General features: G+C 41.5%; 21 protein-coding genes, 1 long non-coding RNA gene and 9 other non-coding genes across 43 annotated transcripts in view; 12 read left to right on the top strand and 19 right to left on the bottom strand.

The window, feature by feature from the left end:
- The window catches only part of LOC142371203 (G protein-activated inward rectifier potassium channel 1-like), a 16,375-nt gene extending 11,848 nt beyond the window's left edge, over nt 1-4,527 (top strand). The window contains exon 3 of the mRNA XM_075453816.1: nt 3,863-4,527. Coding sequence (XP_075309931.1) covers nt 3,863-4,527 — 665 coding nt within the window. The remainder of the gene's footprint in view (nt 1-3,862) is intronic.
- A 114,264-nt stretch (nt 4,528-118,791) lies between these two features.
- tmem98 (transmembrane protein 98) lies at nt 118,792-127,237 on the top strand. The gene is made up of 7 exons (XM_075453715.1): nt 118,792-118,944; nt 122,137-122,376; nt 123,695-123,826; nt 123,917-123,950; nt 124,163-124,278; nt 124,364-124,423; nt 126,847-127,237. Exons 2-7 carry the CDS (start codon nt 122,246-122,248, stop codon nt 127,046-127,048), a joined length of 675 nt encoding a protein of 224 aa, XP_075309830.1. The 5' UTR covers nt 118,792-118,944; nt 122,137-122,245; the 3' UTR covers nt 127,049-127,237.
- A 1,718-nt stretch (nt 127,238-128,955) lies between these two features.
- On the bottom strand, nt 128,956-159,844 carry svilc (supervillin c). Its single transcript, XM_075453584.1, has 33 exons — nt 159,752-159,844; nt 156,293-156,813; nt 151,198-151,353; nt 150,903-151,076; nt 150,400-150,434; nt 149,411-149,472; nt 147,990-148,135; nt 145,390-145,609; nt 143,623-144,188; nt 142,673-142,796; nt 142,179-142,226; nt 142,011-142,073; nt 141,472-141,546; nt 141,296-141,395; nt 141,136-141,219; nt 140,821-141,016; nt 138,477-138,643; nt 137,741-137,863; nt 137,509-137,645; nt 136,720-136,867; nt 136,447-136,589; nt 135,799-135,974; nt 134,220-134,364; nt 133,651-133,954; nt 133,414-133,565; nt 132,092-132,194; nt 131,804-132,011; nt 131,584-131,717; nt 131,345-131,500; nt 130,813-130,956; nt 130,601-130,713; nt 129,393-129,548; nt 128,956-129,202 (listed from the first exon to the last, which is right to left on the bottom strand). Exons 2-33 carry the CDS (start codon nt 156,559-156,561, stop codon nt 129,113-129,115), a joined length of 4,917 nt encoding a protein of 1,638 aa, XP_075309699.1. The 5' UTR covers nt 156,562-156,813; nt 159,752-159,844; the 3' UTR covers nt 128,956-129,112.
- Nucleotides 159,845-161,888: 2,044 nt separating this feature from the next.
- Nucleotides 161,889-170,396, bottom strand: cdk21 (cyclin-dependent kinase 21). The gene is made up of 7 exons (XM_075454032.1): nt 170,167-170,396; nt 168,037-168,169; nt 167,795-167,962; nt 167,558-167,667; nt 166,201-166,251; nt 165,967-166,099; nt 161,889-162,341 (listed from the first exon to the last, which is right to left on the bottom strand). The coding sequence occupies exons 1-7, from the start codon at nt 170,394-170,396 to the stop codon at nt 162,264-162,266; spliced, it is 903 nt and encodes a 300-aa protein (XP_075310147.1). The 3' UTR covers nt 161,889-162,263.
- Nucleotides 170,397-171,069: 673 nt separating this feature from the next.
- On the bottom strand, nt 171,070-180,489 carry retsat.2 (retinol saturase, tandem duplicate 2). Its single transcript, XM_075454031.1, has 11 exons — nt 180,265-180,489; nt 179,475-179,657; nt 179,028-179,269; nt 176,030-176,231; nt 175,746-175,943; nt 175,546-175,665; nt 174,280-174,418; nt 174,077-174,186; nt 173,811-173,980; nt 171,573-171,732; nt 171,070-171,481 (listed from the first exon to the last, which is right to left on the bottom strand). The coding sequence occupies exons 1-11, from the start codon at nt 180,422-180,424 to the stop codon at nt 171,333-171,335; spliced, it is 1,833 nt and encodes a 610-aa protein (XP_075310146.1). The 5' UTR covers nt 180,425-180,489; the 3' UTR covers nt 171,070-171,332.
- Nucleotides 180,490-181,289: 800 nt separating this feature from the next.
- Nucleotides 181,290-189,080, bottom strand: LOC142372045 (glycylpeptide N-tetradecanoyltransferase 1-like). Its single transcript, XM_075454819.1, has 12 exons — nt 188,947-189,080; nt 186,903-187,011; nt 186,520-186,664; nt 186,289-186,407; nt 185,805-185,896; nt 185,541-185,657; nt 185,236-185,406; nt 184,640-184,748; nt 184,372-184,542; nt 184,124-184,288; nt 183,894-184,031; nt 181,290-182,889 (listed from the first exon to the last, which is right to left on the bottom strand). Exons 1-12 carry the CDS (start codon nt 189,048-189,050, stop codon nt 182,869-182,871), a joined length of 1,461 nt encoding a protein of 486 aa, XP_075310934.1. The 5' UTR covers nt 189,051-189,080; the 3' UTR covers nt 181,290-182,868.
- A 1,114-nt stretch (nt 189,081-190,194) lies between these two features.
- Nucleotides 190,195-216,550, bottom strand: LOC142372044 (1-phosphatidylinositol 4,5-bisphosphate phosphodiesterase delta-3-A-like). 2 transcript variants are annotated; one of them, XM_075454817.1, is made up of 15 exons: nt 216,253-216,550; nt 206,953-207,120; nt 201,275-201,502; nt 200,164-200,294; nt 198,745-198,970; nt 197,772-197,973; nt 197,531-197,675; nt 196,273-196,425; nt 196,026-196,178; nt 195,797-195,947; nt 195,532-195,648; nt 195,108-195,286; nt 191,946-192,081; nt 191,527-191,676; nt 190,195-191,431 (listed from the first exon to the last, which is right to left on the bottom strand). In XM_075454817.1, exons 1-15 carry the CDS (start codon nt 216,341-216,343, stop codon nt 191,289-191,291), a joined length of 2,373 nt encoding a protein of 790 aa, XP_075310932.1. In that variant the 5' UTR covers nt 216,344-216,550; the 3' UTR covers nt 190,195-191,288. The 2 variants fall into 2 exon arrangements, with proteins under 2 accessions (XP_075310932.1, XP_075310933.1); XM_075454818.1 differs by lacking the exons at nt 206,953-207,120; nt 216,253-216,550 and adding an exon at nt 206,655-206,823.
- Nucleotides 216,551-219,992: 3,442 nt separating this feature from the next.
- hexim1 (HEXIM P-TEFb complex subunit 1) lies at nt 219,993-221,667 on the top strand. The gene has a single exon (XM_075453474.1). It carries the CDS (start codon nt 220,346-220,348, stop codon nt 221,423-221,425), a length of 1,080 nt encoding a protein of 359 aa, XP_075309589.1. The 5' UTR covers nt 219,993-220,345; the 3' UTR covers nt 221,426-221,667.
- A 2,019-nt stretch (nt 221,668-223,686) lies between these two features.
- arhgap23a (Rho GTPase activating protein 23a) lies at nt 223,687-304,699 on the bottom strand. 9 transcript variants are annotated; one of them, XM_075453471.1, is made up of 24 exons: nt 304,312-304,699; nt 254,537-254,740; nt 251,292-251,316; nt 250,134-250,226; nt 248,939-249,017; nt 247,646-247,700; nt 244,667-246,290; nt 240,237-240,392; nt 238,962-239,070; nt 238,815-238,854; nt 237,206-237,343; nt 236,823-237,116; nt 236,196-236,257; nt 235,735-235,853; nt 235,081-235,196; nt 234,658-234,810; nt 233,227-233,305; nt 233,069-233,142; nt 232,523-232,612; nt 232,298-232,423; nt 232,163-232,204; nt 229,664-229,757; nt 226,410-226,441; nt 223,687-226,308 (listed from the first exon to the last, which is right to left on the bottom strand). In XM_075453471.1, the coding sequence occupies exons 1-24, from the start codon at nt 304,318-304,320 to the stop codon at nt 224,893-224,895; spliced, it is 5,229 nt and encodes a 1,742-aa protein (XP_075309586.1). In that variant the 5' UTR covers nt 304,321-304,699; the 3' UTR covers nt 223,687-224,892. The 9 variants fall into 9 exon arrangements, with proteins under 9 accessions (XP_075309586.1, XP_075309583.1, XP_075309584.1 ...); XM_075453468.1 differs by lacking the exon at nt 304,312-304,699 and adding an exon at nt 287,567-287,907; XM_075453469.1 differs by lacking the exon at nt 304,312-304,699 and adding an exon at nt 263,713-263,779.
- Nucleotides 304,700-310,697: 5,998 nt separating this feature from the next.
- Nucleotides 310,698-311,857, bottom strand: LOC142371403 (uncharacterized). Its single transcript, XR_012768025.1, has 2 exons — nt 311,608-311,857; nt 310,698-311,413 (listed from the first exon to the last, which is right to left on the bottom strand). It is a non-coding gene; the product is annotated as an uncharacterized LOC142371403 (long non-coding RNA).
- A 1,747-nt stretch (nt 311,858-313,604) lies between these two features.
- LOC142372084 (LIM and SH3 domain protein 1-like) lies at nt 313,605-342,105 on the bottom strand. The gene is made up of 7 exons (XM_075454871.1): nt 341,795-342,105; nt 331,691-331,785; nt 326,282-326,366; nt 321,703-321,810; nt 318,912-318,990; nt 317,283-317,380; nt 313,605-316,669 (listed from the first exon to the last, which is right to left on the bottom strand). Exons 1-7 carry the CDS (start codon nt 341,861-341,863, stop codon nt 316,496-316,498), a joined length of 708 nt encoding a protein of 235 aa, XP_075310986.1. The 5' UTR covers nt 341,864-342,105; the 3' UTR covers nt 313,605-316,495.
- Nucleotides 342,106-342,675: 570 nt separating this feature from the next.
- Nucleotides 342,676-359,547, bottom strand: LOC142371199 (plexin domain-containing protein 1-like). The gene is made up of 14 exons (XM_075453813.1): nt 359,345-359,547; nt 352,474-352,628; nt 352,064-352,207; nt 346,409-346,478; nt 346,184-346,306; nt 345,977-346,095; nt 345,771-345,870; nt 345,594-345,689; nt 345,394-345,475; nt 345,253-345,313; nt 344,374-344,485; nt 344,242-344,277; nt 344,001-344,158; nt 342,676-343,578 (listed from the first exon to the last, which is right to left on the bottom strand). The coding sequence occupies exons 1-14, from the start codon at nt 359,421-359,423 to the stop codon at nt 343,465-343,467; spliced, it is 1,449 nt and encodes a 482-aa protein (XP_075309928.1). The 5' UTR covers nt 359,424-359,547; the 3' UTR covers nt 342,676-343,464.
- Nucleotides 347,508-347,579, top strand: trnac-gca (transfer RNA cysteine (anticodon GCA)). The gene has a single exon. It is a non-coding gene; the product is annotated as a tRNA-Cys (tRNA).
- Nucleotides 348,046-348,117, bottom strand: trnac-gca (transfer RNA cysteine (anticodon GCA)). The gene has a single exon. It is a non-coding gene; the product is annotated as a tRNA-Cys (tRNA).
- On the top strand, nt 348,256-348,327 carry trnac-gca (transfer RNA cysteine (anticodon GCA)). The gene has a single exon. It is a non-coding gene; the product is annotated as a tRNA-Cys (tRNA).
- Nucleotides 349,188-349,259, bottom strand: trnac-gca (transfer RNA cysteine (anticodon GCA)). Its single transcript has one exon. It is a non-coding gene; the product is annotated as a tRNA-Cys (tRNA).
- Nucleotides 349,398-349,469, top strand: trnac-gca (transfer RNA cysteine (anticodon GCA)). The gene has a single exon. It is a non-coding gene; the product is annotated as a tRNA-Cys (tRNA).
- trnac-gca (transfer RNA cysteine (anticodon GCA)) lies at nt 349,763-349,834 on the bottom strand. Its single transcript has one exon. It is a non-coding gene; the product is annotated as a tRNA-Cys (tRNA).
- Nucleotides 349,973-350,044, top strand: trnac-gca (transfer RNA cysteine (anticodon GCA)). Its single transcript has one exon. It is a non-coding gene; the product is annotated as a tRNA-Cys (tRNA).
- Nucleotides 350,714-350,785, bottom strand: trnac-gca (transfer RNA cysteine (anticodon GCA)). Its single transcript has one exon. It is a non-coding gene; the product is annotated as a tRNA-Cys (tRNA).
- A 3,614-nt stretch (nt 359,548-363,161) lies between the features above and the next one.
- trnac-gca (transfer RNA cysteine (anticodon GCA)) lies at nt 363,162-363,233 on the top strand. Its single transcript has one exon. It is a non-coding gene; the product is annotated as a tRNA-Cys (tRNA).
- A 255-nt stretch (nt 363,234-363,488) lies between these two features.
- arl5c (ADP-ribosylation factor-like 5C) lies at nt 363,489-367,544 on the bottom strand. The gene is made up of 6 exons (XM_075454361.1): nt 367,399-367,544; nt 366,551-366,611; nt 366,309-366,456; nt 365,208-365,291; nt 364,366-364,517; nt 363,489-364,257 (listed from the first exon to the last, which is right to left on the bottom strand). Exons 1-6 carry the CDS (start codon nt 367,442-367,444, stop codon nt 364,209-364,211), a joined length of 540 nt encoding a protein of 179 aa, XP_075310476.1. The 5' UTR covers nt 367,445-367,544; the 3' UTR covers nt 363,489-364,208.
- A 3,164-nt stretch (nt 367,545-370,708) lies between these two features.
- LOC142371650 (protein NATD1-like) lies at nt 370,709-371,771 on the top strand. Its single transcript, XM_075454360.1, has 3 exons — nt 370,709-370,904; nt 371,393-371,505; nt 371,596-371,771. Exons 1-3 carry the CDS (start codon nt 370,751-370,753, stop codon nt 371,710-371,712), a joined length of 384 nt encoding a protein of 127 aa, XP_075310475.1. The 5' UTR covers nt 370,709-370,750; the 3' UTR covers nt 371,713-371,771.
- Nucleotides 371,772-374,388: 2,617 nt separating this feature from the next.
- On the bottom strand, nt 374,389-384,502 carry LOC142371875 (germ cell-specific gene 1-like protein). Its single transcript, XM_075454616.1, has 5 exons — nt 384,199-384,502; nt 381,171-381,218; nt 376,995-377,147; nt 374,860-374,971; nt 374,389-374,692 (listed from the first exon to the last, which is right to left on the bottom strand). Exons 1-5 carry the CDS (start codon nt 384,500-384,502, stop codon nt 374,389-374,391), a joined length of 921 nt encoding a protein of 306 aa, XP_075310731.1.
- Nucleotides 384,503-391,198: 6,696 nt separating this feature from the next.
- Nucleotides 391,199-392,315, top strand: rcvrna (recoverin a). Its single transcript, XM_075454038.1, has 3 exons — nt 391,199-391,579; nt 391,989-392,100; nt 392,197-392,315. Exons 1-3 carry the CDS (start codon nt 391,199-391,201, stop codon nt 392,313-392,315), a joined length of 612 nt encoding a protein of 203 aa, XP_075310153.1.
- A 3,917-nt stretch (nt 392,316-396,232) lies between these two features.
- Nucleotides 396,233-429,983, bottom strand: gas7a (growth arrest-specific 7a). 2 transcript variants are annotated; one of them, XM_075453958.1, is made up of 12 exons: nt 429,743-429,983; nt 424,710-424,795; nt 421,670-421,732; nt 417,079-417,168; nt 413,456-413,571; nt 409,012-409,086; nt 408,063-408,141; nt 404,380-404,511; nt 402,566-402,689; nt 401,016-401,095; nt 400,739-400,837; nt 396,233-397,983 (listed from the first exon to the last, which is right to left on the bottom strand). In XM_075453958.1, the coding sequence occupies exons 1-12, from the start codon at nt 429,966-429,968 to the stop codon at nt 397,870-397,872; spliced, it is 1,284 nt and encodes a 427-aa protein (XP_075310073.1). In that variant the 5' UTR covers nt 429,969-429,983; the 3' UTR covers nt 396,233-397,869. The 2 variants fall into 2 exon arrangements, with proteins under 2 accessions (XP_075310073.1, XP_075310074.1); XM_075453959.1 differs by lacking the exons at nt 424,710-424,795; nt 429,743-429,983 and having other exon boundaries at nt 421,670-422,275.
- Nucleotides 429,984-452,488: 22,505 nt separating this feature from the next.
- LOC142371874 (myosin heavy chain, fast skeletal muscle-like) lies at nt 452,489-478,871 on the bottom strand. The gene is made up of 38 exons (XM_075454615.1): nt 478,668-478,871; nt 477,694-477,837; nt 476,260-476,416; nt 475,506-475,533; nt 475,280-475,391; nt 475,121-475,213; nt 474,973-475,036; nt 474,792-474,890; nt 474,610-474,713; nt 473,397-473,535; nt 473,202-473,320; nt 471,524-471,673; nt 470,268-470,438; nt 469,880-470,186; nt 469,691-469,782; nt 469,095-469,182; nt 468,889-469,006; nt 467,477-467,600; nt 466,237-466,373; nt 465,893-466,148; nt 465,573-465,815; nt 463,039-463,215; nt 462,824-462,969; nt 462,655-462,745; nt 462,190-462,579; nt 461,301-461,427; nt 461,101-461,219; nt 460,831-461,027; nt 459,621-459,804; nt 459,371-459,536; nt 459,159-459,283; nt 458,758-459,066; nt 456,055-456,258; nt 455,843-455,968; nt 455,579-455,749; nt 452,943-453,047; nt 452,769-452,864; nt 452,489-452,695 (listed from the first exon to the last, which is right to left on the bottom strand). Exons 1-38 carry the CDS (start codon nt 478,869-478,871, stop codon nt 452,489-452,491), a joined length of 5,889 nt encoding a protein of 1,962 aa, XP_075310730.1.
- A 20,365-nt stretch (nt 478,872-499,236) lies between these two features.
- On the bottom strand, nt 499,237-504,790 carry sco1 (synthesis of cytochrome C oxidase 1). The gene is made up of 7 exons (XM_075453742.1): nt 504,466-504,790; nt 504,024-504,140; nt 502,265-502,355; nt 501,965-502,162; nt 501,771-501,863; nt 500,069-500,184; nt 499,237-499,981 (listed from the first exon to the last, which is right to left on the bottom strand). The coding sequence occupies exons 1-7, from the start codon at nt 504,616-504,618 to the stop codon at nt 499,853-499,855; spliced, it is 897 nt and encodes a 298-aa protein (XP_075309857.1). The 5' UTR covers nt 504,619-504,790; the 3' UTR covers nt 499,237-499,852.
- Nucleotides 504,791-504,916: 126 nt separating this feature from the next.
- tmem220 (transmembrane protein 220) lies at nt 504,917-507,330 on the bottom strand. Its single transcript, XM_075454083.1, has 6 exons — nt 507,045-507,330; nt 506,934-506,963; nt 506,780-506,840; nt 506,405-506,528; nt 505,392-505,451; nt 504,917-505,288 (listed from the first exon to the last, which is right to left on the bottom strand). The coding sequence occupies exons 1-6, from the start codon at nt 507,150-507,152 to the stop codon at nt 505,156-505,158; spliced, it is 516 nt and encodes a 171-aa protein (XP_075310198.1). The 5' UTR covers nt 507,153-507,330; the 3' UTR covers nt 504,917-505,155.
- A 2,315-nt stretch (nt 507,331-509,645) lies between these two features.
- map2k4a (mitogen-activated protein kinase kinase 4a) lies at nt 509,646-527,637 on the top strand. Of its 3 annotated transcripts, XM_075454550.1 has the most exons (13): nt 509,646-510,106; nt 510,741-510,776; nt 513,090-513,122; nt 516,296-516,398; nt 516,495-516,669; nt 517,432-517,551; nt 517,637-517,756; nt 517,842-517,893; nt 517,983-518,110; nt 523,355-523,432; nt 526,541-526,689; nt 526,814-526,859; nt 526,942-527,637. In XM_075454550.1, exons 1-13 carry the CDS (start codon nt 509,953-509,955, stop codon nt 527,053-527,055), a joined length of 1,308 nt encoding a protein of 435 aa, XP_075310665.1. In that variant the 5' UTR covers nt 509,646-509,952; the 3' UTR covers nt 527,056-527,637. The 3 variants fall into 3 exon arrangements, with proteins under 3 accessions (XP_075310665.1, XP_075310667.1, XP_075310666.1); XM_075454552.1 differs by lacking the exon at nt 513,090-513,122 and having other exon boundaries at nt 516,308-516,398; XM_075454551.1 differs by lacking the exon at nt 513,090-513,122.
- Nucleotides 527,638-529,322: 1,685 nt separating this feature from the next.
- Nucleotides 529,323-543,820, top strand: elac2 (elaC ribonuclease Z 2). Its single transcript, XM_075454549.1, has 24 exons — nt 529,323-529,824; nt 531,445-531,495; nt 531,582-531,652; nt 532,591-532,655; nt 532,740-532,797; nt 532,881-532,949; nt 533,035-533,148; nt 533,253-533,308; nt 533,411-533,469; nt 534,368-534,440; nt 534,517-534,629; nt 534,714-534,812; nt 534,896-535,034; nt 536,016-536,101; nt 536,206-536,327; nt 536,422-536,518; nt 537,967-538,105; nt 538,196-538,234; nt 538,967-539,076; nt 539,614-539,713; nt 539,806-539,926; nt 540,364-540,442; nt 541,944-542,088; nt 542,805-543,820. Exons 1-24 carry the CDS (start codon nt 529,442-529,444, stop codon nt 543,036-543,038), a joined length of 2,622 nt encoding a protein of 873 aa, XP_075310664.1. The 5' UTR covers nt 529,323-529,441; the 3' UTR covers nt 543,039-543,820.
- The last annotated feature ends 32,896 nt before the right edge of the window (nt 543,821-576,716 follow it).

Raw genomic sequence — 576,716 nt, 5'->3', positions numbered from 1 at the left:
ATGCATGTCACCGTGATGAATGAGCTGAGGTTTTAGTCGAAGTTCTGCTGCATTTTCTTCATGACAGCTTCGAGCAGAGGTTAATGTGCAGCCCAGTAACTACAGACAGCCCTGCTGGAGAACCCTCGGCAGCAACACTGCTCTGCCTGTTGCATGTTTAACGGAATGATTCTTCCCTGAAGTCAAATGCAAACAAATCCATCTCCTTTCTTTGTTGTCAGCAACGCCTCTTATCCATTCTCCATAACTCATACGTTGCCACTGTTTCAGGAGAAAGCAAAGAGCTTAATGGGCTCAGAGCAGGAGGGATGGATCTGCGGGGAAGCAGAGAGGCAGGCAGCTCAGCCTGTGCTCTGCTTGTTATACGATTAATCTCGGTGCAACTAGAAGTTTGAGGAGCAGAGGAGGGAACATCCTGTCAGCCTTACACTAACATACTACATATTTACCCCATCGCTACACTGACACAGCAGTGCAGCTCATTCATTCATCCTCCACTAATCTCAATCAGACTAAAAGGATTACCACACAGAGGTTCCAAAACTATTCAACTGTAGCTCAAGTCCTAAAGATATCTGCTGTAAACTAAACAGAATTTAAAGCTTTTAAGATATAAAAACTGACAATGAAATCCTTTGCAGGGTTATTTTTCTTATCAGTTCAGTCCTGACTCAACGAGACAAACTGAAATCAGAAACTCGCTTGATTCCAGTCTGATTCATAACCAGAATCTGTGTGAAACATACCCAGGGTGCCTATTCCTAAAACAAACACAAACAGAGAGACATCAACAAGAACACATGGAGATGCACACATAATATGGGTGCAGTAAGAGATTATGGGGATTATAGGGAATGGCCTTTAACTTAATTTGGCAACTCCGGCTTTCTTCTTCATCTCTGTAGGTGTGTCTGTAAAAATGAGCCGATTAATAGATCATTTCACTCATTTTATCCAATTTTTTAGTAAGGGGGGAAAATACAGAAGAATTAGCACAGAAAAAAAGCAGAAGAAGCTCTCTGACAAAAAAATTGAAACGTTTAAATCTGATATGCTTTTATTACCATTCAGTGTTCTCATAATGACTGCTGTTCATCTCTGATTTAATGGATGCACTGAATAACTCTGTCCTGTTAAGATAAATAGAAATCCCTGTTTATTTTAGGTAAAATGAAAGTAAAATTAGTTTTACTTGTTGATTATTCTCTATGATAAGTACCATTTTTTTAATCAGATGCTGGTCAAACCAAACTATCAAGACATTACACTCCATTCAATTAATTAATTCTCTGGAGTGGATTGATTGCATAACAGCCAGGTGGAGCCAATCAAATGCACGTGATTTTAAGGCCACTACAGTGAGAAATATTATTATATACAAGTGGAAAACATTCAAAACAGTCACCAATTTTCCCAGGAATGAACGTCCCAGCAAGTTCGCCCCAAGGTCAGAAAGTAATGCTCAGAGAGACTGAAAAAAATCAAAAGACTCTGCAGGCATCAGTTTGTGACTTCTGGGACTATATTCTTTAGGCAGATGAGACCAAAGTGGAGATGTTTGGTCATAATGCACAGCAGCACGTTTGCAGAAAACCAAACACAGCATATCAGCGTAAACACCTCATACCAACTGTCAAGCACGGTGGTGGAGGGCTGATGGTCTGGGCTTATTTTGCTGGACATCCTGCAGTCGCTAAGTACATCGTGAACTCTTCTGTATACCAAAGGATTCGAGACTCCAATGTGAGGCCATCTGTCTGGCAGCTGGAGCTCGGCTGAAATTGATTCATGCAACAGAACAAAACAAAACAGCAAATCTACAACAGAGTGTCTGAAAATCAGAAGAATTGAGATGTTGCAATGGTTTACTCAAATTCCAGGCCTTAACCTGGACCTTGAGATCAGGGAATGGTGGTGGTTAGCACCATCGCCTCACAGTGAGAGGGTTGCTGGTTCCAATTCCGGCTGGGGCCTTTCTGTGTGGATGTATTTCTCCCATGAATGCATCTCCATCCGTCTTGTGGCCCTGTGATGGACTGGCGACCTGTCCAGGGTGTACCCTGCCCCTAACCCAATTACAGCTGGGATAGGCCCCAGCTTCCCCTGAGTCGGATAAGAAGGTCTGTTACAGTTTGTTGCCAACAGAGCCTTCAAATTTGGGCCCCTCTCTGAGTGTTTTACTGCAGTTAGACTGAGATCCACAAATTAACACATCCACTTCTCCGCACAAACCATACGGTCTTAATCATTTTTGTTTTTCTTGTAAACTACCACTTTATTCATTTAGCATGGCCTTGTTATGACCAAATACTTTATTGAAAATGATTTATTAGTATTGGAAGTATCATATTCTTTCCTGGATATTAGCATTGAGTTTGAAATTCTAGTTTCGTGACAGCCCAATTGATTGATGTTCACATCTAAAAGGCTGCAGCCCCAAAATGTCTTGGACACACAGAATTAAAGAGAAACCACTTAACAGACTTTACAATGCCCACTCTCTCCTAATGGAGTGTAATACATGATTCAAAGGAATTTTCTGTGAGTCAATTGACACACCTCAAAAGGGTCCAGCTTCATGATAATCCATTGACTCTCTAACCCATTAATAACGCTTTGTAGTCCATTCCAAGAACTCCAAGGACTGAAAAAGAAGGATGACAGGATGCTTGATGAGATAATGCCTTCATCTTCGTATACCATTCAGAACAGACCTCAGACCACTTACTTTTTAAAGTTGTGACATCATAGTCCCATCTATAAATTAGTGTCACTACTATGCAGATGACAAACATCTCTCTATAAATGAGCCCTTTTTTTCATTCTCAGTTAATTACAGTGGTCTGACTCAGGAAGGCGTTTACCTGAAAAGGCAGATTGTTATAATGAACTCAGTAAACTGTGCCAGTGCAGACAACAGCAAGTCTTTTCTAGGGACATCCTGTTGCTTTCTGTCAGTAGTTTGTTTTGCTGAGGGCTTTTATTTTTCACAGGACGCAGTGAACATTAACCAGATGTATATGATGCCTGAAATTTCTGCCAGGCTATAAACCCACAAGCCTCTACTTCACTTATTCCTGTTAGTTTCTGCATCCACAGTCAGAAATACAGACATTTTCCTGGTTGAAGAAGAGGAGAGAGCTGGAAAATTATCCTGCACTCACGGCTGTAATTAACGGGAAGCCTTTAGGCTAAACGGGGGTAAAAATTACCTTTGAGTTGCTGTTGGACTGTTGAAGGTTTTCGCTCGATGAAGATGATTAGTGAGCTTGGAATAGCATTGGGCTATGACATAACACTGCACATATCCCTCGGAGGCATGCAATCAGACTCCTACTTTTTAGGAAACAGTGGCGTTTTGCAGAGAAACTCTGAGCCACTGGTTCAGCAAAAATATGGACAAAGAGCTTATCGATCATGAAGGACATTGTAAGAACTTACAGATTTTAAGAAAATTATTTTACAAGAGTGGATATCAAGTGGAACAAATGTGCTCAAGATGCTCGCGTCCCTTTAAATCATGTGAGTTTCTTTTTCTGTTACAGTAGATTAGACATCCCGAAAGTCGGAAGACTTAAAGCTGTGATAATAGGTCAGAGAAGCTTTGTGGTTTCGCAAATTAACCAGGAAATGCTTTCAAGAAGTGTTCAAATTTCCAGTTGGTGACTAAATTGAACTAGATGATCACTCAGCAAGTAGGATGAAGCTCCCCTCGAAAGTAATAAAGGAGAGAGGAAGAAGATAATAGAAGGGAATGCTGCTTGCCCTCTCTCATTCCTTCTTATCAGCCAATAATTGTTCACTTTGAATCCTATTTTGTGGCGGTTCCTAAGATATTTACTCAGCTGTCATTCTCTTTTAGGCATGACATGCCAGGCACGGACGTCATACACCGAGGATGAGGTTTTATGGGGCCATCGTTTCCTGCCTGTGATGTCCCTGGAAGAAGGCTTTTTCAGGGTAGACTACTCTCAGTTTCACAGCACATTTGAAGTTCCGACACCACCGTACAGCGTCAAAGAGCATGAAGAGAAGAATTCATTGCCCTCCCCTTTATCCACTCCCACCCCCACACTGACTGAGAGCCACGGTGCTCGGCGTGACCGCGTGTTTTCTGTGGATTGCATCAACACTTCAGAGGAAAGGCGCCGTCAGGGAGGGGCCGGAGGTCGACTGCCGAGCAAGCTGCAGAGAATGAGTTCATCCGGAAAGGAGGACCTACAGAGGAAGGTGCTCATGCTCAGCTCTCAGCACTCGGAGAAGGCCTGCAGCACGGGGGACCTCCCTCTGAAGCTGCAGCGCCTCAGCTCCTCACCCAGCCCAGGGGCGCAGACTCGGCTGCAACTCAAGTCCCTTAAGGTGGGCTTTGAGCCCATGACCCAGTCCACCGGAGACCTGTACCAACACAGCCCGCCGCCCTCACTGACGCCCGCCCCACTCCCAATGCACAGCCCTCTCCTCTCAGCTGGAGGGAGGCCGGAGGACAATCTACCAGCAAAGCTACGGAAAATGAACGCTGACCGCTGAAACCGCTGAAACCGCTGAAACCGAGAAACCGGGAGCACAAAAACAAAAAACACTACCACAGACACACAAGAGGAGCCACACATGGATGCAGATTCAGAGATGTATTTCACCTATTACCTTAGGAGGCTTTGACAGAAAACATTATGGCTTACTGAGAAATTTATAGATTTTTTTTTTCTTTTCTTGACACGCAACCTTTCCTGGAATTACTGTGATTTTATGTTTCATGGCAGATGCATTCATGCAGGCTTTGTTACACACAAAACACACACTTAATGCTTACTGCAAACTTGATCATTTCTGCAAGACTTTTGCATGTGTACACACTAAATCCATTGTTTAATGTATGCACCTCCATACTTAATAGTTACTCTTAGTTTTGATCAAATATGAATTATATCAAGATTATATTAAATGAAGTTTGAGCTTTCTCTTGTGTTCTGATCGTTGTCACACATTTGCAGGATTATTAAAAGTCTGAGTGAGGATGAGGGGCACAAAACAACATTTGCTGGTCGCCATGTTGACAAATGCATATGCATTTAAAGACTTTTGCCTTTAATGGACAGCACAGCAGAGAGAGAGACTGAGGAATGACATGCAGGAAAGATCATAACACTATAAAATTCTTGAAAGAGCTAATCTACACTGTACAAACAGCCGACTGACGAAACCAATGAAACCAACAAGCAGATGCTGGGGTTTGAATCTGACATTATTTAGCTCAAAGATGCCAGTCATGCACAAATTAAGAGTACAGAGTTGGGGGAAAAACGTCAATCGAGGAGCCACAACGATTTCCACTGCTAATGAAACAGTCTGGTGGTAACGTGTGCAAAACACATGCACTTAATCCATGTATTAACATGCTTCTGGGTGACATTCAGACTCATTTTACAGATGTATATTTATCAAAGGAGTCATGAGTGTTGGCGCTATACATTTACGACCTGGAGGATGTGTAATATCTCTACTGTGATGATGAGCTCACCCTCTATATGTCTGGTATAACAAAAAGGTTTTAAGCTGTCAGCGGAAACACTGCTGCACAAAAACATGCCGTTTCACTTGTCAGACTTACTTCAGCACTTTGTAATTATGAGAAACAAAAGCCAGAAACAGGCGGTCTGAAACATCCCACCTGACATCTCATCCCTGATTAAAGAACCCTGAAGTGGAAAAATGTGACTGATCATTTCGCAAAGAGGATGTCAGTAAAGTTTGAAGATGTTTCTTCATGTGTGAGAATTGTGTGGCGGGGAGCAGGGCTCAGCTTGAGAAAAAAGAGTTTGAGGACCCCTGTTTTTTGGTGAATAAAGTCAGAAATATTGGCACAACAATCTGATTCTAAATTGACCTTTTTTGATCTTTGCTTCTGTGTTGGCTCCGTGATGGACTGGCAGTCTGTCCAGCTGGAAAGCTCCAACCCACGACCCTGAGCAGGATAAAGTGGGTACAAAAACAGGATGGATGTGCAGACTTTACCCCACTGACAGGCAACTGTGAATTAAAACTGACAAAACTAAATACAAACAAATAACACAATAATGAATTAAATAAATCAATAAACACACAAATGCAATTTGCATAAAGATAGAACTTATTATCTTGTAGTAATAACTACACCGGCAAACAACTTTTTATGTTGGCTAGTTGTTTATTTCAGAAATAATCTATTTCCTTATTTAATCATGTCTGGATCTCCCAAAATTCTTATTTTTACATTTATTTATCTATTCTTAAACGTATTGAGCTATTTTCTTATTTTATTCTTTAAAAAAAAAAAAATTTAAATCCTTTCCACAACAAACACAACTACTAATGATAGTACTACTACTACTACTAATAATAATAATGTACTGTTTACATATTTAGGAGTTTCTAGATTTATTTATTTATTTATGTATCTATTTATTTATTCCTGAATTTCTTAACCTTTAGTTCTGCATAACTATGCCTGTTGATAAGGTGCTTATCTTTTTAAATAAGGTAGCTTTACTAACACTCCACTCCTCTGTGCTATATTATATATTTTATATATATATATATATATATATATATATATCTGTGCTAAAGTGTTGTGGTCTTTAATTTATCAGTTAATTTATAGATTCTTGGTTTCCTGAGATTCTGGCTCCCTATATTCAACAGTTTTTGCAGGAAGAATCCCATAACTGCTGCTCAGTGCATATGCAACAGGTAATGAGATATACTGCTACTGTGAGAGAAAGATGAAATATGAACAATGTGCTTGGCAGCAGTCTTCCTTTTATTCTGGGACAGCTCATTCTGTACGAACGGTGAAAGAAAGGGATTTACAGGGTAGAGCAATCTCCTGTTCCCAATAAGAGTTGTAATGTCTTCCAACAATGTGAAACTGATCTGAGCAGCAAACAGCCACAGCGAGACCAAATCCGGGCACAAAACGTGCGCAGAGTATAGATGTAACTACATAACACTCCCACAGCACTTACAGGGTCAGCGTTTCTCAAGTACCAACAGGACCTAAGCTTTAATTTTACTACTACAGCAGCACAAAGACAGGAAAATCAATGGAAGGGGGAAGATATCCTCTGCTTCTCCAGCACACAGGCAGACGCCCCCCACCACCTTCATCAATCCACAGCTTCACCCACTCATTTTACACAGAGCCTAAACCGCCTCCTACACTCGACTCCTGCAATTTAGCTGCATACAGACAACTGTGTTTCAACTGTGTTTCAACTGTGTTTCAACTGTGTTTCAACTGCCTACTGACTACCAACACGGTTTGTCAACCTGCTCTTGCCAAATTACTCTAAAATGAATGGAAATAGAACCATTATAAGATAGAGCATCTCATAAAAGACACGAACGATTTATAATGAAACCGAGGATGATGCTTGAGGGGAAAGTCTTCAGAGAGAGCAACACAGAAGTCAGTTATAGCTTTCATCACATCTACTAATGAGGCAGAGGAGATGGAATAAAGAGGTTTAACGTATGAAACAGACAAGTGAGCAGACTCGTACTGTATTCACCCATTCACTGGCCATTTAAATTCAACCAGCCGTTGTGCACGCTTAACCGAAACACTGACACAACCCGGGTTTTCCTGTTTTATGTGTCCAGTTTTTATCCCACGTTAGTAAAGAATCATACAAGTTTGCATGTTGCAAAAACTGATGAAGAGAAAGTTATAATAACGGTTTCTCAATTGAGGAATTCTTTTTGTTTCCTTGCTCAAACTGCACTGGAAAAAAACAGTCTTACCAAGTATATTTGTCTCATTTCTAGTCAAAATATCTCATTACACTTAATATCAGACACAACTGCCTAACAAGTACCATTTCAGCCAGATATAGGGACTTGTTGGAAGACAATACATCTGGAATATCTTGTTAAATGAAAAAGTCTTGAAAACAAATTGTTTTGAGTCGGATTTCATATGAAACAAGCTTTTTTTGACATTTGAAGAGGTTTTTAAGCTAATTTCAAGATCACTTTTATCTCAAAAGTCCTAAATATCACATCTTATTTCAAGAAATCTTGACAAGCCGATTTTCACTAGTTCCATTCGCAGATTTTTTTTGCTTATTTCGAGCAAAAAGTCTTGTATCTGTTGATTTTCTCTTACTTATTTTTGGAGGGGCATTTTTTCCAGTGTGCAGAGTTGTTATCACCAACATTTATCTGGGTTAGCTTAACACAAAATCTTGAAACAGTATCAGAGAGCCAGGAAAGGTCATAAAGGAAACAGTCCAGGAGGAATAATAACTATGTCTAAGAAGTTTGATTTTAGACCGTAGATATCACTTCATCGTAGGCACGCGGACCCGTAAAGTTGGAGTGAAGCTTTGATAAATATGCACTTGAGTTTATCACATCACAGAAAAATGTTAGCCACCCAGCAAAACGTGAATTATCAAAACAAACGCCAAATTAGGTTTCTAAATCATGAGGAATGAGCCTCAACTATCCATCACTGTGGCTCTGCACAAAACAAATCCACTCAGTGTACACTGACCCCAAAAGTTTCCCTGAATAGGTCTGCAGCCCTCTAACATACGCAGTGCAAATTTTAAGTAGGCCAAAATTTATCCTGCATTTTCTGTCCAAGGAAGATGCATATGAGGCAGAACAGCTACCAGTAAATTGTCATCTTTATTTCTTCCACCACCTACGATAGAGAGCTCCAATTGGCTCAATGTTTTTCTTGCAAATGGTCAAACAACCATCAGCAGATAAATGTCTGTAGATGAACATTTGTGTGCAGCAATTAATAGGTTTGTTTGGTATTAAATAACCAGCCTACATTCCTGACCACAGTTTCAGTGAAAAAAATCCAGAAAAAAAGCTACAAAATAAGCAGCAAATGCATTGAAAACATGCCAAAAATAAGTGTAAATGACAACATGTACAAAAGTAAAGCGTCACAAAAAGACATCCAGCTGGGAAAAGAAGGATTTAAAGTTCCAGAATAAGTATTTGACATTAAAACATGACATTATATATATACCGTATGGGGCTTTTTCCCAACATTTCCCATCTGAATGCTATAAAACCGTAGCCCCAGCTCGCTGTGAAAGGCTGTTTTCCTGCGGCCACTCAACACGCTGCCTGTCTCAGCAACAGTTCACAGTTTGACACCTGTGCTGGTAAACTTCCCCTCCTCTGCCTGTCCAAACCAACGACAGCGTGGCACTACTTTCGTCCGCTTCAGAGTCAGAAGCTGTCAGACGTGTTTTTGGGAGGGTGTGAGCCCGGCACTGATGTCTCTGCACGTTAAAAATATCTGGTCCATGAATCCTTAATAACAAGACAGAGGCGCTGAGAGGCTCATTAGGAGCCCATCACACTGTCCTAAAACTCAAATCTACCTCCATCATGTTAAAGTCTACTTCAAAATGATGAGGTGGAATAAGGTCTAAAAGACAAAGAACGTCAATCTTACAACTGTGAAAGAAAAAAGTAAATTAGCTCCCCATTCTCTGTCGTCAGATTAATTCTGGGATGTCTTGCTGAATAAATTATATTCCACATTGAAACATTTATTTGTGCTGTGTTGTACTGACTGTGAGTTTACGCTCATTAAGCCACTTGTGGTGTCTAAAAGGGAAATGCACTTGACTGAATTACCCAACTAAAACACACAGACACACTTATGGAGATGCATAAACGCAGCAAATACAGCGGGCATCCATCAGAATCACCACGGCAACGTGGGATCCTATTCGCCCTGCAGCAGTTGGGGCTAACCATACAGCTGATGCGTGTGTGTAAGAGTGTTTTTTTTTCCCTTTTTGTTTTGTTTACTGAGATCATCATGAGGAAAGTCAAATACAGCATTTAAAGTACAAGCATGTGTCTGGCTCACTTATTATTTAGTTATTATCTTTTGGGGGTTTAATTTGGGGAATGGCAAAGGCCATTGTTCTTTGTTTGTTTGCTTGGTTGGAGCAATGAACCTAAAGAAACCTAATTTTTTTGCCTGGACAATGGACTCATTTTACCTGCGTAAATTCACTCCCTAGGTGTCTCAGTGGCCGTTTGATTTAATTTAGTTTATTATGGTTTTGACATTTTTTAGTTTTGATTATTGACACAAGATGACGAACAGCCATTACAAATATATTCCTCCTCTTCCAGGTAGAGTAACTGTGGGGCATTTTAACTTCAACTTCTTTCAATAGAAACAAGAACTGATGACAAGCTTTGAAAATAATGAATGACCGACACATTGATTAGTCCATGCACGTCTTTGCACAATACTTACCCGTGGGCCGTGTGTGGGGATGTGTAAATACTGGGTCTTTGAAGCATGGGACCACCCACTCTCTGCTCTGCCAAACCAGGCTAAAGATCGCAGGATTAATCAATATATCCGACTCGTGACATGCGACACAATCCTACGCTCGAAAGCTGGGGTACAGTCAGGAGAAATTGGAAGATTGGTGCTCATCTCCATCAAGGACAGAACTTCCTAGAGTGTCCTTATGCTCCCTCGGACGAAATCAATACCTTTTAAGCTTTATTCGTTACTGCAGCCCACACAGATACAAACTCCAAGACATTGAGGGCAACAGGATGCTTTTTTTTGTGCCTCTGCTGTGCTTTAAACAGTCTGTGGAAGACTCTCATCTCCAGTTGGCCAACAGCCTTTAATATATGATATTCCTGCTCAGGGGCTGTGCTGCTTGTTGTTTCGGTGCTTCTGTTTTACATGATTAAAATTTACATTAGTCAATGTAGCTCATATTGATAATACGTGCACTTTATTATGAAGATCAACAGATCTTATACTTCATACTGGTTCATTTGCATCCAACCCGTCTGTATATCAGGAGCAGCTCACAGTTTAACACAGTTTAAAAGATTAAATGCACACTCGAATGCTGCTAAGAGCTGAATGAAAAATATTAGGTCATCATTTTTAATTCCTTAAATTATAATTACATTGTTTACAATATTCATTTCTGTTTAATTGCTCTTACTTGTTATGCTATAAATAAACTACATACATTATATAGTTATTCCATGTAGTAAACAATTAATTATGATTTAATTGGTTATCACCCTCTCTAATAACAATTTGATACTTAAATACACTTTTCTTAATTACAATGCACTGACCCAAACACAATTTGTTTATACTGAATAATGTTGTGTTTCTGGAATTAGGACTTGGCTGGTTAAAATATTGGCTTCTTTATTGCTTCTGAATCTGGTGGTTTGTGATTTTAACATTTAGATCACCTCATACAGAGGCAGAAAAACGGTTGGTTAAGCTTTCTCTTGCTGTGTAGTAATAAAAACAGTGAAAAGATTACTTAATTCCCAAAGCACATTAAGTTAGAGAGTGTATTTTAAGCAAAATTATTTTTTAATTTCTGTCTTTTACGGTTTCAATGAAAACAGCCCGAAAGCAAAAGTTTGTTCAGACGTGGCGCAATGAGGGAACACTTTCTCCAGCAGCTGAGAGTCTGTCATTCAATGTTTCTCACTGATGTTTCCTGCACAAGGCTTCAAGTTCTGTGAGAGTCTCAGTCCGTCAGTTAAAGCAATGCTTGTTCTGAGATCTGTTGACAGATTTGTGATTACAATCAGGTCCGTGGACTGTGTGGGTTCAGAGCAGCAGCTGTGTGTGTTTGGGATCATTATCCTACTGTAGAGGCCATTATTTTTACATCTTCAATCTATTTACTTATTCTAAGTGTCTGAAAACACATGTTTTGTGTGGATAAGTCATTTATATTTTCAGAGTGCTGGGTAGAAACTACTGACAGGAGACAGTTCGGACAAGGATTGAGGAGTTTCCACATTTCTATTCACCAATCCATCATCATCATCCACCCGTCCGGGTTCTGGTCGTATAGCATCACTTCCAGTAGAGAAACCCGACATCCCTCTTCCCAAAGTCATCCTTCAGCTCCTCCTGGAGGATTCTGGACCGTTTCCAGGCCAGATGGGATGTATAATCCACATTGAACCTGTTCTGGGTCTGCCGCATTGCCTCCACCCGGTTGGAAGTGCCTGACAAACCTCTAAAGATAAAAACTCGTCCCTGATCTGACCAGAGCAACTCTAAGCTTTCTGGTTGAGAACCGCGGTGTCAAATTTGGAGCCTGGCTGCTTCAAACCGCTCCAGTGTGGGCTGAAGGTGGTGGGTTGAAGAGGCTAAGAGAACTACATCATCTGCAAAAAAACAGAGATGCAACCGTTTCCCTACTACTCTTTGAGATCCTGTCCATGAACACCACAAACAGGATCTGTTGGATTCTTACATGCGCCATTAACAAACTGGACTCTCTCTAACCTCATACTCCTGCAGGACCCGCAGAGAATGCCTCACAGGATACAGTCGTAAACCTTCTCCAAGTCCACGAAACCCAGGTAGACTCAGAAGCTCCACAAGGGTGAGGATCTGGACCGCTGTTTCGAAACAGACTTGGGCGAAAACCCCGCTGCTCCTCTCGAATATGAGGTTTGGTAACTGGTCAAAGCCTCCTTTTGATGCCATTTATAAATGTCTATAGACATTGGCTATGAACAAGCTCAAATCAGGTCTTACTCTAACCCTAACAAGCTGACAGAATTATGAGATTTTGGTAATCTTTGATAGATAAGAAATGGAATAAAGATCATATTAAGCCTCAAACACAATCCTTAAACCTAATTAACCATACTTATTAAGAACTGAGAAAAAGATAAAATTGTGTAAGGTAAATATGTCTTATCTTTATGGATATATTAAAGGTTTCTACTTTGTACGATTTCCATATATCATATATGTGAGCGTATGACAGCATGTCGGGGATTTGGATTCCAAAGCAAATGTTGGAGCCGTGAAGTTCAGGTCTTTAGCATCATAAAACAATCATAAAACCACAATTACGCAGAATGCAAAAATGAAACTAGACGGCACTGTTAACGACTCACTCACAAACACATGGGACTAAATGAGTAATGATGAGACGCTTGACAACAAACTGTGTGTGTGAGAGAGACTCGGTGCCTTTGGCCACACATTTTAATGTCCATCCATTTGTCAAAGCATAAAACGACGCACACACACACACACACACACACACACACACACACACACACACACACACACACACACACACTTCCTGCCAGGAGTGAATCCATGCGCTGCTACACCATCATTACTCTACCCTGAACTCATAAATGAAAACCTAGAGTTTCAAACCTGTAAACATGAATAATGGCTTTCCTTCATGCACCATTTATATATTTACCCCCTTTTTTCTCCTCATCTTTTTTATTTCTTCCAGGTAGCTGTTTTACGGCTGTGTTCTCCCGGCTACATTGTGCCTGTTAAGCATTTTCTCCTCCCAGGAAAAATCACTTGTCTGACGCCACGTCTTCTGTGAAATTGTTCTTGTCACATGCGGGCGCGCACTTTCACGAAATATGATCGCACGAGTTCAAACGCGCACACATTTTGACATCAGAGGCTGGACTGCAATGAGATCGAACACCACCACCACCCCCCCCCTCCCACCCGCCTGCATTTGTTTCACACTTTCCAATCTCTCACATCACAGCTTTCAGCTGGAATGAGGGAAGTTTCTTAGAGATGTTATTTGAAATCCATCTGCCGACACTGGAAAGCCTTACTTTTTAATCACGCTCCTTTGGGGGTTTTTAATCATTCTCTTACCACAATGAGTCTGCGTGTGTGTGTGTGTGTGTGTGTGTGTTAAAGAGAAGCGTGACAGTGATGTGGGCAGTGAGTGAAAGCCAAGAGAATAAAAAGAGACCCCATCATTACATGTTGCCGATCTGTCGCTCCATTAGAAAGAACAAAATGACCCTTATCACCCCGTCCTCTCCGCAGACATAATTGGGTTTTCAGCAGAAAATTTCTTCAGACTTAAATTGCATTTGTTCTGTCTCCTTGCAGAGCTGCCCCGCTTAACCCACCCCTGCAGCACGCAGTCCTCGAGGGCTCCGTACGGAAAATAATAACCCCTGTAGTCACACACTAATGGTCATTGCTGCAATATGCTGCGTAGAGAATTATAACATTAATTCTGTGGTGATGGGTGTCGTCGAGTTATGGACGAGGCCAATTTCTCGGGATGCGAGGGGAATGAGGTTGGAAAATTATTAAGAAAGTACTGAATGACCCAGTGGTCATTTGGATTGTCTGATTGCTTCTTGTCCTCTGGCAAAACTTGACATGTAGGTGTGGTTGATAACGATAATTTACGATAATAGAAGGATTATTTACACAAATGTAACTGTAACTGTGAGCATGGCTCATTAAAGTCTCTGACAAAATGAGCTGCTGGCCTCACTGATGCGTTACGCCATGTGTGTGTTTGTAATTTTCTTAATGGGATTCTAAAATAAAATGGCCGAGTAGGAATAATTGTTCTGAGCTACCTGACAGAACAGTGGTTATCTCTATTTCCCAAAATGCACATGACTGTTGCAGTGACTTATATTAATGTTTTAGGAGCTGCTTCTGCAGTGTTTAATATTTAACAAGTTTAACACAAAAGAGTCGTTGGATAAACCTGACGCCAGGACCAAAAGCATGCATATCTCTGCCCTCTCTGCTGGGAAGTTCTATTTCCTTTGTAGTTTGTATGCACTGGAGCGCTGATTGACACCACGTGTTGCTGCTTGATCAGCATCCTATGGCTAAAACAAGTAATGTAAGTTGTTTGTCTTTACCCTTCAGTATGACTGACAACACCATCCTCTGAAGTAACGCCCCTACTAGCCAAAGAATGTAAAAACAACTTATATGAGTGCTTCCACATCATTCTATGAAGGAGGAGAGTGGACAGAGTAACCAATAAAAGTTTCATCAATAACACGACAACAAACACTTTTATCACTTCATGGTTAGATTTAGGCATTTACTTTACTTGGTTAGTTTTAGAAAACTATCGTGGTTAAGGCCAAAATACATATTTTTGCAGCAGGGGCACCATTTTGCTGATCGCCATGGTTACGTGTAAACAAAACCTCTTAAACGACAAATGTTATCACTCTCTGGTTGGTGCTAGAAAATAATACAACTCTATAAGGGTTAAAAATCAAAGGTAATCAATGACAGAAAAAACATATATTTAGGTTTTTACGACTTGTGAACAACTGTTTGTAACTTAAACATTTCCCTGGACGGTAAAGTTTGGGGGTTTATTGAGCATATGTGTGACAGAATAACAACAATGGATGTTGAATCGTCTACAAAGTGCTAGAAAAAGCTCCCGAGTGTGCGAAGCTCTCAGTGAAGTCCCCATTTCAATGAGCCTCTGCCCCCTCGAGCCGTTTCAGCTGTAAGCTCCCACAATGATTTCAGAGATGGGACCGGCCTTCACAGAATTGCAGTGTTTTACACCCAGAAAAAGAGAGCAGGTTGACAGCAGCTACTCCTGAGAGCGCTTTTTCATCACTGCAGTGTAGCAGCGGGACAAAATGACTGAATCTTATCTTCTGAGTTTGGTATACTTCAGTCTGACTGGAGTCTTTATTCCCCCGAGAGGTCATTATCGTAGTTTTTAGTCACATTCGCACCCTTTTATTATTGCTACTGTAACATCAAATACAGCAGGTGAGGTTAGAATGTGTGAAGAAAACAAAAGCGTATTATATTTTTTTCCTGTGTGAAGCACAGTGATTGAACAAATTGTGCCACTGAGGACGACGGAGAGGCAAATAAATGACCATTTTGCAGCATTTCCTGGTTAGTAAATCAGTCATGACCACAAGAGAACATTGTAATCTCTGTGGACACAAATCACCATCATTTGTTGTCAGGATATATGGTCAACAAGGTGTTTAAAGAAGATAAAGGCCGACTCTTAATTTGCTGATAAACCACTGGTGCTCGATGCCTCACTCGCATTCTCCGGGTTCTCTAATCATCAGAGCAGAGCCTTCTTTCTCATTTGGCTCCTGATGTCGTGACGTATGGAGGTGATTTGAGATCGCCCTGCATGATGTTTACTCCCGTCCCTCTGTCTGCTTGCCTTTGATATGTAAAACCTGTCCCCTGCCTGCTCGACCCGCCGAACACCGGCTGCACAGCTTGCTCCTAATCTCCATTGCACTGCGTCTGTTTAAAAAGCGGACAAACACAAAAGAAGAACGCACACTCGGGCGGGAACATCTGCCTCTCTGTCAGCCTGCCAATTCGCATGTTAAAGAAGTCCCTGCTGACATTTTCAAACATTTTACACCCGCAGGTTGATTAAATCGCAACAGCAGCTCCAAGATGCGATCTGCGGGATCACAACCAAAGCTCCTCGGCTTGGTAAACGCGTGATTCAATGAGATGTGACGCTCAAGAGTGATTGTGTTGTTCTACATGCAGCACAACCAAAGGCCTCAGCATGCCTCAAATTAAGTGCTTGCCAGATAGTGAACAGTGTCTGAAACCACCTTTCAAACTGTGGGATCGGGGTAGCCCGGTCGTTTAAGCTGGGACTGCACAACACTGTGTGCCACTATCCTCATTTGTTTGATTCACTGCTCCAAGCTGCTAATGAACCTGAATTTGCTGTCCAATCAACAAATGCCACATAGCCTTTCATTAGATCTCCAGTGACACTATGGACAAATTTATGGCAGCCTGCTGTGCAGATAGCTGGTCAAAATCAGAGCAACATTAACCTGCAAAGTACAGTGACAGCAGGAGTGCAGTAATAACAGAAGACATAATGACAAACCCTGTAAGTACCCACCAGGTTAACGTACTCTTTCCATGAAATGGGGAGCTGTCACTATATTCGGTGAACCTGCAGCTGTACAACCACCGTTTCATATTCAGGCGGCACAGACTGTTTCATTCACTGCGGCTGATAATTGGAGTTGAGAGCTTCTACGGTTTCTGCAGGTGCAAAACAGTCCTCCGGTGAGAAACAAGCATTTTCTGAGTTAGAACAGTGTGAATGAATGTCAAGGAGCAGCAACAACATATGTGACTAAACAGATCTGCTAGAGTGGATTGGGTATGTTGACTTGGAGCTGCATTTTTTGAGTGTAAAATGCACAGTTCTGAAGTGTGATGCAGCAAGGAGGACACAAGCAAAAACATCTCTTTATCCCACCTCCTTACCCCTCAAAATGGCTTCAATAATCAAATAAAATACGTTGTTACTGCCTTTGACCAAACGACACACTAGATTTCTGATCTAAAGCCCTTATCTGATGTATATTTGGCATTATTGTGGTCATTAACTTGTGTCTCCTTGTCTCAACAGGTATCCTGTGAATGGTGTTAAAGTGTTTGTTGTCCCCTCTTTTCTGTCTTCTCAAACCCCAGCTGGTGGAGGCGGATGGCCACCCTTCCTGAGTCTGGTTCTGCCAGAGGTTTCTTCCTGTTAAAAGGGAGTCGTTTCTCTCCACATTTCTCTTCTCAGGTACGCTCAGGACGGGAGATTGGACTGAAGACAAGTTTCAGTGCAATCTGTTGGTTTCTTTAGCTGGGAAATTGTTTTTGAATTGGCTCTGTGTGAATGAATTGGATTATTTTTTAAATTAATCAATTGGATTTGATTGTATTATTATTACAATGAATTGAACTCCAAATGGCTTGAATTGGACTGTATTACTGAAGTGCCTTGAGATGACAGTTGTTGTAATTTGGTGCAATATAAATAAAACTGAATTGAATTGAATTATCTGTGTGATATTTTCTTGCTACAGCAACTTATTACGGAATAATTTGAGCAGAAACAAAAACTAACAGTGGTTACCTTTAGAGAACTGCGGTAACAGTTTAAAAGCAATATGGAACTTTATTTATACAAAAGCCACCTTTGGATTTGTATTACACTTCCAGGAAGTGAATCTGTCTGACAGGGAATCTGTCTTTTCTAAAGCAGGTCAAAGCAAAAGGACCAACAAGAGTAAAATCTCAAACAAAAGCATCCAAGAACTGGCAGGACAAAGCTGAGCAGGCAGAGAGCTTTGCTAAGCTGTGCAAAGCACAGACACAAAGTGCACACAGAACCAAGCTGAAATCATTTATATATTTCAATATTCAAGGGTGGCTCCAAAGAACTTATGACTCACTGGACAATAGATTGACACATTCGACTAAAAAAGCCCTCTGCCCCTGAACGCTGCTTTTAAAGATAACTCAAATAACTCAAAGTGTTTTCAGCTGTTAGTGCTAACTTGATGTTTTGTGAACAACGACTCAACCAATACTTTTAAGGGCCACTGTGTGCTAATTGTTTCCCACAAATACATTTTTGTTAACACCAGATGTGTCACTTGCTTGTATTAGAATAATTTAGAACCCATTTGATGTCATTAAGCTGCATCATGATCCAAAATATGCTATATTTCTGCAGTTCATATCACAACGTATTTTAGAGGCTCTTGTTTGTAGTGAATCTTACGGTTCTAAGAACAGTTATTCTTAACTAGTTGAAGCATTCGTTTTATTTTCCCTGAAATTAAAGGAACTAAAACAACAATGCAAAGGCTAAAATTAACAGCGCCACACTCGCTAAGGGCAATTAGACCCCATGATGTGGCAATTGGAAAGACTCAAGCAGGCAAGAGAAAACAATCATGATGCATTCAATTATTTTTCCTTATTGAAAACTGACAAAAGTCTCAAACAATAATAACATATAACCTGAGTTTTGCCAAGTTTCTTGGAAAAAAAGCCAATAAATAAAGGTGGAAAGAGGTGGATGCTGACAATACGACAAAGAAAATGTCCACAGAGTTCGGCAGATGCAGTTCTCCAGGTTTGATCTGCTGAGAAGAATAAATACATGCTAGTAACTAATTTAGTAAATTACCAGTTAGATGACGACTGCTGAGGTTATTTAATGGTATGGTTTTTTTAAAAAAGAACTAGCAAAGAGAAAGAAAACTTGGAGGCTAGAATTTGTATTTGTGAGAACAGTTTTTAGCATGGAGTCAACATAAGATTACAACTAAATTCTAATCTTTAAACAGGAAATATTTGCCGAGCTGCTTTCTAATAAGCTGAGTAGTTAACTGAAACAAACCCTCCTCATGCAGCTTACATCTGTGACAGCATGAATACTGTGAGGATGGAACCAAACTGCTACAGTTTTACTTCAGATAAAGACGCATTAAAATAGAAAACATACGTGTTCCGAAACATTTTTTGACAAAAATACCAGATACCAGCGGGTAGTTTATGGAGTCGACACAAAGTCAACTTCCCTGTGCATGCGTGTTTATTGCAATGATTTAACAGACCCTTTTATTCCACATTATTTACGAATGAGGCGAGCAAAGGTCGGTGATTAATCCGAACAGTTCAAACATCTTTGGGGAGGGATCATAACGACTGAACCATACAGAGTTCAACTCTGGTCAGCAGGAGGAAAACACGATCGTTAAATACATGCTTGCACTTAATAAATGTGTTCATGCATTCATTAGTCGGCCACATATTATGGGATGTGTGCACAAAAATGAGTTATCTGTGATTTGTGTTTGAAATTGTGTGTCGGTGAGAGCTGCTGCAGAGACCCCAGTTCAGGTTTGTTTGTTTGTTTGTTTATAAGTTTACTGAAGTGGGTCAACACAGGTTAAGGAGCATCAGTACAAAACTGCATGATGTTAATATGCCGGATTATAGCAAGAAGGCTAATTTACATTCACAGTCCCAAAGAAAGTACGAAGAAATAAGAAAACAATGTGAGACACCAGAAAAATACGGATAAAACAAGTTCCTACAAATAAACAGAAAACAGAAAGAAAAACAGAAAGAAAAGCAAAGAAACAGTTGAGATCACAAACTTGAGGTTCCCCCAGCCAGTGTTCGGGATGAGCTATGTGTGGCACCTGAAGCCCCCCCCCCCCCTCCGGAGACGGCTCTTACACCACCAGCAGGCCCTCTGTTTTATAAATATGTCTAAAGGAGGAGGAGAAAGACCCCACAAAACTGTATAAAGAAAGAAAGCATCGTTTAAAATGAATAAAAGTCTCAAAACTAAGAATGTGGCAGGACAGGTTGCTTGTTTTGTTTTTTTGGTATTCAATAAGAGACGCTGTTATATGAGCCAGACTTGGTTCAATGCTGTTGGAAGAATGAACGATGCTTTTTGGACACTATTAACCAGAACTCATCAGAATACAGTCGATTTATCGGGTAAATCATTGATGTAAAGTGTGAGTACAGGCCCGTAGGCAGGGGGGGTTCGGACGAAGCCCCCCACAGTCTCGAGAAGTCCAATCGCGGCAGGTGATGAGTTAACATCTAGGTTGATATTGTAAACTATTTGCAGGATGTAGTCGGAAAATAGGAAACGTTAAGCTTAGCATATCTAACGAAAATAGAACCCCTGAAGAAGTTGTATTAATGTTTTCACATGTGTGGTCTACCTGCTCATTATACACTGTTTCTCCAAAATCATTTTGATCGATGAAATACTGTGTTCATTGGTGTTTTCATTCAAACATATTGTGCAACTTTTAATGTGTGTAGCCTATTGTACATCATAAGTCAATTTCCCTCCACTATTTAAGCTTGGGCTCTGACTACATCTTAAAATGTCTCTTGGCATATTTAATACCCCGTGAAGTCTATGCTACGGTATTGAGTGAATATCATCTTGTTAGTATGGCTAAGGACACACGCACAGTCAAATACATATGTGATGAGTTAAACATGAAAATAGCTTAGTGGGTAGGCCTGTGAGAGCCCAAAGACCTTACGGTGTAGGCCCGTAGGCAGGGGGTGTTCTACAAAGTCTAAAAAGATGCATGTGGAGGCATTACAAAAATGTATATATTGAATTTGTATTCTTCATCGAAAATGTATACATTCTTTGAATACAATACTGCCTGAAACAGTTATCTACAGTCTCTGTTTCTTACTTTGAAATCCTCTTAAAAACGCAGGAAATGCCAAAATCCTGTCTACGGTTCTGGAGTAAGAGGAATAGAACCCTTGTTATAAACACATCCACATTGTTTTCTGTTGGATTAAATATGAATGTTGTCATTTTTGACGGACAAACCTCTCCCTCCGCCTCAGAACTTGAATTTAAAGTCCTGGCTTTCTTTCCTCCACAGGGCACCAGCTCTCCCACAGCTTCCAGAGACTGAAACAGCTGTTCTGATTCAGCGTCTGAAGATGTTTGGGTGTTGAAGGGTTTTTCACTGCAGGAGACATGATGCACGATCTAAAGATTACAACCACTTCAGTGTTGATGCAGAGTCTTCAGAGTTGCACTTCTGAATGAGAAGCATCCCTTCTTGCTCTGCCTTTAGTCCAGCGATGGGAGGCAGAAACCTGCCAAGCGTTTGAATCCAAGCCGCGGAGCTTCAGTTCAAACCACAGACATGACGGACAGAAAGCAGAGAGGGGGACACTGACTGAAGAGCTGAACCACTTTCTCTCTCTGTGCTGCACTCTTCTGATAAACATGCTGCATGTTTGACACTTCAGACAATATGTGTCAGCAGCCTGTCAGTAGAACCTGTTGGATAGCTTGGTGACTCACAGTGATGTCAAATAGTCTGATTAGCATCCCCTGCTGTGTGACTTCCTGCCAAAAACATCATTTGTATTGTATTGAAATAGGAAATGCAGCTCAAATAGCTTCCATTGTTCTCTCTTTTTTATCTTCTTTCAACTCTGCTTTGATCTCAGCAGCATGTCTGACACTGTATAAGTGTGGGAACAGTAAGCAGGTCCCTGAAGGGAGCTTTGCCTTCTTATCAGCAGCAGCATTATATACGAGTTGTCATCATGTACTCGGTCAATTTTCTGATCTTGTCTTCTTTCAGCACACGCTACCTTCGCTATGTTCAAAGGATTCACACAAACGTGCATTTAATTTCAGCAGTTTCTGCCATCATTTAGCCAACTTGGCTCTGTTATTGTTGGACCTCATTGGGTTTCCTTTTCTAATAAGAGATTATCTTAAAGTGAAAGCAAAGGAAATCAGTGGTTGGAGAGTTTGTGCACCAGTCGTCCACCCTAAACCACCTCATGGCTTGTCTGCTGGAACACAAATGAAGATTAGCTTCAACTCCAGATGCAATTTTCTTGACTGAGTTTGATTCCAAATGGTCTCCCCTTCCCTCCCATCAGGGCACAGTGGGCTGCCCGGCCTTCACATGTTCTCTGGTGTCTGGATCCGAGTCCCTGTTCCAGACAAGATAACCATTTTCTTTCAAATCAAATGCTGGTTCCAAGACCATTAAAAGTCATTGAAAAACGTAAACGAAATTAATTGCAATTTAATCACAATCGTACAAAAATGGAATCAATTAAAAAAACTTTTCCAAATGAACTTTTATTAATTTTTTTAATGCAAAATCACTGAACACCTTCAGAAGTTGGGATTATGGGTCGTAAGCTGTGTCAGGATGTTGGCTGCAGCTCAGGAGTGTGTCCAGACAAAGGTGATTAAGTGACTCATAATCAGCCATTAAGTATTCAGATGGGCCCAGCTTTCAGAATGAGTATGACCTAAATGTTTTTCACCATGTCCAGTATCTCAGAAGTGGAAATAAAGAACTGGTTGACACACAGTTAAAATATTGTCTGTGTCCTTACTCCCTGCAGAAGTGGTAACAAGGCATAGGTGAGGAGCTACAGGTTAGACACATTAAGATCAGGAGGCATGCTTTCTGGGAATAATTCAATGCCTGTGATAACACTCCGATGGATCGGGTTTGCTGGAATCTTCCCGTTGATCTTTTTGGTCTCGGTAGACCCTCTAAGGAGCATTTAGCTTGAAACATTACAGCTCCTGAGATCAACTGAGGATACGAACGCTAGGATCCAGTCCAGATAAGGATCAGGGCCGAGAGTGGAAGAGGAGTTTGGAAATCCAGGAGGAACTCAGAGGAGTTTCTCTACTTGTTCTTCTCAGTGTGGTGGAGCTCATGCAATGGGCCGGTGATACAACATGCTGCACGTTTGCTGTCAGACTTTAGATATGACCACACAGACATGTTTGGCAGAGTAGATTTGTGTTCTACTGTGGGTCTGTGATCAGTATATTCATCATCTCATATTCATTTCCTCCGTAGACTTCAGTGTGCCAAGCATACAAAGCAGTTAAATTAAATGATGTTCAGGACATTTTCTATTCGATTATCAGGACGAATGTGGCAGGTCACCCTGTCATGTTGAGGTAACCCGCTCAAGATGCTTCCAAGTATAAACATTGGCTAAGATTTAAATCAATTCCAATGTTCCTACTGCACCGACACAGCTGGGATTGGTCATCTGATAAATAACGATAAAGGCATGTAGGGGCGTTTACAGCAGATTCAGACCGTGAGTCATGTCCTTGGGTAAAAGAAGCTTTTACTGAGGACATGCTGACGTCCAGCCTCAGTCTGGCCTCTACCTCCCTGTCCACAGGAAGCTAAACAGATTTCCCAGAAAGCTAACAAGTTTGTGATAAAAGCAGTCATAAATGGGATCTCTCCCAGCTGGACACAGATTATCAGACAGATACCTCACACACAAATAAACTCTGCATGTTGGAACCTGCTGTTAAACATGCCCACTTACCACCTGCTGGACATTTTGTTAACCAGTTCTCTCTTTTGTTAGCGTTAGTAAGTAAGCAATACGTTTAGAAGTTCAAACAAACAACCAAAACAATGTGGAATTATTTCACTCACACCATTACAACCTTCAATTTGATCTCCTTTGAATACATCATCTTCAAAGATTTCTATAAAATATGAAAGCCAGTGCTTCCATCATTCAGGCTGTTTTTTTTTGTGTTAGAATATGTCATGATTATCATATTAAGATGATAATGAATGTCCATTTTCCTGGGTTACAGACTGCCCGAGCTTCCGCTTCATATTTCACAAATCTGGATACAAAGCAGAAACTACAACAAGGACATAAAAGACTGATTATGTATTGGATTTAAACTAAATACTAAATATCGGATTTGTACAAATTAAAAGGGAAAAAACATTCCGACTCTTTTCCCGAGAACACGCCCAGAAGTTAGTAATTTTCCATAAAAATAAAAATATTTCACGGCTTTATACATTTGACTTGTCCACGCAGCCATGTTTGTGGATGGAGGGAGGAAACCGGCTCCAAAGCTTCTCTCTAACAGACACACAGCTCATCCGTGTTACACGCATCAGCAGCAATGATAAGTTATTATTTGCCAGTACAGCAACAATGAAGCAAAGTCTGGACAAAACATCTATGAGGCATGCTGTTCGTATGGAATAAACATATTGAGTTAAGTTATTGGACTGACATTAGTGTCACGTCCAATGCGTTGCACGCAGTGTCGTTTCTGAGTCAGATTGACTTAAACTTATACATGTAAGTTCTAATCTTTGTTAAAGATTAATCCATAAGGCTTTTTAACAGTGACTGCTGAGTTCTTCTCAAATTAATTGATTGATTTTTAATTTTAATTTTAATGTTATTTATTTAGTCATTTATTATTATTATTATTATTAGTTAGTAGTAGTATTTTTTATTATAAATTGGTATTATTATTGTTGTTGTTAAGATACAATCATTGTAAATATTAATAATTTTTTGAGCTACTTGACTAATTTGAATTTCCCCCACTGGGGGATGAATAAAGTACTTTTCTATTCTATTTCTTTTCTATTCTATGTAGTGGATGGCAGCCCTAAATTTAATTCTATTATTATTTCAGCCTCTTCTGCAGACTGATTAGTTGGTTGCTGCCTTTAAAATGCTGCACACAGACCCGATGCAGGTCACCAGTACCTCACAACCTTTGCATTTGCTTTAGCTCATACACGGTCTGCACGACCGTTTTGTGTCTGCAGGAACAGATCTCTGCATGCTGATTCCACATGTATCCTCATCCCTGATCCAGGAGAGCCGTCTCAAAGGTCTGAACGCTCTCTCTCTTTCTCTTTTTCTTTTTCAAACGAACGCACTACAGTTCAAAGTCTGAACGAAGCAAGAGTGACAGTCGGCCATTTACTGTCTCGATAAAGGTAGATAACAACCCACGCAGTGTCAATTGTCCTCACTCATGCTATCATAATGACTGCGAGACAGTCTCGCATCAACTCTCTGGTCTTTCAGTCACACGAGACGCACCTTCACGCACACACACAGATTCACACTCCCAGTGTTTCATAAGAATATATATATGACATAAAAACTGCATTTTTCCAAGTCCCACTGGAGGAAGTTGTCACGCCCACATGACATTTCCACATGTGTTTAGTTCTATGTTTTATTTAGTTTCCAGGTTTCCTCATTGTTTTTGCGAGATCCTACCCGTCAACATCCCTCATGCCATGCCACAACCCCACGTCTAAGTTAAATGTTTTTTACATGTTATGTCAAGTCTTTTGATTTGTTTTGTATTTATTCCACAGTTTAGTTTAGGTTTGTCATCCAGCATCCAGCTTTTTGTTTGAACTTTTGTTTTTGTGAAATAAACCCTGTTGGCTTTCTACATCTCTGAGTCCGCATCCGTGTCCTACCTCCCCCCCAAACCTGACAGAAGTGTCACACTTGCTCCCAAAATGCAACTAAGTGGGGGCAGTCTTAAGCTTTTAGAGCGATAAAACGATGTTAAGTTAATTTTGTGCCAGCTGCTGGTGAGGGGAGAAGCTGTCTGCTCGTCTGCAGGCGCTGTGTGAAGATGTCGGCCAACTTGACAAGGCTCTGATGGCGTCATTGGTGTGAATATCACTGCAAATGATTATCTAATTAGATATAAATGTGTGAAATATGAATTCTCAAATGAAGCATAAAAGAAAACATTTCACAGCCTCAATAAGATCAAATGTTGTGTAACATGTAAATAAAAACAGGATGAAAAGATTTTCCACTCTCAGAAACTAATATTTCATTCACAGCAGAACACAGAAAACATATGAAATGCTGAGAGTGAGACACCTCGGTATGATAGAAGCTGCCCGAGATCTTATCTGACTGGATCAGTCATTCCAAGTGTCAAAAACTTGCTTTTTTAGCCTTTTTTCTTTACTACCAAGTCATCTGACGAACAGCAGCTTCATATTTACCGAACATGAGAGCAGCAGATGTAAAATCTGCTTTGCAAGGGAATTAATCCAATTTGTTCTCAAATTGCTGAGCTATTCTATTAACACAGATGCTGCAGAATTCATGAGGCATATAATAAGAAATATTTGCAAATTAATCAAAAAGGACAAAGTTTTTGAAAATGGGCTTGAAGGCAATCAAGGTTTCATGACGAAAATACAAAGGTTCCCTTTTGGTATTCATGATTGTACGTCTCTGGGATGAATAAGAAACGCCGTTGCTGCACAAAACACTTTAAAAAACAACTGATTAAATCTTCATGGTGCTCCAAGCACAACAAGCAAGGACAAATAAAGAAATGAGGAGGAGTGACTGCAAAGTCGTTTTCATTTTCCCACCAATTTGCTTCACAACAACATGAAAGAAATTTGTTTTCTTTCATTGGAAACATGATGGTTGGGGTCCAGCCTCGCTGATGCTTCTGGTTATTTTCGGATTTCTTTCTTGGGAAGAAAACATTTGCCGTCTGACATGCAGATGGTTCTCCAGATGACAAGTTTCTCTCTGCCAGACACGGCCAACATTCACCAGCGGGGAGACGAATACGCAATTATTTAAGCGCACGCTTGCGTGCACACACACCTGTCCTGATATGTGATGAGACACTGGAAGAGTGTCTTGAAGATGTCTGCTGCACGGTCAGACAAAGCAGCGTGTGCTGATGAAGCTGATTTTCTTCATCCCAAGTGTTCCTGTCAAGATAATGGAAACAGCTCAGAGAGAGATGCGACAGAGCATGCAGTGAAAGTGTAATTGAGATCTTGTAACTTTGTAATAGCCTGCCAGAAGATATGTCAACCAGACCCATGCGTTCATTCAAACCCCTTAAAACATATATTATATATAAAACATATAAAATATTTGACAGAAATGAAACAGTTGCATGGATTCCAGCATCCTCTGCTTTAAGTTTGTTGTTTTCCTTTCATCGGTGATGTCTCCTGATTACTTTCTTCATTAGATAATTAACTTTAATTGTATTCTTTCTGTGATGTAAACTGTTCCAACACAAGTTGACACGAGGGCTGCGCCACCATTTAGTGATCATCTGGTAAATGGAAACATTTTGGAGATGTGAAGTCCTGATGGGCTAATAAGCTTCTCTGTGGGAAGCTTGGAAGCAGTCAGAACAGATTTATGTATATTCCTGTTAATCTTTGGCTCTGGTAACATGACAGGCCCTAATTCTTGATAAGTAATTAATAATAAATGAGCGTGACAGCAGTCAGCTGACGTGTTGGTGCTTTTTGTGAGAACTTTAGAGACGCCTGAATGAGAGATAAAAACAAAGCTATTCAGTGGGATATTTAGGCGTACGAGGCACCTTTGTTTTGTTAAAAAAGTCACCTCAGTTTGAAACTATAAGTAAAGTTTCAGTGCTGTGAAAACCAAACTTTTTAAGATTAGAATGGCCATGACTCAAGGTGTATCAGGGTCTGAGTGACGGTACAATTCAATGCAATAAAGAAAGAAATAACAACCAACAACAAAAGCCATTTTTCAGGAACTGAAGTGAGTCATACTTAGTATGAATTTTAGTTTCCTCTGGAAGGAAATGACACAAACCAGTGGGAAAAAAGACATTTCTAGATTAGTGATATCGCTTCTCAGTAATGAAGAGGAAATGTCTTTACCTGTAATTAACCAACCCTCTTTGACAACAGTCTCCACACTGCCAGATGTTTTTGTTTTTTCCAAACATCATCCAAGTCTCAGCACTAAGGTTATCCTGATCAATCTGAGCTAATCTGGTTACGTCCTCCCAAAAATTGCTTTCTCATGTTCATCTGACTGGATAATGATGCACAAACACACATTGCACTATGTTAACCCCCGTCTGCTTAGGGAGCCTGTTTGTATTTGGTATATGTGGCATTTTTAGCTCTTTTCTTCCTTAAAGTAAAGGTCTGAAATGTAAAGGATATGAAAATACCAAGTAATAAAGATGTTATTCTTCTGTCCAACATGCCTAAATACAGTTAGAGCCTAATTAGCTTATTGTTTTTGGCCACTTGGTGCAGGGAAGCAAGCTTACAACACAAAACAAACTCATCCAAGGCTAAACCATAGAACGGAAACAACCAAAAGTAAAGTTTAATTTGTTGAGCATCATAAAGAAAAAGAATAGAACTTGATAATCCTGGACTAGACCTTCAATAGAGAAACCTGCAGGAGCACAGGGAAATAAGTTTACAAAATGCAGCACAAAATAATAAAACAAGGCTTCAAAGAAGTGTGCAAAACATAAAAATATGCAAAAATATTTTGTATACAAATATAAAAGCAGAATGTATGGGTATAGAAATAAGAAAAACTAGGACATAAAAAGGACAAACACATGTTGCAAGGACTAAAAAAACACTCAGTGAGTGTTCCAGCAGCTGGTTTCACAGACCATCAGCTACAGGGTGGAAGGACCTGAGATATCTCTCCTTCCTACATTTGGGACGCAGCAGCTCGTCTCTGAAAGAGCTTTCCAGTGCATTAGAACCTGGAGTCATTTAGCATTTCCAGGGGGCAGGTTTGCAGGAACATTAACGTGTCTTTGTGTTTCAGCAGACCTGATGAATGTGAGTCTTCTCCTGAGTTGTGTGCGGCTCGTTACTGTTGGTGCACCAATGTGTCCGAGCTTTTCACTGATATGATAATAATGGTGGAGTTTGTACACATCCAGTTCCATTTCTCTGTCTGTAAAAAGGGAATTATAAGTATGACTCTTTGTTAGCTGGGCTCACATCAGATCACATCTGCTCACTTCTTAATATTGTCGGACATTTTGCACTGATGCATTCTGACAGAGGAGAGCGTAATCAGAAAGGTTTGTCAGAATGCCACACATCCCATCTCTTCCCCTTCGTACACTGGAGATTTTACCTTTTTGGAAGGAACTTTGATTTGACATTAATGATAATAATGTGGTATAATCAATGCACTCAGATGAAAAGAGAAGCGGTATAAGACCTTGGAGGATACTCTGAGTGGGTGTTTGTGTGGGGTCCAAGGGTCTCGACATCATGGACAGGAAACTATGCTTTTGCTCTTCCGTCTCTAGGAGGCACCACTGTGAATATGTCAGTCTCATTAGTGAATAAAGAGCCTCTTTTGATTTCCTCTGCTGTGATTGATGTAGGTAAATGTACAGGAGTCCCATTTCTTTCTATGTGGTAGGGAATAAAGACGAGAAACAGACCAACTTTGTCTCTCTGGCTTTGAGTTCATTTACTCACTGTACACACCAGCACTGAGCCTGATTAAAGGAAACAAACTATTATTCTATCACTTCTTTTCAGGGGATTTAATTTGGCAGGATCCCTCCTTCGGGAACGGAAGCTAAACGCAGCATTTGAGTCGTCGAGAAGGTGTCTTGCCTGCAAACCAGATCAGGCTTCCAAATGATTTTGACAGGTCTGTGTGGAGAGAAGCAAAACCACAGGTCTTCTGCATTTAGCCCTGTCAAACACAGTCAGAACACCGTGCACAGACACTTCCCCCCGGTGCTGACTGCATCAACCATCACTTGTTTTTATCACCCGAGCTGCCTGGACACTGTAAATACTAATTTGGATGGTTTGCTGTCACCAGTTTTTTCCTTAGAGAACATTCAAATATCATCCAGCATGAGTCACAGCAGGTTGTGTAGATTAAAGTGTTGTGCTTTGTTAACTAGAGAATTGGACACATCACTCTGAGCTGGAATGAAAAATAATGAATCGTGTATTAACTGTCTAAGCCACGAAACATTCGTGACCTAAACTTTCATTAAAGTTTGACAGATACAAATGAGCGTGTATCAGGTACTGAGGCACCCAAGTGGGACGTAAGGCAGGTAAAAGCTTCTTTTATTAAACGAAGCCACACACAGGTTATTCAGTTTTTAGCATACTTCACATTTGGCTGCAAACAAAGGAGATGATTGTAGATTTCAGGAGAAACAAGGTCAGATCAAACCCTGTTTCCATCATGGGAGAAGAAGTGGAGGTGGTTGAGGAATATAAATACCTTGGTGTTCATGTGGACAACAGACTGGACTGGAGACACAACAGTGAAGCAATCTACAAGAAAGGACAGAGCAGACTGTACTTCTTGAGGAAGCTAAGGTCCTTCAAGGTTTGCAACAAGATGTTGCAGATCTTCTACCAGTCTGTTGTTGAGAGCGTCATTTCCTCTTGTGTCATCTGTTGGGGCAGCAGCATCAGAACCAGGGACCTAAAAAGACTCAACAACCTGATAAGGAAGGCTGGTTCTGTTCTGGGGACGACTGTGGAACCTCTGGAGACAATAATGCAAAGAAGGATTTTGCATAAAATCAAGAGAATTATGGACAACCCTGAACATCCTCTCCATGAGACTGTTATCAGAAAACAGAGTCTCTTCAGTCAAAGGCTTCTTCAGTTTGGATGCAAAACGGACCGCTACAGGAAATCTTTCCTGTCCACAGCCATCAGCATCTATAATAACTCTTTGATTTAATTGAGCTACATCAACATTTAATTTCCCTCTGGGATAAATAAAGTATTTTTGAATTGAATTGAATTGAATTGAAAAGTATCTTTTCATGTCATTTTTTTTGGCCAAACCTGTCGATTTGTCAGTCCTCGGGGGTGTTTGCATTGGTCTCCTCTGCAACATTTATACAGGAATAAAAAAGAAGCCAGAGAAGTTCTGGATATCATGCATCTCATTTGTCAAATAACTAAAAGCACGTAAGAAATGTAGAGATCTGTGAAGCTACAGGAGGTTGGAACGTTGTGGCTGATTGGTGTACAGCAGAAAGCAAAGCAGGACTAAATCCACCTTCATTTCTTTCACACTTAGACATATGAGAGAGCTTTGTGCCCTCAGTGTGAAGACTGAGTGATAGAATACACTGCTCATCCTCTTCCAAGCATGTATGAAAAACCACAGTGAAAATGAAACTTTCATAGGAAGAAGCAGGCGCTGACACAGAGAAACTGTTCGAAAGGAAAGGTAAGTCTGTAGCTTTTAGAGGATCAAATGGGTGGGCCCCAAAGTCTGTAATCAGAGTTTATTAGATGCCATTTTTCATACATCTTAAAGTGCACAATGATTGTAGCTGAAAATTAAAGGTATGAAGCTTTCTATGAAGATTAAAGCAGCTAGAATCACTTATTTTTAGCATCTATGAATCTGATTTATAAACTACGATGTGCGCAATTGATTAATCAATGGAAAATGTCTGCACAAATCTGGAGCTCTGCGGACTTTAAAGCTACTTTCCGGGCTTTGTTTTGGCCTTACAACATGTGGATAAACTTTACTTTAATCACTCTGATGGTTCAGATTAAGTTTCTGCAACTATTATGAGGGGAAACCTCGTTTAAAGGCAATATAAAAGGGTTGATTACGCAGTCTACTTAGCTACAAGTGGCCATTAAAAAGTTCCTGTACACTCTTGTTATCTAAAAATGTAAAAATGTCCTTTGCAGATGGCATAAATAGTTTGGCATACAGCTGATGCACTCACGGGCTGAGGTTTTACAACTAAAGGCTACTTGAGTCGAACTAAACACCATGAAAGATAACAATGCAGAGCCCGCATGCTGGCTATGAAAGTTAGGAGGCAAAATTGTCACAGAAAGATTTCTACAAAGTATAATTCATATGAGGTGAAAATGCACGCTTAAAGCACTGGTTTGTCACCCATTTTGTGACAAATAAAGGTGTGCTATTGTAAAGTTATCATTACTGGCATCGCTGTACAACACGTTTTACATGTAAGGTTGTTTGCACCTTGAAAAAGTTGAAAACTTTAGACTTTTAAAGAAAATCAGGCACCTCTGATCTTTATGCAGTTCATTTACAGTTTAGAGTACCAGGACCTTATCAACAATAATCAGAAACTATTCTATTTTGCATACAAAAATAAAAGGAATCAGCAGACAGTGGTCTGCCTTCTAATTGAGCATGCAGATGCTATCTTTTAGATTCCTTACAACATATTCCTAACGAGCCCGAGCACTAAACTCTATTGGAAGTATCTGCTCCAGGGACTTTGAGATAGTTCAGAGCAGCTGGGGATAACTGTTAGATTTGCACAGGTTCTTTCTCCTGTGTGTCATGATAGTCTGTAGAGAGAGGAAGATCTCTGGGAAAAGAGGTGCACAAGCAGTATATTTTTAAAACTTTTTCATATTTTTTCTTAAGTTTAAACATCTCTGGTGGAAATTGATACCAGGTCAAAAATCATGTCAACTGGGACAGTAACGTGATGGAAAGGGTGTGTTATATTTAATTTACAAATAGAATTTAGATTTTGTTGAAAGGAAGCTCTCAGGACCAAACTTTACCCTAATATAACATCCACTCTGGGGTTTGGTCACAGACTAGAATCGTGAATCTCAAGATCATCAGGTGTAAATAAATAAAACCCCACATCTATCCATCGTCCCTCCCTGGAGGGTTTACTTCACTCGTGTGTTCACATCATCTTTTTAAATATCACCAAACTTCACTTGAGTAAGAACTGACCGATCCTGGCGTGTAATGTGGGTCAGTGGGGGGCAGTGATGGGCCTGATGTGATCAGTGTGTGTTTCCAGGAGAAACTTTCACCAGATCCTGAACTGGAGCAAAGCAACTGGGAAGCCTTACATACACCTAAAGTTAGCCAGCGTCTGTGGGCCGTCCATCATTCAGAAGAACCCCAGGGCTCTGTCCCAAATACTGAAAAGGCATTTCACTCCAAACTTATATTTCAAGTAGCTGTGACATAGAGCCACATGGATGTTGTTCGGTTGAGAAGTGGCAAAGTAAACAACAGTCTGACGAAAGAGTGAGGAGTTTAACATTTTTAAATCTGCAATGCAGCCTTTGCTGAAACATTATGACATCTTTGAGGTTTCAGTTGTTTTAGATGGCAAAAATGATGTCACACAACTCCACTCCTAAAAACCCCTCAAAATCATTTACTTTTACTTGATTTTGATATCTATTTGAAGACATTTCAGGACTTCCTCTGCAGCTGCTGAATACGCATGCATTTCAGCATGTCGAGTCTCTGTGACTATTTGTTGCTGTTTTTTTGTGGTCAGCTGAAAAGAGTGAAGCAGTAACTCATCAGTTGCTCACTGTAGGCTAAATGACCTATTTTGATGTTTCTGTATTGATTTAAAGGTGAACTTGCTGCCTCTTGTCAAGAAGTCAGGAGTAAATGTTGCAACTCCTGAACATATCTGGAAAATTTTCAGGGCTCCAGTGGCCTACAGCTGGAATTATCAGAGAATCTTAGCTTAGCTTAGCTTAGCTTATCAGAGAAGTTAGCTTAGCTTAGTTTATCAGAGAAGTTAGCTTAGTTTAGCTTAGCTTATCAGAGAAGTTTAGCTTAGCTTAGCTTAGCTTATCAGAGAAGTTTAGCTTAGCTTAGTTTAGCTCATCAGAGAAGTTAGCTTAGCTTAGCTTAGATTATCAGAGAAGCTTCGCTACTCATAAAGAGCAGCAGCTCCATTTAGATTCAGGAAAGCTACAGAAATATGAATACAGACCAAGGGAGAACAGGATGTTCTCATATATATCACACCTGATATTTTCCTACAAGGTGGGAGCTGAGCTACACTGAGCTATGTGATCTGTGCCATTTGTTGGCAACATTATATAACAATTATAAACCCAAATTTAATCAAACACGGTGTTTGAATTTGTAAAGACTGTTACAAACCGCACTGGTAAAGAATGAACTGACTGGGCGCTCTTGTTCATTCATTTCAACTTATATGAATATTACAACACAAAACTGTGTCAAAATATGTTCAGATTAAACACAGTTATGTGTAAAAACTCCATTTTTAATAATCCTGCTGAACCCCAGTGATGAAGTGGGACATTAGAGTGTATCTTGAGCAATGACTCTTCACCGATCAGCGCCTTATGTGCCACAAGCTTGACACAGATCCTAGTTTCCTTCATAAAAGTGATTAGTGCTGCATATACAGTCACATCCAGCTGTATGTCAATGGCTCACAATGTTATAAAGAATTGGTGGAAATATTGATGTCACACTCCTTCCAGGACTGCACTCATACCTGCTATTAGCAAGCTGGGATTTCACGAGCATCTACAAATTACTTCTGGAATAACTTTGAATGCACAAATGAGGACACGAAACAGCCGGCAGGTTGGGTTGGTTGGTTACCATGGTGACTGGCTCAGAGTTTAAGCTACCCCAGGCTTCGCCTCAGGTCAGGCCTGACAGTTTCTAAAAATCTGCTTCCTGGAACAGACCGTGGCCATCTACACCACGTTGTAATTCAGCTCTTTAATAGGACAGACATGGAGCTTTAACTCGCTGTTAAAAGCCTAAACATTTAGGGAAACATTTGTAATCAACTGTCCTCGTACCTTGTTGCCTTCTTCTGCTGATAGGAAAGTTGTTTTGATGATGTCATATTAAAAGATATTCCTACTCATCAGTCGTCTCTGTCTTTAATTTAATATTTATGCTGGAAAATGGTCGGAGCTCTGAATCAGTGAGTTGCTTAACACACAAATACAAATACACCCACATTTGCATGTTCATCACACACAACACTGTATGCCATGGATTCCATGCACATCTTTTTGAATTATGCCTGAAAAGCAACCACAGACAAAAAGCAGCAAAACAGGCAGGGATATTAATAAGTCCACCACATCTGCCTCTATCAGTCATTTCCTGTCTGTGAGACAGGCACTAATGTACAGTTAATGTAGCCAGTTACCCTTGATGTGTCTGTGTAGGAGTCAGTGATGTCCTGTCCTTTTCTTACCGTCAGACTCACAGGCCTCCAGACAACCTGGAACAAACTGTTCTAGTCTGCTATTGACTGCCACAGACCGCCACAGACAGGTGTGACCTTACAGCTAATAATAACAGGAAAGACTTCAACCTTTTAAACTCTGCTGCCTGCGAGTGAGCGAGGAGGGATATGGTGGTAAGACGACAGGACAAATATCACTGCAAACTGGTTACAAAACAATTGCTGGGTGTTTAGTTGATAGGTAATTCTAATCTATTGATCCACCACTGTAAAACCTGTCTCTAAGACAGCTGAGAAGCTGTGAAAAATATGAATTATAGAATCCAGTGATTTGGAAATAATCATAACCCAATATTTACCCTTAAAGATGACATATCTTTTTTTTTTTAAAAGGAAAAACATATTATTTTGAATTCGACACATTTTCCAAAATGTTGAGACAGGTTTGCTTTGAATGATTTCAGATTTTAAATGGTTCAGAGCTCCTGTTGTGTTGTTCATTTCAGCACCAAATCTCCAGAGAGCCAGGCTTTTTTTTCAGCCAGTTTCTCCAAACCCTGTACCTATCACTTCACAGATAAGCGAGCTACAAATGCACTAATGCACCGTCATTGATACTGTTTTTTTTAACCGAAGCTAAGTGAGATCTGATTTTTTTTGTTCACACTTTCTTGCTGTTTGGGATTTTCTCCTGCTTCCCTGCCGCTCACTTCTTTCCCACGCTGTCAAGCCTTCATCATTAATGATGACATCATGGCTCTGGTCCAGTGGTCTTCATGCTTCCTTACTCAAATAGAAGTGAAATTTCCGAGGTCCGAGTCGTTTTAGATGCTGTGATTCACTCTTCTGTGGCTGGTGCAGATCTGAGAGCTGAATATGAAAGTATCCCTCTAAATGAGCACGGCCCAGATAAATGAACTTCTGTCAGAACCACTCTAGTCAAAACGAGACGAGAAACAGAGATAAATTTCAGAAGCTTATTCTGAATGCATACAATTTGTGTTTGGCGGTATGGCTCTGTTCGGAGGAAGTTCCCGACTTTTCCATGAGCTCCATGGAAGCCAAGACAGGGAACAGCAGCATCCTCAGGTGGAGTGCCTTCCATTTGCTGTAAAGGCAACATACCCCCCAAACAGACCATACCGGAACGCAGACCAGCCAATTGGATTAGTTGGAACCAGGGTATCCTACCCCCCAATGAATTATTAGCTACCAAACATGTGTCACCATTATGATTAGTAGTAGTAGTATTACAAAAATAATTATTAAACCGCGGCTAAGCTTGACGTTAAAAGGTGGAACTGCCGTAGGCCTACATTAACACAGACTGAAATGTGATGCAAGATCCAAGCAAAGCAGAGCAACATCCAAGCAAAGCAGAGCAACATCCGATCCAAGAACAGCAAAACGAGATCCAAGCAAAGCAGAGCAAGATCCAAGCAAAGCAGAACAGGATCCAAGCAAGCAGAACAGGATCCAAGCAAAGCAGAATCCAAGCTCAACAGAACAGACCCAGTAAAGCAGAACAGAATCCAAGCAAGCAGAGCAAGATCCAAGCAAGGCAGAGCAAGATCCAAGCAAAGCAGAGCAACATCCAAGCAAAGCAGAGCAACATCCAAGCAGAGCAAGATCCAAGCCAAGCAGAGCAACATCCAAGCAAAGCAACATCCAAGCAGAGCAACATCCAAGCAGAGCAACATCCAAGCAAAGCAACATCCAAGCAGAGCAACATCCAAGCAAAGCAGAGCAACATCCAAGCAAAGCAGAGCAACATCCAAGCAAAGCAGACAAGATCCAAGCAAAGCAGAGCAAGATCCAAGCAAAGCAGAGCAACATCCAAGCAAAGCAGAACAGTTCAGTGGAATCTCCTTTTTTCCAATATCGGCCAGTGCTTACTTTGAGAGCAACTTTAACACACGTCACCTGACCCACCTAGGAAGTTAAAGTCACCGTGAGCTTGCAATATTTTTTTGCTATCCACACAATTAAACAGCCACAAAGCATAACACAAATGACCTCTGTCATTGCTGTTCATGCCATCAATTCGGGAGCGGTTTTAATGATTTGATTTCATTCCAAATTCATTTTCGGTCTTAATCAGCATATTTTATGCAAAAAGTTAAGCCCTAACAGTGGCCCTTGTGGGCACAAGCTGCACGATGTCTTTTTTTTTTTTAAAGACCCGAGCCACCTAAAAATGTATTCCACTGTTTAAAAATTTACAATTTTTAAGAGCTCATTTACCAGTTGAATGATATATTCAAAGGTAGTTCAGTCAGCCAAGTATACTTAGGCTCCATTGTTTTACGATAGCCTAAGCTAATCAAGCCTCTTACTAAAAAATGCAGCTAATTAAGTGAAAGTTTCACTGTAGGTCTCTGGAGGTTGTTATACAACGAAGTGCATTTCTATATCAACAGGGTAGCATCCTGACGTTCTCTCTTTCAGGATCAAAACCTTCATGTTCAATTCAAATGTTGGATCAGACAGCATCACCATTCCCCGAGGTTCATCCTTGGACTCTTACGAACCTCATTGATTTTTTTATTTTTTTTTATTTTTTTTTGTACAGTACAAGCTAAAGAGATCCTGTGTGTGTGTGTGTGTGTGTGGAAGCGGGGGTATTGCCTTGCTCTATAAGCGCTCTTAAGGTCCCACGACATTATTTCAATCAACTGAGGTCTGGACTGATTGGAACTTGCACCATCATGCCATTCATTTTCAACCCTTTTGCTGCAGATTTATCATTGTGCTTTGCACATTTGTCCTCTTGCATGTCCCAGTTTTAGCCAGCTTTCGCTGTCTGACAAGCAGAACAGGATCCAAGCAGCAGAACAGGATCCAAGCAAGCAGAACAGGATCCAAGCAAGCAGAACAGGATCCAAGCAAGCAGAACAGGATCCAAGCAAGCAGAACAGGATCCAAGCAAAGCAGAATCCAGCTCAACAGAACAGACCCAAGTAAAGCAGAACAGAATCCAAGTAAAGCAGCACAAGATCTAAGCAGAGCAGGATCCAGGAACAGAACAGACCCTAGAACAGCAGAACAAGATCCAAGCAAAGCAGCAGTGTTTATCTACACAGATCAGCTCTTTTATTCAGGGCCTATCAAAAACGATGAGCCAAATTAATACAAGCAGAACATACCTGAGCAATAATATCACAGTGGATCTACATGATGAGATTAATTTGATTAGCTATAGTTGGGTTATGCTATCTATTTGAGCAAGGGCAATAACCATCCCCGGACACACGGCGGCGAATGACCGAACCACGGGCACAAAGCACTCCACACCCCGGCACGACAGGTGGCGCCGCACCCATCAGACTGTAATGCATACATACCAATCAGCAGCGTGTAGCACTTGTTGGGGAAGTGAGGAAGTGAAGCATCACCGCGAGGACCCAAACGGACCAATTAGGAGGATGGCTTGTAATCCAAATGCGCCGGCATAAGACCCGCGCCACGCAGCTACAGTCACACAAAATCATGTGAAATCGGTGTAAAATAAGCCGCGAGTCTAACCGCGGCAGCCCTGCCACATTATTGGAGCCCGGCCGCGGCCTCGTCCTCGACTCTGCCCGCGGCGCGCTGTGGACAGCCCGCCCGGTGTCGCGTCTTGGCTCAGCTGGACTTAGGAAGGTTGAGTGTCCTCCACGGCGTCCCTCTCAGCCGAATCTTCCGAGTCCTCCGGCAGACTCTCCGACTCCGCCGGCAGGCGGGGATCCATGCCGGACGACAGGGTAAGCAGCAGCAAATACTAGCATCAGCGTGTATGCTGATCGGAGCTACGTCTTGCAAGCAGAAAGCAAAAAGAGCAGTGACAGCAAACCAAGTTTAAATGAAGCGCCCCAAATGCCAGCATCCAATTGCGAGCAGCAGCTGATTACCCATAGCGCAGTTGGTTTGTGGACAGCCATAAGGGTTGAGTCGGCGTCAGCCAATAGGCAAAGGGCGCGTTGACTACGTGGTCTGCCAGAACTATCGCAGGTTGCTCCATCGATGCTCTGATCACACTTGTTTTTAAGACTTTAAAGTTCTCGTAATTTGTAGAGGGGAAACTCAGGTGTTAATGTACCGTCTGAGGGTCCAAAGTTTACGACCATTCCAAAATGTGTCCCTTGCATACACCATTTATCCTGATTATTTGAATCATTAGATTATAATATGTGCCACAGAAGGTAATCGAAATTATTTTTTTAGTTATTCATTTTATATTCAAACTGAAAACATGAATTGAATTACTCTCAAGTCATTCAAGTCATCGTGTCTCAAGTCAAGTCAAGTGCCGAGGCTTTAACTTCCAAGTCCGAGTCGAGTCTCGAGTCTTTTCTTTTTTGTCAAGTTAAGTCACAAGTCATCAAAACAGCAACTCGAATCGACTTGAGTCCAAGTCCCAGTGACTCGAGTCCCCATCTCTGACATTTAGTCTTAAATCCAGCATGTAGCCAATCTCAGCCCACATCTAAATAAATCCACTTAGTGATCAGCATGTTCCTTTCTGTGTGTTCAAATGTAAGTAAGTAAGTAATCTTTATTTGTACAGCGCTTTTCACAGACCAGGGTCACAAAGCGCTTTACAGTTACAACAGAAACACACAGTTAAGAAGTACATAAAAGTATATGTTTAAAAGGCAACTCAGTGACAATCATGGCAGCCCTAAGACAATTAAGAAAAAACCTGAACAAATAAATAGGTCTTAAGTTGCCTTTTGAAGGCGTCAACAGACTCCATCGAGCGCAGAGAGAGCGGAAGATTGTTCCAAAGCCCGGGAGCAACAGCCTGGAAGGATCGGTCTCCTCTGGTCCGGAAACGAGTCAGAAGATTCTGATCCACAGACCTCAGATCCCGAGCTGGGGTGTAAGACTGGATCAGATCTCTGATGTAGGGTGGAGCCTGATTGTCAGGGTTGTGTGTAGAAGGGGAGGACACGGATGCGGACTTATAAAGAAAAGGGTGATTTATTAACAAAAAACAAAGTACAAACAAAAGGCGCGGCTAAGCCGGATTCAGAACACGTGACTGTGGAAAAACAAAAACACTTGGCAGGGCATAGAATAAATAGGTACTTAACTTGGACGAAAACTTGGCGTGGAAACATGGCGTGGAAACAAACATCAACCTCAACAACAACAAAGATCCGGCAAACTGAAAGGGGAGGCAGGAAACTAAATAGGGATTGAGTGATTAAGTGAGTGGGTGCAGCTGGTGCGGAATGAACAGGTGAGGGGAATGAACTAATGGCCTGAGTGAGGGAAGTGAAGGGAAAACTAAACATGGACTGAAAAGAAACATAACCTAAACATGAAAACTAAAAACATGAGTCTCTGGGCGTGACAGAGCCCCCCCCTCAAGGGGTGGATCCCAGACATCCCAAAAAAGTCCAAGGGTGGGAGGGAGGGGCTCGAAGCCGGTCGGGGAACCAGAAACGGGCGTGGTACCGGCTTCGGGCAGCAGGAGGCAGTGGTCTGGCGGACGCCCAGACCGCAGACGGCGTAGCCGGAGCAGGCGGTGGTCTGGCGGACACCCAGACCGCAGACGGCGTAGCCGGAACAGGCGGTGGTCTGGCGGACACCCAGACCGCAGACGGCGTAGCCGGAACAGGCGGTGGTCTGGCGGACGCCCAGACCGCAGACGGCGTAGCCGGAACAGGCGGTGGTCTGGCGGACGCCCAGACCGCAGACGGCGTAGCCGGAACAGGCGGTGGTCTGGCGGACGCCCAGACTTCCGTCGGCGTGGCGGCAGGAGACGGCGGTGATCCGGCGGACGCCCGGACCCCCGATGACGTGGCAGCAGGAAGCGGTGGTCTGGCGGGCGGCCAGACATCCCGTGGCGTGGCAGCAGGAAGCGGTGGTCTGGCGGGCGGCCAGACATCCCGTGGCGTGGCAGAAGGAAGCGGTGGTCTGGCGGGCGGCCAGACATCCCGTGGCGTGGCAGCAGGAAGCGGTGGTCTGGCGGGCGGCCAGACATCCCGTGGCGTGGCAGCAGGAGGCGAAGACCGTCCCCCGGTCGGACGGACCTCCGACGGGGGGGGAGCCCCCCCTTTAAGGGATGGATCCCAGACATCCCCAAAGTCTGGGGGTGGGAGGGAGGGGCTCGAACCGGTGAGTCCATGTCGGGCTCTGCCGCCTTATGGTCAGGCCCGGAGGCCTCTTGGTCGTGGTCAGGCCCTGTGGCCTCTTGGTCAGGCCCTGTGGCCTCTTGGTCGTGGTCAGGCCCTAAAGCCTCTTGGTCAGGCCCTGTGGCCTCGTGGTCAGGCCCTGTGGCCTCGTGGTCAGGCCCTGTGGCCTCGTGGTCATGGTCAGGCCCTAAAGCCTCGTGGTCAGGCCCTAAAGCCCCTTGGTCAGGCCCTAAAGCCTCGTGGTCAGGCCCTGTGGCCTCTTGGTCATGGTCAGGCCCTGCGGCCTCTTGGTCAGGCCCTGCGGCCTCTTGGTCAGGCCCTGCGGCCTCGTGGTCAGGCCCTGCGGCCTCTTGGTCAGGCCCTGCGGCCTCGTGGTCAGGCCCTGCGGCCTCGTGGTCAGGCCCTGCGGCCTCGTGGTCAGGCCCTGCGGCCTCGTGGTCAGGCTCTGCGGCCTCGTGGTCAGGCCCTGTGGCCTCGTGGTCGTGGTCAGGCTCTAAAGCCTCTTGGTCAGGCTCTAAAGCCTCGTGGTCAGGCTCTAAAGCCTCGTGGTCAGGCTCTAAAGCCTCGTGGTCAGGCCCTGTGGCCTCTTGGTCTTGGTCAGGCTCTAAAGCCTCGTGGTCAGGCTCTAAAGCCTCGTGGTCAGGCTCTAAAGCCTCGTGGTCAGGCCCTATGGCCTCGTGGTCAGGCCCTATGGCCTCTTGGTCGAGTTCGGAGTCAGGCCCGGAGGCCTCTATAGCTGGGGCCAGCTCTGGAACGGCTGGGGCCAGCTCTGGAACGGCTGGGGCCAGCTCTGGAACGGCTGGGGCCAGCTCTGGAACGGCTGGGGCCAGCTCTGGAACGGCTGGGGCCAGCTCTGGAACGGCTGGGGCCAGCTCTGGAACGGCTGGGGCCAGCTCTGGAACGGCTGGGGCCAGCTCTGGAACGGCTGGGGCCCGCTCTGGAACGGCTGGGGCCAGCTCTGGGACGGCTGGGGCCAGCTCTGGGACGGCTGGGGCCAGCTCTGGGACGGCTGGGGCCAGCTCTGGGACGGCTGGGGCCAGCTCTGGGACGGCTGGGGCCAGCTCTGGGACGGCTGGGGCCGGGGCCAGCTCTGGGACGGCTGGGGCCAGCTCTGGAACGGCTGGGGCCAGCTCTGGAACGGCTGGGGCCAGCTCTGGAACGGCTGGGGCCAGCTCTGGAACGGCTGGGGCCAGCTCTGGGACGGCTGGGGCCAGCTCTGGGACGGCTGGGGCCGGGGCCAGCTCTGGGACGGCTGGGGCCGGGGCCAGCTCTGGGACGGCTGGGGCCGGGGCCAGCTCTGGGACGGCTGGGGCCGGGGCCAGCTCTGGGACGGCTGGGGCCGGGGCCAGCTCTGGGACGGCTGGGGCCGGGGCCAGCTCTGGGACGGCTGGGACCAGCTCTGGAACGGCTGGGGCTGGGGCCTGGGATGCTGGAGTGGTGAGGGAGGGTGTGTACAGCGCGGCTACCTTCTGTGGCTCCATGCCAAAGATATCCAGCATAGCAGCGCGCTGTACACCCCTCACCTCTGCCCAGATGTGCGTCACTCCTGACATGTGCCTGAGAACCTGCTTTCGTACAAAAAAGTCAATTAGTTCATTGGCAGAGTTCAGTTTCTCCCAGGAGGTGCAGCTCGATGAGAGGCAACAGAAGTCCCCAGCCAGCTCCCAGAAGGTTGTGTAGTCCGCCGCGTCCATTTCTGGCCGGATCTTTCTGTCAGGGTTGTGTGTAGAAGGGGAGGACACGGATGCGGACTTATAAAGAAAAGGGTGATTTATTAACAAAAAACAAAGTACAAACAAAAGGCGCGGCTAAGCCGGATTCAGAACACGTGACTGTGGAAAAACAAAAACACTTGGCAGGGCATAGAATAAATAGGTACTTAACTTGGACGAAAACTTGGCGTGGAAACATGGCGTGGAAACAAACATCAACCTCAACAACAACAAAGATCCGGCAAACTGAAAGGGGAGGCAGGAAACTAAATAGGGATTGAGTGATTAAGTGAGTGGGTGCAGCTGGTGCGGAATGAACAGGTGAGGGGAATGAACTAATGGCCTGAGTGAGGGAAGTGAAGGGAAAACTAAACATGGACTGAAAAGAAACATAACCTAAACATGAAAACTAAAAACATGAGTCTCTGGGCGTGACACTGATCATGCAATGCTCTGAAAGTTAACACCAACATTTAAAAATGTATCCTAGAGGAAACTGGCAGCCAATGAAGAGCTTTAAGAATAGGGGTTAAGTGAGTCCTCCTATTAAAGCGGGTCAGAATTCTGGAGGCGAGACAGCTCCTTCTTGTTCAGACATGAAAACAAACTATTACAATAGTCTAAACGTGAAGACACGAATGCATGAATGATCAGCTCCAAATCATTTTGTGACACCATTTTCCTGAGTTTGGAGATTTTCCTCAGTTGAAAAAAGCAGTTTTTAGTCAGCTGTTTGAAGTGTTGCACTAATGACATGTCTTTGTCAAACACAACACCCAGGTTTCTGAGGCTCGGTTTAACAGACTGGCCCAAGTCACCCAAGTACTGGTTAATCCCTGGAATGGAGTCATCAGGGGCAATAACCAGTGTTTCTGTTTTGTCCACATTTAGCTGCAAGGTGTTGTCATTTAGCCATTGTTTTATCTCCACCAAACAATGAACTAAGGAATTTAGCCTCTGGAGCTCAGTTGGCTTGAAAGAGCAGTAAAGCTCGATATCATGAGCAAATATGTGGTACGAGACATGATTTTTCCCAAAGGGATCAAATACAGCAAAAATAATACAGGACCCAAGACAGCACCTTGAGGGACTCCACACAACAGATCTGCTGACTCAGACCTTATTTGGTTAGCTGTGACACTAAAACTACGCCCAGAAAGGTATGACGAGAACCAATGTAGAACTGAACCTGACAGACCTACTTCACCCCTCAGTCTTCTCAGCAGGATTTGGTGGTCAATGGTGTCAAAGGCTGAGGACAGATCTAAAAGAACTAGAACAGTGCATTTTCCCGAATCAGCAGACATCAGAATGTCACTGGACACTTTCAGCAAGGCCGTCTCCGTAGAGTGATATTTGCGGAAACCAGACTGAAACGTCTCTTGGATGTTACTTTGATCCAGGAATAATGACAGTTTTTCAGAGACCACCTTCTCTAGGATCTTGGACAAGAGTGGTAGCTTTGAAATAGGCCTGAAATTACTGAGGACAGTCGGGTCTAAGCCTGTCTTTTTAAGTAAGGGCTCCACTATGGCATGCTTAAATGTATTGGGAAACACACCTGTAGAAAGAGAGAGGTTAACCATTTTGGTAACCCAGGGGCCAATTACATCAAACACTTTCACATCAACACATCTGTTAGTTGTAGCTTTTCAGGGCAGCAGACTCCTCCAACAGAAAGATGAGCCCTCCAACAATCTAATCGAGCTTCTGGAAGATGCGTTTGAAGAAGTCAGAGCCATGCTTCCCCCAAAGCCACAGGAGCCAATGGGGCCAGTTAGTAGTCTGGCAAAATCCACTGTACAGCAGAAAGTTTTCTCCCACACTCCACAGCATAGAGCAGTTAGATATATTTAGGTCAGCAAGCAGTGCATGTATACTGGGACAAGGACGGTGACCTAATCAAATTACAAGGTCAAATGAACCGTAGCTCAACTCAACATTGAATGTGACCATATCAAGTGATTAAAGAGGTATTTAGAAGCTTAACTAAGGATAAAACACCACACAGGTACTCTTTCATAAGTAAAAGTCCTACATTTGATATTCTACTAAAGGAGTACATCCTACATTTATTGACATTTTTATTGAAAAATGGATGAAAATGAGCGTTAAGGCGGATTCACAGCCTGTCTCCAGAAGCGTCTGCTGGACGGCAGCCAGAGGAATCAGCATAATCATATGGTGGGTATGTTTGTCCACCCTTAACCTCTCTTACAACTGGTATCTTAGCGCCTGCTGCATCCCCACAGAGGAATCGGCTGTCAACACTCCCACCAGTGACAGCTTGTAATATGTGCGAGGGCTCTTCAAAGCAATCTGTGTCTCTCCCCCGACACCGTCAACAGCCACCAAATAACACAACCAACGTCAGAGGTATGTGAAAATTTCCCTATCCTTCACCTCTGACCAGAGCCCTTCTGCTCTGCCCTGCAACCAAGCTGATAAGGCCAATAACGTTCACCCTCATCAGTCTTTAACAACGAAATATTCCATTTGCCGCACGCCAATTTTGTCCAAACAGCAGTTTAAAAGATGGTTAAGTGCGCTCAGACATCCTCTGTCTACCCTTCACATGTATATTGGCTTATCTTTTAACTTGTACACTTGTATTATTCAATAAAAGTCAATAGATAAGACACGTGAAACAACATAGTTATTCAAAGAGACCTGCAAATAAACGCAGTATAAATAGAAATACTCCAAAGCTTTTTCTGTGCTCTACTAATACGAAACCCAGTTCACATTAACTCTAATGGACATTTCGAGATAGGGAACTAATAAAGACGCCTCTTGTGATCTATATTGAAATAACCTCTTCCCTTTAGTCTTATGTAAAAACCTTCCTTACTGTTTGACATATTGACATACTGAAAGTGGTCTTTCCTCGTGAAATGAATAATAATTAAATAGGATATCCTCAATGGCAAATATATATATATATATATATATATATATATATTTAGATGAATGTTCTGTAAGTGGATGTCTGTGTGAGCAGGTTTTTCATCCACGATAGTTTAAGGAGGTGTGTTGTGGGTGCACTTAAAGTTCCTCCCGGACAGCAGACCCGTGAAATACTCATCAGGGTGTCGGGACTTCACACATTTGTGAAGAGGCAAACACAATGTCGGAGGGGGGGGTGATAGTGAGAGGGATGAGCAACTACAATGTGCTGCCACAGGAACAAGAGCTTTGTGACAGTCCTCGTCCTCCATGGACAGAGTACAGGCTGCTTTGCCGCATCTGGGCACAAATACACACCCCAATTAGAAGCAAAAGGTCAGCTTTGCACATTGTAGTCTGTCAGCATTGCCCCGGTGACTGCTGCTCGTGATATTACAAGCGTGCCAACTTGCCCAAAGGTGTCCACTCAGGCCAGTGTTCCCTCAGGCTCAAAGGGTTTCTTCAGAGGTATGGCCTGGTTTAAATTCAAGTGAACTTTGCAGGCCGTCTGAGCTAGATGCAGGGCAGCTGTGGCAATGACGTTGCTTAGTTTTAAGGACGATAAAGGTCCTAAAATGCCATCAACCCTGGAAGGGTTTTGCAAAAAAAAAAAGACAATCTGACTCAAACTCATGAAATGAAACTGCTTTCATTGCCTTGTTTTCAGAAACCAAAAAAGCTATTTTCTGCTATATTACATGTGTAAGAATGAGCAACAGAAATATCAAATTCAGGATTCACAGACATTTGTTTATCAAAATGTCAAAGAATGTATTTCTGATGTTCAGCGACAGTGAATTTAAAAGTTCAATTCCAATTAAGTGCAATATAACTGGTTAAAAAAAACAGTTTTCATGCACTGCTCACTTTAGAAATTTAGCGTTTAGCAAGAAAATATCCAGTGAGCGGCATTTGTGTGGACAAAAATGCCTTGTTGATGTGAGAGGTCAGAGGAGAAAGGGCAGCCTGCAAGGAACGAACAACACGTGGAACCTTGAAGAAGATGGGCTCCTGTTAGCTAACAACAAGAAACTGAGAATACAATTTACACAGGCTCACCAGAACTGGACAATAGAAGTTTGGAAAAACGCTGCCAGTCGCAGTCGAATTAGTGGTTGAACGTGACAGAAATTAAATTTCCGCTAGTTCTGCTACCGGGTTAACAAACACGGGCTGTCAAAATGAACACAAGTTAACTGAAATTTGCTCATATCATCTCAAACTGATTTCTTGAACAATGAGTTCCCTGGACTCCAATGGCCTCAACAGTCACCAGATCTCAACCCAACAGAGCAGCTTTGGGATGTGGTGGAACGGGAGATTGACATTGTTATAAATTGACTTTATTCTTAGACTTTATGTATTCATATTCTGTAGTTCACTAAATAATCTATGTTCCTAGTTTGTACTTTTACACTCTGCTCAAACAAACTCAATGTATGTCCAAGACTTTAAGATGACGTAGCTGCCCTTCTCCAGGGGAACTGTTTCAGTTTGCATTCGCACATGAGTCGGGACCTTGATGGGGACTGATGCGACGCAGCCGTCTGCGACAGCAACGTGTTACTTTAGCGCCACATTCAACAACAAAACAGAACAAAACAAAACCCGGTAAAAGTAAGGACAAAAGAAAAAAACACCACCAAAAAGCTAACATGGAGAGCGGGGAGGCCACCGTGTTCATGGTCTGCATGATGGTGATATTAATCATGGACGATCACATCGGGCGTCTAACATGGAGGCTGGAAGAGCTCACAGAGAGAGTCAGGAGACGCAGGATGGAGCGCAGGCCATACTTCTTGGTTTCATGAAGGAAGGAGAGCAGAGCGCCGCAGACAAAGGAGACCACGTGGAGGTTTAACTTATTAAACACGCGCAGGTTGTGTCCGTGTCGTATGAGGAAACATTTCAGCCTGACAACATGACAAGGGGCGGAGCTACCAACCATCAAACACCTCCATCAGATGTGTTCCTATGGAAACCAGAACAGACCCAGCTGAGGAGAAGGAGCTGAAATGGTTATAGGAACTGAGGGCCGTGGTCCCGAGTTCCTGGATGTCAGAATGCGGGGAAAAAAAACATCCCCGTTCCTGAAAAGGTTCTAGGAACTGCCAAAGGTTCCTACAGTGCAGCGATACTCACTATTTTTTTCACAAGAGCCACATTGGCAGAGCAAAATCAAGGGAAGAGCCACTTTTACGACAACATGCTAAAGTCCCCTTTTGCAAATATGCATTTCTACATATAAAACATCCCACAAAAAAGAAACAACTCAGCCAATACATTTTTAATTCAGACCACATTTACCTTAATACTGGGATGAGCGGAAGCTGGCGTGCATGTCCTTGACTTTCTTCATGTTGTATTTGTAGTTTGTTGTTGTAATCATAGTGAGACATTCAGGATGAGCATGGTTTTTGTGCTGATTTTTGCCTTTTTTTAATTAAAAAACGATCCATTGTGCCTGCATCTCGCGCTGGCTAAAGGAGGCAAGTGTGACGGTGGTTTAAGCGGGCTGCGTTGCCAGGTTTAACAGTTCCCCCTTTAGGAAACACCATTAAGCCTTAATTAATACTTAATAAAAATACTTAATACTACAAAAATGCAAACTTAATAAAAAATACTTAATACTGTGCAGTATTCGCTGTATGTTATTTGAAAAAAATTATTGTTATTGTTACCATATTGTCATCAGCTACTATGCGAGTGCGAGCCGCCAATTAAAGCTTGAGGAGCCGCATAATGAGTATCTCTGCTACAGTGGGAATGTGCAGCCGACAAATCTGCAGCAACTGCGTGATGCTGTCATGTCAAAATGGAGCAAAATCTCTGAGGAATGTTTTAAGGCATTATTATGGTAAAAAGGATCCAACCAACTGGAGTACAAAATGATGTTATGGCTACATTGCATGTTTATACACTGACCTGGACCACAGTTATAGACTATGAATGACAAACCAACTTCAGGAAAAGTTAGTTGCATAATTTGGAATAATCTGTGAGGTAATAAATGTATTTTACACATCTTAAAAGACGGTATTTGTGGAAAAACCTTTACTTTAATTGAAACCTGATCTTTATCCAAACTCTCCCTTAAAAATAACGAGTTAGAACCAAACTGGTCCACATCTTTATCTTTAACCCCCCCCCCACACACACACACACACACAAGAAAAAAGCTATTTCATTCCTCTTTGGAAGATCCTCAACTCTTAGAGAGCATTATCTGTTCATAGTAAAGTAATACATTTATATTCGATTCTCATGTGTGAACTGACCTCTGACAGACACTAGATTAGCATACAAACCACCTGCTATAGAGGATTCCATTAAAAATAAGATGATTTCCAACCCACTCTTCTTACTCTTTCCCTGCATCCATATTTCATGCCTCCTAACGACGGTCAAGCCACCTTCCACATGCAGAGATAAAGAAACAGAGGGGGGGGGGGGGGGGGGGGGGGTTATATTGCCTCCTGGCTCACTAACATAGCTCCGTGGCGTGCCATCGTCCAGAAAGCCACGAGCAGCAGGAAAGAATGTGGGGCACAAAATCAATTTTCTTTGTTGCCCGACCAGGACCGGCTGCTCCCTTCAACCCAATAAAATTTAATCCTGCCAAGCCATGACTCTTCAATTAAAGAAGAGTGTATTACTATATATGACTTCAGTCTAGCCTCTTCAGGAGGAGATTAGCCACGGAAATGACTTCTTGACAATAACAGAAATATTACTGAGTATGAGAGAGGAGATGAATGAGGACATTTTTGGCCTTTCATCTGGTGCCAGCGGGCTTTTCTTCTTGTCAGAGACAGACTGTGGAAGTTGTTTCAAATGAATTTTTAGTGACTTAACGTCATAAACAGCAATAGTAGGTTGTCTCTCTCTGACAGCTGGGTGGATTTTAAATCAGTCTGCAACAATGCAACCGCATAAGTTTTTAGTTAAACAGCCACACGCAGTGTTGGCGCTTTAACAAAGAAACCAAACGGCAAGAAGCTGAAACCAGTTAATCCTGCGTAAAGCGTCTGCTTCTTAGAATAATAACGCCTATTTCAAGTGAGACTATACACACTGCTGCTTCTGGTGGGATGGCTGCAGAGATGAAAAATTAAACCAGTTGAGGAGAGGGAAAGGTGAGAATGAGAACTCGACAGCCGCGTTGAGTAAGTCCCCTCTGAATTCTGCTGAAGCCATAGATGTCTTTGTTCGACCTCCGACCCCTCCCACAGAGACTTTAACATGTCACAGAGCTCTGCTGGATGATGGGTGGAAGATGACATCTCCCAAATGTGTTTGCTGTCACACAACTCCATGACTTTCTGATAGAGAGTAGACAGAAATTACAGGGGGAAATATGTACAGGGGCACGAGAAGGAGAGTGTATAAATTCGAGGAACTAGCCATTTTGTCACAGGAGGGCTTATTCACAGAGACAAAATGCAGCTTCATATTTGCTTCAGATGAGGTGATCTGCTCACAAATAACAAGGATTACAAATCCATCAGTGTGGGAATAAACACGGCTTAGTTTCAAATGTATGTGCACCTCATGAATGAAAATTGGATAAGGTGGAAGGCAGCAAGCTCCTTTAACAAGACAATATGCTGCAGGCTGATCGTGTATCTGCAAGGTTCGGACTGTTGTAACAAGCCCCCAGCGGGACCCAAAGGACCAGAATGTTCTGGTAAAAGGTCAAATGTTCAAGCACTGATGAAGCTGAAACAAATGGGATCCCATGTTGAAATGGTATGTTAAAGTTGTACTGCTCAAACAAGCAGTTTTAGTTTCTATATATATAATTTTCCCTCTTTATCGTGATAACTGTAAATCATTTATAACTCATCCATTAGTGCTATTCTAGGACTTAATGTTACATATTAATACAGGTGTGACTACCTTAAGTAGCAGGTCAAGTATCCATCCAGTGGATGTTAATAGTGCCCTCGGCTTGCCTCCTTTGATCCGACCTTTTACAAAGAAATCTCAGAGAAATGAACACAAATTCCACAATGACAGCCGACTGTTCGCAGTATACAAGCAGTGCAGATCTTATGCATTTTTGTCCGAATCCCATGTGTAGCAGTGTCATTTGCAGCACATTCTGACACCTCTGTTCTTCATTACAGGTGGACCAGCAATTAGATAATTGTTGAATACAATCCAACTGTTCCACAACTTTTGTCATAAATCAGGGTGACTGGTCAGAGAGTACCAGCATTTGTGGGTTACTTTAACATCATCTGTAACAACTGTGATATAAACAGAAGTTGTCTGTGTGCTAATGTGGTTTGAAATTGATCAAACTAATGTTAGAAATAAAATATTTCCCTGTTTGTGGCTTAAACAAGCTCAGCATTTCCCGTGATATTGTGCATTCACGGACGTGAGGACCTCTGAGGCGCAGAGTGAATGAGTAATCCACTTCTTGACCTTACACACCTCCCGCTGTTTGAACAGCCCCACCTCAGAGCCTCTGGTAAATGTTGGCATTAGCATTTTGGCATTTCCACTGTTTGTGCTTTTTGCATGTATGCGATTCGTCTTGTGCAGCAGCTCAATTTTCATTAATATAGTACCATGAGAGGCTTTTTTTCCCCCCATGAAAACGAGGAACTGTGTCCTGAACAGAAGGAGGAAGCAGAAGGACAGAAATCTTAGAAGTCAAGAACATCCTCAGTGGATATTCTCAACATGCTGTCTGCCCTTTTCGGGGGGTCAAAACCTCACTTTTCACTGATCTCATTACAGTCAGTGGCATTTCATTAGCCAGGATCTATCATAAAGCACCATTATCTCTCCATCTGATAGTCTGCTCTTCACAGCCTCCCAGGCCTGCTATAAATGATCGCTAATATAATCCTGAAGCTCAGAGTCAAAAGTGACTGGAGGGGAGGAAAAGAAGGGTGATGGAGGAGAAGAAGACAAAAAAAGAGACTGTGAAAGCTACAAAATTGAAACCAAGAGAGAGAAAAGTTGAGCGTCCTTATGCAGGAGTCGGACTATTGTTAATTCTTAACTGTTATAAAAGGATCCTGAAGGACTAACTAAAATCAGGATGCTGTTTCTACATGACTTTGCAGGCCAACCTTTGTTTGCCTTTATTGTCTTGCATTGAATTGTGATAGAAGTGAGACTGGACTGAAACTCACACCCACTTTCACGCATCCTAAACTAAAAGGACATTGAGCTAATGAGGCGTCCTCTGCAGCCTGAGCCGCCTCCCCAGGGAGGGCTCCATGTCAGGCGTGCGGGAGATGTTTGAGCTCCTTACCCCTCTGGAACAGTGGAAGCTATGTGAACAGTCAAGCCACCAGCATTAATTGACTCAAATATTATCAACTGAGCCACATGATTATATTATAGGCCTTAATTAAGAGTGGGAAAGAGACCAGGGCCTCCTGCTGTGATATTTGGAATAATGGAGAGGCCTGATGCACGCGTGTCATAGCTGTACGTTTTCTGCTCACTGGACACTTTCTGCTGGTCATTTTGCAGAAAAGATGGACTTGAATTGAGACTTATTTTGGGTCAGTTTGTGTGAAATCCTGCCAATGACAATGTTGCTGGGGCGCTGTGTGCGCTGAAGAGGCTCTCAGCTGCAGCCTGCCATCCCAGTGACAGTCAATCTGTGAAAGCCTTTGAAGTGTAAAACAGCAGAGAACCACGATGATGTGGAACATTGTCTAAACGTTTCTGTTGACGTGGTCTGTGCAGAGTGTCGCCAATTAAATACTGACTAAAGAGAGAAAAAGCCTCCAGAACACGGATGTTGTTGATGAAAACTATACAGAACATTCAGCTGCAGCCACGGGAAATGATAAAAACAGGGCAGAACATTCAAAGCTTGATTGGCATCGTTTGCTGCATCTGTTAATTTCATATTTATGTACAAACGTGTGGTCAGACAATCCAGGAAGGAAGGAAGGAAGGAAGGAAGGATGGATAGATAGATAGATAGATAGATAGATAGATAGATAGATAGATAGATAGATAGATAGATAGATAGATAGATAGATAGATAGATAGATAGATAGATAGATAGATAGATAGATAGATAGATAGATAGATAGATAGATAGATAGATAGATAGATAGATAGATAGATAGATAGATAGATAGATAGATAGATAGATAGATAGATAGATAGATAGATAGATAGATAGATAGAACTGTAAGTTTGTAAATCTTCAGCAATATCTTTAGCAAAACCTTAGTCAACCAAATTTCAAATGCAGAATTAGATTACTGATCGGTTTATGGTTTATCTTTACACCACCAACTTCAAGACAAATACTGGTCATATACTAAAACTGCATGAATATTTGATGGAAATTAGTAGTTGGGTCATCATTCACTAGTAAAGCAAATCTGGAGCAATCAGGTCAGATGTGTCGAGGTGTTTCCATGCCCCTGAAGACGCATACAAGTCTTCTTCAAAACAGGCAAAAACCACCTCAGGCAAGCTGGCCATTTTTTTTTCTTTTTTTTAGTTTTTCTTGTTCAATAATCTATATCAGTTGGGTTTCTGGGTCAGGGTTAGAAAAAGTAACACAGTGTCTTTTGGCGTTGTCGGCAGGGAAATAAAAGTATTCTTATTGCCAAGTCCAACTCCAGTGTGAGTCGTTTTTTATCACTTAGTTTCATCATTTTCTTTCAGATAAATTTTCTTACAATGTTTATTTGAAATTAGGGACCAAGACTAGTTAGTAAGGGTTTGGAAAGGAACTGAAAAGTGGCTGAAAGTCCAGCATTTTTCATGTTAATCCAGTAAATACAGGGGTGGTACAAAAGGGTTGTGACGGAGCAGTTCTGTGTGTTAGGATCCAAAATGGATGTGAGGATGTGAGGTTTTCATTGGCTGTGCTTTGATTTTACACACTTTTCACACGTCCCTCCATGTGTAGTGATCAACAATTAATTTTTCTTAATGGAACCCTGACTAATATGATTTGTGTGGCTTTTTAGATTAACATTGCCATGGCTTATAATCAAAATGTCTTTCTTTTCATAGTAGGGCAGAAAATTCTTTCACTCTTGGTCTGCTTTGGTTATCTACCCTGCAATGCATCATGGGTAGTAGTAACATTAAATGTCTTGAAGCTGGAACGGCCCGCGTCTCTGAACGCTGGAGTGTCTTTTCAATTTGAATCCAAGTTGCAGCATGAGTGCTGGGGACGAGACTGAAAACATTAAATGAAATGTAATACATCAGGGAGGCGGTAACTTAGGAGCAAAGACATTTTGATATAGAATAACATAGAATATATCATGTGTTTTTTAAATAGTGTATTTTAGTAGAAGAGGGTAATTAGAACACATTAAGGTCTCAAAGTCTTATGAGTCGGGTAAAAGATATGTTTAAAATATAGTCATCATTAAGGAATGTGACACTTTTATCTGATACCACGATATGAAAATAAAGAGAACAAAGACCTGGGATGTGTGCACCTCGCTGAGAAAGTCCAATAACCAAAATATTAGCCTTTGAAATGACAGTAAATGAAATCTGGGAATGACAGAGTAATATGAAGAGGCTCATTGCACATCTCTGTGTTTAATAGAATCAAAAATGAGCACTTAATTGTATTTTAGAGGCAGTGTGCGGATACCCATAATTCCCATTATCCCAGAGCCCAATAAAACCCAACAGATAACCATCTGCATGGCAGTTGTTTCACGATCAAACACACACATACTAGTGGCATCATTTCGTGTTTAATTGGAAACCTGGATACTAATTCCTCTGTGATATTAGCTTCATTTCACAAAGAGAAGACAGTGATTCAGAGTTGGCTCGTGTGAATAAGCCTTTCTAACTTCTATCCTAATCTCTGTGGGGTTTTAAAAAAATAAAAATAAAAAAAAAACCTTTCCCAGGTAACAGGGAACAATTTTTAACCGTTTAATCAAGGGTTGAATTTCACAGATGGGCAAAAACGTTTGAAATATCCAAGAGTTTAATGAAATGCACTCACAGTAATTACTTTGGCTTTCGGTTGGTTGTCTTTAATACTTTCTTTAATAGTTAAACAAATACAGCCTGCATAGAGGACACGTTTCCTTGAGCAGAGGATTCGTTTGGCTGGAAAACTCTTTAGAGTCCTGTTGGCTAAGAATTGGAAACTGAGACAAATCTATCTGAGTCATCATGAAGATTAAATAGAGTGTTGCTTTGTTATTCATCTAATCTTAGTCTAGATACGCTTTGTGAGTTATAGTTGATAGGATGGTTGTGTTCTTCAGAGTTTTATCAGTGTGCTAATAAAAAAAAAAGGGCAACAGTGACAAGAAATGCTGTTTAAAAAAAGCATTTTTCTCTGATATTCATTATTCTTTTGTGCCTTAAAGCTCTATTGTTGTCAAAACGCGTTTCTTCATTATGAACACATGCATTTCGCTACCTCAAGAAAACCAAATATGCATCAGTCTACCTCTGAAAGTAGCCCCAAAAAAGGCTATTTTCTCCTATTAGAGTAAAGTTTGTGAAAAACCACAGTGCTCAGCTGTCATTGGAAACTACTGAGCCTTTTTAAAGCCCTTCTCATTTCCAAGGAGTCAAACGTGGCTATTTTGTCAAATAATTTGGGATATGCACAGTGATGAGCCAGCCTCAGCAGCATCACAGCCATTCTGGATTGTTTACTCAGAAGCAACAGCTTCACTCGAAAGGAGAGTCAATGGGAGATGGTACAAAGCCACAGGACCTCCAAACATTGGAAAATTAACGCTTTGGACACATTTAGGCATCACAGCTTCTTTATTAAGTTTGGGAAGATTAAATTTTTGGCTTTATAATGCTACGTTTTTAACTTTTAATCCAGTTTGTAACGTGGAAAAACAGTTCTAATGTGTTTATTAACTACCGCTGAAGACATCCCTCTGTGTTGATTTGTGATGCCTTAAAGGGACAATTTAAAAAGAAAAACAAATAAAAAGAAAGCTGAGGTGCATAATTCTGCTCTTTGAGCATATATAGGAATCCTCCAGGTCATCTCATTGCTACAGAGATATTTTATGAATCCCTGCTTGTTCTTCATAGAGTCTATTAAATAAAAAACATTTTCCACTTCTTTCATTTGCTTTGGCTTGCCTCTACATAAACATACAACATGATCAGCGTCTTTAGACGATACATTTTTTATCCGGAAAACTGAGATCAGGGAGAAAATCCACCCTGTTCCCAAAATCCCAAACTAAATCAGACATTTGAAACACTTTCTTTTCTGTTGAGACGGAGGAGACGCTTTGTAATATTTAGTCTTTTTTTGTGGGATTTAACAGCAGAAAGAAATGCAGAAGTCTGTATTGCAGAGAAACAACATTTAAAATGATTCCTCTTGATGACATATTTCCAGTTTATTTGTTGAGATCTGGGGATGCAGCCAACACTGCAGCTATTGCTTCCAATTAATTTGGTTTACAAAATACAGATGAAGAGTGAGTAGCCATGTGATCGTCTGAATGCAGCCTGGCCAGCCAAACACTTGTCTGTTTGTGTCTAATAAACTGTGTTTCACAGTTATTAAAGCTGTAGAAATAAATAAATGACCGACACCTGCTATAACAACAGCTCCGACACGAACACTTAAAGCAGCCTCGATTTAAAGCTCTGCAGCTCTCTGGCAGCAAATAAAATGTTAATAAACCATTAGGAAACAGTTTTAAAGATGATGTTAAAAGCTAGAAATCTGTAATGATGTCCACATATGCAGAGAGAAAACTACAATGCGCAGAGTCAAATGTGGTGGCAAAATGGGGAAGACCTTGCTGCTGCTGTCAGTCTCTCGTTCCACGGTGGGCTTCAAAGGGACACGATGCAATTCTACGCACTAATAACACCGAACAAAAACACCTCCGAGACTTTATTCTCCTCAGCCGAGGCCAGATCCCTGCACTCGTCTGAGCCAGGTTCCATTCCGCCTCGTTGCTCGTCTCCAGTCTCACATTCAGCCCACCCTCGCCACAGCACTCAAGTCATCCCTGATTGCCAATTAGGGACTCCCGACGCTTCCTTGCCTCCAGCAAGAGCAGAGGGAAGATGACAGACGTAATGTGGTGATTAGGTGTCATCCTTGGACGTGCAGTTTCAGGTGCAGGCAGGCCTGCTGTGCGTCTGACCTCATCACTGCCACATTAGCATCCGCAGCTAAGGAGAGCTCAATCACAGGTGAAACTAATGATGGAAAAGACTCTCCCCACCGGGAGATTATGATTAGCTGAGGGCCTGGGAGGTGCTGTACTTATTGGGGCCGTAATGAATAAAACATAAACTGCCAACTGATGGTAATTGGAGATCAGCCGCGGCTATTCAGAGACAACAGGGGAAGCCGGACAGCCTCTCCCATTCTCTGGCGAAATTGCTACATCTTCAATGTTAAATTGACGATAAAATAGTTATTCACAAAACACAAGACATGCCCAATACTGCATTTACTTTCATAACTACAACATGTTGTCCTGTAGCTTAATGAAGTGATTTGTTCTGAAGTCGCCTCCGTTCACTGAGGAAATCATGTTATGAAGCCGCCACTAACAGCCAGGCTTACGAGCCGGGCTGCCCGGCTTCAGGAGGGGGCGGGAGAGTCAAGTTTTTTTCTACAACTCTGGGTCATCATTGGCTAAATCGACAAAAACTCACCACTTCCGAGGCTGCCCGGCGTCTCTGGGGGTAGATTAGACGTGGGCGTGTCAATATGAGGGGCTGTGTCGTGATGATTGGAGTTAGTGTTTGTCCATCAGATCTTGTGGCAGCAGAATTTTTAAGCGGGGAGAAGCACGCTGGAACTTCAGTCCCAAAGCGGATACGAAAGAGACTGGTTGTCTGTGAAAGTGCTGTAATACTTTTAGTTGTTTCTTTCCAGAATTCATGCTGCCCATTCACAAATGTTACTTTTTTTAAGAATACTTACCACCACCATCAAACTCTAAGTACTCATTATGACAGGGAAAAATGCTCCACAGATTCTGATCCAGCCACAGATCCAGCCATTTACAGGCCTTAGATTCCATCATACTTGATTTTGGCCTTGCTGTGTGAATTTTCAAAGTCTATACCTTCTTTCTGTGTATTTGCTGGGCATACTTATCATACTAGACACAGCTATGTTATAACTAATTCTTTTTAACTTTGCTATCTTCTGCTTTGGGATGGCACGAGCCACTACAACCCTGAAAGCGTAATATGGGCTTCCCCTGTTTTAAAAGTCAGCAGCCGCCACTGTTGGAGATCCAGTTTTACAAAAAACACAAGAAAATGGGACGCGGAAAGACAGACGAGTGCACAGGCTCGTACATTGTGACAATAAATACATCTTTGCCAATCAAACATGCTGTAAAGCCTGTTCAGTTGTTCACAATAAAGTGGGAATTTGAGACACGTGAGATTTCTGATATGAGCTGTCGAGAACAATGAAATCATAAGCTGTCAGAAGTAAGAAGACCTCAGAGCTTCTAAATGCTGAAACCCACCACAAGTTTTCATTTATTTATGATTTATTTGATTAGGACATTAATCAACATATCAGCAAAAGCATCAATGTAAATATGCCGGCGTTAGCACAGATGCTAAATTTAATCCGTTGTCCTAAGGCAGGCATCATAGAAAACATACAGACAATACACCATGACAAATGGATATAACATGTAGAAATCTTACATACAACACAAAATGGAAAAAGGGAGGGGTTACCCATGAGAGCAGGTGTGGGTGTTTTCAACCACTGTTTAAGGGTCTTTTTAAAGGTGGTCTAATTGTCACAGTTTCTAACATGAGTTGGCAGTTTGCTCCAATGTGTTTCTGTCGTCATTAGTTAATTCCCTCCTTTGGATTAATCTGAAAATAACTTATTTTAAAGAGATCATTCTTCACATATATGCATTTTTATCCACTCTTTAGCTCCACCCACAAGTGCAATTATGGTCACAAATATGATGCTGTGAAGTAATTATTTACAAGCACGGCCAGTTCGACACACGACTCGTGATGAGACTGATCCTAAAAGTTGGCTCGCTGCAGCTGTCAGACACCAGACATGGGAAATGTAAACATATGGAAATTTCGATAACCAGTGAAATAGTCTGAGCTTAGTGTGCAATGCATGCCAGGGTGAGCTCTCGGGCTATTTACAAGTATGCTCTTTCATGCTGTAATAACACACCACAGGAGTTAATAAGAGTAAATTGTGTCCAAAATAGATTTTCATGGTTGCTCAGAGCTGTCCATAGAATCAGAATAAGGCGAATGAAGTGGAGGAGAGAGGGTATTTGGTGTTTTGAGCACAGAATATTGCAGATATTTCATTAAGAGCTCAGCAAATTGCATCAACTTGTGAAAAATGTCTGCTTTAGTATGACATGAAAGCAGCAACAAAGCAGTTATTTTACAGTACATATTATATAACATTATCTATTCTGACTGTTCCTGTTTTATGTTAAAAACGATAACTTTTGATTAAAAAGAAAAACCTCTGAGGTGGGGCCAGGGGTCGCCATGGCGACCCTCCATAGTGAAGTACATAGAGAACATACTCCTATTTTATCATTTAATCAATCAGACTTTGTTCAGTTTGCTCCAACCCACTTCCAGGACAGGCGGCAAATTAAAAACAAACAAACCAATACAGAAATTGAGTAAACACTATAATACTTACAGTGCCTCTCATAAATCTTATAGATTTGGTACACAGGGCAGATAAATGCATTGCAAAACTGTTCGAGTCTAAAATCCTAAAAGGGTACTAACAGACCATAAATAAAAAGAACATGCATTTCATCTGCATTAGACATCAAATAAACAGTTAAACCACAAAAGAAAACAAATAGAATAAAAATAAATATGTGAAGAAAACAGAGAGAAATCTGACTAAAGATACTAAAACTGGTTTAAATTTCAACTTAATAACTGAGCTAACAAATGAATTATTAAACTGTTTACCGTTTCTTTGTGGTTTTAATGTGGATTTCACTTTTATCAGCAGTCCGGAAAGCTTAAGGTCCCTTTACACAGTAGGACTCTGAGAAAAGAGATTTACTAGGAAAACAGAGCAGAACAAAGTATTAAAATGTTTTGTTTAGGGTTAAAATAACTAGACAGGAATATTTATTTATGCATAATCCAGCAGATTAAAGACAAAGCTACTACATTATAAACCGTAAATCTAATTTATTATTATTATTGGTTTATTGGTGTTGTTTTCAGTGACATGTGGGGGGTGTACATATTACTGCCAATATAAAAGGCTAATTGAGATGGAATTAAACACAATGTTTGTTAAATTGCATAATTCAACATTAATGAAAATATGGTCGCGACCTCTACTTTGCATTTCTACATAATGATCCACCTAAATCCTTCATACTGGAACCTGCAAAGGGAGAGCAGCTCTAAATAACAGAAACGTTTACAACTGTTGACAAAATAATGTCATGTCCCTGTATACCATTGTCATATTTCCCTCTTTTACAACATGATATATTCTGCCACTGCATTATAGAATTATATCCAGCATATTCTATGCTCATCTTTCACCTCTGGCAGCAGCAGGAACTATATTCAGTGCCATGTAAGAGCACAGCAGCAGTGATTCATGCAGAACGATCCACTCTGGGGTTGTGTAATTTATCACCGGACGTGTTGGTGGGCAGACCAGAAGAGGTCCCTCTGATATATGGAGGCAAGAGGAAATGACATAATGAAGATTAGAGATATACGAAGAAGTAAAGAAGCCACTTGGTGTCCTTGACCATGAGGAAGGAGGGATCTGCACTGCACTCAGTGGCGACTCATCTTCTGCATATTAATGGGAAATGTGAGCTACGGGCTACGACTACAGGATACAACCCCATGAAATGCACAGTTATGGTCTCTGATGCTTCACCAGTGGAATCGCTTGACCTCATTTGGGTTGTATGGCTTTGCACAGACACACAGACACACAAACACACAGAGCAAAGGCTACTGCTCTGTCATATGGAGCTTGGCAATACACTGTGGAGAAGGGGAGTGCATCCCCGAGGACTCAGAAGCACAACTCTTTAGGCAATGAGCGTAGATTGCAATATATTTAGCCACTGCACCGAGTCTAACCCAAGTTATCAAGCAAAGCTTCCACAGACTCTCTGTTTATCCATCTGCCGAGCTCACAAACACTGCAGTTTATCCCCCGACAATCACAGCATCCATCCCCTCGCTTTTACGCCACACACCTACATGCATCATTGCACACAACATATAAGCACACACACTCAAGATAAGAAGGCGTACAGACAGCAGAGACTCAGCTGAGTTACACAGATAATACATTCAAGCAGGAGGGGGAGAGAAAGATGCCTAATTTCCCCCCTTTTCCACTCATCCACAGGGCTGCTGTTGGTGCCAGGCCAGGCAAGTCCTTCCAGGTATGTAACGCTGGATGCAAAAGTTCAAAGGAAACGGCTTCTAGAGGAAAAATGAAAGTAGTTTGCATAGATGGAAGAAACATTTATAAAAGCTTCTGCAGACTTCTGCATTAATAATTATGACTGCAGAGCACACAATCTAAACTAGGATATTACAGCTTGTTCTATACACTGGAAAAAATGCCCCTCCAAAAACAAGTAAGAAAAACAACAAATACAAGACGTTTTTGCTTGAAATAAGCAAAAAAAAAAAATCTGCCAATGGAACTAGTGGAAATCGGCTTGTCAAGATTTCTTGAAATAAGATGTGATATTTAGGACTTTTGAGATAAAAATTATCTTGAAATTAGCTTAAAAACCTCTTCAAATGTAAAAAAAAGCTTGTTTCATATGAAATGCGACTCAAAACAATTTGTTTTCAAGACTTTTTCATTTAACAAGATATTCCAGATGTATTGTCTTCAAACAAGTCCCTATATCTGTCTGAAATAGTACTTGTTAGGCAGTTGTGTCTTATATTAAGTGTAATGAGATATTTTGACTAGAAATGAGACAAATATATTTGGTAAGACATTGATTTTTTTCCCAGTGTACTAGATTTTATCGTACATTATGTTGGAATAAAACATAACTATAGGATAGTTTTTCCCTTTTATCTTTTTAATCTAATTTCTGTTTACTGTTTAAGTAGTATTCAAGAACAAGAAACAACTGACACACAGTTAAATCCGCAATTACATTTCTGGCCACCATTTCTACGGTGGCCCTGAAGTGCAAATCACAACGGCAAAAGAGAAAACACAACGAAATAACGCTGATTGGACTGGTGGTGGTCCGTGCTTTAAACCGGAAAGACTATGGTTTACATGTTTTCAAAATATAAGTGCTGCTAGTGACAACGTACACACTGCTATTAAAGAATATTTTGATGTAAATATCCCGTCTTACATGCTGCTTTATCTCTTGATGTTAACAAAAAGATCTCAAAGGATTGACAAGATGTTATTAAACTTTATATGGAAGAACAAAAACCACTATATTAAAAAATCTGTAATAATAAACTCATATGATAATGGTGGTCTTAACTTTTTAGACTTTTACACTTTGAATAATACTTTAAAAATAGATTGGCTTAAAAAATTCATCATGAACCCATCTTCAATTTGGAACTTCATACCAATATTGTTCCATATGTAGTATCTATGTGGGGGGAAATCATTTTTGTAGATCAATGACCAAGAAAGAAGCATCTGTTTATGAAAGAAGGATGGTTTTTAGGAGATTTTGATATCATTATAATTACAAAATAAAAATAAATTTAGGCCTCCTAATTTAGAGAAAATAACATTTGGTATGAAGTTCCAAATTGAAGATGGGTTCTTTTTTGCCGTTGTGATTTGCACTTCAGGGCCACCGTACATTTCTGATCAAGAAAAAGTTCCTTTGGAACCTAAACTCTTGGTTTAAAGCCCCAGCTTGATGAGCACACATCAACAAAGCTCCAACAGCGAGCTGAAAAATTAGCCGAGCAAGCTGCGAGGAGCTGCCGGCTCAGACGATAATCCTCCTCAGTTTCATGAACACTGCTTTGTTTCCATGTTGTCATTGTTCTCATGTGATTATTGGTAAGATCATGAATAGCAAACAAATTGTTTTTATTGTTTACGATAATGAACAGCCATTTGCAAACTTTTGGTCATTTTAGAACAGGAATGCAGCATTATTACAGGTCACAGGGACTTCTGATTCGTGGCTAAAACTGAATAAAATGAGGATAAAAACAAATGCAATGAGAATCACACAGAGTATAAACAAACTACCGGAATGGTGAACCATATTTGCGTTGATTGTGGCCACTGCAACAAAGGATTATGAGTGTTTTTCATCTAGATTAAATGGTTTGTGAGATAAGTTTGAACTCCTGACAGGCCTGTTTGATCATCTCATGTTTCTCCCTTTGCTGGATAATACATTTTTTGTGTACAATGTTTTCATGTCTGGCTGAAACAAAGGCCCATAAAATTAAAAACCTAATTTATAATGAACCAGAATTATCCATTATTGTAAGCCTCTGCAGTCACACTGTGTTGACGCCAACAGAAACGGTGGATCAGAGTGAGTGATCGGCCTGTCGGGCGCAGATAGAGAAACAAAGAGGCTGCAGCAATACACTCGACATGTAGAGATACAGTAAATGTGGAGCAGAGATGAAAAGTGACGTTGGGACTGAAATTGAAAAGGATGGAGGGGGGCAGCAGGGGAGAAGGGGGCTGTGAAAAGTGAGCACAAATTAAAGGTGTGGATACAGAAAGAAAGTGAGAATGAATCTGGAGCAGACAGAGGAAATCAGATCTGCTGAATGGGCCGGCGGATGTGTGGACAGGCTCTGGACACATGATTAGCAGATGTCCCCGTGCAGACCTGGCCCCACTATGACATGTTATCTGAATGAGGCAATTAAAAAGGGAGGAGGTCATCTGTGGAATCACTCTGCTCCATTTAAACTCCTGCTGCAGGTGCAGGGAGGAGAGTTTAGTGAGGAATTTACATCACGACCACATAGACCTCTCATCTCTGCTTGTTATCTTCATGAGTAAAAATCATGGTCGTAGGTGGTGGGTTTGTCAGCTGAAGCTACTTTATGTTGATCAGTGACAGCTGCACTAAAACATAAGTCAGTCTCTGATAAGCCACAGAACATAATCCAGAGAGATTGATATCAGAGCTCAAAACACTTTTATTCTTCCGCCATCTTTCAGATAATAATTAACTGTAACTCAGCGAATGATCTTACTGTTGGGGAGTCCAAAATCCCAATTACATTTAAATATAATCCATTATCTGAGCTCATTAGGCTTGTGGTTGTGCACGTTGGTTAAAAAAAAAAACTTTTTTTGGGTGATTCACTCAAAAAAAGCTATTTTTATTGCTTTTTTCTTTCATCAAGCCGAAGAAACATCAGAGACACATTTATATTTACTCTGCTGTTCATCTTATTTTGAAGTATGGAGCTACAGAACGTCACCACCTGGAATTGTAGCTTTGCCAACATGATAAAATGTATTTTTAAATGTTATTTGAAACAATACCGGAGTATGACAGTGTTATCGTTAAGAAACGTTCACTTAAATGACCAGTTTACACAGAAATAAACTGTACAGTAGAATAAACATGATAAAGCACCACTTTTCTTAGAAAATGTTACCTGTAAGGTCAGGTGTACATGCAGGAAAAAGTTAAGCAGATCCTGTGATTGTATCATAAATAGGGTTGGGCGAGTTAACTCGTTATTTAACGCCGATAAATATTCTATCGCGCCTTAACGCAGGTTTTTTTTTTAAATTTAATTTTTCAAATATTTTTGGGGGCTTTTGTGCCTTTAGGATAGTTCAGAGAGACAGGAAGCAGGGGGCAGAGAGAGGTGGAACAACACGCAGCACAGGGCCGTCCGATGCGGGACTCGAACCGGGGCCAGCTGCAGCGAGGACTATAGCCTCTGTACATGGGGCGGCTGCTCAACCCACCACGCCACAAACCACTCGTTTTATCATTTATTTTATGATCTGTTGCTCACAGGCTTTTATTTTGTAAAAGTCTGTTGCTGTCTGCTGCGGAACAGGAAAAGAAAGTAATCGGCGGATCCACCAAACATGGAGAAGGGTACGGAACTTTTACTCGGCCATTTTCATTTTAAAGTTCTTCCAGACGGCGGAGTCCACAGAACCAAAGTCATCTGTAAACACTGCCAAGTTGAATTGTCTTCTCAGCGTAGTAGTTCCAGTCTAAAATATCACTTAAAGGCAAAACACACAACTGATAGCAGCAAGTCATTCAAGGAAACAGACAGTGGAGCGAGGCTTCTACATAAAAACTACAGAAAGATGCTGATGTTAAAAGTGTGTTTGCACAACAAATGTTATGGCACTTTCATTCATATGGCAGCACATTTAGAATAAAACTAAATGCTAAAAGCTTGCCAACTACTTTTGGATTAATTTTTGGATTTTGCGTACATTTATTAGATTAAAACATTTTAATCGTGGCCCAGCCCTAATCATAAATATTAGTCCAATTGAAGAAAAAGTGAAATTGCTAAATATACAGCTTACCTCACTCTTAAGTTTTCTGACAAATGCCACTGTTATTGTATATCAATCATGAAATAAAAGGAATTTAAAAGATTCCATCGATCATGTAAAAAGTAAGGCAAAATAAAACAGTATCAACAGAAGAACTCCACATAGCATCAATAGATATTCTTACTTAGGGGCTTGACTGGAGCACTCTGTTGTAGAGGGTGCTGCCAGACCTCCACCCCATGAACCGGTAAGGTTAAAAGTGGTGTAATTTTCTCCTCCGTTAATGCAACAGGAAGTCAGTTCTCTTCTGTGCGATACGTAGATTATAAATCTAATGCGGACACTGATGAATCAACCCTAAATGTCTCGGATGGAAAGTGCAGAATGCATAATAAGTAGCTTTCTGCAGGAGTAGTGGAGTCGAGCTCAGACTAAGAACAGGAAGCAGTCACCAGTAGTTGGGAAACATCTGTTCTGTTACTCTATTGGCTCTGTAGGCTGGAAACTAAGTAGTCATTTTGCTGCCATCCAGCAGGACTTACAGGTGATTTATTTCAGTAGAATGCATGTTTGTAGTGTACAGCACATTTTGGGGGTTGGACTCAGCATTAAGTAGCATAAGAGCATATTTTTTTCATTCAATACATTTTTACTGGGTCAGAATTATTGTGTGAGCCATGCTGTGTTCCTATCCTGAACCATCTCCTTTTTAATATACAACCTTAACCGAGGAGCAACACAATGAAGAATCCTGGTTAAAGATAGAAATGTACTCAGTTAAAGACCGATAAATATACTAATCTGTCAAGCATAATATCTATAATGACGGGGTTATTTTGATAAATATCAGCTGCAAATTTATTAAAATAAAGAGTGAATGAAGAAGGTCACATCTCTGTGACGTGAGAAAAAAAATCTTACTGACTGTTTGGTGCAGAGACAATAACCTGCTCCTGAACACATCCAAGACAAAGCAGCTAATCATGGACTTCAGCAGAAATAAAAAGGACATTCAGCCCATTCTCATTGGTGGGGCCTGTGTGGAAAGGGTCAGTGTCTTCTGCTTCCTGGGAGTCCAAACTCACCTGGGACAAGTACACCACATTGTTTTTTATATAGTCCGTTTACAAAATGTTTATCTGTCTGCACTGAACGGCCTGCACTTTGCTTTTCGTTCTACTTGTTGCAATGACAGGAAATCTGAATGAAATCTGGTGTCTGGAAGCGCCGGAAATCAGAAAAAAGGTGTCGCAAAGCATTAGATACGAACATCCATTGTACAATATGTGGTATTTGTAAAGCTTCACTGTTCCGTTTCATGATATTTGCACAACATCTGAGTTTTAATGCTTCAAAAACCAATAAAAAGTTGAAATCAGTGATAAATTATTTGAGGCAAAATTTGAAACGTCATCTTCCTTAACAGCTGAGCTACAAACCAATAGTCTTCTGTCACCTTAGTTTCTGTAAAGAGAATCAAAGCAAATACTGCTCTATAGTTGCTACTTCACTGTGTTCATACCACATTTAGTATTGCACCTTGTGTGTTTTTGAGTTGACGCCTATATGATAATGTTTGGTACACTGGAAAAAATGCCCCTCCAAAAATAAGTTAAAAAAAAACAACAAATACAAGACGTTTTTGCTTGAAATAAGCAAAATAAATCTGCCAATGGAACTAGTGAAAATCAGCTTGTCAAGATTTCTTGAAATAAGATGTGATATTTAGGACTTTTGAGATAAAAGTGATCTTGAAATTAGCTTAAAAACCTCTTCAAATGTCAAAAAAAGCTTGTTTCATATGAAATCCGACTCAAAACAATTTGTTTTCAAGACTTTTTCACTTAACAAGATATTCCAGATGTATTGTCTTCCAACAAGTCCCTATATCTGGCTGAAATAGTACTTGTTAGGCAGTTGTGTCTTATATTAAGTGTAATGAGATATTTTGACTAGAAATGAGACAAATATACTTGGTAAGACTTTGATTTTTTCCAGTGTAAAGTGTGTTAGAGCAGCAAAACCTGTAATAATAAAGGGCAGCGGGTCCCCAAGACTTGGATTGGCAGCACAGATAAAATATGAAGATCATTACTTTTACCTAAATTACAAGCAGCAATCTTAATAAAATTGACTTGTACACTGGAAACTCTGGCTATACTCAAGCTGAAATCACAACATTCACCAGGTTCCAACTCAGACAACAGATGAGCCTGCTTCTTACTTTCAGGATGGAAATCAAGCAAAGTTTTCCAGCTGGACTGAACTTCTGCCTTGTAAAAAATGCTGAAAAAATAAGGAAAAATACCCACAATAATGACCGATGAGGGGGGTGACGAAGATGTATATCCCTAAAGCCAATAGAGGTCATGAGAGGGGCAGCATAAACATGCTCAAACACTGCCGAAGATGGTGCTGATCGAAAGGGTGAGCGGCTGAGCAGAATGCATAATGCCATGAACTCGAGCAGGCTACTTGATGATTCCACACGAGCTCTGCCATGATTTAATAAGACTTTATGGATGACAGCGGCTTCCTCGTGTAGTGAACACCAGTAATTATTATACCAGCGCTGAAGCAGTGAGGAAGGGAAATACAAGGGGAAGGGTTATTTACACTTGGACTGTGAAAGCTATTAAAGCGTTTCTGTAGACCGACGTGCACGTGTAAACACACACACACACACGCAACTTGAAATTTACATACGATGAAGCCTCATTTTGAAATATTTGCATTTGGGTGATGTAACTTTTTATTCTACTGGCATAAGGAGACAGGAAGAGAAAAAATGTGTCATTTTGAAAGCAGGATTGATGGTTCATATTTAATCACTGTTACACTGTTGCCTGCTTTCATGTAGACTTCACCGGTTGACATGGGAATATGGCTCTACTAATTGAATTGCTGCAATAGATCTTTATCAGGGAAGAGCCTGAGCACAAGGACAGCAGGTCTGTACATCTGCAGACCTGACATCTGATTGGAGCATTAACAATTACAAAGCAATGGACTACACTTACACTGTCGGCTGGTTCAGGCAATAAAAAATAAAAAAAATTGTTGCTGATAAGAAATAGCAATGCTGTTGCGGGTCTTTAAGCTCTTGTGATTTATTCTACATACATTTGCAATTTAACTGTGACAATCAGGGTTTGAGGGTTTTTTCAGGCCCTTCACAATCAAGATGAAGTGCCTTTTGAGAAAAAACATCAGTTAAGGGTTTGTAGGATACTTCAGGGGAATATACTTTGCATATAAATGTTATTTAACACACCGAACCATTCTGTGTCTATTCAACAAACCGAGAGGAAATGTTACAGACACGTTCAGAGAGAAATTTGAGATCTGCCTTTTAGTTTTTACAAATATTTCTTTTTAGCCGTTTGATTATCAGAAAATTTAGTTTCATTTACAGCAGGTTAGCATCAACATCTTTTTGTGTGGTCATGTGATCTGCATTGTGGTTGAGAACATAATTTATCTGCTATTGTTTGGTCGAAAGTGTTTTAGTTGCACATTATGGTAACGATAATCAGTAGAATGTACTATACAGGGTGTGCGCCTACGTCACCGCTCCATCCAGATAACAGACAGGGTCCCTTCAGTGGCAAAAACACCCAACATGGCTGCCGCTGCTGGCAGTGGGAGTACAACAAGTGAAAGCCATCTTAAAGGGATAGTTCGCCTCTTTTGACATGAAGCTGTATGACATCCCATATTAACAATATCATTTATGAACATCTTCTTACCCCCTGCTGCGTCCTGTGAGCCGAGTTCCAGCCTCGTTTTGGTGTTGATGAAGGTAGTTCGGCTAGTTTGCTAGGGTCCCGAAAATAAAGCGTTTTGCTTCTCAAAACAATATGCGTTCAAAAGAGTAATACATTTGCATCACAAAATCGTCCCTCCAGAAAAAGTCAGACCTCACAATCGCTTGGCGCTATTTTTGCCTCCCTTCATATCAATGCGTACAGCCACCTAGCGATAGCCGCACCTGTTACGTTGTTTGCTGCTCGGTCTGCACGATCTACACAGCAGGCAGTGATACGAAGGTAGAGAGAAATAGCACCAAGCGATTGTGAGGTCTGACTTTTTCTGTAGGGACCATTTTGTGATGCAAATGTATTACACTTTTCAACGCATATTGTTTTGAGAAGCAAGACGCTTTATTTTCAGGACCCTAGCCAACTAGCCGGACTACCTTCGTCAACGGCAAAACGAGGCTGGAACTCGGCTCACAGGACGCAGCAGGGGGTAAGAAAATGTTCAGAAATTATATTGCTAATATGGGATGTCATACAGCTTCATGTCAAAAGAGGCGAACTATCCCTTTAAATAAAGGTTGTTGGTTTCTGCAGGGATATTTGTACATCAACATCAGGCCATAAGTCTGATATTCATACGTCCCTCTCTTGTATTCTCACAAAGCAAAGCCTGAAAAACTGATTAAGATTATTTTAATGTCATCTCATTTGACCATTTTGACAAGGTTGTCACTGGAGCAGTGGGCAGCCAATCACAGCACCCAGGGTACCTCAGCCATGGCAAGGCGGTGAACTGACACTGACAGTTGGTAGCAGTCCACCAATCTTTTTTGAGCAGTGAGAGTGGGAATCGAACCACCAACCTTCCAATTATTGGATGACCCACTCTAACCACTGAGCCACGGCCACCCTTGACTGGATGTACTACAGGCTGGTTGTACTTCTCTGCAAAATTGAGGTTACAAAAACCCCCAGTCATTGTTCTGGTTGTTAAACGGACATGTTCATACAAATAGTTTTTATTTCATCCAAACTTCTGTACTGAAAACTGTAAGTATGGATTAGATTACAGCGTAGAATCCACGATACAGCTCATGTTAAGATTACTTCTATTGGGGTTCCTAATGCGCTTTGTCCTGTTTACCCCCTTGATTTATAACATTTGACTTGTAAAGGATTAATCAGGATTAAAAAGTCAGATCAGGATTGTGGTAAAACCATCCTTCAGAATGACAATTATAAACTTAATTTGATATTAAATCACTTTTCTGTTGTTTTCCTTTTCTTTTTTAATTGAAATATTGAATCTAAAACATTTACACAGATTATAAAAGGGGGATGCTAAATAGGCTAAAAATCAGAACGTACCAGATACAAAGTGTATTTGTTGTAAAATCCACTTTTCCAAGTCTGGATTCTAGTTTTTCCTGTGAAAAGAAAACTCAGATTTCCTTCTGAATCTTTTGGTACGCTCAACTGCATTTTAGTCATTTTCCATTTTCTCTCTTCCTGTGTGTCTTTGGTCTTTGTGCAGCTTCGTCTTTTTGCCACTCAGTGGGGCATAACGGGTAAAAGTCACAAACACTTCCCTTCCCAGTACTTTGAGCAGCCAATTATTTCACTTATTTTTTTGGTAAAGCTCGAAATGAAATGGCAAAGAAAAGAAAATGCTGATATTTTGAAACCGTATATTTGATTGATAAACTAGCAAATATACGCTTTTTTTTTAATCTAAAAAATGTTACACGAAGTGATAAACATTCAGTTGAAGGCATCACATTTAAGATCTTATAACCATCTGCCTTTATTAGATCTTACACATGCATCCAAACCTGTAATTGTTGTAAGGTCATCAAGTCTGGGAAATGTAACTCGAGAATTCCTCTGAATTCTCTTCAATTTTCTCGGTAAAGTGGAAGAATATCTTCCTGCCATAGATGTATTTCACTCCCGGCTGCTGATAAAAGGGGAGGCGCTGCAGTTGGAAAACCATTACTCTGCTTTTATCACCAAAGTCTTCACTCACTGCAGCCTCAGCCCTCTCTGAAAACAGCCTTTGTTATCTATCCATCTCTGGCTAGATTCAAAATTGCCTGAGCGATCCATCTTACGTTGGGGCGTAAATAGGATTCACCCTGCAGCTCCAGTGAGACAAAGGAAAAGCTCTCAAATGCAGGTTGCAAAGCGCCCGCTGTGTTAACTACAGGTACGTTGATGAGACGTCCAGGCAGCGCCGTGACAGGCAGTCATGATTCTCCAAAACCTGCAAATTACAACTTTTTGAATACAAACATCTGAAATGTGAGATGTATTAACTGAGGAAATGATGTTCCTGGCAATGGAGGGCTCCATATGTTCTGCATTTGTTTACTCAGTCATTACAGGCCTCTCCACCCTGTGTGACTGCACTGTTGTCTTAGCAGGATTTAGCGCTGGCACACACACACACACACACACACACACACACACACACACACCTCTCTTCTGTTTCATCTCCATCGTCACGGGAGCAGCAGCCACAGGGGAGAGTCGGTCCACAGGAAATTAGGAGTGTGACAAGATAAGACCCAGCGTTCATCTGATATTGTTCCCTGGCAACCAGTAAGAGCAGCAGAGAGCGACAAAGAAAAAAAACAGAACAATGTGTATTAAAAGGTAGGGGATGATGTGCACATAATAACAGGGTGTCGCATCAGCTTTGCCATGTTAGATTCAGCTTTAGATAGGAAGCAGTAAGAAAAAAAAAAAAGGGACTCAGCACTTCCTTTCCTCTAACTCATATTAAAGTAAGGTTATCTTCTGGTTGCCTCTGGTTTGGTGAGTTGATATTTCACTATCAGACAAAACACAGCCAGGAAGATGTGTGACTACAGGCCTATCTCACAGTGTGCTTTATGGGTTTCCACATCACCATGTGCTGATAAAGTGTTATTGAAGCAGCTGTACCAGCCAAGAGAGTCCCAACAAAACTCATAAAAACATCTCCGGTAACAAAAAAACCCCTAAATTCTAACCTCGTCCCAGATAATGAAAGTGTCAAACTTGTAAAAATGAAGGAAGCTGAAATGAATCGAGTTCTCACACAGAGTTTGATGTGATCAGGACCCAGGTTACGCAATATTTTATAACTCTGGGTTACAGCTCCACAGCTCCGAGCACCAGTTTGAAATAGTAACATATCGCAGCAATGTTATCACCTTTTTGCAGCTGTGAATAGTGCTAGGAATAAAGAATGCCACATTCAAAGATTGTGTTACACTTACAAATTATGTGAGAACCAGAACTGATAGAGTATAGAAAGGAGAATGTCAAGACTTTTGCTGCATCACTGCTGTCCAACCAGCGATCAGCTGATACTGGAAATGACAGATACTTATGGAGGTTTTTCTGTGCCATCAGTTTGAATACGGATTTCTAATATTGAATTTTTACAGCCTCAAAATCAATTTGAAAAACCAACAGTGTAAAAAAAAAGCAATTTCTAAAAAAAAATTCAGTGGAAAAAAATTCAATGGAACAATAACCAGACTCAACATCCGGGTAAACAGGGAGAAGCAATCGATCCCTGTCTCAATTCATCCAACGGCAGCCAATCAAGTTACACTCCATTGGAGCGTAACTCCATCAGTGAGTGAGTTTACTTTATTTGCCATTTGTGTTAGTAAAATTGAGTAATAGATAATATTAATATCTATTGAGCTGATCTGTCCAATGGAGCGTAACTTGATTGGCTGTTGTAAGATGAATTGAGACAGGGATCGATTGCTTCTCCCTGTTTACCCGGATGTTGAGTCTTTTTGTTGTTCTTTTTCCACTGAATTGTTAGATGTTGAATTTTTTTACACTGATTTTTATTTTTAGAAATTGATTTTTTTTTTTACACTGTTGGTTTTTCAAATTCAAAGTCTGATTTTGATGCTGTAAAAATTCAATACTGTATTAGAAATTCGTATTCAAACTCTGATGGCACAGAAAAACTTCCATAGATGCTGTGTTAGCTACTGCCTCCACTGGTGTTAGGTCCAGCAACACTTGTGTATTCCTTCCCATCTCTTCTCACACTACCTCTGCACACAAAGCAGCATCAGTCCAGACTGGTCTCACTGTGATGGTGATGCAAAGTGCCTGCTATCAGAGCAGGGATCCTCTCCTAACACCTCCAACACCCCAACATACCCAACCTGCTCCGACTTGCACCTCTGTACTTGTTCTACTAATTGTTGGGTAGGTTCATAATGATTCAACCAGGGTTTCTTACGGCACTGAAGCCTAAGTGTTTGTTTTCTCATTTGTAAATCACTTTGGATAAAAGCCTCTGCTAAACAGCTGAATGGAAATGTCACACACTTGGTCAGGAGCCAACACTGATGGAGCGGAACTGAGGGGGATATTTTTGATTCAACCCGTTTCCACTCTCTCCCGTTGAAAACATCCGTGCAGCAAAATGTCAAAAATGTTAATTATGTGTTGCAGAAGTGGTGGGAGGTAAACAAACATCCACAGTTTAGCTTTGATGACTTTCTGATTCTCCGAACCGAGCGCTTCGACCACTGTCTGCTGCAGGTAAGATATCAACAACCCAAAAGTACTTCACATGAGCCCATTTCAGGACAAAAAGGACAATAAACACTTTTAACATCTAACCAACATCAACCTGAGCCAAGACATGTGAAATTTAACAAAGCGGGACAGTAATAGAGACCAGGTTGTCAGTGAAAACAGCAACAAGTCTCTTGCTTAATAACCTGGTGTCTATCTTCCTCCAATTTTACCTTTATGTGGTTCATGTCACTTTCTGATAAACCAACCCAACTGAATGACAATATTCTGTCACCATTCACTATTTGAATAGTCTGTGGGTCACTTTGCACCGCAGAGGGAAAACTGGGAATATACAGCTGTGGTATACAGATGTAACCTACAGCTCTACAACAGATCCACATGAGATCCTTTGGAATGAGATTGTATTGATTACATTGCACTAAGATTAATGACACAGTAAATACAGACACTTATATCTAAATACATACAGTTAAATTACTTGATGATTTTATTCAGGGAAAGATGCAGTTAAAGGTCGGCATGCTTATGTATTTCAAGTTCACCAACAGCTGGTTTGATCAATAAAATGCAAACACCAGGTGACTTGTCAGTCCCCCCCCCAATTGGCTACTAGTTCCCATGCGAGTTAGTCGTCGACGTAGTGGGTTTGAATGAGGAAATTACCTTCGCTCCCCTATCAATTCCCACCGCTGGCTAAACAGTGTCCAGATCAGTAGCTGTCCACGGAATAATAGGAGTGCCACAAAGCAACAATTAATTAGTAAAAGAAGAAGAAAACAAATGAGAAAAACATCTACAAAACCAGATTAATCAAAGCAGAAATATATAGAGACAAATAACATGAGTAAAGAGTGCTTTGGTCAATGGGTTTGGATGCTGATCATTTCTTTCTGCCATCTAATTACCCTTACCCTTATTAATAACCCGAAACCCGCTCATTCAACTGTCCGTGCAAATAATACTGCATCCAATTTCCCCGTGGATTGTTCACCGGAGGCAGAAGCAGGAAAATGTCTTCTTTTTATGATTCGGCTGCTCACATAAACACCGGCCTTTGATCACGGTCTGGCTCAGAAAGACATTTCATCACAAAGACTGAGCCCATGCCCTGGGCATGCACCCCGTGCCTCTCCAGCACTATTCACAGCCTGAATAAAACCTCAATTACACACAAACAGCAAAACAAATTGTGTTTAATATTGCTTTTTATTACTCAGACTTACGCTGACGGGGAATTCACCAAACAGTACTGTCAGTGTACACACAGAATGTAGTCATCTGTTCAGGCACAATCACTGTTTGGGGGAACGAACAAACAAAGACTTCACCAGATATTTGAGGCACAATGGCATCGTGTTTTGTTGACTAATGTAGGTTAAGTTGCACAGTGAGCATCATGTGGGTCAAACAAACCCAACTAGGAACTCATTTGTAATAGTATGAATGGCTGTGAGCTTCAACACAAGTATTAGACGCATTTGGTGGTATTTAAAGGTTTAAGTTTCATAGAATTTAGATGCAGCATCTGGACAGATGTGTGCATTCTTTTCATAACTGTACAATCTATAGCTCCTTTGGGGTTTGCAAGGAAAAACCGTCTTTGAGTTTGAGTAGAAGCTGTTAATGATAATCCGTCTCTCCCCCGTCTCTGTATTTATATATCTTTTAGCTTGTATGTATTTTTTTTAAATATTTTTTCTTTTTTTTTACCTCCTACTCATATATATATATATATATATATATATATATATATATATATATATATATATATATATATATATATATATATATATTATATTATATTATATATTAATATTTTACTTCATGTTTATTGCTGTTTTGCACCAGGGATAAGAGGGAAACACTATTTCAATTCTGTGTATGTCCTGCACATATGGCAGCAATGACAATAAAGTTGACTTGACTTGACTTGAAAGTGCCTTTAAGAGTGGTTGTTGTGAACATCTATTGTACGCACACTTTGGCCTTTTTAAAGCGGCCATACAAAATGGAACAAACCTTTTAAATGTTATCAGTTGTAGATTTCTACTATGAATCTGCAAAGCACCAACAGACAGCCAACATTTTATGCATAAACTGCCTTCAGGAACCGACCCTCAAGACTTTCAAGGTGGGGCTGTGCAGATATGTGCAGCATGTGCTGTGAAGAACTGATGAAATGAGAAGCTTACAAACTATAAAAGGATCTTAGCGCAAGTTTGGTGGAGGAGACGGTAGAAGCAAGGCCAAGTGAGGAGTCAAGGCTCTCTGTCAGCCAAGCAAGCCATGGGATCCCAGAGTTGGTCGAGATGCTAGCTGGCTTCGGTTAAATTGGCGGAGGAGAGCCTAGAAGCTACTTAAAGTTACCGGGATCTCCAGGAGGCGCGAAAGCCGAGAGCAGGGATGTGCAAAGTCGGTCCTGGAGGGCCGCTGTCCTGCAGGTTTTAGATGTTTCCCTGGATCTCTTGAAAAGATTTTTAAGTTCTGCACCAGCCTGCTGATGATGCAGTGATCTGAATCAGGTGTGTTGAAGCAGGGAAACATCTAAAACCTGCAGGACAGCGGCCCTCCAGGACCAGATGTGGACACCCCTGGCCCAGAGCTAGCTGAGCAAACTCTACGAAGTGCTTGACCAGGAACTTGTGTGAATGAGAGGACCTCCAGAGTCATGATCTTTCCAAGATAGCTAAGCCAGCTCTCTGTCAAACAAGCAGCTCCCAGCCAAGGGACACCCATGATTCTGGAGATTTTGTCTCAAGAATTTTGAGCCAGCTCCACTAACTCCCAAGTTCCCAACTAAGACAAAATACCTGCAAATTGAATGTTCCAACAGTCCAATAAAAAGCAGCCAGTTAGACTTGGATCAACTGGCCAGGTCGGCTGGAATGTAGGGACTGTATTTGTTGAAACCGCAGCATATACTCTGAGGCTGACACAGAAATCTATCAACCTGATCACCTGCATCATTACTGTGGAGGTCAGATGTCATCTCCGCAGCCTTTCTGCAGTCGTTAGACATAATGCTCTCTCACACCTCGTCCATTGATCAACTGCTTCTCCTTTGGATAAGTAAGAGTAGCTGGAGAGCGGAGGACATTCTCTGGATGTATGAGACAGACCTTAGGTAACACAGATTTGGACATGTGCTGAAATAGAACCACAGTGCATGATGGAACTTTCTTTCCTGCACAGCTCCTCTGGCCGCTGAAAGCAACCTGGAGGCCAGTGCAGAAATAATGTGTCAGCCAAGCTGTGGCTGAGCGTTGCATCAGTGCCTGTGTTCTGCAGAAGCAGCTCAGAGGCAACCGAACCCAGACCACCAGCATGTGTAAAAACACTGTGCCAGGTTTCATTTTTAATTTCAGCGCAACAGGAGGCCAACTGGCTGAAAAGCAGACAGATAAATTGCTCTGACGGGTGATTTTTCTACTCGGTGGTTGTGTTAGAGAACGTGAACATTCGTGTACAAACTTGGACTGACATAAATGAGTATTTCTGGATCAGAAGCACAGCTCTACATTCGCAGATTTGGAGAAAACGGGGTGTCACAATACAACAATGAGCATGGATGCCTTGCAACTGTTGAATTAAATGGATATTGCAGCTTCGTATTCTCTTCAGTGTCTCTTTTTCATCTCCTGACCTTTTCACAAAACCCTTAGAAATGTTTTTGACAATTAAATTGATCAGTGGTGAAGTCACAGCAAGAGAGCCTCTAAGTGGAAGAGAGGCAAGCATCACAGATGCACTTAGCAAAAAGGACAGGAACTACTTCAAATAGATCACCGACACACTCAAAACAAAAGCACTGACCTTCAGCTCTCTCGGACAACAAAGCCTCGCAGCTATAACCAATAAATAAAATAGTCAAATTACAAGAGTTTGAGATATGAGACATGCACTTTTCTTTGTTTTTTTCTATTCAAACAGGATCAGAAATACATTTCTGAGAGATTTATTTTCAAATCTTAAGAAAAACCTTCCAAAGATGGTAATTATGTTCTGTGTCAAATGATACGATAGCATAAACAAGAGTAAATACATCAAGAATTTAATGTAAGTTTTGTTCTTATTCTTTTACATTTAAATTTGTTGATATATATGGTTTAATTTATTAATTATTTAGTTATATTTGACTAATTAAGTTGCATGTAGCGACTCAAACTGCATATCTTTTTTTAGCCAACTGAGTAGTTCCCACCTGCCCAAAATGACGTTGTTTACATAAAATGTACCAGCGGCACCCAATAGATGGTCTTATTTATGGACAACTGCAGAAGCATGGTGGCAAAAAACATGGCCAGAGAGAGAAAACTGCCATAAATGCTACTCTATCAAGCTTTATCGTGTCTAAATGGTGTTTTTAAACGCGAGAAGTAATTTTATACCCATTTGAAACAAGCATCTGGTGCCATGGATCCCCATTTCTGCCTCCGAGTGACAGAAACATGGATTTTACAGCCTTTAATAATCTTAGAAACCAGTCAAGTTTAAGGGGATTTAACGGAGCTAGAGACTGGTGAAAAAAAAAGGTTAAATATTATAAGGACTTTAAGTCTTTCGCTTGCAGTAACATCCCACTCTGCCTACAGCTTAGTGAAAACTATCCATCTTATGCAAGGTACAAAAAAAATAATGTTGATATGGAGATATGCACTGTTTTATCTGCTTGGAGAAAGCTTCTGGTCTATATATAAAGTCCCTTATTCTCCAATAAAAGTGCCATTATGTTGCAAGGTCAGAGAAAAAAAACACAAGCAAACTAGGCTACAGAGTAAAATGATGGTTTGTTTGGTGGCTTTAAATAGAGCGTAGATGGTTACGTCTGATTTCCTGTCAGAGAGGGCTGTTAAACAGGAAGATTAAGTGGTGAAAACACTCTGAATACAGCATACAGTTAACTGAGCTGAACCAAAGATATACGATGGTGAGATAGAGGCTGCTACAGATTCCAACGCTACATTATTTAACCACAGCTTTGTTCTGTATGCACAGAAAAAACAAGGTTAGGACACAAACATACGTTTGTATATTCGTAACTGAGCGATTGGTGTTTGCATGGGTCATTCAAATCTCTGACTATGAATCAAAAAGACATTTCTGTATGTAAGTTTGAACATGTAAGTCAACTATGAGATGATAATCTGTACAGTGCTATAACTAAGCTATGACCCAAGTCCTCCCTCTGTGATTGGGTGGCGATTATCCGAATCTGAGCATTCAGGTAAACCCGTAAAAGGGGTATTTTAAGAGGTTATGGGCATAAAGAAAGTGCTAAATAGACTTTAAAACTGTTAGCCATGAACAAGTTTAAAGCAAGTGTGATCTGGACATGATGATGATGGTCCCAGGATGCCCTCAGACTCGGTTTCTTACACCAAATATCTCACATTCAGCAGGGTGTCAGGACCACCGCTGGGAGCTGCCACTCCAGCAACATCACATTAAAAGCTACATGTCACTCCAGATCATGAATTAGATCTTCTTCTCCACATGAGTCACCATGCCTCTCCCTCCCTCTACCATCCTTTGAGTGTTAGAATATTCAAGTTGATGTTTTAGCCAATCGTCTGTGCTGAATCAGCGTATCTGTCAGCTACAGGCCTCTGAAACTCGTGATGCTCATTCTGATTTCACAGCGGGAGACGATTACTTCAGACCTGTCGTCACGCCGACATCCCCCACTTCACAGCAACTTCAGATAAATGAGTAAGAACGACAATATTCCTCTTAAAGAGCTAGAACAGAAGTCTAAAGCAGCTTTAAATGTAACTCCTACGCTGTATGTAATATTTAAACAACATGCTGACAGGTGTATCATTTAAGAAAACACAATGTCTTCATTAGATTGATGGTTTTCAACTGAACCCCATCTTCCCTCTAAAAGTGAAATATTGCCTGTGACAAAGGCCAAAGCATGATCGACCCACCACCGTGCTTAACAGTTTGTGAGGTGGTCTTTTTATGCTGTAAATACTGTCTTGGCTTCTATTTGTCACTGAAATACAAACGGCTTTTTTAGATTTTCCATTTGCAAACCTGTGACTAAACATTTTGGGATCTTTTGATAAACACTTTTTTGCTGGACAACCTTCAGAAATTACTTTGAATAAGGCATGCATTCCCCGTGGTATCGCTTCAATAAGCACAGGCAATGTCACAACATTATTTTTCCAGCATATCCCAAAGATTCAAATCAATAAGGGACAATAATGTCTCACACTCCCTGAACTCTTACAGTTTGAAGCCTGATGAGTTCTGGCTTTGTCATCTTGGAATATCCTCAAGGCGAAATGGAAGAAAAAACATGTTCATTCATTCAGTATTTTTTAGCTTGTCAGCCGACTTCATTTTTTTCGGTTACGCAACCTCAACCTGCAGCTGAAGAAACCCCAGATCAAGAATCGCTGTGCTGCCCCCACAGGTTTCTATAGTGGGTACTAGACCGGATGAGTGCAGCACTTCATCCACCCTCCTTCCTGTCCTGATGCCCCCAGGATGAATATGGACCACGTGACCTTTTTCCACCTATCCAGAGTCCAATCTTAGTGCTCTCAAGCAAATTGAAGCCTCACTGATAAGTGCTTTTCTTCAGACTACACAGCTGTTGAGTCCCAGTACCTTGAGCTTTCTGATCACCACAGTCCTTCCTGGTTTTAATAATGCGATGAACATCTAAAAACACTTCTACTTTCTAATAGCTTCGCCTTTCTTTGTGACACTATCCTAATCTTCAAAGGTCTACACAGCCACTTAAATGAGCCTGTAGAAATTTGTTAGATTGGTTAGACAAGATTAAAGGAGTCAAAGTGTTCGTAAAGCTATTCAATTTGCATGATTTGAACAAGCCATGACCCTAAAAAGTTAATCAAGGTAAAAATTATTCGAGAGCTCAAATCTGTTTGGATGTTCCTTATTTTTTCCCTACTTTCACAAAAGAAAATATCATTTCATCTCATCAGTTTATGGCTTTTTGGACTTCAGTTCATCTTCTACTAGCTAAAACATTCACAATTAGTGACACTTTTGCTTCTCCTTCACATCCTGCTTGTTCCCTCCACAGGTCACGTGTTACACGTATTCATTTGACCTCTGACCTCAAGATTAATATGGGGAAGTCAGTGATTTTAGCATGTCCACAGGCCGTCAGGCAGGCAGTCAGACAGGCTGCCAACTCCCATCAGCCGCTGTTCATGTCTGATTCAGCTACTGGATGCAGAACCAGAGGGGCTATAAAGATATGAAGGTGGAGGAGGACAAGCTGGATGTTAGGTAACATGTCAGGCTGTCCCTACGTCAGTCGGCCTGAGTTTCCCTGGGTTCACACTGCTCATCAGGCAGCAGGCAAAGCCGACAGGAAGTCAAAGACCAGCAACGAGATTTAGAGGAAGCATTCAATCATCTCCCCGTAGGACCCCGCTGACTTTTACACATCAAAGCTGCTAATTCGCAGCCTGATTCAGCACCGTGATCATCTTAATACTTTTTGAGGCTCCCCTCTCTTTCCCTCCGACATCTGAGGTCCCGTGAGTCACCCTGCAGCCCGCGAGATTAACCGCAAAAGGTCAAGAATTTACACTAAATTTATGGTTCACCTTTTTTTTTTTTTGTCTTTGTGAGAACTCAGAGGTTTGCAATGGGGAACTCAAATAGCTTCTCTTTCATCTACGATAAAGTGAATTCCTGCCTGTCAGGTTGTTACTGACCACAGAACACACTCCACCAGGTAGAGTGTGCCTCACGGGGATGAGAATGTGGATGACACTTACATGTGGTAGTTTCAAAAACCCATCAAAGCCAAAGCTTCTAAATCCAAATGATAGTGACAGCTACATGACTGCCAAATAGGTTCTTTTGCTTCTTTCTGCACCCTCCAAACGTCTTGTTCGTTTCCTGTGCATCTACCCTCCATTCTTTGGAAATTCGGGTTAAACTTCCTTTGATATGGAGCTTCTTTTGGTTTTCAGAGGCAACCAGCTGCAAGTAGGTAATTTTATACCATGCATGCACTCCATAGAATATCATTTGGACACTTGAAAGATATCGCCATGGTCCAGGGTAAAAGGGATAGTTCGCCTCTTTTGACATGAAGCTGTATGACATCCCATAGTAGCAATATAATTTATGAACATTTTCTTACCCCCTGCCGGACTACCTTCGTCAACGCCAAAACGAAGCCGGAACTCTGCTCACAGGACACAGCAGGGGGTAAGTCAAATTTAATAAATGATATTGCTAATATGGGATGTCATACAGCTTCATGTCAAAAGAGGTGAACTAACCCTTTAAGTAATCCTGGAGATTTACTTTTTTTGATTTGTTTTAACTCATTTAATTGATTGAGAAGATCCCCCACCTGTAATAAAATTAAACAAAATTTGTATTTAGGCCTTACCAGGGGATTAGGGATTAAAGTCTTACCAGTTTGTACATTTTTTACATTTTATTTCTCATAAAACATACATTTAAAAACATCCAAATTGTGTAGTCAGACTCATTTTGGTATAGGGAAACCAATTTTCCCAAATGGGCTCTTCATCCTCACCCATGGCGGAAGTACCATCACACACAAAACAAGCCTTCAGCGCCAATAGTAACACATTCATTGCACACCTATTGTAAGATAAATTATGCATTTAACAAAAAGCCATCTATCGGATACTGCTCCAGCCTGAAGTTTTCTTTATACACGTCTTTCAGGGAGTATAAATGAAACACTGCATTTATCAGGACCATTTCTGCATCACAAATTACATGAACATTAACTGAATGAAAGCATTTCCTGATAACTGAAAACATATCCATCCTACCAGGGGGGCTATATGGCAATATGTGTGCAATTGCTTAGATTACATTAGGAAAACCGGACATGACTGCAAATTGCATTTTTATGTGCAGTGTGTGGAAATCTGATGCAGTGTCAGGCTAATAATGTCGTCCCACACGATGGGCATGACACAGCTCAAAAGTTGACTGACATTTCAGAACATTCTGCCCACTCCCTGCTGCAATGAACCCAATCGTAGTTAATACCTGCAGGGCGACTGAAATTGCGTCGTTTCTCTGGGTCTGGTGTTCGAAAGGCGAACCCAGTCACTCACACAGGTCATGGTACTCCAGATGCCAGAAAAATCCCAATGGTTTCTAAACTGCATAAGAAAACACACCTGAACAGGAGTCAGGGTTTCCAACACTATTTTAATACATGGGTTTGATGCCATTAGGATGAATTTTTGATTGTCCGCTTACATATTTTAAGTTTTTACAATCCAAAGCAGTGGAATATACGACTACTTCGATTCAGCCCTCCGGCCATCTCTCTCTCTCACACATACTTTACGTCAGGCCTTCCCTGATTAATGCAAAATAAAGCAGATCAAAACACAGTCACAGTAGGAACAACCAGTACAAGAAAACCTCTCGCCTACGCATTATCAGTAAAGATGGAGATTTGAATGAGACGCATGACTGCTTAACCACAGAATGAACATGACAGTTGACAGGCATTCTGTTCCAATGTCACTAAAAATGAATTAGAGTACTTTGTGAGACATTGTAATGTACTGCCAGCACGCTCTGGTTCCATTAGAAAAAACGCAAGCACATTTCAGAGAAAAAAAGCTACAAAAGACACAAAAATGATCATACTAAGGATAAAGTTTGGTGTTATTTTGCGCTGTCATTTCCCTATATCAAAATCAAATCAAATTTTTTTGTATAGCACATTTCATTACAAAACAATTCAATGTGCTTCACATAAAATAAAAGCATTGCAGCAGAGAGTGTAAGAAGCATTAAAAATACATAAAAGAATATGAAGAGAAACAAATAAAATAATTCAAATGAATTTAAAAACAAGAAACAGTCCAGATAAATTAAAAGGTATCGTGCAGATTTCATGCATAGACACATGAGAAAAGAAATGTTTTTAACCTGGATTTAAAAATGTCTAAATTTGGTGAAAATATCAGGCTTACATTGACAACATTCAGTGAAATAACGGAACAAACTTTGATTCTATAAATAAGATGTTCTTTGTCTGGTTCAAACTGAAGCATGGCTCAGTTTGTCTCTCGGGTGACAATGTAGAGTAAGGACTTTTGGACGAATCAACGGTATTTAATAGTAAACCATATTTACATAACAGGAAAAGATTTATCAGCCCAAAACAGTTTTTTTTCTTTTTTAAATGAATATGTTAGTCCAGCCAGAATCATAACGAAACTAAGCTTCTCAAAACTGGACCAGCACACTGATAATGTACTCTGGGATGGAATCAGTCTGCATGTATTCCTTCAACAAGATTTAAATGGATCTCGGTGCTCTGCACATGCTCCGAAGTTCCATCTTTTTGTACATTTTTGTAAAGTGTTCTGATTTCCGAAGACTATGTGTGTAAAGACAACATCTGTGCAGTGAATTCAGCTAAACTTTACACAAATGATGATCTTCTACAGGGAAAGCTAGAAGCAGCAGCGTCTCAAACACGGTCATTAGTGTTCAGGCGTGGGACAAACTTGAGTCAGTGACTTGATTCAGGTGCAGTGCGAGTGTACCGGGACAAGAGCAGTGGTCCAATTAAAAAGCTAAGCTGAGCTGGAACCATAGCTTTATGTAATCGTGTTCAGAGTTCAACTCTCAGTCTTAAATTCCTTCCCTGTCTGCTGCTGTACAGTTTTTGCGTTATGAGGAGCAATAAGATGGCGTTTGGACAGCCCAATGCAGCCAGAAAACCTCCCTGCCTCCACTCTGAGAGGAGATGAGATGCCTCTGTTGCCACGTAACACTCACCCTCGGTGGATGTGGTCTCACTGATCTGCGCTCCCTCACCCCTGCTGGTTTGATTATTGAAACCCTGAGGATTAGTTCTGTGGCAGCAGTGGAAAATTCACACTCAGCTGGGAGTTCAAACAACAAAAGTGTCACAAAGAAGTCCTAAAATCTGTCTGAATGAGGAGTCTGTGCCACTGTGTGTTTGTCTTTATTTGTCGCTGCAAATGTTTCTGATCACTCGGCTCAGTGTGACTCACCACCTGAGGTACCCAGGATATGATTACGGTCCTCTCTAAACATGACGTCAAGTGTCAAACTAGATCAGACGTTTCCCCAGCTCTCTTTATATGGAGCATTATCCAGGTTTCTCAAAATGAAATTCTGAGCAGAAGAGAAAACTCATCTTGCGACACCTATAAAAGCTTATTCCTCTGCTGCTACTTAGCCACATGAAAGAGTTTCTAATATGGACTTCGAGATTTAGACACTCAGCACTATACAGCTGGGGCTCAAACACTATTTGCATAAATATTACAGAAGGTGCACATGTTTCATCTGCAGGTTTTAAATTGAACAATACTTCAGAGGAAACAAAAGAACTTCAAGGATGTTTACAATTCCACAGACAGTTGAGCAACACAGTGCTTTATGCAAGATGTCTGCACAGAGCCCAGCTTTGACCTGCTGGAATCTGAAATACAGCAAAGCAGAAGCAGAGGGTAAACATGCACACAGGAAGATATTCAAGCGCCCTGAAAGGAATAATGTAAGGTTTTGTATTTGAATGAAAAACGTGATTCTTTTTATTGCTAAAAAGTAGATCTTTGTAACAGCTTTCACACGTGTTCTGGAGTCCTGAAATGTGCTCGAGATGATCTGAAACATCAGCAAGTCAGATGCTGTGTGAACGTGTCAGCAAATATATTTTGGAGAATTTGCAGCCACTGTGTGTGCTGGTAAGTTTGTCCATTCTGCTGACCTGTGTTCTGCTTTCTGCTCACTCCCAGAGTCACACATGAGGTACTCATTTCAACAAGCCTAACCTTATTCTCTGTAAACAGCATCTGCATCACTTTAGAAATATGATCAAAATGATTCTCCTGTTTGGAAGCAGTCATGTAAACTATAATTTAAATTGTATTTTTGGTATGCAGCCTTTACAGACTCAACATATACTACAGTCATATACAACACTGTGCACAAATCTCAATCCAAACCTCATTTCAGCCTATTTTGCTTCCAAAGACGTTCCAGACGTTTTCTTCATCCAACTGGCTGCCTTTTCACAAATATTCAGTGGAGACCTCGTCCCTGATCATTTTCAGTGGAATGTCTGTTTGTTAAGCCAGCTAACACTGACCTACAAATTGGCAAGCATAAAAAGGAAACCAAATTCAAGGATGAATCTGTGTTGTGTCCACAGAAAAACAGACGACTTAGTAAAGAGGCTATTTAAACAGTATCGTCCTCAGGCACTTTGTTACAAGCAGCTTGTCACAAAGAGACTAAAAATGTTCTTGTTGCTTTTGCTGCATCTATGAAAAATGCCAGGCTATAGTTTGAGAGGAATAGAATTATTTTTTGTATCATCAAGGTGATGGCCAGGTTTTACTAAACAAACAAGGAATTTGACTCCGGTACAACATCACTCGGAAAGTACAACACTCAACAATAACATAAAAGAATAGAAATTAGAAATGCAGCACAGTAAGAGTGGAATTGAGTATGGGTGGTAAATAGGGATGTGTACGAGAATAATAAATACAGTATGTACATTTGCAATAAATAGACACTATGGGTGGGAATGCTATTCCTGGGTGTTCAACTGAGTGACTGCTTGGGGGAAGAAGCTTTGTGTCGTCTGTGCAGTGTGTCCTTAAAACATTTGAGGAAACTGGACAAGTGGAGGACAAAAGAAGAAGTGTCAGGCCTAAAGAACTATCTACAGCAGATGAACAGGATCTGAAAGTGATGTCCTTAAGAAAGAGGAAAAAGTCCAGCAAAGACCTGACACAGGAGCTGAGAGCCAAGATATGGGCTGAAAATCAGTGGCAGCAGGTCTGATGGAGGGATGAATCCTCCCCAGAGCCCGGAGCTCAACATTACTGAAGCAGTGTGGGATCATGTTGGCAGAGAACGGAACAAAAGGCAGCCCACATCCAAAGAAGAGCTTTGGGATGTCCTTCAAGAAGCCTGGAGAACTATTCCTGAAGACTCCTTAAAGAAAGGACAGAAAGCTCGTCTGCTCCTCATCTTCTTTGTCTGATTGTCTTTGAGTCTTGTTGACCATAAAAAGCGTTTTACACCACAAGTAGCATTCACCCATTCACAAGCACACAGCCTTATAGCATTTCTTGGTCTATACCATCTTAGTGTATGCTTACACACAAAATAAACAAAATGCATATAAACAAACTCTATTCAAACTTAAAGGAATAGCTTGTGTTTTTTTTGAGGTGGAGTTGTATCAGGTGGGACTCACAGTTCTGCCAGTTGAATCCCAAAACAACAAGAAAGAGATCATAGCAATGAGTCACTACAGAAACCTGTATGGTGTCCCATAAAGTCACATCTTTATTGGAACAACCTGGAAAAGGAAAAACACGTACCATCATGGAAATCTTTGCAGAAGTAATATCCAGCAGGAAGAGTCTGAGGCAGAACGACACGGATGTTGTTCACTTAGGAAAAAGGTGACAAACTCCTGAAATGTTTGAGGTTTGAGTTGTTTTAGATGGTGAAATGAGCACTTTAAGCGATTAAATACTGCTACTGTACTACTTCCATAATTGCTCCTGTTTATTGCACATACTTTACCCTTATTATACTTCTATATCCTACATTGCATATATGTCTGTTGTATCTGTGTTTTCATTCTAATTTGTATTCTTTTTGTATATACTTCATTACATGTTGCTATATGTTGAAATGGAAATGCAGTGTGTTGCATTTTATTTAAGCCTGCTCATCATCTTTGTGTGTTTATATTTATCTTCTGTTGTGGCCCAAAGAGCTGAGCAGCAAATAAGAGATTTTATTTGAAGGTAATGACTGCAAATTGATTATGCGTGATGAATAATCACACAGGGCAACAATAAACTGTCTTAAACAGAAAGATTCTCATGTGAATGTCGTGGTAACTCGGTTTTTAATGGACTAAATGAAGCTCACAGAGAAAACAAAGATTGCATGTAAGAATACATCATGCACTATAGGCTATGTGCTGTAGCGTTACCGGATGAAATATAAGGATTTACCAGAAGTTCTCACTATAAACCTTATTTAACCTTGAATGTAGGTGCACCACCTTCAAAGAACCTTTCCAGTTTACTGACTCCGTGTGGATCCAACTATTCAATAGTTCAATAGCGGGTTAGTCACTTTTCCATTATTTCTTCATCATACTTTTAGTTACAATCATGGAAATAGTCTTTAAATGCACCTCGTGATTCCGCTGAGAACCTGAAATAACTTGTACAAAGATATCAAACACATTTAATACAGTTTTAAGATTCGGCTGAAAGTGAATCTAAAGTCATTTCCAGTTCTATTTAGGCATCTGGTTCTCCTATCTGGGGGGAATGAGGGTAAAATGTCAACTTGATTTATTGGTCCAGATAAAATAGGGAATGGGTTAGTCTCCCATTTCTCCAAAAAGGTTTCTTTGTTTGTTCAGTTTAAGTTTAAGTTTAAGTCAATGCATCCCTCAAGTTTATGGCAAATGTGTGTTGCTAAATCCACTCCCAAAAGCTTTCATAGACCGAAGGTGGTTGTAAATTGGGCGATTTCAGTCCCTTTTCTTTGTGTAGACTTCCACATCTGGTCTTTACCCAGAAAGACATCCCCCACAGGAATTTTTGTATCTTCAAAAGGTTTAAGGTATATTAATTCCACACTGGAGCTTGCTACAGTGCTCATGGGCTTACGTGTTACCACGGTTACCAATGATTTGCATTTACATTGCTTACACATATCATTTATAAGATTCATTCCTATGCAGTTCAGTAACTGCAGAAGAATTTATAGAATTCATAACAAATAGTGTTTCACACCACGAGCTGTCTACTGAAATATGACAGAGTTTAGAGTCAAATGGACCGTTGGGCGTTCCAACAGAAAAACTTAGCAGGTGAGACGACACCAGCAGATCATTGGCTGACCTAAATGCACCAGAGAGAGCTTTGGACCATCGTCTGACCCGAGCATAGCGACAGTCTGTACTGGGATTATCCGTGCACAGCATGATGGAACCAGAAAAGGTCAGCGATTCTGATTTCTCACACTTCTTTGCCAAAGCACCAGCCACTGATGAGCCTGGACATATTACTCTGAGTCATGAGGTCAGCAATTTCATGCTGTTTCTCATCTATAGTTGCATCTTCCACAATTGCTCTCATTTGCATTTTTATACCCGCTTTCTCCACTACAGAGTTGTGGGGGCACTGGAGCCCAGCTGCCATTGGTTGATGGACAGAACACCAGACCATAGCAGGGTGCATTCACTGGAAAAAATGCCACTCCAAAAATAAGTAAAAAAAACAACAAATACGAAATGTTTTTCCTTGAAATGAGCAAAGAAAAATCTGCCAATGGAACTAGTGAAAATCGGCTTGTCAAGATTTCTTGAAATAAGATGTGATATTTAGGACTTTTGAGATAAAAGTGATCTTGAGATTAGTATAAAAACCTCTTCAAATGAAAAAAGAAAAAAAAAAAAAAAGCTTGTTTAATATGATATGTGAGTCAAAACAATTTGTTTTTTAAGACTTTTTCATTTAACAAGATATTCAAGATGTATTGTCGTCAAACAAGTCCCTATATCTGGCTGAAATGGTACTTATTAGGCAATTGTGTCTTATATCAAGTGTAATGAGATACTCAATGAGACAAATATACTAGGTAAGATTTAGATTTTTTCCAGTGTAGAAAGTAAATGAAAAGAATAAAACGGATATTTGAATGTGGTTCAAAAGACAGATAAAGTTTCCCTGTAAGAAATCCTCTTGGCAAGAAAGTGCACTCAGGCCTCTACTTTCTTTAAAACTACCATTCTCTCTGGAGCTCTGTGCTATTGCTGTCCAACGGAGCTCTTCTGTGTTGAGACGGGCAGCACAGAAAGCCAGACATCAATACTTGATCTGGATCCAAGGCAGCCTGCAGCCTGCAGCCTCCCAGCTCCGCCAGCTGGTGAGGACAGCTTCACAGTGGAGTAGGAGCGGAGACGCTACGAAAAGACCAGAACAGACACTGCTCACAGGTTGTGGTCTTGAAAGGCAATCTGCAGTGCACAGCCTGCCTGAGGAGGCATCAGAAAGGCATGAAAAAGGACTCATCTTAAAATATCTAAAACACAAAAACAATAAAAATGCTGCCTGTCGAGCAGCTGAGGAATGTGTGCTTTGAAAGAAGGGATTGTTTGTTTGTCGAGTCCCATGGGGTCCTAAATGTGTTAAGTCTCCCGTGAGATATCGAGACACTAAAGCATCTGCCACAAAAACTTCCTTTTCTCTATCCAGCCACAGAGCAAAGCTGCAATTCATGTGTGAGGAAGCATTCAGAGAGGTGGCACTGTGACATCCCAGACAGCTTTGTCCTGAGGCAGCAGCCAGATGAAACAATGATTAAGGCTTCTGTTCCCATGCTAATAATACCATTTAAACTTCATAATGACCAGATTTCATCATCATCTATTGATAATGAGAGATAATTACCACTCAAAGCAGATGGATGCAATGCAGACGGAGAATGTTTACTGGAAAAATTGTGGTAGGAATTCATTAGAATTCAGAAAGCCAAGTTCAATATGCACCCTGAACAACAAACAGCCTCAAACTGAAACTGTTTAGTGGAGGAAAACACATTAAGATCCTTCAGCTGAGGGGAAAAAAAAGAATCAATACAACAGTGGGGGATTTTATTACTATATTATTGAGGTTCGGTGGCAGCAAAATGTGCTTTAAAAAGTACTGGAAATAAGTCCACATGAGAAATAACTGTTAATAATAAGTTATTATATTCTATTGGATTACCATTGACACATTATTAGCATCCGAGTGGCTCTAATAGTGTGCCTGGAACCTTAATTCAAGCTCAGCTACATCTTCCACTCCTCTTTTTTCTCCTACTTTAGAAAACTTGCAATCACAGTCCAATCAAAGTAAAAATAAGCCCCACAGAGGTAAAGGTAAATTATACATTAAGGATCCACAGTAGACTATTTAGGTAGAATGTGCCCATTCAGAGTCATGCACTACTGAATTCTAAGGATTGATTGATTACACCTTGTAAAGAAGTATATACTCTTAAATTAAGTGAAAATTATATAATTGGCTCCCAAAATATAGTGGAATAGACACGCCTTCAATGACATGACTACCCCCTTTAGTCTATTTGTTTTGAGAATGGGAATTAAAAGCCTCATCTTCAACAACAGTGCATCAATGCTTCGTGAAAAAAATGTGCTGCAGGATGTGCATGTGCATCACATTTAGAGTCTACATACTGCTTTCTATGTGTCCACTTTGGAAAGGCAGCGTACAACCAGAAATGGTGTTAAATGCATCTTTGTTGACTCGTCCAAAATGCATCCATAGTGTCTAAATCCATGATTTTAATTGTAAGATGGCAACATATCCTCAGATTGTTTTTGGCCTAAATGTAAACCTAACCATGTACATTCATTCTAACCTGAACTATGTATTATTAATGTCCAATAATAATCACTGTGGCTGAAACAGCAGCACTAAAGTAATGATTCACAAGTGGTAGGTGATTAAACACAAACCTAAATTAGAGCCTTCCATCATAACCTCTGACCTCACACTTGTAAGCGTGTGCAGCCTAATAATCCCTGGAAACATGGGAGAGGACATTATCTCAGAGGAACTCATCAAGACAGATGTGCTGACACATCTAAACTTAAGCTGTGAAATGCAGCCACTGTTTGAGTTCAGTTCCAACATATTCTCTTTCTGGACACTTTAGTCTTTCCACTGCAAGTGTTTGGCATTGATAAGTAGCTACACCAATTTAATCAGTCGTATTATTTTTTATTCGTCTCTCTCACGGATGCACCGTGAAAAAAAAACCTGCAATTTTAGTCAACAATATACTCCCTTTTCATTGTTCCATATTGTCATTTTATGCAGCCTTGATCAGTCATTTTAGTGATTTAGAAATTAGATTTAAAGATTTGAATTACTGTCATCCAAATTGAAGATGGACCTTTTCAAATGTAACATGCCAACCCAAAGTTAATTTCATTTTTAGAACCCAGCAATATTTGAACATTTATTTACACTTAAATTGGGTGTTAGTCACTTTTTTTTAGAAATACATTGTGGTTATCTTCTCAAGATGATCTTGCATCTTAATGTATTTCACTTCTGAACATTGTGATTGTAAAATGTGTTAACTCCAAAAGATTGGTGGTTGCAGTTGATTATTGAATGTTTGGGTTCAAAGGACAAATATCTGTTATCTGAACGAACACAACAAAAATGCTTACTTTGTTAAAAATGGCACTAATGTTGTCAAGTTCTTCTTCAAAGTAATAAAGTTGTAATCAAGCTGAAAATGCTGAGAAGCCTAAGTGCATTTTATTTTTGTATGGAACTTAAATTGATTAGACGAGGAAGATAATGTTTTTTTGTCCTCCTACATATATTTGTGCAAATGTTTGGCTGTATATTGGTAAAAAAATATTAACAATAGGTTTATAATAAAACCATATATAATTGAGTACATTTTTTGACACTGGATTAGTTACAGATTAATATTGTTTAGAGTTAAATTCAATTAACAGTCAGTGTTACATAGATTTTACACTTAAGAATAAAAAATGTAGGAGATGATTAAGAATAACACTTAAAAAGTAGCCATATTCAAATAACACTGTGAGTGTTGTTTATCTCACAGGGTAAAAAATATATTAACAATTTGTGAGTGTTAAATAAATTTTACTCTATAACTCAATTTAACTCTAATCAGTGTAAAATCAATACTGAAAACTTAACACTGAGAGCAGTGTAACTTTAACACTGTACAGGGTGGGACCCATTTTACTGTGTATAGTTCAGAGAGACTGGAGAAAAAAAATGGTTAAATAAGCAACCGCAAGTCCAAGAAATTAGACAGCTCACCAGTGCCAAAATTATTAAGCGGCTTTACAGAAAAACAAGATCAAAATCACAATATGCGAACCTGGCAACTGCATCAAGGTCAAGAATAAACTCGATCTCAAACAGAGCTTGTTCACAGCATATGTTGCCGTGGTTTGAACAGCATCGCTAAATAATGCGCAGAGACTCATGTGGCATCTTATTTGTGTCTGTGCTGAAAATATGTCGACACTGAGCCGTGTATACAGGCTTGTATTCCCTGGCTGTGGGAGCCTGGCTCAGACTCTTGGAAGAAAAATAATCTGATAATTGCTGTGAAAACTGAAACATAAAGCTGACGCTCATTTGTGCTGCCAGCTCAGTGTTTTTTGTTTTTTTTTCATGGATTTGCAAACATCATCCCGACCAACAGTAGCACCATCCCGCTAGAGAGTCATTTGCACTGCAGCTGGACGAGATGAATGTTTCATTGATCCGGGTTTGAGGAGTCAACACAGAAAATATCAGCAGTAGTTGTTGGTGAGGATTCAGCCGATTGTAATGTTTATACTCAGGCCAACAAAGCTGTCCACGAGTTCTCACATGCCCACGTCTAATTAGTCCCACAGTGTGGGGAGAATCTCTCCCTCATAAATAGCACTCTAATTTACACAAACTGACAGGCTGATCATAGCAAAGATGTGTTTGTGCAGCGACCAACCAAAGGCAAAATTAAAGAAATCTGTAAGGAACACAGCGGGCAGGCTGCAGATAAGAATGTCAGCGTAGCTATGAGGCACGATAACCTTTAAACACTTCCAGAGCCCTGGGGTACACAGCAAAGACAAAGGATTAACATTTATCCCCAAAACTCCACAACGCCTCGTTAACCTGGGGTGTATTCGTTTTTTTATCTACATGTGTTTCACTAACCTGGTGCAGGCTTATAACAGAGTCCCGTAAGGGAATTTGTTGGGGGTGCTGCAGGAGTTTGGGGCACCAGAGTCCCCGAGTAACCAGAGCAAGAGCTGCGTCTGCACTCTGGGTTCAAAATCAAACTCATTTATGGTGCGTGTTGGACTCCGCCAGGGTTGCCTCTTTGTCCCGTTTGTGTTCATGGACGGGAGCTGGAGCCGGAGGCACCAAGAGGAGGGCATCTGGTTTGGAAGCCTTTTGCAGATGAGCCACACCATGACCTTCAGCGCACACTGGAGCGGCTCTTAGGAACCGAGAGTCATGGCTGATTGGGGTGTTCCCTCCGGATTTGAGATGGGTCCTTGCCTCAAGTGGAGGAGTTTAAAGGGATAGTTTGCCTCTTTAGACATGAAGCTGTATGACATCCCATACTAGCAATATCATTTATGAACATTTTCTTACTCCCTGGTGCATCCTGTGAGCCGAGTTCCAGCCTCGTTTTGGCGTTGACGAAAGTATTCCGGCTAGTTTGCTATGGTCCCGAAAATAAAGCGTCTTGCTTCTCAAAACAATATGCGTTCAAAAGAGTAATACTATCCCTAGGGAACTATCCCTCGGGATGTTATTTCTGGGTGATGGCCGGAGCATGAAATGGGCAGATGGATTGAGGCTATGTGAGCTGTAATGAGGGTGCTGCTCCGGTGGTAAACGGGAAACAAAGCCGAAAGGCAAAGCTTCGATTTACTCCGTTCCTACCCTCACGTGTGACCATTAGATTTGGGTCGTGACCAAAAACACAAGATTGTGGATACAAGCAGCTGAAATGAGTTCCCTTTGGAGGGAGTTTACTAAGGGTGGCTGGGCTCAGTCCCAGAGACGGGAGCTTCCGATGCCGATGCCCCTTTGCATCAGAGTGAGTCAGCTGAGGTAGTTCTGGTTAGGAAGCCTCCTGGTCGTCTCCCTTTGGAGGTTTTTCAGCCACGTCCAACTGGGAGGAGGCCCCGGGGCACACCCAGAACTTGCTGGAAGGATAATATATCCCTTTAGGCCTGAGAACACCTTTGATTCCACAGGAGGAATTCCACGGAGTGTCACTGGGGAGAGGGATGACCGGTTTTCCCTCCTGGACCTGTTGCCTAGGCGACAGATAAGTGGAAGATGATGGACAAAAGGACAGATGGACAGTCCTCATCTTCCCACCTTTGGATTTGGCCTTGTAAGTATTTTGCAACAAAACCAAAAGTTATCACTACTTACCCTACGGCATGCATATGCGTTTGGTTTGATTTACTCTACTTTTGAGAAACCGAGCTCTGAGATTTCTGAATAGTCTGAAAGAAGATAGTGTAGTGTGATAGTACTGTGATAATTTATAACCTGTATGAACTAAAATATCAGTTTAAATTAAAAGGTCAGTATGCCGTCCAGTTGCTCAATATAATCTGAATAACGCCCGATCAGTCACATTAATTTACATTAAAAAGTACTGAATTGTAGCAATAATGCATTTTAAAAGTATCTGACTCCATTTTGTTTACCTTTTGACATTTCCAATAAACTAAAACTAGACCAAATGTTTAACATCAATGCATGACAATTTTTATTCTCAACCTTTATCAACAAAGCATGAAAAATAGCTTCCTCTACCAGATGAAATATTCCACACTGGAGAAAGTTTACGAGCAAAAGGTTCGGGCTTTGCCAAATCTGAACTGTTACATGGCGTGATATGAATCAAAGTTTAAATAGGACACGATGGTCTGCTTCATTCCAACGAACTGCTCCCTGAATGAGAAGTTGCTGGAGTATATGATTGCTCTTTCCTTTCTGTTTGCCTCCATTGTATTACAGCGGCAGCAGTAATCATCTCAAATAAAACCCAAACTATATCTGCATAGCCACAGTAGAAGCCACAAACATCGAGATCTTTTTCATTCTTCTCACATGTTTTGTGCATATTTAGTTGAAATTAGGGCTGGGCAATGATTAAAATGTTTAATCTAATTAATCACATGATTTCCCTGATTAATCACGATTAATCGCATTTGTACGCAGAATCCAAAAATGAATTCAAAAGTAGTGTATAGCTTTTAGCATTTAGTTTTATTTTAAATGTGCTGCCATATGAATGAAAGTGCCATAACATTTGTTGTGCAAACACACTTTTAACATCAGCATCTTTCTGTAGTTTTTATGTAGAAGCCTCGCTCCACTGTCTGTTTCCTTGAATGACTTGCTGCTATCAGTTGTGTGTTTTGCCTTTAAGTGATATTTTAGACTGGAACTACTACGCTGAGAAGACAATTCAACTTGGCAGTGTTTACAGATGACTTTGGTTCTGTCGACTCCGCCGTCTGGAAGAACTTTAAAATGAAAATGGCCGAGTAAAAGTTCCGTACCCTTCTCCATGTTTGGTGGATCCGCCGATTACTTTCTTTTCCTGTTCCACAGCAGACAGCAACAGACTTTTACAAAATAAAAGCCTAAAAAAAAGTTTTAAGAAATAAATTAATTTAATTAAAAAATAAATAAATAAAACCTGTGTTAATGCGCAATAAAATATTTATCGGCGTTAAATAATTAACGAGTTAACGCGATAATAACGAGTTAACTCGCCCAGCCCTGGTTAAAATATAATCAATGGGTTCATTTTTGATCTCTTAGTTTAGAAACTGCCCTCAACACACTCTGTGATGGGAGACTTTAAAAAAAAAACCTCTCCACATCCCATGAGCTTCTGGGCTCAGCTTGGAAGAGCAACACGCTGTCAGACTGCCAGTCCCCCGAGAAGCATCTTCCTCTCTGGGGCCATTTATTTCTGGGTGCACATTTATACGTTTGTAGGTGTTCACGGCAAGAAAAAACACGTTTAACTGACAGCGAGTTGTGCAGGTGCTGTGATTTACAGCCCTTTACTGAGCAATATGCTCTTCAATAAGAAAGTAAAAACTACAGGGGTATTACCACACATCTGCTGAAACAGTCAGAATCAGTGAATCCAGTCAAACTGACACACAGACAGAGCTGCTCTATGCTTCACTGCACACTGTGCACCTGAGTCTCTGGCCTTTGCCTCCATGCAGAGACGGATCTTACAAGGAAAAGCTGCAGAAAAATCCCACTGCTCATCCTTCTTAGGGGCCAAAAGCAGGTGTCGTCTACCTTTAATTACCCCTCTAACACTGCCCACCTTTGGACAACACACAGTGAGCTCAAACAGGACTTCTCTGCTTTCCTGCAGGCTTCCCCTGAGCTGTGCATTAAAATCAGATGCAGACTCAATCAGAGACCTAACTGACGATCCGAGGAGATCAAAAGGACGGGCGAGGAGCAGAGATGATTCAAATTGAAGGAACTACACGTCAGTGTGTGGCTAAACTATTTCCCCAGTTCTGACATCTGATTTGACTTCTGCTCTGTATCTTCAGGTGTGTGTCACAAACACTTAGCTCTCACAAACACAAGCACTCAGTCGGAGGGCTGCAACGTCCGAGCAGAATGCGGAACAGAGGACGAGCCTGGGGGCGGTTGTGAGGTCTGCATGCTTTTCTCTTCCCGTTTACGCGGCGTCTCACTCATTCCTGTGGTGAGAATGACAAGTAGCTGAGCTCCCGGCAGAAATAAGCGTTACATTATTAAGTATGTGCCGACGTATTTTGTCCAGATAAATAGAAATAATTCGAAAAGGGGGCCGGCTGCTGGTGTATCTCTTGTACGTGAATCAGAAGAAAAAAAGTGGAAAAATCATTGTGAAAAAAAAATCATTTTGTGTGCTTCAATATGTGTTTGCTCCCTTAATCCATTCAGCCACCCCGACACCTGCAGGGAATGCATAATAAAGAGAGCGTGTGTGACGGGTGAACTGGTTATATTACCCTCAGTCAGTCACTCGTCTTATGAATGGCAGCATTTCATCGACAATTCAAACGAAGCATTTCAGTATCTTGCTGACGCCATCAAAACACCTGCAAATGCCAGATAGGTATTCCTACGAGGCATCATGTATGGATGCAATTCCTCTTTGCTCGTTGTTAGAGCAAAAATCAACCAATGTGTGTGTGTTCTCCTGCAGGAGGGGATCGGTGTTTGTTCAAAGGTCATTTTCAACATTTCAAATGTCAGCCTGATTTTGTAATTACTTAAATCCTAAAAGTTCAAACATTTTAAAAAGTAGTACTTTTAATTACTCTTCTGTGGAGGTTTCAGCCACTTGTAGGTGCAGCAAGCACCAACTCAGGAAAAAAAGCTTTTAGGAGCAGGTGCTTTGTTGTCTTTTCCATGTGTTTGTGGGTTTCTGTTTTACTTGTCTTTTGTATATTCTGCAGTCGAGGTCTTTTTGGAGTTGTGTATTGCTGATATAAGCCCATATTTGAAGCCAGTTTTATCAAAAATGACAGGTTTTTACATATTGCATTGGGTTATTATAACCACAACGCGACCTTATGACAAATCGTAAAAAATACAAACATTTGTCAACTGAAAAATACAAAACAAATTCACAATTTAGGCAAAGTTTTTGCATTTTCCTTCCTCTAAATCTTCTCTAAATCTATCGTTTCCCATTTAGCTACTGATGCTTCCATTCCTGTCATGACAAAGTGTCAACAGCTCCCACTCTTTACGAGAAAATACCTTGAAAGGGAATAGGAGGGGTTCGTGGGTGGTGTTAAACCCTCTTGTCCTTCAGATTGCTGGTTTAAATCCTATCTTTTTTATAATCTTTTCCACTTTTCTAGTTTCTCTACAAATATTAAAGGCAACAGTTAAGTGCTATACTTTGTTGTCAGGGTTACATTTGATTTGCATGTTCGGTTTAAAGGGTAAATGGACTGTACATAATAATGCTTTTCTACTTGACCACTCAAAGCGCTTTTAAACTACATGCTACACTTACTCATATAGCAGGTCTTAGTCTAAATGTTACAGGCTACACAGGCTTTTTTCTCCATCACACACACTGATGGATGAATCAGACACAACACAGGGTTCAGTGTCAAACCGCCATCCTTCCAATTAGCAGACGACAGCTCTTCCTTCTGAGGTACAGTCACCGTTTATATTCTGAAAAGTTTTTGGCGATAGTTAGAAGACTAAACTCAGTTTCTGCCCCGTGACACAAACACTAAACAACCAACGTTGTCATCTCACATTCTTTAGGCCTGAAATGTGACACTATCGTGCATTATACATATGCTTTTTACAATTTCTGGTTAAGTACGGCTGACATTTGACATAAGACTGTTGACAAACATTCATGAATACATTAAACCCATCCTATCGCAGGATGAAGTCAAAGCACATGCGTAATCCATCATAAATCTTGGATGCAACATGACATGTTTATTATTTTAGCCCCGCTAAAAAGAATTTGCTGCCGACAGAAAACTAGAGCCACATGAATATATAAAAGATTTTAATAGTAATTACCATAACACACTGGGAGTTTTTATTTCTGCATCTGTGCAAACGTCTCCCACCACACACAGAAGTAGACGTAAATTACAGCTGACGTGTGTGCGGCGCCGATAATTGACGTGAGGAAGTGTGTGAGTGTAAACGACATCAGGTGGGATTAAGCTTCACGTAGGTGAGCGTCAGGATTAGCGAGCTCTCTCAGACGATTTGTTGCACGTCACCAACAGTTGCCTTCAATGTCGGTCTTAAACTCCCTGAAAAATAATCGTATTTGTTTGCTTCTATTAATATTAATTTTGCTGGTTTTTATTTCCCCACAGACCGTTTACACCGAAGCGAGCAGCATGCACATTCCCATTTTAGCAAACAGATTCACTGGATAGATGCCATACGGCTACCTAATTTAGAGCGTTTTATTGGGGAGCTCGCAGGAATAAGAATACTTGATGCGTATGCAGAGCCACGCTGTTCTAGAACAAGATCAGATTCAGTTTAGGATCATCTGCTCATTATTTGCAAAACAACCCCAGCCAAGGCCCCAGATGTGGAGAACAGGCAAGGACATCAGTTAGAGTCAAGCTGAGGATGCAAGAAAAACATTCTGCAGATCACATCATGTAACCCTGATTCTTCCAGTTGGATTATTCATGACATATTATTCTTTCAACACCTAACTAATGTTTAACTCTTCAGCAATAAAGAAAGCTTCAGGGGGGGGTGAAAGGACAGCGGCCTTAGCTTTCACATCCAATAAAACAATTAGTGTCTCACGGAGGTTATTTTGGCAAATGCATTCTAAATGTGATGATGTTTTAGGGTTATAGTGAATTTTGTCCCTTAAAAGAGTGCAGAAGGGCAACAACGGCACAATAATCTGTGTTTTCAAACACCTTTTATACCTTGAATTATTTCTCTAGTCACATAAAATTTCATTTTATGTGCCTTCCTCTCAGATAAGTACATAACAAATATAAAGCTTCTGAAAAATCCTAACGATGCTGGGAAGTCTGGTCATAAACCACAGATTTGTTATTCCACCAAGTAAGAAACTTTAATATGAACCGTTTATCAAATTCATGGAGATGCTCCCTCTGAAGTCCAACGTCTGCTCTGAGGGGAAATTATCAAACACTCTGTGACCCCCTGCAGCAGATGTGGGTGTGTGCTGATAACACTTCTTAATTAGAAGAAATTGCAGTAATTTCAAACAGGATTTTACAGAGTTCAAGACCTGCACATCTGATTGGAAGTTAGCCAGAGCAAAGGAGTGGTGCAGGAAACAGCGAGCACTCAAAGGGGAGGACGGTAAGGAGAAGGGAGTCTTAGTTACCTCGGTTAAGAGAGCAGCACAAACAAAGGCACCCTCTCCATCTCTTAACTTTAACCTTTAAAGGGATAGTTCGACTCTTTTGACATGAAGCTGTATGACATCCCATATTAGCAATATCATTTATTAAATTCGACTTACCCCCTGCTGCATCCTGTGAGCCGAGTTCCAGCCTCGTTTTGGCGTTGACGAAAGTAGTCCGGCTACTTGGCTGGGGTTTAAAAAATAAAGCGTTTTGCTTCTCAAAACAATATGCGTTCAAAAGAGTAATACATTTGCATCACAAAATCGTTCTCCAGGAAAAAGTCAGACCTCACAATCGCTTGGCCCTATTTTCTCTCCCTTCGTATCACTGCCTGCTGTGTAGACCGAAGTGCAGACTGAGCAGCAAACACCGTAACAGGCGCGGCTGTCGGCAGCAGGCAGTGATACGAAGGGAGAGAAAATAGGGCCAAGCGATTGTGAGGTCTGACTTTTCCTGGAGAACAATTTTGTGATGCAAATGTATAACTCTGTTGAACGCATATTGTTTTGAGAAGCAAAACGCTTTATTTTTGTGGCCCCAGCCAACTAGCCGGACTACCTTCGTCAACACCAAAACGAGGCTGGAACTCGGCTCACAGGATGCAGCAGGGGGTAAGAAAATGTTCATAAATGATGTTGCTAATATGGGATGTCATACAGCTTCATGTCTAAAGAGGTGAACTATCCCTTTAACCTCTGTGGGTTACAGATCGGGCCTTTTGGCCACACAGAATCTACAGCGACGGCATCTAAAACCTGGACTACGCAAATTCTTAAAACTAGAATTAAAGATAAGCTGTCAGCGCATTTTGTGCGGCTGCTTTTCTCATCTCAGCTTCTTGGCTTTTTGTATTCCATACTGTCTCTTGTCACACTTGGATTGCACAGATTCCACTAAGCACAGCGTGTAACAAATTGGTTTGCAGGCAGAAAAGCCTCTCTGGTTTGAACTTCTCCAATTACAGAAACCTGCTACTTTTGTGTGTGGAGGGAAATTAGTCTATCATAGAAGAAACATTGCAGCATATTGTCATCATTGCATTTATTAACAATGAAAATGCATAATTTATAGTATCTAGTATATAAACAGCATTGATCTAAATGCTCTTTGTGATCAGCCTGCTTGGAAATTCAATGCACAGTCGCACCATTAGAGTTCAGACGCAGTTAACTCTCAGGTTTGTAAAAGCCTCAGGCAGAGTGCTCCCTTTTACATCCACAGATCCATATCACACTCTTTATTTTTAAAAAAAAGAGTTATTTTTTAATAGTGACATGTTTGCTCTACTATTAATGTAGGTAATTCAGCTAACTTCAGTATTCTGAGCCACGGAGCCCTGCAGCAGGCTCATTAAGCCCCGACTTTCACACCAGCCTCATCCAACAGAGAGATTAATAAAGGGCTCCGACACACCAAGAAACCCAACTTGACCCTCAGTTGCATCAGAGATTATATTAAATGTTTTCCCTTGTGGAGCAACCCTGAACATAATTAAACAGGTGTCGGACAACCAATCATATATCTGTGCCCTGATAATATGCGAGTGGGGAATTAGATATTTTTAAAAAGAGCGGATATCAAAGAAATGATTTCCCTACATGCTCCTGGAACATATTCCCAGTATCCCCGAACCACAGTCATTTATTATCTTTCCACACTTGTAACATTCAAATTTAGAACAGCAGTTATGTAACCCTGTGATGCTCCATCTGTTCACCTATTCATGCATACACCTTAAAAGGTAATGGAGAGAAGCTTCCTGTTATTAAAGAAACAAGCGGAGGAAAAGGAGGAGCCAGACATTTAAATTCTCTGCCTCTCCTCCTTTTGATCAGCTTTTCTTCCCTCACCACTTGGTCACGCTTCACTTCAGACATCTGCTGCCAGTCTCCAGAACAGATGCGACTTATCAGGGCACAACTTATCCACCTCTGTCCTCTTCCCCTGAGCTGTGCATTAAAATCAGATGTTGATGCAGACTCAGAGACATAACTGACGATCCGAGGAGATCAGAAGGATGGGCGAGGAGCAGAGATGATTCAAATTGAAGGAACTACTCATCAACAATTGCTAAAAATACATCTCAAAGTATCCAGATTTTGCTTTCACTTGTCTGTCAGTAACAACAGCACATGAGTAGATGGCAAGTGGCTTTATTCCCCTCCAAACTCAACTTTCAATCTTAATTCAATTCAATCGATGCCCTTGAGCAAGGCACCGTACACCCGTGCTCCCCAGGCGCTGTGATTGGCTGCCCACCGCTCCCATGTGTATGGCATCTGTCTCCATGAGTGTTCAACAGGTGCCAACCTGGATGGGTTAAATGCGGAGGAGTAGTTTTGTGCTTCTACATGACAATAAAGTCTTGATCTTAAAAACAACAAACTACAAAGGAGCTCTTAAAACATTTTTTTTTAACAAATTAAAAAAGGAATTATTGAATTTAAGTTAATTTTCTTTTGAATATAAAGCAGAACCAAACACAAGTCTAGAAATGATGTCTTGTTCAGTAAATTCAGCGACTGAACAGATAATCCTCCCATTTGTCTGGAGTTTTAACCCGGACTAAGAGATCTGAACACATCACAGCAGCTTTAAAATCTTTACTCTGGCTTCCAGTCAGTCACAGAATAGATTTTAAAAGCCTGCTGATGGTTTACAATCTGTGATCTGTTCAGAGAATATAAAGCCAGCAGAGCTCTTAGATCCAAGGACTCAGGTCAGCTGGTCCAGTCCAGAGTCCAGACTAAACATGGAGAAGCAGCATTTAGCTGTTATGCTGCAAACAAGTGGAACAAACTGCCAGTGGAGATTAAACTTTCCCCAAATGGAGACATTTTTAAATCCAGGTTAAAAACATTTCTTTTCTCATGTGTCTATGTATGAAATCTGCACGATATCTTTGAATTTATCTAGACTGTTGCTTGTTTTTAAATTAATTTGTTTCTCTTAATATTCTTTCATGTATTTGTAATGCTTTTATTTTATGTAAAGCACTTTAAATTGTTTGTACCTGAAATGTGCTATATAAATAAATTTGACTTTGTCAATATCACTATGATCAAACTGAATATTTTTGTTGGAAAAAGATTCCTCTTCTATACTTACGAAAACATTTCATTTCAAACCACAAATTCGATTAATAAAAAAAATAAAAATCAATGAATGGCAGCCGTGATCAGCAGTTAGACTTGAAATGAACCGAATACACACTGCCTGTCGCCCTCCTTCCCACCTCATGTTGCACCAAACACTGGTTCTAAGAAAGTTTGTACTATTTAAAGCATAACACGTCCGACACGTGGGAATGAAGATGTGAAAGGTTCTGTTTGTTGTCCATGCAATATTTCCTTAAGGGAGTTAGTAAATACAAGTACACAGTTGGATTTATAGAGAATGAACGCATCACATTTTGACTCAATCTCTAACATTTCATGCAGTATGACAGTTAAAGATGCAGCTTGAGTTTGCAGCAGATTATGAGTCTGTTAGTAATGGACTGTAATCACGTGACTGACTCACATTTAAAAAGTTAAAAACGTGTCGATGGCCAAAATTTAAGTGTAAAGACATTTATACATTTCTTATCATCCACCAGTTCTGATGCAACAAGACATGGGTGTAGGGTTAATCCAAGCCTGCAGAGGTAAATGCATCTCATTATGAATTAGCACACTCATTACCATAAAGTTACATTGGGAATCCATTCGAGATGTCATTTTCAGACCTGCACTGGTGTGAGGCAACTCTGCCACAAAGCCTGACACTCCTGTGTAACATGGAGGCTCATTTTCCCCGAGGATGCCAGCCTTTCCTCTGAGAGCACAATATGCACAATCCTATTTGCAAAAGAGAGAAGTAATTACAGTGCAATGTTCTCACCCAAGCCTCTTGTGTAACCAGTTGAAGCTCGGAGGTGCTATTTTATTCAACTGAGTCACAGAGCTGAAAGCTCGAGTGCGATGATGTAAGCCAGTGGCAGCTTCTCAAATACTGTAACCCCCCCCCCCAGCATGGTCATGACCTGAACACGCACACGTGCTACAGCATAGTATATCACAACAATAACAAACATAACCACGTATTCTTCATGGCGTAACTATGGAAAATGATGATCAGAGTGTGGGCTCAGCTGTGTGTGTCTGAACTCTTCACCACTTCATCGTGGGAGTGGGCGAGGAGCAGAGGTGGTGCAAGCTCAGGCAGTGGTAAGTTCTTATTTCCCTGCATCTAAAAGCCGGCAGCCCGGTGGTGTTTTATGTCCTGGTAGTCGAGGCTTTCCCTCTGCTCCACTGGTGAAAACAACCTGACCCAGAATCCGCTGCGGGGGAGCTGCGAGCGCAGACTGCGGGGATCACCTTCTGTTCAGCCTCTGCTTTCATGTGAAAGCGAGCGAGTTGTGGGCTTTTGTCTGAGAGGGAGTAGGGTTTCGATTGAATACTCGCAAAAAATTACAGCTACATTGGGCTGGCAGTCTCCTTCCCATTTTACTTCTGACCATTTCATTCCTATATGTGCCCTCTGGTATTCATTTCTCTTTTCCTGACAGCCAATTCTGCCCTCCATCATTCACACTCCTCTCCTCCCCTCAAGAGCTCAGTCCTGCTGATCTGTTGTTCACATTAAGTACTCACTGGACCATCCTCCAAGTATATCTAACAACAATCCATAATTGCCACATCCTAATGTCCCTGCTTATCAATTGTCCACAGCTTGTGATGCTCCTTGGGTGATTAACGCTTCATTTACTGTCAGTCCGCAGTGGCTGCTCCAGACACGTGGAAACACACTGATTCGGGTAAATCCTGAGTTGTAGAGCAACTTACTGCTCTCATGAGAGCTGCACAGTCAGAAAAGATGCTGCTGATCAACGCACACCCCCCTCACACCTCAGAGACCACATCAGAAACGTTTCAGGGTCAGAGATGAAGCCTCAGACATGAGGAAACAAATATAGAAACTGTGATCTGCCATTTTTTCCAGATTATATAACAACTTTTAACACAGTTCAATCATCTAAATTTACAAAGATGAACAAATAATTAAACGGGGTAAACATGTTACAGCATTTTCTCTTAACAGTTGCTTTCATTAAACTAATTTACTTCAAGTTCACCTCTGGGGTCTCGCTGTGGCTCGACATCGCTAATTAGATATGTGAAGAGTAATCTCACCATTACCCGTCAAGACAGAGCACCGGTGTGTCTTAGGATTTGCCGGAGCAGAAAACTCATCCCTGCAGAGAAACTGCAGGTAGAAATTCATTGTTCCTTACAACACTGTTGCTCTACAAGAAAAACATGAAGATTAGGGTTTAAGTGCACAACAAGACAATGAAAAGAGAAAGTGCAGCGTAAATAATTCCAAATGTTGGCGCCTGAAACATCTGGAAGGACGCAGGCTGAAAAAGTGGCTTTTAGTCACAAGCTAGAATCAGTCAGAAACGTTTTTCCAACAGCAAACGTCTGACAAATAATTTACATTTCGTCTTAAACAATGTGTGGTTAGTCATTTTCATGTGAATATATTTAAAATAAAAATTATTTATAGATAGATATATATATATATATATATATATATATATATATATATAGCGAACTCTAAAAATGCTGTGGCAGCAGAACTGCAACAATCACATGCCTCACCAGGTAATCCATAAGAACCTCAAACAGAATAAAAGTGCAGGAGAATGTGCATCATCTCCTGTCCCCTCGTGGGACCGTCCTCTGGTCCAGCGTGACCCGTTTGGCCCTGGGTGGTCGCGCCAGGCCTCTTTTCTTGCCGTTTCCCGAACGATCCGGGTTCTGTAAACACAGACCAATGTGTTCTACAGGAGTGTTTGCCACCCTGCAGCTCCCCCGTGCCTCATAATGAATTTTTAAAGACAGCATCAATCAAACTGCAGTCCAGATCGATAGACCACAGAGTGGGGTTTCATCAGCACAGCAGAGGGAGGTGTTTTTGGTACAAACATCGCATCCGTGAGGTTATCTTGCTAAGCACAGTTTTACTTCCACCAGGCTTTGCAGGTAGGAGAGCAATCCAGGCACATCTGTCCGGTGACAAAATGTATGAGGTGGCAGCCGACCCTCCACACAGGACTGTTGGACCCAAAATGACTGATGAGGACATCCGACAACCACTCAATAAGGGCTTCACCACAGCTGTGGACAGTCACATCAAAACGGTGAGCTCGCTGAACACCAATCATCAGAAACACAGCTGACTGGAGCCGTCCACCAGTGACATTTTACATCAATCCACCATCTGTTTGTCCCAGAAAGTGACACGAGTGCCTGCTGTGAACTGAGACATTTTCATACCATGAGTTGCAGTTTTCGCTACACACACACAGAGGCAGAACTAATCTTAAAGGAGTGATCAGTGAACAATAATAATGGTCTATTCATTGTATTTATTATTGAAATGAAATCCTAAAATGTCAGCAAGCTTTAGCTGCTTCACATGCATTATCGAACATGGACTTTAAATGCCACACCAGGCAAACTCACTATGGGGGGGTCAGGCGATAAACCAAAATCTACATTCAGGTATTTCTAGTGTAGTGTATAAGGGATGGTCGCCTTCAAACGGCCTTTGTGTAGATGGTAAAGGAAGAACATGGTCGAACACAGAAGTATTTTATTGCCAACCTAGTCTGTGTCAGAATTACAGAATGATGCATCAAATCTGGAGAGATCCTTTAAGCCTGAAAGTCTGTGTCATCTCTCCCTACTGAGGGTGCTTCTCTCCTTATGTAGGGTAAACCTTCCTCTATTTGGTGACACTGGGAGGGTTTGCTAGTCAGGCTAAAAGATATATGTGTATGTTTATATCCCAGATGTGGCTGGACATTCCAGATATTTATGTTTACCATTATTCATTTCCCGTCTGGACACACTGAACCTGATGCACTTCTGAACCTCGGGTTCAGAGGTCCGACTTGGCTAAATGATGATATATAATATACTGATATTTCAGAAAAAAAAAAATAGGCTAAACATTCAGTTTTAATTCAATGCCACATCTATGATGTCAAAAGCAGTTAGAAGCACAGCAGTGCAAAAAACTAATTCTTAAAAAAAAGAATAAGTTTGAAAATATACAGCTGCACAATGGTGAAATAAATCAATAATTACCCTGTTGCAATTTGTAATCCAAGTGGTCTGACAGCCCAACTACATTACTGTAATAATAATAAATAAAAATATCAAATCAAATTTATTTGTATAGCACATTTCATGTACAAACAATTCAAAGTGCTTTACATAAAATAAAAGGATTGTAGCAGGGAGTGGAAGAAGCATTAAAAATACATAAAAGAATATAAAGAGAAACAAATAAAATCATTTAAATGAATTTAAAAACAAGCAACAGTCAAGATAAGTTAAAAGATACCGTGCAGATTTCATGCATAGACACATGAGAAGAGAAATGTATTGTCACTAACAACTAGTGACAATCAACAGTAAAGGGATTTCATGTAGATTTGTTTAGAGATCTGTAATATGGACACCATGGAAAATGTTCTCCCTCCCTGGGGCCAACCCTACTCAGACTAGTGGAACTGTGGACTCTCCACTTAAGTTTGACTGGAGCACTGAACTGTCACCCAGAATGTACACCAAAGACAGCAATCATTGACCACACCCACCAACCAAAAAGCAAAATGGAACCACCAGCAGAAAACTATTTTATGTCTATCGTAAAATCAGAGCAATAAGACTTGATGAAACAGAAACCAGGAAAATAACATGAAAAAACTTTAACAAAATATAATTAAATCCACCAATCAGGAGCCAAACCACGCCCACTATCCACCGCAAATCATTACACCGAGCACCAAATGTGTTAGAAGCAGCACAGAAGGGCTAAACGACTGTCAGCCCACCCACTTCCCACCAAAATTACATCCATATACACAAGATACCTTTAATTGACAAATCTTTGATAAGCATTTAACACATAATGAAAACCAATTAATAAGAGTAATTATCTTTCAACTACTGTTCTATATAATTCTACCAGTTTTTGACCATATTTATGGGTAATTTAATTGTTTTTACATGTGGTGACATCCTTCATTAAACTACAAAAAAGCCAAGATAAAAAAAAATAAGATCCATGTAAACGTTAAGGTATAAACAGCATTTCTCATACTGCATCATCCACCACTATCTGGAGATTTCCTCTAATGGTAGGGTATCATGTTCATGCTAACTCTCTATGTTGTGTTAATCCAATCTAAATTAATCCATCTGTGTCTGAGGACCAGGCCACTGAAGCTTTCTATAGTTTCACAGCAGATCTATCAATTTACCTGGCACAAAGATAAAGGATTGGCAGCTTTCTCACATCTTCTCTCTTTGGCTTTTAGGAGGCAAGAAATTGCTTAAAGATTGGGAGCACAATCTAAGGAAGGAGTAATTTCTCAGCTGCATGGGTCAGTGATAAGAAACCGTAGGTGGGGTAATCCATTACATCAAATTTGACCCAATTAAATTGGATTAGAAGTGCTGAGAGGAATACAAAACAGAGGCTGTATCGTTAGCAGTAGATGGACCAAGAAATACAGTTAGAAACCAAAAGGGAAATGAAAAAATTGAGAATATTAATCTGTGTCAGTTTTAAAAAAAAGGTAAATTACACTGTAATAAAGAAAGATCAGAGAAACTATTTCAGGAGCCGTGCCCACAATTTACAGAGGTAACTCACTAATCGGTAAAAACAGGGGACAGATGTCTTATCTGATTGTTGATATTACAAACACATCTGCCTCCAAGCGAAAGTCTTCATCAGTCAGAAGGTATATGGGTGGAGCACATGTGCGGGTCAAGAGCCAGAGGCTGTGTGTGATGCTGATCAAAGGTGCATTTCTGGGGCGCCTTCTCTGCCTTTGAAAGTACAATAAAAAGTACGTCTTGACAAATCTCGACAGCCTTGCCTGTGGCTGGGAGACACTATGTTCCAACGTGATAATGTTAAAGGGAAGCAATGGTGAGAATCCTACGCAGCCGAGGAACGACTGTTAATTCGAGGAAACCTGCTCTGACAAGTGAGCTGCACAGATATGAAGAGAAATTTCTTCTGGTTCTGTGGAGTCACAGCAGGCTTAGTCTCAGATGGGTGGACGGATCATGAGGCTTGGATACGCGCTGAGGGAAATCCGAACGGGGCGACACACATTATCGGTTAACAACGTGAGAAATTACTGGTTTAATTCCAGAGATACCGCGAGCCAGATCAGAGCCGAGCACAGGTTCTGTTTGGAACCCAATACGTCAAATGTGCACGAGAAAAATGGTTTTTGAATGATTTTTCTGCAGATAATAAGTGGACATGGAGATTAGTATATTAGGGCTGGGCGAGTTAACTCGTTATTATCGCGTTAACTATTAACTATTTAACGCCGATAAATATTTTATCGCGCATTAACGCAGGTTTTATTTTATTTATTTATTTTTGGGGGCTTTTGTGCCTTTAATGGATAGGAAGGTTCAGAGAGACAGGAAGCAGGGGGCAGAGAGAGGTGGAACAACATGCAGCACAGGGCCGTCCGATGCTGGACTCGAACCAGGGCCAGCTGCAGCGAGGACTATAGCCTCTGTACATGGGGCGCCTGCTCAACCCACTATGCCACAGACCACCCCTGTTTTATCATTTATTTGCTCACAGGCTTTTATTTTGTAAAAGTCTGTTGCTGTCTGCTGCGGAACTGGAAAACAAAGTAATCGGCGGATCCACCAAAGCTGGAGAAGGGTACGGAACTTTTACTCGGCCATTTTCATTTTAAAGTTCTTCCAGACGGCGGAGTCGACAGAACCAAAGTCATCTGTAAACACTGCCAAGTTGAATTGTCTTCTCAGCGTAGTAGTTCCAGTCTAAAATATCACTTAAAGGCAAAACACACAACTGATAGCAGCAAGTCATTCAAGGAAACAGACAGTGGAGCGAGGCTTCTACATAAAAACTACAGAAAGATGCTGATGTTAAAAGTGTGTTTGCACAACAAATGTTATGGCACTTTCATTCATATGGCAGCACATTTAGAATAAAACTAAATGCTACACTACTTTTGAATTCATGTGATTAATTAGATTAAACATTTTAATCGTTGCCCAGCCCTAGTTTATACTCAAAGATATATTTTGTTGAGACCATTTGCCTAAAAAGAGGAAAACATCAAAAACAGCAGCTGTCATACCAATTGTCAAATAAATCTGAAGGAAACTGATGGAACCACAGCTAGTGTTGGACACAGTGACAGACTGACTATGAACACTGGAATATACATATAAACATACAGCATCTACGTTACTGAGAAACTATCCACATTCAGAGTGGCTGAGAGCTTCGTGGGCGGGGTGGTTTACAGTTGGGTAGGTGTTAAAAAGTAATTTGCTCTTAATCTGCTCAGCATCTACACGTTTCACTTTCTATGTTCCACTGGGATTGCATTGCATCGGGTGGATGCTACCACCTGAAGCGGCACCCCCTCAGCCCCAATTTTCTAAGGGTGGTTGATACCAAACAGTCTCGCTTCACGAGTTCTTCTTCATTCTCATTCACAATGGAGTGATTAACAGCCTTTTGAAAGGGAGAAAACTGATGGTATCGTGCAAAGGGGCTCAGATATAAAAGGTGTTGGAGGGTGAGACAGCATCACCTGAAAGAAAGAGATGTTTTCCAAGAGGACAAAAGATTCACAGGAGGTAAAGAAAAAGATGACGATGAACCTGAAATCAGTTATGGGGACAAGCTTAACCCTAATCCCTGATAGGGGACATTTTTGTCCACTTGGGGTGTACTTTCTCCTCTAATTTCACACTGGAAATAGTGATACTCATCATATTTGGTTCAGTTGTGCATTTTTGACTATTTTTTCAAACGCACATCATATTTATATCATATATCAATTTTTCATTGTGTAGAACAAAAAAAAAAATAAAAAACTATGGGAACCATTTCTGTAATCTGCCACTGCAGAAAAAAAAAAAAAAAAAAAAAACTGTAAAAACTGATGTTGTTGGTCATCAATGACATATCCCAGACCTAATAATCCCCCATAGAATATTTCACTTTGCACTGCATACATTGAAAATATAGCAGTTATTGTCTGTTTTTTAACAGAAATTGGTGTTTACCTCATATACACTAGTGTTTAAGGGGTTAATTTTTTTCAAATAATACAAAACTTGGTGGTTATGATCAGAACTGAAATGGAAGAAAGATTTATGAGAAAAAAAGAGTGGAAAAAAATATGAACATATGGTATTTTGGGGATCATTTTAGAAGGGGACAGAAATGTCCCTTTTCAGAAATAATTTTTTTTTTTTTTAAATCAGGCATAACAAAAAAATTTAAAATCCCTAAAAATCAATGTTGTTGCTGATCATTGACATATCCCAGACCATAATTATCCCCGCTCAACAATTCCACTTTGCATTCTATATATTGAAAATAATAGCAGTTTTTTTTTTTTTTTTTTACAGAAATTGGCGTTTACATCATATAAACCAGTATTTAAAGGGTTAAAAATGTTTAAATAATTGAAAACTTGGTAGTTATGATCAGAACTGAAGTGGAATAAAAGATCTACGGAAAAAAAAAAGCGGAAAAGAATATTAACATATGATGTTTTTAGGTCGTTTTAAAAGGGGACAAAAATTCCCCTTTTCAGAAATTAAGTTGCATTTTAAATCAGGTATGAGGGTTAAACAAAAAAAAAAAAACACAAATATTTGTTAAAAAAGCAAGGTGAACATATGGATTCTACATGAAATCCTCCGATGTTTACATTGTGGATTCAAAAGGACAGCAGAGGGCTGTAATGTTAATTAGAAGAAGTCTTCACTGTGCAGTGTTATTAAAAGCTAGATAATAGATTCAAGCCCTTTAATCAATAACTCACTGGCTCTGGAGAGCTTCTTGTTAATGTGTGCTGAAAAGGAAATCCACTGACAAACAGACAATAACACACAAAGCTGCATAATGCCACAGCCTTTCTTTGTGGACCTCATTTAAACTTCAGTAACTTCTGATAAGAACGGACCTGATGTTTAATCTATCCAGTTTCCTCCAAATCAGTGGGAAAAATCTCAGGCTCAGTCCCACTGTGGCCCTGAAATGGTCTTATCAGAAATATCGGAGCTAATTAAAAGCATTCTGTGATCAGTCCTCAAGCCAAACTGATATTATACTTCATGAAATTAAAAACAGCAGCAGAAGGCTTCACTAAATAATGCTTTCAGCGCTTGAGCATTATTTTTCAGCCGATGCAGGCAGCGATTAACAAAAAGATATGAAGTCTGAAAAGCTTTTTGAGTGCTCTCCATTATAACCGAGGAACAAGACGGATCTGAAAAGGGAGACCAATGCAAAGACTTCTGGGCATGCTTGTGCTTGAAACGAGCAACAAAGCTATCAGTGCACTTCGTACATTTTACAAGACAAGTGTCCAACTAATTATGGCACAAAAAGATATCAAAAGGAGACATTTCCAGGAATCTTTTTAAGTTCATTTAAATGTGAAAGAAGCCAATAGAATGAGCTCAAAAAAGGGAAAAAGTTGCTTATGGAACAAAGCAAATCGTGACTCATTTCAGCCTCCTTGTAGATCCTTTCATTAAAGGGATAGTTCGCCTCTTTTGACATGAAGCTGTATGACATCCCATATTAGCAATATTATTTACAAACATTTTCTTACCCCCAGCTGCGTCCTGTGAGCCGAGTTCCAGCCTCGTTTTGGTGTTGACGAAGGTAGTCCGGCTAGTTGGCTGGGGCTTAAGAAATAAAGCATTTTGCTTCTCAAAACAATATGCGTTCAAAAGAGTAATACATTTTTAAACCCCAGCCAACTAGCCGGACTACCTTCTTCAACACCAAAACGAGGCTGGAACTCTGCTCACAGGACGCAGCAGGGGGTAAGAAAATGTTCATAAATGATGTTGCTAATATGGGATGTCATACAGCTTCATGTCAAAAGAGGCGAACTATCCCTTTAAGGACGCCACCGTCTACAACCTGCTCAACTCCAAATGGCAGAAACAGTTAACAGCTAGTAGATACAGTGAATAATCACAGTAACTCAGACATCTGTACTGCCAACTGAACTATGCAAATAATCTTCTCATGCTCGGATGTTGTAGGAGCGCACACCAGCCGGTAATCCACAGCAAAAACCAACAAAAGCAACATTTGCCCTCTTTCCCCGTTTGCATGCCAAGAAAAGGATTTCAGCATCAAAGAGACAAAGACGAGCAAAATAAAGAGGCAGAGCTGCTGCATTCTTTGATTCTCAAGGACATTTCTGCATCCTATCCTCCCCCGAGTCTCGCGCCCTTTATCCGAGTCCACCCCATCCAGTCCCATTGTCCTCAGTCAGAGCTTCCCACAATTCCAACCGCTTAGAAAACAGAAAGCCATATTAGCCAGTGGAGCTTGCAGGGCTGTGAGCTCCCCAGGGTAAAGCTGGGAACATTTAGAAAAAAAGTTAAGAGACTTTAATGCAGCTCTCTACTGGAAATTGGTTTTTTTAAGGAGTTCAAAAGCCAGAGCGCCGAGGAGCAGCTTCGGATTTATGAAGCAAGGTCGTTAAAAGCATTTCAGTCACACTTTGAAGTGGAAATATTCTGTATACCCAGAAACTGTATTCAGTGGGTGATCTGTTAATCCATTTAGGAATCATGCCAGTGATTCAGCAACCCATGAACTCACATTTAAGAGCCCCAAATATATCACAATAGAAAACATTGCTGCTGCCTGTTTTGTTTCCACGTGAACAAACTGCTCAGGTAAGAGGAGAGTAGCTGAGTGAACTGTATCTGAGAAATGAGACGGAGAGAAAGATTGATTCAACCACCTTCAGCAAATTCTCCGTCACCGACACTCGGACCATAAACTCTGGAACTGACCAACACAGACACAACAGCAGGTAGACACCCCTGCAAGGTTTAAGGTGCCAATCTGAACCCCGAGGCCAAAAAGAAAGAAAAAAAACCTAATAAAAAGATGGAAGCTCAACAACAAATCACAGACCGACATAGTGATCAATTTAGCTGAAGGAGAGTCAGATGTACAGCAACACAAAATGAAAATGTGGAGCTTGCGGCGTTGCATGATGGTTTCATCTTGTGAGGACGACCCCGTGTTGGAGAAAGGAAAACAAGAAAAGACTCTTATCAGAGCAAAGTGAAGTGCAATGCGAGGTACGGACAAGATACACCGCGTACATCCATGAGTCTGATGCACAACCTCCACTCACATCAAAGCCACAGTAAACCACAAAGTGGTCACACTCTGTGTGAGTTAGAAACAAATCCCCCGGAGCTCATGAACAGTCTTCCACTGGTGTTGTGCCAGTTTCAGATCCCTGCAGAATCCGGCCTCCTCCTTTGGCTCAATGATGCGCTTTTTATAGTCAACAGTAGGTGTCGTCTGTCTCATTACAGATAAATATACGTCTTATAATCTTTTACCTTGTTTGCAGTTAGAAGAAATGCTTGAAGGAGACACCGATTGATAGATGATATCTGATTGGATACATCTTTAACCCCTCGATATTTTTGTTTCTCTGTTTTTTTGGTGAAGTCAGTAACCAGCCTGCCTAAATTAATTAGCTCTGTATCATGGACGCGTCATTAAAGCATGAGCAGATCTGACAATGAGGGTTTTTGTTAATTTCCTAAGAGGTCTCCTTAGTCAAGGGACGATGCTTTTAAATGTGGTGATCACTGATCTCAGGTTTCAAGCGTAAGTTGCCTTCGTATTACATCCATCAGTAAGAGGTAAACCAGTTTCATGACACTGAAAACCCAGGGGTGAACCTGGCCGCTAACCCCGCTCCACAGCACACGCCCCCTGGTCACTGTGACGGTGTCTCAAAACCAAATGCACTAAATGCATTGTTCACCGATCTAAAGGCTCCGCCCTGATAGGTCTTCAGATTGTGTTTTGGCCCCATTAATAATTTAAAGGGATAGTTCGCCTCTTTTGAAATGAAGCTGTATGACATCCCATATTAGCAACATCATTTATGAACATTTTCTTACCCCCAGCCGAGTTCCAGCCTCGTTTTGGCATTGACGAAGGTAGTCCGGCTAGTTGGCTGGGGTTTAAAAAATAAAGCGTCTTGCTTCTCAAAACAATATGCGTTCAAAAGAGTAATACATTTGCATCACAAAATCGTTCTCCAGGAAAAAGTCAGAGATCACAATCGCTTGGCCCTATTTTCTCTCCCTTTGTATCACTGCGTGCTGCCGCCTGCCGACAGCCGCGCCCGTTACGGTGTTTGCTGCTCGGTCTGCACTTCGGTCTGCACGGTCTACACAGCAGGCAGTGATATGAAGGGAGAGAAAATAGTGCCAAGCGATTGTGAGGTCTGACTTTTTCCTGAACAACGATTTTGTGATGCAAATGTATTACTCTGTTGAACGCATATTGTTTTGAGAAGCAAAACGCTTTATTTCTTAAACTCCAGCCAACTAGCCGGACTACCTTTGTCAACGCCAAAACGAGGCTGGAACTCGGCTCACAGGACGCAGCAGGGGGTAAGTCAAATTTAATAAATGATATTGCTAATATGGGGTGTCATACAGCTTCATGTCAAAAGAGGCGAACTATCCCTTTAACATGTTAGTTGAGTTTGCAGCATGTTCTTGGAGAACGGGGGTTGTGTTTGAGTGAAAGCGTCACTCTAATGAAGCGAGGCTTTAACTCGTGAGAGAAGATGTAAAGCGAGACTTGATTAAATAGATTTAATATATTGCCGTTTATGAAGGCATCGGGTTTAATTAGAGTGAAATATGAAAGAAGACAGCAAGACGTTGCCAGAATCGATTGATTTTCTGTTTAAACAACCACACCTGTCAGAGAGGCTGAGGAAAACATATTTGTATAGCTGGCCACTCTGTCAACACCAACCGTCAGACACAAAGACCGTTGTCAAGCTGTGATGGTGAAAAATGTTCCCCACCGTTTCTGATTAGGAGACGTCAAGAAATAAATGAAACACCCGAGTGGTGCTCTTGATCCACAGCCTCTCAAAGGGCCACCCTCCGTCATCCATTAGAGGGAGAAAGACACTCTTCCCAACATCTACACAATGAGTAGCACTCCCTCCCGTTAGCAGCGGACACGGAGCTGCAGGTGTCATGAAAGGCCGCGGGGACTGGGTTCAACACAGTGAAGGTAAAGAAATGCACAACCTTCACATTAGCCTCAAATCCACCGGGGAAAATGCAAGGAAAAAAAAACACAGGTGGAGATTTTCTTATGATAAAGTCCATTAATTCTGATTGAGTGAGTACAAAAACCTGCTGATAGCTCAGTAACAGCTGCTTCTTTACAGGAGCAGCATATGTCCACTTAATTGTGAATCATTTAAATTCTGAAAATTCTCCTGCTTTGCTCTCATTTTGTAAATAAATGTTAACCTGTGCCATTTTTTAAGCTGTACAGGCAAATGGAGAATCACAAAAGAAACTACAGAGATGCAGATGTTGGAGCGAACCATTAAGCTGATAACCTACCGTCTGACAAAGTGGAATATGACTGAATATCCACGTTTATGTGAGCTACTGAGCTTCAAATGCAGCTCACTTTGGTGCTCCTGACTATGAACTGAAAAGATATTTCAGAGAATCCATACTTTCAGTTCAAAATAAATCTACCTCAGCTGAGAGCCTGGACAGTTGGCTCTTGCCAGTCAGTAATACATGCTCTTGCTAGAAGAAACTTCAAAGACCTACACTTCTACCAGAATGCTGCACAGACACATCTGATGATGCAGCGCCGGGATCGACGTATTGCTCACACATAGACCGGCTTGTGCAGGCTCTGAGCTGCGGTACGCTGCTTTAGTGCTGGATTCAGCTGCTGGAGCTGCGCATGCAGGCCAGCAACAGAAAAGAAGCAGCACTAAAAGGTGTTGCAACTTTTCCATGACAGTGTTTGCGGTGCTAAAAGGTGATGGTACCTCTCCTTGTGCCATCCAGTCAACTCGTCCAGAGGTTTCTGATGAGTCGCAGCCCTAAGCACCTCCCACAAGCGTGGACCAAACGCTCTGCACACGGGAAAATAATGTTAGAAGACTGACAGGACATTAAATCTGGTTTGTGAACGTACCACAACTGAGACGGTTTCATCTCTTGGAAAGTTTTAACCTGTAAAATACTTGTTATGGGGTTGAATATTTCACATTGTAGGATAAATATATGTATGAATACTTCTTATAGAAGTATTCACGGTGTTTTTTTTTGACAATATTTCATAATTTTTTACTAAAATATCAAGTATCAGGTATTTTATTTACCTTGCAAACGTCCTGAACGGGAGGGACTGACTTCCCCGTTTCTGTTTCCACCTTCTGACATTCAACTTCTCAACATTAAGTTGTCAGAATCTCTGTGAAAGGGATAGTTTGAACATTTAACGTATTTTATGACAGCTTAGTTAACTGTATAAGCGAATGAGACACAAACTTAATATTCATTCAGATTAAAATGCTGAAGAACTGAATCATTTCAATGGGAACTTCAACCACATACCCTGTAGAGAACAGTCTGTTGAAGCCGTGAAAACAAATTGCTCTGACAATAAGCTGAAATAGCTTTTGAACGCAGGTTCCACATTTTAAATTAAATCTGGTTCCCCAGCTGCAGACGTGTTGCAGCTCATGTTTGTTTGCCTGCACGACTGAATGGAAAGGAGCCAGTGTTAATCAGTACTATTAGTTTCACCTGCGTCTATCCAAGTTGAAATATAACGAGGAGAACATTTAATACGAACAATGTTTTTATGTAAATGCTTGGAAGAGCAAGTATACGTATGGTTTGGCCAATAAAAAATAGAAATAAATGTGTGAATAAGTGAGCTGATTGACAGGGAAAATGATTAACTAAACAGCGATGTGCACAGCTGTGGTAGGATCAAATAAAAGTACTGTTTATATATATTTATACGCTCTGCCTCTGTAAAAATACTCAAGAGCTTTTAAACACTACAGAAATTCAGAATGTATCTAGAAATCAATTCAAATGAATTCATAAGGATGGATGCAAATGTTCTAATTAGGCATCATTTAATGTTGCAGGTGGCACAGACTGTCTGATTATAAGCACTGCTGCTGAACTGGATGGTAGCTTAATCTATAATATTACATCATTAATAGCTGGTCATAACAAGCATGTATAATTGAGGTTTCTTGCCTTCAAACTGTACAGAAACGGACGTATAAAGTGGCAAATAAAGCATCAGTTAACATGTAACACAAAACCTTACTCTTTACTGAGTCTTTATGACATAATGTACGACTCTACTATCAAACACACCTTTTTTAAGTTTTCCCAACAGCAATATTTGCTTCTGGAACATAAAAAACTCGGTGCAGGTAGTAACAGGCAGTTATGATTTATATGCTTGTTGTCTGTCTTATTTAATTTAAAGCAATAATAAAACCCAATACTGTTTGTATATGTGAATAATCTGCCAAGTAAAACATAATTTAAGTGAAAGAAGAAAGAATAATAAGTATTTAAGAACTGTACTTGCTCCTTCTTGTCAGATTTTGGCGAATTTAGATCCGGTTTGGGAGCCTGGTTTTGTTCCAGACTTTGTTAAAACTTTACTTTCCCCTCAGAAACTGAGAAGAAGTTTGACCCTCTTCCTTCCTCGCACATGCACAGTTGGAGTACGCCACCTAGTGATCACCGTACACTACTGTGGCTGAGCGAGAACGCGCTTTACGCACAACGAGGTGCGTGCCAGTGTCTATGCACTCGCGAGAGTCCTGGGAAAGTTTTTGAAAAAAAAAAAAACTGTGACCATCAGTCACCGCACATAGACAGCTCAGGTCAGCCCTGAGCCCTGCACGCAGCCGTTTAATGGGCTGCTTCTGTGCGCGTTCACGCCGCAGGTCTGGAGATGTCGGTGCCGTCTCCGCGCTCCTGGTGGCGGAGAGAAAACCGCTCTGTGTCCCTACAGGAGTCGACAAAAAGGACAAAAATGTTTAGGTAAGTCTCCGGAAAAGAACGTTTCTTCGCTTGATTCAAGGCAAATTTTGTCGTTTAGAAGTTTATTTACTGAGCTCGCAAAGTTTAAATAGTAGATGTGTGTGTTTCTGTGTGCGTGTGTGTGTGTTTTCATTGTTCAGTTGCTCAGAAGAAAAAAGACAATCAGAAAATGGAGAAAAATAATTAAAAGTTAGTTGAACATTAGTGAATACAAAAGAAGCTCTCCTAATCTGAAAGAACTTGTAGGTGGCTACTGTTGTAGATTTACATCTAAATGATGTTGGGATTATTATTATTATTATTATGTCATTTATAGGCTAATTGCACCCGTTACTGATTCCATTTAGCTTTTAAATAGAACCAACCAACACCAGCTAAGCTGATGCTGTCAGTATTTATGGGATTTATTAGGAGCTATTTACATTCAGAGAACTGATGCCATGTTATATGTAGCAATGAGGGGGTACTTTTTTGGTGAAAGATGCACCAATAACACTGTAGTTTGGAAATATTCCATCTTCTGTACAAGTCCCGAATACACTTACAAGTATATTTAAGGTTGTGACAAAGATTTAGTATAAAAATTGTAATGTAGCAGTTATGGAGGAGCACTTCACAAAATACTCTGTTGATGTATGTCCTCTTAGCAGTAAGCTCAGAAGGAGTCAGAAAAGCTCTCAGGCAGGAGAAAGCTCTGTATGATACGCCGAGCGTAACACAAATTAATCAGATTAAGGAATTACAACATTCCATGGCAGGATCTCACATATTCATCTGGGCAAAAATGCAGCTTTACCCTGTTGTAATGTGGGAAATGTAGCCGCACAGTGGTAAAACGTTCTTGTAAAACCTTCTTAAACTGTATCACTGCTTTTTAAGTGTCATGCCTGATTGCAGATTAATTAAACTCTGTGCAGAGAGCTGTCTGCAGTGACAGCTTCAGTCCTGACAGTTTGCACTCACACACACAGGGACCAGGAGAAGCATGGTGGGTTAATGAGTGCTGGGCGGAGGGCAGGTATACCGCGCACTGCGAGAGAGAAGATAAATGTCACTTAATTAAAGTGCTGATCATCCAAAAACACTTCAACATTAAGGCGAGGTCACAGTTTGTTTTGGTCTCTGTTGAGGCTGCGACTCAAAGAGAGTCGAAACATCATTAATCAACACAGTATTTTAAGCTGTTGACTTCATGACCCGTTAATAAAGTTGAAAGACTGTGTTCAAAACCGCATACTTCTCCTACTACTCCTACTACTCATACTTCTCCTACTACTCATACTAACTTTAACTTTTTTTAAGTTCCCGGATGCATACTAGATTCTCTGAAATGTTGGGTATGCATCATGAGGTTACTACTCATACTCAAACTACCCAAGATGCAACGTAACGTGACGTCGCCGATCGTCATTTCCTGTCAAAATGGTAGTTTCAAATAGCTACCATAGATATGCTAGCTACAACGAGAGTAGGTTCACTTCCTGTTTTCAAAACAAAAGCACCAATTTTATCGTAATGGCTTTCCCTGTGATAAAAGGCAACGGGTATTTTATTTTGTGAAAATAACCGGAAGTGCGTTGCTCACTACGGCTAGCTTTAGGTGCCGTTTACACATACCCGGGTATTTTGAAAAACGAAGACCTTTCCCTTCGTTTGTGCCTTTCGTTTATACACAAACGGAGTTTTTTCCTCCGAAAACGAAGCTAAAAAAAAACTCCGGCAAAAGTGGAGATTTTTTAAAAACTCCGTTTAGGGTTTGTGTGTAAACTGGTTGAAAGAGACGAAAACGGAGTTTTCAGATTGGAATGCGGAGTTGTCGTCATAGTACAGAGACCCGCCCCTATCCGTCATGTTGGCAGGATGCTAGCGTGAGACCACCATTCTCTCCGTCCATTGTTTATCTAGCAAGCATGGAGGTACTAGCAGCATTTCTGTTGTTGAGAGCTATACTCGCTTGTGTGATTTTGAAAATTACAGTCATACAATGTATTGAACAACAAAGACATTTTTCACGGCTTTAGCAGTTTTATAGTCCAGCGCAACGTGTAAAAGTAGCTCAGTCTCGCTATCAGTCCACACACATGAGCCTGGCGCAATATTTTCTTCTTGAAAAGGATCCGGAAGTTCTTCCTGTCAGCGGTTCTCTATTAGGCTTCTGATTGACTTGTGTGGAATTCTCATTGTTCTAACACTGCCAATGTCAGGCTTGGCGTAATTTAACAGCTCCTGATAGCGTATTTCTCCGGATCAATGTAAACGTGGTTTTTTTTAAAAACGGGGCTGTGTGCACCTATTTTTTTTTTGCAAACGAAGGTTAGAAAATATGCGTTTTTCAAAATACCCGGGTATGTGTAAACGGCGCCTTAGTAGCGCCGAATTTGTCGGAACAAAATTGTAAATAGCCGGTATTTTGGCAGGTTTTCGACACGTTGGGGATCTAAACGACTACTTTCTCGCCTGAAAATGTTTCAAATGTTGCTAAAGTTTACAGAGTTTAGAGCTTAAGAGAAATCAGCTTCAGGCTGGCTGATTTTGGCTCGGGCAGGATCGAAATGCATTGTGGGTAAACGCTCTGCATACTGTCTGATCGATGAGTGTGCAGTATGTAGTATATAGTATGTAGTATATAGTATGTAGTATGCAGTATGTAGTATGCAGTATGTAGTATGCAGTATGTAGTATGCAGTATGTAGTATGTAGTATGCAGTATGCAGTATGTAGTATGCAGTATGCAGTATGTAGTATGTAGTATGCAGTATGTAGTATATAGTATGCAGTATGCAGTATGTAGTATGTAGTATGCAGTATGTAGTATGTAGTATGTAGTATGCAGTATGTAGTATGTAGTATGCAGTATGCAGTATGCAGTATGTAGTATGCAGTATGTAGTATGTAGTATGTAGTATGCAGTATGTAGTATGTAGTATGTAGTATGCAGTATGTAGTATGTAGTATGCAATATGTAGTATACAGCCTTACTCTAACATTTGTTGCTTTCTCAGTTTAGCAACAATCTGTACGGTACAGGAGCTCATGTGTGCATTATAGGTGAGCCATATTTACAAATGTAAGCATTGCCAATAATTCTCTTCTCTTTCTTTGGTTTAAAGGTGCATTTTTCTTAAAGAAAAATGATGTCACTCTTCTCTGGTTGCAGCCAACCAGACTGAAAAATGTTTCTCTCCTCAACAGATGAGCGGCCATCTGTAATTCGAGCTCGGACAATCAGCCGACACTGATTGGACTTTTTTTTCCTCTTGACGAGTTGCTGCCGTCAGCCGCTGCAGGAGTCAGAGTCACCATGGAGACGGTGGTGATAATGGCTATTGGGGTGTTGGCCACCATTTTTCTGGCCTCCTTCGTTGCCCTGGTGGTGGTGTGCAGACACCGCTACTGCCACCCGCATGACCTGCTGCACCACTTCGACTCCAAGTCAGTGAATCGGAACAAAGCCTCTAAATCTGTTCAAGACTGCTGTAATTTCATTTACCCGCATACTTCAGAATCGCAATGTTTTAGCTGCAATTTGGGTTTAAGAAGGTTAAATCTGTGGCGTCTCGGGACAAAACTGTGATGCATAAACTGGAGTTACACCAAGAAGCTTCTGGGTTCAAACCTGCTGGTTGGCTTCCGCGTGGAGCTTGTTCTTCCTGCCACAGTCTGAACACATGCATATTAAGTTGATTGGTGATGCTAAATTAACTGTAGATGTGAGTGTTTGTTCCTCTGCATTGAACTAGCACGTTGTTCAGGGCTCAAGGCTGAGATCAGCTCTTGAAATTGCTCATTTGGCATTTTTAGATGCCTTATCGATCCTCCATTTTAATTTCCCTTTGGAGTTTTCACTGCATTTTTAAATGATATATTCACAACTTGGAGAGTTAGCATTTGATATACAAAAAAATAGCAGAAAATATCCGTTGTGAAATGGATTAAACAATTTGGCAACAATTCAGGGATGGGTGCAATTAAGATGGATAGTTTCTCTAGATATTACCAAGAATGTAACTAGAGGTAACCAAAGAATTTAGCAAATAAAGTCACATTGATCTCATGTTTTGGCACTTAGTTCGGTCCTAACACCTAGTGTTATAAGCAGTGACATGTCAGAGAGACCCCAAGATGAATCTGTAGTTTAGAATTGTCACTTAACTTTTGTTGCTCGACTTCATCCAGTAAATATCATTATGAAATTCAACTTCGACACAGAAAATACTTTGAGAGAGAACACCTACCTTGTGTATTTTGAGGGAATTAGTCCGTTTTTTTTTTTAAGTGTGAGAAAGGCCACCTCAGGGGGGCTCAAAACCGTTTCAGCCAAGGTTCAGGGATGGTTCTGGGGGGATTTTGTTCTGATATGTGGTTATCTTGGCTCACTTGCTGAGCGAATGTGGGATTGAACATCATCACGATCCTATAAGCTGGAGTATGATGTATTTTTCCTCAACTTTATCTGAACAGAGCCTTGCCATCTTTTCAAAACACCTGAACAAGTATTCTCTCTCCTCAGAAGTGAAGTTTATGGACCAGTTGTGTCTCCTGTGAACTGTCGTAACTGAGAAAAAACCTTCTCATTCTCACTAACAGCTTCATACTTTAAAGCCAAACTTAACAATCTCGGATAAGCCTCGTTGCTTATAATTTACACTGCAGCAATATAATTTCCCTGTGTTTTTATAACAAATCCAGCCTAAATACAGAGGTAGTCTTCATTCAGCCATCCTTTCTCTGCCTCCTCCTTTCTGCACAGGCCCACAGTAGATCTGATCGGAGCCATGGAGACTCAGAGTGAGCAGTCAGAGCTGGAGCTGGATGACGTGGTCATCACTAACCCTCACATTGAAGCCATCCTGGAGAACGAGGACTGGATTGAGGATGCCTCGTATGGCTAATACTTGTCATTTTTTTAATAAGATTTAGATGTTTTATCTGGCAGTTCTTCTAGTTCTAACTTTGAATTTGTCATTAACAGTGGTTTGGTTTCTCACTGCATCGCTATCCTGAAGGTAAAAGTACTCACGGCTTTAGTCAAGTTTGAATTTGTGTTTGAAAAAAAATACAAAAATTGGCTGAACCAGCGTCAGCAATTTCTTTGTATGATGATTTCTATCGTTAAGCAGCTGGTGTTCATAAGGAAACAATCACATGGCATTTGAATTGTTGTTGCTTTGTCATTGCCTGTAAATTACTAGATACTAACAACCACTTCTGCATGTAGATCTGCCACACCTTGACTGAAAAGCTGGTTGCCCTGACGATGGGCTCTGGAGCAAAAGTCAAGGCACCGGCCAGCTTGAGTGACATTATCACGGTGGCCAAACGCATCAGCCCGAGGTTAAAAAAAAAACCAAAACATAAATATTTATACAACTCATCACATCATCATCACATCTCTAACTGATCGGCTTCCGTCTCACAGGGTGGATGACGTGGTGAGATCGATGTACCCCCCTCTGGATCCAATCCTCCTGGACGCCAGGTAATCTCACCTGACTTTGGTAGCTCAATGCAAAGACTTTCAATTCCATGGATGGATTAGGTGTTAAAAGCTGCTGGAAAACAGTAACCATATGACTTGATCTATCCATCATTTTTTGGGAGGTGTACTGATGATAGAGAGTGGACAAGAAATGCTCAGGTGTCACAGTAAAAATTAAGCTTTTAAGGAAGACTGGGCAACGATTAAAATTTTTAAGCTAATTAATCACATGATTTCCCTGATTAATCACGATTAATCGCATTTGTACGCAGAATCCAAAAATGAATCCAAAAGTAGTGTATAGCTTTTAGCATTTAGTTTTATTTTAAATGTGCTGCCATATGAATGAAAGTGCCATAACATTTGTTGTGCAAACACACTTTTAACATCAGCATCTTTCTGTAGTTTTTATGTAGAAGCCTCGCTCCACTGTCTGTTTCTTTGAATGACTTGCTGCTATCAGTTGTGTGTTTTGCCTTTAAGTGATATTTTAGACTGGAACTACTACGCTGAGAAGACAATTCAACTTGGCTGTAAACGCAGGAGTTTTTAAAAAAAATTATTTTGAAATACGTGCTTTTATGTTGAAACAAGTAAAACCGGAAGTAGCGCCGGTTAGCTCCGTGAGCTTCACCAGAGAGTCTCTATTATGAGGAGAGGGAAAACTGGCGGCTATTTCCGGGTGGTACTGCACTCTAGGGGCGCCAACGAAGCAGTGCAGAGCACGCCGAACTCTATGGTGGTACTATGAAATCCACCTTAGATCCAGCCATTGCTTTGGATATAATTTTTTATATTTTTTCATTTTAATTTTCCTAAAGGCAGGATAAATTATCCTTTCAAACGGCACTTGGTTTGATTTTTTAGACTCACTAGATTTGTTTAAAATACACATTTATTGTCAGTATTGCATCCCGAGTGACGTCACGCATGTGGCATCACTTTACGGCATGGTCAGTCCTAGCGCTGAGCTAGCAGAGAGGGGTTAGCTCAAATAGTTACAGATTTCAGCACAGCCCTTTTACATACTCTCTGACTAGCCTCTGGTTTAGCTTTGGTTGTTGTTAGCGGCACCAGGTAGCACTCTGGCACAGTGGACGAGTGCCGTAAAGCAGCCGGTCGTAATCAGCCGTGCGTTCTTCAGATTCCGTTAGCTAGATGCTAGCGGATACTGACTCGCAAATGCCAGACCTGTAAGAAAACAGAAAGCTATAACTCCCAGGTTATTGTACTTTCGATATAAATCCACATCCCTCTGACAGAAATCACAGTATTATTTTCAGGTTTCAGCCGCTAGCGGGGACATTTTTTGAGTTATTAGCGCCAGCCCTATGGCCAATGGTCATTCTGCACTCGCTCGCCAGCGCCCCCAGAGAAAATCAACTGAACTGCAGCCAAATTTTTTATAATGGGGCGAATAGGAAGTGGAACGGCTGTCTGTAAAAGGGCTGTGGCTTCACACAGAGACCGAGGAGCACCTGTAGTGGTGATGTTACCTGCTAGTTTATTTTTATTTTAATACTCCATGCTTCGTGGTGTTTGCTGTAACTGTGAGAATGTGATGCATTCAACAGACTTTAACAATAAATAAAACCTGCGTTAATGCGCAATAAAAATCTTAAAAATATATCGGCGTTAAATAATTAACAAGTTAACGCGATAATAACGAGTTAACTCGCGCAGCCCTACTTTTAAGACAATTTTAGTCATAAATTGGTGATTAATTTAAAGTAAATGCAGACTGACTGAGTTTATGCCTAACTTGTAATTTTTTTAAATAGGGGCTTTTTGTCCAGCATGCAAGTTAAGTTAAAGTTAAAGGTAGGGTAGGAGATCCTGGATTTTGAGTCCAGCGAAGCTGCATTTTGAAAATACACAGGTAAAAAGTCCCAACCCTTTTCTTCACTTTCCCCCGAAGCCACGCCTCTAGAGTACATGAACGCGCACGAGCACGAAGGTGCACGAGCGCTGTTCTGACAGCAAGCATCGATCGTTGCTGTATTTAGTATTTAGTATATGCTAACTATACGTTTAATAATGCTAGGTGCTAGCCAAGCTGGCTCTAGTTTAGCTTCCTGCCAAGCTTCTGGACGCGTAATTCGTTCACGGAGCAGGGTACGTGCACAGGGGGAAGGAGGGGGAGGGAGGAGCAGATTGCAGTTTGATAGACGGCATCAGTATCCAATCATCGTTAACGGTCCGTTCAGTATGATTGGATAGTGTTTTTCCTAGATTGTACGTTCTAGAGGCCACTAAAACTTTTCATATTTGTGTCAAAACTTTTAATTAATTGGTTGCAATGGGGGTGTGAAGAGTATTTCAAGCAATATGTAAAAAAAATGCTCCAGAAAAAGAACCCCTACCCCACCTTTAACTTAAGTTTAAGTTAAGTTAAACTCATTTTCTGTCTTTCTCCTCCTCAGGGCCACTGCTTTGCTTCTTTCAGTCAGCCATCTGGTGCTGGTCACCCGCAACGCCTGTCACATGTCCGGCAGCATGGACTGGATCGACCAGTCGCTCCACGCAGCAGAAGATCACATGGTGGTTTTACGTGAGGCAGCGCTCGCCTCAGAACCAGAACGAAGCATACATGGACCTGACGCTCAGAGAGAACAGGCCATCTAAAGCAAACACACAGGAGCAGCAGGACAGACTTCTGTACTCAGTTTATATAAGCAGGCAGATTTTCTGTTGAAAATGCAATCTTCTCAAACTCATAATGCAGACAAGAGTAATAAGAACATGTCTGATCAGTGAACAGCTTGTAGTGATAGATGTGGGAACTTGGCACTGTCCCCTCATTTTCACATAAAAAAGACAAAGTCATATTTGCACCAACGAGTGCAGAAGATATTTGTAAAATAGATGTCTCATATCACATTGTTTACAAGTATTTTTTTGTATGTAGGTCTACTGATATTTTGAAAGCAAAAAGTGTTTGGGAACTTTTCCTAACCCAACAGTGGGCTTAAATCCAGTCAAACCAGCATTACAGTCACATGGAGGCTTTAGTCAGCTAATCCATTCTGAGGAAAATAACATCCATTAGCCAGTGAACCAGAAGGAGCTCCAACTCAGTGGACCAATGCAAGACTAGCCGGACTTGTTTACAATCTGTGTGGTTGCTATGATAATAATGGAAAATACAAGATTGAAAGGAAACATACCAAGTTCTTTTAATCGCATTGGTGTCCCATTTGTTCCAGTTTTGGAAAATAAATTGTCTCTTCATCTTGAAAGTTTTAAGCCATCCTTGCAACATGTTTTAGAGATGGCATTGTTAGTCTTAGAGTTCACCACTTTCACTGAACACTCAGTTAATGGGGTGACACAAAATGCTGAGCAGATATTCACGCTTCCCAGAAGATATAGTCTCAAATACGTTAATAACCCTTTTGACTCTTACTCTACCACCCCTGTGAAGTTCAGTTGGTGTATCAACATCTTGGGAATGCCAGGAAATTTGATTTTTTTTTTTTTAAACTTTGTTAGTAAATTAACTTTTTATTTACTAAGTCAAATTTTTAGTATTTATGCATTATACCTAAACTTTTGAAAAGCAAATTGAACACCCATAAGCATCAGCTGCACTTCATATTTAGTGCTAAAAACCAAACGTTATGCTAAATATTAGCATGCTAACTGCGAAATATTACCATGCTAATGTTAGCATGCTAATTCTAGCACTTGTTTTTCCTGTAAAATTTCCAAAAGTCAGTACTGGAACCAAACAGAAAATTTTGTTGTCAATTAAGGAAATACCTTTACATTATAGCTAAATTGTACAGTGTTGCATAGATTTTTTTTTCTTCTATTAAGCTTTGACAATTTGTTCCGAGTATGTCTGTGTATTGCTTTGTTATGATGATGTTTTGAACAGAGTTGATTGAGGTGAAACAGAAATGGCGTGTTGTTTTGGAGCCAGAGGGATGTTATTGGAGCATGTCTACCTGTTCATCCATGCATAGCTAATAGTGAATCCCCAAAGAGCCCTAATAAGGCAGTACCCTTAAACACTGAACACACTGGCCAAGGCAACAGTACACAAGGCACAAAGCTTTGTACAAACAAGCCTGACACACAAATTAACATGTGTACGTAGTATGACAAGCGATTGTAAAATACACAATCATACATTTAGGTGACAATCGTGAAGTAGGGCGAAAAAAAAGCAGTTCTTTTTAATCTTAGTTTATCCAAACTAAGCAAAAACTACGAATCTGAGCATGCACATGTGTTGTCATGGAAAGTTGTCAATCATGGAGGAATCATTTAGCCTTTGTTTTTAGTTGTTTTACATTGTTTATTAGGACCGATCTTCTTTGTAAGCACTCCTTTGTTTTCTCATTCCTATCCAGCGGTTTGTTAATGATGTCTCTCTTTTATTCCCTCTTTAATCTTATCTTTTATTGACTTGTACAGACACAATAATGTCTCATAGGAAAACTGTTTTTTTGTTTTTTTTTTGCTTTTCCCCGTATGGTTTCTACAGAGAAATCCATTTCCAATAAAAAGTTCATACACACTCATACTAATTTGACATAAATAAAAGTGTTTTTTTTCTCTTTTTATTACGTTGTGAGCAGTCCTTTGTGCAACAACATGGCGCAAATATACCTGCGTAATTCTCCTTTTACAGCAAAGGAGGAATCCCAGATACTGGAGTATCACTCAACCTTTACTTGAGCTCTAACAAAACAGTCCTTTGCTTTTCTTCAGATCAACTTGCTTCCAGGTTGGGAGGGAGGCATATTCATCTCTCTTCATTTCCAAAATAGTCTGAAACAGAATTGCAGTGATTTATTAGTAGAAATCAGTTTATGAAAAGAAAACGTTAATCCTGAAGCTCTAACTAAACTTCCTGAAAGCTTTTAATTAGTTTTAATTAGTACGTTCTGGAGAACACTGCAGCCTGCTGGTTGAAATATGTCTCTACACTGCTGCTGCTGCTCCTCCTCCATCAGTTTACCTGGAAATCCTGGTCAGAAAGGTAGACCTCCAGGTGTTGGGGGTCCACTCCTTCGGGTAAAGGACTCCGCAGCAGCTCCTCAAGAGGGTATTGGGTCTTCATGAGCTGGGCCAGGGCGTCCTGCACCAAGGTCAGCTTCACTTGCCCTTGATCACCCTGACGCACATCAAATATGCAGTGAAAGGTGAATATGACACGGTAATTCTCTTTTAACTGGACTTCCCAAAAAGAGCATTAAACATTTGCAGCTCATCCAGAACGCTGCTGCTGGAGTTTTAACCCAGACTAAGAGATCTGAACACATCGCAGCAGCTTTAAAATCTTTACTCTGGCTTCCAGTCAGTCACAGAATAGATTTTAAAAGCCTGCTGATGGTTTACATCTGTGATATGTTCAGAGAATATAAGCCCAGCAGAGCTCTCAGATCCAAGGACTCAGGTCAGCTGGTCCAGTCCAGAGTCCAGACTAAACATGGAGAAGCAGCATTTAGCTGTTATGCTGCAAAAAAGTGGAACAAACTGCCAGTGGAGATTAAACTTTCACCAAATGGAGACATTTTTAAATCCAGGTTAAAAACATTTCTGTTCTCATGTGTCTATGCATGAAATCTGCACGATATCTTTGAATTTATCTAGACTGTTGCTTGTTTTTAAATTCATTTAAATTATTCTATTTGTTTCTCTTTATACTCTTTTATGTATTTTTAATGCTTCTTACACTCCCCGCTGCTTTTATTTTATGTAAAGCACTTTGAAATGTGCTATACAAATAAATTTGATTTGATTTATTTAATATTGATCTGTCAAAGTATAAGATTTGATCTATGCAGCCAGGAAGCAGTAAATATCCACAATAATTAAGGCTGTTATTAAGTGAGATCCTGGTGTCGTTTCCTCATGAATGCTTTGTTTTCATCCTGTTCACAACCTTTTGAAGTAGGGCCAAATTCCATGGCATAGCGAAAAAGAATCATTGCAGGTTTTATTGGCTGATTTTTAAGAGTGTTTTTTACTTCTGTGATGCTCGGATAAAAATAAAAGACCAGAACATGTTGAGGAATATTTAGTCAAACCGTTTGAAGCGGTGAGTCACACAACTCGCTCGGTGCTCTTCGGAGATGTGCAGCAACCCTCACACACGTGTGCTACACAGTAACTAGCCTCCGTTCTGGATGGAAAGCCTGATGATGTAACTCCGTGTGTTTGTACCTGTGTGTGAGGTCCGAGGCTCCTCTCCCAGCGGGGGAAGACATTCGTGAAGGTGAGAGGTTCTGACCCCTCAAAAATGAGGTAGGCCAGCGGGGGCCTCCTCGGGTTTAGCTCTGGGACGCAGAGTGGGAAAAGCACATTTATTAGCTCAACAAATTGCTGTTAATGGCCTTGTCTTTTTAGGCACAACCCCGTGAACGTTTTCCTCTGACCTTTGCAGTACTGCAGCGCTGTCTGCATGGCACATTTCCTCTCATTATACCAGAGGCTCCAGGCTGAAGCAGAGCTTTCTGTCTGCTCAGGCTGACCTCGCTGCCACAGGTAGACCTCCAGTCGGTTGTCAAGTAGAAACAAGGCTGATGATAAAATGGCAGAAATTTGGACAATTAGCTGGAGTCACATTCAGTTAAGTTAGATTAATGTTTGAGTTTTAGCAGCGAGAAGAAAAAAAGATTAAGTAAAGAAAAATGCAGACTTTAGATAAGTAAGTTCTGATTTTAGCTGTATTATGTCCATGATAACGGAGCATGAAAATGTGCTAAACTACCAATTTTAAGATGAATAATTCAAGTTGCAAGCTCCGTATCAATCCAATTTTTGTTTTGTCAGAAATTATTAAGCTCAAAAGCAGAAACACACTTTAATTCTTTCTATTTTATTTAAATATAAGCCATACAAGTTATGTAAACTGGATTTGAAATGAAAAAAAATAATAATAATTCTCCATTTCCTGTGCGTTTTCACCTGGTTGTGGTGCTGAGTACAGGCTCTCCTGGGCGAAAGGCATTGCCATCACGACATCTGGCACGCGCATCCGACTCTGGAGCTCCTTGGCCTGAAATCTTCCGGAGGAGGCACTCAGATGGAAGAGCCGAGGTGTGAAGTTATACTTTCCTGGATCTACCAGAAGACAAAAGTTTACCCTCTTACTGTGGTTTGAGCTCAGTTGAGAAAGAAACCCAAAGTGTTGTGTCATGTTGCACCTTGCAGCATGCAGTCATAGGCCTTTCTGTCCATCTGTCCCAGTGCTGACCAGAAGTCTGCAGGCTCTGAGCCTTCCTCCACTAAATGCACCTTCAAGGGACTACTTTTACTGAGACCCAGCTCTGGTGGACACCTGACACACATATAAACATATAAATGGAAAGCTAAGCACTTAAGCTGCGCTGCATCAGAAGAACATTCGGAAAACGTGTTTCTTACATTTGACTCAGACGCTCCACTGCCCTCTTGCTGACTTCTCTGGTGCTGCTGTGAGCTTTGCAACCAGTCCAGAGATACAGCTCCCTCTGCTGACTGTTCAGCAGGACAACAGAGCCCCGCGACCTCAGGCCTGCGCAGCAGCAATCGACCTCTAAGAGCAAACCTTCCTCTGGGAGCTCCCCCCGCACACAGAACAGACGCCACCCTGCTGCAAGAAACACAGGCGAGTCAGTTTAGATGGGGAAATGTGGAAATTGGAGGTCTCACTTAAAACAGATTTTACTGCACCTGCATTGGTGGAAGCTTCCTCTCGCTTTCCCTTATGGATAACCAGGCCGCCCTGGAAAAGCTGCAGGAAACAGGGGGGTTCCTTTCCCTGAGGAACAACCACCTACACAAACAACACAAGAAATACGACCCTAAACAACAGTTATGGAAACGCTGCTCGTTTAAAAATGTACCATTCAGACAGAGTCCTGGAGCTACGATAGGCCCTTTGCACAGTTAAATATCCCAGATCTATTTAGCTGTAAGCAACCTTTTACTGCACTGAACACACTTTCTGCACATTCAGTGCTATAAAATGTTCCAATGAACATTTTTTCCAATGAAAAACTATATTTTCTTGCACTTCTCTTTATGTATAGCGATGGTATGTAAGTTCTGTACAATATGAAGTTACACTAAACTTTAATGTTTCACAAGAAAGCACCAAAGTGAAAATTTTTCCACATTTACTGCTCATTCAGACCTTCACTGGCATTACTGTATGCTGCAGCTGTGCATGAGTAGACAATAAACGTACCTGTGACTAGGGCTGGGCGAGTTAACTCATTATTATCGCGTTAACTCGTTAATTACTTAACGTCGCTAAATATTTTATCGCGCATTAACGCAGATTTTTTTTCTTTTTTTTTTTTTTAATTAAAAAAAAAATGGGGGGGGGGGGCTTTTGTGCCTTTAATGGATAAGAAAGTTCAGAGAGACAGGAAGCAGGGGGCAGAGAGAGGGGGAACGACATGCAGCACAGGGCTGTAGCCTACAGCCTCTTGTACATGGGGCGCCACGGACCACCCCTGTTTTATTATTCATTTTATTATTGTAAAAGTCTGTTGCTCACAGGCTTTTATTTTGTAAAAGTCTGTTGCTGTCTGCTGTGGAACAGGAAAAGAAAGTAATCGGCGAATCCACCAAACATGGAGAAGGGTACGGAACTTTTACTCGGCCATTTTCATTTTAAAGTTCTTCCAGACGGCGGAGTCGACAGAACCAAAGTCATCTGTAAACACTGCCAAGTTGAATTGTCTTCTCAGCGTAGTAGTTCCAGTCTAAAATATCACTTAAAGGCAAAACACACAACTGATAGCAGCAAGTCATTCAAGGAAACAGACAGTGGAGCGAGGCTTCTACATAAAAACTACAGAAAGATGCTGATGTTAAAAGTGTGTTTGCACAACAAATGTTATGGCACTTTCATTCATATGGCAGCACATTTAAAATAAAACTAAATGCTAAAAGCTATACACTACTTTTGGATTCATTTTTGGGAATCATTTAGGGAAATCATGTGATTAATTAGATTAAACATTTTAATCGTTGCCCAGCCCTACCTGTGACTCTTCATGGTTGTTCATCCCGATGGACAGGAAAGACGCCGTGTCCCGTCCACTGGCGCTGGACTGTCGGCCTCGCCACAAGAAGAAGGCAGTGTTTTCCTTCGATCCTGGAGTCCTCCCATCCTCATCCGGGCTGATTATATCATCTACAACAGGCAGATCAGATTACAAAGCCAGTATTGACAGTTCCTACTTCATGGAATGTGAAACACGATGATGACGCTCACTGACCGACAGCGTTGATGCTGTAGGTCCAGCGGACGACGTAGGAGTCTCCTTCATGAAGCTGCCCGGTGCTCTCCACTGGGACTTCACTGTCATCAAAGTCCTGAACGTGCCATGTGTCCACGGCAACGGTGTTCAGCTCCATCTGATGCCCCGCCTCCAGGGTGATGACGCCGCGACCTCTCTGGACGTCGACCCCTGCCAGCACAGTGCTGACACCGCTGTCCCCTTCCATCAGCTCACCCAGCACGAGAGCTTTGGCATCGCAGGGATTCAGGAGGTCTAATGATGGAGACTCAGGCGGGGTCGACTATGAGGAGAGACAACAGACAGAACTACAACTGATCTGATCTGTTATCAGCAATATGTTGTATTCTGGATTATTCTAATATTTCAAGGCAGTCAAGTTTGGAGAAATGTCTGGTTTTGTCCCCGAATCATGTTTGAGATGGACAGACTTTCCCACAGTCTGTTGCTTTCCCCAGCGGTGAAATAACTGTGAAGGTGGCCGGTCTAGATCTGTGAATAATGTGTTTGCAGCATGGCACTCTGAACCACCCAACTGTGAGATTAACCTTTGTTTCATCCCTCAATGGAGCGTCTTCATCTGCGCCGCCACCTCCGCACGTCCAGCCCTGAAACTTCTCCCTGAACAGAGACGTCTCGCTGTGCTCAGACACCACGGCGAGCAGAGCCCAGCTGGGACGGCCTTCTCCCCTCCTGAGGACAACATTGTGACACCATATATTAGTGTGAACATAATCGTAGACTGTAAACTGAATCATTTTAACCCTAAAACAACATATCAAATGTGTAAAAGCGAGACATCTTCTTTATTTTGCCTCTCTGTTACATAACCTCTCTTTTTATTGCCACTCTGCCAGTGTTTGGAGCTCAGCTAGAGATGAATGTTGACCAATCCTCGCCTGATACAGGACTTCAGCTGTTCAACGGATCAGGATCTTTGAACTTAAATGTGTGGATGCAGCAACAAATTGTGTTCTCAGAGATAATTCTAAGCCTATAGTGGTTTCTATTGCAAAATTGTGTCTTTTTATAATGCAGTGCTGCCAGAGAGATTAGTCAGCATGAACACGTTTTCTGTTTTTATTAAGCTTTCTATGATGCAATCCCCAAATGTCACACTGAGAAAAGTATTTCTACATAGTCTTTCGCTCCTCAGACATACTCTGCCTCTTTAGGGAGCTTTTTTTATTCCAAGTCATGTTACTGACCCGTTGCCCTTTAACAGAATTAGTTGTGAAATGCTCCACCAGCTGTTTATTACACTAAAAGTTCCAGTTGTTTGCTGCGTGATCCTATTCTTAGTTTTGTGCCGTCTTGGCAGCAAATACATAGCGAACACTGGAAAAAATGCCCCTCCAAAAATAAGTAAAAAAAACAACAAATACAAGACGTTTTTGCTTGAAATAAGCAAAGAAATCTGCCAATGGAACTAGTGAAAATCGGCTTGTCAAGATTTCTTGAAATAAGATGTGATATTTAGGACTTTTGAGTTAAAAGTGATCTTGAAATTAGCTTAAAAACCTCTTAAAATTTTTTTTAAAAAAGCTTGTTTCATATGATATGTGACTCAAAACAATTTGTTTTCAAGACTTTTTCACTTAACAAGATATTCAAGATGTATTGTATTAAAACAAGTCCCTATATCTGGCTGAAATGGTACTTGTTAGGCAGTTGTGTCTTATATTAAGTGTAATGAGATACACAATGAGACAAATATACTTGGTAAGATTTAGATTTTTTCCAGTGAATTCATCTTTTTATTTTATTTTTTTAAACATTCCCTTGCGGTTTTCGTCCACTTGTTTTGTTTTTTTAACAACTGTCTTTTGCCAGCTGTTGTGTGTCAGTAGGCAGACAGCTGGCAGCATGCAGGGATTTCACAGCATGAGAAAACACTGCTATCTGCTGCAAACTGTGAAATAACAGAACATTTTATCCCTACAGTATCAGTCCGAGGCTGCAGTGGATTTTAGAGTGATTTCATTTCACATTCAGGGGCATAACACAACTGTGTTCGGTGAGGAAAAACAGACACCGACTTATATTATGAAGAATTTAGTGTTATTTTTCAGTGTTAAGTCTGCGCTAATACTTTTACTTATTTCATTGCCTGCAGTGTGGACGCACAGCTGAATGCTGGGGTTACGCTGAGTGGGATCCAGTGGGTTGACTCGACAGTTGCTGTAGTCATACGGTCCGACCCACACTTGGTGAGTAAGCTGCAGAGCAACATTCCTCCTCCTGAGGGAAACATCCTGACCATGCCACAGATACACCTCGCTGCCGAAATCAAACACCAGGGCCTGGAAACAAAAACACGAGACACCAGCAGCCCCAGTGAGTTATTAACCTTGTAGCACCCACAGTTGCAGATATGCAACAAGCTTTTTATTTATTTACATTATATTTTTATTTACATGATTACATTATTTGATTTTTTAAATTTACATACATTATTTACATTCATGTGTAATATTTTTTTACATTACATTTTATGTGCCGACAGTTGTCACAGCAATCATTTTCTTGGGTCAGTGAATTACACTCTGCTTTGCGGTGGTCTGTTCTAAAATGATCAAAAATAGCCCAAATCCAAAAAAATTCCAAAAATATTGGTTTATTTCCACCCAAAAAGATGCAAGAAGAGCCAAAATGATTTTTTCAATGATTATTCATATGCTTGGGTGCTACAAGATTAAACCCCTCCTGAAGTTTGAATCATCCCAAGTTTGAGAAGCAGCGCACGGAACAGAAATGAGAATCTGAGACCCTGACCTCTGTGGAGCCCAACAGGGAGCTGCTGGGGATGGAAGCCCAGGCCTCATGAGGCACCAGCCTGTTGTCCACCAGCCTGTACACACAGTTGGACTCCACCACTCCCTGCTCAAAGAGCTCATCCTCCTCTGGTGCACCAGCTCCTGAGGGGAGAAACAATCAAACAATGGTTTTAATGGTTTGTACATCACATATTAACCGTGTCTGTTGCAGTACACATAATTGTATGATTAGCTTATAATTGATGCGTATAAACTGTATACACATTTGGACCTCTGTACTGTGTTCTTCCCCCCAGGAGACTCCAGAAGTCTGCAGCCACACTGCCGTCAGAGTTCAGGCCCTCCTCCAGGTGGACAACCTGCGAGGCCAGACAGCCAAGATCCCCCCTTCTCTGGATGATGGAGGCCAGCTCTGAAGCCTGAAGAACAAAATGTTGTAATCCCACTCTCAAAGGGGCACATGGTAAATATGTGCTTTACCAACATGATTCCACACTGCTTCAATAATGTTGAGGCTCCATCAGACCTGTTGCCACTGATTTTCAGCCCACTTCGTGTGCCATTTGGCATGCACTGGAAAAAATCAAAGTCTTACCAAGTATATTGGTCTCATTTCTAGTCCAAATATCTCATTACACTTAATATAAGACACAACTGCCTAACAAGTACTATTTCAGCCAGATATAGGGACTTGTTTGAAGACAATACATCTGGAATATCTTGTTAAATGAAAAAGTCTTGAAAACAAATTGTTTTGAGTCACATATCATATGAAACAAGATTTTTTTCCATTTGAAGAGGTAAAAGTCCTCTCAAAAGTCCTAAATATCACATCTTATTTCAAGAAATCTTGACAAGCTGATTTTCACTAGTTCCATTGGCAGATTTTTTTTGCTTATTTCAAGCAAAAACGTCTTGTATTTGTTGTTTTTTTTACTTATTTTTGGAGGGGCATTTTTTCCAATGTGTATACACTCAAGTCCTGCAATTCTACGGCGACATAAGTTTATCATGAACATAGAAAGAAGATCACAGCACGTTTTTTTGTCTTCATTGATACCTTGGCTCTCTCCTGCTCGTTGGCAAACTCTCCATTCCACACAATGCAATGCTCCGGAGCGACCAGCAGGAAGCAGTCTCCACTGTTCAGAGACGGTGCCGAGGGCTCGACCAGCCGGACCTGGACATCCCGCCTACCTGTCATCATAACAGACACTTGTTAAAAATAATAAATAAATCACCGGAGCACTCACTGATCATCCCACACAGAGAGGAACAAAATGCTCCCTGACCTTTGATGTGAACGAGCATCAAGCTGCTGAAGGGAGGGGAAGAGTTGGCCGTCTCAGCGTGCGAGGAGCAGATGAAGTCAGATGAGACCGGATGGGAATCTGCTTCAGAAGGGTTCATACACTCTGCAGAGAGTCAGGAATACACATGATGTAGATGATCATCTGTTTACTCCCCTTGTCCTACGGGTAAAAAATGACTCGCCCTACCAAAGCCCCAAAATAAAGCAACTTAATTGAATTTTAAATCCAAAATCTATTTTGCATTTCGAAACTACCTGTTATTTATCTATTCAACTCAATTCAATACATTTTTTATCATGTATTTTTTGTTACACAATACAAAAAGACAATCACCAGTTTACAGGATTACACTTTTTTTTTATTACCACAAACCAACTGTCAGTTGGACCAACAGTTTTCTTGTTTTCTTTTACATAATAAAGATTTATTATTGATATTATATAAATGTGAAGTAATTACTTCTGAATTAATTATATTGAAAGGTAAAAGGGTCAAAAATGACCCATAAGACAATCTTTGTACCCTAGTGGTGTACAGCACACATGGAAACATAAACAAAAATAAAATATGACTTTTTCTAATGTCCCTTTAGGAAAAATCATAAAATTTCAAGTTGGAAAAAGATAGTTTAAGGTATTTTTTCTACAGCTAAACATGGTAGTGGCTCACTTTTGACCCGCAAGACAACAGGAGGGTTAAAAGAAAGTCCACTCACTTTTCTCTGCTTGCTGCCTCTCCTCAGTAGCCGTGTTGACTCTTTCCCCCATGTAGTCCTGCCTGATGTCTTCTCTGGCCGCCAGAGCCCTCAGAGGGTTCCTTGAGCCCTGAGTCCGCCGGGACGGACGCACCGCTCGCCTGTGCTCCGCGACTGCCGAGGTCAGTCTGCACACAGACACGGCATGAACATATACAGACAATCCAGAGATCCCACCTTCTTTTATCCGTGAGGATCCTCTGAAGTGTGCTGACATTTCGAAAAGTCAGTCAAGTTCAGTCTTATTGTTCAAATTAAGAAAATCTGCAGTCCAAGAGTCTGATAACCAAAGATTTAAGACATATGCATCATTCAAACCTTTAAAACCTTGCGTTGCAACAACGTTTTCAACACATTTCTTTAGAAAATATTGATTAACACGAGGGCAAAATTGGCAATTGATATAAGTTTGAAGGCGAAACCTCTTAAATGGGTTTTATTTCTGGTTTCTTCAGAGGCAGAGGAGGTTGATAGATTAAAACGAGGCCTACGGTCTTAAAGGATTCATGAAAAGGATCTTTTAAGCATCTCTGAAGATAGTTAGTAGTTAGGAAAATGGTGTGTTTTACTACAATTTAGTATTTGCCCAAAAACTCAAGAAGAATTCATAAAATGTGATAATTTGTTTTAAACCACTCAATGATTGATACAACTATTTTAAATTATTCGGTCATATGGGAGAAAACTAGCAGTCGTGATGGTATTTCTCAATATTTCCACAATTCTTATAAACAATCTATTGCTCACTGGGCAGCAGCTATTAGCTTCAGTTTGATTTAAAGAAGTTAAAAAATGCTCCAAGTTGACAGTTAAATCCTGTTTTTTGATGATAGAAAGAGTAATAATATGCAATAACAGAATATATAACCAGTATTCCTATAGCACAGGTAAGAATAAAACCACAACTCATACAAAATTAAGTGTCATAATTATCACATCACGTCAAATAAATCCAATGATGTATTAATCAATCAACAGTAAAGAAAAAAAACAAAGCAATTATAAACATATAGGATCCCCAAATTCTCTGCTTCAAATTGAACTCATTTGTGATCCTGAACCATGTTTTAATGGAGAAACATCAGAAATGATTTAACACACTGGAGCATTTATAGCATTAGCTCAAACATCACTCTGTCAACATGTGCATGCAGATGTGAAAGACAAATATATTGGCTCAAAGGCTGAATCTCAGCTTTCTGTTACGATTAAAAAAAGTTATAAATTGGGGAATATGTTACTTGAAATAAGCAAAATCATCTGCCAACAGAACAACAAAGTCAAATTGTCTTGCCTCAGTTACCTTGAAACTAGAGAACAGGCTTAAAACAAGTACATTTGTCCAGTTACTACGAACATATCTAAGAATAATTTGCAGTTTTGTTCTGTTTAAGGACCAAAGTGCTGATGTAAGTGAAATGCTCTCTCGGATAAAAACATCCCGGGAAGAAGAAATATCTTGTCAGATAAAAAATAATCATACGTTGGCTTGATTTAAGATATTTCTTCTAGGGCTGGGCAACGATTAACATTTTTAATCTAATTAATCAAATGATTTCCCTGATTAATCACGATTAATCGCATTTGTACGCAAAATCCAAAAATGAATTCAAAAGTAGTGTATAGCTTTTAGCATTTAGTTTTATTTTAAACGTGCTGCCATATGAATGAAAGTGCCATAACATTTGTTGTGCAAACACACTTTTAACATCAGCATCTTTCTGTAGTTTTTATGTAGAAGCCTCGCTCCACTGTCTGTTTCCTGTTGTGTGTTTTGCCTTTAAGTGATATTTTAGACTGGAACTACTACGGTGAGAAGACAATTCAACTTGGCTGTAAATGCAGGTTTTTTTTTAAAATTTATTTTGGAATACGTGCTTTTATGTTGAAAAAAGTAAAACAGGAAGTAGCGCCAGTTAGCTCAGTGAGCTTCACACAGAGACCGAGGAGCACCTGTATCAGTGATGTCCAACTCTAAAATGAAAATGGCCGAGTATAGGTTCCGTACCCTTCTCCATGTTTGGTGGATCCGCAGCAGAAAGCAACAGACTTTTACAATAATAAAACCTGCGTTAATGCGCGATAAAATATTTATTGGTGTTAAATGATTAACGCGATAATAACGAGTTAACGCGCCCAGCCCTAATTTCTCCAAAATTAGATTTCAGTTTTTTGCATCAATTGTAGTGAAATGCACCTTTGTGGCACCTCTTGTAGTTTTGGTTTTACCTAATTCTCTGACACAACAACACATGCTGCTGCCTTTTTCTTCCACCTGCATCCTAATCGTGTAATCTTTACTCACATGGGTGCGTTGCTCTGGCAGAGGACGGCCAGGTCCTGCTCACCCTCTGAGGCAGAAACGCCGCCGCAGGGTGTGGGGACGCAAGCAGGAGGACACTGACCACCACAAAAAGCTCCATCTACCGTGTTGGATGCATCAGCAGGCGTCTCCTCCTCGACCTCCTGTGAAGGCTCAGTGAGCGATGCGCTCTGTGGGGCTACAGTGGAGACACACTTATGAATAATTACACAAATATATATATATATATATATATATATATATATATATTCATCTTCTAAACTCGGCCCTGTATTTATTGGCTTAAGCTGCTCTTACCTTCATACAAGCATGTCGGAGCTTCAGTAACGTGGGTCTTCTCACAAGACGTATCAATGCTGTCTGACTCGGGAAATCCGAGACCTGGAGGTTGCAAACACAGAAAGATAAACATAAATCCAGCAGACTGAAGAGTGAAAACCAGAGGGGCCAAACTCACCTCTCTTGGCACCGAGTTCATCCTCCTGCTCTTTGCTTTCCTGCTGTGTTTTCCCCTCTTCACCTTTGTCCTCCTGAAGCTCGTGTTCTGCTCCTTTAGCCTGCACAGTGCAACAAATTGACCCATAAGGACACAGATGATCTCCTATAAGCAATGAAAAAGCAGGCCTGTATCACCTTCTGTCTCCACTGAGGCTGAGTCGGGTTCTTTGTGGGGGAGAAGACCTCTTGAGCCTCAAATGACAGGTTAGTCTGAGGAAGAAGTGGAAACAAAACACACGGATAATGACAGGGGGCTTCTGTAATGTAGGGCGGGAGACTCATTTGGAGATGTGCACGATCAAAGGAAAACAAAGAACGAGGCATCAAACAAACATGTCAAGTACAAGAGGTTCAAATTTGACCAAACAAAAGTCTGGAAATTACAAGTTCAACAGAACTTTGAGCGTGAAACGAAACACCTGTAACATCTCACATACAGAAGCACAGCTTTGATGCAAAAAATAACTCCTTAGGTGACAGAGATTGCTCATAGCACGAGTGAAACTTCACACATCAGCTGCAAAAAAATAAAAAAATAAATAAAAAAATCACATCCACCTGTTTGTGTGGGATGACAACGACAAAAACAAAAGAAAACTTCTCACTGCATTCAAAACACTCCAAAAGAAAAAGAAGCAGCGATTAACCTGCCATGCAGCGGCTCACACAATTACCTGATTGAAACACATGATATATTGGGGCGTATTGATAGAATAGACAGAGGCAAAGACAGGCTCCTGGGAGAGAAGAGACATGAGGAGGCTAAAGCTGTTTAAAAGTAGTCTACATTTTCATGATGGGGATCAAGGAGGATCAGTGGACTTTGAATCATTAGAGCTTACCCAGCAGTGAGGGCCGACTCTCTCCAGATTAGGGTTTTGGGATCCTTCCTACAAAAAAATAACATGAGGGCAGAATAAAATTAAAATCACAAAAACATCAAATGAGGCACAAAGTAACAGGATAGATAAACGGTCCAATGTTTAACCACCAAATAATCAGTCTGTTTACTGTCTACAGCAACTATGGTAGTCTGAATATATTATCAAGAGATTTAGCACATAGCAAAGCTAAGAAGGCTACTGTTAAGAGATGCCGGATCAGGTTTCAATGGCATGACAAACAGCCAAATCCAACCACCATATAAATCTAAATCTGGCAGGAAGGATGAACCCACTAACCTCCAACACCACAAGGAGAATGTGTGCTAGTGGTCTGTAATCCTTTAACCATTTTAAACAGAAACATTAGCTTGAATCTCCAGTTGTTTTTCCTGCTTGCTCGATGGCATTAAACGGGAGGTAGGAGGTAAAAGGCATCAGTTTCTGCTTCTTACTTTACGTCTGCTTGTGTTGGTGGTCTCCTGCAGTTCAGGTGTGCAGTCTGCAGGGACGACCTGAACATCCTCTGCGGCGGTGTTCTCTTCCTCCACCTTCATCTCACGCTCTTGCTCTTCTTGCCTTTTTGACAGATACATCACAATATGAACCATAAATAAATAAATTACGGCAAAAATCGTTTTTTTAAACAGTGATGATGGGTAATATTTGTATGGTCGACCTCTATAAAGCGAATATTCTTTCTATAATAATAGAAAATAATAACAGGGTGCTTGCTCTTTTTCCAAATTAAAATTCCAGACTTTTTTTAAAACTGATACTTTTCTTCCCCAAGACCTTAACTTTATGTACTTGTAACTTGTGTGCCTACTGCCTACTTCATTGGGTGAGATTGTACCAACTGTGTTTATTAGAAATGTTCATTTTTATAGGCTAGTATTCAATGAACAAATGTATTATTCATAGTAAATTATGCTTTTACTGATGAAAATGTTTCAAAACATGAAAATCACAAGGACATGAATTTCACATCAAACAAGTGTCACAAAAACTATCTATAAAAAAAAATGAATGGATGGATGAATGTATGTAGAAATCAGTCTCTTCACTCACATCTCATCCCATTAGGCTAATACAGTACGTGACCAGTTAGTAAAATTATAGTTTTATAGCCTACCTTCCTATTTCTCATTTCACAATGCCTTTGAGCATACTGTAAAATTCTACCATACATTTATTTTCCATACTTTATTAAGACTTTCACACAAAATTCAAGACTTTTCAAGGTCTGGAAAACAGTGCTTCAAAATTCCATACTTATTAAGACTTTCAAGACTTGCGCAAGCACCCTGAATAATAATATTCTTCTATACATTTCCAGACTATCGTAATCAGAGCAGAAGATACAGTCCATATCAGCACATCGAGCTTTTTTTACTGGACTCACAGGACTCTCGCAGCCGTGTCCAAACAGTTTCCCACAGAGGAAAAGTCCTGCTCCTGTGGGGAGGCTTGGCAGGGCCTCTCCTCCTGAGGAGCGTCCTGCTCTGATAAGGCTCTTATTGGTACGCAGGCATTATTTTCCCTCCTGTTTCGAGACCTCTGCCTCCAGGGAGCCGCAGTCACCGAGCCTCCCTCCGCACCCGAAGCCTCGCATCTCCGTCTCCGCGGTGCTGCAGAGACGTCCTGCCTCTCGGTGACGTCCACCCCGTGCATCTCTGCTTCTTCGCTGCTTCCACCGTTCTGTTCATGACCGAGCGGGGCGTCCATCAGGCCGCCCTCCGTTCTGCTCCACCCCGAGCCTGCAGAGCGGCTCTTCTTCAGGATTCCTTTCAAACTCGACTCAGAGCTGTAACCCTGCAGGTCGTGCTCTGTGGACCCTGGTCCAGCGTCGGGTTTTGGTTGTGAGAGACGCACCTCACTGGGCTTCAGGTTGACGGACGAGGTCTGCTGTCTGTCGGACAGACGACGAGACAAACTGAAGGCGGGGAGCTGAACGGGACCTTTTTGAAGCTAAAGAAAGACAAGAACGTGACAAACATTTCAAAAGCAAAGCAGCTTCTTTTTTTCCATTTGTCTCATTGATTATGGAGCATGTGAGCATTTTACTTTCTTTCCACTACTTAGTAGAACCTTTTCCATTATGGTTGGTGACCTTTCCTCTTCCAGTGCTACTCTCTCCTGTGGAGTCCCTCAAGGATCTATTCTTGGCCCTATCCTCTTCTCATTGTACATGCTAGCACAACCAATTATAGCCTTTTTTTCCACTGTTATGCAGACGATTTACAAATTTATCTACCATTGAAGTCAAATAGTAACAGAGCACAATGTTCTTTGTTTAATTGCATTGCTGCTATTAAGCAGTGGTTGACCAAAAATCTTCTTCATTTAAATGATGACAAAACTGAATGCATTGTCTTCAAAGCTTAGTTCAACCGTCAGAAATCTGGGAGTGACCTTTGACCTTTGATCTGAGGTTGGACAAACAAATTAATCAGGACTAGTTTTTTCCAGCTGCGTCTCTTGGCCAAAGTTAAAATGTTTTTAAGTCGTCATGACCTTGAGAAAGCCATCCACGTCCTAATAAGTTCAAGGTCAGACTATTGCAATGCGCTTTATGTTGGCATCTCCCAGTCTTCTCTCAGCCGCCTTCAGCTGGTGCAGAACGCTGCTGCCCGTCTTTTAACCAACACCAACAGACGTGTGCACATCACTCCTGTTCTTAACTCCCTCCATTGGCTTCCTGTCCTTTATAGAACTGATTTTAAACTTTTAATGTTGGTTTTTTTAAGCTCTTAACGGCCTCGCCCCATCGTATTCATCTGAGCTTTTAACAGTCCTGGTAGAGCTCTGAGGTCAACAGATCAGTTTCTGCTGGAAGTGCCCAGGTCAGAATACAAACCCTGGGGCCTTTTCCCAAAGCTGCCCCCAGGCTCTGGAATAAGCCCCCCGTCCAGCTGCGTCTTATTTCTGACCTGGGCCTAAAAACCTACTTATTTAGGATGGCTTTTGATATGATAATGATGACACTTTTATCTTAATCGATTTTGTTGTATTTTGTTGCTTTCACTGTTTCTTTTATTGTTTTTACTTCTTCTTCTCTTTATTCATTACCGGCTGTAAAGCACTTTGGTACACCGTAAGGATTGTCTGTAAAGGGCTGTATAAATAAAGTATATTTACATTTACATTAACTTAGTATTTTCCAACTCACCAGACTGACCTCCTCCACAGTGATGGGCTGCGTGCGATATCGAGCCCCCTTCTGCCTTCGTCTCTCCGGGGGCCCATCGGTCAGGCTGGGCCCCTGCTTCGTGGGCAGGGACAGGTTGTTGAAGAGGGCCAGCTTCTCACTCATGCTCATCTTGCAGCTTTCATCGCTGTCTTCGACTGATTCAGTCTGCACAGAATGGTCCTCCGCTGGTGTGGGAACGCTGCAGGAAACAAAAAACAGACAAACATGCACATTAGTCTAATATTTCTGATGTTTCTTAAGCCTCTGTGTCACTGATCTGTTTTGGGAGTCTGCCTGAAAAAGACAATGAGTCACATCGCTGCTCTGGGCGCCATGTTCCTTCAATGCCATGAACCCATTTCACACTGTAGTTTATTTTTAATCCAACACACTCCATCCTGCAGCTGGTAATACAACTGTAGAGCACCAAATGTTCATCTGAAAATAGTCTCCACTGAATGTACAATTTAATTCTGTCCGAGTGCTTTAAATCAGACCAGGAGCTACTACCGAGGTTTACTTTCCAACCGCTTAGAAGCATTTGCATTATCATGCAAACGTGTTGGCTTACCTCATTTCTTTATATATTGACAAGAAAACAGGAAATGTGCAAAAAAATAACGGAAATACACTGTGTAAGGCAAAAAAAACAAGAAGTTTGGACCATTCTAACAAGCTTGAGAGTGAATATCTGGTCTGAGGCCTGAACCCTCTCAGACGAGCTTTCTGTCCTTTCTTTAAGGAGTCTTCAGGAATAGTTCTCCAGGCTTCTTGAAGGACATCCCAAAGCTCTTCTTTGGATGTGGGCTGCCTTTTGTTCCGTGTTAAGAACGGCTTCTTGACAGCCACCCTTCCATGGAGCCCATTTCTGATGAGGCTTGGGCCAACAGCAGATGGATCAGCTGAAGGTCCAGATGCATCTCTCAGCTCCTGTGTCAGGTCTTTGCTGGATGTTTTCCTCTTTAAGGACATCACTTTCAGATCCTGTTCATCTGCTGGAGATAGTTCTTTAGGCCTGACACTTCTTCTTCTGTCCTCCACTTGTCCAGTTTCCTCAAATGTTTTAAGGACACGCTGCACACCATGCTGAGATATGCCAAGTTTTCAGCTAACAGCTCTTTGGGAATCACCTTGTTGCTGCAGAAATCCTGTTTTCTGTCTGTCACACTGTGTTATCTTTGCTGTTTTTCACAGTTGCAGCTAAAGAAATGGGAACAAATGATGTGTCTTTGTGACAGGCTGCTGGGAACAAAGTGCCTGAAGATCCAATTTAAAATGGCTTCTTTGCCAAATTGTCTGATGTGTGTGGACTCAACACTGGTGCATTCCTTGAGTTAGGAGTCTTTTTTATGCTTGAATGATTCAAAGGTCCGTGTTAACTGGCTTCACAAACAAAAACTACACGCTCCTGTGAAAATGATCATGTAACATGACCGGGCTGAAAACGACTGCATGTCAAACGTGGCCCAAATCAGAGCCGATTTCTTTTTTTAAATGCGACCTCGGTCCATGCAGTCAAATCAGTCAAATTCATGCGACTTCCTTGTTAGGTGGAATTCGTCCTCTCTGAATGAACATGTAAATATATCAAAATGTGCAGAAGTGCACCGGTAACTCTGTTCTAGGTGTTCCCCACTACCTGCTTTTAAGCTGACATCTGCTCATCTGAGAGTACAATGTAATAAAAAAGGATGCAATAATGAAACTATTCAACAGATGTTAAAGCTTAAATTAGGTTTTGTTTTGTCAAATGTCTTCTCAAGTTTTGTGTCCTGACTTTTAGCCAGACAGAACTTATAAGAGAGGGCCGCCATATTCAAGGCATTTTTTTTTTTTTTTTTTTTTGTTTTGTTTTTTTACTTCGGCTCTCCTCAAAGTCCATTCATGCCTTTTCCAACTTGGCAATAAAAGATCAAGCTGTCCAAACAGTCTCATGTGCATCATCCAGGAATATGTTATCAGTCAGAATATGGAACCTTCCCCATGACGGGTTGTTAATTTTGAATACTAATCTGAACGTGTTGGTTTAGTTTATATGATACAGACACATATTAGTAGTTTGCTGTACATAAGACTGTTCCACATCCAATCACATCCCTGTGAAAGTGATAACACAATGCTACTTAAAGGGATAGTTCGCCTCTTTTGACATTAATCTGTATGACATCCCATATTAGTAATATCATTTATGAACATTTTCATACGGTCTACACAGCAGGCAGTGATACGAAGGGAGAGAAAATAGGGCCAAGCGATTGTGAGGTCTGACTTTTTCCTGGAGAACGATTTTGTGATGCAAATGTATTACTCTTTTGAACGCATATTGTTTATAGAAGCAAAACGCTTTATTTTTGTAGCCCCAGCCAACTAGCTGGACTACCTTCATCAACTCCAAAACGAGGCTGGAACTCTGCTCACAGGACGCAGCAGGGGGTAAGTCAAATTTAATAAATGATATTTCTTATATGGGATGTCATACAGCTTCATGTCAAAAGAGGCAAACTATCCCTTTAAGCTCAGTCATAAACATAGTCTTTAGTATAGATGTGCTTTGGTTTGAATAATGCATCTGTCCCCACCTGACTGCCACCATCTCTTCACAGGTGATTGGCTGAGTAAGAAAGCGATGGTCGTTGCCACGGCGCGTCCTGCGTTCATGACACACGCTGGCTGAACGAGGCTTCAGGAGGGCCGAGGCCTCGGGGGCAGCCGTCTTCTCCAGCTCCTACAGATGAGGCAGGGAGTTAATATCAACACCTCAGATGTTGCAGGGCACACACTCAGCTGCAGGTGGACCCCAGCATTCAGCTGACAGCCTCCACCTGCTGAATAAGTAAAGAGGAGGCCACAGAAAATGGCAGTGGAACTCCCCTCCTGATGTTTGCTATTATTTCTGTATGAACAGACGGTGGGAGGGAGGAGAAGTGGTTCGGGTGGCCGGGAATAAAGCAGCAAGCTGTAAGGTGGAGCATCTTGGCTTCTTGCTACACGACAGCTCCACAGGTCACAGTGTAACCAGAGACCTGCCGGCTTTGGTTACCTCCCTGGCCGCCGCCGCCGGGCAGCAGGCTAATTATAACACAGCTGCTGGCTGTTAATGGCACTCCAGAATCTGGCACATTTTCACCCGATGCTTCGGGACTAAAAGCGTTCAGAAGCTGAAATGTTTCATCCTCTTTAAATGCTTCCTCGTAAAGGAAAGCTTATCCATGTTTCTGATCTTATTAATACTTCACTAGGAGGAAAACTTAAACTTAGTCATATTCAAATGGTCTATTAAGACCCATTACCACTGTATTAATATTTCCTCTCAGATGAAAGTCTTTTAAAGATTTGTTATCATTCATTATATCAACCGTTCTGTTATTAGCTATATTTTTAAATGCCTCCTCTTAGAGGAAAGTTTATCCATGTTTGTTAGCTTTTGTTAGTTTACTCAAATTACCTGTTATAGTTATACCAATCCTACTATTAGCTCAATTTACCTGATTGATGTTCTGTATCTGTGTTTGATTTTTTTATGTTTTTATTTCTGTATTTCTGTGTTGTAAAGCACTTTGGATCGCCTTGTTGCTGAAAAGTGCTATATAAATAAATTTCCCTTCACTTCACTTCACTTCTGTGGGAGACAGAAGCATCAGGACTGTTCTCACTGTGCATTTGCCAAACTAAATCTTTTAATATCAGACACATTCAGGAACCAAACTGTGAGTCCGAGTCCAAACGGCACCTGTTTGACCGTCCATTTTCCCTCCACGTGATCAGGTTGAGTTCTGCGCGATCAGCGCTGACTCACCATGAATCTGCGACTGTAAGGTGAGGCTGAGCTGACAGAGCTCTGACAGACAGAGCTTTCTCTGCAGCTGCTCAATATCCTTCCTAAAACCTTATCGCCAACCCATATCAGTGATGCATAATGACTGTGGTGGTTAGACGAGTTTCTGTCGACATCCTGAGAAAATAAGACCCTGTTTAAGTGCAGAGACTCAGAAAGACTCACTTTGAACAAAGACATCTTGGCTGCCACGCTCATTTCGGCTCTGTCGTCTGTTTTCACATCCGCTGCGAGGGAAAAGATGTGAAATGTTAAGTCGTGTGAAAACACTTAAAGGGAACCTTGTGATTTAATTTGCAACAAAGACAGGTGCCGCGGGTGAGGAAACCATTTTTAAACCGATGCTAAATACCAACCCAGACGCAGCCTCTGGTTGTTGTAGGGGCACAAAGTTTAGTTATTTCTATTTCCTGCAGCTTAATGCTCAGACTGCGTACAAACCCTAAGAAGTTAAATGGTTTAGGATCTCGTTAATATCAATACAAATATTTGTACTCGAATCTTTTACTTCTTCTGATTTGCACTGTATTGTACTTCATGTGATACTAAAAAGGGAACTTTCGCACAAGAAGGCTTACAAGAAGGCTTACAAGAAAGCTTACATTTACATTATTGAGTCCTTTTTCCACCACAGACTGCTGCGGAGACTCATTTCAATTATTTAATGGCTTGAAAATAACACTCACAGATGATCAAAATGGAATAAAAGCTACTTGCAGCCTGTTAAACGGTGGCGTACTCAGTGTAAATCTCTGTAGAGACTTTATGGTGTGGTGGGGTCACAGTAGAGTGGGACTGACTTAGTATCACGCCTGTGTGGTTTATGAGACATAAATCTGTCATCACTGATTGTGAGCCTGAAATAAAATGTTTATTCCTTGAGCTGCTGAATAAATATACGGAGACAACTGCAAACCGGAACACACACTGTTTGTTTTGGAAGTTAAGAACACATTACATTTATATTTTTTGCTCTTTATGCTCCTTCTCTCACCCTTTACACCCTGTTTGATATGAGATCTCACATTTCCCTGTTTCAGTCATTCTCACTGTGACGATATTCGGTGACATTTTCCCTTTCTGTGCATTAATGTAACAGCATTAACCCACAGTAGCAGCGCATAATGTTAAAGACACGCAGGAGAAAGCTTTACCTTTCTTGTTCTCCTCTTCCTCTGCATCCAAAAGCCTGGAAGATTTTTTTTAAAAAGGCAGAAGATTATGTTATCAGGTGAAATATCAACAGGGAGCCGACATAAACTTTAATCTTCGGCTTGAGATGCTGCTTCAGTTTGCAGCTGAGACAATCAGGATACTGTGTCAAATTTGCATTCTCTATAAACCGCCACTGTGAGAGGTCACGATGGATGATAAACGCATGCAAACCACACCACTCTTTTTTTTTTTTATATATATGTAAAGCTGCTGCACGTGCCACACCTGAGACAAAGGGTTACAGTTTGCTCTGATGGGAGTGTGAAACATGAGGCACAAACTACCATCAGTGTGAAGTTAGGTAGGAAAAAACACCACGAAATGAAAGTGTTATTCAGCACCAGGCGGTTGTTGACTGTCGTCTCCAACTCAGTGATGCATAAAGTCAGAAACACTGCAAAACAAACCACTGCAAACGGCATTTTGTTTGGTTTTAACCGACCCGCTGCTCTCCTCCATCTCATTGGCTGTGATTGGTTGCGTCCTGAAGCGTTCGCTGGTCTTGCGACCACCGCTTGACCCGCCAGAGAGGTAGCGGCGGGTGCGCCGCCGACCCCCTTCAGAGCCCGGCTTCACAGCCAGGTCCAGAGAGGACGTGGCCCGCCCGGCGTCGGCGCTGTTGGCGTCCACAAACACAGAGCAGGAAGGAGGGGAAAGAGGAGAAGGTGCTGAGACGAAGGGAAATATTCTCAGAAAGAAACACAGGCTGGATCACACGCTCATGCAGATGACCCTACGCTCTCTCGGGCTGTGCTCCACCCTCCGTCTGCTGCAAAAGGGCGCTTCTCAGCTGGCCTACTGACACCCGAGTGTGGAGCTGTGGGGCGTCGAGTCCGAGAGGAACAGGGTGCCCCTCCCCACTCGGTGTGCTGGCAGAGTCCTGGCAACCCTGCCTGGAGGGGGTGGGAATGAGTGGAAGCAGGTGAAGATGCAGGAGAGTAGCATATGGGGGAAAGGGAACTCTCAGAAACAAAGAACTAGCTTAAAACTTTCCACCGAATGCTGCAGAGAACTATGCAACTCCACTGATGAAAGGTGAAATGGATTAGTCGATCTGAGTTAAGGTGCTGCCAGACTTCTCTCTTAAGGTTCACACCAAGACAGCAAGATGCAAGAGAAGAATCAGCCCCTGCTGGGATCCACTGACTCAGACCTCTCAGTTTTATTTAGCAACAAAGGCCACAGAGCAACTGGTGAAGTCAAGGATCTGGCGCTGCTGAGAAGTTGCCAGTGAGGAGAGGAGTTAGAATGGTGATGGTAAAACCTGCCTGGTTAGATTTAAACTGCAACCTATTAAGGTTATATCAACCTATTAAGACCTGGCCCAACATGTGAGCATATGTGAACTAGTTTAGAGGATAACTCAAGTTTTTTTTTTTAACTCAATTAGCTATAAAACAAAAACATGCACATAATAATGCCTATAAATTAATACCAATACATGGACTAAAATTAGGCTAAAATCAAGCTCCAAACACTACTTAAAATCTTACATCAACTAAATACAGGCACAAATATAATAAACAAATAAATATGGAACAAGTGCTAATAGAAGGCTTTTACCACGGAAGCTAATTCCTGAAACTAAAGGAAATAAAACCGTTTTCATGGCTCAGAAGATCCCATCAACATGTCTGTTCTGCCGTCATCTGAGTGGCGATTATTATTATGATGCTTCCCTGTTGCCAAAATACTAACAATCCATTCGTCTATTTAAAGTCGATACCAGCAACGTGTACCGATGTCAAGGTGAAAAAGCTGGAAGCGTGTGACAAGTGTCATCGGGGGTTATGTAGCTGGAATGAGCTTTTATTGGTGTTTGGACAAATTCGGCCCAAAGCACCTGCTCCCCGGGCAAGAAGATACACAGACGTGGGTTTTTTTTCACCCTCACAGGGTTCCATCTATGCTGGTCAGCTATTATTATTGGCTTTGGTTTGACGAAGTGTGTACGTTAATAAAGAGCCCGTCTTACCCTCAATCACAGGTTCCTTCATTTCATCTTAACAGGCGTGTCACTGTAGCTTTACATACTTTTAATGTTGACCAACCCCATTATTTTTCCCAGACTGTACACTGACCCAGCACGTCTTCTATCTGGTTAAAGCGCCTCTCGAAGGGCAGACAAGTTCTCCAGTTAAAACTACTGAAAAGGTCATCATTTGGTACGCAATGGTTTGACTCTAAATATGACTCATTAGCCGCATTTCCACAGAGGAAATGTCATTCTCAAGGGTTTCCTTTAACAGGCCACAACCAAGCAAATCAGAGACACACCCTTGGCATCCATGTGGCATTCATGATGTTCACTACTGGTTCCCACAGTACATCAGCGGGACTTCACTCACATCCATAATTAGGTGTGGTGTGATCTTGGTTTAATGATCTGAATGAGACATAAATCTCTTCTTTCACCACGCATGTAGAGGAACGTCAGGACTTTTATCTGTTTCATTAGACGCCTGTGTGTGTTCAAACATGTACAGAATATTACTCAAGTGAGCCAACCAATAACAGGGTAACTATGTTACTACATCTGGTACATCTGGCTGGAAAAAAATCAAAGTCTTACCAAGTATATTTGTCTCATTTCTAGTCAAAATATCTCATTACACTTAATATCAGACACAACTGCCTAACAAGTTCTATTTCAGCCAGATATAGGGACTTGTACTGATGACAATACATCTTGAATATCTGGTTAAATGAAAAAGTCTTGAAAACAAATTGTTTTGAGTCACATATCATATGAAACAAGCTTTTTTTGTACATTTGAAGAGGTTTTTAAGCTAATTTCAACATCACTTTTATCTAAAAAGTCCTAAATATCACATCTTATTTCAAGAAATCTTGACAAGCCGATTTTCACTAGTTCCATTGGCAGATTTTTTTGCTTATTTCAAGCAAAAACGTCTTTTATTTGTTGTTTTTTTACTTATTTTTGGAGGGGCATTTTTTCCAGTGTGGCTGGTGTGCAGCAGAGCTGGATTTAATCCTTTGGTGGTCATACATCTTTGGAGAGTAGATAAGGGGTTATCTTTAAACGTCTTGGAAGTAAAGTCTCCAAACCAAGTTAAGAGGGACCTTTTCGGTTGTTGTTTGCTGGGGATATCCTTATATGGAAGGAGAGAGGGGAGGTGTATGGCGCGATTATGTGCAGGGCTTTCAATCATGGGACACGAGTCCGACACACAAAATTAGTCTATTTTTTTACTCGATTGATCTGTTAACCAACCATCACTTCATAGTTGGGTTTACACAACAAAATGAGTCAAATTACATCGATATAAAAGACACTTTTATCTTAATTCTTACACTTTTGGGGGAAGATGGATGGATCTTTTGACATGTAGAGGGGACCACGCTCCTCATTTGCTACAGATACTTCTTGGTCAGGGACAGAAAAAGATGTATTTCCTGATCATCTTAATGAGCACTATTTTTCTGGTTAAACAACAGCAAAACATTTGAGTTTAGGCAATAAGATCTCTTGCTTAGGTTAGAAATCTAAACTACTTGGATAGGATTAACAGACATCATGGTTAGGACTAAAATACATAGTTTCTACCATGTGTGGTGTCTTTAACGTAGTCACAGGCTGTTATTTCTTACATGATCAAAATGACCGCTGGCAGAGACCAGAGAAGCAGAGCTTTTAGTCATTCAAGAGAAAAACAATGAATAAAACTCCCATTTTCCTGCTGTTTATCAGTTTTTATAACAGAAGTCGCGTCTGTGAACACGGCCTAATCACGCAATTCACAATGGCATTAATTGGTCCTGCTGGGCACAGCATGTATACATCCTGTTTGCATGCGTGTTCATAAATACTGGTTAGCATTTGGAAACACCAGGGTCAAACATGCATTGAGGAGATGTAATGACGTGGCTCTGTGGGGGCCTCTTTCTGTAGGAAACCAAGCCAGTTCTTAGCTAAAACCAGAGATACAGCATGGCCTCTATGGAATATTTTCTACATCCAGGAGAAGATGCTCGGGAACATTCAGAAGGGTGTAAGCCCATAGCTCAGCACCCTCAGCAACTGTCTGTGCCACATGTACAAAAGTAAAGCCGCGCGCTCACAATACGGCGAGACTGGTTTCCTAAATGACATTTTTAGAAAGTTCAACAGTTTTCGGAGAAGCCAGAGAGTAACAGGTTGTCAATTCTGTCAGATCAAGCCTCAGAAATCCTGTTTGGGTCAGGCTCTATTAAATGTAAATGTACTTTATTTATACAGCCCTTTACAGACGATCCTTACAGTGTACCAAAGTGCTTTACAGAAGGTAATAAATAAAGAGAAGAATAAGTAAAAACAAATAAAAACAATAAAAGAACAGTGAAAGCAATTAAATACAACATAATCGATTAAGATAAAAGTGTCATCATACTACTGGGTATTAAACCTTTAAAAGCAATCCTAAATAAGTAGGTTTTTAGCCCAGATGTGAAGAGGCCCAGGTCAGAAATAAGAGGCAGCTGGACGGGGGGCTTATTCCAGAGCCTGGGGGCAGCTTTGGGAAAAGGCTCGCTCACCCCAGGGTTTGTATTCTGACCTGGGCACTTCCAGCAGAAACTGATCTGTTGACCTCAGAGCTCTACCAGGACTGTTAAAAGCTCAGATAAATACGATGGGGCGAGGCCGTTAAGAGCTTTAAAAACCAACATTAAAAGTTTAAAATCAGTTCTATAAAGGACAGGAAGCCGATGGAGGGAGTTAAGAACAGGAGTGATGTGCACACGTCTGTTGGTGTTGGTTAAAAGACGGGCAGCAGCGTTCTGCACCAGCTGAAGGCGGCTGAGAGAAGACTGGGAGACGCCCACATAAAGAGCATTGTAATAGTCTACCTTGAACTTATTAGGGCATGGATGGCTTTCTCAAGGTCGTGACGACTTAAAAACGTTTTAACTTTGGCCAGGAGACGCAGCTGGAGAAAACTAGTGCTGATTAATTTATTTGTCCGACCTCAGATCAAAGGTCAAAGGTCACTCCCAGATTTCTGACGGTTGAACTAAGCTTTGAAGACAAGGGTTGTGTTCGAAACAGCCTACTACATACTCATCGATCAGACAGTATACAGATCATTTACCCACAATGCATTTCGCTCCTGCCCAAGCCGAAATCAGCCGGCCTGAAACTGATTTCACTTAAGCTCTAGACTCTGTAAACTTTAGCAACATTTGAAACATTTTCAGGTGAGAAAGTAGTCGTTTAGATCCCCAACGTGTTGAAAACCTGACAAAATACCGGCTGTTTACAATTTTGTTCCCACGAATTCGGCGCTACTAAAGCTAGCCGCAGTGAGCAACGCACTTCCGGTTATTTTCACAAAATAAAATACCCGTTGCCTTTTATCATAGGGAAAGCCATTACGATACAATTGGTGCTTTTGTTTTGAAAACAGGAAGTGAACCTACCCTCGTTGTAGCTAGCTTGAAACTGCCGTTTTGACAGGAAATGACGATCGGCGACGTCACGTTACGTTGCATCTTGGGTAGTTTGAGTATGAGTAGTAACCTCATGATGCATACCCAACATTTCGGAGAATCTAGTATGCATCCGGGAACTTAAAAAAAAGTTAAAATTAGTTTGAGTAGTATGAGTAGTAGGAGAAGTATGCGGTTTCGAACACAGCCAAGGTGCCAAAGCCAGCCGTCACAGTATATTATTAAGTTGTAACTACTCTCTGTGGGACTGATTTCAACAACAAACCACCAAAGGTTATTGATGAGGCTTAACTCGTTCAGGTGTGTTACCTCAGAAATCCGTGAATGTTCTTGAATCAAACCCAATTGAGTTGTGGCTGGCCACTGTTTACAGACATTACTCACCTTTTCAGGTGGTTGGGCTCCGGCTCCACTCCGTTTGTGACCTCCTGTGCTCTGCCGTTCACTCTTTCACCGAGGCCCTCCGAGTTAAACACCCCTCCACGGGCCTGAGGCGCTGGCTCCTGTGTCTCTTTCCCGTCCCGCCGCACCCACTTGGAGGGAAGCTCGTCAACGCTGGCAAAGCGTTCAGCCAGTTCTCGCCTCCTCTCAGCCTTGTAGCGGGCGATCCGCTCGGCTCTGGGCTCCAGGACCGGGTTCTCCACGGCGTCCATGTCCCTCAGAAGAACTTAGACACTTATCTGCGCCTGGAACTGTTGCAGCGCGTGAAGGAAGAAAAATCAGACACGTGGGTGTTCGGCCTCCCCTTTTAAGCTACGGCAAAACATGGGTGCCAGATTTTCTTGGAGTACAATTCAGGTTCCATCAGAACGAGAGACTTCTTGCTTTGTTTTGCTCATAGATTCCACTCATCGGGGGGGGGGTTCGGAAACCAGGTCTGTTCCTCGGTGAGTGAGAAGGTTTTCCTGAAAGATATTAAGAAACAGAGTAAAACTGAGAAATCCAGAGAACTGACTGCTTAAAAATGTTTAAGCCGAGAAGAGACACGACAGAGGCTGTTGATCACTAAACGTCCATCAGCTGCGAGTTTTTGAGTGGCAGTTAAGGTTGCCATGGCGATGGCACCTGCAACTTTCCAGATGACCCAAATTTAGTCCAAAACTCTTGATATTGAGAGAGAAACTGTTACTTCTGTTGTGGAGAAAAGGAGTCGAATCCGCGTCGGTCAGCCTTTCATTGGGGAAGTTTATTTGAACAGTCATCACAGCAACGTGCTTACAGAATGTTCACAAATCTCCAACGACCTCATTTTGCAATCTGACTTTATACTGTCTTAAATCATAACAAGCGTGCGTAACCAGGCCCCAATCTTCCTTGGCGGCGCCTCGCTCTCGCCATCATCATAAACAAGCTCATTCTAACCTCCAACAATATTCATATGAACCGAACAACAAAGCACACGATGTAATTAGGCCATGTCATGACATTTCTCTCCCACACTTCCAGTGACATATTTTTTCCACTGTGAACACCAGAGGGCTTTCCTGCACACGTCGACGTGACGTCTGTGTTTATGGCGTAAAGAAATGTGAAAATTACAGCTGGTTTTCACTGAGAGTCTGACTCTTGATTATGCCAATGAGGCAGTTCTGTCATTTGGTGGCTTATGCTTAAAAAAAAGCACAAGTCTGTTGCCTTCAATATTCATTTTGATGGGGGAAAAAAAGTGAGAACTTGTAGCAAAAGCATTCTTTATGGAGGCCTACCTCCTTTCCTGGTTCTCAGGCCGATGTAAGATGACCTGCACCAGTCTGGGGTGCCAGGCAGGACTCTCCCCTTGCACTGAAACTCAACACCACAGGCCTCAGTGGCACACAGCCTGCAGACCTGTTGAAATTTTCCACAAAACTGCAAGTTGCTTAAGCTAAATGATTCCCTGTATTCTACTTCAACTGTTATCCAACAGCCTGCATCGTCCATTTCACTGCTGTAAAGTCAGCACAGAGCAAGTTATCTGGGAAAATTTAATTTGCTACGGTTTCAAATCTGTTTAAACAAACATGTGATGACCTGTTTGAAATATCATGTTCCCAGGCAACACAGACACACTTTACAAACAAGACTTTTTTAATGCCTGTCGCTTGGTGCATGGTTGCCAACAACACTATGAAAACCTGAAGCTATAAACCATTTATAAATAGGGCTAATGCGGCACGATTTGCATTCAACAACTGGCAACTGACCATCGTTGCAAATGAGAGGCGATGCGGCTCATGAATATGTCCAAACATAAATGTGAGTTTGAATATGTGTCTGTGTGTTTTCCAAACTGTGGGTGTCAGCATTCCTGCTGCAGGAAGCACAATGGAGCCGGAACAAAGAGGCGCGAGCCACAGACTTAGTGCACCAGATGGGTTTGCTGCAGAGCTGAATGAAAGTGTTGGCAGCAAAGTCCACAAAGTGAAAGATGCAACTTCTACGTTTATTTGAGCAGTTTCACCGCCACTCTCAGCCGGTACAGTGCATGAATGCAGCTGGGCAAAGATCTTAAAAGTCTGCTGACTCGGACCCGTGAGAAAACAATCAGATTATCCAGATAATTCACGCCACAGAGGCGCACAATTAGCCAAGCTGTGGATGCAGCGATCCTGCAGTGAGACGACCAGCTCAAGGAGTCCCACGTGCACGTGTCCTTTAAACAAAACCCAGGAGAGCTCACCTGTGTGCACAAACCCAGGAGGAGCCAAACAGCCACCGACACCACCCATTTATGTTTTTGTTGGCACACTTTTGGACACAGCAAAAGTCATGTGACAAGCTGGAGGATTGATGATTGGAGGGGGAGAACGCCATTGAGGCTCAGCAGGGATCATGGGCTTCTAATCCAGCAGCACTAGTTAACACAAATTTAAAATACAGCCAATAGATGATTGCAGAGGACCGACTCTCTTCCTCCTGCCAGGGGCCTTTACAGTGCAATGTCCACAAGGTTAAACAAATGGCTACTGAAATGAGTAAATAGATTAGAATCATTTAACTACATTAGACACCTGTGTTTATGAAACAGTCATTAGTTTCTCACTAAACTGACTTTGAAACAAGAGCAGAAATGTCAAAATTAAGCAAAAACATGACCTAACTGTCCACCAGTAGCAGAGTAAACCAGATTAAAAGGTGGGACAGGAATAAGCCTCCAACTAATTACAGCTACCCCGCTGAGCTACCTGCACAAAAACCCGCCCATGGATCTCCAATTCAAGGAGGAATACTGCGCACCGCAAAGAGAGCCCATCATAATAAATCATCAATGTGAATGGGTTCACGGGTCCTGTTGCATTGTCCAGCTGTCAGATTAACGGTGAAGCCTTTAATTTCTGTCTACACCACAGGCATGTGGTGGGAAAGCTGACAGGAAGAGCAGATTTCTCATGCACCCGCCGTAATCCACTCATCAGCTTCCAGTACGATGGAGTCTGTTAACAGTAGACAGGTCTGCTTTCACACTGCGCATATCTCACAAACTACATCAAGCACATCAAACCTGGAAGACCGATGAGATGCTGGGATATTTCCAATTATTCCGTAGTTTCACTCGGTTATGAATTATTCAAACTAATTTTCAGTTTAAAAAAAAAACAGCAAACAGGCAAAACATGTTATGTTTCACATATATAATAAGCTTTAGTAATAATAAAGAAGATAATCTACAGGCTCACTGTGCCGCTCAGTGCGCAACGCGACCTTTAGCAGGTCAGACCAACAGGTGAGGGATTTTAACAGGTAACTTCAGGCGGAAAAGTCGAATTCGCTCCGAGCCGACGTCTGCCTCCGACTAAATGCGCGTTGTTTGGTGGAATAAATGCAGAATGAACAGCTACATGCGTGTTTGAATCATGTACTTACACGCACAGCGCGTCGTGTGCCTTCCTCTGCCGGCGGTCCCTCCCCACTGATCCTTCCCCGCCGTGAGTCGCTCCAAATGTAGTCACAGCCGCAGCTGTGCGCGGCTCTCCGTATTAAGGGGGTGAGAGTATAAATAGACGCTCAAACCGAGGGACGCCCCTTGTACCCTGCAGGAGTGTGTCAGCTTCTCCCATCAAGCTGTTTTTTTTTTTGCTCGGTTGTTGCATTTGTGAGGCTATGACTCTACTTCAGGATTACTTCTTGCCATCTTTATCCTCAAACACAGAGTTTTCTCGTTATGGACGTCAGCCAAAGCCTCAGCTGATGGGGAAGTGCCAAAACTTTGAAGGCTCATAACCAAAAAGGCTGGAGTGTTGTGCAGAAAAAGCAAAAGTTAAGGAATTTAAACTCCAAAAATGTTGAGACGCTGCGTAAAATATTAAGTAAGAGCAGAATGTAATTATTTGCAAACGTCATAAACTAATATTTTATTCACAATTGAACATGGAAAACATGTCAAATGTTGAGCTCATCTGGAACTTGATGGCTGCAAATTATGGAAAAGGGCAACAAAAGGCTGGAAAAGTGAGTGGTACAAAAAACAAACAAGTGCAGGAGCATGTTGCCTCTAATTAGGCTCATTAGCATCGGATCAGTAACATGATTAAGTACAAAAAGAGCACCTAAGAGAGGCAGAGCCTCGGAGAAGTAAAGTTGAATCTACAAATTATGGAGCAATTTCAGAATAATGTTCCCCAGCAATAAAATTGGGAAGACTTCAAGTATGCCATCATCTGGAGACATCTCTGCATGCAAGAGACACGTCCAAAAGTTGATATTGGAAGCCGATGATCTTCAGGCGCCTCAGGCTGCTCTGCATTAAAAAACAAACGTGATTGTGACATGGAAATCACTGCATGGGCTCAGGAACACTTCCAGAAATCATCGTCTCTGAACACGGCTCACCGTGCCATCCAAGGTCAAAGCTCTGTCACGGAAAGAAGAAGCCACGTGTGAACATGATCCAGAAACACTGCCGTCCTCTCTGAACCAAAGCTCATTTAAAATGGACAAACTGGGAAACTGTTCTGTGGTCAGATGATTAACCAAGAGTCCATCAATGCTTAAAGGTATTCACAGTTTTTCTTCCTTTTATGTGTTCTATTGCAAATCAAATATTAGTTTATGAGGTTTACAAATCATTGCATTCTGCTCTTATTTACATTTTACTCAGCATCTCAACATTTTTGGAACCAGGGTTGGAGTTTAAACTCTTTTAAACTTATCTGCATTGCACAGCATTGAAGGATGCAGTTTTCTGGGTATGTAATAAAGCCCACATGCATTTTCTTACATAATTATTTGCAGTTATTATGTCTGTGTCTGAGTCGCCTTTTAATTTAGAGTGAACTGAACCTTTAAAACAGGACAAACAGGAGCGTTCCAGAATCCAGCGTTAAGAATCAAACCTGCGAATATCTGGGGACCTGCGGGGGCTAAAGACTCATCCTGATGAGCCCAAGCTGTGCACTACTGTGCACGGTATAAGAACTATTAAAGGTTTAAGGCCAGAACCTGAACTGTTTTTCTCAACTTTTTATAGGAAAATGGCAAAAGTAGCAGAGACATAACAATTAAAACATGTATTTTAATGTAAATAAACAGAATTAAGTGCAAAAGTAAACTAAAATACTTTGAATTTTTCTTTTATTCTGTTTTTTTTTTCTATATTTAATCTATTTGCCTCTATTTCTAATAATGCCTGTAGTGTAAAAGCGGTCACTCCTGCCCTTCCACTTTAAACGGGAAGATTTGGACCCACGATAAACGTGTTCATTCCTCACATTAACAGAGCAGCCGCCCTGCTCCATGGCAGAAATGTACCCACAGCGCCCCCTTCCTTCACACTGTGAAGCTGCAAATTCACGACACAATTAACAATTCAACACACTGATGTGAAAGACATTTATGGAAATGATCTGGTATGAACAGCATAACTCAGGTAGAAAAATATCATGTGCAATCTGTTAATACAAACATAAATACAGGTGTAATCCGGACGGACGACACCATAAATATCTTCAAAAATAAAATAAAACACATCAAATAAAATAGTGTTGCACTTCCTCTGATGCCAAGAATAAAAAAAATCTCAAGGAAAACAAAAACAATACAACTATAATCAACTTAAATTAGCTCAAAACAGCATCCTTTTCTCTTACAATGACTCTCAACAACAAGGTAATTCTACATTTAGTGTGAAACTGAAACAACACACTGTGCAAACCAGATGTACAAATAAAACAAAATGTTTCTGAAAGATTTTGTGCCGTAAGTTTCAAGCTTTAGCTTCTTCCAGATGCTCCAAACCTCTCTCCTGACCACAGTCTCTCATGATGCCGGTGAAATCCAGCCAGGCTCAGAGGGTAGAAGAGTGGATCTTACGGCTCGACACCAGTTGCTTGCAGAATCTTTTTTTCCCCTCCTTCCTTTCCTCGTTCAACCCAAATCTTCAGTGCTTCGCAAAGAAAGGATGAGCCAAGGCTTTGGCAGCTGAGATGCGACCGCTCGGGCTGAATAGCAAACATTGCTGCAGGTAAGGAGACGTCACACTTTATCAACAGCTTGAAGAAAATTACCGGGGTCAGAGTGCTGCTGCTGTGACTCCTTTGGTCTTAAACTGATCTCAGTTAGTCAGAAACTCTCATCTACTTTCCCCTTAATTTACCTGATGAGGCAAACCAGCATTTAAACAGCAAACAGGTCTGCATGACAGCAGTGTTAGTTTGCCATGAAATCTGGTTTAAAACTAGCAACATTTCCATCAGCCTCGGGCCTAAATGAACACGGTTTGCATGGTGAACACGTTCACTATGGCAACATCAGCTAAACTGATTCAACACAGAGCTCAAAAACACCCTCACAGGACAGCTAACAGGGCTGTGGACTCTTTATGTTACTCCATGAACATGTAGAATGTAGATTTATTCACTCATTATTTATAATAAAGTGACACCAATCAGCCACAATAAAACCAGCTGCCTACAAGTGTGCAGGGAAAACAGCTCCAGCTCAACAAGACATGAGCCGCATTCGGACAGAGCAGTTCTGAGAACGCAGTTCTGAGAACGGTCCATCTGGAATTACGTTCTAATACCTGTCCTTCCCCAGGGGAACTGTTTCAGTTTGCATTCGCACATGAGTCGGGACCCTGATGTGACACAACCGTCTGCGACAGCGACGTGTTACTTTCGCGCCACATTCAACAACAAAACAAAACAAAACAAAACCCGTGAAAAGTAAGGAGAGAAGAAAAAAACACCACCAAAAAACTAACATGGAGGCCACCGTGTTCATGGTCTGCATGATGGTGATATTAAAGGGATAGTTCTTTTGACATAAAGCTGTATGACATCCCATATTAACAACATCATTTATGAACATTTTCTTACCCCCTGCTGCGTCCTGTGAGCAGAGTTTGTGAGTTTTGTGATGCAAATGTATTACTCTTTTGAACGCATATTGTTCTGAAAAGCAAAACGCTTTATTTTTTTAAACCCCAGCCAACTAGCCGGACTACCTTCATCAACACCAAAACGAGGCTGGAACTCGGCTCACAGGACGCAGCAGGGGGTAAGAAGATGTTCAGAAATGATATTGCTAATATGGGATGTCATACAGCTTCATGTCAAAAGAGGCGAACTATCCCTTTAATCATGGACGATCACATCGGGCGTCTAACATCGAGGCTGGAAGAGCTCACAGAGAGAGTCAGGAGACGAAGGATGGAGCGCAGGCCGTACTTCTTGGTTTCATGAAGGAAGGAGAGCAGAGCGCCGCAGACAAAGGAGACCACGTGGAGGTTTAACTTATTAAACACGCGCAGGTTGTGTCCGTGTCGTATGAGGAAACATTTCAGCCGTTATTCTACCGTTTGTGTTGAGCAGATCAGGAACACGAAGAAGAGGAAATCTGACAAGGGGCGGAGCTACCAACCACCAAACACCCAGGCTGTGTTCAAAACCACATACTACATACTGATCGATCAGACAGTATGCAGAGCGTTTACCCACAATGCATTTCGCTCCTGCCCGAGCCGAAATCAGCCGGCCTGAAGCTGATTTCGCTTAAGCTCTAAACTCTGTAAACTTTAGCAACATTTGAAACATTTTCAGGAGAGAAAGTAGTCGTTTAGATCCCCAACGTGTTGAAAATCTGAGACAATACCGGCTGTTTACAATTTTGTTCGACGAATTCGGCGCTAATAAAGCTAGCCGCAGTGAGCAACGCACTTCCGGTTATTTTCACAAAATAAAATACCCGTTGCCTTTTATTATAGGGAAAGCCATTACCATACAATTGGTGCTTTTGTTTTGAAAACAGGAAGTGAACCTACCCTCGTTGTAGCTAGCTTGAAACTGCCGTTTTGACAGGAAATGACGTTCGGCGACGTCACGTTACGTTGCATCTTGGGTAGTTTGAGTATGAGTACTAACCTCATGATGCATACCCAACATTTCGGAGAATCTAGTATGCATCCGGGAACTTAAAAAAAGTTAAAGTTTATGAGTAGTAGGAGTAGTAGGAGTAGTAGGAGAAGTATGCGGTTTCGAACACAGCCCCAGCCTCGGAGAAGGAGCTAAAATGGTTCCTTTATAAAACGGCCCCGTTCCTGAAAAGGTTATAGGAACTGCCAAAGGTTCCTACAGTGGGAATGCGCCTATAAACCCTACAAGACTTCTGAGGTTGCAACATGTTATCATCTGCAGGGGGGGGGCTCCACAGATGATCCACTAGACAACAACTTGAACACAACCATGCACACCTGGCCATGCATGTCATCACTTCCCTCCTGATGTCTCCTCCAACAGCGTGTTTGAATCGCTCTAGATTCTCCTGATTTTTTCCACATCGGAGCAAAGATCCCAAACTGTCCTCTTCCTGTCATCCGTCTACGCTTATGAAAAGAAGTTTTTTCCACGTTTTCCATGTAAAACACCAAACGAATTCTGCAAAAGTGGTTTCAAATGTTGTTTATAAGCTTGAAAACAGCCTTCGTGAGTGTCACTCTATGCAGCATATTAGGCAGGATGGATTAGCACCAACTGGTGGTACGAAACATTAAAGGCGAGATAATGGTCACGAGCAACTTGTGATGTATACACAGCGCCCTAAACATCAATACTGGAGATGCACTGAACTGAGGAGACGGGCAGGCTTCGGCTTCACCTCCAATGACACAGCTCAGCTTTGCCTTGGCTACTTGCGTCTCAAAGCAGCACTGTGGAAAAGGGATGAATGACATTTGTCCATCCCTTATCTTTTCTGATCGGTGTAAACACTGCGAGTGCTGTGTCGGAGATCCTCACACACAATCTGTCAGTCACTTAAGTCCTTAAGCTCGTCCATTTTATCTGCTGTAAGCACATTAACTGATCACTTGCTGACTAATTTGTGTCCCACCTCCGAGCAGGTGCCATTAATCAGTGTTATCATCTCAACTATCGGGGGGGTTTTACATCGTGGCTGACTGGTGTACTTTAGTTGAGCAGAAACTTATCTTCTTCCTGGCTGAACTGTTGAACTATTGAGTGTGTAGTTTGGTGATTAAGAATAATTGGAAATAAGAATCTTTGCAACAGGACATGTATGGAAGTTTTTCCTGTGCCATCAGTTTGAATACGAATTTCTAATATTGAATTTTTACAGCATCAAAATCAGACTTTATATTTTAAAAATCAATTTCTACAAACAAAAATCAGTGGAAAAAAATTCAACTTCAAAAAATTCAATGGAGTGTAAGTTGATTGGCTGCCATTGGATTAATTGAGACGGGGATCGATTGCTTCTCCCTGTTTACCCGGATGTTGAGTCTGGTTCTTTTTCCATTGAAGTTTTTGAAGTTAAATTTTTTTCCTCTGAATTTTTTAATGTTGAATTTTTTTCCACTGAATTTTTAGAAGTTAAATTTTTTTCCTCTGAATTTTTTTAAGTTATTTTTTTTTCCACTGAATTTTTAGAAGTTGAATTTTTTTCCTCTGAATTGTTTTAAGTTGATGTTTTTAGAAATTGATTTTTTTTTTTACACTGTTGGTTTTTCAAATTCAAAGTCTGATTTTGATGCTGTAAAAAATTCAATATTAGAAATTCGTATTCAAACTGATGGCACATAAAAACTTCCATAGACATGGAATTAAATTCAAAGATGAGCTCACAGACAGCAGGTCCTTCTCGTCTGGGTCCAGGTTGGGCAGCAGTTCGGTGCAGGAGCCTCTGGGTCCCCAGCTCTCCGAGTATGAGATCGGGCTGTCCTGAGGCCAGTCCTCCTCGGGGGGCAAACCGATCACCCTGACAAAGAGAATCAACACCACCATCCCTGCCTGATTTTAAGGCTCCATGGGGAAAAAAAGGGAATCACAAACTTTTACAGAAAGAACAAAGACACTCACTCGAAGATTTTCTGCAGCTGCTGCACCTCTGAGTATCCCTTAAACAACGGCCTGCAAAACGAAAAAGAAGAATCTAGAAAAGTCTGCTTTAAATCTAGTTTTAAAATCCATCTTTTGTGATCTTATTAGGGCTGGGCGCGTTAACTCGTTATTATCGCGTTAACTTATTAATTATTTAACGCGGATAAATATTTTATCGCGCATTAAAGCAGGTTTTATTATTGTAAAAGTCTGTTGCTTTCTGCTGCGGATCCACCAAACACGGGGAAGGGTACGGAACTTTTACTCGGCCATTTTCAATTTAAAGTTGGACATCGCTAGCCTAGAAATCTAGACGCCCCTAGTGACCGCAAATTGAATTTGCTCCCGGGCTAGTCTAGTCACTTGTGGTCGTTTTGCGAGGCTGAAAATCGAAATTTAATCGGGCCAATCAAATCGTGAGGAGTGGGGTCGGAGGCCGTGCTACCTAGTGACGACAGAGGTGCGACGTTTCAGTGTGTAGTTCCAGAGAGAGGTAAACAAGGGCTGCGCCCAGCGAACAGTCTTTCGATTTGGCTTTGGCAGCGACTCCAGAAGATTTAAATATAGAGTTTTCTTTGCGAGACGAACAGAGAACTGCACTTAAGTTTTTCTTGAAAAAAAGGACGTTTTCGGAGTTTTGCTCACCGGGAACGATAAAAGTTTAATTTACCAACTTGCTCTGTTGGTGGGACGACGCTCTGATTGGTTGTTGCGCCATCCTATTGCGTGGCGTTGAGTGCAGAGGCAACTTAACAGACAACCGTTTATCCCGCCCACACTGCTATCCAGCGTCACTAGACCCCTGCACAGCTTTTTGCTGTACGGGTCTGGCTTGCTAGGCTAGGACATCACCGTTACAGGTGCTCCTCGGTCTCTGTGTGAAGCTCACGGAGCTAACCGGCGCTACTTCCTGTTTTACTTGTTTCAACATAAAAGCACGTCTTTCAAAATAAAATTTAAAAAAAACTCCTGCATTTACAGCCAAGTTGAATTGTCTTCTCAGCGTAGTAGTTCCAGTCTAAAATATCACTTAAAGGCAAAACACACAACTGATAGCAGCAAGTCATTCAAGGAAACAGACAGTGGAGCGAGGCTTCTACATAAAAACTACAGAAAGATGCTGATGTTAAAAGTGTGTTTGCACAACAAATGTTATGGCACTTTCATTCATATGGCAGCACATTTAAAATACAACTAAATGCTAAAAGCTATACGCTACTTTTGAATTGATTTTTGGATTCTGCGTACAAATGCGATTAATCACGATTAATCAGGGAAATCATGTGATTAATTAGATTTTAATCGTTGCCCAGCCCTAGTTCTTTTATTTCCTCACCTCAAGAGGAAGAGCTCGGCAAAGATGCAGCCAGCGCTCCACATGTCCACAGAGGACATGTAAACAGAGTTCAGAAGCACCTCAGGAGCCCGATACCACAGCGTCACCACCTGAGCAGAGTCAGGGAGCGAATATGAGCCGCGAAACCTCTCAAAAGATGAGACAAAAAGAACGTTTCATGCCTCAGGATCTGATAAGATACCACACAGGATAACAGCGGTAACATTTAACACTTACACCCGGAGTAAGGGCAATGTTGAAGGCGTGCATCCGTGCCAGTCCAAAGTCTGCGATCTTGATTTCCCCGCGGCTGCTAACCAGGACGTTGTCGGGCTTTAAGTCGCGGTGCAGCACCAGGTTGGTGTGTAAGAAGTCCAGCCCTCGCAGCAGCTGCAGCATCACATCCTGGAAGCGGCACGGCAGCAATTACCACCGTGTCTGCCACGATATTAACGCGCAAACAGATGATGGGTTCACACCTTAATGCTGTCGTGGCTCAGTCCAGGAGCAGGAACCTTTGAGAGGTAAGTGGACAGGTCCTGGTCGATGTATTCCAACACCAGAGTGAGGTCCAGGGTGGAGCCGACTGGTACAGCAGAGGCATCCAGAAGCCTGCGGAGCATACAGGTCACATAAATGTGAAAGTCCGTAAACCCTTCTGCAGAAATATCAGCTAAAACTAAACAAGGCAAACCAAATCAATCAATTAAGAAAACATTTACTGCTTGAAAGATGATCAAATATGATGTATAAGCATGATAAAACAGGAACTTTGGTCTCCTTTAACCATTCTTCTGCAGAGCGACACATACCTTTAGGTTTGTTTTCTTGTTGCATGACCATTTTTTCCCTTTAGATGCAATTCACAGACAGATGTTCAGACGTGTTTCTTTAGAACTTCGTCGTATCACTCAGAGCCGATTCTTCCAACAGTGACAAGACTTCTCTTCCAAGCTCAGATGCAACAAACCAGAACACTAACGCCGCCATTTTTCCGAGAGAATCAAGTTCTCAGGGAAACAAACGACCAAATACACGGTCTTTGCCTCATTTGCTTTTTTTCTACTTTTAAGATTTTTATATTTACGCAGAAATAAAGACAAATCTAAAGGGTTTACACACCGTAAAGCACCTTTAAATGCTCTGTAAGATCGCTCCATCGTGCTGCCTTTCTGTGAACATGCACTGAGTCACTTAATATCAAACCTTTATCACAGCAGATGAGGATTCCTTTCAAATAAAACATGCCATATTCAAGCATGATCAAAAGTACACGTTTTTCTAAAAAAAATCATCTGGTCTTTACCATGTCCTGCAATGAAGTAAATAAAGCCTCAAATAGAGAACACACGACTGATTATATCTTGTTATTATGCATTTAACCAACATAACCTCATTATTCATCAGTTTGTAGGACCACATTTAGCAGTAATAAGCAGAAGTAATTGTTATTTTTTTATGGCATTATCGGTCTCAAGTCCACATTTCTTTACAACATTTCTTCTGCTCATTGAGATTTGTAGCTTTTTGTTTATATACAGCTCTCTTAAGGTCCTTAAGATTCTTTTCTTTTTCAGACTAGAATAGAAGGTGCCCAGGTCCTGTGGTTGCAGAATAAGCCCAGATCATCAACCCTCCACCACCGTGCAACCCTTCCAAACAAGCCATACTTGTTCAGTCTTGTTCTATCTGTGCTGTCATGAATTTTAACGTTTAACATGCTAACTGAAGCCTGTGGAGTCTGAGATGTAGCTCTTGGGTTTTTGATCTTGGGGGTGAACTTGCTGGGACGTCCACTCATTATTAATCTTTCACTCAGTAGAATGATGGACTCCAAATAGGTTGGAAATGTCCTTATAACCCTTCCCAGATTGATGGGCACACTGGAAAAAATCTAAATCTTACCAAGTATATTTGTCTCATTGAGTATCTCATTACACTTAATATAAGACACAGCTGCCTAACAAGTATATTTCAGACAGATATAGGGACTTGTTTTAATACAATATCTTGTTAGGTGAAAAAGACTTGAAAACATCTTGTTTTGAGTCATATTTCACATGAAACAAGCTTTTTTTTTTCATTTGAAGAGGTTTTTAAGCTAATTTCAAGATCACTTTTAACTCAAAAGTCCTAAATATCAAATATTATTTCAAGAAATCTTGACAAGCCGATTTTCATTAGTTCCATTGGCAGATTTTGTTGCTTATTTCAAGCAGAAACGTCTTGTATTTGTTGTTTTTTTTAAAGTTATTTTTGGAGGGGCAGGTTTTCCAGTGCAGCAACAATTGCTTCCCTTTATTGTGCTAACACACACCTGAATGCTCCAGACCAGCAAACGGACAAAACTTCTGCTTTTATTGAGGTCTCTGGTAAATAAATTACACTGTATACTATGTCACGCGTTGCTGTTCATCTGAAGTTTGATTTACCCAACTTAAAACTCAGTAAAAACCAGATAATATAATTTCTGGATAAGTAAAACCTTACTTTCGAACACTACTTCAAACCTAATTTCATACAATAATTCCAAACAATATAAATGAGAATGTATCCCTATTAGAGCTCATTTTTTACGTGTTATTTGGATAAATCAGCCATAAACATACTTGACAATGTTGGGATGGTTGAAGTAGCCCATTTTGCGCAGCAGCGCCACCTCTCGGATCATGAAGGGAGGGATTCCCATCTCCGGCGCGTCCCAGCGAAAGTTGAATTTCTTCACCGCCAGGAGGCGCTGTTCCTCCCCCACCTGCCTGGCTTTGTACACCTTACCGAAGGAGCCCTCTCCGACCTCCGCCAGCAGCTCGTAACGCAACTTTTTGGTGAACGCGTTCATCTTCCTCCAATTAAGCACAAATTAACCAAAAAATTAACATCAAAAGAAAAAAAATGTCCACTTCACGACAACAACCGTTAAGATGTGCTGCGTTTAACTTGCTTTAGCTAAGCTCAGTTAGCTAGCTACCGAGGCTCTCTAAATAAACTGGTTTTAGCAGGTTAACCAGCAGGTAGTTAATTCTCTGTCTGCGTGAAGCAAAGAAACAGCTGCAGTGGCGTTGTTTTGCAGCAGCTAAGTGTTTTACTTTCTTTTTTGTTGACATAATATGCTGTTTTTAAAGTTTACCTTAAAGACTGCTCGGCGCACATTCGCCAACGTCCCCCAGCGGCCGGAAAATGGCTTTGCATAACTGTCGCCAGAATCAAAAAATTATGAGAAAAAAAAAAAAAAATCGAAAAATCACACCCCTTATGTACGCCAACTAATCAGAAAGCTTAAAAAATCTACTTTTTTTTGTGTGTGTGTGTGAGCCCACTCGTGTTTCCTGGACATTTACAGTCCAGTAAAACAAATTAGAGAAAAAAACAATATTATAGCTAAACAATAACAGATGGTTTACAAGCATTTACCAGAAAATAAATATATAAAAGGTTTGTTCACCGTTTTCCTAAAGACACAAAGGCTATAAATTATTTTTAGTTTAAAAAAAACAAACAGGAGACTTTAGAGATAAAGTTAAAACCGGTTTATTGTTTGCAACCAAATGACATAATTAGGCACAAAGTGAAGTATAAAATATCAAACACAGCAGACATGAATTAACTCGAACACGTTTGTGCCACGTTATGTTAGTTTGAATGAGTGCAGCTGGACAAGCACAAGCTCAGCCATTAACCAGACATAGGTCAATACGTCTCGTGTTACTGACAGTTTAGCCAAACTAACGCAGTCCAACGTAAATTAGTGCTGACGTGTGGTAGCATGTGTCCCCGATTACTCGTCTTTCAGCTTGTTGGTGACTAATTTGGTTCTCTTTGCCAGGGCGACGGCGTCCAGGTGGAGGTTGCGGTTGAGAATGACCGAGCCGCAGGAGAGCGCTCCGGCGAGGGCGCCGGCGAAGCCGCACAAAAACACATCCTGGCCTGCGAAACAGAAGACAAACAGAAGACACCGTGTGAGATGAGCGCAGAGGACTGACGCTCCCTAGTTTAATGCACGGACAAATGGACGCACCTGTCAGGTAGAGGTTCTTCAGCGGAGTCTGAGGTCTTATCGTGGCGCTGAGTTCAGGGCTGAAGCGGGCGATGCCATGATCCGCTCCGTAGATCTCACCTTTGGGGGCTCCTATATAGTGAGTGTTAGTGATGGGGGTTCCAGCATCGATGTATTCGACCTACACAAACAGAACAAACAGGCACTGTGAATATTTTTTATACGATAGCTATGATGGCTTTGATTTCAATTCAGTAAATAATTAAAAAATATATAATTTCCCACAAATAAAAGGTGAAAAACTGATGAAAACATGTCTTAAAGACATAAAGACCTGGATGACTGCTTCAAAGTTCAGACAAAACTGAAGTCGTTGTCTTTGGACCTGAGCGCTCTAGGGAGAAATTGTCGAGCTATATAGTTACTCTAGAGCAGGGATGGGCAACTGGCGGCCCGGGGGCCGCACACGGCCCTCGTCCTCATTCAGTACGGCCCGCAAATATATCAATAATAATTTAATAATTAAAAAAAAAACATTTAATTATACTGTTGACTGATAGAGAGACCGCTATACGCAAACAATAGCGGGGCCCGGGCCACTTTACGCAACAGCGAATAGGAAAGTCAAGAGCCATGGCCACTAGCAGTGGCAAAAAGAGAAAACTTGACGGAGAAAATCGCATTTTTCAGCCAAAATGGGAAGACGAGTACCTCTTCAGTTTTGTTCTTTGTTATGAAGGAGTTCAAATTCCTTTTTGCACTCTTTTTTAAGCAAATGTTTTGTCTTTGTTGCTTATTAAGGACGTGTTAAAATGCATTTATATGCAGAAAATAGTTGTATGTTGGTGCAATAAACATACAGATATAAATTCATATAAAATGTGTTCTTATTGAGAATCATTTGTAGCGTCTTTCATATCCAATTGTTCGAAGTGCGTGGTCATGTGGCCCTCCAATAAAAAAATGTTGGCCCTCTTTATCATGGAAGTTGCCCATCCCCGAGCTATATAGTTACTCTAGATGGCATTTCCTTGGCTTCTAGTTCTACAGTGAGGAACCTTGGAGTTATTTTTGACCAGAATTTATCATTTGACTCGCATATAAAACAGGTTTCTTTCTTTCATCTTTTCTTTTTCCCCTGTTTAATTTCTCAAATGATATTATGTACATGTGACATTATTGTGGTCATTAACTGGTGTTTCCCTGTTTGAACAGATATCCTTTGAATGGTGTTACAGTGTTTTTTTCCCTCTTTTCTGTCCTCTCAAACCCCAGCTGGTGGAGGCGGATGGCCACCCTTCCTGGTTCTGGTTCTGCCAGAGGTTTCTTCCTGTTCAAAGGGAGTCGTTCCTCTCCACAGTCGCCTCAGGCACGCTCAGGACGGGAGACTTTTCAGTCCCCTTTACCAGAATTTTTTGTCTTATATCTTTTAGAAAGCCGTCTGCTTTTTGGAGATTCTCTTCAAACAGTTCCAAGGTTTTAAAATGCTTTTTCAAAAGGGCATCATATCCTAATTACCACTGCTATGGGCTGCAGATTGAAATGGGAAATGGGAACATTTGGAGGGGATTACTGGTAAAGATGGGCTACAATAACAACGAGTTATAGACAAAATAACACCAATAAGAACCTGATTAAAACTAATTATAACACACAAAGCATCCTTAACTGGAAATAATGCAAAACTGGCCCAATAGACGTCCCACTCACTGATTTTCTCGTCCCGTTTATGCTTGGGTGGCTGATTGTTACATTTCACAACAGCAGAAGCTACATTTCAGTCGTTATGAAGGATGAAAAGTCTCATCTCTCGTTCCTCAGGATTTCCACCCACGTCTAATTTTATCCTCTGTTGCTCCTGACAACACAACATCGCCTTCTGTTGGCTGTAATTTTCTCCGGTCTGATATCTCACTGATCATCCTCACGTATTATGGTCTGATTTAAAGGTTAAATCTTGCAATCTTGCACCTCACGTGAAGAGCCATCTTTTAAATAAAGTGAAATTTACAAGCTATTCGTGCAGATAATTTTTGGTTGTTTAAATTAGGATGTTCTTGCATAAGGTCCAGTACAAAATGCCATTAAGGATTTAAAAAAAAAAAAAAAGGGGGGGGTTTAAGGCCACTGGAGCAGGATCTGTTTTTAGACACGAGGGAAGCTTGAAAAGTAAGAAAGGTGCCAAACTCTACGCCTAACAGTGATACTATCCACAGCTTATGAGGAGTGAGAAGAAAAGCAGAGATCCAAAGAGTTCACCTTGTCTCTGTTGATCTTCGGGAACACGTCCATAACCACCTCCAGAGCAGTATCAATGAACGCTTGTTTCAGATCTTTGTAGTCGGGCCCTCTGTTGGTCACTTTGCCGTCCTTCCAATCATCGAACCATTCATAGTTGGCAAAGCTGACCAGACTTAAAGTGGACTTTCCTGGGGTGAGAAACACGGAAAGAGACGTTTGGAAAGGGGGTGAAAAAGATTATCTTGTAAAAATATCAGATAAAGTCTTATCTGTCGTGTCTGTACCGGGTGATCTCTTCTCCCAGGTGGAATCTTTAGCCGACGGGGAGGCGACAAACAGCAGAGGTATTTTTTTAGCAGACTCCTCCCTCTCTCCATTAAGGTACGTCTCCACCCTTTAAAAAGGAAAACAGGCGCTTCTGTAGAACTGCAACCGACCAAACAAACTAAACTGAATTATGAGGGAATTTAAACAAAAAGCAACATACAGTTCATCGTAATTGTTCTCGGAAAAGATCCAGTAGTTGTCTGCTTTCAGGCCCAGCTCCTCCTTGGTTCCATTCAGACCCACGAAGACGCTCAAACCGCCCTCACCGTGCTTCATCATACCGATCTGCTCCTGGATGGCTGCAAGGCAGGAGAGTCACAGCCCACTTTATTTTTATTTAACCTTTCTTTAACCAGGAAATGGTCCCATTGAGTTACAATAACTCTTCTGCCAGGGAGTCCTGGCCAAGAAGGCGGCTTAAAAAAGTTACATTACAATAAAACACAAGAGACACGACAAAACCACTACTACATCACATCTAAACAGAAGTAAACATATTAAAAACTGAGTATACACAGACACTAAAAAAAACAACAAAAACAGCGAACAAGGAATGAAATTAAAAACAATTGCAGTGGTCAGTTAATGATAATTTTAAAAGGTCTTTAAAAGAATTTATGGATGGAAGAACTTCAAGATTTAGAGTAGCTTGAAGTTCATTCCAAGCTTTTGGTGCATATGATGAAAAGGCTGTTTTCCCAAGTTGAGTTCTTGTAAGTGGAATATGTAAAAGTATTTTTTCTGATGACCTCGTCCTGTAAACACTATTTTGAAAAGAAAACAAATTAAAAATGTATAAAGGTAGTTTACCCATTAGGGCTTTAGCAATGGATTTTTCTTCGGATGGAGAGAGAAGACCATTGTACAGTTTCATAAAGAGTGCAGTGGTGAGACCTGGCTGTAGCACCTGCGAAGAAACGTAAGGCTGAGTGGTACAACACATCCAGTTTTTTAAGAAAGAATAACCTGGAGTGCATATACAGTACTTTAAAACTAATGCGAGAGTGTGGAGTCACCGTTGCATTAGCGCTGCTCTACGGTTAACCCATCAATAAGTAAAACAAATATTCACAACTTCCAGTGGCAACCCCTAAACTGGGGTAATTTGGCACTTTTCTGCCATTTTATGATGATTATTTGAGTTGATTTTTTTTCACCATCTTCAAATCTAGGCTATAAACCTTCTTATTTAGGATTTCTTTTAATACCCAGTAGTATGATGATACTTTTATCTTATTTTATCTTGTTGTATTTTATTGTTTTTATTTGTTTGTTATTTTATTTGTCTTCTCTTTATTTGTTACCTGCTGTAAAGCACTTTGGTACATCGTAAGGATTGTCTGTAAAGGGCTGTGTAAATAAAATACATTTACATAATGGGACATTTTCAAGCCAAAACTGCCAAATGAAACTAATCCTGTCTGACCTGGCATGGCCTGGAGCTCTTTGGGCAGCAGCTTCTCGTAGGTGTTGAAGATGCCAGCATTAGAGATGACCATAGGAGCGTGGACAAGTATTTCCTCCTGACCCTTCAACACGCTGACACCTGCAACCAGACATCCAAATCCCGTGAGTTCATCTCTGTGGGCGCTACCTGCTGCGATAAACTGAGGAAATCTCTCCCACCATAAGCTTCCTTGGCATCGTTGAACAAGATCCGCTTGACTGGGGCTCGAACCAGAACGGCACCGCCTGCCTTCTCAATGATGGGGATCATATTGTAGGCTATTTCAGTGGCGCCACCTTTAGGGTACCAGGCGCCGTTCAGGTAGTGAGTGACCAGCAAACTGTGCATGGAGAAGCTGGAATCTTTTGGCATGTTTCCTGCAGATGGAGACAGAAAACGGTGAGCAGCATGCTGGAGAAGAAATCAGATTCCACCGTCGGAGCGGAGCTGCAGCGCATCCTACCGTAAGTGCCGAAGATGTAGGTGAAGACGGCTCTGAGATCCTTGTTCTCCGTCAGCTCGTTGACCACGTCTGTCAGGCTGCGGGGGGCCATTTCGAAGAAGAACGACAGGCGTTTGACCAGGCCGGTGTAGATCAGGAACTTGGCCACGGGGGCTGGGCAGAGCTTCAGCAAAGCGAGGAGCCAGATACCGCGGCCGGCTTTCTGAAGACAAAACACACAGACGGCGGTCGCATGAGAACGGCAGTTCTGTTCGCGATCCCACTTCGTTTCGCACAGAAAACACCGTTGTTCTGCTTTCAGATGCGTTTCTGGCCAAATATTCTCAAATCAGTAATGAAAACAAGCTCTATTCACAATCATTAAGTTGGTACTCTTAACTATTAACCTAATACAGGGTGTATACAGGTATAAACAAGTTAAACTTAAGACTTTTTAAGACCTTTTAATACCACTTCTAAATGAAATTTAAGACCAAACGTACGATGGAAATACCAAGTAAACACACTGACAGTATGGTAAAATGACAAATGACGGTTGAGTTTAAGAACATCGGCTAAATGTGTGTCATGCGAAAAGATCACAAAAATGTCATCACTGTCCTAAATTAAATTTATTACAATATTTTCAGAACATTTAAGTCCCATGAACAAATGCTTATAAAATCAAGTAAATATATTTTTTTTAAAAAATACTGTTCCTTTAGAGCAAAAAGAAAAATACACAAATATTTAAGACCCATTCAATCTGAATTTAAGACAATTTACGACTTTTTAAGGACCCGCGGCCACCCTGTAATAATCGGGTTAGAAATCTCGGGGTAATATTGGACTCAGACCTGAACTTTAACAGCCACATTAAATCAGTAACATCAGCAGCTTTTTACCATCTAAAAAACATCACCAGAATCAAAGGAATAGTGTCTAAAGCAGACTTAGAAAGACTGATCCATGCGTTTGTCTCCAGCAGGTTAGACTACTGTAACGGCCTGCTCACTGGGCTCTAAACGGGCTGTAAGACAGCTGCAGTACATCCAGAACGCTGCTGCTCGAGTCCTGACTAGAACCAGGAAATACGACCGTATTAGTCCAGTGCTCAGGTCTCTGCACTGGCTTCCTGTCGCTCAGAGAATAGACTTTAAAACAGCTCTGCTCGGGTACAAGTCTTCATGGTGACATGTTAGAGCCATATGAACCAACTCGGGCTCTGAGAACCTCAGGGAGGGGTCTCCTGCTGGTGCCCAGAGTCAGGACTAAACAAGGTGAGGCTGCGTTTCAGTTTTATGCCCCTAAAATCTGGAACAGCCTTCCAGAAGATGTGAGACAGGCCTCAACTCTGACAATGTTTAAATCCAGTCTGAAAACAGTTCTATTTAGCTGTGCATATGACACCTGAAAGTGTTTTACCTGCACTCTTCTTCATTTTTTATGTTTATATTTTATTGCCTTCTTGTGATTTTATGTAGCTGTAAAGCACTTTGAACTGCCTTGTGTACACATTGTGCACTACAAATAAAATTGCCTTGCCTATGTGGACGGTGGTTTTCTGTTTCATCGTATATCTGATTCAAGTTAACTCAAATAATTGAACACCTGCTGCAGTGGTGTGTGGGACACCACGGGTACAGTCGAATAGCTCAAACCACATTCACACGCTATAATCTTTTACTTGACCTTGTTGCAATGCATCAAGAGGTTTAGAAAAGTTGGAAAGAGACATTTATGAGCACTGCAGTAAGAATTCGATCACACTTACACTGTGGCTTGGTAGCAGTGAATTCAAACAGCTGTTATCACAGCTGCTGCTTAGATACTTCCAGATATTTCACTCAGGTAGGAACTTACCTACGTAAAAACAACCATGTGCCTTTTACTAATGAGACAGGAATGAAAAGCTGCAAGGGTAAAAATCTTCTACCTGCTCAAAAGTTTTGCATTTTATGTTTAAAGCATGCTTTTACGTGATTACTGAAGTTAAAAAATGCTAATATGACTAGATCATTGTTGCGATATTTGAATACCGTTTAGGTTAAAGCACATTGCATCTTCCACAGGGATAATCAACTAATAAGATTGTAAAAAAGGACTAACTAACTAACTTCATGTAAATATATTTGACAATAAACAAGGTAAAACAGCAGTGACTTTATAGATAGATAGATAGATAGATAGATAGATAGATAGATAGATAGATAGATAGATAGATAGATAGATAGATAGATAGATAGATAAGTACTTTATTCATCCCAATTTGGGAAATTATTGGGTTGCAGCAGCAGCATCGTATATTTAACAAGCAAATAGAATGAATAAATAGAATAGAATTAGAATAGAAATAGAATGAAAATAGAGAATAAACATTAGCTATATACAAATCTACTGTATGAAGAGTAGTAGGGTAAATAATAATAATAATAATGAACATCAGTAAACTAAATAAGATAAAATAAATAAAATAAAAACAGATTTGTACATTTAACAATAAAGGAAAAAAATTAATTTAACTGAGCAGACTGAACCAATAAGAAATATAGGGTATATGGATAATTTACATCATATTGTACTATGATGATATTTGTGCAAATGTTATTAGTGCAAAATGAGCAGTTGTGCAAATTGTCATTGTTATTGTTTTTAGGAGAGACTTCAAGCCTATTGAGCTTGAAGTTCATGTCTGCCGCTGTGAGCTAATAAAAGAAATAACATCTTGAAAAACAATGCAATGAAGTGACGCCGTAAAGACAGAGAAAGTGGAATATCTGTGGAATACACACTGTGCAGGGGTTAAATTGTGTAATGCTGCAGCTAATGAGAGTCCAAGACAGTTCTTTTTTGACCTTTGATTTTGATTTGACAACATCAACTGATGTCTGGATAACGAAGTCTCTCTGTGCTAAAGTGCAGCTTCTAAACGCAGAGTTCACAGGAAGAAAAAGGCATTTACATCTGATATAAGTTTCTGCACCGAGGCTGCACATGCAACGCAAACACGTGGCCCTACCTTGACCAGCCTCAGGTACTCGTCGATGGCCGCCTCCTCTCCAGGGAAACACTTCTTCAGCTCCTCGGGGAAACGAGTCCTGCCGCTGTAGATGGGGTAGCGGCGGCGGTTTTCCGGAGGTCCCAGCACTACCCAGTCAAACGGGTTGTCCAGGGGCTCCCACTGCAGCTGTCCATTGGTCAGCTGGTCCAGCATGCAACGGAACGGCTTGTGGTCCAACAGATCCCCAATGTAGTGGATTCCTATGGTTTACAAGAGTCAGCCAAGACCAAGACTTCCATGTTTAAAGGCCATGTTTGGACTTGATGCGAAAGTAACCCCCCATTTTATTACACTACCACCCGGACAGGACTAAAGTGCAGAAAATTAGACTCTCAGCCTGACTGAGATTTACACGAAACACTTAATTTTAAGACAGGTTTGACGTGAGGAAGCCATTCATCTCACCAACATCAAACTCGAAGCCCTTCTCGGTGAACGTGTGGCAGCATCCTCCGGCCCGATCGTGCTGCTCCAGAACCAGGACTTTCTTTCCAGTTTTAGCCAACAGCACAGCAACCCCCAGCCCTCCGATACCGCTGCCTATGACGATTGCATCCAGGTTCTCTGGAACCTTACTGGCTAGGAAACCTACAGTAAAGACGTGGAAAAAACACAGCTGTAGTAAAAAAAAAATTTAAAAAAACAGAGGATTCCAAGAGCAAACCAACATATTTTTACTTATCAATTAACGATTTAATCGATTAACTTTCCACAGTGGGTCATTAGTGTTTGCGCCACAGATAAAAGTGTGATTTCTTTGCTCTGTTTCATGTCAGATTTGAAGATCATCTTTGGGTTTCTGAGATCTGTAAGTTTGTTATCATGGAAAACAAGAATACACCAAATTCCAACATCACAAATTTGATATCATGTCATTCTAAATCAAGATTTTATTCTAAATAATAAAAAAAGGCTTATTTTTGTACTTATTCAACTAACAAAAACAATAAACTTGACAGTCAAAATGTATATAGTTGCAAAATCCCTGAGAAACCGGTCAATCTCGTCCATCACCGTCCTGAAACGCTCAGTCCTCTAAACATTATGGCTTCAACTTCACTTTTAACTGCTGTTTTAAACAAAGCTGCAAAACCTGTACCACCAGTACTCGGTTTATTAAGAGTTGCACGAATTTATTTCCAGTTAAAGTCCAGTTAAACTGCAAAAATACAACAACTTTGATGATGAAACTCACCTTGCTTCAGCACTTTATTTTTCTCCTTCTTGTCGTGAATCATCGTTTTCAGCGGTTCACGAGTGTCCTTTTCAAAAGGATTAGGCCCGGAGCTGAAGAAGACATACTTCACTATAAATGCAACTAACGCTGCACAAATAATCGACGCAATGACCAACATGGTGTCACTTTCTCCACTCAGCGTGAAGTTGACGACCCAGTCCACCTCAGGTTCACTTCCTGATTAGGTCAAATCCAAACCCGCCCACATAACGGCCAGTTGATAAAACTGACCAATCAGAGACTTTGTGTAAATAGCGTCATGCTGTTTTGACCAATTAGCGTCGGGGTTAATGTGGCAGCAACGTCCCGTCAAAAAAACCAGAGAAGAAATCTCAGCTGTTTCACAACTAGAGTTGACCTCTGTGTCTTCTACAAACAATAGATCAAAACAGTATTTGCGCATATGAATACACACTACCTTATATATCAATAAAAACTAAATTACAAAATATTTCAAAGCAAATTTTAAGCATTTGTTCTAATATCTTGTTTGGGGTATTAATCAAATGAGTTTCCAATTTCTTAACCAGTGGTATTCCATATGTACACATAAAGTTTAAAACAAATGTCCAATATTAAACAAGTCACATTTCATTGTTTACTTTTAAGTGCCGAAGTATTTAAACTTTGATTCCATGTAAAGCACAGGTTCATTTTGATCTATGTAGTTCAGATTTAATGTTATCAGAGCAGTATTCTGCGTGTTTGTGCTGTATTTATTTAGTATTTTTCTGCTTTTAAACCATGCTGCTGAAGGGGAAAAATGTGGGAAATTAATGCATTTTTTGCTCGTCAGGTGATCCGCAGAAAAACAAGTGGAATAATTGTAACATTCAGGCAAATAGATACACTTGAGGACAAGTTTAGCTATAAAAACTTGCATTCCCACACCCCCAAAAAGCTTTCTGTAACTACTTTGGAGCCGGTTGTCCTTCAGTTAAGATTTTCCTTTCTATTTTTGACAAAGCATGTGCAAAAAAAACTTCACAGCAACTTCTAGATTTTATTTCTTGCTCAAAAAAAAAAAAAAAAAAAAAAGTTCACCTGCATCTTCACATTCATTTCCTGCATCATAATACCGCTAGATCCATGTTATTTTCTTCTTTTTTTTAAAAACATTGGTTGCAAACTGAACCATTTTACATAAGAAACACTTTAATTGGGGGCTTTTCCCCAGTCATCATCATCCACTCTGCACATATTGCAAGTCCAGACAGCTGCTCCTCGTGGGCCCAACTCCAACATCCACCATGAAACCTCTCCCACTTCGTCTGACAGAGCCTGCATCATCCAGAGGCTGAGTGATAAAATCCCTAAATAATGCAGATACAAGCTGCGATGTTAGCTTAAAAACTCTTCAGCAAAGAACTCAGCGTGATTCTGGGTGTGCATGCAAGCTAGTTGCTTTATAATGTGATTATTTGCATTTTATTAAATAAATACATTGTTTTTTTCTTATTTGTAGTCTGCACGATGAGCTCAGAAAGGCTCCAAAAGTCCCCTGAGGCACTTTGGATTTTTGATTTTGCTCCAAGCCCCTCCCCCCGCAGAGTTTTCTGAAAGACATGTCAGAGTCAGTGGGATCACAAAGGGTGGACGTTGCAACCGGGCGCAGTTAAATCACGAGGCGTCGCTGCAAATCTCATCCCCGCTGATAAAGGTGCGGAACAAACGCCGTCAGAATACCTTCGGCCTCTCCGTAGCAAGTCCAACCAGATCGATAATGATTGATTTTTGTCTCCAACTGAGCTGATCCATTATCAGTCTGTGATTCAGGGTTTCTTTTGTTAGTGCAGTTAGGTGGGCTCCTGAAAGTTAATAGGGATGAGGGGAGCTGCAGAGGATCAACGCCAAGCTGCTGAAACACCTCCAGGACAGCTGGATCAGAGGGTGATTGGGAGGGGGGGGGGGGGAGAAAAAACAAAACAAAACAAAAAAAGACAAGCATAACAAGAAACTCTTAACAGAAGCCCTTATCTTATGTCCACTTTTGGTATTTATTACCTCATTTCTTTGAGCCTCATCTCACTTTAAAATATTTTTAGCTCATTTTGATTTTTTTTTTTTTTTCTCCTCTAAAACTTAAGAATGACAAGTTTTATTTTAATTGCAAAAAGCACTTCCAACATTAATGAATAAAATAAACAGTAGGTTCTAGTCTGCGCGTGTTAGGGCAGAAACCGCAGTTACGTCCGACATTATTTACACGTGCTGTAGATGTTCTAGATATGCCGACAGTGAGCATTTTGGTGACCGGGAATCTGTGCAAACCGCTCGCGTGTGTGTACGCGTGTTTGGTACAGTCGAGACAGCTTTCAGATGAAATGCGTTTTGTTTGGGATGGTAACTTCAATGGCTTAAGGTCCGTGTGATCGAGGGAGGGGGAGGAGCCGAGGGCTCCCCCCCCGCCTCCCTGCCTGGCAGCGGTAGTGCAGGTCAAAGTTCAAAAGGTCAGAAAGTAAAAATGGGCGGTGCGTTTCCTCTCCAACGGCAGGAAGCCGTCGGTCCACGCTGCGGTCTCCTGGCCAGTTGGTGACACGTGCTTATGGCGTAAAAGGGATGTCACTGCAGCACCAACCCGACCTGAGGAAGAAGCAGTGGAGCCGTTAGGTACCAGAATTGGAGAACAATATGACTCACGGTGCATGCAAACGTTCGTTTTCTGATCATAAAGAAGGCTTCATCACAACACACAGAAAATTAAAACCAACCACGACCAGAAACATTCAGCATCTGGAAAACCAATCGAACTCATTTCAGTCTGACGAGTCACACAATTTAAAATACAGACGTGGCAATAAGAGTGTCTCCTCCACTTTTGTTTACTGCAGGCCAAACGCTGCATCGCATTATGCTGGAAGAATGTCGGTTCTTTTACCCGCTGGTTAAATAACTTAACATCGAGTTTGGCTCTTGAGAAACTGACCTATATTGTTAGAAAGAGGGCTTCTGAATTTTATGATATTTGGAGGATATTTCTGGAACTGTTGAGGGAGGGAGAATGAGATAATAAAAATGATTTAATTTGTTGTTGGGAGTGCAAGCTGTAACCTACATTTTGAATACTTTTTTTTAAATTTATTATTATTTTTATCTATATATGTGTTTAATTACTTATTTATTTTTATTATTTCATATTCATTGCACAGTAATTTGCTGACTATTACTGCGGTTTATTGTATCTTTTTTAATCATTTATTTTATTATTTTCTTTACTGCCATATGTTTTGGATGTTGTTATATTAACATGAAATACCAACAAATACATGTTTTTTTTTTTTTTTTTAAAAAGTGTGTCATTTTCATGGTTACCAAGGTTACAAACACTGGCAACTTTCTGAAGAGTTCTCAGATTCTCGATTTAAAGCACTTGGGGCGGCGTGCTCCACCCCAACCCACTCAAATAAATCCTTCTCCTGGCAGCATAAATCAGACATAAGATCTTTAAATAGCTAATAAATGACCATCTCGGACAGGAAAGAGTGAATATTTCAGGCTTTTTTAACTGCTATCCGAAGCCCTCTATGAAGAAAGCAATTCCTGAAAATAACCCGAGGTTATAGGAGCACATAAAGAGGCAATCCCACCTTTTCCGACCCCATACTGGGACACTTCCAATTGTACAGATAATACTGTAGATTCCCATCACCAATGCCGAACTTCAGTTTCTCCAAGAAATTCTTGTTTTCCATAAGATCCAGTGCATTAAAGACATCAAATCCTTTCTGTATAGGGACATAAGAAAAGAAAAACATCAGTTTCATGGGTTTGAACACTTCAGAGAGAGCACACGTGTTTAAAAAGGTGGAGAACGTACAGATTTGGCCAGGATGAGGGCATCAGACATCAGGTCGAGCAGGGGGGTGGTGGTGTGCACGTTATAGAAGGAGTATGCTGCTTTCAGGCTGCGGTGCACAGGGTGATTCATAATGGTAGAGGGCAGCGTATAGAAACTGAGGAAGTCTGTCACTTTACCATCATTCTGTGAGAACAACATTTAAAGCATAAATACCGGGATCGTTTTAACAAAGTCTGTGCTGACAGTTTCCGTGGCTTCAGCTTTACCTCCACCAGATAAGTGTCGATAATGTTCTCCTGGGGCAACAACCAGTGCTCCACCTCCTCCGGGTTCATGACAGGCACCAGGTTGAACTGACTCAGGTACTCGTGGAGAAGGCGATGCACCACCGGCACATCTTTCTTGGTCATTACTCGCAGACCGGGAGTCTTTGGAGCCTGAAGAAGAGAAGACGGAAAGGAGGCGGTTAATGACACGATGAAAGACGACGTCATGCTGTGAAGCGACCGCAAATTTGTGTCCGTTTCCACCGACCTCAGGCAAGCGGTACAACTTCATGGTGCGCTGCATAGTCATGTTCCTGCTCAAGTGGGAGAACTTCACTTCGATTAGTTTCCGTGGGTTCAAAGAGCGATGCCAGTACCTGCGAAAGCGAAACATAATAAAATGAACGCAAGGCTTGGAACACAAATCAAATTTATTTGTGTAGCATATTTCATGTACAAAACAATTCAAAGTGTTTCACATAAAGTAAAAGCATTGAGATAAACAAATAAAATCATTTAAATGAATTTAAAAACAAGTAACAGTCCAGATAAGTTCAAAGATAGCGTGCAGATTTCATGCATAGACACATGAGAACAGAAATGTTTTTAACCTGGATTTAAAAATGTCTACATTTAGTGAAAGTTTAATCTCCACTGGCAGTTTGTTCCACTTGTTTGCAGCATAACAGCTAAATGCTGCTTCTCCATGTTTAGTCTGGACTCTGGACTGGACCAGCTGACCTGAGTCCTTGGATCTAAGAGCTCTGCCAAGTTTATATTCTCTGAACATGTCACAGATGTATTTTGGGCCTAAACCGTTCTGGGACAAGAAAAAGAGAAAGAGCGTCTCTTTGTTGGACAAACCTGCATGTGCCCACAGGCTTGGGCAGCACCACACCGGCCGTGTACACGGCCTGGAAGATGCCCTGAAGGTTGACCCGTCTGGTGATCTCCCTGATCAGAACCGGAGCCACTCGCTTGGCGCGAAGCTTTTTGTGGACGCAGAGGAAATTGATCTCAACCATTTTCTTGTCTCTAAAAACGCAAAATGAACAATGAAAAGACTTTGTTTGCATTTCCACATTGTGCATTTTTAAAATAAAACCAAAGACTGAGATAATTCCAGATATTTAGATGCTTATGAACTCGACGCTTCTGTGTAAACTTACATGTCGTAGATGCGGATGTTGGCTGGGATGGCGCTGATGAACCCCACCAGCTTCTGGTTGGAGTTGACCCTCACTCCGCAGTGCCACTGAGGCAACCAGCCAGGAGGCCGCAGGGCCCTGGAGAAGAAAAGAGTCAGTCAAATGCAACAGACCGATACTTTACATCAAAACGAATGCTTTTACAGAGACTTTACAACACTGATCCTTGAAATTAAACATCATCTCATGGTATAAAACTGAATTCTTAAAGATCTGTAGAATTACCAGAGCAGGAACTCCGGAGAATAGTCAAATCTGAACATGTTGTCATCGTCTTCCACATAGTTTTCATTGAGAAGAGTGTAAAGCTCCTTGAGCTGGTTTATTTTGGTTTAAAAAGGGGGGGAAGAAAAAAGTATGAGAGACAAAATCATGACCTGAAAAAGTCATAAACCCACAAGATGTAAAATGATTTAAGCATCAACATAGACAGTAATCTGCATTTCATATCCAGTCTATTCTGCATCACTGCATGCAAATTATTCTTCAGCTACTACTTTAAATACTTTGACACATCAACAGACATGCCAATAAAATGTTAATTTCATGAAACGTTTCAGAATAAGAGGAGATCAAAGCATTTCCTCCGTTCTAATTGTTACAAAACAATCACAACCAATAGGATGGCAACAAAAGTCTCCTTTAGATTGGCACAATGACCTTGCTACTGATTTATTTCTTGAAAACCTGCCGCCAGTATGATTCTTACCACGGCAGAGTCCCCCAGGTCGAGGGTGTCCCAGCTGAAGCCCTGCGGGAGGCTGTAGGGCTCCTCTCGAATCTGGTCTTTGTCAGGTTCAATCGAGCCATGCGATGTCACCGTCTCCCCTTCAGTAAACAAAAGCATATGTCAAGAAGCGCATATCTGCTGTGCACGGCACTGGTCTGTGGAGTCTAAGTTTCAGAGAAGAAGAACTGATAGCCACGACATGCGTCACACCTAGCTTGGGCACAGGCTGCGTGTCCCAGAACTGGTAACTCCTCCGACTCGCCTCCTCCATGGTTTTGGCAGGACCTTGGCCAACAGAAAACAGTTCAATTGCCTTTTGGATCTCCTGTAGCTTATCAGCTGGCAACGAATTCACCTGTGTGAGAAGTTGTAACGAATTAAAGACAACAGCAAACAACACAGTCCACATCAAATGAGCTCCATCTGAGGGTCAACAAACAGATGATGCTTTTCAATCCACTCTGCAGTAATTCAATCAACTGTTCCCTTGGTAAATTAAATGAAAACTGCACTGATTTTTACCATCTTTTGCTTTCATTTTCTGACCTTTCGTGTTAAAATTTGTTCAGAATCAGAATTGAATTAATTCATGCCTTGGCAAGCGGGTCCTGAGCTGGTTCTGTGGCACCAGTTGTTTTCTTCTTCTTCTTCTGCTTCTTTTTCTTCTTCTTGGCGCCAGTGTCGTCACCCAGACCGTGGTCGCTGGAACGAGACAGAATTAGATTTTCAAACTAACATCCCAGCTCGTTATACAATTTCCTTCGGTGTGTTGACAGGATTTTATTTTAGAAACAAAACCACCGTGATCGAATTAGAAGATTACAAGTGTTTCCGCTTGTAAATTTTAAAGGAGGAAAATACATAAAAGGAAAACTTTCTAAGCTTGTGATTTGCCCACAGTCTTATCATTTAAGCACCGTGCACATGAATCCTTGATACTAGACGGACTGCAACAGCTGTTCATTTAAAAGGGACAGTGCCTCCTGTGGCTCTTGAGCAGGTGAGGAAACAACCAAACTTGTTCCTCAACTAAATGCAAACCAATGAAGTCTCAAAAACAAAAACTGGTAGAACAGATAAAATGCAGTGTGCTAGGAACACAAGATCTTTGTCTTCGTCTACAGAGTACGTATAGAGTTTGCCAGTATCGGGTGCAAAGGCACACAGGACTGAACGGATTCAAAGCTTGTCATAGACTCTCTGTTTGACAAACCTTTTTTTTTTTTTTTTAAGAAGTCCAAACCCTAGAAGCCACACGCCTCCTCCCATATATCTTGAGAATGACAGCATACTTACAGAGGATAATCTCATTAGTGTCCGAGAGGGGAGAGAGGCCAAGCACTGCGCTGCATGTGCAACCCCATTGCCGATGGGGATTCACATGACCTCTGGAAGAAGAGCATGTGGCATATATGCTTGTGTACATATGCATGTACAAGAGGTCAGTGAGTGACTGGGACAATGGACAACAAAACATTCAATAGCTTGTTCTCCAGGCTTCCACGTCAACGAGTAGAGCAGCTAACAGTCAGATCCACTCTTTGTTCCTGTGTTGGGTGAAGGGGCATTGCATGTGCTGCTAGGGAAAAGAGTGATTTGCTTCACAGCATTTAACAGGGTCATCACATTCCCCTAACAATGGTAGTGCCATTACATCCAACACATTTATAGAAAATAGCCATTTTCACCAATTCCAGCCTCAACGAACCTCTGAAATTCATGAGTTTAAAATAGGAGGATCGTCTCTGGCAACTCGCTTTTACAAATCTATGAAATATAAAAAAGGGTTTACAAGTGGAAAGACAGACTGAAGATGGGGACCACAGCCTTACAGTAGCCCTCTCTTTCCTCGCTGTGAGGATAGGCCCCAATATTAGCACGCTTGAGTTTCCTTTCATGTGAGGCAAATGCCAAGCAAAGCAGGATTTCCATCAAAGCCTATTTTCAGTAAGACCCCCTCAGAGCTAGGCTGCTTCTGGATCTTACTTATTTCTGTGATTAGAGGGGGGAGCGAAAAGCTCCCAACACCCTTTGATCGACAAGGACAAAAGAGGGTAACATAATTTGCAATATGCATGTGAAACAGCATGCTTTTTTAGCTTCTTTCACTTTTGATTTGGCACCGTATCCACACTCGGACAAAAGGGGTTTGACAGCTAAGTTAGCATGGAAGCTAACTCGCTAAATGTCAGCTGGAGTTGATCAGCTAAATACAGTCAGTAACGGAATGCTGATGGGTTTTATCAATCTGCCAACCTCACACAAACGTAGTTTATTTCTTTAAGTTCTACGAGTGGCAGAAAATGATGTTTTTTGATACACGGCTCGCTTTTAAAGCCCACTTAGATTTTTCCTTCTATCCCCCAGCTACGCCTTGCTAAGATAGCTTTAGGATTCGATCCTAAATCCCGCCTACGTGACGAAACGGGACTCAGTCTCAGCCAATCAGAGCAAAGAACTGGAGAGCAGACACCGTTCTCAGCCAATAGGAGGGAACCAAGTGGGCTGGCCAACCACCAACGATAGCTGTCCGTCTTCAAGTCCTCGTCCTCGGCTTCGGTTAGCATTTACTTTGGTAAACCGGGAGGCAGTGTGGCTCATTTTACGAGTCTGCACGAGTGAATACTGCCTTCTTACCCATCGTCAAAGTGGTGATCTTCATTTTCACAGTCGCTACAGTGTCCGTGGTCCTCTACATCTTCTTTCTCCGGCAACGGTGCTGTCTCATTCTCATCCGCCATCTTCAACCAGGAAGTGAGGAGCCACCGCGTGCCCTCGACGCCTTTAAACCTGCCCCGATGCTATTGGCTCAGAGATGGAAGGGTCTTTGCTGGCGTCTTTTGTGACCGTGTCAAAATATTTACAATAAACAAAAATGCATAAAGAAGTCATTTAGAAGTCATTTAGAAGCTTTTGTTCTTTTATTTCCCACGAACCCGAAATACGTTGATTATCTGGTAGATTTAATATGTTTTCCCACAACGCACACATGCACGCACACGAACGGACATTAGAGCCATGTGATCTGCATTTAGCCACAAAGCAAATTGAAATAATGACGTGACTGACCAGAAGCATGTGAGAGCTTTAAAATCTTGTAAGTTAGTGTGCAGAATAAACGTGAACTACACTGACAATGGCTGCGGATGAGGACGGATAAGGAGCACGAGGTCAGGGTCTGTCTAACAGCCATTTCATGGATTACTGAAGAAACATATGGAAGTATCCGCATGGATGAGCTGTCTGAAAGACTCAACGCAATGAGGCATAAAGTAACCCCCTCAAAATATAAAAGATATGACCACTACAAAAACCCAAATGACCACAAAGACTGCAGGTAGTGGACTACACTTGCACCTTATGATTTAACAACATGTATTTGAAACGTTTTCTCCAAAAGTGCGGATAAAAGCGGAAAGATGGTGACCTATTTTTAAAGATTACATCCCATATCAATGGGTGATGGAAATCTTGGAACATAAACACTTATTTTGAGTATTTTTAACACTTCTGATGACTAATTAATATCCATTCTAGTGAGTAACCCATCTTTCAGGCATTTATTAATGGAGTACTTATTTTAAAATCCAAGATTATTCCATCAATCAAATTTCTGAGATATGCAATGAGATGTGCAAAATTTGTAAAAGTCCAAAATGTGATGAATAGGTTAGCTATTCACAAACTTCCCAACTATTATTTTCAGGGTTCAGCTTGTTCAGAGGTTAAATACCTTTTAAATTCAAACCAAACATGAATGTTTGGCTTATACTAATCTGTGTGTGAGATATATCTCCACTGTCTCTCTTAGAATCAAATGGAAAACAACCAGAAAGAGGAAAACAGAACAAGAGACAAGAGAAAAAAGAAAGTCTTAAACGGTGATGTTATCAATACTTTATAAAAGCCGCATTTATTCTTGTGCACATAAGGCTAAGCTCACATTCAGACTACATGGGTTAAAACCGTAGCACAGCAAAGTCTTAGTTCATTCACCACATTAGGACCCACTGAAAACCCCCGTCACTATATAAACCGTAATTACAGCAAACTGAGCATTCCTGCCATTACTGGGACATTTTAGTATCAGTGAAGTGCTTGTTGTTGCCTGCAGTAATTGCTGATTGTGTAAGACAGCTGCTGTTAGTGTTTAAGCACAATTTTCCGAGTGAGTGGGCAAAAATTGGGAACAAAACATAAAACGAGGTTGTCAGTAGATACGAGGAAAAGGGGTCTACATGCAAAGTTAAACTAAATTTGACACGGTGCGTTATTTGAACACAGGTGAAATGATGCGGGGGGAAATATGGCTTAAATACAAATTATCTGCATATAAATACTATCTATATATATATTAAGTGCATTTGTAAGTTGAAGAAACGTACAATTTACTGTCTTGTGCCAAAGTAGCAGATGTATAAGTTAGGACTGACTGAATAAACTCCTTGATGACACATAATCATCTGTATGACACCAGTGATAAAATGATAATCACAAAAACAATGACATATATCCAATTTACCAGCTGGTTTTGCTGGTTTTTCGTAGCACCTATGTTAGTTAAAGTCAGTGTTATTTTTTTTTTTGTTAAACTACCCTCATGTTTTAAGTTAAAAGGCAAGTAGTTAAATATAAAAAAATGTTTAAGTATTTCTCAAATCGATAATACAACACGGTGAAAAATGCATTTTCCTCCTTATATGGGGGTTTCTAAGAGTTAAAACAAAACCTTTTACAGTCTATCTTTATAAGTGTGTTTCGTGAGCCTCCATCTCCAGTTCCCAGAGCTCTCAGCAGACACTCCACAGCGCTCCTCTTCATCTCTGATAAACACCATCTTCTTTCTGCCGTTGGGAAATGGCGGAGTAGAAATCGGACCACTTGAGGTTTGGACTCGTAAGAGCAGCAACAGCCAGCAGTCTCTTCACATTCAGAGCTTCTTCTTAAAAAAGCCGTTTGTTGTCTGGTTCAGACCCATTTCACGCCTTGCGTTTGGAGACGACCATACGCTCTGACACGCTTTTGACGGGGATTCCTTTGCGGCTCACTTTTAAGTGGATGAAGAGCGTAGCCGGGGACAGACTGGAACCATCCGCCTTCAGCAGGTGAACGTGTCGATAACCTGAGAGGAAACAGGGAATCACGCATTACAAACAACACGCCAAAAGGGTTGATTTGACACATGACTGCCTGGTGGGCAGAATTCTTCCCGGTCACCTGTGCGGAGGCTGGTGAAGGGCAAAGTGAACTGCCCCACAAAGTCATTTTTGGCAGTGTGGTCGTGGTCCTCCACTACAAAGCGCACCAGGGCCAGTTCAGGGACCTGCAGCTGGAAGCTCAGCGTGCAGTCCCACCGTGGGTTGAAACCTGTAGAGGGCGCACAAGAGCTATAAATACATCATCCAAACTGTGTTGAATGGTTAAAGCACCTATAAAGACACGTCTGTCTTGATATTATTCGTCTCCTCCCATCTTTACGTCTTTGTGAGATTAAAAAAAATCTTTAAATCATGATGTTATTTTGGAGCAGTGACTGTATCAAACATGAATCTGTTTCACTGTCATGCAGCTAATGATACAGGGTTCATGCTTTATTGATGTCATTTCATTTTGAAATAATGAAATCTCTGCGTTACCGTTGTTGTCGATGCGCTGGGTTTTGTCTCTGGCATTATCTATAGCCACTCCATGAATTTCCACCCACACTTGTGGATCCACAATGGAGCTCGCTTTATCTGTGTTGATTTTCGGCAGCTGCTGTGCAGATATGATCTAAAAAAAAAAGGGAAAAAAAGGCAAAATAAATCAGTTTGTGCTTAAAAAGTCTGAACAGAAATGCAACAAAATCAAACTGGAGCCCGAAAAAAAGCCCACAATTTCAAAAAGCTCCAACCTTGGCTTCACAACCCGGCAGCATGAAACCTCTCTTATCCGTTCAGGAATTAGCAAAGAGAGATATCTCCTTGTGTGTACACTCATGAGAAAAAGAAAGTACACCCTCTTTCAGTTCTGAGGTTTTGGTATAGGGATGTACTATAGAAACAAAAAAGCATCCGGTCCTTCCCAGGTCTTGAAATGAGGTAAATATAACCTTTTCTGTTTCACGTTATCAGTCTCTCACATCTTTGTGGAGGAATTATGACCCACTCTTCTTTTACAGCGCTGCTTCAGCTCATTGAGGTTTGCAGCATCGGTTTATGCACAGCTCTCTCAAGGTCCCACCGCAGCATTTCAGTCTGGACTTTGACCCAGCCGTTGCAACACCTCGATTCTTTTCTTTTTCACACATTCTGTCGTAGATCTGCTGCTGTGTTTGGATCACTGTCCTCTTATATCACCCAGTTTCAGCCGAGCTGATATGCTGTGTTTGGTTTCCTCCAAACGTGCTGCTGTGCATTATGAGCAAACATCTCCACTTTGGTCTGGTCTGTCCAAAGGACATTGTTCCAGAAGTCTTGTGGTTTGTTCAGATGCAGCTTTGCAAACCTATGCTGTGCTGCCATGTTATTTTTAGAGAGAAGAGGCTTTCTCCTGCAGCCATACTTGTTCAGTCTGTTTCTAACTGTGCTGTCATGAACTTTAACCTTTAACATGCTAACTGAGGCCTGCAGAGTCTGAGATGTAGCTCTTGGGTTTCTGACCTTGGGGTGACCTTGCTAGGACGTCCACTCCTGGGAAGATTGACAGCTGTCCTGAATGTTTTCCACCTGTGAATAATCTTTCTCTCTGTAGAACGATGGACTCCAGATAGTTTGGAAATGGCCTCATAACCCTTCCCAGGTCGATGGGCAGCAAAAGCTGCTTCTCAAAAGCTGCTTCTCCTTGGCATCGTGTTAACACACACCTGAATGCTGCAGAACTTCTGCTTTTATAGAGCTGCTCACACTGACTGATGATAAAATAATCAAGCAAGTACCCGGCTGCTACTTACTTACTTTATTTAGGATTGCTTTTAATACCCAGTAGTATGATGACACTTTTATCTTATTTTATCTTATTCGATTTTGTTGTATTTTATTGCTTTCACTGTTTCTTTATTGTTTTTATTTGTTTTTACTTATTCCTCTTTTTATTTATTACCCACTGTAAAGCACTTTGGTACACCGTAAGGATTCTTTGTAAAGGGCTGTATAAATAAAATACATTTACAGTCTTAATTCCCGTGGAAGCAGTGAGGATGGACTGCATTTTGGCTTAGTTTCTGTCTGGTGAATAACAACACTGTCATGGGACTATGTTTTTAGGTCATGTTTGGTTTTAGATCACGTTTTAGTCATGTCTTAGTTTAGTTCTTAGTTTTCCCATGTTTTAGTTTACCTGCAATTAGTTTCATTCACGACACCTGCACTCATTCTCATCAGCTGCACTCATCAGTTCCCCACAGTACTTAAGTTCCCTGTTTGCTTTCAGTTTTTGTGAGATCCTTGCACCATACATATGCACCGTACATATGCACCATACATATGCACCATACATATGCACCATACATATGCACCATACATATGCACCATACATATGCACCATACATATGCACCGTACATATGCACCGTACATATGCACCATACATATGCACCATACATATGCACCATACATATGCACCATACATATGCACCATACATATGCACCATACATATGCACCATCACGCCACGTCACGCCACGTCAAGTCTTTCAAAGTTATGTATTTATCCATGCCATGCTAAGTTGTTTTTGTTCCTAGTCTTGTTAATGTTTCATTTGATTCCACAGTTTAAGTTTCTTTGTTATCCGGCTCAGCCGCGCCTTTTGTTTGTTACTTTGTTTTTGTAAAATAAATCTAGTTTGCTTTTTGAATTTCCGCATCTCTGTCCTTCTCACCCACCAATACTGACAAACACATTGTAATATGTCATGTTGTTCTTCATCTGAGATTGTTTTTACCTAATTTTAAAGGATAACTGCGGTATTTTCAACATTAAGCCTCTTTTATGAGTCGTCTGCAATGTTTTAGAACCCCCCTCACCGCTTTTTTGATGTTTACTGCTGTCTCCGGTATTTGCCTAATTTTGATTCTTCTCAACCTGCTTCAGAACGGCAAGTCATGCGCATGTCCAGAAAGGTCCGTAAAAGCACCATAAACGTCCGTTTTCAAAATAATCAACTCACCGGAGTGGTTACTGGTGTGCACTGGTAATCCATATCAAATTTCGTGGCGAAAAGTTGCTTCTGTCGTGTTTTATTTGGCAGCTCGTTCATGCTCCAACTATTTTCTTAGCAGTGGCGGAGTAATATCAATGAACATCCAGTACAAAATGTCAAATAAAACACGACAGAAGCAACTTTTCGCAACGAAATTTGATATGGATTACCAGTGCACACCAGTAACCACTCCGGTGAGTTGATTATTTTGAAAACGGACGTTTATGGTGCTTTTACGGACCTTTTTGGACATGCACATGACTTGCCGTTCTGAAGCAGGTTGAGAAGAATCAAAATTAGGCAAATACCGGAGACAGCAGTAAACATCAAAAAAGCGGTGAGGGGGGGTTCTAAAACATTGCAGACGACTCATAAAAGAGGCTTAATGTTGAAAATACCGCAGTTCCCCTTTAAGACCTGGTAAGGACCAGATAACATCTTCAAATTGAAATAGGTTGTATTACATAACTGTCCATCACACACATTACTATAATAATAACAAAATAGATAAACAGCACCTAAGTATGGCAATAAGTAAAAAAAAAAGAGGGAAACACAGAGAGCGTTCTTCCTGGAAATCAATAGACTTGCAGTATTGGAGTTATTGAAGGTCAAAGCTCACTCGAATAGTCAGCTGGGTGGGGGTGTGACCAGGGCCTCCACCCGTGTTCTCCGGATTAAAGCTGGATGTAGAGCTGCACAAGAAGCTGGGTTTGAGGATGTATCCGCAGCGGCCGTTTGGGAGAAAGCGGCCCTGGTTGAGGTCCATCTGCTCCCCAGGTGTCTGGAAGTTCAGAGCCACTGAACAGCAACGAGAGCAAAGTCAGAACCACGGCCAAGTCAGCACACGCCCACACACAACCGTTCCCCACAGAACTCAGACATCACATGCAGTGAGTCAGTAACAGAAACATCAGGAGGAATCTGCAGAAGTGAGAGGCAGTTCTTTTTTTTTTTGTGCTTACTAACCACTTTTCTTTTCTCACAAACAGGCATAATTTGCTACAATCTGAGCAGCATCCTAACGTCTAGTGTGGAGTACCAACCCATCTGGCAGCCGCCGTTCCACATTTCCTGAGGATCATAGTTGGATGATTGCAGGCGCTGGCCAGAGGGGTAGATCCGGCTCAGCTGCCTGCTGTTGTGTCTCACAAAAAGCTTCCCTGCAAATGAAAAGAGAGAAAACAGCAGGCGATGATACACTGGAGGCTGATGACACATTCAAGTTGCAACATCAAGTTGCATAAAAGCCTTGAATTCTGAAATCTATGGGTTCCTTTTGTATAGATGCAGTTATTTCCTTTGTTGTACCGGAGTCTTTGATAAGCCTGAGAGCGTCACTTTCAGAGAAGGAAGACATCTCATTTGGTAATATTTTCGACAGGTTTTCGAACCCTCGGAAGGGGACACTCCTGCAGTACACCACCAGCTCCGACAGCTCGGGACTCAGCTTGGAGCACACCTGGGACAGGAAACATTCAACAAAATGAAATGCTTGCACTAACTGCATCTCAGACTGAACCAGTCTCTCTGTTTTTACCTTTGCGGGATCCTTTTTGGGCGTGTTCTTGTTGCTGCTCGCCGTTTCATCCTCAGAGCTGGAAGAGAAGCTGGCAAAGCTTCCGTTCTTGCTCAGCTCAGCCAGGTGAGGAGTGTGCTTCTTCCCCTTTACCAGAATACGCCCCTTAAGCTCCTGCAAGGGAGTTCATTGGAACAAATGACCTCATTAGCAAACCCAGAGGACTTTAAAAGAGGGCCCAGCTGTTTGTGTGTGAGTGTGCGGGCACCTCAGGAGAAGGCAGCTCTTTCAGTGGAAGGTCACTCAGAGGCTTGGTGAGCAATTTCCTGCCCAGAATGGTGCGGAGGTGTTTGGCCATGACAGCCTGCTGCTCCACCGAACAGTGGTTCTCCAAGGACAGGATCAGAGGGTACGGGGACGCCTGCAGGGAAAGTCACAGGGAAACTCTTAAAGGGATAGTTCGCCTCTTTTGACATGAAGCTCTATGACATCCCATATTAGCAACATCATTTATGAACATCTTCTTACCCCCTGCTGCGTCCTGTGAGCAGAGTTCCAGCCTCGTTTTGGCGTTGACGAAGGTAGTGCGGCTAGTTGGCTGGGGCTTAAAAAATAAAGCGTCTTGCTTCTCAAAACAATATGCGTTCAAAAGAGTAATACATTTGCATCACAAAATTGTTCTCCAAGAAAAAGTCAGACCTCACAATCGCTTGGCCCTATTTTCTCTCCCTTTGTATCACTGCCTGCTGCCGCCTGCCGACAGCCGCACCTGTTACGGTGTTTGCTGCTCGGTCTGCACTTCGGTCTGCACAGCAGGCAGTGATACGAAAGGAGAGAAAATGGGGCAATGGGGTTGCACATGCAGCGCAGTGCTTGGCCTCTCTCCCCTCTTGGACACTAATGAGATTATCCTCTGTACGTATGCTGTCATTCTCAAGATATATGGGAGGAGGCGTGAGGTCTGACTTTTTCCTGGAGAACGATTTTGTGATGCAAATGTATTACTCTTTTGAACGCATATTGTTTTGAGAAGCAAGACGCTTTATTTTTTAAACCCCAGCCAACTAGCCGGACTACCTTCATCAACGCCAAAACGAGGCTGGAACTCTGCTCACAGGACGCAGCAGGGGGTAAGAAGATGTTCAGAAATGATATTGCTAATATGGGATGTCACACAGCTTCATGTCAAAAGAGGCAAACTATCCCTTTAAGCTGGGTAATCCTTAAGTGTGTCGACCAAGATGCAAAGCATGCGATTACAGGAAGTGCAATACACTGAAATATGTTAAATTGAGTTTTTAGGTTGTTTAGAGGCCAAGGTAGCTGAAAATCTGTATTTTATGGCGCCCGTTTTGAAATTCCAAAATGGCCGCCATACAGGTGTCTGTTGCAAGTGGCAACATTGGTTTTTTGGAATCCCCAAGATCTGCAGATTCCCACAAAAGTACATTTTTGTACACAGTGAACCTGATTGAAAGCTGGAGGTCAGTGAGAAGGAACTGTTAGGGGAAGGCAGCGTCTCGTACTTTGAAGGCATACTGGGCGATGGTTTCGATGACCTCCTTGAAGGGAATTTTGGAGGTTAGGGTGTGGCCGTGGTAGATGACAGGTTCACCTTTATCTCCATCCCAGCAGTCCAGCTCCACGCAGCGACAGCCCTGATTCAGAGCCCTGACGGTGACACACACAGGAAAATCTTGTAGGGCGTTTTCAGTGCGCTTTGTGGTTTAAGATGAGCTGCTCGGTGACGTTCCTCGGTCTGCGTACCTGATGTACGGCTCAGTGCTGCTGGCGCTGGTCACCTGGTCTTTGGTGAGGTAAGTGTTGTGGGACGAGGAGATTAAGTAGTGCGCCAAAGGGCGACTCATGTCCTGGTAGACTCTGGCATGGTCAGGGTTGAGGATATCATTTTCCCGAGACAGCATGTACATGGTGAAACCGTTCTGAGTCATAAATAGGTTCCTCTGAGCTGCAATAAACGTTCCATCAAACTGTTATCTATCATTGTTATGGTGTTCCTGCATCAAATTTCACATCAGTCGTCAAACCTCTATTTTAAAATCCAGCGTCCATTTTAAGGAAACTGTTTCCCGGCTTGTTTTCATGCTTTTAATACAGTATCTTATCTTTTGTTTTTTATTATTCACAGTGAGGAGAGATAATAAAATGAGCCCTGGAGTTAAAGTGGGGCAAACATGTTTACTGTGATAGACTAAATCACTGCTTTATCATCAGGTACACTGGAAAAAATCAAAGTCTTACCAAGTATATTTGTCTCATTTCTAGTCAAAATATCTCATTACACTTAATATAAGACACAACTGCCTAACAAGTACTATTTCAGCCAGATATAGGGACTTGTTGGAAGACAATACATCTGGAATATCTTGTTAAATGAAAAAGTCTTGAAAACAAATTCTTTTGAGTCACATATCATATGAAACAAGCTTTTTTTTACATTTGAAGAGGTTTTTAAGCTAATTTCAAGATCACTTTTATCTCAAAAGTCCTAAATATCACATTTTATTTCAAGAAATCTTGACAAGCCGATTTTCACTAGTTCCATTGGCAGATTTTTTTGCTTATTTCAAGCAAAAACGTCTTTTATTTGTTGTTTTTTTTTAACTTATTTTTGGAGGGGCATTTTTTCCAGTGTAACAGCCCATTCACATCGTGTTTATATGAAAATACAACAGATTCTCCTCTTCTGTCCTTTAATGACTGCTTATAGGGGACTTACCCCAGTCGTTGAGCTCATACGTGAGTATCAGAGTCTGAGCGTGGTTCAGGGAGGCGTCTTCTCCCTGATCTCCCAGGAAGTCGCGCAGCTCCGCAGTGGAGAGCACACAACCATTGCTCGAATAGTGTCTGAAGACAGCATCCAGCTCAGGCCGCCGCAGCAGCTCCCTGCAGAACTCCTCGGTCTCCGTGTGATCTAGGCGGCCATCACCAGATCTGTCACACCGCTGGAATTCAAGGGAGGGGCACGAGTCAATAAAGATACGCAAACAAACACACGCAGCCGGGGAAATAGCCAAATATTAAACGCAGTATGGATTTGTTTTGGGAGTGCTTTAAATTCCCCCCGGGGAAAACATTTTCATGGTAAGTCAACACAGCTGTGCACACTTTAAAAACATAGCTCTGTGAGGAGGGTCGGGGTTGGAAACTGCAAGTGGAGGAACTGTAAACCAACTCGTCGGCTATGACAGATTTGTGGGACATAGCAGGCAGTGATCCCCCTCAATAAGATCTTGTCAAGGAATTTTTTTTATTACAAATAAGGTACGAGAAGTTACATTTAAATTGCTCCACAGATGTTACCCAGTCAAGACTCTTCTTGTAAAATACAAGATCAATATTGACACATACTGTTCCTTTAATGTAGGTAATGTAGATGAAACAATAATTCATCATTTATTTTGGGATTGCACCTATTCTCATGACTTTTGGATTGACCTAAATATATTTTGTAAACAACAAAATTGACTTCTATTACAAACTGAACATCCAGCACGTTTTATTTGGTCTGACACAAAATGAGGAAAGAAATCCAGGAAAATTTTATATCATCAACCTTCTTTTAATATTTGCTAAATTACATATTCATTGCACTAAATTTACACACCAGCATCCAAACCTCATATACCTCGAGCTCTTTTATTTTACTTATTTCTTTTATTTTTATTATTATTTATTTATTTTTCATTATTATTAATTTTTTCTTTTACTTATTTTGTTTATGGATTTCAAATTTAAAATGGTGAAATATCTTTTATTTTTGTAACTACCTTTTGTCCTATTGTGATGGAATATTTTCCTGTGTATATGTTACGTTCAATTATGCAATAAAAATAAATAAATAAATCAAATAAAAAAAATCCCCCTCAATAAAGAAACAAATGCCTCTTCGTGTGTTGTGGGGAAGATGAGGGGGGGTGAAGAAGGAGAGGGGAGCTGGTGGTTGGCTTGCTGCTGGGTCTGTAATTGAACACAGGCTCAGGACTTCATGGTGTCAGGGGAAAGTAATACCACACTAACTAGACATAACCAACTTGACACTTCTGTGTTTGCACTGCCCTGCTTTTTATTACACTCCTGCAGAAATCAGGTATTCTTAATAATAAGGACATAAATCCAGGTTTCACGTGACCCTGACCTTGAATAAAGAGCGGGCGTACTGCTCACTCAGGTCAATGTTGATCATCTGCAGAAGCTGTTTGACCTCGTCGTAGCTCATCTTGCCGTCCTGGTTCTGATCCGCTCGCCTCAGGTAGCCACGAATCCAATTGTGGGGAGTTAAGAGAAAAACCATGGCTGAAATATAGAGTCAGACAGCGAGGCAGCATTTGATTCCAAGCATTATCACCGAGTTACGCTTCCTGGTGTGGATCTATCATGTAGCGTTGTTTTTTTACTGGCTTTCAAACGGCTTGTAACTGACTATTTGCCTCAGATGAGGAAGGTTTCCTTCTTTTTTCCCCCTTTTCTGCCTATCTAAGAGATTTCTGTAGCCTGTAATGTTAAAGTTGTTGTTCACAAGTGCAGGAAATAGTTTTTGGTGACTATAATCACTTCTCCACTTTCCATACTGCAAAGTTATCCCCATACACTGGAAAAAAATCTAAATCTTACCAAGTATATTTGTCTCATTGAGTATCTCATTACACTCGATATAAGACACAATTGCCTAACAAGTACCATTTCAGCCAGATATAGGGACTTGTTTTAATACAATACATCTGGAATATCTTGTTAAGTGAAAAAGTCTTGAAAACATCTTGTTTTGAGTCACATATCACATGAAAAAAGCTTTTTTTTTTCATTTGAAGAGGTTTTTAAGCTAATTTCGAGATCACTTTTATCTCAAAAGTCCTAAATATCACATCTTATTTCAAGAAATCTCGACAAGCCGATTTTCACTATTTCTATTGGCAGATTTTTTTGGCTTATTTCAAGCAAAAATGTCTTTTATTTGTTGTTTTTTTACTTATTTTTGGAGGGGCATTTTTTCCAGTGTTAGAGGGAAAATGGGAAGGGATGGACATGTATCTGATACATTCATCTGATACTTCTGCCTATGAGGGATTGCAATTAACAGTGATAGTTGGACTATATTTAGACGTTGCTTTTTTATGTAATCTTACTGCTCACCTAAGCTATGTTCCAGACGTGGGACGGCACATGTGACAGCGGAGCCAGTCACCATAGCAATGCTACCTCAGCTACACTATATTTGTTCTAGCACACTGGAAATTCATCAGGATATTGGTCCAGTTTTTCCTTCTGCGTCATGTTGGCCACGCGCTCCTTCAAGAAGCGGAGCCCTCGCACCCAGCGCTGGCATTCCTCTGGACTGGGGGACAGCAGGTCCAGGCTCTTCCTGGCCCCTCTGAAGACCACCGTGAAACAGCGGTTATCGGGCACCGACCCGGACAGTCGCCTCAGTGCCTCCGACTGGCAGCCCTCCCGCACACACTCCACCTCTGTCACTGCGACTGGAGGAGAAAGGGAAGGAGAGCTCAGCTTGTGTGCTTCAGGGGGAGATCATAACAACAGCTAAAGGTCAGGCCTGAGGTGTTTTCAGGGAATCATAAATAAACCATAAATACCACAGGGACGCAGCAAAGAGATTGTAAAATGTTACAAACTGAGACCTTGGCATGCTTCTGAACGGGATCATTTTAACACACACACAAATAACACACGAGTCACAGCCAGTTGATGATGCCAGTTTCTCAATCTGTCAGCTTCTCAAGTGGTTTTCTGTAAAGTCTATCGTCTCCCCGAACTTTAAATCTTACAAAAGAATCTAAAGGCTATCTATATGTGATTTACGTCAGTCAAGAGATGGAACATTGTCCAACAATAATACAACATCAATAAAAATACATTCCTGGGAACAAGCGGCATGTTTCAGCTCAAAAAGTCCACCTGGTTCTTCTGTGATGTTGGTAACCCACACAGCACCCCTTCTCCGCCCTGCTGGGGCCGAACTGGATGTGGCACGCTGTAAAAACCATCGATCCAGCCACAAGCCCAGCTGTCTCTTTCTATCGGTCCTTGTAACCTTTGAGAAATCTGGGTTCAGGTATTATTTGGCCCAATCTCGATGCTCCAACCTGCAAATCTTTTTCAGTTGTGGTCGCGTTTCAGTCTGCGTTACCGTAGCCACGTCTGGATATGTTGCAGCTATGAACTATGGTGGCGCTGGATGATGATGCGTTCTTCGTAGCTTCAGGTAGAATCGCTCTTACTTTTGCAGTAATCTCTTCTTCCCCACACAATGTCAGATATCGCTTTATACATGGTCTATAAAGCAGGGCTCTAGAGTGCGACCAATTTGGTGGCACATGCGACCTAGTTTCTCAATGGTGCAACTAAAAAAAGTCTGAGGTCGCACAGGTGCAACCACCCGAAAAAAAAAAAAAAAAGAGTCTACGTGTATGGAAGTTTTTCTGTGCCATCAGAGTTTGAATACGAATTTCTAATATTGAATTTTTACAGCATCAAAATCAGACTTTCAATTTGAAAAATTGCTCCCGCTCTCTTCAAGTCTGCAGCTGTCAGTCCCTTCTTGAAAAAACCTGGTTCAGACCCCAACGATTTCAATAACGTCCGCCCCATTTCTCACCTTCCTTTCATCTCCAAAATCCTGGAAAAAAATGTTGCTTCCCAACTTCATTCCCATCTCACCAATTACAGCCTTCATGAACAATTCCAGTCTGGTTTCCGTCCATGCCACAGCACAGAAACAGCCCTTATCAAGATCACCAACGACCTCCTCATGGCAGCTGACTCCGGTTTCATCTCCATTCTCATCCTCCTCGATCTAAGTGCAGCCTTTGACACCATTTCTCACCCCATCCTCCTCAATAGACTCTCCTCCTTAGGCATCACCAGCACCCCCCTGCACTGGTTTCACTCCTACCTCACAGGCCGCACTCAGTTCATACAGCTCAAGTCCTTCTCCTCTCAGCCCTCCCCTGTCACTTCAGGTGTTCCCCAGGGCTCCGTTCTGGGGCCCTTCCTCTTTATCATCTACCTCCTCCCACTTGGCAATATTTTTCGAAAATCTGTTATACATTTCCACTGCTTCGCGGATGACACCCAGCTCTATCTGTCCAGTAAACCTGGCGCCAGTCTCCCTCCCTCCTCCCTCACCCACTGCCTCTCTGAGATTAAATCCTGGTTCACCGCAAACTTCCTTAAACTCAACAGTGATAAAACGGAACTCCTTTTTATTATTGCAACTCACTCCTTTTCGCTGTCCCTCACAAATCCCTTCATAAGCTTCAACTGGTTCAAAACTCTGCAGCCCGCGTCATCACCAGTACCCCCTCCTTTCACCATATCACCCCCGTCCTCCAGCAGCTTCACTGGCTCCCGGTCAAATTCAGAATTACTTTCAAAACCCTACTTTACACATTCAAGGCCATCCACAACCTCGCCCCCCCATATCTGTCTGATCTCCTCTCCATTGTCATCCCATCTCGCTCCCTCAGGTCATCCTCCCTCCACCTCTCTGTGCCCTCTGGAACTGACTCCCACAAGACATCCGCAACATTGACTCTTTACCCCTCTTCAAATCAAAACTCAAAACCCATCTGTTTCAAGCTGCATTCTCCCTCTAGCCTCTTTTTTAACTTGTGTTATTTTATTTATTGTGTTTTTAATGTGTTGTAAAGTGTCCTTGAGCGTTGAGAAAGGCGTTTTTTAAAATTAAATGTGTTATTATTATTATTATTAAGTTAAGTTCAGTAAGTTTTTAGAATTGTGCTTCAAATATAGAACTTTATTTTGACCAGATAGCTAGTTATCTGTTAATCGTTTACAAGTCAATATTGCCTATATGGACAGCGATTTAAAAAATAGATAAATAAAAAAAGTGAACCTGTAAAACTGCGGTGTTAAATGCAATGCGTTTGAAAAAAGTTGGGCGCACCAGTGCAACCAGTGCAAAAAGTTAGTCTAGAGCCCTGTAAAGCTCTGAATGGTCCAGGACCAGAACACATCAGGGACCTCCTGACCCAGGATGAACCTTCCAGACCCCTCAGGTCATCTGGATCCGGTCTTCTATCAGTTCCCAGAGTCAGAACCAGACATGGAGAAGCTGCATTCAGCTTCTATGCTCCACATGTCTGGAACAAACTCCCAGAAAGCCTCAGATCAGCTGAAACACTCAGTGTGTTTAAGACACACCTATTTTCAGCTGCATTTGAATAAAGCTCCAAATCTGAAGCTTGAGTTTCAAAACTTAATCTGATTTTATCTGATTTTATCTATTGTTCTTATTTCTTTCTTTTTTGTTTAAAATTTAAATCATGCTTTTTATTTCTACTGTTTTAATGTATCTGTAAAGCACTTTGAATCGCCTTGTTGTTGAATTGTGCTGCACAGATAAACTTGCCTTGCCTTGCCTATACCTTGGTAGTTTAACCTTTTTTTCAAGAGCATCACATCCATCTGAAACAGCTGAAACACTTTTCATGGCCTATTTATACGAGGTAATGAAGCGTGCACATTAATATGAAGCGATAATCACTTTCGGTTCCACCCTCCCTCTCTTAACCTGAAAATGCTGCATGTCTAGGTTCAGATTTACAGCTGCAAATGACCTTTAAACCTCATGTTTGCAGAACTCTGGTGAAACAGACTAAGGAGCTTCCAGCTGTTTCTAAGACAACACGTTCATTCAGCACAGGAGCTCCTCTATATCTGCAGCAAGAAGCCTACAGTGTGATGATCACTCAGCTGTGTCTGTCCTGACAATAGCCTCATTCTCTCGCTGGAGGCCATAAAAGCCTCTGCTCTCCACCTCTTCTAAATGACTCCGCATTCCTCCTTTGTGGTTATCCCGGAGACGTGGCAAAAGTGACATACATGTGTGTGTGCATGCGTGGAGTGGAAAATAAGTTTTAGGTGGCGCATTGTATGCCAAGTGCTTTTGAGCGTAAGAGACAACGTTGCACAACTGCAGGCACCAGATCAAGCTGGATCTGGAGAGGCGCCTGGAGTTCGGAAAAGAGGAATCGAGCCAAGCCTTCATCCTGAGCTCACAGACACTCACAGATCTGGTCCTCTGCAGCTCGCTGGTGGGGCACTATCGGTATCTGTCCTCTGAGGTGATTAGCACACAGCTTGTTGTCATCGTCATAGGGAGAGTTACAACCCGGGCCGCTCAACCATCTATTTCTGGCTGAAACCTGCCCATCTCCCGGCTCTGTAAGTCTAGCAGACGGTTAACATCAAACCGAATTCCGGCATCAGCGTAAAAAACAGAGCAGAGGTGGGAGAGCCAAAGGTCAGAGAAAAGATGGTAAAACACAGCGGGAGACATTGTTCTCAACCACGTCAGCTGACACTTTTCCACCTGGAGCTGCAGTACACTGGAAAAAAATGCCCCTCCCAAAAAATAAGTAAAAAAACAGCAAATACAAGACGTTTTTGCTTGAAATAAGCAAAAAAAATCTGCCAATGGAACTAGTGAAAATCGGCTTGTCAAGATTTCTTGAAATAAGATGTGATATTTGGGACTTTTGAGTTAAAAGTGATCTTGAAATTAGCTTAAAAACCTCTTCAAATGAAAAAAAAAGCTTGTTTCATGTGAAATACGACTCAAAACAAGATGTTTTCAAGATTTTTTCACTTAACAAGATATTCCAGATGTATTGTATTAAAACAAGTCCCTATATCTGGCTGAAATGGTACTTGTTAGGCAATTGTGTCTTGTATCGAGTGTAATGAGATACTCAATGAGACAAATATACTTGGTAAAATTTAGATTTTTTTTCCAGTGTACTGCACATTTTATTCTGAAGAGAAATATTTTCTTTAGAAAACAATCGTATTTAAAGTCTTTGTCTTCCAATTTCATTCACAGTGCCGAGCGTTTGTGTTGGTGTAATTTAGGCCATCACTTCCTCTGAGATGCTGTGATAGGACAGCCAGCGAGTGAGCTCTAACAAGATGTGCCCTACATACTGTACTGACATCCTCACATTGGTTCCCCGAATAACCCCATCAAAGACTTTGGTACCCTCCTTCTGCATGCTGCAACTCTTTCCCCACATACTGAGAGTAGATATGCATTTATAACTTAATTATCGATCTAAAAGATGATGCTCTAAATACTAAGGCTGACTGAGATTTGACAGGCAGGTGTGGAAGCTGTGCTGGTTTCCAACAACCTTTGGTTTTGGTCTCAGTTACCTGCTGTTACGCAGCCAATTAAACCCACTTCTGTCTCACGAGTGCATTGTTTACCTTTTTTCTTAGCTGGAAAGCAGCTGGAAAACGGAACAAAAGACGGATTCTTCAACCTCTACTTCTGAAAAAGTCACGCGCTTCCTCTGAGGAGCCTCCCTTCAAAATGCTTGATAATTATTTCAAGGGAAAGTTTTCCACCTGACCTCAAGCCAAACAATCGCGGAGGCAGTTTCAAGTAGTTTTTAAATTTGTTTTGAATCTGGCAGAATACGATAAGAGCATGCATTTATTCAGCCACGGTGCAGAGCCCACGATTAGCTTTGGAGCTAAAGGAGAAACAAGCGAGCCCTCCAATGAGGCAAAGAGGAGGGTTAGGGCCTGATAGGAAGCCAAGATAAAACAGCTCAACAACATACAAACTCATTGAGCGCGGTGACTCACGTCTCAGCTTGTACTGGGCCGGAGGAAAGCTGGTACACCACTTCCTTGGATCTAAGTTTCTTTTGCTTTTCTGTTTATCTGAAATCAGTTGAGTTTTCCTTCCCTTTCGCTCCAGGAGAGGACTTCCCATTTCGGAGCACGTTCAGTCTTAGAGCTTTCCCCTTATTTGCAATAGCTTCCTTTTCCTCTTTGCTCATTGTCTGTTTTGTTTTCAACATCAAATCCTTCCTTTTGATGATTACTTCTTGGAAACCAGCCCCCCCCCACACACACAAACACACACACTTTGAGCACTTACATGTCTGCTGGGATTTGGCTTTGCGGGAGCTCTTGGTGGACTCGCACCACACGGTCAGCCCGTCCTCCAGCAGCCGCATGTTTCGGTTCTTCTGCCACCTGGAAGAGCGAACTTTCACCATGCTGGAGCCCTGCATCATCACACGGATGTCCTCATTGTCCAGAAGCCCTTGAGAAGGCACACGAGCAATGTGTTTAGGCCATTTCTGCAGTTTTCTCTCCATAAATATAATCTGTTTTCCCAAAAAGTAATTTGTGAGTTTAGTGATTCAAGTGACACTTCACCAAACTTTATAATCACTTTTGCAATGACTAACCCTGATTCAGCCACAGTAAAAACCCTCAAGCAGAACTTGCTTTTGACGGGTTGACCTCATAAATACAGTCCCAACCTCTCTGCTTACACTCTAAACTGCAGGTTGTGTTCTCTAAACAAACCTTGGAGGAAATTACCAACGCTTCAGACCAATCTGTGGAGGGAACTGAGTCTTGAAAAGTGGCTGTATGCTTTAACAAAGTCAATCTTTGCTCAAGTCTAGACATTATAATAATGAAAAATGCACAGGTTTAAAAGAAAAAGAGGAGAGAAATCTATTGTTGCAATAAAACTCAGTCGCCATCATTTGTAGGTTTATTTCTCAGGGTTAGAAAGTGGTCGTTTCTTTCACAATCGTCCTCCAAACGCTTTTTATTCAACAAGGAACAACAAGGCCACTGGTTTGGGAAATAAATTATGTCAAAATAAGGTCTAAAAGAAAGAAAAATCAATCAAAATGACGCCACAGAGCACATTTTCCCTTTTGAATATTGGTTGGATGAGCAGTATTGACTAATAACAAAAAGTAATGTCAAAATCAATACCAGTATGTCTGGTCCAAAGATTAGGATGAGTTCAGACAGCTGGTCCATGCTGGATCCAGTATTTACACAGCAGTTTCTCAGATGTCATTCCAAAGGTTCAAATATGGCAAATCCACAGCAATCCAATACTGTGGAGAGGACATTTGTATATGGCTGAAATTGTGCAAATTTTTTAATGAAAAGGCTCTTTTTCAGATTGGTTCATATAATACTAAATTTTGGTGCAAGTTTTAAAAAGTTCAGTCAAGAATCTGCATCTTGCAAGTGGCTCCAAAACATCTTTAAAAAAAAAATGCAACAAATGCTGTAAAGAAGCAGTGTTAATGGACGTTCAGCCGCGCTTCAGTGCTTCTTTTAGGATAAAGAGCGAGCTCTCACAGAGATTTCAAAGAAGAGGCCCAAACAGGCTCTCACTCCCCAAATTACTCTGCAGGGTTTAGTCTCTTCTGCTCACCTGCTCACAGATTTGTCCAGACACAGTTGGCGCTACTTTTTTCCCTTTTTTCCCTTCCCTCACATCACAGTCTTCATACTGTCAGTGCCAAACGGATAATAGAGTTCCTCGCGGGGCCCCCGAAGCTACAGCACACAGACACTGCTCTCATCTCCCCTCCCTGCATCCATTGGGTTTCGCCCCATCGAGGCCGAACACAAAGAAATCCCCCTACCAGACCTCCATCCATAACAAGCCTGTTTTTCCAAGCTGTGGCCACATGCAAGGCATTCCCACAAGAAGCACAAGGGCCCGATTAGCTGCAGGTCATTGACCACGCTAAGCTGCCCAAACAGCCTTAACTGGCTCTGACTCAACTCCCTGCTTCAACTTTTTGCACTGACTAGGTATCGCTAAACATGTTCATTTATTTTCTGCCTTCTTCATCTGAAAATCTACCCATAGCTGCACAAGTGAATACACAAGTCTGCAAGTTTGGGCATGCACGCACATCAACAACAAGCTTTACTCACACTGAGGCGCGCTTATGTTTGCGTCTTAAAGTTTTCAGGCCACAGAGCGAAATGGTGTTTTCTTTTCATTGCCTCCAGCAGAAAATCTGGTTGACAGCCACCTCATCAGCTGGTTAAATTCCTGAAAGCTGGCTGGTTAGCAACCACGCTGTTCTGCTGTGTTTTAATGAAAACATTTGCCTGAGTCCTCTGCCCAGTTCTACATGCACACTCCCAACATCCTGCAGTATTTTCCCCAATAAAACATGTAAAGCAAACCTGCTAAACTCGTTCCTCGGATCAGCTAGCTTCACGCGCCCCCAAAGCTTAAAGTGCATGAGGGGTGGAGGTGAAATGAAATGATAAAAATGGGAGGTAATCAAAATGTATGCCAGCAGAGAAAGGGAGTGATAAATAATGAAGTGATTTAATTAAAGCAGGTTTCGATTAAAGACGTAACAGTTTAAAAAAAACACATCCATATGACTTTCCCTGTGTCACTTTGATGCACTGCTTCAATGGTAACAAATGCATAGAAAATTATAAAAAGAAGGGTCAAAAAAAGCAATATAACAAACTCACATGTAAACGAGATATACACAGATGTAATCAAGTTAAGGTGAGACACTACAGGTGAATAGGGTAATATTTTAAAATAATAGATATCACCATGAAACTTCTGTGTATGTTTAATTATGCAAATTACAGAGCGATTTCAGGATATCTGCTTTCATTTCCTAGGAAATCAAAATATACTGTCCATAGCCTAAAAAACATAGATTTTCGCCATATTTTTTTATTATAATGTCACATAAATCAGGCCAGGAATGATTTATCAACAAATCCTTCAGTAAATATCTTCGGAATACTGTTAAGTGGATAACTGGAAAGTTTGGTGTTAGTAGGTGCTCCATAGGCTGAGATATTGATACTGGAAAAATACAAAAAACTGATTTCGGGAAAACGGCATTTAAAGATTTAAATAGGGGAATTCAATACATTTGTATTAGAAACAGTTGCTCAAAAACAGAATAAATCACTGTTTTTGCCTGCCGTGTCTCGCCTTAAAGGAGTACTGTCCCTTTAAGATATCTGATCCATTGTAAAAACATAATGATGGTGCTAAAGATAAAAAGGGACCAAAGTTATTATGATTCATCCTCTGGGGAACACGAATGTCTTAACAACTCGTGCAACACTTCATAAAATACCTCAGCTTGTACTAAAGTGGCGAGCAGACTGACAGCCTGACATTTAATCGGTATAATTATGCTGCTGTTCTAGCTAAAAAAACTGCTGGCTACATAACTAAAAGCTCCATGCGTGAACAACAGGTTAAAAACCCAACAAGAGAAAAGTACCTGTGCAGGATCAGCACTTAAACGAATCCCCTGAGGTACAGCAGTGGTGATAAGGATTAAAAAAAAAACTATCAGCTGGTTAGATTGTGTGCATGAGTAGCTCTCACTCATGACCACATGACCGCCTGGGACATGGTTCACATTTCTCTCAGCATAACAACTGTCACAAGAGCGAGCTCGCATGGATTCTACACGTCCTTAAATAAAGACAGTTTAGGGTGTTGAGGATTTGAACCCAGTGCTGGCCCAACTCAAGTTTCTCACTTTTGTCCTGCAGCTGTTCAAGGGAAAAGGTTCAGGTGGAAAGTAGGGATGCTGAGTCCAGGGCTGCAGTACTCGAGTCCGGTCTCGGACTCGAGACCGGTTTTTTATTGTCTCGGACTCGCTGGTGTTTGACTTGGACTTGTCTCGGTCTCGGCCACTGCTCTTGCCAAATATGGTTCTTGGTCTCGACCGAGTCCAGGCGTCTTTATTTATTTCTCATTAGCGCACATCTAAATAACAAAATGATACAATATTGTTTTTCCAGGGAAGGCATAAACCAACCATAGGAGTACACTGGTAATACTGGTGATTCTTGTCTATGTCTGGAGTGAAGCTATATTGTAATTTAGTTGCTCAAATGCTCAGTACTAGTACCTAGCAGTGGTAATAGTAGTGGATTGGTGTTTGTATCAGTTGTAACTATAGGTATCACCTTATATCATTCTGTTTTCTTTAGATTAGATTATGTGATATCAAGGGGAATGGTTATACTCACAAATCCTGGGTGTTGTGACACAATGTTGTGAAATAATAACCCAAAATTATTGACTTTATACTGTCATGCATACAACTTGTTCTTTTCTGTCCTGGACTCGGTCTTGACTCAGACTCGAGTCTTTTGGACTCGGTTTTGTCTTGGACTTGAACCAATTTGGACTCGGTCTTGTCTTGGACTTGAACCAATTTGGACTCGGTCTTGACTTGGTCTCGACCGGTCCTGGTCTTGGACTTGTCTTGGACTCGACAAAGGTGGTCTTGACTACAGCCCTGGCTGAGTCTGAGTCCTCAACATATATAACGGTGAAAGACAATCTGATGAAGGATGAAGTAACACTTTGGATTTGAGACGCTCTGAGGCTGCGAAAAGATAAAAAATGAAGCAAGTGTGATTTGAAAATACAGAATTACTGCCAATATTTCTTGGGGAGCCATTCGGTGTCTTTATGGTCGGTTAAAAACAAGCTCTTTGTCTTCTATAATGGATGAAACATCATTCATTTGCTCAATAATGTTTGTGCTTGTTTATGCATTTGGTTGACGCTTTTATCCAAAGCGACTTACACTCATATCTCAGGTGGGCAGGTAGCGTAAGGGGGTCTTGCCTACTGGAGGTAGGGGTAGGGTAGGGTCCCCTGGGGGCCAGTCTTATGAGAAATTAGACTTTAATACTAAATATTGAATTAAGCATTTTATTAAAAAGGGTAAATATCTGTCCAAACTCAAGTCGTGGACGTACGAGCATGACTGAGTTAGATTTGACCTGATTTGGAAGTTAGTGTGAAAAACCATCAGAAGGAAACCGGAGACGTGACCCCTGGTTTTAATCTTTCAGACAATAATTGAAAGAGATTAGTTTTTAATACTTTTTCTGCCAATTTTCACAAATACACTCATGATGTTGCAAGTTTCTTCTTGACGGACTGAGCCAGCACATTTGGGAAAGATTAGTCGATGCTTACGCCACAGTCTTTGTGCCAAAAACCCAAAAATAATGTTGAAAAATGCCAAAAAAAGCACAAAATATAGCCACGATCTCGCCAACATTCTCTGCTGCGTGTCTGTCTCCCACAGAGAAGAAATCCCTTTCAGTCCGTCCACGCTGAACAGTAACAGATGCTGACATGATAAAATTAAACTAAAACTTTACTTTTTCAACATATCTGAATGAGCGAAGACTTTGAGAAGCTGTAGCAGTGTCTCAATTTGGTGTCATAAATCAGAAATAAATCAAAAAATGCATAAATGGTTAAATAAATATTACTGCATTCATTTAAGCTTGTGTTAATGTTGCTATTTATTTACGTTGCCACTCAGCCTTCAGTTTAATTTGTTATTCTAACTGAAATATAATTAGCTTCTTTGGTTAAATTTGCATAAAAATATGAAGTTTGATTCCACCATTCATTTTTTAAATAAAATGTTATTTAAAGATAGATTTATTTCTAATTTTATGATTTAATTTCCTTTTTGCAGCGTTCTTACTATTAAAATGAAGGAAATCAAAGAAATACCTCGATAAAAAGGGGCCCTATGCTTCGATATCATAATTAATCTGAATCAGTCTCACAAGGAAACGTCAGACAACGACTCATTAAAACAGACGCAAAGTGTTTATTGAAAGTTTAATTCACAAACAAGAAAAAGTGTGTGATTATAGAATATGTATTATGGTAGAATGGAGCAAGAGAACGCTATAATTCAAGGTTTTTTAGGCTTTTGTTCAAAGCCGTTAACCGTGATGAAGCTACAGTGATGAAGCTAAAAAGTGCTAAAAACGTTAAATACGGCCGCGAAGGTTGGAAGGTCCAAAGAAAAGAAAGAAAAATGGAACACAAGTAACAAAAGACGGGCACCAAAGGCTCAGATTTCAACCCGTGAGATGACTGGGAGGTGTAATAATTAGTTTGAAACTGTTTTAAATGTGAGTTAAACACATATAACATGGAAAATGGATGAGTAAATTAGCTGAAGTTACCATTCAGATGACTGATTAACCTCTAATTGATTTTTTTTCTTTGTTGTACTTTGTACAATCTTGTAAGTAGCATCTAAATGAAGTGTAGGATCTGAATAAGAACCCTAAATGAAACGTGAAATGATATTATTTGTAGTTAACTAAGTTTTAGGTAAGACGTGAAAACGGTACGCGCAATAAAATCCTTCCTGGTAGACATTTTGCCAGAAGATTGGTGAATTTGCACAGTTTCGGATGGAAACATCAGGTCAGTGTTTGGATCCGATGTCCTCCCCTACATGGAGACATCTTTTGTTTATGCGTCGAGCAGATGAAACATTATGATGTTTTTCTTTTCCAAAGCTGGTGAAAGTCCCAACATCTGTTTAAACTGGGAGCTTTTCAGTCATCAAATCCAGCACAGGAATGTTGACGGGCCTCCCAGAGATTAAGCACCAGTCGTCCAACACTGAGATCAATAAAGTTAATTACTTTTTCATTTGATTCAATTTATCTGTTATTTCCCTCTATGTAAGCCCATTTATTTCCTTTCACACTTCCCTATCTTCCAATTCTCTTCAAATCTAGGCTAAAAACCTACTTATTTAGGATTGCTTTAATATGTATGATATATGTATGATGGCACTTTTATCTTATATTATCTTATTCGATTTTGTTGTATTTTATTGCTTTCACTGTTCTTTTATTGTTTTTATTTGTTTTTACTTGCTGTAAAGCACTTTGGTACACCGTAAGGATTGTCTGTAAAGGGCTGTATAAATAAAGTACATTTACATTTACATTTACACGTCCCTATCTGATTATTTATGCAAATGAGGAGGGGGAGAATATAACACAAGCGCAGCTCAATGCAGTTTAAATTCGAATTAATACTAATTATTATGAATAATAATAATAACGATTTCAAATGAAAGCATTTCTTTGTTATTCAACTTTGTTAAAGGGTGGCAGCTGGACCCTGTTGTGTACACAGCTCTGACATTCAGGAGCTGCTGGTGTTCTTCCCGAGTGTGTTGCGTCATCATGCAATGACAACCACAGAAGAAGCCTCCAGAAGAAAGGTTTTGGGATGTTTCTACTCTGGCAAAAGATTTAAAAAGGTCTAAAAAAATCTCATTTAAAATCGAGCATTGAAACATGACGAATATCATCAAAAAGTAGAGTTTATACAAGACTGCTCATCTGCAGAGTGAATACCGTCAGAAAAAGATCAGACAAACTTGACCTGCATGGAAGGGATGGATATTACAACCCAAAAAAAGAATACAGCAACAAAACTACAGTTTTGTGATGAACATAGAGGCTTTTTAGGGGTGATGTGCTCTGAATATGTTCAGAATTTGACGTGTTCAAGGCTGAAAAAAACCCAGCAGAGGATCCACATGGAGGTGGAAATGTTACGTTTCCTCTGGGGCAGTTAGGCTCACAGACACTGATTAACCTACGATCTGTGCATCGTATCAATGAGTAGAGTCAGAGCGATTAATCGGATCAACGAGCGGTCGCATCTGTGGTCAGTGCAGTGTTGTGTTGCTGTGGAAACGCAGGTGGTAAATGCATGATACTGCCTCTCGTTTCCATCAAACAATACATGAAAACTCTGCGTCTTAGATCGGCAATCGCCTGGCAAAGATCGACTGTGGACAGGAAGAACGCACTTCAACGGGAGAGCGATCATAGAATCTGAATGTGCAGCGGCTCAAAAAGAAGAAGTAGAGTTCTCACATGATGTGGTGGGAATCTGAAATGTGCAGCGCATGCAAGACGGTCTCAAACTTAATACAGCTGCCAGAGATTAGCAACAATTATGCTCAGGTTTCTGTGGCCTTTAAGTCAGCTTGAAGTCACGTTTATGTTCTTGTTTATTGGATAAATTGCAGCTGAAGTGGTTACAGCTTAATGGTTTTGTCTGAAAATGTCTTCGGGATCCGTTCAAGGTCTCAATCTTCATTTCACAAGCAACTACGTGCTGCAGCAGCACCAGTGGCCGATGTGATAAACGTGTGATCTTCTGCAACTTCTCTAAAATCGTCCGATTCAAACACGGATTACCCAACAAATCTCTGGCCTCACAGGTCACATCCATCGCTCTGTCTGCAGGGCAAAGGATTACAGTACGCAAAAAAAATCTTTACATGGGGAAGTTGGAGCAGTCCAGTGACACCACATGACCCAGAACCTTTGAACTCGGTTAATCTGCAGGTCAAAAGGCCGCGTGGTGTTTTCCTTCAGATTCAATTCAATTCAATTCATTTTTATTTATATAGCGCCAAATACAACAAATGTCATCTCAAGGCACTTAGATAATAAAGTCCAATTCAAGCCAATTGGAATTCAATTAATTGTAATCATAATTATTCATAAAATAATCCAATTTGTTCATATAGAGCCAATTCAAAAACAATTTCCTAGCTAAGGAAGCCAACAGATTGCACTGAAACTTTTCTTTTTCGGTCGGATGTGAGTAAGGACTGAAAAAGCAGGGCTGAGCTGAAGGCCACCCGACTGATTTACGATGACACATGCCGGTAAATGGTGGGTTGGGCTGGAGATGGGTGACCTCACTGGCTTCATTATTCAGTATTAGCAGGAGATTCAAATATAGCATTGGGAGTTGCGTATCATCAGATACAGTTTCATAGCTGAAGCATCAGTAATGCTGCAATAAGTTTGCTGTGTCCGTGCAAAAGTCTGCAGAAATCAGGAGGTTTCAGATTGTTTCTTCTCAGAAAGTTGGCTGATTTACATAAATAAATCAGATTTCACATGTTTGCAGAATAACTAGGTCAAAACGGTGCGCGCAGCATCAACTGTGGTCCAGATTTCCAGACTTGCGGGGGTCTTGTCAGGGATTCTGACAGGTGCTCCATGGTTGCTCAGCAGGTGTCTATTTTGGGGCGAGGTGTGACCGTTGCTTAAGAGGGTCTGTGTGGAGGGTCAGCAGCCCGTGATGGCACTGAAGAGCAGCCTCAGTTCACAGCGGCGGACCACGGGCACATGCATGTTTAAAGCACACCCACAGACTTCATGTTCGGCGTGTCAGTGACCTGTCATTATCCGCTGACTCTGTCACAACAGCCATGAGACAGCAAAGTCGTCTTATTCCTTTAAATAGATCAACTCCACTATTGAGTAACTTCAATAAAAGAAAATGCAAGCGAGCCAAAAGAAAGGGGGAGGAGCAATTAAAATCAAACACGTGAAAAAGCATTAATCTTATCTTCTAAAATGAGCTGTGTAACAAACGCAAAAAGCCATAAAACGTATGGACAGCCTCCAGTTCCAGCTGATATGTGGAAGGACTGTCGGAAAGTGGCTGGAACTTCTCAAATAAGGTCATCTAGACTCGTGGAAAACTTTGGTGTCATTACTTTATTACGCAGATTATGCTTACCGAGCCTTTTGATGGGGTCCGTCGGCTTCTCGGCCACTTTCCTCACCTGCTCCCTGGAACTGGTGGTCGGTGGCTTTCCGCTGCCCAACATTGTTGTTAACTTTTGAAAGACTGAAGGCTGCAGCGGCTTCTGATCCCGTGAATGAGTGTGCAGATGTCTTCGTGCTGCCACAGATTGACTCAGGGCACAGAGAGAGGCGGTCGACAGCAACTGTTATTCCTTTAGCACATGTGAAAACGTCCCTCCCCGGCGCTGCTCTCCGCGCCGGAGCGTAACATGACTCCGACCAAAAAGCGCACGCTGCTCGGGCCGGGGGTCCCACTCCTCCTCCTCCAGTTTCTACAGAAACCCAGTTAAAAAAGAAGCAGGAATGGTTCCCTGCACCATTACGATCACATGCTGCACTTATTTTAATCTTTACCTTTTCATCTACATTAAAACTACAGAAGAAATAAACTAATTTGACGCGTTTTTGACGCGCACATTCAAATATAGGCCTAACTTTCGTGATTATGAGCAGAAATTCAACAATTTAAGGACCGCAACTTACTTATAAACCTACTTTATGTGTACTTACAAAGAATATTAAGGTTGCCATCAGGGGGTATAAGCATCAAATCGTTTTTTTCCCGTCCAGGTGAGGCCCAACTTGGTACTTGAGGCCCTTTCTGTTTTAAAGAAATGTGACAAACAGACATTAAAGCACCAATTTAGAATATTTATCTATTTAGTTTTTCCTTATTTTTAAAAGAGGGGGAGGCTCAAACAGTTAACTACTGCAAGAAAGGGCGATCAAATGAGTCGGTGAATGGGGCAGCAGCGCCCCCTGTGGTTGACTTCATTTAACTGCAAGTTTTTTTTTTTTTTAAAGACAACAATCAATTCTGTTGTGCCAAATTCATCTTCTAAGGCCTGTATGTGCACGCCGCCTTGGTGGATTCTGAGGGTGGTGTGCTTTATGAAAACAGAAAAAAAAAAGCAACACTCCTGCCCACAGTGCCAGAGCACTGGCTAGAAAACTTGATTAAGTCCTAGTAATGGAGTTATTACACAGAAAGAGACAAGAGCTCAGCTGGGTGGAGAGCTGTTCCTGCCCTGGGAGCTCAGAAAATTTAACCTTCCCCTTTCCACAAGCATCCAAGAGTGCAAACACATGTGCAGACACCCCCCCACAAACAAAGGTTTGGGAGGGTGGGCATAGATGTTGAGGTGATGTGTTTCTTTAACTTATTGCAGAGGGAGTATCAAGTGTTTCCGTCACTAAAACGCTCATTTTTTTTCCATGGAATCCGTATTTTGACTGACATCAGTTCAGTGTTTTAGCCTAAAACATCTTTTGTGTCCTCTCAATAGCAGCAACAACCATGTTAGACAAGGGGAGAGATTAAGTCATGCCTGCTAATCCTCACAGGGGCTGTGATCTCTGTCAGATGAGCTTTTGGCTCTGTGGCTGCACCGCTCCTTGATTTGAGATTATGAAAAAAAAAAACCCTGTCTGATGATTTCCCAGTCTTACCAGTTATTTGCTTTCTTGTTAACTGGAACGCATCACCTCTTCCTCCAAGGATTTCCCAGATCAGCTTGCTGATTTGCCAGGGCTGAAACTCAGCCTGCTTCTATTAGTAGAAACAGTGGGGCTGTGTTGTGTGTAGCCATTGGATTCCTGGTGTTTACAAGCAGTGTTAGGGGAGACCAGTCACTGGCAATAAGAGGTCACACACTGAATAGTCCATTTCTTACATTAATGGAGGCAAAATGCAGTATGAAAGCTGTCAGGAAACTGTGTGTCTGTGGCCATGACATAGCACAGCCAAAGATTAACATAGTACACTGACTCTAAAATTAAATGTGGGACATTTAATCTATTTATATGCATGAAAAAATGTGCAACAGAACATAACAATACCAATATTAAGATTATGACACTCCACAACAAGGTTTCTTTTATTCAATCGATTTATTTAAGGTTATTTTTGGCACAACCTGACAATAGCTGCTTAAAAGGTGTGCAAAATGTATGACTAAACTGTCAATTTATCGAGTAATAACCAAACTGAGGCTTGCTAAATGTCAGTAAATTAGAGCAAAGCTTTCAGTGCTGCCTTGGAAAATCAGGCTCCGTCTACTTCCTGGAAATATGACAGTTAATCGGAGGTCCAGACAACGGAAGGACTGCTATAAACAAAAGGAGATTTCAATTTGTTTATGGGGGCCGGCTTGTACATTTCTGAAGCAGTGTAGACAAAGCTGAAATGTATTACTTTAATCGTAATACAGAAATGACGAGCTTGCAATGGAAATGTAACAGTCCGGGAATTACGCGGATCCCCTAAGAACACGTTGGCCTACTAAGCAGACGGCTACCATGATCATTTTGTTATCAGTGGTATTATAATTAATTTGTTGTTCGTTGCCATTTTAATGACATCAGCATGAAAAAATAATATTTTATTTGATAATAGTCCTACTTTTCTGTATAATTAATTTGTATCACGATAAGGAAAGCACCGAAGCATTGAGCTAGTTAGCATCTGCTAGCCTAGCTTTATGTAGTGACGCTTTTCGTCAAAAATTAGGCCTGAGCTGCAAACTATTTGCTGAGAGGTTATGGCCTCCAAGTTTTAGGATGATTTTTTGGTTATAGTGAGTATGGCTTTACGTTACATAGAAATGTTGCAGTGTTTAGAGCGACATCACGTAGCGTTCGTTGGCTAACTAACGTTAACGCTTAGCTAACGTTAGCCAGCTAACTTATCCTTAGCCGTTAACACCAAACAACCATGTAAACACTGCGTTATTGGGGTTGCGAAAAAGAAAACCCCAAACTGGTCTACACCACTCCGTCTATTTGTAACAGGATTATTGAGCAAGTGTGAGATCGCCTGACCCACCCTTGTACAAACGAGGGGTTCGAGGACGTGATCGTTGCGGCAGCTTCACAATAAATGTCGTTTGTTTACGCTGATTCCAGAGTTTCTCTTGCCCCACAGGGTATTACTCCGCACACCATAGGATATTAAAACTGAAACATTTATCCACCCAAATAGTACATAAATATTAGGGTCATATGCATATACATGAAATAAATAATTACATTTAAAAACGAGCTGTGTATAGTTATTTTCTAATAAGAACATTGAAACCGGACTAGATTCTATAAGTGGGTTGCTTCATTTTGCTTGAAAAATAGGAGTAATACATCGTATCATTACATTTGTCTTAGACTTTGTAGCCACAAAAAAGGAAGAAAACAACAAAAATTATCCGTAGAATCTACACTCATTTACCACTGGTAAAATGTTATGTAGAATTAAAGTATTCAAATGAACTTTTATTTGGGAGTGTGTAGCCGCAAACCCTTGACTTGTAAGTGGTAGCGTCCATTAAAATGCCCGGGACTGCTTTTTTGGTGTGGATTACGTACTTTTGATTGAGTATCAGACTGCCCAATCAGAAAATAATTTAAGCTTAGCAACAGCAAAGTTGTCCTCTCGTCCAATCAACAAAGCGATGGGTGGGCTTTAGTGCTCCCACAATCCTACCATTTGATTGGCTAAGAAGCTCATCAGTTATGACGGACTTGTGGGCTATGTAGTTCGACATTCAGGTCGACGCTTAGGTTTTACAGTTATTCAAACACCATATCCCACAATCCACCTGGTGTTAGAATCAGTAGCATGCGTACCACTGAAGGCGGAGCTGCTATATAACGACGAGCTCCCTCTTCTTGTGCAGCATACTGGACACTGTTGAGACGGCGGAACGCAGTCTCTGGTTGAACCACAGTTCTGACAGCATTGAAACAGTTAATGGTAGTTAGCGACAGTTGCTCTGACAAACCCTTAGAGGAGTAACAAGTGTTTACTGTTCGGAAGTTTACTTTTAGTTTGCGGTAGTTTGATTTCCGACGTCAAAACTCAACTTCCTTTTTTTTGTGATTTAAGCTCGTTCAGAAATTCAGTTTTTTTGTTTTGTTTTTTATTTGGTTAAAAAAAAAAAATTAAGTTTATCGTATTTTAACGAACTTTGAAAGCTTTGTTTTTGAGAACATGATGCGCTAAAAGCGGAAGTCGTCGGAAGGGATCAATCAGAATGACAGAACCGGTGGAACAACAGACCCATCACCTGAAAACTTTGGGCAGCCCATCAGGTGGGAGCAGCGGCGGGGACGCTTTGGAGCATCTCCCAGCCAGCAACCACGGCGGACCGGAGAACGGCGACAGGGGGCGACAGAGAGGGCTGAAGCAGCTGCAGCGGGCGGAGAACTGTGTGGATATCGACACAGGCAAGTTATGGCAAATGAAAGGCGGACAGAAGGAGGTGTGCCCTGTCTTAGCAGCCGGAAACGAGCTCTCCAAGTGCCACAATAGACGTCAGCCTCGCCAAAACCCCGACGATCTTGCAGCGTGCGACAGCAATCACAATCCACGCCAAGGCAGACCGCTGCAGGAGACTTTTAACCAGGCGCAAGTGGAGAGTTTGCTCATCGACTCCGACACTGGCGTGGACGCGCGCCTGGGCAAAAAGAGGCACAGGCGCAGGACCTCCAAAAAGAAGCGCAACTGGAAGCCCTACGACAAACTTTCGTGGGAGGAGAAGAAAGCCCTGGAGGAGAGAGAGACTGTCCGGGCTTCGCGGATGAGGGAGGAGATGTTCGCCAAAGGGCTCCCAGTTGCGCCCTACAACACCACCCAGTTCCTGATGGATGAGCACGACCGAGAGGAGCCAGACCTCAACACCGAGACCGGAGTCAGGCGGTCCTCGTTGGTGGTGGGTCGCATGGAGGACACCGGCAGCGAGGAGGACCTCTTCGACAACGAGGAGGAGGAGGAGGAGGACGGCAGCGGCGGCGGAGGCAGCGACGGGATCGGGAGGCCCGGGAACGCCGGAGGGGAGTTTCTCCAGAGAGACTTTTCCGAGACCTACGAGATGTATCACGTCGAGAGCCTGCAGAACATGACCAAGCAGGAGCTGGTGCAGGAGTACCTGGAGCTGGAGAAGTGCATGTCCCGGCTGGAGGAGGAGAACAACCGTCTGAGGCGCGCCGTGGAACCGGGGGCCGCCTCGGAGAGCTCCCAGGTCCGGCTCCGAGAGATGGAGCTGGAGGTGGAGAGACTGAGAGCCGAAAACATGGAGCTGAGCAGGGACAGGGGCCAGGTCGCTGCAAATTAAAAGGACACAACTCCACAGGGGAAGAAGGAAAAAACAAAAAAAACACGGGACGACTGCATTCTTTTTAAATTGTCACCAGTTTTCTGTCATCAGTTTAGTCATCTGGACAAAGAAGTCGTTGCACTGCGATGCAAAAAGCCTACTTGACGTTTCTTTTCTATCTGGACTTGTAAGCTGTTCAATTTTCTTCTAGAGGAAATGTAAATATTTCAAATCTAAGATTCTTTTATATTAAAAAAGAAGACTGTGTTTACCAATACGAGAATATTTTTGTTTTTCCAATTCAACTTTGTAGGTATTATCCGCCGACAGAAAAGGGTTTAATGTTTAATTAAAAAACAACAACATTGTGTGTCGCATTTTCCCCCCTTAAGGACATTACAGCTAATTTGGGCCAATCTTGCAAAGCAGAAATAAACTCCAGAGTGAACATTTTAGCAGTTGTGTGTTTAACATTAGTTGAAATAAAAAGATTAAAATTCTGTTTGAAAGGTGTCATGTGTGGTTAAAGTCTGCTCCTAAACACAGGAAGCGGTGAATAAAGGCTGCAGAGAGGAACTGCTCCGGGTGGCTTTTGTCAGGTTTGCAAATGATCACGGGGCCCTTTTTCTTGCGAGGGGTCCCAATATGGGCCAATCGACATTTAATGGGCTCTGAACTGGGAGAATTGTAACAGCAGCGGGTTGGAGGGGGGGATGGGATTAGAAGATGCGCATTATCAAGGATAACCCACCCAGATTTGAGCCTGTTAATGACTTTATGCAGGAAGCAAAATGGATCCACTACCTCCTTTTATCACCAGTGTTGTTTCTGCTAAAAAACTGCCTCTTAAGCTTTCCTAATTTATGAGAAAAGTCGATTTTTTATTTGTTTTTGTAGCGAACAAACCACGCAGCAAGTTTTCAAAGAATAAAATGTGCGTTTATGCATTCATACAAGTTAAAGAGAGACACAGAGAGAGAGAGAGCCTCGCAAAGATTAAGTTTCTCTGGTGTGCAGAAAACAATCTGTGCCAGAAGGCCTGAGAGACCACCCACAGCCTCCAGGGGGCGCCATTCAGCTCCGATTTGGAGTTTCCCTGCAACCAAAACCAAAACGCACACGGCTTGTTTTAAACATAGTTCTGTTTATTTACATCATATAACCTTGCTTTAAAGCAAACAGCCACGAGGGGAAATGGTTTTTTTTTAGGCGGACAACCTTTTTTTAGTCCAGTCATTTTCATATTAGTTATACCCGAAAGCAATTCCAAATGTACACAATACAGTATGTTACATATTAAGTATGTACAAAAAAAGGACTTTAGAATACAACAATGAGACGTTAGGTAAAATCACATTTCAGACAACACACACACCAACTGAGGAAGTTTCCTTTTCGATGAAGTCATGGGCTGCTTTTTCATCTTCAGGAATTTGGATATTATCGAGCGTGGCCTAAATGCGGTTTGAGGGAAGGGCTCGTTAGGTGTACCATATTCACACACTGCGGGTCACTGGGCAGAGTGAGATGACCTCGGTTGGTTAAGAAAAAGCAGCTGAGAGAATACTATGCCTTTTTTCCCTCCGAGCAGCATCTGTTACAGCTGTTAACGCCTCTGTTGAAGGCAAAGAGAGTGCATAGAAGTGTCCTTGGCTTGAAGTGTGCTTTTTCTGCGGCCTCTCACTGAGTGCGTGTTGTCGTTTAACGTACACAACTTTAGCTATACCATCGGCCACAGTTAGAGGGAGGGAGGAGACCCAGAAACAACAAAAGGAAATGGAAAGATAAGGACCGCGCATGGCACCGCAGGACAAAAAAAAAACACATTCCAGAAATCAGGCACTTGTAGAAGAATCTTGAGGTAAGACAAGACTAGAACTTATTTATTATTATCGCCATTCTTCGCTGGGTCATTTGGTCAGATAAAAACGCGCTGCGCCTCCTTGTTCGTGGTACTTTGTAACGGTTCCAACGCAGTCAACACAAGAAAAGAAACAATAGACGTTCATGTTAGCCGACGTTCTGTTTTCAGTTCCTCCATTGTACCATTTCCCCCCCTCTCCAAACCCAGTAAGGGAGGATTTATTATAACCTGACCTTATGGAAAACTCCTCATCACACCTCCCCTGGGTAATAAAAGTGTTGGCAGATGAAACCTCAGAGGGGACGCGCTGCAAACACACAGATCCCAAAACGACAGAGGTGAAAATGTAGCCATTCGTGTGCGCTACCGTCTATGTTACAAGTAAAACATACTTTTTTCTTGGGCTCAGTAGCGGGTCTGTGGAGGCAATGCTCAGTAATCCCAGACATGAACAACAAAACCAGGGGCTCAGCCGCAGACGCTCCCACTTTAATCTACTAGGTTACCTTTGATAACCTGCTACATGTGGTTCCTGAATAGTTCTGGTACTTCTAGATGCATCTTTGCCGAAATCACTGTTACAAGATGATTTTGTATTGTAAGACTATAGCTCATGAGACACTGTTTTCACAGTGCTGTGAATCGAAGAGAAAGGCCGTCTACGAGGAGATAAGGAGTGGGTTTCATCGTGTTCATCTCGCCTCCTTTGAACAGGTACGCCCCAAGAGCTTAAATCACAATAATATACTTTTTTTTTTTTAAACTTTAATACAAAATATATATATATAATATATATATATATATATTGAATATGAACAAAACAGAATATATTAAGGGAAACATTTCAAGTAACATCTTGAAAAGAACTGACTGTGCACTTGTACGCACTTTTTTTTTTTTTGTAAACCATAAAAAAATAACTAAAAAAAAAAAGTCCAAAACAAACATATTTTATATTTACAAGGTTAACTTAACACGGCTTTGTACAAAATGTTACAAAACTGTTCAACACAAACACCTGCACGCTCAGACATTTTCACGGATATTATTGAGCAGACACAGAGACATTATTAACACCTGGAGCCAGACGACTGCACGCGTGGGAGTGGAGGAAGACTGACGTGAAAAATCAGTTGAGTTTCTTCCTGAAATCGCTTTAAAAATGAATTCATCTGCCTGCTTCTTCGGATTAACTGCACCTTTTTTTTTTTGTAACAGTCACCATTAAACACTTTGACAAGAAGCACCATTCTCTCAGTGACCGACCGGTGCAAGGCTGCATTTGGTTACTGGTGTGGATTCCTTTTACTTCGTGTCCCCTGCGAGCCACGCCGGTTTGGAAGAGGAGACGGGGAAGGATGCTCGTTTTGGTACTCGGATGAGAATTCTTGGCTGTAACGGTCCGTTTGCGTCTCTGTTTTTTTTCTGTTTTTTTCTATAAAAGCACACGTAAGAAAAAGAAAAAGAAAAAGAAAAGCTTTGGCAACACTGGAATGCCCCTCGCCATGCAAATGGAGCTTATCGAGAAGAAAATGGCGGGCTGTGTTTGACCTGTGAAGCACCTGGCCGCTCGCCACGGACCTCAGGTCAGCGGCCTCAGCCATTGGTCACCTGGCCGGGGTCACAGGTACTGGTGGAATCTGGAGGCGGGGGCCTGACGCGTTACGTTTCCCTGGTCGAGGTCGTCTCCTCGGGGCGTTCTGACCTGGTTTTGATTCATGGGGGACAAGAGGAACTCGTTGACAGTCAGCTGGGGTCTCTTGTCGGACGTCTCGGTCGGGGAGGCCACCACGGTGTGCCGGCGCCACGCTCGTCTCTTCCTGCGGGTCTCGGGCGACAGCGGCTTTCTCAGTCCCACGCTGCGCAGGTCGTCGGCCGAGCCCATCAGGCGAGCTCGAACCTGCTCAGCCAGAGAGCGGCTGCCCGGGCCGCCGGGGCCGGCGGGGGTGAAGGAGGCGGCCTCGCTGGGCGGCAGCGCCGCTTTGGGCCGGGACAGGCGCAGGCTCTCCTGGCTGCTGCCTGAGGAAGGGTTGGTTCTGAGGGTGTCCTTCCTCGGTTTGGGTGGAGCTTCCGGGCCGGAGCCGGCCCCGTCGGCCTCGAACACGTCCAGGGAGCGAGCCTTGGCCTTGTCGGACTTCAGCTTCTTCCGGGCCAGAGTGTCGCACTGGATCAGCTTGTGGGAGTTGAACGAAGGCCGCGAGTGCAGTTTGTGAGTGGTGGAGGAGGAGGAGAAGGAGGAGGACGAGGGCGTGGTGGAGCCCGCCCTCCCTTCGCTCTTCTCCGCAGAGTCGGGCGCGTGTGTCAGGGGAGTGGGCGGGGCCAGCAGGCTCGTGGGCGACACGGCGGGGGCTTTGCCGTGCGAGTAGAGGAAGCTGCGCGGCGGCGCCGGCGGCTGCGCGCTCACGGGTGACGTCGGGTGTTTGTCGGGCCTCTCCTGCGTCAGAGAGCGCGAGGCGAAGCCGCTCTCGTTATCCGTCTCGCTCACCAGCTCGCTGTGCTCGTCGTCAGCATCGTCGCCCCTCCCCTCTGACCCCAAGCTCCGCCCCAATGTGGAGAGGGTGGAGTAACCGGAAACAATGGAGCGAGCGTCCTCTGGAGCCCGCCACGGCTGCCCCTTCACCTCCGCCTGTACCTCCTCCTCCTGCAACAACATGGCCGCCTGCCTTCCTCCCGCCTCCTCTTCCTCTTTACAGCATGGCCGGCTGGGAACAGCCGCCACCACCTCCTTTTCTACCTCCTCTTTCACTCCACTTCCTACAACTTCCTCATCATCATCCTCCTCTTCTTGCTCTTCCTCGTCGTCCTCCTCTCCTTCCGCTCGAGGAGCGGCGTCTCCTATCGGCGACTCTGCCTCCTCTTCCTCCTCTGCCCTCAAATGTCCAGCTTTGATTGGCTCGTGCTCGGAGTCGTCGTCGGTGCTGCTGCCCACGCGGCGGGCGTTGTGGCGCTTTCTGCGTTTACGGCCGGTAACGGCAGACATGATGGACAGAGTCAGGAAGTCCTTGGCTGTGAGGTCCTTTTTAGATCCCCACGACCCCTGAAAGAGGAGAAAAAGTCACTGCACCACCCGCCGACATCCTACAGTCTCAGTCTCTGAGCTACTCTCGTGTGTACATGTGTGTGTTTGAGAGATGTCACCTTTGATTTAGCTGAGTCACTGTTGGTTGAGTCTGCAGAAAAGGAAACAAATAAATCACTAGGTCAGAAGAGTTGAAGATAAAAAGCCCGAACAGTCATGGCGGAGGACACAGAGGCCGTTTCTATCAAAGGAAAAATCCTCAGAATGCTCTTTATCCCACAAACTGTTGAAGTGTTTTCCATCAGCTGTAAAAACTAAACCCCCCCCCTAATTCCACAGGAATAAACGCTCTGTGCCCTCTTATCATGCCAGACCTCAGCAGCAAACACGCAGATTTACACACCGGAGTATGTGGAGGGAAACACGATGATTGGGTAAGCAGCATTTGGTGTTTGAGGAGAAACTGCATTAGAGGAAACCACAGCACACGTTGATGACATCGCCAGGAAGAACGATGACATCAGTCAGTGAAAGAAACAGAAAATAACCAAAGAAAAAAAGAAACGCATTCCCTCAGAAACACAAACACCGATGCAGGAGAAAAGCTCGGGTTTTATATCTCTCATACATCGAATTAAGTACGTCCAAAACTCCTGAGAAACCCGGAGGCCCGGTCGGGTGTTATAGGTGGAGCTGTTTCTTCTGTACCAATGATGCCAGATTATTTTGTGCCCGGTTTAGAGATGCTGGCTGTCCCCATTCATCCGTTGCATCGTGGATACAACATTAAAAATCAATAGGCAGATGTGCACACCATGGGGATACATCACTAAAGAGAAAAAGCTTTGGCTAAAAAGCTTTTCATCAGACACATTTAGCATAAAGTATTGCGCAAAAAGTCTTGAGCCATCCCTTATTTCTTTATAGATTGCCAGGAAAACAGGAAACAGTTAAGAGTGATTTATTGAAACATGAGCTCCGGGCTCTGGGGAGGATTCATCCCTCCATCAGACCTGCTGCCACTGATTTTCAGCCCACTTCTTGTGTCCTTTGGCACAGCTCAGCCTTTTCTCCCTGTTTCCCTTCCTTAAGAACGGCTTCCTGACAGCCACCCTTCCATGGAGCCCATTTCTGATGAGGCTTGGGCCAACAGCAGATGGATCAGCTGAAGGTCCAGATGCATCTCTCAGCTCCTGTGTCAGGTCTTTGCTGGATGTTTTCCTCTTTCTTAAAGGAGAATTCCGGCCATTTTACAAACATATCCCATCTGTTGGAGACCCAGGAAAGTTGGCCAAAGGGAAAAACGCGAGAAATTTTCATGCCCGCTGCGCAAAGTTGTCCAGTTGCGCTGATTTCCGTGTATAATAAAATGTATAATGTCTGTGCTAGCTAATGGTATGGTTAGCCCCTGGGTTGAATTGTATTGCTGCTGACACCACGGCCAATTGGGTCAAAAGTATTTTGATACACGTTAAGAGCCTCAGGAAAGGTTAAAAGCTTGCCCGATAGAGCCCGCTTTCATGGAAATCAGTGCAATTGGACAACTTTGCGCAGCGGACATGAAAGTTTCTCGTGGTTGTCCCTTTGGCAAACTTTCCTGGGTCTCCAACAGATGGGATATGTTTGTAAAATGGCCGGAATTCTCCTTTAAGGACATCACTTTCAGATCCTGTTCATCTGCTGTAGATAGTTCTTTAGGCCTGACACTTCTTCTTTTGTCCTCCACTTGTCCAGTTTCCTCAAATGTTTTAAGGACACACTGCACACCATGCTGAGATATGCCAAGTTTTCAGCTAACAGCTCTTTGGGAATCACCTTGTTGCTGCAGAAATCCTGTTTTCTGTCTGTCAAACTGCGTTATCTTTGATACTTTTCATAGATGCGACTAAAGAAAAGGGGGGAAAATGTTGTCCTTTTGACAGGCTGCAGGAAAGATGTTGTTTAAGATCGGTTATCTGTCATGTGCAGACACAACACTGGTTCATCTCTTGAGTTAGTTGGCTTTGTCACGCTTCAATGAGGCACAATGTTCAGGTACAAGGACGAGACTGAAAAAAAGCAGCTGATGTTCAAAGAAAAACTTTTAAAAGACCTTCAGAGAACTATTGCTCAAGACCACTTTAAAATATTACCAGAAAGTCTGGAACATTATGAAATGAGGGGTGGCTCAAAACCTTTACTCATTACTGTATTTGACCCTGAGTGCAGAATGAGTTACATTTCAACATCTGGGAAACGCTAAACTTTGCACCATCGATTACATTAGACATCTTCTACCCACAGTTCTGTGCGGCACACAGTTTTGTTTGACTAAAACGAGCAACTTTAAAGTATATGAGAGGCCGCTTCTTTGCGAGCTGAAAGGATTTTAGGGGGAAAGTTTGGGCCACAGCCGCCATCTGGAAGCATTACACAAAAATAATGCTTCTTGGAAGGATTTAAATCACAAAGGGCACATCAGAAACAGCACCACCTAGAGTCCCTTTAGAGTCAGAAGTGGAGTTAGTGAGCCTGATGATTGGGCTGCACCAACCAGAATGGCCCACAGGATGAGTGGCGCAAAGAGCTTAACAGACCGGCAGAGTCGTCTCTCAGTGACAATTTACACTCCCAGTGTCAGAGACAACAGCTTTGGCAGGCGTCCAGTCATCCATTAACTTATTAGTCAGACTGGGGAGACACCGAAGTGACACGATTTTAAAGAGAAACTCAGTCTGACGCCGACAGGGAGGCACCGGCTTTCAGGAGGATAATGGAGACCATGGAGACACAAGCCATCACCACCACTGACACAGTCTCTCACACAACCATTATTTCACTTTCACAGCATGATGCACACACACACACACACACACACACACACACACATATTGCCAGGGGAGTTCCCATCCTACCGCAGAGGCTGCTCCACAGGCTCAGCTAGGAGAAGGAAATGCAGAAATGCACAGAGAAAGTGAAAGATAAGCAACGTGGAAGGAAAAAAAGAGGTCAGCAGAGAGGAGAGAAGTAAAGGCTATCAAACAGAAACACTCCAAATGCTAACGGATGTGAGCCCCCTGTTCTTATGCTGCATTCCTGTTCTGTTAGAAAGTGGGAATTATGGCTGTTAACTGGGACAAACTTCCAAGGAGGACTCTGAATTTATCGACCAATGACTCCCTGCCATTTTTAACATATTTCTTTTAAAAACATACCACCTTGTTGAATCTGGTGTCTCTTTTATAATCAATAAACGAGGAATTTATTCTCTTGGTTTTAAGATAAATCTGACCTGACACATACTTGTGGGGGATTTCCGACTTCCAGCTTTAAACGGAGAGCAGCATTACATTTAGTTTCAGGTTGAAGTGAGAGCTGCTGGAGGTGCGCTCACCTGAAGCCTCCCCGAGCAGAGCGGTCCTGCCGATGTTGGACAGAAGGTGGTCGATGTTGGGAGCCGGCTGCACATCTTCTGTGTCCACCGGCGTCTGGAGAGAGCGACACAAACACACCAACATCAGTGACTTCTGATCTCATCTGTGAATATAAACTATTAACAGACTATTATTGTGAGAATGCTTTAAGGCATTCTCACTATTAAGTTTCTCTTTATTGTTATTATTCCGCCAGTTTTCGGCACCTAACTACTCCTGCATACTTTCAGCTATTTCTACAATTTTGGTATCAAAACGTTCAGCTCTTTCAGCAGATTCCTGACATAATTTTTGGTGTTTTTAACTTCTATACTTTTTAAGATATTCAACTTTTATTCAAATTTTCCCGTCATTCAAATGAATGGAAACTGCTTTCAGCTCTTCCAAATCATCTTCCTCTTTCCAACCTAACTATTTCTGCATGCTTTCAGCTAGAGACACCATTCAAACTTTAAATGGGTCACAAGACATTCAGCTATTACCACTTGTTTCAGCTTTTTCAAATCAAAGTTTAAAAAACATGAACATTTTGCTCCTTCTTGATTTTTATGAATGAGCATTGAGCACACAGTTGAGTGCGTGCTGATAAGTTTAAAACTTTTCAGTTTTTTCAAACATATTCCTCTAACTTTCATACAGTTTAACTTAGAGAAACAAATCATACCTTAAAATGTAGGAAAAATGGTCCTCTTTCAGCCAACGTAACTACTAAAGAGCTCACATTTACAGAATTTCAGCTATGAGCCTTGAACCGAGATCAACCTCTCACATTCTCTGACTAAGTCCAATGTTAAGTTTGGTAGTATGCAAAAAGAAAAATCACAAAATTCCTTCAACCAAAACCTCAGCAACAGTTTTTACTGCTAAAATTGAACTATTTTCAGCTTTTTTAGCACGGTCAGCTATCCCCATTCAGCTCATAAGCATTCTCACTGCTGTTTCGCAGGAACAAGCTCTTTCTAGTTTAATTTAAACTTAAATTTTTCTGTTTAAGTCTCCATTACAGGCAGCAGAGAGAGGGCCGAACTCAAACTGGGAATGTGGTTACTATCTGAATTCACTCCTGATGAAGTGCAACCGAAGCCACAAATGGAAAATAGAAGTCATTGAAACAATATGAAAGTTGTTATAGAAAGGTCACATATTATGTATTCCACAGGTTAAGTGTGTGTAGCTGCTGTCGTGCATCAGGCGCACAATGGCGCGAGCAGCTCAATGATCGTTGAACACCTTTCACAAGCACAAAGATAAAACTACAAAAGAGCTCTGAATGTCAACCCCTTCAAACCGCAAATGGCACAATCGCTTCCTCGTACGATGAAAAGAAAGATTAAAAAATGCTGAATAACTCAGATCAAAAGCAAAATTCAACGGTTTGGATTCACATTCAGGCAGTTAATCCGAACATTTCTACAATAATAACCCTGAAAAGGCCAGTAAAATACCAGCAGTTGTATTTTATGTCTTTATTGAGCACCCTGTGTAATCATTAAAACTCGGCTGTAAAAAGTATGCCAGCAGTTCAGTTAACCGCTTTTCCAGAAGCTACTCAGAGTTGGTTCTGGAGTTGGTTGGAAGTGTTGGTTACAGCATGTCTCCAATCTGCAAAAGGCCCCTCAGATATCACACAATACTTCTGGAAAGCTGTTTCATTTTGTTGTTTGCAGGTAAAAAAGCTGCTGCAAGCCAATGTAAAAACCTCGTCCTCAGCGGTGCTGCTGTTTGGGCCAGTGAGCAGTGAATTCAACTGAAATCTTGATCAGAAATCAAAAGACCAGACCACACTTTATGAGCATTTATTCTCCTGCTAATTCCAGGGAGATAAAACCGTTCCTGCAACTCTTTGTTCACCAAACTATAATGAAACAGAACGATGTTGCGCTTACAAGCAGAAAAAGGACACCTCGTTTATACTGAATCAAATTGCTGAGGCACGCAGAAACTCTCGTTTTTATTTTAAAACATGCATTTATCCTCTCAGCTGGCAGGCTGGAAATGGTCTCTCCCTTTCTGAGCAGCTATTTTCTGCCTTTTTCTACATGCACTTCAGAGCTACGGCATATCTTTAGGTGTGTTTGTGAATCATTGTCTCTGTTGTCTGAGTAAAAGCACATTAAAACGACTACACTGGAAAAAATGCCCCTCCAAAAATAAGTAAAAAAACAACAAATAAAAGACGTTTTTGCTTGAAATAAGCAATAAAATCTGCCAGTGGAACTAGTGAAAATCGGCTTGTCAAGATTTCTTGAAATAAAATGTGATATTTAGGACTTTTGAGATAAAAGTGATCTTGAAATTAGCTTAAAAACCTCTTCAAACAAGTCCCTATATCTGGCTGAAATAGTACTTGTTAGGCAGTTGTGTCTTAAATTAAGTGTAATGAGATATTTTGACTAGAAATGAGACAAATATACTTGGTGAGACTTAGATTTTTTCCAGTGTACGGTGTGGAAACATACCTTCTCGTCCTTGTCGAGATCTTCTGTGAAAAACCAGATGCACTACGACAACGGAGGGAGAAACATTCAGCATTCAGAGAATTTTATGAAATACATGCAGAGTGTAGCTGCGTGTGCACGAATCATTTCTCTCACATGTTGGATGAGAGTCTCCACTATCTTGTAGCGGTCGGGCATGTGCGTGACCATGTCTTTCATGTTGTCCTCGGACGTCCGGACAAGCGTCGGCCCGAACACCAGAGCCAGGTTACGAGGCTCCATCTGAGGACATCAGGGGAGAGCAACTGGCGTGAATACTGATGGCTTTTGCATCGATTCCTCTTAAATTCTTAAATCAACAAACAGTTTTTTCCCCCTCACCTTGTTTTTATCCGAGTGGTCGGCTACCGTCTTCAGGTGATAAACGAGGAACTTCAGGGTGTGATAATAATGATCTGGGAGGTCTCGGATCTGTGACGGAGGAACAAAGAAACCCGTTTAACCTGCAGGGACTCTGCAGGCATTGCAAACAAACACTGCAGCTAAGGGTTTCATGTCCCAAACAGACCAGGAGATACAGATGCAGAATAGATTTTAAAGTTCTGCTACTCGTCTACAAATCACGGAATGGTTTAGGTCCAGAATACACTTTTAAATCCAGGTTAAAAACATTTCTCTTTCCGTGTGCTTATGGTTGAGTTTATATTTTTCTTTTCCCTCTCTTCTTTGATTGCTTTTAACTGTGTTTTAATTCTTATTCTATTTTTTTTAATCTCTTTAAATTGCTTGTTTTTCTGTTCTTTTAAATGCCATGTCTTCATGTAAAGCACATTGAGTTGCCTGTGGTATGAAATGCGCTGTATAAATAAAGATGCCTTGCCTTGCCTTGCCTAAACAGTCCCGTTCAAACAAAAAAAACACACATACCAGTTTCTTCATGGTCTTCAGTCTGTCTGATGCACTTTCCATCCGATTGGCATCGATGAAATCGTTATACTTGTCTGTTCAGATACGAGAAAGGTTAAAATACCTGACGCAGGAGGGATTTTGCTCGACTGGACTTGCTGGCGCATGTTTGAACTCACCGTTGGTGAAGAGTGGCTCCGGAAGCTTCCTGAAGAAAGATTTGAGTAAACTGCTGACAACGTTGAGGTCCTGCCACTTCTGTTGACAGCAGAAGACGCAGAGAAAGAGTCAGAAATCACAATATTTGACCTTCTCTGCCTTGTAATAGAGCAGCTCTGTGTGCGGCTCTTTGTCTGGTTTCATGCGGCTCTTACGTTCATATCAAAATTTGTGTTTGTGTGTTTTTTATGTGCGTGTTCGCTTTGTTTGAGTTGAATACGGCAGCGGCCTCCAACCTTTTTTGCTCCATGGACCGGTTTAATGTCATTTTTACAGACCGGCCTTTCAGGTGTGGCAGATAAATACTACATACAACAACACAGAGACTGTAGTATTTAGTAGGGGTGGGCAAAATAATCGTCATGACGATGCATTGCGATTCTAATTTTCGCGATCTACTTCATCGGTTCTTGACGCCAAGTATCGATTTTTAAATTTTTTTTTATTTTAATTTTTTTAATTTTCTATTTATTTTTTAATTTTTTATTTTTTTTGGGGGGGGGGGCAATTGATGTATTTCGCTGCAAGGGATGTTTGCAATATTTTTTTATTTTTTTTATAGTTTTATAAAGCCTATGCACTTTTTTTTTTGTCTGTACTGATCATCCCAATTTTGTTATTTTAAGTTTTATAAATCCTATGCACTTTTTGTGATGAGTGTGTCCAGTAAAAGTAATATTTGTTTTAATGGCAATACCTCCAAAAGTTGTTTCAATAAATACAGTTATGAATTGATTTGCTTTGAGTTATGTATCAATTGAAGACAGTCAGCCACTGGTAATGGCTGTATTTTTTTTTAAGTATGTTCAGTGAAAATATCGCAATGCATCGTGATGCATCGTGATAGTATCGCATTGTGGCATGTGAATCGTGATTCGAATCGAATCGTGACTTCTTTGCAAATACACCCCCCCAGTTTTTAGTAAATATAATAATAAACTTGAATCCACTGTGTACTTGTGTGTAACTTTATTAGCAGCGTCCTCCTGACATAACATCCTCTCTGCCTCCTAACGCTCTCTGGTCGCTGTGGTAACGCTTAAACATGCCTTCAAAATGCAGCTTTCTTTTTCTTAGTGCTCACAGCCTCTTCTTCCGTCTCCTCGCTGGGAAGAAGCTTTCCAAACACGTCTGTCTTTGACTCATTTTGCTCGGTTCGTGGGTTTAATAGCAGCGTTGATGCGTCACGTGACCGAGACGAGAGCGAGAAGTCGAGAACAGACGGATGGAACGGAGAGAATTCGGCCATTTTTCAAAATAATGTGGTAACACAGTAAAAAACGCGGCTCTTAGTCTCTGACCGGTTGGCCTGTAATAAAGCTTTCTTTGGATACAAGTTGAATCAAACCGCCAGCTGAATATTCCATTTCTGCGTGTTTATACTCTTTCACCTCTTCTGCGGGGTTGATGTCCAGGCCCTTGTTGAGCTGGTCCTGCAGCAGCGACACCATGGCGTTATTCCCCGGGACTCTGTAGATCCCGGTGTACTCCAGACCCATCTCCTCCGCCAGGCCGCAGCAGATCTCAACGATTAACGGGACGAACTGGGATGGAAGGTGGACACGGACAGGAAGAAGGAAAAAACTTTGCATTAAATTTAACTTATCTGGACTGTTGCTTGTTTTTAAATCCATTTAAATGATTTTATTTGTTTCTCTTTATATTCTTTTATGTATTTTTAATGCTTCTTCCACTCCCTGCTGCAATGCTTTTATTTTATGTAAAGCACTTTGAATTGTTTGTACATGAAATGTGCTATACAAATAAATTTGATTTGATTTGATACAAGTATTAAGGGGTATTTTGAGGCCGACCTTGTTATTTGCACCAGGCTGACAGTCCTCCAACCTCACGCCAAAAGCTTTGGGCCCGGACTTCTTTGTCTTCTTCATGATGTTTATTCCCCACGGAGACTTCGGAGGGCTCTCATCTGAGGACAGAACAGACAGAAACTGCAAAGTTAATATCATGGCCAGAAAAACTAAAAAATAACTGATAATACAACATCCACAAATATGGGATTAGATGAGCAGATGTTTGAGCTATCAGGTGTAGAATATAAAACAAACAGATTTAAAAGGTAGAAGTTACTCATTAAATTTAATGTTGGAGAACTTAGAAGTATGACTGACTAATAGACAGTTTGGGTAGGATTTAGACAGCCTTTTCATTTTTTTATTAACATTTACATTGGTTTGTTTTCTTTATCAATGCACCTTTTCTTTGGTATATATATAAATATATATATTATTATAATAATGTGCTGTAAACTGGACTGAAGTCTTGCTTGTTTTATATCGTTGTTTTAATTTTTAAGCCGTTGAACGATGTCATTTACAGCTCAGTAGGTCCAAAGTTTCCAAGTTGTGACTAAAAAGTGTTCAAACTAGTTTTTTGACATGCAAAAAGTTTTAGATTTACTGCTGCCATTCAGCAACCGTGACTGCTTTCTCTTGGGTGAAACCGACCTTTGCCCTCTGGCTTCGGGGAGCGTGGCGCTCCAGCTGCGTTCTCCGTCTTATTGAGCAGGAAGGGAGGCTTCATGCGGTGCATCCGTGGAGACGAGTCGGGCTTGTTGGATGTCGGGCTGCAGGGGGAGACAGAGAGAGATGAGAGTAAAATATCTTTGTTCATGTCCGGGACAGGTTACTGGTGGATTAACACACTCATGGCTACCAACTCCACAAAGTCGAGGGGAAAACTTTCAAACTCCTTCTAGGCCCCCCTTTTTTCACCAGCATGGAGCAGGTGTTCATGCACCTTTTGACCCAAAGAATAAAATGACTAAAAACTAACAAATTAGCACTTTTCTAGTCCAAACTGGGGTGACATCGGTGCACCTTTTACACTCTGCAGATTGGGTGAATGATTGACTTGCTTACGAGGTTTCTGCTCATACGGAGCTTGGAAGCGATCTCAGGTGACTCACCTTTGTTTTCTGTAGTCATTGAGCTTCCTGCTGATGAGGGCCTGCCTGGAGAAGCCGAGCTCCTGCAAACAAACACACCGGCATTATTATGACTCTGACTTACTGCTCCAGTCAGAAGAGCAAAGGTGGTCAACTCCCCGGGTCCCTACATGTGGTTAACACAGATTTCTGCTCTTATTCCTCTCGAGAAGTTGACTCATGACCTTAACCATGAATCGGATAAGTTTTGGAGGATCTGGGAACCATTAAATTCCTTCTTACAGAAACTTTAACCGATCATCTGTCCCTGGAAGAGGAGGGCTGACAGCTTTTCACTTTGTTCCATTTTGTTTACTTCAAACACGCGATTTACTGACATATCTCCCGTCATCTTGCTGATTTTGTACGTGTATGTATGTGTATATATTGGTGTATGCATGGATATATATATTTCTATATGTGTAGAGATACATATTGCATACATACATATTAAAAAAAAAATAATAAAAAAATAATAATAATAACAATAATATAATAATAAAAAAGAAAAAAAATATTCAAATTTTCTAATGTTTGTACACTTATAACTGAAAAACCAATGAAAAGAGTATAAAAAAAAGAGCAAAGGACCACTGTGTGTTCCCAGACCTCGCTGTCCGTCTTGCTGTTCTCCCTGATGACCTTTATCCAGTCCAGCATGTCCTCCCGGTCCTCTGCCTGCAGGAGGTACTCGCAGAAGTCCTGGGTGGTCAGTCGCAGGGCATGCTTCCGTTTAGTCTCGCTGTACGCGATGTCCACCAGGCAGCCCCGGATATTGATAGGCTGCTCCTCTTCGGTGTCTCCGATGGTCGCACCGTGGAGCACGGCCTCCCTCTTGTCCTTGTAGAGGAAGAGCGAATGGGAGCGAAGCACCGAAAAAACCCGCTTCCACGGACGCACCTTCTGTTGAGCAAAGAGGACAGGAGATGTCAGGCATTCCTGCAACCGCTCCCCTGCCTTCCTCATCTGCTAACGGAGCCTGGTGGGCCCACCTTGCCCTTCTCCGTCAGGATCTGCTTGAAGTGCAGCCATCCTTCTCGCCGCACGTCGCTGTAGTTGATGTTTCCCAGCTCTGAGGTGGAGTGGCGTTTGGAGCGAACCTCCTCCGCTGTCCCGATGTTGTCCAGAGACTGACACACAGACAGGAAAACATTCAGAGCATTGGTCTGAGGACCTGAAGACTTCAATACTGCTACGCTTTCAATTCAGACAGTTGGAATAATCTACTTCTCTTGCAACCGTGCAGAATTTTGCATCTGATGCTCTGATGTCTGACCTTTCTACACAGTTTCCAGCCACAAATACAAAGGCGACAGGAAATAAGATGCACACATGCATGATCTAATATTCCCTGTGGTTTTCCTGATTTAGTAAGACTGGTTAGAGCAACTAGTTTTATGTCAAAAGTCTTTGTCGATATCAATGAATCATTCCTAACTCTCTATCTTGGAAATATTCTAGATGGATTGAGTAAAGCTGATAATTATCTTCTTAGGGTCTTGCTGGCGGCAAGTAAAAAGGCCATCACAAAATGTTGGCTCCAGAAAAATGCCCCCACTACAGATACTTTTGTTCATATTTGTAAAACAACTGCATGTCCAAGAGCAAATGACTTTCTCAATCCCACTCCAAAAAGATCTGGGTGAAAAACCATGGCAGAAATGACTTGTTTGGCCAATGAGTGAGACTGTTTTAACGTGCTGTGTATGATATTCTGACTTTCGAAAATACTGATCTCCCCCGGACCTTGAATGTGTAATTGTTCAATGTTTTGTACTATAAATAAAGAGTTTGAAAAAAGTCTTTGTCGAGTTCAATATTTTAGCTGTATGATGCCCTTAAAGGATAACTGCGGTATTTTCAACATTAAGCCTCTTTTCTGAGTCGTCTGCAATGTTTTAGAACCCCCCTCACCGCTTTTTTGATGTTTACTGCTGTCTCCGGTATTTGCCTAATTTTGATTCTTCTCAACCTGCTTCAGAACGGCAAGTCATGCGCATGTCCAAAAAGGTCCGTAAAAGCACCATAAACGTCCGTTTTCAAAATAATCAACTCACCGGAGTGGTTACTGGTGTGCACTGGTAATCCATATCAAATTTCGTGGCGAAAAGTTGCTTCTGTCGTGTTTTATTTGACATTTTTTTACTGGATGTTCGTTGATATTACTCCGCCACCGCTAAGAAAATAGTGCGAGCATGAACGAGCTGCCAAATAAAACACGACAGAAGCAACTTTTCGCAACGAAATTTGATATGGATTACCAGTGCACACCAGTAACCACTCTGGTGAGTTGATTATTTTGAAAACAGACGTTTATTGTGCTTTTACGGACCTTTTTGGACATGCGCATGACTTGCCGTTCTGAAGCAGGTTGAGAAGAATCAAAATTAGGCAAATACCGGAGACAGCAGTAAACATCAAAAAAGCGGTGAGGGGGGTTCTAAAACATTGCAGACGACTCAGAAAAGAGGCTTAATGTTGAAAATACCGCAGTTCCCCTTTAACTGTTAACTCAAGTTAATCTTTTGACTTTAAATTTTAGGATGATTCATGCACGCTTATGCACACGTTGTGTTTGCTGGTGAAACATGCTCAACTCACCCCATCTGTGAAGAAACTCTTCACTCTTTTTGGCAGCCTTCTGCAAGAAACAAAACAGATGAGAGTTAAGTGTCACAATATCTGCACGCACATTAGAAAACAATTCAAAGTTGCATCAGCCATTCCTCTTGGCTGCGCGGTACTCACAAGCCCCGTCCTTCCTCTCTGAACGTGTTGAGTCCTTCATCACATGACTTGGAGCGCTCCGTGGTGATGGCTAGAACATAGGAGGAACGGCGGGTGGATTTAATACTGCCTGCTCGGTGAAAGGATGAACGAACGGAGAGAAAGAGATGAAGAGAAGAGGCAGAAAAAGACAGAGAGAAAGACAGAATGTTGATGTGATGCCAATCATCCGAGTGGACGTAGTCGGGTTAGGAGACGGGGACAGTGAGGGAGGCAGCCAGGGGGGGGGTTGGGGGACGGGGTCGGGATTTAAGTGGCGGGTGAATGGGTGACGTGGGGTGGAAGGCGGGGGGCATGAGCTCGAGCTGTGGGGTTAGATTCAAGCTTCTTTGGACTGCTTGCTCACCACTGGCATGCAGGTGAACGCAGACTGGCATGCTTTTAAAGAAAGGTGGCATGCGGACCTGGGTTTGGCGAGTTCAAATCATGCTGCGATTTAGAATAATAAGCTAAACACACAAGTTTGTTGGTGCCACGCTCAGCTAGAGTTTTAACCAAAGCCTCTCAGAGTAGACGTGCAGATTACTGGTCATACATGCAAACATTTTAAAGCATTGCTGAAAACCTAATCTTGTCTTAAAGTTTATTTTATTATCATAAACTAAATGACATGAAACAAGCTCAATAAGATTGAAATTATAGCAACAATGAGGCCATCAAACCCTCTTTAAAGTCTACACTGGAAAAAATGCCCTTCCAAAAATAAGTAAAAAAACAGCAAATACAAGACGTTTCTGCTTGAAATAAGCAAAAAATCTGCCAATGGAACTAGTGAAATTCGGCTTGTCAAGATTTCTTGAAATAAGATGTGATATTTAGGACTTTTGAGATAAAAGTGATCTTGAAATTAGCTTAAAAACCTCTTCAAATGAAAAAAAAAAAGCTTGTTTTATGTGAAATATGACTCAAAACAATTTGTTTTCAAGACTTTTTCACTTAACAAGATATTCAAGATGTATTGTATTAAAACAAGTCCCTATATCTGGCTGAAATAGTACTTGTTAGGAAGTTGTGTCTTATATCAAGTGTAATGAGATACTCCATGAGAAAAATATACTTGGTAAGATTTAGATTTTTTTCCAGTGTAACAACAGCTGCAACAAGCATGCAGGCCTTTAAAATCTCATGCACGCTTCACAAATCTATCTCTGAGGTAAGAAAATAACGAGCGCAGATCTAATTTTCTGCTGCATGCAGTGGCGAGGAGGGCCGGGGTGGGGAGGAAGGGGCACTCACTGCAGTCGTGTGAGAAGAGCCTAGTGAGAGGGAAGGTGAAGGTGGGGGAGGCGGGGCTGGTGCCCGCGGTGGGCGCTGAACTCATGCCGCTGGACACCACGGAGGACGCCGGCACGTGGCGGGCGCGCAAATCAGCACCGGGGCTGGTCGGCTCGTCTGTGGGAGGGTGGAGGCAAGGATGGGAGAAGGATAAAGGCACAGGGTTAAGTGTTAGAGAAACAGGTCAGAAGGGAAAAGAAAGGGGGAAAAACAAGGGGTTAGATCAGCAAAAAAAGGTAAGGAGAGGAGAAGTTTTATGGGATCACAAGGAGCCGCAGGGTTAGCATCAGATGGCGAACAAGAGAAACTTTTCACCATTTCTTTTTCTTTCCCTTCCAGCAACAAAAATCAACAGGTACGCTCACGCTCGAATATAAGGACTCCAGCACACAGGAGACACAGCTCCAAAGCATCTGAAAATGTTTACAACCCCACGGAAGAGGCTTAAGGAACTAAAACCTGTGGTGCTCTTAAGATCGTACAAATATGATATTTCTATATACACGAAACCTGACTAAAGTGAGAAAAAGACACAAATACTCCTGTTAGACTATGCAAATAGCTTACAGATAATACCATACCTGTGTCGTCTGTCGCCATAGGTACAACTATCCAGAGGCTGACAAAGGTGGAGTTTATAACTGAGACTTAGTGGCTGCAGGTTTCAGTTCTTTATGAAATCTACACTAGTTTGTGATCTGATCCATACGTGAGAAAACGCTACAGTCCGAGAAGTGGAAACAGATCAGCGGCGGTAAATGAATGTAAACACTGGGGACGGCAGCATAGATCAGTTTTTTCAGAGTCACAGAGACTATAAATGTTTAAGAGTTTCAGCTGATGTAGAGGTATACGAAAGTGTCACACAGACTCACACAGACTCACACAGACTCACACTTCCTGACTGACAGGTCAGGAGGGTTAGGTCACATTTCCCTAAAGTGAGAAGAGGCTGGTGGCCTTTGAGTCTGTCAGATGCAAGTTTCCTGCGAGGCATCCCACTGTGGAAACAGCAGAGGGCGACACAGCCTCAGAAAGCCAACGACCACTCGAGTCTTCCTAAAAAAAATTCTCCCTTTGGCTTCTGATTGAATTTCTATTCTTTTTCCATTCAACCACTTCCATCTTTTCACAACTCTGCCCCATCCTGATCTAATCCTCCTTTCGTTTTTTCTTCTCTTTTCCACCTCCCATCCTTGTTTTTTTTTGCCAACATGAACTCCTGTGCATATTAGAGCACGACACAAGGCGGAAAGCATTCCCACTCTGGGATGAGGAATCTGCCTGTTTACGGCACGGCCCAGAAATAGCCGGGCTGTGGCTTTAACAAAGGTAGTCATTAACAGGCGGCCACAGAGTGAGCTCAGAGCAACGAGACAGAGTCAGACCAGCAGAGGGCAGCAAAACACCGCAGCACACTTTATCCTCACTCGAGGAAACATCCAACCACACGTGTGGAATGAAGGACTCGGTATGGAAGTTTTTCTGTGCCATCAGAGTTTGAATAAAACAAAAATTCAGTGGAAAAAAAATCAACATCTAAAAATTCAGTGGAAAAAGAACCAGTTTACCATCCGGGTAAACAGGGAGAAGCAATCGAACCCTGTCTCAATTCATCCAACGGCAGTCAATCAAGCTTATATCAGCTTAATAAACATTGAGTAATATCTATAACTCAATTTTATTAACACAAATGGCAAATAAAGTAAACTCACTCACCGAAGCACCATCACCCGCGTTGGTGGACATGGCTGATCTGTCCAATGGAGCGTAACTTTGGCTGCCGTTGGATGAATTGAGACAGGGATCGATTGCTTCTCCCTGTTTACCCGGATGTTGATTTTTCCATTGAATTTTTCGAAGTTGAATTTTTTTTCCACTGAATTTTTTTTAAATGTTGAAATGTTTTTACACTGATTTTTGTTTTTAGAAATTGATTTTTTTTTTTTACGCTGTTGGTTTTTCAAATTCAAAGTCTGATTTTGATGCTGTAAAAAATTCAATATTAGAAAGTCGTATTCAAACTCTGATGGCACAGAAAAACTTCCATAACTCTGAGATTAGAACTGGAAAGAAAGATGATTTAAATGCAACTTTAAGGTCAAGTCCTTTTGCGAATCCCTTAAAAAGTACAGGATAAGTTTGGGAAATAAAAAGAGATTTGAGAGTACTGTGCAGTAAGACCCTTTCTTTAATTCAACTAAATAAGTCAACGTTCCACGTTTTAGAGCTATATTACTTAACTGCGAAGGCTAAAAATACCAAAAATAACTGCCAAAAATAAATAAATAAATCAGTCGAGCAGATAATAATAGTTATTTTCCACAATTGTTCAGCAGAACTGTTTAGTCCACAAAATACAGATCAGGATCTTAAGGACATTACCTGCAAGGATACTCAACGTCTGATTGGTTATCATTACAGGAGTTAATATTCCCCACTTTGACTTATCTGTTACCAGATTTTCTCTCTGATGGAGGTGATCGACTGACATTGTTACAGCCTTACAAATAACACAAAAAAAGCGACCAGGAATTTGATAAAAACTCATTTTCCTCAAAGGTTTTCTTTAGCGGGTGTCATTCATTGTTGTGAAACTGTTTAAACTGTCCATTTGGACCAAAAGTCCTTCTTCTTGCATCTCAAAGACACTTTCTTGGCTGATAAAGACCAAGAGAAATAAGAAAAAACACCAAAAAATTATAGAAATATTAGAAAAACAAAGGACAAACAGCTTGAGAGCCAGAGAGACAAAGAATGTGCTGCCTGTAAGACAACGCAGAGGGCTCAGAGGCCTCGTACATATAAGACAGCAGCAATTGGTCCTGAATTGTTTTGTCCAGGGTCTAAAGACAATCATAGACTGAAACCCCTCTTACACGAGTACATACACACACCCAAAGTAGGACAGTCGCAGCATTGAAGGCAGGAGATGAGTGTATGGGCCCCTACTGCTCCCCATAGGGGCCTTAACAAAAATCTCCTGTCAATTTACCGCCTATGTTCGCGATGAAAGACTCAGTTCGAGTGCAGAGGGAAATGCGTTGCTATTTCACTTTGTACGAGCTACAAAAACATAAAAAACGTTAAATTCTTTATCAAAGTTTCATGAGATCAACGCAAGAAAAAGCGTGTTTGCCCTCAGGCACAGCCTGCCTTTGTGCTGCTCACTACCTCGCCTTTGAAAACAACAACAAAAACAATGACCTATGAAATACCGAGCTCCCAAACAGTCTCAGATCATATCAGCATGTGCGTCAGCGAGATATGGAGATGAAGACAGAAAGAAAAAGAGAAAAAAGCTAAGTCTGGTCTATGGGGAGAAACCAGCCTAGTTTCAGTATATGAGACTCCAACGTGTCCCGGCCTGCAGCTCTGACTGCTTGGTTTTGTTTAATTCAGGTGAAGGTACGAGGCAAGAATGTGCTCCGACAGAGCGGCAGAGAAACCGACTCTATGAAAACGAATCTCTGGGACGGAGAGGGCGCAGCCTGGCTGCAATATGGACGGCCATTCCAACATGCCTCCCAGTCAGCTGATTTGAATCAGCATCAGTGTAAACAGCAGCTGTATTCCTCAGGCTGCGACAGGGTGACAGGGGCAAGGCTCGCCTCATCCACAAACTTCATTTGCCTTAATGGCTGCTGTCCACGTCAAGCGACAGAAACCGATCCGAGGCCTTCGGGTCTCCTCCACTCTTAGCAAAACACAAGCTAGGACACGATTACAGACACCCCCTGATAGCAACATGTGTAGGCTACAGCTGTATGGTGCTGTTAATGCAAACACTGACAAGGAGGAATCCTTAAAAAACTGTGACACGTGATCATTACTGACGAGTAGTGAAAACATGTATCATCGAGTCGTGAGTCATGCTTAGGCAGTGGACAATGTAACCCTGGTAGCGTCTGGCAAGGCGTGCTAACAGGTTAGCATTGGCACCAAAAAAAACCCAAAACAGACCAACTGCAAAACAAAGACCAATCAGGAAATAATTTCCTCAGCATGGTACGGTGCCCTTAAAGGCCGAGCTCAGGCAACAGGATCTGTGAACTCCCAACTGATTCAATCCCATTACTGTCTGCAAGACTGTGGGAAGTCCCAGTGTTACCCAACGCAAACATTCGCAGACAAACACACACAAACCAGCAGCATCTCACTGAGAGAATGGAAACAGGAGCCTGAAGCCTGAATACACAGACTGGAAGGAAATTAAGGAAACACACACATTTCCCCAACCTCATAATTTCATCTAAATTACAGCCTTGCATTTCCTCTGCGTTAAGCTTTCACTAACGTTTAATAAACACCCGATGTGAAACACCGTTTCAGAGAGCGGTGGAGGAATCTAAAGGTCACCCCAGAGCTGAGGGAGAAGGCTCTGAGCTTACCTATGAAGGGGATGGAGGCCAGGGAGTCGTCCTCGGCGGGGTGGGAGGCCAGGTTGCCGTTTGGTTTGCGCGGGGCTTCATCTCCAGTGGAACCAGAGGCGGGGGTCGGGTCTTTGGGATCGGAAGAAAACAACGAGGACTCCAGCCCGTCCACAGGTAGGGCGTAGTGGGGATGCCGCATGCCGTGGACGTTCCTCCGCCCAGTAGGAGGTTTCTGCCTGAGCACCACTTCCTGGGTCGCGCTCTCCGCCTGCTCCTCCACTGCCCCTTGTTCCCTCTCGTGGTTCGTTGGCCTGTACGCTCTGTCCTGGGATTCGGGAGAGGTGGAAGTAAGGGGGGACGCAGAAGATGCGGTGAGAGGTGCTGACGACCCCTCTGTGGAGCTGGTTTTAGGTGCTGGGTTCCAGTTCAAATGGGGGCCGGAGTACGACGGGTCCCTGAAAGAGTGAGCCTGCTGCATGATGCGGCCAGTCTTGCGATAAAAAGAAGGGCTGTAGCTTCGGTAGCCCACCGGCTGGTCGTCCATGCTCTGCCCGGCAGGAAGCCGCCTGCTCTGAGGGACGGCCTGTTGGGGCTGGGAGTGAGACTGAGTCAGGGCTTTGGGGTGGTGCTGGGATTGGGACTGCGAGTGTCTGGACACCGGAGCGGCTTGCATTGCACTGAAGTGGCTCCCCTGCCGTGGGTAGGCGTCGGGCCTTGGGGGAGGCTGGGGAGCCTGCTGGGACCACGAAGGCCTCTCAGACCGAGGCGAGAGCAGCCCTGCCGATGATCGGTCCAACATCTCTAACGAGCGACCGTGGCGATCGTACTGGGCCAGCAAATTTTCAGAACGTGTTCGAGTATAGTTCGAGGCGGGGTGGCCCCTCCCTGGGCCCGCCTCCCAGTCTCCGTAGGACCAGTAGGGTTCCCCATGGTGTCCCGGTCCCGCCTGCTGGACTAAGAGCAGGGTGTCCTGTGAGGCGCTGTGAGGCCAGCCGCCCGCCCGCTGCTGCTGCCTCCTGGTTTCGCTGAGCCGGTCTTGAGAGTAGCTGCGGTGGCGGGTTTGCATTCTGCGTCCCGAGCGCTCGGGCAGCTGGTTGTAGTACCAGTCAGAGAGGGCCTGCTGGGAGCGCTCATTGCGGCCGTGGCTGACCTGCGGCAAGGGTGGACTGGTCCAAGCCGAGCTGGACTTGCGTGGCTGGGCCTGAGAAGAACTGGCACTGTGGTGGTTGGGGTAGTGGACTTGCAGCGGGCTGGACAGAGGACCTCCCGATGAGGAAGAAGAAGAGTAGGAGCGTCCCCTGGTCTGACCCTGAGGCTGCTGGCTGGTCATTCCGTACTGGATCTCCTCTGTGCGGTGGGCTGGGCTGCTGTGACCCACCCCACCTGGTTCACCCGCCCGGCCCTCCTGCCAGCTGGCGGGACTGCCCACAGCCGAGCGGTTATCTAGGGGTGACGAGGGGCTGGAAGAGCCTGGCCAGCGACTCCAGTTATCCAGCTGGTTCTGGCCCATGGGGGAAGACAGGGGGGCTCCAAGGGACGTGGTCCTGGTGCGTGGGTAACAGAGGGGAGGTGGTGGCGGGAGGTTCTCTGCTCCCCCAGCAAAGGGTTCATTACCTGTCAGGTAGGCATCCTGGGAGTACGCCTAGAGGAGGGAAGGAAATGGAGGAGAAGTGAGAAAAGCAACGACTAAAAGGTGGTGCAGCTGTGATGACTTCAAATCTAAATATGCTCTTACGCTAAACAAGTTTGACAACAACACACAACGACCATGATTTAAGCCTCATTCCTTCAAATTTAAAGTGAATGGATCCCTCAGTTAACGGCAGCCCGTCCCCGGGGCTTCAGCTCTCCACACAAACACGTCAGATAACAAAATGCTTCACCTCCCCTGAGAAAAAAGCCTCGATGCCAATTACCCAGGAGTCAGCTGCAAATACAGAAGTCTCCAGCGATATCATGTCAAATCATGCACACCGACTAAAGAGTGTACGACGCACAGAAAAAGCTCACGCACCTGATTACTTCATTAGTAAACCACACTGTTACGTCTCTGAATGTCAGCAGAGCACAAACAAGCTCGTCAGCAGTTATTCTTCCACTCTTATGACGGTTAATCAGACACCTTTTAAAATGTTTACCTAATTGATCGTCAAAGCCTCTCTTGAGCTTGACAGCAGAGCGAACTTCAGTTAACGAAGAGCAGATCGTCACCAACACTTCGGCTGCGACGCTCCCGCTGCTAAAATCCGCATAATTCACACCCTCCTTCTCCAAAAAAAACGTCTTTAGCTTCTTTTCTTTGACTTTTTCTGTCTGTTAACCGACTTGTTTTCTCCTCTCTGAGATCCTACCAAACTCCCACTCCTGCTTCTCCGACTTACTCCACCCTGTGGGAGTGTGGAGGGAGGAGCAGCACTTGTGATGTCATGCTAGGAATTCAGCAGATCGAGGCGCGGTAGCGAGGGGAGGAGCGTGAGGACGGGGAAATTAGTTCAGAACGTCAAGAGACGGCAGAAAACTTCAACACAGAGAGAGCAGCTTTGGCCCCCTTTGAGGGCAACGTGGATGCTTCTTCGTGTGTGTGAAGGGAATCACTCATTTCTGGTTTTGCCTGCTAAAACCTTGCTTCAGGTTAGTGGGAGGGGCAACTGGTGATGCATGTCGGATCATGCAAACAAGTATGGAGCAACCAGTGGAGCGACAAAAATGTGTTGTACAGCATGTGTATGTGTGTGTGTCAATGAGCACAGCGGCTGGTTTTTTCCAAACCACGACAGTCGTGATCCGAGCGGCTCTCAATGGATGCTTCACTTTAAACACAGAGCAGAGAGCCGGTGAGTCACTCTGACAAAATCTCTACATTCTTTGAGAATGAGCAAATCCTGGATTGAGCCTGCAGACAAGCCCCGATGAATGCACACTGTTCTGCAGCGGCCTGTGTTTAAGCGTGTAATGCCTCACATGTGAGGAAGTAAAAAGTGTCTCGTGCTGACTTACCAACTGAAGCACATCTTCATCTTTGGGCATGATGGAGAGCTCCAGCACACTCTCACTGAAAGGCACATACAGAGGAAGGAAGATGGGGGGAAAACAGATGAATTAACAACAGATACAAGTGAAAAATAGACTTTACAAACACGATAAACAAAACTTTAAATCTAAAGTTTAGACTTGATGCAACACATGAATGTTTTCACCTTAAAAGCCAGAACTAATGCCAAAACTTTACCATAAAAGCAGAAAGTTTAATATTTCAAATGTTTGTAGATTCCTCAGAGGCTGAGAAATAAAATGTTTTTTAGTGGACAGAAAACCTTTTTTAAAAACATAGCATCAGCTCATAATGAGTTTCAATTCAATTCCATTCAAAATTTATTTCTATAGCACGTTAAAACAACCTCAGCTGACCAAAGTGCTTCACAATAGCAACTGCATCACATATTAAGAGAGTCATCAATAAAATAGCAATAAGAATAACTTCATCGCAGATAAAAAATAAAATTTTAGATAAAATTAGCAATAAAATAACAATAAAAGTAGCAAGCCAAGGTAAACTCCATTTCAGCTAGTGGAAGGCCAGGGAAAACTTACTCACTTAAGTAAGATGGGCCCATAGAGTTTAAACACTTAAAAACATTCAATAAAACCTTAAATTTCACCCGAAAGCCGACAGGGCGCCAGTGAAGGGTGCATAAGACTGGGCTGATGGATTTGCGCCTCTTTGTTCTGGTCAGCAGGCGGGCTGCAGGGTTTTGGACGCTCTGCTAGCTTTGGATGCTCTGATTTGATCACTGGGTGCATTAAATTTAAATGTGTCAATGTTACATTTACGCTTACAGCACACTTCAGTGCTATACACTGATCCCTGATCTCAGGTTTACTGAATGCAAGAATATATCCCAACCATTTCCATGCAGGTTCGGCTTCCCTGTTGACTTTCTGGGGCCTAAAAGGAAGCGACGTGTGAATACGACTTCAGGAATTCTGTGTTACAACTAACAGAATCCAGTTTTTTCCATTTTTCTTTGAGGAGATAATCCCATAATAAATTCTGCTACCCTCCACCAACACATTTCAAGTCCCAGTTTCCCCTCTGGAGCATCACCATATCTGGATTTTGGATCGTGTAAAACATACAGCAGTGTGCAGTGTCTCCTGCTTTAGGGCACGCTTTCTAAAAGCAGCTCAACACGATAGAAGTGAGTAATGTTTATGTAATCTATGTGATAAGCTGGCACAGAGGAAGACAAAGCGGTGGTTCTATAGATCCGCACAAGCGGAAGGTCTCACCTGTTTTGAATGAGGGCGATCACCTGCGAGTACGTCTTTCCGAGGATGCTTTCACCGTTCACTTTCACCAGCCGATCCCCTGCGGAACACGCACATGTCATCACATTTTAATACATTTGATAGTACGGTTACTGTACACTGGAAAAAATGCCCCTCCAAAAATGAGTTAAAAAAAACTACAAATACAAGACGTTTTTGCTTGAAATAGGCAAAAAAAATCTGCCAATGGAACTAGTGAAAATCGGCTTGTCAAGATTTCTTGAAATAAAATGTGATATTTAGGACTTTTGAGTTAAAAGTGATCTTGAAATTAGCTTAAAAACCTCTTCAAATGTCAAAAAAAGCTTGTTTCATATGAACTCTGACTCAAAACAATTTGTTTTCAAGACTTTTTCATTTAACAAGATATTTCAGATGTATTGTCTTCCAACAAGTCCCTATATCTGGCTGAAATAGTACTTGTTAGGCAGTTGTGTCTTATATTAAGTGTAATGAGATATTTTGACTAGAAATGAGACAAATATACTTGGTAAGACTTTGATTTTTTTTCAGTGTAATTATCTTGGTGGAAACCTACAGCTATGGAATATAAAATGAGGAAAAGGACTCACTGAGCAGGGACTAATTTCCCTGCGAGATCAAAGGCAAATATCGAAAACAGGAAACAGAGAGGAGGAAAAAGGGCCATATTTGTGTCTAATTTAAACAAAAAAAACCATGCTGGCAAAATATTCAGCTGATGATTGGTATTTAACCCAGAACAAGCTCCAACAGCCAAATTTAATCTCATCCTCTTTATCATCACAACATAAAGCACATAAATCAAACCAAAATATCATCAGTGGTTTAATAAGCGGCTACGATGTTGTGACATAAAGCTGCAGGAAAGGTGTTAGATAGCAAAGAGTTCAAAGTTTGTTTAGGTTTGTGGTCACTTTGTACAAGCTGAAACTCATATGAAGTGTTTGCCCGAGCGAGCATGTGACTCTGAGGTTGTAACATGTCGTGCTGGTTTGGTTTGTCTGAGCTCCTGAGAGTAGACTGATGAAAAAAAACATGATTTTTACCCCCGACTAACCCTGCTCTTTGCATATATCACTATGCATCTGCTGAATCACATGACCGATGCTGCCCACGACAGATTTCCAATGCAAATCCTGACGTTCGTTTCTCCTTCGTTGTTAGTTTCCTTTACCTGTGCACAAGCCCGCCTGGTGGGCCGGGCCTTTCTCCCTCACATTCTTTACAAATATGGTGTCCATCGGCTCCAGTCGATCTTTCTGAAACCCTGCATGATAAAAAAAAAAAAGCAGAGAAGAAGAAATGCAAAGACTGCTTGATGATAACAACAAGTACTGTAAACTGTCTCTGTTTGCTGCACCTATAAACATGTGTGTTTATAATCGGGCCTGAAGAATACCCCGTTTACACCTGGGATTAACATGAATCTCAGGAGATCACAGGCAGCTGTGGTTCAGGGGGAAGAGTGGTCATCCATCAATCGGTAAGTTGCTGGTTTGAACCCCACACTTCGGATAAAAGCTTCTGCTAAATAAATGTGAATAAAATCTGAACGATTTTATGATAAATTCAGACATTTTGTGATCCACGCAGCTGTATTTTGACTTTCTAATCTGTTATTTGTGATAATTTCAGCGTAAAAGAAGCTAAATGTATTAAATGACTCGTCTGCATTGTTGAAGAGCTCAATGTGAGCTTTTGCTTTGAACCATGACTGTGTCGAGATCTGAAGTAAAGCCTGAAACGCTAAGAACTGCACGACTATATGTCCTCCGCTCACTCTAAAGCTCCACGTTAAGTTCCCAAATGTTACTTTTGAGGACCAGGAACTTGCCTGGCTCAGCTCTAACCATGAAGCCAAAGGCGAGAGATTGGATGCTGTACTCACAGTAGCTAACACAAAAAAGAAGGTGCCACAGGTTTACTTTGAATTTAGAAATCCTGGCGGAAACCCTCTAAGGTGGCCCAGGACTCATTCTAACTCACGCTGCTAAAAACTAAACATCCCAGACCACCTCTAAACGCGGTCTGACAGATCAGATCTCAATGCATCCTGGGTGCATTCACCACGGTGCTTAGGATCGTCTACTTATGAGCGGATCATCCGAGGCTCATGTTAATCCCAGGACAGGTGGACGTGACTACTCTGGCTGCAGTGCTGCATAGTGTCCTGTAGGTGGAGCAGAAAAACTGCAGAGCAGAGGTGACAGAAGGTTGTGCATGAGGTCCCAGCTCATTACATCATCATCATCATCATCATCATCCCACTAAAGTGTGTTAAATTGTTGCCCTGGTGGCAGAAACGAGGCGGAAAAAAACAGGGGTGACTTACCCTTTCCGTTACCGTTCTCCTCATCCTAAAGAAGACAGAAAGAGACAGAACACACATATCAAGTCGGTTCACACACAGGCTTGAGTCTTAAAATGTTCTTTGCCCATTCTGCGTTTGATATTCGGACAAAACAAAGTCTATTTGCTGCCCTCAAAGGCAGAAATGTGACCACATGCTGAAAAGTTGTCGGCCGATATGCTGAGTTCATTCACCCAGGTGAACCACAACACAACACAATCCCCGTTTGTGTTCCCGAGGCCACAATAAAACGTGGGAGAGTGATAAGACTGACATGACCATGATGTCTTCATCCTCTTTAAAATGTTCTCGTGACTCTCCCCGTGCCAGCAGCCTGTTTGTGTTCACAAGCTGTTCGTGCTGAGCGCAGCACCGACACAGAAACCGACTTTCAGGTTAGGCGGTCTGCAGGTACAGATGACATCATCCACTGCAGTAAACACACCAAGGTGAGATCCGATAGCTGCGGCTCGTCTGATCACCTACACACACGCGCGTACTGAGCTGAATGTGCACTTTGGAGTCAGGAACACGGCGGGCTGACTGCTGCCGGGCTTTATGCTGCGCTGAGTGGGCTCATTCCAGGCTCTGCAGACAATGGTGGTGGGTTTAGAGACAGAGAAAGGATGGCTGCCGACCCCAGAGCGGAGCTCGGAGCTGGGGACGCGCATTGACTGGCCAGTCCCAATTTCAGCACATCCGGAACCAAGGAGACAGTGAAAGTCGTTAGGGAGTCCACACATTCACAGAGCTACTCATCGACACTTACTACCACAGTTATTTGACACCAGTAACCCAATAATAAAGATTATTGTCACCATAAAAGTTGGATGGAATGGGATTGGCCCTGGAAAAAATTAGGTATACAGTTCATAACTCATATCAAGAGCCTGCCTTTTGCCTGACTCCTTTTTTTTATTCATTTATGTATTTATTTTTCTTTCTTTCTCTTTGACTGCCGTCCTAGTCTTCTCGATGCCCATATTCTCACTGTTGGGACTTTTGTCTTTCTTCTTATGCCAGAGGTCCAGAATGTCGGTGTTACGACCACAATGATCAACATAGATTGGTTTTGGTCTTTTCTGTCTTGGTCTGTTTTTGTATTTGTGTATATTTGTTTTCTTCTTTTTGTGCTCTGTTTGCACGTTTGATACGTGAGTGTTTTTGTGGATGTGTTTGTGGCGAAGCCACCTAGATGGGGTGGGGCGGGTTCACAACAACTTTTGTAAGAAATGCTGAACTAATGATGTCAATGTTTTCAATATGGAATGAAATTATAAATAAAGTTGTAAAAAAAAAAAAAGAAAAAAAAGTTGGATGGAATGCATTTTAACACCTTTTCTTCTGACATATGACACCAATTTTTCCTGTTAAGAAGGATGTTTGTACGCTTCAAAAAACACACGTACAGCTAAATATATCATATATATATATAAAATATCCCTCAGCTTAGCCAAAAAGCAAAGGTCACTCTGGCTGTTTCTACTTGAGTTATAATTATTAATAGAAAAGTACACAGAAAACCTGTTTCCACTCAGTGTAATTCTATGTATCCACGTGCACAGTTTTCTGTTCCTCCGTTCCCTGCCGACAGATGCAATAAAATTAAAAATTAAAGTTTTTGTTTGTTTTTGTGCTGCTTGATCCTGTTTGAGAGCGGTTCAAATGTTGCTTTAAACAACATAAACTGACCCTTGAAGACTTTTGTGATCTGCAAACAATAAGAAATCAGATCTGAACCGAGTCCCTCAGTAAGGCGTTGATAATTGGGATCTATGCGGGTAGTTTAGGAGACTTCCACATAGACTTTACAGATAAGAACAGGGGGCTCTGTGAGTCCGATTGTCCAAAAACACCATGTGACCCTCATCTCCTCTGAGGCAGAGGACACAAAGACAGAACCAGGGCCAAAGGCCAGCAGTGGGCCCATTGTCCGGCGATGGCCTGGTACAGCCTGACTGCCAGAGAGTGGTACCAGGCTAAGACAACAGAACTCATTCAATCTGTACAACTACATCTGCAGCTGCTGGATGGTGGGGTGGTAGAAAAATAATGGAAGTCTTGTTTCTGCGGGCTCACCCCACCCATGCCTCAATATCCCTCAATTTCACATCTGGAGACGTTTGCCCCCACACCTCAAAGAGCTAAATAACTGCTCGCTCAGACAGAGGCTCATTCCACAAAACACCAGGATCAGCTTTAATTCGCAGAGGATTAAAAAAAAAAAATGCCTGAGAAATAAACAAGACGGGCGCTTTTCAGTCAGATCTGTTGAGTTTTTAACATTTCAAAAGGTGAAAATCTGAGCCCATCTTTATGTTTTGTCTACACATCCGATCTTTTCCTTTAACAGCAGCTTTAACAGCCTCGCCTTGTCCAGTCTGTTGTCTCTAATCAGCTAAGCTTGTTTTCCCGCTTTGTCTGAATTCATTTTACTCAGCTCAACCTTGCTGACCCTCAGCTACATTATCTCCAAGCTCAGACTGGCTCTGTCCTGCAAGTTCTGCAAGTTAAAGCCTCAGAAAACTTTTACAGAGGCCATGTGAGCTATAGAAATCAGCCTGGAAGGTGGAAAAAAGGGTTTAGGGCAGAGATACTCATTACGCGGCTCCTCAAGCTCTAATTATAACAATATGGTAACAATAACAATACATTTTTTCAAACAACATACAGCGAATACTGCACAGTATTAAGTATTTTTATTAAGTTTGCGTTTTTGTAGTATTATGTATTTTTATTAAGTATTAATCAAGGCTTAATGGTGTTTCCTAAAGGGGGCACACTGTTAAACCTGGCAACGCAGCCCGCTTAAACCACCGTGGCTCCTTTAGCCAGCGCGAGATGCAGGCACAATGGATCGTTTTTTAATTAAAAAAGGGCAAAAACCAGCACAAAAACCATGCTCATCCTGAATGTCTCACTATGATTACAACAACAAACTACAAATACAACATGAAGAAAGTCGAGGACATGCACGCCAGCTTCCGCTCATCCCAGTATTAAAGGTAAATATGGTCTTAATTGAAAATGTATTGGCTGTGTTGTTTCTTTTTTGTGGGATGTTTTATATGTAGAAATGCAGACTTGCAAAAGGGGACTTTAGTATGTTGTCGTAAAAGTGGCTCTTCTCTTGATTTTGCTCTGCCAATGTGGCTCTTGTGAAAAAAATAGTGAGAATCGCTGGTTTAGGGGCATTTCTCAGCTCTGCAGACATCTGCAGGTCTCACCTTGAGGTTGGTGTGCATGGCCGACTCTGGAGGGTAAACGATGAAGTGGCGTAGTGTGAAACCAAAACCCTGGGAGTTCTTCTGGAGGAGCAGCGTCCGGGGACCCTTCCAGCCCACGCCGACACCCTCCCTTCCCTGCCGGGTCGCCATCGGCGGTCGAGGGTTGTCACCAGCTGAGGAGACACCATCCCTCCGCCCCTTAGCCTGGAAGCACACAAACAGAAAGATTCAACAAACGGGGTCTAAGCACTTCTGCACTGGAAAAAAATGCCCCTCCAAAAATAAGTAAAAAAACAACAAATACGAGACGTTTTTGCTTGAAATAAGCAAAAAAAATCTGCCAATGGAACTAGTGAAAATCGGCTTGTCAAGATTTCTTGAAATAAGATGTGATATTTAGGACTTTTGAGATAAAAGTGATCTTGAAATTAGCTTTAAAACCTCTTCAAATGTCAAAAAAAGCTTGTTTCATATGATATGTGACTCAAAACTATTTGTTTTCAAGACTTTTTCATTTAACAAGATATTCAAGATGTATTGTCTTCCAACAAGTCCCTATATCTAGCTGAAATAGTACTTGTCAGGCAGTTGTATCTTATATTAAGTGTAATGAGATATTTTGACAAGAAATGAGACAAATATACCTGGTAAGACTTTGATTTTTCCCAGTGTAAAAAAAAATAAGGAGGTGAATTTATTAGATCAGTGCATTGAGAGATCATCCCATTTACAGATTTAGGAGATGTAAAATGCTTGTCCAAACAGAGGAAACTGCAGAAGTAAATCATCCAGTATCAGTTTATGCTATTATTAGCACCAAGACTGGAAAAACATTCCAGTTTTCCACATGTTTCGGGTTTCCCGGAGAAGCACAAGGTGACTCTGTACTCAGTGACATTAACCCTCAACTGCTGGATTGTACATTAGCAGCTTCCTCGTGAGCTCCTGAACGCAGCCCGGTCGCCAACAGGCCTCAGAACAATAGTCCATAAACACACTTGCGGGGGTCTGCTATCAGGAAGGGCCCATGTCTAGACAGGGCCAAGGAGGGAATGTGGCGCTTCACCCATTTCAGACCGCACTGACCGTGGTCTGATGACAGGGAAAGAAGGTCCAAAGAGTGCGCAGTAAAGGCAGATTTCCACCCACTCTCTAAATAACTCATTCCTGCTGCTGAGTAAATAAGCCCGGCGAGCTCAGCTGACAGACACACGTGAGAACTATCACCCTCGTGCTGCCGCCACGACCCACATCTGTCAGTCACACAGCGTGACCCCCACCAAACATGGAGGAGGAGGGGCGGGCGTGCAGGCGGTCAGAGGTCGAGTCTGCTGGGCTGCATGTTCGCTTACAAACTTTAAAATTTCACCAGAAGAGACAGACACTGGGAGGCAGTTTGGAAACATCACTCGTGCTGGGGAAAAAATGGCGTGGACAGATGTCACAACATGCATCTGTGCTGGTTTTCTTTGGGTGCTCCTGCATCATCACCATACTTCATCATGCATCCAGCTAATAACTGAAAAACTCTACTCTGGAAAAAATGCCCCTCCAAAAATAAGAAAGAAAAACAACAAATACAAGACGTTTTTGCTTGAAATAAGCAAAATAAATCAAGATTTCTTGGAATAAGATGTGATATTTAGGACTTTTGAGATAAAAGTGATCTTGAAATTAGCTTAAAAACCTCTTCAAATGTAAAAAAAAAAGCTTGTTTCATATGAAATGTGACTCAAAACAATATGTTTTCAAGACTTTTTCATTTAACAAGATATTCAAGATGTATTGTCTTCAATCAAGTCCCTATATCTGGCTGAAATAGTACTTGTTAGGCAGCTGTGTCTTATATTAATGGTAATGAGATATTTTGACTAGAAATGAGACAAATATACTTGGTAAGACTTTGATTTTTTCCAGTGTAGTGGGTTTTCTATCCAAATGCATCTTCCATTTTTCAGTAAAAATTTGAATTTATTTGCATTTCCATCCAATAAAACAATTGTTAAAGTTTGGTTCTTCGAGACAAGCTGCAAAGGGCACAACATAATGGAGTAAAAAGGCTTTGGTCAACCCTCAAACCAAGTGAAAGAAGCCACAAATAAGTTCAAATCTTTTATATTTTGATCACAAAGGGTATATTTTTCCTCTTAGTAGGATTAGATTACTTTTACACATGATTCTGCACACATGAATCACATGGACCCAATCACCCCCGGGTCTAAGGTACATTGCAACGATAAGAAGGTACAACTAATGCTTTTCAGCGTCTTAATTCCTTCAGGCAATGAATCAGCAAACAGAGACCAAGTCAGTCCACAGAGATCTATGATTACCTCATGCTAGGTGTGGTTTGATGGGCACGTTGCTGTGAAGGCATTTTCCTTTTCTAACTAAACGTTCCAGGGTTCACAACAATCAATAAGAGCACGAGTTTGTGTGTGGTCGTCAAGGATACACATCTGGGTGATTCAAGCGCCCTTCTATAAGATCTATTAAATAACATTTCCTTCTATGGTTTTTCTTTTCAGTGAGAATATGTTTGATTTTATGTTCCAAGGCCAGAGGTGACCATGTCTAGACATCTATCAGCCCCCCCGACATTTCACTTCCTGTCACCCCTCAACATACAAACACACACGGGGACATATCAGAACCATATGCTTGCACACAAAGACAGGCGCACACATTTGACCCGGCAGGCCTGTGCGTGGCCACACAACAACAGGAAGTGGCAGGTTGGACGCAGGAAGTGGGGTAACACACGGGGCGGTGTAACCAGTCATTCCTATAAATACAATCTTCATCGTGGGGGCACTTCCCATTCCTTCACTCCTCTTACTCCTTCCTTCCGCTCCACTTGGTTCCCCTCTCCTCCCTTCCAGCTCCTTTTCCTCCCTCACCACATGTGTCCGTGCAGTGGAAATCCAGCTGTGCCGACTCGCACCGCACAGCTTCTTTTCCCCCTACTTTTACATTCCATCGGGGAAAAGTAGAAGAACGTAGTGTTGGGAAAAAAGACTTTGGTCCAAAATAAGTTTGTAGATTCGTGTTGGAGAACACGAAACACATGAAGTGTATATTGTTGTTTAGATAGATAGATAGATAGATAGATAGATAGATAGATAGATAGATAGATAGATAGATAGATAGATAGATAGATAGATAGATAGATAGATAGATAGATAGATAGATAGATAGATAGATAGATAGATAGATAGATAGATAGATAGATAGATAGATAGATAGATAGATAGATAGATAGATAGATAGATAGATAGATAGATAGATAGATAGATAGATAGATAGATAGATAGATAGATAGATAGATAGATAGATAGATAGATAGATAGATAGATAGATAGATAGATAGATAGATAGATAGATAGATAGATAGATAGATAGATAGATAGATAGATAGATATTTTATTGATCCCGAAGGAAATTCAAGCATCCAGTAGCAGACATAATAAAGCAATAAAAATGTTTATACAATTATAAACACTTTAAAAACACTGGCAAAAAATGCCCCTCCAAAAATAAGTAAGAAAAACAACAAATACGAGACTTTTTCTTGAAATAAGCAAAAAAAATCTGCCAGTGGAACTAGTGAAAATCGACTTGTCAAGATTTCTTGAAATAAGATGTGATATTTAGGACTTTTGAGATAAAAGTGATCTTGAAATTAGCTTAAAAACCTCTTCAAGTGTAAAAAAAAAAGCTTGTTTCATATGAAATCCGACTCAAAACTATTTGTTTTCAAGATTTTTTCATTTAACAAGATATTCCAGATGTATTGTCTTCCAACAAGTCCCTATATCTGGCTGAAATAGTACTTGTTAGGCAGTTGTGTCTTATATTAAGTGTAATGAGATATTTGGACTAGAAATGAGACAAATATACTTGGTAAGACTTTGATTTTTTCCAGTGCACAAGCTAAGAATTTAAAAAACAATTTAAAAAACAGTGTAAAAATATAAAGTGACCAGAGAAGTAAGACGAAGCCTGATCTTTAGTCCGACAGTCTAAACAATGTAAAGTAACCCTGCTTTTTCTTTCTCAGAGGCCTGGCTCATTATGTGGCATGAGGGCAGCACAAAGGAGTGCGTGAGGAACGTTGAATCAAAACTACGAAGAAAAGGCAGAGAGAGAGAAAAAAAATGAGGAAATGAACGAGCAAAGAGGTGAAAGGAAGAAGAGACTGGAGTGAAATTCCTCCGAGGGAGCGGTTTGGTTTGGACAAGTTGAAACACACACTGGCATCAGAGGGGAGGGAGCGCAGAGAGAGTGAATGAGAGGAGAAGGACGAGGAGGATGGAGAGGAGCAGGAGTATCGGGCCCCAGCGAGGGACAGGCTCCAGCACGCCGGTTTCGACCACATGGCCCCTCCCGGTGCTGGGAATACCAAACCCTGTGATTACCCGAAACACACAGGGTCTGACTGGGTCTCCGAGCCAGGACTGAATCCCACTCGGCTTCTCTGGACCGTGTGGGCTGTGCCTTTCTGCCCGACTGTTCTGCCAAATCTACAGTTGACCTTTAACGCTCACCAGATGAGCACCTCACAAGTAACCTCTCACCTTCCAGATCGTCCGCCACAACCAAAAAGAAATAGAGAAAACTCCTCTAACTTGCTGGCATGCTGTGGCTCAACCAAGAAGGCTCTTGGAAACTTTTTGCTGTGGTTTTCAGGCTAACGGAGATGGGGGGGGGGACCTTGTTTTGCTGAGAAAAGAAGATACCAGAGGGAATATGAACTGTTTAACTCGCTTTTTTGAGTTAAACACGAAGAGGTCATTGCCTTCTGAAACCAACTTAATTAGAATTTAATTCCACACCTGATGATTATGTCATCCAAACACACAAAAAAAGCTGCAGAGCAGCTTGTAATGCCTCACTGCAGCTTCCTGTTTAGTGTTAGCAACACATACACAGCAGCAACAGAAGCAAGGTTTTCCCTGTGGTTATTTCTACTCCTGATTTCCATTAAGGAGCGTATAATTACAATGCACCACCGCAGCTGTTTTCCTACCGCGGCACATCCACTCGGCATTAATGCCGATTTGTAAATTGAATTGAAAACTGAAATGCTAAAAATAATCAGTCGAAATACACAGTATTAAAGGATTTTCTGCTTGTAAGAGGCTTTTCTAGTCAATGATAATATTGCAAAGCTTAATTTACAACCATGAGGAGCAGCAGACGTGTTGGTAAGCACACGCTCTTCTCCCAACTCCATCCAGAGGTAAAGCAGCGCAGAGGAATGCAACGGCCCTCGGGGAGCCTGGCTCCTGCTAAAACCCCAGCAGGAGAGAACAATAATGCTCTTTTAAACAGCTGAGAGCTGCAACCTGTTTGAAAAGTGGAGCTTTACGGCTGTTGCAAATGCTGACGAGCCTTTAATCCTGACAGCCGGGGCTGTCTGCACCCGCGGCCCTGAGCCCGGGCTGCCATGAGGGAGCAGGAAGGCCAAACCGTCTCATCCTGATAACTCCTGGACTCACACCCGTCCAAACGCAGCCCACATCTGGAGATGAAAACGCACGGCTGCAAACACAACAAGCCTTTCTAACAAACCAGCTGAAGATTCAAAACAGCAACTTTTACAAATGTACACAAGAAGCGGTTCCAGTCGTGCATGTGGAACTGTGCGTGTTTGTGAATATAAGCATGTGTGCTCAAAAACCAGTCTAACACCATAGTCAGTTTAACCAGGCGAGCAGGTGATGATGCAACGTCAGTTAAACAGGGTTTTCTACTTGAACAGCAAAACATGTTGTACTTTCCTGGAGTCCGACTGAAACCCGCCTCACTGCCAGTGATGATGGCCATTGGGGCTATTCTGATTCCATCCTGGACTCAGAATTGTTTCCAGGAGGAGCGCCGGTTTTAGAATAACTTTTACGGCGTGACTTTGTGGCACAGTGGGCTGAGGCATGCAGTTAGTGTATGACGTGGATTTAAATCCGGCCGGGGACTTTTTATCCTCCAGATTTAGCTTTAAGAATGCACCACAAAAACTTGGCTTCGGTGCACTTTCAGGGGAAAATGTATCGAGCAGAGAGAATCTCTTCTCATGAGAATCGATCTGATCTGTACAGTGAGATTCTTATCCGACTTTAAGGGTTATTTCTCAGCCTTCACACATCAGGAAAGTCCTAACAATATCAGAACATTCCAGACTTATGATCCGACAGCTTCCAGCTAAAGCGTTAGCGACACTTTTCTCCTGAAGAGTAAACAGAATACAGTGTGTTTGTCACAGCTGTGCGTACTCCTCCCCCACAACCACATTCCTCTTTGTGGCATTTCTTAACTCTGTCAGTGGCCGAGGGAGGGGGGGGGGATACCTAGGAAAAGTGTTCGGGGGGGGGCTATATTCCACATAAATGCACAAATGAAAATGAGATCATATTCGGAAGCAAATGCCCTGAACTCTGAGGGCATTTTATGGGGGGGGGGGGGGGGATGCAGAAATTGCACAGCTTGCTAAAAGTGGCACTTAACAGCCTCCTTCATCTCTCTTTAGCCACTAATTAGAAACTCCTGAGAAGAAGAAAAGAGTCAACATGCCACACATTCACAATCACAAACACGTTGAAGTGGATAGAAAATAAGAATTAAGCTGCACAAAGAAGTACAGATCATCACGTAGTGCACGTTTAAATCGAGCCCAATTTTAATTTGTCTGTTTTTTGTGAAGGGTAATATCCAACATTCAGTGGATAAATCATCGTATATATGAGGACAAGCTCGGGGAAAAGCTCATTTTTTTAAAAACTGAAGCTGAATCTCATTGAACGTCAGCTAAATAACATTAACCAACTCTTGTTTACCCCCCCTGACTGAGAACTGTGGGTATTTGATTCTTAACCGTGTTCAAAACTAAGAGGCGTGACATAAGAAAATGATCTCTGAGCAAATATCTGGATCTTATACTCTTAAAGAATATATAAATGGATGTTTTCTGGAGGGAAAAAGGCTGTTTATCTTGAGAAGATCACGAATCATTGGCTACCTTTATGGGTCCAAATGAAGCTCGCATTATCAGTGAGGAATGTCCTAAAGAAATAAAATCCATCCGAACACAGGCTCAAAGAAAACCCCACTGGACACCAAATAATCCAACTCCAGGCAAACCTAAATCAGCATAATCTTTATCGATTAACCGCAGCTTTAATGATGGGTAACAGCAATGTGAATATATCATTATACAATAACAGCAAAGGGACTTCAAAGCTCCTGAACGCAGCACAAGCATCTGCCAGGAAACACTGAAAGGTTAAAAAGAATAATCTGTCAACAGCCGAGCTGTTAACAGACTTCAAACAATGTGTACAGTAACAGAAACACTGCTGACAGGCCTAACTGACAAATTGCACAACGCGGTTTACCGAGACATTTGTGTGCGATGCTAATTCTAAAAAAAATCCCCTCGAAAACACCCCCATCACCACCAAAACAACAAATCTACCACATGTTTAAATGCATGATTTAAAACCTGAATCCCTTTTTTTTTAAAAAGAGTAAAATAAGCCTTTTGGAGGGTTTTCTGAGCTTTCGTTTTGAAGGATTTACCTGTTTTGAATGTCAATATCCTCAAACTGAAACATTTTTATTTGAAATCAGGAAGAACGAGCGAGCCTAACATTTAACGAGAGCCTAACGGCTTCTCTGTTGATGGCTGACCGCCCCTTACCCTGAGCTGGTGAGAGCTTTGGCTGTGCCCGGCGGGCACGGCGGGCGGTGCTGGGGGTGGCATCGTGCCCGTGGTTCCACGGAGGACCGCCAGCCAAATACAGCGAGGCTCGGGGGAGCTGCAGTCCACCCCCACCGGGTTCTGGAAGCTCCAGTCGGACCCGGCTGGCGCAGGGCACGGCAGCATAGCAGCAGGCATGGGGGCACGGAGTTCAGTCAGATCCACATCACTCTCCACCACCATGGGCTGCACACACTGAACTATCAACACGGAGTCGTGGACGCCGTCCAGACACAGACACACGAATCGAGACCAAATTCTCCTCTGGGATCCTCAAGAGTCTGAGCTGCTCGTCTCCTGGCTCCGATCCATTTCTGTCATTCCGGAAAAGCTTAATCCCACATTTTCCACATCACAGCGTGTGACTCCCGACCCCCGCGAATCAGATGTGTGAGAGTCTCACACGGTGTCAGGCAGGGGTTGAGTCCGGAGGGAGCAGAAGGCAGACTCCTGGGCAGCAGATGGAGGAGTGTGTGTGGCACGGGGATCAGAGGTAGGTCTAGTTTCACTACAGACACACAGAGAACAACTGACAGCGTCCCTCCAGTCGGTGTCCGGTGATGATCTGCATACAAAGCCTCTCTGTCCACCCCCAAAACACACACCGCTGTCCCAGAGGGCTGGATCCTCCGTTTCTCCTCCCTCCTGCTGCCCTCTCTCTTCCCTTTTCTCTTCTTTCACCCTCCCTCTATATCTCTAAAGCCAAACAAATATCTTCATCTGACTCTCATTTTAGTCCCAAACACAACCAGCATCAGCTTTTCCATCCCTCAAACAGTCTTTCTTCACTTCTTCCCTTTTGCTTTCTGTTACTACTTCTTTTGTTTTTCCTTCTCAGTCTTCATTCAAACGATCACTCGATCCGGCTGTCATCTGCAGGCAAACAACTGGCGCTTCACTCTAATCGACAAAGACATCGCTGAGGTTAGACATCGGGGATGAAGTCTGTAGATGAAGATATCTCCTGCTGGTTAGGTTAAATCCTAGGGGAAACCCGGCGCCCCGCACATGTGCAGCATGTGTGTGCGAGGTTGCACAAACACAGGGACAAAGCTATGATCCCAGCGCGAACACTTCACAAAAGCCGGCCCAGCCTCCACCGCTTCCCCTCCACTCAGGGGAGAGAAAAAAGGCCAATTTTCAACACAAAGAGAAAAGAAAACATTCGCTGCTTTACTCCCTTCTTCTGTCGCTTAAGAGGGGGAAAACACAGAGGAGGGAGGATGGAAAAAAGCTGGAGCAGACCGAGCAGAGCAACTTTTAAAAGCTCAGAAAACTAAACTTCTGGATGTCAACACAACCCTAAACTTCCACTCTGTCATATTCCTGTTGAAATAAGACCAGCATACAGCACAGTGACACCCTAACACCCCCCCACCCCCGCCTCCCCGTCCGGTCGCCCACACAGCTGAGTTCTCACCAAACAGCCGGAAGTCCAGAATACGTGCGAGACCGGCAAACAGGTGACCATGCTGCTGCAGACGACTCTCCCTTTCAACGCCGGTAAAATGAAGCGCATCCGTAACCGGCTGAGGTTGGACAGGTTTCACCTGCTGCACGGCGGGGGCGAGTACCGACTCGACTGGAGAGGGCCGTCATGCGTACAAAGACTGTGCCCTCTGGATACGCTGCAACTCGCCAACGAGAAAACAAACACCAGCTTTCAACAGTCGGTGGTGAAAAGATAAATTAAAGTAAACTCTGAGGCTCAAATCACACATGCAAATATCAGCAATTACAAAGATGAATGAGCGGTGATTCCTAACTGTTTGTGCATGTTTTCCACAAATCAATGAATTAAAAAATACAAATTATGAGACAAATATGATGACAGCCGTGCCCTGTAGCGCTTCGACGCTGCGCCTCCAAAAGCTGCGGCTGAGAGATTTTACAAAGAGAAAGAAAAGCAGAGTTAACCCTTCGTGGTGTTATGGAGCTATTTTCTATAAGTGCGACCGCTTTTTTTGTTCATTTGGTGGCTATACAGAGGGATGTATGAGTTAGTAGGAATGACACACAGAGGCATTAAATCTGCTCAGGCTGTGCAGCTTTGACTGGATGCTAACTGTGAGCATCACACTGATAGCTGCTGTGTTCTTTAGTTATAACTAGGGAGTTAACTCGTTAATTATTAAACGCCGATAAATATTTTATTGCACATTAACGCAGTTTTTACTTTTGTCCCTTTAATGGATAGGAAGGTTCAGAGAGACAGGAAGCAGGGGGCAGAGAGAGGGGGAACGACAAGCAGCACGGACTGCAGCGAGGACTATAGCCTCTGTACATGGGGCGCCTGCTCAACCCACTACTCCACAAACCACCCCTGTTTTATTATTTATTTTTGATTGTAAAAGTCTGTTGCTCACAGGCTTTTATTTTGTAAAAGTCTGCTGCTGTCTGCTGAGGAACCGGAAAAGAAAGTAATCGGCGGATCCACCAAACATGGAGAAGGGTACGGAACTTTTACTCGGCCATTTTCATTTTAAAGTTCTTCCAGACGGCGGAGTCGACAGAACCAAAGTCATCTGTAAACACTGCCAAGTTGAATTGTCTTCTCAGCGTAGTAGTTCCAGTCTAAAATATCACTTAAAGGCAAAACACACAACTGATAGCAGCAAGTCATTCAAGGAAACAGACAGTGGAGCGAGGCTTCTACATAAAAACTACAGAAAGATGCTGATGTTAAAAGTGTGTTTGCACAACAAATGTTATGGCACTTTCATTCATATGGCAGCACATTTAAAATAAAACTAAATGCTAAAAGCTATACACTACTTTTGAATAATTTTTTGGATTTTGCGTACAAATGCGATTAATCGTGATTAATCAGGGAAATCATGTGATTAATTAGATTAAAAATTGTAATCGTTGCCCAGCCCTAGTTATAACATATGTAGTCCAGGTTGAAATCATAGTATATATGTTGCAACCACTGGTTTAGCATGCAACATATTGATTGTTTTACATATTTACACCAAGCTAATCATCACAGGTGGAGCCTCAGCAAAGCAGGGCAGGCCTGAGCTTACTTTTCACTCTGTAATTCAACAGACAAGCAAACACGGCATTTGTGTAAATGTTCTTGAGTTACACTTCGCTCCCTTCTGACTGACAACAATCCTTTAAAAATAAATGGGAAGAGTAGTAACCAATAGCAGCAGGTTCATTTGATGGACTTGTGTTAATCAACCACTGTCTCAACCAGTATAATTTCACAAAATGTGACAATTAAATCAACTCAGACTCGTGGAATCAAATATTAGATGATTGTGGCTTTGTCTTACAATGCGCCAACAAGAATAAGGAACAACACTGAGAGTTAATAAGCTGTGACGGGTGTAAATATATATGTAAATACAGAAGAAGACAGAATTGTTCGGTCTTTGAACGCTTGGTCTCACACAAAAAGACCTTTTCTTAAAAAAAAACAACAGACTGGATTCAGGTGGATCCTCACCTAACTTCATCCTCGGTTTGAGAAGTTTATTGAGTCAGCTTTTACTAATACACACACACACACACATCGTTTACACATGAACACAAAGGCTGCCTCTGCAGTGCATCACACAAACTCATGCCACATGTCCCACTGAGTCACAACCGAGTATAAATACACGAGGCTGTGTAATTATGGTTCCTCTTAAAGTCAGAAGGCTGGGTTCTCTTCTCTCTGCAGCTCGGAGCAGAGCTCTGGGTTCGCCCCACCACCGGGACCCTGTTGGATCCCCCGTCTGGGGGGTGCAGAGTGGGGTCCGACTCTTGTTCAGGGGTGAGAGATGCGAGAGAAAAGACCACACCCGTGTGGACGCGAGGAAATCGGAAACGGATGCCAGCAACAGGATCAGAGTGGGTCTCTGGTTGAAAGCCAGACATGGGTTTAGTATTTGAATTTTTTCACAATAACAGTTAGTTTTGGTCTCAGTCTGTCCAGCTCCCCTTTTCTCTTTCTCCTCCTCGTGAACCATGGAGGCGTTCACAGGAGCGGGGGATGAGCATGGCGAGGGAAAAAGGAGTCACAGTTACAGGTGCTGCTGGAGTTTTAACCCGGACTAAGAGATCTGAACACATCACAGCAGCTTTAAAGTCTTTACTCTGGCTTCCAGTCAGTCACAGGATAGATTTTAAAAGCCTGCTGATGGTTTACATCTGTGATATGTTCAGAGAATATAAAGCCAGCAGAGCTCTTAGATCCAAGGACTCAGGTCAGCTGGTCCAGTCCAGACTAAACATGGAGAAGCAGCATTTAGCTGTTATGCTGCAAACAAGTGGAACAAACTGCCAGTGGAGATTAAACTTTCACCAAATGGAGACATTTTTAAATCCAGGTTAAAGACATTTCTGTTCTCGTGTATATGCATGAAATCTGCACGATATCTTTGAATTTATCTTGACTGTTGCTTGTTTTTAAATTCATTTAAATGATTTTATTTGTTTCTCTTTATATTCTTTTATGTATTTTTAATGCTTCTTCCACTCCCTGCTGCAATGCTTTTATTTTATATAAAGCACTTTGAACTGTTTTGTACATGAAATGTGCTACAAATAAATTTGATTTTGATGATTTGATTTGATTTGAAGAGTTGGGACCCACAGCATCTACTGTTGTTGTACTGGCTGAGACATGCCAGAGCAAGCCGGCGGCTCTATGTGGGCTTCATGTGCATCACCAGAGCATACCTTCCTTATCTGACCTGTGGAGATATGTCACACTGCTGCTTGAAAGCAAGCGGGCCTCATATTAGCCACATTGTATCATAACCTGCCAACACAAAGCTCTAAAAGTCAGGAAATCAAAGGCCAACATGTGCGGCTAATCGCAGGCCCCCGTGCCTCCTGCCCGGCTCCGCTGCTCTGTCAACAAACCTCTGGAAAGTGAGAGGGGTGCGGAGAGAGGTAAAGCAGGATAAAGCCAAGCGGGGCGGCTGGTGTAACAGTCGGATTAGTTTGATGATATGTTTTAATCCCCATCGCACTCAAAACATGACCGTTAGCCGGCAGATTAACACGCAGCGACCGCCGCACCTTTTTCTGTCCGCAAGACAAAACAAAGTCTTTTTCCTCATTAACTCACAGAGCTGTGAGACACGAGCCGAGGCTTCACAGGAAACACACGGGAAAGAGAAGGGTGAAGCGTTTCAGGCCGCTGAGTGAGCTCTGGGTTGGCGTGTCACGAATAAACCAAGGCTGCCACAAAGAGTCCCGGGGGGGGGGGGGGGGGGGGGCATCACGAAGCCCAGACACAGATAAGTCACTCTACTCCAATCTGAGCATAGAAACACTTCAGTGACACACGCCTGACTGGAACACAGGAGGTTTTCTGTGTCATCACACTGTTGCTATAAATCAAACAAGAGACGCATAAGCAGCAGTGAGCATCAAAATCCCAAATGGTTAACAAGAAAGATCTGGAGGGAGAAGAGAAGCGAAATTACATTACACTGCGGTCATTTTGCAGACGCTTTTTAACCAAAGCGACTTACAATAAATGTGTTCCACGTCGGTAGGCAAAAGAACTTCAGGTCACAAGAAATCATAAGTGCATTTCCTTCCAAAACCAAACAGCTAAGAGCATAACTAGTGCTAGAATAAGTGCGGTAAGTGGGACAAATGGGAAGACAAATAAGTGCGAAATCACACCTTTTCTCAGCAAAATGACCATTTCCCCACATAAGATACAGCACCATTTTTACCATAATTGTATATAAAAAATAAGGGAAATAAATGTTCACTGAGCCTGTGACAGAAGGTGTTAAAAAGCAGAAAGGTCCCGAGCAGGACTGGCTCTGATTCCATCATATTTCTCCTCTCCTGTCTGCAGAATGTAAAAACCTCTTTCAAAGCCACCGTTGCATAAACCGAGTCCGACTAAAAGCTCCGCGGTTTCAAGAGAGCTGCAAACGAGCCTAACTTCTTAAACAGCAGAGCTTAAAACGCTTAAGTCTTTGGACACATTTTGGTGAGAACTCAAAAGTTGTTAAGGCTCGATATCTAATCTTAGCAGAGCGATAAGAGTCCATTTCTCTGTCTAGACTGTCATTATGTGTAATCTGTCAAAGTGGAAGCTACAAAAGTGGCGTAGCTTTTTAAAGCAGGTTAATTTTAACTTGTAATCTTCAGTAAATCCCCATCCCACAGAACCTATTGTGGTGTTTGACATCATTCGGGGTGTAGTTACCAGCCTCAGACACTAGAGGGCGGCTACAACCCAAAGTCTGGCAGCAGATGGGAAACCTCAGGAGGCCAAAGGTGAGGAGTCACACAGCATTACTACAACAGGTTGCATAAAGGTGAACATGCAGCATGAGTGGGTGAAAGATGGCGACCCGGGGTTGTTAGTCAGTTATAGTAGATAAGGTCAGGGTGGGAGACGGAGGCTGGAGGTCAGAAAGGTCACACCTGTTGTAGGCTTTGGGGTGCAAACCGTCTCTGGAGGGCAACGGCAGGTGGAGACGAAATATTCAGGGGTTTGATGTCCGATCAGCCCACAGCTGAGGGTGAGCTGGGTGGTCCCCGGCTTCTTCCTCCCCCCCATCCTCTCCCAGACAGACTGACCAGAGGAGCAATGCAACAACAGGTCACGGCTCACTCCAGCAGAGGATTAAAGCAGCCCACCTGACCACGTGCTCCTGTGCAGGAAGCCAGCGCATTATGCATGCATTCTTTACTGCCGCCTGCTAATTTGTGTGTTTTCTGTGTGTGTGTGTGAGCCGTTTACACACACCAGAAGTTTCAGAAATAAGGAAACAAGGGTTTGGTCGCTCAAACAAGATACTACACGAAGCTAACCATGCAGAACGCGTTCTTAATCATTAACAGAAATCAATTATCAATGAGTGCACAGGCTGACATTTATATTCCAGCTAAAATAAACAGGGGGAACTCATTATTGATGTCATTAGTGGCTAACCGGATGATAACTGCTTCAGTTATTTATCTTTTAAGGTCATAAGTTGTCAGTAAACAGTAAAAAAAAAAAAAAAAAAAGTCCATAAAAGTTCCACAAAACAAGATTACATTTTCAAATATCTTCGTGTTGTGGGACAAACAGTTCAATCATCGTCTCGGCTCCACGTCTAGCTAAGCAATATTCTGTCTCTCGGTGACGTAAACCCATCATTCAACGTGCTCGCTGACGACTACTTACACTAACAATGTTTAACCTGTTTATGCAGAAAAAGGCCAAATCCAGCCTCTAAAGAGTGAGAGTTTTGCTGCTTTATTTATCTAAAATTGAGCTTGTTTTGCAGTGCGGGAAGAGATTAAAAGTGACTTAGTGGTGAGAATATTTTGCAGTCCTTGATATTTTTATGATGTTTTAAAGACTAAACAATGAATTCATGAATCCAAAATGTGACAGGAAGATTGAGAGTTAATGAAAAAAAACAGACTAAAAAGCTAGAAAAGGGAGTGGGAAGGAGAATATAATATTGGAGCATGTGAAATGAGAATGAAAAATGAGGTTAGAGAGTTATCGAAAGCAGAAATAAAAAGCTGAAATGAGCAGATGGAAAACAGCCCAATCATCTCCCAAACACATCCTCCTTGTTGCTTCATCTCCAACTCTCCAACGCATCCTGACAAGTACAAGAGAGCATGACTAAAACAATGAAAGCACACCTGTCACATCTCTCAGATGGAGAGATACTTCTTCTGAGCAACGAGGGGGTGAATGATCGGATTTCATGGTCGTGAGGGATGATGTGTTGCTCAGAAAGTAAATTTCTATGAGTGTGAGAGGGAAAGACTGCCACACACAGCTAAATACTCACACACTTCATGTCCTCCAGCACACTAAGTGGAGAGATGGTGCTCCACTTTAACCTAATTAGCAGGGAGTGGCTCCTCTGGCAGAGCGCAGTCTTCATGTTACGCTCGGAGCTGAAATAAAGACCAAGCCACTCCGATTGCTGCACTTTTCACCTCCCCGATTGCGAATTTTGAAGGCTTTTAACACATATAATAAAAATGTAACTGTGTGGCTGAAATGCGTTGGGAAAGCAGCATTTCAAAGAAGCTAAAAGCTCCTATAAAAGCGAGTAAAGGTTTCTCTTTCTCTTTAGGTGCCTACGAATGCCGCCTGTTTCCAGGGTGCTCGGTTTTAGCTCGACGCCCGTCACCTCCGTGCAGATATTTCCTTTAAAGAGCCGACAGATGCCTCTGTTTCAGCCTTTTAGAGAGCTTTACAGCTGAGGCGTTTACACTCATTACAAACAAGGTGAGGCTGCGTTTCAGTTTCATGCTCCTAAAGTCTGTTACAGTCTTCCAGAAGATGTGAGACACGCCTCAACTCTGACTATGTTTAAATCCAGGCTGAAAATAGTTCTATTTAGCTGTGCATGACACCTGAAAGTATTTTATCTGCAATCTTAAATTAATTAATTAATGATTATTTTTTATGGGTTTTTTTGGAATGATTTTATTGACTTTTTGTGATTTTATGTAGCTTTAAAGCACTTTGACTGGGAAAAAATCAAAGTTTTACCAAGTATATTTGTCTCATTTCTAGTCCAAATATCTCATTACACTTAATATAAGACACAAATGCCTGACAAGTACCATTTCAGCCAGATATAGGGACTTGTTTGAAGACAATACATCTGGAATATCTTGTTAAGTGAAAGTCTTGAAAACAAATTGTTTTGAGTCATATTTCACATAAAACAAGCTTTTTTTTTTCATTTGAAGAGGTTTTTAAGCTAATTTCAAGATCCCTTTTAACTCAAAAATCCTAAATATCACATTTTATTTCAAGAAATCTTGACAAGCAGATTTTCACTAGTTCCATTGGCAGATTTTTTTTTGCTTATTTCAAGCAAAAACGTCTTGTATGTGTTGTTTTTCTTACTTATTTTTACAGGGGCCTTTTTTCCAGTGTTGAATTGCCTTGTGTACGAGTTGTGCTCTACAAATAAAATTGCCTTGCCTTGCCTACAAGTTTAAAATTGCCATTCACAGCTGATTTTACCCCCCCCCCCAAGCGTGAAAGTTCAGCGCTGGTACCACTCCGACTGTCACGGCTTTAATCTGGGAGACTGCCAACCTGCGGAGAATTCAAAATGTTCCACCTTTGTGTGAGGTTCCCTTTCATGCTGAGGAGTTGCAACGACTTGCCAAGAATGTTTGAATCTAAACAAATCTGCTGCAGCTCAACATGTGATGCATTGTGTGTGTGGAGCGCAGTGCCGTGCCCCCTCGCAGACAAAGATGCCGCCAAACGCTTTCCAGGTGCAACATCATGCGGTTACAGAGCGGTGAAGCGTCGTCAGGTAAACTCTCAGCTGGACTGAGGAGATGCATCTGTCCCCGGATAACTGAACAACATCAGGGCCAATGACGACATCTGGCCCCCATCTCCCCGTACTGTACCCCCTCCTCCTGCTGCTGCTGCTGCTCCGTGCTGACCACAACCGCTGGGAGCAATCAGAGCGTCACGTCTGAGCTCCACTGCAATAAGAGCCCCCACCCCTCTTCTTTTCTCTCTTTTCTTCCCTTTCTTTCTGGGTTGTTTTCAGAAGCAAGGCCTCAGCAGAAGGAAACCACAGGACTCCAGCAGGCCATTTGACTCCCCCTCAGCCACTCTGAGCCACTCTGAGCCACTCTGAGCCCCCTTTCCTTACCGTTTCCCTCCCCCTCCACAGGCCCAGATATATATATTTAGCCCATCTCTGCCTCTTTGTAATTAACATGAAAATTACAACTTTGAGACTCAAAGATGACGTTGTCGTTCTCCTTGGCTGAATCCGGGCCTCGGGGCTAAGAACAGGCAGCGCTCCAGCATCTGGGGCGTGGCGGAGGCGGCGCTGAGCCAGGTCGGGCGAAGACGGGAGCCAAGCGGTCGAAGAGAAAGAGAGGAAAAGGCTGCAGAGGGGAGTCTGAGTGTTTATTAGAGCAAACGAGATGGCCTGTTCGCCGTCTCCATCAGCCCCGGAGTTTCCATTTGAGGTCATCTGGTTTTTGCATTCCTGACATGCACCAGCGCTCACACCATGCTGAGGAAGTCCTTCATTGCTCTGTTTACTAAGGATTGTACAGTCCAACAATTCTCAAAGTGGAGTCTGGGGTGATAAGTAACCTTTTATGGAGCTTTCGGAGCAGCGAGGAACTGTTCAATTTCCTCATAAAACACTCCATTTGGTATTTGGGAATGTGAAAGTATCTGTAATCTGCGTTTGATAGAGAAGTTTTAAACCCAGACGGTCAAATTCTGAGCTTCAGAAAGTTTAAAGATTCATCGAAATGTTTCTACTTGAACATCCTAACAGAGTCTGTTTCTATGGTGCAAAACAGAGCAACAAACACTTCTTATTTTAGCGTTTTCTATGATGTTGAAGTGTAGATTTTCTTTAATGTTGTTTGTGTGGCTATGTTTTCTGATATGTTGTGTTTTAGCTTCAGTTTGTTGCACTCAGGCCCACAGAAGTCGTCCAATCACACGATTCTCTACACAGTTGCAGCACAGATGAAGCTATCCACCCAACATAATCAATTACTTTGAAATTTGAGGCTGACGAATCAGGTCTTCTCTCCTGTAAAATCTAATTATACACCGGTCTGGTCAAGTATGAAGTCGAAAACCAATCAGATGTCGTGTCACGCCACGGCCGAACAAAGCAGCAGAAGCAGCCTCTCTTCTCATTCTGAGGACCGCACGACCTGCTGATCCTGAGATTAAACCCAAAAAGGCCACTGCATGCTTCCTCTTCTCCTTTTCCAGCGGCACAAAGATGCCCCACAGATACAGCCGAGCGTGTTTTGAATAGATCGTCCTTTGCTATCGCTTCATCTGCTCCTTCCTGTTGACACGCTGCAGACTATGAGACCCAGCTGGAGAGAAAAGTGTGTCACGATAGTTTTCCAGCTGATCCCAGTGGCACTGCCCTCCATGTGCTGGATGTAATGATGAGATCCAGATGCAGAGATGGGGACTCGAGTCGCTGTTTTGATGACTTGTGAATTGACTTGACAAAAAATAAAAGACTTGAGACTCGACTCGGACTTGGAAGTTGAAGACTCGGCACTTGACTTGAGACACGATGACTTGAATGACTTGAGTGTTATTCAGTTCCTGTTTTCAGTTTGAATATAAAATTGATAAATTAGTTAAAAAAAATAATATCGATTAGCCGGTAGGAGCGCAGGATCCCTACCCTGTCAATCAGTCATGCCCTCTCTACATACCTTACGTGTTTATTGGAGAGAATAAACTCATATCAGATATGCATCAACATGTCAGCGGGAACGAGAGTCGTTGTCTTCTGCTTTCGTAATCACCATTTTGACGGCAAAAGACGAACAGCACAGTGCAAGACATGCGGCATCAACATCTCAGACAGCCAGACGACAACTTCAAACTTTGTTCATCATTTGAAGATCCATTCTGACCAGTAAGTGCTTGTCAAATTAGCTAATATTACCCTGTTAGCCTAGTTGGTAGTTAGCTAACGTTAGCTTGATATGATACAGGGTGGACAAGTTGGACACACTGGCCAATGATGTTTACTCACAGTTACTTATATCTTTGTGTTTTCACTTTATTAAGATCAGATTCTGCAGGTAAAATTGCAATAAAAAGGTGACTTGACTTGACCAAGAAAAAATTACTTGAGACTTGAAAGCTAAGACTTGAGACTTAATTGAGACTTGAAAGCTAAGACTTGGGACTTACTTGAGACTTGAAAGCTAAGACTTGAGACTTAATTGAGACTTGAAAGCTAAGACTTGGGACTTACTTGAGACTTGAAAGCTAAGACTTGAGACTTAATTGAGACTTGAAAGCTAAGACTTGGGACTTACTTGAGACTTGAAAGCTAAGACTTGGGACTTACTTGAAACTTGAAAGCTAAGACTTGGGACTTACTTGAGACTTGAAAGCTAAGACTTGGGACTTACTTGAGACTTGAAAGCTAAGACTTGGGACTTACTTGAGACTTGAAAGCTAAGACTTGGGACTTACTTCAGACTTGAAAGCTAAGACTTGAGACTTACTTCAGACTTGAAAGCTAAGACTTGGGACTTACTTGAGACTTGAAAGCTAAGACTTGAGACTTACTTGAGACTTGAAAGCTAAGACTTGGGACTTACTTGAGACTTGAAAGCTAAGACTTGAGACTTACTTCAGACTTGAAAGCTAAGACTTGAGACTTACTTCAGACTTGAAAGCTAAGACTTGGGACTTACTTCAGACTTGAAAGCTAAGACTTGGGACTTACTTGAGACTTGAAAGCTAAGACTTGGGACTTACTTGAGACTTGAAAGCTAAGACTTGGGACTTACTTGAGACTTGAAAGCTAAGACTTGAGACTTACTTCAGACTTGAAAGCTAAGACTTGAGACTTACTTGAGACTTGAAAGCTAAGACTTGGGACTTACTTCAGACTTGAAAGCTAAGACTTGGGACTTACTTGAGACCTACACATGTGTGACTTGGTCCCATCTCTGTCCATATGCCTGATGATGAGGATGCCGTCTCTGTCTTTAGCCTCTGTCACGCTGCATTAGTGGCTCAGACTCGTACACCAAGTGAGTTCACCCTGCAGATATAAACTGACCTCTGTGGCTTCAGGACTGGTTTCACCCCAGAAAAGAAGGTCAGACTTGTGGCCTCAAGGGAAGATGGGGTCTCTTTGTGCCACATTTGCATATGTTTTCAGTATGTTGTTCAGATGGGAGACATGCCGGCCGTGCTCAGAGCAAAATGAGGAGGCAACAGAAACATACTGTTAGTTTTCACTCTGTAAACTGAGGAGGGGCGAGCGGGGGGGATGTACTAGAATAATACTGAAACAAGCCTTTTATGGCACACACGGATACCTGTTGCTTTAACAGTGACAGTTGCCTCAGAGAGAAGCAGGCGCCAGGTGCACGTTCAGACAAAAACTGGAGAAATGAAAACAATAAACAGCAGAGAATCCAGCAGGCAGATAACCAAAGAAGGTAACGGAGAGGCGATGAAAGCCGAGGCTACAACTGCTCAAAGCCATCCTGAAATGAGGAAAAAGCTTGAAAAGTGGGCAACGTAAAAAAGAAAATTCCCCCGCCAGCAAGATAGATGACACACCGGTGGAAAAAGAACAATAAGAGCAAAGATCAGGAGGAAGCTGGGAGAGATATGACAGAGAACAGAGCACAGTGTGTGCAGAGTTGCTGGATTTGCATGTGCATCGTGTTAAAGTGACATTTGAGAGAGTTCACTTTAAACCCAAGTACAGTAGAACTGCTGTTTATTGAGCCCACAGCAACTGGTCTCATGAACAATTACTGATGTATAAGATGTGTAAGATGTGTAAGATGTGTAAGATGTGTAAGATGTGTAAGATGTGTAAGATGTGTAAGATGTGTAAGATGTATAAGATGTATAAGATCTGTAAGATGTATAAGATGTATAAGATGTGTAAGATGTGTAAGATGTGTAAGATGTGTAAGATGTATAAGATGTATAAGATCTGTAAGATATATAAGATGTATAAGATGTGTAAGATGTATAAGATGTATAAGATGTATAAGATGTGTAAGATGTATAAGATGTATAAGATGTATAAGATCTGTAAGATGTATAAGATGTATAAGATGTATAAGATGTGTAAGATGTATAAGATGTATAAGATGTGTAAGATGTGTAAGATGTGTAAGATGTATAAGATGTATAAGATCTGTAAGATATATAAGATGTATAAGATGTGTAAGATGTATAAGATCTGTAAGATGTATAAGATGTGTAAGATGTGTAAGATGTATAAGATGTATAAGATGTATAAGATGTATAAGATGTGTAAGATGTGTAAGATGTGTAAGATGTATAAGATGTATAAGATCTGTAAGATATATAAGATGTATAAGATGTGTAAGATGTATAAGATCTGTAAGATGTATAAGATGTATAAGATGTGTAAGATGTGTAAGATGTGTAAGATGTATAAGATGTATAAGATCTGTAAGATATATAAGATGTATAAGATGTGTAAGATGTATAAGATGTGTAAGATGTATAAGATGTATAAGATGTATAAGATGTGTAAGATGTATAAGATGTATAAGATGTGTAAGATGTGTAAGATGTGTAAGATGTATAAGATGTATAAGATGTGTAAGATGTATAAGATGTATAAGATGTATAAGATGTGTAAGATGTATAAGATGTATAAGATGTATAAGATCTGTAAGATGTATAAGATGTATAAGATGTATAAGATGTGTAAGATGTGTAAGATGTGTAAGATGTATAAGATGTATAAGATCTGTAAGATATATAAGATGTATAAGATGTGTAAGATGTGTAAGATGTATAAGATGTATAAGATGTGTAAGATGTATAAGATGTGTAAGATGTGTAAGATGTATAAGATGTATAAGATGTGTAAGATGTATAAGATGTATAAGATGTATAAGATGTATAAGATGTATAAGATGTGTAAGATGTATAAGATGTATAAGATCTGTAAGATGTATAAGATGTATAAGATGTGTAAGATGTGTAAGATGTGTAAGATGTGTAAGATGTATAAGATGTGTAAGATGTATAAGATGTATAAGATGTATAAGATGTATAAGATGTATAAGATGTATAAGATGTATAAGATGTATAAGATGTATAAGATCTGTAAGATGTATAAGATGTATAAGATCTGTAAGATGTATAAGATGTATAAGATGTGTAAGATGTATAAGATGTATAAGATGTGTAAGATGTATAAGATCTGTAAGATGTATAAGATGTATAAGATCTGTAAGATGTATAAGATGTATAAGATGTGTAAGATGTGTAAGATGTGTAAGATGTGTAAGATGTGTAAGATGTGTAAGATGTATAAGATGTATAAGATGTGTAAGATGTGTAAGATGTGTAAGATGTATAAGATGTATAAGATCTGTAAGATGTATAAGATGTATAAGATGTATAAGATGTGTAAGATGTATAAGATGTATAAGATGTGTAAGATGTGTAAGATGTGTAAGATGTATAAGATGTATAAGATCTGTAAGATATATAAGATGTATAAGATGTGTAAGATGTATAAGATCTGTAAGATGTATAAGATGTGTAAGATGTGTAAGATGTATAAGATGTATAAGATGTATAAGATGTATAAGATGTGTAAGATGTGTAAGATGTGTAAGATGTATAAGATCTGTAAGATATATAAGATGTATAAGATGTGTAAGATGTATAAGATCTGTAAGATGTATAAGATGTATAAGATGTGTAAGATGTGTAAGATGTGTAAGATGTATAAGATGTATAAGATCTGTAAGATATATAAGATGTATAAGATGTGTAAGATGTATAAGATGTGTAAGATGTATAAGATGTATAAGATGTATAAGATGTGTAAGATGTATAAGATGTGTAAGATGTGTAAGATGTGTAAGATGTGTAAGATGTGTAAGATGTATAAGATGTATAAGATGTGTAAGATGTATAAGATGTATAAGATGTATAAGATGTGTAAGATGTATAAGATGTATAAGATGTATAAGATCTGTAAGATGTATAAGATGTATAAGATGTATAAGATGTGTAAGATGTGTAAGATGTGTAAGATGTGTAAGATGTATAAGATCTGTAAGATATATAAGATGTATAAGATGTGTAAGATGTGTAAGATGTATAAGATGTATAAGATGTGTAAGATGTATAAGATGTGTAAGATGTGTAAGATGTGTAAGATGTATAAGATGTATAAGATGTGTAAGATGTATAAGATGTATAAGATGTATAAGATGTATAAGATGTGTAAGATGTATAAGATGTATAAGATGTATAAGATCTGTAAGATGTATAAGATGTGTAAGATGTGTAAGATGTGTAAGATGTATAAGATGTATAAGATGTGTAAGATGTATAAGATGTATAAGATGTATAAGATGTATAAGATGTATAAGATCTGTAAGATGTATAAGATGTATAAGATCTGTAAGATGTATAAGATGTATAAGATGTGTAAGATGTATAAGATGTATAAGATGTGTAAGATGTATAAGATGTGTAAGATGTATAAGATCTGTAAGATGTATAAGATGTATAAGATCTGTAAGATGTATAAGATGTATAAGATGTATAAGATGTATAAGATGTATAAGATGTATAAGATGTGTAAGATGTATAAGATGTATAAGATGTATAAGATGTATAAGATGTATAAGATGTGTAAGATGTATAAGATGTATAAGATGTATAAGATGTATAAGATGTATAAGATGTGTAAGATGTGTAAGATGTGTAAGATGTGTAAGATGTATAAGATGTATAAGATGTATAAGATGTATAAGATGTATAAGATGTATAAGATGTGTAAGATGTATAAGATGTATAAGATGTATAAGATCTGTAAGATGTATAAGATGTGTAAGATGTGTAAGATGTATAAGATGTATAAGATGTATAAGATCTGTAAGATGTATAAGATGTGTAAGATGTGTAAGATGTATAAGATGTGTAAGATGTATAAGATGTGTAAGATGTGTAAGATGTGTAAGATGTGTAAGATGTATAAGATGTATAAGATGTATAAGATGTATAAGATGTATAAGATCTGTAAGATGTATAAGATGTGTAAGATGTGTAAGATGTATAAGATGTGTAAGATGTATAAGATGTGTAAGATGTGTAAGATGTGTAAGATGTGTAAGATGTGTAAGATGTGTAAGATGTATAAGATGTGTAAGATGTGTAAGATGTGTAAGATGTGTAAGATGTGTAAGATGTGTAAGATGTGTAAGATGTATAAGATGTAACGGAGCATCTGTTAAGAGTTCAGTGAGATTTAATGCTTACAATAAAAAGTGATGCCGTAAGATGCAAATGAACATGAATCAACAGGTACAGGATTGTAGTGTGTTTACATGTGAGTATTTTAGATTATGGAGTGTACCAAAGCTCCTTTATCCCGTCTGATTAGACAACCTCTGTCACCTCAACACTGAAGAGGAAAAACAAGAGAGGTTGGCTTATTCAGGTAGTCCTTTATGTGGTTTCCAGAGGACAAAACTGTGGAAATGTGAAGCGTGTAGATTTGTAAATCAACCTTTTGGAGGAATTAAAATAGTTGAAAAATAGTTGGTGGAATATTTTTCAACCTGGTCAGATGTGCCGTTAAATAAATGCAAAGTCAAGTTTGAGGTGGGTTGAACGAGCCTTGGTCTTGTTTTTGGTCTTTTCTTGTTTTCAGACACTCAACGTTACGCTCTGCAGGTTTTTTAGCTTGTGGGCGGAGCCTAAGAGGCTGCTTACATCGGTTATTGGGCATCGGCACTGTGACGTAACACTTTAACCCGGCGCTTGAGGCACGTTCTGCAGAGTTCATTCTAAGCAGTCTTAGAAGAAGTACGTAATTCATATCCTACAAACGAACCGGCTTTATTTTTCAGCATTTTTAATGTAACATCTGCTATAACTGCACCCTCTTCAGCTCCTTCATGTTTCAAACCATAAATAAACATAAATAACTGTCTGCACAATGAAAGAGAGGGACATTATAATGACCCACCAACACAGATCCAATCAGAGAAACTCATGAAGCAGACAACAGGACTCCATCTCCACCCAGCATCCTCAGCCCTTCATCAGCCTCCAGATAATCTTTGTCCCGTGATTTTTGCAGAAATGCCAAAAGAACCTCCCCCATTCCTCTCCGACTGCTTACAAACAGTGAGACAGACTATCCTCATGGTTGCTCTGAAAGTATGGAGGTCAGTAAGTCACCGCTGAAACTTCCCTGTGTGTGATCTGCTGCTCAGTTCATCAACTCTCAGCAGAGCTTTGATGGATGGAAGCTGGCTGGCTGCCATCTGCAGAACAAACACACCCGCAGCATCCCTCCTGATAGGAAACTTATGTACAGAGAGCAAACATCATCCCACTGCTGACGAGCCACAACTCCCCGGCTTCTGCCGCTTCAAATATTCTACAACAATGTATCACAGACAAAATAAGAGTTTAATAAGCGCTCAATGTGAGTGTTTGATATTTATGATGATAATAATATTACAGAAACTACAATAAGCAGATAATTTAATGGTTTCTAATCAGACTAAAGAGTAAGTAATGCACTAGCTTCTGCAACCAGTGCAAATGGCACATACACACTGGAAAAAATCAAAGTCTTACCAAGTATATTTGTCTCATTTCAAGTCAAAATATCTCATTACACTTAATATAAGACACAACTGCCTAACAAGTACTATTTCAGCCAGATATAGGGACTTGTTGGAAGACAATACATCTGGAATATCTTGTTAAATGAACAAGTCTTGAAAACAAATTGTTTTGAGTCACATATCATATGAAACAAGCTTTTATTTACATTTGAAGAGGTTTTAAAGCTAATTTCAAGATCACTTTTATCTCAAAAGTCCCAAATATCACATCTTATTTCAAGAAATCTTGACAAGCCATTGGCAGATTTTTTTTTGCTTATTTCAAGCAAAAACGTCTTGTATTTGCTGTTTTTCTTACTTATTTTTGGAGGGACATTTTTTCCAGTGGCACAGTAATTTATTCGCATCGTTTACAGTAATTCTGATTCTACAAAGTGAATCCTACATGTCCTGAATTTCACAAACTGGGCCTTTAAGCAAGAAAAGCGTCAGTTCAACCTGCCGTAAATAGACATTGTGAGAGGGTCTATTTGCAAGCATGCTGCGATGTTTACCTCAGCACAAAGAAGTGATATTTTAGTCTTCTGTAACGATGGTTTTTCCATTACTCAGAGTCTCTTGGCCAAACGTAGCTTTTATTTTAAACGGGGAGTTTCCAATGTTGGTAGTATCGCGCCGGTTCTACTTTCAGAGCTGCCTCAGCCAGTGTTCCCATGAACTGTCCTGATATCCTCACCTGCTGCCGGCGTCACGTCTCTGCAGCAGCGCCGACTTCCTGCACACGTCAGCGCACTTCCGTGTGCAATGAAGTGATTTGAAAGTTTGCAGATCGCTTAACACGTGCATGAATTAGGAATCAATGAGCCCTTTTAATAATCGAGGGCATAGATCTTTATTTCACTGCTTAAAAAAACAGTCCACAGAAACTGTTATCTGTCTGATTTCTGATCTGAAAATTCCTCCCAGCCAAATTTTTTAATTTATGTCTCCCTTCATAAGTTTCCTAAACTGCACCCGGACAAGAGAGGATGCTTATAGGAGGAGCAATAAGAGAAGATAAAGTGCTGTGTCCTTGGCAAAGTCAGGGGACTCATTCATAACACTTTGTAAATTAAAGTAATTACATAGCTTGTCATGAACAGATTTAATGCTCATGTGACAGTAATGAGCAGATACAACAGTAAGCTGCGACAAAACAATGGTTTTATAATGTAGTTTTGTAGTCAGCAGTGATTTAATTGGCGTCAGTTTAAAATAACAGCTCCCATTTAATTTAACGCCTGTCACCTCGCCCCCTCTCCCCTCGTGTCTCCAGTCGACTCCTCGGCTCGCATCTCTCGAGGGAGGGACCGAGACACGAGGAGAGGTGTCGAGTGTGTGAAAAATTAGGAAATGAGATGGGGGGGGGGGGGGGTCACCACAGCCTCAGACATGGATACGATGAAAAGCAGGCGATCGTGCCCGTCAGAAGTGAAGAAGAGAGGAGCGAGGAGTGTCGAGCCGCACCAAATCATGCAAATATGCAACGGTATACGACCTCGGATTGATTGAACTGATCGTGTTCCAAGCACCAGTGGGACTCCCCAGCCTTTTACACCTGTGATTATGACCATTCCTTTTTATTCTGTGTTTCAGAGGTTCATACATTGTGAAAGCACTGAACTAAATCCCGAAACATCATTTCAATGTGCAACTTTTTAGCATTTCTGCCTCCCTATGCGGTCCCTCAGCCTTTTCTCTTTATGTGATAATGAAGCCGACCATCTTTGGCCACTTGTCCAACAGCCAGATAAAGCACGACTTCACAGATGCGGAGTAAAATTTGGCTGCTGTGATGTTGGTTTTGAAGGGAGATCCTGCATTCCCCTTGCTTGTCTTCACTTTTTATTGCTTCTCTGTGGCATCATTCTCCCCTCGTGACTCATCAGATTTCTCTCTTTTTATTTTGTTATCTTTTCTCTGCTCCTTCTCTGCTGCTCTTGCATTCCAGAGCGATCCCATCTGTTCGTGAACCAAATCTGCACAGCTGATGGGAACAAGCGAGGAGCATTTGCAAGCTCGCACTCGCTGCTAATTGCTCAAGGCGAGAACATACAAAAGTGTGCACATATTCACATTGATTTGGGGAGGGATCCATAAGGGAACATTAGGGAGACAAAACAAGATGCAGGATCAGATCATCTGAGTGCAAATGAGTCAAATGGCGGCCCCTGTTTAACCCCTGTGGCCCCCGCCGCCCACAGTGACAGGAGTCCCCTCCTGCCTCTTTAGCCTTTTTTACTGGAGGCCAAGTGTGGGACAAGGAGGACCGCAGAAGGGGGGGTTCTAACCCCTGAACCTTGACCCTGATTCCAGCTGTGCCTGGCTGCCTTCAGGCCGATCGCCCAAACAGATAAAGCCGGAGTCGAGTCTGCATTTCCGAACAAGACCCGACTCGCTCTCCATTCCGTCTGTATGCAGGGCATCACGTACTGTAAAAGGGTCTCATGTTTTCCTCAGCAAAAATAACACTCCGACACACACACACACGCACAAACACAGCGTCTCTTCAGGGGAAAAACACAAAGAGGCAGTGACACATGCCAGACCCTCAACAGGCTGAATCTAATTAGCTCTCATCGGTTTCTGAGAGAAGCTTTGTTTAACACCAAACCTCCCAGCGCCTGACTGGCAGGCGCCACATCAAAATCGCCAGCTGGGACACGAGAGAGGGGGGGGAGACGGTGGAATATTAAGCAATAAATCTGCAGATATTTGTGCAGAATCTAATATGTGAAAACAAAATGGACTCGATGCACACAGTGCGGCTAAATGGAGATCAATAAAGATCCATTTGCAGCAGAAACACGGCTGCTCTGCAGAGCCGCTCCACAGCGGCCGCTCCCCTCTTCCCACAGTAAACAAGGTCAATGGTGACTGATGTCCTTCGGCCACCTATTAACCGGCTGCACCGTGTTTGTACAGCATCAAGGACTTCCTCGTGTAAACATGAAGGGGGGGATGGCCCGAAAGCGAGCCGGTTTCCACTCAGAGGCGTGTGTGAGTGCGCGTCCACGCACCTGCAGCGAGGTTATGAGCTGCGCGTGCACCTCTGACCCTTCAGGTGTGATGTCAATGTGCCGGAGCGCCAGCATTTCTGAACACCTGCGTGTGTGATTTAAGAGCGTCAACACACACACTCTCTCCAGGTTAATGATCGCGGATGCGAGGTCGATCGCAGCTGTCGTCTCCGGAGGGGAGGAATGCGTTTGGGGGGGTGACGGAGTGATGGTGCGAGAGATGTTTTCATGGTGTTTACGGACTGAGGCCCGACACTCCGTAACAAACACTTTACTGTCCCACTCTGCCCACGGCACCGCGAACGCATCCACATACCAGTCATGTTTGGGTGAAGCTCCTCTGCATTAGTTCATGGTTCTGTCCCACAATGCATTGCACTTCTGAGGGGGAGGAAGCTTTTGGCTCAAGCCAAGAACAATTTTTTACAGTTTACTGACACGAGATGTGTATCATTTTGCCATGGTGACGCACTTTATAAGGCCGCAAAGTAAACACAATTTACACAATTCATAGCATGAGAACTCATGGGTGGTTTCCAACTTTTTTGGGCTTTTGACACCACTAAAGAGGGGATTCCTACTGGCAGTCTTTCATCAAATGGTTGACTTATCACCACATGATGATTGGACATAGCCTCTATAACCGTCACCTATTGTTTTTGCAAGTATGTTTGTTAACATAGGAATGCAACCGCCATTTTAACACGACACAATAACAAAGAAGCAGGGGTTTTTGAGCATTTTTTTACTCCAATTAGACTGAATAAACAAATAACAATAAGGCGAGACATGGCTTTAGGTTTTTTTTCTTCTCTAGGGCCGCTCTGAGTTTCACTGCAGGCAGGAATCAGGCAGTTTCTCCACACACGGGAACCAGGAAGTATCACCACAGCAAAACCCTGAGAGGCATTTCCAAAAGGTTTTTACACTCTCCACAAGAAGAAAAGAGCTGGAATGAGTAAGGTGTGTTGTGAACAGAGAAAACATTACGATCATGACTGCTCAGCTGGTTTTAAATAACAGCAACCTATACTTACTTAATAAAATGAATGAATGAATACCTTTATTGTGTCTAAACAAGTGAAAGAACAGTGGATCCCCACATTCAATCTACTGGATGGAAAGATAAAACTAGGTACAAATCTAACAACTATCAAGGCGGTAGGTATGTGCAGGTAGGTAATTTCTTTAATTATTGCACATCTGAGATAATAGAGAGATTTTACGGATGTTTTAGGGCTGACAGAGTGAAGTGTCCTGATAGCTGTGTGGCAGAAACTTTCCAGTGCTGGTTTGGAGCCAGATCCCAACTTAGAACCAGTTCTTTTCTCTTTCCACCGCCAACGTGCTGGCTCCAGCCCCAAAACTATGCTGCTATGCTGACAGCAGCTCTATGCTGGTCCACGGAAAAGATGTCGGGGGATGAGGGTGGGGTCATGGAGGCCGGCAGAAATGTTGTGACTGCCATGCTCAACAATCCGGAGTTAGTGGAGCTTTTAGTCAAGAGAGAACTCTAAAAACTGAGCTCAGTGTTCCTCTCATCTTCCTGCTTTTTAATGTTTTATATATGAAGCTGCACTCACCATCTCTAGAGCTACGTTTACGAACACCGTCCGCTGGTGTTTGAATATTTTTACATAATAACAGCGGGATACAATTGGCCTTCACTTGAATGGAAGGAAATGAAAAACAGTGACAGTTCCTTGAATCTCGCACTGTAAACACTCGCAGTACCTGCTGTGCTGCAGTACAGTATGTGCCTACTCTGAGGTGAAGGCATCTGCTAGTGATCACCAAAGTGCTTTCCTCTGCAGCATCTCACAGCTGCTTTCAGTTAAGTTTGCCTTGACCAGGAACTGATCCTGGATCTGCTGACTGCTCCGTGGTTTTAGAGTCTGCAGCCCCTCTGAGGTGGCTGTCCCGTCATCAGGTGGATCAGGAGCCGCTGCCGTAAGTCTGGGTTTCGACACCTATCCGGAAATCTCTGGGAAGCCATTAGACGAAAGAGGCTGCGGGATGATATTGCATTAGCTTAAAGTATCGGAGAAAAGTTAAGTGAAACACGTGGACAAAACGCTGCGGTTTAACATCGACCACCTCGGCACGGGATTTTCATAAAAGCGCTCTCAAGTTTCTCGTCATCAATACCGGAGCATCACGAGGCTGATTGCATCTCTGCCTCTATTGATCTGACACACCAACCCTGCACTGCTACATTAGAGCAGCCCCGCTAACAACGCTCCACCGGTCCCACTGGACGTCATCACAACTGCCCTCATCAGACAGACACCTTCCTCTTCTCCTCTGCAGGTTCGGACGCAGAACCAACACCCAAAGCCTGACTCACTTCGACAAATTAAACATCTAATTCGATTCTTTTTCTTCAAATCTAGGCTAAAAACCTGCTTATTTAGTGTTCTTTTATTGTTTTTACTTCTTCTCTTTATTCATTACCAGCTGTAAAGCACTTTGGTACACCGTAAGGATTGTTTGTAAAGGGCTGTATAAATAAAATACATTTACATTTACAATTCTGCTTCTTACTTCGTTCGTATCAATCCGTCTAATTGGTTTCTATCACATTCTTGCCATGATTTAGGACGTAGAACAGCAGAAAAAGGACAGCCGTTGATGTATATTCAGCTTACTCGCTTTACTGTCAGATAGCACCGACATTAGAGCAGTAAATCTATCTGTCTGGTGAAAGAATAGAGAGATAAGAAGCAGAGAAATGACTTGTCTTGAGTCAGAGATCAGGTATGAAATAGATAAAAACAGATATAAGACACATGCTAGCAGCTAAGAGGGAGTAAAACTGAAGGATATCAGACACTTTGAGAGGAGTTTTATGACGATTAAAATGACAGTTTTCCAGCTGTTTCCTACAAAGCACATGAACTCTACATAAGCGGCCACACTGAGCAGATGAAAGTGAATCAGATGTGTTTGATGGGACATTCACAGCTCTATCACAGAAACAAGCAACCACAGAGGCCCAATTAAAGCGTGACCACAGAGCAGGAAATGTTATTCTTTGCTGGAGGGGGATCGACTCAGTGAGAACAGATAGAGAGAAGAGAGAGAGAGTGTTTGAAAAAGGAGACCCAAAACAGACGGATCCCCTAATCACAGCAAGACTGAGCGCACAGACAGAGGTAAACACAACCTTGTAACCCTGTCAGACTCTCACACATACACAGCAGAGAGGACTCACACAGCAGAGGATGAAAGGAAACATCAGCCATCCTTTCATCTGCCTCACACATTTACATCACCGCGGAGATAAAGCGCGTCAGAGGTTGGGTCTGAGCAGCACCAGACACCATATTCCTCCTCCAGCAAGCACATCAAAGCCCAGACCGACACGCCTTACGTCATGACTTTACCGTGACACTTAAATATACTTCTATAAAAATTCCTGGAGTCGCACCATAATGTATTTAGTGAAACGCGCCACACATGCCGAGTTTCTGTGGGTGAGAGAGCAGAGGAAGGGCGGACTTTCCTCACATCATAAAGGCACCAAACTTCTGTCGTATGATGCAGCCACGGAGGCGCAAACAAAAAAGTGTAAATAGTCTTGTGATGTTCATTGACTGCAGGTCATACCTTCCCAATCTTCCCATTTACCGCTCCACTTTCGCGTGCGGCGGCTTCTAAGGCTGTCCTAAAAAAAAAAACCAAATTCCAGCTGATGTTCACAAACAGCCCCAATCTATGTGATACGTTTAAGACTAAACGCGAGAGGTGGAGCACCATCCTCTGTTTGGGACGTCCCGTCTCCCTCCTACAGCAGCGAGGCGCGGGACAAAAGACCGACCCAACCCGGGCGAGAAACGCGAGACTCCGGCTCTGGTCTCTGGATTAGTTCGGCCGCGCACAACAATGAACAGAAAAAAAACAGCTAAAAAACGTTGTTCAAACACCTGGTTTCCGTACAGTATGTCGATGAGTGTGTGTGCACAGTGGCTGTGTGTCAACTGGAGTTAGTTAAGCCTCTTAGGAAATCACGCTCTCTGACCAGCCCCACGGCGCTCTTTCCGAGCGCAGCAAATCCACGTATCAACACAGCGAGAAAAACAGCCCACAGGCAGCTTGCGTGCGGCTCCGTGTGGTACTTACATGGTTCTCAGAGTAGGGTGGTATTCCAACAAGGCAAAAAGCAACTCCATTCATTGGACGGCAGAAACTGTAGGGCTGCAACAAGGGGACGCAGGTTTGTTGCAGCGCAAGCGGCAACTGCGGGCAGGCGGGCAGCTCTGGGGGTAACAATGCTCCGGGCAAACAAACTTATACGTTCAACACATTTCCAACTTCCTTCCTCCTAAAAGAAAAAAAAAAAACACTCCCAACTCTGTTCCCGTTGTTTCGGGACGTCCAGTGCGCTGCCCCCCGCCTCCTCCTCCTCCTCTTCTGCTTCTTCTTCTTCTTCACTTCTAAATCCCCGTTTGGAAAATGACTGCAGCAGCGTGAAAACACGCGGCCGCGCAGGAAGCGGGCACAGTCCGCCTTCAGAGTAAAGTCACGGAGAGGAATGTGTTTCCATCTCACACAAATAAAAGCTGGAAAACATTTCCAGAAAGCGTGGGTAAACATGAGGGGCGAAGGCGTTTTCTTGGAGGCTATTTTTAATCCCTCTGAGAACCAAAAAGACGAAGGTTTTTCAACTCCAACACGCCCCTTATTTACACTTTAGTCCGTGAAAATAGGAAGAATATCTCACTTTATCAACACGTTGAATTAGTTTACTCACCTGTTGTGCTCATATTAGGCTTTTATGACTTATTTACCGGAAGATGTGGGCTACTTATAGTGGAGAACTTCATACTGGGATGAAGGCGCGTTGGATAAATCTGTGCGCTCCGCCCTGCAAACCCGCCGCGTGCGTGCGGGCTCCCTCTGGCTGCGCCAAAAACAATCTTGTGCTGTTTGAAACTGATGCCACGAGCAAACCGGGCCGAGGAGAGGCTTTTACTGAAGGGATTAAAGAAACAGAGCTTAAGCATCCCATGAAAATGTATACAAAGGCTAGTTATTAAAACCTGAATAAGCAGATGGAGAAGTATGTTTCACATGAGGGCGTGGCGTTAAGATTAAGTGAAGTAGAGCCACTTTGTGATTGCACTTTATTAAAATGGCTCTTTATACTGGCAGAAATGCCCATGCTGGTGTTACATCATGATACAGGCGCCCTTATAACAATCTTTCACACTGACTCAGATTATTTATGACATCTATAACCCTATTATCAAAAGGATGCTGTGCAGAATCATCAATCATTCTGGTTTTATTTACTTCCAAACTCCATTTATGATTTGAACATTACTTAATTCTGTTATTGAAATGAACATTGCGCACAAACAACATCTTAAAGATGAAACTGAGCAGCCTGGTTGGTTTTTTCAGGAACATTTGGGCTCATTTAGAATTGGTGTCGAAAATAATGTTTTGCACAATTTTGCACTAAATAGGTGAACTGGTTAGAGTGTCAGTGAAATTATTTGGTGTGGAAAGAGCATCCCAGGCAAAGGGAATTTCCATAATGTGAGGATAAGTTTTGGTTTAGGCCTGCCTCTGAGTGAAAGTGTGAGTAAGTTAGTGCAAAACTGATTTTGAGAGGTTTGATTCTGCCGTGGAAACCCTTCAATCTTCAATCAAAACTGTAAAATGGAAAGAAATGACAAAAAGAATCCAGAGCATAGAAGATGAATGTATCTTATATAAAAAAGAGCAATGATAATAACAATCTTTAAGCTCATAGAAAACATAAGAAGTGAGAACCAGTCAACAGAAAATCTGATTGACTGATAGTCTCATGCTGTACCTGCTTAGAAGAAACGCATCACAGTTTTGTGCAGAAGAAGACGGGTGTATCAGAAGTGACCAGCATTGCCTGCCCATAAAGAGTGTGACTCACGACAATCATGAGAGAAACCAGACAAACAATGACCGAAGACACAATTCATTGAGAAATGCCTGGATTCTTTCCACACACACTGAACAGAAAATAATTCACAGGTTCTCGGAAAAGTGATGACACGTATTTTTAGCTGCATTGGCTGCAGATAAATACTGTCCATGCGAACCAATAGACACACAGTCAGGGGAAGCTTACTCATCAACAGAACAGGAAATTCACACTGTTGCCAAGATGCTACATTACGTTATATTCTATATATATATATGCCGTAAATTCCGGACTACGGAGCGCATCTGAATATAGGCCTAAGCCGCACCCTCTCATTTTAAAAAGAAAATCCATTTTGTACTTGTATAGGCCGCACCGGATTATAAGCCGCAGGTGGCCACATAGTAATATGAGATATTTACACAGAAAGATGTTACACGTGAGGATTTTTAAACTTTTAATTAAATGCATATGGTAACAGAAACAAATACTCAAAGTAAATACTTTTTTTTTTTTTTTCAAACAGCGCCTGTAACACGGCTGGTAAAGAAAAGAAAAAAAAAGACAGTAGCCTACCAGGAAAAGTCATCGATCGCCTTCAATTTAAAAGCTGCATCATACGCATTTCTTCGTTTTTGTTTTCCATGTTGAGAGTGAGTACAAATGACAGATTTACAATAATTTAGTATTGTAAATGTGTTTGATTTATCGTACAATTTCATTGGACCACTGTGAACTATTCCTTAATTGTATTTGGTCTAATGTTACGGGGCAAAATGTTTTTGGCGGCATGAAAACAAAAGAGAAAAAGCATATATTAGCCGCACCGTATTATAAGCCGCGGTGCTTAAAGCCTGCGAAAAAATTAGCGGCTTATAGTCCGGAATCTATGGTAGTCTCCATGTGTAGTCGCATGAAGTGGGTGTAAAAGTGAACCAAAAGAAAAGGAAAAGACAAAAATCTGCTGTGGTGGCTCAAAGCTGGGGGCCCATGTGGCTACTATTACCCTGAGAGGTATCCGAGAGCCACTTCAAAAGCCTGCGTATGGGGAAACAGTCTGGAGTCATAGGGGAAAAAGGAGCTTACAGGAGTCTTCCCACGCCAAGAGCTGCAGCTGCCAACCTCGCCTTCATCTCAACATGTCTGCTCACTCTCTCCTCACGGCCTCCAAATCTGCTCTCAGAGACTCCTGAGCTCTTTGAGCTCTGCTCAGAGCCCTGCAGGAGGACACTCTTCCATAGTCCGAGGTCTTACCCTCGGTGATCTTCCATTTGATGCAGATAATTACCATGTGTGTCCTAAAGCCCCCTCCAGGTTGCACATACAGTGCAGCCAAAGCAGTATCTGTGAATCCCAGATCGCCTGGAAAGCCACCGTGGCAGAGTGAGAGCCGGGGGAGACTTAGCAGGAGTATCCTGGTCTTAAAGTGGGAGCGAAGGGCATATTGTCTCTGAGAAAAAGAAGGGGCCACGATGCAAACGCTGGGGCTCTCTGAGCTTTCTTTCTCTGGGGGGGTCGAGGAGCGTGAGGGATGTCCCAGCTGGACATTTTATATCCTCTCTGACCGGGATCTAACTCTCTTTTTCTGCAGCCCTTATGGTTTCTATTTCAGCAGGCGGAGGGATAAAGCAGCCTGGGCCCTGGCAGGAATGATCTCACGTCAGCGTTCGGGGGTTTGTCCACATCTCCTAAATTGCATGCAGATACAGGCCCACGCTACACATCAATTAGCCTGTCAGGCGAGCCTTCTTTTATTGATGGCTGCTGGTCAGCTGAATGTGGAAGAGGCAGAGGAGAAGAGAAATGTGTTTACTTGGTGTGTCTGAGTAGGTGGAGGACCATATTCTCAAATCTATCCAAAATATGTGTTTTTTTTGTCCTCCCCTAAGTCAAAACTGCCCTTCTTTTTTCCCCGTGCTCCTGGTGCTGCGTCTCTGGGTCAGGCTCACTCTCCGGCACATAGCCTCGGGGGTTTGGGTACGTCTCCACGATGACTAAGAAAGCTCCCGATCTGAGGTTGATGTGAGACGACACGCCCTGATCTCTTTCCCTGGAGGGCCGGCTGGGGATGAGCAGGAAGCAGCCTCCCCCCCTCGGTCGTTACATAATCACACATGCAGCATGGCGACTCGTGGGACGAGCCCGTAAACAACCATCATTCCATTTACCCGCTCCACCGCACTCACCTCCAAATCAGACCCCCGCCTCCCTCTGGTGGCCTGGCTCGGACAAGTGGTCCAGCCCGGGGGGGGAGAGGGGAGAGGCTGCTGCTAAGCTGCCCGGGCCTTAGAGACAAGGCTTGGATGGGAGAAACCGTGGGTGGGCGTTCCTCATTCTATTCTAGGCCACTACACAGAGCCCAGTTTGCTACTTTTAATTGTGGCAGCTCCATTTATTCCAACTTAACCCTCCTCCAGGGCTTCTGCTCCCTCATTCTTTCGGATCTCCTCTATTTCACTCCACTTGCCTCGAGTTATTGAGTCCGTCCTTCATTAAATGTGTCTGTCGTCCCCTCTACGCACAGAGACTCGCAGTCTGAGGAGAGTAGCTGCTGCAGACTGCAGAGTCTGTAACACTCTGCTGTCTGTTGGGCAGGCCACACAACTGATGTCCTTGGATTCAATTAAGATTCTATTACAACCGAGAGCAGAAAAAGGGACACAATGATATCAGCTTCTAATATGAAGAGTTACCTTGTTTCTGTCCTCATCTCAGATTAAATAAGATGCTGATTGATATTGTCTGAGCATCATAATGTGAAATGTGTCCGGTGAAAGCTGTAGTTCAGACTCAGAAGCCAGAGAGCTCGTGAACTCATGTTCGGCTTCTTATTTCTAAGCATGAAAGCCCACAGTACAGGATTGATTGAGACGTGGACGTCAGAGTCACCTGAAGGAGAGGTTTGGATGGAGATGAAGATATGTGAGCGAGTGTTTCTGGCCGCCTGCTGACACGGAGGCTCCCGTGGCGCTCCTTTGAAGGGGTTTGTGAGAAGGTTTAAGGGGGGGGAGAGCGGTGACCCCAGCCCTGTGTGAATTCCAGCCAGAGCTGTAAATTCCCCCTCCCTGTGAGACAGAGGAGCCCTCTTTGTCTGGCCGGACAACTGGCACGAGAGGAGGAAGCAGCTGACCAGCCAGCAGAGACAGGAAGAAAGGTATTGTAGCTGTAAAGCGCAGGAATACAGAAACCTGAGCGACTGGTGAAGAACGGAGCTGGAAGCCTTTGTTGCAACTATTCTAAATATTTTACCCCTCGTCCTGCTTGAACTGATAAGGTTTTTTAAATTCAGATGACTGGATGCTTTCCAGTTATTCCTTGTGTGATGTTAAAGTCTTGGTAAATTAAAGATTAAAGACATTTAATCACCATCCCGGCTAAAAGTAAATCATCTGTACTGTGGATTGATGCTCGCAGATTTTGAGCGTGCGGTACACTTTTCTGGGATTAAACTGCTCGACCGGAGTGATCCATCACAGTCTATGTGAAATTGAGTGCGCCATTAGCGCTAAGTGGCGATCCATTTAGAGTGCAGCTTCATTCACAAAGTGTGTGTGACTTTAACAAACCTGCATTATTACATTCATTATATTCACATGGTTTTTATTCGTATGGGGACAGCACTTTTAGCTTAAACCTGTCCGGAGTCCTTGTTCCTACATGGGCCTTAAAACTGGTAAAAATAATTCCTTTATACCTTCAAAGGGGGGCGGCTGTTGCTGGCAACTATACTGGAGAAAAACTCTACTCTACATCTAGACAAAAAAAAAAAGAAGATAAGGAAGGTTCTCTGACCTGCTAATTAGTTTTCAAACTTATTTAAACCTGGAATACAAGAAAAAAGATGCTAATTGATCCAAAATGACACTCTTTATGCACAGTTTAGAAACGTCCCTCATATTGGCAGATTAATTCTGCTCCTTTTCCTTCTCGTCTTTGCTCCTCCACAGTCTCTCTGTTAACCCACTGACCTATCTTAACTCCTTGCCTCGCCCACTGCTGCATTTCACCGTCCTCTCTGCATGCAGCTGCCTCTCTCATTCCTGACCCAGCAACCACCGGCCTGCAGACGCCGAATCCTCTCAAAATACAGGTTAGAGCTGCAGCTTTGGGTGTTGAAGAGGGCATTAAGCTGGGGAGGTGGGAAGCTGGAGAAAAGGACTAATTTAGGCCACAACACATATTGCAAGCTTAAGACTACCACCGGTTACTGGTTTGCCACATCCCACTGTGTGCACTGGAAAAAATCAAAGTCTTACCAAGTATATTTGTCTCATTTCTAGCCAAAATATCTCATTACACTTAATATCAGACACAACTGCCTAACAAGTACTATTTCAGCCAGATATAGGGACTTGTTTGAAGACAATACATCTGGAATATCTTGTTAAATGAAAAAGTTTTGAAAACAAATTGTTTTGAGTCGGATTTCATATGAAACGAGCTTTTTTTGACATTTGAAGAGGTTTTTAAGCTAATTTCAAGATCACTTTTATCTCAAAAGTCCTAAAGATCACATCTTATTTCAAGAAATCTTGACAAGCTGATTTTCACTAGTTCCATTGGCAGATTTCTTTTGCTTATTTCAAGCAAAAACGTCTTTTATTTGTTGTTTTTCTTACTTATTTTTGGAGGGGCATTTTTTCCAGTCTGTGATACAGTTTCGGATCAACATATCCTCAAAGATAGTATTTTACTGCTGTTCCAAGTTGGTTTGCAGTCAGTCTTATCTTCCTGTACTGGCAGATATGCTATCTCATGTCCAAACATGAACTCCTGAGCCTCGACTTGACTCCTTTCTGGCACAGACTTTTTAACCTTAACACGGAGGGAACTGATTGGTATGTGCCAAACAAAAAGAAGGAAGCACCCAGAGACTAACGGGGATGATAATGGATGTTTGGGTGTCACGGTTTGCACAGTGACCACTTATTCAGCCCGGCGACGTCGCCAGATTGTCTGAATGAATGTGTTCCTCAAAGTTCCAGACACACAGAGAACAGCAACAAGTGAATCACATCCAGGGAACATGCTATAAATGTTCGCTGTTACTATAAATGCCTGGCACACATTCTTCAAAGGACACCCCCACGGGCAGCGCCCCACTCCACCTTTTCTTTTCCCCTAAACCTCCTCCGAGGGGCAGAGAGGGAAAATAAACAGTGTCATGGTTCCAGTAGCAGCTCAGTGGGCTTCCTTCCTGCTGCCCGCCACTTCACAGAGCCGCCTCTTTACCTTTCACAGCTCCACTTCCTGATAAGGGGGGACAATGGAAATCAGCTCTAAGGATGAGATGTGTCTTTGGGAAACAGTTCATCTGATATCAGCGAAAAATATTTACATTAGACATCACTGCTGGTCATTGGTGAGTCAGGTTCATCCTGAAATAACTCACATAAAATGAGAGTGACAAGCAAGTAGACAAGTAAATGTTTCCTTTGTCCTTCAGTGATGCTTCTGGGAAAAGCTCTGATGGAATCACACGTATTCGTAATGATTGGACATTTGGACATTTCAGGGTGAACGCTGCTATTTTTGATGCGTTAGTTATAAGTTAGTTATGTCATTCCATTCAGCTGTGCCGTCTACTTCTACTTTTTACCCCATCAGAAGTGTTGCTATGATACTCAGTGGGGTCACATGGCTCTGAAAAGATCGGATTATTGGCTAAATTACAATCAGACTGAGTTATAAGGGTAATTCTCCTTGGATATATGGCGGTGAATGAATGGGATCAGAGGCACAAAGCGTGTCATACCCCGGTATGATAGGTGGCGCTGTACCCATTCCAGCTGGTGCTAATAGAGCCACTTCCTGTTGACCTCTTCACCACCACCAACAACAACAAACTCAGGCATTGGAGAAAGATGGAGAACGCAGAGCCAGATGAAGCTACGTCCCTCTACATTTGGTCTGTGATGAGCTGCTTGTTGCACAAACTCGATGCCCAACGGAGCATTCTCCATCGCGTTGTTTGTTTCTTTCTGACGGCGACAACAACAGGAATATCGTCTCCTTTGACTTCCGGGTCACGACCCCGGGAAAACATCTGGAGCATGCGCAGAACGCAAAGTCTGATTCACCACGTGCTTCAGCATCTACAAGCAGGTTTAGAGTGACTTTCAACCGAGTTATGTCGGGGTCTTAACCTGATCCGATCCAAGTTATAGTCAGATTAAGGTGTCTACATGCACTTAATAACTCAGTCTGATTGTAATTTAGCCAATTATCCGATCCTTTCAGTGCCATGTAACCCCACTGACTGAGAGTAATGCATTACAACCCAAATTAAAACAGAGACAGTGATGTCATTTTAGTCTGGATGAACAAAGATGAACAGTTTGTCAACAAATGTGTGAGAAAATTCTTTAAAATGTTTTAAACATTCAATAAACAGATGTATTATGGAACTTATCTTTTTGAATGTCCCCCATTGGGGGATGAATAAAGTATTTTTCTATTCTATCTATTCTATTATCTGTGCTTGGGAGCATATATTTGGGAGTCTTTTTTTGTTTTAGGCGCCCTATATCTTCTCTTTACAAGGATATCCAGCCTCATCCCTCTGTATCGCCGCATAGCTTCAACTTTATATGATGCTGCTTTCGCTGTACCTCGCTTTGCTATAAACATCAGATCTCATCATTAGTCAAAAGGTTAACTTAATTTAAGAAATTCATTAGCTAAAATGACCTTACCATTACTCTGTTTAACACACAGCACAGAAGTCGAACTTCTAATGGTGTTCTTTGGTGTCTTAATGGTCAGAAGTTACAAATTCTGATCTGTCATTTGTAGTATCTGCCTTTACAAAACAATAATTAATCAAATAATGTTCTAATAAATAAAGCAACAGTTCAAAGTTAGCAGCCAAAAACATAAAGGAATATGATATGTTTTAACAGCTTGTGATGACAACACATAACTCGCAATGAGACTGTCCCTAAAAAAAAGGATCCGTAGCTAACCAGCTATTCATGGTCAAACAGCAGATCAGGGAAAAATGGAGAATAAAACTAGTATTTTTTTATCTGTTTGATGTGTGGTCTCATCTCTCAGGCCATTTACTGTATGCTCTTTCATGCTATATTAATACACTCCGAGGAATAGCACATACAACCCATTTCAAAAGAGGCAGAGCTTGGGGAAGAAATGGGCAGAATGGAGTTAAATGGGGTTGTTCCCTAAAATGATCTCTGTGGTATTTTGACTTAAAGATGCCACATACATCTCATGAAGATCTCAGGAAATTGTGTTGGTTTGTGAAAAAAGGGCTAATATGTCTCCTTTAAAGAGAGATTGGAAGAGATTTGTATGTATTTCACCCTCTACAATACAGAATATCGGGAAATGTGAAAACCTGGTGACATTTAAAGGGCGAGGGTATAAGTCTGAGCTGGACAATTGTGATCGCTGAGCCTTCAGACGGCCCTGCATCAACAGCTGATAGAACCACATGGGCAGGGGATCACTGTGGGAAAACGAGCAGTACAGGATGAAGTTACATACCACTTAAAGCTTTGTGGCCCAAAACAACCCTTATGTTAACCCTGTCCAGAGGCAGCATTGACTTCTATGGGCTGGGAGGCATCTGGGTTGGACTATCATGCAGTGGAAACGTGTGTTACAGTCAGACCAATCTGTCGTTAAGATTGGTTTTTACTAGAGCTGCAGCGAGGACTATAGCCTCTGTACATGGGGCGCCTGCTCAACCCACTACGCCACGGACCACCCCTGTTTTATTATTTATTTTATTTTGTAAAAGTCTGTTGCTGTCTGCTGCGGAACCGGAAAAGAAAGTAATCTGCGGATCCACCAAACATGGAGAAGGGTACGGAACTTTTACTCGGCCATTTTCATTTTAAAGTTCTTCCAGACGGCGGAGTCGACAGAACCAAAGGCATCTGTAAACTCTGCCAAGTTGAATTGTCTTCTCAGCGTAGTAGTTCCAGTCTAAAATATCACTTAAAGGCAAAACACACAACTGATAGCAGCAAGTCATTCAAGGAAACAGACAGTGGAGCGAGGCTTCTACATAAAAACTACAGAAAGATGCTGATGTTAAAAGTGTGTTTGCACAACAAATGTTATGGCACTTTCATTCATATGGCAGCACATTTAAAATAAAACTAAATGCTAAAAGCTATACACTACTTTTGGATTCGTTTTGGGATTTTGCGTAAAAATGCGATTAATCGTGATTAATCAGGGAAATCATGTGATTAATTAGATTAAACATTTTAATCGTTGCCCAGGCCTAGTTTTTACGCAGCAACAAGTGGTAACGAGCCCAAAAGCCAGACTCTGTAATGGCAGCATCGGTACAGAAAGGTTCACTGAGAGGCGTCCGTACAGTTGTCTTTAAATGAGACTACATTCTGCAGAGATTACAAAGCATGGCTGAGGAAGAGCAGGCACTGACTGGCACTGACTGGTCTGCCTGTAGTGCTTACTCGTACCCAAAAGAGAAACTGCGGAGGACTTGGAAACAAAAGGTGTGACAACGATTACGTACGGTTGTATAACTTCTGACATGTTTCCAGGAAGAATAGGAACAATAACACCTGAAAGGCTTCATCATTCGGTGTCCTCCATGATGTCACAGAGTGGTAAAAGCTCGACTGTCTCAAGGGACTGAAATGCAAACGTGAAAGTATACTAACAAACTGATTAAAGAAAAGGAATAAAAGTCAATCTAAAACACTGCAGCAGTTGTGGCTGTTTAATTTCATAATTCAGTCTATAGACCTCATTAATATTCACGGATCCTCTCATAACGGGAAAAATCTTCTTAAGATTTTAATAAGGGGGGCCGTACGCGACACAAGCTTTAAGCCACACCTCTGATAGTATATACAGTAAACTGAGTAATCCCGTTCGTCTGCGGGGATCATATCCTAATCCCAGCGTTTCTCCGGCCTTAAAACTGAGAGATAAGTTTGTCTAGACATGGCTTTAAAACAGGGTGTTCTCCTTCTGGAGGAACGGAGGCTGGAGGAAAGGAATGCTTTGATAGATTTGAACCTTCTCCAAAGTCAGAAAGTTTGGTTCACACATATTAAATGCTCCTGTCACTCTCATGAAAAGGTAGATTTCTATCGTAGACTTCATACCCGAGCTGCTCCCCTTTAAAACCTCTGAATAACTTCCAAAGGAAAGACGACACTCAAAGAAACATGTTTTTAAGAAGAAAAATACAGATCGACGCATTAATTTGACAAGATTCTGTCATTCTTGTAACTAAAAATCATAGAAAAGTCCAATAAATCTCTGAATAGCTTTATTTCTGAGACACAAAAAGGAGTTTTTGTCAAGAAAATGTTATTTTTTGCCTTTTTTATACTCTTTTCTATGAGGTTGAGAAACCAGAGAGGATTATACGTTTTGTGGAATTATCTCTAAATGTGCATTGTTATCTCGGGTTAAAGGCAATATAAGTAATCATCTTTCTATTACAGTATGAATCCTGTAAAACGATGACCATCTGTTCCTTTGCCGCTCGCAGCACAGATTTCCTGACACAGATAATCCTCAATCCTGCTGAAAAAGATCAAATCGAGCCACAGTTGCATCTGGATGCCACAAGGGGGCTCAGTGGGGAATGAAATATTAAGTTGAGCTGTGACGTAGTTTAGATGTTGGCAGCTTACGTTTCATACACATCAACAGGATTAAACCAGATTTATATTGTGAAGTATGAGCAGCATATTAGGGGGCAGAATTATCCGATGCAAAAGAGACTTAATGACAGAAAAAGATGGAACAAAACAATGTGATGATGCAAAAATAGGCCAAGAGGTCAGTGGCACATGAAGCCCAGCGCATCACTGACACACAGCTGAGATGCTTGCTAACAGGAGGGCCTATCAGAGGACAGTTTGCTGATCAAAGTAATGAAACCGCAGCTGCACAGCTGCTCATTACGCGCTCACATCCTCACACAGCACCTGGATGCTGTCGCTAGGAGCTCTGAGACTCAAGGAGGGAGAGACTGAAACAGCAACGCCAGGAGACAGAAACAGATTGTTGGGATTGTGGGTTTAAGGTTCCCAAACATGTCAATCAGACTGCAGCGGACTGCAGACTGACCCATTAGGGTGATTTGGACTGAAACGGGCTCCTAATTGGCCGGCTGCCTCGTGCTGCTGATAAACCTCAGCCCTCTGTTTTGTCCTGTTTATCCCTGCTCATCCCGTGTCATCGTTCCACATATCCCTGACATAGTTCCAACTGATGCAAAGAGCGACTGACAGGAGGGGCTTTAAGCACGCAGGCTGACCTCTGACCCCTGCGGGGGAAACGCCCCCCCCTCCTCCTCCACCCTCACCATCTGCGGGTGCATTGAGGTGGAGGTCCAAAGCAGTTGTCCTGAGCGGAGTAAGAGATGTTTACTTGCAGGAGATGCGTGTCCTAGTTTCTCCTGCGGGACAGTCTGTCCTTTGTCTGCCTGCAGCCATTCTACCAATTGGTTATTGCATGCAAAACAATCCAATAGAGTCTGATACAAGAACACGAACCCATGTGCTGACATTCTTTATGTGCAAATTTTTACTGATAATTCACGTGATGTGCTGAGATGACAAAAAATAACACAATTAAGAGAATCAAGGAGAGAGGATGAATGATTCTGCATTAATGCTTTACAACTATGCACTGGGAAAAAATCTTACCATGTATATTTGTCTTATTTCTAGTCAAAATATCTCATTACACTTAATATAAGACACAACTGCCTACACTGGAAAAAATGCCCCTCCAAAAATAAGTAAAAAAACAACAAATAAAAGACGTTTTTGCTTGAAATAAGCAAAAAAATCTGCCAATGGAACTAGTGAAAATCGGCTTGTCAAGATTTCTTGAAATAAAATGTGATATTTGGGACTTTTGAGTTAAAAGTGATCTTGAAATTAGCTAAAAAAAACATCTTCAAATGAAAAAAAAAAGCTTTTTTCATGTGATATGTGACTCAAAACAAGATGTTTTCAAGACTTTTTCACTTAACAAGATATTCAAGATGTATTGTATTAAAACAAGTCCCTATATCTGGCTGAAATGGTACTTGTTAGGTGTCTTATATTAAGTGTAATGAGATACTCAATGAGAAAAATATACTATTTTTTCCAGTGTAACAAGCACTATTTCAGCCAGATATAGGGACTTGTTTGAAGACAATACATATTGAATATCTTGTTAAATGAAAAAGTCCTGAAAACAAATTGTTTTGAGTCGGATTTCATATGAAACAAGCTTTTTTTTCATTTGAAGAGGTTTTTAAGCTAATTTCAAGATCACTTTTATCTCAAAACTCCCAAATATCACATCTTATTTCAAGATATCTTGACGAGCCGATATTCACTAGTTCCATTGGCAGATTTTTTTGCCTATTTCAAGCAAAAACATCTTGTATTTGTTGTTTTTCTGACTTATTTTTGGAGGGGCATTTCCAGTATGATGTAGTATTTAAACCTGAAACCGATGCCTTTATCTTAATGTAAGACTGTTGAGTGACGTTTCTCTTGCACGGCCGAGCAGCCTGCATACTTTAATCAATTACAGAGACATTTTAATGGTGCCCAGGGTCACTCGCAGAGTCCCACCGGTGTCCCCGGAGACCTCTGAGTGTTTTTCTCACCACACACAAAACCAGCTTAAAAACTTCTCTTCTCAGCTACAGCGTGGTTAATTTTCACCGCGATCGCCGTCTTCTCCCCGGCGCAAAACCAACAATGAGGTCAGAGAGGCTGCGGCGAGCTCTCTGCACGGGTGACAAAACTGACAAACACTTAAACGTGTGTGCTTAATTTCAATTTAGATGCAAATACAAACACAAGGATTTTATCCTTAAGAGGCTCTGAATGTCTACAGCTTTGGACAATAGAGTAAGAAATTCTTAAGAGGCCAAAGTTTGGATGACCAAAGGAAGGGGGCCCCGGGGTGCCATGGGTGGGGCCTCAGATTAGACCACCTGTTCCACGCTCATTCTTTTCCTTTATCCGTCCCTCTCGCACACTTGCCATCTTTCACATTCCCTCTCACTATCTCGTTTGTAACTTAATAAGACCCTTTCTTCCCTAACACACACACACACACACACGGACATACTTTCACTCTCATAAAATATCTCCCTGCATGGCTGTTTCGCTCTGAGCTAATTCTGACTGCATTCCATTTCAGTCACATCTATGGGAAACAGACAAAACAATTTGCAAGATAACTCTGGCTGAGAGCCACAGAAACTCTCACACACACACACGTGCACGCGCACGCGCACACATGTTAAAGTTAGACATGTCGCCTGGTCTCCCAAACCAAGCCTGCAGGGAGTTTTTTGTCCAGACGGGAGCATAAACACACGACCGCGTCACCCGCGTTCACATTAGTTTGGCTCATCCGGGAGATATTAGGGATTCCCTCTGCTGTTCTGACACATTTCAAGCTCAAAGTAGACACAAGAACAATGAAAAAGAAGCGTGCGTAACAGTCCATAACAGTTTTTTACGATCACAGGCTTTTACAGCAGAGAATGCCATTAGCCTGTGATGGATGTGGTTGTGCTGCTCCATGTCCAGAGCCCAAAGTCGCCAGCAGCCCTGCCCTCGTCTGCCTAATGACTATTGATCGCAAAGCTCCAATGATCACAGTTTGACGCTTTAAAAGTCCAAAGGCAAGTGTTCGGCTCTAGAAACTGTTGTAAAGCTGACAGTGTGGCTTCATTCTGATGCAAAGCAATGAATTACAGGTAGCTAGCTCTGAGTAACTTTAAGTAATGAGCTTTTTATTGGTCCCCTCTGGGCCACAGCCCATGTGCCACTGGAAAAAACAAAGTCTTACCAGGTATATTTGTCTCATTTCTAGTCAAAATATAACTGCCTAACAAGTACTATTTCAGCCAGATATAGGGACTTGTTGGAAGACAATACATCTGGAATATCTTGTTAAATGAAAAAGTCTTGAAAACAAATTGTTTTGAGTCGGATTTCATATGAAACAAGCTTTTTTTTTACATTTGAAGAGGTTTTTAAGCTAATTTCAAGATCACTTTTATCTCAAAAGTCCCAAATATCACATCTTATTTCAAGAAATCTTGACAAGCCGATTTTCACTAGTTCCATTGGCAGATTTTTTTGCTTATTTCAAGCAAAAACATCTTGTATTTGTTGTTTTTCTTACTTATTTTTGGAGGTTCATTTTTTCCAGTGTGTGCTTTGCACAGGCAGCTCGAACACAGACCAGAAAAAGGGACAAAGAGGAGCTCAGATAGTGCACGACAGCTAAACTTTAAACTTTCCATGGCTGTAGTAAACACCACATGCCTGTGTTTACATTCACGCAGCACTGTTAGTGCATGTTTGGGCTTCCATCTGACAGTGGAGCGCTGGATGTTTCTCAGGCCCGAAGCAGGAAACACAAAAAGCAGATAAAGCCTCGCAGCCACTTTGCCAAATGACAATAATACGCAGTCACATGTTTAACAGGAAGTGCTATAATCATATTATGTCACATTATGCTCCATCTATTAAAATGACACTGACCCAGCCTCAGCCCTGGGCCGAGGTCTCGCCGTGTCAGCATTTCACAGCCCTGCACAGTTTGATAAATGCTTTTTGTTTCACGGCCAAACTGCAGAGTAAGCCACACCATTTCTGCTCCAACCGGCCCAGATGATGAACTGATACTCTGTGTGAGTGTGTCTGTGCGTAAGACTGAGGTTAAAACCCCACACACACACAACATGTGGCATCTCCGAACACACAGAGACAAGGTTTTCATTTTGGGGAATTTGGTTTTTGGAGATAAATGAAGAACACCAAAAACCGAGCAAAACCCTAAACTCGCACATGCTCTATCCGGCAGGAGTGACATCATCTCCATAGCGGGAGGCTAACCCAGACCTGATCAGGCGGACACATGCATAATTCACCCAAAGGAAGGGCTGGGCCAGGGTGTGTCACCCATGCAACCCCCCCTATTCCGTCCTCCTCTTCATCCCAAACCTGATGCTCGCACCGCTCCGACCTCAGGAGACGGGAGGACGCAAAGCAACAGAGGAGCCGGAGGGAGGGTGAGAAGGGGGGGATGAGGTAATCAATGAGCAAGAGGCACGCTGGCAGAGCAACGAGGGCAATGGAGGGGACTCTCCTCCTCTGAAACATCCGTCATTTCAGCTGGCAGCAGCTACCGGTCCCCAGCTGGGACAAACAGACTGAAACACACACAGAATATGTGAACAAAAACTCCCAAACACAGCGTGGAGTTCAGGTGAGAGCATCCTCTCCGTCTCAGGTCTCAGACTGGTGATGACGCCCCACAAAGGATGTGACATGAGGACACGATGAGAACTTTGAAAGTGATGAAGCTTGAGTTTCAAAACTTAATCACATTTAACTCCTGATTCTATCTATTGTTCTTATTCTTTTTTTTGTTTAAAACTTAAGTCATGCTTTTTTATTTAAAGCACTTTGAATCGCCCTGTAGTTGAATGGTGCTGCACAGAGAAACTTGCCTTGCTGCATGGCACCCCATCCCCTGCCTCCTCCAGCTGCTTCACCACAGCCCCACCCCTGCTTTGGTGCTTTTCTTCCATCTTTCTCTCAGTTGTCGCTCTAACGCTGGGCATCAGGGATAAGCCGGGGATGTTTTGAACGGTGTCATCCCTCCACAGGCCTTACGCTCGCCAGTGGCATCACCTCTGCTGCCCCCCCTGAGTGAGAACCGGCTCGCCGGAGGGCAGCGTAAAACCCAGCAGGGTGAGCAGCATGCGGCGCTGTTTGTTTTTGCCTTGAGGGAGTGGAAAGGGGGATGATGGATGTTATGAATAGACCGGGAGCTGCTGCTGCTGCTGCTCTGAGTGTTTCATGTCAGCGAGGTGTGAATATATACATGAAGCACAAAAAAAGGTGGTGGTCCCCTTCACTTCCCCTTCACTTCCCTCCCTCCCTGCATTCATTCTCTCCATCCTCACCTGGTCCATGATTTCAGCAAGCCTCCTCCCTCCTCCCGTTCCCAGTCATGGCACAAGATCCCCGGCTGCCTCTCTTCTTTCTATTTGTGTCCTTGCTCAGTATTCCCAACAGAAACACAACCCCGCGCGCGTCCTCACGCGGGCGGAGCAGCCTGGCAGCCCACAGCCGCCGCTGCGCCCTGCCGCACAGGCATGATTCCGTCTCCGCCTGTGACAGTCTGACACATCCAACTGGACACGCGTCTCTGGTCCTCTCCTCTGGCGTCTCTTTGTGGCAGCTGGAGGGGGAACTGTGTGGGATCCTCACCTATCTCCTTAATAAGCAGGCAGAGGGAAGAGACTCCCGCTCTCCGTTTTCCTTCTCCAGCTCTTTCACTCTTTCCCTGTGTGCGCTGCCACCCCTCACCTCCCCTCCCCTCTCCTCCCTCCCGCTCTGTCGCCACTTCCCTCCTCTCTTTCCAGCTCCCCTCCCCCTCCTGCTGCAGCCGAAGAGAGCCAGAACGAGCAAATAAGCGCAGCGGAGAGGAGGGCGAAGGGTGGAGATTGGCTGCCAGGGGACCATGTGACCCCTGGCAGGGGACTGTGGGGCCCTCTACCAGCTGTCCAGCTCATGCTTCCCTGCAAACCTCTGTTGCCATTGACAACAGCTGCCTGTGCAACCCACCAACCACCGATCCCCACACAAAGCCATTGGCTGGCAGGATTTATGGAGCCCGCCTCCTATTGTGAGGGGCGCATGTTGCACTCTCAGAAAATAAAGTACAGAATTGTACCTTTAGGGGTACGATGGCTTGTCACAGGGGCAGTACCCTCAGAAGGTATAGTTCTGTACCCTTATACTGAAGTAGCCTAACACAGACTGTCTATTGTACCCCAGCATGTAGAAAAAAAGGTACATATATGTACCTTTTACCACTTGAGTACATATAGGTACCTTTTACCACTTGAGTACATATCGGTAGGCTACCTTTTACCACTTGAGTACACATATGTACCTTTTATCACTTACATATATGTACCTTTTGGACCCTCAAAAAGGTACATATATGTACCTTTAACCACTTGAGTACATATATGTACCTTTAACCACTTGAGTACATATATGTACCTTTTGGACCCTCAAAAAGGTACATATATGTACCTTTAACCACTTGAGTACATATATGTACCTTTAACCACTTGAGTACATATATGTACCTTTTGGACCCTCAAAAAGGTACATATATGTACCTTTAACCACTTGAGTACATATATGTACCTTTTACCACTTGAGTACATATATGTACCTTTAACCACTTGAGTAGGCCTACATATATGTACCTTTTACCACTTGAGTACATATATGTACCTTTTACCACTTGAGTACATACATGTACCTTTTGGACCCTCAAAAAGGTACATATATGTACCTTTAACCACTTGAGTACATATATGTACCTTTAACCACTTGAGTACATATATGTACCTTTTACCACTTGAGTACATACATGTACCTTTTGGACCCTCAAAAAGGTACATATATGTACCTTTAACCACTTGAGTACATATATGTACCTTTTACCACTTGAGTACATATATGTACCTTTAACCACTTGAGTAGGCCTACATATATGTACCTTTTACCACTTGAGTACATATATGTACCTTTTACCACTTGAGTACATACATGTACCTTTTGGACCCTCAAAAAGGTACATATATGTACCTTTAACCACTTGAGTACATATATGTACCTTTAACCACTTGAGTACATATATGTACCTTTAACCACTTGAGTACATATATGTACCTTTTACCACTTGAGTACATATATGTACCTTTTACCACTTGAGTACATATATCATATATGTACTCAAGTGGTAAAAGGTACATATATTATATGTACCTTTTACCACTTGAGTACATATATCATATATGTACTCAAGTGGTAAAAGGTACATATATTATATGTACCTTTTACCACTTGAGTACATATATGTACCTTTTACCACTTGAGTACACATATGTACCTTTAGGTCCAATAATTAACCCTCGGGGGTACATTAGTATAGATTGTACCTCAGGGGACAGAAAAGGACTCGTACTGTAGCCCTGTTTCTGAGGGTGTGGGACGTGTAGTCCAGTCTGAGGTGAGGGGCCGACGTCCCCCGTTTCCCAGGGAAAAACCTCCCCGCAGAAATGTTTATGCATCAGTCACACCGGCCAAAATCCATATCATTAGCACAAAGAAGAACCCTGCCTCAAACTTTTCAAACACACCAATGAGAGAAGGAAAGACCTCGAGGCCCGGGCATTCTTGGTCAGCCAGGAAAAAGACATCCTCTGCTGCTTCCCTCTGGGCCCGCGCGGAGGGAAACTCCCACCCCACAACAACAGGAACTCTGCAGCTGAAGGCCATGGCGAAGCCCAGATCCAACCCCATCCCTCCCCTTTTTCTCTTTTCTTTCATTGTCTCCTTTTTTTTAAAAATTTGCTCCGTCTCTGTCCTTTTTGCCCCCCCCTGGCTCCCCTCCCCTCCTTCCTCAGCTATTGTGTTATTACACTTAATTCTGCGCCGCTCTCCCCTCACCAACCCCCCATAAACTCCATCTCGCTGGCATTCCAGGGAAGGTTGCAGGAGGTTACAGGTGCTGCAGAGGGCAGATGTTATTACAGACTCAGAGTGTGTCATGGGTCACGCTGTGAAGCATCGATTTAAGGGAAAAATCCACACCGAGATACTCTTTCAGGACTAAACATCCAGAGTTATGTTCACAACATTCCAGGGGATACTTTTACGATGAAATGTCGTAATTTATGACAGTGGTTTTTCTACTTTCTCCCCACTTTTGTTTCAGAGACTGAAAGACTCCTAAACTGCCTGATTTAGCTGGAAATGGCCAAACTTGCTGATAGAAAAACTCTGGAGACATTTCCTGATGAAGAGAGAAAGCAACATTCACATCCTTCAATTTGAAGAACACCACACACTGGAAAAAATCTAAATCTTACCAAGTATATTTGTCTCTTTGAGTATCTCATTACACTTAATATAAGACACAGCTGCCTAACAAGCACTATTTCAGCCAGATATAGGGACTTGTTTTAATACAATACATCTGGAATATCTTGTTAAATGAAAAAGTCTTGAAAACAAATTGTTTTGAGTCACATATCACATGAAACAAGCTTTTTTTTCATTTGAAGAGGTTTTTAAGCTAATTTCAAGATCACTTTTCTCTCAAAAGTCCCAAATATCACATCTTATTTCAAGAAATCTTGACAAGCCGATTTTCACTAGTTCCATTGGAAGATTTTGTGCTTATTTCAAGCAAAAACGTCTTGTATTTGTTGTTTTTTTTACTTATTTTTGGAGGGGCATTTTTTCCAGTGCATAACTTTAGTTTTTTTAGATATTTGCCTTTTTTTTGCCTTAAAAATCTGAACTTATATTGTCACATGGTGTACTTTTCACCAGCTTTTAAGCAGAATATTGAGTGCAAATTAAATATAGTCAGAAATGAGGAATGCCGCCAGCGCCTGTAAAACAGCCAAACAGCTCCATGGGTGGATTTTTTTCCTTTTAAAGTAATTATAAACACATAAAAACACGTATCACTGAATATGGCTCCAGGGGAAAACTCAAGGCCGCTGCAGCTGAAAAACAAAAGAGCACCTGCTCCGTCTTGCTGTGATTCAGTGGACATACAACATAGCTGTGACATGATCTGATATGTGGAGTGCGAGTGAGTGAAGGGTTGGAGGAGGGTGGTGGAGTCAGGAATGCAGGCCGACTTTAAAACAGCCGTGTATGCCCACACTGAGAGGAGAAAACAACCAACCAAACACTCTCCTGCGTCCCACAGTTCAGCCTCAGTGCATCTTTCTTGTTCTTATAACTTAACACCTCCCGCTGCAGAGTCAGCTCGCTGCAGTGTCATTTGATCCGGCCGGGCCGAAGATGCTGTCTGAAGTGACTGCGTGTGTGTGTGGGTGCTCTTAGATGGAACACTGGCTGTATTGTAATAGGGAGAGAGGTAGATTATACTATCAGCAGAGGAATTCTGATTATTTCCCAGAGTGCTTCTGTCTGCACACATGCGGCAGAAAAAAGGTGGACGGGGAGTGAAGAACTGAATTGTTTGCCATTTTGGGAAATCTACTGAAATGGTTTCTTGCTGAGAGTTGGTATAGAAGCTTAATATTTCCTTTAAATCAGTCTTTTAAAGCACTGGAAAAAATGCCCCTCCAAAAATAAGTAAGAAAAACAACAAAAATCTGCCAATGGAACTAGTGAAAATCGGCTTGTCAAGATTTCTTGAAATAAGATGTGATATTTGGGACTTTTGAGATAAAAGTGATCTTGAAATTAGCTTAAAAACCTCTTCAAATGAAAAAAAAAGCTTGTTTCATATGATATGTGACTCAAAACAATTTGTTTTCAAGACTTTTTCATTTAACAAGAAATGAGACAAATATACTTGGTAAGACTTTGATTTTTTCCAGTGAGCTGAGGTCAGCCAGCAGCTGGTTAGCTTAGCTTAGCTTCAAGACTGTAAACAGATGTAAAACACCTCAGTGGTTCTGTGTGGAACAAACCAAATTAGTACACATAATGCCTCCACAACCTACTAATCAAAAAATGATAAGTAATTAGTTTAATCCACATAAATAAAACTAGAATAACCCCCAGAAATGACTATGTACAGCACCAAGAGCCAGAACCCCCGTCAGCCCCCAACTTTGACCTCACTCTACGTGTTCAGGTGAAAAACAACAAACTCTGAGTGTAAAAAGAACTTCAGGTTGTTTTGTTTGGTCTTATCTGTTTGGATATTCATTTTCCCCCTAATTAAGGTCACTAACATGTGCTTACTTCATCTTTTTTTAAATCTTCTTACACAAGAAAGGGAGCAAAAATGTCAGGAAATAGAACAGAATCAGACACACCTTAACAATTTTGTTTGTGTAATGCACTGTACTGTCACCGTGGTTACAAGACTGTAGCATCCCTCAACGGCTTCTGGTGGTACAAACTTTACTGTTTTAGCTTGTAGTCTTATTTATTCTTTCTTAGTTACTACGGAGCAGAAATAAATTAGGAAACAATATCAAAATATGTTTGGTGATTGATATTCAGACAGCATGAAATGATAGTTTACATTATTAAACACTACAGTTGATATAGAAGCAGGTATATTCAGGCTCTGTGGTTTGGTAAAAAGCATTTTAATCATTCTATAACTTTTATAAAACTTTTACTTTTAATGTAATTTAGGTCAATCTGAGTGAACCATCTCTGCTATATGATTTAAATCCATTAAGCCATAAAGCTGAATCAAAATGATTTATTTAACCATTTGTAATGCATAAAAAGAAAATTTAAATAACATTTTCCCGTGAAAAGAAGCTGAAAGGATTAATTTTATTCAAACCTGGACCGTCACTCACAGATTGGTTTTATTTGACATGTGGGGATAACTGACAGTTGAACAAGATTCACGTGTAAACAAGTGTAAACAAAGCACAACACCGTCTTTGATGAGCTCAAACCAGTCCAGACCTAATTACCCACATGCTTCATCAGCAGGTTATTTTTTACCTGAAACCACTCTGGTGTCAAACACCTCCGGATCAGGCCTGAATTATTCTTGTGGGCTTCTGCACTCAGCTCACTGTGCACAGCTTTCTGTGGTTGCACAGCGCCCCCTGCAGGACCACAAGGAGCACGCACGCCCCCGTGTGGAGGGTGCTGGCAACACACCATCTAAGAACTCGTTAATTGGAGGGAAACTTTGAAAATTAAAAGTAAGTTACTGTTTAAATGTCTGTGAGGCTCGGAAGGATGAGGTGCATGTTCTAAAGAACACTTTTACAAACAAACAAGAAGTCAGTAAAAACCCCAAAGAGTTCATGTTCACAACAGGAGGTTGTGCATGTTGTACAGAAGCAACTTTACATCAGAGGTAAGGAGGAAACTTCCTGTAAAGCCAAGCAGGCCTTTAGATCTGAAGATTCGTGACTTTGATACCACTTAAGTGCACTTTTCTTAGTATGAAAGTTCTTCTTATTTCTTTTTAATCGGATTAATTAACAGCCAAAAGAAGGCATTTGTGACGAATGTGACATCAAAGCCTGATAATAAAATCCCCATAACTGTGAAGCTTCTGTCCACAGCTGAAATTGGACTAATTTCTAAAAGCATTAACTCATTTAAGCCTGAAAATCACCCAAAAAATGCCCATAAATGCTCAAAAAACACACTTAATTTCCAATAATGCAACACAGCTATCAGCAGAAAAGCCTCTAATAACAATATAATGTTTGGCATCGAGTTAAAACTGATCATTAATCTGATCATTAATTAAAATACATCAACTTTATCCTCCAACTGAAGAGATGAGATGTACTGGAATCATCTTTATTTGACATATGTGCATTATATCTCAGAAAACGATCAGGACATTTGTAAACAAAAAAATGTAATAATAATAATAATAGACGATATAAAGGAGGTTTGGTGTGAAAGCACACGTCCGTCATCATGCCAAGTGATTGAAACAGAAACATGAACAAAGCAGAGGTTTGGAGACTCACTGCTCCCCTCTGAGCTGGTGGGAAAGTTCAGAGAACACAATGAACGAGCTCAGAGGCGACGGCTGAGCAGGCAAAATGAAGCAAACACAAATCAGGAGTGGAGAAAAGTCTGATTGCACGTTGAATCTGGCAGAAAATGGTGGAAAAATTGCACACAGCACATGAAATTATTAGCTCACAGTGTCATAAAAAAGGCAAATTCTACAACTGTCACACTCAAGAATTCAAAAACCATCCTGCACCCGTACATATATAGATTTACTGGATCTGTGCAGAGGCACTGCTCCTTTAAAAAGAAACCAGGCAGCATAGAAAACACTCCGCTCATTTCAGAGAGGCCGCTGAGTGAGAATTTAGCTGGAGGATCCTGGCCAGATTGAAGGACCGAGGGAAAAGATGACAGTGAGAAAGGGTCAGAGATAGAAAGATCATCCTTCTCCTCCTCCATTTGTTCTCCTCTGGGCTCCTCACATCCCACCTAAGAGCCCTGAGGGGGAGCATCACGGCCTGGCCGAGATTCTACACTCTGAAACAAATCAAGCATGAACAGTTTGTTGCTTAGAAATGATAAAACTACATCATGTTCAGATTTACATCTCACAAACAGCAGCTATTAGAAAGCTCCATGCAGGCTTTTACTGGAAGGGTCCCCATCCTCTCATATTATTTCCGACTGCTAATGCATGCAGCACATCAGGTTTATTCTAAGGAGAGCCTTACCAATGTCCATAATGTGGAAATCGGGGATGCGGGAGAGCCAGAGCACCAGTCCCCTGTTCACCGGCCGCCCGGGTCGCTGAGCCGGATCTGTCTCCATCACAGCACGTAGATGATGTAGGAGAGGAAGACCAGGCCCATGATGGCGAAAAACATCAACAGCAGGACGTCCACCATGATGGAGGCGCTGTCGGAGATGCGAGGCGGAGATGCGAGAAGGACACGCAGCACAAACAGCAGCCCCACCGCCCGTGCACGGAGATCGGAAGAGATCGGGACCGTTCGGAAACAAGTCCCCGCCCACTCGGTGCGAAACAGGAAACGAAACGGATTCAAACGCGACTCCTTTGGGAGAACAGGCGGGTTTTTTTTTTCTGGTGTTGAAATGCAACCGAACAGCCGAAGTAACAAAGTTCATCAGGAAAAAGACTGAACCTAAATTGTCTGGTTTTTGACTTGATTTTGTGTAAAGAAACCAAATTATTAATATGCATCCATGGACATCTGGAACTCTAAATATATAACACAGACTCAAAGAAAGGCAGAGTTGTGTGAGCTGACAGCTTCTGCACACAATATGTTATTCTCAGCATTTACCAGGAGACATTTCAGGTAGTTCTACAGCACAATTAATTCAAGTTTAAAGACTGATTCTGAACTCATCCTAAACTTTGTAATGAATTCATTTGATCATTTAGTTCTACAGACTCTAATCAAAGTAAATCTTACTGCTCTTAAACTGAAGCTGTTCCTTAATTACGTCAACACAGATAAATATTTCTCCAGGCTCATTTAAATCGATCTGATTAGAGATTCAGATGCGTTTACATTAAATAAAGAGATTGGATAGGATGTGCATTTACATGCCTCAAATAAATAATACATTTGTGGAAATATAGCAAAATGAAAAGCAGAAATTCTTCACTTTAACTTTAGTGATACAATTCTATTTATTCAGCAGAGGAAGACGAGCAGGAAACATATGATCTGCAAACTATTGGGGGGTTTCTGCTGCTCCTTCTAATAAAACAGCTAAGTCAACAGGCTTCCTGCTCCTGTCTACGAGCACCGAGCATGATAAACACGGTTCTACCTCTCGCATCCCTTCACATCCACACGTTTCCAGCACGAACAGAGGAAACCAGAGATAAACCATCAGATTCGCTGTCTTGTTCTGATCTGATTCAAGTCTGCATTTGAGTTATTTAGATTCCCGTTGGGACAACGGATCTGATTAAAAGTGGTTCATGTAAACACAGCTACCATTTCATCATCAGTTAAACACTGAAAAGGAGTGAGTTTATTCCAGGAATGAGGGGTCAAGGACGAGTCAAAGCAAAAGAAGCAGCGCATTCCAATAAAAAAAACAGGACAAATCAACAGTTTGATGCACTCTAAGGCTTAAAAAGAACAGGATGTCTACAGGAGACCACAGTGGTGGATGAAAAGCTCATTCACAACATCCTCCTGTAGGAAGGAATACACTCACCCATAAAGGGGGAGGAGTCAGAGCAAATATAGAGCTCAGCACAAGGTGCAGGACTCCCAGAAACCCTCAGCGACAGAAAGGCCAGATTAAGAAAAAAGCAATTTAGACTGACCTGCGACAGGATGATGGAGGAAAGAAGACTTTAAAAGTCTGAAAGCATCAACTCTAAGGAGGCAGCGTGACGGTGTGGACACGTGCAGCCTCCAGCGGCACCGCGTCACGGCTGTTTATGGAGGCAGCTGGATGGATTCTGACGTGCACAGGCATGTAGCGTGCACTCAGAGTCGGGCAGATTCCCAATGACCCGAAACAAACCGCAGAAGCAACTCAGGTGCTTTGTGAGAGACTGACTCGATCACCTGATTTACTCTGGATGCACAGAAGCGAACACGCCGGTAAAGCTGGAGATCTACTGGTTGTGTTGGTTTGACTGGAGTTGCACCGCTGAAACAAATGAAGTCAATACACAGCAAAAAAAAAAAAAAGACTGAAAAACAAAGCACAAACAGCATTCTGAGAAAAAAATGACATTTTATTGGATCTGCAGAATCATAAGTACAATTTGAAGTGCTGTAACAGGCCAACAGGAGATGATATCAGGTCCTTAATCTGAGTGCGTACTCTGGGTTCTGAATACACGTGTATGACAATATGCAATATGATATCTTTATTCTTTTTACTCAAAAAAATAACAAAATTATATCAAAAACAAAAACAATTTTAAGATGGAATGCACAGAACTGGTCTGAATGCTAAACCTGCAACCGTGGATTATATGATTCACTCTGCAAAGTCTACAGTATATAACCAGCGTCATAGAAGCAGGGAATGATTCATCAGAAGCGCAGGAGCCTACGACCAAGGCCGAAGGAAAGAAGGGTCTGCAGCGGGGGGGCGGACAGGAAACCAGACGGGAACCGAGGGGCCGTGATGCAGCGTTATGGATCAGTAGTGATGCCAGAGCAGAGGAACGGCATTTGGCGCAAAGAGGTCAACTCCTGACAAATATCCAGGTCAGACAAACAACTTGCCCTGCCTCAGCGGCAGGCAGACGGAGAGCATCTGCCCCCCGCCGCCCGCACGCCAACATCCTCTCACGCCTGACAGATCCATCCCGAGCCACATGTCAACACCGGCTGTCTTTGGCCATCTTCTCATTTCATCTTCACTGACCAAAAAAAAAATAAAAAATAAAATCAACACCTTTGAGATAAAAGAAACGCTGGAATCAGCAGAGAGTAGATTTGTTGCCAAAACGCCAAACTCTCCGGTTTACTGACGCAACCGAAAGCTTTAAAATCACCTTTTTTTAAATTTAAATTCTCAGATATTCTGTTGTCAAACAGCGGCTGACGCAGAGAGCAGGAACCTCGGGACCAATTTGAGGCGCCCGTCCTTATGAATTAAGAGTTTCTGAATCTCAAACCAACTGACAACTTGCATCAAAGTGTACTTTTCCAACGAGTCGACTTTTTAAAATCCACAAAAATATGAATCGCTTTCACCTGCAGGCAAGCCACTTCCCAGAGCACCATGACCTGTAAAAACCCCCCAACTCACCTTTAAGATACATTTACAATTATACAATGTAATCTAGCTACATAGTGAGAGGCTCGTTTCATTTGATAAAGCTGAACACTTTCAGCCCCCCCCCCCTCCCCTAATGTCCACCTGCCCCACCTAAAAATGCAAAACGCCCTGATGGCTCATATCTGTGACGGTCACGGTGCATCACAGGAGTACGAGACAGCGAGAGGATGGGAAGAGGTGCGCATGGGTCAGGGGAACAGTGACATTATTTACACCACTGAGAAACGATGGTGAGACTGACAGAATTACTGCATCTGAAGTGGAAGAAAGAGGCAGCTTTTCAGTTTAAGAGCCGGCATCAATTCTTCTAAAAGGTCAAATAATCCAAAGCAGTCGACAGCGTTTGGGCTTCACCTGCCAGACGGACCAGATCAAATCAGTCTTTCACGCTTTTACTCCGTCTGCGAAGCTGCACAATCAAACCATAACGGGGATCAGAAGCAGGCTCCAACAACAAGCCGTTAGCTTGACCGAAAACTGCATAAAATTCTGTTTCCAAAATCGACTAATTCGTGTTCACCGACATTTATTTATTCATTTATTTATTTTTTCTTTTTGGAAAATAAGCATCTTATATAATTACAAGAGAAGCAAAGAAGAACAGCTGGAAGAACAGCATGAGATAAACAACATCAAACACAGCAAAGGATTCAACAGTTTCTCTCACATTAAATGGAAGAAAAAAAAGACTGGAATGTCCTCGCACAGAAACAATGGAATAAATCTAAAAACAAACAAACAAAAAAGAATCACAATGTAGAGAGTTGTGCTTGGCCTTCTCTTTTGTAAGGGTGTCTTCTTTGATGGTTGGTTTTGTAGTAAAGAGGAAGAATGTGACCAGTTCAACCCCCCCCCCCCAGATGAACCTTGATGGCCATATCTCTGTGATTCTCTCAGGACTGAAGGCATTCCGGTTGCACAAACAGGAATAAGCGTGTGTACACAGGACAATCGCACTAACTGAGGCGGTGGAATCAGTGTGGCTGCAAGAGATAGACTGATACTGTCCCCTAACTTGTCCCTGATCCCTCCTGTATCCAAAATGCCCGAATAAGGCAATGACAGGAGGAGCTCTTCAGTTAGGCTACAATTCCAGTTTCACGATACCCACAATGCAGTGCTGAGCACGAGGATGCCTTGTGTTTGAAGACAACGGCGAGGTGCGCGTCTATCTATAAATATATTAAAAACCCTCTCTGTTCTGACTGATAAGCGGCTGATTGGTGCAACAGAGACAGAGGTTAAAGGAATGTACACGAGTCAAAGTAATATTCAAGCTTACATCTGATAAGAGATTCATTACGGTTTCCAGTCTGGCCGAGATCGAGCTGCAAAAAATTGAAGAAAAACCTCCACATAAAGAATGTTTGCAGTGTCTGACTTGTTGGGGATATATTTAGTCATGTTTTTTCTTTATTTTTGCACGTCAGGATTTTTTTAAGTGCTACAGCGAGTGACGGAGCTGTGTGACACAGCAGGACCCCCAGACACACTGCTATGAGCCGGGAGTTTATCTGTTAAGACTTTCAGTTTGGAGCCAGAATGGCCGACGGACAAAGATGAGAGAGAGACAGACTCAAGCACAGACAGAGAGGCGGACAGACGGACAGACAGAGAGACTGAGGGTGTCTGTGTGTGGTGAACGGTGGAAACAGAGCAGGGGTGCAGAAGGGAGCAGTTTCAGGGTCTCACAGGACAGAAAAGGGGAATAAAATTAAGAGAAAGCGGCGTTAAGATGAGATGGCACTGGGCTTTTCCTTTCCTTCTTTCCCTCCCTTTCTATATCTCCTCCTCTTTTCCTCCCCCTCTCACTCAGATGGCCTCCACGTAGTTGGCCGGCAGCATGCCCTGCTGGCCGGTGCGCTCCACGCGGCCGTACATCCAGCCCTCGTCGATCTGCTGCACGTCTACGATCACGTCTCCGTCCACGAAGGACACCTCGTCCTCGTCGGCGGCAGAGTAGTCGTACACGGCCCTGTATCGCTTCTGTGGGCAGACGACAACCATGGGCTCATCAGTGCCTGATTTTCTGAGGGTCAAAGGACTTCCACTGGAAAAAATCTAAGTCTTACCAAGTATATTTGTCTCATTTCTAGTCCAAATATCTCATTACACTTAATATAAGACACAACTGCCTAACAAGTACCATTTCAGACAGATATAGGGACTTGTTGGAAGACAATACATCTGGAATATCTTGTTAAATGAACAAGTCTTGAAAACAAATTGTTTTGAGTCGGATTTCATATGAAACAAGCTTTTTTTTACATTTGAAGAGGTTTTTAAGCTAATTTCAAGATCACTTTTATCTCAAAAGTCCTAAATATCACATCTTATTTCAAGAAATCCTGACAAGCCGATTTTCACTAGTTCCATTGGCAGATTTATTTTTGCTTATTTCAAGCAAAAACGTCTTGTATTTGTTGTTTTTCTTACTTATTTTTGGAGGGGCATTTTTTTCCAGTGTACAACTAATGATTAAGAAGATTACGGTGCAGATACAACTTTTGAAGTGTAAAAGATGCTTTTCAAATGATCAAATTATATCAAAGGCAGTCTTCTGATTGTTCGTCCTTCAGTTGGAGAGTGAGGGACTCACCCCAGAGCTGGGAGGTGGACCAGCAGCTGCCTGGCGCACTGGTTCAGGAGCGGGCTCATAGTTGTAGTTTTGAGAGGCGGCAGGCGGCTGGAAAGCTCCTAATAAAAAGGAAGGAAAGAATAGAAAAATACTTTATTCATTCAAATGAGTCAAGTAGCTCAAAAAATTATTAATATTTACAATGATTGCATATTAACAACAACAATAATAATACCAATTCTAATAAAAATACTACTAAGAACTAATAATAATAATAATAATAATAATAAATTAAAAAAAGGGCGACTTAATGAGCTGCAAATTTATTTCCCCTTCAAGTCAGATCTGAGACATCAAACCCGCTGGCAGCTAAGCAGAAATTTACTGCTTTACAAACGAGCTACGACTTTGCCTTCTTTCGTTTTCAGAACGTACAGCGAATGCATCCTCATTCCAGACATATTCACTCCCGTCTGCGTATTTGTATCAGTTCTTCCACAGAACGATCCATTCAAAAGCAAGGCAAGCACAAACATGCGATCGACTGCAGTTTGATTTCCTGTTGCATGACTTCTGAAACAATGAACTTCTGTGCAAAATTGCAAATCAAGCATGTAAAACAGAGGCAGCAGGTAGACTTGTTAACGTGATTGTTCCTCCTGAACGTGTTCTTTAACCACAAAGCTGCTGCAGCTAGGCTTGAGTTTGTTTGGCTTGAGCCATTAAAAATCATTTAATGTTGCATTCTTACAGCCATGATTGAGAAATGAACTAATTCCTGCAGCAATACTGCTGCCCGGACTAAGAGATCTGAACACATCACAGCAGCTTTTAATTGACGTTCAAGAGTCATTTCATCAGATAACAGCAATGATGAGCGAGAGTAGTAAAGAACAGACCAAACTTGGTCTTGGTTGTGTTGCCACATAGCCATCTGGCGTGTTTACTGCATCGATAAATATGAAACGTCACACACTTTAGCGTTTCCGTATGCACGCAGATTTTCACCCTAAAACGCTCGTCTAAACGCAGATTTAAAAGTGAAAACAAAACGCCACTTTTGCGTTTTGGTTTCAGATCGTTTCCGTGTAAAGGTAGCCTTAGATCCAAGGACTCAGGTCAGCTGGTCCAGTCCATAGTCCAGACTAAACATGGAGAAGCAGCATTTAGCTGTTATGCTGCAAACAAGTGGAACAAACTGCCAGTGGAGATTAAACTTTCACCAAATGGAGACATTTTTAAATCCAGGTTAAAAACATTTCTTTTCTCATGTGTCTATGCATGAAATCTGCACGGTATCTTTTAACTTATCTGGACTGTTGCTTGTTTTTAAATTCATTTAAATTATTTTATTTGTTTCTCTTTATATTCTTTTATGTATTTTTAATGCTTCTTACACTCCCCGCTGCAATGCTTTTATTTTATGTGAAGCACTTTGAATTGTTTTGTACATGAAATGTGCTATACAAATAAATTTGACTTGATTTGAGATGCAGAGGAGAAGGAGGGCGGTGAACTGATTAAGTGTCCAACAAGCTGAGAAGCTCATGAGTCATTTCACTGCCACCTCTCTCTGCTTATCACCAACTGTTGAGTCGGTAAACTGAATGGACTTTAAACGCTTCTGTACTGGTGCAGGAGTTCACATACCTGGGTTGGGGTTGCTAGGCTGATGTTGTGGGACATCTCCTCCCATCTTCCGTTTCTCAAACTCCTCGTGGTACTTAATCTGAAACGCACAAACAGCACCATGTCACCAGAGGAGACTGAAAACCCATCACCGCTGCGGTAGTTCCTCGTCCGTCCACCAGGGGTCTCCCGACGGCCCCTCAGCCTGGCCGTGTTGGTGCTGATAGGTGGGGCGGTTTCGTGCAGCCAGAGGAAGCAGCTTGATGCTAAAAGGAAATGACATCTCGGCAGTCGGAAGTGTTGTGAGCTCAGAGTTGCGTAGCAACCGCCGTTTACTTATCGCACGCAAGAAAAAAGAAGAAAGAAAAAAAACGACAGGTGAAGAGAAACGGGGAAGTGAGCAGAAGCTTCAACATTCAGGGGTAGAATGAGCCAGCGATATTCAACAGGAAACATGACTAAGCACATCACAAGTGGCTGAAATTACTCCGTTCACTACAGTCTCAGGTGTAAAATGAAAAGCTGCTTAATATTTACATCTCAGGTAGACTTTATCAGTGTGATATAAGCAGTGTTGCAACATGAAACTGAGACTACTCTGCGCTAACTAACTACCAGGCTGATAACAGACAGACTCACACGGCCTCGGTCAAGATTTACAACCCTGATTCTGTCCCCGCTTCCACCCAGACTCAAAGAGCCCACTGTGCTGGCAGAGCTGGGGGGGGGTGTGTGTTCACAGAGCGGGATCAGGGAGTGTTTGTGCAGGGACAGTGAAGCGAGTGGTCCAGAGAACACAGCAGCTAGTTTCAAGTGCAATATGCTAAATGAGTGTGTGTGAGGGAGATTATTTTAGTTTGTTTAGAGGGAGAAGGTTGAACAGATGCTGCGTTTGTGTGCGGATTTACAGGAAGTGTCCCGCTTGCTGCTCAACTAAACCCCTGCAACACTTTTCAACCCTCAAAGCTGGACAAGAGGAAGGTGATAGAAAATGAAAGGTAACAGATCAGGAGCATGAGGGTGGGTGAGCCTGGATTTGTTTGTTTCTGAACGTCTAGATCAGAGAAACTCATTGCCACATGCGGCTCCTCAAGCTCTAATTGGCGGCCCGCACTCGCATAGTAGCTTATAACAATATGGTAACAATAACAATAATTTTTCAAATAACATACAGCGAATACTGCACAGTATGAAGTATTTTTATTAAGTATTAATTAAGGCTTAATGGTGTTTCCTAAAGGGGGCTCTGTTAAACCTGGCAACGCAGCCCGCTTAAACCCCCGTGGCTCAATGGATGCAGGCACAATGGATCGGTTTTTAATTAAAAAAGGGCAAAAACCAGCACAAAAACCATGCTCATCCTGAATGTCTCACTATGATTACAACAACAAACTACAAATACAACATGAAGAAAGTCAAGGACATGCACGCCAGCTTCTGCTCATCCCAGTATTAAGGTAAATATGGTCTTAATTGAAAATGTATTGGCTGTGTTGTTTCTTTTTTATATGTAGAAATGCATATTTGCAAAAGGGGACTTTAGTATGTCGTCGTAAAAGTGGCTCTTCCCTTGATTTTGCTCTGCCAATGTGGCTGTTGTGAAATAAATAGTGAGCATCGCTGGTCTTGATAAAAGAATGAAACGAGAGAAGTGCTCCTGTTAGCTGTGAATGACACAGTGATTGGAAGCACATGCTTTGTGTGTTGCGTCTAAAAAACACTTCAGAGAGCCTGAGCCCATCCTGTCGTAGTTATCCTGATGCGGTGCGCGACTCCGCAAATAAACACGAGCAACACATCTCGGCCCCGCACGTTTCCTTGATCCTAGACATGCCAGATCTTTCATCGCATGAAAGCAGCAATTACCCATCATCCTCCACACTAATTATGTCATTAGCGAGGCCAGCGTAGAGCTGGTTATGTACGACGAAGCATTTTTGTGTACGAGGGTGTTTAACGAGGAAATAAAAGAGCTTCGCAGCGGAGTTGGGGAGACGCGAGGTGAACGCTGCGTTGTATTTACGAATCAATAAGCGGAGAAAGACGGAGAGAGGAGGGAAAAGACAATGATCCAGAATTCCTTTCAAATAATTGTGGAGCGGGGAGAAAAGATGAGCTGTGCTTAGATGCAGTTAACAATGAACGATCTGTATTCCAGAAAACTTGAGGAGATCTTTGAGGCTTGAGGAAAGTTCCATAAACAACTAATCTTCTTGTTACAGCTGGTGACATTTAAGATGTTCAGTCACCAGTTTGAGCATGAAGTGACCAAGAGTTGGCTTGATAAATTTGTCATTTATTTACTTAAAACAGGGACAATGCACAAAAGCATTAATTGTGAGAGAAGAGATGCCTTGTGCCAGGTTGTAGCAACATTTGCTAATTTCCACCTGTAGTCCCTCTGGGCACGTAAGGTAAGAACAGATTAAGATTGTAAAATATGACAGATAAAAGTAATATGCAGACCATAATATTCTAAAAATAGACAAAATACACTGGCACAAAAAGAAAAAAGAGAAAGGAAAACAGGAAACAAGGGCGCAAAATCATGAAGTGCACAGTAGGGATCAACAGCACATACTCTACTCTTATAATGTGAAATCAGTCATTCTTAAGGTATGAAAGAGCCTTTTCCAGCATGTTTTATCCATGTAAATTATCCCCCACAAAAGAAAATCATGTCCTCAGAGCATGGTGGCATCAAACCGGCCCGTCAGGGAGCCGATAACTCCAGCAGAGCTCTGACTCAGCAGTCTGCTGCCGTGCTAAGATTCAGAGAAATCAACAGGCAGGCGGGGCTGCCGACACTTACATTGCTGATCTGGTCTTGCGTTTTCTTAATTCTCTGCATCTCTGGCGTGTCTGCCACCACGCTGAAACCTTTTCCTTTGTTCTTCTCAAAATCCTCCCTGTAGAGAACCTGCACAGCAAACAAGAAAAAGGTTAAAACATGCGACGCCAACACACAAGATGCCAGTGAAACGCCAACGAGCTTAACCCAACAAATAGGGCAAATTAATATTTATAGACGCTTTGACCTAGATTCTTTCAACATAAAGAATTCACCACAGAAAACTGATGAGTCCTTGAAAGAAATAGTGTGAGCTTATGCTCTATAAGCACTTGTTCTCGGTTTGGCAAAAGGATTTTTCCTGGCTAAGACTAAGACTGTGGCTTCTTTTACAGCCCGCCATCATCGCCCGAGCCAACGTAAATATGCTGAAATGTCACCTCTATTTACAGTTTCCAGAGTCTAGTTCTCTAGAGTGAGGATGTTGTTACAGTTACTGTTGTTTATCATATTGTTTCCAGACAGACCAATCCATTGTTTCATTTCTCATGATAAAGCAGGAGGTTTTAGAAAATAATATAAAATAGAATAGAAAAATACTTTATTCATCCCCCAATGGGGGAAATTCAAATTAGTCAAGTAGCTCAAAAAAATTATTAATATTTACAATGATTGGATATTAACAACAACAATAATACCAATTCTAATAAAAATACTACTACTAACTAATAACAATAATAAATGACAAAAAAAATAATATATATATATATATATATATATATATATATATATATATATATATATATATATATATATATATATATATATATATATATATATATATATATATATATAAAATAATAAATATAAAATATTATAAAAAATAATAAGTAAACAATAAAAAATATAAATAAAAAGTAGTAATAAAAATACTACTACTAACTAATAATAATAATAATAATAAATGACTAAATAAAAAAAATATATAAAAATAATAATAATAAGTAAATAAAAAATAAAAAATATTAAATATATATATATTATTAAAAAAATTATATTATCATTATTATCCTGAAATAATATTTTCTTTGACATAAACGGTGGCTGAATTAAGCCCTGTCTTTTTTTTAATCTGTGCGAGCACAGGGCGGTGGGCCCTGGTTTAGTCTTTTGTGGCAACGCTAACTTCCTGTTTGCTTAGGAGAGAAGGCCTTACATACAGGACGAGGTAGCAACCATATATGGTCAAAATGAGAGGTAGTGAGTGACAAACGGCGTTCTTGTGTGTGTGTTCCCACCCTATTCTGACCCTAAGGACAGAGGAGGAAACGTCCAGCCCAAGCAACAACAGGAGCATCAGAAATATAAGGAGCCCCCCCCCCCCCTCCAACTGCTGCCCTGCGGCTGACTTTGTGTATTCAAACCCACAACCACGCACACCGCTTTACAAATCCGAAACAGGAAGGCGTGTATGGTGTTATTTTTTTGACTAACGACACACTCCGTCTCCTCTGCTGCGAGCACAGTCATTTCGACTCTAAAAAAACCTCGTTCCTGCCTCCATGGCGACGGCCTCAAGGATGGGACCCGGCTGCACGGCCCATTACCAGGAAACAAAGCCCCCCCCCCCCCCCCCCCCCCAGACTTCTGAATAACGTCTGACAGTGCTGACCGGTCCTCCTTTCATCTCCTGACGCCTTGTGATGCGATGGTGTGACTGTGACTCACAGCTAACGTGTACGAGCGTGCATGTGTTGCACTGTGATGCGCCTGCATCTTCCGTCACGCCGGCGTGACGTCCGCTCCGTAAAGAAAAAAAAACAGCTGATTCTAATTCCCTGAAAAATGACACACACCCCTCAAACCTTCCCACAAAGATAAGTCATGAGGGTAAATGCAGCTTCAGCTCATCTTTGTGCTCCACTCGGGCAACATATGATCCGTTACCGTCACTACCGCCCATCTCCTTTGTCTTTATGCCGCGGCTTCCTCTCCACCAATCACGACCCGGCTTTCTTTCCCCACCCACAATCCTTCCTCTCAAACCTCCTTTTTCGTTCATTCATATTTCACTGCTCCACCAGCAACAGTCAGTCATCCCACGGAGCTAAACCCTTCCCTTATTATAATCTCCCTGTCTGCTTCTATTTGCATTCCTCTCGCCTCCCCTCTCAGGGGATTTCACTTTCATCCCTTCTTCTTTCCCTCTGCAGTCCTCCCTTTTCTCTGCGATGGTGCCTTCCCGTCTCGTTCTTTCACCCCACCTCACTTACATGTGCCTCACTGCGTTCCCTCTCCTCCTCGCAAATTCGCTCCTTCTTTATTTCCCTCTTTCCGTGTCTTCTTTCGGTAAAGTCTCGTAATGAGGTGTGACAAACCTCGACCCTGCTACCATAGCAATAGGGTTCCCGTAGCAACACAGCAGCAGCGGTGATGGTGGTGGTTCGGCGGTTTCAGACGGGACTTTCAACTTTATTGTGCCGACACAAAAGCACTTTAAAGATAAATATGACACATAAATACACGAATCAACTGTTTGTGTTTGTTTTTGGTTTCTTTTTTACTGGGAATTTTAATCAAAACGAGAAAAAGGAATTGAAATTACCCCGGAAATCTGCTCTCTAACCGAAGGGGAACTTTTCATCAGAGATCTTTGTGCAAAGCTACTTTCGTTATAGGTTTTGGGCCTTTTTTTTTTAATACAAAGAGTGCACTTAATCCTACATCAGCGTGGCACAAACATCTTTACTGTGTTGTAATGCCATTCTTATGGCCATTGTCATAAAGTCCATCTCTTCGTGTATGGTTGGGCGTTTGTTGGGGGCTGTTCGGATGTACAGACCATGTAGAAAAACACCATCTGTCCCCACAAATCTCATCCGTAGCGTTTGACAATAACATTCAAACGAGACGGTGAATCCTTTGGTAAGTCTGCTGAAAAACCATCTTTCTTCCTCAGCTCCCCCCTGTGGATCCTTTACGGTTTTTTACCGTTTACATTATCGCTGTCATGCCTCCTTAATTAGACAAAAACTGCCAGATTTAGGAGTCTGAAAACAAAATTAGTAACCATTTTGTGCGACTCGTTTTTTTCTGTGATGACAGACAAGTTCCTTGAATACCAAGAAGAAAAAAAAAAACAGCCCAAACAACATAAGATGATTAAGAGAAGTGAAACCAAACGAGTCTTTAAGGTTGTGCCAAAAATGATTTGACAACATAATTAACATAACTTCATTCCTGCCCTGGCGGTGATTTGTCAAGATTTATTCAACTAGAGGAAGTTAAAGCGAGCGCAAATCTCTCCGTCTCTCCATCTTTAAGAAGGATTTAACACACGACCCAGTTCAGATGGATATTTTGGTCACAGAGGCCTTTTTTTCTTTTAAATCTTGGTATATATTTGGGTCTTCATAATTAGGAACAGCTGTAGCGGTTTTCTTTGTGCTTACAAATTAGACCTCAGCCCCGTTTTGCGGAGAAATGCAGTCACCTGGGGTAATTTGTCATTATTTCTGAGCTCACTCTATCATATATTGGTAATTATAAATGAATGCTGGATGGCATGTTTGGGTGCCAACTCATGTTTCTATACATCATGAAGATACAATTGACAAATAGAGCTAGCTCAAACCCATCAGAAGGGAGAAGTTTTGAAGGATTAGGAAATTATTAACATGACTACCTTTGAGATACAGGTATGTGGAGACCTATCAATAATAAGGTCTATAGCCAGCAAGAAGACCAAAGACAAAGAGATGAGGAAAGATCCTTTCTCAATCACATAAGAGTAATGCTAATCCTGTGGAAAAAGAGCAGTCGTGGGGAACCATGTCAAGATAAACGGGTGCGCATAAATCCAACCATTAGTAGAGAAAGATTTACAGTCAACCTGGTGCAACAAAAAAAAACACAACATTTATCGAGCTAATCTTACTTATTTACACCAGCAGGAGAGCTACTGTAGGAGGTAAATATGTGATGGTTCAACAAACGTTTGTTAAACCACGCTGAGATCTACCCAATTTCCCCATTCTGATAAAAACACAAACACATTAAAAGGGGAAAAACAGGTTCAGGCTCCACAGAAAATGGACAAGATTCCTCTGACTACACAGGTTAAGATGCAGGTTTACACGGAGTTATAATAACCAGCAGAAAGGCAGGGATTCAGTGTTCAGCGAGTTATAAATGGGATTTATGCTGCATCGTCTCATCTCCAAAAGACTTAGATTATTTTCTATCCAAGTGAATAAAAGTTAACATTCTCGTTTACAGAATAGCCCTTTTAATTTTCAAAAGAAACATTTCTCCGTCTTTATATTTGTCACCATGACCTCTGCTTAAAATCTTTCCTCCAGCGTCTATTCGGAGTCATTTTCATGCTTAACTGGTTAGTATCAAAGCTTCGAGCGTGGTCAAAAACAACGAGACTGATAAAGTTCACTGAACGAGGGCCGACTTGCTGAATTTACGTTGACTTTCAGGGTGATTTATGACTAGATTGTTCAAACTAAGCATGTCTCTTTAATCGGATTAGATGCAGAAAACGTGCTTAACAAAAACAACAGAGTGTGAGCGGCTCACGACAGCAGGTTACCTGGCTTTGCATCTTGCTCTGCTGTTTGAGGCGGAGGTTCTCTGGAGTGTCAGCCACGCAGGTGAAGTTTGTCTTGGGGTAGTGTCTGCAGAAGAAGCACAGCAGTGAACATAAAAGCACGGTAAACACACTCGCAGTGTCACTCAGTGAAGCTCAGGCCTGGCTTCTAAGAGAAAACGGCATAAATCAAGCGGTGCACACTCTGCGGCCCCCACAGTGGAGGCATTTGCTATTCAAGGTGGTCCTGAGGCTGTGTTAGAAGGCCCTGTAGACAAAAAGCATGTCAGTATAGCGCACAGTGCTCTGTCAGTGAGAGCCAAGGTAGTCTGAAAAAGAGGAAGTGTTGCGGGGGATGAAAGCCTCAAGGTTCCAAAGTTTGGAGGCGAGCCATAGCAGGTGTGGAAAAAAAAGCTTCCCAAGCTTACAAAGCACAGGCAAATTCTCTGCCGTTTGTCCTATTGGGATAACAGGAAGAGGAACAGCATGCACCAGACACAGAATTAGGGTCACAGAGACGGTGGGCCAGTGCGATGATGTCATGGGCAGCCCCCTTCAGCAGAGCGTGAAGGCGAGTGCTTTTCTGAATGGATTGTGGAAATCTTTCATGATGAGAACACACAAAGCCTCCTTCTACCCAAGAGAAACGCTCTAAAAACAAATATAAACATACTTTTATAGGCACAAAAACACATACTCCATGCACTGTGAGAACTGTTCCACACAGCCGTGCTTATTGACGGCTTAGAAATGCTACCAGTGGTTAATATGTGCCATGCATAGGTCAGTGTTGTTATGCACAGGAGGCTTACGAGCAGGCAGCCCCAGGTCCACAAATAACGGTGCCTGCCAGTTCAAAGAGGTCCTTAAGGCAGCAAAAACACATGGTACCAGTCCAGAGGGAGAAGGAGAGTCCTGACTGCTTATCGGACAAACCGACTCCAGCTCCCAGCCTGCCTCAGGGTGCCGGGTGTCCTCGAAAATCTGAAACCACTATCAGCGCCTCAGGGTGGCCCACTTAGTTTTACAGTTCCTCAGATAACACAGATGACAGATTTAAAAGTACTTTTACAACTGAACGTGACGCTGCTCTTAAAGTCAGGAAGTGATGCAGAACAAACAAAGTCTGCGCTGGTGTAACTGAAGCAGCTACTGTCAGCAGCACTCAGATGTGCTGGTTCACCCAGTTTTCAGATAAGCACAGAAGCAGAGAGGCGTCTTCCTACAAGGACACATCAGCGTTCAGTTTGGGAATTTAAACTTTTTATTATTTCATCTCAAAGAAAAAAAACTAAAGGGAGTCGTTATGCTTTCCATTTGCATTCGTGACCAACATAGCTGAGTCAGCAGGCTCATTATTCTTGACGGACGAGTTTTGCTGCTTTTGACAAATTCGCACCTGAATGGCGACAATTCCAGCGTACAGTATATTCAACCAACAATGTTATCCTTTTATTTTAACCCTGTGAAACACATTTTTTATTTCTCTCTGGAGCCGGGCGTGTCTTGTTTGTTGTGAAACACACTTTCATGGAGCTTCTTGACGCTCAACATCACCCGCTTGCCTGAGACGGAGGCTGTGGAGTTCCAGTGCACGCGATCACAATCAGTTCATTTCATTTTCAACAAGTGTTTGGAAAGTGTTGCTGCATTAAAGGGATAGTTCGCCTCTTTTGACATGAAGCTGTATGACATCCCATACTAGCAATATCATTTATGAACATCTTCTTACCCCCTGCTGCGTCCTGTGAGCCGAGTTCCAGCCTCGTTTTGGCGTTGACGAAAGTAGTTCGGCTAGCTTATTGTAAGTCGCTTTGGTTAAAAGCGTCTGCAAAATGACCGTAATGTAATGTAATGTAATGTAGTTGGCTGGGGCCACAAAAATATACCGTCTTGCTTCTCAAAACAATATGCGTTCAAAAGAGTAATACATTTGTATCACAAAATCGTTCATCCAGAAAAAGTCAGACCTCACAATCGCTTGGCCCTATTTTCTCTCCCTTCATATCACTGCGTAAGTAAGTAAGTAAGTAAGTAAGTAAACTGCCGAAGTAAAATATCATGCAAACATAAACAAGGCTGCGGATCCAAGCTTCGTGACTCAGTGAGATCGCACGCTACATGATGGTGAGAGCGTGCGTGTAAGCGAGTCAGATGAACGCTCGTCTGTTCCTCAGATTGTATAATGAGATCAACAAGCTGCACATGCACAAACGCTAAAGAGGGAGCGATCAAACAGAGGGGAGGTTGAACTTGTGGAGTAAGGGGGCCACTCGTGTAATCACACACAAACACACAAGCTGCCTACTGTGCAGGAGGAGAGGCCTGCTTGCATTGTGGAACCGAGAGATGTTGAGGCCCGCTCGACCCCGTGTGACCTGGAAAGGTTGTAAGGCATCATTCAGCAGCAACATGTACAAATTCTACTCAACAAAGGATAAAAGAACTGATGGAGAAACAGTAAACTGTGAACTTTACATTTAGAAGTCAGAAGTTAACCATATCTGCTGCACACGACTGTAAATGAAAGTCCATTTGATGTTAAACCTTTCCATCGGATCAATGAAGATGGAACTTACCAATAAAGGCTGCATCACCAGCCAGAAAACAACCAGAAAGAGACATGGACTGGTTTTAATCACCACAATGCAAAGCATAATTCAACATGCTGATATATGGGAGGAAAACCAGAGAGCACTGTGAAATGAAAACATTAAATCAAGGCATTTGCAACGTATTTTCTAGGGGTGGGACGATATACTTTGGTCAAGATTCGATTGTATCCCAATCCTAAAGTGCCGATTCGAATCACGATTCTTGACAATTGCGATTCTACAAGTATTGCGATTCGAAATGATCAGTAATTGCAATTTTCTTCCTCCTTAAAAAACAAACAAGTTGAATCACACACTTCTAGAATGAATGTCGTTCCCATAAACGATACACATCAGTCTGTGTCAGTCAGTCCAGCAGCTGACATTTATTTCAACTCAGACAAAAATAGGTACTTAACATGTACAGCACTTTTTAAAGTTTACAGTTACAAAATGAATTCCAATGTCCACACAGCACAAATGTGGGCTAGGTTTAACATAACTTAATGTAATGAATTGATGAAGTTTTTCTGGACACGGATATGACGTAATATAATCGATTCTGGGGAGAAAAATCGATTTTTAAAATCATCCCATTTAAAAAAAAAAAAAAATAATCGCGATATGTACATGAATCGATTTTTTCGCCCACCCCTAATATTTTCATAAAATCAAATTGATATCAGCCTCCGAGTCATTAAGTGAAGTTTACCAACATTGGCTCTCACAGTTTGCATTTTTCTGTCTGCGTATCTGCCCTCCTCAGTCTCCCACAACCCCCGGCGACTGTATCATCTCACCGGGGGACGAGACTCTCAGGGAAGAGGGTGGGAATGCTGTACAAACAAACAACGCCTATATCAATTATCAAGGTCAAATATAGAGGAGTAACGAATAAGCAGCGATCCCACAAATGGTAGAGAACGCAGCCCGCATTCTTCCCCGAGGCAGCAGCCCCTTCCACTGATGGAGTTTACCCTTCTGAGAGTTGTGTTAAACAAACAGAGAGAAGCATAATAAACATGCTCTGAAGGGCTCTCACATAGAGGCAACAGAAGAAGAAGAAGGTTCGTAGTAGAACAACCGCATCGAATCAGGAAGACGGATTTCATAATGCATAGTTGTTTAAGATACTATTATCAACTTATAAGCTTAAAGTCAGGCCTCCAAATAGCTGTTTATTGCCACACGTGGCTGATTAAACCGTCACCTGGCTGAGGTCTCGCTCTGCTCACCAAAACTCCCGCACTCAGAGCAAATCACAACATTATTTGTTGCATTTACTTTGCTGTTACTTAATGTTTGCATTTTAAACCACGAGTTGTGCTGTATAAATAAATGAACCAATAGGAAAGTCGGACGCGCCCGTAGCTACTGACAACACCAGCGCTGGTGAAGCACGGGCGTGGTGCTTTAATTGCCATTATTACGGAAAATAGTGCACATATGATGCAACTTTGTTCCCTTTCCAGTGACAATCATAAAACCACAGGTATTACAGAAATGTCACGGCAGAAAAGGCACTGCTGTAAATAATGAAATTGATGATAGATGGATTAGATTTAGTCACCTGAGGTGCATGTTCTGCATGTTGTGAACGCCGGGACCAAATTCTCAGCACGTTCACGTGTTCGTGCTCACGTACGAGAGCTCACTTAACGACAGCGCGTGCATGCTCACCTGTCCAATGGGTGACCTTCAGACACATTTGCATAGAAGCAGAGTTTTTGCCTATCAGATTTAACAGTGAACAGTTTTTTTGTTTAGTTTTGCCTTCTCAGGTTAAGCAGGAGCTCATAACAGGATAAAAATATGTTCAAACTGGAAATAGTAACACTCAGTTTTCTTGAGAAGTGTGACTGGATGAATATAGAGAGGAAGGAAACAAGGGAGATTCAGAGCTTCCTGGTTTAAAATCGGTTTAATCAAGTTGCAAACTGCTGCGCTGTCTGATTGGGGGGATTTATGCCCACTTAGAGAGCATCAAACACAGAAAACAAAAATAATTCAGCAACTAAATTCTTTATGAAAACAGCGACTGATTCATTCAGTCTTCTAGTCACTCCACTTTATCCAGACACATGGACAATGTTTCCAACCAGACGAGCAGCTCGTTTCTTTCTTTTATGTACTGTAGGGTGGAAAAGAATCATGCTTTCAACTTGTCCCTGATTTTAGTCATGAGGGAAGCAACATCCTTGAGCAAACATCTGGCCTAAAGCGAGCAGGGAAATATGTTGGGACTGACAATACTGGCCTGACTTCTAGATTTATTTCCCTGCCAATAAAATGGCAGTTCAGCAAACAAGCTTGTCAGAACACGAAGAGACGCCTTTTCCCTGCATTCCCTCCCTGAACATGCACTCGCGCTCTCACAGCTCTGACAAAAAAACGCACTCAGAAGAGGAGAAAAATCACTAGAAGTAATGAGCGAGGGGGGATTCCACGGATTCCTCCTGAGCGTTCAGCATGTACTGAAGCATGAGCGGACATGCCAGTTTCAGAGGGTCCACCTCTGTCACTGTAGAGGAACTTCAGGAATTTCCTTTGTTGATACCCCCCTCCCTTCTGAGAAGAGGAGGGAAGGAGGCACTTTCCCACACCACCCATAGGCTTTCTCTCTGAGGGGGGAGCTGGAATAGTCACAGATAAACAGCAAAGGCGGGAGAGAGGGGCCACAGTTGGGTTGCAACACAGACTTGCACAAACATTCGGTCCTAAATTGGGCTGTGGACACATTGAACACAGCTAACAGAGTAAAAAAAACATGAAACATGCTCACTGACACTGAACAGAAAAATGAATGGGAACAACTTACGCATTGCAGTATGGTCTCTTCTCGAAGCCTTTGTAATTCTTCATGTTTAGAGTCATTTTGCAGACCTCGCAGCTGAAGCATCCTTTATGCCAATACTGTCAGAAACAGAGAGGACACAACACGTTAGGCTCCGAGCTGACTGAACAGTTAAAGCCTAAACTACTTTTCTTTTATTCCATCGAGGTTTCAAAGGGGAAAATCTGGATGCAAAAAGAATAAAGAAGTGACTGTGTGAAATAAAAGTGAAGCAACGCAGCCTGTGTATGCTGGCACTGAAAAAAATCAACTTCCCCTTAGCTAGAAAATTGTATGGTTACTATTTATAAATGGGTTTGGCTGCGAGGAACTTTAGAGTTTGTTATTGATGAGGACACATCTTTGCCTCGTGAATCTTCACAAATTTATTCACTCTGTCAAACTCAAACGAGCTCGGGCCTCCATCTTCTTTACCACCCTTCCTTTAATTCTCCCACCCACTTCACGCTTTTCCTTCTTTCTCCCGGGAACAAGGCTGATCTGGGGCCTGAAGGTTCAAAAAGAGACGGAAGGAGAGAAAAAACTGAACAGAGGAAAGGAGCAAGGCAAGAGGGTGGGTAAGAGAAAGGAAACGCCAGCGAGTGAAGCAATGATCTGGCTGCTATCATCAAGGGAAGGGAGGGAGGAGTGCAGAGACACAAACAGAAGGGACAAAAAGAGGGAGTCATTAACATGGCCTGAGGGCACTCTGCCATCCCTCTCATTCTTTCACCCACTATTTATCACTTTCAATTGCCCACACACACAAAAAGAAACTCCCAACAGAAAATCCAAATGATTCAAAACAGAGGTTCAAACTGCAACAACAACAAGCACAAACGCCACTTTCTACACGTTTCTCTCCAAAAACACAAAACTGGTCACACAGATTCTTCTAAACAAAGAAAGCAGGCATTACCGACGGGAAAATCCCTCCCTTCTTTTATGCATGTGTCACAGTTTTGGCAAACAGCTGGGAGTAAATCATCAGGATGTTGAGGTTTGGTGTGTGAAAACTGCGGATGGACCGTAAACACAATTATGGTGGCGACATGTATGGAACCAACAACATCAAACAATCTAAAATGTGGCTGCAGGTTGATTCTAAGAACAGCTCTGTCTGCTCTGTCTGGACCACCCAGAATGGTATGCACTCACAAATAACAAGTGTATGTATGAGTGTGTAGCTGCAGGCGAGCTGTACTGTACTGAGGCATGCAGAGGAGAAGGATCACAGCGGAAAGAGGGCCTTGGCTCTGATCGGGAGAAGCTGTGATCCACAGCCAAACACATTGGGCCAAGCCTTCAAATGCAAACTCCTTATCCCACTACAACCCAGTTGGGCCCCGAGGGACTGGCAGATGGACACATCATGTTACTCTTTCTGCTGCTTTCCCCTCGATGTTCCGTCTAAAACAATGACGGCAGATTCAATTTCCTCCAGCGTCAGCTGATGTGCAGCTGTGGTCATGGCCACCTTTGCAACGACGCCGTCTCGCTACATCTGAAAATGAATCGACGAACCCATTTTCATTTCCCCAAAGTGAGCCGAGAATAAGCCATCACCTTTAAATCCAAACAGAGAAATATTAATGCAGAAGCTGAACTGGCAGGTGGGTTTACGGACTTTGACAGTCGTGTTGTTGCCATGAATAAATATTGACCTTGCGTCTACTCTACACAGAACGTGCCTACTGTTTAGCAAACTCTATCCCCGCCTCGCCAAACCAGCTAACCCACATTCCACCAGGTCAACCCTCGTCACCCACCACCCACGCATTGGATAACATGACCCTCTCAGGTGACAGGTAACAGATGTTCTGCACAGGCTGTTCCACAAACCTCCTGGAGGGAACAAATCGTACGTAGCGGGGAAACATCGAGAGGTCCTCAGGTGCCCATATGTTCAGTATGACAGGGGTGTTCAACGTTTTTCAGGCCAGGGACCCCCCTACTATTTATATGGCATACAATTGTTTTATATTTAACGGGGCCTAGTGCCGTGTATAAACATAGCTAATCTGTTATTGTACATTCAATACCAAGCTCTTCAAATAATACACAGGTTAATATATTCATGTTTTTATTTCAAACATGTGCAAGGTACAGGGTGGCCGTGCCACTGCCATTTATAAACAAACATCTTGCATACAACGCTGAGCTATTCAAATAATCCACAGGTTTTAACTTTAAACATGCATGTAGATGGGACAATGAATCCTCAAACCATCTGTGGATGGCACACGTTTGCACACAATTTGTGAGAAAAAACTGATTTCGCGACCCCCCTGCAGTACCTCCGCGGACCCCCTGTTGAAGACCTCTGCAGTATGATGTGGATCTTAGGCTGCGGCTACACGGAAACGTTTTTCACTGTAAACGATACTTTTTCTTATCGTTTCGCTGTCGCGGCCACACGGAGCCGGCGTTCCCACTACCCCAAAACGATAGTTTTTGAAAACGGGTTCCAGAGTGGGAAAGTTTGAAAACGGCCTCGTTTCGTTTCCATTGTTACAGCTAAAACGTTTTTGCGTCAGTCACACGTTGACGCTGGGAGCCAATTTTAACACTTCTCTATTGTCTCACAGCGTGGCGTGACACAGTGGCGTGTGTACTGTATCGTTTCATCGTTTTCGTCTGGACAGCAGCGCGTTTCCGTGTGGTCGCAAGAATTTTCGAACCCGTTTTCAAAAAAAACCTCGTTTCGTTTTCGTGTAGCCGTAGCCTTAAAAAGCGAATAGGTCCCAAACACATTAAAGGACCACCTGGTGAGCTTTTATCAGCTGCTAACACCATGGACTCAACAGGAAAGTCACACCACTGGTGAGTTTGCATCTGCATAATCTTTAGAAGTGATCTCGTTTCTTTGAGTCTGCAGGGAAGGTGAAAGTTGGCCTTTGCTTTTTCACAAGTTTGGACCAAAATGCAACATGCTGACAAGGTGACAAAACCGACGTCTCTGTTCTAAAAATGTTTGTGGTGCATGACAGCGAACGTAACTTTTTCAGGAGGTCAAAAATGCATCCTGCTGCAGTCTCACACCATCGATTAGCCTCCGTGACGTTTTATCGTATCAATTTCTGCTGTATCCAACATGCCAACTGTACCTCATACAGCTGTACTTTAAAAACAGTCTTGAAGGCGTGGTGTGTTGTGCTGGGAGCATAAATCTAGTGGTTAGCAGAGGTCACTGTATTGAAAATTGTATTACTGTTCTCAGCTGCCCACCAGCGATCCGTGCCACTTTGTGGGTTTGAACAATTTTGAGTGTCAAAAGTCAATAAAACTAAACGGAAAATTCCGACAGTGTTGGTCAGAGAGGTTCCTCTGGGTCCTCTAGAGTCGAAAGACAACATAACGGCCCCTATTATATACCAGAAGCTCCCAAAGTAGACACAAACGTTTAAATGAAATCCAATGACCAAGTTATTTGGGGCTTATCGGCAGAATGTTTACAAAAAAAAGAAAAAGAAGGTGTGCTCGACTCAAAAACTCATGACAGGTGAAGTGAAATTACAAAGAACAGGTGCATCAACTGTGCAACAAACAAAACACTTAGACTATTTATCAGTGGTGGCATCAGAATAAGGTTAAAAATGTTATAGCAGCCAAATAGAACATTTCAGTTTAAGTTAGTCAGCAGTTACAGCAACCTTACAGGTTAATACTTCGCTTTATATTTTGGTCCAAAAGGGAGAAAAAGACGCAGAATGTTGATGATCTCATTAACAGCATGTCGTTCTTGCACAAATCCCCACAGTTTGGAGTATGTTTTGTGTGCAAATTACCAATAAAAATTGGCAAAAATCTGTTTGATTTGTTTTTAAATGGGTCCCGTTTGTCATTGTGGATCACTAAGTTTGGTCACTGGGTGAGTAAAATAGATCCCAAAGGGGTAAGTGGCTAAAAGATTTTTAAAAAAAATCAAGGCCCGCCTGCAAAAAGTAGCCGGAGAGGAGGCGTACTCAGCCTGTAAGGATGACAAAAACTGTTGATTGCCTCACAATCTCACAGCTTTTATTGTTTTTTGTTTATATTAGGAAATTGTTGTTTCCCACATAATGACCACACACAGTTCTGCAACATACAAGGTTTTCAACTAGATCTGTTCAACATCTGTTCAAACTGTGATTGCAGTTTCCCCACAAATACAATAAAAGATGCACACACACAGCGGTGGAATATGATCACAAGTGGTGCCACAGAAACACATCTGAGATGCATCTTAAATCCAAGCATGACCAGGCCCCCTTCTTAAGCGATATATTCAGAATATATACTCAGCTAAAGTCCTACGGTACGTGTAAAAGGAGGGGACAAACAAGAGGTGAGGAGATGAGACACAAAACAAATGTGTTTTAGAGAGCCCGTCCAGCTGTTGGCCTTGTCCAGTTCCAGGAAAACCTGGCTCTTGGGTACTAAGGCAGGATCTGACAGTCAGCTGGAAAATGAGGACACTGCAGAGATGGAGCCCTAGAAATAAAACACCGATACACTCCATCTTCCTGCATCAGCTCAGCTCAAGGCCACATGTGTACGCATGCTTATATGTGCATGCGAGCATTAACCACACATCTACACGCGTGCGTGTGTAGGACTGCATGTAGGTTATATGTCTCTGTGAATGATGTTTGTGTGTCAGCGAGGATTCAAGGCTCCAGTCAAGAGCAAAAATGCTCAGTCAGCCTCACCGTTTGCTCTCAGAGAGAAAGACGAACAAGTGATCCTGGAGGAAATCCCTGCAGCTATAAAGGACGCCAAGAAAACTTTAAACAGCGTGCATGCATCCAGCGTGCATGCATACAGCGCGCATGCAGCCAGAGCGCGTGCATCCAGCGCGTGTGCATGCAGCCAGCGTGCATGCAGCCAGCCAGCGTGCATGCATCCAGCGCATGAATTTGGGCCACAAAACAAACTTGTTTCAAGTTTCATTATTAAAAACAAGGAACAAAAAGGGAAGAACTTGTGTGGCTGTTCTATCTCGTAAGGCTCAATGCAACCGGTAATAATAAATAACTAATTATTAAAATGATATCATATGCCATGATAATGTGAGATCATGACACTTCTCATATCATAGCATCTGGCTAAATGACGACATATGCAGTGACCAAGTGTTAAAATGATGCTGGCCTCCTCTGTCAACCACTTCCTGTGTAATACGTACAGGGCAGATTACTCATTGCTGTAGTCTAATAACCAAAGTAACACATTTACCAATCCATCGCTGTGGGTTGATCTCAACAAACAGAAATTACCTACCTATCTGGTGTTATTTTCAACACTAATTTCTGATAATATCCTGCCATTTTATTAATGTCGTAGATTTAACTTACAGACCAAGAATGACGAAGAGAGACGTTTTCTTCAGTTCAGACGCATTTTAGTTATTAACAAAATGAAAATACGTACAGCGTGCGGGTTTTGCAAGTTACAACATGGCGGCACACACCACACCCAACAAAATGTTCCCCTTCCTGCTCCCAGAACATTTTGGGTAGTGAAGTCCTTTTAATGCAACTACAAATAAATGGAATTCAGTCTCCTTTTAACCACATATTCATCGCATAAACTGGGTTTCATCAATATTAGTGTTAACCTATATTTCAACTTGTATGAACTTATTCATTCTTCTCAAATAATGTCTTTGCAACAAATAAATTCTCAACCATTAATAGCCCATGTTAAACGGATGCAGTGACTGCCAGCTTATGCTTCAGAGGAATTTAGTGCCCTGTACTACTAAAGGATATCTCTCGGTTTTCAGAGCTCTGTTAAAACCAGTAGAAATAGACTCAGGACACATTTCTTTTTAGAAGCTTTAGGTGTCAGAGTAGGTTAAGCATTTGACATGTGATGGTTCAGATAGTGACTGAATCAAACTAAAACAACACGCACACACACAGTGGACCGCTACAGAAGCTCTGAGTATGAGAGATTATTCTATGGCTTAAGACTCCCACATCTGGTTTGTGCTAATAGGGGAAACTGACTCATTAACGAATGTTGGGTAATTATAAGCCCACCTGACACCATTAGTTCTCATCGGAGCCCTGGGTTTTGCTGCTGAGCTGCAGGCAAACTGCAACTTGAGCAGACACGCTTGGCTAGAGCAAGGTTTGAAATGAACTTTTCAAAGAAATGCAGACTTAGGCCCCGTTTACACGATAGGAAGACGCAGATATTTTCCTGCGGTTTGGCCTCTCATTTACACCAAAACCCCGTTTTTAATCACAGAAAACGATTATTTCTAAAAACCTCCGGCCAAAGTGGAGATTTCTGATAGCGCCGGTTATGTGTTGCCGTGTCAACTGGGAGAAACTGTTCTTAAACGTCACATTATGCGCCAGAAAATGCTTAAGGTCATGCGAGCGCCTTATGTTTACAGTTTGTTTGGCTACTGATCAGGATTATCATGGATGATGTTAAAGTTCTGCTAATTTTTACGTTTGTGCAAACGATTCTGGCCTTATTGCATTTGCCACCCCAAACCTGCTCGCACAGTTCAAAACAGAGGAGCACCACTCTTCCGTGGCCGCTCCTGCGTCCAGTATCCACTGACCGTCTATATTTCCCTCTTATTGCCTTCAGTTTTGTTGTGATATTTGCTCGCGTTATCTCCCCCTTCACATGAGGAAAGTCCTCGATTCTGAGGATTTTGATTGGCTTGCATGGCTTTATTCCTTTCCCTACACTGGTTTGGCATAGTTATTATGCCGCTTGACGGCGTATTTATGCGGGTTGATGTAAATGACAAGTTTTTTGAAAACCATGTTGTGTGCACGATGTTATTATTGAAAACGGAGGGGGGGAAATATTCGTTTCTCTAAATACCCGGCTATGTGTAAATGTGGCCTTAGGAATGTAAACGTGTTTCCATCCAGGCAATGAGATGTTTTAAAAAAAATCCCTGGTTGGTGAAAAGAGAAACACATCGAAACCCTTCTGCTCGGTCAAGTGCAAGTGCACGTCAAAATGTTACCAGTAGATTATAAATGCCCCATTGTCTTCTCTTCCCTTCCCTAAATGTCAGAAACAGCAGTGCAACAAAGAGAATCCATTACTGAATCCATAAAGCTGTAAAAGATCGGGATAGCAAACACAACATGTGCACTGGTTCCTTTTTATGATCACATACAATCGAGAAAAAGAACCTGACCACTCACTATCGAGTCAACACCTCGAGTGATCCTGACTGTAATGTTGGTTTGTGACCGTGAGTCATCGCAGGGAGGCGACTTGTGGTGGCTTCACAGATCCGTCACCTCCTGTAGCATTTGGATAACATGATTCAGCTCTTAGAATAACCCGACTAAATATAGGAAAAATTTGGCAGACAAATTCCTCTAAAACTGAGATCAGGTGAAAAAGCGTCTATCAGAGTGCAAATACAAACAAATCATCACCATTTTGGTCATGTAAAGTTACTATATTTGCATTTACAAGGTAAGACATTCACTCAGAGAGAACTCTTAGTTGTTTACTATGCCTTCATATGAGCATTGGACGCATGATATGAGCCCCGTCATCGTGTAAACAAGGTAAAATGCCGTTCAACTCGACTATGGCCCAACCTTTAACCCTCTTTCCACCATTTTTCCTAGACTGAGCAGAGGTTGAGGCTTTCAGAAATCTTACAGAGCTAAACGCTAGCCATACATGTGAAAGATTGAGTCCAAAATGTGTGCGACACATCAAACAAATAAAGAAATAAAGTGATCTTCAATCAAGTAATATCAAACTTCATGAATCCAAGGCCAACCGTCTTTCTGCAGTTAATTCTGCGAATTAAAAACAGCTTTCCTAAACTTCTGAGTCTGTGAGAAAATAATCATCACCAGTACTGAAACACATCTTTAAAAGCAAAAAGAATAGTTTGTTTTTCATACTTACTGATTAAAAGATGAGCTGCCAGAACAAATGCATTAGCTTATCAAATTATTTATAGAGATTTGAAATGGTAACTCATGTTCCACCTTGAAGCTGGGCACAGTACCTAATGAGCTACACCGTGGCGATACATATGTCAGATTAAAACATGAATAAATAAAGAGTGTCTTCACATGTAGTTTATACAAAATGCAGACAGCATGGAGTAATACCACACACACACACACAGAGTGTTTCAGTTTCAAGTCTGGCCCCTCTACACAGACGCTCAATTCATATTTTTCTGCTCAAAAAGCTGAAAAATCACACAAATCACTGTGCACCTCCACATGTACGTCATCAAAAAGTACTTTCTTGTTACAAGTTTCACTTGCTGTCCTCAGATGAAGCTACAGAACGTTCCTCTGATAAGATACGGTCCCGATACATGAGCTCAGCACTCATTTTATGAGCCAACAAGAGCCTCAACCAAAATTCACTTCCTGTCTTCATGTGTGCACAGCTACACTCGGCTCCTGCTGAGCCCAGCCCTTTCATATGTACCGGAACGGAGCAGACAAACAAGTCTCTGTGGTTCTGTGCCTCTCCGGCTCTCGTAGAAAAAGCCTGTCAGGTAAAGGTATATGTTGGTGGAATACTAATAGTTAAGTGGCAAGACCCTCAGACTGCCTGTTTTCCCAAAGCAGGGCAGAGCACATGGAAAAATGCTCAGCCAACTTAGCCTCGGCCGCTTTGAACAAACGAGAATGGCAAAGGGAGGAAAAGGGAGGTTGTTTTGGTGCGCCTGGAGGGGTGAACGCTGATGCAGAGTGGCAGCAAAGACACATGGTAGGCTACGTTGCTTTGCCTGGTTCAGAAGGGGGAGATCGCACAGCAGGCCGCTGACTGAGCACACTTTATGGGAGTGTCTATCTGCTGGAATGCACTCTGCTTTAGGGCAGATTCCAGCGCACATTTAGGCTGCACTTGTGGCAATTAGATTCGTATAAATGCCAGCCGAACATGTCTAATGTGCTTCCTAATGCTGGATTTCTTGGGCACGGAGAGCGGTTTTTGAGGTAAATCAATTCCAGTTCAGAGCGCAATGGGAAAACATTAAATACATCCATGCAGTAGATAAGTAATGCATCCAGTCAGGAGCCGATTTTACTTTAGATTAAGTGCTTTCTCCACCTTCCTTGTCCGTCAGCCCTGGCAGATAAGCATATCTCAACAGGGATTGATTTTCAATAGTCATTGAGTCATATTGGACAAATTATCTTCCTACTCCAAGTCCTGCTTTGGTTTTAAAAGATATATACAGTTGCTGTTATACGTATGCAAAGCAAAGAGACCCCACCCAGGTACAGATGTTAAGTATGGTCCATGAAAGTTACAGTTTTAAAAAAAAAATTGTAATAGTTACTGACTGGTAACAAGACGCAAGGCACCAGTTTTACCTTTGCTTGGCACTTACCTTTGAATTACTGATCTCCACAGAGAAACAAAGGGTCAAATTGATGAGATTACCACCTTGACTGAGATTAGGCGTGTGTTTTTGGGGTAAAAGTAAACCAGCCAGTGTAGTTAATCGTCCCTGATTTGGATTAACCAGCGAATTGGACACCGACCTGCCCAAGTCAGTCCACGCTGTCGTGAGCAGTTTTGAACACGAGAAAATGGCTTCATTTTTGGTTTAAAGTCACGTATCGCTTGGCATTTACAAAGAAAATGCCTCAGCTTTGAGAGCAGGACTCTTGTCGAGAGGTCAGAAACCGCTTTGAATCCGCTCTCTTGAAAGCAAAGGTGCCAGCCAGGCCCAGGCCAGGCTTGGCTGTCGGAAGCTCTGTGAGGCGCCGCTTTAGGGTAAACCAACACCAAAGACTTGAGGCAGTCTCATTAAAAAAAAAAATAAGATGCTGTCTTTCTTCTTCTTTCTTTTAAAAAATAAATAAATAATTATTTGTATGACAGCGCTCGAAAGCAGCTTCAGACCACGCTGTTGTGCCATCGCAATTTCAGACGTTAGCTAGCTGCTAGCTTGACCGAGCTAGCGAAATACCTGTTCAGTTGGGTTGATCAATTCATTCACAAAAATACATGAAAGGTTCAGTTTTAGGACAGCAGAAATGAGCTCGGCAGCGGTACGAAACGAGGAAAGTGTATTTGAGTTACTCCACGAAGGAAATAAAACACAAAAATAGGTTTTCGTGTTCTTACCTTGTCCAGACAATTCACTTTTTCCGTGGGGTAAACGACTAGATTACATCTGCTACACAACGGATTCATGTTGGAGGAATGCTCTTCTAGCTAGTTAGCACAGAAACCGCCGATGATACTGATTGTAGCTGTGCGCGGTCGAGTAAGCACTTAAAAATCAGATATAGTGTGCGATTAAGATCAGGAGCGAACCAATACCGATATAATTGTACGTAGCAAATCCAGGAGATTGTTGTTGTAGCCGCACAGCTGGCTGTCAGTCCACTAACCAGACACGGAAAGCGCGCTCCCGCTGCCCCCTCTCCCTCGAACGCGCGTGTCCGAGCAGAGAGGAAAGATGTAGTGTGGGAGGTTTCTTTCTTCTTCTTTTTTTTTCAAATCTTTTTGAACACTGATATTATTATTTACAATGAGGAATTTGACAGGTTGTGCACTTTGTTTTTTCACGCTTTGTTTAAAAAAAAAAAATTAAAATCAGCAACATTTTCTCGGTTTTTGTAGAGGAGATCCAGTCGAGTCCAATGAGTCCACTGTCCTCGATATATCTGTGCTTGCATAGCAAACTCATGTGATCATCTCGCAGGTTTTTGGAGCTTTACCAATTCAATGCTTTCCAAATCACATTTTTACACATCTGCCACGTTCACTGCGTGTCCTGCTTTGGTGTCCATGTGATGCATTTTGTTAGGGCGCCACCTTCTGGCTAAAGTTGCTCTGCTCCCCAACGTGTGGCGGCTCCAGGTCATTTTTTACAATAGATAACAACATTTTATGAAAATGCACCACATCAACCAAACACAAAACAAAAATATTTTATTGGAGTAAAAGAAAATGACCTGTAAACAGACATTTTTAAATCCAGTTTAAAAACATTTCTGCACGCTATCTTTTAACTTATCTAGACTGTTGCTTGTTATTAAATTCATTTAAATGATTTTATTTGTTTCTCTTTATATTCTTTTATGTATTTGTAATGCTTCTTCCACTCCCTGCTGCAATGCTTTTATTTTATGTGAAGCACTTTGAATTGTTTGTACATGAAATGTGCTATACAAATAAATTTGATTTGATAAAACAAGAGGATTTCCCTGTTTTAAGTGACACTTAATCTGCCACTCACATGTGTGCATCAAACTGTGCTATTTTAAAGCATTACATTACATCACATCACATTACGGTCATTTTGCAGACGCTTTCATCCAAAGTGACTTCCAATAAGTGTGTTCCACATCGGTAGGCAAAAGAAATTCAGGTCACAAGAAATCATAAGTGCATTTCCTTCCAAAACCAAACAGCTAAGAGCATAAGTAGTGCTAGAGTAAGTGCGGTAAGTTAGGTACTTTGACAAATGGGAAGACAATTTTAGAAAACAAAGACAATTTAGGAAACAAATAAGTGCGTAAGGAGCTAGGACAAAACAGGTGATGTCGTAAGAGGGCGGATCTGGGTGATGTTTCCTTAGGATATGGGTTTTCAGCCTGCGGCGAAAGATGGGCAGCGAAAAGTGAAACAACTACACAATTAAATGCAACATGAACTGGACCTGCTCCACAACATCTTTATTATGCGTCACAGACATTTAAACTAAAAGTAAAATGTAAATTTAGATTCGTATTGCTTGCAGAAACGACGAGCTTAAAGGCAAACATCTCTCGATCCGATTTGTGACTTCAGCATGGCCCAGCCTCAACAATGCTGTATTTTTCATGACCTTCTCCTTCCACTTCTGTGTAACCAGGCTGTTGCTTCTGAAACTTCAAGGAAGGCCAGTGGCTCTTGCGTCTCTGCAACGGCAACGATTGATGAAAAAAACGTTTTATGATGTGGGCTTACTGTATCTGAGCATCAACTTGGCTTAAAGGGATAGTTCACCTCTTTTGACATGATACGAAGGGAGAGAAATTAGGGCCAAGCGATTGTGAGGTCTGACTTTTTCCTGAACAACGATTTTGTGATGCAAATGTATTACTCTTTTGAACGCATATTGTTTTGAGAAGCAAAACGCTTTATTTTTTAAACCCCAGCCAACTAGCCGGACTACCTTCGTCAACACCAAAACGAGGCTGGAACTCGGCTCACAGGACGCAGCAGGGGGTAAGAAAATGTTCATAAATTATATGGCTAAAATGGGATGTCATACAGCTTCATGTCAAAAGAGGCGAACTATCCCTTTAAGTCAGGGGTGCAGGGGACAATTAGAGCTCACCTGGATGAGGTAAAGCGATGATGCAGCAGTTGGATGGCAGTTGATGTAAAGAGCAACAAGTATCAGAGCCAAGAGCAGCACCAGAGCAGCTGCGATACCAGCTATCACGCCGATGTCAGACAACCCTTTAGTCTTGGTTGACGAATCTGTTTTCACATCTGCAGTCAAGATGGAGACGCATGATTATAACTCCAAACTAAAAGCTTGAGAATAATTGTTTCCACGACCAGCGCAGACTCACCACTGCCAGTCTTGAATATGTGACGTTTAGCGTCATCTGAAAAACACAAAGGATTTTCGGTTCTTTTGTTCTAAACCCACAACATAATGTATTTTTAATTGAGAATATTGGATAGTTTCATTGTGTTTTCACCATCATTTTCACAGCCTTTTTGAAGAGGAGTCATAGACGCCGTGTCCGCTGTCTCTGGAGAGCCAGTGGAGCTGTCGTCCCTCAAGTAATCATCACAGGTCGCCTCTTTGCTCTGCACAATAAACATTGAGTTTATATCCAAATTAAAGGTTTCCTCTCCCAAAAAGACCAGGAGAAACTCATCCATGCATTCATCTCCAGTAGACTCGATTACTGTAATGCTCTTTTAACTGGACTTCCCACAAAGAGCATTAAACATCTGCAGCTCATCCAGAACGCTGCTGCTGGAGTTTTAACCCGGACTAAGAGATCTGAACACATCACAGCAGCTTTAAAGTCTTTACACTGGCTTCCAGTCAGTCACAGAATAGATTTTAAAAGCCTGCTGATGGTTTACAATCTGTGATCTGTTCAGAGAATATAAACCCAGCAGAGCTCTTAGATCCAAGGACTCAGGTCAGCTGGTCCAGTCCAGAGTCCAGACTAAACATGGAGAAGCAGCATTTAGCTGTTATGCTGCAAACAAGTGGAACAAACTGCCAGTGGAGATTAAACTTTCACCAAATGGAGACATTTTTAAATCCAGGTTAAAAACATTTCTTTTCTCATGTGTCTGTGCATGAAATCTGCACGATATCTTTGAATTTATCTGGACTGTTGCTTGTTTTTAAATTCAATTAAATCATTTTATTTGTTTCTCTTTATATTCTTTTATGTATTTTTAATGCTTCTTACACTCCCTGCTGCAATGCTTTTATTTTATGTAAAGCACTTTGAATTGTTTTGTACATGAAATGTGCTATACAAATAAATTTGATTAGATTTTGATCAAAAGACATGGAAGTGTAAAATAATTAGATGTCAATTCTCCAGCTCTACCTCGTCCGAGCAGGCGTAGTCCAACCATTCTTGTCTGTGTCGATCCATGCCATCCGAGCACCTGCAACACAACGTTGGTGTGAAACAGAGGGTGGAACTACGCTGTGACGCTGTGGGTTTTCCAAAAGACGTCCCACTCACCTCTGGAGAACGTTGCACCAACTGCAGCCGGAGGTTTGGTTGGATGAGAGGCAGAGCTCACAGCTGTCATGCAGAAGGCAGGCTGCACAGAGGAAGACAAGCACAACTCTAAATAATTACTGGAGATATTATTCTTTTATGGCTGAAACAAATCCTTTTTGTTGACTTTAAACTTCAAAGAGTCGAAGAGATTCACTGACTGGGAAGTGGTGTGAACTCGACTGCGGAGTAACCGGTTATCTTTGTCGTGTCTATCTCAACTCGATGGTACTCATAGATTGTTTGCTGAGCTGGATCTGAAGAAGAGATGAATAATTTTACACACAGTACGGGCTGAGGGATAATTATGTTCACAATAAATGACTGGTTTTAGCAACCTGCTGGTTTAGAAGATGGTGACGTGACCATGAAGGCGTCGGACAAACCGGCCTTCATGGGATGTTCAGCTGACCCGATCACATCTGATGGCAGAGGGATCTGGTGAGCAGAGAAAAGAAGATGTGCACAGTTATCAAATATGCAGAATTATGTGATCAGGGTTCAAAATGCTCCGAAAAGAGCACAACAGAGAGATGCATCTCACGTCTCGGTAGCTGAAAGTGATGGTCCCTGTTCTGTAAAGGGCAGCCTGAAATGTAAACGCGCCCTCTGACTCTTTGCCTGCGAGTCTGACCCTCTCCCACTGGACAACAAACACCTCTCCTGGAAAAAAAAAAAAAGCCCAACAAGAATCAAACAGTTGGAAAATACAAGTGACAACAAAGTGTGAGGATTTCAGGTGGTGTTGTACCGTTATCCAGGTATTGTACAGTGGATTCTTTTGAGTAGCTGGGGTCAAAATTAGCCATTAGAGGGGCAATGTACTGCGTGGTGGTCAGCATACGGTGGGTGACATCCCCTGTAAAGATGAACCCTGAAAAGGCCCAAATGGAAAAACATGTTAGCCTCGACTGATGCAAAACATGGCGTGTGCAGGAAAGGTCACTTCAGCATTTCTTAGGTAATCGCATTGTACCTCCTGTTGCTATGGTGATCTGCCGCAGGTAATGTCCGTAAAAAGGGAAGTCAAAAGACAGGGCAACCCTCTGCAGAGAGAAAAGATGCAAACAGACACTCTGAGAAGAAGTAGCACTTAAAGAACGTTAAAGGGATAGTTCGCCTCTTTTGACATGAAGCTGTATGACATCCCATATTAGCAACATCATTTATGAACATCTTCTTACCCCCTGCTGCGTCCTGTGAGCAGAGTTCCAGCCTCGTTTTGGCGTTGACGAAGGTAGTCCGGCTAGTTGGATGTCATACAGCTTCATGTCAAAAGAGGCGAACTATCCCTTTAAATTCATACAGTTCTGCAGACTGAAGACCATTGTTTGGGTTGAGAGTCGTGCAAAGCATCCTTATGAACTCTTCAAAACAGAGCCAAAAGGTTTGAGCTGTACACTGAGATATATAATGAAGATACTTGAGTGTTTGGGAACACAGCTTCAGCAGCTGTAACTTATCACATGGAGACTAAAACTGACAACAACAACTCGTAGACAGGAAGAGGAGAGCTTGATTAATGTTACTATCTATAAGAGCTGGCAGCTCACTCCCTGAGACGCTGTAAAGGATGGATGTCCACAGTCCCATAAGAAATAACAAACGAGCCGCACAGTTAAATAAACAGCCTGCAGGACACGGTGTAATACCTTCTCCTCATGCTGTAGTTATGGGCTTGTCCTCTTTTACTGGCAGTGGGAACAGATTTAATCTGCTTCTTTAACAGATGGAAAACCCTGTTTAAGAGCACCCTGTAAACCTTGTTTAAAAATACAACTTTTGGTGTAAAACAGCTTTTCTGTCACTTCATTACAGCCTTTATTGTGAGAAACAGACATCTTTCTTTTGTAAAAGATATAAAACAATGTTTCACAAAACAGATATTGTAAAACAAAAGAAAGGTGAGTTTTGTTTTTCACAGAAAACGATGCCTGTAGGCCTCTTTTAGGACATTTATTTCAGTTTTGTCCTTGATCAAAGACGGTTAAGTTTATATGTATAACTCATTTTGTCTTTACAGTGGAGCAGATAGCAGCGGTGGAAAAATTGCACAGGTAAATCACTTCAGAAAGGGGGGTATAGCTCAGTGGCAGAGCATTTGATTGCAGATCAAGAGGTCCTCAGTTCAAATCTGGGTGCCCCCTGGGTGCCCCCCTAGTTCACATATTGCTTATTTTCTATTTTGAGCTATTGCAGTAATCGTGTGGTGGAACATGGAAGAAAAGTTTACTGACAGACAGACAATGAGAGTTCATCCATATCGGTTTATAACAAAACTCATGGTGAGTTTTACAAGAAAACGTGGATTTTTCATGCCTGACTCTAACCCACAGCAGTGTGAAATATTAAACAACTGCTTTGCAATATTGTAATTGATGGGACATGAACTTAGGTGGCAGTCCATGGTGTAATATCCTGTCCAGGCTGCCCTCAGATACATTGATTTAATTGATCACTTCTCAACTTTAGTTCTACCAACAAATATCTACAGTGAAGCCTGTCCTTGCTTTAAACACTATATTTGTCTTTTTCTCAGTACTTAGAAAGTTTTCTCAACTCCTTTAAGTTTAAGCATTGACAAGATAACTAACCTGAAAGGGTCATAATTCCAGGGGGCACCCAGATTTGAACTGGGGACCTCTTGATCTGCAGTCAAATGCTCTACCACTGAGCTATACCCCCTTTGCACAACTACATGCATTCTATCAATGACTTCCTTTGTCTTAACATTGGAAACTGATGGTCACTGCTTCTGCCTTATGGAACTTAACCATCAGATCATTGATTGGGAATCTATCTGTGCAGCTACAGCTGTGTAAGGGGGGTATAGCTCAGTGGTAGAGCATTTGACTGCAGATCAAGAGGTCCTCAGTTCAATTCTGGGTGCCCCCTGGAAGTACAACACTTTGATATTAGTTATCTTGTCACAGCTTAAACTTAAAGGAGTTGAGGAAACTTTACAAGATAAATGTCACCTTTGATAACATAAAGGCCGGCGCACACCTTTACGATGTCATCGTTTGTCGGGTGATCGGCATAACAATTCGGACAGTATTTGACACGCTTGCACGTCCGCCGCACACACTTGCACACTCTTTTGACCGAATGTTATCACATGACCGAAATAGGAAGCCACAAATCACGTGACTTTCAAACTGGAGGCAGCCATGTTTGTGTCGTAGTCGTCCAACGTGACTAAGTGCGCTATTCCCATTGGCTGTTTAAATAATCCTGCGCGATGACATGGGAACAGAGACCGCACACACATACGATTGTATTCGGCACAAGGAAACTCCGTACGGAAATATCAAACATGTTTGATTTGATCCGATGAAACGACAAACGACAAAATCGTTTGTCGGCTGCTACCGCACACCTTTACGATTCCCATGCGAAGTCATCGGGCTGACAAAATCGTACACGAATCGTAAAGGTGTGCGCCGGCCTTAAGAAGTATCACCCTGCTTGTTTGAAAGCTGTATAGTTCCTAATATGGCCAAGCATCAGTGAAGCCTGTTTTAAATGTTTACTTTTTATAATTCCAGGGGGCACCTAGAATTGAACTGAGGACCTCTTGAGCTGCAGTTAAATGCTCTACCACTGAGCTATACACCCTTGATCTTAGAAACAATACAGCTTTCAAACAAGAAGGGTGACACTTCCTATGTAATCAAAGGTGACATTTAAATTAGAAGTTTTCTCAACTCGTTTAAGTATTGACAAGATAACTAACCTGAAAGTGTTATAATTTCAGGGGGCACCCAGAATTGAACTGAGGACCTCTTGATCTGCAGTCAAATGCTCTACCACTGAGCTATACCCCCCTTACACAGCTGTATGCATTTTATCAATAACTTTGTGTGTCTTAACATTGGAAACTGATGGTCACTGCTTCTGCCTTATGGAACTTAACCTTCAGATTATTGATTGGGAATCTATCTGTGCAGCTACAGCTGTGTAAGGGGGGTATAGCTCAGTGGTAGAGCATTTGACTGCAGATCAAGAGGTCCTCAGTTCAATTCTGGGTGCCCCCTGTAATTATAACACTTTGATATTAGTTATCTTGTCAAAGCTTAAACTTAAAGGAGTTGTGAAAACTTTACAAGTTAAATGTCACCTTTGATAACATAAAGGCCAGCGCACACCTTTAAGGTTGCATCGTTTGTCGGGTGATGGGCATAACACTTCCTATGTAATCAAAGGAGACATTTAACTTAGAGAAGTGACCAATTAAATCAATGTATCTAAAGGCAATTTAGAAAGTTTTCTCAACTCCTTTAAGTTTCAGCATTGACAAGATAGCTAGAAGTGGAAGTGTCATAATTCCAGGGGGCACCCAGAATTGAACTGAGGACCTCTTGATCTGCAGTCAAATGCTCTACCACTGAGCTATACCCCCCTTACACAGCTGTATGCATTTTATCAATAACTTTGTGTGTCTTAACATTGGAAACTGATGGTCACTGCTTCTGCCTTATGGAACTTAACCTTCAGATTATTGATTGGGAATCTATCTGTGCAGCTACAGCTGTGTAAGGGGGGTATAGCTCAGTGGTAGAGCATTTGACTGCAGATCAAGAGGTCCTCAGTTCAATTCTGGGTGCCCCCTGGAATTATGACAATGTGTAAAAAGCAAACATTTAAAACAGGCTTTTGCTGATGATTGGCCATATCAGGAACTGTTCAGCTTTCAAACACGCAGGGTGACACTTCTTATGTAATCAAAGGTGACATTTACCTTTTCTCAACTCTTTTAAATTGAAGCATTGACAAGATAACTAACCTGAAAGTGTCATAATTAAGGGGGCACCCAGATCCATGGAGTTGATCAATTAAATCAATGTATCTAAGGGCAGCCTGGACAGGATATTACACCATGGACTGCCACCAAAGTTCATGTCCCATCAATTACAATATTGCAAAGCAGTTGTTTAATATTTCACACTGCTGTGGGTTAGAGTCAGGCATGAAAAATCCATGTTTTCTTATAAAACTCACCATGAGTTTTGTTATAAACCCATATGGATGAGCTCTCATTGTCTGTCTGTCAGTAAACTTTTCTTCCATGTTCCACCACACGATTACTGCAATAGTTCAAAATAGAAAATAAGCAACATGTGAACCAGGATGCTTGTCCATATCAGGAACTATACAGCTTTCAAACAAGCAGGGTGACACTTCCTATGTTATCAAAGGTGATATTTAACTTGGAAAGTTTTCTCAACTCGTTTAAGTTTAAGCATTGAGAGAATAACTAACCTGAAAGTGTCATAATTCAAGGGGGCACCCAGAATTGAACTGAGGACCTCTTGATCTGCAGTTAAATGCTCTACCACTGAGCTATACCCCCAAACAATGGGACACATTCTGATACAGAACAATTTGCCCCCAGTTGAACTCTGGGTGCTCACTGACTGAGTAATGATGGTAGATGCAATATTTATCGTAACCTCCACAAAGAAAAGCAGCACTGGTGAATCTATCCCAATGCATTGTGCACTCCTTCAGATTAAAAACTGAATGAGCGTACAAGTTGTGGTGGCATTTAATGGTGAAATAGCAGATTGCAGATCTATGACTTGCTTTGTATTGACTTTGGAGCCGAGCTTTGTACTTAATGTTGCCCACAAACTGTTAGACCACACTCAATGACTGCTCAGTCTACTAATATAAGAAATACGAAAGTATATCAGGGTTATACACAGGGCAGACACTAAATTAAAACTGAGGTTCAATGTTCCAGTCGAAAGGACTTTTAGGACTGTGTCCGTGATTCGTATTCAAAATTAAGTAATTAAGTGATCCCATGCTTCTAAGGTAAGAAGAAAGCTCTCTGCATCCCTTCATCACAGTTTTCAGGTATAAGAAACAGACATCTGAGTGGCTTTTTTACCCTGATTATCGTGCACATTTAGTTGATCTGGCTGGACTTGATCTGCGATGGACATCTTTCTTCTGTTAAACATGGAATATCTGGATTCCATGTCAACATTTTTAAACCTTTTAAAGCACAGAGGGTCAGTGCTCTGGCTACAAGGAACTACTCCCAGACAGTATTTTTTTAAATTTGCAGGAAAACTGAGCACAAAACAAAAAGTTAATGACTTAAGAATTACTCTTAGAGGCGTGGATTTATATCAGGGTATAGCTCAGTGGTAGATTTGAATTTGGGAGCTCTTCAGCTGTGCATATCTGATATATCACAATATGAATTAATCATTTTTTCAAATCAATTATTCCCAAAGAAAGCGCACTTATATGGAAGTTTTTCCTGTGCCATCAGAGTTTGAATACGAATTTCTAATATTGATTTTTTACAGCATCAAAATCAGACTTTGAATTTGAAAAACCAACAGTGTAAAAAAAAAAATTCAACTTCGAAAAAAAAATTCAGTGGAATTTTTTTTTTCCACTGAAGTTTTTGAAGTTTAATTTTTTTAATTAAATTTTTTGAAGTTGAATATTTTTCCACAGAATTTTTATTTAGATGTTGAATTTTTTTGCACTGATTTTTTTTTTTAGAAATTGATTTTTTTTTGGACACTGTTGGTTTTTCAAATTCAAAGTCTGATTTTGATGCTGTACAAATTCAATATTCAATAATAATACACTTCTGTGTGAGACTCACCACGGCCTGTTTGTATGAATTTGACAGGATTCCGTGCATTCTAACTTGGCCATGTCGGACATCGCTCATGTCGACCCACAGGTCCTGTGTGCGCTGGTCCTCCGGGCCAAAGCTTTGCCAAGCGTAGTACTTGCCAGAATCCTCCTTTCAGACAGAAAAACACCAAAGATCAGAGGTTTGTAAAGGCAGGCGTGCTCAGAGAGTGTGTCACCGAGGATTCACTATAAACACGCTTAAGTCATAGGCTGTTTAATGATTTTCCAAGTTTTGGTAGAAGTGTAAATGTTTCTTTCCAAAAGAGGGCAGTGTTTAACTCAAACTTAAACAAACACATCAGCTTGCAGGCCAAAGTCATAATAAATGCCTGAAAGCATTACAGTCATAAGAAACACTGTGGTTGCAGCGCTCACCACTACACGTGTCATGTTGTCTGGCAGCGTGTTGATTTTTACTCCTCCACCCAGAACTGCCCTGCTTCTCCTGCTGTGGCCTGTGGATGATCTCTGGCCTCCGTCACCAAGAGCTGACTCCTCATGCTGCTGTGAGATCACGCTGAACCGATAATCTGCCGAAAGCAACGCACATCAGCGAGGGAAGTCAGTGTGTTGACATGAGCAATGACATCTGATTTCAGAATACAAATCTGCTGATTTCCAAGAACAGAAAGCACAATATTTGCAAAACATTTCAGATGTCAGTTGTATTTGAGCTCTCAAGCATGGTGTTTACAGTTGGGGTTTGCGTTCAGTTGCTCAGAGGAATGTGAAATTGCAATATGCGTTTGAACTTGTCCCTTACTCATGTCTGTTATTCATTGTTGAACGAAGACAGAAACAATACAAAATGCATTTATGGATGCCCAGAATGGACTATCAAAGCCGTTAATCAAAGGAAACCATATCTGGTAAGCAAACTGAGGTAGGGAGGCTTGCTTTCAAGCTTTGGGTGTTTTAATTTATGATTTGTCTCTTTTTCAAGCCACATGTTCCTTGTTTATGCTGGGTGCTTATTTTTGCACCATGCTATGATATTTATAGAGGGTGGTAAATGCATGACTGATGGTATGTTTATACTGACAGCAGTCCTTTGGACGTATTTTTCCTTACACAACCTGATGCAGCTTCACAAAAATGTCTCAATAAAGCTGCTATAAGTTATTTCTGTGGGTGAAATGATTAGTAAATAACCAGTCAATTCTTCATTTAAAGTTAGAAACCAAGTATGATAATGTGGGCTATTATTTACGTGCCACATGCTCTTTTTTGATAAGAGTTATAAAGTTGATCAATGTTGAATAAAGATGAACAAAAAATACATTGTTTATTGAAGAAGAATGCAATCTAAGGTAAATTCAGAAATTCAGTAACATGATTGGATATAAGAAAAGCATCCTAGAAAAAAATAAACTTAAATTCACTTCTCTGTGAAATGTTGGAATAGATCAAGAATTTAAGAACAATAGATATAAGGATATAATGGATATAAGGATTACATTACTAACTTTTTGGAGCTTTTTTTGTGCCTCTCAGAATCAAGGAAGGATTCTTAACACCTGTGACTTTAGCACACATGTCATCGAGCCAAGCTTTTGATCTTTTGAAGGACTTAATCCTTTGTACGGTGTAGTTTTAAGGATGCTTTTGCACATCATCGTCGTTCTCAAAGCACTCACATTCCTTTCATTCACGTTGGGGATGGCGCTGACTGAAAATGGACTGATGATGCCATCTGTATCTAATATATTTCTTTGTTCTCACCGTAGTTGTTCAGTGTTTAACTAAAATGTGTGTGTGTGTTTCATTTGCACAATGATAGAGCATTTGACAGCTGACCAAGCAGTAACCAGCTCTAATCTGGATGTCCTCTGCTTTATTTTTTAGAGATTGTAGGTTTATCATGTGACTAACAACAGAAGTGTTAAAACAGCTGACAGTAATGTCTCAGGTTGCCTTGTGTGCCAATCGGCAGTATAGCATGGTGTCGAGCCTGAAACCGTTCAGGACATGCAGCACTGGTGATTTAATGAAATCATAGATTGCTCACAAATTGCTAATTGTAATTGGCATAACTGTTCAGATATATTTGATAACTGCATTATTTAAACCAAAGAAGGAATCTGTAGGTGGAAATCTTCATAACTTCAGGGTATTGCTTGTTGGTAGAGAAACTGACTACAGATCAAGTAGGCTAATCCCTAGTTTAAATCTGGGTGCCCCCTCATTGCTTAAATTTGGCAAATATACTACCATTTGTAAAATAATCTAGCATAGGTGAAGCTGTTTGGTTGCATGCTTTTTTTCCATAAAGTGGACAACGGGTCTGCTAATCAACTATCAAACTGTTTCTATTGAAAAAAATATTGACAAAAAGCAAGTGAGTAGACATATTAAAAATTGAAATTCCAGATTGTCCTCTTTAGATTTCAAGATTAGGTGTGGGTTAGTGCAGAAACAAGACAAGAAAATAACCTACTAAGTTAGGCAATGTTCTGTATTTCATGTACAGACTACTCTCAACTGTTTGTTTAATAAAAACACAAAAATCTTTCAGGAATATTGCAGACTTAAGTTTACAACTCCAAAAATGATGATCCTTTGCATCACTCCTTACAATTTTTTATTATAAAACAGAAACATCTATCTATCTATCTATCTATCTATCTATCTATCTATCTATCTATCTATCAATCTAGCTAGCTAGCTAGCTACATAGCTGGCTCGCTGGCTGGCCTTTTTTGACAGTATGGGACACCGTAGTGACGTCAAACACCAGTCTATATAAACCCGAAGCGGCGCGAAGTTTTCACGGGGTGTCTCATCTAACCCTAAATGAGGGTCGCCTCCTGTACTGATGGTGTGCTGTTTTCTCGTTCCTGGCTTTCAGCAGACTACAGGAGGTCTGGAAGCAGCGCTGGGAATGTCTCCAAATGAAAAAAAAGCCGGGAAAATCACCCCGTCGTGCTCAGTTTCCTGCCTGAAACACCGCGAATATCCCGCCGTGGTCAGCTCGGCTGCCGCGAAGAGTTGGTCTCTGTTGCTCCGGTGCTTTCATGCGGGGAGTCTCCGCTGCTGAGCAGATTAAAACTGAGCGTGGTGAACCTGTCGGACCTGCAGTGGTCCGATGAGGAAGCCTAAGCTCAAACACGTGCTGGATTTCTGCTTGAAGTCGACCCTTTTCTTTGCATCTGTGTGAAAACGTCTTTATTTGCCCTGCAAGGTCATGCTAACGATAGCTAACACGGCTAAAAACATGGGTCCACCACCCAAAAGTTGCACCAAGCACCAAACTTAAGTTTAAAAACTGATCTTAGATCTTAGTCACTCACGTTTTAAAGCCTAATTAAGGACAGCTGAGCGCTCCCCACTCCCTGTCATTCTTTATGGCTTATTGTAATCAAACATTTACCAGATTTAAATTAAATAAAAAAACCCTCTTAACTGCACTGTAACAGATGTTCATTGTTAAAAAGAAAGCCTAGTTGAGACCCATTTCAGAGCATTATTCTTAAAGACATGGGATAATCATCAACAAAATCCAATTTAGAACATTAAACCTGACATTTTGCGTGGGCACTGGCACCCACTGGAGCTCCTCTTTTGCCAGTAACCTTTAGTTGATGTTGGTTCGATGCCTGCATTTCTCTTTCGAGTGTGGGAGGGGAACGCAAGTCTGTTAGTCCTTCAACTTTCTGCTGTGCCAAACCCCCGAGAGCTCAGACTGTGTGGGACACTGGCGAGGCCTGCTTTAAACATCACTGCGTGCACAAAATTACAGTACAACACTGATGTCTTCCACAGTCATCAAGTCTGCAATTTAACGAGTTATTGAAGTGTCGGTCCAAATTTCGTGACTTAAATCCATCCCTCCCTAGTTGAATTAAGGGATGTGTCAAAGTGTTTGTAGCAGATTGTGTATTATTGAAGCTGGATGTATGATTGCTGAGCAGCATGTCCGCCCTGTTAAGGCATCCATGAGGTAAGGGGAGAAAATGATGCCTGCATAGCTGTGTGGATGTCTGCCGTGCAGAGGATCAATCCTTTCTTATGAGAGCAGGGAGGAGCACGCATGCTGTATGTGAAGTCCTGACTTATGTCGAGTCATGTCATCATGACCACAAGCAGCGTAATTAAACTCAGTGGCAGAATATCAAATCATGGAGTCAGATTTTGGGTTGGCCGTCCAGTAAGAAGTCACGGAAGCTCGCTTTCTGCTTCAGATGATTGTTTACTTCAAAGTCTGATCTCTGCTTTTGCTGCCAGATATTTACCATTACCTGGATTTGCTCCAGAAGAGGAAATTAAATATGATATAAGTGTAACAAGGGTTAATTTGGCTTGTGTATAATTCCACAAAATTATTGTTTTAATTGTTTTTATGACATTGATAAGATTAGTCAGGTGGAATTTTGTTTTCTTTTTCTGTTTCTGTACATACTTTTATGGGGGAGCAACATTTGTGACAAAAGACACGGTCCCGCCAAAACTCTTCCTCTCTTTTGTGATGTTCGGTGAGGAAAGGTTGGAAAATAAAAAGACCTTCGAAAGAGCAGCAGTGTGGTCTCCATCCATTAACCATTAAAAACACAACGCAGAGGTTTCATACCGGTTGCATATATATAAAAAAATGTTTGCAATCTCCTGTTTCTACTAAGCTATTTTATCATTTTGAACTCTGAGTTTGTTTCCACAGCACAAACACTCACAAAAAAACAACAAATGTAACAAATCTATTCCAAGATTTCCTCATTTTAAATGTTTTACGTCCTTTGTAAATATAACTCTGGTCGTCTGCAATTACATCAACTGTGATGATCGATATTTGAACATGATCGATAAAGACGTTAATTCATCTAGTTTGATTTAACTTGTGCTGCTTTTATAGTTTTTGGGGATCTATCGTGTATAATAGGAAACAGTTTTTGATAATTTGTCAACATCGTAAAATTGCCATTTATGAAAAAGATCTCCCGCATGCAACAGGGAGAGGATTGCAACACAATACCGATGTGATGAATCAGTGACACCATTTGCACATCTGTTCTTCCTTTAGGAAAAAAGCACAGGGTTGTTTCAGCCTTGGTTTGAGGATAATGCCTGAGAATAGATAATGGCCTCTCTCTGTTCAATTATGGTCTTTAGCGGCTGCTCTGTGACAACATGTAAATACTGCTGATGGGTCAGAAAAATGAGTAAAGTTGTTATTTGCTAGTTTCAAACTCAGCAAGAGAATATAGATGAGGTTTGGATTTGGATTTGAGGTAAAAGAGGAAACGTTTCCTTAATGCACGGGCACTAAAAGGCCAGATGGCCTGAGAAGTGGCCTCTGCCAGGAGCTCCCAAACCTCAGCATTCGTCTGCCTTTTTCTGTGAGTGGTCAGCTCAGCCCGGTCAGGGGGGGACACACCCTTCCTGAGTAGAGCCTGGAGGAGTTGGCACGGACTCCTGACCATCACCCACAATAAAAACGTCTATAGTTCATTTCAAAGTGTGGCTGAAATGCAGATGCATTCTTCTCCCGTCTCACTTCACCAAAATAGTTTTTGCCCAAATTAAGACCCTTTTTGTCCTGACGTCCGTTGGCCTCAATTTGACAAGTGAAAGTAGAGATTTAGCTGAAGTCTCCCACTCCCATCAGATAGTGGAGATGTATTGTCTTCTGTGTATTTTGGCCGGTAACCGAGCTGCTGATGTACTACAACAGCAGTTCACCATGTTCATTTAGGATTTTACAGGGACCTCGTTTGAAAAACAACCCCAGAGAATCTTTTAAAAAGCCAAATGCAGTCCGTAACATCCCTCACAGAGACAACTCTTCGATCATGTCTTGTTAAGACAACACAAGTGTTCTGATTGTGTCATTTGTTTTTTTCCGAGGAGAAACCGACTGTCAGGATGGAGGAGACAGTTTTTCATTGTCTGATAAGTGAAATGAATGAATGAGAGAGTTCAGGACACAACTATGTCCCATCATGACATTCCAAGCACTCCATAATTGGAAGAATAAACTGTTTTTTGTTCTTCCCACTTTCCAAAAACACATGTATGTTTTGGTATTGCATGTCAAACATCTATTGAAATATTTGTCCGTCTGGGAGCCACAGAACATCGAGCGTATCAGTGGTTTTGTCTTACTAAACGATTTATGCCTGAATCCAAAGTGTCTGGATCACTTTTCAACAGGAGAGACAACCGGCCAAGCACTGAGGTCACTGTCGTGTGCACAGTTCACTTTCAGCTCGAGGCTGCTTTGTTTTCACAGTCTGGCTCAGATGGCGTCGACATCTCTCTTAGGACCAAAGTCATTTTTAAAAACTGAACTGTATATACGGTCGAGTGCCAAAGCAAATAAGAAAAAAAATGGGAAAGGGAAAGGAGGATTACTCTGGGTCAGTGCTGACAGCTGACCCCTCATGTTGCAGGCACCTCCTGCACAGTTCTCAGTTTTATATCCAACATATTCCCTGATGCACAACTCCCGAAACCCAGCGGCCATTGTTTACGCTGTTTTAATAAATCACAATTTCTGTACGGATCTATCAGAGAATTGAAAATGAATGACAAATTTGAATCCATTTGCAGACAGCCTGTTTACATCAGAAGTCACTGATCGGATAAATGGGAAGGCAAAAGAGGAATTATGTATTTCATTTCTCCAAAACAAAGCCTTTGAACGGAGAATAGCAGTAAACAGAAACTGATAACTCCATGCTCTGTCTCCAGCAGCCTCCCAAAAAATCTGTACCAGACTGTAGCTGCGAGGCAAGAAGAAAAACATGCCTAAATCTAATTTTAAACCTGAGACAGGCTGTTTGTGGGCTGTTGCTTAGGCTCAGATTCGTGCTTGTGGAATAGGGTATTTTTTATTGTGCACTTTATTCTAAAGGGCGCTTTTGTTCATTCACTTTTCTGCGTAAAAGTGGGAAAGGCATGCCGTTCCCATTTGCAGCTCCATAAAGATTCCAACAGAAGTTCTGTGGGTTAGAGCACATTAAAATAGAACACAAAGTGGCATCTGAATGCAAATTAATGAGGACGTTAACTGGCCCTTTAACTCCAGAGCAAATGGGCAAAGTGCTGTGGCTGACGATGAAAAACATTTCAAAACATTTCAAAACAACTGCAAAGGTTTGAAAGCATTAAATGCCAATACAGCAGGAGATGAAGGGTCAAGAAGCTGTAAGAAAGGCTGACACCAACATGCAGTCTGAAGCATCTGAATGCGTAAATCAGAGAGGAGGCGATGAGCAGAAGCAATGGTGGGTAGAAAACACACGCAGCTCACCTGTCTGCTGTTGAGCCCAAACTTTAGCCAGCTCTGTTTGGGAGAGACAGAGAAAAAGCATCACCAGACCGAAGCACATGTTGGACAAAAACTGTGTTTCCTTTGCTCCTGTTCTGTTCTTCCTCTTCTTCTCTTTCCAAAAAACAAATTTTCTCCCACTTCCACCAGTCGCTCTCTTCTTCCCTCTGAATCTTGCCCACTTCACACACCACCCTGTTTGTAACTACACCCCTTCTTTCCTCCTTCGGTGGTGGTGGTGGCAATCCTCTGTTGCCATGGTGATTACAAAAGCCAAAAAAAAAAAAAAACGTCAGCTGATGAGGATTTAGACCGGAGTAGAGAATTAAATTTCAAATTCATGCCCCATAATTGGCCTAAAAAAAAGGAGCCGTCCTCTTACTATTTTCATAAACTGTGAGATATTTCTCTGTGAGTGACCACAGCATCATTCAGAGAAACAAAAGTAAAATAAATATGAGAAGCAGCGGTGTGGCGCCCTCCTCCGTCCAAACCAGCTGTGTGGACACTTAGAAATCTGGCATCTGAGTTGAGACCAGGCTTGAAACCACTGTTATGCTCTTACACAATCCCCTTCAAAGCTGTTTATTGATCCTCTGAACATTGTATTTATGCTCTGACAGGGACATCCTGTTGTATCTTTTGTGGGAAAAAAAAGAAGTCTGTGTTGCAGTTTAATTTCCAGTGAGTGCATAAAAAGCGTGTGTTTTATGGCATGTAAAACTGACAAGAAAACTCGCTTTACAAGCTCTGTGGCCGACTCCAGCACCTCTCGTGGCCGCAGCTTTCATCGTTTCTATCGGCTTTGGGTGCAAAGTTAAGAGTCCTTGGCAGAAAACAGAGCCACTCAGGGTTTGGAAAGGCAGAAAGGCCCATAATCCAGACTGCGAATGTAGGCTACAGTATCTTATCACTTTGAATCAAATCAAATCAAATCAAATTTACTTGTATAGCACATTTCATGTACAAACAATTCAAAGTGCTTCACATAAAATAAAAGCATTGCAGCAGGGAGTGTAAGAAGCATTAAAAATGTATAAAAGAATGTAAAGAGAAACAAATAAAATCATTTAAATTAATTTAAAAACAAGCAACAGTCCAGATAGATTAAAAGATAGCGTGCAGATTTCATGCATAGACACATGAGAAAAGAAATGTTTTTAACCTGGATTTAAAAATGTCTCCATTTGGTGAAAGTTTAATCTCCACTGGCAGTTTGTTCCACTTGTTTGCAGCATAATGGAAAACACACATCTTTCCTATTTTCTGATTTTACTGAACTTTAAGGCGTTATGTTCTTCACGCCCTGAAGGAGTGAAAAAGTCCTAAAAAAAAATCACACGGCGTTCTGCAACAGTCTCAAAAAGATATTCAATATCTGCCAAAAAAAAAGCAGAATTGGATCAGAATATTCTGATCTGACGATGTTGAGATGCCCCTGTGTGTATTAAAAGGGCTATAAATAATTTTGCAGTTGTTCCCCCTCTCTGTGCTGGCTGCAAAGAGGCTGCCCGTCATAAATCACTCTGAAGTCCACAATCTATGTTTTATGCATTAACCCTCTTTTAAAGTTCACGTGAAGCGAGCGTAAATTCTGAGCAGTCACTCGTGCCGGTAATTAATTCCCTGTTTATCTATTTCCAGAGACAGTGTTTCACAGCCGAGCCGCAGCAGGAGGACAGTAACTCTTTAGGAGACAATATTTTTCTTGTGTCGATTAGATGGAATTTAAAAGTGGGACTCCTTCACCGGCAAAAACAGATGGATCCACGAGGGAAATCATGGCAGAGTTAAGATGATTTCAGATAACAATTTTACATTTTGATGAATTAGTCCAATTTGTCCATGCAGTTAATTAAAAGCACTCAATACTCAATGAAGGGGGAAATTATTTAAGCTATAAGTTTCTGGTTCACTGTGACGCTCTCATGGTTTTCTAGGCAACTTAATTAGCCCATAAGGACTGGATGCAACATGTGTTTATCCTGGATGCAACATGGATACGTCTTATATAATGTCGTTGGTTTAAAGACACATAGGTGATGTTTCTTTAACAGTGTCTTTACAGTGATTTTTAACAAAATCTTCAGGTTTCAGAGACATTTTTAGGAGGCTTGGAGTTTGTCTTCTATAAGTGGCGTAAAGTAACCACCTAGGTTTACTCAAATATTGAACTTTAACACAATATTTCAAAGCCTGAGATATTTTTTCTTTACTGTGGTATTTCAATTTAATCTTCAATCTCCATATTTCAGTCTGGAATTCTGTAATTTGGCTTCCCAGCATTTGTTGAACCCATGTACACACTAAGTGCTTTACATCGGATGACTTTCAGTCCTTGGCGATATAACAAATGATTCAAAATACTGTAAAATTAAGCCACTACACACTAGCTTAATGCACTGGTTTTATAGCCATACTCCAGTCGTAGGCTACAACATTTGAAAATAGAGCACATCTTTGATTTTCTTGATGTTATTTTCTATTTTCTGTCCTTACTTGTGTGGACAGCTTTTACTTAAATATAATTAGGAGTGTAGAACGTAGTATTTGTAACAGAATATTCCTAAATGGGGATATTTGTTATTATCTCTGATGAAAAAAATCAGAGTATTTCCAAAATTTCTCCAGTCTTATGCAATGACATGTGATCATTAGCTTCTTCTTTCATTAAATTGTTGCAGAACAAAGGTTTATCACACATGATCTTTGACCACAGTCACTGTGGATAAGCTTTAAAATGACTCGATATATCCTTAAAGATGGAGAGGGGACATCTCTTTTTATTGAATGTGGTTCACTTAGCAGGCTCATAATTTGTTTTTAGCTCCTAAGCATGATGTTTTCTATTTTTATTCTGCATGTATGCTGCAGTTTACACACAAACATAGCAACAGTTAAATTTACTCGTGCCGTTTGAGTTTAATTAACTTGGGCTTAAAACCACAGCTATGGTGTCAGGCCTGGATAGTAGCTCCCTAGCTTTAGCCTCTTCATGCTAACTCTAAAATGCTATGTTTGCTAACATTTGTTTAGCCGTTTGTTAGCTTTAACCGGTTAGTTTGTCCTGCTCTTATTCCTGAGAGCTAATAATAAAGACTTTTATTGTTTTTGTGTCAACATAATTTTGCCAATTGAATCTGTTTTGAGTCAACATATGGCCAAATGATTAAAAATTAAGCACATGAAGCTGTGGTAAAATACCAGGAAGGCTACGGGATACTGATCACACTCCTGTTGGATAACTCATGCTATTGATTGGTTTATAATAATGACTTACTATTCTTTAGCAAACTTAGTTTCTGTAATTAATTCTGCTTATAATTTCCCAGCAATGAGGAGTTAAAATATGACAAATGTCTAATTGTGTGCCTAAAGAGATTAAAACACAAATCATATATGTTTATTTTCTTCCACAAAATGGCTTATTGTGCAACCGTCTCCCATATCTGTTAAAACGTGTAGAAAATCACTGAGAGATATAGGCTTTATTCCAACGGGAAACACGTGTGTTAGGCGTGGTATTTTGTTGTTTTATGGACGTTTTGCCTTCAGTTGAAACTAGATAAGATATAATTTAGAAAGAAAAGCAGTTATTTCTCCACCTAGTGGTGAAAATAACGCCATACATTTTAAATACCAGCTACATACTTCAGAAATCGGCAAAAAATTAGGTCGTAATTGTGTGAAAGTAATAATTTCATAAGACAATAAATAACGGAAAAATAATATGAAAAAAACGGCGTAACTGTGTGAAGGTTCTGGTTGAATATGAATCTTTTCGGTGATTTCGGCACGCGGGGGTATAGCTCAGTGGTAGAGCATTTGACTGCAGATCAAGAGGTCTCCGGTTCAAATCCGGATGCCCCCTAAGTGTCTATCCTTTTTATTTTCTCCGGGTTGTCTGTTTCAACGATGTTCTAAATAATCATGATATCAAGGGACTAATTTTTATCGTTAGGTTACATTTACTTCCAAAGATACATAATCACGAGCAATAATAAAGGTCCAGTGCTCAAATTACAAACAGAAAGAGAAACTAAAGGGCCTAGATCATAAAAATTTATAGCGTCATTTAATATGTAATGGTTCCACATAAAGTAAGACCTTCAGTACAACACAAAGCTTGAAATTATTATATTTATTTAAAAAAATAATTACAATATACAGTATTTACATATTAAATACAATTCAAGCTCTTTTTTTCCACTTAGGAAATTGCTGTAATATACAGAATATAATTGAGGAGCTTTACTTTTTCATGAAAGATAAATTAATAAACATCTTTAATACAAAACTCCCATTGTTTTGCTGGTATAAAATGTTATTCTACGGTTGTGATGATCAGTGCACAGTTGATGTTTATCTGCCACATTCTTTCCCAAATATTTTGACATTAAAGTTTAGATTTGAACACTTTTGCAGCAACTTTTTCAGCTTTTGTAATGACGTAAATGACATTTCGCCAAGCTTCTGACATACGATAACCCAGATAACAAGATAACTGTTAAAAATGCAAAGTGGAATGTGACATTACCAGTCAGATAAGACGCCATAAAAAGGTGACAAACACCCCATCGGTGCATGCCTTCACAGCAAAAATGAGGAAACTTTCACAGATTATAAAGAAAGAAATCCCTGAACATTAAAATCATCCAGGTGTCTCTGCTGTGCATCTCCCCTGAGGCTGAGACGGAAGTGAGGCAGATGTTTGCAGACTCCCACGCGCCACACTGTGGGTGTGGTGGCACAGGCTCCATCATGAGTGCGTAAAACACTGTAAATCATACTGACAAAGTGCGGAGGTAGGCTCAGTCTGAGGAAGTTTGATCCGCCCGAGGGTGTCTTAGCCTGCTACAACATGTGATTTCATCCACTCCAGACTGGCAGGTAATCTGTAGGGAGGGGGGGGGGGCAGATTTTGAGAAACAGGAAGTGATACGAAAGTTGTCCTTTCAGCAGAAGAAAAGACGCATTTTCAGTATAATGTGGTGTGTGCTCACCCTTCTCCTGTCAGGGCGCAGCAGGCTTGAACATGCCACGAGTGGGTTGTTATGGAGTCCAGCGTGAGGTACTGCGAGATCTCTGCCGCTGTCATGGAGCCGTTCACGTCTTGTTTATTAGCCAGAACGAGAACGGCTGCGTTCTGTAGATCCTACGTCCAAAAAACAAGAGGGGATTCGGGTTATATTCACCTCAAGAGGTGTCATTTTTTTCCACTGGAAACCATCAAAACATCAACAAACAGCAACCTCAGCAGAACGTCTTTCTTTTTTTCTTGAAAGACGCTGACTCACACAGCGTGAAGAGGAAGCTTCCTGTGTCACGGGTGATAATCTGGTTTTACATCTGTGGCGTGATTAGTCACTCGCTGAAAGCGGGCGTGTGTTTCAAACACCAAAACATAGATACCACAGAGCACATTACTCTCCGCAGAATGACAAAGGAGTTTTACGTCATGGCAGCGTTCACAGGAACATTCACATCCTCCACGGTGAATTCATAAAACAAGTTATTCTAAACCCTCTACACCCATAACGATGCACTTACATGCAGGTAAAACTCCACTGTGACAAATGCAGCATATAAAGCATATGTGTTGTCTCTCTCTGTAATTATTCCCTCTTTTCACACTGGCCATGAAGGCTAACTATTCTAATTGTTGTTATTGATTTTACTATCCTATGTTGTTGACATCAATCTGCCGAAGGGACTAAAGATGGAAATTAGCCATAATCTTGCATATTTACATGTATATGTTCATTAATATGTATTGTCCCTGCTTTAAATAACTAAACTAAACAAAAAAAGATGGAGACAGAGGCAGAGACGGTGGGTTTAATACCTCGTGTGCGAGCATTCGGTGCAGCTCTTCTTTGGTTAAAGTAAGTCTTTCGCGGTCGGTGCTGTCCACAACCAGAATGACAATCTGAAAAGACAGTAATATAGTGTATGTTACATAAAAAACACACATCATGAGAGGCTGCAGTGATAAGACGGAGCACAAGACTTCTGGTAATCCCCATCACAGACACAATGAGCATACTGTAAACTTCCAACCGCGGTTCAAGTTCCAAAAAGCCTTTATGGGTTAACGTGCGACAGCTAAGTCAGAGCAACGCTTTCAGTTTCTACATTTACGCTCATTTGAATCTGATTCTGGAGCAAACTGTCTTATAATTTTCTGTTTTTTGGGGCGGAAACAAGAGCAAAAACCTTAATAATTATCAATAAAATCAACAGTTTCATGTGGAAGCTTTGTACTGAGGTCAAAAAACCATCAGCAAAGATTTTATTATTCATCTTCAACTTGCTAAGTTTCCTTGCTCAAAGAAAAACACGACTAATGTCAATCTGACTTTAAAAGGAGAGTTTTTGAATACATTTTTTACCTTCAATGCAGATGAAGAAGGAATAAAGAGACTAAATATCCGAGCAGACAACAAGTCAGAGCAAGGCTTTCAGTTTCTACGTTTACACTCGTTTGAATCTGATTCTGGAGCAAACTGTCTTATATTTTTCTGTTTTTTGGGGCGGAAACAAGAGCAAAAAATCTTAATAATTATCAGTAAAATCAAAACTTTCATGTTGAGGCTTTGTACTGAGGTCAAAAAACCACCAGCAAAGATTTTATTATTAATTTTCAACTTGCTAAGTTTCCTTGCTCAAAGAAAAACACGACTAATGTCAATCTGACTTTAAAAGGAGAGTTTTTGAATACAGTCAAAGCAACGCTTTCAGTTTCTACGTTTACGCTCGTTTGAATCTGATTCTGGAGCAAACTGTCTCAATTTTTCTGTTTTTGGGGGCGGAAACAAGAGCAAAAACCTTAATAATTATCAGTAAAATCAACAGTTTTATGTGGAAGCTTTGTACTGAGGTCAAAAAACCATCAGCACAGATTTTATTATTCATTTTCAACCTGTGAAATGCAGCTAAGCCTTACCTCGGTGTTGCAGTAGTACGAGTACCAGTTGGCTCTGAGACTGTCCTGCCCTCCGATGTCCCAAACCATGAAGTGAGTGTTACGGACAGAGATCTCCTCCACGTTGCTTCCAATGGTGGGCGATGTGTGGACGGCCTCTTTGGTCAGACTGGACGGAAAAAACCCACACATTCTGACTTCAGTAAAACTGTGAGAACAGCCAATAAACCATAGTTGCCACGGAAGGTAGTCAAATGACTTACAACTGGTAGAGGATGGTTGTCTTTCCGGCATTGTCCAGACCCACAATGATGACTTTGTGCTCTGCAGAAAAGTTTAAACGTGTTAAATCATGCTGAAGTTCAGCAAAACTGGATGGGTTACATCATTTGTGTCACTTCCAACATGACCAGACAGTTGACACACGCTGATAAGATAAAGACAGGTACATGGATGTCCTGTTCTGAGCAGGTTGTTATGTCACAACACAGCTGTACTGCAAGAGCAGCATTTCATTTAAAGTCAAGTTTAACTTGTTTGGCAGTGAATTAGCTCAACTGTGGGAATAAAAAGAAAAGTGTCTCAACATTACAAGCCATTTGTTTTCACGTGTTTGATCATATTCAGGTAAAAAGAATACTACTACTAATACTACTACTACTTCTTTCTTTATAAAGCACTTTAAAACAACAGTAACTGCGACAAAGGGCTGTACATAGGAGAATCAATAAACATACAAAATATGGAAAAGATAGGGGGGGACATGCCAAAAATAAAAAAAATACTGTAGATTTGTACATAGCGAATGTTTATTCACTATTTTTCATTTAATTTAATTTAATTTTATATTTATTTTATTTTATTCTATTTGCTTGTTTTTACTACTTTAATTGTTTTCATATCTTTACTGTATGCTGCTGCAAAAAAACAATTTCCCAAATTGGGATTAATAAAGTATTTATCTATCTATCTATCTATTCTGGTCACACCTCTGACAGAAACAATAAAACACGATAACAGAAAGTAAGAGCAAATGTCTCAACATGTGTTAAAAGCCAAAGAATAAAAAAATGTGTCTTAAGATGACTCGGGAAATGAAGTTTTACTGTACCTGCGTCGCCGAACACAGCCATCATCTTGGTCAGAAGGAACCCCATCAGTGTGAGAAGTGAGCTGTGAGCACAAAACAAACAGAAACTGTGCCTGAAAAAGTCAAACTTCAGTGTCTGTGCCCAGCTGACTGACTGACAGTCTCTAATATCAGCTTCTACTTATTTCTGGTGTTTGTGGGAGGCGCTTCTAACGGAGAAAAGTCCTTTGGAAACCACTGATTTGTGCGTTCAGGGGCTGTGGGAAATGTTGCTGTTTGAACAGTTGATCAATTAACACGGTAAACATTAACAGGTATGAGGGGGGAAATGAGTGGCAGCAACCAGGGAAATATGACGAAAAGACACAGGCTCCCAGTTTGTATTAAGCACCAGAGTTTTCCGTGTAGAGGAGTCTTATATCTGCGCCTGAAACACCTAAAAACCTGCAAATCATTCCTTAAAATGTACTTTAACAGAGAGCCTTTGCTGGTTTTATTCGTTTTACTTTTTGTGTTTTTATATCACAGTTATACTCGTATGATTTAATCTTATTCCTCTGCTTTTTATACATAACACATACATCACTTTATTTCGTTAAAGAAGATTATCATTATTAAAATGGATCGTTTTAATGCTTCTCATTAATATTTTAGCCGTATTCTTTCTTTATCAAATTGTTTTCAAACCCGAAAGAACATTTAGGAAACCAAAATCAAAACAATCTGAAATACACCTGAACTGATTTAATTGTTAAATCTCTGAGCTCTGCCAGGAGTGCCTGAACGCAGCTTCACGACGTCTCTTCTGTCGACAGGAGCGGACGGATGACGCAACGGACGCACGCACGTTTCCAGCCCTTATTTGGAAAGGGAAGGGAACTAGTTTGTCGTCTTCTCCGCGTTTGAGGAACTATTAAAGAAAAGTCGAAAGCAAAAGTCGGAAGGTCATTAAAAAAAACAACCAAACAGAATTCCCCGGGGTTTTTATTAAGCAGTCCAGGTATTTCCAAGAACTTACCCAGAGGGTTAAACTATTACAAATGTTTTAATATCAAGGGTCATTCTGGACATAAAATAACTGACAAAGCATCTAACCCATCATTTAATGACAGGGATCATCTAATCCAAACAGGCAGCTGTGTTTTTTTTGTGCTATTTCAACTCAACTCAAACGTTTTAAACGTTTTTTGTATTTACAGCCCTTCCCAGCTGTGTTTATAAGAGTGTTTTAAAGCAGAAAAATCTCTTTTTTTAGCACTCCAATTTGACAACAACGTAATAAATCATTCATTGTATCCTTAAAAGCAGATCAAAAACATTAATTCACCTCCATCAGAACTTTTACACTCTTAATTTGAATGCAAAATGTACATTTTTCCTGGCTGCATTTAGTTTACAGCCACAGTTACAGTTTAAATGTTACTTTTCTATTCTCATTTAATCTCAAAATTAAGAATATATTGATCAGCCTCTGATGTAAGGGGCTTGTTGACACTATGATAAGAATCCGTAAGGGATCATAACAGATAAGGAGCACTTTTCATGCTACATAAGATTGTTTTTTTTAAATGTTACTTAGTTTGATTGCAGGACTTTTACTTTTAATGAGCTAAAATCAAAGTATTAGAATGTCATCTGTGGTGTTTGGTCCCCCTAACTTCAGTCCTCTGTTGTGTGAGACCACTTAACCTCATGATGTGAGGCTCACGGTTCGATTGTCAGACGCTAACCCCCGAAAAGGGACGTTTCCTCTGGTGCAGATGTAATAACAAGCACACAGAGTGAGAATAAATAAAAACCACATCCTGCAGTTTCTCACTCTGATAACTTGCTAAGTTTCCTCGCTCAAAGAAAAACACGACTAATGTCGACCTGACTTGGAGGTTAGGCAAGTTGATCTGCCGACAGTCTGTTCTTTGTTTTGCAGGTTTACACCCATTGAAGCACCATGACCAGACAGGTCGTAGCAGCAGGAAGTGATCATTCCTGGCGGGGTGGCAACGTCGGCACGTGTTTGAGCTTTTGAGTCACAATCTATGAAGTTGAAAGCGTTGACTCAACAGTTGGAGCTGTTCTTCCAGACGCTTGGATGTGCTATCCTACAGCTTTTCTCTCTGTACTTTCAGATATAACCCAGAAGCTTTACAACCTCCTGATCTATCTTGTCACGCTTTTGATTTAACTTCTGGTCACCTGGTCTTATCTTTAAATGTCCTACTATAAACATAAATACAGAAATATATATTTTCAGTCATGAGTTGAAATCCCCAGTCTTCCAATGGCAAGCATCCCCTTGATTCTGTATCTCGAAGAGGTCCGAAGCAAAGAATCAAAGCCATCTCCTCTGCAGCTGTGAACCACTCTCTATCAGCCTGAGCTATCCTGCCACACAGAAGAACAACAACCTTTTGAGTTGATTTCTTTCCCAACTGTGTGCTACTGAGCTTTATTTATTTATTTTTAGCTGACTGAGGACTGATCCCAAGACTTCAAAACACCCGAGAAGCAATCCAACACCTGGAGCTGACAGGTCGGATACACGAACTCTTAAAGTTTCCTAAAGTTCATTAAAAGCTTCAAACCGGTGCCCCGAAAGGCTTCAGACAAACACTAACCTGTCTTAACTAACTAACTAATTAACATCTTTTTTGCTCCAACTTTACAGCTTGTTGGATATGCAGGTACATTATAGTTAAGCACACACTTTATTATTTCTAAAATGTATCCAGCAGGTTTTAGAGAATACGTGAGAGGGGCCGCATAAGACTGACAAAGTTAGCTGAGAGTGCTATAAAATAAACACTCTGTGGTGTCATGGTCTGTGGCGTCGTGTTTCTAATTTTCAATTTCCATGTAATATTTTGTACCTTTGTTCTATTGCTCATCGCTGTATTCTTATGACTTGGTGGGTTGGACGTCACTAACTGCTCACAGGCACAATTGTTGGTATACTTTTGGTCTAGATGCTTTTGTGAAATAAAAACACCTTTGACGTGAAATAATCTGCAGCAGAGGCAACTCAAACATGAAACCCACGTCTTGATGAGTTAATTTAGTCACAAAGAATGCAGTGAGGTCCCAGTTATTTAATGGGATGGTGAGATTCTTGTGCCCTGCATTTTGCAGAAATAATTCTGGAAATCACTGGAACACTTGTGAGAAACATCACTGTTTTCGTGAGACTATCTGTAAAACTGTCCTGTGGCCTGACCAATCAGAATATGTGATGGCCACAAAGTTGAATTAAATCCCAAGTTTTGTTGTAGAGGCCAAATTAACACATGAGGAATTGTTATTTGGCGCCCTCTGGTGGACATGACAGAGAACGACTGCCCCGTCTACCTGCAGTTGTGTTCAGGTTGTATTGTATGAAATGGCCTTCAAAATGACTTCAAGACTTTCCGAGTTAACTCGCAGGATGAGGTCCTATCAGAGCGCCTTCAGAGCTCTAAGCTGCGAAGGAAGGCTCACAGTGGAACATGACCGAAATAATCGGCGCTTCACCGTCACTCCAGGCAGCGGCGCCGGTAAGCTCGCAGCCGGAGTTATGGCTCTGTTGCCCGGGTAGATTCTGTATGAGAGCCCGGCGTTCACTCGTGGCCTGTTAAAACGTTTTTGTTTTTTTTGCAATTGATCATCTTATTTTCATTGAGAATCTCACGATGCTTTTCCATTTGAGCTGTTTATTTAGATTTCAGTCACAAATAGAGAGTATTATTCGATTATTTAGGGAGAGCACACACGGCCAAATTAGATTTAAAAAACAGGGATTTTAAAGGTGACTTTGGCTGTGATCAACTGCTTCTTAACCTCCGTCAGTGAAATGTTTTTTATACGAACTGTGTCAACTTAACTAACACTTCGGCATATTTTATTATCGGCACATGCAAACCATTTTTTTTGGGGGGGGGGATAACAGCTGTGCTCATATGTAAACCACCAGAGTTTATAATCCTCTTTAGGATCCCAGTCATATTAAATGTGGTGTGAAGCCCTTTTGGTTGTCTGTCCGCAGGTGAGTGCGCGGTGCTGCACTACACATTCACAGGGCAGAAGGAGGTGGACCTGGTGTCCACGTTTGTGCCTGAGACATTTCGAGGCCAAGGTGTTGCAGCGCTGCTGTCACAGGTGAGAGTGTCATAAATCAGCTGGTTTCTGTCAAATCAGCTCAAATTCTTCACTTTACTTTTTACTTTACTTTTAATGCTCCTTTTTCAGGCTGCCATGGACTTTTTGGTGGAAGAGAACCTAAAGGCTCGTGTTTCCTGTTGGTACATCAATAAATACATTGAAGATCACCCCGAACAGCCGTATAAAGACCGTGTTATCAGTTGAGTGTAGCTTGTTTGTCCACCATAAGCCAAACTGCTGCCTCACATCAACCACACATATGTGACACAGCTTGAACAGGGTAAACCAATTCATTTAAATGAGATCTGAATGTAATCCGTGTATTTAATTGTATATTTAAAGAATCATTCTTGAATATTTTTCCAGTAATAAAACTATAAATACTTGATATTAATTTTATCCATGTGATGTGAGAAAATGTTTAATTTTTTGTATCGGATTGTATTTTTTTTTAAATTTTTTATGATGTTTGTAATTATTTCTTGCTAATTTGATAAATAAGTTATATTGATGTCTCGGAATTCGTTATTCACTCTGCACACATACAGTTTGTTTATGTAGCACATGGTGGTGGTGTAAAATAAGATACCATATAACGATCAATCAGTAACAAGGTGCTTAAAATGTAGGGACTGCTTTTCCTTTGATACTTATAGGCATTTATCATCTTCCATATAAACCAAAATGACTGAACATAAAGGGCAAATACAGTGTTTAATATTCCTTATTAATAAATTAATTTGTAAATCTAATTTAACCACAAACCATCCAATACCAGTGACTTTGAGGAAAAACTCAGAAGATGACCACAGTGTAAAGGTTACAGTCCCATTTCCAAAGTTGGGGTCTTAAAGAATGCAATTTTTAAATCATTTAAATTAGTATAACAACTACATAACAAATGTTGAACCTGAGAAACTTTATTTTTACTGAAATATTTCAACCCTAAACCTAACCAAGTTCTACTAATTCCTAAATTTAGCTAAGCATCTTTAATCACTAACAGTTTATTTTCCCTAAACTTAACTGAGCACTACTAATTCCTAAACTTAACCAGGTTCTTTTAATTCCTACACTTAATCAGGTAATTTCAATCCTTAATAAAAAACTACAAATTCCTAAACTTAACTAAGTATGTTTAATTCCTAAATTTAACCAAATATTTTTAATGACTAAATTTAATCTAGTCCTTTTAATCCATGACTTTAACCAAGTACTACTAATCTCGAAACCTAACCACCGATGTTTAATTCCTAAAGCTAACTATTTTAAATCCCTAAATCTAACCAAATTGTTTAATTCCTAACCTTAACCAAGCAGTTTTAATGACTAAGATTAATCTAGTACTTTTAATACATAACCAAGTACTACTAATTAGTAAACTTAACCAAGTATGTTTAATACCCAAAGCCAACAAAGTACTTAAAATCCCTAAACTTAAAGGGACATTATGTAATTTCTTCCCCCATCTAGTGGTGCAATTTTATTTTGCAAAGTCGAATGAATTTGCTCTCTAGCGTCTCGCGTTTTCAAATGTGCGCTGCAACTTCTTGAACTACGGCAGGCGGTATGTGTCAAGATTCAAGAAGCTATGGCTTCAGACTCATGGTCCATACAAACAAAAAGACATCAAGACACACAGTACAAAGGATTACATAACACACATACAACAACACTATAAATACAGATGACAGATAACATAAGTTGACATTAATGATAATGCCTTTGGTGTGCAAACAATGCAATTAGTCATATTCCGGGAGTTACCGGAAGTGACGTCGACGCAGCGTTAGCGTTAGCAGCAGTGTGTAGTTGCTATCTGGAAAGTGTTCTTTTAAATAAACTCTCGGTAAACTTACAAATTTTCTAATGCCTCGTTTTGTGAGTTAAGAGCCTATGTGTACTACGGCAGAAGTTTGGTAACAATCAATGCATTATTAGTGGGATAATTTACGAGATAAAATCTATTTACCATTAGCGCCAGTAATAAGCCATTCAGCAGGCCTGGCGTTGGGGAAAACGCGATTCGAAGTGCTTTATGTCCCTCTCGGCACTTGGTCGTTTTTCATAGACCGGAAGGACATGGCGGCCTCCATAGAGCTTGCCCGCTCTATGTAGATACAGACAAGTTATTCTTCACTCAGGAGGATAAGTGAGATTTTTGACAGAGATCATTTTACACCAATGTGGACTAATTTATGAACGAATATGTTGATTTGAGCTAATAAATGACTTAATTTATTACATAGTGTCCCTTTAAGAAAGTAGGTTTTTTTTGACACTGGTGGCCTTTTATTGGAAAGTTGCTTGAAAGGAAACAACGTTCAATGCTACTTCATGGTAAATTTATTTGTTTTACGCTGTTGTTCTGGCTTTTTGGTGTCTCTCTGCCTTGTAGCTCCAAGCACAGTTTTGTCCAAGTGCCAGTTAAACGATACATCCATGATTGTACTGTGTGGCACTTTCAGTGAGAGTCATTCCAGTTAAAATGTTCCTCTAACTGCGTCTTCAGCGAGCTTTTGTCCTCCAGACAAATTCTGATGCATCTTGGATAAAAGAAGGCACATTCAGATGAGGCCAAAGCAGATATTATGAAGGATGTATCCGGCAGCAGCAGAATGCTCAGCCTGCAGTCTGCCACAGCTTAATGTGAAGATGCTGAAAACACAGCCCACTTCGCTGCTGCACGGAAAGACTTGATTAAAAGCATGTTGTTTGAAAGCCGACCATGTTAGATTATTGGAAGGAAAAGAATTTGGGTCCTGCCCTTGCGATATAGATTTGATATGAGGCAAAGAAGACAACAAACAAATGTTTGGTTCAGCTATTTTAATCTAGGAGCGCGACTCTAGGTACAGAATTGGGATGCCTGCTCCATTTTTAACAATATGCCTCTACATGTTGCTCCGGTTCATTGTCCATTTCGACCACGTAAGGTGTCCCTGTGGACGGCTTGTGGCCGTTAACGAGCAGTTCTGGCAGGACCTCTGAGTCAGCCGGCGCAGCGCTCAGGTACATGTGCCACATCTGATCAGGGAGATCCAGGTCTACCATCTTCTGCTTGATCAACAGGTTCTTCTCGATGTTCCGCCGCTTGTATTTAAACTCTATGATGGTCTTTGTGTACCTGTTCAGCGCTGTCACTGCAGAGCCCATGCAGCTGCCAAAAGAGCTCCATGCTAAGCTGGGGGAGAATGGAGAAAAACGCTGTTATAATGCAGTTAACACGCACTACTTAGACGAAGAGGAAGTTAAATCTTTGAATATTAACGGTAAGTACACAAATCAAAACGATTTGGATTGATCTAACCAGATGGTTTGGCAGATTCATCAGACATGGAAAGGACTTACGCATAAGACCAGCTGTAGTCCCAAGCGTTGGGCTTCCAGTCCTCCAGCCCTATGGCGACAGCCAGATGGAATGAGGTGCTAAACATCATGTGGGCTACCATCCCACAAAGGCCTGTGAAAAAAGCAAACAAAAAAACCCCCCAAAACTGTTAGTATTGTGCAATAAAATGCATATTAGCTCCAACATACTGGACTTAAACTGCTGAATTCCAACTTGATACAACCGTCAAATACATTATAAGCGTGAGGAAGGAGGCTCTGCTGCACAATCCCCACAAAAGTAAAACATGCCAAGTCTGTTTTAAAATGTCCGGCAAAAAAACGTGGACATTTTCAAATAATAATAAAGCAAATAAACACAAGGGCTATTAAAGCAGAGACGTCTGTATTCCTTCGAATTGGAAGCCTGCACTTCCTGCGGAGGCTAAAGAGAAAGCACACCTCAGCCCATCAACCTTCTACAGAGGCACCTTCTCTGACCCGGTTTTTATTTTTTCATTTATTTCTATTTTTATTCTATATCTTATTTTTTATACTCTTTATACTCCCTTAGGATATTTATCTAACTTTTTTGTCGTGGCCAAAATGCAACGTAATTTCGTTCTGCAGTGCATCTCTGATGTCATGTTGAATGACAATAAAAGAATCTGAATCTGAAACTGTCCACTCACACACTTTATAGTCTACTATGTAGTAACTTGGGCATTTTGTAGTGATTTATACCATATAGTTCACCACAAACTCTACATCTAATACACTAAGAGTAGTATACAGCAGCTGCACACAACAGTGGAAACAAACCATCCTGCACTGCAGCCTGGAGTCAGTAGCTTTGGCGCCATTTGGAGCGCGCTAACCATAACGTCCACGTTAATGAGCGTTAAAACAGCTTAAATTGTTCAGTCTAAACAACAAACAGTAAATATTTGAATGTGAGCTAAACATTCTTAAAACATTATGCTGCTTTTTATTTGAGGTTAGGTTTTTTTTCCCAATGCAATCAAGGCTTCTATAGGTGGAAGCAGTAAAAAAAAAAAAGCCTTGGTGGACACAAATGTGTTTAATACCAGTTTTATGTTAGTTTTGATATGATATAACATGCTACACAACAATAATGACTTTTGTTTTACTTCAAAATGATATAATTGTACAATGGTTTTATGTTATTGACATTCTCTGAATCCAAACAGGCAACCCGACATCAAGCTAGTCACAAGTTCTTCTCCTGTTTTTCACATTCTCTTTGTTGGAAAGTGTTATTTCATGAGTAAAGTTAGCTAGAAAATTAGAGTTTAGATTAAAAAGTTAGTCAAATGTTAGTTTTTCTACCAGTTTAGTAAAGGTAAAAAAAATCTGCCTAATACAAGAAATCATTTAACATACAATTTTTCATAGAAGCTGACTCTAAAAAGAAGCTTTTCATAGTGAAATGAGTGCATTTAATGCGGTAAAAGCGCCTATGACCCCTAGGTGTGGATCCTGAATTATTTATAAATGGGAAACCCCTCTCTTAATATATTATGATTACAAAACAACGGCTTATATCAGATTTGAAGGCCTGGAACATTACTTAATCCACAGTGGGTGAGAGCAAACTGAGATAGCCTGGCTGATTCTGGCCCTCCCTGAGCCAGCAGTCGGCCTTACTACAGTTGCTTTCCTTGGGATTAACTCAAAACAGCAGGGGGGATGGGAGTCAGGGGCTGTGAGAGTAGAGTGGGTGGAAGAGAGCTCCTCTGGGCAGGTCTTGGCACAGCCCAAAACCACTGCCCTGATTCCAATCTGATTAGTCTACAAACCAGCAAATCCTCAGAGGCAGTGAGTGGGCACAGTGCAGTTAGCTGCTCTGTGTGCTTGACTGTCAGCCTCATATCTTTCAGCCATCATGACCTGCTGCCCTGCTCCCTCTCTTACTTATACATGACTGCTAAAGTGGGCATCCACATGTGATAGCATGGCAAAGGACTTAAGAGTTAAAATCCCCTCAGTTATGTGTACAAAAATGACATATTTAACGTATAAATCAGATGATGTACAGCCGTATAAATGACAGAAAAACAGCATGAAGGCAGCCAAACGTTTCAGCTAAGAATAAAAAAACAAGGAATGAAAGATGTTTTCAGAGCTGTAGTTACCTGAGAGAGCAGTGCACATGGCGGCGAAGGCACTGATTTTCAGCTTGTTCATGATACTAAAGCAAGGACACTGCTCCAGGATCATCAGAACCCCGCCTATGAAGAGCAGGATGATGTACAGGCTTTCACCCACGACACACAACCACAGAACCGCTGGGGACATAAAGAACAGAACAAGAGCGCAGATATGAATTATGCCGTCCTCATTTAAACTTGTTACTGATGGATAATCCTGCTTGTTGTTTGGCAGAGATTCATCAGGGTACCCCAGGTCTGCTAATGTTAAATCTGGAGATCTGAAGTAGATCATCCAGAGTTCTCGGCTTAAATAAAACCAGACAGCAGCCTCTTATGGATGATTTGTCCATCCTAACACCCAGGGTAACACAACCACTTTAATTAGGCATTTTGATTTAAACACTTGACATGACAAGAGAAAAAACACATTACTGTATCAGTCTGACCAAAACCAGACTATTAAAATTCATGGAAACATGTTAGTCCAACAGAAATCAAATTAAATCGAGCTTCTCAATCCCAGTCTAACACACCCAAAAATGAGATTTAAAATGAGATGTAAACACTCAGCCAGACTCAAATGGGTCGAGGCACTCTGAGCATGCTTCAAAATTCCATCATTTTGTAAAAACAGTAAGTTTATGTGTATATTAAAATGGCCAAATTCCCAATGAAGCTGCTTCCATTCACATACTTTTCTGTTTCTTTTGTCATACGGCTAAACGCGTCAGAAATTGTGACTGAAAATCAGCAACGTGTCAACTCGTGGTCACTTAAAGCATTTCCAGACTGTCGCTCTGCTCTAATAAAACCCTGATTTTATAACTGACAAAATCCCCTTTTAAGTAACTTAAAGACAACGTATGTATAGTGACATGTACAATGGTCTCCTTCAAAGAAAGTTAGATCAGATAGTTTTGAACATTTTTTGTCACACTGTTCACAGTGCTGCGGTGTCAGACATACTTTGAACCATCTGGGAAATGATGCTGACGAGGTAACCATGGAGTCACTCATTAGTTTATTTTGCATTTGACTCTAACAATCTCGACATGTTTGGAGCCAAAAGGAACCATATTTTGACATAAGGTTGAATCATCTTTTGAAATATGGAATTATTTTCATAAAGAACTAACACTAACGCTAACGCTAACGCTAATGCTAACACTAAAGCTAACGCTAATGCTACTATCACGCCAGCACCTCGTGGCCACCAGTGAAACTGCAGTTTAAGCCGCCATCATTGACTATCACTGACTGTTGCCATGCTTAAACCCACTTGTAACCAGCTGGCAGTACAGGAAGCCGATTGATTCAAACTTTGTATATGTTCTGATCATATATGGATCAGATTTGTTCCCTTGTGACCGCTATGTAATGCCTCTTGCAAGAATCCATCAACTATGAGTTGAAATACATCATAGTTTGAGTATTTCAACTCAAACTATGATGTATTCCTAGACCCAATCAAACAATAAAAGAAAAGAATCAAGTGAAATGTATAAAAAAAGAAAATAAAACTTTAGCCTCATACCTACGCCTATATCACGGTGGCAGTAAAGAAAATGAAATATCTGCTGGAGAGCTATTGTTTAATGTATCACATCTTTAGTAATATCACAGTGAAACTGTGGCTGTTTAACATGGAAATCGAGGTAATGAAAACAGCTATTCTTAATTTCATGCACTCCTCCACTAATGAAAGCATGGTTATTCAATCAATCAATCAATCAATTTTATTTATAAAGCACATTTTAAATAAACGCAAAGGTTACCAAAGTGCTGTACATTAAAATAAACACAATAAAAACATAATAAAACAAAACTGTGCACATAAAATAAACAACCTAGACGGTGGCAAAAGCCAAAGAAAAGAGGTGTGTTTTAAGACGACTTTTAAACCAGGACAAGGAAGGGGCCTGCCTAATGTGCAGCGGCAGCTCATTCCAGAGCCGAGGGGCAGCAACAGAAAATGCTCAGTCCCCCCTGAGCTTCCGCCTTGTTCTAGGAACCCTCAGGAGCAGCTGATCAGCTGACCTGAGGGATCGACTGGGTGCGTAGGGCTGCAGAAGCTCAGAGAGGTACACTGGTGTAAGGCCATTCTTGGCTTTAAAAGCAAATAAAAGAATTTTAAAATTAATTCTAAAATGGACGGGAAGCCAATGGAGAGATGCTAAAATCGGCGTAATGTGCTCAAATTTCCTAGTGCCAGTTAAAAGTCGTGCAGCTGCGTTTTGTACCAGTTGAAGGCGTGCGATGGAGGACCCACTAATCCCCATAAAAAGTGCATTGCAGTAATCAAGCCTAGTGGTTACAAAGGCGTGGATTACTGTTTATAATTGCTGTCTTGGAAGAAAGGGTTTTATTTTTGCCAACTGTCTCAACTGGAAGAAGCTCGTTTTAACCACAGCTTTAATCTGGCTGTCAAAGTTGAGGTACGCGTCCACTTTTACCCCCAGATCACTAATAACAGGTTTGGCGTACTGCGCCAAGGAACCAAGATCGATTGAGGGGGACTCAGAGGTGCCACCAAAGACCATCACTTCGGTCTTCTTTTAATTAAAATTTAAAAAGTTTAGCCTTGACTTCATCTAAACAATTTACCAGTGGCTTAAGGGAGAAGGAGTCAGCTTTTTTAAGGGGGACATAAATCTGAGTGTCATCAGCGTAACAGTGGAATGAAATACCATGTTTCCTGAGAATGGAACCCAGCGGGAGAAGATATAATGAAAACAAAAGATTATTATTATTATTATTATGTTGCATGTTGTTGTCTAAAGTCATTGTGGACTTAAACAACATGTCTACTAATTTTTTAAAGTTATAAACTAATCCTTCAAGCTTTTCGTGGCTGTATCACAGTGACTGGACTGGAACAGGTTGAACTTACCCAAGATGTACTTTGTTGTACAGTCAAGATACACTACTTTAAGTCATAGTTATTGGAAAATTTTCCAAATATTCCCAAGAGGGGCAAGCGAGAACACCAGCATCAAGAGCATTAGCTCCTAATTAGACTAAGAGGCTAACTTCAGCCGACTTCTCACAAAGCAACGATAACCGTAACCCAAAATATTAAATTTAGATACATTTGTAATCCAGAAAGATATACATTGCCTAATGCTATTATTATATGTCCTTACAAAATGCTTATTAACATACAATAATATGTGTTAATAAACAGTTCATAGAGAATTAAAAATAAGCCTTGGTCTTTAATGTTCTTTTAATAGTTGCTTATCATAGTCTTAAAAACAAAAATAGTTAACTGTTAATGGCTAAAAAAGTTCATTTCAATCTTAATGAAACAATGGAAAAGCTGATTTAAAGGTTAAAGAATCACATAAAGGTAAATTCTGTAATGTTTTTATGAACAGCCTGGAGAAACTCAAAGCTTTTGTTAATAATAAAGTTTCTTTTTGCTCACGATTGTGTTATAATCGTCTCATAAATGTGGTTAAGATGCTACAAGCACAACGTGTGAAGGGACTAATTACTTATTTATTAACACATATGATAAGAACTTTGAATTTCAGCCTTATCTTTGGGGTAACTAACTAAATAACTCTGATGTATAGTTAGGTTTACTTGTGTCCAAATTATGAGGTTAATTCACAGCTTTCCATCCAGGGTTTAGTTTTAATCTTCATGGATTTTAAATTCCTCATATTTGTTTAGATCCATATTTTTGATTTTGATCTATTACAATGAACCACAATCCTTTTAAATCAAAGACCTATAAAGTCTATAACCAACGTCGTCCTACAACTAATATCTGAGTCCGGTGTTTGATATTTATGGTATTGGTCCTATGTTACACCCAAACAGTCCTTTGGTGGAGAAATGTGCCCGATACATAAATAAATGTCTAAATAGCTCTTGAGACTTGGCTTATATTTCACTTCCACCACAGTTTGGTGGTAGGTATTAACATATTTTACCCATTACATGCTGTGAGTATGTTAAATAATGCTGGAGCCACTATGAGTGAATGTTGTCCCATGTAATCTATGTCAGTATGCCCTTCTGATGCGGTCATTGTGTGTTTGCAATATACCAAATGTGTTAACAGTGTTTGCAATGTTACCTTAAAGATTGCTGAAGGGACAGGTTTGGGAAAAAGCCTGTGTACCCCTCTATTTATGTGTAGTAACCAACCTTTTTCATGTTCAGGCACGATGTCAGCAAAGTTTCGACACTCGAACCCTATGAAAAAAACACAGAAGCGTAACTTTCCTGGAGGAAAAATAATCACATTGTAGTCGTGATTATGGAGAAAGGATTTTTTTTAAATCGGATTGATAAAAACAATATTCTTTAAACTAATTTCTACGAAAATGTAAATTATTTCTTGAGTCTTATTGTTCTGCAACAAAAAAAAGACCCAATAATTAACCCCATAAAACACGAACAATAGTAATTATTTAAAAAATACAATCCATGTTTTCCACAGTCAATAATTTTAGAGAAATAAGTAAAAAATAACTCAATAAGTTATGATGATTTTTAAAATATAAGTCGTTATTCCTCAAAAAATCCTTAGTTTTTCCAGAAAAAAAGTCACAGTTTTAAAAAATGAATGCTTATTTTTTTTGATGAAATACGGTAATGCTCATCAAATGAAGAAAATATTATAATATTTAGGACAAAAACTTACTATGTCAGTAGACATCAATAGTTGAGGAAAAAGTCCAAATATTAACAATGAAAATAAGAAAATGTCACAACATTACATTACAAAAGTCAAATATTAAAGGCAGTTTACTACAGGGAAAGTCGTTCCATTTTTAAGAATACAGATATTAAATATTGAGAAGCTCCCTTTACGATTCACTCATAAATCCTCAACTATATTCCTACTTTTGGTCGTTAACACCGAAGTTACTTTAGCACTTTGGCCCAAGAAGAAAATGGACAATAAAATGGAGAATCCTGTATTAGACAAGAGTTCCTCTCCCAAACGTCCAACATCTGATATGTTCTCTATGCCTTCTCTAAATCTTTTATGAGATTTGCAGATCACTGCATTGTATTTCTAACATTCATTTACATTTTTAACACGGCATCCCAGGGAATCTGGGTTCAGATTCTTTCCATTCCTTTTCTTTGCTCCAAGTTGATTAAGAATTTATCAACACCATATAAGCCTGGGTATCATTTTTTTTGTCTATGAAAGGCGCTTGTTGCTGCTTTATCATCTGCTTTATAACCTAATGTTGAGGATTTTTTTTATCTTTATATTTATGCACATATCAGGGTGTGGGTGTAGGATTATATCCAGACTATATAAACATCCGACATGTTCAAAATAACTAGAGAGGAGAAGGGAGAGTGGTTGTATCTGAAGAGAAATACATAAACATTTGCCAGTCTCAGTGGACGACCACATCCCCACACAGCTGAAGGGAATTTGGGAGGAAAACGGTGAGATTTTCCATCAACCTTTTTGCAGAAAAGATGCTAATATGGCTGACCATTAGCATGATAAATGCTCAGGCCCTCTATGTGGGTACTGATGACTAAACATTCAGGCTGCAGCTGAAAAAACACTTAAAATAAATGAGAGTATTTCTTTTTGGAGGGAAAAAGGCACTGACTAGGAAGTGGATACAACCAGACGCTCCAACATTAGAAGACCTGCTGAAACTATCTGTAAAATCAACACAATACAAAGATTAACTTTGTCTTCAAAGCTGCAAACTAATACATTTTTAACAAATTGGTCACTTTGGGGTTGGGTACATCAGATCTGACCCTGATCCTAAAATGGAAGCTAAAGATATATCTTTTTCATATTTATTGAAGTAAAGCTATTAAATTTATAACATTTTTTGATGTAATGATCCGTCCATGTAAGGAAAAGTTTGACAGAAAGTCATGATATGAAACCATCAAAGTCCTACCATTGATAACGAGATATTCTGGAGCTCCATTACATCAGATGGTTTTTCTCAGCTGAAAACTATGGAGCAGCTGAAATGCGTCTGGTGATATATTTCTTAATCTTTCGAGTACCGAGATAAAACCAAACCCTACCTCAGCATGGAGATGAGTTATCAAGACTCGCTCACAACAAAGTCTTCGTAAGAGATCTTTGCTCATGACAGTTAAGGAGGAACTTTCAGATCAGATTGTTGGCAGCGTGCTAACAGCTAATAGTCGGTCAAATGGAAAACCGGGGATCATTTTAATGGGTAAAAGTCACTGGGTCATGTGAAATAGTTGCCTTTTGACAGCTTGTAAACATAAAGATGATTAACATGACAACCTTGTAATAAATTGAGATCAAATGAGACCTCCAGACACTTAAAAACACTAATGTTGCATATCTATGAATAACAGCTGATATGATGCGTTGATTAGTATCATATTTTATTCATTTTAGCTCAGAAATAACCAGAAAGCGTGTTAGATTAGAGGTAACAAGTTTGCTGTCTGCCCCTGCATTCATTATTGGTTATTTATTCTTAAATTGTGCACAAAACATGGAAGGAAATAAGATCCTCAGGAGCACCTCAGGGCCTCTGCAGGGAGCTGATCCTTTTAAAGACTTCTTTTACTCTCTTATTAGGTCAGCTGACATGCAAGGCCAGATAAATGTTTTATTTTAATCTGGCAGCTTTGCAAGTTAAAAACTGAATCTCACAAGAATTATTTTCCATGACAACACAGAAGGAATTCTACCTTCTACCTATATATATACATAAATATGTATATATTCAATGTATTTCAATGTTTTTTGTACTTTGACTTCCACCACATGCTTCCTCTGATCTGCTTCTCAAATGCCTGAAAATGATTTCCTGGTAAAAACAAAAAAACGACTGATAAAAAACTGTAGTTTAGCTTTATTTTCAGTTTGATGAGATTTGGCTTAAATTAAAAACTCCAGGCAACATGTAGGACATTTTTGTGGCTACATGCTGCAGCATTATTCAGCACTAATCCTCTGTTTATTTATATATCTGAGCATGCAAACTTGCTTGCTTGCTCTTTTACCCCACCCCGGGTGTCTTTTTTATCCAAATATAAAATCTGCAACAACTATAACCATTTATCATCAGTACAGGCATCTGTTTGGGCTGCACAGAGTTAAACATCTGTGAATAGCAGTTCATATGCTACAGCTTAACATCACAGGTTGATCACACTTCCTGATACTGCTGCAACTTCCCATTCATCTTACCTTTCATGTTCAAGGCCTGCTCGCAGGAGAAAAATATTCCCGTGTGGAACTTCCTCATGAGGAACTTCTCCTCCCCCGTCTCGAAGATGTACTGTACCTGCCGGCTGTCGTTCAGATTGGAGCTGTTGAACTGAATGCAGAACCAGCGTTTCATCATCACCGGCGGCCCCGTGCAGAAGGGCTTTGCCACCTTCCTGGTCCCCTCGCACCAGAAGTTGGTGCTCACTGCCGAAACTGCAAAAGCTATCGCCACAAAGTTGAGGGTAATTGCCAGGGAAGCCCGCTGCCCCCGCTCTAGCCTCATGGTCGAGGCCAGGCCAGAGCAGATGAAATGAAAAGGCAACTAATCCTGACTTTCAATATGTAGCCACGGTGTTTTGCCTCCCGGCAGATATGTCAAATCTTCATAATCTTGTTGCGTTTGTGGCTCCTTTGGTGAGAATTGTGAACGTTTGTCTGCCAGATCTTCTGATGTGACGCCACCTTGTTTAAAGGACTCCTTCTCTGCACATCCACAGAAGCGACAGAAATCCATGGCAGTCTCCGTCTTCCTCTGCTTCATTTGAACTCTGACACTCTTCCCCCTGTGCTGTATGTACAACCCCATCGCTCCTCCCCTTCGCCCAATCTTTTCATGGAATATCATCCATTACAAATGGCAAATTATGGCCCAGACTTCCTCTGACAATAACGTGAGCTGAGATTATAATCCCAAACAAGGCTCTCGCTACTTACTGTTTTTTTTCTGCATTTGCAAATTGATTGCAGCAACTGACAGAAGATCAAGTCCCTGTTTTACTGACACCAGTGACATAATCTACACGGTCTGATATGAAAATCCATCCTCAGTATTCGTGTGTGTGCAGGGCAAAGCTCTTCATGTCTATTTGCCTTTTAATGTGATATTCACAGATGAAAACTCACAGAGGTACATGGAGGAGTTGACCGATGTTAGAAGGACAAATTTGAGTTACTTTAAAAGATAAAATGCAGATAAAATGCACAATCTTTCCAGGTCTTCTCTGGAAACACAAGAGATCATCAGTTGAATTGATCAGCCTTTGAGAATATATGGATATATAGGTATATTTGTACATAATACACCTATATATCTTATGGAAATGTTTGTATAAAAAGTTTCTGATTGATTAAATCCTGTTCCTGCCAGTTAACCTAATTAGTTTCAACATGTTCCTCCTGGTGTTTCCCACTTAGTTTTCCAGCCTTTTGTTAACATATTCCTGCCATCAAATTCAAGATGAGCTCATATTTCTCATGAGATAGTAAAACGTCTCACTTCCAGTGTTTGACATGTTTTCTTTGTTCTATTGTTAATGAAATATTGGCCTTTTGAATGTGCAAACTCTGTTTTTTTTTTACATTTTCCACAGCGGCCCAGCTTGTTTTGGCATACGGGTCGTATAAGTTAAGCATGAAGCGGTATGGATGAGGGATGTTTTCAGAATGGAGAGGGATTCGGACATAGATTTCATATGAATTAGTGGATAAAATCTCTGTGACTCCATTATTCTCAGAAAGACCATCTGTACACTAATCAGAGGGAGTGAATGAAGCTAACGAGATTACAATGACTCGCGAGGAAAGTTGATTTCCCAGAAGAAGTTGAATCTTTTTGAATTAGAGTCAGAGATGTTTTAGATGTTTTATCCTTTTAAAGGCATTTCCACATCGGCTGTACAGCTGCCAATGGATGGCTTTGTCCATCATTTATCCTTTCAGTTGTATCAGAGAGGAATTGTTTTCACCTGCATGTCTGAGGATATTTAACTTTTATGCATTTTTATTAGTTTATGACGGCTTTACAGTCCTACACGAGGATGCAAAGTTTGTAATTTATCTGAGTTCTGTACGCAAAAGAAAGTATATCTGTATAATTTGACAATTAGTTTGTTTACATGTGTGACCTTGATCTGACTTTTCCAAATGAGGGATCTTATGTTTATCCTTTTTTGCTGCTCTCTGCAACTGGCAGCTGACCCGGATTAAAGGATCTGAGATGCCGATTCATCCCCTCATTCATAACAATTTGTCAATCTAAAATGCACACAAGTCAAAAGACAATCAGCATACCAGGATTATTTTGATTTAGGTCCACAAAATCTATGTTCGACCCGTGTCGGCACAGTTTGTTTTATGTTAAGCAGCTGAGCTTCACAATGGCTTGGAAACTCAAAAGGGGAAATTTCCTTACACCTAAATGAAAGATATATTCAGGATTAAAATAATGGCAGCGGACTATTTTGCTGTCAGCGATGTCTGTAAATGCTTTCCTCAACGGTACAAAAGTGCAAAACTCTAATGAGTTTTGTGCAGAAACAATTGTAGAGAGACGTCTTTGCTTTGCATTTGCATGATGCACATGATGCAACGTTACCAAATTCCTCCTTAAATTTGCAGGCACAAGTTGTAGCATCTGAGCAATTTCCCTGAAAGTAAAGAGATTATTCTGAACATTAGCTTCCATGTAATACAGGATATAAACACAGGATGAGAGAGTCCAGCGCTGCATCTGATGAAGTAGTAAGCCGGTTGTACAGTGAACATTACATAATACTACCTGCAGGAGTTTACGACTGACAGATGTGAGGTTCGAATGATTGCATTTAATTCTGATATCGGGATGTTTGATGTTTAATGGCCTGTATGACAAAAACTAAATGATTATGTAAAAGTTTGTGATGACATTTAAAAGGTTAAAGAATCGGATTTGGGTTTTTTTCTAAGCTGATTTTTTTAAAGGTAGATATGCAGAGCTGCAGAAAGATGCTGCCAGATTATCTACAGTTGCTACACAAACTCAGAGGATTAGTTTTGTAGTTTTATTTTTTGTAGAAAAAGAAGAGGAAAAAATAAATAAAACTGCATTGATTGTCATTTAAATCACCCGAGCTGCTGGTATTACTTGCACTGGATGCTGCAGGATTATAATCAGCTGTGCGCCACAGTGTTTTCTGCTGTGTCAGACATAAGCAGTGACCTCTTGGTCCCTGACGCATACGGTAAAATGGATTACTGGGGATTAATGCACAATACCTTACACAGTATATCCCGATCTAAATATCAGTTTACTTTATTACATATTGAACATAAACAAAGAAATAGAAGAGACTCCGGTCAGGATGACTTCATCGTTCATCTGTCTCTTGGTGCAGGGAATGATCAGAGCTCGGTTCATTTAGGTAACCAAAGGAAGGCTTGAGAAAAACTAGCATGTGAACAAGCGTTGGTGTGATATGGAGACAGAAAGCATCCAGGGTTGAGGGAGGCCGCAGATTATCCCCGCTGACTGGGTGAGACGTCGCCAGTCCACTGCTGACACCCACACAGAAGCTTCAGCGTTCTCCAGACTTCTGTTTAACACGTTTTATTAATATAATATAACATCTGATATAATAACATCTTTCATTTTAAAATCTGTACGCCTCTTATGTCTGTATATTATGGGTGGAAACACCCAACCGTCATGTGTACCAGATCTTTCTCCGGTTTAATAACCCTCCTGGAAGCCGCCTTCTGTCTGTCTGTTGTGGGTTAGAGTTGGGAAGAGGTTGGTGGACCCACTCTGCGCCACCCCCGCTGCTGCCTCCGCAGCCCTGCATATAAGTTCCACTTTCCCCACTAAACACACTAAATGCGCTGGACAGGCAAACCAAATGTCTCATTGCAATAAAAAAACTTTGTGCTGAAGTTGTGCTGTATAAAAGAATAAAGATTTTGTCTTTGTCAGCATGAATACACAGTTGACCGAACTGGAAGGAAACCAGCAGATGCAGCAGAAAAAACTTATTTGGATAAATTTAATCTCACACTGAAAAAAGTGACTTTTTGGTGAGGTAAACTCTATTAGAGTAACTTTCATAATTTCTGCCTTGTATTTTTAAGATTCAGTAAGAACTAGAGCTTCTTAAGTAAAATTAAACATTTTATTAACGTAATACATGAATTATGGGGGAAGAGTAAGTTTTAATTAGGTTTCCTCGTACAATTTAAATGTTTAATAGTTGTATGTACATAAACCTGGAAATACTACATAAACTTTACTCTGAAAGTGTATCGTTAAAATCTACTAAGTTACTTCATAACAGCAAATACTACAGATATATAAACTTTACTTAAGATTTTTTAGTAAAATGATGTTCTGCCTATGAAAAACAAGTAGACTTTACTTAATTTGTTTAAATAAATATAACTTAAAACTTAGATGTAATTAAGTAAATGTTACTTAATATCTTCAAAACTGTGATGTTTTATGGTAACATTTACTTGATATTGCAGCATTAAATATTACTTAAATCATTTTAGTGCAAATACTTACAAAGGGTTTTTTAAAGGGATAATCCGGCGTAAAATGCACTTTAGATCAATTATTATCCCTTTAAGTAAATCTTATGAGTTGTTTTTTTCAGTGTACTGTGATCTATAAAACTTAAGTCTTATCTGTCTCAGTACTTATAGAGACAACCATGTCATCATTTATTCCTTTTTGTAGACGTATCCTCCTCCCATATAACGCAGAGCTTTTTTGTAGACATTTTTTTGTCTTTTATTTGACAGAAATGATGAACATGAGCTTGCATCTTTATTTGTTGACCTTCAGGCCTCACTCTCATCCTGTTTCTTTAATTACCTTCACTCCCTGTGGTTTTGGCATTGCTGCAGCAGATGGTCTTGTAATCTGGCCAGAGATTATTACAGTGAAGATGCAGATAATCTAATTTCATTGTTGACGAGCAGTCGACTTAACAGGGGGCTGCGCAACGACCCCTAAAGTTGAGTCGACCGCCTCTCCATCCCTCGCTGCCCTTGTTTTAACTTTTAGCAACAAACATGTTGCATAACATGTTGACCGAAAAAGCCCCTTATTTTTAAGGTTTAGCTTGACATGTATTTATCCCAAACAAATAGAAAAAACAAAACATATCACGATGGAAGGTCGCAGTAATGTTGTAGATTAGAGTTGAGTCTACGCAGGTCTATGAATTATATAAATAATTCCCCCAGAATGCAGCAAAAAGACTTTGCCAAGTCCTTATTTTTGTGGGGGACACCTGCAAATTAAACCATTTAATGTCACATACCATTGTTCCAAGGCTTTTAAAGCCTATTTTCTTTAGGACTGACTGAAGTTATAAGAGACTTTCCTGCCAACATCTTTTATTCTGACTGTTAGATTTTGTCAGCCCTATTGCTTATATTGGTATTAAGATGGTAAGTAGCAGCCAGGTGCTGCTAATCAAATGCTCTGATTAACTGATCATCAGTGAGTGTGAGCAGCTCTATAAAAGCAGAAGTTCTGCAGCATTCAGGTGTGTGTTAACACGATGCCAAGGAGGAAAGACATCAGCAGCTGTTGCTGCCCATTGACCTGGGAAGGGTTATAAGGCCATTTCCAAACTATCTGGAGTCCATCGTTCTACAGAGAGAAAGATTATTCACAAGTGGAAAACATTCAGGACAGCTGTCAATCTTCCCAGGAGTGGACGTCCCAGCAAGGTCACCCCAAGGTCAAAAACCCAAGAGCTACATCTCAGACTCTGCAGGCCTCAGTTAGCATGTTAAAGGTTAAAGGTCATGACAGCACAGTTAGAAACAGGCTGAACAGGTGTGGCTTGTGTGGAAGGGCTGCAGGAGAAAGCCTCTTCTCTCTAAAAAGAACATGGCAGCACAGCTTAGGTTTGCAAAGCTGCATCTGAACAAACCACAAGACTTCTGGAACAATGTCCTTTGGACAGAGCAGACCAAAGTGGAGATGTTTGCTCATGATGCACAGCAGCACGTTTGGAGGAAACCAAACACAGCATATCAGCACAAACACCTCACACCAGCTGTCAAGCACGGTGGTGGAGGGCTGATGATCTGGGCTGGTTCTGCAGCCACAGGACCTGGGCACCTCGCAGCCACTGAGTCCATCATGAACTCCTCTGGATCCCAAAGTGTTCTAGAGTCAGATGTGAGGCCGTCTGTCCGACAGCTGAAGCTGGGCTGAAACTGGCTCATCAACAGGACAAAGATCCCAAACACAGCAGCAGATCTGCAGCAGAATGTGTGAAGAAGAGAAGAATCAAGGTGTTGCAACGGTCCAGTCAGAGTCCAGACCTCAGCCTGACTGAGATGCTGTGCTGGGACCTTCAGAGAGCTGTGCAGAAACCAGAGCTGCAAACCTCAATGAGCTGGAGAGAAGAGTGGGCCGAGATTGTCAGGGTCTGCACTGGAAAAAAATCTAAGTCTTACCAAGTCTATTTGTCTCATTTCTAGTCAAAATATCTCATTACACTTAATATAAGACACAACTGCCTAACAAGTACTATTTCAGCCAGATATAGGGACTGGTTGGAAGACAATACATCTGGAATATCTTGTTAAATGAAAAAAGTCTTGAAAACAAATTGTTTTGAGTCACATATCATATGAAACAAGCTTTTTTCTTTACATTTGAAGAGGTTTTTAAGCTAATTTCAAGATAACTTTTATCTCAAAAGTCCAAATATCACATTTTATTTCAAGAAATCTTGAAAAGCCGATTTTCCCTAGTTCCATTGGCAGATTTTGACAAGACTTTTTGCTTATTTCAAGCAAAAAGTCTTGTATTTGTTTTGTTTTTTTAACTTATTTTTGGAGGGGCATTTTTTCCAGTGTGTACTTAGTTTTGTGTTCATGTGAGGTTGTATTTAGCTAGTTTAACTTTTAGAGCTTGAAAGAACCTGATGATTTTCATTATCTCCATAAGAGATAATTATGCAAAAGAATTCTATATGCGGAGCCTTTGAACTTCCAGTATTTAAACATGCTGTTCAGAAAGGTGTCACAACTCTGTGACGCGGTTATCCTCTTAAAGGCAGCTGTCTGGATTTAGTTAGTGATGACCATAATCTCGTTTAGCAGCGAGGCAGAGAAGCGCCAACAAGCTCTGCAGAAGTTTTAACCTCGAACGCAGGACAGGAAGAAGACGGGCAGAGATTTCCATCTATTCCAGAGAAGGATGGGGAATTCGAAGAGCAGCGCTTTGTCAAAGGAACTCCTGGACGACCTGAAATCCAACACCAAATATTCAGAGACCGAGCTCTGCACCTGGTACCAGTCTTTCCTGAAAGAATGCCCATCGGGGAAGATCTCCAAGGAGCAGTTTGAAGGCATCTACGCCAGCTTCTTCCCAGGTGCAGACCCCTCGGCATACGCACGGCACGTGTTCAGGAGTTTTGACACCAACGCAGACGGCACTTTGGACTTTAAGGAGTACATTGTTGCGCTGCACCTCACCTCTGGAGGAAAGACTCTGCAGAAGCTGGAGTGGGCCTTCGCCCTGTATGACGTCGACGGCAACGGAACCATCAGCAAAAGTGAAATCCAAGAGATCGTTAGGGTACTTGTACTTTATTCTTATTGTCATATCAGAAGCATATGTTTCTCCATCACTTTGCTTTTATTCAAAAACCTTCCACGACGTGTCTAAACATTTAAGATAACAGATGCTGAGATTGTGTTTAATCCATCTTCTGCTTCACAGATCATTTTTCTTCTCGTTTATTACTTTTACTTCGAGTTCTGCCACGAAAAATCTGAGTTTATGATGCAGAAGACTTATTAGGTCATATTTAAAAGGCTATATTTAACAAATGTGTTGCATATTCACCTGATAAATAGACTTCTGTTTACTCTGGGTTATTTTCCTGTGCCTTCTTCTATGTTTGATGCCAAACTTTAAATCCTACTCGCTCTCTTTTTAAGCTAATAGCTTATCATTCATCTTAAAAACATGTTCTTCATTGTAGTCAATATTCAACATGATCCCTACTGAAGACCAGGAGAACCTCCCCGACGATGAAAACACACCGGAGAAGAGGGCTGAAAAAATCTGGGACTTTTTCGGGAAGAAGGAAAACGGTAATCTAAACTTTGCTATCTCCCTCGCATTTCACACTTTCATCTTTAGCTTTGACAGAGAGAGATTTCACTCCTGCTCTTTTTGCTGATTCGCAGATAAAATCTCAGAGGGAGAATTCATTCAGGGCGTGATGGACAACAAGGACATCCTGCGCTTGATACAATACGACGAACCCCAGAAAATCAAAGACAAACTGAAAGAGAAGAAACAATAATACACGTGGTTTATAGACTGTTTCGTTATCTGTTGTCATTTTAACTGTCTGCTTGTCTGTTTGAGCTGCGTTTCTCTCTTTGTGGTCTTGTTTTGGCAACCAGCCGAACAGTATTTTACTTGACTTGACATTTTTTTCTTTGTATGAGTGTTGCTGCTGGGTTTTAGATGCTATCCAATGGAGGAGCTTTTTCCAAACCATGTCGTTCCTAAAGTCTGTTCCGGTGATTTTTAGTCTTGTGTCATGACTCGTCCGCCTGCCACCTTGAGTCTTTGTCTGCCAGCCTTTACGTGACCGACCTGTTTACTCTCTCCTGCCTGGCAGCGTGCCAGCATGCTCGATTCGCTCATTAAGTTAATTGAGAAGAAGTCAGGACAAGAGCTCCTTATGAAGGGAATTAGACTCAGGTTAACAATCCACCTGTGTCAGCCAATCCGATTAAGAGCTGAAGGTCAGTTGAGACACGCAACCTCTTTACTCGGGTGTTCAGTCAGGATAATAGGGGCTTGACACGGGACAATACACTCCTCGAGCGTGCTCCTTTAGTTTTGTGTATATTTCACACTGTGCTACTCTAATCCGTCTTATTGCCACTTTTATTATTAGGTAATTTAACTGAAACAACACCGGACTAAACATTTTAAGAGTGGAATGTGCAATGACAATGTTTAGACATTAAAACCTTTGCCTTCAATGACAGTTGATGAATAATAAATGACAAGGAAGGAAAGCAACGTCTCCTGCTCATGCTGATTATTTATGTTTTTGGCTTCATTTAGAAATGATTGAGGATTCACTGCTTTTACTTAAAGGTACTTTGTCGAGTTTTCTATGATACTGTGCACGCATGTTAAATGCATGATAATACTCGTAAATATTTGCCTTTAAAGAACAGAATGAAAAAGATCTGTGTGGCTAAAGGCCCTGAAGCTAATCTGTATTTCAGCCCACTTGTTTGACACGTTTCCTTCAGACTGGAGTTCTTGTGCGCAAACATTACTGGATATATCTTCATCATTTCAAACTTCTTCTTGACATTATAATGAAATAATGATAAAATGCTACTTCATAGTTCAGTAATTCATTCTATACCCATACAGAGCTGAAGAAAGACTTGTGGAAAATGTGAGCTGCCAATATTTCTGAATCCCTCCTACCTGTTTTTTATTAATCTGCTCTTATTTGATATAATCAGCAACATTAATGATTCTAATGACAAGTTATATTTTACAAACTGCCACATTTAACAGAAATGACACTGTAAACCGTTAACTGTCAGTGTTAACGTTATTATATTTGATTTATTGCATTTTATCATGACTATTCAAAGCATAGAGACATTTAGAGCTGTCCGTGATGACAGATTTATTGATTTAAATGGTACAGTTCAAGAAGACAAGGTCATCAATCCCAAAATGAGCCAGCTGTCATATTTCTAAGTGAGTAAGTGCGTGGTCTGATACACATTACTGAGAATGTCACTGAGTGTTACAATAAAGACAAATCTGCATATATATTATGTAGTCTTATAACATGAGAATAGAGTCATGCCATTTTTGATACAAACTGAGCAGTGGTGACACTTTTACTGCCCTGGATCCTCAACCTTCCTCTGCTCTCTGCAAAGGACTCTGATCCTCTTGGAATTTTGACTAATTTACATCCATATTTTTGGGCGACTGGTAGAATTCACTACCTCGTGGTCTTTGTTTAGGTGCTCGGCCAGGTTGAGCATGCGCCTCTGCAATGAGAAACCCATCTATAGGCAAGGCAAGTTTATTTGTATAGCCCAATTCAACAACAAGGTGATTCAAAGTGCTTTACAGAGACATTAAAACAGTAGAAATAAAAAGCACGATTTAAAATTTAAACAAAAAAGAAAGAAATAAGAACAATAAGATAAAATCAGTGGTTAAAATGTGATTAAGTTTGGAATCTATAGCAGAATCTAGTGAGAAAAGTGTGAAATTCTAAAAAAGGAAACATTTGCTTCAGCTCTGCATCCCAAGCCATTCCCTGCAGACGAGACTAGTAGCCATAGCAACCGTGAAAAAAACCCCAGTTGTTTTCACTTAATTTTGATTGGAGCCAGAAGATTTCACACAATCACTCCTCGGGTCAGTTTATCATCACCAACATGCATGAGTTCGGACAGTGGGAGGAAGCCGGAGAAAACCCCCACATGCACAGGAAGAACATGCAAACTCCCCCAGCCGGGACTCCAACCAGGAACCTTCTAACAAGACAGAATGTAACGGTCTGAAATCTCATAAATCTCACAACAGAACAAACGAGAAAACATATCAAAAGCTGAAGATGAGATATCTCACGATGGCACCGTGGCAGCCACACGTCTAAAAAAGTTTAGCCTGGGGCAACAAAAGGCTGGAAGAGTTAAGGAATAGGTTACCACTAATTAGGTTAAACGGCAACTGGTATAAAGGGAGCACCTCAGAGAGGTAGAGTTCCTCAGAAGTAAAGATGAGCAGAGGTTCAGCAATCTGCAAAAAAAACACGTCTGTGGAATAATGTTCCACAATGTAAAACTGTAAGACAAATGCAGGCTAAAGCTCTATCATGCAGAGAAGAAGCCAAATGTGAACACACGATTTATTAACATTTTACACAGCATCCCGGCTCTTTTTTAATCTGGGTTGCTAGGCCAGCTGCCGGCTATTGAAGCATTTAGGGGTTAATCTGAGGTTATGGGAACAGATGTGTTTTATTATATCTTGTTATGTAAAACCTTTGAGTTGAAAAAGGGTGCACTTTCTTTTTCACACGACCGTGAATAACTAAACACGGATTTGTCACGGTGTGGAGGTGGAGGCAAAGGAGGACCCAGATCAGACACCAGGAGGAAACTTAAAGTCTGTTTATTAAAGAACAAAAAAAAAAAAAAAAAATACAGCAACCCCGGAGTAGCAAAAACAACAAACACCTAAAGAAAAATAACAAAAACTAGACTGTAAGTAACAAGGAAAGCCAGGGAAAACCATGTGTATGTTAACGGAGGATCTGACAAAGAATGAAGGGAACTGGGAGACTAAATACTGTGGGGAGAGTGAGGGAAGGTGAGGAAATGGCAAGTCTGAACTAACTGGAAACCAGAGAATAAACAGAAAAACAAACACAGATCGTGACATGATTAGGAAAATAAAAAAAACACCACTTACCTTTTCTGATTTACCAGATAACCAACTGAATCCTTAATTTAGTTTACAGGGTCAGTTATTTATTTCCTGCTTTATATAAACTTCAGAATCATATCATTAATTTATTCATCAGTTTATTAACTTATCTTCAAAGCTACTATATTGATTTATTCTTTTCCCCGACATATATTGAACTACTTTGTGTCTATTCTGTTAGAAAAAAACATGCTAATTAATGCCTGTTTTCACCGACGCTTTAATATCAAGAGAATTCAGTGGCACTTTTGGTTGTCCACAGTTTTTGGTATTCCTGAATAAATGAAAGATTTCAGCGTTTATAAGATTATATGTGCCGATGTATTTCAATTCAATTCAATTCAATTAATTTTTATTTCCATAACGTTAAATACAACAAATGTCATCTCAAGGCACTTAAATAATAAAGTCCAATTTTAGCCAATTGGAATTAAATTCATTGTAATCATAATTATTTATAAAATAATCCAATTCATTCACATAGAGCCAATTCAAAAACAATTTCCTAGCTAAGGAAACCAACAGATTGCACCGAACAAAGGCGTCCTTCTAAAGAAGTAAACTTTTGTAATATTAAATGTATTGTTGCTTTGAAGTAAATTGAATTTGTTGTCTTCTTGGCTCTTGTATAAAGGTATTAAATTTCATTTTTTTGAATTGGACATTCTACAGATGTAACTGAAATCCCAACTTCCCAGTACGGTTACATAATGACACAATGGGACATTAGATTTTCAGAGAGATTTATTTTGGACACTGCATTCCTCAGTACAGTCTGGACAAGAGGTCACGTACGATCAAACATCCTTAAAACATCAGATTTAATGAAAACGTTCACCACACGGGGGTAGTTAACTCAACCGTTACGCCATCGTGAATTCCTATCGAGAACATTTATTTCGAACATAATGACACTTGTGCACGACATTGACACATTAAAACCTCTACAACAGATACACTATTAGTTTGGGCTGAAAGCAAAAAGACGCCCTGCAGTTTACTGCTGGATTCACAAAACAAAAGAAAATGATGGCTGATAAACATCTCTCTGTCTCTGTCTTTCTTTTAGACGTAATATTTTGTGCCTTGCAGTTAGATTTGTTACTCATTTGTCTTGTTGGAAACTAAAAGAGAGCTGCAGGTGAAAAAGCAACGATGCAAATGAATCTAGAACAAACGTACCACACGTTTATGTAAAGACGACAGACGGACGCACACATGTAAACACGGGCAAAAACGGTCCATGCAGCCTCTGATCAAATGGTTTTTATCTGCTTTTGCTCAACCAGATCGACCCAATCCCACATTTTTTTGCTTGCCGCTGCATGTCAACTCTTTTACCGAACACCACCATAAAGATATTCCCTGCACATTGACCAAAAATAAAACAAAACAACATCGTACGGTGCAAACATCTGGTCGGCCCCCGAACATCTGCGGCCTGTTAAAACATCTGACAGCAAAATACATCGAGCCAGTATGTACAAATGTACACTGATGCAGAGAAGACTATATCAAGAACATTCCAGGTATATAACCGTTAGGCACTAAAAGGTGTTTCAGTGTAACTTGGACCACCTTTTTCCTCCAGACAGATCCAGAAAAGACCCCGGCCTAAATCTGATCGACCACATGTTGGTACTCATCACACACACGATCAAATTCACCTTCCGAAACTCCATGTGTTTTGAACAATTGAGGTTACTGGATATTAATGCTGTACACTTTTTTTTTGTGTGTGTGTGTGTGTGTGACAAAGCTCCTAAATGAATTACAAGATACAGATTACCTTGTGCAAATTCAATAAACTACACCAAAACAACCATCATGGTTCCACAAATTGTGCAGCTCTCCGTGTACGATAAAAGCAAGATATTCAAAACATGCATTTCCACCAAAACGAACCAGCAAAATATGAAAATATATCATATTCATTCTAAGATCTCAGTATGCCTCAGTTATCTGTATCTAAAATAAAGGTAATATCAATAATCACTTTTTTTTTTTTTTTGTTTACTCATACTGGAAAAGTGTTGCTTGAAGCTAAAGAATTTAAAATACGTGTTTTTTTTTTTTTAATCTTTTCAACTTTACAACAGGTAAACAGCAGAGTATGTTAAATGGCATTCAGTAAGCTAATGTTGATTATGATAGGGTTAAAATTTAGAAGGAACATGCTGGTACTTTGATCCATTTCTGTTTCCTGGACTGCGTCAAACCTTTTACTCCTCGTGGTTCCAGTGAGAGAGGATGAGCAGACCTCAGGAGTCTGAACATGCACCGTGCGCAGATCAGTGTAATCAGAAATGTTCTGGGACTCTGTGGACATAATAACAGGATGGCTGATCCCAGGTCAGGACGAGTTATATGTCCATGTCCACAGGTCGAACCCCACTGGTTTGGTTCTCTTTCACCCACAGCTCTCGGTCTTTGGCTGGATCCACGCTCTGCAGCAGCTGGTCCACCGGCTCCACCGTCTGGAAATACATTAAGAACAATACGACCCACGTTAAATTCCAGTATTTATGTGATGTTATTCAGGCCAGATACAGAGTAAAGAAGGAGTCAAGGGGATCTTTAACCCGGAAAATGTTAAAATGAAAAATGAAAAATTCTCCCGCTGCACTGATGGTGCTGCTACGCCCTCCTGTGACCTATAGATGTCACAAATGAACCTATAACCTCCAGTCTGTAGCTCTTATAAGCACCACCAGCACCGTCAGATAGCAGGATCTAGCACTGAGTATGTTGTCAAGTTAGCAATGATGCCCACATAAGCATAAACAACAGTTAATTTATAAAGCGCACTGGGTTTCTCAATCTAAATAAGAGAGGGGATTCTGCAGGTGATATGTGTGAGGAGAGAGAGCAGCAAATAAACAGTAGAGACTCTCACTATGAGCTGAAATTAAAGTGCAAATATAATGTGAGAATTTGGCTTCAGCTCCAACTTACAACTTGACAGGATTTGTTTCTTAGTTTTTTTTTATGTATGAATTTCTGACAGTTTGAATCAGTGATTTTTACACTAACGTGTGTGCACTGCAATTTCAGATGGAGACAGTCAGTCGTGGGGCTGACACTTAGAAACCTCAGTAAGAACTAAGAAAGTCCAAATGGGAAAGAAGCTACTAAAGTTTCAACATTGTATCTATTAATTAGCCCAGGTGTTGGCTAGAAGAGACGTGATTAAAACAGAGAGAGGTCAGAGAGCAGCAAGCTGACAGTAGAGACTCTCACCCTAAGCTGAAATTTTTAAAAAAGTGCACATATCATATGAGCATTTAGCCCAGATGTTGGCCAGGATTACAGTATCTTAAGACCAAACTTCAAAAGAGAGGATCTAATAACATCTAGTGGTAAAGTGATACATACCACCTGCCTCGACATCTTCTACTAAGTGTGAAAAATAACTTCTGGTGGCTGCTAAAATGTGAAAAGCCCTCACTTGAGCATGTGTTTTCTTTGTTTCTGGGATACCATGGGAGCAATATAGCTGATTTTCTGGAGGAAAACAGCACTGTTTGTACATGCAAATATCTCAAGATAATGAAAACTTGTTTATCTTCATTTTAATCTAGAATGGACACCTTGTAGATATTCAACACAAGCACTGCACACCTCTGCACTCACAGAAGGCTTTGGATAAAACTAGAACTTTTACTTGTCTACTTTAAACAGCCTTAGTTAACTAGAGATCAAGTTTCATATAAAATACATCTCTAAAATGTCTTCTACATTGCTCTGTGTGTATCATATCTTTGGAATTCATCTTGACAGCTGGCACACAGAGGAGCACCACATCACGCCACATTCCCACAAAGCTGACAGAAAACATCTCATCAGATTTTGCAGGGTTTACTTTGCACCTCTAAAATGAAGCGAGCACCAGCGAGGCTTTCTCCGAGGCCCCGAGTGATCCCAGAGTGCTGATGATGGAAGGCCGACGGAGCCTGTTAAAACATCTACGCTCTCCTCGGGGCTCAGCTGAAGTGGCACGCAAGTCAAAGTGGCTGTAATGGCTGTCAATTTGAAGGATTTATGAAAACTGGCAGTCATTCAGGCTGATTAAAATGGTGTTTGGTTTGCAAAACAACTCACTTTTAGTTTTAACGTGAAATGCAAACAAACAAAAAGGTTGACCATGATGACAAGTAGGACTGGAGGAATAAATGAGAATGTTTTGAGGAGAAACTCATCATAATGCATGCTTAATAAAACCTTCAGAAGGGGTTTAACCAGTTATTTTCAAGAAAATGTGACGATACCATGGAACCAGTTTGATACAAATTGAGCTTTTAAAACAAGATAACTATAAATCTGTCCTTGTGTCTCACAGTCATGTTATGCTTTTTAGGTCCGTTGACACAAAATCATTTTTAGAAATTGCTTTTTTGACTCCTGTGGATCGATTCGGTGTTATGAATATATAAGAATCACAAATCCTTTTTTTCACCCTCACGGACTTGAACAGGATAAAATGGGTATAGAAAATTAATGAAAAGTCTTTTTTTCCATCCCTCCCTAAAGAACACAGCAGAGACCGAAAGACAACAAGAAAACGAATAATTAAAACTACAATCGTCTAAAAAAACGATTCCAAATGACTACAAACAGACATAAATGGACAAAAACAGATAAAAACAAATATGCATACAGCTACATAGACAACATAGTTGCATAGAGGCATTAACAACTACAAAGAGACAGAAAACAACAACAAAAAGATGGGAAACAACAGCAAAAAAAAGCAGAAAATGGAAGGTTGCAAACATAAAAAGAGCTACAACTTTGTAGGGGGATTAATAACTCCAAAGATTTGGAAAAAGAGAAATAAAATCAAAAACAGACACACAAAAAAAGTGAAATAGCAACAAAAAAAGACTAAAAACAACACAAGAAGACAAATAGTTACACAGAGGCTGTGACAGAAAAAGAAAAAGAAAAATACGACTCAGGGATGAATAATAACTCCAATGAGACTGAATAACAGCCAAAAAGCTTCTAAGAAACCTCACTGTCTATTAAAAGATGGAAAACAAAGTAAAAACACACAACAACAAAGACATGTGAGGGTGACACAGAGGCACCTACAAAGGGACATGAGGAGGCTACAAATAGATGCATAAATAAGACAAGACCGTCCCAAACAGTCCCAGAATCCTGATAAAACAACATGAAATACCATGAAAGCAACCACCAACAGAAGAGACAGTGGAGACCCAAACTCACACTCTGGTTGAACATGTCGGTTTCATGCCGCAGAGTCGTGTACTGACGTAGATGCTGCTGAATCCACTCAATCCGCTCAACCTCCAGTTTCTCCAGCTCCTGCAGGGGAAGGAACACAACCGCCCGAGAAGCAGTCAGGTTTAATATCTCAGACCCAAAGCAGATGTAGCCAGAATCTGCAGAAACTTTCTGAAAGATTTCATATGAATAATTCATTTAATTGAATATGAAGCACTAGATTAACACAGGTTATTTGAGGTGTTAAAATCAGCTTTACCATGCTGGTGGTGACCATTTCCTCAAACCACTTGGACTGGGTTTGATTGTAGAGGTCCACGCAGCGCATCAGATCGTCACCTGGAGAAAACACACATAAACATAGCTGAACACAGATCTGAGCATTCTCCATGTTCTCCAAACGCTGCCTGTAGTTCTGCTGTGCTGACCAGCAGGGGGCGCCCAAGGATCACCGCTTATTTAATCTGCTGCAGAATCACAGGCGACTCTGTGTTTAATGGGAACATAAAACATATCCATCAATTCCGTCCTTTATTGGACTGTTAGATAGCTTATCAGCTTTCTTTATTTATCAGTGAACCGTCTTTTTCTTTTTCATTTGAAGCAGTTGTCAGTGATTTGGTTCTGATTATATTTCTGTGTGAAACTAAAGCTGAATAAACATTCAATAAAAGCATATAACACACTGTAATGAATGTGTAAACACAACTTGCCAATATTTGTAACTTCTCCTGTGAAAACAAATAGCTTATGTCAGTTCATTTGTTCTAAGAATACAGACAAAAAGCCATTTGGTGATGATAAATGCTATTTATTTCACAATTTTTTTCCTTCTGTATTGTTGTTAGCTCTGATTCTGGCATTATTTCCTTTTATTTTCATAAAAAAATATCAGAGTTTCACCAGAAGTCGGTTTGATTTCCACTTATCTCTGTTTAAAAGAGCAGTTTGAGGTTTCTTTAGCACTACGGACGACTCCCTTCAAAGGAGTATTCTCACTCTGATGTGCTTTTTACTTTAATCTTTTAAGTTAAATCACACAGAACCATGACAATACTTTCTTAAAGCCTCTCCGTGTGGTTAAGGATTTACAATCTCTCTTAAAATCCAAATTGGATGCACTCTCCTCTTTCTGGTTTTCACTGCTGGCTGAACTCTGCGGATGCTTGTCCTGAAACAGACACTGAGGCTTAATGAAATTCATTCGGTGCAGGTAAAACACATCCTGGTACCTGCCAGCGAGCCGTTCTGACATATTGCCCAACCTGGAGGCAGCAGCGACACGAAGCTGACCTCCTTTAACTCTGCCTCATGACCGCCATTGATCAGTCCTGTGGACTGTGACTAATCTACTGAGAGCAGCAGAGAAAGACGAGTTCCTGCAGAGCTCGTCCTGTTCTGTAACGGAGCTTTGGGATTAAAATATCAAACACAACCTGGGTTGGACAGGATTTCCTTCTTTCACAGAGCTTCTCATTTTTAGTTTTTTTTTTTTACACATTAATTAAAAACATGGAGAGTCAAATTATGATAATCGTGCATCAGGACATCACATTAAATATGGAAATGTCACCTTCATTCTGCAGACAGATATGGACAACAATTAAAAAATGATCATTTTTTTAACATTTAAATGTAGTCAACATGCTTATTTAGCATAATCACGAGCAATTTCTCAGACTTTTGACAGTATTAACCTCAGTTTTCAGTCGTTTCCTGCAGCAGGATCCGACTATTTAAAATGTTCTTGCCTAAAAATCCTTCCTGAGACTGGCGGCGTGCAAGCGACCGCGTTCTTTGACCTCTGACCTGCTTGCGTGGATTTCCGCCGGGCCTTCTTTATGTCCTCCTCCGTCTTGTTGCTGAGTTTGATCTCCAGCTGCTGGGTCTTCACCTCCAGGTCCTTCTGCCGGTCTGCCAGAGCTTTACGGGACTGCGTCGAACACATTAAAACACACATTACAGAAGCCACGAGCCACTCTTTGTAATCCTCAGATTTACCGTACCTATGTCTAATACAAGTCATTACAGCCTGTTCATGTTGACGACTGACATCTGTGCTGCAATGCTGGTCTCATCCTTTAATCTTTATTTTAAATCCATATCATTGAGTCTATTCTCTTCTTCGGTGCAGAGGCGCCTCTCCAAGGTTAGGCTGTAATAGTGTTCAAAATAAACAAACTGTATGTGTTGAAAGCTCATTTTTTCAGTGCAAATACACTGGAAAAAATGCCCCTCCAAAAATAAGTTAAAAAAAACAACAAATAAAAGACGTTTTTGCTTGAAATAAGCAAAAAAAATCTGCCAATGGAACTAGTGAAAATCGGCTTGTCAAGATTTCTTGAAATAAGATGTGATATTTGGGACTTTTGAGTTAAAAGTGATCTTGAAATTAGCTTAAAAACCTCTTCAAATGTAAAAAAAAAAAAGCTTGTTTCATATGAAATCCGACTCAAAACTATTTGTTTTCAAGACTTTTTCACCTAACAAGATACAAACAAACAAGTCCCTATATCTGGCTGAAATAGTACTTGTTAGGCAATTATGTCTTATATCAAGTGTAATGAGATACTGATAATGAGACAAATATACTTGGAAAGATTTAGATTTTTTTCCAGTGTACAGACTGGTTTAATTAACAGAGAATCAGCAATGTGGAATCTTTACTCTGAGCTTAGCATCAGCACAATCATTACAGCTATTTATGATTTATCGTTTATAGTTTTAACCGTATTTAATAGAGATTTTATGTTATCATACATTTCAGATCAAATGGATGTTACGCTATAAAAAGGTAATTAAAGTTAAAATGAGCTGCACAGTGGTGTGGTTGTTAGGGTCCCTGGTTCAAATTCCAGCCTTTCTGTGGTGTGGTGGCCTGTTCTACCTCCGGCTTCATCCCACAGTCCAAAAGCATGCATGTTAAGTTAAATGGAGGGGTTAGGGTTAGGGTTAGGGTTAGGGTCAGTCTCTCGCCCAATCGCAGCTGGGACAGGCTCCAGCCCCCATGTGACCCTAAATATGGATTAAGTGGGTTTAGTAAATGTATGGATAAATGCAATATGGGAATGGGAATGAGCATGTGCATAAGAAGTGCTGAAATACTGAGCTAAGTATGACTTTTATTCATTCCTTTACTGGTGCAGTTGAGATAATAAGGCACAATGAGCACAAGGATGCCTTTTGGCCATGAATAAACGTGGTAAATTAAGTATTTATCAACGATTGAATCCAACAGCAGCTGAACATACAGTATTTATTTACCTTCAACATTTATTTTCATAAAAAGAAACTCCATGGATGCCAAACGTTGGGGTTGGAGAAGCTTGTGACTTTGCATCTACTCGATGGGAATACAGCGTTGGCATATGCAGCCACCCACCACGACATGTTGCTTAAATAAAAGTGAAAAATAACACTGACAAGAGAGGACAGAGGCGGCATCCATTCATGAACTGATTCAGCAAGTGGGAGGAAGCAACACTGTGCCTGGATGGACGGAGCGGGGGAGTTCCTCAGATTCTCATTATTATGTCATCTCTCTGATGTAAACGAGGACCTGTGTGTGTGTATTATTGCACGTTTGGGCTGTTGAGGTCTCTGCTGCCATGTGGGCGTCGTACCTTCTCCACGCTGGCGTAACGGCTCGCCAGCTGCTTCCTGAGGTCAGCGATGTGGTGGTCGTACTTCTTCAGGTCCTTCTTGAAGTTGTCACATCTGAATGTCAGCAAAGGTTTCTCCACCTCAGAGTGCAGCTGCGGACACAAACCACCACGCCGTCGGTTAAGTTAGGAAAACCGCTTTTCTTTGAGGCGTGAGAAAAAATAAAGAAGCAGGCTTATTATTTTGGACATTTTTGTGCCCTAAACGGAGCTTTCTTCAGCTCTGGGTATAAACAAAAATCAACGTGGTTTAAATTGAATATTTATGTTACATCCTGTCAACATTCCCACACTGCAGCTGTCAGGCTGGTTCCTGCAGCTTTAACTGGTTCCTGCAGCTCTAACTGGTTCCTGCAGCTCTAACTGGTTTCTGCAGCTCTAACTGGTTCCTGCAGCTCTAACTGGTTTCTGCAGCTCTAACTGGTTCCTGCAGCTTTAACTGGTTTCTGCAGCTCCAACTGGTTCCTGCAGCTCTAACTGGTTCCTGCAGTTTTAACTGGTTCCTGCAGCTCTAACTGGTTCCTGCTTCTCTAACTGGTTCCTTCAGTTTTAACTGGTTCCTGCAGTTTTAACTGGTTCCTGCAGCTCTAACTGGTTCCTGAAGCTCTAACTGGTTCCTGCAGTTTTAACTGGTTTCTGCAGCTCTAACTGGTTCCTGAAGCTCTAACTGGTTCCTGCAGTTTTAACTGGTTTCTGCAGCTCTAACTGGTTCCTGCAGCTCTAACTGGTTTCTGCAGCTGTAACTGGTTCCTGCAGTTTTAACTGGTTTCTGAAGCTCTAACTGGTTCCTGCAGTTTTAACTGGTTTCTGCAGCTCTAACTGGTTCCTGCAGCTCTAACTGGTTTCTGCAGCTGTAACTGGTTCCTGCAGTTTTAACTGGTTCCTGCAGCTCTAACTGGTTCCTGAAGCTCTAACTGGTTCCTGCAGTTTTAACTGGTTTCTGCAGCTCTAACTGGTTCCTGCAGCTTTAACTGGTTTCTGCAGCTCCAACTGGTTCCTGCAGCTCTAACTGGTTCCTGCAGCTCTAACTGGTTCCTGCAGTTTTAACTGGTTCCTGCAGCTCTAACTGGTTCCTGAAGCTCTAACTGGTTCCTGCAGTTTTAACTGGTTTCTGCAGCTCTAACTGGTTCCTGCAGCTCTAACTGGTTTCTGCAGCTGTAACTGGTTCCTGCAGTTTTAACTGGTTTCTGCAGCTCTAACTGGTTCCTGCAGCTCTAACTGGTTTCTGCAGCTCTAACTGGTTCCTGCAGCTCTAACTGGTTTCTGCAGCTCTAACTGGTTCCTGCAGCTTTAACTGGTTTCTGCAGTTCCAACTGGTTCCTGCAGCTCTAACTGGTTCCTGCAGCTCTAACTGGTTCCTGCAGTTTTAACTGGTTCCTGCAGCTCTAACTGGTTCCTGCAGCTCTAACTGGTTCCTTCAGTTTTAACTGGTTCCTGCAGTTTTAACTGGTTCCTGAAGCTCTAACTGGTTCCTGCAGCTTTAACTGGTTCCTGCAGCTTTAACTGGTCCCTGCAGCTCTAACTGGTTCCTGCAGCTTCAACTGGTTTCTGAAGCTCTAACTGGTTTCTGAAGCTTTAACTGGTTTCAGGAACCAGTTAGAGCTGCAGGAACCAGCAGCAGGTTTAAACCAGCAGGAAGCAGAAGCTTCAGGATGGACTGCATCAGCTCTCTGATCATCTTTCAGACGGAGCAGGAGATATTCTGTTGCTTTGTGCAGATATATCTGTGATGATGTGTTTCTAATTTCTGGTAAATAACAAGCAGCTGAAATCTTCGTATAGTTTATTACCAAGAAAACAGGGACGAGTTAATTTTGCAGCTGTAAAAACATTGCAAACAATAAATCTGATCGTTTCTGTAATCTGCTACACTGTTTGCCAACTTAGCTCCTTATCTTACTGTTTACTGCTGTTTCATTGTCATTATTAGTTTATTAGTTTTGTGCTAAAGCCTCTGTTTAAAATCAATGCTCATCGGAAAGTGGAGCAAAACGTTTTTTTTTTTGCTAATAGGCCTGTTTTCTGTTAGTCAGATGCATCACCATGAGGGAAAACAACAACTTTTTTAGTCTCTGCTCCGCTTTTTCTTTCCAAGCATTTATAATGAAAATATTTCTTTAATGACACTTTAATAAACACAAGATGCCCGTCAGCAGTGTTGGTTCTCACTGCAGAATGCTTATCGCGCTAATGCCAAAGCTGAGGTGTACTTCATTAAAACTAAGGGAGCTACAGCTTCTGCAGGGTTGATTAATCTTCACCCTTGTGATCGTGGATTACCTCCACCTATAAAACAGTGGCGCACAGCCTTAGTGGAGCAGGCCTGCGGCGCCCTGAGTGGGGGCTCGTCAGAACATGCAGCTAATTAATTAGACAACAGAAGGCTATGAAAAGCTCTGAGGCTGCTTCTGCTTTTGAAGCCAGTGCATGCTTTCTGCATCACTGGTAATTGGGCCGGGGAAGGGTCATTTTCCTCGGTCAGCACAGAGAAGGTGAAGGTAAACAAGGCCCATCACCTTAGGATGTGGTCGGATCGAGTATCTGTTATTCCAGCAGGCTGAAAACATTAAACACTTGAACTGAAGGTGCAGAAATCTGCAAACCAAAGGCTATGAATGGGAAAATAGCTACAAATACAAAGAAAGACATTTGGTGTTGAGAGGAGCTAGTTGAGGTGGCTCGGGCACCTGATGAGGACGCCTCCTGGTCGCCTTCCTTTGGAGGCGTACCGGGCACGACCAACTGGGACAAGGCCCCGAGGTCGGCCCAGGACCCACTGGAGAGATTATGGCTGTGTTCGAAACCGCATACTTCTCCTATTACTCCCACTACTCATACTGACTTTTTTCCCGGATGCATTCTAGATTCACCGAAATGTTGGGTATGCATCATGAGGTTACTACTCATACTCAAACTACCCAAGATGCAACGTAACGTGACGTCGCCGATCGTCATTTCCTGTCAAAACGGCAGTTTCAAGCTAGCTACAACGAGGGTAGGTTCACTTCCTGTTTTCAAAACAAAAGCACCGATTGTATGGTAATGGCCTTCGCTATGATAAAAGGCAACGGGTATTTTATTTTGTGAAAATAACCGGAAGTGCGTTGCTCACTGCGGCTAGCTTTAGTAGCGCCGAATTCGTGGGAACAAAATTGTAAATAGCCGGTATTTTGTCAGGTTTTCAACACGTTGGGGATCTAAACGACTACTTTCTCGCCTGAAAATGTTTCAAATGTTGATAAAGTTTACAGAGTTTAGAGCTTAATTGAAATCAGCTTCAGGCCGGCTGATTTCGGCTCGGGCAGGAGCGAAATGCATTGTGGGTAAATGCTCTGCATACTGTCTGATCGATGAGTATGCAGTATGCAAGTATGCAGTATGCAAGTATGAAGTATGCGGTTTCGAACACAGCTAGTGTCTCTCCGTTGGCCTGGGAACGGCTCGGGGTCACCCAGGATGAGCTGGAGGAAGCAGCAAGGGGACAGAGATGTCTGGGCCACCGCAAGCCCATGTGGGCTAAGCGCTTTAGAAGATGGATGGATGGATGTTTTGTCTTAGAGATGAGTGTTAAGCACTGAGACTGAATCATCCTCGTTGATAAACTAAATCAATTAGTTGATGTCTCTTGTCTTAAAAGAAAATACCTTGTTGGAGAACTTGAGGTGAACTTCGGCTTCATCGTGGAGGCTCTTCTTCAGCTGAGTCCAGGCCTCTCCGAGTGTCCTGGGAAAACATGCACTTGGAGATTGTAAGAACTCAGAGAGCAGATTTGGCATTGAAAACAAAATTCCAAACTGAAATCGATCTCACTACTGCAAGAATACAGGAACTGGAAAATAAAATGTACACAACATCGGAGCTTTTTATCTCTGCTTTGATTTTCCACAAAGCCGCTTGAACCTGAAGGGAACGTAGTTCTGCCTCCAAAACTTCTCCAGTGCAAAAAGCTCAAACTTCTTTTAAGAAATAAGTAAATAAATAATCTCCCAAAAAAAATGAAGCTGTAATTGGCTAGTTTCACTCCCTGTAATCAATGTTTTAGTGGTTCAATTGAAAATAATTCCATCTCTAAGCAGGTATTAGCCATGAAAGGGAGGTAAGCTGTAATCAGCTTTTAGTTCCCCTTAATGATGTCTAATTATTCACTCGAATGGATTAAATCTCAGTACTCACCCTTTTCAGTACAGAAATGTGTATTTTCTTCATGGTTTCTAATTGTATGTGTAATTTTGGCATTAATTAGTGAGTGTACAGAGCATTTTGTCTGTTAACTAACAAAACCAACTAAACAACTTTCTGGAAGATACGATTGAGGGAAATCCTGGAAATCTGATGAAGAGACTGCATGTGCATCGGTGTGATTTCTATCCTTGAAATTAAGCAAAAATACACAAACAAAAAGCCTTTTTCTTTCTGTCATTTCTGACTGGCAGCCATGCTAATTGGAGTAGCTTTTGAAAGAGCAACGGGAATAAGCCTATCTTTAGCTGGAGTTATTGTAATTACAGCCACTGTAGGGTTTTTCTGAGGGAACTTTTGAGCTGCACCAGCCGATTCATCCCTCAGCTTTCAGCTTCTGTTTACAGCACTCACCCTTCCTCTTGCGCTGCCAGGGGGCTCAGAGACAGCTTGGAGAGGTTCTTGGCATATTCCTCCTCAATCTTTATCCTGAAACACAGAGATGTGAAGCAGCAGCTGTCTGGCTGAAGGAAGGACAGTATCTGCTTGGGTAAAATGGACAATAAGATACTTCTCAGACAAAAAAACTCAACTCTGGTGAAGCATAAAATCCAAATGGTTTTCATCCCTACACTGGAAAAAATGCCCCTCCAAAAATAAGTTTAAAAAAACAACAAATAAAAGACGTTTTTGCTTGAAATAAGCAAAAAAATCTGCCAATGGAACTAGTGAAAATCGGCTTGTCAAGATTTCTTGAAATAAGATGTGATATTTAGGACTTTTGACATAAAAGTGACCTGGAAATTAGCTTAAAAACCTCTTCAAATGTCAAAAAAAGCTTGTTTAATATGATATGTGACTCAAGACTTTTTCATTTAACAAGATATTCCAGCTGTATTGTCTTCAAACAAGTCCCTATATCTGGCTGAAATGGTACTTGTTGGGCAGTTGTGTCTTAAATTAAGTGTAATGAGATATTTGGACTAGAAATGAGACAAATATACTTGGTAAGACTGATTTTTTCCAGTGTATACTGTACTGTAAATGAACAATGCTGTTGTGCTCCTGCTGTATTTTAAAGAGCAGGTCCTTTTCAAAGTGGCTGTTCACATCCTTATCTACATTTCAAACACAGAAAGGAGCTCGTATTCAGCCAGGGTTGCCGTGTTTGTGCCCTGTGTGACATTCACTTCCTCTCCTGGCCTCACATTCACCGTCCACACCTGAGTAAATCTGTCACCTAAAGAAGGTCACAGGACTCAATGTTCAGGTTCTCATGGTCACCAGGCAGCTTGGCGAAACACGGCAGAAAAGGTCAGCGCCGAGTAGAGCTCTGCTTTTCAGGAGTTATTCAAAGGATACACTTCATGAACTCCCCACAACTCACAGAGAGAGCTCTGTTTTTCTTCTCTAAGGTGGCGCCAATTAGTTTATAAAACGATGCGTGAGATCGGATGTAAAAGTTCATTAGCGGTGCTCCGATCTGGATTCTTTGCTGGGATCTATAGCTCTTTCATTGCAGGATGCAAGGATAGAGGGCAATACCCCCTTTGAACCAGAGTATCTGGGTTTCCATTGCAGTATTTGATTTGCATTTTGAAGATGGGAAAAAATGCTACACCCGCTGGGGGCGATTTTTGTCTGCTTTGAGGGAGATTTGATGAGTATTTGTGGGAACGGACACAAGTTTGTCAGATGGTCTGACCTGGCTAAGATTCAAATGACACAACTCACCAGATGTTGAACTGGAATTTAATAAACTTCTGACTGACTGGCGCCCTCCCAGATATTTAAATAATTCCTAAAAAAAGAGCTCTCACTATTTTCCTCTTGTGGATATCCAGGGCAGTTTTTGTTGTTTGCAACTTCTTCTCCTGAATTATTGCACTCGCAGCGTAGCCCATACTGCTACACTGGAAAAAATCAAAGTCTTACCAAGTATATTTATCTCATTTCTAGTCAAAATATCTCATTACACTTAATATAAGACACAACTGCCTAACAAGTACTATTTCAGCCAGATATAGGGACTTGTTTTAATACAATACATCTGGAATATCTTGTTAAGTGAAAAAGTCTTGAAAACAAATAGTTTTGAGTCATATTTCACATGAAACAAACTTTTTTTTTTTCATTTGAAGAGGTTTTTAAGCTCATTTCAAGATCACTTTTATCTCTAAAGTCCTAAATATCACATCTTATTTCAAGAAATCTTGACAAGCTGATTTCCACTAGTTCCATTGGCAGATTTATTTGCTTATTTCAAGCAAAAACGTCTTTTATTTGTTGTTTTTTTTACTTATTTTTGGAGGGGCATTTTTTCCAGTGTACACACTGATAACACCTTGAACCCATCAATGGAGGCGTGTCTGATCAAAATATTGCTTTAGATTGACTTTTGCCAGCTGTACAGCTGCTGTGGTTACTCCTCTGCAGGAAGGGACTTTGGAGATGATGCTGAAGCACAGCAGAGAGGGAGGGAGAGTCTGTAAGTTAAGTTCATTCGTGTCGACCTTCCTCTCAAGGGCACCTTGCTTTGCTAATGAAATTGAAAGCACTAAATAGAATCCATTTGTTTTAAACTTTTCACAAGACGTGTGTATTTATAAAGTTCTTCAGACCCCTTTTTCTTAATCTTTGCAGCATTTGAACTGCACGGACTCCAGCAGTGGGCCGTGCTATCCCAGTTACTGCCACGCATCTTTAACAAGATTTAATCTATAATTCTTCTTCTTTCATCTTCAACTGCAAAATGCTGATACATTTGAGCTCAACCCACGTGTTTGTACTCGTTTCCTCATTTCAGAAGTTGTTTGCTCATCATGAGACACAACTTTTACGACAGGACATTTGCTGTTTGGAGCCTTTATTATTTAGTGAGTTTTGCATCTGAGATGAAGCTGCTTTTCCATCTTTCTTCTGATGACGTGCTCAGATTTTATCTGCTTGATCCTGCTTTGGATCCAACTGATCTGTCTCCAGAAGCTGTTACAGAGCTCCATGCACAGCTCCTCTGCAGACCTGCTCAGAATAATAATCACTGAGTTCTGATGTTTCCCACCATAACGATACGACTTCGTCAGGCACGTTGCGCTGGAAACTGGAGGCAAAGTAAAATCTAAAGTATAACGATCAAAGCAACTCGTCTGCTTGTGTTTTAGTCTTCTTTTATCTAATCTAAAAGCAGTGCATAAATATTCCCTCTTTGTCCTAAATTCTCTATCCACATTGTTGATAATGATGACAGAGATAGTAAACCCAATTTGAACTGAATTAATCGATTTTTCTTAACCAAAAAAATACTGAATTTAAAAGCAGATGGCACCAAATCATTTTATGCTGTTTAGCAATATTTATCCTCTAAAGAATTACTGTTTTTTCCAGTTTATTGAGCAAATAAACACGACATTTTAACTTTTACATAATGAAATTCAAGGTGTTTATAAAACAAATTAATGATGCTTTGTTAATGTTTAGTGACCGATTATGGTCTCAATCACACACACATTCCAAGCTCAGAGTAGCTGCATTTATTCATTATAGTTTATGCTGATAAAGAAAAATAGAATTAAGCTCCAGTGGAAATTTGTCAGTTTCTGAGAAACAAACCCAGTTTTTTTGGTGTTATCAACAAAAACAAAAGCAAGAACAAGTAAAAACTAAACTGAAATCTTTTATTTTGTATTAAGCTAAATCTTTAAAACTTGCCTAAAATTATCTATTTAATTCAGGAGTACTTTTGTTAACAGCTATTCACTTTAGTTTTTTTTTTAGCAAATTCCCCGGTTTTCCCATCCATCAGACCTGCTGCCACTGATTTTCAGCCCACTTCTTGTGTCCTTTGGCACAGCTCAGCCTTTTCTCCCTGTTTCCCTTCCTTAAGAACGGCTTCCTGACAGCCACCCTTCCATGGAGCCCATTTCTGATGAGGCTTGGGCCAACAGCAGATGGATCAGCTGAAGGTCCAGATGCATCTCTCAGCTCCTGTGTCAGGTCTTTGCTGGATGTTTTCCTCTTTCTTAAGGACATCACTTTCAGATCCTGTTCATCTGCTGTAGATAGTTCTTTAGGCCTGACACTTCTTCTTCTGTCCTCCACTTGTCCAGTTTCCTCAAATGTTTTAAGGACACACTGCACACCATGCTGAGATATGCCAAGTTTTCAGCTAACAGCTGTGTTATTTTTGCTGTTTTTCATAGATGCAACTAAAGAAATGGGAACAAAGTGCCTAAAGATCCAATTTAAAATGGCTTCTTTGCTAAGTTGTCTGTTCTGTGTGGACACAACACTGGTTCATCCCATCAGTTAGGAGTCTTTTTATGCTTGAATGATTCATATTGCAGAGTTAAGTGACTTAACAAATAATAGCACGTTCCTCTTGAAAAGACAATTACAAGGATAGGACTGAAAATGAGTGAAAAAGGCAGCAAATGCCCAAAGAAAAAGCTTGAAAAACTATTGCTCGAGGCCACTTTAAAAGATTCCAAGAAAGTCTGACTGCTTGAAAGCAAAAATGAAAAGAAATTAGAAGAGAATAAAGACTTTTGCACATCACTGTTTGTGATGAGTTGTGGTTGCAGGTGCAAAAACATTCATCTCAGGAGCGTAACATTGGTAGACAGCAGGAAAAAAATCAGAATATAATCAGCTTTCTTTCCTTAATGGAGGAGATAACCGATTCAATTATGAGCTTGCTTCCCATAACTAGCTTCTAAAAGAAGCAATTTTCTGTCTCCTGTTTGGTATTTTCTCTTAATCCGGAGCAGCCCTGTGTCTGACACTCTGGTTAGTTAATTAATCAAATCTGCTGGCGACAAAGTGAATTTCCTGAGTGGAGCCGTGTCGTTAAAGCGGTTACCTCTCATGGATAAACTCAGACATCTCCTTCTGCATCGCTTTCCCCTTCAGCTGCTTCTGCAGAAGAACCTCGAAGCCCGCCACCGAGGTGGTCCCCTGCGGGTCCTTCTTGTCGGCCTGAGGAAGGAGAACGTGTCATTCGGTTCATGAACAGAGCGTCCACTAATACCTCTTTGTAGTTTAAATGTGAGGGCCTGTAGGGGTTTGTGAGAATGAGCTCCCGGTGGTGAGTCAGAAACTATACGACTGCGTGATTCACACTTGCATGTCAAGGAGGCCATGAGTTGGTGTTTATGCGTCAATCACTGATGGGTGGATGTGTGTTTTAGATTGTGTGAGGCTCTCTTGTGTCTTGTTTGTGACAGAAGAGACAGATTTATGCAGTCCAGCTGCTTTGGGCTGCAGGTCAGAGCACGGACGCAACAAAACATCCCAAACATGACGCAACTGGATAAACGGGGGAGACAAAAAGCAGCACCGGAGGAGCAAACGCGTGTCAAATTTCTGTCAATCACAAAGGCTGAAGAGCTTTTCAGTAGAAATCTAATTTCAAATGGATGTGTGTGGAAAAGGAAAATTACACGAGCCGCTAGGGAGACATAAAGCTGGACAATCATTGTGTTTACATGTTTTTTTTGTGCACATAATCCAATATAAACATTTCTCTTTTATCTGCTCTACAGATTTACCGACAAAAGATTTGTTCTGGAGGGGATTAGAAGATGTTTCTCAGGGAGAAAACATGGCTGCGAGGTGATGTTTGAGTTAATTTTGCAGCAAACCATCTCCAGTTCTGCTGGTGATACTATGATGTGGATTTAAATAGGAGATATTTGACTTTAGCTGCAGTTAATTCAAGGATTATCTGATCAAAATGAAATTATTTTCAGTGACTTTTCAATCAGAAACGACAATAAATGTAAAATCAGACATTTAATGATCTAAATGATTTCTTTAATGTTTTTTTTTTTAAGAATTATCTTCAGTTCTTTACTAAACTACAAGATTATGGGAATTACTGAAAAACTCAGCACAATAGCACAATACTTATATTGATTTACTGTTTCTCTAAAGGCCAATAATGAATCCCTGTTAACCTGTTCCGTCTGACCCGGCTGTTTGTGATTAAGTTTGTGGGGAAAACCTGTTCATTCACCTTCGAGTGCGAGAAACAAGTTGTAATTCTAGGACTTTGCTTTTTAAAGGTCCGATATATAAGATGTACTGGCATCTATAATCGAAGCGGAGGAGGAGCAGTCGTCTGCCACATGTCGAAGAGTCCTCGGGGAAGGACGTGCTGAACCCCATGTTGCCTCCAGTGTTCATCTGCTCGTGAGTGTGTGATAGAGTAAAAGTATTGGGTAAGTAATGTAACATTGTATGTAGTGTAAAAGCGCTTTGAGATGCTAACAAGATGTAAATACAGCCAATGTACCGCTTTACAAACTAAACATCTCTCATATTATCCTCATCCTCCATGTGTTTAGGGAAAAAAACAGAAGAAAAACGTGAAAAGCCCCTTTCTGGAGCCTTCGGTGGAGTTTCAACCCGGACTAAGAGATCTGAACACATCACAGCAGCTTTAAAATCTTTACTCTGGCTTCCAGTCAGTCACAGAATAGATTTTAAAAGCCTGCTGATGGTTTACATCTGTGATATGTTCAGAGAATATAAAGCCAGCAGAGCTCTTAGATCCAAGGACTCAGGTCAGCTGGTCCAGTCCAGAGTCCAGACTAAACATGGAGAAGCAGCATTTAGCTGTTATGCTGCAAACAAGTGGAACAAACTGCCAGTGGAGATTAAACTTTCACCAAATGGAGACATTTTTAAATCCAGGTTAAAAACATTTCTGTTCTCATGTGTCTATGCATGAAATATCTTTGAACTTATCTGGACTGTTGCTTGTTTTTAAATTCATTTGAATTATTTTATTTGTTTCTCTTTATGTTCTTTTATGTATTTTTAATGCTTCTTCCACTCCCTGCTGCAATGCTTTTATTTTATGTGAAGCACTTTGAACTTTTTTGTACATGAAATGTGCTATACAAATAAATTTGATTTGATTTTGATTTGATTCGCTTGGTGTGTCCATTCTGGGCTGCTGTAGTGATGTGACTGAGAAACACAGATTCTGACTCATCCAGGTCATGGTAATAACAGCAGCTGGACTTCTTCTTTTTCTTGGTTCTTGAAGACGTTTCACTTCTCATCAGAAAAGGCTTCTTCTGTTCCAAACTAGTTGGTGGGAGAATCAGCTTACGAGCATCTGAAAAACCTCTCACACCCGATGAGTTTACCCATCTTTACATGTATACTGTATTTATAACGGGCAACGTGTGTGTGAAACCAAACACTGTCTTAGTATGAGCTTTCTTTTTAACTCCTTCTAAGTCTCAGACGGGGGCTGGTTCACCACCGAAGAAGCCTTTCAGATGAGAGGTGAAACATCGTCAAGAATAATAATTTCAAAGCCCAGTTGCCCCTTTTTTTTAAGCTCTTAGAATGAAATGGCGAATGGTATGAAATATTCAAACTGCTCATTTAGAACTTAAACAAGGCTTCAACACTCATAAAACATGGCAATGAATATCTTCTTGCTTTCTGCCAGTAGATCACATTAAAGTATGCGTTTCGAAGTATTCGAAACCGCATACTTCTACTACTCCTACTAACTTTTTGAGTTAGTATGCGAGTTTGAGTAAGCGAGAAGTTCCCGGATGCATACTAGATTCTCCGAAATGTTGGGTAAGCATCATGAGGTTACTACTCATACTCAAACTACCCAAGATGCAACGTAACGTGACTTCGCCGATCGTCATTTCCTGTCAAAACGGCAGTTTCAAGCTATATACAACGAGGGTAGGTTCACTTCCTGTTTTCAAAACAAAAGCACCAATTGTATCATAATGGCTTTCCCTATGATAAAAGGCAACGGGTATTTTATTTTGTGAAAATAACCGGAAGTGTGTTGATCACTGCGGCTAGGTTTAGTAGCACCAAATTCGTGGGAACAAAATTGTAAATAGCCGGTATTTTGTCAGGTTTTCAACACGTTGGGGATCTAAACGACTACTTTCTCACCTGAAAATGTTTCAAATGTTGCTAAAGTTTACAGAGTTTAGAGCTTAAGGGAAATCAGCTTCAGGCCGGCTGATTTCGGCTCGGGCAGGAGCGAAATGCATTGTGGGTAAATGATCTGTATACTGTCTGATCGATGAGTATGCAGTATGGAAGTATGTAGTATGTAGTATGCGGTTTCGAACACAGCCATAGACACTGGAACTCAGATATGTGTGAAACTTTGGTAATCTTTTACCATCTACAGTGTGTTTATATGTGCAGCGCCTTGTTTTTAAAAGGTTTAACAGGTTACTAACCAGAAGTTCAAACTCAACCCAACCTTCCCTTCATTGCAGACCAATGCTGCAGAAATTGTAAGTCTGAAGATAAATAAAGTATTTAGATGGTAGTGTTTTCTCTCATATTTAAGCTGTGATATTTACATGAGAGGAGGAAGGAAAGAGATGGTTTCAGCTTCCATTAGCCTGGGTTTATTCCCTTATTTGCTGTCAGGACACTTTATAAGGGCAGCCCTCATTATCCCAGTGTTTTTGTAGAACTCACCCAGAAGTAATCGCAGTAGCTCCATTCGTCCGGCTTGAGGAGCTGTTGCTCGGGACCTTCTCCAGGCAGGGGGAAAGTCACACAGTTGATCTGACGCAAACGGAAGATGACAAGAAATAAAGATGAGGAGTAATGACATGACTCGATTCATTTGGGAAAAGGGAAAACAAAGAGAAGGAGTGAGGTTGGAGGCCTGAGCTTGATCTGGATCATTCAGGTTGGACGTGAGTAAACACACGGATGAGGCAGTGCAGAAGGTGACCCATGGGGGCTTCAGGGATGGGAAAGAAAGCACAGAGACAACACTGTCCACTCAGAAACAAGAGAACAAAGAGAAACCTTTCCCCCTTTTATTTCTCGGATTAAACACACATTACACACTTGAAACGATGTGTTGTTGCAGATAAACACACCCAGCACTCAGCCTGAATACAGACTCCACGCTCCGTGGCGTCTTCAATTACTCCCGTGGCCTCAATTATGTAATGTTCACCATCTGCGAGCCCTCCCTGTTGGCACCGCGAGAGACCCTCTGTGCCATGTCAACCGCTGCTGCAAACTGCATGGGCTTCCAGACGTAATGCTTCAGCCACAAACATACAACCGCTCTGACTCACAGTGTTTACAGCACGAGTTCCCCGCTGCGCTGCTGTCACAGCCACTGATGACAAGCATCTACCAGCTGACTCAAGTCCGCCGCTTCTCTCACAGTTCAAAATCAAAGCAAAGCCGGAGAGCATTTAAAGCATCTCAACAACACCATATAAATATCGTTTTCTCACAGAATGTCAAGGATTATTATTCTTTATTGGAAAGCTGATTTGTGGAGAGTTGGTTTCAGTCTCTGAACCTTTTGAGAAGCGTTTTACATAAAAAAAATCATCCAACAAGGGAGAAAACAGATATAAAATCTGCCCAAACAACTAAACCAAGGGGGTATTTGGGCCATTAATGTGTCGCTGCAAAGATTGAGTCGAATCTGAATGTGCTTCTCTAGCTAAGTGAGAAGTTGCTCCTCATAAAGTGCTATAGATTTCACAGTTAAACATGTATCGACTAACCAGTTTGAGGCCAGCTCATCTACATCCCTGCAACCGAAATCATTTAAAGACTGCACAACAACAATATTCTAAATGCTGAATGTATGTTCTCCTTTTGAATTTGACGCCGGCAGAGTTTTATTTACCTCTGTATGGGATCGGCTACTCTTTAATTAACATAGTGGGTGAGTTACCTGGCTCATACCTGCGAGTATCTTAATGGCTGCCATGAAAACAGCTACTCAAATTCTCTGAATTCTAAGGAGAGAGGCTTTCATGCTACCTTTATTTTCTCCTTTGTCTTAGGAAACAGTGGCTCAACCCTTCAAAGACTGGATATAATTTTGTCCCACAGTTCCTCGTGGCCACAACGTTCGAAATTGCATTTAATTTCATTCATCCAGTCATAAAAACTGTAATTTATGTGGATGAATATGACACTTAAGTGCCTCCTTCTTTAACTGCCAGCCATGATAGTAGAGTAAATTATACCTCACTGTGCTAATGTGACAACATGACAAGCCTGCATGAAACAAAGCATTTCAAGCACTTTTTGTAGAATATTTATGAACCAGATCAGTGATGCAGATCCTTCACAGTTCAGTGTAAGATTCAGATTCCCATTGTAGTGTGGTTTCAGGAGCTTTCAGCTGGTCTCTTCAGCAGTAGGCAGCAGCCGTAACGCTCTCAGTTTGGAGAATAAAAGGAGGGATGCTGATGGGAAAGCTAACAGAATGGGGACAGACCAACAGTGAATTGTTTTCTCCATCTTAAACAGCTTTAAAGCAAACGTGCTGCATTTCCCTGACCACCTGCTCCTCTCTACCTGTGTCCGTCTCTCCTTTGCTGCAGAGCAGGAAGCGTTCAGCGCTGCTTTGGTCTAAAAATCGAGCAAAGATGCTGTTTCAGCTGGTAACTCTCTGGTAATAGCTTCTGCTGCTTTTATTGTGCTTCCTGCCACCTGCTTTTGTTATGCAGATCATTTCATATAATGTGATGTTACGAGCTAATTAGCTCTCACGCAACCTGTGTTTAAATAGTGGATCTTCTTTGTGACTGGCCATTTATCTTATTTAGAGAGCCAAAAGGGCCTCCGAGCCTCCCTTTCATGCCGCACAGGCCAGATGATATTGTGCAGCAGCTCTGGCATGGTTTTGCCTCCTCTGACATGCATGTTTGCATATAACTCCTGCTTTGAGCCGCGTTTCATATCAAAAGTTACAGCAACACTTCATCTGAACAGGCTCAAAAACTGACCTGAAAAGCAGATGAGTAATTCTTTTTCTGTGTTATGCAACCAGGCAAAATGGCAAACTGTGAGCGAGGCTCATCGATAGCAAACAAGCAACCATGTGCATAAACAACGCATGCAAGGAGCGGCGTGGTGATTTACTCTGTGTCTCCACCAGTCACTTTGTTCATTTTCTGCCTCAGAGATCACACTGATTGTCATGGGCACCAAATTTTCTATTACGCTGGCTCCACATTTATCACGAGTGTTGTTTATCTGCCTCTCACATCCTGCTCAAAATGAGACCATTCATCTGGAGGAAGCCTCGTCTGGCTAACTTACTCGTCCTTTATGGCTGCTTAGTGAGGTGCTCCGGGGTTGGGAATTAAATATTAATACAGATTACCTTTGTGACACAGCATGTAATAAATCTCTCTCGGAGGGATCTGAGGCCATTCTGGGGGGATGTTTGAAGTGGAGGCCGTGAGACTCTGGATGCTGCGGCGGCTTTGAATGTTTGAGTTTGGCCCAAAACAAAGCTGAGAGCAACAAATAAGATTTGTCATTTTTGTCATCACTCAGCTGTAAAAAAACAAAACATCCCACCCAAATGAGGGTATGTATATAGGCTGCAGGCAGAGCTGGTTTCATTTGTATACATTTATTTTGCTCCTTTTCCTTTGCCGATAAGCAAAGAAACCAGTCCTGATACAGTCGGTGAAGAAATAGCCTGTGAGAGATGGTTTGACTGTCAAACAACCAACATCCATTTGTGAGCAGATGAGACTGTAGGCTGCTCTGCCTCTCCCCCTCCTCCCCTTCTTCCATACTACACAGAATAATCACACACTTCCTCCCTGTTCTCACTTTATTCTTTCCTTTGCCGACCAATCAAAACTCCCGCCAACACAGCCGGATCACACGCAGCATGGCAACAAGTCGAGCCACTCCTGAGCGAATGTTCGATTAAAAACGGGTGAAATCTGATCGGTTTTTGGTGGCGCGCTCGCTGAAGGTGAAAACAAGGTTGTACGGCAGCTGCTTCTCTCTGATGTGTGAAGAATCGGCATCCTGGAAGGGTCCATTTTGCCAACTGTCATGGATGTGTGCATCTCCATGACAACTGTGGAGGGGTTGTGTAACGTGAGGTGCACCGTGGCGAACAAAAAGACGCCTCCGAGGGCCGACATCACCGATTCATCACCTGTCTTCTGTTTCTTTTCTTTTTTTTTTTCTTCAGCTGCTGGAGAAATCTTTGACCCGTGTCTGTTTTTGTTTCTGTTGCTTAAACACAAAAAACTTCTCTGCAATCAAGTTTTCAAATTGAAAAAATAAATAGAAATTCCTCAGCTCCGCACCAGGCTGAAGCACAACAATGGATCCGTGAGCGGTGAAACCCTCCAAACCCTCCAAAGTAAAAACAAAGAGACAATCTCTTTTTTTTGGCCCAAAAGCGTGTTTTTCTGTGAACAACTGAATGGCTCTCCCCCCTTTTTTCTCCAGTGGCTGCATTTTCCATTGCAACACCCGTTAATCAGCGCTATTGCCTTTGTCACCATGGAAACTGGACTTGCTGCATCTCTCATAGGTCTGGTGGGGTTGTTCACAATAGCCAGACTGACGGCTCCCGTGGATGCAGCAGGTCATCGAGCCCACAGAGAGCGAGACACAAACCCACCTCTGTCTGCCTTCCCCAGCACCACCACACCTCCACCCCCACCCCCACCCCCACCCCTCCCACGGCCATCATTACGGACAGAGAGATTGCATAACCACAGCTACTGTCTAGGCATCTTGACACAACGTTACAGTTTACTTCCCAGAAACAAAGCAGAGAGCGTATTCCCCCTCCTGCTACTCAAGTCCCAAATCCTGCAACTGCCCCAGCAGGTTTCACCTGGAAAAAAAAGGGGGGATGCTGTTCCACGCCGAACAACAACTGGATGACAGAAAGATTCAGAGATTACTCCATCTGACAGACAGACGATTCTAAAAATACCAACAGGAGTCTGCAGGCAGGAATTAAACTGGAGGGTCTTCAAAGTATGAATTTATCTTTGACAGGCATGAATTCAATAGTATGGATTGAGAAGTCGATGAGACATAAATGAGTGCCGTACGACTTCTTCATTCAGACTATTGTGGCAGCCAATATGCAGGGATCCCCCCTATGCTACTCCATGAGGACCCATCATGAGTTGAGCCGCAAGCTTAAAGACGATGTCAACAGATGGAGGGAAAAAGAGGGAAACAAGAGACAGACAGAAGCAGGCAGAGGAGGAAGAGGAGGAAGAGGAGAATTAAGTTCCAGGTTACTCACAGTGGTCTTGGTCTCCTTGACCTCCCTGATCTGCCTCTTGGCCGGCGACACGGAGCCGGGGGGCTGCGGGGCGAGACAGGAGGGATCGTCAAAACTCTCCTCAGTGTCAAAGCTGGCTTCCATCATCATCCCTCTCACCTCCTCCTGCTGTTTCTCTATTCTGGGAAAGCCTCTCTCGCTCTTTCCCTCCACACACCGAGGCTGCCTTCAGTCTCGCAAAATGCGGAGTGAGTAGAGTGGAGTCGCGTTTGCAAGAGGGGGCGGGAGGGGAGGTGAGGAAGAGGAGGAGGAGGAGGGGGCTGCAGAGGGAAATCAGTGGCGGCTGTGGGAGCGTGACGAAGTCTAGCCTCCGGTTGAGCTGCTGCCACACGAGTTTAAAGGTTGGAGGCTACGAGGGAAAGGCCACCGAAACCCCCACCACCTTACCTCCACCCAAAGAAAGACCACTGAGCCAGCGCTGGGATGGAGACACGGGAGGTGAGGATGTCACGGAAAACAAGTGTAAAGAAAAAAAACGAGGTTGAGGAGCGAGTTAGAAGAGGAGGAGGGGGATTTATTTACATGAGGCTTGCCACACCTCCTTCCCCAGGGAGGCAGATAGTGGTGAGGAGGGAGCAGCAGTGGCGTAGGTGTTGGTGTTGGGGGTTGGGTTGGTGCAAATGGCCATGAGAGCATCTTTAAAAAGGCTAATTACGAATGGGAGGGATGCTGGAAAGGGAGGAGAAGGCAGCCAATCAGACGCAACGGCTCTGCCTGTGTGTGTGTTTGAGCTGCACACACATGTAAGGGTTAAACCTGTCCTGAGGAGGCAGATTCAGCCTCGCAGATACGTGCGAGCGCGTGCAGCATCTTCCTCACGCCTCCCGCTAGGAGCATCAAACACGAACCGCATGCAGAGCGAAGCAGCGCCCCCGCCTCACGTGATCACACCTTTCCACACCTGCACCGGACAGACAACATCACAGCCTGAACATGAAGAAGCGACCGGATTCTCACCTTCGCTGTGCAAAACATGGCGGCGAGCAGCTCCGGCCGCCGCTATCCGAGTCCAGGTTTTCTGATCTGCGGCCCAGGTGCTCCCAGCTTGAGTTTGGACTATTCTGGCTGGACCCCTTTTCTGACAAACTCTGACATTTGGAGTCCAAATATCATCCGCCCATGTGGCCCGACTGTCTGCCCATCGATTCTCTCCGGAGCGATCATGACACGGCGTATGCCCTCATCCGACTCAAAATTAGTCACGTGGGTTGGCAGGCAAGCGATGTTGGCCCAGGTTCATCAGAACCGCGGGAGCGGCCCTGCTTTCAGTGGGCAGAGATGCTGTTGTGATCGGAAAGTGTTGCTGGTTTCGCTCTGATGCTTTTTTTTACATTAGGGCCAGACAACAGGGCAGAGACTGTTATAATGGAGGACTTTAGAGTTTTAAAACTAAAAGAGGAATCTCTGCTTTTATACATACGCGGGCAAATTTATGGTTCTTATTTATAAGTTATGGCTCTTGAAAAAAAGTCTGATATTCAGGAAAATGTAAAAAAAAATATCAACTGAAAGTGGCCATGCAGAACAAAGCCCTTTAGGTATTTGTTAAAATTGGCTTTTTTTCTTAGACATTATGAATGAAATAGTCTCTGTACTTTTCCACGATGACCTTAAGTGATCCAGGCATAGTGAGACAAAACAATTAGCCTGGGAAAGCAGGTGCAAGATTCACACACACATTTGTTTGGCTGATCCAGAGAATATGACGAAGCATGTTGAACCTACTCATGTCCAATCATACTCGGCTTAGTGTGAGTCCAACCTATGAGGCTATAAATACAAAAGATACCCGGAAATCGAGGCTCGGTCTGACGGATTTCCTGCGGGAGCTCTGTTCCACTGAGCCCAGCGCTGATATGCTTCACGTGTGACCACCAATAAATACTTTATTTAACTTGAGATTCCTCCGGCTTGTTCTATAGCTACCAATGAAAGAATTGAGCTAACATATTCATGTATGGGAATTTGTGTACCACGTCAAAGACTTTAGTTCTGGCCTCCACATCATTGACTGATTCCTCATCATGGACACCTTGTTGGAGACTATCCCAAAATAAAGGTCCCTGAAGTCAAGTGGAAATCACCACAGCTGTAGAATGAGGTTACATTGATAATGGCTGGTGTTAAAATTGGCTTTGTTAAATGCTTAAAAGCATGTTGAACCTACTCATGTCCAATCATATTTGGTCGACAATGAGTCCAACCTATGTGAAAGAATGAGGCATATAAATACAAAATGTTACCGGAAGTCGGGGCTCAGTCTGACGGATTTTCCTGCGAGAGGTCTGTCATACTGGGTCCAGATATACTCCATTTGTTACCACAAATAAAGACTTCATTTAACTTGAGATTCCTCCGGCTTGTTCTTGAGCTTCCAATGAAAGAATCGAGCTAACAGTTGGTCTGGTTGCAATGAAAGAAAGATGCAGCATTTTTCAACCATTTGATGAGATTTCGGCACCCAGATATACCAACTGTTGTTTGTTTTCTGGCTTCTGAGTTTTGTTCAGTGGATAACACAACAATGCTTTAGTGAAACACTTTTGTGTCTCCCCGGCTGGTTTCAGGATGTAACGTTAATTGTTACAAAGCCACTGTCACCTTAAGGGTTGCCATTTTGCTCGTTGCCTCGGTGACAAACAGAAGAACATGTGAGGATGCCATTCAGTCGTTTCCTGGTTGGGTTTAGGCATCGACATCACTTGGTTAAAGTTGGAAATCTAAATGACTTCATTTAGGTTAGAAAACATTAACACTGCAGAAACCCTAATTTACCTGAAAAACCCTTTTTATCACGGAAAAAAACACAAATCTATCAACAATGACACGCTGAACGTTTTGTGTGCTGTAATTTAAAAGACTTGTCGGTTTATGAACAAGTCGATTAATCCGCTCACTGCTTAGAAAACCTGAAGTGAAACCATTCAGAGCAGCACTGTAATGGCTTCTGCCGGAGACAAAGCGAACATAATTGCATGCATAATAGCTCCTCTTTGCTTACCTGTTTGTGCATCGCAGGTTTCCTCAGAGAAACATTAGTGGCCTCTGGGGTCTGACTGGTCTTTGTGCTGCTGTTGCATCCATTGGCTGGAGAAAAACAAACAGTTAACCACATGTTAGGGATTAAAGAGCAAGCCAGTGAGCCTTACTTTTCAGCAATAAAGACAAAAGTGAGCACACGGTGAAGAAGCAAATGGCATTTAAACTCCTGTTAAAAGTGCCCTGTTTTGGAAATTCATCTTAGTTTAGCATTCAAAGCTTTTCTTTACTAGTCTTATGGTTATGTGACATCTGTAGTGGGAGGATTTCAGTTCTAGATTTAAGGAAGTACATTGTTTTGCTTAAAGTGATCAAATTGAATGTTTTTTTTTTTACTAAATTTGAAGGTTTTGGGCCAAAATGCAGAGTCGGACTCAGCTGGCAGGAAGGTGAATGAAAAATAAACTTTTATTAAACAAAACTAAAGCTACTGCAGTGGCAGCGGATCAAAGATCAGCTTGGCGTGAGAAATGATACAAATAACAGAAAACAAAAACAAGATCTGGCATTGAGCGAAGGAAATCTGGTAGCATATACACCGACATGCTGAGGGAAGTGATGAGTAATACGGTTAATACACAGTTAATACACAGTTAGTACACGGTTAATACACGGTTAATACACAGTTAATACAAACATGGAGTGAAAAAAGAACAGGAAGCAAAAGCAAAAAGACAAATTACAACACGTAACCCATGACAAAAGTCTTGGATTTTAGTGGTTTCAGCTCCAAGTGAACTGTAATATTTGCTGGATTTTCACACACTCTATTTCTAACTTGATTTAATTATAGTGTATTTAATGTAAACATCTTAACTCTGGACACCAGGTAAATTAGCACCTCCGTGGACAGAAACTAAAGGTGAACAACCGTCTAATGCTGCTCTCTTTTCAGGTTTGAACAGTCAACGTCCTGTTCTTATATTCACATTCATTCACACAACCCACACTGAGAAATGTTATTCATAACGGATCCTTGGGGGTTCGCGGCGCTGCGCTATCGTCCCCGGTTTCACCCCACAGGCCCCATAATGGTTCTTCATCGCCTGTGATTCATGAGCTGTCTGCTCCTTGCATATCAAACGGGCACTTCTCCAGCTGAAGGTAAACACGTGACCCCCAAGGCCACGCGTCACAGCCAGGGCAGGCACTGGTTGAAGTGTGGCAACTCCAGCACACAGAGGCCCCCCCGGAAATAGAAATGATGATCATTTTGCGTCTAGGAGCATTAAAAAAATCCATCAACTACTGTCTGCAAGACTGAAATGACTATTGATGGATACGCTCTGACGCATACAATTATTCACTTCTGCACAAAAAAGATTGACTGGAATCTTTGCTGTTAGTTTAAAGATGAAAATAGAGACCTTTAGGCAGTTCTGACGCTGCCTCAGATGAGAAGTTCAAACTCAAAACAGGTTAGCTTATGTCTAAATATAACAGATGTTCCCATCAACATAACTAAATCTGCAGAAAACATTACATTAAAACAACATTTCACAAGCCATTTTTGATTTGACTGACACAGTAATGACTTTTTTCTCCTGTGGAAATTCAAATTAGTCAAGTAGCTCAAAAAAAAAAAATATTTACAATGATTGTATATTACTAACAACAATAATAATACAATAATAAACAATTCTAATAAAAATACTACTACTAAATAATAATAATAATGATAAATGACTAAATAAATTTTAAAAAGATTAAAAATTAAAAATAAATATATATATATAACATACAGACTGCACAGGAAGAAGTTGTGTTCGGGTACCTGCAGACAACAGGAGGAACGTGCTGAAAGTCTGTTCACTTTGAGCTCAAAGAATAGTCTATAAAGCTCTATGTCTAGGTTAGAAATGTAACTTTATGGGCCCAGATTGTTTTTCCTCCCTTTCTAGAAGGAGCTACAACTGGTGAGAACATCAGTACGCCGCTACATCTTCATACGTATCATCAAGTAGTTGCTGGAATTTGAAAGGCGACTGACTTAAAAAACACACCTTTTGACTCCAAAGTTGATAGCAATCAGTTGATCAGAGAACACATAATCTTTATTTGAGTTATAAAGTTGCTGTAAGCTGTAACTTCTGGAGGATTACTCCAGAACCACGTCTGAAATCAGATGCTGGGCTGTTTGTGTCATGATCAATGGGTCTGTGTTTCGTTTGTCACCTTGTCTTTTGGTTTCTGGGATTTCTTTGTTCCTTTATGTCATCAATTTGATTCTCACACTTTAGTTTCTGTGTATTCTGTTTTATTCTGAAGTGATTTTCCTCTCCTGTTAGTCCTTTTGGGGATCATCCCTTTGTATATATTCTTCTGATTTTCCTTTGCTGTTGGTAACTCCATCCATCCGTCTGCCAGCCATTCCTCTCAGATCTGTTTGCTAGTTCTTTCACGTTATGTTCACACTTTCTTATCCTGCTCCAGCAGAGCTTTTGCCCGTCTTCACCTTCTTGGTTCTGCTATGAGTCCTTTAAAACACTTTTTAAAACACCCGTCATTAGACTAGAAACCCCAAAACCTGCAGAGTTGTTGCATCTATTAGCACTTATTGCTAATATACTGGCAGGTTTGCAGAGTTAAGACTGAAATTACTGTGTGTGGATGATGCAGATAAATGTTAAATGTACCTATGAGTCAGATGTTTTGACCTGTAAAGTGTGCAGAGACTACTTGGGTAATATGGAACTATGAAATGCCTCATATGTATATTCAAACATGCAATTAAAAAAAAAAAAGGAACAGATAAAACTAATAATTATCCAAATGTAAGCCATCAACTGGGAAGGTTTTTGTTATTTTACAGAAGTGGCAGAAAGAGACAGAAGAGGAAAATAGAGGAAAATCTTTGAGTAATTGTTGCTCAGTCTGGGAACTTATCAGGTGTAGTCTGATAATAAAAAAAGGGAAATTTGTTGGCTTCTGGTGCAGCAATAACTATCAGCTGGGCGTAGACTTCTTTTTTATATGTTTTTATAGGTTTCCAGATAGTATTTCAGTCGTTCTGTTTTCATAATATCACCAAAGTTCACTCAAACACGACCTGTCAGAACAACCTGGACAGCAAACAGAAACCAGAGAGCTTTCAACACAGAACATCTTGTCCACTGCTGACAGCTTCTGCATATCCACAAGCAAATAAAAAGCTTGCAGGTGAACTACACCAGGTGCACTGCCATTAACAGATCTGCTCTTCCAGGACTTTCCAGGAGACTTTTACTGCTAAATTAAAAAAAAGCTAATTAAATTAACGGAATGAAGAAGTTGATTGCTCTGCTGATTCTCTTAAAAACCGTAACTTTTCTGGTGAAAGTGTAGTTTCCAAAGAAAAATACCAAACTAGATGATGGAAGAGAGAATTTTGCAGCTAAAAATAGAAAATATTCCTCTTAAAGGATAAGACCGGTTTTTTGACATTGGGCCCTTGATTTCACATTATAACATGATGTTCTACTCACCCCTGCTTGTTGTTGGTCATTTGGAGCTGTTCCGAAGATATTCGCGAGGCGTCTGGCTGCTCTCTTGAGATATTCGGCCATGAAACGGTTTCCTATGGGCAAGCTTATACAGGCACAAACTATGCTGTTTATAATTTATTAATTACTCTACATTAGCACTGATAATGTGGAGGTGCGTCGCTTACTTAAAAAAATCCGGGTTACTAATTTTGAATTTTAGCCGAATGAATAAATAGGCAGCAGGTCTGTGGGCTGTCTGTGGCAGTAGCACGATGATGACGTCAGTAACACCCACTTTACGACAAAAAAAATCAAAATTACAGTAACCCGGATTTTTTTAAGTAAGCGACGCACCTCCACGTTATCAGTGCTAGTGTAGAGTAATTAATAAATTATAAACAGCATAGTTTGTGCCTGTATAAGCTTGCCCAAAGGAAACCGTTTCATGGCCGAATATCTCAAGAGAGCAGCCAGACGCCTCTCGAATATCTTCGGAACAGCTCCAAATGTTCAACAACACGCAGGGGTGAGTAGAACATCATGCTATAATGTGAAATCAAGGGCCCAATGTCAAAAAACCGGTCTTATCCTTTAAGAGCTGCGTGTTTGTGTATCTGTGCTGCTGCAGCGTGTTTTCAGTGGAACAGCATCTACTTCTGCTCTGATCCCCAGCTTCCTGCCCATATCTGAACCTGGCCCACATCAAACCTCTTCCTATCAGCGGAGGATCACACTTGTCTGGTTAAATGCTGACAAACTCCCCTGCAGCTGACTGCCTCCCTGCTCATTCTTCCTCTAAGTGTGTTTGGGCCACATGCCAGCAGGAGGAAGAAAACCATCTGCTATCTGCCTCCATGTCGTCGAGCGAATGAGGATGCTGGCAGTGATCAAGCATAATGAGGCTCTCATTAGGAAAGAGTAGGATTTCCTCCAGTTGTGCTTACGAAGCTTCATAATCATGTATCAGAGAAACGTATAATGAGGGATTTGGGAGTAAAAATTTTAGGTGAATGTTACTAGTCTCTTGGAAAAACAGTGCGAGTGGTGTTGTGTCAAACTGAGCTGAAGGAAAGTGGTCTTAGCATAATAAGCAGATTAGTACTGATGATGAATGATTGCCTAAAGCCTGAATTTGAGTGACTACATTAATGTGGAAAAGTTTAGTCCTGACTAATGAATCATCATGAGTAGAGCAATTTATAATAACGCCACTTTTCTCAGTTATTCTGAACAATATAAACCTCTATAAAACTCCTTTTGTTACTCTTTAGCCTCTATTTTTGCTTTGTGGTTGTTGTTTTTTTTTGCTGTGCTCATTTTCTGTCTTCAAAAATGAAAAAAATGGATGGCTGAGAAAGGAAAGGCCCAGTTTTACCTCAGTTTAAACTTCTATGAAACTGCTTTTGTTACTCTTTAGCTTCTATTTTTGCTTTGTGGTTGTTTTTTTTTGTGTTTTTTTTTTGCTGCGCTTATTTTCTGTCTTCAAAAATACCAAAAATGGATGGCCGAGAAAGGAAATGCCCAGTTTTACCATATGGTGAGGAGTGTTGTCGTGCCAGCGATCTCTGCGGGGCCTCAGATGACGAGGAGGGATGCCGCCATGTTGTTTCTGCAACAATGCAAACAACGGGAGGTGATGAGAGCGGAAAAAGAGAATGTTTCACACACACATCACCTCCTTCGTGCTGAAGATTCTGCCTCTGATGATGAGCCCGAAGAAGCAGATGCACCGAAGCTGCATCTACAAAAGTTACCATTACAGCTTCCTCTGCAAACAGTTTTGATATGATTGCTTCACCGATATAGAAATAAGCACTCAGATACTAATAATCACAACTCAAAATGAGCGTATCTCTGAAGGTGAAAGAGGAGACGGGGGGAGCATGTATTCGGCTACATTTCTGACACTTGAAAACTGAAGATTGAGAACCTTCTTGGTGGAAAAATGGCCTTTTGGATGATTTGTGACTTGCTTAGTTGTCAAAAAAGTAATCACAGATCATTCCACTCTGCAGAGCAAGAAGTCCTTTCTGGTCTAATACAGTTGATGTAACTCTGAGGGTTTCTCATGTGCAAAGACACACAAAATGTTCAAGTGTGGATCAGCAGAAATACTTGGCAGCGTTGTTACTGTGGTGGCAAGAAAGCAAATATCCAAATGTGTGAGGATGGAGAAGCAAGAATTGTGCATATTTTGAGTCACTAAAGTCTAAAGTTGAGATTATGCAGCAATGTATGAATTTATAGTCAGTTTTTGCTCATTTCTAAACACATGCTTACATGTTAGGAGCCATTTTTAAAGTCACGACTCTGTTGAAATGTGAGCATTGAACCGCAAATTAAGCCAAAGACACAGAGATGTAACTGTCCTAAAAGTAGATATAATATTCTAGTATTTAACAATCTTTAAAGTTAGCATAAAAGTAATATTGCACCATTTCCTGTTAAAGCAGAAGCTAAGTATCCCCCAAAAAGCCCAATCTCCTCTGATTGGTCAGTTTAAGAAGCTGAATCAGGCTTCTCCCACCATTCCACATCAGCTTGGTCTTAATTCAAGCGTTTGAGTGGCTGCAAAACGATTACACGCCCTGATTTAAAAGGAATCATCCTTAACATTTCAATGTTTTCAAGGAGATAAAAACTAAATTATCTCCTAAACGTCTTTGTTATTGTTCGCTTTTTACGCATTGTGCGTGAAAACATCTGTACATTCTACAGTTTTCTAGAATCTTAATAAGCATGAGTATGGAGAGGCAAAAGAGTTGGGGCCCAAGGCCGTATATTTTTCTCATTGAGTATCTAATTACACTTAATATGAGACACAACTGCCTAACAAGTACCATTTCAGCCAGATATAGGAACTTGTTTGAAGACAATACATCTTGAATATCTTGTTAAGTGAAAAAGTCTTGAAAACAAATTGTTTTGAGTCATATTTCACATGAAACAAGCTTTTTTTTACATTTGAAGAGGTTTTTAATCTAATTTCAAGATCACTTTTATCTCAAAAGTCCCAAATATCACATCTTATTTCAAGAAATCTTGACAAGCCGATTTTCACTAGTTCCATTGGCAGATTTATTTGCTTATTTCAAGCAAAAACGTACGGAGCCCCTTGAGTCTTAAGGTGAAATATATTGGGGTGTCGAGAAAGCGTGCACCCGTTTTAAAAAGCGTGCTCTCATTTAACCAAACCGTGCTCTCCTTAAAATATAGCAAGCGCACGTTTACCTAAATCGTGCGCTCGAATTACTAATGTCGTGTACTCGCTGTAATACAGTCGCACTCACGTTATATCCCTCGTGAGCACAATTTACTGAAACGTGTCTTCACTTTGCAAAGTGCGCTCTCATTTAACCAAAACGTGCTCTCGTTGAAATACAACGCTCGATTTAGTAGTTTCGTGCTCTCGTTGTAGTAACAAAGTTATATACCTCGTGACCACAATTTACTAAAGCGTGGTCATGATTCACAAAACGTGTTAACGTTATTTAAGAAATGTATAGCCTAATTAAAATTGGCACAAGTAAGCAAAGCGTGGCCACGATTCCACACTCTCATAACATCATGAGCCAAATTTACCAGCAGGATATGATTCTTCACCATTTTGAAATGGACTTAATCAGGGTTTACCATGGGCTAGGTATGGAATACAAGAATATTCTTTCAACCTTGGCGTCCAGTCATGGCATCATCATGAGCCTAGTTGACTCAAAGTACTTCACACACCCTCACCTGTTCTCAAGGCTGCCTTGTAAGGCGCCCAAGTCAGGGCTGTAGCCAAATGAAAATCCTAAAATATTTATTTGCATTCGTTAATTTTTTCCCCAGGATGAATTGAACAGCATCCAAGACACATGGAATGCACATCGCATCCGTCCGTCCAGAAACCCAGGTGTTCCGGCTGGAATACCGGATATAATGCACCTGGCTCCGCATCTGTGGGGGGCTGAAGATCATCTCTTTCCTCTCGATGAAGCCAATCTGACCGTCTGCAAGAGGAAATGCACCTTCCTCGACTCCATACCATGCGACATCGATGTATTTGATTTTAGCACAGGCATAATGCAAGAACGAGGGTTACAGTTGACAAACAGTCCAGACCAAGCACTTGAATTATACATTACATTAAGGGACACTGTTCGTCCCATAATACTTGCTTAGGCATACATTCGCCATAGCACAATGCACTTACTGTTCCATTCCAAGCAACTTCCAAATAGATTAAAAAGGTGAGATGCTCACACTGTAATGGTAACAGATTTCGTGGCCACAATTAATCAGTGTTGCCATAGTTACTTTGAAACAGTAATCCGACTACTGACTACTGATTACTTCTTTAAAAAGTAACTTAGTTAAGTTACTGACTACTTGCTTTCAAAAGTAACTAAGTTAGATTATTTTTAGTTACTTTCAGCAGAGGCTGATCCCCCGCCCCTATAACATGAAAATGACTACCAGTTCTGCCAATACTCACTTTATTGACATGTATTTTAACCGGAACATCAAAAATAACACTGGCATTTGCAAACTTTTTCTTGAAATAGGCTTACATGTTTTTTAAATAAAAAAAAATAAGACAGTCTTTCTTGACTTTACTTAAAATATAAAAAAAACCTCTTACGTAAAAAAGTAATACATAATACCTATATTGAACATCCCTTGAACCTGTAGTTGTCTAACATTAGAGCAGCAAGAAGTGGTTTTATGAAACAAAAATCAAAATACTCTTTCTTCACTTCATTTAACTGAAATACTCATTACAAATTAAATGCTTTTTTGACTTCATTAAATCTAACTTAAATACTTCTTATAAAAAACAAAGCAGCGTTTCTTGACTCAATTTAACATAAACACTTCTTTAAAAAAAATACAATAGACGTTCTTGACTCCATGCATTTAACTCTGATTGCATCTATCTATGAATTACGGTAACACTTAAGTTATATTGAACATGTAGTTGTCCCGCATTAGAGCAGCAAGGAGTGGTTTAACAAAACATCAGTCATTCACTCGCAGCGATGCAGACAAACGGACGGTTATATCACGTAACCTGCTGATAATTATGGGCCCAAGGCAGTATGACAGTCTAGTTTTTGACCGAAAAATGTCACGTTTATCCACCCGTTGACCAATAAAAGTTTAAACAAACCTGATTGATCGTCAGACCCGTCGCTTTGCAGAAATGTTTGTATGCTAGTCGCCTACAACTGCAGCTGTTACTGGATTACCCAAAGCTACACCTGACGAAGTATACATAGATAAACACCCGTACACTCATTCAGATATCATAGAAGATGTAATACAGTACAAAGACGTTAACGAGTCATCTTTGAGTCATCAATTGCGACCAGGTAAGATAAACAGCTAGCTAGCCCTCTCCATAGCACTGCCTGAAGCGTAGGCTATATGTTATAAAGTTAGCACGAATGGCTAAACCTATCAACTATCGTCTGTGACAGGCACTGATGAAAACTGTGGTTTAGATTGGTGTACTTATTTAAAATGATTAGGGAAAGTGAGTAAAATGTAACACATGATATCGCTGGTGTTTCACATTTTAGTGGGACAGATCAGTTTTACTGGGTAGGTAGATGTAAAATAACGAGTGACTTCAGACGAACCCCGCTCCCGTCGCGGACACTGATATAACTCATAAGAAAACGAAATTATCCCAAATTATTTCAATACAAATGTATGGTTGTAATAATCGTGAATATATGTTGAAAAAAGCCAAATATATGTTCCCCTGAAATGCAGAAATAGTAACGCACGATGTTTTAGATAAGTAACTTCAATCGGACTACTAGTTTTGAAATAGTAGTTGCGTTAGACTACTCCTTACTGAAAAAAGTAGTCCGACTACAGTAACGCGTTACTAATTAACGCGTTACCGGCATCACTGCAATTAATACAACGTGCGAACGTTTCAAGCAATTTGGATTTATTGTTGCCATACAGAATGTCGTGGGCACGTCTTACAGATCGTGGGCACACTTTTGTTTATTGTGCTCACAAGATATATAATGTGGGCACGACTGAGGGGCAGTGAGCGCACGGTTTTAGTAAGACGAGCGCACGGTTTATGTATACGCGCGCACGCTTTATTTAGACGAGCGCACGATTTAATAAAGCGAGGGCACACTTTGAAAAGTGAGAGAACGTTTTCTTGAAACCCCTTGAAAAAGACATTGTTTGATCTCCACCGGGCTCCGTAAAAACGTCTGGTATTTGTTGTTTTTCTAACTTATTTTTGGAGGGGCATGTTTTCCAGAGCAGGTTTTAGCTGAAGTCTGTGTCACACTTTAGTTTTTCAAATTAATGCTGACTTTACACCAAATAATCATTCAAGTGATTTTACTGTTGCGGACAAATGTCCCACATTGGAGTAAACTGACAAAAGTTTGAGTGGACGGTGTTGGTAACACTCAGCCCGAGCAGTTTGAGGTCAGTCTTGTCTGGATGTTACGAAAAAATCAAGTATGTTTAATATTGTCCTGAGTTCTTAGGCTTAGTGTCATGCAAACAGTGAAGCTCATTCACATTAACACGAACAGCAACCTGCACCAAACTGCTGAATAGTGACTGAGCAAGATCTTTAGATCTGAGAGAGACTTTCCAAACTCTTCCAGTGTATAGAAAGCATTATTTTTCCGATAGCAGGTATCAGATGTGCTCGGTCGGCAAATTCTGCATCGGTTTCCCCCTTTTTGAAAATGAGACAATTCATCAAAATTGATTGAATGTCAGAAACTGCTCAATTAGGGGGCGATATTGCTGTGTGTTCAGGCCACAGACCACTACCATTATAACGGTGAAATAACAGTTTCTATGTACAATATACAAATTAATTTAGCGAGGCAAAACTGTGACGAATCAACCAACAGAGAAAACATAGTTTTAGTCTCCAGCAGTGAAGTCTCACCCTAAATGTCTCCTCATAAAAAATGCATACGAGGGCTGTTTAATATCAACGTTAGGTCTTGCTTTGTTGGATAATATAGATGATATAAACTGGACACCACAAGCCTCTCAGAGGGTACATCATTTTAATCTTTATGTACCCTCTGACGCACATCTTGTACCTCCACAAGATTTTCAGAGGCCTAAATCTAAAAAAGACACAGAAGTTTACAGCCAAATGGCTTCACTATCACACTGGAAAAACTGCCCCTCCAAAAATAAGGCAAGGCAATTTCATTTATAGAGCACAATTCATACACAGGGCAATTCAAAGTGCTTTACAGCTACATAAAATCACAAGAAGGCAATAAAACCATTAAAAAGGAATAAAAAAAATAAAAGAAAGAAATTAAAAAAGAAAGAAATTTAAAACCCATTAAAATAATCATTAAGTAATTAAAAGTGAAGAGTGCAGATAAAATACTTTCAGGTGTCATATGCACAGCTAAATAGAACTGTTTTCAGCCTGGATTTAAACATTGTCAGAGTTGAGGCCTGTCTCACATCTTCTGGAAGACTGTTCCAGATGTTAGGAGCATAAAACTGAAACGCAGCCTCAGCTTGTTTAGTCCTGACTCTGGGCACCAGCAGGAGACCCCTCCCTGAGGTTCTCAGAGCCCGAGTTGGTTCATGTGGCTTTAACATGTCAGAGATGTACTTTGGCGCTTGACCGTGAAGAGACTTGTACACAAGCAGAGCTGTTTTAAAGTCTATTCTCTGAGCGACAGGAAGCCAGTGCAGAGACCTGAGCACTGGACTAATATGGTCGTATTTCCTGGTTCTAGTCAGGACTCGAGCAGCAGCGTTCTGGATGTACTGCAGCTGTCTTACAGCCCGTTTAGAGCCCAGTGAGCAGGCCGTTACAGTAGTCTAACCTGCTGGAGACAAACGCATGGATCAGTCTTTCTAAGTCTGGTTTAGACACTATTCCTTTGATTCTGGCAATGTTTTTTAGATGGTAAAAAGCTGCTGATGTTACAGATTTAATGTGGCTGTTAAAGTTCAGGTCTGAGTCCAATATTACCCCGAGATTTCTAACTTGATAGTTAGGTTTTAGAGAGAGTGACTGATAACACTTTCTCTTTGTTTCTGTGGGCCACAGACAATGATTTCAGTTTTGTCTGAGTTTAGCTGGAGGAAATTGTTTTGCATCCACACACTGATCTGTTCGATGCAGCGACACAATGTATCCACAGGCCCGTGTTCTCCTGCCGTCAGTGACACGTAGATCTGAGTGTCATCTGCATAATTGTGGTAGGACACATTATAGCTGCGTATTAGCTGGCCTAGTGGAAGCATGTACAGATTGAACAATACGGGTCCCAGGATTGACCCTGGGGAACCCCACAGGTCATAGCCATTTGGTCTGAGACACAGTTACCAATTTCAACAAAATATTTCCTGTCCTCCAGATAGGACTTGAACCAGTTTAAAGCACGACCAGAGATTCCCACCCAGTCTTCTAACCTCTGTAATAAGATCGCATGGTCAACTGTGTCAAAGGCAGCACTCAGGTCCAGCAGAACTAAGACTGTGACTCTACTTGCATCTGTGTTCAGGCGGATGTCATTTGTCACCTTGATCAGAGCTGTCTCAGTGCTGTGGTGAGACAGACGTTTTTGCTTGAAATAAGCAAAAAAATCTGCCAATGGAACTAGTGAAAATCGGCTTGTCAAGATTTCTTGAAATAAGATGTGATATTTAGGACTTTTGAGATAAAAGTGATCTTGAAATTAGCTTAAAAACCTCTTCAAATGTCAAAAAAAGATTGTTTCATATGAAATCCGACTCAAAACAATTTGTTTTCAAGACTTTTTCATTGAACAAGATATTGAAGATGTATTGTATTAAAACAAGTCCCTATATCAGGCTGAAATAGTACTTGTTAGGCAGTTGTGTCTTATATTAAGTGTAATGAGATATTTTGACAAGAAATGAGACAAATATACTTGGTAAGACTTTGATTTTTTCCAGTGCACTCACTTCTTTCAGCTAACAACACCACCTCTTTATGCACATTAACAGTTTTTAAATAGTCAGCTAATGAAGCTTTCTCATTATTCCAAATCCCAGTGTCACATCTGCAGCTCCAAGTGGATTAAGTGCAAATATTTCGAGTGCACCTCCTCTATGAAATAACACAGATGGAAAACAACAAGCTGCTTTCTAATAAACACTGTAATGCATGCTGACATCTTTATAACACCCCCACACACACACATGCTGAGCTGTGGCTTTTAGAAGCTCTGTTCTCTGACATGACACAACTAAAAGCAGACAAGATAAAAAGGCGCCGCTGCAGAATGTGACTTCTGCGTGTAAAAATAACTTGGGTGAGTGTATTTTTCCCTTTCTGTGTGTGTGTTTGATGTGTTTGTGCTGCGAGGCAAAGTGTGATCACTGCCAAAGTTGTTGTTGATGCAGCCTCGGTTTGTCCTGTGGGAGCCTGTCCTCTCCCCCCGGATTCCTCCCTAAATGAGGTGTAAAACACACACACGCTCACAGCAGATGCTTTTGAGAGGTCACCTGCCTTCGAGCCTCTGCGTTAATATGTCGGCCGCTTGTTAGGGAGCGGCGTATTAGAGCAGAAGACGACGAACAGAAACATCCCTCCACCTCTGATCTCACTGCTGAGGGACTGGACGAAGCTATTCGGCATTCAAGTGCTCCACATTTAAGATAATCAGATTAAAGTGGATCGAATCTGCAGGCCTGATGAGACACGGTGATGGGGCAGGAATGATAATGAGCCTTCATAGTTCACAGTGTTAAGGCGGTGAGAGCTGCAATTAAATCTCAAGTAAACCATTAAAATCAGCTGAACTGAACAGGTTGAAGGCAGAAACACTGATGCTCGACTACACCAGTGATACTCACTATTTATTCCACGTTGGCAGAAGAAAATCAAGGGAAGAGCCACTTTTACCACAACATACTAAAGTCCCCTTTTGCAAATCTGCATTTCTACATATAAAACATCCCACAAAAAAGAAACAACACAGCCAATACATTTTCAATTCAGACCACATATTTACCTTTAATACTGGGATGAGCGGAAGCTGGCGTGCATGTCCTTGACTTTCTTCATGTTGTATTTGTAGTTTGTTGTTGTAATCATAGTGAGACATTCAAGATGAGCATGGTTTTTGTGCTGGTTTTTGCCCTTTTTTAATTAAAAACCGATCCATTGTGCCTGCATCTCGCGCTGGCTAAAGGAGCTAGCGTGCTCTGGGGTCAAGTGTGAGGTGGTTTAAGCGGGCTGCGTTGCCAGGTTTAACAGTGTGCCCCCTTTAGGAAACACCATTAAGCCTTAAATAATACTTAATAAAAATACTTAATACTACAAAAACGCAAACTTAATAAAAATACCTAATACTGTGCAGTATTCGCTGTATGTTATTTGAAAAAATGTATTGTTATTGTTACCATATTGTTATAATTAGAGCTTGAGGAGCCATGCAATGAGCATCTCTGGTCTACAGTAATCTTCACTGTATAGAACAACAGGGCAGCAGAGCTGCTGCTTATTATTGGCTGTTGATTGCTAATTATCAGGGTAATTGGTGATTAGATTAGTTCGTGATGAGTCAGCAAATCATCCCGGAGAGAGACCTTTAAACCAGTTTGTAACTTAAAATGAACAGAGAGAAAGCACAACTTTCCACTTTAAATGTTAAACTGCCCCCCAGAGTATCTTCAAGAGAAGACGAACACTATCGTCGAAGAGTAGCACTTACATAGCCGTTCAATATGAATGCCAGGGGCAGGGGTTTTTACCTTTACTGGAGCAGTTGACGTAGTAACGCTGGCCCTCAGGCGAAGTGTAGCTCCTCCATCCTGGGGGAAGAGGCTGCAGCCGGTCCGTCTTCTCTCCGGGTGCAGCAGGGCTCACAGCTGCTGGTTTCTGTCATGGACAAACATCAATTTTACATAAAGTTAACGCGCTTCCTGGTCTTTCTGCTGGAAATATTTAGATTTTTTTTTAAGGTGTGGAATACAGCGGCCTCGAGGAGCAAAATGCAGCAACCTTTGACCAAATACAAAAAGTGTTTTCTCAAATGTTGTTGAGTTTTGTGAAATGTGTTTTAAACTGCTGGGACGCCACAAGAAAATCTGTAAACCTAACAGATTACTGTATCTCCAACTATGTATGAAAAGAATTTGTGGTTTTATATTGATATCGGTGCCTTTTCAGTAGGGCTGGGTGAGTTAACTCGTTAATTATTTCAAATCAATCAATCAAATTGATTGTTAATTATTTAACGCCGATACATATTTCATCGCGCATTAACGCAGGTTTTTAATTGATTTTTTAAATTTTATTATTTTTTTAGGCTTTTGTGCCTTTAATGTCTTCAGAGAGACAGGAAGCAGGGGGCAGAGGGAGGGGGAACGACACGCAGCACAGGGCCGTCCGATGCGGGACTCAAACTGGGTTTTTATTTTGGCTTTTATTTTGTAAAAGTCTGTTGCTGTCTGCTGCGGAAACGGAAAAGAAAGTAATCGGCGGATCCACCAAACATGGAGAAGGGTACGGAACTTTTACTCGGCCATTTTCATTTTAAAGTTCTTCCAGACGGCGGAGTCGACAGAACCAAAGTCATCTGTAAACACTGCCAAGTTGAATTGTCTTCTCAGCGTAGTAGTTCCAGTCTAAAATATCACTTAAAGGCAAAACACACAACTGATAGCAGCAAGTCATTCAAGGAAACAGACAGTGGAGCGAGGCTTCTACATAAAAACTACAGAAAGATGCTGATGTTAAAAGTGTGTTTGCACAACAAATGTTATGGCACTTTCATTCATATGGCAGCACATTTAAAATAAAGCTAAATGCTAAAAGCTATACACTACTTTTGGATTCATTTTTGGATTTTGCGTACAAATGCGATTAATCGTGATTAATCAGGGAAATCATGTGATTAATTAGATTAAACATTTTAATCGTTGCCCAGCCCTAATTTTTAGTGATGTAGCGGGTTCTTATCAGTGATTAATACAGAACGTATGCAGCTGGATCCATAAATAGAAGCAACTTCTGCAGTTTGGTGTGATGTGGCAACAGCAGATCTTAAGGCTGTGCTTACAGCTACATTTAAGTAAGGGAGCACGGAGCAGAAAAGTCTACAGCGAGAAGTTACTGCTTCATCATTAAAGTTTATGTAGAGTTCCATAAACTTGCAAATGCAGTAAATATAAATAATGTAGATGGTGGAGAAATGTCATTACCATCAGATTCTCATTTTGCCTTTTGAGCGGTTCTAACTTCCTAAATAACCGTGTTAATCATGTGGTGACATATGATGCGTTAAATGCTGATAAATGCCCTCTCCACCTTATCAGCGATCCCCAGGAGCCTCCATGACCATGAAACAATTTTATTCAGTGTGCGCTCTGATTAGCGCAGTGTGCTTTACAAGAGAAAAGTGTTTTTTTTAATCTGCAGGGATCGCTGGCTGCTCGTCTTCAGATGCGGCAGAGCGAGGCCTGCTCGGATCTGCTGGCTGAAGCTCAGGATGGCGCTCTCCAATCAGACAGCTGAGGGGAGGTGGGCGGATGTGATGGGACAGATATATAAATGGGGAGATTATTGGCAGAATGATAAAAGAGTCGTATCATGTTCCTTTGCTCGCATGGGCAACAGGGCAGAGTGGGTGGAAGGAGTCGATTGATGTGGAACATTAAAGAGACTCGCTGCTTCTGTTCCATCTCTGCTCCTGACTCCAGTTTGCTGTGAGTTTCCTGCAGTACTTTAGCTGCTTTATTCACATAAATGGGATGTTTACTGCACAGACATGATACGACTCTCTTGACAGTTGACCCATGTAATGTGGAGACTTGTCCTCTTGTAATAAAAAAAAAAACGACTGCAGAGGCAATTTATGAAGCAGCTTATTGCCACATATTGTTACGATTTATGGCTAAGCAAAGGCTCAGGAGTAATATGTTGTATATCAGTCAAGTAATAGCACCCTATAGTGGCTGCAGTACATATTACAAAAGCAAAAGACACATTATGGGACGCACACATTTTCATATTTCATGGTAATTAGCTTCCCGACTGAGATTCTGTGAGTCAGCATAACTCCTGCACTACCCCACTATGATGTGGGTTTAAGCAAAAACCATAAAGCTCCTCCAGATTTTTCAGATGTCACTCGACCAGACGAATCAAATTCTCATAATCTAAAGTCTTTGAAAAAGTAATAAAATCTAATGAGCTCATGATATCCAAGGAAATTAATCGACTATTTTAGGATTATAGGGTGAGTAGATGAGTCAATAAAACACTTGGACTTCCATATGGGAAATAATCAAAGCGTCATGACCTTATCTGAATTTATTGCTGCGTCTTTGCTAAAACATATGCTCTAAGAAAATTAATTTCAACCAAAAAGCATGTCCAACCCTGAAAAAAAAGAAAAATGAAGTGCCTCTGACGTGTGGATAGTTGACCCGATCCGATAGAAATGCATTAAATAAGCACAACTGCACAAACGCTGAATTATACAGCGATTGCTCGTATTGTATTCAAGCAAGTAGCAGCACCACAGACACAATGCTGATTGAAAATCAATGTTCAGGCTCCTCTTAGTGGATTAACGACTTCATTCGTCATGGCAAACCCAAAGATAACTGTCAGCACATAAAGAGGAAGCAGAAAGACCCTCAAAATCCACTTCTGGTAAAAGGAGAGGAAGTAACTCTTAGTAAACCATATAAAATCTATACTCATTCAACAACTAATGTAGAGTTAATTCAACCCACCCAGTTAAATTGAGACCTTATTATTTAAAATAAGGCAAATGAACCTTTTACGGCACGATTCTCCCTTTATTGTCACTCTGTTGTGATAATTCACATAAAACTGAAAACTGCTAAAATCAGAATTAGAAGCTATGTTTTCATTTGAAAAGAAATGCATTTATATATGTTGAAGACTGCGGGACATAGTCTGTGTGTCAGATTATATCTTGAACTAAAAACACCGTGTGGAAATGAGGTGTCAGGGTCAACAGACTTAAAGGGATAGTTCGCCTCTTTTGACATGAAGCTGTATGACATCCCATATTAGCAATATCATTTATTAACATCTTCTTACCCCCTGCTGCGTCCTGTGAGCCGAGTTCCAGCCTCGTTTTGGCGTTGACGAAGGTAGTCCGGCTAGTTGGCTGGGGTTTAAAAAATAAAGCGTTTTGCTTCTCAAAACAATATGCGTTCAACAGAGTAATACATTTGCATCACAAAATTGTTCTCCAGGAAAAAGTCAGACCTCACAATCGCTTGGCACTATTTTCTCTCCCTTCGTATCACTGCCTGCTGTGTAGACCGTGCAGACCAAAGTGCAGACCGAGCAGCAAACACCGTAACAGCTGTCGGCAGGCGGCAGCAGGCAGTGATACGAAGGGAGAGAAAATAGAGCCAAGCAACTGTGAGGTCTGACTTTTTCCTGGAGAACTATTTTGTGATGCAAATGTATTACTCTTTTGAACGCATATTGTTTTGAGAAGCAAAACGCTTTATTTTTTTAAACTCCAGCCAACTTCGTCAACACCAAAACGAGGCTGGAACTCGGCTCACAGGACGCAGCAGGGGGTAAGAAGATGGTCATAAATGATGTTGCTAATATGGGATGTCATACAGCTTCATGTCAAAAGAGGCGAACTATCCCTTTAAGTCTAACTAAACATCAAACATCTCTATGGTTTGCATGTGAAACAACCTCCTGCATCTGTGCACAAGTATGAGCAGAACCAAAGAGTTCCTGCACAGCAGCTGAATGGTTCCAATGTTTAAAGATAAAATCGTATCATAAGATTCTTATCGACCACAGAGCTCTCTTTTTGCAATGATTTCACACGTCCTCTGGCTAGGAAGCCGAAGTGGACCCCAATTATATCTGATCTTGAACGTAAAGTGTACACACAGATCTATATGATATCTTTGCCCAAACCCCACAATCCTCCTGGGTGCTGCTCACAATGTAACCCTGAAATAACCACTCTTGTTAGCTCTGCGAACACCGCTGGAAGAAACTAACAAGACGGGCTCTATTGGACCGATCGCTGCTCTCCAGAGCTTCAGCTGGCTGATGAGGATCAACAGGCAAAGAGGGAATTCACATCCGTTTATACCTGGAAAACAGGATTAAAAACAAAAAAGAATCTGGTGAAATAAAGCCCTCAACATCCCTATTCTACTCAGATTTCTTCATCTTAACGCATTGATTGAGCAATCCTAAATGATCAGCTGGGAAAAGGTGCCCGTGTCTAATTTTAGGCGTTCTAACAAACGCTGAAAACACAATTTCTCACATGGTTTGTTACTGCGCCCCGAGGCAGCAACAGCCAGTTCGAAACAGCGGCAATTATAACAAAACAAGAGGAAGCCTTCTAGAGGAATGCACAGCCCCTCCACACAGGATGCTGATAAAGGAGAAAAAAGAACAAGTGGAGGGCAGGGATAACAGAAAGAGCCCTTTATTCTCTCAGAGGCTAACGAGCATGTAGTGATGCATCGCTCAGCCGCCTTGCAGGTTGGTTTTGGAGGTTCCTCCAAAGATAGATGGAGCTGCAGCGGATAATTTGGCCTCTTGAAACAGAAATACTAACAGTTGCAGTTTGACTGAGCTAGCTGCATTTCATGAGCGCAGGTGGCTGACTGTGGAGGTTTTCCTTAGCTTCAAAGACCATCAAAAGCATGACTACTTGCTCACAAAGGACTCTTCTTCTACGCTACAGTTTGTTTTGTTCGATGTGCAAACAGGAAGTGTTACAATTGTGCTTTTGACGAACAAAAAACACTCTAATATCTAAACATTTATGTCTAATCCTGGCATCCCTACACTGAAAAAACATTTAAATTGTACGAGGAAACCTAAGTAAAACTTACTCTTTCCCCATAATTCATGTATTACGTTAATAAAATGTTTAATTTTACCTAAGAAGCTCTAGTTCTTACTGAATCTTAAAAATACAAGGTAGAAATTATGACAGTTACTCTAATAGAGTTTACTTCACCAAAAAGTCACTTTTTTCAGTGTACGAGCAAGTCAAACAAACAAATTACAAATCTCCTGCTGCGTCATATAACCCAGGCCAGCTGTGCCAGGGTGCCAAAGGGAAGGATGGTAATACACATACTGCTCTAATTCGTTGTGCATGATTAGAAAACGCTTTGAAATTGATCATGATGTCTTTTTTAGAGTCGTTATGATGTAGAGTGAAAATAACCTATATGGAAAGTGTAGTAAGATACCTCACCATTTCATCTTCATAAAGATTTAGCATCTTTTGAGCCACAGAAAGGAGTAAAATTTACTGTCATATTAAATGTTTTCTACTTTAGCCACAAACTCGGTGCTGCAGGAATGTGGAGGAACAAACAGTTTATCCCCTCCTCATGGCATCTTTATGATGATCCAATTCAGTATCAAGCGAGCTGTTTGTGTTTAGCTGTGCACGTAGATGCCCTTGAAGCCAGAGTACTGCTTTGAGTGAAGCGTGATGGACAACAGGAAGTCTATCACCGTGGTTACTACAGCTCGACTCGGCCATTTAACTGGACCACTGAGTTTGTTATTGTTTACATGCATGGGAGAAGAATTGACTGAAGCAAGTTAGACGCCATGGTGCTGTGGAAACCTTTCAAGACACTCTACAGCTTCTAACTTTCTCTGTGGGAGATCACTGTACAGCTGAATTCAATGCACAGACGTTTTTATGGTTCTGGAAGGGCTCACCGGAGCTCCTCTGGGTTCTGTTCTCGCCCCCTTTTCTTTGCACTCTGTACACTTCAGACTTTAGGTACAATACAAGATGCTCTCACCTCCATAAGTTAACTTAACTTAATGCTCTGTTTGGGAGCAAAGAGAAGAGGTTCAGCGTTGGTAAATATCTTGAGACTCGGGCCCTTACAATCACTGACCAAGTTGGTAACCTCGGAGTGTTGATAGACTCAGATCTGACTTTCAGCAGCCACATCAAAGCTGTCACCAAGGCAGCTTTTTACCATCTCAGAAACATCAACAGAATTAAAGGTTTCCTCTCCCAAAAAGACCAGGAGAAACTCATCCAGGCATTCATCTCCAGCAGACTCCATCACTGTAATGCTCTTTTAACTGGACTTCCCACAAAGAGCAATAAACATCTGCAGCTCATCCAGAACGCTGCTGCTGGAGTTTTAACCCGGACTAAGAGATCTGAACACATCACAGCAGCTTTAAAATCTTTACTCTGGCTTCCAGTCAGTCACAGAATAGATATTAAAAGCCTGCTGATGGTTTACATCTGTGATATGTTCAGAGAATATAAACCCAGCAGAGCTCTTAGATCCAAGGACTCAGGTCAGCTGGTCCAGTCCAGAGTCCAGACTAAACATGGAGAAGCAGCATTTAGCTGTTCTGCTGCAAACAAGTGGAACAAACTGCCAGTGGAGATTAAACTTTCACCAAATGGAGACATTTTTAAATCCAGGTTAAAAACAGTTCTGTTCTCATGTGTCTATGCATGAAATCTGCACGATATCTTTGAACTTATCTGGACTGTTGCTTGTTTTTAAATTCATTTATATTATTTTATTTGTTTCTCTTTATATTCTTTTATGTATTTTTAATTCTTCTTCTTCACACAAGTGGATGACTGGTGACCTCAATGGACCCGAGTTTGAGCTCCCCCTGACGCCAAATCCTACATTTTACTACTTTCTTTTCACTGGCCATTATCTAGGTTTAGTCGGAATTTAGATACATCTCTGGGATGCGTTGGGATGCATCATCAGTGACGTTCCTGGGGTCATCCGGGGTTTCGGGTCTTTCAACATCCACAGGCTCGCCCTATTTATCCAAAGCCATCCTGTGGCTTTTTCAGCGTCTTCGGTGATGGGGCATACGGCTCCCTTCTTGGCGGCTCCGGTTACTCCAAGCCCTGCCAGAGCTTTGCAGATTGAACGGCCAGCAACCCCCCCCGGCAGCCCACTTCAATCAAGGTTTAGTCATTAATAATAGTCCGAAAAATAAAACAATATATATAGTGTACATTCACCATCATGGCACATGAAAGCTGCCTTATACAAAACATTTGGAAACTTAATCTCACAGTTTTGAAATCTCATCATTTTTGAGCTTTGATTGGGACAAAGATCACGTTTGTGGACAAATAAAGCTATCAAATGAAATGTTGATTTCACCAAATGGAGACATTTTTAAATCCAGGTTAAAAACATTTCTGTTCTCATGTGTCTATGCATGAAATCTGCACGATATCTTTTAATTTATCTGGACTGTTGCTTGTTTTTAAAATTCATTTAAATGATTTTATTTGTTTCTCTTTATATTATTTTATGTATTTTTAATGCTTCTTCCACTCCCTGCTGCAATGCTTTTATTTCATGTGAAGCACTTTGAATTGTTCTGTACATGAAATGTGCTATACAAATACATTTGATTTGAGAGAAACTCACTTCTAGAAAAAAAAAAATCAACGATGTTCCTCAAAATATTTAGAGAAAGTCTCTCCAGTATTTTTGTTGTTTTGGAGCCGTTATCGGGCTAAGCAGGACTTTTTACACCGATGCTTTAATAAGTAGACGGGAGACTGCAGAGAGGAGCTCTGAGGGATCACCAAAACCAGAAGGATTTATCCTGCTGAGGGTTGTGAAAGTCTGCACAAAACTGTGTGGCAGTCCATTTTATAGTTGTATTATTTCAATTTGGACAGAGGACACGCTCAACATGAAGGCTGATTATTATATCATACATCAGTTCTATAAGAAACACCAAATTTCCCCCCAAAAAACAGGAAAAATGAGAATTTATTACCCAACAAACCTAAGTTTGCCTGCTCAATTTGCTGGTGAAGATGCAAGTTAAATAGGAAGCACCTCTTATTCTTTTTTACACACAAGGGAATTAAAATGAAAGTTCCTACCATGCTGTTGTGCTGTAGTGAGTCAACCAGCCACCGGAAACATGAATGAAGAGATAGAAGGGATTAAGAGGTCTCATTATTTTCCACAATGATCCGAAGCCTGCAGACACAGCTGAGGACACAGAGGGAATGCCTTTTTTACCCCCTCTTGTACCAATAAAAGGCCCGGCAGGGAGACATGCTTTAGTTTTGATCAATGCGAGACATTTTCTATGAGTCTTTGTTTGGCAGAAAAGTCCAGTGGTTGTCAGTCTGTGTTGGAAACACAAAGGCAGACACTGTCAGACAGAGCATTAATGGACTGGAACGCTACAAGGACTTTTCTGTCTTGCCAGCTTGTTTTCTTCTGTTAATCGAATTGACTCTGCATATATTGAGTGTCGGCCTGCTCAGACTCAGTCCAAACAGACGAGTTCTGTCTCTTTCAGGAGAATGCAGACACTTGTGGCCAATTCAGATGTGCATGCAGACACTTTGCAACACAAAAGGTGCCTGTTAGAAGTTACCATCAATCCAATGAGGAGTGTAGTGAGGCAAAGCAGATGAAAGCTGTTTGCTTCAACAGTTTCAGGTCTTATTAATGGAAATTTCTCATTTTAAGTTCCTATTTTCACTCATGAAACATTTGTGACAAGCTATCAACACAAACAAGTACAGAAACGCTGGATTGGCCCTAAGAGGACAGGTATTGCAGGGGTGGAGCAGTGATTTTAAATGTGGGGGTATTACAGGGATGGCACATGAGTGCCACATCAAGCCCATCGACATGACGCTGAAGTTGGCATCCGATTCGCCAGCCTCCGATTCGCAAATTAAATGGATGGGCATAAAGGGCCATTTCACTGCATTTTTTGCATTTTGATCGCCCTAAACTAGATCCTGTATGGAAACTACAATAGTTACACTGCTCAAATCTGGATGGAATTATTCTAAAGAGGGTACAGAGTCTTTAAAACACATTCTATGATTTGTTAAAACTGTATTTGGTCATTGAAAATTCAAAAAGGTGAAATCATCTTGCTGTAAAAGTGGGGGTGTCGAAACACCCCCATCCTCCACGGGTGCGACGCCCATGAGGTATTGTATTGGGTAAGTCACTTATAGGGACTACACTCACCGGCCACTTTATTAGGTTCACCTGTTCAATCACCTGTTAACACAAACAGCTGATCAACCTATCAGCTGCACCTCAGTGTATTTAGGCATGTAGAGGAGGTGAGACAACCGGCTGAAGTTCAAACCGAGCATCAGAAAGTGGAAGAAAGGGGATTTAAGTGGCTTCTGAACATGACATGGTTGTTGGTGCCAGACGGTAACTCTAGGGTGACCATACGTCTGTATTTCCCGGGACATGTCCGTATTTCACTTCCTGTCCCGGGCGTCCCGTGAAATACGGACATGTCCCGGGAAATACGGACGTATGGTCACCCTAGGTAACTCCAATAAGCGCTCGTTCCAACCAAAGAATGCAGAAAACCATCTCTGAACGCACAGCACGTGGAACCTTGAAAAATATGGGCTGCAGCAGCAGGAGACCACTGGGTGCCGCTCAATGAAACAAAATAACTGAAATTTACACCCTTTTTTTTACCCTTTTTACGCAAAATGAGCTTTCTAAGCGCGTAGCGCTAATTGTTGAGGATACGCGCAAGAGATGCTCCAAACAAAGAGGCAGCTAGGATAAACACGTGTATCCTTGGACAACAAGCAACACTTTGCAGCCCTTTCTGTAGGTTTACATGAAGCTTGTGACACAGTGAATGTTAAAAGTTATTTAAACCTATTAGTGGAGGACTGTCTGAGGGCTCAATGCTGGGACCACTGGCGGGTCTCAAACTCAAAACAAATTAACTGAAATTTACCATTTTTACGCAAAATGAGCTTTTTACACATGACTAACGCGCGCACGTTCTATAAATATGTCAAATTGAACGCGTATGTATATATAGATATATATAAAGAGAGAGAGGATATGTCCATCCCGCTAGTAGCCTACTTGGTTGATTTAAGTTAACTGAAATTTAACATTTTAACGCAAAATTAGCTTTTTAGGCAAGATAAACTTGTGCAGGTTCTATACCTGTGCATGTATAAACGGGCTCATGGATATATGTGTTTATATAGGCCTATATTTACAATTAATTAATTAATTTTGACAGCCCTTGTATATATAGCCGATATATATATACATATATAAATACATATATAGAGATGCATCCATCCCTTTAGTATCCATCTTCTGGTGGCGGCTTCCAGCAGCATAATGCACCATGTCACAAAGCTCAAATCATCTCAAACCGGTTTCCTGAACATAACAATGAGTTCCCTGTACTCCAATGGCCTCCACAGTCGCAACTCAGTGCATTTAGGCATGTAGAGGTGACAAGACAACCTGCTGAAGTTCAACCCGAGCATCAGAATGGAGAAAAACGGGGATTACTACCTTTTTAAAATTATTACAGATCAAAATAGCCTGGAAAGTAAAATCCAACAAGATCTAATGTATGACACCTTCAAGTCCCAAAGAGACTTTTAAAGACTAAGATTAAAAGACTTTTTCCCCTTTTTTATTTGAATAAAAAAGAGAAACTTAACTTAATCCCACCTCCTCTGTTTTCTGAACTATTATTACAGGCATCCTCTCAACATTTTGCTTTCTGTGTGTTGTCAACAGGAGGATGGAGTCGTAGTGATTAATGAATGAAAAATGTTCCAGACTCATGAGAGGCATCAGGACATTGTGCCAAAGCTATCCCCCTTCTTGCTGTGTAAAACATAATGGAGCATTTGTAAAATCCATAATCGGGCTCTAAATTCTCAGTTTGTGGCCATAACACAATAGTTTGGATCACTCAGTGTCTAATACTAGCAGATACGGACAGGTTTTCAATGTGTCTGAGGCACTTTGTTGGCCTGATTGATTGAAATTTGCTCAAAATAGATGGTGAAAGACAGATTTGTCATATAATAACCTGCCCTTTTCCAGACAGCTGCTTCCCAGATGGTTCTGTCTTCATACAATTAGAAGATTTGATTTGTAGCATTTTTTTTCTGTGTTAAAGGGCTAAACTGAAAGTCTCCATTTCTTTTGCTCTTTGTGATGACCATATTCTCTTTGTGCCACAGATCTGCTGCCTCTGCTCATGCTGTCAGCCCATGTCACCCGCCCTCTTGCTCACGGTTTAACTGCCACATCAGTCTTTGATGCTCCAGAATAATTCTTGTCTGAGTCACATCTTCTGTATCCAGATCCGACAAAAGAAAAACTGAAGAGTATTTTCCAGATCTTTAAGCTGTCCCTTTATAAAAGCATCCCCATATGATCAAGTTTTTATCAGATACTCTGGAAACGAATGCCAGTTTCTAAGGTTTACGTGTCCTGTGGTGTTACATGATGTTTCTACGCATTTCTAAAGGAAACTAACTGAGTTCAAAGAGAGCAGCTGACATCAACCGTGTAAATCAAGAAGAAACAAAGCACTCCACTCCACTCAGGCCTTGTCCCTTACTTCAACTTGCTGTGACATTACAGCTAAACTACTTGATAATTGTTAAACAAAGCCTCGGTTGAAATGTGAGCCACCAACAACTTCTCACGTTGGACTGTTTAGTTTGAGCTGCTGCCACAGTCTCATTGTTAAAACAAATGAATCCCACTCAGGCTTTGATGGCCTTTATTTCCACGGCAGCTGCCAGCAATAATCCTCTAAAAGAAATGCAAACAATCCTCCTCCAAATCCACTTTTAAAGGCTGTCTGCTTGTTTGTGTCTGGACACTTATCGGCTCAGTCTGCATATATCCACCAAAATAGCAGTTTGAGACCCTGAAAACACATCAGTAATTTTACTAACTGTGTAGTAGTGTTTGAGCTTTATTCATTTAGTTATCATTTGTTCCGTTTCAGTTCAGTTAAATTTAGTAATACTTGAATAATCGCTGGGTTGGGGGGCTGTTTTCGTAGCTTGGCAACAACTCGGCTGATTATGTCACACAGCCTCAACATGGACAGGTCCCACAGTTCAACATCTGGGATGCAGAGACACTTCTCCTGTTGTTAAAGAGCTCTGTAATCCTCCTCCTTTACTGTCTGACAGCTGAGTAAAGAGGTGTTGGTTGTTCCTGCAGCCATGTCTCTTATCTTCCTCTTCCTTTGGGGTCTTTTTCCAGCCATTACTTGGGCTTTGGAAAGCTACAACAGGTTAACAACGTTCCCGTTGCCATGGTTATGCATCGTAACAGATATGTTGAAAGATTGCCAGTTACCAGCTGAAGTCCTTCCAGCAGCACAGCATCCAAACCAATCGTTGAAAAAGGTTTCAGAAATCTGTATTTTTCCCAAAAAAAGAAGCTCAGAAGATGTTGTCAGCGAGCAGTCCCTGCTGCCAGGCTCTGTGATATATGGGGTGGTATCAGTGCCCTGGGAAAAGCTCATTTCCACTTCTGTGATGGCAGCATTAATGCAGAAAAAGTTCACTCAGATTTTAAAGCAACATATGCTGCCTTCAAGACCAAATCTTTTCCACGTAAAACCACATTCTGCTCACAGTAGAAAGGCAAGGGTAAAGGAGAGGGTACGGGTGCTGGACAGGCCTGCCTGCTGGATGCAATGATGCATCCATCCATGCATATAATTCAATTAAATCAAGTTGATAAGACAGATATCTTGGGTTCCTGTTGTCTGCACTGTAACAACCACTGGTTTATCTCTGTGTATTGATGGAGCAGCGCACACTGTGTGACTGAAACGGGATTAAGAAGACAGAACACGTTAGGGTTTCATTTTTTAAACATTTATTACTGCTCTAACACCAAACAAAAAGGAGATGAAAATAAAGCAAGAAAACAAGCTTGATGATGAAGGCAACTACAAACGGGTGAATAATAACTGCGGCTGGGATGATAAAAACGACGATAAAACAGAATAAAGCAGAAAAAAAAATGATTTCCATTCAGTTAAACCTGGAGCTTTCGTGGCCTGTTCTGCTCCAAAGGTCCTGCAGGAGCTTCACCCGCCTCATTTAAACATATAAAACTGGAAGTTAAAGGACATTTACCAGTTTTCTATCAGTGTTGATCAGCATTACTTTTGCTTTGGAATCAATGAAAGCATCAAAATCTATAGATATATAGCTATATATGTATATATAAAAGTAATTTAAGCTTTAAATTAAGCCATTAACTGTGGCGCTGTGATGTTATAAGTCAGGTTGCAACGTTTCGATAGATAAATACTTATATTCAAACTGCTCGTCATGCTCTGACACTCAACTATGATTCGTATCCAGAGGTGAAGTGTGTATGCTATTCAGTCGGTCCATCTGGAGCCTGGAAAACAAACATATCAATGCAAAAGATTGTTAATTTGTATTTTTAACGAGTTGGCTCTTTAATTGAGGAGCTTTTTGCTCTCATCCTCCAGTTTGTTGACTACAGTGTGCATGCCGAACACGAGTGTGGGGTACGCCACCTTGGTTTGGCTCTTGGCTCGCTTCTTGTTGGCCAGCGTTTCAGCCACGTCAGCTCTCTCCTCGGCCTCCTCCAGCTCATGCTGGGCCTTCCTGAGTCTGGCCATGTGCGCGTTCGACTGTTCCTCCTGGAAATGAATCGTTCGCAGTGAAATGGTGACCTCACCCTACCCCTGAATGTGTTGGGCCCGTCTCACTCACGGCTTCCTCGGCGAGTCGTTTGTAGGCTTTCATTTTGACCTGGAGTTTGTCTACCATGTCCTGCAGTCGAGTGTTGTTCTTCTTGTCTTCCTCAGACTGAAGGAAACAAACGTCTTTTCGTCACATATACGATAAAACACTGAAACGCAAAGCCGGTTGCCATCTTAGCTGTACCTGATAGGTCAGCTCTTTGACCTTCCTCTCATTTTTATGGACTCCTTTCATGGCCTCAGAGGAGCGCTTTTGCTCGGCTTCAAGCTCGTTCTCCAGCTCGCGCACCTGAGGAGAAATTCAGGGTTTTGAACATTTTAATATTACAATTAGGGCTGGGCGAGTTAACTCGTTATTGTCGCGTTAACGCATCGATTATTTAACGCCGATAATTATTTTATCGCACATTAACGCCTGTTTTTTGTTTTAAATAAAAAAATTTGGGGGCTTTTGTGTCTTTAAATGTCTTTAATGGATAGGAAAGTTCAGAGAGACAGGAAGCAGGGGGCAGAGAGAGGGGGAACAACATGCAGCACAGGGCTGTCTGATGTGGGACTTGAACCGGGGCCAGCTGCAGCGAGGACTATAGCCTCTGTACATGGGGCGCCTGCTCAACCCACTAACAACCCCTGTTTTATAGGCTTTTATTTTGTAAAAGTCTGTTGCTGTCTGCTGTGGAACCGGAAAAGAAAGTAATCGGCGGATCCACCAAACATGGAGAAGGGTACAGAACTTTTACTCGGCCATTTTCATTTTAAAGTTCTTCCAGACGGCGGAGTGGACAGAACCAAAGTCATCTGTAAACACTGCCAAGTTGAATTGTCTTCTCAGCGTAGTAGTTCCAGTCTAAAATATCACTTAAAGGCAAAACACACAACTGATAGCAGCAAGTCATTCAAGGAAACAGACAGTGGAGCGAGGCTTCTACATAAAAACTACAGAAAGATGCTGATGTTAAAAGTGTGTTTGCACAACAAATGTTATGGCACTTTCATTCATATGGCAGCACATTTAAAATAAAACTAAATGCTAAAAGCTATACACTACTTTTGAATTCATTTTTGGGATTTTGCGTACAAATGCGATTAATCGTGATTAATCAGGGAAATCATGTGATTAATTAGATTAAACATTTTAATCGTTGCCCAACTCTAATTACAATGACTGCTGGATTTTAAGAGAGCTGACTCAGTCTGTAACCTTTACGAGAAGCTGATACTGGCCATGTTTCTATGGCCATCTGGAAGTGTTTCATGTCCTGCAACAGGTACCAAATCCCTCTTTCCCTGAAACAGATGCACACACAGCACTGCTGCAGTCTGTGCTGGGGCTGTTTCAGTAGTTACAGTAGCAGTAATACTTCTTTCTCTGCCGTCTCGGGGCTGCAGTAACAGATTGGGATATTAGCTGTTTTGAGCACATCCAGAAGTCATGGAACAACACAGTAATCATTTTAGGGCTATTTTCAGTCTCCACCAGCTCCTGAGTGCTGAATTTGTTCGTCTGTTTGGTGCTAAACACTAAAAGAACGCTATGAAAGCAACAAGAGTGAACCAAGACAGTAAAATATGAGTTTATGTTTAAACTGGATGTGGAAAAATGCTGACTACCTTGGTTTGGACTTTGGCTAATACTGGTGTATGTTGGTGATAAATGTCTTCATATTCTTTGCTGCTTTGTCTCCATCTAGACAGGAGAAAGGCTGCAACATCCACCCTTGAAGCTACACAATACAGTGATGCTAATAACTAAAGTGCATTTACTCATCCTCTGTGATTCACTGTCTGTCTCCCCCTCTGTTTACAGACGGTGACATTTATTCAGCGCTCTTCTAACAGATTGAATCCTGCACTTATTTACAGTAACGCTAAGTTTTCTCAACCCGAGATCGTCTCTGTTGCAGCGCAGTCCAAAACCACGCTGTGTTAGGTGGACTCACTCTGAAAAATGTGTAAAAAATCCACAATATAGCGTCAATCCGAACAAACTAAAAAGTTGAGTTAAATAAAAAGACAAAAAGAAAAGATAACTGTGAGGTTTGAGTTGTTATATGTGGCAAAAAAAAAACTCTTTTCATGGTCCGAGTAGCTTTTAGCTTATAGCAAATAGTCCACAGAATGGTCCTTTACAGGTTCAAAATGTCAACTTTGTGAGTATCTCTTGTTAGAGATTCATGTTCTTTGAAGTTAAAAAGAAATCCTACTGCAACACCTGTCTGAAACACTGTTTTTGGGGGCCCTTTCTTCCAATGGGCCCACCCAGCTCTGATTGGTCATCTGACTGAAATCACCTGCCCACAAAAGTTGTGCCAAATCAGCCTTTAGGCCAGGATTACGCAAACTTGCTACACCGTCACTGACATCACTATTTAAGGGGGAAAAGTCTGGACAAGAAGCAACAAAATGATGAGGACTTTTAAGTTTTATAACTCTGCAGACCTTTTATAAGAACAAGAAGATTAAAGACGCCAAAAAGCATCACATGACCTCTTTAAATTAAATGATTTCTCCTCAAAACAGAGCAAATCCGCTGCTAGTCTGACACTAAAGCTGCTCACAGCCAGCTTCTATTCCGGATTATGGTTTAACCCAATAAAAACGAGACAATTATTCCAGTCCAATCACAGTAGACGTGAATAAACCCTGCATTATTCTGCAGGCAGCAGCCGAGTACACCTCAGGGATTCAACAGAAGTTATCATTTGATCTAATATTGAATCATAAATATGGTGTTTAAATACAGTTATCTTTAACTTATCCCTCAGCAACAGTTTCCACCGTTCTGATGGAATCAAATGTAGCAGGTCCATACATACACACCCTGGCCTCCAGTTTCTGGAGCTGTTTCTTTCCACCCTTCATGGCCAAGTTTTCCGCCTCGTCCAAGCGGTGCTGCAGGTCTCTGACTGTGCCCTCCAGGTTCTTCCTCATCCTCTCCAGGTGAGCGCTCGCATCCTGCTCCTTCCTCAGCTCCTCGGCCATCGCAGCTGCCTGCAGACGCCCGAACAGGAGCATTCATTCTTTTTGATCATCAAGTCTCTCGCGATGCAAACAGAAGCCCTGCGAGTTAAAATCAAGCCTTACATCAGTCACAGCTTTCTTGGCCCTCTCCTCGGCGCTTCTGGCCTCTTGAACAGCTTCCTCTGTTTCACCGTGAAGTTGAATTACATCTGCTTCCAGCTTCTTTTTGGTGTTCAGGAGACTCGTGTTCTGCCAAAGACAAAAAGAGACGCGAACTGCAGATTCAGCGAACTCAAAGGGAATGACTTATGAGCTGAATCTGGTCCCTCTGGTACCTGAGAGTGTAGAAGTCCTGCTCGCTCGCCGACATCCACCAGCTCCTGTTCAGCCGCCTTACGGCTGCGCTCCGTCTGCTCTGCAACTTCTCGGAGTTCCTCGACTTCAGCCTGCATCAAGGCTGCTCTGCGCTCCATCACGGCCACCTGCTCCTTCAGAGCCTCCCGCGCTCTGAGCGAGTCGTCCAGGTGGATCTGGGCATCCTGAAAATACACATACTGGGAGGTTTAACGTCTGCAGTTTGAGTACCACCGGTCCAACGTGAGTATCCTGGATCATTCTGTCAATGGTTTCCAAACTGTGTTGCTGTACTGTTTGTGAATTTCTCATCTAGATGACTGTCACGTGTTTTGTTACTTTCATTAGTTGCATTTCCTTGCACCTTAAGGTGGGTATTTTGATGTGGACTCGCCTTGGAAATCGGAATAAAGACAGAGAAGTTCCTGATGAATGAACCTTTGTTTCATTATTCCTGATTAAATTAATCAAATCAAATCAAATGTATTTGTATAGCACATTTCATGTACAAAACAATTCAAAGTGCTTTACATAAAATAAAAGCATTGCAGCAGGGAGTGGGAGAAGCATTAAAATACATAAAATAATATAAAGAGAAACAAATAAAATCATTTAAATGAATTTAAAAACAAGCAACAGTCCAGATAAGTTCAAAGATATCGTGCAGATTTCATGCATAGACACATGAGAACAGAAATGTTTTTAACCTGGATTTAAAAATGTCTCCATTTGGTGAAAGTTTAATCTCAACTGGCAGTTTGTTCCACTTGTTTGCAGCATAACAGCTAAATGCTGCTTCTCCATGTTTAGTCTGGACTCTGGACTGGACCAGCTGACCTGAGTCCTTGGATCTAAGAGCTCTGCTGGCTTTATATTCTCTGAACATATCACAGATTGTAAACCATCAGCAGGCTTTTAAAATCTATTCTGTGACTGACTGGAAGCCAGAGTAAAGACTTTAAAGCTGCTGTGATGTGTTCAGATCTCTTAGTCCGGGTTAAAACTCCAGCTCTCATGAATAAAACTCTAATGGAATTTTATGAGGATAAACTCTAACTCTGATTGGTTTTATAAATTTGAACTATAAATGCGATGAAACTAGTTAAACACCAGCTTTGTCGGTGATGTTTCCACATTCTTAGGTGGGGGTTGATTGGAAGCAGCAGAAATACAGTGAAATACAGTTTCCTTATTGTTGTAAAAAGGTTTCTACGCTTGCTTTTGGTCTTTTTAAGGAAGATAGAAGCAGCTTTTACAACTAAGTCCTGAAGATGTGAACATTCACATGAATCATCAGCTGTTTCTGCTTTAAATAAATGAATGTGGTGCAGAAGAAACTGAGCCCTGGCTGCTAACTTCATTCAGTAACACAGTTATCGTGTGTTTGGCCATATGGGGATGTTGGCATCCTGGCTGCATTACTGCAACTTTCACCTTCTTAACTTTCATTTTATTGGATTATTATCGGATTGCAATGATTTGGGTTATAATTGGCTTGAATTGAACTGCATTTTAAAGTGACTTCAGATGATATTTAGTAGGATTTGATCTAATACAGAAAGAATTGAGCTGAATGGAAAAATGTAAATGCACACGGACCAAACATTTGTTGCACAGGGAGCAGCTTTAGAAATGGTGAATGCATTTATTCTGAGCACCAAAAATCTATTAAAATTATTCTTTTTACTGCCAGAACTTGATCAGATGTGGTCTAATAATATTTGGCAAATCAGGTTTACAGAGGATGATAGAGGTGTGATGAATCACTCAAAAACGCAGAGTGATGTGTGTCGTTGTTTCAAAAAGATCTGCATGTCGGCCCTTCAACACAGTTTCTGCATATTATATTATATTATATTATATTATATTATATTATATTATATTATAGATAGATTTTTTGATTGATAGATTTTTATTTTCGAACATGTATAAAAAAGAAAATGTATGTAACTATTTGTACTTACAAAAGAAAGAAAAAGAGAAATATAAAAAAAATAAAAAAATTAAATCACATAAAGTGCTAATACTTAACAAAACACCACACATTGTTCGAAAAAGGAATGGGAAGAAGTACAATACTTTTTTAGTTTGCCACCCCTTTTTAACTACTCTTCAGTTTGTAAATATCCTAACTACAATACACCTGTATAAATATATGCCATATATACACTTCCTAAATGTCTAAATAAATATATTATCACAAAAATAAATATATACTACACACATATCCTTGTAAATATAAATATGAATATATATATATATATATATATATATATATATATATATATATATATATATGTATATATAAATAAAACTATCCCCATAAATAAATATATACCATATACTAATTAAATTACAATATAACAATTAACCCTATTCTATTCATATATTTATCCTTCGTCGTCCTCCGTTACATTACATTACATTATATTATATTATATTATATTATATTATATTATATTATATTTAACTGCATATGGATGAAAAGTCAAGCACAGAAGAACAATGATTTTAAAGTGTGAATGTGTCCGTGTTTGGTTATTGCTCTGCACAGATCTGAGGGTTGTCTCTTTCTTACTTTCTTTCAAAGTGCCACATTAATGTTTAAGGAATTTTCCAAACCCAGCTGTACGCTGGCATTACGTTGCTCCCATATTTTGCGGTAAGGTAACATATGGCAGTACCTTGAGCTGCCCCTGAACATTCCTCAGCTGTTTCTGAGCCTCGGCAGCCTGCCTGTTAGCGTGGCTCAGCTGGATCTCCATCTCGTTCAGGTCCCCCTCCATCTTCTTCTTCAGCCTCAGAGCGTCGTTCCGGCTCCGGACCTCGGCGTCCAGCATGGCCTGCATGGACTCCGTCGCTCTCTGGTGGTTCCTCCTCAGCTGGTCGATCTCCTCGTCTTTCTCCACCACTTTTCGGTCCACTTCAGTTTTGATCTGGCTCAGGTCCATCTGCGCATGGAGGATCTTAGACTCATCCTGCTCCAGGGAAGCCTGAAACACATTTGTTCCATGTAAACTGCAGCAGTCAGCATCACATCTGCTCGTTGGGAAGCTGTTATTTTTCAGCCTTTAATGAGCTCTACCTCAGCTTCTTCCAGTGCAGTCCGCATGTCACTTTTCTCCATCTCCCCCTGCTTCTTAAATTTCTGCAGCTCATGAATCGTCTTTCCGCTCTCTCCGAGTTGTTCCGTCAGATCTGAGATCTCCTCTGTTTTGAGGCATTGGATCACAGGAAGGTTTCAGAACAACAGATTTGAACCATTGCTTCCGTAAGACAAGCGGCTTGGTCACTCACGTTGCAGCTTTTTCGTTTCCCTCTGCATCGCCTCCAGATGATTCAGGCCTTCCTCGTGCGAGTTCTTCAGTTTGAGCAGCTCAGTGCTCAAAGATCGAGATTCTTTCTGAATGCTTTCCAGCTCCGCCTGAGACTCCTCGTACTTCTGCTTCCACTCAGCCAGAACCTGAACTCAGTCAAACATTAGCTGACTTTAACCTCCATAGGCTGTAATTAAGGAAATGTGAGGTGCGCAGATGGGACAAAATACCTTGTCAAAGCTTCTCTGCTTCTTGTCAAGTGTAGCGGCTGAGTTGTTGGATCTTTCCACATCAACCATCAGGTCCTCCATCTCGTTCTGAAGTCGCTGTTTGCTTTTCTCCAGCGAGGCGCACTTTGAGTTCCCCGCTTCGATTTGTTCTTCAGCCTCTTGAAGACGCTGGGCGAGTTTTTTCCTGTGGCCAGTGAAACCAAGTCTTTTTTTTTTTAGCTAAAATTCATCTACACGCAGTTTATAAATATACTTCTTTCTTAGGCGACCAGCTGTGTTGTTATGTAATTGTTGACAAGCCTGTTATCAAAAGATTATGCACACTAGAGAATGTATGAAAGCTTCTGTATGCACAGATTATAAATCAGCAGCAACTTAGAGCACATCGCATGTACAAAACTGATGTTTTCAACAAAGAGTGGAAACAAAAGCAAAGTATGAAACTAAAGTTGGTGTAAGAAGTCCTGGGTTGTCCTTTTTCACTTGTTAAAACGGACAAATTCCCTCAGAATGAGAAAGTTGTGTCTCAGAACATGAATAAATAATGTTTTAGTGACAGCTCGAGACATCTGTGAGACCGTACTGATACATAAAGTTTTGTCAAAAGTTTGGAGATCCAAGCGTCTTTTCTATCGGTGAAATATTTGCAAAACCCACTCACAGACTTAAAGGGAGACTAACATCACCGGGTAATGAATAGTTAATCAGGAAGGGTTTGAACTGCAGCCGATGTGGGAGCTACTGGAGCTCGATCTCGCAGGTGATTTCCCAACAATTTCCTTTGAGATAGAGATGTAATGGAGTACAATAAAGTCTAAAAGCAGATGAATGCATCCAACAGCCAACAGCAGCTTGCATTTATCACATTATACATGTTTATAATGGAGTGTTCTTCATGTTAAGCTGAGGTTTTGTTTGCAATTAACTGGACTTAACTGGCTGCAAGTACACTATATATTATCTAAAAATAGTATTATTAATTATATTAATATTATATATATTAATTATTGTATATATTATATTATATTTATATATTATATATATATTATATTGTAATATTAATTATATATAAGATAGTTTTTAATGTAGTTTCTTGTTACAATATGAACCAAATAAGATTAAAAACAATATGTATATACCCTCAGACTGCCCACATTAAAACAAAAAGCACTGTGTCAAATCTGCTGCTTTAATCTTAATGCGTGATTACTTTGCCTCCTCGAGCTCTTCGGTGCGTTGAATAGCATCCGTCTCGTACTTGTTCCTCCACAGAGCCACCTCAGTGTTTGCCTTTGACAAACTGCGCTGCAGCTCAGCTTTGGCCTCCTGCTCCTCCTCAAACTGCTCCCGAAGGAGATCACAGTCGTGACGAGCCGACTGCAGACTGTGAGCCAGGGCGTTTTTAGCCTGTACAAGACACCAGTGTGAAACATCGTGCAAACACACCAGAAAAGCGACTGTCAGTGGGGGCTTTGTTTGCCTTTGTTTCCTCCTCAATCTGTCGCTTTAACTCGTCGATCTGGGTTGAGCATCCTTGCTTTCCTCTCGTCAGCTGGGAAACGAGGCTCTCTCTCTCCTCCATTTGCCTGGAGAGTTCAGCTGCATCCAACAAAACCAGGAGACAAGTTTCAGGACAAGTTTGTCACTGATAAAGTATAATAAAAGGTGGAGCAGGATTACCGTTCTCAGTCTGAAAACGAGCTCTCTGATTGGTGAGATCTGAGATCTGCCTCGTGTTTTCATCGTTTTTGATCTTCAGCTCCATGACCTGATCTTCAAGTGTGCGGCACGTCTTCTCCAGGTTTACCTCCAAGTGTGTAAATGAACACAAATTCAAAGCGTTAAATGAGACGAGTCCCTCTTTTGCATAAAGGGATAGTTCGCCTCTTTTGACATGAAGCTGTATGACATCCCATATTAGCAATATCATTTATTAACATCTTCTTACCAACTGCTGCGTCCTGTGAGCAGAGTTCCAGCTGAGTTTTGTTGTTGATGAAGGTAGTCCGGCTAGTTGGCTGGGGCTTAAAAAATAAAGCGTTTTGCTTCTCAAAACAATATGCGTTCAAAAGAGTAATACATTTGCATCACAAAATCGTTCTCCAGGAAAAGTCAGACCTCACAATTGCTTGGCCCTATTTTCTCTCCCTTCGTATTACTGCCTGCTGTGTAGACCGTGCAGACCGAAGTGCAGACCGAGCAGCAAACACCGTAAGAGGTGCGGCTGTCGGTAGGCGGCAGCAGACAGCGATACGAAGGGAGAGAAAATAGGGCCAAGCGATTGTGAAGTCTGACTTTTCCTGGAGAACGATTTTGTGATGCAAATGTATTACTCTGTTGAACGCATATTGTTTTGAGAAGCAAAACGCTTTATTTTTTAAACCCCAGCCAACTAGCCGGACTACCTTCATCAACGCCAAAACGAGGCTGGAACTCTGCTCACAGGACGCAGCAGGGGGTAAGAAGATGTTCATAAATGATGTTGCTAATATGGGTTGTCATACAGCTTCATGTAAAAAGAGGCGAACTATCCCTTTAAATGCACGGATTCAGTTTTTATGAATCTCACCTTTGCCTTTGCAAAGGTTTCCATGCTGCTGGCCAAATCATCAACCTCCATCTTCAGTTCGCTCTTCTCCTTCTCCAGCTTCTGTTTGATCCTTTGCAGGTTGTCGATCTGCTCGCCCAGCTCGGCCATGCTGTCCGCCTGCTTCCTGCGCAGAGCGGCGGTCGTGGCCTCGTGGTGCAGCGTGGACTCCTGCAGGTCGCGCCGCAGCTTGAGGAACTCGGCTTCGCGCTTCTTGTTCATCTCGATCTGAGCTGTGGTGGCTCCTCCGGACTCCTCCAGCCTCTCGCTGATTTCCTCGAGTTCCCTCGTGAGGTCGGACCTCTGCTTCTCGATCTTAGCTCGAACTGCTTTTTCAGCCTCAACTTCCTCCTCGAGCTCCTCTACACGGGCCTGAAAACACGTAAAAATCTGAGTAAAAACTTTCACAAAAGGACAATCAATAACTGTAAATTGTAGTTGTATTACATGGAGCTCCTTCATCTTCTTTTGGAGTTGGTTGTTCATTGTTTGCTCGTCTGAAATCTTGCTCTGTAGCTGGCTGTTGTCGAATTCTTTTCTGCGAAGACAAGAAGAAATATTGTGTCAGATTGAACCTCAGTTATCACATCCCAGCTGATCAGTGCATGTGCTTTACTTCTTAATTTTCTCCTCAGATTGTTGTTTGTCATTTTCCAGATCCATCAGGGATTCCTGCGCCAGCTTCAGATCCCCTTCGAGCTTCCTCTTGGCTCTCTCCACGTCCATCCGGATCTTCTTCTCTTGCTCCAACGAGCCCTCGAGCTTCACAAGCAAATAGTTAGTTTATAAAGTCTGGTAACACCAGTTTTCTAATGTATCACACAAACTCACATCATCCACTTGCTGCTCGAGCTTAGATTTGGCTTTGGTCAGGGAGTTGACTTTGTCTTCCTCTGCTTGGAGGTCATCCAGAGTTTGATGTTGGGCCTCTTGAAGAGATTTCTTCTCCTTGGTCAGTTTGGTAATGTTTTCATCCTGACCAGCCAGCTCTTCCACGAGGTTTTTAACCTGCAAACACAAATATAAACATACTCAGTTGTGCTTACACTCTCAGAAACGGGGGTACAGTACGAGTCCTTTTTTGTCCCCTGAGGTACAATCTATACTAATGTACCCCCTAGGGTTAATTATTGGATCTAAAGGTACATACATGTACCTTTTTGAGGGTCCAAAAGGCAGAGATGGGGACTCAAGTGGTAAAAGGTACATTTATGTACTCAAGTGGTAAAAGGTACATTTATGTACTCAAGTGGTAAAAGGTTCATATATGTACTCAAGTGGTAAAAGGTTCATATATGTACTCAAGTGGTAAAAGGTACATATGTGTACTCAAGTGGTAAAAGGTACCAATATGTACTCAAGTGGTAAAAGGTACATATATGTACTCAAGTGGTAAAAGGTACCTATATGTACCTTTTTGAGGGTCGAAAAGGTACATATATGTACTCAAGTGGTAAAAGGTACATAAATGTACTCAAGTGGTAAAAGGTACATTTATGTACTCAAGTGGTAAAAGGTACATATATGTACCTTTTTGAGGGTCCAAAAGGTACATAAATGTACTCAAGTGGTAAAAGGTACATTTATGTACTCAAGTGGTAAAAGGTACATATATGTACTCAAGTTGTAAAAGGTTCATATATGTACTCAAGTGGTAAAAGGTACCTATATGTACCTTTTCGACCCTCGAAAAGGTACATTTATGTACTCAAGTGGTAAAAGGTACATATATGTACTCAAGTGGTAAAAGGTTCATATATGTACTCAAGTGGTAAAAGGTACCAATATGTACTCAAGTGGTAAAAGGTACCTATATGTACCTTTTTGAGGGTCGAAAAGGTACATATATGTACTCAAGTGGTAAAAGGTACCTATATGTACCTTTTTGAGGGTCGAAAAGGTACATATATGTACTCAAGTGGTAAAAGGTACATAAATGTACTCAAGTGGTAAAAGGTACCTATATGTACTCAAGTGGTAAAAGGTACATATATGTACCTTTTTGAGGGTCCAAAAGGTACATAAATGTACTCAAGTGGTAAAAGGTTCATATATGTACTCAAGTGGTAAAAGGTACATATATGTACCTTTTTGAGGGTCCAAAAGGTACATATATGTACTCAAGTGGTAAAAGGTACCTATATGTACCTTTTTGAGGGTCGAAAAGGTACATATATGTACTCAAGTGGTAAAAGGTACCTATATGTACTCAAGTGGTAAAAGGTACCTATATGTACTCAAGTGGTAAAAGGTTCATATATGTACTCAAGTGGTAAAAGGTACATATATGTACCTTTTTGAGGGTCCAAAAGGTACATATATGTACTCAAGTGGTAAAAGGTACATATATGTACTCAAGTGGTAAAAGGTACCTATATGTACTCAAGTGGTAAAAGGTTCATATATGTACTCAAGTGGTAAAAGGTTCATATATGTACTCAAGTGGTAAAAGGTACCTATATGTACTCAAGTGGTAAAAGGTACCTATATGTACTCAAGTGGTAAAAGGTTCATATATGTACTCAAGTGGTAAAAGGTACATATATGTACCTTTTTGAGGGTCCAAAAGGTACATATATGTACTCAAGTGGTAAAAGGTACATATATGTACTCAAGTGGTAAAAGGTACCTATATGTACTCAAGTGGTAAAAGGTTCATATATGTACTCAAGTGGTAAAAGGTTCATATATGTACTCAAGTGGTAAAAAGTACGTGTATGTACTCAAGTGGTAAAAGGTACCTATATGTACTCAAGTGGTAAAAGGTACATATATGTACTCAAGTGGTAAAAGGTTCATATATGTACTCAAGTGGTAAAAGGTACCTATATGTACTCAAGTGGTAAAAGGTTCATATATGTACTCAAGTGGTAAAAGGTACATATATGTACTCAAGTGGTAAAAGGTACCTATATGTACCTTTTTGAGGGTCGAAAAGGTACATATATGTACTCAAGTGGTAAAAGGTACCTATATGTACTCAAGTGGTTAAAGGTACATATATGTACCTTTTTTCTACATGCTGGGGTACAATAGACAGTCTGTGTTAGGCTACTTCAGTATAAGGGTACAAAATTGCCACCAGAGGTACAAGATTGGTCTCTGCAAGGTACAAACCACAAGAGTACAAAACTATACCTTCTGAGGGTACTGCCCCAGTGACAAGCCATCGTACCCCTAAAGGTACAATTCTGTACTTTATTTTCTGAGAGTGTAGATTATTTTCTTAATTTTATTAACTTCATAAAATCAGATTGTGTTTCTATGGGGTCTTTTTTTTTTTATTGAGTCCCTTCTAACTACTAACTAAAAGTTTGTGAACCTTTATTGCAGTGCCAACCAAACTGTCAGTCGACTGCACAAACCTTGTTTTCAGTTGCATGCTTCTCCTTCTCAACCTTTGCCAGCGTGATCTCCAGGTCGTCGATGTCTTTTTTCAGCTCGGAGCACTCGTCTTCGAGCTTCCTCTTCTTGGCGGTCAACTCCGCATTGAGCTCCTCCTCGTCCTCCAGCCTCTCTGTCACCTCTTTGAGTTTGGCCTCAAACTGGATCTTGCTTTTGATCAAGCCTTCACATCTCTCCTCTGCGTCACACAGATTCTCTGAATCCTGAGGAAAACAAACATCAATGAAACAGGGAAACGGATTTGATGAAGATCGTGTGGTTTTCATCCGCTGATACTCACAGATTGCACTTGCAGGATGAGGTTATTTTGCTCCTGCAGCAGAGAAACCATTTTCTCTTCGAGCTCCTTCCTCCTGGCCTCTGACTTTGCCAGGTCATCTTTACATTTGACGAAATCCTCCTTCATAGTCTCCATCTCCTTTTCCGATTCTGCGCTCTTTAGAAGTGGCTTTATTTTAAAGAACAGCTTCATCCATGGCCAGTGTTTGACATTCATGAACGAGCGCAGGTTATACTGCAGAGTCCAGATGCTCTCCCTAGAAGATGAGCAGCAGCGGGTTTAGTCTTTATCTAGTTTGCGTTTCTTTTATCAATTATCGAGGAGCATTTTTGATGATGGCTCACTTCCGTGCGTTCAGTTTGGAGAATTCTTTCCTCGTCACATAACCACGACACAGAGCTTGAGTCTGAGTCACGAGAGAAGCCAGCTTTTCATCTCGCAGTTCTTCCAGCGTGCCGAGGAGGCCGGCTTTGAAGAACACCTGAAACGATACAGTCAGATAACACTGGATCCATTCCAAGTACCGAGGTCCAGAGATGGGGACTCAAGTCGACTTGAGTCGCTGTTTTGATGACTTGTGACTTGACTTGACATAAAATAAAAGACTTGAGACTCGACTCGGACTTGGAAGTTAAAGACTCGGCACTTGACATGACTTGAGACACGATGACTTGAATGACTTGAGTGTTAAGCATCTAGCATAACTTTGAACTTTGTTCATCATTTGAAGATCCATTCTGACCAGTAAGTGCTTGTCATATTAACTAATATTATCCTGTTAGCCTAGTCGGTAGTTAGCTAACGTTAGCTTGATATGATACGGGGTGGACAGGTTGGACACATTGGCCAATGATGTTTACTGACAGCTACTTATATCTTTGTCTTTTCACTTTATTAAGATCAGATTCTGCAGGTAAAATTGCAATAATAAGGTGACTTGACTTTGAATTGACTTGACCAAGATAAAATTACTTGAGACTTACTTGAGACTTGCACATGTGTGACTTGGTCCCATCTCTGCCGAGGTCTAAACTGACTAAACTGATACACTTTTATCTTATTTTATCTTATTCGATTTTGTTGTATTTTATTGCTTTCACTGTTCTTTTATTGTTTTTATTTGTTTTTAGTTCTTCTCTTTATTTATTACCAGCTGTAAAGCACTTTTGTACATCGTAAGGATTGTCTGTAAAGGGCTGTATAAATAAAGTACATTTACATTTAAACTAAAGCTTAGAGGAGGCAGAGCTTTCAGTGTTGCCGCTCCCAAATTATGCAATGATTTGCAGTTACATATCAGAAGTGCCCCTTTATTGTCCACTTTTAAAACTGATCTTAAGACACATTTTTATTCTTTGGCTTTTAACACACGTTGAGACTTTTGCTTTTACTTCTGTTATCGTGTTTTATTGTTTCTGTTGTCTTTTCCATATTTTGCATGTTTATTGATTTTCGTCTGTACAGCACTTTGTCGCAGCTACTGTTGTTTTAAAGTGCTTTATAAATAAAGAAGTAGTAGTAGTAGTAGTAGTAGTATTAAAACTAATCCATTAACCACAATCCATAAGGGATTCGGACACGTACCTTTGTTGAACCAAATCGGTACTGCGTGTGGTCGAGGTCAATCGAACCAAGAAGCTTCTCAGAAGCTTTCTTTCCATCTATGAACTGTCCCTCTGGGATGGCACTCGCATTTAGGATTCTGTATCTGATTGGAAGTGGATAAAGACAGGTAATCACACACATGATATATACACAAATTTACATTATTAGTTTTCTGTAAATAGTTACCAACTACCATACCATACCAACTTTATTTATAAAGCACTTTAAACACCCACAGGACCAAAGTGCTTTACACAATCATAAAATAGAAAAGGTCAAATATAAAAGCAGTAATACAATAATAAAATATAAGGATGTGTAATGAAGTAACAGCTCAGACAGGTAGGGAGGGGGAAGGCCATTAAGAGCTTTAAAAGCAAATAAAAGGATTTTAAAATGAATCCTAAAATGTACAGGCAGCCAGTGTAAAGAAGCTAAAACAGGGGAAATATGGTCACATTTTCATGTACCTGTTAAAAGACGTGCAGCAGCATTTTGTACCCTCTGAAGCTGGGAAATGCACGAATCACCGACTCCTATATAAAGTGCATTACAGTAATCGGGCCGCGTGGTTACAAATGCATGGATTACTGTTTCAAAATGCTGTCTAGAAAGGATGGGTTTTACTTTGGCTAGCTGCCTCAAGTGAAAAAAGCTGGATTTTACAACAGCTCTAATGTGAGCTTCCAGACCGGCATCCATCTTGACCCCTAAATTTGTAAACAACCGGCTTGACATACTGGGCCAAGGAGCCAACATCGGTCAGGGAATCTTCACTGGATCTGCCAAAAATCACTACCTCTGTCTTATCTTCGTTACGTTTTTAAGAAATTTAGGGCAATCCAGGCCTTCAAATCTTCCAGACATAAAAACAGAGACCGAAGAAAAGTGGAGTCTTTGTTCTTTAGCGGTACATAAATCTGTGTGTCATCCGCATAGCAATAAAAAGCAATCCCATATTTCCTAAAAAATAGAGCCAAGAGGAAGGAGGTACAACAAGAAAAGGAGAGGGCCCAGAACCGAGCCCTGTGGGACACCACACGACAGTGGAGCAGAAGAGGACCTATGGCCATCAAGACAAACACAAAAAGTACGCTTGGCCAAATAAGATTGAAACCAATGTAGAGCTATATGACCAATGCCCACCCACTGTTCCAAACGGGAAAGGAAAATTTTGTGGTCAACTGTGTCAAAAGCAGCTGATAAATCTAACAGCACCAAGACAACACAGTCACCAGAGTCAGTTGCTAAAAATATATAATTAAAAACTTTTAAAAGAGCTGACTCTGTGATATGAAATTATTTAAAACCAGACTGCAAAACCTCTAAAATATTATGTTCAATCATATAGACCATAGAAATAGTTCCTCGAGGTGGGATTTAGTGCTGACCTCTGCTTGAAGTCAGCGTAAAGAATCCTGCTTGGGAATCCCTTTCGACAGATCCTGATGCCCTCCAGCACTCCGTTACAGCGTAGCTGGTGGATAACCAGATGGTTGTCCATGATGCCTGCAGTGAGATGGACACAAATCGATTGGAATTGATTGAAAGGAGCATTTTTATAACTGCATTAACAAACTTTTGCTTCTGCGTGTACCTGGGGTTTTAACCTCATTTGGAATCAGGCATCGCACAAAGTGTGGATGTGTGCTCCTCAGGTTAGTCATCAGCTTTCCGAGATTTTCCTACAAAAGGAACAAGCGTCAAACACAGTTTAGCTTTTCTTCTTTCAAGCAAGCCTCCATTAAAACTCAAATCCAATCAAAAATTATCAATAGGTAGAGCTTATTGGGGGTGAAAACTATATTCTATCTATTTAGTTGTTATGAATGGGAAAAACGTTGGTTCATTGTTTTATTAATTTTCCAGAAATGTATTTCACATCAACCGTTTCTGCATTGGAGACATCTTAAAAAATACTTATCATGGAATATAAACATCGAGCTCTTTCCATGACCAGGTTTGATAAACTAGGTAGCATAGTTTGGGCAGCAGGTGGCGCTCTACGGTACTTTATTTGGCTGTAATAAACAGTGAATTAGTCGCTAATTAGTCACTCTGATTGGGGCTCTTATGATACACCAATATTTATGATAAATATAAATATTGATAATATATTGATGTGTTCTCTGAAGATGAAGCGGATTGCAGGATCGACACATTCAGGATGGAAGGTTCATTATCACTTCCTACCCTGAACACAGCAGACACAGTCTGAAACGACCCCCCCTTCTTCTTTCCACCCTTCTTTCCACCTTTGCCACCTCCAGCATCCCCACCCGACTCTACATAAAAGGAAAAAGAAACATTAGCTGGCGTTTGCCAAGGTTTAAACCCCTGCCAGTTGCTCCCATTTTTCTCCAAACTTTGTAAATACCGTACCTTCTCCACCGGAAAACGAGGCGTACAAGTAAGCCAACAGTTTCATCGATGACATCTGGTAAAGCTGCACCACCGATTCGTTCAAGGGGTCTTTGTTCTTCTCCAGCCAGCCGCTGAGGTTGTAGTCCACGGTGCCGGCGTAGTGTACCAGGGAGAAATGAGCCTCGGGCTTTCCTTTGACTACCTTTGGCTTCTGGAAGGCATTATTTTTTCCAAGATGTTGGTCGTAGAGTTTGTTCTTAAAGGAGGTGTCTGTAGCCTTGGGGAACATGCACTCCTCTTCGAGGATGGAGAAGATGCCCATTGGCTGTTGAGCACATCATGAGACCATATGAGATTTGTCAGTGGTGTTCAGAGACAGGTTTGTACATCAGAAGATTTATCTTACCTTCTCTATGAGCTCAATGCAGGCTGCCAGGTCCATACCAAAGTCGATGAACTCCCAATCAATCCCTTCCTTTTTGTACTCTTCTTGTTCCAGTACGAACATGTGATGGTTGAAAAACTGTTGCAGCTTCTCGTTGGTGAAATTAATGCAGAGTTGCTCCATGCTGTTGTACTGAGACAAGAAATTTACATTAATTTAGACTAGGGCTGGGCGAGTTAACTCGTTATTATTGCGTTAACTCGTTAATTATTTAACGCCGATAAATATTTTATCGCACATTAACGCAGGTTTTATTTTTTCTTCTTTTTTCTAATTAAAATAAATTAAATATTTTAAGTTCAGAGAGACAGGAAGCGGGGGCAGAGAGAGGGGGAACAACATGCAGCATAGGGCCGTCCGATGTGGGACTCGAACCAGGGCCAGCTGCAGCGAGGACTATAGCCTCTGTACATGGGGCGCCTGCTCAACCCACTACGCCACAGACCACCCCTGTTTTATTATTTATTTAATTATTGTAAAAGTCTGTTGCTCACAGGCTTTTATTTTGTAAAAGTCTGCTGCTGTCTGCTGTGGAACAGGAAAAGAAAGTAATCGGCGGATCCACCAAACATGGAGAAGGGTACGGAACTTTTACTCGGCCATTTTCATTTGAAAGTTCTTCCAGACGGCGGAGTCGACAGAACCAAAGTCATCTGTAAACACTGCCAAGTTGAATTGTCTTCTCAGCGTAGTAGTTCCAGTCTAAAATATCACTTAAAGGCAAAACACACAACTGATAGCCGCAAGTCATTCAAGGAAACAGACAGTGGAGCGAGGCTTCTACATAAAAACTACAGAAAGATGCTGATGTTAAAAGTGTGTTTGCACAACAAATGTTATGGCACTTTCATTCATATGGCAGCACATTTAAAATAAAACTAAATGCTAAAAGCTATACACTACTTTTGGATTCATTTTTGGATTCTGCGTAAAAATGCGATTAATCGTGATTAATCAGGGAAATCGTGTAATTAATTAGATTAAACATTTTAATCGTTGCCCAGCCCTAGTTTAGACATGAACTTGTCCGGCTGACGTATGAGCTTGAATGAGGGCAACTGGACTTCTTCTTGGATCTTTAAAACATTTCTTCAAGATCCAAGAAGAAGTCCAGTTGCCCTGATTCAAGCTCTTATGATTACCATGACTCGGATGTCTGAGAATCTTCATCAACATGTGTGACTGAAGGAAACCATCGACCCAAAGTAGAAACTCACATCGAATATTTCAAATCCAGCGATGTCCAACACGCCGATGAAGAACTGCCTCGGCTGCTTTGTGTCCAGCATTTCGTTGATTCGAATAACCATCCACAAGAACATCTTCTCATACACAGATTTGGACAGAGCACCAACTGCATTGGTGACCTGATCAAGAAGAACAGTGTTTGGGGTTAAAACTCACCATAAATACAGTCACTGGTAGCTGTAGAGAAAATCTGTGCATGAAGAACATTCACAGGGGAGGAATTATGTTACCTGAAGGTCTGTGCACTGTAAACTTTATTAAAGACTGCGAACAAACCTGTCTGGGTTGGTTGGAAACTCTAAGTCCTGCATGAGTAGCACAATATAAATGGTAAATGGATTGTACTTAGTGCACTTCTCTAGTCCAGTTTACCACTTAAAGTGCTTTTAAGTCCTTTGTTCCCACAGCCATAAGGCTTTTTAACAGTGACTGCTGAGTTCTTCTCAAATTGATTGATTGATTTATTTTATTTATTAAGTCATTTATTATTATTATTAGTTAGTAGTAGTATTTTTATTAGAATTGGTATTATTATTGTTGTTGTTAATATACAATCATTTTAAATATTAATAATTTTTTGAGCTACTTGACCAATTTGAATAAAGTATTTTTCTATTTCTATTTCTATTTTACAGTAAAAGCCACATGCACACATTCATACATCTACGCTCATAGAGCCCTCTTTAGTCCACACAGTTCTACAGACCACAGGGCTTTTTATCAGAGGCAACGTAGGCTTCAGTGTCTTGCCCAAGGACACTTCGACATGTGGTCTGGGGAAGCCGGGAGTCGAACCACCGATTAAGAAACATCTGCTAACTGAGCTACAAGCGGAGCCACAGCATCAGTCGCCGGGGGACTTGCATTAGAATAGATCAGCTGGCTGGTGCGCAACGTGGGTCAAAACTGACCCGGCTGAGTTTTCATTTTCCATATCTTTGCAATAAATTAACTTAATCATTCAATATTCAAGGTATTCCTCAATTAACTTGTTTTTAATCATCATGCATCCTTATTTTATTTTTTCCTTTCTTAGTTTTTGAATAAAAACCCTTTTTGTATCACTACACCTCTAATGCACAACATGGGTAAAAAATTACCCACATTCTCAAAACCCATCTGTTTCAAGCTGCATTCTCCCTCTAGCCTCTTTGTAACTTGTGTTATTTTATTTATTGTGTTTTTAATGTGTTGTAAAGTGTCCTTGAGTGTTGAGAAAGGAGCTTTTTTTTTTTTAAATTAAATGTATTATTATTATTATTATTATTATTCATTTCCGAGGTTATTTCATGTTTGCTGAGTTTCTCTTTGCTCTATCTTTTGAAATCAATTTATTTTATGATTGAATATTCCAAGTATTCTTTAAATATCTTGTTTTTGATTACCGCTGATCATTATTTTCATTTTTACATTTATACTTTATAAACAAAAGCAGTTTTTATATTACTGTGCATATGTTGCGCATCAAAGGGTTCAAATGAAAAAACGTGACATTATGAACTAAAAGTCTATGAAAGTTGCACCAATATAAAGCAGGTAAAGATATTAAATGTATTTGCATCGTAGATTGCTCCTGATTTATCATAAAGGCAATGAAATAAGAGTCTGACTGACACACTGTTGGAAATCTTTCAGGTGTTACTGTACCTGTGGGACCGTCTGGCTCTTGGTGACGTATTCGTTCCCCACCTTCACTCTGGGGTTGCACAGGCCTTTCAGCAGGTCAGAGGAGTTCAGCCCCATGAGGAAGGCGACTTTGTCTGCCACTGAGAGACGAACCAATTTGTTCAGTCGATATCACGTCGGTGTCGTCACTGATTGCAAAAAGACTGAAGGACCCACCCTCGGTGCCGTCCGGCTCCGCCTGCTCCTCCCGCTGCTTCTGCTTGAACTTCATGTTCCCATAATGCATCACAGCACCCGTCAGCTTGTAGATGGAGAGTTTTTCTTCACCGGTGAAGCCCAGGATGTCAGTGGCAGTCTGTTAAATGGGAAACAATCAGCTGACATGCTTTAAAGGGATAGTTCGCCTCTTTTGACATAAAGCTGTATGACATCCCATATTAGCAATATCATTTATGAACATCTTCTTACCCCCTGCTGCGTCCTGTGAGCAGAGTTCCAGCCTCGTTTTGGTGTTGATGAAGGTAGTCCGGCTAGTTGGCTGGGGTTTAAAAAATAAAGCGTTTTGCTTCTCAAAACAATATGCGTTCAAAAGAGTAATACATTTGCATCACAAAATAGTTCTCCAGGAAAAAGTCAGACCTCACAATCGATTGGTGCTATTTTTCCACCATACGTCTGCACGTTCCTAATTCATAAAACAATGAAAGAAATAAAAGAAAATGCTGCACTGTCGCTGGGAAGGTTTTCACCCAATAATGATAAAGAAAAAGAAATGCGGCAAGACAGAAAAATAGATTATACTTCAGCGAACTTGGTTCCTAAGAAGTTGTATGTAATCCTCATATCCTGCACCACATTTAGTAATGTAGATGGGGCACGACCCGTCACTCTGTACACAAAAAAGCAAGTTCCTGACATGCAGTCAACATCATGAGAGGCCCTACGTATTCTGAAGTAGGCTTTGATGTCCAAGTATTTGTAACCAATGGTTTTTAATGCCTAAACCCATCAATGTTTTAGGTGCCTAAACCTAACCAAACAGCAAATAAAATCAAAAGTAGAGTAAATGAAGTAAAATATTAAAAGTAGGCTAGTGGTTCAGCAGAGAGACAAGCCTGAGTGAAACTCATAAGCCACACCCATAAGGCTCTAAAGCAGACACAGAAGTAACAAGATTTTTCTCTTTTGAACGCATATTGTTTTGAGAAGCAAAACGCTTTATTTTTTAAGCCCCAGCCAACTAGCAGGACTACCTTCGTCAACGCCAAAACGAGGCTGGAACTCTGCTCACAGGACACAGCAGGGGGTAAGAAAATGTTCATTAATAATATTGCTAGTATGGGATGTCATACAGATTCATGTCAAAAGAGGCGAACTATCCCTTTAATGTGCGCCATTAGAAGTAGTTAGAAGTGAAAGTTTAGCTCACGTCTGTGGCCACCAACTCCTCTTTGTCATCGATGCTGGCCACAGAGATCTGCCCCTGACTTATCAAGGGGAAGTCGTATGGGTTTGTTGTAATAAGCAGCATTTCTGCAGAAGAGAACAACCATCATGTCAGTTCTGCCATGAACCCGCATCTCTCTTTAGGACCTGACACGTTCACCTTACCAATGAGCTCTGGCTTGTGCCCAGTCAGGATCTGATAGAAGATGTGGTAGCTCCGCTCTTCAGTTAACTGGAAAGTGACTCTTGACTTTTCCAGCAAATCTACGTGATATTACAACCAATGATCGACATTTAGAAGTTTATAGATCATTTTGATACCGTGAGACTTTAAAGTCAGACTTACAAGTTTCAATATCAGCAGAAGACAGTTTTCCTGCAGTTCCAAAGTGAATTCTGATGAATTTACCCTGTGAGACATAAATGAAATCAGGAAAGGTTTAAGTAAAATATATATGCATGCTTAGTCATTACATGTAGAGTCAGAGACTTACAAATCTGGAGGAGTTGTCGTTCCTCACAGTCTTGGCATTCCCAAAGGCCTCCAGCAGAGGGTTGGCTGAGATGATTTGATCCTCCAGCGTCCCCTTGGAAACATATCCATTAGAATCACAAAAGGAACCTCTTTAAGAGAAAGCTTGAGGATCAAATACCTGTATTTTGCCGGATGACTGCTCCTTCTTGTCGCCGCCAGACACTGCGATTGTCGCGAAGTACTGGATGACGCGCTTGGTGTTGACGGTTTTTCCTGCTCCGGATTCTCCACTGTGAGCACAGAGTACAAAACACCTGAAGAAAACCTCCCAAAAAACATGTAAAGGTTTGTTTAATAGCTGGAATCATAAAGCCTTTCCTCAGTTTGAAATGCGACAAACTCACGTGATCAGGACAGACTGATTCTCACGATCTGTTGGAGACAGAAAAGTTTTGGTTGGATCCCTCAAATACCGATTTTAGGTTCTTAATTTCTTATTCTCGATACTTTTACCCCACCACAATTCAGAAATAAATGTGTTTTACGGCACATAGCTACAGTTATTAAAGTACGTTAAAGATATTAAACATTAAAGCACCTCATTGTGACAGCTGCAGTGGTTGCCATTTGACTGAAGCTTGCAAATTTAAATTTCTTTAGAATATTTTGACATAATCTCTTATCTCGGCAGTCTGGTAGAATTGCTCCGTGTACCATATGCTGTAGGTGTTGGACTGCTTAACAATATGCAATACATCATTGCAACAATATATCATTTTTGTTTATAAGATGAAAAATTCTAAAATAAAGTGTTTAAAAAAAAAAGAATATTTTGGCATATGTTGCTCTAGGAAGGCATATTTTAGAGTTATGGAAGAGCGTGTCATTTCTATTCCCTGAATTTTCATAAATCAAACCAATCAGCTTATAAATCCATCAGAAAAAACAAAGTTTGGATCAAATATAACTGATCTGTACTGGATTATATTTCTCTGAAAGTAACTTGGCAGTAAAAATCAGTTAAATACAAAGCAGTGGAATGTAATAATGTAATAATGTAGAGGAACAATGAAGTATAAGATCTGGCAACATCTGTCCTTGTGTAAATTTCAGACTATAATTGTGTAAAAAGGTGAAAGGAAATCTGCTCCGTCTCACCTGTAAGCATATTTTGATATGCGCTATCAGAAACGGAGAAAATGTGCGGCGGGGCCTCCATGCGCTTCTTTCCTCTGTAGGCCGACACCACCTGTGGGTCGTACACTGGCAGCCACTTGTAAGGGTTTACTGTGGCACAGAAGAGCCCGGAGTAGGTCTGCGTTGGAGAATATATGTGAGCTATGAGAAAGAAAACCTCAGAGAATGTAGAGAAGTCTTTATTCACCCCTCATTTCTTTACATTTTGCTGCCAAGCAGCCAAACAGCAACTATAGTTCTCCAGGTGAAGATCTTTTAAAGTTTTTCTTTGGACGTTGGCTGCTTTTTCCTTCCTTTTCTCCATTTTTTGAGGAATCTTTTGCTTGTTAAGCCACTTAACACTGACCTATGAATCACTCAAACATAAAAAAGGCTCGAGGGATGAACCAAGACACATCATTTGTTCCCATTTCTTTAGCTGCATGTGTGAAAAACAGCAAAGATAACACAGCCTGACAGACAGAAAACAGGATTTCTGCAGCAACAAGGTGATTCCCAAAGAGCTGTTAGCTGAAAACTTGGCATATCTCAGCATGGTGTGCAGTGTGTCCTTAAAACATTTGAGGAAACTGGACAAGTGGAGGACAAAAGAAGAAGTGTCAGGCCTAAAGAACTATCTACAGCAGATGAACAGGATCTGAAAGTGATGTCCTTAAGAAAGAGGAAAACATCCAGCAAAGACCTGACACAGGAGCTGAGAGATGCATCTGGACCTTCAGCTGATCCATCTGCTGTTGGCCCAAGCCTCATCAGAAATGGGCTCCATGGAAGGGTGGCTGTCAGGAAGCCGTTCTTAAGGAAGGGAAACAGGGAGAAAAGGCTGAGCTGTGCCAAAGGACACAAGAAGTGGGCTGAAAATCAGTGGCAGCAGGTCTGATGGAGGGATGAATCCTCCCCAGAGCCCGGAGCTCAACATTGGATGTGGGAGCTCAACTGAAGCAGTGTGGGATCATGTTGGCAGAGAACGGAACAAAAGGCAGCCCACATCCAAAGAAGAGCTTTGGGATGTCCTTCAAGAAGCCTGGAGAATTATTCCTGAAGACTCCTTAAAGAAAGGACAGAAAGCTCGTCTGAGAGGGTTCAGGCTGTGCTGGAGGATAAAGGAGCTCAGAGCAAACACTGACTATCAGCTTTGTTAGAACTGTAAAAGCTCTACATCCATCTATCCATTCTCTTATGATAACTGACTCCTTTCGACTCGGAGGAGCAGCGTCTCCGATCACCCTAAGGCCGGGAACCCAGCCATCCATTTCAGCCGCTTGAATCCGTGAGCATAGGCGAGGGTAGGAACAAAGATGGACCAGCAAATTGAAAGCTTATATACCTTATATATATATATATACACATATATATATATATATATATACTGTATTGAAATTTATGTTCTGTACTTACATAAATCATCCATGCTGCATAACGATCTTTGAGGTTAAACAGCACAGAGGGCTCGTTGAGGTGGGTCATCATGGCCATGTCCTCGATCTTGTCGTACTTCGGAGGATTCATTGGATGGCAGTCTTCTTCCTTAACTGTTACAGTCTGAAGGGACAAATTGATAAAAAAAAAAGAAGAAGAAGAAGGAGAAAGGGGGGAATAAGAGAACTTTGAAGGAATAAGAGGAGGATTTAAATTAGAGTGTGCAATGGGGAGATTAAACTTTCACCAAATGTAGACATTTTTAAATCCAGGTTAAAAACATTTCTTTTCTCATGTGTCTATGCATGAAATCTGCACGATATCTTTTAATTTATCTGGACTGTTGCTTGTTTTTTAATTTTATTTGTTTCTCTTTATATTCTTTTATGTATTTTTAATGCTTCTTCCACTCCCTGCTGCAATGTTTTTATTTTATGTAAAGCACTTTGAATTGTTTTGTACATGAAATGTTTACACTGGAAAAAATCAAAGTCTTACCAAGTATATTTGTCTCATTTCTGGTCAAAATATCTCATTACACTTAATATAAGACACAACTGCTTAACAAGTACTATTTCAGCCAGATATAGGGACTTGTTTTAAGACAATACATCTGGAATATCTTGTTAAATGAAAAAGTCTTGAAAACAAATTGTTTTGAGTCACACATCATATGAAACAAGCTTTTGTTTTACATTTGAAGAGGTTTTTAAGCTAATTTCAAGATCACTTTTAACTCAAAAGTCCTAAATATCACATCTTATTTCAAGAAATCTTGACAAGCCGATTTTCACTAGTTCCATTGGCAGATTTTTTTTTTGCTTATTTCAAGCAAAAACGTCTTTTATTTGTTGTTTTTTTACTTATTTTTGGAGGGGCATTTTTTTCCAGTGTACACAAATAAATTTGATTTGATTTGATTTGAATGGGGAATAAAAAGGGGGAATTTTCACCTCATCGGCTTCAGTCTTCACGGTGACTTGGCTGCCCTCTCTCTTCTGAATGACACCTTTAATATATAGCTCTTTGACATTAGGCACAAAACAGGCAGTTCTGGCATCGAACGGCCGGTTCTGGGCCTCAACTCGCTCCTTCTCAGGTTTGCGGAGGAAGATGGCCGCCGGCCCATACTGGGCCATCTCAGCATCTGAGCTCATCTCGATATCTTGAGAAAAAAAAACATAAAAACAGCACAGACAAAAGGGAGAATACTTTAAATTTATATCTAAATATCTAACTTACCGGGTCTGCAGAACCCAGGTGAGCTGAATCAAAGGATACACGGCTCTGCAGGTGAAACACAGTAAAAAGCAGCTCGCAGGCCCCTCGGTAGACCGGACGACAGATCTTTAAGTGTGCACCAGCAGAAAGGCCGAGACTCCTTTTATCAAGATGGAAGTGCTGCTGGAGCAAGCCGGATGCTCCAAACTTGGCAAAGTCACTCTGTTCAAATGTCAAATCAAGCTTCGTTATCGATCCCGGTCCGACTCTTAGATATGACACAGGATCTTTGGGGTGGTAATAAGAACATGTCAGCAGCAACAGGCGATGATCCTCAAGCACTATTTTTACATGCCTTCCTCACTGTCAAGAAGTGTCCCCGCCCGGCAGCTTCACGTTCATGTCGACTGTTGAGCCGAGCACGGGCTCACATTTAATACACCAAGAGCAGCTATGTGTTGGTTTGGTGAGGGATCTAGTGAGAGAACGAGTCACCGTGTGCGTTGATGACCGATAACCAAACATAAACAGTGATGCAACATGCCCTTCGTGTTCTTCCTGGTCTTGTCGACCACCTGCTCGTTCACCTCCAAGGCACCTTGGCGAGATTAACAGGCTCAAAGTCGGACACGTGTCGGCTGAACGTAAACAACACATCTTGAAGAAAATACACTGCATCACCGCCGGTGGTTCCATGTATTTAGTAGATATTTATGATGGCATTTCCTGCAAAAACTGTTTTTAAAATCGTTATGAATTGTCCTGCGCTTGGGATGTGTATTCATTTTGAATCCAATTAAGCACATCTTTTTGAATTTCAAATTTCAGCTGAGCTCATTCAGAATGGTGGGCGGGGTCTAATCAGGCCACCGGACCTGACCAATCAGAGCAGCGTTGCCTTTAACGAGCCTCCTTTGCAAAGAAACTGGCTGTGTTCGAAACCGCCTACTACATACTACATACTTGCATACTGCATACTCATCGATCAGACAGTATGCAGAGCGTTTACCCACAATGCATTTCGCTCCTGCCCGAGCCGAAATCAGCCGGCCTGAAGCTGATTTCGCTTAAGCTCTAAACTCTGTAAACTTTAGCAACATTTGAAACATTTTCAGGAGAGAAAGTAGTCGTTTAGATCCCCAACGTGTTGAAAACCTGACAAAATACCGGCTATTTACAATTTTGTTCCCACGAATTCGGCGCTACTAAAGCTAGCCGCAGTGAGCAACGCACTTCCGGTTATTTTAACAAAATAAAATACCCGTTGCCTTTTATCATAGGGAAAGCCATTACGATACAATTGGTGCTTTTGTTTTGAAAACAGGAAGTGAACCTACCCTTGTTGTAGCTAGCTTGAAACTGCCGTTTTGACAGGAAATGACGATCGGCGACGTCACGTTACGTTGCATCTTGGGTAGTTTGAGTATGAGTAGTAACCTCATGATGCATACCCAACATTTCGGAGAATCTAGTATGCATCCGGGAACTTAAAAAAAGTTAAAGTTAGTAGGAGTAGTGGGAGTAGTAGGAGAAGTATGCGGTTTCGAACACAGCCACAGTGAATATGTAGAGGCGGATAGCACCATCTTAGCCATTTGATGGGAACATTAAAGGGATAGTTCGCCTCTTTTGACATGAAGCTGTATGACATCCCATATCAGCAACATCATTTATGAACATCTTCTTACCCCCTGCTGCGTCCTGTGAGCCGAGTTCCAGCCTCGTTTTGGCGTTGACAAAGGTAGTCCGGCTAGTTGGCTGGGGTTTAAAAAATAAAGTGTTTTGCTTCTCAAAACAATATGCGTTCAAAAGAGTAATACATTTGCATCACAAAATCGTTCTCCAGAAAAAGTCAGACCTCACAATCGCTTGGCCCTATTTTCTCTCCCTTCGTATCACTGCCTGCTGCCGCCTGCCGACAGCCGCGCCTGTTACGGTGTTTGCTGCTCGGTCTGCACTTCGGTCTGCACAGAAGGCAGTGATACGAAGGGAGAGAAAATAGGGCCAAGCGATTGTGAGGGGGTAAGAAAATGTTCATAAACGATATTGCTAGTATGGGATGTCATACAGCTTCATGTCAAAAGAGGCGAACTATCCCTTTAAAGTATTGTCTATCAAAAAATATACAGTCGATGCAGCTCAATGGCAGCTGGGCTCCAGAGAGGCTCCACCCGCCTGAATTGGATTAAGTGGGTATAGAAAGTGGACGGATGGATGCAGGTGTAGAGAAATCTCAGCAACATGTAACTTCACTCTTTCCATCTAAAGATTGGCTCAATATTTTACACGGGGGATCATATTCTCGTATAAAATCTATAAGAAAAGAGAAGATGGAACTAAAGATCTATTCAACAAGCTGATAATCTGGCAAAATCTGATCCCAGCTCAAAGTCTGGCTGCCTTTTTTTGTCAAATATATCAAAGTAAAGTAAATATGATACTTCCAAATACACACAGCAGTGTGTTTGTTTTACAAAGTCTTATGCATTGGATTTTATGAGTAAAGCTAACTTGGTTTAAATGTAAAACACAAATGATGTAGACCACATTAAATACATGCAACCCAGTGAGCATGGTGGGAACAAACCACACAGAGCTGTTCAGCCACCTTTGGGGAACTTGTCTGCTTTGATTACGAGTTAACACATGACTGTGTCCGGGGTGTGTTACCCTTCTGTGTGTGTGAACATCGCAGGCAGGTGGAAACACATGGCAACCACAGTGTGCCACATTTAGAAGGAGCATGGCTGTAACTTCATATCCCATCGTGTTAGTAGCACGAGTGCACAGAAGCAAGTGTGAACGGCAGATTGTCAGCCTGGAAACACGTCTCCTCAGCTCATACATGTGCAGGAAGAGTTCATCGTTTGTGGGCTCTGGGACGGGCGTAACAACCGCGCTCACCAGAGTCTGAGACACCGTGAAAAAGAGCGTTTGTGCACCATAAACACCATAAAACTGAGCAGATTTCTCAATCGATCTTGGATCTTCGGGAAGTGTCCCATCAAACGAAGGCTGATTTTATTCTAGACTAATTAGATTTATCCTTTGTAAATACTTTTACCTTTTTATAGATCTTTTTTAACACCAAAGGGATGGATACAATGACTCTAAAGGATATTCTTCTTTAAGCACTGGAACGTTAGAATCTTCTGAGCTGTTTTTGTGTCTCTTTGTCCTTCTTGTCTGAGTTGATTTCAGTTTAACCTCTTTGTTCTTTGTTTTGTGTCTCTTCATTGATGATTTGTCTCTGCTCATATTCCCCCATTGTTTGCTTCTTTTGCAGATCTTTTGTCTCTTTGTGCATGTTTTGTGTCTCTCAGAAGTTTTTGGTGTTGCCTCCTTGTTTTTTGTCACTGCAGAAGATGTCTGATCACTTTTGCAGTGCTTTTGTGTCCTTATTGTCATTTTTGCAGTGCTTTTATGTCCTTATTGTCACTTATGCAGTGCTTTTATGTCCTTATTGTCATTTTTGCAGCGCTTTTGTCTCCTTATTGTCACTTATGCAGTGCTTTTATGTCCTTATTGTCACTTATGCAGTGCTTTTATGTCCTTATTGTCATTTTTGCAGCGCTTTTGTCTCCTTATTGTCACTTTTGCAGTGTTTTTATGTCCTTATTGTCACTTATGCAGTGCTTTTGTCTCCTTATTGTCACTTTTGCAGTGCTTTTATGTCCTTATTGTCACTTTTGCAGTGCTTTTGTCTCCTTATTGTCATTTTTGCAGTGCTTTTATGTCCTTATTGTCACTTTTGCAGTGCTTTTGTCTCCTTATTGTCACTTATGCAGTGCTTTTGTCTCCTTATTGTCACTTTTGCAGTGCTTTTATGTCCTTATTGTCACTTTTGCAGTGCTTTTGTCTCCTTATTGTCACTTTTGCAGTGCTTTTATGTCCTTATTGTCATTTTTGCAGTGCTTTTGTGTCCTTATTGTCACTTTTGCAGTGCTTTTGTCTCCTTATTGTCATTTTTGCAGTGCTTTTATGTCCTTATTGTCATTTTTGCAGCGCTTTTGTCTCCTTATTGTCACTTATGCAGTGCTTTTGTCTCCTTATTGTCACTTTTGCAGTGCTTTTATGTCCTTATTGTCATTTTTGCAGCGCTTTTGTCTCCTTATTGTCACTTATGCAGTGCTTTTGTCTCCTTATTGTCATTTTGCATTGCTTTTATGTATCTTTTTTTTGTTGTTTTTAGCTCCTAGTCGTTTGTAGTTTTCTCTGCTTTGTTTCTCTTCATAGCCGAATGTAAATAAGTCTCTTTTTTGAAAAGATGAGGATTGTTTATAGTCATTACGGGTCTCTCTGCAGTTGTTTTCTGTCTCTTTAAGTATTTTAGTTTTTTGGAATTCTGCAGTTGGATTGCATTCCTTTTTGCCTTGATCCCTTCATACAGTAACTCTGGCCCATGCATGTTTAACATGATGAATGACTTCAGATGCCACCCGCTGCTCGGTGTCCCGTTTCTGTTAACAACCTGTCAGCTCCTCACGTCCCCCTCCCCTGCACTCTCCCGGCTCTTGGAGGTTACCTTCAGCACTTGCTCATAATTCTCCCAGCTGAAAGTCACACATGCACAGCGGTAACTCTAACCCTGCTTCACAGGGATTTCCACAAATGTCAGGAACATACCAGCTGCTGCTGATTACTGCAGCGCTGACAGGAGCGAAAAAGGTGGACTTTCATCAGGTCCATTTGAACCCACATGCCCAGTTGTGCGGGTCTGAGTTGCTGAGGGGCTTTAATCATCTCTGGGGCTTTCAGTAGAAGCTGTGAGTCAGTGTTAATGGGAGTTTTACAGTTCGATTCGAGGGCGACAGCAGTGTTAATGAGCAGATTTTCATTATCAGCTGTTAGAGTCAGTTTTGTGTGAAGGCACATCATAAAATATCTCTTTTTCTCACCATTGTTTATCTTTGAGGCTTTGAATAGAGGGGAAAAAGAAATAACCTTTAGATCATCGTATGGTATTCATTGATTGACGCAACAGTTAAAGAACAATGAGCTCCGTCTCTTGGAGGTCAGTTTCTTTTGCAGGTAGTGAGAGAAACCTGCTGGTGAGTTACTTCTTATTCCCATCAGAATAAAAGATTTAAATACTTTTACACACAAACGTATATTTTAATTCCTGTTAATCGTTAGAAAATATTATCTTTCTCCTTATATTGTTAGATTTTGGACTTTAGGTTTGTTTTTCACGTCTCAGTTTTACTGTGTTTTGTTATTGTTCAGTTTTTTGTTTGCCCGTCATTGGTTGGTATTTGGATATATCTAGTCTGTATGTTTAGTCTTGATTTATGTTCATAGATTACTCCTAAGTTGGCATTTTGTTTAAGCTTAGTTTGTTTGTCTTCTTTGGTTCACTGGTTTGTATTGGTCTCGTCTTTAGTAGTTTGTCTATAGTGACACTTATTTTTGTCTTTGGTCAGTTAGTCTTGTCTCAGTTTGGTTTTTCTGTTTTGTTTCTTGCTCTTTGTTCTCACCCACAGTTTGTTTTCCTCACTTTCCTCCTGTCGGATCATTAGCTCCTCTGCCACGTCTGTCCATTATCCTCAGCTGCAGTCACTCTCTAATCAGTTCGCCCCCAGTATTTAAACTCACTGGTTTCTCTCAGTCATTGTCAGATCCTCACTGTTACAACCTCTGGAAATACTCTGTAGTTTGGTCTTTGGAACTATAATTTGTTTTTGCAAAATGTTTTTCCTTGGTTATTATTCTGCTGATTTGCATTTGGGTTCTCCCCTCTCCTCCACCACCAATATATATAATATTTATCTTCCTAATTTAAATGCTTTAGGATAGAAAAATCAACAACATGGAACTGCACAGACTATAAGGGACGTTTCACAGTCCTTAACAGACATTAAAATGATCGTGAATGCTTTCTGTGTCTTGTAGTAATGACCACAGTAGACTCTAATCCTAATTGTGAACAGATACTGTGTATATTTTCAACTGGTCATAAATCTGCCCGTTCTAACTCTTACCGACTCTTGGTCGAGAGCTTGCTTTTGAACTCATTAGGTACCCCAAAAAGCTTCACATTTACAGCAACAGTAACAGAAGTTGAAGGAGCATTTTGCAATAAAATGTATTTTAAAATGTGTTTTCAAAGCAACACTAAAGACATTTGTGAGTTATTGAACTACACTGACCTGACGCTGCCCTAAAGCGGCCGTGAACCACGATACCGCAGCTCTCAACTGGGGTTTAAAGCCCTTCACGACACTGTTTTGCTTTGCTTTGTTTTGCTTGATGTTTTTTTTGTCATTGTTGTCTCGTCGTCACCATAAATTTGAGTGTGTGGCTGTACATATGCAGCGCTCACACATGATAGTGATGTCACATCTCACAGCTGTTACTTTAATGCCCAACTATGAGGTTAAGGTTAAGGTTTCCTTAACCCTAACAACATACATTTATTGCCTAACAAATTAGTAATCAACTGAAGTCGGAGGGAAGTCAAAATAAAGACAAATAAGGAAGTGAAACACAGCAGTAATATGGTTGGGATTCGAGTGTTGATCCAGTGTTAATTATTCATACACAGCACAATGGATCAATCCTCTCATGTTGCTGTTTACTATCGGTGAAGCCGCAGAGGGATAACAGGCAGTCAGCAGCTGGAGAGCAGTTCAAAGGCAGACATCATCTGGACGGGGGCACATGTTGCTCTGAAACCTGCATGTGTATCAGCACTGATGGAGATTTCAGTTCCACAGGCACTAATGCACCCCCATACAATCAGAGATGCAGGCTTTTGAACTGTGTTAATAAAAAGCTGGATGGTAAAGCTCCTCTTTAGTCCGAAGGATGCAGTGTAATTAATTCATATTCAAAGTTTTTGCATCAGAAAATACTCTTGTAAAGCAGTAGCTCAGAACTGCATGCGCTTAAGTAAATGTGCTTGATTAAATTCCATTATGTTTGTCTCTGTGTTGGCGCTGTGATGGACCGGCGACCCATCCAGGGTGGACCACGCCTCTCACCTGAAGGCGCATGACCCTGAATTTTATTAAGCAGGATGGATGGATACCCTCAATCACTGCAGATTTAGTCAACAATTCCTTTTGCTGTTTATGGAAAATCTTGCATTTAAATGTTCTTTTATACACCCCAGCTCTTCTACTTCTCTAGTTTGGAATATCACTGCATTATTTTCAGTAAAACAGGCAATAACAATGCTCCTTCCTTATAAAGTAAACCTTTTTAGCTGCCTCTGCTCTTAAATTATTCAAGTGGGACTCGATGTCAGCTCCCTCCTCAGCTTCCTTCTGTTCACGCTTCACCTTCCTAAATTTTGCCATCTGGATTTTGTCTTTTTTCCCTCTGTGTGCCACAGACAAGAGTCTGGAAAATTCCTCTCTAAGGACACACCATGCCAACATTTTACACAATATTTGTGTTTTTCTTCCTCTTCACTCTGCCACTTGTATGCTTTTACTTTCAGCTGCAGTTTGCTGTCCTGATCCTGCAGCCTTGCAGCATCCGTCCTCTCCTCTTCACCCTAAAATGAAAAACTAAAGGTCCATACTCTCACATTTCTACATTTCTTTGAATTTCATCTTGTGAGAGTTGATGCTAATGGGACATTCTTCTTACCTGCTGTGTGAGCTCTTTAATAAACACTTTTCACGGCATCACCGCTGCATTTCTGCTCTGCTTTCAGCTCTTTGTCCGGCTCACGGCCCTCATAAATTTGTTTAGTTTAAACTGCTGTTCAGCCTTTCTTTTCTTATAAAAATGCTTGTGTTGTGAGTTGAAATGTACCCTGCTCCACTGTTTCTGGAGCTTTTTCCTCCCCTCAGATCCATCTTCATCTTTCACAAAGGTCTCCGTGTTTGTCTTTATTTTCTCTCCATGTGAATTCCAGTGTCCTGCTCTTTTTTTTTTTTTTAAGCTCCTCAGCCATCATGGCAGCCGGTATGCTAATGTGAAGTCACTGTGAAATCATAATCCAACCTCAAAGTCAAACAGCTCTCATTCGAATGACTGTGGGGCAAACTGCACAGAGGATCGGGCTCACATTTTGGCCTGGTTTGCATTGCTCACCTCCTGGATGGTTCTCTGAGTGCAGAAAAGCTTTTATCTTCTTATGTTTTAGAGCTGATGAGGTCTGATCATCAATATATTTCTGGAACAACCATTACACTGGAAAAAATCAAAGTCTTACCAAGTATATTTGTCTCATTTCTAGTCAAAATATCTCATTACACTTAATATAAGACGCAACTGCCTAATAAGTACCATTTCAGCCAGATATAGGGACTTGTTTGAAGACAATACATCTGGAATATCTTGTTAAATGAAAAAGTCTTGAAAACAAATTGTTTTGAGTCACACATCATATGAAACAAGCTTTTTTTTTTTACATTTGAAGAGGTTTTTAAGCTAATTTCAAGATCACTTTTATCTCAAAATGCCCAAATATCACATCTTATTTCAAGAAATCTTGACAAGCCGATTTTCACTAGTTCCATTGGCAGATTTTTTTGCTCATTTCAAGCAAAAACGTCTTGTATTTGTTGTTTTTCTTACTTATTTTTGGAGGGGCTTTTTTCCAGTGTAAGATCTTAGCTTAAGATATTTATTTCAAGTATACTGTGAGAGCTTCCAGTCTCTATCTGATTGCTCCACCGTTGCCTTGATGTCCTCATTCTCAGCGTTATCAGATTGTTGCAGCGTTCAATCATACCGAAGCTTATTCCTTCTGTAGGTCACCTGACTGCGGAGCGCTTCATCCAGATGGACCCGAGAGCGCTGATCCAGCTTGATCTCCAGCTTGATCTCCATCTTTTTGTTTATCCTGTTTCTGCTGCTTCTGCTTCTCAGAATCCAGTGTTCTCTCGTGGTTCCTCTTGACCTGGTGGATTTCCTGGTCTTTCTCTGCCCACCATCACCTTGACTTGCCCCAGCTCGAGTTAAAGGTGTAAGATTTTGGCATGTTGGGGACATAAAATAAACCTCCACTTCCTCGAGAGCTGCATGTGTGTCTTTCCTCTGTTGTTCATCTTGTTCTGCAGCTTTCTCCAACTTGAGATTGTCCAACTTGTTCAGAGATATCTGACGATATGAACATCCTTTCAGCAAAAAAAACGGAACTATTTCAGTTGAAATAGTTCTGGGTTCAGCCTTCTGGATTCTTCCTCCTCTCATTGTCTCATGCTTCTGTTTTTATTCAGCCAGAACCTAAAGGAAGCAGCATACGTGACAAAGTCAGCTGCAAGAAGGCAAGAAAAAAGAAAATGAAATGTCTCTGTTACTGTTACACTGGCTGCGTTTGACCTTTCCAGCTCCACTATGAGATCCTCCACCTTCAGCTTCTGCTCGGTTCTGACATTTGCTGCCTCTGTTAACTCCTCACTGGAAAAAATCTAAATCTTTCCAAGTATATTTGTCTCATCGAGTATCTCATTACACTTGATATAAGACACAATTGCCTAACAAGTACCATTTCAGCCAGATATAGATATCAGCAAGATATATCTTGTTTTAATACAATACATCTGGAATATCTTGTTAAGTGAAAAAGTCTTGAAAACAAATTGTTTTGAGTCACATATCATATGAAACAAGCTTTTTTTTTCATTTGAAGAGGTTTTTAAGCTAATTTTAAGATCACTTTTATCTCAAAAGTTCTAAATATCACATCTTATTTCAAGAAATCTTGACAAGCCGATTTTCACTAGTTCCATTGGCAGATTTTTTTCTCTTATTTCAGGCAAAAACGTCTGTTTTTTTTACCTATATTTGGAGGGGCATTTTTTCCAGTGCAGGCTATAGAAGTTATCAATAATATATATACTTCTCCCAAAATGAGAGAAGTATAGCTATGAAAAAATATAAAAAAAATAAGAATCACTCCACTCCATTTATATTTTAAATATTTATATTTTTACTGTGAAATATTTATCAAAACAAAAGTCGCTCCACTTGGAGGAAAAAACAAGAAAAATATGAAACTTAAACTTGGCTTTAATAAGCTATATTATAGAAGTTAATCAAAACAAAAAACTCTCTTAGCGAGGAAATGACCCAAAACGGTTACTTGGAACTTGGACTTTGGAAAGGCAAGAGTGAACCAACAAATACGACACACTGGCACAAGACAAGGGGAGACGCAGACTCTTATACACACAGGGTTAACAGGTGGAATCATTCATGTGACAATCAGACTGGGACACGAGAGGAAAGGCAAGCGACCTGAAACAAGAAGGAGAGTTAATCTTTCAAAAATAAAACAGGAAGTGACAAAACATGACATGAGACGAGACAAAATAAACCCCACTTGACCTCACCGCGGTGTTAATTACTGCATAAAAGGCTTGTCGTGTGCATGAGAACATGAATCAATGACAACAAGAAGCACATTAGAAAATGTTTGTTTCCAGGAGATGTTTCAGATAATCTGTGTCGACTTTAGGAGTTCAAATTAAAAATCAGCGAAAGCAGTAATCCATCTCCTGCCCAGAATATGTGTCCAATTATTGTTATGATCGTTATTTAGATTTATTAGACATCGTTTGTGTGTTTTGCTGTAAAATTAAATCTATTCCTACTTTCTTGTGCCTCTCTCTTGTGTCGGAGTGTCTCTCCATTCATGATCATGTGGTTTTTGCTCATCATCTGGCTGAATGTTTACATGCTGCTTGGATTTGAAGGTGAAGGAAATCTTTCTCCCTCCTTCACAAACTCCGGGAGAACTCCTCTTTCATGTTCTGCATCTCCTCTTCAGCAACAGAACTTTGCGTCTTTACCTTTATGAAAGTGTTCGTCCAAGGCCGGTTCCTATAACGTTGCAATGTATGAAACGTGCTCTCCACAGTGTGAAAAAATAAGGAAGATTCAGTTTGAACTGTGAATAATTGAGGTAAAAAAAACTGTGTGACCTTTCAGATCTTTCATACAGTCGTGTTTTTATTACTTTTTTCGCTTCGTGCATCGTCAGAAAGAGTTAGATCTGAAGAAGAACACACTTAAAACGTCTCTCCTTGAGAAGTTACACTGGAATAAGGTTTTTAATAAATCCATATTACGGTAAAATACTGTTATTTCTCTACTTTATCTAATTCTCTAACTTAATGACTAACGAAACAAATTGAAATAACGATAATTGCATCTTTGTAGCGTTAATTTAGAAGATGATTTAAATGCAAATTCCTGCCAAAGAAAAGGTCAGGACTAATGTTGTCTATTTAAATAAATGCACAGGTCAAAATATATCGATTGTAATGAAGTAGAGCTCCAGAAAAGTTTTAAGATTTCATTGTACAACCTGATATTTTTCCTTTAAATTATCCACATCAGGATATGAACCCATATGAGAGAAAAATACTGAATCATTTCAGACTGTAGTCTTTGTATCTGCAGAGACTCTGACCCATATTCACTATCAGCTCCTCTTAATCACTGATGCTCAGCACAAACTGGCCCATAAGTGGCCCAATAATAATAAAAATAACTGCTGCCAACTTCCCCATCGTTACAAAGTGGATACAAAGGAAACTTTCCCATGTTTAACATGCAAAATATATTTGAACGAGAACATTTAACCGCTTTGATTGACAGAAGTCTCAAATCATATAATTATCAAGATTAACTAGCATCACAATGCTAAACTTATGCTAAGAAATATCTCTAAGATACGATCCAATCTATCTTTTAAAGACACAGACTGTTCCACACGGCTTCATTTCCTCACTCCTTGACAACTGCTACAGCCCCTTTTCTTATCTCAACCAAAAACCTTATTATACCTGGTTTAGCCGATTATTAAAGCCCTTTTTTGGCCTTTCACCTTCTTATTTATCTGACCTCTTTGTAAAATATGAGCATCCACATAGTCTGAGATTCTCTGGCAGTCAAAGCCTCTAAACTCTAGAACGAGCTACCTGAGGAGGTCAGATTTTAAATCTCTTCTTGAAACCTACTTTTATCCCAGAGCATTTCCTGAGCTGGGCTGAAACTGGGTCACAATGATCCCAAACACAGCGACAAATCTACAACAGGACGTGTGAAAAACTCCAGACCTCAGCCTGACTGAAATGCTGTGGTGGGACCTTAAGAGAGCAGACCAGCGAGGGTACAAACACTACACCAACCCCTGCAATACGAAACAGCAGGGAGAAATCACTCTCAAATGCTTCGGTGCAAGCGAAAATAAACCACACTGGAAAAAATCAAAGTCTTACCAAGTATATTTGTCTCATTTCTAGTCAAAATATCTCATTACACTTAATATAAGACACAACTGCCTAACAAGTACCATTTCAGCCAGATATAGGGACTTGCTTTGAAGACAATACATCTGGAATATCTTGTTAAATTAAAAAGTCTTGAAAACAAATTGTTTTGAGTTGGATTTCACATGAAACAAGTTTTTTTTTTACATTTGAAGAGGTTTTTAAGCTAATTTCAAGATCACTTTTATCTCAAAAGTCCTAAATATCACATCTTATTTCAAGAAATCTTGACAAGCCGATTTTCACTAGTTCCATTGGCAGATTTTTTTGCTCATTTCAAGCAAAAAAGTCATGTATTTGTTGTTTTTCTTACTTATTTTTGGAGGGGCATTTTTTCCAGTGCAGAGAACAGATCTGAGGATGAGATTCGGGGTTCAACAGACAACAGAGCATCTTTTTTTTATGTGTTTGGTCACTAAAAGGCCACTCTGAGCAGAATCACGCAGTAAACTGCATTTACACCATTGATCTGCCCACAAGTGGGCCGACTGCTGCAGCCTGGAGGGCTCACGGATCAATCACGCCATCAATCCAAACGCAGTTAGGCTCTCTCTCACTGCTGTTACGGTTTTTGGTTTCCAGGTAAAAACAAAACTGGACGAAGCACTGGCTCAATGCTATCTAATGGCTTGTTTAAGCTCAAATAGTAAGCTAAATGAGGTGTAATGTGGCACTTAGTGACTTTTAGTGACTGATAGGTGGATTTTGTTGGGGTTAGACAGAACGTGACCGGCTGTTTGCTCTGTTTTAACCACCTGCTGGCTGGCTTACAGACACAGAATCGCACTAAATCCTTAAAAGCTCTTTACTTTATATGCATTCCAACACTAATAAGAAGTCTGGTCCTGATTGAAGATGTGCACCTCTGGCCTGTCTGGAAAACAGACCCTTTTGTGCTCATTTAAAAGTATTTAAATGATTTTATTGAATCTGTGGATAATCAGCTGCTCTTTTTATTGGTTTATCTCAAGCTTTTGATGCTGAGGAGCTTGTATGACCAAAGCAAAGACCCCTGAAAACTACCAATCAGGCAGACCTCAGTGCATGCAGGCAGAGGGTTTCATTTCTGGACCCTAACTCTGGAACTCTAACTTCTAGACTGAAATGTTTCTAAAGCATATTTTCCATTTTAGGCTGAGCACACCATCATATCCTGCTCTGCAGCTTCACTTAATCAGGCTCTGATTCTGCTGAAGTTTCCATTCGGTATAAATAAATGAAATTTGTCTTTTAAAACCTGCTCTAAATGCCAACAAATTTAACTCAAAATGTTCTCAGATTGAAAATCTGGGTCATTGGATATTGCATAAATATCTTTGAGATTTTTTTTTAATCCTTTAAACCTCATTTCCAGCAAAAAAAAAAAAAAGGGACATATCTTTATATTACAGATTAAATTTGTGTTATTCAGGAGCAAAAACATTTTGTTTCTGTGCTGGATTAGGATAATGTTGACATGTACTTTATTATTTAGATCTCAGTAATGATAAATCTCTAACTCACTACAGCTTCTATGGGTTGACTGGGCAGCGCTGTCTCCAAGTACGCTCAATCACTGGTATTTTCTCATTTTTTACAAGGCTTTCCTCCGTCTGCTTACTCCATATTTACACACCTACATTTTTTAAAAGACTGGGAAGTCATTCTTTTCGTACCTGTGCTGAGCAGGGAAACAGGGATTGAATTATGACCTTCTCTCTGCATGAAATCCACTGGAAAATCACTTGAAATAAGGAAAAACTAAAGGCGGATCTTGCTAAATACATTTAAAGCAGTTGTCTGTGACTTAAAGGGATAGTTCGCCTCTTTTGACATGAAGCTGTATGACATCCCATCATCAGCAACATCATTTATGAACATCTTCTTACCCCCTGCTGCGTCCTGTGAGCCGAGTTCCAGCCTCGTTTTGGTGTTGACGGAGGTAGTCCGGCTCGTTGGCTGGGGTTTAAAAAATAAAGCGTTTTGCTTCTCAAAACAATATGCGTTCAACAGAGTAATACATTTGCATCACAACATCGTTCATCCAGAAAAAGTCAGAGCTCACAATCGCTAAGAAAATGTTCATAAATGATATTGCTAGTATGGGATCTCATACAGATTCATGTCAAAAGAGGCGAACTATCCCTTTAAGGCACTGAGGACCACAACAAATTCTGTTTAGTTTGACTTTTTAATGAAATCTGAGCTAGCAGAGCATATTTTGAAGAAAAATTTAAGATTTGAGTCTCTTTCTGTGGAAGTTTCATGTGCGAAACGATACAAAGTTATGGGAAGGTAGGTACTCTAGTATGGGATGTCATACAGCTTCATGTCAAAAGAGGTGAACTATCCCTTTAAAGGCAGATCCTTTAAGATGTTTAGATGCTTTTTAATCTCCACACTTTATCTTGTGGTCTTATAATTTGTTCAGACAATGATGATAATAAAAGAAAATCAGGTCTGTTAAAGAAAAGATTCTTTAAAAATAATCCATCGAACCAGGAATCCATTCGTTCCACTCTGGGAGCCCCACACACAGCAGTCTGAGCTTAAATGGCCCCTCTCCTCCGGGAAGCAGCTCGATGTCTGGAGACGGAGAGCTCTTCTAATCCTATTTCTGAAGGTGGAAAGCAACAGGTGTGCAGGTGGATACGTTATTTATAAATCAATACGCGGCTGGTGGCAACATCACAGCCTGTCGCTGTCCTCCGTCACACATAAATACATAATGATATATTTTCTCTTGTTTAATTATACTGGAGGTTATCAGCCATGAGCTTTTTAATGGCATCCTAAACGTGTGGTTAACATCTGTCTGAGAGCAGCCACCCATTAAGGAGGAGCTCAGTCTTACGGGACTCTGATAAGACTAATGAGCCAAAAGAGCAGCTGTTTGACTTCTTCATCAGCTGCTGATCAAACAGGAAGCTTCTTTAATTCCACAGAGCGGTCCCGGCAGCTTCATCTTCAGCACACAAATCCGAACGAGAGAGTCAGCCATGGGCGTCGCACCCGTGGGGGACTTTTACAGCAAGATGATTTCACCTTTTTGAATTTTCAATGACCAAATAAAGTTTTAACAAATCATAAAATGTGTTTTAAAGACCCTGTACCCTCTTTAGAATAATTCCATCCAGATTTGAGCAGTGTAACTATTGGAGTTTCCATACAGGATCTAGTTTAGTGTGATCAAAATGGAAAAAATGCAGTAAAATGGCCCTGTTCTGCATTTTCACAGATGAGAAAAAGGTTTCACAAATCTCAAACAAGGTTTTAATTCATCTACAGCCTCTTTAGAATAATTCCATCCAGATTTGAGCAGTGTAACAGTTGCAGTTTCCATACAGGATCTAGTTTAGGGCGATCAAAATGCAAAAAATCCAGTGAAATGGCCCTTTATGCCCATCCATTTATTCGCGAATCAGATGCCAACTTCAGCGCCACCCCCACATTTAAAATCACTGCTCCACCCCTGGATTCAGCCAAACAATCCTGCTGTGCTGGGTTTAACTTTCCTATGGATTTAGCTCAATTCTAATGTGCCAATAAAACTTTAAAGAGCTCATCGGGATCAGGCCTTTCTGAAACTCACTGTTTCATCTCCAGTTTATTAGTTCAAGGCCTTGGTACACAGCGCTGTGTGGCTGATGAGGCTTCCTCTGAAAACAGCCGGCTCAGTATCAACAGAAGCTTCTCAAAGGGAGGACAAAGCTTCTCAAAGGGAGGACAGAAGCTTCTCAAAGGGAGGACAGAAGCTTCTCAAAGGGAGGACAGAAGCTTCTCAAAGGGAGGACAGAAGCTTCTCAAAGGGAGGACAAAGCTTCTCAAAGGGAGGACAGAAGCTTCTCAAAGGGAGGACAGAAGCTTCTCAAAGGGAGGACAGAGCTTCTCAAAGGGAGGACAGAAGCTTCTCAAAGGGAGGACAGAGCTTCTCAAAGGGAGGACAGAAGCTTCTCAAAGGGAGGACAAAGCTTCTCAAAGGGAGGACAGAAGCTTCTCAAAGGGAGGACAAAGCTTCTCAAAGGGAGGACAGAAGCTTCTCAAAGGGAGGACAAAGCTTCTCAAAGGGAGGACAGAAGCTTCTCAAAGGGAGGACAAAGCTTCTCAAAGGGAGGACAAAGCTTCTCAAAGGGAGGACAAAGCTTCTCAAAGGGAGGACAGAAGCTTCTCAAAGGGAGGACAGAGCTTCTCAAAGGGAGGACAAAGCTTCTAAAAGGGAGGACAAAGCTTCTCAAAGGGAGCACAGAAGCTTCTCACATGGAGGACAGAAGCTTCTCAAAGGGAGGACAAAGCTTCTCAAAGGGAGGACAAAGCTTCTCAAAGGGAGGACAAAGCTTCTCAAAGGGAGGACAAAGCTTCTCAAAGGGAGGACAGAAGCTTCTCAAAGGGAGGACAAAGCTTCTCAAAGGGAGGACAAAGCTTCTCAAAGGGAGGACAGAAGCTTCTCAAAGGGAGGACAAAGCTTCTCAAAGGGAGGACAAAGCTTCTCAAAGGGAGGACAGAAGCTTCTCAAAGGGAGGACAAAGCTTCTCAAAGGGAGGACAGAAGCTTCTCAAAGGGAGGACAGAAGCTTCTCAAAGGGAGGACAAAGCTTCTCAAAGGGAGGACAAGCTTCTCAAAGGGAGGACAGAAGCTTCTCAAAGGGAGGACAGAAGCTTCTCAAAGGGAGGACAGAAGCTTCTCAAAGGGAGGACAGAAGCTTCTCAAAGAGAGGACAGAAGCTTCTCAAAGGGAGGACAAAGCTTCTCAAAAGGAGGACAGAAGCTTCTCAAAGGGAGGACAAAGCTTCTCAAAGGGAGGACAGAAGCTTCTCAAAAGGACAGAAGCTTCTCAAAGGGAGGACAAAGCTTCTCAAAGGGAGGACAAAGCTTCTCAAAGGGAGGACAGAAGCTTCTCAAAGGTAGGACAAAGCTTCTCAAAGGGAGGACAAAGCTTCTCAAAGGGAGGACAGAAGCTTCTCAAAGGGAGGACAAAGCTTCTCAAAGGGAGGACAAAGCTTCTCAAAGGGAGGACAGAAGCTTCTCAAAGGGAGGACAAAGCTTCTCAAAGGGAGGACAGAAGCTTCTCAAAGGGAGGACAAAGCTTCTCAAAGGGAGGACAAAGCTTCTCAAAGGGAGGACAGAAGCTTCTCAAAGGGAGGACAAAGCTTCTCAAAGGGAGGACAAAGCTTCTCAAAGGGAGGACAAAGCTTCTCAAAGGGAGGACAAAGCTTCTCAAAGGGAGGACAGAAGCTTCTCAAAGGGAGGACAAAGCTTCTCAAAGGGAGGACAAAGCTTCTCAAAGGGAGGACAGAAGCTTCTCAAAGGGAGGACAAAGCTTCTCAAAGGGAGGACAAAGCTTCTCAAAGGGAGGACAAAGCTTCTCAAAGAGAGGACAAAGCTTCTCAAAGGGAGGACAAAGCTTCTCAAAGGGAGGACAACGCTTCTCAAAGGGAGGACAGAAGCTTCTCAAAGGGAGGACAAAGCTTCTCAAAGGGAGGACAGAAGCTTCTCAAAGGGAGGACAAAGCTTCTCAAAGGGAGGACAAAGCTTCTCAAAGGGAGGACAGAAGCTTCTCAAAGGGAGGACAAAGCTTCTCAAAGGGAGGACAAAGCTTCTCAAAGGGAGGACAAAGCTTCTCAAAGGGAGGACAAAGCTTCTCAAAGGGAGGACAGAAGCTTCTCAAAGGGAGGACAAAGCTTCTCAAAGGGAGGACAGAAGCTTCTCAAAGGGAGGACAAAGCTTCTCAAAGGGAGGACAAAGCTTCTCAAAGAGAGGACAAAGCTTCTCAAAGGGAGGACAAAGCTTCTCAAAGGGAGGACAGAAGCTTCTCAAAGGGAGGACAGAAGCTTCTCAAAGAGACAGAAGCTTCTCAAAGGGAGGACAAAGCTTCTCAAAGGGAGGACAGAAGCTTCTCAAAGGGAGGACAAAGCTTCTCAAAGGGAGGACAGAAGCTTCTCAAAGGGAGGACAGAAGCTTCTCAAAGGGAGGACAGAAGCTTCTCAAAGGGAGGACAAAGCTTCTCAAAGGGAGGACAGAAGCTTCTCAAAGGGAGGACAGAAGCTTCTCAAAGGTAGGACAAAGCTTCTCAAAGGGAGGACAAAGCTTCTCAAAGGTAGGACAAAGCTTCTCAAAGGGAGGACAAAGCTTCTCAAAGGGACGACAGAAGCTTCTCAAAGAGAGGACAAAGCTTCTCAAAGGGAGGACAAAGCTTCTCAAAGGGAGGACAAAGCTTCTCAAAGGTAGGACAAAGCTTCTCAAAGGGAGGACAAAGCTTCTCAAAGGTAGGACAAAGCTTCTCAAAGGGAGGACAAAGCTTCTCAAAGGGACGACAGAAGCTTCTCAAAGAGAGGACAAAGCTTCTCAAAGAGAGGACAAAGCTTCTCAAAGGGAGGACAAAGCCTCTCAAAGGGAGGACAAAGCTTCTCAAAGGGAGGACAGAAGCTTCAGAGATGTCCATCAGCCTCAGTGCTTAACTTCTTCACCTTCAGAGAAGTCTCCAGCTGTTTCTGCTGGATATTATTCTGGGGCCCCGTCCACCTGTGGTGTCCGATCAGCTGAACCCAAGCAGCCGGGATGTGTTTGTGTATTTCAGAATCCATCCGGCTGCTTCTGTCTTCGGTCATTAATGGAGTCACTGGAAGTGGTGCAGGTCAGTGAGAGCACACTGCCTCCGTGTGTTCTACAGAGGATGCTGCAGCTCTGGATTTAGAGCTGCTGAGGCCTGCTTTGGTCTTTGTTTTACAGCCTGATTTGACCGGTTTGCATGGTTTTTAGTTTGTGATAAACCCTCTACATTTGCTGTGTGAAGTCCTCTCTTCGTGTAAGATTTAAATAAGTCATCCTCCTGAAGTTTTTTCTTTATTCTGAACAGAACCCACCATGACTGTACGGAACAATCCAACCGTTTTATGCTGCGGTTCCTTCTTTTCTTCAGATTATGCTCAACGACTCTGACTCGTTCCTACTGTTACTGCTTTCCCTGTTGGGAGACTTTTCCTTTCGTCTGTTTAACTTGCATCAAAGCTCCAGTGAACACGTTATCTTGCTCACAGAACAGCTTCTAACTGCAAAGGATGAGCTTAAGAATGAGCTGCAGACACGTCAGTTTGAGGAACTGTTTAAGCTAAAAAACAGCGAGCGACACGGGAAAGCACCTTCTATTGTATTCTAACTGAATATACAATATTAAATTAGTATTATTATTTTTTATTATTATATTATTTATTATTTTTTTAAATTATATAGCTGTTTTGTCTTTTAATTTATTCATGTGTTTTATTCTTTTAATTTTTTGTTTTTATTTTTCTGTGCAGCACTTTGTTCAACTGAGGTTGTTGTAAAGTGTTTTATGAATAAAATAAAATTGGATTGGATATACAATATCATATTTTTTGTCTCTTTCACAAGTAAAATCTTAAGAGAAGTCGTACCAATCTAAATATTTCAGTTTTAAATGTTCAGCATCATAGAGCTCACACAGTCAAACCAAAAGGTGACATAATGATGATGATGTCCACATCTGCTGATGCAGCTGGAATCTTTGGGCGTTTCCACATTCTACTCCCTCATTCAGGTGAGCCAGCCGGGGTTGATCAGACCTCAGTTTGGGGGACCACTGCTCCATGGTTCTCCTCTCCTGAGCCGCAGCCATCTTGAGAATCTCTTCTTACACCGTTCTCCACCCTCCATTTTTCTTTTTTCCCCAAATTTATCCACACCTGGAAAATACTAAAAACTAATTTCAAGATGGTGTATGACCGCGTCAGTGTCTGATCTATTCTCTGCTTCCAGTTTCCTGTAAATTTGGACATTTTTAAAGTGACCTCAGCTCAACATATAGGAGACACATGTGTTGTTTTCTCCCGTCGGGCCCAGTTAGTGGTCCCTTTGCCTTCATTTTCTGGTTTCCTCTTAAATAATGGTTTTAATTATGTTGTCTTGTTTTATTTTTTTTAATAAACGGTGTCTTTTAAAGGTTTTAAAGAACGTGCCTCCCCCCTTTCAGACCTGCAGTCTGCATGCTTTCACCGTCAACTTTCCTCATTTTCACGACAAACGATCGTTTGCTTTTAAATGTCTGAAACACTAAAGGACAAGTCAGTATTTTTCATTAAAAGCTGGAAAGTAATAGTTTTTATTACACATTCATAGTTACTTTGGAGGGGTGAGAAATAAAGAGAAAAGTTAAGCCACTGCCATCTCTGCCTGATATCATGATCCTACCACTGGGAGCCGCATCAGTAGCTTCCCAGAATCCACTCTGATGTAAACAGGAAGCACCTTTTCAGTTTGTGTGAATTTGTTTCAGCTCCTCGAGTCGCTGGGATGCAAGCAGCAAAACAAATGGAACAAAATGAGACATAATTTGGTCTATTTTTCATCGGTTTAGTGCGAGGTGTGCTACAGCTGTTCTGTTTACAGCCTTCCGCTGCACTTTACGGCTTCTGCCAGATGAGCAGCGACCACGCTGGTGAAAACCTTAAATACTTTTAACCCGGATTAAAAACGAGTTAAATGTGTCAGATGCTGAGAGGAGGTTTTCCTGAGAAGGCAGCCCGAAGGAGACGTGGAGGCACAAGAAGAGCCCGATGAGGTGGCATCAGACAGCAGGAATGTCATTTTTATATGATACTTTATACAAAATAAATAAAATAAAGGCCGACATCAGACATGATCGGTGAACAGAAACACCTGAGAACAGAATCTGCCGGTCCACGCTGTTCACTTCTTATACTTCCTCATGTGTGCCGCTATGGAGGTGGTGATCTCCGTGCTTCTTTTGTTCTGTCCAAAGTACTCCACAAACTCCCCGTCGGGTCCGACGAGGTACATGATGATTGTGTGATCCACCTGCAGACGACAGGAGGCGGGACTGAGACTAATGCTATACTTATATATTGATGAATATGGGCAGCAGTGGAGCAGGTTGTAACTCACGATGTAGTCGTTGTCTTCGTCCTTTGGCCCCTGACTGTAGTAAACTCTGTAGGCTCTGGAGATCTCATCAACCTGAGCCGTTGTTCCCGTCAGACCGATCAGCTTCGGGGAAAACTCTGAAAGATTCAATCAGACGAAAACCAGAGGGCAATGAATAACATCTGGTCTCATCTATGTGTCGTGTTTTCTCTGCTTTAAGAAAATATTCGGCAGGGATAATCTCAGGATCACTTTTCTTTTGCTTTGGTTCATTTCTTCTCTTCTGCCCTCAGCTTTCTAACACTTTGTACATATATTTTTTTATTATTTTACTTTTTATTACTTTATTTTATTGTTATTATATATATATTTATTTTTTTATTGCACCAAACAGACCAGGCCAAATTCTTCGTGATGTAAAAATTACTTGGCAATAAAATCTTTTCTGATTCTAAAACTCGCTTCCCCCACAACAGGGTGGCTGAGATTTTACTGGCTTCACTCAAAGATCTGGACCAGAGGTTGTAAAAGGACTCAGAAAACTGATTTAAGAATATAATATAAGCAGAAAGTAAACATTAAAAGAGCAATTTCACCAGCTGTTTCACTGCAAAGCGGATCCCATCTTCCCGTTATTTAAAGAAACCTTTCCCCCTGTGTTTGGTTACTCCATTCAGCCAAACACACGTCCTGTGTGTCAGTGAGTCCTGTGACTCTTGTTCCTTTAACCAGCACCAGCAGAGAGCAGCTGTTTGCACTGCAGACTGTCGACCTCACAGCTGTTGATGTTCACTTCAGGTGTGTGAGGCTCATTTATCAAAGTGATTCAAATGAAAATGGCTGATTTTACTGACTCCCGATCGGGTGAGACAGCAGAAAAAAACAATCATTTTTCATAATTTGCTAAAAACTTTGTGCTTTTTGTTGTATGTACGACATGATGTAGTGCTGCTCGCTTCACTGTGGCCAAAATGAGCCAAAAAGCCATCAAAGATGCAAAATAAAATGTAGCTAAGAAACATTATCCCTTCAAATAAAGAAATATATAAATAAACGGAAAAGTAACAATAAATAATCGTGTAAAAATGAATCAAAATAAGTAGAAATTTGCATCTGAGTAAATGTTAATCTTGTAATGTTCGTCCTTTAAAGGTTAAACTTTAAACACAGGCTCACTCCTGTGCTTTTCTCCGTAAAAACCAGAAGATCTGATCAGATTTCAAAGTAGTTACAGGAAACCTCAGTTCCCTGAATTTTTGTTTATCCATTAAACACAATCCAATCACCGCGTAATCCAATCAGGGTTGCGGGGGGGCTGGAGCGTATCCAAGCCGTCATTGGGTTAAATTTATTTATTTATTTATTTTTACCTTTATTGTTAAATGTACAAATCTGTTTTTATTTATTTAGTTTACTGATGTTTATTATTATTATTACCATTATTTACCCTACTTTTCATACTGTAGATTTGTATATAGCTAATGTTTACTCTATTTTTATTCTATTCTATTTGCTTGTTTTTCTGTACGCTGTTGCAACAATAATTTCCCAAATTGGGATGAATAAAGTATTTATCTATCTATCTATCTATTGGGCGAGAGGCGGGGTCACCACAGAGAGACACACAACCTCACTCTTAAGGGCAATTTAGAGTCATCAATTAACCTGACAGGCATGTTTTTGGAGGGTGGGAGGAAACGATGTACTCAGCAGGTTTCTGTACCTTTGACATATGTAGCCATGGCCTCTGCTGTGTCTCTGTCGGGATCGATGGTGATGAGGATGGGCGTCAGGTTTGGAAGAGACTTGATTTTGTCTGCAGAGAACCAAACACAAGCCAGTATTTTTTTATTCAAATCAAACTTAAATCCCTTTAAATTCTCGATGTGTAGTCATGTTAAAAGCTGGTTTTATCACCGATTTCATCAACCACTTCAATCATTTTCTCTATTTCGTCCGGGCAGATGTCGGGGCAGTGCGTGAAGCCGAAGTAGATGAGGATCCACTGGCCGAAGAAGTCCTCGCTCTTGGTGGGTTTGTTGTTGTGATCAATGAGCGAAAAGGGCCCGCCGAGTGCCGGCTTCCCAATCGACTTGTTCCTCTCTTTTTCCAATACTGTCAATGATGACACGAGTAACAGAAGCTACGTTACAAGCTCATTATACAACCAGCTATTTGCCTCCAGGTTGGAGCTCCCCAGGCCGGTGGAACACTTACATTCTTCCTTTTCTTTCTTGAAATATTTCATCCCTCCCAGCAGAGCACCGCCCATAGCAAACGTTATTGCTAAAGATTTCCACGTCACGGGCTTTAAAGAGGGGACAGTTAAGAGAAAAAAAACATCACTCAGACACAACTGTATGTTTACTTCAAGACAACTTCTTAAAGGGACAGTTCGCCTCTTTAGACATGAAGCTGTATGACATCCCATATTAGCAATATTATTTATTAAATTCGACTTACCCCCTGCTGCGTCCTGTGAGCCGATTTCCGGCCTCGTTTTGGCGTTGATGAAGGTAGTCCGGCTAGTTGGCTGGGGTTTAAAAATAAAGCGTTTTGCTTCTCAAAACAAAATGCGTTCAAAAGAGTAATACATTTGCATCACAAAATCGTTCTCCAGGAAAAAGTCAGACCTCACAATCGCTTGGCCCTATTTTCTCTCCCTTCGTATCACTGCCGCCTACCGCGCCTGTTACGGTGTTTGCTGCTCGATCTGCACTTCGGTCTGCACGGTCTACACAGCAGGCAGTGATATGAAGTGAGAGAAAATAGGGCCAAGCAATTGTGAGGTCTGACTTTTTCCTGGATGAACGATTTTGTGACGCAAATGTATTACTCTTTTGAACGCATATTGTTTTGAGAAGCAAAGCGCTTTATTTTTTAAACCCCAGCCAACTAGCCGGACTACCTTCGTCAACGCCAAAACGAGGCTGGAACTCTGCTCACAGGACGCAGCAGGGGGTAAGAAGATGTTCATAAATGATATTGCTAATATGGGATGTCATACAGCTTTATGTCAAAAGAGGCGAACTATCCCTTTAAATGTTGCTTTATAGGGGTCATGGTTGATAAAGAAATGTCTTTATATTATTTATGTGCTTATTGATGACACCTTTTGCCTCCACTCTTCAGCCCCTGAATCCATGGAGGGTAGTTTCCTTGCACATTCTCAGAAACTAACGTTACACGTATGCAGGATGCAACAGAGACAGCGAAGGGGCAAATATGACTGGATTTAGGGGCTTTAAATACCAGCTGCAACACGGCAGATGTTGCCTTTCCTGCTGTGATCTCAACGTAAATCCAATACTATCCTGCTTTATTTACTTTATTGTCCCAATGTTAGCCAGTGTGCAGGCTAAAACAATAACTGATACAAAGCAACTATGCGCTGTTACAGTTGCTTTACGTGCAAATAATGTCCTTAAGTCTTAAAGCTGAGCTAAACGTCATGATTAAGGTGCTGACATGTTCATTTGCTGCGTTAACTAATCTTAATGAGGTCAGATGTGAAGTTGTTTTCATTTGTGAAATGGTCATCAAGCCTCTAAATATACAAAAATCCCCAAAATGCCAACTTTTTTGTAGGCGTTAGTGGAGTTTTTTCCAATTTTTCCCCATTTCCTTTGACCTTTTCTTGTTCATGTCTTCCAAATGCAAACCAAAGATGGCAACGGAAACCCAGCTATTGTACCTGGCTGCTGGTTAGGTGTAATTTCTCTCTATAAATTCGTGATAAAGTCACATGTCCCAATCATATTGATGATGAATTACCTTTCAATGATAACTTTACACTCCTTCCAGTTCATGGTAAACAAACACAAATATAAACCTTGAATGTTGTTGGTTCAAGACACTTTGCTCAGATGGATTTACAATGTTCATAGGTGCCAGTATTTCTGGTTTTTAGTTTAACGAAGAAAACAAATCAAACATTAACAAATGTTACAGAAAAAAACAAAACACTGAGACTCACTCCAGACTTCTTGGGCTTCTCTCCTGATGGTGGTGGAGGCAATGAGGAAAAGGCTCTGGAGTGGTGTTGACTCAGCCATTGTGTGCTTCTGCAGGTGTGCCACTGGCTCACATTCAGCTGTTAGTGACCGAGCACAGGGGGAAAAATTAGCACAAAAGTTATTTTCATACTTACAAGTAAACTATTAACTTGGTGTCATGCCACTCAAACTGTAAGCTAGGCATATATATCTACAAGACTGTTTAAAAGGTTTAAATATGATTTTTCTTTATTGAATATGACGCGGAACACTTCAGTAGTGTTTATATATAATGATAAACTCACAATAGTGGTTACATGACGGTTTGAACGCACACCAAACCGAAGAGGACTCTAATTTGCCAAATTTCTAAATGGAATTTGGTGCTGCGGCTGCTCTCATCAGCTACTAGCTTTGACCTACCGGGTAGCAGCGAACTCCCCGTGGTGACAACGTGTGTTTCAGTCCAGTCTCCCTCTGGGTAAGACTGTGTGCGAGTCTGACGCCCTGGTTCCGTAGTACTTTACCGTTCAACCACCGGCAGCCCAAGCCGTGACACAAGACGCTCAGGGCCATGTTTGTTTGGACCTTGACAGGCACCGCTGCATTCAGTAGGAAGCGGTTGCAGGTTTCATAAAAGCAGATAAGTGAGGGGAAATGCGAGGGACAAACTACTGTTCTCCGGTCAGTTATTCTAAACCAAGAGAGTTTAAGGTGACATTATTGAAATCTAACCCGCTGATCTGAGATCGGTTACCAAGCGAAGTTATTCAACAAGGAAATTACGTCACAAAATTCTTCTTCTATCGTCCATTAGTCGGTGTGCTCTCTGCTGCCACCTTTAGGGGAAAACAATTTACTACACAGACAAAAATTCATGATTTTTTTAATATTTTATTTTAGATTATTTACACTTTGTTCTTCCTTTGGCTGAAGATTCACAGTCCAAAGTTAAACTGTTAATACTGATGTTACACTTTGTACAAATGTTTCATGGATTTCTATTAAAGATATATCAAACGCAGCAATCTTTGGTACAGGAATTATCCGTGAAAAAAAAACTAAATACAAAAGGAATGTTTCATCAGCCATAAGAGGCCAGAGATGGACGTTTTAAATAGCAGTTTTGCAGTGTGAAGGCCAGTTTGATCTCAGCTCTTTGTTGATGTAATAGTAAAGCCAGGACACAAAGGGGAACGCTGTGATGGCAACAGCTGTGGAGACTCGCAGCATCCCGACAGGAGCTCTGATCAGAAACAGGTGTAAAGGAAAAATCAAAAGTATCTTTAAAGGTCTATCTTATCAGCATTTTTAACACAAAGTGAAAGTAACTGTGAAATGGAAGTTACCTTCCAGAGTGGCGACAAAGCAGAAGCCAAACAGCCGTCAACATGAGACCAGAAAATTCTCTAAAAAAAAGGGAAAAAAATTTAAATACATGTGATAAATATTTAAATCTTTTTCAAATTCACAGACAACTTAGTATAATTTATCATACACATATATTTATTATAGTGTTTTGGTTATCTAAACACATTATTCAAGAGGAATTAAAGTTCAAATATTTGTAAATTATAATCTGAGCTCACAGAAATATGGAAAATAAAGGCTTAAGAATCAATCTATTTACACATACTGCAAAAAGCCAGAAGAGATTTACTTTTAAACAGGAGGAAGGGTAGGAACTATGGAAGCAAATCGTGATCAAAATTCAAATTCAAATGCATTATCAGAAATGCTTTTTCATTTTAAGAATGTGGCTGCATTATTTGACTCATAAATAAAATTACTAATCAATCAGTAAACGTGACCTTGTTGCTGCAGAAATCCTGTTTTCTGTCTATCAGACTGTGTTATCTTTGCTGTTTTTCAGAGATGCAGTTAAAGAAATGGGAACAAATTATGTGTCTCTGTGACAGGCTGCTGGGAACAAAGAGCCTAAAGATCCAGTTTAAAATGGCTTCTTTACTAAGATGTCTGTTCTGTGTGGACACAACACTGTTTCATCCCTTGAGTTAGGAGCCTTTTTTTCTGCCTGAACGCTTCATAGGTCAGAGTTAAGTGGCTTAACAAACAAACACATTCCTTCTAAAATGATCAGGAACAAGAACTGGACTGAAAATGAGTGAAAAAGTAGAAAATTTCCACAAAAAATCTTCAGAAAGCTTGGAGAACTATTCCTCATGACCACTTTAACAGATTACAAGAAAGTCTGACTGCTTGGAAGCAAAATCTGCAGAAATCATGTGATTAATCACTGAAAAGTACTTCAAAGAAATGTTTTTGACCAGCCGGAGACATTAAGGTTGAACCTAAAAGCTGAAGATAAGTGACATAAAGCTGTACGTTAGCTGTAGCATACCTGCCCTCCTCCTGCTGGAAGATGTGCGTGATGCCCTCTTTGTAGAGCTTCCATCCCAGCATGGATATCACTGCAGTGGAGATCATGAGGTGAAGATCAGCCACACGCCTCCAGGGCAACGTTTCTGCAACACAAAACGGCCAGAAGTGGAAGTTCTGCTCAGCTCTGGCCTCAGCTGCGCTGTCACCATTAGGGCCACTAGATGGCGCCATAAACGCGCTGGTGCAGAGTTCAGCAGTTCAAGGGTTTTTATAAAAAAAACAGGAAAGAGCCAGTCAGCAAGTTAATGCTTTCACAAAAGTTGTTTTTATTCCTGGTGGAACATGCTTGTGTTGCAGTTTTCTACGACTACAGACTCCGAGCTCCTCAGCCTACCTGTTACATGAGGATTAAAGCCAATTAATGCACACAGGACTGCGGGGACACCATAACCCACCTGGAATATTAACAGAGTGTCAACCAAAATGCTCACAGATTCTCAAATAAAATAAAATAAAATATAGATACAACAAAATGGATACAATCTCACCATCCATAATCCTGCGTCTGGATCATTGATCTACAGCAGGAGACACGGGTATTGATTCCAATTTAAAAACAAACACTTAAAAACAAGACAGGAATAACATCAAACACTCACCTGCACATATGTAGCGAGAGCAAAGAACAGAGACATCAAGACGTTGCAGCTTTGCCAGGCCACATGAAGCCATGGCTTCGGGTTCTTCTCGTCACAAACTTCTCCCATTTTTGTTTGGGAGCTTTTACCCTTCCCCGCCCGGGCCAGCGGGACGCACAGGTTTTGGTTAGGAAGCGCATGTTTCCTGATCTGCCAGTCTGCTAAAACTGTGAGGGGTTCACTCGATGTGGGTTTCCTCAGCCGGAAAATGCTGCGACTCGTTTGGGAATGATTCACTTATGTGTGTGTGTGTATATATATATATATATTAATGAGTTAAAATCTGAAAGCGGTGTTTCCCGGTGCGGAGAGAGCCCGCATAGTTCTACATGAATAACATATTACAGAGGAAACCTTCAGTTTTCCTACCTGCAGGTGTTGGTGAAAAAAACGAGCACACATTCCCAGAAACTGCGGAGAGAGAAGGATGGAATGTGACTTCCGATCCATGTTTTCAAAATAAGATCCTCAGAAAATAAAAATGTTAAGGGGAGTTTTTACTGTTAGACAGAGCTAAACTCAGCCAAATAAGAGTACTGGGCTCACAAAAACGATGAGAATAGGTTTCACTTTATAATAAATTATAAAATTATTGAAATATAATTTGTAATAATACAAATAATCACACACTTGTGACGTCTTTGCTTTGATAAAACCAATTGTTTTCAACCCGCATTCAGTGTTGGTCATCATTATTATTATATATGAAAATGGAGTTTTTCTTACTTAGACTGAAGACAAGTTTCGGTGCAATCTGTTGGTTTCCTTAGCTAGGAAATTGTTTATAAAATAATCCAATTGGATTTTATTTAATAATCCAATTTAATTATTTATAAAATAATCCAATTGGATTATTTTATAAATAATTATGATTACAATTAATTGAATTCCAATTGGCTTGAATTGGACTTTATTATTTAAGTGCCTTGAGATGACATTTGTTGTATTTGGCGCTATATAAATAAAAATGAATGAATGAATGAATGAATGAATTAATAAATAAATTGGCATTCAATCTTATGTAAATATAAAGTACCTACAAATAACCCTTAAAGAATAGCAAGCGAATATTGACGATGTAAAATAAATAATTAGTCGCCAAATGTCATTAGTGTTACGCCACACAAGCACGAGTTTGCCTTGGATTAAGAGGCCTTCAGGTCTAGCAGTTCTAAACATGACAGATTCCTGCAACAAGACGTCTTACTGGTACCAGGAAAAATCTGTCATCGTTGCTCCAGTTCTTACAACCCTTCACATCACGGCCTGCTGTGCAGACCGAGCAGCAAACACCGTAACAGGCGCGGCTGTGGCTGAACGCATTGATATGAAGGGAGGCAAAAATAGGGCCAAGAGATTGTGAGGTCTGACTTTTGCCGGACTACCTTCATCAAAACTAAAACGAGGCTGGAACTCGACTCACAGGACGCAGCAGGGGGTAAGAAGATGTTCATAAATGATGTTGCTAATATGGGATGTCATACAGCTTCATGTCAAAAGAGGCGAACTATCCCTTTAAGAACGAGCATTTAAGGTTTACTGCTGTTTTTATTCATTAATTTTATATTTTTGGGGGTTTTTATGCCTATAATGGACAGGCTGTCTCTATTCACGCCACACAAGCACGAGTTTGCCTTGGATATCCTGTCAAATGATCTGATGCTGAAATCATACCCAATGCATGATGCATATGGCCAGATTTAAAAATTCATAAAAAATTAAATCCTATTTGTTTTATGCAAACTCCACCAGAATCTCTTTCCACATGTCCCCATTTTTTTCCACATATTTTTTTTCCACATTTTTTTAATAAACTGAAGTTGAAATCATACCCCGACTCTCGCCCATTGACTGCTGGGATAGGCTGCAGTCACGCCATCTGCGCTTCAGAGAGGCACAGTCGCGCAGCTACACTGTGTCGTACGGTAAAGTGTTTGAGCCCAATGCAAGATCTACATCACATCATTCCCAATGCATGATGTATATGGCCAGATTAAAAAATTCATAAAAAAATCAATTTAAATTGTTTTCTGCAAACTCCACCAGATTCTTGTTCTACATATCCCCAGCTACCTCTGTGGTGATTTTCAAGTTCTTTCACTTAATCTTTTTCTAATAATCTGAATCAGATTATTCCTGTCTCAGACTGGAAGCAGGGAAGCAGAGAGAGGGGGAAAGACATGCAGCAAAGGGCCGTCCGATGCAGGACTGGAACCGGGGCCAGCTGCAGCGAGGCCTGTAGCCTCAACCCACTACGCCATTTAGTCATCTTCTGCTTAGTTTTTTAACTTATCTAGACTGTTGCTTTTTTTAAATTCATTTAAATTATTTTATTTGTTTCTCTTTATACTCCTTTATGCATTTTAATGCTTCTTACACTCCCTGCTGCAATGCTTGTATTTTATGTGAAGCACTTTGAATTGTTTGTACATGAAATGTGCTAAATAAATTTAATTTAATTTAATTTAATTTAATTTTATTTAATTTTATTTTGAAACAAACGCTTCACAACATCCGCTCCCACCTCGGCTAACTTCCGCGAGCATGTGACGGTGTGGGACGTGGTGGGTGTTGACATGTCAGTGTCACTCGGTCAGCTGATTGCGGGTCGTAAAGCCTCTTGGCTAGCCAGTTTAGTTAGCCTAGCTTAGCTGGATGTTTGTTTTTGTTATTACATAGACGGCCTTTGACGTAGCCCCGAAGTTGAGCCGATATTTAATAATTTAACGCACTCAAAGTGTTGCGCAGTCGCCGCCTGCTCGTTTTGCGCGGTCGAGTTGCTGCTAGCGAGGCCGTAATTTCTGCAGCAGGGAGGGGGAAGGAGTGAAGTTGCTCTCCGCGTCTCTGCATTGCAGCCCCGGCGCTGCTGATGGAATTCAAACACACAACAATGGCGACTCACAGTCCTAACAACTCAACAACACCCAGCAGCAACAGCGCAGGATCCGCAGCACACCACCACCTCCAGCAGCAGCAGCAGCAGTCCCAGTCCCAGCACATTACCACCATGAGCGGCATGCAGGGTAAGTAAGGGGGGCAAACATCCGCCCGGAGCCCGGAGCTCTGCGGCAGTGAAGGTTAATGTTAGCGGGGCTAGCCGTGGGAGGCGCAGGCTACTCCCTGGACTGTGAAAAATGATAAATCCTCAAGGGAATGGAGTAGCATTCCCTTATTTTCCCAAACAACCGTGATTGGGATTGTTATTCACCAATTTAATTAACTAGAAAAATGAATTTCAGTATCGTTCAGTGTCGTTTTGTAGCTGCGTTTGCTCCATCAGACTCCATCCAAAGATTAAACGATTCTTCATGTGTTTGGATTGCGGCACCTTTTGACATTCAAAAGGATCTAACTCACGAACAAAGAGGATTCTGCTTGAGCTATGTCAGAGTTAAACATGCCGAATTTATCACAGCACCTTCACGAGGTCATGTTACATTTAAATTCTGCCATCAGCCATATTCAAATTCAAAATCTGGATTCAGATCTTTAAAATTGGGTTGTTTTTAATCCATATCTGGTACATTTGTTAAGTAGTCTGTGTGTAATGTGAGTCCCTGTGAAGCCTGAATATGTCTCAGGTAAATCGACACTGAACCAAATTCTCCTTTAAAATGCTGCATTTCTGTACAAATACTTTCCTATTTTAACTTTCAGAGGCCAACACCTGCTGGAGATGTCAGAGTGAAACAGGTAGCTACACACTTCATTGACTCAGCAGAGTGAGATAAGTGAATTAAAAGATTTGGAAATCCTGTTTTTAAGTTTTCTTTTTTTTTTTAAAAGCAAAACCATTTTCCCAGATATATATTTTTTTAAGCTTCTGGTTTAGAAAGTCCTGAAGTCCTGGTGATGATAACCAGGGTTCACTGTTTTTCAATGATTTCCAGATGAAACTGTCATACAGTTGAGTTGAATGTTAATTTAATATTAGCAATACCTTCCACTACAGTTGCTTTAACTGAGCCTGATACAGTGCTTTGCAAAAGTCTGGATCCACCTCATTTTAAAGTGGTCTTGAGCTATAGTTCTCCAGGCTTTCTGAATGCCTTTCAAAGATTCTATGATGACATTAGCTACTTTTTCACTCATTTACAGTCCAGTTCCTGTACCTGTTTGTTAAGCCACTTAACTATGAATCACTCAAACATTAAAAAAAAGGCTCCTAACTCGAGGGATGAACCAAGACACATCATTTGTTCCCATTTCTTTAGCTGCATCTGTGAAAAACAGCAAAGATAACACAGTCTGACGGATAGAAAACAGGATTTCTGCAGCAACAAGGTGATTCCCAAAGAGCTGTTAGCTGAAAACTTGGCATATCTCAGCATGGTGTGCAGTGTGTCCTTAAAACATTTGAGGAAACTGGACAAGTGGAGGACAGAAGAAGAAGTGTCAGGCCTAAAGAACTATCTACAGCAGATGAACAGGATCTGAAAGTGATGTCCTTAAGAAAGAGGAAAAAATCCAGCAAAGCCCTGACACAGGAGCTGAGAGATGCATCTGGACCTTCAGCTGATCCATCTGCTGTTGGCCCAAGCCTCATCAGAAATGGGCTCCATGGAAGGGCGGCTGTCAGGAAGCCGTTCTTAAGGAAGGGAAACAGGGAGAAAAGGCTGAGCTGTGCCAAAGGACACAAGAAGTGGGCTGAAAATCAGTGGCAGCAGGTCTGATGGAGGGATGAATCCTCCCCAGAGCCCGGAGCTCAACATTACTGAAGCAGTGTGGGATCATCACATCACATTACGGTCATTCTGCAGACGCCTTTATCCAAAGCGACCTACAACAAGTGTGTTCAACATCGGTAGGCAAAAGAACTTCAGGTCACAAGAAATCATAAGTGCATTTCCTTCCAAAACCAAACAGCTAAGAGCATAACTAGTTCTAGAGTAAGTGCAGTAAGTTAGGTACAGAGACAAATGGGTGAAAATAAACCAGCAGCCAGCTTACTTAGCAGTCAAAATCTAGCAAAAAAGCAGAATGGTACACAAGACAAATGTTACTTACAAATGTTGGTTCACAGTCCCTCGAAAAGTTAAAAACACACTGAGCTAACACACTAAAAAGAGCTTGGGTCATGCAATCCCCTCCCACAGATTAAGAGGCAAATTGGCTGAAACTAGTTTCAATGGGGGCTGTTATCACACAGTGAAAATAAACCAGCAGCAAGCTTACTTAGCAGTCAAAACACAAGACAAATGTTGCTTACTTATTCTAGATGAATCAAGGAGTTCACAGTCATGTTGGCAGAGAACGGAACAAAAGGCAGCCCACATCCAAAGAAGAGCTTTGGGATGTCCTTCAGAAGCCTGGAGAACTATTCCTGAAGACTCCTTAAAGAAAGGACAGAAAGCTCCTCTGAGAGGGTTCAGGCTGTGCTGGAGGAGAAAGGAGCTCAGAGCAGATATTCACGTTAAAACTTATTACTATATAGAAATGAGACCTTTGCACAGCACTGTGATAGTTCTAAGCCAGTTTTTAGGATTTATCTCATCTTATTTGAGTAAATTTTCTGACATTTAGCCCTGATATGTGATCTTGTTTCCGTCTTTTACCTCAATGCTGCTAACTAATGATTCCTAACTCCTGACATGATGCTGACTGATGGTGAGCCGTCCGACAAAATGTTTTTACCTTTTTCCGTCCAAAGCCATTTCATCGCTGTTTCATCACTCTCATTCCTCCATCATGTGTTTGTTTTTATTCTTTCTGAAACCTGCAGGCCTTTTTTTTTCACCTCCGCATTGAACTTCATCGTGCTAAAGTGCTTTTAGCCGTCTTATCACGCATGCTACTGTAAAAAACGTAACCCTTCCCGAAAAATGCATTAAACCTGACGTGGGACACTCAAGAATGTGTGACAACCCTGCAAAGCAAAGGCCGATTTCTGTGACTATTTCTCAACCTTTTTGGGGGTTTGTTTGGAAGAAGAAAAAGCACAGAGCGTAAAGACGAAGCAGCCTCGTGAGGAATAATGAAAATAAAAGCTGTCTTTTCACCTCCTAGGGTTTCAGATAAACCTGTCTGGAGCTCCCCCAAGTAAGCCAAACCTCTTTTGCTTCAGCACCAACAGTTCTCATCCCTTTGTTTCCGCCTGACAGTCTGGTATGGGGGAGTCTGTCCTGCTGTTCTCAACTAATCCAAGTCAAAACTTCTGATGGGTTCCAGTAGGCTTGTGCCGGAAGCTTGACGCTTTAAAAGTGTCATTTCTCAAACATCTCGTTGCATCCAAAGAATCTTTTGGATGCAACGCCTATTTCAGAATTTGTCTCGTTAGAAAAACACTCGACAGGAAATCTGTCGTCACGGGGCACAAGCCTAACATTCAAAGCTTCCGCTGATATTTTGGCACAGATTTCTCAACGTCCCTGAGCGGCTCAACCCTGTTTTTCTCAGTGGGATTGAGGAGCTCTGCCAACTATAGAGATACCAGTTTGGAAGCTCTGACTCGCTGGTTTTCAGTGTGCCACTAACAAGCTAAAGTAGTGCCTGTCGTGTTGTCACACCACCCTTTTTTCTCCCAGCTGGTTTGTGTTTTTTTGTTTTGTTTTATCTGGGGCATGGGTGCGCTTGCGTGCTGAGACGAGGCGCTCTAACGTCGTCGTTTCGAGCAGAGCTTCACGCCGAAGCCTTTTCGGAAACCCCTGCACACGCGTTCTTGTGATGTTTTTGGTGGAGCGAGGTGAAATCCAAGCAGTAGGCCTGAAACGCATGTTTTCATCCTGATGTGTGTGTTTTTTTTTCTTCTTTTCTCCTTTTTTCCTTTTCATCTTTGCATTTTTTTAAATTTTTTTTAGCAGCATGCTTCACTTTTGTTTCTGCATCAGAATCAGATTTTAGGGGCAGAAAACATGAAATAAAAGAGGATTTTAGGTTCTTTGTGTTGGGAAAACTCGAGCACCACGCAGATAAATAGAGGATGTATTGCGCTATTAAAGGGATAGTTCGCCTCTTTTGAAATGAAGCTGTATGACATCCCATATTAGCAATATCATTTATGAACATCTTCTTACCCCCTGCTGCGTCCTGTGAGCAGAGTTCCAGCCTCGTTTTGGTGTTGATGAAGGTAGTCCGGCTAGTTGGCTGGGGCTTAAAAAATAAAGCGTTTTGCTTCTCAAAACAATATGCATTTAAAAGAGTAATACATTTGCATCACAAAATCGTTCTCCAGGAAAAAGTCAGACCTCACAATCGCTTGGCCCTATTTTCTCTCCCTTCGTATCACTGCCTGCTGTGCAGACCGAAGTTCAGACCGAGCAGCAAACACCGTAACAGGCGCGGCTGTCGGCAGGCGGCAGCAGGCAGTGATACAAAGGGAGAGAAAATAGGGCCAAGCGATTGTGAGGTCTGACTTTTTCCTGGAGAACGATTTTGTGATGCAAATGTATTACTCTTTTGAACGCGTATTGTTTTGAGAAGCAAGACGCTTTATTTTTCTAGCCCCAGCCAACTAGCTGGAACTACTTTCATCAACGCCAAAACGAGGCTGGAACTCTGCTCACAGGACGCAGCAGGGGGTAAGAAAATGTTCATAAATGATATTGCTAGTATGGGATGTCATACAGCTTCATGTCAAAAGAGGCGAACTATCCCTTTAATGATAAATTCAGTGAGGTGATAGATGTTTGTCAGCCAGCAGGAATGTGGCTGCATTATTTTCCCTCGGTTGACCTTTTCTGATGCGGCGGTCCTGCAGAAAAAGCGCCTTCATGAAGCTTCTGATGAAGCTCAAATCGTTAGAAGGTGCCGACTGTTCTGCTTTATTCTCAGAGATGTTCGTGTTGACAGCAGGTCAGATAACACCTCTTGCTTTTGAAAGTTCCTCAGTAGGTTATCCAGAAAATGTTGTCGGCACCATCTTACCTCACAATGAGGGGGATGTCTTCCGGTTATTCCTCTTCCACCAAATGAGCTCCGGTTCTTGAGTTGGTTTCCATTCAGGAGGCTTTAGGGGCTTTCTGGTTTGGCCATTTGTGAACGACTCGGTTTGCTTCATTTCAAGCAGGGATGGTTGGCGTCTAAAAGATTGGCTCGCACCAAGAACCAGATGGAAAATAGGGTCCAAAACAGGGAATCCCAATGATGGCTGACGGGAGGGGACGTGCTAAAAAGTCCACCGGCTGATTGCATCTGTTGGTCTGAAGAACAACTGCTGCGTAAATATGAATCGAACCAGCTCAGTTGATCAGTCTGTGTTCCCAGCAGTTTTTACTGGATCAGAACCTGTTCCGTGTTGGTGGAAAAGGGGATGAGTGGAATTAGCTGAGCTGAAGGTGCAATCTGTTGGTTTCCTTAGCTGGGAAATTGTTTTTGAAATGGCTCTATATAAACAAATTGGATTATTTTATAAATAATTATGATCACAATGAATTGAATTCCAATTGGCTTGAATTGGACTTTATCATTTAAGTGCCTTGAGATGACATTTGTTGTATTTGGTGCTATATAAATAAAAATGAATTGAATTGAAGGAGACTGAAGTAAGACTGAAATAAACTAGCTTTAGAGAGGCTTTTTGCCTAATCTATTAAATGATGAATACTGCATCATAAAAGGCTTTTTTTTTTCTTATTTGTATACATTTTTAATTGCTATTTAATCCTGTGAAAACAGCCAAACCAGCTATTACTTCCTTACAGTGCCCTGCCATCCTTTAGGGCATCTAAATAAGGCTTTCTGAGTACAATCTTTAAAACCTCTCGTGTTGGACTGTAGTTTTTAGTGTTGGAAACGGCTTAAAGCGGCACGCTGGATTGCAGATAAACAGATCCAAATGTAGTGTTGGAGTAGGAGTCTGTGTCAGTCAGTGCAACAGTGTGGAAGCAGAGGAAAGGGACGCGTCAGGCTTTGGATGCACACGGTACTGCGGTCAGTAGAAATATCTGCAGCCTCGTTATTTCATTTCAACAGTGTTGGTGAGTATTTGTCGGGAAAGAGAAAAGCAAAAATCCGCAGTTTGTTTTTAAGCACTCATCCCCTCCCTCCCCTTCTCCTCCATAGAAGCATGGCATCCGTTAGATTTAGTGAATTTGGGTCCATTCACTCCTCTTTTAAATCCCTGTTTTCTCATTTTGTTTTCTCATTTTGTTTTCACTCACTTTAACAGTCTGACCTGTCGTGTTTGATGAGTTTGCCTTTTGGTCCTGCTCGGTCGTCCCCTGTTCGCCGCTTCATTAAAAGCCTGATCGCTGTTTCTCCTCCTGCCGCTCAAGGTAAACGCAAAGCCCTGAAGCTGAACTTTGCCAACCCTTCGATCAAACCCACCACTCGATTCTCGCTGAACACGGCCGGGCCTCCGTTCCAGAACCCCCACATGTGAGTGAGCGCTCTCCGGCTCGTGTCCCGAGCGACGATCCGCTGGTCGGTTCTCATTTATACTTTTTGGTTCATTCGTTTTTTTTAATTGGTCAGAGAGAGGCTCAGAACGCACAGCATCGAGTCATCTGGGAAGTTGAAGATCTCCGCGGAGCAGCACTGGGACTTCACGGCCGAAGATCTCAAAGATCTGGGCGAGATCGGCCGAGGAGCCTACGGCTCCGTCAACAAGATGGTGCACAAGCCGAGCAACATGATCATGGCTGTCAAGGTGATTCGTCTTATCCGGGGTTAAAGGGATAGTTCGCCTCTTTTGACATGAAGCTGTATGGCATCCCATATCAGTAATATCATTTATTAAATTTGACTTACCCCCTGCTGCGTCCTGTGAGCAGAGTTCCAGCCTCGTTTTGGTGTTGACGAAGGTAGTCCGGCTAGTTGGCTGGGGCTTAAAAAATAAAGCGTTTTGCTTTTCAAAACATACGTTCAAAAGAGTAATACATTTGCATCACAAAATCGTTCTCCAGGAAAAAGTCAGACCTCACAATCGCTTGGACCTATTTTCTCTCCCTTCATATCACTGCCTGCTGCCGACAGCCGCGCCTGTTACGGTGTTTGCTGCTCGGTCTGCACAGCAGGCAGTGATAAGAAGGGAGAGAAAATAGGAATAGAAATAGAAAAATAGAAAATGTTCATAAATGATATTGCTAATATAGAATAGAAAAATACTTTATTCATCCCCCAATGGGGGAAATTCAAATTATTCAAATATTTACAATGATTGTATCAACAACAACAATAATAATACCAATTCTAGTCAAAATACTACTACTAACTAATAATAATAATAATAATAAATGACTAAATAAACAAATACATTTAAAAAAATCAATTTGAGAAGAATTCAGCAGTCACTGTTAAAAAAATATGGGATGTCATACAGCTTTGTGTCAAAAGAGGCGAACTATCCCTTTAAGTTCACACTTGTTGGTCTCTCGGATGCAGGTTGAACAACTTTTTTTCCCCGTTTCAGAGGATTCGATCAACGGTGGATGAGAAGGAGCAGAAGCAGCTGCTGATGGACCTGGACGTGGTCGTGAGGAGCAGCGACTGTCCCTACATCGTGCAGTTTTACGGCGCTCTGTTCAGAGAGGTGAAGGTCACCTTTCTGCTCCTTTCTTTTCCTTGTTTTACGCCAGTTTTTTCTCCTGCGAATGACTGAATTTCTTGTGTTTCAGGGCGACTGTTGGATCTGTATGGAACTTATGGCTATCTCGTTAGACAAATTTTACAAGTTTGTATATTGCTCATTAGACGACGTGATTCCAGAGGAAATATTAGGAAAAATAACTTTAGCTGTAAGTTCTTTGGCTACTTTCCTCTCTTCACACGTCTCTTCTCCTAACTTCCAGCACTAAACTCCTCTTTCTTTGTGTTCTGCAGACTGTGAAGGCACTTAACCACTTAAAAGAAAACTTGAAAATAATCCACAGAGGTGAGAAGATTTCAGATCCTGCACGTTGCTGCTTTTTCTTTCTTCATTTTTTCTTCACCGGCTTTGTTTTCTTCACTCTCCGCACGCAGACATAAAGCCGTCAAACATCCTCCTGGACAGGAACGGCAACATAAAGCTGTGCGACTTCGGCATCAGCGGTCAGCTGGTGGACTCCATCGCCAAAACCAGAGATGCAGGCTGCAGGCCGTACATGGCGGTGAGTGACACGGCGTCCTCTGTGGGTAATCTGTTGTGGATTTTGAAGTGCGTTTGTTTGATTTCAACCAGTTGAAAGCTGGCTGCAGCAACATAAGGCCAAAGCATGATCCCTCCACCTCCGTGCTGAACAGGTGGAGATGTGTTCTTCACTTAAAACTCGCTGCAGCCAGAAAGTTCTATGTGACGTTGCAGGAAAGGCTTTAGCTTCCATGATATAAACCAGTGATACTCACTATTGTTTTCACAAGAGCCACATTGGCAGAGCAAAATCAAGAGAAGAGCCACTTTTATGACGACATACTAAAGTCCCCTTTTGCAAATATGCATTTCTACATATAAAACATCCCACAAAAAAAGAAACAACACAGCCAATACATTTTCAATTCAGACCACATTTACCTTAATACTGGGATGAGTGGAAGCTGGCGTGCATGTCCTCGACTTTCTTCATGTTGTATTTGTAACTTGTTGTTGTAATCATAGTGAGACATTCGAGATGAGCATGGTTTTTGTGCTGGTTTTTGTGCTGGTTTTGCCCTTTTTTGATTAAAAAACGATCCATTGTGCCTGCATCTCGCGGTACACCCGACGTTTGCCTGCTCGTCCCCTCTCTGGGGTCTTCATGCTGATTTTCGTTTGTTTTTTTGTGCTGCTTTTTGCCCTTTTTTAATTAAAAACCAACCCATTGTGCCTGCATCTCGCGCTGGCTAAAGGAGGCAAGTGTGACGGTGGTTTAAGCGGGCTGCGTTGCCAGGTTTAACAGTTCCCCCTTTAGGAAACACCATTAAGCCTTAATTAATACTTAATAAAAATACTTAATACTACAAAAACGCAAACTTAATAAAAATACTTTATACTGTGCAGTACTCGCTGTATGTTGTTTGAAAAAATTTATTGTTATTGTTACCATATTGTTATAAGCTACTATGCGAGCCGCCAATTAAAGCTTGAGGAGCCGCGCATTGAGTGTCTGTGATATATTTGCACAGTGCACTACGGCTCAGATGTGTGGAATCTTATCGGAGGTCTCCTGCAGCCCAACAGAGGTTTGGTTTAGATTTGATTTCCCAGCAGGCTGTGCTCTAATTCGACCTCAGGTTTTCTTGTTAAGAAAACGCCGTCCAAGCCGGCTGTGACAGAAGGACCCCTTGTTGTGTGTCGTCTCATTATCAGCATGTGGGCAAGTCACAGACAAAAAAGGCCGCATCCAACTGCCAGTTTGGGCGTACGATCTGTGGCCGTGCGGCGCCGAAGTGGGCGGCGGTACGTGTTCTGCTTGTAGATGAAAGGGAAAAAACGAGTGTCATAGAGTATAGCTCGTTTTAAGGAGATGACGAATGATGAAGAAATAAGGTGTGACACGATGATTTAGTTGTTTGTCCTCTTGTGGACTCATTCATTAAGCCCGACAGTCAGTCAGAGCGAGCGTTCTCACACCTGACGCTGATTCATCGGGGGCCAAGGGAGCATCACGCACTGAAGTGACGAGGGCCACAGATGCTCCAAACAACCAGCTGGCCTGCAACCGCCGTCTCTTCATCTTTTCTTTTCCATTTAAGGAATCGGCCTCCTTAAAACCCTCTTTTTTTTTTTCCCTACTGGCTTCTTTAACTTTCAGATATTTAAGTGTTGGGAACAAGTTGGACGTGTCTGATTTGCATTTGCTGGCTTCCTAACGGCTGCCGTGAGCAGAGCTGAAAAGCAAGTTGGAGCCTGAAACCTTGAGAAAAGTCATGGTACAAGTCATAAGAGTGTTTCACCTTTGACTTTATCTTTTTCTATCAGAGGATTGCTCAACCAATCATGAAGCAGTTCTACTTTGACACTAGATGCAGACATGAATCAGGGCAGGTGACACCACTCATCTGCTGAGTCAGCTCCGACCGCGACTCGTGTTTGACCGTAAAATGTCCGGTTTCTGCTCTCAAAAACAACTGTTGGTTTCCTTAGCTGGGAAATAGTTTTTGAATTGGCTCCATATGAATTAATTGGTTTATTTTATACATAATTATGATTGCAATTAATTGAATTCCAATTGGCTTGAATTGGACTTTATTATTTAAGTGCCTTGAGATGACATTTGTTGTATTTGGCGCCATATAAATAAAAATGAATTGAATTGAAGGAGGGCGAGGGAAGGGACCTGCAAGTTGTGAAAACTGAAATAAACTAGCTTTAGAGAGGCTTTTTGCCTAATCTATGAAATGACGAATACTGCGTCATAAAAGTCTTTTTTTCTTATTTGTATACATTTATAATTGTATACAAATCGTTGCTTTATAAAGCGACTGTGGAGAGGAACGACTCCCTTTTAACAGGAAGAAACCTCTGGCAGAACCAGAACCAGGAAGGGTGGCCATCCGCCTCCACCAGCTGGGGTTTGAGAAGACAGAAAAGAGGGGAAAACCCACTGTAACACCATTCAAAGGATACCTGTTGGAACAGGGAAACACCAGTTAATGACCACAATAATGTCACATGATATCATTTGAGAAATTAAACAGGGGAAACAGAGAGTAAAGTGAGGAAAGGTGTGACAGATGAGGCCCCCCAGCAGGCTGGGCCTATAGCAGCTTAACTATGGGATGTTTCAGGATCACCTGAGCCATCCCTAACTATAAGCTTTATAGTGTCTTTCCTCTTCGTGTTCTCAGTCAGCAGACGCTCACATCCGAAAGCTTTAGCCGCCCGCAGAGATGATCTCATCACGGCGTCATCACCCGGGGTTATTTTCTGTTGCAGGGTCCGTCAGCTGGGAGCTCCTCCCTGCTCTCTCCCCGTAGTTTCCATTCTAAATTTGGTGAGGCACCATCAGAATCCAGCACCACGACACCTCCACCCGCTCCACGTTTCATTCATGTCTCGAAAGCGGGTCGGCCGGGAGCTTCCCGCGCCTGTGAGCTCAGGGCGCAGGAATCTCAGCGCCCGTTTTCTGTTTCCAGCTGGCACGCACACCAGGTGTGTAATCACAGCGCTGCTGGTTACTGCAGGGCGCAACGACGCCGAGCTCAGAACAGCTGGGGAGGCTGACTTATTGTTCAGATATGTGCGCTCTGTGTACTCCTTACCTACAGCAAGGTGCTGATGTATGAGGAATTTGGACGCTCTTGTTTGGAGCTTTCAGTGGACCCAGCTGTTGGTATCGCGTGTCTCCATCTGGAAGATTTGGACCTGTGATACATCCCAAAAATACATTGATCTTCCATTCTTGCTGTTTAAAAGGATTATTTTCATGAGTACACTGGAAAAAATGCCCCTCCAAAAATAAGTTAAAAAAAAACAACAAATAAAAGACGTTTTTGCGTGAAATAAGCAAAATAAATCTGCCAATGGAACGAGTGAAAATCGGCTTGTCAAGATTTCTTTAAATAAGATGTGATATTTAGGATTTTTGAGATAAAAGTGATCTTGAAATTAGCTTAAAAACCTCTTCAAATGTAAAAAGCTTGTTTCATATGAAATCCGACTCAAAACAATTTGTTTTCAAGACTTTTTCATTTAACAAGATATTCCAGATGTATTGTCTTCAAACAAGTCCCTATATCTGGCTGAAATGGCACTTGTTAGGCAGTTGTGTCTTATATTAAGTGTAATGAGATATTTGGACTAGAAATGAGACAAATATACTTGGTAAGACGTTGATTTTTTCCAGTGTAAGGATCGTAGACGGAGCTAGTAAGTTGTCAGAATATCGATCTTGTGGGACAACAAAAATGCCACAGAGGGATACGTTTGATAAATATGCATCTTATAGGAATAACACAATGCAAAATGGAGTTATTCTGAGCACCAACAGCTGTTTTCAAATGGTTTCTGATGAGTAGAGAGTGTATTCGGCCCACCGTGAGCAGAAACATCAGGACAAAGAAGAGAACGTTTTTGGGAGCTCCGTCAGACACGTGATGCTGATGGTAAAAGTGGCCGGTTAATTCTGTCGTGGCAAAGCTGGTGAAACAGACAAAGTCGTGCAGCTGTCACGATGAAAGCCGCTCATGTTTGACTTAAATGTAAACGGGCGAATAGGAGTGGACTGCATAATGCTGCAGTGGCTAAAGGGGAGATGCTGCATCAGGGCACCGGTCCAGCAGACACGGACCTGGGAGAGAAAACCACAAACAAGCAGATTCTGGATTGTGTAACGGGCTGATTTTCTGCAGCAGTAAAGACAAAAGATCGTAACTCTGAAAGCTACAAGTCGGTTAGAGAAGATGCTGAAATCAGGAAACTGTTGAGAAGAGACAAAGAAACTACGGTCATTTAGAGAAGCCTGGTGAAGAAGAAGTGATCTGGAGTAGAAATCAGCCCCGAGTCTTTGTGGTACAGCGTTTGATTCTGTCACTCTGTGGGGTCTCTGGTTTGGGAGGAGTCGTATCAGAGGATTACCAAGAGTTAGATGTGTGAAAAAGAGTCAGAACTTTGGTTTTAGGTGGAAGACACAACGACCCGACACACACATCCAACAGCACAGCAGTTGGAAAAGAAGTTGATGGTTTAAAAATGGCCGACAATTAGGTCCACAGAACTTAGAGATGGCTCCAAGAAATGTTTAGAGGCTCATTTCTTTTTCCTTTTGGGATTATTTCTCTGATTCTCTTTGTTCATTGATTAGTCTTCTCATCTTTTTTAGCTGCTTTTTTCTTTTTAACAGCCGGATAAAAGGAGCTGAAAGATGCAAACGATCCCACGTGAAGAAGCTGGAAGTTCCAGCTGTTTTTTGTGTAACTTGGTAAAAAATACCTTAGACTTAATGTTAGAAAGTGTTTTCTGGATCCTCTTTGTGGAAATGACACATTGGGTGTCTCAGCAGATGTGAGCAGGTTGCTGGCAGCAGTCGGTTGCATAAAGCTGCAGCTCACAGCGTCGCACTCTGCTGGTGACATCAGCATCTAATTCAGGCCTTTAAATGGGCCAGCGAGGTGCTTCCTCCTCTGCAGCACTGCAGCCCTCTGACGCACTTCACTGCTGCATCTGCTCTGGGGTTTGGTGATGAAATGAAATGAATGGGGGGGGGGACTTAATGCATCTATGTATGTGTGAGCTCATGCATCCTGTTGGGCAGGTGAAAACAAGCCCGGAGGTGATGAGCAGCGTTGGTATTCTCAGAGGACAGGGAGTTGTTGGAGGTGCCACAAGAAAAACACGATCAGAAAAAGCCTTTGTCTTTGTTCTTCCTAAGAGTTCAACACATTTCTCTCATTCCCGAGCTCAGGGTTTATAATCCATCTCCTGTTTTCCTTTCAAGCCCGAGAGAATAGACCCCAGCGCGTCCAGGCAAGGCTACGATGTGCGCTCGGACGTCTGGAGTTTGGGAATCACGCTGGTGAGTTTTCAACTTTCCCCTGATGGAACACCCAGAAACCATTCAAATGTGTAAATTAGATCGTTTTTATTCAGCTGCTGGAAGAAAAGGGCTCGAAGCACCAAAACAATCTTTTAAGTTTGATAAATCGGGTCTTCTTCAGACAAAAAACAGCCTTCAGAAATATTACAAGGTCTCAAACAGCTGGTGAGAGCAGTTTGTGCCTCTAGAAAATCTGAATTATTGTGCGTAAACCTCCCCATTTACAGCCACACTCCTTCATCTACAGCTCCCTGTGCACTGTGCAGCTGTCTGAGGCCTGATCTGACAGCACACACCTGTTACTGAACTGTCTGCACTGAAGGTCTTAACCAGTTCAGTTGATTGAATGGATCGAGTCAGCTGTGCTGCTGCAGGGTTGGAACAGAAACCTGCAGCCACACCGGCCCTTCCACGGAACAGTTTGAGACCCCTGCCTTTAGAGGAATGTGGTCAAATCTTTGGTCGTTACTCCTAAAATGTCAAAAGCCAGGTTTTCATCTGATCCCCAACTTAAAAGATGTGGATAAGAAAAGGTGAATGGAGACGATGAAGAGTGAAACATCTCCCACTATTCTGCCTGTTTTGAGGAAGACTTTGTACCAATTAAATTCTGTTGGAAGGAAGTGTGCCTGCATACAATCCACAGTATGGGTTAGTTACATGGTCTTAATCCTGTGTGATGATCGTTAGATGAAGTGTTTGACTTAATGAAATCAAATCAAATTTTTCAAATCAAATCAAGTTTATTTGTAGTACATTTCATGTACAAAACAATTCAAAATGCTTCACATAAAATAAAAGCATTGCAGCAGGGAGTGGAAGAAGCATTAAAAATACATAAAAGAATATAAAGAGAAACAAATAAAATAATTTAAATGAATTTAAAAACAAGCAACAGTCTAGATAAGTTAAAAGATATCGTGCAGATTTCATGCAGACACATGAGAAAAGAAATGTTTTTAACCTGGATTTAAAAATGTCTCCATGACATTTGAAAAAAAAAACGAGAAAAGGTGTACATCATTACCACAGGTGTGAAGATATCCTACCAATGATTAAAGCTTTCAAAAACACCCAAATCAATCATGAATGTGTTCAACTAAAAGATCTGAAGTGTGAATGTGTGATAGGGCTGCAACTAACGATTGTTTTAGTGGTCGACTCGTCACCGAATATTGAAACGATTAGTCGACTAATCAGATAATTATTAATTTTTTTCTTAAATTTAGCATGAAGTTGCTTTAATTCTGTGGCAAATGATAATAAACACAAGAAAGATGGATACTTCAATGAAAAATGCATCTTTTATTCAACTTTGCTGCTGATTCGTACAAAAAGTAAATAAAAATGTCCTAAATCTAAAACCAGTTAGGCACAGTGCTCGGTCAGTATAGACATAAATCCATAAATAAATAAACCTCTGTCCATTTTTTAAGGACAGGCAAATGTGTTTTTATAAAAAATAAGTAATTAATTATTGGCTTGAATGTTACTTGAATCTTACCGACTCATCAGGACCAGAAAAACGATTAATTTTGCAGCAGCTCGTGTTAAAGGTTCAGATGTTTGGCAGTATGTGCATTGTGCTGCAGAAAAGGTGCAGGGATTGGACAAAGAAGCTTGGTTAGGCTGCAGCTATCTTGAGGGACTGACTGGTGTTTAATTCAACATGCTTCACATCATTGTAGTCCATTTATAATTCAATTTAATCTAATTCCAGCCTCATTCAACACTCCCTTGCCAAAGAAACTCACAGACTGGGGACTGTTAACAGGTGGAAACCTCAGACCATCTTCCTTTAGGGTTGAGAAACCCAAAAATTAGATTTAGATTAAAATTTTACTCCAAAACTTCAGATGATTACACACGCACATAATTCTGAAAATGAGAACGAGCATCAGCTCATGCACGAACTTGCCCAATAAGATGCTGAATCTGTTGGATGGTGAAAGTCGGGAGAACCAGGATGCATTTGTGCAACTGTTAGATCATCTAGTAAAATCTGATCTTGAAATGTTAGCTGACAGATTGGGTCAGAGGAGGAAAATTACAACACAAAAGGTCTTTAGATCATCCGTAACGCTGGATTATCACCGCAGACGCCGGTTTCTTCAACCTGAGGGAACGCTAACGCAAAGCATCCCAGTGCTGTACTGAAGACGGGATAAAAAGGCTTTATCCTTTCTTTTTTCAGAGCTGAGGAAGCCTGTCAGGGTAAAACTTCCTTTTCTTCAGCTTTATTCAGCCTTTAGCCCGTTCATTCACATAAAGCACATTTACACATTCACTGACCATATGGAGCCATTACCTCTACAGGTGGAAACTTAAAGTCTATATCCTTTTCTCTTTCTGTCCATCAAAATGAGGTTTTCTGATGCTGAGTGTATTTTTCAGGATGATAAAGCATCCTTCCACAGAGCAAAGAGCCAGCAAGCAGTCCAGATCTCAATCTGACCTCAGATTTAGGCAAGTCAAGGCAAGTTTATCTGTGCAGCACAATTCAACTACAAGGCGATTCAGAGTGCTTTACAGATACATTAAAACAGTGGAAATAAAAAGCACAATTTAAATTTTAAACAAAAAAGAAAGAAATAAGAACAATAGATAAAATCAGAAGTTAAAATGTGATTAAGTTTTGAAACTCAAGCTTCAGATTTGGAGCTTTATTCAGCTGAAAACAGGTGTGTCTTAAACACACTGAGTGTTTCAGCTGATCTGAGGCTTTCTGGGAGTTTGTTCCAGACATGTGGAGCATAGAAGCTGAATGCAGCTCCTCCATGTCTGGTTCTGACTCTGGGAACTGATAGAAGACCGGCTCCAGATGAGCTGAGGGCTCTGGAAGGTTCATCCTGGGTCAGGAGGTCCCTGATGTGTTCTGGTCCTGGACCATTCAGAGCTTTTTATGCACCTTTATATTTAAGGTGCAAACTGGAAAAAATGGGCCTGGGTCTGTACTTATCTGCAGTTAAAAGATAACTTCATGAAAACGAGTGGCCAGAGCACCTGCACCGGTCTTTTTTTTTCAGTCCTCGGGGGTTCTCTCATCTGATTCTTAGTTTGCTTCATCCAATGATTTGCACGTTTCAGTACGAGCTGGCCACAGGACGGTTCCCTTACCCAAAGTGGAACAGTGTGTTTGACCAGCTGACCCAGGTGGTGAGAGGAGACCCGCCCCAACTCAGCAACTCGGAGGAGAGGCGCTTCTCCCCCAAATTCATCTCCTTTGTCAACGTGTGGTAGGAAAATGCTGCTTAATGCTGTTTACATCTTACATCAATTGTGTTATTCTCCCCCCTGGTGGACAAATACCAGAACTGCATCCTCTGCAATGTTAATTCTTTTGTTTATTTTTTGTAAAAGCCTTACCAAGGATGAATCAAAGAGGCCAAAGTACAAAGAGCTACTGGTGAGTTTATGCTGAGCTAACATGAAGACTCGATGTCCTTATGCGTTGAGACTTTTACTGACGTTCCTCTTCATGGTTGCAGAGGGATCCGTTCATCCAGATGTACGAGGAGCGCTCGGTGGACGTCGCCAGTTACGTCTGCAGGATCATGGATCAGATGCCAGCTTCTCCCAGCTCCCCCATGTATATGGACTGATCGCAAGACAATCCAAAAACACATCAGTCAGTCTGCACCACTCTGCTTCAACGAAAAAAAAAAAGAAATCATCAAAAAAAAAAAACAACCCCTTGTGTAAATTTGCTTGGTCCCCTTATTGCTGTGTTGAGTAAGAATTGTAACACCTAAAAGAAAAGAACCACTTGCAGTAAAAGTGGTGTCCATTTCAGTCTGTACGATATATTAAGACACTTCTGTTTCTCTCTTGTTCACAAACAGACACTTACGTATAAAAGCAGCTGAAGCAATCAGCCGTGACTCATAACGGCGAGGACGCATCTCAGTGATTAGTAACAGTGATTTCAAGAAAAAGTGACCTGGAGCTTGTATTTATAGAAACAAAAACCATGTGGAGTGTTTGATCTGGAGACCGTTCGACATACTGGAATCATCTTCTCTGTGAATTGTTCCACCTTCTCCATCTATGTTTGGTATATTAAGGGAATTGTGCTTCTCTGGTCGGAAAGCAGCTTAAAGCCTTGGTGGTCAGACCTGCTGTCCAGTCACTGTGCAGTGGACTCTATGCTGGTGGATGAATAAAGAGAGAAAGAGAAGGGAAAACTTGTGTTTTGTCTCTGTTCTTGTGTTGTGTCCAGAATTTCAGGGTGTTTGTATCATGTAGCGCAGCATGTTTAGCAGGTATAACAACCTTTAATGTCAGAATCGGCTTCCGGATTCACAGTAACCCTAACAATTAAAGTTTAATGATCTCTATCATACAAAATATATCCAATATTTCCAATATAGTGGACAAAGATCCACACTGAGATGTTGGGATTCAAATAAATCTTTGATCAGAACCAACTTTTATAAAAAGATCACCCCAAGGTCAGAAACCCAAGAGCTACATCTCAGACTCTCTGGGCCTCAGTCAGCATGTTAAAGGTTAAAGTTCATGACAGCACAGTTAGAAACTGCTGAACAGGTATGGCTTGTGTGGAAGGGCTGCAGGAGAAAGCCTCTTCTCTCTAAAAAGAACATGGCAGCACAGCTTAGGTTTGCAAAGCTGCATCTGAACAAACCACAAGACTTCTGGAACAATGTCCTTTGGACAGAGCAGACCAAAGTGGAGATGTTTGCTCATAATGCACAGCAGCACGTCTGGAGGAAACCAAACACAGCATATCAGCACAAACACCTCACACCAGCTGTCAAGCACGGAGGGCTGATGATCTGGGCTGGTTCTGCAGCCACAGGACCTGGGCACCTTGCAGCCATTGAGTCCACCAGGAACTCCTCTGGATACCAAAAGTGTTCTAGAGTCAGATGTGAGGCCGTCTGTCCGACAGCTGAAGCTGGGCTGAAACTGGCTCATCAACAGGACAAAGATCCCAAACACAGCAGCAGATCTACAGCAGAATGTGTGAAGAAGAGAAGAATCGAGGTGTTCAACGGTCCAGTCAGAGTCCAGAGCTCAGCCTGACTGAGATGCTGTGGTGGGACCTTCAGAGAGCTGTGCAGAAACCAACGCTGCAAACCTCAATGAGCTGGAGAGAAGAGTGGGCCGAGATTCCTCCTGAGAGAGACCATGAGAGAGGCTAATAACATCTAATATAAAACAATTACTTTAAGTCATTCCTGCTAAAGGTGACCAGGATAAGGTGTAATATGTCACGTGTTGTTCATCTTGGGTCATAGCCTATTTACTTCATTTTAAGACCTGATTATTTTCTTTATGCCATGATAAGTAAATCCTTAGAACTTAACTATCAGTTATATGCATATTTGTATTTATATTTGCGTTGAAGCTTGACAAAAGACCTAAAGAACAATAATATAACCTTGTTTAGTCTTTAACTTTGTACATACATTTTTCAGCTGACTCATCTGTACATGTATTTGTACAACTGCTGTTTATTGTACACATCACAAGAGTGATGTTTCTGAAGAATACAAATATAAATGTTATCAACAAAATAATCTTTCAATATCTGTGAAATCTATTATTTTCTTGTCTTTGCATTTAGCCCAAAACAAATCTCACTCTGTCTTTGTGGTTCCTGAGCGTTAGTTTTGTAATTTTTTGGCAGTTTAGAGACTTTATAAAAGCTTAACGTGGGATTTAATATCCGTGGCTTTGTATTTTATACTAGTTTGTTTACGTTAAATCACTCTCACACAAGGAGCTTTTAGCCCCGCCTTCCTTTCTGAGAAGCCTGTTGTGATTGGCTGGCAGACCCGCTAAACAGCGCCGGCCACCAATGATCACTGAGAGCTTCCTTGCGTCATCATTAGATGCCGGAAACGTTTCACATGTGTCAACCAACCTCTGGTGTCCTGCGGAACGAGCGCACAGCAATTGTTGGGTAATTAGTTGATTTAAAAAAGGACGTTAAGAAATGTGTAAGCAGCGTTAGCGGCGTGAATGATAGCTCAGCCACTTTTAAAACCAGGGGGCGTATTTAGCATGAACGCGGTCCATGTGAGGCTCTTTACGTTGCTGGTTGTGAAAGGCAGAGCTGTCTCCACTCGTGCTGCGGCTGTCGCGTGCTGTGATTCTCGTTTCCACCGGACTGCTTTCCAGTTTTCCCGGACAATGGCGACCGCTGGAGATAATTTCCAGGACACGAGGCAGCCGCCGGGTCCGAAGAAAGCCAAGCAGAAGGAGCCGCTGCGCCACGTGAAGACCCGAGAGAGCCGCAGCAAGCGCGGGGACCTGCACGGACCGGCCACCGTGTACCTGCAGGTGGTCGGTGCGGGGAGCAGAGACAGTCCTGCGACGCTGTATGTCTTCTCTGACTTCAACAGGTACTCCTCACAGACGCCTGATGTGTCCCAAAGTCTTTAAAATGGTTGTGTTTCACTTTAAAGTGTCCTCCTCCCATGCCGCCCCATCCTCAGTCAGTCTGGCCACAGCAGCAGGGGGAACACTGCTGGCTGGCAGATCCCCATCCAACACCCTTCCCTCTGTGTTTGGTTGGGAAACGGGTTCATACATGTGTTTAAGTTCAAACAGCTGACTTGTTACCGACATATAACTCCTGAGATTTCAATTCTGCAAGGTCCCACTTTGTCTTATCATAGCAAGGGACTTTAATCCTGACTCCCGGAAATGATGTAATCGGATACTGAATCCACCTGTTCTGCATCGGTTCTCCTCTTACAAGCCTGAAGCTTTTCATCAGCGGGACGTTTCAGGTTTATAAACATAACACATAACAGTTCTGACACCATCTGAACACAGGCGGAACGATATCTGATGTTTGGTTTCCCAGCCACCAGGGTGTGTTTCTCCCATTATGGGCAAAAAGCAGGATGTCAGTCTCTTGGCAAGACAAGATTAAAGATGAAATTTTCCAACTTGTGTGAAGATTGAGTTAATTGGAGGAGGAAAAGTGACACATCAGTAACAAAGGTGTCACATATTCACCAAAACGTTCTGCTGCAACAAAGATCTTAAAGGGATAGTTCGCCTCTTTAGACATGAAGCTGTATGACATCCCATATCAGTAACATCATTTCTGAACGTCTTCTTACCCCCTGCTGCGTCCTGTGAGCAGAGTTCCAGCCTCGTTTTGGTGTTGATGAAGGTAGTCCGGCTAGTTGGCTGGGGTTTAAAAAATAAAGCGTTTTGCTTCTCAAAACAATATGCGTTCAACAGAGTAATACATTTGCATCACAAAATGGTTCTCCAGGAAAAAGTCAGACCTCACAATCGCTTGGCCCTATTTTCTCTCCCTTCGTATCACTGCCTGCTGCCGACAGCCGCGCCTGTTACGCTGTTTGCTGCTCGGAAGCAGGGGACTGCTCAGTCTGCACTTCGGTGTACACAGCAGGCAGAGATACGAAGGGAGAGAAAATAGGGCCAAGCGATTGTGAGGTCTGACTTTTTCCTGGAGAACAATTTTGTGATGCAAATGTATTACTCTTTTAAACGCATGTTGTTTTGAGAAGCAAAACGCTTTATTTTTTAAACCCCAGCCAACTAGCCGGACTACCTTCATCAACGCCAAAACGAGGCTGGAACTCGGCTCACAGGACGCAGCAGGGGGTAAGAAAATGTTCATAAATGATGTTGCTGATATGGGATATCATACAGCTGCATGTCAAAAGAGGCGAACTGTCCCTTTAAACGGCTCTCCTCGTGGAGCTCTGGGCAGGATATTCAGAACCTGTGATCTTCCTCTGCTGCTTTTTTTCATTGTTATATCCTCAGTTTTGGTGGTTGAAACAGAAATAACTGGTTTTACATTAGGCTCTGGTTCTGAACCAGCACTGGAAACACTTTGGTAGAAAGAAAGCTTTAAAGGTTCATTGCTGACGAGCATCAGGTTGGACCGGAGCCGCTGAGCTGCCAGATGTGAACACACGAGCGAAACAATCCTCACTCTGAAGGCATTATAAGCTCCTTCCTCTTCTCTGCTGCAGGTACCTGTTCAACTGTGGCGAAGGAACTCAGAGACTCATGCAGGAACACAAGTAAGCTTGCTCACACGCTGACATCGTCTCCGTCCGTTTGAAGGACAAAGACACAACAGTAACGCGGGCATGTTTCCATGTGGCAGGTTGAAAGCTGCTCGCCTGGACAACATCTTCCTGACCAGACTGAGCTGGAAGAACGTGGGAGGTTTATCAGGTCGGAAGCATCAGTGTGACGCACGACGACATCTTTTTTTTTTTAGATTTTTCTTCACTTGGAGATGCCATACTTTAATATTTATATGCTGGCATGTCTCATTTCAACTCAAATATTTGTGCTTGTTTCCCTTTTTGGTATCTGAGACACATCTGGATGGACTTTTGTTAGAAGGAGTCCGGTTTTCTCTGTTTAGTACGTCACATTACGGTCATTTTGCAGATGCTTTTATCCAAAGCGACTCACAATAAGTGTGTTCCACATCGGTAGGCAAGAGAACTTCAGGTCACAAGAAATCAGAAGTGCATTTCCTTCCAAAACCAAACAGCTGAGAGCATAACTAGTGCCAGAGTAAGTGCGGTAAGTTAGGTACCGAGACAAATGGGAAGACAATTTAGGAAACAAATAAGTGCGTAAGAAGCTAGGACGTACATTCTGTATCCATGGAGATGCTGCTCCTCTGTCTCTCACATATTGATCATCTGAATGTGAGCTCTGTTTTGCTCTCTCAGATATCCATGCACGCATTTGTCGCCCCCTGCTGGTCGGTGGATGAAATGCAGGTGTAGCATCTGCATTGCTCTCAGCATCAGTCTCAGATTTCAGATTTCAGATTTTCAGTCTGCTTCCAGTAATTATCTGACTTCTGGTGTTTCCCACCAACACAATTGGACTTAGTCAGAGTGCTGTGCTGGAGAAGTGTGGCACAGCCACGTTTCTAAGCAGCCGCAGGTTGAGCATCACGATCAAAGCAAAGTTACAGCTCAGGGAAATCTCATGAAATGTTTTCATTTTTGCATGTTCAAACTTTTTGTGTCGGGTCACTTTAGCTTCATAAACGGATATAAATGTAATTTTAAACACTAAAAACCGTTCATTCATGCAGGTTAATGCAGCTGTTTAACAGTAAAACGTTTGCTTTGTTGTGTCTGTCGCAGGGATGATATTAACCTTAAGGGACACCGGCGTCCCTGAGTGTGTTCTCTCTGGACCTCCACAGCTGGTGAGAATCTGAATCAGACGAGTAACACAGTGTTTCACCTAAAAACGTGCTCACTTTGTGTCTGCTGTCTCCTTCTTGTTAAAGGAGAACTATCTCAGTGCCATCAAGTCCTTCTCTGGACCTCTGGAGGACATCAAGCTGTGTATGTTGGATTTTTTTTGGACTGAATAATTTTTACACTCGGCCTGTTTTCCTGTTACTTATTACCGTGTCATGCGCTCGCAGCGGTTCGACCGTACACTGAAGAGGCGTACAAAGACGACACCATGACGGTGTATCAGGTGCCAATATTTGGTGAGTTCAAATGTAAATGTACTTTATTTATACAGCCCTTTACAGTCAATCCTTACGGTGTACCAGCAGCGTTCTTCTCCTGCAGCCAAGGGGAGGAGCGGTGGAGGAAAACTCTCACCCAGGTCGGGAAGGAGCAGCCCCACTCAGGGTTCCACAAAGAAAGGCGACTTTCACAACAACGGCGGAAGTGATGATGCAGGTGAGGAAAACGCTTCAAAAGGAGACGAGTCGGCGTGTGGGGTGCACACGCACACGTCATGTCAAAGTGTGAAAGACTCTTGTGACGAGCTCGGTTATTTGCAGGTGAAAGACGAGCAGAAGCTAGAGACGCATCTCTGGTGGTCTCCTTCGTGTGTAAGGTAGGAAGCTGTAAATACGTACCGCCATTCCAGGTTCAAGTGAGGAAAACTTTGACTGCCCCGTGTGTGACGTCCATCTCTTTGTGTCGGAAACTTTCACAGCTTCACCCCAAGAAGGGCAATTTTCTGGTGGCTCAAGCCAAGCAGCTCGGCCTGCCCGTGTAAGCACAAACCCCGCCTCTGTTTTCAGTGCATCTTAAATGTGTTTATTAGGGCTGGGCGAGTTAACTCGTTATTATCGCGTTAACTCATAGATTATTTACCGCCGATAAATATTTTATCGCGCATTAACGTAGTTTTTAAAATTATTTTTGGGGGCTTTTGTGTCTTTAATGGATAGGAAGGTTCAGAGAGACAGGAAGCAGGGGGCAGAGAGAGGGGGAACGACATGCAGTACAGGGCCGTAGCCTATAGCCTCTGTACATGGGGCGCCTGCTCAACCCACTACGCCACAAACCACCCCTGTTGTATTATTTATTTTATTTTCTAAAGGGCTGTCGCTCACCGGAAAAGAAAGTAATCGGCGGATCCACCAAACATGGAGAAGGGTACGGAACTTTTACTCGGCCATTTTCATTTTAAAGTTCTTCCAGACGGCGGAGTCGACAGAACCAAAGTCATCTGTAAACACTGCCAAGTTGAATTGTCTTCTCAGCGTAGTAGTTCCAGTCTAAAATATCACTTAAAGGCAAAACACACAACTCATAGCAGCAAGTCATTCAAGGAAACAGACAGTGGAGCGAGGCTTCTACATAAAAACTACAGAAAGATGCTGATGTTAAAAGTGTGTTTGCACAACAAATGTTATGGCACTTTCATTCACATGGCAGTACATTTACAATAAAGCTAAATGCTAAAAGCTGTACACTACTTTTGAATTCATTTTTGGATTTTGCGTACAAATGCGATTAATCGTGATTAATCAGGGAAATCATGCGATTAATTAGATTAAACATTTTAATCGTTGCCCAGCCCGAGTATATTTATGTTTTGTGTGAACGTCAGAGACTGAATTTGCAGTGATGTTAAACAGATCTTTGAAATCTTTCCCCCCCACAGAGGCACGGCAGCTATCGGCCCCCTCATCACCGCTCTGAAAGATGGGGAAAGCATCACGTTTGAAGGAAAAGAGGTGCTGTATGACGGCTGCTTCTCTGTAACTGTGTTAGCTCCGTTACTATCAGCTGATTGCTGCTGTTGTCTCACAGATCCGACCCGAGCAGGTTTGCACCCCCACTGACCCGGGACCAAGCTTTATCATCGTGGAGTGTCCGTCTGAGGAGTTTGTTGAAGCCGTTTGTGCCAATCGGCAGCTGAGACGGTAAAAGTTAAGCGATCAGAGTGTTTTTAAAAGCGGGAGGAATTCAAGTTTTGGTGTTTGACTTCATTCTGTCGTCTCCCTCAGATACCAGACGGGGGGAACCGAGGACTCTGCTGTGCTGGTGGTCCACATGGCGCCGGAGTCTGTCCTGAACACGGATCAGTACAAAGAGTGGATGGAGAGGTTTGTGTTGAGCCCAGGCGTCACAGATGCTCTTGTCTTTTTTAATGCCCAGTTTAACGCTCTGAGCCTGTTTCTTTCTGCAGGTTTCCGTCCACCACGGAGCACCTGATCCTGAACGAACAAGTGTGCACGGTGCACAACATCCGGAGTCACAAGATTCAGACTCAGCTCAACATGATTCACCCAGAGATCTTTCCAGAGCTGAGATCCTGCAAAACAAAGGTAACAACCGGAGCCTTACAGGATCAGTGGCTCAGCGGGTTACTGGGTGACATTTATTTAACAAGGAGTAAAAAAAACTGCATTTATTTAACCAGGGAGTAAAAAAAACTGCATTTATTTAACCAGGGAGTAAAAAAAAAACTGCATTTATTTAACCAGGGAGTAAAAAAAACTGCATTTATTTAACCTGGGAGTAAAAAAAAATGCATTTATTTAACCTGGGAGTAAAAAAAACTGCATTTATTTAACCAGGGAGTAAAAAAAAACTGCATTTATTTAACCAGGGAGTAAAAAAAACTGCATTTATTTAACCAGGGAGGAAAAAAAACTGCATTTATTTAACCAGGGAGGAAAAAAAACTGCATTTATTTCCTATTTTTTTTTCTTTAGCTTGTTGTTTCCTTAGAAAACTAAAAATGTCACATTTTAGACAGTGTGTGCCGATTAGACAACGAATTAAATGCTTTTTCAAATTTAAAAGTTCAGCAGAATTGTGGGTGGAGCCACTGGATCTGTGCCAGTTAGAGAGCCTCCTGTTAAACCTTTCAGGGGAACCTTAACACTCAGCTGAAAACAAACAGAATACATCAACTTTTCCTTCATTATTGCGTTGCCTTGTCGTTCGAATGTTGCATTTTCTCAGCGGAAGAGAACAGAGCTGAAGAGTCTAATTAAGTTGTCACCTTTTCTCGTCTTTTGGCGTCGGATCATAGTTGGTTTCCTTAGATTATTGTTCATGCACGTTAGCCTCATTCCCTCAGCAGCAGTTAACCCCACACAAGCTATATTGTCAGCTTTTGATCAATGACGGAGAAGAAAATGATGAGCTGTGGGGACGGTTTACCCGAGTAAATGAAGCTGATGGTTCTTTGCTGCTTTTCTCTGCTTCCTGTTATCCAGCCAGGTCAGAGGAAGAGTTCAGAGTGGGAGCACAGCGTGACACCTGAAATGATTCATAAACTTTATTTCTCTTCCCTCCAGGAGCCTCAAGCTGCATTGCACGTCCCCAACGTCAGAGCCGAGTGTCTGCTCAAGTTCCAGCTCAGACCTGTGATTGAGTGGCAGAGGTTGGTTTGTCCCTCAGTTCCCAAGGCTCAGCGAGTACATGTGGAAAAGCAGCCCTGTTCTCCCCCCGCAGTGTTGGTCTCACGCTCTTCTTCTCATTTTTTAGAGACGCCATCCCATCCTGCAACTCCGAGGAGTTTGTGAAAGAAGCTTCTGAAGTCCCAAACTTCCTGGCAGAAGTGGAGAAGTGCAGGGAGATTATGTCGGCTGGCGCCGCAGAGCTTTCCGGTCAGCTCTGGAATCCTGACATCCAACATATTTAAAGTATTATTCAAGGTGCTTTGCTTTTTGATTTGAAGTGTTGGTATGTTTTCTGCTGCAGGTTCAGGAGACAAATACCCGCAGGTGGTTTTCTTGGGAACAGGATCAGCTCTTCCGATGAAGATCCGAAATGTCAGCGGTACTTTAGTCAACATCAGGTACGCCAGGCAGGTAGAAACAGGAGGTCAAGAGAGGCTTCTGATGGGATATTTGAGTGGGGTTGATCATGCAAAACCCTTTGGAGCCTATACTTTCCAAACTCTCCACATTTTATCTCTTCATTCTTCTAAAAAATGAAAATGATTTTTCTGCACTCCTTATCAGGAACAAATAAGCTGCTATGCTTCCTGCTTCTGTCGATGACCTAAAGGAGCTCAAGTTGAATTAATTGGTCATAAATTAGAGGTGAAACACCTGCCGAAATATCAAACTGTTGATGGAATTGCCTTTAGACTCTTGAGACTAAAGATTTAAATAGGTTTGAAATGGAAAAAGTCTGGAACCACCAACCTGAGTTATTAGAGATGAAGGAATTTAGTCTGACACCAACAAGTGAACCGTGCAGCCTTTGCAAAGGTGGAGGACTCCACCAATCAGACAGAAGCCACTCATTCCTACAAGGCACATTACAGCCTGCAGTGCGTTCCATCAAAGATGCCTGACTGACCCTCAGACAACAAGAAGGAAAAATTAAAACCCTCTGACACGATGGATCTCAACAGGATGTGGAGAAAAGCAGGCGCCATCGCCTCATTAGTACAGTAAGGCACAGTGATGGCAGCATCATCCTGTGTGGGTGTTTTTCTGTGACAGGGACCAGTCGAGACACACGGAAGCATAAAGATTCAGACCAACCGTGTTTTCAGAGAGTTTCGAATGTCAGGCTGGACACACTTTTTATTATAGATATCTCAAAGCACTGCAGATTAAATGAATGAAAAAATAAGCAAGCGTAAAATCAAATTAATAGAAAACGAATTAAAAAACATCACCTGAAACCAAAAGTTCTACTATGAAGAAGTGTTTTAGGTACTTTTTTTAAAATGTGGAGAGGTTTGGTAAAGTGGCCCGTATTTAATCTCTTAACTGTTTATAACGATAGATTCTGATGATATTCAGAATGATAACGATAGATTCTGATGATATTCAGAATGATAACAATAGATTCTGATGATATTCAGAATGATAACGATAGATTCTGATGATATTCATAATGATAACAATAGATTCTGATGATATTCAGAATGATAACGATAGATGAGACTCGGATGGAGAAGCTGCCTGTTTGTGGTGAAATAAAAAATGAATCAAAGAGTGTAAAAGATTCTTTACAACACGAGCTTGTAGAGATGGACTCGCCAAATTAAAGAGGTTAAAGTTGCATCAGTCTGTCCCTGAGGAGTAATGATGTGTAGCTGAATCCCACAGGTGTTGGTTTGTGTCAGAAATCATAAGAACTGACCAACAAAAACGGCTCGACAGCAGAATTAAACGAGTGAGGGTTGAAAGCGGCCCTCCGCCACGGTCTGTAGGTCCATTCGTTGTGCAGCTTCTCCTCTCGTCTCCTTTGTTTTGACGACCCGTCTCTGTTTGTTGCTGCATGAAGCCCGAGTCAGTCTCTGCTGTTGGACTGTGGCGAGGGAACCTTCGGCCAGCTCTGCAGACAATACGGAGACGACGTGGACGAGGCCCTGTCCAAGATCTCCACCGTCTTCGTCTCACACCTGCATGCCGACCATCACACGGTGAGCAGCTGTTCCACATGTGGACGCAGCTGTCTGTAAAACAGATGCAACCAGCCTGGTTTCATGCTGACACTTGATGCTGTCTCCCAGGGGCTGCTGATGCTGCTGTACCAGAGGGAACGGGCGCTCGTACGTAGCAGAAAACTCATCTTTCATGCTCATCTGTGCAGAGTTCAACCATTTAGACAAGTTTCTCCTATCCAAACATGACTGGACGCGTGCACATCCTGTGGGCAAACTGCATACGATTGTAACAAACTCACTATTTTAATAATTTTTTTTAAAATTCTTGTTGACCCAACAATGAAATAATTATAAAACACTGGTTCACATTATAGATATACACCCATTTCTGAATGATCTTACCTTATCTTTCGACTTTGGTTCACGAGTTCTCCTCTGAAACCGGCTCTAACTAATCATTGTCAGGATCTTGTAGTTTCCCCAAGTGGTCCATGATGAGTTGATATAAACAGCACGGTCCAAGCTAACACTGTAATTGAGAGTATTTGCTTATCCTGAAACACATGATTGAGGGTTATAACAAAGGGGAAATCTAAATACAGGTGAATTCTTTCATGGAGATATTTATGTTCTCTGTTGGGTTTAAGATAAAAGTCTGACAGTATCACATGGGACACAAAGTAAGCACTGCAGAGACTTCTCTGCCTTTAAAACTCACAGGAGCTTAATCTGATCTTTAACTTGGCAAAGACCTGACAGAATTTCCACCCAATCGGATTGAGCTCTGCCTTTCTGTGATGCTGTTGCTCTGAAACCTGTCTCCAGTACCTCCTGTTTGTGTCTGTGACCTTTTGAAATGATGACATTTGATGGAGTGTGCTGTACTCGTGTCTTTAGAGAAGTTTGGGGAAGGCGTTCAGCCCCGTTTACCTGGTTGCTCCGGTCCAGATCATGATGTGGCTCGGCCAGTATCATGACTACTGTGAAGAGGTCCTCAGTCATTTCAAGTAAGTGGACGACAAAGTGTCCTAAACAGGATTCACACCTTTAGTTTTGAGGTAACTCACTTTGAATGGAGTGACGTTTTCTGCTGTTTAATTGAATTCGTGGTCCTTTGCTGTGCTACTAAAGCTTTCAGTAGAAAGCCCTGAATGGTTCAGTGTTGCGTTTTTGGCATTGAAATAATCTGTTTTCAGAAAGTAAAACAGGAAAAGTAACTGGGTCCTAGAGGAAGTGAGGTTGAATTGAATGAAGCCAGCTTCACAGAAATGAAGCTTAAGTTTTGGTTAAAGAGCAGCATGTAAATTAAGCATAGGTGCCAGTGTTCCTCCGTCCACCAGGGGGCACCAAATTAAGATTGCATTATTTTAACAACCTCCACTTCCTGTTTTTCAGCAACGTCTCAGATTTATGTAATTTTAATAGTTGTTTAAGTCATTTAACCACGATAATGAGTGGGTGTGCCTCAGGACCCTGTGACATCACTGGTGGGTGTGGTTAGAGGTGAAAGGAGGCTTTCAGCCTGGCGTTTCTCTGTTTTTCAGCCTCATCCCTAACAGATCTCTGTGTGATGACGCAGAGTTGGCCAAACCGAAGATCAAGTCGTTCATCCGAGCGTTGCTGAAGAAGAACGGTCTTGAGAAGGTCTGCAGTTGTTCGACCGCCGCCTCTTTCCTCCGTTAAACATTTCAAAGGGGTGTAAGGTTTGCCAATCGTTGCTTTTCTGTGTGTGTCAGTTCTGGACGTGCACGGTGCATCACTGCAAGAACGCCTTTGCCTGCAGCTTCACACACAAGTCGGGCTGGAAACTGGCCTTTTCCGGGGACACCATGCCCTGCGACGACTTCGTAAACATCGGTAAGCACCACTCACGCAGATTAAAGTCCATCCATCACTGAAGTTTGTCCAGCGTAAGAGCAGTTTGAGTGAACACTTTCAATATTTCAGGCATTCATAAAAGGTCATCTGGACTGTATCTTCATCGCACGGCTTGTTCTGAATAATTTATTAGATATTTCCTCTTGCTTTCAATCACTCTTGTGCCTGGCAGCTTCTTCTAATGGTCCCCATGAGATTCTATTTTATTGACTCTTCTGAAATTGCTTGACTGGCTTCTGTCCAAGCGGAGCGTCCCAGAAGCAGCGAGTAGGTCCTGCATTCATTACGGATGCCTCGGCTCGGCAGACGAACAGGCCGGGCCGCCTCTTGATTACCACCCGATTGATTTCCTGTGGGACAGGAAGAGGCTCCAAGTGTGCATCTGTGAGTCGGACTTTTACTTTTTTGGTTTGCAGGAAAGAATGCGACCTTTCTAATCCATGAGGCCACGCTGGAAGACGAGCTGGAGGAGGAGGCTGTGGAGAAGAGACACAGGTGAGCAAAACGGAATCAAACAGTCCAAAGTGAGAGCGTTTCAACTCTCTGTGCTGTGCTGTGCTGTGCTGTGCTGGGTGAATGTTGGCTTCTGTTGCATTTCTGTCCCTTTTCCACAGATGTAGACATTCATTTTTGCATTAGTGTTCTGGTGGGAGCCTGAAAGTCTTGACAAATTAACCTTAAGTTAAGTTTCTTTCTCTGAAAAGTGGAGAAAGAGGTGGAACGCCCTCTCCGGGTTGGGAATGAGATCCTTCCCCAAGTGGAGGAGTTCAAGTATCTCGGGGTCTTGTTCATGAGTAAGGGACGAATGGAGCAGGAGATTGACAGACGGATCGGTGCGGCGTCTGCAGTGATGCGGGCTCTGCACCGGCCCGTCGTGGTGAAGAAGGAGCTGAGCCAGAAGGCGACGCTCTCCATTTACCGGTCAATCAATGTTCCTACCCTCACCTATGATCACGAACTGTGGGTAGTGACCGAGAGAACGAGATCGCAGATATAAGCGACCGAAATGAGTTTCCTCCGCAGGGTGTCTGGGCTCTCCCTTCGAGATAGGGTGAGAAGCTCGGTCATCCGGGAGGGGCTCGGAGTAGAACTGCTGCTCCTCCGCATCGAGAGGAGTCAGATGAGGTGGCTCGGGCATCTGGTTAGGATGCCTCCTGGACGCCTCCCCGGTGAGGTGTTCCGGGCCCGTCCCACTGGGAGGAGACCCCGGGGAAGACCCAGGACACGTTGGAGAAACTATGTCTGTGTTCGAAACCGCATACTGCATACTCATCGATCAGACAGTATGCAGAGCGTTTACCCACAATGCATTTCGCTCCTGCCCGAGCCGAAATCAGCCGGCCTGAAGCTGATTTTGCTTAAGCTCTAAAGTCTGTAAACTTTAGCAACATTTGAAACATTTTCAGGCGAGAAAGTAGTCGTTTAGATCCCCAACGTGTTGAAAATCTGCCAAAATACCGCCTATTTACAATTTTGTTCCCACGAATTCGGCGCTACTAAAGCTAGCCGCAGTGAGCAACGCACTTCCGGTTATTTTCACAAAATAAAATACCCGTTGCCTTTTATCATAGGGAAAGCCATTACGATACAATTGGTGCTTTTGTTTTGAAAACAGGAAGTGAACCTACCCTCGTTGTAGCTAGCTTGAAACTGCCGTTTTGATAGGAAATGACGATCGGCGACGTCACGTTACGTTGCATCTTGGGTAGTTTGAGTATGAGTAGTAACCTCATGATGCATACCCAACATTTAAGAGAATCTAGTATGCATCCAGGAAAATAGTCAGTAGGAGTAGTAGGAGTAGTATGCGGTTTCGAACACAGCCCATGTCTCTCTGCTGGCCTGGGAAAGCTGGAGGAAGCGGCCGGGGACAGGGACGTTTGGGTTTCTCTGCTTAAGCTGCTGCCCCCGCGACCCGACCCCCGGAGAAGCAGCAGATGATGGATGGATGGATGGAAAGAAAGTAGAATAATGCTCATGCTGTGTTTCCTGACAGCACGACCTCGCAGGCCATCGGTATCGGCATGAAGATGAACGCCGACTTCATCATGTTGAACCACTTCAGCCAACGTTACGCCAAGATCCCGCTCTTCAGCGAAGACTTCAACGACAGAGTGGGAATCTCGTTCGACCACATGAGAGTAAGACCAAGGCTTTGCTATTATATCAGAGAGATCAGTTTCCAGCTTCAGTCTGATGCCTCTTTACCGATCAGGTGACCTGGGGGTGGGAGTAATGGGGAATGTGTGGTTGGTCTCCTCAGCCTTAATGTCACTTTAACAAGTGACCATGCTGGAAAAAAGCAGGTGGAATGTTCCGAGTAGCACAACAAAAGCGTGTTTCCACTCCGTACCACTAGATGGCACACATGTTATCTGAATTATATCCCCAAATGACTTATCTTCTCAATCAAAATGTTCGAGAATGGGATAAAACGCCGTATTAGTGACGGACATTTGGTTCTGCTAAAGTGTTTATATTTAATGTGTGAGATTTTGAGTAAAAAATAATCGAGGAACAGATTCATAGTGAGAGTTTGGCCTCAGAGAAAAGGGGATTGAACTTGCTGCCTTCATAAACTTTGGGTCACACTCAGTGTTTTTCTCCCTTTAATCTGTTACCAGTCTTGAGCTGCAGCCCTTTGATATCTGGTCAAAATGTGAGGTTCAAGGGTTGAGTCAACACCTGTTTATCCAGAGTTTTAGGTTCCCTCCCTGTGCTGATAAGTGATCACTGATCATAAAGATCAGATGTAGTGGCTTAAAGTGCAGAACAAAAGGAGCACGGAGGATTAAAAAGCTGCAGAACACTGCTGATGGGATGTAGTCTTTCTAAAAGTACGTCCTCTTCTTCCCAGGTTTGCTTCGGAGACTTTAAAGTCCTCCCCAAACTCATCCCCGCACTTAAGACCCTCTTCGCAGAGGAGCTGGGTGAGATGGAGGGGAGGAGGGAGAAGAGGGAGCTCAGGAATCCGAGAGGAAGCGGCGGCGAGGCAGCCGGTGGAGCGTCTGAGCTCGGGCGAGGTGCCAAGAGAGACCAGGAGGAGGCAGCGGTGCACAGTGTGGACACGAAGAGGCTGAAGACCAGCTGATGGAGGCTAATTTCATTAGAAAGGAGTTCAGAGAAAAGGACTCCATCCTGAGTTGTTTTATTTAAATTAAGCTGAGAGTTTTATTTAGCTTGTGTGGCCTCAACAAATGTTTGTTTTTGTTTTTTCTTGCATCAAGTGTGGAAGCTATGGAAGCCCGTGTCTGCCACTTAATAAAAGTAAATTTAGAAATACTAAATTATTCCTTCCCGGTCTCGGACTTGATTTAGGAACAGAAAATGGCCACATGGCTAAAATGCAGCGTTTTTTTTTTTTTTTTCCATTTTTCTGAGAACCAAGCTGAAAGAGAGAGTGTAACTTTTGGTCTAGGTTACCAGCAAATTGAACAATGGTGGCTGATCTTGCGAAGTGAGTGTGTCCAGTTTTGGATGGACCTATTTGATAAACAGAGAGGATGGCTACTTTTCAGACAACTTCTTGGACAAGTCCCTGATCCAAATTAAGCATTGCATTTGTTGTAAATCCACGTTTAAAGTAGTCCTCAATGTACTCACAGTCCATTTCTGTGTCAATCTTCCCATACCAAAGAGCTGCTACTTGACCTGCTGTGTGAAAATATCTCATAGCGCAGTAGATTGGCACCAATCAAAATTTCTTCAGAAATTTTCTAGTTTTGACTTAGTATCTCATAATTATGAGATACTATCTCATTATAATGAGATGGTATTTCTAAATTTATTTTTATTAAGTGGCGGAAACGGGCTTCCGTAGAAAGCTCAGACTATGAATATAGTTTGTTTTTCATTAAACTGAATGAGGAAATATTACACGGTATGTTGTTTGGAATATTTGTACAGTATTTAACAGAAAAACTGGAAGTATTTTGAGAGCTCTGGTTGTCAGAAATGTCTTTACACCCACCTGGATTATTAATGCAACACTGGAGAAGTTTGTGAATCTTAAAAGTTGACTTTTGTGCACATTCTTAGCCCCTGAAACTGCCCTGGAAATACAGCTGGTCATGGCTTCCAGGCTCCACACCACACCTGCCTGGCTGCGCATGTGCAGGGCTCACATGTAGGGGGAGCCAAAGAGCAACAAAATATGCTGGTATTACTGGTGTTGCTGGTTTCTTTTCTCGTCCCCAAACTTCGTAGTGCGTTGGCGAACTTGAAGTCGGACTTTAGCTTTAACTGAACTCAGTGTTTTTGTATCTTATGGGTTTCTACACATCTGAGGTTTAAGTTTTATGATTCTTTTGCAATTTTACCATCGCAACTTTATTTATAAAACAGCCGTGGCTGAAACAAAGTGCTGTACATGAATAACAGTACGAAGTATAAGGCTTGAAACAGGAACAATATTAAAACGATAAAACAATAACAGAAACAGAGTCTCATGCTGGGTTAAAAGCCAGGGAATAAAAATTAGTTTTAAAAATGGGCAGTGGAGGGGCCTGTCTGATGGGAAATGGAAGGTCGTTCCACAATTTAGGACCAGCAGCGTAAAAGGCTTCGTCTCCTCTGAGCTTCCGTTTAGCCCTCGGTGCCTCCAGGAGCAGCTGATCAGCTGACCTGAGGCACCGGGCAGGAGCATAAGGATGGAGCAGCTCAGAGAGATTTTAAAAACAAATAAAATAATCTTAAAATGGACTCTAAAATGCACAGGCAGCCAGTGGAAGGAGGCTAAAATGGGAAATGTTCCAAATGTTCAGGCTTAAAGACATCGAATTTAGATGCTCTTTACATTTTGAAACTGTAGAATATTCTGAAAAAAGTACTTTCATGCTCACGTATGTGTGTAAAGCACAAGTTTCTGCCACTTGCAGTTAAAATTCTGTTTTACTTATTGGAAACTGAGTGTTTGAGTCTCTTCCCCTCTGCTTCCCTCCAAAAAAAGAGGCAGGAACCTATCAGTGACGCACCTTGTGTCATCTGTGATCAGAGCTTATCAGACAGGAACCCTAAGTGAGAGGTTAATGGGAAGAAGCTGCAGTGGCACCCTTAGAATTGTCCTCTGAAATGTTCTATTTGATTTATTGAAGCCAGATGATCTTAAACTGTATTTAAACTTGCAAAGGCCTCCATTCTCTGTTAGTGGCCAGCTGTAAGTGCCTTCTCTGTGCCAACAATCACCTGTTTTAGGTGTTCAGCTGAAGCTGATTTGCATTTTTAAATGTTGTACAAAGACAGAATTGTTGCTGACTCGTTTAAACTAAAGTTTGTAAGAGAATAAGAATCACATGAAGCTGCTTCTGTTGCACTTAGTTGTGATCTTAGTTTCAGATTCTGATCAGAAGATTTGGACAACTGGGCAAGTTGCTGGAAATTTCCACAGGGTCCACATGGGGGCTTCAGTGAACCATCAGAGATTATCGGCCTGAAAAATCTGCTCTCCTGGTGACGACGCTCATCATCTTTTACCACATGAGGGAGCAGCGGCTGCAGTAATGGGCTCACAGCAGCGCTGGGGAAAAGATATCAGCCATCAGAAGTGCCGGTGCATCGCTGAAACCTCGCTGACCTTTCTGCACTCAGTGTATCCGGAGCATATTGAATGCTTTTATTGCTTTCTGCAGACATTAAAGACTGACCTTTAAGTTTCAGAGAAGAAGATGTCAAGGAAAACATTTACCACCGCCTCACTTTTAAGCACGTCCAGGTCAGAATGGTCTAATCTACATTCCAGCCAAAGGTAGAGCCGACAGACATGCTGAAACCCCCCCCCCCCCCCCCACCCCCCCCCTCTCCCCTCAGATAAGGCCAGGTGCCAGAACTGTGGAGTGAATGTGAGTTTCCAGAGATTAGAGGGATGAGCTTTGGGTCTGTGATTAGCTTATGTTCAGGAGATGAAGACGCCTGAACCTCACGAGTCCTCGTGGTGCGTTTATAAGAAGAGACGAAAAATTATTCGTAGGAATGACGAACACCGCAGAGCCAAGATGGTGACCCGATGGATCGCTGTTTATGGAAATGTGAAGAGATTAAAAAATGTTGGCGCTCAGTGTTAAAGTATCTCTCTCAGATATACCTTTATGCCCTAAGGTACTGGAACTGTTGAGGGAGGGAAAATGAGATAAATGAACATGATTTAATTTGTTGTTGGGAGTGCAAGCTGTAACCTACATTTTGAATACTTTTTATTTATTTATTATTATTACTATTATTATTTTTATTTATATATGTGTTTATTTACTTATTTATTTTTATTATTTTCATTATTTCATATTTATTGCACAGTAATTTGCTGACTAATTACTGCGGTTTAATGTATCTTTTTTAATCATGTAATTGTTATTTTCTTTACTGCCATATGTTTTGGATGTTTAAATTGCTGGATGTTGTTACATTAACATGAAAAACCGATAAATATATGTTTAAAAAAAAATGGATCACTCGACCAGCACTCAACCACTACAAATCAATATTAATGGCATCATTCAAATAGATTTTTAAAGCTGCATTTTAGCCTGTTTTTACCCTTCAGTAGTTATAATTGTCTCTTTCAAAGTGACACAAGATTACCAGATTTTCTTTACTTAATTGGTTTGTTCAGACCAACACAAAGCGAGGATTCACCTTGCTTTATTTGTGTGACTTCAGGCTCTCAGCGCAGTGTTTTTGTAGCATTTTGCGTTGTGAAAAAGAAAAACTAAGGGTCAGTGGTAACTTCCAGATGCCACGCACCACAGACATATTTATTTTTGCCCTCAACAGTGAGCCAGGTCTGGATATCATCAGATAATCCATTTGTAAAACCAAACGTAGAAAATTGTGGATTTGTTCTTCGTTTCAAGCCGTAAGGGAAAAAAAAAATTATTTAGGGCTTGGCGAGTTAACTCGTTAGTTATTTAACGCTGATAAATATTTTATTGCGCATTAACGCAGTTTTTTTTTTATATACAATATTTTGTGGTTTTTGTGCCTTTAATGGAAAGTTCAGACAGACAGGAAGCAGAGAGAGGGGGAACGACATGCAGCACAGGGCCGTCCGATGTGGGACTCGAACCGGGGCCAGCTGCAGCGAGGACTATAGCCTCTGTACATGGAGCGCCTGCTCAACCCACTACGCCACGGACCACCCTTATTTTATTATTTTTTTTTATTATTGTAAAAGTCTGTTCCTCGCAGGCTTTTATTTTGAAAAAGTCTGTTGCTGTCTGCTGTGGAACCGGAAAAGAAAGTAATCGGCGGATCCACCAAACATGGAGAAGGGTACGGAACTTTTCCTCGGCCATTTTCATTTTAAAGTTCTTCCAGACGGCGGAGTCGACAGAACCAAAGTCATCTGTAAACACTGCCAAGTTGAATTGTCTTCTCAGCGTAGTAGTTCCATTCTAAAATATCACTTAAAGGCAAAACACACAACTCATAGCAGCAAGTCATTCAAGGAAACAGACAGTGGAGCGAGGCTTCTACATAAAAACTACAGAAAGATGCTGATGTTAAAAGTGTGTTTGCACAACAAATGTTATGGCACTTTCATTCATATGGCAGCACATTTAAAATAAAACTAAATGCTAAAAGCTATACACCATTTTTGGATTTTGCGTACAAATGCAATTAATTGTGATTAATCAGGGAAATCATGTGATTAATTAGATTAAAGACTAAATTAAAAAAGACTTCTGATTTCAGACTGATCCAGAGACAAACGGATCATGTGATCATTGCTTTTGGTTTTAAATGGAGGAACAAATAACCAGAGTGACTTGTAACGGACTCTAACTGACCTTTCCATTTTCAAGTTGTCATGCTGCCATGGTAACAACATAAAACAAGAATATGGATCTGAAACCTTCACATATGGGGTTGATTTAACAACCTTGAACATTTGCTTGCATGTTTTTGGAATAGCTTGGCCCCTTCGGCGGGGCAGCTGACAGCCTCACCACAGCTAGTTGTCATATGCTCGTGTGCCTAGTGGTCAAACATAACATAGAACGTGTTTGGGCTGTTCAGGGTTGTTTGGACTCTGGATCCGAGCTGCCGTTAGGTGAGAGGCAGGCCTCACCCTGGAGCCATCGCCGGTCCATCATGGGACCAACACTGAGACAAACAGCCATGCATGGTCACTCTGGAGGTCAATTTAGAATCACCGGTCGACCTAACATACATTGTAGGAGCTATTTGTAATTTATTAATATTTGGCTCACTTATTATTTAGTTATCTTTTGGGGGTTTAGTTTGGGGAATACACCTTTTTTGGTTGTTTATGATATTTAGTATTGTTTGAGTTAATTTTGGTATTTAATTATGCTTTTATTTTGAAAGCACTGGTTAGCTGGGGCGCACTGGGAGAGTTTACTTTGATGGGCAGTCAGTCACAGGTGAGCAGGCACCTGGGAGGGCTAATGGTTTAGGCCAAAGGCCATTGTTCTTTGTTTGTTTGCTTGGTTGAAGCAATAAACCTAAAGAAATCTAATTGTTTTGCCTGGACAATGGACTCATTTTACCCGCGTAAATTCACTCCCTAGGTGTCTCAGTGGCCGTTTGATTTAATTTAGTTTATTATGGTTTTGACATTTTTTAATTTTGATTTTTGACACAAGAGGAAGAACAGCCACTACATACATACGGCTGCAGTAACAGCGAAGTATGTGAGCAATTACTCCAACCTGGAAGCCGGTTGCCTACTTATCCGTGAGGTTTGAAAACAAGTATTTCCTCAGCCTTTGAGATGCAACGCTGCTCTCCACATGGACCGTACAGAAGTCAGTGTATGTTGCTGCGTAGCAGCGAAGGTTTCTGTAGCCTGAAGTGAATTTAAAGTAAGGAACCAGTCAGCCAGATTTATAGAAAGGCTGCGATTGTATCACCTCACAGTTGGATGAAAACAAGCTTTCACCATTCATCATCACAGCCACAAAGTCTTTGCTCGGCTCGAGTCTCCATTCATTTCTCTTCAATAGAAATATATCTCTCTTTTTTTTATATATATATATCTCTGATTCCTCCTCATAATAAATGAAAACTTCCCCAGCTGAGACAATTGGTTTCCCTGCGGACCCTCCGTGTCTGCTCAGAAGCATTCATTCTTACAGAAAGCATCCATTTCTAATTTAGCAGACACAAGCTGTGCCATTTCTACCTATGTAAAAAAAAAAAAAGGGATCTGAATGCATTTGACAGCGATTTCTTTTCTTGCCCGTGTGTTTGTGTTTTGAATGGAGCTTGATAGCGACAGCGGAGTTCAGCTCGTTCTGACACCATTAAAGGCCAAGGCTGGAGGGACATAAGAAACTGCCAAGTTGCAAAAAATTTCCTCATTCTCTGCACATTGTCTCGCACGACAATACTCACAATATTGTCCTCCCATATTGTAGTTCAGGGGGGTGAAACGAGGAGAAAACTGAGTATTTATTGTAAATAAATATGAAAATGAGGCAAGAGAGCGGGAATTTGGATTAAAACATAAGTCTGAACAGGCAGGACCAGGGTTTGTAGTCATTTTGTGCTGAAAATAGACAACTTAGACACATTAAAAAACCTTTAATCGAATGTCCTAAAGAGGTAAAGTCTGCTACGTTCCTTCTTGTAGACGGGCTTAATGTTGCATTTCCAGTCCAGTCAGCTGTGCAGATGTGTATCTGAACATTAGATTTTACAGGGTAACGAGATGTCTTCAGACTGTTTCTGACTTGACGAATGATAACATATCAATAGGAAGCCTCTGAATTAGTCATTAGTGTCATTAGCGCTCTCATGCTGCTGCAAACATCTTTCCAATTATCCCCGGGTGCATCAACATAACAAATCTTTTTGTTCCGACGGCCTTTCGCCTTCAGCTGACATACACCTCCGTAGCTTTTGATTTCCCTGCAGGCCGGCGTGCCGTCCTGCTGTATTCATGCCTCTGGATGTCAAAAGGATATAATAAGAAACAGATTCAATGCTTCATTATGCCGTGTCCTTGTTAAGGTGGCGGAACATTTCTACCTCTCTGCAAAAGGAGGGCTGATGGGGATTTTTTTTCTGAAGTCCTTCAGGAATAAAAATCTCTTCAGAAACAGGAATGTGACTTTTCTTTTACTTTTTAACAAATGCTAATCAGCAGCGAAGTGAGAAGCTCAAATGCCCCTCGTCGCCTGTATCCCAGCAAAGAGACTGACAGCATTTCAGAGAAGAAAGGGATAATAATGCTCTGCTGGGAGAAAATGCTGTGAGGAGATAACACACAACCTGAGAGATAACTGAGACCGGAGCCCGATGTCAGTCCATTTTCCTCCAACGGGACATTAAAGATGAGATGTCTGCAGATACACACCTTTAGGAGTTTTATTTGACTCATTGTGGAGCAGGATCTGTTCAATATTTAAGACACTTTCAACTACTTTCTCTCTCACAGACACATAGAGGAGACGCTTTGTGAGCAGGATGGACTGAGCTTGGAGTATGAATACCTTCCAGGTCCGCCTCCTCCTTCCTCTGCCAGTACAATCAGAAAAATTAGAGGCGCTCAAAACTTATAGTCAGTCAGGTTGAGGCCAAAATCTAAAGGGAATGCAGCCATTGCTTTTCAGCGAATTACTCGTCGCATTGCTTTGGGAAAAAACATCGAAATGTGCAGCTTGATCATGATGTGCCCCGTCTTTCACTTGATTTATCATACAGTGTTTAATACATTTGCAAAAAATTTCCCCATTTACTTGCTGCACTGGAAAAAATCAAAGTCTTACCAAGTATATTTGTCTCATTTCTAGTCAAAATATCTCATTACACTTAATATAAGACACAATTGCCTAACAAGTACTATTTCGGCCAGATATAGGGACTTGTTTGAAGACAATACTTCAATATCTTGTTAAATGAAAAAGTCTTGAAAACAAATTGTTTTGAGTCACATATCATATGAAACAAGCTTTTTTTGACATTTGAAGATGTTTTTAAGCTAATTTCAAGATTACTTTTATCTCAAAAGTCCTAAATATCACATCTTATTTCAAGAAATCTTGACAAGCCAATTTTCACTAGTTCCATTGGCAGATTTATTTTGCTTATTTCAAGCAAAAACGTCTTGTATTTGTTGTTTTTCTTACTTATTTTTGGAGGGGCATTTTTTCCAGTGTGGAGCAAGTAAAATAGACCTTGGAGTACAGATGCAATCACTTAGAATTGCTTCTTCGTGTCAAAGGTCAACCAGTTTTAAGCCAATAACAGCCATGGACTTAGCAGAAAATCGTCTGGGAGGTGTTTGGTCCATGCATGCAGCAGCCGCCATTAGTGGCTGTATATAAAGCTCATGTACAATACCGTTATTGGAGTGTTCCATTACAGGGGCACACCAGAAGACTGAGTCTGGAAAAAAACACACTTTGTCCCCACTTTGTGGGCCCTCAAAGCCCGGATGTTTCCAAACTGTTGCGGTCAAATTTGCCCCTACTCTGCCCCATAAGACACCGATGATAAATACTCATAAATATGCATATAATTAAAAGCAAGTGTAGGGGCCAATTGGTGTAACACTACTATAAAAACAGGAATTGATGTAGGTTGTGTCAGGACCAAAAAGGGAAATCAGTTTTGACTACGCGCAGCATATCATTTGTTGGTTGTATCTGATTGGAAGGAACGTAGTGGGAAATGAATCGGCTATTCTAACTGCACGCAATCTACACCAGGTTCATTCCTGAGCGAAACATCCCAGTGGCTTTAAGCATTAGCTTCGCCTCTTCAGCAAGTGTATTCCTGGCGTTACTTTGCAAATTTAAAGGGATAGTTCGCCTCTTTTGACATGCAGCTGTATGACATCCCATATCAGCAACATCATTTATGAACATCTTCTTACCCCCTGCTGCGTCCTGTGAGCAGAGTTCCAGCCTCGTTTTGGCGTTTATGAAGGTAGTCCGGCTAGTTGGCTGGGGTTTAAAAAATAAAGCGTTTTGCTTCTCAAAACAATATGCATTCAAAAGAGTAATACATTTGCATCACAAAATCGTTCTCCAGGAAAAAGTCAGACCTCACAATCGCTTGGCCCTATTTTATCTCCCTTCGTATCACTGCCTGCTGTGTAGACCGTGCAGACCGAAGTGCAGACCGAGCAGTCCCCTGCTTCCGAGCAGCAAACACTGTAACAGGCGCGGCTGTCGGCAGGCGGCAGCAGGCAGTGACACGGAGGGAGAGAAAATATGGGCCAAGAGATTGTGAGGTCTGACTTTTTCCTGGTGCTAAAGATGGAGAAACAGAAGAGAAAGCTCTCTGGGGCTCGAAATAGAAAACGGAAGAAAGAGAAAGAGTTGGAAGGGATGAAAGAAAAGTGTTCCAAGTGGTTAAAAGACAGCAGTGAATAAACTCTGAAGTCTTTATAGGCCACACTGGATAAATAAGATTCATGGAGGGGTTGTGTCTGCTTTCTGCAGAGGGCAGAAATCTCCAGATATTTCATCTCTGAGGTGTCATCTTTGTTCAGAACTTGGAGGACAGCAGAATTAAAGGTAGGGTAGGAGATCCTGGATTTTGAGTCCAGCGAAGCTGCATTTTGAAAATACACAGGTAAAAAGTCCCAACCTTTTTCTTCACTTTCCCCCCGAAGCCACGCCTCTAGAGTACATGAACGCGCACGAGCACGAAGGTGCACGAGCGCTGTTCTGACAGCAAGCATCGATCGTTGCCGTATTTAGTATTTAGTATTTAGTATATGCTAACTATACGTTTAATAATGCTAGGTGCTAGCCAAGCTGGCTCTAGTTTAGCTTCCTGCCAAGCTTCTGGACGCGTACTTAGTTCACGGAGCAGGGTACGCGCAGAGAGGGGAGGAGGGGGAGGGAGGAGCAGATTGCAGTTTGATAGACGGCATCAGAATCCAATCATCGTTAACGATCCGTTCAGTATGATTGGATAGTGTTTTTCCTGGATTGTACGTTCTAGAGGCCACTAAAACTTTTCATATTTGTGTCAAAACTTTTAATCAATTGGTTGCAATGGGGGTGTGAAGAGTGTTTCAAGCAATATGTAAAAAAATGCTCCAGAAAAAGATCTCCTACCCCACCTTTAAGTGAGGGGCTCTTTGGTAGTTTAGGATGGAAAGTCAGAAATCTACTGATGTGCTTACTGATTTCTTTCCCTGCTGCCAGCTGCTCCCTCGGGCTGGACAGACTGACCTCCTCTGTGCTCATGTGTCGTTTCTGATTATCGCTGTCCGGTCTGATTTGTGTTGGGACACCGGCTGATTGCTGGCAGCTGAGTGCAGCAGCAGCGTCTGTCTGTGAGGCGTTTACCTGCTCTTTGCTCATGCTGTGTTGTAAGCTTTGTTGCGGGAACATTTTCCCTGGGGAAGAAGAAAAGGAATGGAGCTACTTCTGAAATGTCCTTTGGATAATTTCTCCCTTCCAGTCGCTCTCTGAGTCACCGTGGTTTCCTCCTTCATTACAGCCTCTGCTGCGGGGGCATCCTGGCTGTCCCAACCTCACTCAAGGTGTCAGAATAAAATATGTCCGACTCGAACACGTCAGCAGTAGATCCAGTGATGGACTCGGGGTTGGCCTCATCTTCATCTTCTTTAGATTTGTTTTCTTCTTCTTCTCCTGGGGCTGTTTTGCAGGAAGATGCCATCTTTCAGGCCTCACGTTCCCCCTCCCCCCCGATTCCTCGCCAGCCTGAAGCCTGTCAGAGGTTGACATACAGGCATCTCTGGGCCTGGGAAGAAAGAACATATTGTGATATATTGTGGCGACATCAGAGATGATTAGACGAAGCAGATCCACACACCAGCTCCACCCTGATAAAATGTCTCATTGGGGTTGGAAAGAGTTTGGTATTATTGATTTCATTAAAAGATACAGAAACATCATAAAAATGACACCAGTCTGGTAGATTTGGACCGATAAACTGCAGCAGAGCTCCATGACGTCTAGTTTTTTTTTAAAAAACCCACAAAACTCAAAGCACTGATTCAGAGTTTATGTCTTATTTATACAGGATTTTTACCGGTAAGTACTTTTCCGGCAGAACATAATCTTACAAACCACTTGAATGCAGCTCTGAGGTAGTGAAGGATGCGTGTGTTTCAGTAGCTTAATGGCAGTTAAGATAAAAATGAACTAGAAACTGTGCAATTATCAAGTGTTGCAGGAGTGGCCTCTTCTTCTTCTTCTGCATGGTATTCCTTCGAAGTACCAGCAGCTATGCTGACACTTGAAACGTAAAGTAGTCCCTCACCTTCCTGTCTCCTCTGGAGGGCTGTAAAGTACGAGCACTTTAAATGCTGAATGGACCGTACTGCACATATTTGTCAGTCACCAAGTGCCTTGTTTATAACTGACTGATGATGTATGTAGGCCAAGAAGTGTTTAAAACAATGCACCCGATCATGAGCAAACTTCCTTTATAACTCTAAATGATTGTGAAAGTGAGTGCACATGCATGAGCCCTGCCTGGGTTCCACCCATAAATACTGCAAAAGTAGGATTAAAAACATGGTCTGACATTACAGTGGATGTAAAGAAGGTAATTGAATTCAATTCAATTCAGTTTTATCTATATAGCGCCAAATTACAACAAATGTCTTCTCAGTAATAATAATAAAGTCCAAATCAAGCCAATTGGAGTTCAATTCATTGTAATCATGATTAATTTCAAAATAATCCAATTCATCCATGTAGAGCCAATTCAAAAACAATATCCTAGCTAAGGAAACCAACAGATTGCACCGAAACTTGTCTTAAGTCCAATCTCCCGTCCTGAGCGTGCCTGAGGCGACTGTGGAGAGGAACGACTCCCTTTTAACAGGAAGAAACCTCTGGCAGAACCAGACTCAGGAAGGGTGGCCATCCGCCTCCACCAGCTGGGGTTTGAGAGGACAGAAAAGAGGGAAAAACACTGTAACACCATTCAAAGGATACCTGTTGGAACAGGGAAACATGAGTTAACCCATAAGAACCCACCGTGGCACAGGTGTCAAACGCCCTTTAAATGTTCTGGAAAATTCCATGAAAAACTTTATCCTTGATTTCAACTGATGAATTGCCAGAGTGACCCATACTTAACATCCCGGTGGGTCATGTGACAGGTTATGTGATTTAGTCTTCCCATAATAACATTTCCAAGATGTCTGTGTGCCAGGTTACCACTACGGGCAGAGCTAGCTAAATTTAAGTTGCTTGTTTTTGGTTGCTAAAGGAAAGATTCAAACCATCTAACACCCATTGACACATCTTTGATACAAGGGAGTGTTATTTTGAGAAAAATGTCAGAAATGTTTTCTATATAGTCTGTTTAGTTTGTTTTATGTTCCCCAAAATTTTCCTTGTTGGAGAAATTATCCAGGTTCTTAACGCCCAATGTGACATATATGTCACATTACAGATATCTGACAGTGGGGGGGTGGTATTTTGACAAAAATTTCAGAAATGTGTTCTATGTGGTCTATTTAGTCTGTGTCATGACCCCCTTAATTTTCATTTAAGTAGAAATGCGTCCGGGTTCTCATGGGTTAATGACCACAATAATGTAATATAATAATAATAATAATAAACGTCTTCAATAATAAATTCTATCAAGTGGTGGAAAACGATGTGGAAATATGACATTTCTGTTCTTTTCGGCTGGATCTCATCAAATCCTATCGAAACAAAGAACAGGTGAGATGCTGCTCGTGAATGATATTTTCTCATGCAGGTCCAGGTGAGTGGACCAGGTGAGCTTCCATACTGGGGAGAAGAAATGCAAAACCAGCAGAGAATACCAGTGCACTGTCCCGCCGACACTGTGGCATCTATCAGTGCCATTTTCAAAGTATTTTAAAAGTAATCAGAGGTCTGCCTTTGATCCGTGGTCCCAGTTTTATGGTGTTTTCCATGAGAAGGCAGGTGAGGCTTCAGACTGCTGATGGACTGAGGTGTCTGAGCCGCCCGGATAGAGATTGAAATGTGAGATGAATGCTGACAGACAGACACTAATGCAGCTATAGTTGGACCATCACGTCTGGTCTGCCCACAATTACCGACGGGTCCGTTAGTGATGCGTTGCCGACCAGGACTGCGACGTCCCCTCTGAGGTGTCCCTCATCTTACCTCACACATTGATTCCAGCCGGCCCGGGCAGAAAATGTGAGGCGAGGCAAACAGGCTGCGTAATTGGTTCCGACAGCAGCTGAAGATTAAGGTGGAGGTGGAGGGGGTGTATCTGATTGGTGGTGTTCTGCTCTGTTCAGATCTGTCTCCCTTCATTTCACAGCTATGGCCAACATGAATAACACAGGTGCCTGTTTGTTTGATGATTTCATTACTTTTTGTTTCATAAGGACTAGAAGGTAGTACAGGCTTTAACTTTTACTGGCCTCTAATGACACATAGAAGACATCAGAATGAGTTGGATGGCTTCCTGACTGCCTGAACTGACTGTTCAAAAATAAGAAAAGTATGATCAATAGTATTCACAGACTTTAAACGTAACATATAATGCGTGGATTAGCCTTTGTAAAATCAACCTTTTTGGCTCACAGACTCCAGTCAAATAAAAATATGGCTAAAAGTTGTCACAGAGATGCAGAATCGATATAAGGCTGCGTTCACACTGCAGGCAAAAGTGGCCCAAATCTGACTTTTTCGCCCGTTTGTGACCCAAGACTTTTTTAAAATCAGACCACGGCCATTTTTTTTATTTATTTGTTTATTTTTATTATTATTTTATTATTTTGTTATTTTATTATTTTATTATTTTATTATTTTATTATTTTATTATTTTATTATTTTATTATAAAATGATGACGACGTCTATGCGCTACACCGAAGCTTGTAGAGTGTTAATCCAACATGGCAGCGGACACAACGTTTTCGTTCGATGCAGCCGTAGAAAGTGTTTCGGAGTAGATTCAACCTGGGGTCATTTGAACCGTGACATCCAGCCAAGTAGCCCACCCGAAGTTTTTCCGATATTGGCTGAACATCAGCTGAGTTACTGAGTTATCCTGAATAGCTTAGTACAAGCGCTAATGGAACCTGGCAGTATCTCCAAAATTACCACACTAAAATCACATGCCATGACACCAAACTTCTACAGTAGTACAAATATGGTCTGTACTCTTAAAACGATGAATTTGGAAGTTTGAAAATAGTCCAGGAGTTTATTATTATCAACACAAGCCTGATAGCTTTTCTGCTGCTAAAGTCGTTGATGTCACTTCCTTGATCTTGGAGCTTCAAAGTAAGATGAGGGTTGATCTACTACTGTAGACAACAAAGCAAGGCTGCTCAATTTCTCCATTGATAAAATAAATTCACAACTCTACAACATAAAAATTCATGTAGAATATAGCATATACTTTGTTGTCTACAGTCTACAATAGATAGCTGCACCTGTTACGGTGTTTGCTGCTCGGTCTGCACGGTCTACACAGCAGGCAGTGATACGAAGGGAGAGAAAATAGGGCCAAGCGATTGTGAGGTCTGACTTTTTCTGGATGAACGATTTTGTGATGCAAATGTATTACTCTTTTGAACGCATATTGTTTTTGAGAAGCAAGACGTTTTATTTTGTGGCCCCAGCCAACTAGCCGGACTACCTTCGTCAACGCCAAAACGAGGCAGGAACTCTGCTCACAGGACGCAGCAGGGGGTAAGAAGATGTTCAGAAATAATATTGCTAATATGGGATGTCATACAGCTTCATGTCAAAAGAGGCGAACTATCCCTTTAAACTCAAAGTGTTAGTTTTTGAATTTACAGGACGCCTCTTCATATAAATCATTAGCTATTTGATATACAATGGACTGCAGGCCGGTAATCTTATCACATGCACAGGTTCTAATGGAACCTTTATTAATTAAAGCCTGTTTAGTGGAAGATTCTGGAACCGTCATGATGTTCCTTCCATGGTTCTTCTATGGGCGCACTCTGGAACTGACATGTTAAATTTGAACCATTTTTTGTGTGGGACCTTGGCATTTTCTCATCAAATCCTATTTGAAACCGAGTTTATTTTCTAACCTTTGACATAACTAAACTTAAATTAGATCGATCGAGGGATTCCCTTTGAAGCAGCACCGCAGGCTGAGGTATGATGCTGCTGTGGGATCACACAAAAAACAGTTACTTTAGTTTCTACAAGCTCTTAAAGTCACACTGATTCTGCCTTTTGACTCAGTTTTTGTTAAAAAGTTGCATTTATCTAATTTAAGACCCTGTAGGAACCAGATGATTTTTCTATGGTGTATACTTTAGATGTTTTGTTGTATTGAACTGTGAGTAGATTTCTCTCTGAATATATGTATTGATATGCGATGATGTATTTTCCCACTGCACTGTAATCACAAAGGCTGCAGGTTGCCATTATCACCTATAAGATCAAAGACACTATGGTATCATTTGTGAGCCCACACCTGTAGTGCTTGGGAGGATTTTAGTTTTATTGGATTTTTTTTCCCACCATTGTTTCCATTGCTGGAAATAGTCTGAATGTTAGAGGAGTCCCAGGCTAAAGAATGATGTTCTGAAGACTATGGAAGATTATACAGATACCAAATACTGTTAGTTCTATGTTTCCCTCTTTAACATGAAAACATTTGACAATCCTTTTCTGGATACAAATGAAAACGACAGATTTTAAGCATAATTTCTCCCACAATAGACAGAAACAGCCTGTATTCTCACAGAAAAATGCAAAGTGAACACAATCACCTGATGGGATGGAATGCCTAACTCTGGTCTACTCATTAAAACTGGAGAAACAGGCAATTTCATGACCATTACAGGCTGTGTTTCCCTATGCAGTTATGTTCCTGTCAGCTTAAGCTGAACTTTTGTCCGATTTTATTTGGATTTGAAGGAATTATTCAAAATGACTAAATAAATAATGACAACTAAGGTGTTATCATTGGACATTTTATTCATTGGACTCCAGTTACATGTTGTCATTACCTGATGAGCTTAAGATCTGATATCAACATGAGATCTGGTGCAATAGAGTAAGTTCATCCATCCATTTTCTATACCCGCTTAAAGGGGCACTAGGTAGCATTTTCACCTAAAATTATAGCCTTCAGGAGTTAACCAAAGGTTAAACAAGTCAATAGTAAGCGAATGAAGCCTGTCTCGCTCCCAACAGGGGTCTGAATGCCGAGAATCCCAAATGTAACTTCGGCAGGAGCGACCCGCTTCTGAAGTCTTGCGATGCGCGAGAAGAGTCGTTTGTGTTCACGGCACTTAGCTAGGTACTGTATGCTAGTTGTAGTTGTAGCTATGTGTTCGCTTGCGTTGAAGAGCCAACACCAAGCGTTTCCTATTCTGCCTTTCACAGACTGAATATGAAACGTTCGATGTTGGCACTTCCCATCTTTGTGAAATTTCTCCAAGCGTGATCTTGTTCATCTACCATAGTGATCTGCGTTTTAGATCGTAAAGAGACAGGTTACCCTGGCCCTTCTGATGACGGTGCTCTAATTCCTCCTGAGTTCGAGACGTAGCCTAGCTTCAGAAATACACGGACTGACCTGATTAGAATAAGAATAGCGTTTTGATCGGAACAAGAATTGTTATCTACACATGAAAATGGATTAATTTGTTCGGTTTATGATTGTAATCGGAATAGTGTAGAGCTAGTCTGCGTTTATTGCGGCGTGTATGTTGGTAGTGCCTGCGTGCATCTGTCTCAGATGTAACTTTTGTAAGTGTCTGCTAATACAAAGGAATCACTCCACGAATACACCATGATGAGGGAAGAATCCCATTCAAGATCAGCAACAGTCCATCCATTATCTTCCGCTTGTCCGGGGGTCGGGTCGCGGGGACAGCAGCCTGAGCAGAGACACCCAGACGTCCCTGTCCCCGGCCACTTCCTCCAGCAACAGTATTATAGCATATTATCTTGAGTTCTCTCTTTAGAAAATCTCTGATTATAGTATCTTATGTGGGCAGTCTACACTTGTGAATCAGATGACCTAACTGCACTGACTAAATAACACAACGGCAGCATTCGCCACGATGTTTAGTTAGTGGATGTGTACAATACAAACATGCAAAACAACCAAATTATTATCATAGGAAAAACGGACAATGTACAGAAGACATGGTCGCTGTCGTTTATCTGCCAGGTTGCACGAATAGGTCAGAGGTCTCATACATTCATTGCGCTTTGAGGGGGGAGGTGGGCATTTTTACGACAGCGTAGAATTTCAGGTTGACCAGTAGAGATCGCTATACTGCCGCTATACTACCTTGTATCGCTTTAATCCGATTTAGGCTCGCTGGAGGGCTGTAGCCTACCCAGACACTGGAAAAAATCTAAGTCTTACCAAGTATATTTGTCTCATTTCTAGTCAAAATATCTCATTACACTTAATATAAGACACAACTGCCTAACAAGTACTATTTCAGCCAGATATAGGGACTTGTTTGAAGACAATACATCTGGAATATCTTGTTAAATGAAAGAGTCTTGAAAACAAATTGTTTTGAGTCACATATCACATGAAACAAGCTTTGTTTTTACATTTGAAGAGGTTTTTAAGCTAATTTCAAGATCGCTTTTATCTCAAAAGTCCTAAATATCACATCTTATTTCAAGAAATCTTGACAAGCCGATTTTCACTAGTTCCATTGGCAGATTTATTTTTGCTTATTTCAAGCAAAAATGTCTTGTATTTGTTGTTTTTCTTACTTATTTTTGGAGGGGCATTTTTTCCAGTGGAGGCAGGGTGACCCTGGACAGGTCCATCACAGAGACCGTGCACACAAGTAAGCAAAAACACATTTTCTGAGACTCTAAAACGCACCAAATGGATTAAAACTGAAAGAAAGTCAGTGATGAATTCCTGTTTTATTCTTCATTTTGGTTATTTTCTATCGATTTTGTTTGGAAGGACCCGAAACGCAACTCAAACTTTTGACAAAAACACAATACAATGACAATTAAAGTTGATGTTTTTTTTATTTTTCTTGAAGTTTGCATTTTAATTTTGACGCTTGGTGTACTTTTTATGTCCAAACTCAGCATAGCAAAGTTCTGTCTTGTGGTGAAGAATCCGTTCTGTTTATGTTCTAAGGATGGGAAAAAACTATGCTAACACTGAGTCAAAGCACAAGCTATCCAACTTTGAAATTTAAATATTAGATTAATATTTACTATTTCTAATTGGTGGCAGAAAGGAGTCACTTGGCAGCTTGTTATACGCCTGACGGGGTTTAGCAGGAATGGGTGGAAGGTTGCTCTGCATTTTTAGAGGGCTGTACTCTCCTGATATGCTTTGGGATGAATCGGTGGGAGCTTGAATATCTCCTTGTCCAGCATCTTATAAGGAATGCTGCTCTGGTGAAGGGGTTTGACGGGAATGGGAGGCAGGACGGATAAGGGTTCTCCAGTCTTACAGCAGTTGTAGCTTTCGTCAAACTTGTCTGCGAGGAGACCAGGTCCTCCTGTGCTTCTTCCTAAGATCTCAGGAATCTTTTCCTCTCTGACGCCGGCAGCTAAGAGAAGTTTTCTCTTGATGTCTTGCCGCAGTTGAATGTCTTTTTCTGCAGCTTCTCCTGGAGTCAAAGCAGCTTGTTTCGTCTTCTGGTCATCATCGGCCTGCTTTTGGGCTGCCATTGCTACATTGGAGTCTTTGAATTTAATATCATTTTCCTTTCTTTTCTGAGCCTTTTCCACCTGCTGGGCATCAGAGAGGCTGTCAGTTTGGTGCTGGGCCTTGAACCATTCCTGTTCTCTCTGCTTTTCTTCAGTCTTTTTCTCCGCCTTCTCCTTTATCTGGATCTCTCTATCATTTGTAAGTGACTTGATATTTTCTGCTACTTTTTCCTCTTTCTGCTCCTGCTTATTCATCATCTTGGCCTCATGTGCTCTGAGTTCTTGCTCTTTCTTTTCTTCCCTCAGAGCTTCTTTGGTGCTACGCTCTTTCTGAATCTCTTCAAATCTTTGTGACACGGTGTTTGTACGAGTTTGTCGGTCTTTCACTATTTCCTGTGGACCCCTCAGTTGTTTCCGTTGGTCCATTTCTCGCTGGACGCTTTCTCGGTGTTCATCCACGGCGAGAACCAACTCTTTGAGTCGGCGCTGTCGAGCTTTCTCCAACTCTTGCCGTTGACTTTCAGCCATTTTGAGAAGCCTTTATCTTTCGCTATTCATTAATTATTCTCTCTCTTTCCTTTTTGGTCTTAATCATGGCTTCGTTTGCTTGCTGGACCTGCGCCACGTGGAGCACGTTGCTTAATGTCATTATGATGTCACAAAGTGATGTCATCTGTGAGGTCACACACGACAGCTTTGTTCTGGATGATGCAGTTTTGATTCATACAGTTATCTCCCAAGCAAAGCTACAGCTTGTCTTTTAGATCCCACCCCTCCCCCACACCTCTTTTTAGGTTGATTTGTGACTTTTTTGGAAGCTGATATTCTTAATATTGAGATATTATCATAATTATTAGATATCTCATAATTAGATGACCTCTCTGGTTCGGGTCTTATCTTACAGACAGAGAATCTTTTATTAGCATTGATGATTCAGCTTCCAGGAGAAACAAGCTGATGTACGGCGTTCCCCAAGGCTCAATTTTGGGTCCAATTCTTTTTAACCTTTACATGCCGACCCTTGGGGGACGTCATCAGGAGACACGGCATAAACTTCCATCGTTATGCTGATGATACACAGCTTGATGACCTATAGATGACCTTTTTAAGTGTATTTAAGATATTAAGACATGGATGACAAAACTTTTTACAGCTCAACCAGGACAAAGCACAAGTTTTGGTCATTGTTCCTGAAGCACATAGAGAGAAACTGTCTTCAAAACTGAAATCACTTTCTTTTAATTCATCTGAAGAAGTAAATAACCTCTGAGTTTTTTCATCTAAGGAACACTGAAAGAGTGCGAGAGAGATGCTGATCCATGCTTTTATCACCTGTAGAATAGATTATTTTAATGCTCTTCTTTCTGGGCTTCCTAAAAAGACTATAAATCCATTACAGCTGCTCAGACCAAAAAGAGAGCTCATATTACTCCAGTTTTAAAGTCTCTGCATTGGCTTCCTGTGTGTTTTTGTGTTCTCCGGAGACGCAGGAGACGAACATTTTGGCCATTTATGAACAAAGATTTAAGTGAAACACACACAAGAGTCCACATGGAGCACTTAGTTTAAGGGGTTTGTTGGGAAAGATGAACTTGTTGGTGTTTTTTTAAGTCTTTAAAGAGCTTAAACAACCTCCTCAGGGGTGGATTTCAATTCAGCAACTAAAATAATCAAATGTTTTCTTTAACCGGGCAGCTTTAATGAAAAATTTAATTTTAATTTTTAGATAAAATAGAATGCGTTGTTTGAGTGGTTTCTACATGTTTGTCTCTTGGCTGTGATGAAAGTCATGACTCATTGCAGGAAATGGGTTGTAGGCTGGTTTGACTGATAACTCGTCTGTAGTAGTATTTATGCAGACACTTTCTACACTGCATACATAAACACACCGTCACAGCCATGACACACTTCTGTATGAAACCCAGTAGAGGGCGACTTTGCTACATGGCTTGGATTTTCATAGCAGAGTAGACGGTTCAAAAGCACATGAAATGAGATCAAAAATGCAAATGTTTTCTTCTTTCTGTATATTTAATGACAGTATTAAAATAATAGAGTGTGTTTCCCTGCAGTTGCATTAAAGTTCTGGATTATCAACATGATAATTGCATCTAACTTGCATCTCAGCCACAGACTGTATGGAAGATGGATACGTCTGCTTAGTCAAGTAAAACCAGAGTGAAAGTCCTTTAAAGAGCGATACCAGATTGGTGCTGGCAGAGGCGTTAAAAAGCTCTTTCTGTTGTTGCCCCTTAAAGAATCCTGAGTTGAAATGAATGGGAGATGACACTCGGCCCCTTTCCTCCAGCTGTAATCGAATGGTCTCATTTTAAGCTGGAGCTTATGTCCACTCAGTCATGTTGTTGGACTCACACGGACAAAGTTAGCATGAAAATGCAAGATTTGGGTAGTGGCGGAAAGAACGAGAGTGCTGGAAATAAGCTTCCTGCAGGGGGGTGGCTGGGCTCACCCTTGGGGGCAGGATGAGGGGCTTGGTCATTCGGGAGGAGCTCAGAAACAAGTTGCTGCTACTCTGCATCGAAAGGAGCTGCTTTAGGTGGTTCAGGCATCCGGTCAGGGTCCCTTCTGGCCTATATTTCCTGGCCACTTGGGCTTTTTTGGCTCGGGGGCTGAGGAGAAGAGAGGCGGGTCTGAGCACTGGAAAAAATGCCCCTCCAAAAATAAGTGAGAAAAACAGCAAATACGAGACGTTTTTGCTTGAAATAAGCAAAACAAATCTGCCAATGGAACTAGTGAAAATCGGCTTGTTAAGATTTCTTGAAATAAGATGTGATATTTAGGACTTTTGAGATAAAAGTGATCTTGAAATTAGCTTAAAAACCTCTTCAGATGTAAAAAAAAGCTTGTTTCATATGAAATCCGACTCAAAACAATTTGTTTTCAAGACTTTTTCATTTAACAAGATATTCCAGATGTATTGTCTACAAACAAGTCCCTATATCTGGCTGAAATGGTACTTGTTAGGCAGTTGTGTCTTATATTAAGTGTAATGAGATATTTTGACTAGAAATGAGACAAATATACCTGGTAAGACTTTGATTTTTTCCAGTGTGGATCACAGACAAGTGGCAGAAAATAGATGGCTCCATGTGGTCATTCAAAAGGATAAGCTGCCATCACGACCTTTAAAGTAACGTATTTAGTTGGAGGCGTATTTCATGCTATGTTATTTAAGACAAGATATTCTGCTAACCATAATCAAGTAGTTGTTTAGTTGCTCAGCATTGTGTGAGGCCAGAGATGCACTCAGATTCCCTGAACTACAGTCACAAACAAATCCTCCGGGCCCCAGATCTGCTCCTTTTTTGCTACTGCTGACTCTGGTAAACACTCCTTTTATGATGGCTTTGCTGGAACTTGCACCATAAGACTCCACATCGGGTTATTTTTGTGTCCGTGTACATGAAAAAAGAATAAACGAAAGTCACGTCCTTGGAGATAAATCAACGCATTTCATGAAAACCTTGTTGTTGTTTCGGGGCTCCTGCTGAAATGACTGATTTGATGTTGTGTCTGAATTTATTTAATCTGTCTGAGAGGCCTCAGAAGTTCTTGTTGACATGAAACTGACAAGCTTAGTCCAAGATGCCTTGAAATAAGAATAAAGCAATCTGGGACTCTAAGGATTTTGTTGTCAGCTTGTCTCCTCTTAAGAACTGTTTGATCCACATGGGTTGCTCGGGTGCTCCAGTTGCTTGTTTTCCAGGGCGTCACCATTTATCCAGGCTTCATCTTTCCCTCCTCATAGTCCTAATTGGTCCATTTGGTGTAGACTTTATGTGTGACACCTTGTGTTTTGGTGTGTCGGTCACCTGATTACCATCAACAAGCCCTCTGAGCACAGACATAAATGAGGATAAAACGATTGAAAGACAGATTTCCGGAGGCTTCCAGAGACAAACGACCAAAGCAAATCTTTTTCTTTTTCTCTGCACTCACAATCAGCAGCTCAGCACATGCAGAGCGTCGCCTGTCCGGTGTAATCACCGAGCCGTGTCACGGCACAGGAAGCCCAGATGTGCACTGGAGGCTGAGTATCGCAGATGGACTCCAAAGGAGAGGCAGCAGCGAGCTCCCCTTTACAGTTCACCACTCAAAGATCTGACAAACTACATTGTTTTTACCTAAAAAAAATACTCTTAGTGTGTTTGGTTCATCATTTCTCTCTGAATATCAGTCTCACATGTCAACATTTATGTCCTTACTGGAATTAGAATTGTTTTCTTGGTTTTGTACTGACTGGAAGATGCAGTAGAGCTCTGTATTACATGTATGTTTAACACTAACACTAACATTTCCCTTTGAACAACACCAAACAGACCTACATGAGCCTCTGAAGAATGCATGAGATGGCATCAGCTGGCATCTGGTGCTGAATTTATGCTGAAGAGAAATAAAGACTCAACTCTGAAGTAGTCAAGAGAAGTCTTTCTGCATTTAGCTTCTACATTTCTTCTAAACAACTCACTTAGATGTGTTTTATTTTACTAATTATGCTCTTTCACACATTTTCTCGGTCTTACTTTTCAGTCCATCTCCCGTCTTATTTCGCAGTATTGCGTTCCACTTTACTGTCTCAGTTTCTTTTGTTTTCTCGCTGTCATGTTTTGTTTTTGCTCGTGATATCTCCGCCATTGTTGAACGCCTTTTGGCTTAATTCCCTGTTGTTTAATTATGTTTTTTTTTTAAATTTTGTTTGTTTTCAGCAGGCATTTGAACCTTTTAGGGATGCCTGGTGAGCAAATACTCCTCCGACAGTCGTTTTTTTTCTGTCCGAGCTGCAGAATTTTAGAACTTATGAGTAAGAACAGGAATCGGATTGAAACATGTTTTAATGTAGCCTGCTTTTAAAATATTTGCATACAGTCTACAACAGTAGGGCCTTTTAAGCTCTATAAACACTTCCTTACCATCAATTGTTTTGTTCTTACATATTAAACAGCTACTTATGGGTTATCTTAATACATTATTCGTAGTTTGAATAGTTCCTGGTTTAAGTAGTACAATAAAAAAAGATTGTCATAATGTTTTATGTCTGTTATGTTAATTAGAAATGTTCCCAACAAACACAGCAAACATGTGCAGTCCGTCTCCTCAGATTCAGTGTGCACCTGTCATGCTGGTGTTTATTGATATCTGCCCCATACTCTTGTGAATCCTGCGTAAACTGGTGGTTCCTCTCCATTTTAACATGCAGATGAGTTGTCAGCTAATTTAGACCTCAAAAACAAACCAAATTAATGCATTTCCCTAACTTCCAGGTAGTGTTTTTACATATTAACTACGTAATTATTGAATTTAACACCATACTCTTGCTTCTTTTCTGCAGAAAACTACAGAAAAAAAAACAGTTTTCTTGCTTCTTATACTCAAATATGCTTAACATCAGGGACATCTCCGTGCTTTAGTCCCTCTAGGTCTTTCTCAGTCAACCTAATTTCCTCTTGTGGAACCACTCAGTCCACATTACAGAGCAAGGCGAGCCGGGCAACTATCTTATAAAAAGTCCATTTCAAAGCTATTACTGAAGCTCCATTCTGCTCAGGAGTGTCATTTCGCATCCTCAGTAACTCCCTGTTTCTCTGCTGTCCTAATTTGTGGTGTGGGGATATTGCTTGTTGTCTCTGTATAATAGGCCATGCAGAGGAGTAATAGTCACACTGCTGTGAAGCTGCATTCTCCCTCTTCTCATCCCTCACTCATTACTCCTCCTCTGGTATGTGCAGCAGCAGCCAGGGCCAGGTCCTCCGTCACTGCTGGTCAAATGGCTGCTCTTTGTTCCTCTCCATTGCTTTCTCATCGTGGGAGTTGGGGAAAGAGGGCGAATCTCCCAGGGAAACAGAATCTAGACCAGAGCCTTCCTGTGTGCCAGCCTCATAATTAAATTGGCAGATTAAATTCTCCTTATTGTGGAGGATTTAATGAATATTCACTCGGCTTTGGATCGTCTGGGTGATGGGAGTTTCATCGCGCTGACCCCATCAGACTCCAGAGCTCCCTCTGCTCATCAGCTCGGCACACACCGAAGACCTTTTGACTTAATTGATCTGCACTGTAGTGACACTTTCCTTTTGATGAATATGGATTTTTGAAGGCCAGCATGCAGTAACTTTAGCTTGAAAGTGACAGTGATTGATGTCTGACAGGAGCCTTCGACACCATTTAATTCATCAATGTTAATGAGGAAAAGATTGGCAGGAAAGTGTGGAAAAAACGTGCATTTTTAAAACAAATGACATATTTTATTGTCTATTGTTAAGGGACTTGTCGTGGAAAGTTCTTTTGCATGAAAAGTTTAGTCCAAACACGATGCACTCGATTTAAAGAGACACAAACAGTCTTTTAATTTGTTCCAGAGGTTCAGAAAATCTGGCTGACCCTCTCCAAAATTTTAAATTTTGCTCTTTGTTACCCATTTCCTCACCACTTTGGCTCTGATAACCAGAGGTAGGTAGTAACGAGTTACATTTACTTGAGTAAGTTTTTGAAAAAATTGTACTTCTAGGAGTAGTTTTAAATCTCTATACTTTTTACTTTAACTTGAGTAGATGTGTGCAGCAGAAACTGTCCTCTTACTCCGCTACATTAGGCTACAATGAGCTGGTTACTTTTCTTCTTACCTCTTTGGTATTCTACGCCTCATTATTTTTATCCCCCGCGTACGCCTCATTTTAATGTTTTATTCTGACAGAGAGAGAGACTTCCACCAAAGGCTCTACCACCTGACTGTGTTCCACCAATCAGACGCAGCCGTGCAGTCTGGTCACGTGACCGTACTCAATCTCAGCGGCGGGACGGGTTAGCTTTAGCATTAGCAGTCGTAGCAAACAAACAAAGAAACAGATGGAAAATGTCGGAACCTACGGTGGGAAATGAAGACGCAGACGAGGCCTCATACTGAAAGCATGTTTACCTTACAAAGAGTGAGAAACAGCAGCTACATTATGTGTCTTCTGTGTCAACCAAAACAAACGCACATTTCAGCAGAAACTCAACATCTAACTTGAGGAAACATGTAGCGCTAAGTTTCCTAAACTCATTTTTCCCCATGGATAGGTGCATGTTTGTTTTTTAGGTTACAGATGGGTTACAGATGTTTTAAACATTTCCTAAGTCTCTTTTATTTTTTATTGAAGTACTTGAATTTACCTGGATTACTTTAATTTAAGCTATTTTGTAATTAATTAATTCATTTTAACTTATTTGATCAATTGGATGAACTCTAATTTGCCTAAAGATGATTATTTAGTATTTGTGTCTGTCTGATTGAATGCTTGTGTTAACAAATAAATCAGACGTTACTCATTACTTGAGTAGTTTTTTCACCGAGCACTTCATTACTCTTACTCAAGTAATTATTTGGATGACTACTTTTTACTTTTACTTGAGTCATATTATTCTGAAGTAACAGTACTTTCACTTGAGTACAATTTTTGGCTGCTCTACCCACCTGAAATTTTATGCAATGGGCACTGCAGCTTACATGCTTAGCGGATGCCTCAGATCTAAATATGATGAGAAGATTCTGGAGGGTAACTTGGATGTTTCGACAAGGTAGCCAAAGTGAGGAGTGTGTGTTTGACATGAAACAATGACAACATTGTGGAGTCCAGGGGTCCGTTTCACGTAGCAGGTTCAACCAACTCTGAGTCTATTCCTGATCTCTGAGTTGATCTACTCTGAGATAGAAAACTCTGAGTTTTCGGTTCCAGAAACGCTGATTTGAGTGAGGTTAATCAACTCTGAGTAAGTTCACCTTGAGTTTAGCGCGTGCACCACAACTTTAAAAAGCCAGCATCAATGGAGCCCCGATTCGACGAGTCACCTTGGCAACGGGGAAGAGGAGGGGCTACGTTTTTCACCAACCTCGAATTGGAAATCTTAATGCGCTCATGCGGCGAGTTTCAATACGTTTTTAGAAATAAGTGCAACACCGTTGCAGCAGCAAAAGTGTAAGTTTAAATGTAGTCCTTTGCAATCACAATAATATTACAGGGAAACTGCTTGAATGGTAGCCCATTCATTTATTTCATTTAGGTGCAATCCCGCAGGGGAGAAGCGCTCTTGGCAGCAGTTTAAGATGAAATATAAAAACATTGTTCAAACAGGTGAGACCTCGGCATGAAGGTACCTAATTTTGATCATGTTTTACACTGTAAAATAAATATTAAGTGGCTATTTGACTGTGCAGTTATTTTATTCCCAACATAATGCTGTTTTCACACACATAAACTATGTCTTCTCATCTATATCATCCATCCATCCATTATCTATACACCGCTGAATCCGTCAGTCGGGTCGCGGGGGGGCTGGAGCCTATCCCAGCAGTCAATGGGCAAGAGGCGGGGTACACCCTGGACAGGCCGCCAGTCCATCACAGGGCCACATAGAGACAAACGAGACAAACAACCATGCACACTCACAGTCACTCCGAAGGACAATTTAGAGTCATCATCTATATCATGTTCTGTTAAATAATTAAGCCTATTTAAACTTACACAGACTTCTCCTGAGCCAACAGAAAGAAGGCAGATGCCCGTAAAACGGGTGGTGGCCACCCCCAAGACACGAGTGCCTTTATAAAATATAATATGTCTTTTTTAAGCCTATTCATACAAATATTTATTTGTCTTTTATGTCTTTTTTTTCTTTTGTCCCAACACATTCTGATGGTGCCGCTCAAAAAGATAATTGTCTGTAAATGCAAAAATCTATGCGCGGTCTGATAACCATCTCCGACGAATATTTATTTCTCTGCGCAATAATGCTGCACCTTCATCCACGGGATCGTTGTCAAAAGGACATGTTCGTGAAAAAAGTTGCCTCCTACTGTGCCTAATGGACTTCCAGAAGTAGAAGAACTCGCTCTGCTGACTGAATGAATGAGGAAATCAAATGGCGTGTGTGGCTGAAAGAGGGCGGAGACAGAAAGAAACTCAAGGTTTCTTGAATAAAACCTGGTCCCGACCAGGTTAGGTTCAGAGAGTCTGTTACTCCGGTAACTGACCGTGAGGTTAAGTTAACTCTCTTTGTGAAACAGGCTAGAGTTACCCCTCTTTCTCGGGGTTGAGTTACCTCCCTTTGTGAAACGGAAAGCTCAGGGTTTCCCTCATTTCAGGGTTAACCTACTCAGAGTTTTCACTAAACCTGCTACGTGAAACGGACCTCTGAACTCTAAAAATATGTCATACAGTGAATCAGAATTGCAGCAGAATACATCACAATACCAGCAACATTTATGCTGGAATCACAATGTGGAAGTCTGGGTTTATTAATCAGGAAAATCCAACTTCCTGGTGGCATTTTCTATCGTTTTTCCAAGCAGGAAGGTGGAAATTCAGAGTTCCAATTTGTTTTTGAGTGCAGCATCAATAGGCACGTTCCCTGGTTGAAAATGAAGGTATCAGGGCGGATGAAACCCTGTTCACAGAGTAACCGTTCTCTGGGTAAATGTGTGCACATGCTTGGTTGTATCTGGGATTGAAAACTCCGATTCTTACCACTCTGCCGTCAGGAGCCATCCTCTGCTGTGAAAAGAAGGGTCGGCTCACCGTTCCAGTGATCGGAAATTTTTAATCCCATGTACTGCTGAACATTTCACAGTTCATTCCCGACCCTGAAGAGGGATTTCACCCAGCCAGATACTGATGTTTTCACCCGTTGGTACAGGCACAACAGCACAGCCCATCATTACAAAGAGACAACGCTGAAGATTGGGGAAATAACGCCCATATGAGCGACAGCTCTTAACTGTATAGCCTCTGAGAACTTACACAGAACACAGAGAAACATTTCATTTATTTATTTATTTAAAACAGGGACAATGCACAAAAGCATTAATCGTGAAAGAAGAGATGCCTTGTGCCAGGTTGTAGCAACATTTGCTAATTTCCACCTGTAGTCCCTCTGGGCACGTAAAACAGATTAAGATTGTAAAATATGACAGATAAAAGTAATATAATAAGAATATTTTATTATTTCATAATATTTTAAAAATAGACAAAATACACTGGCAAAAAAAGAAAAAAAAGAGAAAGGAAAACAGGAAACAGGGGCGCCAAAATCATGAAGTGCACAGTAGGGATCAACAGCACATACTCTCTCTTACTCTCATCACACACTGGAAAAAATGCCCCTCCAAAAATAAGCAAGAAAAACAACAAATAAAAGACGTTTTTGCTTGAAAGAAGCAAAAAAATCTGCCAATGGAACTTGTGAAAATCGTCTTGTCAAGATTTCTTGAAATAAGATGTGATATTTAGGACTTTTGAGATAAAAGTGATCTTGAAATTAGCTTAAAAACCTCTTCAAATGTAAAAAAAGCTTGTTTCATATGATATGTGACTCAAAACAATTTTTTTTCAAGATTTTTTAATTTAACAAGATATTGCAGATGTATTGTCCTCAAACAAGTCCCTATATCTGGCTGAAATAGCACTTGTTAGGCAGTTGTGTCTTATATTAAGTGTAATGAGATATAAACAAATATACTTGGTAAGACTTTGATTTTTTCCAGTGCACATTCAAACATAAGCACACACACAGATAACAGTCCAACTTTCTCCATCCTCCCCCAACAACCACACTCATTACACACACCAGAAACCAGACATATACACACACACACACACACACACACACACACACACGTCACTCAATGTGTGCAAGCTTGCTTACTTAATAACCAGCGCTTTGATAAGCATGAGAATGTGTGGGGATTCATACATGAGATAACATTCCACTGACTTATGGCCACACATGAAAAAGAAGAGCGACCAAACTGAGGAATGCTGCACTCACCCATGGTAACAGACCGAGTTACTCGTGCTGTGTTTTCGGAGCAGAGCGTTACAGACTTTTTCAAAGGGGGAGCGTGAGCATTGTAAATAACTTTGTGGACTAAACAGACATTTGAATGTATAATTAAATCCTCAAAACTCCAAATACCATATTTGGCAAGTACAAGACAATGATGGTGATGCTGTGGTTTTTTTGGCATTTGGATCTTGAGGCTATTTTTATACAATGACAATAGTGGTTTTGTGACTGTTTTACATGCCTGAGACCAGGATATCAAAAAAATGGGGTGTGATCATTGCATTTAGGTATGTACTTGATGCCTCAAGGGTAAGAGAGTTTCTTATGTATCTAAAATGTGCTAAATTATATTTCAACGTGTTACGTAAACAGACCAACAGTGAAACCCAGGTTTAAGTTCTGTCAACTCTCCCATCTGTAGTGAAGTGTTTTACAAACCTGGACCAATGGGAATGTCCTTAGAACCAGCTGACAGTGGCCAGACTGCAGACCATAAGTCTGGCAGTCAGGTACTTTTCTATCAGTTTAGCGTCTGGCTGTTTATTATCTACTCTATTCTACGGTAATAATGTGTTTCCTGTGCAATTTGTGCCCAAATTCCCATTTGCATGCATGCACAAAGCAGCGCTACAGACCCGTGACCAGAAAAAGGCACAGAAAAGGGAGCTGCTGTGCTTTCTCTGTGAGGTATTTGGACCAAAGCGTGCTTTGAGTCCTTAATCTGTAAACTAAAGCATGTAAACGGCTGATGTGCTGCATGCCCCGATCAGAACAGAGCAGCCTGTCACTGAAACGTTTGACCTTGGGATGAAATTGTGGATTCAGTTACAGAAAGATGTTCACATCTGAGGTGGAAAACATGCAATGGTCATTTTCCATGATGGTGGACGTGGGATGAATGTTTTCGTGTGACAGATTCATTCGCGTGTGCGTGTTACCGACCATCATGCAGAACCAAAGAAGGAGGACAGGCGGAGGAGAATATTTTAGGTAACTCCCTTCATGCCATTATCAGTGTCATTTTGATGGTTAGGCTTTCATTAGGCCTGCCCTGAACCCTTCCACAGTGGCAGCTAATATATAATGTGATTTCCACTGGGCGGGTGTGATTATGCCGTCTGACAGACAGAGGAGGAAAGGATGCAAGGGCAGGTGCGCACAAACAGGGAGGAGGTCGTTGGTAATGAGGAGAAGAACTGGAGAACATTGATGCCGACACTAACGCGGTTTTTGAGGAGTTCAGGCAAAACCCCCAAAAAAATGCCACGAGGAGCTGGTGTCTGCAGAGTCCCTGGGAATCTGTTTGTGTGAACTCAAAGCAGGGAAATTGAAACTGCTGCAGGATGCCCTGTCAGGCTGTGACATGAAACAGGGAGCACACTGAGCTTTTCTCTCAGCTGCACACCCGTTTTGTAGATTTTTTAGGCTGGAAAACGACACGGATCCCTGAAGTGGAGACATCTGAGGTTGTGTGAACGTGGAACTGTGTTGCTCAAGTTAACTCCCAAGGACAGACGGAATATTTGATTGGCAGTGTTCCAGTGATTACATAATACAACTGTGCATGTGTTAAGATAAAGAAGACTCAGCAAGTCCAAAATCAAGTGACAGATGCTTAACTTAAGCACAAAGAGGACAAAAAACGGGTTTATTCTACAAAATAGAATGTGGATATATGTACATTTCCCCTGATTTGCTTCTAATTCTTCACCCGGAACGAAGATATAATGTTATTAAACACAACAGTCAATGCAGATTAAGAGAAATGAACTCTTCCTTTTGCCTTGGAAGTCAGAACTTGAAGCTGAGAATGTCATCCATTTGCACTAGTTCTGGTTTGCACTGTTCTTTTTCATTTCACTCTGTTTTGCATTGTCTATGCACTATTTATATTTAATGATCTAATTTATTAATCTTCAGTTACTTATTTACATAGTATATATAGTGTTTATATTTAGTCTGTATATATTCTGTGTATATTATGTACATATTATTTATTCTGTATATATAAAATGCACACCTTTGCACTTCTGGTTGGATGCTAACTGAATTTCATTGGCTTGTACCTGTACTTGCTCTTTGACAATAAAGTTGAATCTAATCTCATCTAATCTAATCATTTCCAATCTAACCGTGTTTCAGTTGCAAATGAGAAAACCACAAGGATTCAGTCATTGGACCAGCTTATAAATGATTAGCAATACAAGATGATAGCAGTGCTTAGCATAGCATAGCTACATGTTTTACTGTAGCCATTAACAATTGTTGTTCTTGCAGAAGTCACTTTAGATTTCTGATTTTGCAGATTTACTGCACGTCACCCACTCCGGTCGATGCAACGGAGCATAAAAGAAAAACCTAAAGTTGGAGCATTGAATGTTCCCACATAAATCACACAGCGCTATGAGTGGGAGCAGCCCGGGCAAAGTTGAGCAACTGTGGTGAACGCTGAAGAAAATAAATCATTTATCACCTCTAACTGCACCACTGAAGCATGAAGCGGGGGGAAATAGGGGAGGTGGGCTTAAAGAGTGCTTTGTCACACAAACAGCTCCAGTTTTTCGGCGCTGGAGTGACGCTTCGGGGGTGCACACTGGAAAAAATCAAAGTCTTATCAAGTATATTTGTCTCATTTCTAGTTAAAATATCTCATTACACTTTATATCGGACACAACTGCCTAACAAGCACCATTTCAGCCAGATATAGGGACTTGTTTGAAGACAATACATCTGGAATATCTTGTTAAATGAAAAAGTCTTGAAAACAAATTGTTTTGAGTCACATATCATACGAAACAAGCTTTTTTTGACATTTGAAGAGGTTTTTAAGCTAATTTAAAGATCACTTTTATCTCAAAAGTCCTAAATATCACATCTTATTTCAAGAAATCTTGACAAGCCGATTTTCACTAGTTCCATTGGCAGATTTATTTGCTTATTTCAAGCAAAAACGTCTTTTATTTGTTGTTTTTCTTACTTATTTTTGGAGGAGCATTTTTTTCCAGTGTACATCAAGTTGTGGCTTAACAGAGGGCTCTGAGTCATATGTGAGGGCAATGAAAGAGCTGTGGCTATACTCTCATTGTAATTGGAAGAAGGTGTTGTTAGTTGATTGTACTGCTTAACCCTCCTGTTGTCTTCGGGTCAAAATGACCCGTCACTGTGTTTAACCCCCCCAAAAAACCACTAAATGCTATTTTTTTAACTTGAAATTTTATGACTTTTCCTAGATTGGCCCCAACAGTAGAAAAAGTGAAATGTTGCTTTTATTCACATTTCCATGTAAGCTGTACAAAAAAATGTACAAAGGTGGTCTTCGGGTCAAAATGACCCGTGAGGCAAATAGAGTTGATATTAAGGTCACAGAGTTATTTACAAACTACAGAATGTTACAATGTTTTAGTTGTGTCTCAGATCAATCAGTAGCAGAAGTAAACAAGGCAAATCTCAGACTGCAGAATACCACCTGATTATTTCCAGAGGTTACAAAGGTGCTGCAGATAACCGGACCCCGAATTCTGTCTGTGCTGAAGCCATGAGTGTGCGTTATAACATTGAAGAGGCTGTAGAGCTGATTTTCTCAGATGTCAAGCAAGACAACTCTAATTCAGAAGAGGAAGTGGAGGATGTATCCAAAGAAGAAGATGGGGAGGAATACAACCCAGAGCATGATGAATCATCTTCAGAAGAAGAAGAAAACCCTGAAGCTGAAAGAGAGACTTTCCTTTCAAAAAATGGCAAAATAACATAGTCTTCAGCAGAATATGACCAACACGGCAGGCATGCAGAACAAAACGTCATAAAGATGACCCCAGGACCCACAAGGTATGCCGTTTCTCATGCCCATGACATTGTCTCTACATTCTACCTGTTTATCACACCAGCAATAGAAAAAATAATCCTGGAGATGACAAATCTGGAGGGTTTGGCCCAGCAAGCCAGCAAAACATATTGTATCAAGTCATGGGTGGCTTGCGATGCCAAATCAAGCTATGCTTGAAAAATGCAAGTCTACACTGGGAAGCCGACCAGTGGATGCCCAGAGAAGAACCAGGGGATGTGAGTTGTGCTTGATGTGACAGAGGAACTGAGGGGTCACAATGTGACATGTGACAATTTCTTCACCTCTTATGAACTCGGACAGCAGCTCCTGAAGAGGAAGATCACCATGGTTGGTACAGTTCGAAAGAACAAGCCTGAGTTCCCACCTGCACTGCTTGCGTCAAAGGAGAGAGAGGTCTTCTCCTCAAAGTTTGCCTTTGTGCCCACCACCACTCTAGTTTCCTACCTCCCAAAGAAGAGCAAGAATGTAGTTCTTCTGAGGACACTGCACACAGACACACAATCGTGAGGACAGGAAGCCAATCATCATCCTAGACTACAA

The sequence above is a fragment of the Odontesthes bonariensis genome, chromosome 21 (genome assembly GCF_027942865.1).
Source record: "Odontesthes bonariensis isolate fOdoBon6 chromosome 21, fOdoBon6.hap1, whole genome shotgun sequence".
NCBI lineage: Eukaryota > Metazoa > Chordata > Actinopteri > Atheriniformes > Atherinopsidae > Odontesthes > Odontesthes bonariensis.
The sequence above is the reverse complement of the archived record's forward strand: the minus strand, read 5'-3'. Positions and strand labels throughout refer to the sequence as shown.

Coding starts and splice junctions, on each gene's coding strand:
- rcvrna (XM_075454038.1), top strand. CDS start 391,199: ATGGGGAATTCGAAGAGCAGCGCTTTGTCAAAGGAACTCCTGGACGAC. Junction 391,580..391,988: donor AAATCCAAGAGATCGTTAGG/GTACTTGTACTT, acceptor TCTTCATTGTAG/TCAATATTCAACATGATCCC. Junction 392,101..392,196: donor TTTCGGGAAGAAGGAAAACG/GTAATCTAAACT, acceptor GCTGATTCGCAG/ATAAAATCTCAGAGGGAGAA.
- LOC142372084 (XM_075454871.1), bottom strand. CDS start 341,863: ATGAATCCGTTGTGTAGCAGATGTAATCTAGTCGTTTACCCCACGGAA. Junction 331,786..341,794: donor AAGTGAATTGTCTGGACAAG/GTAAGAACACGA, acceptor TGTTTCTGACAG/TATTGGCATAAAGGATGCTT. Junction 318,991..321,702: donor CGCAAGACCAGATCAGCAAT/GTAAGTGTCGGC, acceptor TGTGCGTTTCAG/ATTAAGTACCACGAGGAGTT.
- LOC142371650 (XM_075454360.1), top strand. CDS start 370,751: ATGGCCTTCAAAATGACTTCAAGACTTTCCGAGTTAACTCGCAGGATG. Junction 370,905..371,392: donor CACTCCAGGCAGCGGCGCCG/GTAAGCTCGCAG, acceptor GTCTGTCCGCAG/GTGAGTGCGCGGTGCTGCAC. Junction 371,506..371,595: donor TTGCAGCGCTGCTGTCACAG/GTGAGAGTGTCA, acceptor CTCCTTTTTCAG/GCTGCCATGGACTTTTTGGT.
- arhgap23a (XM_075453465.1), bottom strand. CDS start 262,475: ATGGTGGTGGAGAGTGATGTGGATCTGACTGAACTCCGTGCCCCCATG. Junction 238,855..238,961: donor AGAGAGGAAGGACGGGGCTT/GTGAGTACCGCG, acceptor TGTTTCTTGCAG/AAGGCTGCCAAAAAGAGTGA. Junction 235,197..235,734: donor CCCGAAGCCAGAGGGCAAAG/GTCGGTTTCACC, acceptor TTCTGTCCTCAG/ATGAGAGCCCTCCGAAGTCT.
- elac2 (XM_075454549.1), top strand. CDS start 529,442: ATGATAGCTCAGCCACTTTTAAAACCAGGGGGCGTATTTAGCATGAAC. Junction 534,630..534,713: donor GCCAATCGGCAGCTGAGACG/GTAAAAGTTAAG, acceptor CGTCTCCCTCAG/ATACCAGACGGGGGGAACCG. Junction 540,443..541,943: donor GCTGTGGAGAAGAGACACAG/GTGAGCAAAACG, acceptor GTTTCCTGACAG/CACGACCTCGCAGGCCATCG.
- arl5c (XM_075454361.1), bottom strand. CDS start 367,444: ATGGGGTTCCTTCTGACCAAGATGATGGCTGTGTTCGGCGACGCAG. Junction 366,457..366,550: donor ACAACCATCCTCTACCAGTT/GTAAGTCATTTG, acceptor TTTTCCGTCCAG/TCTGACCAAAGAGGCCGTCC. Junction 365,292..366,308: donor CGTACTACTGCAACACCGAG/GTAAGGCTTAGC, acceptor CTGTCTTTTCAG/ATTGTCATTCTGGTTGTGGA.
- gas7a (XM_075453958.1), bottom strand. CDS start 429,968: ATGGTAACTTTTGTAGATGCAGCTTCGGTGCATCTGCTTCTTCGGGCT. Junction 404,512..408,062: donor ACCTCAAGTTCTCCAACAAG/GTATTTTCTTTT, acceptor TTGTGTCCGCAG/CTGCACTCTGAGGTGGAGAA. Junction 400,838..401,015: donor AAATGGTCACCACCAGCATG/GTAAAGCTGATT, acceptor CTTCCCCTGCAG/GAGCTGGAGAAACTGGAGGT.
- retsat.2 (XM_075454031.1), bottom strand. CDS start 180,424: ATGTTGGTCATTGCGTCGATTATTTGTGCAGCGTTAGTTGCATTTATA. Junction 175,666..175,745: donor CGATGCCAAGGAAGCTTATG/GTGGGAGAGATT, acceptor GTCTGGTTGCAG/GTGTCAGCGTGTTGAAGGGT. Junction 171,733..173,810: donor CGAAGATCAACAGAGACAAG/GTGAACTCTTTG, acceptor CTGTTTGTGTAG/GTCGAATACATCGATGCTGG.
- hexim1 (XM_075453474.1), top strand. CDS start 220,346: ATGACAGAACCGGTGGAACAACAGACCCATCACCTGAAAACTTTGGGC.
- tmem98 (XM_075453715.1), top strand. CDS start 122,246: ATGGAGACGGTGGTGATAATGGCTATTGGGGTGTTGGCCACCATTTTT. Junction 123,951..124,162: donor ACTGCATCGCTATCCTGAAG/GTAAAAGTACTC, acceptor TTCTGCATGTAG/ATCTGCCACACCTTGACTGA. Junction 124,424..126,846: donor CCAATCCTCCTGGACGCCAG/GTAATCTCACCT, acceptor TCTCCTCCTCAG/GGCCACTGCTTTGCTTCTTT.
- LOC142372044 (XM_075454817.1), bottom strand. CDS start 216,343: ATGTTGGGCAGCGGAAAGCCACCGACCACCAGTTCCAGGGAGCAGGTG. Junction 200,295..201,274: donor GCAGAAGGAAAAACTGGACC/AATATCCTGATG, acceptor TAACTCCCCACA/ATTGGATTCGTGGCTACCTG. Junction 195,287..195,531: donor GAACGGCGGCTGCCAGATGG/GTTGGTACTCCA, acceptor GTTGCTGTTCAG/TGGCTCTGAACTTCCAGACA.
- map2k4a (XM_075454550.1), top strand. CDS start 509,953: ATGGAATTCAAACACACAACAATGGCGACTCACAGTCCTAACAACTCA. Junction 517,894..517,982: donor CTTGAAAATAATCCACAGAG/GTGAGAAGATTT, acceptor CTCCGCACGCAG/ACATAAAGCCGTCAAACATC. Junction 526,690..526,813: donor ATCTCCTTTGTCAACGTGTG/GTAGGAAAATGC, acceptor TTTTTGTAAAAG/CCTTACCAAGGATGAATCAA.
- cdk21 (XM_075454032.1), bottom strand. CDS start 170,396: ATGAACGCGTTCACCAAAAAGTTGCGTTACGAGCTGCTGGCGGAGGTC. Junction 166,252..167,557: donor GCCGAGCTCTTCCTCTTGAG/GTGAGGAAATAA, acceptor TTCGTTTTGCAG/GCCGTTGTTTAAGGGATACT. Junction 166,100..166,200: donor CAGCTGCAGAAAATCTTCGA/GTGAGTGTCTTT, acceptor TCTCTTTGTCAG/GGTGATCGGTTTGCCCCCCG.
- sco1 (XM_075453742.1), bottom strand. CDS start 504,618: ATGGCCCTGAGCGTCTTGTGTCACGGCTTGGGCTGCCGGTGGTTGAAC. Junction 502,356..504,023: donor AGAAGCCCAAGAAGTCTGGA/GTGAGTCTCAGT, acceptor CCCTCTTTAAAG/CCCGTGACGTGGAAATCTTT. Junction 502,163..502,264: donor CAAGAAAGAAAAGGAAGAAT/GTAAGTGTTCCA, acceptor CATCATTGACAG/TATTGGAAAAAGAGAGGAAC.
- LOC142372045 (XM_075454819.1), bottom strand. CDS start 189,050: ATGGCGGATGAGAATGAGACAGCACCGTTGCCGGAGAAAGAAGATGTA. Junction 186,665..186,902: donor CTCAGGACCCGCTTGCCAAG/GCATGAATTAAT, acceptor CTTCTCACACAG/GTGAATTCGTTGCCAGCTGA. Junction 182,890..183,893: donor CCAGTATGGGGTCGGAAAAG/GTGGGATTGCCT, acceptor CTTCTTCCTCAG/GTCGGGTTGGTGCTGCAGTG.
- LOC142371875 (XM_075454616.1), bottom strand. CDS start 384,502: ATGAGGCTAGAGCGGGGGCAGCGGGCTTCCCTGGCAATTACCCTCAAC. Junction 381,219..384,198: donor GCAGGCCTTGAACATGAAAG/GTAAGATGAATG, acceptor TTTTTTTCATAG/GGTTCGAGTGTCGAAACTTT. Junction 377,148..381,170: donor CGTGCCTGAACATGAAAAAG/GTTGGTTACTAC, acceptor TTATGTCCCCAG/CGGTTCTGTGGTTGTGTGTC.
- svilc (XM_075453584.1), bottom strand. CDS start 156,561: ATGGACGCCGTGGAGAACCCGGTCCTGGAGCCCAGAGCCGAGCGGATC. Junction 151,077..151,197: donor GGAGCACAGCCCGAGAGAGC/GTAGGGTCATCT, acceptor GGACGCCAACAG/CGCCGACGCCGGGCGGGCCA. Junction 130,957..131,344: donor GTACTCAGCACCACAACCAG/GTGAAAACGCAC, acceptor TTTTATCATCAG/CCTTGTTTCTACTTGACAAC.
- LOC142371199 (XM_075453813.1), bottom strand. CDS start 359,423: ATGTGCTTCGGTCTGGTGATGCTTTTTCTCTGTCTCTCCCAAACAGAG. Junction 344,486..345,252: donor ACTACGCCTGCTCGGACGAG/GTAGAGCTGGAG, acceptor TTTATTGTGCAG/AGCAAAGAGGCGACCTGTGA. Junction 343,579..344,000: donor CATCGCTTTACCTCATCCAG/GTGAGCTCTAAT, acceptor TTGCCGTTGCAG/AGACGCAAGAGCCACTGGCC.
- LOC142371874 (XM_075454615.1), bottom strand. CDS start 478,871: ATGAGCTCAGATGCTGAGATGGCCCAGTATGGGCCGGCGGCCATCTTC. Junction 473,536..474,609: donor AGGAGTTGGTGGCCACAGAC/GTGAGCTAAACT, acceptor CCCATTTAACAG/ACTGCCACTGACATCCTGGG. Junction 461,028..461,100: donor AGATTGAGGAGGAAACAAAG/GCAAACAAAGCC, acceptor TGTCTTGTACAG/GCTAAAAACGCCCTGGCTCA.
- tmem220 (XM_075454083.1), bottom strand. CDS start 507,152: ATGGGAGAAGTTTGTGACGAGAAGAACCCGAAGCCATGGCTTCATGTG. Junction 506,841..506,933: donor CAGACGCAGGATTATGGATG/GTGAGATTGTAT, acceptor TTAATATTCCAG/GTGGGTTATGGTGTCCCCGC. Junction 505,452..506,404: donor TTCCAGCAGGAGGAGGGCAG/GTATGCTACAGC, acceptor CCTTTTTTTTAG/AGAATTTTCTGGTCTCATGT.